General features: G+C 41.7%; 33 protein-coding genes, 1 non-coding gene and 3 pseudogenes across 54 annotated transcripts in view; 16 read left to right on the top strand and 21 right to left on the bottom strand.

The window, feature by feature from the left end:
- The window catches only part of helz (helicase with zinc finger), a 49,996-nt gene extending 49,543 nt beyond the window's left edge, over positions 1-453 (top strand). For 2 of the 3 annotated variants that reach the window (XM_076728081.1, XM_076728082.1), the window contains exon 33: positions 1-453. This exon is cut by the window's left edge and continues 372 nt beyond it. In XM_076728081.1, coding sequence (XP_076584196.1) covers positions 1-134 — 134 coding nt within the window. In that variant the 3' untranslated portion in view covers positions 135-453. The other variant, XM_076728083.1, reaches the window with a different exon arrangement.
- A 4,030-nt stretch (positions 454-4,483) lies between these two features.
- Positions 4,484-16,536, bottom strand: cacng1a (calcium channel, voltage-dependent, gamma subunit 1a). Its single transcript, XM_076729083.1, has 4 exons — positions 16,112-16,536; positions 10,328-10,402; positions 6,809-6,955; positions 4,484-6,692 (listed from the first exon to the last, which is right to left on the bottom strand). The coding sequence occupies exons 1-4, from the start codon at positions 16,347-16,349 to the stop codon at positions 6,460-6,462; spliced, it is 693 nt and encodes a 230-aa protein (XP_076585198.1). The 5' UTR covers positions 16,350-16,536; the 3' UTR covers positions 4,484-6,459.
- Positions 16,537-21,517: 4,981 nt separating this feature from the next.
- LOC143318864 (voltage-dependent calcium channel gamma-4 subunit-like) lies at positions 21,518-35,646 on the bottom strand. 2 transcript variants are annotated; one of them, XR_013077042.1, is made up of 5 exons: positions 34,990-35,610; positions 29,138-29,221; positions 27,675-27,815; positions 25,131-27,039; positions 21,518-25,085 (listed from the first exon to the last, which is right to left on the bottom strand). XR_013077042.1 is itself a non-coding variant. In XM_076727360.1 (5 exons), the coding sequence occupies exons 2-5, from the start codon at positions 35,210-35,212 to the stop codon at positions 26,480-26,482; spliced, it is 1,008 nt and encodes a 335-aa protein (XP_076583475.1). In that variant the 5' UTR covers positions 35,213-35,460; positions 35,553-35,646; the 3' UTR covers positions 21,518-26,479. The 2 variants fall into 2 exon arrangements, 1 of the variants encoding a protein (XP_076583475.1); XM_076727360.1 differs by having other exon boundaries at positions 21,518-27,039; positions 34,990-35,460; positions 35,553-35,646.
- Positions 35,647-46,914: 11,268 nt separating this feature from the next.
- On the bottom strand, positions 46,915-66,258 carry LOC143319962 (voltage-dependent calcium channel gamma-5 subunit-like). 2 transcript variants are annotated; one of them, XM_076729261.1, is made up of 7 exons: positions 66,038-66,155; positions 56,634-56,875; positions 55,564-55,605; positions 53,008-53,094; positions 50,714-50,854; positions 50,436-50,581; positions 46,915-49,708 (listed from the first exon to the last, which is right to left on the bottom strand). In XM_076729261.1, exons 2-7 carry the CDS (start codon positions 56,827-56,829, stop codon positions 49,445-49,447), a joined length of 876 nt encoding a protein of 291 aa, XP_076585376.1. In that variant the 5' UTR covers positions 56,830-56,875; positions 66,038-66,155; the 3' UTR covers positions 46,915-49,444. The 2 variants fall into 2 exon arrangements, with proteins under 2 accessions (XP_076585376.1, XP_076585377.1); XM_076729262.1 differs by lacking the exon at positions 55,564-55,605 and having other exon boundaries at positions 66,038-66,258.
- Positions 66,259-69,731: 3,473 nt separating this feature from the next.
- Positions 69,732-207,159, bottom strand: prkcaa (protein kinase C, alpha, a). 4 transcript variants are annotated; one of them, XM_076728461.1, is made up of 19 exons: positions 206,786-207,159; positions 204,813-204,844; positions 157,888-157,970; positions 132,762-132,873; positions 131,322-131,450; positions 119,840-119,996; positions 119,577-119,711; positions 118,992-119,085; positions 116,367-116,393; positions 112,088-112,231; positions 111,807-111,980; positions 109,294-109,385; positions 109,086-109,148; positions 108,669-108,807; positions 91,820-91,900; positions 89,843-89,950; positions 84,445-84,585; positions 80,618-80,638; positions 69,732-74,801 (listed from the first exon to the last, which is right to left on the bottom strand). In XM_076728461.1, the coding sequence occupies exons 1-19, from the start codon at positions 206,950-206,952 to the stop codon at positions 74,637-74,639; spliced, it is 2,064 nt and encodes a 687-aa protein (XP_076584576.1). In that variant the 5' UTR covers positions 206,953-207,159; the 3' UTR covers positions 69,732-74,636. The 4 variants fall into 4 exon arrangements, with proteins under 4 accessions (XP_076584576.1, XP_076584577.1, XP_076584578.1 ...); XM_076728462.1 differs by lacking the exon at positions 80,618-80,638; XM_076728463.1 differs by lacking the exon at positions 116,367-116,393.
- Positions 95,078-100,927, top strand: LOC143318962 (uncharacterized). Its single transcript, XM_076727510.1, has 19 exons — positions 95,078-95,288; positions 95,457-95,540; positions 95,754-95,837; positions 96,016-96,093; positions 96,238-96,321; positions 96,775-96,879; positions 96,975-97,046; positions 97,194-97,277; positions 97,434-97,517; positions 97,633-97,728; positions 98,163-98,267; positions 98,389-98,493; positions 98,632-98,736; positions 98,844-98,948; positions 99,201-99,308; positions 99,512-99,637; positions 99,865-100,143; positions 100,687-100,703; positions 100,817-100,927. Exons 1-19 carry the CDS (start codon positions 95,078-95,080, stop codon positions 100,925-100,927), a joined length of 2,043 nt encoding a protein of 680 aa, XP_076583625.1.
- A 2,312-nt stretch (positions 207,160-209,471) lies between the features above and the next one.
- Positions 209,472-212,695, top strand: LOC143318855 (beta-2-glycoprotein 1-like). Its single transcript, XM_076727348.1, has 8 exons — positions 209,472-209,549; positions 209,865-210,044; positions 210,533-210,629; positions 210,714-210,790; positions 211,155-211,340; positions 211,496-211,675; positions 211,997-212,194; positions 212,586-212,695. The coding sequence occupies exons 1-8, from the start codon at positions 209,480-209,482 to the stop codon at positions 212,693-212,695; spliced, it is 1,098 nt and encodes a 365-aa protein (XP_076583463.1). The 5' UTR covers positions 209,472-209,479.
- Positions 212,696-214,350: 1,655 nt separating this feature from the next.
- On the top strand, positions 214,351-214,815 carry LOC143319578 (histone H2B 1/2). The gene has a single exon (XM_076728656.1). It carries the CDS (start codon positions 214,356-214,358, stop codon positions 214,725-214,727), a length of 372 nt encoding a protein of 123 aa, XP_076584771.1. The 5' UTR covers positions 214,351-214,355; the 3' UTR covers positions 214,728-214,815.
- A 2,909-nt stretch (positions 214,816-217,724) lies between these two features.
- On the bottom strand, positions 217,725-218,135 carry LOC143319819 (histone H3). Its single transcript, XM_076729046.1, has one exon. It carries the CDS (start codon positions 218,133-218,135, stop codon positions 217,725-217,727), a length of 411 nt encoding a protein of 136 aa, XP_076585161.1.
- A 356-nt stretch (positions 218,136-218,491) lies between these two features.
- On the top strand, positions 218,492-218,878 carry LOC143319259 (histone H2A-like). The gene has a single exon (XM_076728054.1). The coding sequence runs from the start codon at positions 218,492-218,494 to the stop codon at positions 218,876-218,878; it is 387 nt and encodes a 128-aa protein (XP_076584169.1).
- Positions 218,879-220,662: 1,784 nt separating this feature from the next.
- LOC143319510 (histone H1 pseudogene) lies at positions 220,663-221,401 on the bottom strand (annotated as a pseudogene).
- Positions 221,402-224,168: 2,767 nt separating this feature from the next.
- LOC143319914 (histone H4) lies at positions 224,169-224,491 on the bottom strand. The gene has a single exon (XM_076729180.1). It carries the CDS (start codon positions 224,489-224,491, stop codon positions 224,180-224,182), a length of 312 nt encoding a protein of 103 aa, XP_076585295.1. The 3' UTR covers positions 224,169-224,179.
- A 5,927-nt stretch (positions 224,492-230,418) lies between these two features.
- On the top strand, positions 230,419-231,113 carry LOC143319502 (histone H1 pseudogene; annotated as a pseudogene).
- A 2,459-nt stretch (positions 231,114-233,572) lies between these two features.
- Positions 233,573-233,959, bottom strand: LOC143319260 (histone H2A-like). The gene has a single exon (XM_076728055.1). It carries the CDS (start codon positions 233,957-233,959, stop codon positions 233,573-233,575), a length of 387 nt encoding a protein of 128 aa, XP_076584170.1.
- A 356-nt stretch (positions 233,960-234,315) lies between these two features.
- Positions 234,316-234,726, top strand: LOC143319806 (histone H3). The gene has a single exon (XM_076729025.1). The coding sequence runs from the start codon at positions 234,316-234,318 to the stop codon at positions 234,724-234,726; it is 411 nt and encodes a 136-aa protein (XP_076585140.1).
- Positions 234,727-237,202: 2,476 nt separating this feature from the next.
- On the bottom strand, positions 237,203-238,055 carry LOC143319546 (histone H2B 1/2). The gene has a single exon (XM_076728612.1). The coding sequence runs from the start codon at positions 238,049-238,051 to the stop codon at positions 237,680-237,682; it is 372 nt and encodes a 123-aa protein (XP_076584727.1). The 5' UTR covers positions 238,052-238,055; the 3' UTR covers positions 237,203-237,679.
- A 2,285-nt stretch (positions 238,056-240,340) lies between these two features.
- LOC143319250 (beta-2-glycoprotein 1-like) lies at positions 240,341-246,745 on the top strand. Its single transcript, XM_076728044.1, has 8 exons — positions 240,341-240,482; positions 241,252-241,428; positions 241,974-242,070; positions 242,489-242,565; positions 242,919-243,107; positions 243,717-243,896; positions 244,428-244,625; positions 246,508-246,745. Exons 1-8 carry the CDS (start codon positions 240,407-240,409, stop codon positions 246,570-246,572), a joined length of 1,059 nt encoding a protein of 352 aa, XP_076584159.1. The 5' UTR covers positions 240,341-240,406; the 3' UTR covers positions 246,573-246,745.
- A 2,885-nt stretch (positions 246,746-249,630) lies between these two features.
- On the top strand, positions 249,631-257,667 carry nol11 (nucleolar protein 11). Its single transcript, XM_076727350.1, has 18 exons — positions 249,631-249,786; positions 250,318-250,431; positions 250,658-250,714; positions 250,921-251,069; positions 251,172-251,229; positions 251,507-251,648; positions 251,932-252,138; positions 252,829-252,905; positions 253,404-253,527; positions 253,785-253,876; positions 254,252-254,317; positions 254,418-254,602; positions 254,779-254,904; positions 255,062-255,313; positions 255,421-255,499; positions 255,610-255,702; positions 256,677-256,784; positions 256,965-257,667. The coding sequence occupies exons 1-18, from the start codon at positions 249,640-249,642 to the stop codon at positions 257,076-257,078; spliced, it is 2,190 nt and encodes a 729-aa protein (XP_076583465.1). The 5' UTR covers positions 249,631-249,639; the 3' UTR covers positions 257,079-257,667.
- Positions 257,668-259,275: 1,608 nt separating this feature from the next.
- LOC143319037 (nucleosome-remodeling factor subunit BPTF-like) lies at positions 259,276-304,001 on the top strand. 7 transcript variants are annotated; one of them, XM_076727601.1, is made up of 36 exons: positions 259,296-260,117; positions 262,686-263,508; positions 266,785-266,836; positions 267,069-267,237; positions 268,900-269,145; positions 270,100-270,309; positions 271,286-271,471; positions 271,703-271,878; positions 272,260-272,439; positions 272,773-272,954; positions 273,272-273,403; positions 274,167-274,296; positions 274,890-275,025; positions 275,634-275,936; positions 276,141-278,262; positions 280,611-280,735; positions 281,262-281,414; positions 281,688-281,838; positions 282,260-282,299; positions 282,642-282,867; positions 283,153-283,302; positions 287,254-287,384; positions 287,510-287,624; positions 287,747-287,964; positions 288,724-288,964; positions 289,354-289,637; positions 290,707-290,820; positions 291,048-291,209; positions 292,046-292,128; positions 294,619-294,844; positions 295,011-295,321; positions 295,575-295,748; positions 295,954-296,146; positions 296,769-296,853; positions 299,178-299,364; positions 301,675-304,001. In XM_076727601.1, the coding sequence occupies exons 1-36, from the start codon at positions 259,541-259,543 to the stop codon at positions 301,709-301,711; spliced, it is 9,030 nt and encodes a 3,009-aa protein (XP_076583716.1). In that variant the 5' UTR covers positions 259,296-259,540; the 3' UTR covers positions 301,712-304,001. The 7 variants fall into 7 exon arrangements, with proteins under 7 accessions (XP_076583717.1, XP_076583716.1, XP_076583713.1 ...); XM_076727598.1 differs by having other exon boundaries at positions 259,413-260,117; positions 281,286-281,414; XM_076727597.1 differs by having other exon boundaries at positions 259,413-260,117; positions 289,354-289,631.
- A 3,688-nt stretch (positions 304,002-307,689) lies between these two features.
- On the bottom strand, positions 307,690-313,437 carry LOC143319753 (uncharacterized). The gene is made up of 5 exons (XM_076728945.1): positions 313,337-313,437; positions 311,900-312,568; positions 310,842-310,928; positions 309,933-310,124; positions 307,690-309,535 (listed from the first exon to the last, which is right to left on the bottom strand). The coding sequence occupies exons 1-5, from the start codon at positions 313,407-313,409 to the stop codon at positions 309,348-309,350; spliced, it is 1,209 nt and encodes a 402-aa protein (XP_076585060.1). The 5' UTR covers positions 313,410-313,437; the 3' UTR covers positions 307,690-309,347.
- A 1,159-nt stretch (positions 313,438-314,596) lies between these two features.
- On the bottom strand, positions 314,597-314,669 carry trnar-ccg (transfer RNA arginine (anticodon CCG)). The gene has a single exon. It is a non-coding gene; the product is annotated as a tRNA-Arg (tRNA).
- A 328-nt stretch (positions 314,670-314,997) lies between these two features.
- On the top strand, positions 314,998-320,207 carry LOC143319985 (importin subunit alpha-1-like). Of its 2 annotated transcripts, XM_076729309.1 has the most exons (11): positions 314,998-315,041; positions 315,360-315,471; positions 315,582-315,722; positions 316,254-316,342; positions 316,541-316,809; positions 317,155-317,249; positions 317,610-317,873; positions 318,083-318,316; positions 318,766-318,948; positions 319,190-319,339; positions 319,952-320,207. In XM_076729309.1, the coding sequence occupies exons 2-11, from the start codon at positions 315,379-315,381 to the stop codon at positions 320,036-320,038; spliced, it is 1,605 nt and encodes a 534-aa protein (XP_076585424.1). In that variant the 5' UTR covers positions 314,998-315,041; positions 315,360-315,378; the 3' UTR covers positions 320,039-320,207. The 2 variants fall into 2 exon arrangements, with proteins under 2 accessions (XP_076585424.1, XP_076585425.1); XM_076729310.1 differs by lacking the exon at positions 314,998-315,041 and having other exon boundaries at positions 315,179-315,471.
- Positions 320,208-321,284: 1,077 nt separating this feature from the next.
- LOC143319249 (E3 ubiquitin-protein ligase SMURF2-like) lies at positions 321,285-381,778 on the top strand. Its single transcript, XM_076728043.1, has 20 exons — positions 321,285-321,684; positions 342,750-342,788; positions 346,153-346,261; positions 351,244-351,377; positions 355,683-355,748; positions 356,412-356,496; positions 356,843-356,926; positions 358,907-359,118; positions 361,504-361,588; positions 362,749-362,907; positions 364,233-364,286; positions 372,013-372,226; positions 374,273-374,376; positions 374,493-374,607; positions 374,895-375,073; positions 375,805-375,942; positions 376,166-376,286; positions 376,448-376,649; positions 377,230-377,305; positions 377,448-381,778. Exons 1-20 carry the CDS (start codon positions 321,633-321,635, stop codon positions 377,545-377,547), a joined length of 2,328 nt encoding a protein of 775 aa, XP_076584158.1. The 5' UTR covers positions 321,285-321,632; the 3' UTR covers positions 377,548-381,778.
- A 651-nt stretch (positions 381,779-382,429) lies between these two features.
- LOC143319765 (uncharacterized) lies at positions 382,430-387,920 on the top strand. Of its 2 annotated transcripts, none has more exons than XM_076728967.1 (6): positions 382,430-382,798; positions 385,135-385,206; positions 385,361-385,457; positions 385,936-386,029; positions 386,116-386,194; positions 386,368-387,920. In XM_076728967.1, the coding sequence occupies exons 1-6, from the start codon at positions 382,557-382,559 to the stop codon at positions 386,621-386,623; spliced, it is 840 nt and encodes a 279-aa protein (XP_076585082.1). In that variant the 5' UTR covers positions 382,430-382,556; the 3' UTR covers positions 386,624-387,920. The 2 variants fall into 2 exon arrangements, with proteins under 2 accessions (XP_076585082.1, XP_076585083.1); XM_076728968.1 differs by lacking the exon at positions 382,430-382,798 and adding an exon at positions 384,685-384,987.
- A 362-nt stretch (positions 387,921-388,282) lies between these two features.
- Positions 388,283-403,262, bottom strand: LOC143319764 (centrosomal protein of 95 kDa-like). Of its 5 annotated transcripts, none has more exons than XM_076728962.1 (21): positions 403,076-403,262; positions 402,111-402,239; positions 401,316-401,423; positions 400,926-401,036; positions 399,462-399,582; positions 398,277-398,392; positions 397,466-397,698; positions 396,363-396,432; positions 396,051-396,118; positions 395,441-395,637; positions 395,165-395,294; positions 394,863-394,971; positions 394,348-394,559; positions 394,058-394,153; positions 393,377-393,524; positions 391,337-391,506; positions 391,129-391,203; positions 390,795-390,947; positions 390,312-390,458; positions 390,097-390,168; positions 388,283-389,268 (listed from the first exon to the last, which is right to left on the bottom strand). In XM_076728962.1, exons 1-21 carry the CDS (start codon positions 403,098-403,100, stop codon positions 389,092-389,094), a joined length of 2,667 nt encoding a protein of 888 aa, XP_076585077.1. In that variant the 5' UTR covers positions 403,101-403,262; the 3' UTR covers positions 388,283-389,091. The 5 variants fall into 5 exon arrangements, with proteins under 5 accessions (XP_076585077.1, XP_076585078.1, XP_076585079.1 ...); XM_076728963.1 differs by having other exon boundaries at positions 395,165-395,291; positions 403,076-403,224; XM_076728964.1 differs by having other exon boundaries at positions 388,956-389,268; positions 396,051-396,115; positions 403,076-403,224.
- Positions 403,263-403,580: 318 nt separating this feature from the next.
- Positions 403,581-409,481, bottom strand: LOC143319725 (uncharacterized). The gene is made up of 7 exons (XM_076728907.1): positions 409,274-409,481; positions 407,321-407,470; positions 406,114-407,217; positions 405,261-405,329; positions 404,943-405,067; positions 404,740-404,840; positions 403,581-404,632 (listed from the first exon to the last, which is right to left on the bottom strand). The coding sequence occupies exons 1-7, from the start codon at positions 409,404-409,406 to the stop codon at positions 404,491-404,493; spliced, it is 1,824 nt and encodes a 607-aa protein (XP_076585022.1). The 5' UTR covers positions 409,407-409,481; the 3' UTR covers positions 403,581-404,490.
- Positions 409,482-416,745: 7,264 nt separating this feature from the next.
- On the bottom strand, positions 416,746-441,205 carry LOC143318998 (uncharacterized). The gene is made up of 14 exons (XM_076727555.1): positions 441,055-441,205; positions 440,511-440,612; positions 440,162-440,414; positions 429,158-429,375; positions 427,670-427,794; positions 427,349-427,449; positions 427,110-427,239; positions 426,357-426,490; positions 418,595-418,626; positions 418,324-418,413; positions 417,644-417,736; positions 417,357-417,499; positions 417,114-417,214; positions 416,746-416,975 (listed from the first exon to the last, which is right to left on the bottom strand). Exons 1-14 carry the CDS (start codon positions 441,203-441,205, stop codon positions 416,828-416,830), a joined length of 1,821 nt encoding a protein of 606 aa, XP_076583670.1. The 3' UTR covers positions 416,746-416,827.
- Positions 441,206-441,974: 769 nt separating this feature from the next.
- Positions 441,975-445,476, bottom strand: LOC143319252 (CD209 antigen-like protein A). Its single transcript, XM_076728047.1, has 6 exons — positions 445,249-445,476; positions 444,824-444,913; positions 444,089-444,181; positions 443,063-443,205; positions 442,754-442,854; positions 441,975-442,497 (listed from the first exon to the last, which is right to left on the bottom strand). Exons 1-6 carry the CDS (start codon positions 445,379-445,381, stop codon positions 442,350-442,352), a joined length of 708 nt encoding a protein of 235 aa, XP_076584162.1. The 5' UTR covers positions 445,382-445,476; the 3' UTR covers positions 441,975-442,349.
- Positions 445,477-449,107: 3,631 nt separating this feature from the next.
- LOC143319251 (uncharacterized) lies at positions 449,108-453,532 on the top strand. Its single transcript, XM_076728046.1, has 6 exons — positions 449,108-449,276; positions 451,297-451,383; positions 451,608-451,850; positions 452,279-452,442; positions 452,570-452,676; positions 453,023-453,532. The coding sequence occupies exons 1-6, from the start codon at positions 449,195-449,197 to the stop codon at positions 453,207-453,209; spliced, it is 870 nt and encodes a 289-aa protein (XP_076584161.1). The 5' UTR covers positions 449,108-449,194; the 3' UTR covers positions 453,210-453,532.
- Positions 453,533-454,019: 487 nt separating this feature from the next.
- LOC143319256 (histone H3) lies at positions 454,020-454,430 on the bottom strand. Its single transcript, XM_076728050.1, has one exon. It carries the CDS (start codon positions 454,428-454,430, stop codon positions 454,020-454,022), a length of 411 nt encoding a protein of 136 aa, XP_076584165.1.
- Positions 454,431-454,801: 371 nt separating this feature from the next.
- Positions 454,802-455,188, top strand: LOC143319257 (histone H2A-like). The gene has a single exon (XM_076728051.1). The coding sequence runs from the start codon at positions 454,802-454,804 to the stop codon at positions 455,186-455,188; it is 387 nt and encodes a 128-aa protein (XP_076584166.1).
- A 2,182-nt stretch (positions 455,189-457,370) lies between these two features.
- Positions 457,371-458,146, bottom strand: LOC143319253 (histone H1-like). The gene has a single exon (XM_076728048.1). The coding sequence runs from the start codon at positions 458,131-458,133 to the stop codon at positions 457,516-457,518; it is 618 nt and encodes a 205-aa protein (XP_076584163.1). The 5' UTR covers positions 458,134-458,146; the 3' UTR covers positions 457,371-457,515.
- Positions 458,147-460,425: 2,279 nt separating this feature from the next.
- LOC143319261 (histone H4) lies at positions 460,426-460,819 on the bottom strand. The gene has a single exon (XM_076728056.1). It carries the CDS (start codon positions 460,757-460,759, stop codon positions 460,448-460,450), a length of 312 nt encoding a protein of 103 aa, XP_076584171.1. The 5' UTR covers positions 460,760-460,819; the 3' UTR covers positions 460,426-460,447.
- Positions 460,820-463,032: 2,213 nt separating this feature from the next.
- On the bottom strand, positions 463,033-463,430 carry LOC143319258 (histone H2A-like). Its single transcript, XM_076728053.1, has one exon. It carries the CDS (start codon positions 463,417-463,419, stop codon positions 463,033-463,035), a length of 387 nt encoding a protein of 128 aa, XP_076584168.1. The 5' UTR covers positions 463,420-463,430.
- Positions 463,431-463,772: 342 nt separating this feature from the next.
- On the top strand, positions 463,773-464,276 carry LOC143319255 (histone H3). The gene has a single exon (XM_076728049.1). It carries the CDS (start codon positions 463,774-463,776, stop codon positions 464,182-464,184), a length of 411 nt encoding a protein of 136 aa, XP_076584164.1. The 5' UTR covers position 463,773; the 3' UTR covers positions 464,185-464,276.
- Positions 464,277-465,094: 818 nt separating this feature from the next.
- LOC143319254 (histone H1 pseudogene) lies at positions 465,095-466,505 on the bottom strand (annotated as a pseudogene). The gene has a single exon (XR_013077066.1). The product of XR_013077066.1 is annotated as a histone H1 pseudogene (transcript).
- Positions 466,506-471,333: 4,828 nt separating this feature from the next.
- On the bottom strand, positions 471,334-474,633 carry LOC143318997 (uncharacterized). Its single transcript, XM_076727554.1, has 6 exons — positions 474,489-474,633; positions 473,466-473,556; positions 473,159-473,334; positions 472,192-472,334; positions 471,966-472,066; positions 471,334-471,481 (listed from the first exon to the last, which is right to left on the bottom strand). Exons 1-6 carry the CDS (start codon positions 474,631-474,633, stop codon positions 471,334-471,336), a joined length of 804 nt encoding a protein of 267 aa, XP_076583669.1.
- Between the last annotated feature and the right edge of the window lie 499 nt (positions 474,634-475,132).

The following is a 475,132-nucleotide window of genomic DNA, read 5'->3' as shown; positions in this document are numbered from 1 at the left end:
TCCGCGCTCCACCCAAACCCCGAGCTGTTCGCCCAGAACAGGCCAAAAAGAACAGCGACCCTCTCTCCCTCCTACAAGAGCTGAGTATAGGAAGTTCAAATGGTAGCAATGGGTACTATTCCTACTTTAAATGAGTGTCCCTCTCCCACGTAATAAATAAGTGATAAAATATAAAACTTAAAAAAAAAAAAAAAATGCAAAACTGTTTCTAAAACCACACAAAAAAAATAGTGCAAAGTGCATTTACAAATTGTTTCTATCAGTAGGTTTGTTTTCTGCTTTTTTTTTTTTCATTTTAACTTTTTATTTGTAACAGTCATCTTTTCCCCTGTTTCACATATCTGTGAAGAAAATAAGTATATATAATGAATGCATTACTGGTATATATACATACTCATTATGTATATATGAATATATACTTATATTATCTACACTTGTATATGTACGTAATGCAAAAAAAACAAATAAAATGAAAAAAAAAAGAATAAAAATAAAAATAAAAAAGGCAAGATTTGGTTGACCACTTAGCTACCTGCATATTTTTCCTTATTGAAGTTGGTTTTTGTTGGTTACTAAATGAGTATGTTGAAGTTTTTATCATTTTGTATTCCTCAGTTTTGAGTGGACGTTACGTCTTGAGTTTCATACTACTGTAGTTGTGGTAAGTGAGCTAAGTGGTCAACCGACACAGAAACTACATGGAACAGTGTATAGAAGTAGATAAATTTTCCTCTAATCTGTACATATAAAGAAAATAAAAGACTGAATTGTATGCCACAGACATGTCCTTAAATTCCTGTATCATGCTAGCGTTTGCATTATGAATTCTTTTTTGTTCGTCGGCTTCCGATCCTTAATTCTTAGACATCCTTACCTGGGAATCATCCTCAGTGACTTAGCAGTAAACATGACTATTTACCGGGAAATACAAATACAGAAATTGATTGCGCATTTTACATTTCACCAATGTCTCATCAGCAACGACAGTTACAGTGTGAGAATGTCAGAGCAGCAGCAGCAGCCGTGTCATTCCTCCTTTTGTTTGTTTTAAGGATGAGAGAACGCCAGACATCGTTTTCTGTGATCAGATTATCCCACACTGCTTCGCTTGTGGCCGATGCTCAGTCATTTTATTTTATTTCTTTTATCTGTGTCAACAAAACCTTCACCGGGTGGGGAAATAGTTTCGACAACTGCTGGTGGATATGAAATGTGTGTTTCGTTTAGTGTTATATTTTTTTTTTTTTTTGCTAATGGACATTGAGCTTTTCTGAAAAAGGTTGCTCTGAGGGTTTGTGAAAGTGAAGCGAGAGTGGTGAGGTCAGAGTGGTGTGTCGTGATAGGTAAGTTGAAACTGAGGGTGTGATCAACACTGCCAGTCCCATGTGTTTGAACAGGCTAAATGTTAGCATTTTGGTTAAATCTGAAGTTTACTAAAACTGCTGATTTATAGTTAATACCCTGAAGTTTGACAATACGCCATAATAATGTACTACCATTTGTGGCTTTTTGTTTTATTGGAAATGTCCTAGATGTCGGTCACTATAGCAAACAGCAGACTGTGATTTCATGCTGTCTGTACCTTTAATACACTGTTGGACTCACAGATGTTTGCAGTCGTAGCGTTTCCTGCCTTTATGATGTAAGTCAGACTGCCCTGAGGCCCTCTACCAGTTTCCTCTGTAAGACAATCTTTTAATCCCTGCATAATATGAACGTAATGATTAGTCACTTACCTCTCATAAGTTCATATTTCCTCCCAGTTTCACCAGAAACATAAAAAGTCAAAAGCATTTCCTCATTTCAGGGCATTTGAAGAACTGTTCCCTCACCCCTTTCTGCTTGAGATTTAACCAAAAAGTGAGGCAGTAAAAGTGAGGATGCAATGAGCTGTTCAAAGACATGACTGCTAACGTGTCTGTTTTTAGCCTGTGCGTAATAAGAATGAATTGGTAATGTTTGGAAGTTGCTCCTGGTCACTCAAAGACTTACAGTATTCACTTTTTCAGTCTGATCTGCCATATTAGTACGAAAGCAGTAGCCAGTTTAATTGGAAAATCTCTGACCATGCTTTACATTTGCTATGTCCACCTGACTTTTTTTTTTTTTTTTTTTTTAAATAAAACCCACGATGAGCGTAACAGCAACGCCATGTTCAGACAGCGAGTTGCTTGTTTACTGGTTGACACACACACAGAGGCCACACAGCTACGTGCTGATGAGTTTCACAAGTCCCTGGCAGGTAAACTAGAAAAAGACGCTAATGCTCGATATCTGCCGAGGGTTTTTTCCTTTCCTAATCAAAGCAAACGGTCATGCTGTGCTCAGTCCTGCTGTATGTAATTCGTTAATTGTTAAAGGACCACTGCCCCATTTGCAAATAAGTAAAGTTGTAATGAAATCATCCCGCTGCTTCATGGCTTTGGTACAGCAGTCGGTCACTGTAAAATCTCTTAAAATGTAACTTCCTCAGAAAGCTAAAACCCTGCGGCTAATCACTTGGATGTGTTTTGAACAGTGGGCGGAGAGCTTGGTGAAGCTGGTTTTGTTTCTCAGTTTTGACATTGTAATTCCAAGGTCCAGATTTTTTGACTTAGCGGAGAACAACACATACTTGTAAATATGCATTTTCTAGGTATTTACAAACAAGAACTTTGGGTGCGCCTCAATTTTGTAGAAGCTGTTCAAAGAAGAGGTCTGCCGTTTTTAATTATGCAAATTCACAAAAATAATAATTCTAGAAATGGACAACAACAAACCAGTTGGTAGTTGCAACATCTTGTTGTGACTTTTTAGATTTTTTTTGTTGTTGTTGTTGTTGTTTTTGTTTTTGGTTTTTCTTAATGGTGATGGTCTGGTTGATTTGACAAAGAGGAGATTTTCTGTTGCAGCTGTTATAAGACAACTTATCCCACTGTACAATACATATTTTTAAGTATATGTTGCTGGATTTGTCCTGTTCAGTTTTTTCTCCACTTCACAGCTGTACAACAATCAACGTTGATTTTTTTCCCCTCTTCTTTTCTTTTTCTTTTTTTTTTTTTTTTTTTTTAATGTGAAGACTGTTTTCATGCATGTTGAGATGACCTGGCTGGTTTTTATCCCTGTTTTTATCAGTTTGTATTGATTTGTGGATGAAAAAAAGAAAGAAAAAAAAAAAAGCTTTTGTTCAACTTGCAGAGTCAAAATTTGGTATATTATTTGATGTGTACAATGACTTGTGACATTATCAACACAACTATTATAATATTTTACTAACATGTCAATCAAATATGTAATGGTCATGTAAGTTCTTCTTTTGTTTTTTTTGTTTTTTTCTGCAGTTACTTAGCGGGGCTAAAGCTGAGGTTGCTCCCTGGTGTGTGTCATATTTCCGAAGCTTTGGACACGTTCGTTTGGGGAATCATGTTGCCACAGAGGCAGTCATTGGCTAATCTCTGAAGTTGTGCAATACTAATATTTCACCGCTTCTTCAACTACACTTTTATTTATTTTAGAAGAGATTGAGCCAAAGACATTTTAAAGGGATTTTATTCACAAATTTTCATCATTGCTGATTTGTTTTTAAGGCTTCATTTGTGTCCCGTCATGAATCTTCATCTCCAAAATCAGTCTGATATATATAAATATATTTCTTTTCTTTTTTTTTTGCTATGAAGTCAAGGGTCTTTACTCTTGTCATGAAGTTTTCACCACCAAACACTGCACCATATATCATCCTGTGAATCCGTTTTCTTGGAAACATTCTGTGTTGCCTTTTAAAGAAAACCAAGCGAAAGCAGCTCGTGTGTTTGTGTGGCACATGGAAAGGGAGCAACCTTTTGCCCAGCCAGTAGAGAGCACTGTGTTCAGCCTTCTATAAACGCCACATCTCCTCCTGTTATCTGTTTGCTCTCCTCTGTTCTTCCCTCGCTGCAGTGAATCAATGGCACACCTGTTCTCCCAGCCTCCCAGTCCCATTGGTTCCTCCCTCGTGGGTACAAAATACTGAATAGATCTGTTTTACTCTTCTTCATTTCAATTGGTGGTGGTTATAATAAAGGATTTAGACTGTGTTTCAAAGGTTTATTTTTTTTTTATTTGTTTCTCTATTAAAGTGTTTTTATTGAAACTGCCTGAGTTCTGTCTTTGTTAAATCACCCTCTGCGGTGCACACAGGTAGTGCAGAGAAGCCTTTCTGCCTAGCTTAGCTTTTAATAGTAACTGCAGGCACGTGGAGAGCCTGGGAGCCTCTGAAACATAACACCTGAGCTCCTTAGCACATGCAGGGAGAAGGAATACTTTGACTACACCACACATTAATACAGGTGGAGTGAAAAAAGTAGTGTAGAGACAATTAATAACAACAACCAACAAAACCAAACATGGCACAAGGTGAACAGCCGGCGATGGCGTGAGAGACAAGGAAGGAAAAGGAGACGGCTGATCCTTTCGTTCGCATCCACTCGACTTTCTTTGGTACATGAAAGCATTCGAAGTGATCGCAGACAAAAGCTTATCAAAGTTTAATTTTCATTTTACAAAGTTGTAGTACATGACAGAGATAGACACACACACACACACACACAACCTACTGCATCCAAAACCTTGTTTAATTGCATGCCATATTAAATGAAAAAGACAAAAACATAAGAAAGACTAAGAGTATAGAAATTCATGTCAGCAGTTACCACTACTATTGGTATTCTGGCTTTTTCTTTTGTCAAACATATCTGAAAAATAACAGTCAGTCAAAAAAAAAGATCAGTCAAAAGAAATATAAATTAACGGACATTTTGCCTTGAACATAACTCGGATGTTGCAGCTCTAATGAACAGCAGCACATTTTGCACAAAAACTTCAACTGCATTCATTCATTCATCCTGCATAATGAGTGCTTTAACCACTGCTCAACCTTGGAAAAGGTGTATATTAAAGTAAATGGTGTGAAGGGCCAGGAAGCAGCTCATGGAGGTTTTTCTGCTATTCAAACCCAACTGGAACAAAGCAGTTCGAATGTGGCCTTGCAATACCAACCCACATTTTCTCTGTGTTCACTGTATTTTAATCCCTTATGGAGAAAAAAATGTATCAGGAAGTAGTGTTTGGAAGGTTATTTCTGTTACTGACCAACATTGTCAAGCTGCAAGTTGTCATAATTTACTTGATGCGCTGCGTTGCTTTGTGAAAATCTACCACTTAAAGTTGCACTTATGCATGCAGCTGGATAACACAATGATGTCATAATTCCTTTTGTTTTTGGGTCATTCAACTGGCTAATAACAGGCCACTCTTAAAACAACAACAACAACAACAACAACAACAACAAATGACATATTATTTTACAAACTGAAATAAAGGTCAGAGACAGCGGACCCTTCACATGCCGTTAATTGTTGGCAAGTACAGATCATGAACCCTCTCAACACATTTGTTCTACACAGGGAAAAAGGGAAATTCAGACAACTATTTCAGATGGGTCGTGATGACGCATGAACATGAACAGAGATTTTTTTGTATCGGTTTGGTTTAGGAGTTGTCAACAAAAAGTAAAAGGCCTTGTATGTGCACCTGCTAGAGCTGAACCTTTTCCAACATAATCAGTGCTGCAGACTGTGTGGGTGTTTAGCATTCAGCCTGCCACACACACACACACACACACACACACACACACACACACACACACACAAACACTCAGACCTGCTCTGTACTACTGCTTTGCTTGAAACCAGATATTTTTTCATGGAGTTCTAGCTTTAATGGGACATTGTTCATATGTAATTTCTAGAAATGTACAACTTAACATCTGAGTACGTCTCGACTTCTCTCACTTAATTGGTATTTCTTGTAAGTAAGTGATTCCTTATGCGATCCCCTTAGAAAAATCAACAGACAAACATTAGATATGTACAAGATATCATACATAATGCAGTACATAAAATCACATAATTGCCTACTGCAGCTGTCAGGCCATCGCTGCATGCACGTTATTCTCAAAATGTTAGTAATCTAAAATTTAACCAGGTGTGCATAATGATAGCATTTAGGAAATAAACCATTTCTCAGATTTCTTGTTGCATGTGCATACTGTACATACTAGCATACTGCAAGTGCTTACTGGTAACTGCAAATGGTATGTGGCCCAGTTTGGCACATGTGTGGTATTTTCTAGGCCTCAGGTCAGATTTGAGTTCTGGTCTCAACATGAACTGTATCATAGGAGGTGTTGGACAGGACTGCTGTATTTTACACTCAGGCTGGATAAGGCAGACATTGAGAACTGACAAAAAGGCCCATATTCAAGTGACAGTGTAATTGCAGGGAGGGAAATTTCCCATCATGGGAAACCAAACCAGTTTCTTCCATCGTGGCCTTACCCTTTTATGTCCAGCTCTTATCCTTGACATGAATCTAACATCTGTACTCAAAACAAAAGACACAGTCACCTCTCATCTTGCATTCATCTGTTTGTCTAGCGTTTCACTCCACTTGTTCCGGCTCGGCATCCATGCAGGTCTCCCAAGGATTCCTGGGCATCTGGGGCATGGAGAGGATCAGCAGGGCGATGCCACACAGAAAGAGGAGGACGAAGCCGGTGCAGGCGCAAGCGAAGGACCAGGCGTAGTAGTACTCGATCCAGATTGTGTCCTCGCTCTCGATCATGCGTTTGACTGATTGTCGCATCACCTCAAGTGAGATGAAGGCGCAAAGACCTGGGAGGGAGAAAGGCGTGTAAGCGTCATGTGACCATAAAGGCACAGTGAGGTTTTAGCATTGATACTGTGAATGCTGCAGGGAAATGGACATTTTGCTGGTTAACTGAACCCACCTGCAAATGCGTAAAACATGCCAGCCGGTTTGAGGAGGTAGTCCCGTCCTTTGCCTCCACCAGTACACGATGCCATCAAACACAGAGAGGCCAGCATCATGAAGACCAGGCTGAAGATAGAGATGGCTGCAGCGGAGATGTTGTACTCTGGAAAGAAAAAAAACAGACCTTGAGTGTTGACGTGAAGTGGTTCAGTAATGTCGTTTACAATCCAATGGCATCAAATCTTTTAGACTCCACAACCACTTCAACCACTTTCACATTGTTCACATTCCATACTGTCTATTGGGGTGCAATGAACTTGGATTTTTTTTCATTTTTATTATCAGAAAAACCACAAAATCTCTCTATGTTTTAATTAGACAAAAAAAAAAAAAAAAAAAACAATGTCTGAATTCACCACAGTGCGATTTATTAAAAAGCTACAAACTTTTCCATTTCAAACTGAGTTGTAGCAATATGGGATTGCTATATACATATTATACACATATTTTGGGTCATTGGCTGATTAAATAAAGTCTTAATCTGCTCCTTTGAATTGAGATAACGAGTGGGTCACAGCCAGTTTGTTGTTCAATTACTTGAAGCCAAAATTAAAACATTTTTTAGAGGCTGAGGTCTCGTTGCAAGCCTTTTGAAACATGCTTGCACTAATTTGTTTTTACATTTTGAGCCAGTATGTTGTCCTGGATCCTTTAAAAATGAGCTGGTTTTGGATGGAATAATTTCTCATTACTGCATGTTTTGGAGATGTTCTTAACCAGTGATTAGTGTCAGGTTAAATAATGATAAACCAGCTGGGCAATGTAGTTTGTACAAGATGTTACTGAAGCAGGATAAAATAGTGCATTTGTTATGAACTTGTTTCAGCAGCGGAATAATACACATTTGGTGCTTTGGTGAGTTTTTACAGCAGCAGGAAAGAACATGTAACTCATGTAACAGGTTGTCCCAGTTTTTGAATGATAGAAGAGGTCCAAGGTAGCGAGGAATAAGGTGATACCGGCTAATGGGATGGATCGCTGTTGTTTTTGTGGACAGTAAGAAAAATATAGAATATCACCACACTGATCCTTTAACAATTTGTGCTCAAACGGCCGTGATCTTTACATCCAACATACAGTTATTCTTTATGAATGTAGTTTGAACCTTGTGTTTACAGATACAGTGTGTCTGTGTGATAGGAGCAGCAGCTGGCTTGTTTTTCTGAGCAGAGAGGTGGATGGGATGCGGCGCCTTTGATCTGCCGCCTGTTCGCCTGTGAACCATGCCCAGAGGAGAGGCACTCCTTTGGGGGAAGAGAGCCTTCATCTCCTGCTGGCAGGGGAGGATGGGCCGCACCCTGAACCCTCCGTGTTCAAGCCTTCACTTCTCAGAGATACTGCGTGTCTGTGGAGCTCGTTGCCTTGCTCAGTCTGAGATGTCAAGGTTTCTCCACAACAAGAGCAATGTAGACATCAAAAGACAGCAGAGTTTCAATCAAACAGGATTCACTTCATTGGAGGATTTCTCAGTCCGTAGAAACATGAGATTGATTTCGAAAAAGTCATCCCTGTGAGGTGTTTGACTTTGAAGTCAGAGTGTGTGTTCTGTGTGTATATACTGTGTATGGACAATATATGTGTGTATGATATGTGTATTATATAGCTTTGCTCTTCATGTGCATGAATGCAGATGTTCGTGCGCATACGCTGAGTGGATGTGTCGTATATTCATATATGCATATACTGTGGGTTCATGTGCATGTTTGTTGGATTATGCATGTGCTGCTTACCTTTATGTTTGCAGGAGAGCTTAGATTTAAACACAAAGTTTCAGACCTGGGGATCTGTTTTAGTTCTTTCTCTGAACCAGATCTGGCATATGCTTACACACACACACACACACACACACACACACACACACACACACACACACACACACACACACACACACACAGCACAGGTGGTGTCTTCATCACTTGTGGGGACATTACATAGACTTACATTCATTTCCTGGAGACTTACCCTATCCATAACCACTATCTGCCTATTCCTAACCCTGTACCTAACCTAAGCTTACCTAACCTGTAACCCTATCCTCAGTCCTTACCCTAAAATGTAATGATTTAACCTGTATTTTGTCCCCACAAGTAAGGTGAGTCCCCACATGTGACTGTGCTTCTGCAAAGCACTTTGAATTGCCTGATGTATGAATTGTGCTATACAAATAAATTTGCCTTGCTTTGTCTGAACAGATTTTTGTCCCCACAACGTGAGTAATACATGAGTACACACACACACACACACACACACACAATTGTAAAGAAGCTCCGAAGGCCCAGATCCATTCCCACAGCATCCTTGACCATTCTTGACTTCCATAGATTTTCATTACACTTCATGTATTTTTCACTGGCTAACTCCCTGTGGCAGATAAGAGTCTTAATGTATGGATGGATGTGCGTGTGCTGACACACATTGACTATGTTCATTCAACCGTATACACCATTATGGTATTACCAAATGGCTCATTCAAGAGTGAATAACACTACATGAAACTTAGGTCAGTGCTGCGATCATTCCGGCAAACTTGGAGTGTGTCTCTCAAGGGCGAGCCGTCAGCGCTGGGGTGCCGCATGTGTGCATGTGTGTGTGTTAGAGGATGGGGGAAGGGATGCCCGTAAATGCTTGCATTAGCGTCTCTGAGTGCAGGGTGAGGGGGTGTGTATGAGTTCATACACAAGACTATCCAGATTTACACCCCAATAACTGAGTCTGACAGTGCTCCACATGTGCTCGGGCTCCGTAATGCACATTACATGGGAGGGCTGTCACACAACGTGCACTGGCTGGGCTCAGTAGGTTCACAGCTGTAAGAGGGTCAGTGGAGAGGGAATGGAAAGAATGAAAGATGGAGGAAATGGGAGCTGGGGAAAAGACACAGCTATCAAATGTTGACTGTACTGCATGTACAGCACGAGTTGCATTGTTCCCAGGGCACCAAATGTGTCAGTGTGTCAGTGCACAGTGTGAATTCTGTGACTATGACCCACAGCTGGAGACCATCACAGGGGAAAAGTTTAAATTGTCAAACATCCTTAGTATATGCATCAATATCTTCCAATCTGCTAATATAACTGCAGCACATCATCACGCTATTAAAAAAAAGAAATATATCACAATGCAGCGCCACTGAATTTAGCCAGATGGACATAGGGTTGGGAAAAGATAAAGGAAAATCCAATAGCCTTTCACCCAGGACTTGTCCTATGAGGGGTTTTTGTCATTGACAATCGGTCAAATACACCTGCTGTGACACTGATGACTGTGCTCCAGTCAGAAATGAAACATGAATGAAAGTCTGAACCCACAGAGAGCAGCATGTGACAGCAGCAGCATGTGAGGTCAGTGGGGAAACTGTGAGGCAGCCGCTTTGATGTTCAACTTCACAAACACTTGGATGTCCTAATGTTCCAAGAGACATATTTACAAAATGAATTCACAAAGGAATCTCTGCTTTTTTCATTTTGAAACCTACCTTTTTGTGTTTTATATTCAAATATCTCAGCATCCTGCCCCGGAGTGAAGTGCCTGAAGTAAGTGCAGTTTTCCTCTGTGGAAGGAAAGAAAATGGGATTTAGTTCAGAATAATATCTGTGTTACATAATTTATTGATTAACTTTAACTTTATTTATTAAAAGTTAAATATTCATCCTGTTTTAACTCTTTTTTGCTCTCCATCAACTGTGGCTGCTTCACAGTCACAGTACATGTTCTTTGCATAGAAAGCTATGGAGCCACCAACCACTGAACCTTTTCACACTTCTGTTCAATTTGAATAAGTTTGATTTACTGGCATGAACATCAGGTGAACAATATTGCCAAAGCGTCAAGGATAATGCAATTCAATAATGACTTCAGAGAAATTAAACAAACAATGCATTTATTCAAATAAAGTGAAGAAAATAAAACGCTTGCTTGACGCCTTGCCCCACATACTTTTGCACCACTGGCTGTGCACCACCTGTTGTCATATACTGTGTGAATATGTGACTTCTTTGAGCACTTCACACTGCCTCAGATCTATGTGACAAAAGCTCTCGCAGATTGACACCACCAGGATAACGTTACCACAAAAATGTTTACGTGATGCCGTGCAGACCCTGGTCTGCTTTGTGTGGTGTGACTGTCAGAGTAGAAATTGTTACAGCAGACATCGCATTCAATTCTTATCGGGCAGGCGAGGCGTTAAACCTTGGGGATTTGCACGAATAAAGTCAAGGCTGCTTTACTTGATCACAGGGTGGTTTGGAAGAGTAAATATTCTTTGATTCTAAGTCTAAAAAGAAAAAAAACACAGTTTAGAAACAGGCTTGTTTTTCCTGTCAAATCTTGATTACACTCGTCTTCTCACACACCATATACCTCCCTTTGCATTTTAAAAACATATACATAGTTAGAAGTACTTGACCAAGTGCAGACAGAGTGGCTCATATTTAACATCTGAGGCTTTTTGCAGCGAGAGTGAGAATGTATATGTATGTAACACCAGCCAACTGTCACTAATCTGAGGCAAAGTCAAGTGCACATCAATGATCTTGGCTATGCGATGAGCTCTCCCATCTCACTCATGTTCCTAATCCTCTCTTCCATATAGTCTCACCATGGGACATCGGTGAAATGCTTTCATGTGAAAATATGTCGTGCTGCATGGTGTCATATCACGAGCAGAACTCGACAACCCATGCTGAGGTGGTAGACCATTTCCCAATGTTCTATGGAAACCATGAACATAAGCTAAAGGGGATGTCAGTGCGCTCTAACAGGAAATAACACAAGTAATTTCATTTGATAGGCACATAAAATATCTGTGAATCATATTTTTTCCAAGCCAACATTGTACTGTTTACAAAAACCTCCTTTGTAATTACAAGCTTTTAACGCTGTGTGTCATATTATGTTGGCCGCACAAAAGAGATGTTTTTATGAATGAGGACAGGGACTAGTCACCCCCCCCCCCCCCCCCCCCCCCCCCCCCGAAAAAAAAGAGGTTGTTACTAAGCAACAAGCTCCTGTTTTCACCATAGAAGGCACATATGAGGGTGTGATAGAGGCTTGTCACCTTGCATTCAACAGAGAGGCTGAAAACTAAGGAAATGCAAATCCAACACTCCCCTTGCTGTAACACCAGACAACTCTTTCAGAAGCAGGAAACATGGTCCCATCTGTGGTTGAGAAAAGATTCTGTTTTAAGTGTAAGAACCGCACTACCCATGGCTTTTCATTCACTAAATGCAAATCTGGATTGTTACGTATGTTAAAGTGGAGCCGCTCAACATTTAGTGGGCCGTGGAGTGGTTGCTTTGAGCTCATTATCTGTATCAAGCAGCTTTTTTCCTGTATGTAACTGGGTGTAGTGTGTCCCCTAATTATACCTTTTTGTACCATCTTAGTGCAAACTTGCTCTAAGAGGGCAAGCTGGTGATCATGAATTAATCTGTACTCATCTGTGGAAGCACGCTGCCACACAGGCAAACACAGTCGCAAATACACACATACACTGTTGTACAGCGTGTTGGTCCTCATCCTGCTCAGCTCTGCTGACAAGCTCGGTAAAGCCCCCCTTCTTCCTCATAGGCCAATCCGTCATCTTTTCAAAGATCAGGCGATGACATCGGATTAGTGGTCTCCATATTGTTATGTCACAGCAGCACCTTTTAGAGGTCCAGACCTTTTTTTTTTGGCCAGCTCTGTTTAGCTGTCATAACATAGCACATTCTTATCAGCTAATACAAGTGATGACAACCTCAATAGTGTTGTTGTAGGGTGAACACAAGTGTACATGTCACCAAACAGATGTTCACTGGAGGTGCATTAGTGTGTGTTACTACAGTGCCCCGCAGGTTTCAATGCTGAACTTTTTTTGATAGTACATGCATAAAATCTAAGTGACATTCAAGGGAATTACATTTGTATTTACTCAAAATTAAACTTTTGATACTGGTTGGCCTCTGTAAATTTGAGCACTCACACTAAAGATAAGTAAAGTGAACCTTTGATTGGGCTATAAATTCCCAGAGGCATATGGACATATCTGTGAGTGTTAAAGAAATTGATGGCAATTCACCTCCCTCATTTCCAATGCCTATTCCTGTCATTTGCCCATAAGGGCAAAAATACCAGTGGTTCCATTGCTTTTTGGACTACGTGTCCCATCCCCTGGGAATGTGAAGTAATTTGAGTGTCTATGTGGGCTGCACGGAGATGAGAAATTGTAGGAAGGTCTCGTGTGAACAGTGTGGTGGAACAGCAGGCCTTAGAGCTATGCCTGACTCTTCCAGGCGGCCCTGTCACTCAGAAGACGAAACACTTGGCGTGAACACTTGACCCTCGTGGCTTCCACCCAAGACAGCTGAGTATTTACGTGGCTTATATTTATATCAACAACAACTGCTTGCAGAGCGATTTGATTTTAAAAATCAAACCTTTTCTGTATCTGGAAAGACGGTGATCAGATTGTAGTAATTGCGCATCTTTGGATGCTGTGGCCATTGAAAATACCTCAATGTCATTAGAGAACAAAACTTCAAGTGTTTGCAATGTGTGGAGTGGCAGCAAGGAGGAGCCTTGTATCTAATAGTTTTTATTTACAGCTCACAGCAGCTTGGAAAGTGAGTATAAAAAAAGATCCCAATATGAAAAGAAAGCTGGACAACTCAGAGCATATAAAGCTAAAGCTGCCTTCAGTTAAGTTTTACCTCACATGAAACCTGAAGCTGAAGTGACATATAATGTATGTCTGCATTATACACACAAAGTTCTTCTGAGATCACCTCACAATCTGCGCTTCGTCAGCCATGGCCTAAACAACAGCTCAGCTCATATTTTCCAGATGAGTGTCTCACCTCACACACTGTTCAAGTCCTGCTTTGGATCAGAGGTTGACATGCGGCTATGATAAACAATAACGTTCCTGTCCAAATACAGTTATTGGGCTGGGAGAAACCCCTGGAGACTGATGGAACGATGCCACCTGCTCATCAAGAGCGATTCGCACGCCGCAGCCGCCCACTCTCGCTTTCCAAATGTTTATAGACGACCACTGTCAGCATGTTTGTGCAAGCTAAAACTTACAGATAAAGACTCCAGAAGCACTTGCCACTTGTGATTTCAATGTGATGAGTTCCCTGCATGTCTGGGTGGGCTGGACTGATTCAGTATACTCAGCACATGCCTGCCATCCCTGCCCTCGACCCTCGGCCACTTTGTCGTCTCTTGGATTATTCCTGTAGAGCAGACAGTGTTTGGGATTCCCAACCAGCCCTGTGAGCTGGACAAATTTGGTGTTCCAGGGCAATTTATATCAAATGACATACAGGGTCAGATAACAATCAACAGTTAGATAATGGTTTCTCACATTACCGTCTGCATGCCAACTGGGCTGTCTGTGAGTCTCTGCTGGTCAGCAACTGCTCAGCAGGGATTATATTCATTTTCCTACATTTTGATCTGCTTTTTATTCAAGCTGCTTTAAGAGCATCTGTTATCATAGACAGTTTATTCCGAGGCATTCAAAGCATCTGATACACATGACCTGTTAGATGACCACACTACTGTGCCTCAGCATCATTAAGAGCTGAGTGAAGAGCCTCTTCTCTTTCTTCCCTTTTAGAGTTGTGCAGTTTGCTACATTAAATCACTGGACATCTATTACTGAATGAGTAACATCTAAGCACTATCTTAATGTTGTGGTTGGTTGAAGGAGCGCTTCATTTATTTACTTTATGTTCTGTCGCGCAGTTAAACCATATTTGGATATGTTCTGTATATAAAATCATAATCTAACTAACAAGTTAATATTTCTATCAAGTACTTTAGTGGAGTAAAAAAGAAGAAGGCACTCCACAGTGGTGTTCTGGAAAGAAATCCGGAGAAGACTACTGTATGTAATGTGGGCTGTTGTTGATATCTAGAGGGATTAACACTAAAGTCTTAATGTGCTGCAAATTGTATCCTTCATATTTGTTGAATTATATGCTGACTGTGATTTACAGCTACACAGAAAGACACATTCTACATATTTTTTCAGCTGACTTGCTGCACATTAATCAAAAAATGGTTACTTTGGTAAAAACTGAACTGTTTCCCTGTGATACCTAAATATGCGTTGTTCTTCTGAATAATTTATACAGACATTTCAGTTTGCTTCTTGGAAATGATAAGGAAACTATGTGACCTATAAAATGCAACAGTGTTACCAATGGGAATACTGTACAAGTACAAGTGTCTAATAATTGCACATAAATACATAAGAACAGGAAGGTCTTAGTTACTTTCCATCACTGATTAAGGGCTATCTTAAAGTGAATTCTCTGAGGATGCTCCATCGAGTGTCTGTCAGGTACTGGCACATGTTGTATGGAGTATCAGTAGTCTGCATCGTAGCTGGTTTTACTAATAAACACATCTTTCAACAGAAGCAAGGCAGCGATCAGTGAAATGAGCTTGGAGTTTGGTGTTTTACTAGTGGAAGCCGGTTGGGTGATTGGATGAACTGTCTGTCTAGGCTCTGTGTTTTTGAACAAGGAGTAGTGTCTCATGCTGTCGTCCCACATAGCCCATGTCCGTCTGTAGCTGCCAGTAGTCCCTCATAGGACGCCGACTGGTCTGAACCACTGTGGTTCAGCCATAAATACATAACTTGAAACCTAACAAGGTGGATTCTCGGCTCGCATAATCTCATGCGATCTTGCAGTCTCACGAATCCAGCTGCCTGGCAAGGTAACCTGGATGCTGTTTCCACCCTCACTGTCGGGTTTATTCAAAGGAGGGGCAGTGAGGATCATCATGGCTGACTGAGGCTCAAGGGTGGACTTCCAAACCACCACAAGATAGCCTAAACATGACCTAGGCTCAGAGACTAATGCATGTTACCGAAGCATTTAAACACCACTGAAGACTGACATTGAAGAAAATAATCATTTTCCTCAGTCAGAAAAGGTTTATTACATTATTGAAATCTGTGTGCATGTTACACCGAATAGGAGCTTCTTCTGTTTCATAAAGAAGCTTATAATGTCACATGACATGTCTGGTGATCCTGCATCAAGATCACTATTCTTAGAAGCTTTATTACTCAGAGCGCTGGACTGGATTGCATAAAGGCACCTCACAGTCAGAGATAAACAGTGTTTCTACAGTACAGAACCACACCTGTGGTCTAAATGTTACACAAACACAGACAAAAAGAGAAACATGCCCTTCAGCTTTAATGTCATTTTCTGTGCCTGATATAGAAGGTTTTGGAGAGATGTCCTCTTACCTCCAGGCAGGCTGATGGGTCCGCAGCCGCGCCCCTCCACGTAGTTTTCCGAGCTGATGTAGATGTACTTCTTGCACAGCCTCCACAGGCCAAAGTGGGCCGCCTCGCAGGTCTCATTGACTTTGTCCATCTGCGGACTGAGCACTGCCCAGTGGTCTGTTACCACCGCCGTGAACATGCAAGCCATACCCACCAGCACCACGAAAATGGCAATATTTATCTTGGTGCGCTTGTGCATCTTTCCAGGTGATGAAAGCTCTGTTCAGTGAATATTCTTCCCCCGATAAAATAAAAATGAATCTATAAAATTGGATGTTCTGCAATGTGGACACACTGCTCTGTATCCCAGGGGCGTCTTTCTTCAGTGACTGCAGCAAGCTTCCCACAAAGTCTCCTCTCCTTTCCTCTCTCCTCCTAAGACTAGTGTCTTCTCTGTGCGCCTCTGGTTCGAAGGGAAAGGGGCCAGACTGCTCTGTCCTAGTTTCAAGTCCCCTTTTCCCTACTCACTATACTTGCTGTGCAACTGAGGGGCTGCAAGTTTAGACTTACAGCTGCTGCGGTAAATCAGGAAAGTTGATGACCAAACCAACTGTCTGCCATGGTGGGCAATGGGTGTGGGGGCTGCTGCATGTGTTAATAGGTGCTGAGTAGGGGTGGGGAGTGGGGCAGTTGGATGCTATAAATGTGACTGGTGAGTCAAATTGTCAGGCTGTCTGCTTATCTGGTTACAGTTCCAGTGGATAGAGATGTGTAAAGTGCCATAATGAGTGGACTCACATAAACAGTTTCTCTGATCCAAATTTACACACAAACTCTCAAAATGGACGTTTCAGCACGTTTGTGACAATGGCTCTTCGGACTTGAAGTTTCCATCCATTTACAGTGGCTGCGTTTTCACGGTCTACCTCACTACGACACGTCCTTGGCGTGCATTTGTCTCTGTAAACTATTTATAAGTAAAAAGTGGATGTGTTTATAAAGAGCAGCAGCGAGGCCCCAGCTGTCCCACAACAGTGGACTTTCCCAGACGGAACAATACTGCCTGTAGTAAGCTCCCCCAGCTAACACTGTGTCTCATAGTTTTAAGAGGATGATAACTATTCTAGAGATGCTCAATGTGTCATCTCAGGAATGTCAGAGAAAATGTGTCCTTAACTTTACTGGTCACTTGTGTTTATGTGAACCTCTCAGAAGTGGTTTTGAAAGGGAAGTCAGTGAGGGCGTTCATTCACTGACTACCGTCCCTCTGTTTAGAAATACTCTTCTTCTGCAACAACATAGTGGTTATGTTGTTGTACTAAAATCTAATATGAGTGGATAGAAGTCAAAATATCGAGTAACAGTGTTCACATTTGAGAACAAAGCCGTCACTCTTTGATCCTGAGGCACATGCATCACGAGCTGATGATTATTGGAGATGTGTTCAACAGGTGAAAATGTTTCCAATATCTATCTACTGCATTGTAAGAGCACTGTAAATGTCTCAGTGTGATGTCCTCTGGCCAGTTGAAAGACAAACATACCAAAATTCAACCAACGTACAATTGTCCAATTGCTGTACTTACTCAGATTTATAGGGCTGGGATTTTTCATTTAGTACTTGAAAATGTGCTGTCATTGCACAGTAAAAGTATAAAAACATATTTATGATAAATACATTTCTCACACAACAAGGCTTTGCAATAAATGGTGGGAAAAAAGAGACGGAAAACATACTTCAGATTATAAGAAAACCCTGAAAGGTGTTAATCCCTTTGATAGCTCCCCTACAGTAAATCACTGGGTTGCGTCTCTGTTTATCTTTTTTAAGCCTTGGCCCACTTTTGTGTCTCTTTATAAGAATTGTGACCCACTTCTCCCCCGGCATCAGTATGAGAGCCAGTGAAAGTCAAAAAGTTCTCACGGCAACAAAATACAGGTTTTGAGAAATCACTGCAAACCTGAGTGTAGTCTCTAGCTGAAGGATCAGTCAGTCATTAAACTGTACTAAACTATATTCCCCTCCACAGGTCACCAATTAAATCTACTTTAAGTCACTTTTTCCCCCTGTTGCTGTTGAGATAGTGTTTTAAACACCAACCTGTCTCCCACGGGCAATGATACCATTTCACTCACCATTTCACCTGCTGAGATATGACAACATAAGAACTCCACTTGGAGTAGCTTGATGATAAATTCCACAGCACACTGCAAACAGTAGCCATTGGGTTAGTTTATCTGAATTAAATCAAGCACTAACAGTATTTGGACGCGAAAGTCAGTGTGTGTGCACCCAATGTGTCCATTATAACCATCCATCCATCCATCCGAGCAGTCACACTCCAAGTAATGGACATTTGGGCAATTATTTCAGCAGGTTTTCATTTCCAAACAGGTAGTTCTGAAAATAACGGATAATTGGATTGAAGTGGAAATATTCAAAACATGTCTGATTGTTCATTTTTCATGCATATGTGGACAATTTAGCAAATAAGTAAAATGGCATCATAAGATATTGAAATTCTATCCAAAGCTCTTAAAAACAAGGCTCAGATTTTCCTTTAATGCTGATGAATTGACAACAACATTAAAAGTTGATCACTGAATGTTGTGGATGCCACCTTCCATGCAAAATTGTGGTTTGCCTTTTTGCCAGAGGAATGTCAGCAGTATTGGATACATTTTGAGAGTCCTATGCACCATAGCACAAGTCTCTTATTTGAAATAATGCCCCTGAGACCACCTGGAACCACTGACTTTAGGGGTTGTGGCATGGTGGTTTGCAGCGTCACCTCATAGGATGAGGGTCATGGATTCAAATCCTGCTGGCTGAGTTTGCAGGCTCTTCCCATATCTGCATTTGCCTGGTTGCAAGCCTCTGAATCTCTGATCTTGTTCAGGGATTAATGAAATGAAATGAAGGCTTTATCTGCACCAACTGTAGACAGTAGGTAGATAGATGGTAGCACCCAGATTGGTTCCTGCCTATCACCCACTGTGCTACAGAGCTACGCTAGAATTACTCCTTACTTCCTTTAAGCTATTATTGGGATACAGGACACCACTAGAAAGCACCATTGCCTTGGCTTTGTATCGGTGCCTCGTAAAAATGTCTTTACTTCCCTCATGCCTTTCTATTTTGGTTTGAAGAGTTGTCCCTGATGTACAGCAGGTGTATTCCTGAGTGTTTGATGAGGTAGAGTTCATGTTAGGTGAGGGTAGGGAACAAACTCAAAGATATCTAATTGCATGTCATTTGAGTTTGGACCCAGAAGTCGCACACAATAAGCAATATGAACACATCACCTGTCACTAATTTTCTTTCCGTAATAGGAGCACTGCTTCTAGAACTTCAATGACCACATCAGTGCTTTTGAATGTTTCAGCTCACAGCTGTAAATAGTCTATTAAATCAAATATTACTGATAAAACATTGTCAGTGTGTGGCTCAGCATGTTAAAGACACTGTATTGATGTGGTATGTATTTAATATTTCTTTATGATATCATGTTCTTTTATGTCATTAGAATTAAAAAAAAATTACAACCATCTGTTGTAAAAGAAACGTGAGTTACAGGCCTGTTTTGTTTCATCATCTCTACTTTGATGAAAGATTCCAGCCTACACTGCTCAGTTCTGTTTTCTTTCATTGATTATCCTTTGATTATTAGCAGTCAGTGCAGATATGCATCATCAGTAAAGGCTGTGATGTACAGGAATCAGCAGGCAAATGTAGATTTAACTGTCCTTTAATGTGCCAGTCTCAGTGTGTTGCAGACTGGATGACTTACCAGATAAACAGTCCACATTAATATCCATTATCCCACAACCCACCATCATTTTGAGTGATGGCACTGGCATAATGACTTCCAAAGGAGCAACAACCCCTGACCTCATGCACATTGGCTGGGTCAACCTCTGACCTTTGTTGTGTTGAGACAGCCACACTGGAGCTGTAAATGTAAATGTGAGTCCTCAGGGAGGCTCTTCTTCCATGGGGAATGTAACCTCATCCTGTGGGCCAATGGTGTGCACAAAACCTGGACAACTAAACCTTATTGATTGCAATCACAGAGGACACATGGCTACGTTGGTTAGGGCTTAAATTGACTGCTTCTCATTTGCAGGGCTAACACCCTAATGTTACTGTCAAAAGAGCCATTGATCACTGGAAAACTTAGTGTGTAAATCACTGGTCATCTTTGGTCTTAGTTCACCTAAACCAGCTTTGTTTGTCTTAACAAGGTTTAAATAGTCATGCCTACATGCAACAGAGTGGAATTCATAATTCAATGTTATGGTCGCTGAGAAGCTGAATTAATTACAGACTGCAAAGATAAAAATCAAATTAATCAATCTCTGCATAATGATTCTATGCAGTTATACACTACAAGACCATTTGGACAGTGCTTATTATCAAGCTACCTTTCCTAAAACCACACCTACACTGATCATTTAAACTTAAGTGTGATGCTGAAATAATAAATAAATAATAATAACTTGCAATAATCAAAGAAAGCAATAATACATGAATTATAGTAATGATTGACTGCCTTTGATGCAAGATTTGGGACTTTGTGTGATGTATATTTTTCTTATACAGCTTAATAAATGAGAGCAACAGGCAGCTACTTTGAAGATTTTGTTTTTTGGGTTCTTATGAAGACATAAGATAACGTGCAGCAGCCTCCGCCTGCTGCCAGGCCATGTCTTTTTCATTTTGTCTTGTGTATTGTTAATCCACGACAGAGGCCTCTGGTGTGTGACAACCTCATTTACCGAAAGTTCAGTTTCTGCGCATTCAAAGTGGAGTATTGAAAATGCACTGTGTTCACTTTGAAGTTACTGATTGGGTGTGCATGAACTCGATGGGGCTTTAAAAAGTATGATTTTTATTTGCTGTCTTTCCAATGAAGCCTTGATAACTGAGAGACCTGGATTAACGACCAGAGCTGTTGCCTGCAGTTATCTTGAGTTAATCCCTATCATGTTGAGTAAGAAACAGGAGTTGCGCTCTCACATGTTGTACCTCATTACAAACACTGGAACATCCTTGAATGGCAGCCATCCACATCTTGTCTCTGATCAGTTTCTCACTGGACAATGCAAAATAATGACTTAATGAATGAGTGCAGAAAAACGTTGCTGCTTGGTTGAATCCTGTTTAAACTACTTTCCTCCTCCTGACAGAGGAGAGTTTGGGAGTTTTTCCTTTTCTCTTTCGAGATCTATTGCTGGGATGAGAACTGCTGCTGTTACAATACTCAAAGTAAGTGTACCTTAAGTCATATGCTTAAAATCTATGTAAATAACTACACTTGTTTTCAGTGGAACATGCTAAAAACATCATCAATCATCATCAATCATGGACTTCATAAATCATAATCAATCAATCAAACGTGTTCAACTTCCATTCAGTTTTTTTAATTTCAGAGTAATTTATCAGCAAAATGATACATTACAAACCTTTCATGGATAATAATTAAAGACACTTTGTATTTACGGCTCGGTAATAGCATATATTATACATTATTGACATTGATCATTTTACCAAAAATACAAGTCCTCAACTAAAACAGACATGCAAGTAAGACCATAGAGGGTTGTGTGCAACAGCTTCATGAAGCACAACTATGGATAAAAGGACTTAAAACAATGCAAAATAAATCTCTCTGCACCAATCTTACAATTAGAACTTTAATTATAATAACAAAATACAGACACTCGATCATCAGAATTGTGACTTGAAACACAGAACTAAGACACAGGGCCCCAATCCTCTTCTGTACCAGTTTGCCATTCTTACACTTGTACTTGCCCTTCATATTTATCTTTGATTGCACTTATGTTTAACAGGGGAGGGGGAAAAAAATGCGTATTTCCATCTGTCTAGCGTGTTTAACGGCTAAATTGTAGTCAAAGTGAGTCACGTTTTCTTGTTGTTTGTATTTCTACAGACATTATAAAATGACTGGATATAGTACACTGCACCATGATCCTATGTCATAGCAGTGGGAAAAGGTCTAGCTCCAACGGCTGCTGGCTAAATCCTGTCTTAGTGCAGTAACAGATGTCAACGGATCCCTGTGGTTCCTGGATTGACAGTATGGCACCAATATCAACAGGGAGCGAGGAATGAAGCCCCCCTGCTTGGAGAAATCTCAGCCATTTTAAATTCTCAAAAAAAAAAAAAGAAAAGAAAACCTGTGGAGGAGAGAGCCTGTGGAGATGAGATCTCTCAGGAGGAAATCGCATCTGTCACCCTGTAACCTCTAACACCTGTTGTGCTAATAAACAGTATGAAGATCACATCACATTTAGCAGTTACTGCTGATGAAGCAGTGATTCCCTCGCACATTATACTAGCTAGACATTATGCTGTCTATGATGGTTTTTCCCTGTTTTTGATAAACAAGTGATCTTTTCTCTGGGGATTATCTTTACAAAGCCTTAAAGATCCAGTGTGAAGGATTGAGGGACATCTAGCAGTGAGGTTGCAGGTTGCAACCAACTGAATACCCTCCCCTCACCCTTCTTTTCCAAGGGTGGAGGAAAACCTGGTAGCATAAAGGTGTTCTCTAGAAACACTGTTTTGTTTGTTCATTGTGGGCTGGAGAAACATTGCAGTGCAGCACAGTGGGCTCGCATGAAAGAGGACCCATTCCTTAAGTAGATATGAAGGACTCATTTGATGCTAATGAAAACACAACAATTCTTATTCTCAGCTGACACTAATGAAAACATAACTGTGAATATTGCATTCCATTTCTGCCATCAGATCCCCCTAAACCAGACCTTTAAGATGCAGTCAACAAGTAAAGTCCTCACTTGATGGATCCAATCTAGTGTGAGCTGTCAGCTCCACCAGCAGTGAGCCGTCTTCATCCTTTCATGTGTTACATGAGAAGACATATGATGTATGACTATATCCAAAATATCTTTGATTAGATTTTACTGAGCTGATGTTTTTTATGTTTTTTTTTTTTTTCCCAATAAATCATTGCAGGCTGTAAATGCTTTTGGTCTGACACTGGGTGTGTCAGGTTTAGTATAACGACAGCTGAAGTAGGAACACCTGCCAAGCCATTTGTCACGCCAGCAAATCAGAGTTGAGACCCAAAAGCGTTATTTTATCCATCCTGCACAGTGAGGAACCGATGCTAACAAGCACACTGGCTACGTCTGTGACTGCATGGAGAGGTGACCCTGCTATTTTCCTCTCAATTACTGGAGGAGATATTTCACTTGCACACAATAGGAGGGAGGGAAGGGGTGAGGGGCAGCTCTATAGTGGGTGAAAATACCAGTGAAGGTCCATGGTATTCAAGTTTTCAAGGTTTAACAGCCGGGGCGGTGGAAAATTCAGCGCCGGAATGGCATAACAAAGACACATGACACACAGGCCGCATGAAAATAAGTCCGTTCCAATTCAAGACTTCCCCTGCTCCACCTCAGTGACTTGAATGACAACTATCGCTAGGACAGCAGAGACTTTCCAGAGACGACAAGCCCTCTCATGGCACTGTATGTTTAATAATGGAAACCGCCGTGACACTAATTCACAAAACCAAATGAAACCAATTCCAGCTGCTGCTAAAAATATTCAACTCGGAAACAAACCATGGAGCTGACATGAAACCCAGTCAAGCATGCCCTATACCAAGAATGAGTAATCTGAACTTCGACTAGCCCTCCACGCACATACCGCACCCACTTTGCTCCAGCTCTTGTTAGGAGACAAGCTTTTTGAAGTCTGGATGAGCATTTGGGAGCCTGTTAGTTCAGTCAAGCATTAAGTTGGCTGATGCTGATTTCCTTTAACACCCTGTGGTTGTCTGACTGTTTGCCACACAGTTTCACAGCAGGGCATAACAGCCCCATCTACCCCATATCATTAGCTAAATACGACCAAGTCTCAGTTCATATTTTTCATTAAACGACAAGCAAGTCTCAAAATGAAGTAAGCTGTAATTACAAAGTTGAATTTCGAAGAATTTGTCTCCCCAGTCACCATTTAGGATAGCTGGAATATAAGCTATATCAGACTTATTATATCAGCTGCTATATTAAGTCCTGACCAAGGATTTTTTTTGGTCTTATGTATAGTTTTTTCCCATCACAAAAACACTGTACGGTTACATGCATATCAGCTCTTGACATAGGATATGCAACAACACATCTTGCTAGACTTGCAAGTCTAAAACAAAAGTAGAAGTATAATATGTAACATTTCTGCATTAAAATGTCAAAACACAACTAGACCTATGTTTTATATTTTGTTGAGTTGTGTACTTGCAGTACTTTCATTTGGTCACCTGTCAATGGTGTCACATCTCCTTCACCCCTTCGAGTTGCTATAACTTTAGGGGAAACACAGGAAACACCAGATGATATGTCGGAGAGTGAGGGAGGAAGTCGGCAAAGGTGACTAAACATAACATGAATGAAACTTGTGTTCATTGTTTTGATTGAGAGTCCTCTAGCAACAGAAATTGCATACTGTGTGTTTAAGGCAATCCTGTTTAAGTCCTTCACAGAGCTCAGACAACATATGGGCGTCTCTAATAATAGCAAATACCTCTAATGTCCACATGAAACAGATGAATGGTCAGAGGTCAGGGACAAGCTATCCCACATACTTGGCCTAAGCATCCCTATGTCTGCAACCATGTCACTGCTGGGTGACCTCTCTGTGCAATGATGGCTGAGAAGATCGTATTGCTCAACACTCCACTGCAGACAGATTCACAACCTTGCAGGACAAAATTCAACCATTTGTTGACAGTTGATTCTCGAACAGCCCTGATCAGCAGCTTTGAAATCAACACATGTAATGTGTCATCCCTCTTTATAACACAATGTGCTTGTTGCTTTTAAAATGCTTGTCACGTGTCCTTCATCACCCTTTTCTGCTTTCTATTGTAATTGGTTTGTAATGTGACTAAATTAATTTTTCCATTCTCATTGTGTCCTGTTGTTTGCATACTAAATAGGTCTTTCTTTTTTTTTCAGAGTTTTTCCATTAACCGATCAAGATAACAACAGGATCTGCAATTAAATGTAGCCAACCATTATCATAATAATGCACTTTTTCAATATCCACTGTGCAATAGTACAGTTTGAATTATTTCTTGTTGTCAGTTCCTTGAAAGTGATGATTATCCAAACAAGTCTTATTGAAAAGGAGAAGTAAGAGTACATCAATACTTCAAACTCTGCATCAGCTACAAGTCTGTTTTGTATCACGATCAAAAGATCTGCACCAGACAAAAACCCTCTGAACACAAAGGTGGTAAATGTAGAAACAAGAGTCTTGCTAATTGACGGTAACACATACAGCGTGATCTCACCTTTGTTTTTACATACAGCGACTGCAACAGTCAGTCTGGCTTGGGTAAGGAAAACCAAAAGAACTTCAACAAATCTCTCTCATGCTCTACGTCTCTAAAACCAGACTCATTAGTTCCACACATCATCCCTGAGCAAATGGAGAGCAAACCAGACAGTCTGTACAAATAATGTTTACACTGACACGTCACACAGCATACTGGAATGCACTGACATTACCGTGAGCCTCATCATTGTAGGCGATATATCTATAATCCATATTCACAGTATGAGTGTGTCACGGTGTGGCAGTGTTTCAGAGCTACAACACACGTTTCACACACACATATTTGTCACAACTCGCACACGAGATTGAGAGAGGTTACTGAGACACAGCAGAAGTATTCAAATGGCAGTTGAGAAGGCATAAGACTATCAAAGGTGTACAGATTAAGTTAGCACCAGTTGTGTTAAATTACAAACAAATATAATACAAGAATACTCAAACAATCACATAAATTACTTAATTTTAGCAAACAATTTTGGAGACAAACATCTTTTTGTCCCAGAATAAAAGAAAAAAAGTTCCCATCCAAAACACCATACAGCTATTTTAGAAGAAAAAACATGATGATTACCTGAAGGTCAATATGAGCATCTGACTGAGCATCAAGTCTATAAAAGATTAATTCTTTTATCAGGCAAAGTCTTCAGTGGCTCCTTTAATGAATACCAGAACAAACACTCACAAATAGTGTGTCACATCACATTTGACAATTAAACTCTTCAGATACTGCTACAAAATGTCTGCATCCACTTTCTCAAGAAGATACTGAGTCATATCATAAAGAGCTGTTTTGATATCACTTCACCTCTTCCTCCTACTAAAACACAGATTGGCACTATTTCTGTCACAGAACGACGCAAGAAAAACAGTTCTGAGTTCTGACCTTTCAGCATCGCTGTTGCCTGAACAGCCCCGGGGAGGATTTGTCCTTTCTCATCAGCTGTACAACATGTTCCATGAAGCTTATTGTTTCACACAGCAATAAACTCCTGACCTCATACCGGTGTGGTCCTCCTATTCGCTCCATCTTTCAGATCTTTCTGGAAGCAGTTGTGGACTTGTAAAAAGTCCCTCTCTGGGCTGTAGGGCCCTCCGCTCCCACTCCCACCCTTCAGAGGGTCCCTACTGAGGGCATACAGGGATATGTCCCCCATCGGCAAACCCATCCCCAACCCTCCTCCCCCACCTCCTGCACCGCTTCCTCCGCCGATCTTCAGGCCCACTGGGGAGGGCTCACGAGACGGGTCAGTCGACCTCGAACTGGAGCGTGAGCGCCTTCGTCGATAGCGGTAGCTTGGGATCCGGGAGTATGGCGAAGAAGAGCAGGTGGTTTTGATGAAGTCGCGTCGGGCTCGGAAGCGTGTCTCTTTATTTTTCTCTATATATATGTTGACTGCCAGAACACCCACTGACTCAGCCACGATGAAGGAGAGGGCGCCAAAGTAAAAGGACCAACCATAGTTATACTGGTTCTTCTTGTCCTCGTCCTTCTTGTCACTGGGATCTCCGGCGTTGCTGGAGATGTAGACGATGATACCGATGATGTTGCTCAGGCCTGAAGAGACGAGAGAGAAGAGGGAAGATGAAAGAAAAGCATATGAATGTAAAATGCCTAAAGTTTAAGCACACAAGTGGATGATAAGGACCAGAGATTCCACTGCAGTGTGCACACAGCGTGGATTCACACACTCTACGCTCCTCTACACCTATATCTTCATCACATTCAACATCTCATCATCTTTACAAATTAGGTCTATTCCTAATAGAGTTCAATCCGCTTAATAAAACAGAGCTATTGTCATGAAAATGTGATTTTAATATTTATATCTTGCACGTTTTCACCATCTGACATTCTTCTTTGCATATTCACAAAGAATTATTTGTCACTGCCAATTACAAAGAAATAATGGCTTCAGGAGAATGGGGTGTGCTAGAAGTGTGTAAGTTATCTGCACTTTATTCACTGTTTTATGTAAAAACAATCGATACACCACAGGGAGAAGGAGCATGTGCTGTATTTTTTTGAGTCACTTTAAAAGACAAATCTTAAGACAGAAACTAAAGGAAACTAAAGAAATCCTCTTGTATGGTGTCTGTCTTCTCCTTCTGTCTGTGGCCCCCGCACAGAATCTATCTGATGTCACACCAGTTTGTGTATTTCTCTGTCGTGCGCTGTCATCCTTGTCCTACCTGCAGCCACAAACAGGATGCCAGCGCTGAGCAGGATGTTGTTCTTGTTGCTGTAGATGCGTCCAAACCCGACACACAGGCCACCCAACATCAGCAGAATGGTGCTGAGAATGGGGAATAGGCTCGATGCACGCACTATACCTGTTCATAGCACACAGGGCGAGACAGTGAAGCCTTCTTGTCAATACGAATGAAGAAATACATCACTCTGAATATAGAAGATAGAGGTTGAGCAGCGTGTAATTGAAAATGACAATAGTGCCAGTAAAGTAACGTTAAATGTAGATGGAAATGTCATTATTAATGTTAATACATTACAATAATACATCGCAATGCACAATTCCTTTTAGCACTGTTTTGGTCTCCTCCAACCCTGAGGGAAACATCTGGATCTTTAAATTAAGTTAAACACGCCCCCATGTCCACCAGCTATTCACTAATCTGTTCCTTGGTGCTGGGCAGGTCAACAACTATGGTTTTATCAGAACTTCTTTGCTTTAACAGCAGCTGGAAGATAGTTTGATGAGAGCAGTGAAAGTGAACCAAAACAGTAAATTTGCAGGGTATAGAAAAAAAAAGCTTAAAGATGCTACTATGCTCCATAGAGCCAGGAGGAACTGGAGAGTCCAGAGACAATTCTCTGTGGGTTCTTCAGCACACCTTTGACGAGAATTATGACTCTAGCAGAGATGTTATTTCACAAGGTGGGGTTTTCTCATCCCTTAAACCCAATGAAGCAAACAAGCATCCTACTATACATCCACTACTCACATGCCAATTGATGGCAGTTGAAGCTGACAATAAAACTCTAAAAATAACAATGTAAGGCATGTCTGGCTGACACATGTCGTAACTCTGCCATAAGCCTAGAAATAAAGGGAGTGAAAGGAGAGCAAAAACCGCCTCAGGTTCAACAGATGAATGCTCTCTACAGATACTAAGCCCTGATTAGCAGACAATCCTGCTGACACTAACTGAGTGAGTGCAGGATTTAATTTGCACAAGCTTATTGAAATTCATCAGTACAGACAACAGCGAAGATGGGAACAGTTGCTTTGGGGCGCAGGGCGTCAAACCAGAAATCAGATGTGATATGCAAAGTGAAGCTGATCTGAGACCTCAAACAAAATGGAGAGATTGACCGAAGCGTAGACCGTCCATAATGTTTAGGCAATGTTTGGTGAAGCTGCCCACAGTCACATGCTTTCATTAAACTACCTTGGTCAAATGTGAGACGTGCTCTTGTGTGGGTCATGGTTTAGACCCGACCTATTACTCATCAGCACACAACACACTGCATCATCTCCATAGCTCCGATTACTGTTATGACATCAGGCTTTTATGGGGGAGGGATAGAGATGTCATGACACATTAAGTACCCTTGTGATAACTCCATCAGCACATGAAGAAAAAGAGATTAAGGGTTGAAGTGTTTGAAGATGAAAAAGGTTGCAGTGACTTACGTAAGATGTACTCTGAGCTGTCTGTATCGTAGTCGTTATCCTCTGGAAAATGATTGATCTGAAAACAGCTTCCTTTGTTGATACCTGCAGGGAAACCAAGAGTAGTGTGAATGCGAGTGATGGCAGTAGCATCGTGTGCATGGATGAAATGACAGCAGTTAAGAGGAAAATACTTTTTAATACTCCTTATCATGGATCTGAACATGGCAAGCTCCAATTAAGATAGAAGGAACAAAAAGAAGGACCGTCCACTGAATCAACATGCAACATTTATGATCCCAAGACAAACGAGTCATGGAAAACTGAAGTCTCCTAAATAACATTTAAACTAATACACTGCACTGCCTTGTTTTCACCTCTAACCATTTCAGAGACCATTTGAGGGCAGGCTGTTGTGGATCTGAGGTTCTTAAGTTCTCAAGCCCTCGGGCACCTTCTATTCAAAGACCCAGTCTCTTCACTGAGAAAATCTTCCCTGCACTTTTAAGAGAATAAAACATTGGATCATTATGAATATTGAAAGGTTAGACTTTGAATTATGCCTGATTTTGCTGCCGCATCCTGTCATTTCTGCCTTTGCTACTGAGTTGGTCTGGAGTCCTGCTAGACACCATTAAGACACCTGTAGATGTATTGATGGTCATGCATTATCTGTCCTCGATTAATGAAACACGTCTACAACAGTATGAGCTTTTGGTTATTCTTGCAACAAGGGAACATTTTCAATACTTTGGGGTGAAATTTCAGAATTTGGTTGCAAGATAAGGTCAAGGTTATCACCACAACCATAGAACCATAACCACAGAAACTCAGTCCAAACCACACAATCCTCCTAGATTGCAGATGTGAAAAAAGTCCAAACCAGAAGACTGGAAAAGTCTGTATTATCAAACATTTAATGCCAACCAATGGTGGGACTCGTTTGAAGTGTTCAGAGAAATTGCTGCTCATAGTCAGTCCTTGTCTGAGTTCTGTCTGTCTTTATTCAAGAGGAATTCAAATATTATTTTACTATGTGCATACAAGATTAAAGATGTATGAATCAATTCAGACTGAATTCATCAGGAAACCTGAAGCTTCAAACAAACAAAAAAGTTCAAATTCATCTATCAAGTTCATAGCTTTTTGTCCCACTTACTCACTGCAATACGAGATTTTCCTGATTTAAAGGTACCTTGTGAAGTTTTTGGCCACTAGCAGTGCTATTTGGAGCAATTTTGCTGCGAGCGGGTCAGCTTTTTGTTTAGATCTTGAGGACACACACACAAGAGCATTTGATTAAGAAACATACCAATGTATCAGTAAAGGTAAGGAAGAGGAAGACTGCAAGCTACCAAAATTGGATATAAACAATTCAGAATATAATTTCTTTTTTTAAGTCTGCTTTGCAAATTTTGCCTAAGGAAGAAATGCAATCATGATGTTTGTCAATGTTTCAAGGACACACATAACTCAATGTGTAGTTCTGTCACAAGGTGGCGGTATGGGCTAATTTATGCATGGCTGTAATGAGAGTAGAAGAAGGAGAGGTCACAAACCAGGAACAAAACCAGTTCTTTGCCAACCACCAACAAACCTCAAAGAAGAAGAAGAAGAAGAAGAAGAAGAAGAAGAAGAAGAACCAGTCATCTTGGTCAGCTACTACAGACAAATGGAGACGGGTTTTCAAGATTTTTGTTTTTTGAGTATTATTCGGATTTCCAAGAGCACGCAGACAGTGGAAACAGCTTTTCTTCTTCCTCTTCTTCTCCCTTGGAATCGAAACAGCCGATCAGTCATGTGAGTTAAATGTTTGCCGCTTATTTGGAAAAGATGTTTCCATTTTCCATGAAGCACATTATCAAAAAAGGCAAAAATCACCTCAAGCAAGCACAAAAACTTAGGATGTTTTTTTCAATGTTGCCATTTCCATCAACTGCTTCTACTGGGATATTTGAAAGTGGCCATAAAAATGTGTTGATGGAAACATCACGTTGGCATAGTTTTTCAGTGCCGTGTGGGATTTTTGAGGAGGCATACACTGTTTGCTGTGAGTTTCACCAGTGGTGAAGGTGTTGTGGCTACATAATCAAAAGGACATTAGTAGATTAGCTGTAATCCCTGGCTGCTTCTTTCTATGCCTGAGTGGTTTTATCCATCCTGGTTAGCATACCCTCTGGCTAAATGGCATGTTGAATGTTTCAGGAGCTAGAAAATGCATTCGCCATGTTGGTTAGGCCGTGAGGATACACTTAATGTGTTTTGGTTAGAAGCGTTGAACGTAAACAAAACAGAGGTTATTTACGCAGGACACCTCCAGCGGGTTTCTTGCTTAATATTGCAGCATGATTTCATTCCAGCCATCAGCGCAAAATTTCAATGTCACATTTGTCTGCTACATTTTTACACTTAATGTCTGACACTGCTGGGAAAGAGAATGAAATAAGAGCAGAGATGAAGTGATGAAACATGCTGAACAGCCCAGACTCAGTCTATCTCCACTGACTCCACCCTCTCAAACTCACTCTTTCAGTCTCTTTCAACTCTCATCCTCTATTTTTACAACACTCTTACAACCATCATGTCTCAGTTATCCACTTCTCTCCCGCTGTGTTCTGAAATGTTTTCCTCTTCAACTCTCTCTCAGCTTCTTTTTGATTTTTACATTTTTTTTTGTGGACGAAGCACACTCCTTCTTTGGATTGGCACAGAAACACAATCAATCAACAATATGCTGTGAGTGTATCTCGCATGTATTTCATATTTATAAGACCAATGTTTGAGCTAATAAGCTGTTGACTGTGACAGACTGACTGTGTCTTCTGAAAGGTTCAGGAAAAGCAGCGACAGGTGCAAGATAACAAGAAAAAAGTTTTCTTTTGTAAGATCAGACAAAGAGTGATAATGTCAGAGTGAAATAACTATTAATAATTAACAGACAGGGGGCCAGTGAGTTAATAATGAGAGGAACGATGGTGAGAAAGATAGAGAGCGAAAGAGAGCGAGCTCAGTAGGGGAGGTATCTCCCCAGAGCCCATCTGTCTGAGAGACCGGAGCCCATCTTTTATTACTCAGCATAGCTTCACCATGGCAACCTCCCCCTGGCAACCCAGAATCACATTTCTAGCTTGGCTTCTCAGAGGACGCCTTTGACATCTTACTAATGCATTCACCGGGCTGACACACACACACAGACACACACACACACTAACAAAGCCACAAAACCCGAAAGCAGCCTCTATGACACAGAGAAGCTCAAACCACCACATTAAGAATGAACTGGGTGAGCTGGTGGACGTCGGACCAAATGTATGTTTGAAACACGTCAAGTCCTTCGGCGCCACTCCACCGTGCTCAGCGCTGACTTGCTTAAGTGAGAGGTCTTGTTGTATTTCAGCATGACTGGCTGCAGAACAAGACCTCACATTGTTTCCTTTAAAAGCTCATTTGCCATCATTGCTCACCTTCAGTGAAACCTCCTCCTTGTTCGACAAGACACAACTCATGCAGGCGCCTGTTTGACACGTAGTAACAAGCAGTATTTCCTCTACAAGGTTAACCACTGTTTCCCCAGGGTTTACCCATTATTAATGCCTCTCATTTGACCTCATATAATTGGTTAGGCGCTGTCTTGTTCTTTCTTCCTGGAAGAAAAAATGTGTTAATTGGAAAGTATAATGAGTGGATGATGGAAGCGATTACTCTTTTAAAAAATAAAAACAAACTGTCCACAATGGGACAACATGGTCTGGAGGAACTAAAAGAATTACTTTGAATATTTGGCATTTGAAGAATGCATTTAGCAAAACACAGTGCAGCTCAGGGGGTGCATCCCAATCGCCTGCATGTTTAGAAGTCACTATGATCCTTGACTGAATGTCACCAACATTTTGACTTTGTCAAAGTCAGATATCGGAGTCCAACTAGAGGCCAGAGAGAAAGAGCAAGAGAAGGTGTGTTACTTTTATTTCCAGCTCTGCATGCAACTCATATCCAACGATATGAGCAGGGACAGAGAAGATGGTGGAAAAGACAGATGTTTAAGAACAGCAAAAGCTGCTGCTGAAGATACTCTCAAGAGTTTGAAGAGAGAGAGAGAGAGAGAGAGAGAGAGAGAGAGAGAGAGAGAGAGAGAGAGAGAGAGTGTCTTTTGATTAACTTGACAGGAAATCCATAAATAGTCATGCACTTATAAACCCAGTAGAGTAGTAACAGTGCAGAGGAAAAACGCATGAAGTGTGCATCATCTGCATATGAGACAAACCTCTGGGTAAGTGTTGCCTCTTCTCTTGGCCCCCCCACCCCCCCACAACAGTGTCAGATCTCTCCACATGTCTGAGAGATGCTGCCTTCATTGCACATGGAAGCATAGGAGATGCAAACATCCTCCTTCAAAAGCATTCATGTCACAAATTCATCTAAACATCACGTGGAGGACTGAACACATTTCTTTTGATTCACGAACTTCACACATGCCCAACAAGCATACTCTTGTGATCAGTGACGAGATGATGATGTGTGTCAAACGTCATAAGAACAATATCTATGATTTGATTATCATTGTGATGAGGGTGGATGTATTAAAATGCAATCACTGCTATTTTTTCCCACCTGTGGTTGCGACTGCAACATCTCTTTGTCTGCAAAACAAGCTGAGGTGCCACCTGTAGGCAAGTGTGGAAAGGCTGATCCGCTAAAGCCTGCAGAAACCTTCAGCCGTCGAGTTTGTAAAGAGAACACTTTACAAGTCACGATTGGTCTCCTGCATCTGAAATTCTCTTAGTAATGTGAAGTTATTTATTCATTCAGTCTGGTTGTGTTGGGTTGTTAGGAACAGAGTCTGTGAAGATTTCAGCACCAGGAGCAGAGGACAGAGCCGCAGCAGGCAGGGCTGATGGAAGACGTCACTGTGACTGATTGATTTCATGTTATGTGTCCTGTGAGATTTTCTGGTCCTTATTATTTGTCGATAAAGCACGGGGGAAAAGAAGATTTCACTGATTGGACTTCTTTCTAATTAAGCACTTAAGCCCAGTGTTGTTAAAACGCGTCCAAACAATAACGAGCGCGGGAAGCCCAGCCCAAAACTCCTGGGGCGTGTGCGCTGGGGATCAGCTCAGCAGCTGAGGAAATGATGCCGGGCTTTCTTCAAGCAAGTCGGTTCCTCACTAAAACGTGACTTCTCTAGCTGGAACTTATTTCATCAGTCTAAGCAATTTTATGGAAGTAGTTGCCCAGCAACGGTTTCCAGTTAATGAGAAAATTAGGACGAATCCTTAAATTATTACTGGACACGCGACATTTTCCTGCCTGTAACAAAATGTGAGACATAAAATAACCATTAGGTTTGGCTCTATGTCATGATCTGTCCGTTGAGTCCTCTTTTTCAGCGACTAAATCATTCACAAGAGAAACTGACGCAAACGCAGCATTACGCACGGACGTCATCGCCTTTGCGCGCAACAAGCAGTCGTTTCCCTCCAGCTGTTCTTATACAACACCATACCCAGGTAACTTTAAATGCTACTTAACGCATTTAACAATAGAAATGACTGATAATGATGTTGCACCCCTTGGGCGATTTCCATTTTTGGTGCGTGGTCACACCACACAAACTCGGATATGTTTGTTGCGAATGCCCGTGTACTTTTTGCTCCAAGTTCAATATGGCATTCGTTTTAATACAATTTTACTTCACAGACAGAACTTGTAATGGCTATATGATGACCACCCCGTGCACATTGTTACCTCCCCACCGAAAATAAATAAATAAATAAATAAACAAATAAACCCTCACCTGAGCCAATTAGCACTTGGTATGTAACAAAAAGTTCGTGTTATAGCGGTAACGAACTTATCTGACTTTGTTTTACCTTCGATGCAGCAGATCCTCCACAGTCCGGAGTGCGTCAGGTCGCCTCGGACTTTCTTGGTTTGCAGCTGGGTTTCGTCCGTGGTGGCATTAGTGGCGTTGCAGATGTGCGCCCGGGAGTACAACCAGTAGTCGGTGCCGATGGCGATGGTCATGAGACTGAAGGCGGCAAAGGCCCCCACGATGGCCAGCAAAGTCTGAACCCCTCGGTCACACCATGCCATGTCGTCTCATAATGTGTGGATCCTCCACAGCAGCTTACGCACAGGAGCGCACGGTGCCCATGGTGGTGGTCAGAGGACGCGTCTCGCGTTTTTTCCTCTGATCAAGCCAAGTCTCGATCCTTAACACGACGATTCGTGCTCCTCTACCCCCTGCACTTCAGTCGGAGTTCAATCCAAGTTTCCGAGTTTGACATGACCGCAGCAGTCGTTTAATTCCTCTGAGTTGGCCGGACATATCTTCTGTGATGCTACAGATAGAAAATTATAAAGGCATTCTTTGAATAAGCATACTTTTATGATAGAGTAAAAGACGGTTCATAAAATTTTATCAATCACATACCGCTATGACTTCTTTACTGTTTACTAGTCAGTATTAAAGTGCACGGTTTCACAAAGGATCCAGCATCGTTCATCCAGACCACACCTTCCACGGCTGCAGCCAAACCAATGGGAAACGGCGGTGTGAGCAGCTGCTGGAGGAAGAAAACATCAGACCTACATTAACATGTACAGCGATGTTAGACAGCAGGACTATTAGGAGACTTTGTGTGAGGAGCAAAAAACGCATTCAGGGTTTACATTTAGACTTTCACACAGTTAAAATACATCCAAGCATGAGTACTCGCGCACAAACACAACAAACACGTAGAGAACATACACACATTACCCTGCCTGCAGTTCAGAAACTGGGTTTCAAATGGTTTTCAAAGCATCCAGATATCAAGCAAAGGGGGGAAAAAAGCACCACCACTGACAGCACATTGGAGATTAGAGCGATTTGATGTGTGGCTGAACCAGCAGCAAATTTAAAGAAGTGGAGAGCATCACCACTGATGAAATATTTCTGAAAACATCCATCAAAACCACTTTGAAGTTGGACCAATCTGCCTGCAAGTTCTTCCGACTCATAAATGTCGACATGTAAGACATAAATGTTGGGCACAGTCATTGCTTGGATACAGTCTCATCCAGGCGACGGTAGGGTCGGCTCTGCCACTTTAAGCCCTGTGCTGTTTTCAGTAGGGGGTCTCTCTCTGTGAAGCCGTCTTTTTCACACTGACACACACAGAGAGGCAACCACAGGGCCTGCAGGGTTTGGCCGGGGCTGCTGCTCTTTGTGCTGTCCCATCTCTTGGACAGTGAGCCTCATCCTAAATTCCCAGGGTCTGAGCCACTTCCTGGTCCCTGCAAGGAGAGCAGAAAGAGTGCAAAGAGTGTGTGTGTGTCAGGGTTTGAATGTGTGTGTGTGTGTGTGTGTGTGGAGGGACATACTATAGGGTAGTGAGGATTAGGAGATAAAGTGAGGAGGAAATGACGAAGAAGCAGAGGAAGGGATGGGAGGAATGGTAAAATGAGAGAGACATAAAAGAGGCAGGAGGTGCAGGGAGAGGAGGATATGGGAAAGAGCTCACTGGTTTCACGTGTTACATATGAGGACTGGAGAGAAAGTGACAGTAATGTATTTGTGCCACAGTTTTGTCTGTGATGCAGCATGTCATTCTCAGTCATGTTCACAAGAGGGCCAAGAGTGAGGGAGTCACAGCAGGTGAGCAGACAGAGGCCTGAGATATGTATTGTTTTAGATTAGATGAGCAAAATTATTTTACCCAACTTCTCTGAAAGCTTTTATGCCATCATGTTGTCTAAGGTATGAAATCACCTGTTGATGTTCTTTCTTTCTGGCTTTTGAGGCTGGATGTGTGTTTGAGTTTCAGATGCTGGCTTTCTCTTTTCAAGAGCATGAAGACAGCTCTGTGTGGACATTGACATGTCTAATTCGAAATAGGGATGCAACTAACAGCTATTTATTTATTTATTTATTTATTTATTTATTTATTCATTCATTCATTCATTCATTCATTTGACACCAATGAGGCTAAGGATGATTTGTATTGGGTTAAATTTATGTGCAAAACCCAACATAACACAATATTATTGTAAATGAGGTGGCAACTTACTGCATTCTGCTACATCTAAAAAGAAATTAAAATGCATAAACTCCTAATTAGGAAACACAACACTGAGTGACTACTGTCATCCCTTGATGACATCAATGAAAGACAGCTAAGGAAAGGAGGCAAAAGAATTTTATAAAGTGAACTCAGTATGGAGAAATGTGGGTTACCAACTGTAAAAAAACTGATGAGTCCAAAGCCTTTTTCACATTTCTTAAAGCCCATTGGACCAGGATGTAGGAGTCTGTATAAGAGACCCCTCTTGGTATCTGGACCCCAAGATTCTCTGCAGTTCACTACAAATCCATTTCAGATGACTGACAGTCTGGTGTACTCTGGTTTTCCAGCCACGCTGTCCCACTTCATCTCAGTCAGTGTTTCTGTGATTCTTCCCTCCACGCTTTCAAGTGCGTCGTCCTTGGGCTGTTTTTGCATCCTGACGAAACGTGTCTGAGTGCTGCTTTTGCTAAAAAAAAAAAAAAAAAGGAAAAAAAGGATCAGAAAAAGAAGGTTGGCTTTTCAGCTGTGTGGTAATGGGAGTACACAGCAGCCACTGATAATGAGTTGAATTCTCATCATCGCCATATTCCCAAGTTCTTTTCAACTTCTCTTCTTCCGCTTTCCATTTTCCAGCTTCTCCATTGTCTCCGCTTAACTTGAGAGAGTTGCTTTGTGGCAGTTTGCCATTTCATTGTGGTAACTGATGTCTCCTCCGCCAGCTTCCTCTTTTTTTCCTTCCATGCAGGTTTTGTTCTGTCAAGAGTGGCTCCTCTATGACCTTGCTGAACTTGCCTTAAAAGTATGGCAGTTTATTTGTTGATAGTGTTTCTTAACTGCTTTCTTTGCACTTGTTTTCCACCCAGTTTGAAAGGCTACAGCAGTCTGGCCCATCAAGAGATTAATGCTGCATGGCTGCCTGGTGTACAGAATTAGTGAATGTGCCAATACAAGCTATCAAAGAAGTAATTGGATATTTTCTTTTGACATGTCATTCAGGCAAAATTGTACAGTGAAGGAGGAAGCCTTTGGATCTTACTTCTTTAAAAAATGGAGAGAGAGAGAGAGAGAGAGAGAGAGAGAGAGAGAGAGAGAGAGAGATGAAATGAGATGAGATGAGAGATCTTTAAAACTCTGGATATGCAAAGGAGATATACCATCTGAGATATGGGAGCAAAAGTTCATCTTCAATTCAAAGAAAATGAAGCTTTAGGCTTCTGGGGCCAAGCAGCAGCAGCAGCGAGAGGGTTTTAATATGTGTTGTTTCACCTTTGGATCTACAAGACTGAAATTGTAGCGATCACTGCGTATTGCTTTTCATACATGTTCTAAGTTCAAAAACAATTTATGGAAAAGATGTATCATTTTATCTCATCTTGTCAAATATTAAGACAAAGGTTCATCTTAAAATCAGGTGAAGAAAACCTAACAAGTGTGTGACTGCTGATAACATGCAGTGAGTATGTACACAAGCTGCACATTCTCATGAATATGACTTTGTGGTATGAAACTGACAAAAAAGGACTGAATTATGAGACAATTTATGAGCTTCCTCTGCTGAGGAAAAAAAAAAAAAAAAAAAACTGGCAAAAGATGTTGGGTCTCTTCATGCTTCCTCATGATTTGAGTACTCAGTGGTAACTGTAATCAGCAACCAAGATACCAGACAAATTTCCTGTTAGTGAAAAATGAAAATTAGTTCAGTTTGCAGTTCATTTAAAAGAGGTTGATAGTAATTATTAATGGAGGAGTGAGGTGCTGAATATCTTCAACTACATGAATGTGAATTAGAGTCATCAACAGGAAACATTCCTGCTTGTTATTACCCTTTGTTAGATGAATAAGGGTTCAAAATAATGGCTTTTGTACCCCTGTTCTCTCGGTTGTCTTTTAGTGCTGCTCAGGGATGAGATGAAGCAAAGGCACATGGATGCTGGCTGCTGCAGATACCAGTGAGATGTGTGTGCAGACGGCGCCCGGAGCAGAGTAGAGCGTTAAAGAGCATAAGAGATTGGGCTAAAAGAAAGCAAACACAGACGCAGCCCTTAGGCTGCCAGAGGCTTGCTATGCTATGACAAGCTGTGCTTTACACCAGCACATTTTCTGTTTTCTTAAAGAAATATTAAGGATACACAGATACCTACAGCTTTAAAGGAAAGCTCCAGTTTATCAGAACATTGGTTTAATCTGAATAACTTTGCCCATTTCTCAAAGTTATGATGAGAGTGTACTCAGAAAGGTTTGCTACACTGTAGTCAGATAGGGAAAGAAATGAAGAGCCTGATAATCAGAGAGGTTGTAAACAAACCAAGAGTGCACGCTCAGTTTGGCTGTGCTGCTGTTTGTTTAACACCTGCATGACTGTCTGATGCTCTTGCACTTGTTCTTGTTGATGTTCTTTTTAAGCAAACTCACCATGATCCCAGAGCTCAGCAATTAACTTGGCAAGTAGAATACTATTATTACTGATGGGAACAATGGCCAAAACTGTGAAAATCAGGCCCAAGTTGTAATAAACAAGAATTTGCCAGAGCCAGACAAAAAAAAAAAGGCAAGACAAGATGCTTTAGAGGGGAATTTTTTTGAATGAAGAGATGCATGTGAGTTCCACTGTCACACCACCAGGAACAGGTTGGCACAGAGAGACCACGGGAGAAACAGACCTTTCAGTTTCCTAATTTTCCTGCCCGTTTGGGGCAGAGTGGTATCAGCACCGAGGCATTCAGCCCCATCTGTCCCCTGTGACCAATGGCTTCAAAATCCTGCATGTTTAGGTCAGTGGCAGCAAGCAGTCACCATGTGGGTGGTTTGGAGATTTTGAAAGTGGGTGCTTATTGGAGGGTTGATCATCAAAGGCTAAATTTTTGAGTCCCTTGAGTCCAATCAGGCTTTGAATCCGGCTGCACCACATCAGTGATTAAAAGCAGGGAGTTCTCTCTGAATATTTCAGGAGGCCAAGCTGTTATATCTTCAAATGAAGATGCTTTGTCGGTGATTTGACAATCATTTTGGTATTTTCCCATTTCAAAAAGCAAAAACAAAAAATGGTACTAAGTCGTTCAGAGTCTGGTTTGAATAAATAAGCTAGACTGGTTTAAAAGCAGTGGCTTATTGACAGGATCTCTCTTGTGTTTACCTTTCTGTTTCCCTCATATCTGTGTGAAAGTGCCGCAGTGAGAGATATTATTTGGCCTGTTACACTGTGGTTGGTAGGAAAAGTCTATGTTAGCCAAGAGGCATAAGGGCCCGACCACAAACCACAACATCCCGTCTCTCTCTCCACATTTGTTTTTCACATTTCTCTACTATTCTCAAATAATGACACAAACTGGTAAAAAAAATTAAAAAGTAAGAAAAGTCTTTGAGAAGAAGATTTTTTTCTCCAGTCCCAGATACACACACTGTTGTCATCATTAGCATCATTAGCACCATACAAAGTGCACATATTGACACACATGCTGTACTCCCATATGAAAGCATGAAGAGGCACAGGCACAGGCTTCAATGTACCACCATCATTATCACCACCAAAGCATGTGCATTTATGCCACTCTGCCATTTGAACATGGCGAATCCTCAGCTACAGGGTGATGTGTGACAAAACTCCCGAAAACTTCAGATGAAAACTGTGAGTTTCTCGCCTCTCTTTATTCTCTCCCTGTATCTCCAGTTTTAATGAGTAAACATGCCACAGTGATTTAGTCCACAGCTCACAGCGCACTGACCCGTTCTCAGAACCACAGCTTTTTACCAGCAATCAGTTAGGAAGCCGTACACAGGCCCAAATGAACAGGATGTGTGTGTTTGGTGCTTATTAGCGACGTCCCTTGTGGAATTGATTCTCTGCTTGTTTGTCCTTAATTTTGTTCAAGTAACAGCTTCATAACTGAAGCAGCAAACCCACCTCTGTCTGTCTGACAGTCTCATAATTCACTGATGTCAAAATTCAAAAGAATTACAAAAAATATGGCCTCAAATTGTGCGGCACGGTGGCGCAGCAGGTAGTGCGCGTGCCTCACAGCAAAGAAGGTCGCTGGTTTGATCCCCCGGTCGGGCCTTTCTGTGTGAAGTTTGCATGTTCTTCCCGTGCATGCGTGGGTTCTCTCCGGGCACTCCGGCTTCCTCCCACGGACCAAAAACATGCTCATTAGGTTAATTGGTGACTCTAAATTGTCCATAGTGTGAATGGTTGTTCGTTTGTCTATGTTGCCCTGCAATCGGCTGGTGGTGTACCCCGCCTCTCGCCCATAGCCAGCCGAAAGGGATATGCGGGTATAGGAGATGAATGAATGAATGAATGGCCTCAAACATTCGGGTGAAGACAAAACCATTATGACAAAGCATTAACAAAGAGTCAAGAACGACGTGGTTCTCATCAATCTGCTTGCACAGATGTTTGTATTAATTTGTTCATCATTTGTGTTGTGCAGCAGTTCTCCAGTTTCGGAGTGACAGAAATTGTTCTATTACTGAGTGAAAAATAGCGGTTGCTCTAGCATAATGTAAAACACACACACACACACACACACACACACACACAGAGAGAGAGAGAGAGAGAGAGAGAGAGAGAGAGAGAGAGAGTCATCAGATCATGTTAAATCAAATTCATTAATTAATCACTTAACAAAGCAAGCAGAGAGCAAAGAGGTCATGGTATAGATGAAATCCAGCAGGGAACATCAAAAAGCCCAAACTGTCCTCATTAATGAGACAGCCGGAGAGACACACACAGTCCTGGGCTCCGTGCTTGTCCTTCAGGCCTCCGGTCGAATGGAGATGAACCTGCTGTATTTACAAATGACCTGCTGAACAGAAGATTTTCCTTTTCCACAAGCAGTCTGGAGAAAGACAGAAAACAGACAGACAGAGAGAAGAGGATGAAAGATGTGGGAATCCTGAGGGAAGATGGAAAGATGAACAGAGAAATGGCATAAAAGGACTGTGTGTGTGGGCGTGTGTGTGTATGTGATGGACTATTGGTACATTATTCATGATCTCCTTTCTTTGGTCCTGTAAGCCTGCTCTCATGGGAGTTCCTCTATGTTTGGATCATTATTCCATTGTTCTGTCCCATAACATCATTTATTTGGCCTTTTTTTCTCCACTTGAATTCATTTGGTTTTAAAGAGCGTATTAATGCATTAGACCTCCCAGGTGGTAGATTCAGCTAAAAAAATAAGCCTGTATGAGATTAATGGTACTCGAGAGGACACATGCATTCATATTTACATTTGCAGGCAGACAAACTCCTTTCAGCAATCTGATCATTTCACCTGACCTTGACTGTTGGTATAAACCCTGAAAATACAAGTCACGGCCAGTTTTCAGTTCTTCCAGGCAGCAGACACACGCTGGAATAAAATACCAACTGTGAGAATTGATTGTCCTGTTTTCCTCACAGGCTTCCTCCAAAAAATGTGCTGCTGTGAGTAGAACCAATCAGAGAGAGCCATTTTCACCAGCATGTATTTTCTGTTTTGTTTTTTTTTCCTCAGTTTTTGGTTTTGCTCATTATCTCGTTAACCGCATGTCATGCCAGCTCTCCTCTTTTCTCATCTCAGTTATATTTCAGTGTTTCTATACACAAGTGTTAGTCTGTGTAACCTAGAATAGCTTGAATAATGTAAAGCATAAAACCAATCACTCGTAGTTATCCACTTCACTGTCATCATATAACGATTCAACAAACTTTTCTGAAGAACCGCAAATGTTTGAAGAACCCACAAAGTCATGTGTAAACAACTCCAATTATGATCAGCATGCTCCTCAATACCCATTGATGCTTTATGCAGTGCTTTTGAAGTTCAGGCTGAGGGAGAATGGCAGACATTTATGCCTTGCGGTAGCATAAAGCTGGTAATAAGACAGCCTCAACTTAATGCTAATGCCTCTATATGACCTACATGAGGAAATTAGTCCATCAACGAGAAGATTGGCTCTGTCTCTTCTTGATGAATGTCCAGTTCCCTGCAACACAGTGCTTTACAGCATGCAGACCGGAAGCGTGACATCATGCATGGACTAATGTTCTGTTCTGTAGTTAAATTTTGGAATTATTTGGCTGATATTTTCCAGTGATCCTTGCACCTTGCGTCTCTTCTAGTGTTATCACAGGAAGAGCCTGCGCTAATGAAAACCTCCAAAACTGTGTAGCATTCCCTTATGCTTTAAAAAAAAGGAGAAATTATAAATATGGATTTTCACGATTTTTCTGAAAGATCAACATTTCCCTGAGAGAATGCCTGTCTGATGATTTGAAGTAACCAGATTCACTCAATTACATTGAGTACATTTAGTACATTTAGTAATGAAATAGCAAACGAAAATTGTAAAAAGAACTTTCCTGTTGTTGACTCAGCTGGTTGCTGTGACTCTTCCAGGGTCCTTTTGCATTGGTCTAATGCATACTGCAGATTTAGCTTATCTTTGTATACTGCATATTACATGCTACATTTTACCCCAATCACTGCTTCCTTCAATTATAGGAGGTAGTTTTGAATACAGCCTTTGCAGTGAGTATTCTGCTAGCCTGTTAAAAGGAAACAGGTGGACATTTTTCTTGAGAGAATTTTATTTTTGATGTTATATTTTGTGGTTGTGGCTGATACAGGAGGCAGGATCAGCAAAGAGAGAGAAAATTGATCGAAGAAGCGTATAATGCAAATGGATGCGTACAGTCCATGGAGATATCGTTTATTGATTGACGTTACTGTGATCCAACTGACTCACACGCTAACACTTTATGCTGGCCTTTCCACTAAGCTATCACAAAAATCAAAGATTCTCATAGTTGCTTGAAGTCTGCATTCAGTGACTGAAAGAGGTTAATAAAACATAAAAAAAGAGATTTATATGAGATGGAAAAATATTCTCATTTGGGTGCAATTTTTAATCAAATAATAATTTCCTCTTTCTTGCTGGTACAGATCTGAATGATGAAGCTAACTTAAATTCCAAAACCACAGATTCCTAACTCTTCATCTAAAAAAAAAATCAGAGCACAAACACAGAATATTCAGTCGTTTGAGTCGATAGTTCATCAGAAGTGTGAACATTACAGAGGACATTCAAATTCATACTTAGTTGCACTGTGTGGAGATGTTGCACAATCAGGCTGCCTTTAACAAACAACCAATTTATTGCGGCCTTTGTTGCGGGAGGACACACAAATCTCTAGTGTGCTTCAGCGTCTGTTTGTCCTTCATGTCCTCTCTACATGTGGTGATACAGACACCACACATCGAGTGGCCTCTGGCTCGGGGGGCGTTAGGGCTCAAGAGGAGAGGAGGACTGAAAATGGTGCAGACTTGCCCTGAGGCAGGCTGCCTAAGTAAGCGTAATGAATGATGATGATGTGAGCAGGAAGAATTGCAGATGGGCTCTAAATGTTTACTCACTTATCACCTTTTCTTTCAATGAACATTGTGCAGAGGATCATCTAAGAGATCACAATGCCCTCTGGGTAAGATGTGGCGGTGGAGTGTTCACGTGCTCTTTCATCCATTAAGGGTCAGTGTTATTAAAGTCCCTTGAGTTTTGAGAGTGTTGAAACAACACTTAAGATGGATTGCCGAGGCAAAGTCACCCACGGCTCGTTAAAGTGCTGCTGGCGTACCCCGAAGGCCTTTCCTGACTCCCTACCATCTCTCATTTTCACATATCTTGGAAAATGATATTGTCAGTCTTTAAATAGAGCACCTGTTTTTTTTTTTCTTTTTCTTTTTAATAACATTAGTTTGTATCATTTGGCCAAATTATAACAGGGAAGTAGTACATGAAAACATTAACGTGACAGCGTGTAGGCAACTTTCAAATACATTTAAACTAATCTGCAAAATCTTTTCATTCATTTGCTTCAAGAGCAGCTTGATCAGCAGTTATGAATCTGTATTTTCTAAAACATGCAGAATAGATGTTACACATGATGGATAGATTTTATTATGCCATCCAGACTGTTTACATTCAGTGTGAAGGTCCTGATCTGGTCCTGATCAAGGTCCTTCCTGACCTTGATGATCCTGACTTTTCTTTCTCTCAGTCTTGACACTGGAGAAAGGCAGGATCTTTGAAGTGTGCTGAATGCAACATACAGTGTCTGTGTGGAAAATGATGGAAAAGGTTTTTATGTGCATTGTAATTGAATTTTAGTTTTTCCATCATTAAAAGATGTCACTGAAATGTTGTTTCTGAGCGCTGTATTATTACCCCTTTCTGTTTTACATCGGGGAGGAGAGGAGTGAAGAAAACATTCTTCCTTAAGAAAAAACACATTGCCTCACGTGCTTTTTAAAAAGAAAGCAAGTTCAGCTTTCTTTTCATGTAATTAAGGAACTTTGTACTTTAAGTGAGCAGTGGTTTGCACATTACAATGAAAGTGCTAAAAAAAACAGCATTAATTGTGATCCAATCACTCCCAGTCTGGACCTGATTTAGAGCTATGCATCTCTTATTATGCTTGTATGCACCAGCACATGTCAAGGCCTGGGAGATCCAGATCTCTTCTCTGTAACAGCTTAATTCAACACTGATAGGAAGCTGTGTGTCCACAGTTCTGACACTAGATGGAGCTGTTGTCAAAAGATACTTGGCTATGTCTCATCAGCAGCAGCAGCAGGCAGGAATTTGTCCACTTTGGATTTGATGAAGAAATAACACAACAAATGACTTTATTTATTAATAGTACAGCAGAGCAAGAACAGTTAAACGGTTAGATTACCACTAAATGTGTATTAATTACTACCAACAGTGAAACTTGCAACACATCGTTTCATGTTGGGTTAATCAATTTGGGAACGTGCCCAACTCATCAGGTCAGCAGATGAAACTGCTCATTTAGTTTGTGGGCACATCAGCAGATGATGCAAATGATGCAGCTGTTTCCATCCCGCTGATAGCACCATTAGCTCTCATTCAACCAGATGGATGAGTGCCAACTCTCACAGTCAGAGCGGTGCTGGACTCATGCTGGCACTCTCACTCTCTGAGACAGTAATCGGACCTTATCGCTGTCAGGGGGGAGAGCCATGTTAATGTGGTGTGATAACCCAGTAGAGAGTTTACTCTGTTTTCAGTGTGTTTCTCTCATGTGAGGTGAAGCCTCAGATCACAGTGCAAGAGAGTGGGAGAAAAATATGACATATTAAGATACTCTTAAGACGTTTTTAGAAGATCCAGAAGTCTAAAAAGTAAAGAACGTGATCAACAGATACAGCTGTAGTTTTCCATTTATATGCATTTCTGCTCTCTTTCAACAGAGGGCGACAATGTGCTACACATTAAACATAATGTGTGCACTGAAAGACTATTTTCTCATATGAATAAAACCATTTTCACTGTGGTCCATCACATGACCACAGCAATGTTTTCACTGCACCAGAAGCATTGAGATGCTTAAGTACCTGCTGTCTCAGGTGTGTTTACTGTCCTCTGTCACTGACTGAATAACAGCAAACCCTAACTTTCCATAATGTCACTCTTCCCTTCTGAGACTTTAGCACTTGTTAAAGGATTTTGTTATTGTGATACAAATAATGATTTACATTTTTGCTATATAACCCTGAAAAAATGGCAGTAATATAAAATACCAGGCTAAATCGATTTTTACCTTTAGAGATTGAGTGATGAACATTAATTTTTACCACTGACACGTGCACAATAAATATGATTAACCAATAATATACTAATATTATTATCTATAATACAGACATTTCAAACACATTAGCTGTTACAGAAGAAACAAACTTATTGTTTATCAAATCCCATTAAACTTTATTTCATTGAGTATACATATTCCATTTCACATTTAACATCATGAAAATGACTCTGATTGTAAAAATACACACAGATATTGACATTTCATATCTGACAATAACACCATCTGAATACTTAATGGAGTGTACCATTACCATTATGCAAAAGCTCACATTCTCGACGTGATACAGGAGGCAAAGCAGCTGTCACTTATACTGCAGGTACCCAACAACAGAACAACCAGAATTTTTACATGTACTGCCGTCTATACAAAAATGAATCTATATACACAAACACGCATAATTTCATATTTACAGTATTTAAAATAAACAAAATGTATCTGGTCTATATACCAAAACAGTGCTTGACAGAGTGAACTTAGCTTAGCATAGTTTGTGTTTATGTATGTCTGTTTACATGTACTGCAGGTGGAATACCATGATCCAGTGATGAAATGTTGCATGCTATTAATAATATGTGTTCACACCATGCAACATTAAATACTGACAATGATTATCATTTTAATATATCAAACTAACAAAATTATTGCACAAGACGAAATGTTTCTTTGTAATATGTTTACTCACACTTAATGCTGCATGAAATGTATATATTCAGTACTTAACCTTAAGCCACTTAACCTGGATACAACTTCCTCCTTGGCACATAATATACTTGTGTATCAAACATCGAAGAATATTATGTCACTGTAAGGGGACAAATTAGAAAAATATTTATCTATAATTTGGGTTCATATATTTCTATAGGAGAGGTATTTTAATATATGCAAAAAACAACAACAAAATCGCCCTCATTTAGCAGTATTTTCTTCAGCAAATCTTACATTCATAATGGCTCCATGTCAAAATAGTTTTCTGTATCACCTTACTCATTCACACTCTCCATCGAGGCATGACCACACAGACTTCATCCTCTCCCCTTTGGCCTTCTCCTTTTATTTAAAGGTTTAACAAATATTTTGTAACTCTAACCTGATAAACACAATCGGTGTTGCCCCTGTACTGCCTGCTTTCTTTTTAAATTTTGGTTACATACACTGTTTGTCTTTAATCTCCTGACTAACTAAGAAGTCCGCTGCATACAGGAATCATAGGATCTCTGAGAATATAAAAGGTTTATGTACATGTGTATTGTCTGAAACACTGATGTAAAGCAGTCCTGTATTGTTATAAATAATGGGTTATAAAAGCAAATAAAGCATATCTTTGTTTTGTCTGTTTACTCTACAAGAATATACATTAATAAGCTCAAAGTTTATATAACTATTAATATGTAGAATGTATCTCATATGTGTGGATTAGCAGCCTATAATACAAACCTTTCCTTTGGTGTCAATACTTAAACTGCTGAAAGGGACCAATGAAAAGAAATGAAGCTGGAGGGCTAAAACAAAAAAAAAAAAAAAATGAAGTGAAAGTGAAGATTTCACCCTTCATGCACAGCTAAAAAAACCAAACCTGTGGCTACATAACAATTAATAGCTCAAAAGACATAAAGGTGGAATACAGAGTAAGTACTTCTGGCTGATACTGAGGTGAAGTTCATACGGAGGGTCAAATGCCATCTGTCCTACAACCTTTCACAGTTCTCCCGACAGCTTTCTTATGAAATGGTATGTCCATCAAATGATCTGAATGGTCTAAATTCTCATTCATCATGTTTTTTCACGTGTCGCTGTTGTTTTGAAGAAGAAAAAGTTGTGGTGTGTATGAGAACACCTACAGTATACACAAGAAGTGACAACTGAGGACGCAGGTGAAACTTGCTTGTGCACACCAGCACAGCTGTTGAACAATTACAATTTGAAAAAGAGTTAACCTTTGGAAATCTAAAGTCTGCACGACTGGAGCAATGCTCTTACGATCAATTTGAGGAAATGCCCCATGAACCGCCCTCTAAGACTTGTTATTCTGAGCTAGTTTCCCTTACACCAAAGCGATTTCACTGATTAGCACATGCTGTCGTGTTTGGTTCTGAAAACCTGCAAACTCTGCAGCCATTGCACATAATTGTCCATCCAGATCTAGTCCCTATTCTAAACTCTGCATGTCTGCTGATGTACAGCGTCTAATCCTGACAGAAAGCTATCAGGATTGCGGCAGTACTACAGGCCAATACTGGCCTTGCTCAATGTTGGTTGAAGGTACTCAGGTTATGACTTCACTCTCAGTCAGGTCAGCAGGTTGAAAGTCACCTATCACTAAAAACTTGAGGAAAAGCAGAAACAAATACAACCTGGTCAAACTCATTCCTCTCTTGTCTTCTGAGAGCTCTCCCTGAAACAAGACAGGTTAGCTGAGAATAAAGTGATCTAGCGAGTCTTGAACTTAAGTTTTGGTCCCCACAGAACCAAAAGGTGTCAGTAAAAAAAAAAAAAAAAAGGTAGAGAGGATCAGGTCATAGTCAGGACACAAGCTGGATAATATCAAATTATTAGACAATTTTATGCCAAAATCCAGTCAGATCAAAATGACCACTTTGATGCTAGCACAACCACTCATCCTCTGCCTCAGCAAGGTGAGGAGGACATTTGTTCATACTCTGGACACTTGAGGAGAGCAGGGTAGTTGGAGGAGTTCATCGGGAGGGAGGCCTCAGAGGAGATGGAGGAGGGACTGCGACCACGTCCGGCCCAGGCGTCTGGATGGAGGAACTGTCCGGAGTAATCTGAGCAGTTGCTGAGGCGAGGCCGGTAGAAGCCCTGATGGGGTCGATACATTTCCTCTGCTGTGTAGCGCTTCATGAACAGGTACACTGACATGACACCTGCTGTCTGGGAGGGGAGAGGAAGCAAAGGGACACAAAGTTTCCTCTTGTTTGGTAATATCCTTCTACTATACTTCTGTTTCCTGAATAGAATTATTTCACAAATTGCACCAAATATATAATTGCGGACTTTGCTCAAATGTGTACTTATTATATTTGATGATTATTTCTTTTGCCCAATAATCATCAGCAGAAATCAACCCCCTGAAGTGACCACTTGAATCATTGCTTCATTGAATGTATTCCTGCAAGCGTGCATTTGTGAATGTTCTTCCTGTTTTGTTTTTTTCTAAATGAGATCATTGCCAACATAAATGCACGTCAGAATTTCACAGAAAAAGAACGTTTCCTGTCAGTGAGACATCTCATTGTGAACAACATCAAAAGCAGCTTGCAGACCTTCATTGCTTGGCAAAGGCACAATCAATTATCCACAAAAGAAACAGAATAAACATATGAGTCATAGCTTATTAACCCTAAATTATAACGAGGACTATTCTTTTACAACACAATGCAGTTGTTCATATCTGAAGGAGGGGATTTTTCAAAAAGAACATGCTAACAGTTCCAACACCTAATTTACATCTGTCACACAGAAAAGTGTGGTTTTATGATGAGACAGAAAAAAGTAGGTAAGACAAAAAGGTTTAGAGGACTAGTTTTGACGCATGCTCGTAAAACCCAGCCAGGAAAAATACAATCTTATATTATCCACAGTTGGTGGTTGACTTTACCTCAGTCAGCAGGAAGGAGATGGCAGCAAAGGCAAATGACCAGCCGTACTTGTAACTGAAGTAGGCCTCGTTAGTTTTGGTTCTGTTCAACATTTCATCATTAATGTTGGAGATGTACAAGACCAGACCAACTACCAGAGAGAGACCTGAGGGAGGGAGGCAGGAGATAGAACTCAATGACTGTGAATAGAAAGGGACATTCAATTAATAGATAGATAGATAGATAGATAGATAGATAGATAGATAGATAGATAGAAAGAAAAAGCCAAAGAAAGTACCTGACAGGATGAAGAAAATTCCAGAGACGAAGGCCAGGATGGTGCGATGGGGTCGAATGTGGCCGATGTTACTGAGTACAAAACCAATGAACATGAAGAAGAGGCTGACCAGAGGGAAGGGTGTGGCAGACCGGATCATCTCTGGAAGAAGACCAGAAGAAGTTTGTTTGGAACTGAACTGAATGTGAGATGTGCTCGTTACACAGTGGTCGTTGCTACTTTGTTCAAATGCAAACTTCATGGATTCTTTTCAGTTTTATGGATTTTCTTCAGTGACTTTGTGAAACTTCTAATGGAAGCAATTGCCCTTGGAGTAACAGCGTGGGGTTTTCCACTGAGGCTGGTCTTACTCGTCAAGTCAGCGTTTCATGGGTTCAGGACGTGGTTCCTTCTTTACATTCAGATGGGGTTGAACCTCCCTGCTGTGAGCGAATGGTATAGTACATCTGTGATACTTCTTTCCCATTGTGTTCTCCATTATACAAAACGTTTCCCTTCCAGCGAAATGGGCCAGATGTTTAAGGCCATAACCTTAACGGAACTGGTTAATTAGTTGGGTAAAGATTGTTTTGCGGGTAAACTTGCCTATTAAAACCTACAGTAGATACCCAACGCCACATGAGTTCTTTCACAAAGTGAGAGTGAGTGAGTTTCTGGATGTGTGTTGAGTCTGAAACAAACGAGCAAATTCAGGAAAAGCTTGAGTTCTAAAAAAAAGAAAAGAAATAATAAATAAAAAACAATGGCAGGTGAAGCCCTAGAAAAAATAAATTATTACATAAATGCAGCTTTAGCGTCAATTCTAATGACAAAGCTGCATGATAAGACAGAGGAACTCTGCCATCATATATCAATACATCAAAGTCATGTGACCTAATGTGATTGGACAGGGCCTGTATTAACTTTTCATGCTGTGAGCATTCGAGTTACTATTTCTGTACCCCATCCCATCCCATCTGTGTCTGTATGAAATCCAGAGTTACAACTAGTGCATACAGTATGTCAATTTAAGTTTAGTAGTATTCCTGGAAGTACACTTTAATTTATAGCAGACTCATTAGGCAACAAACACTTTTCGTTGGTATTATTTGCTGGATTTTAACTTTCAACTCAAAAGAAGCCAATTAATTCTATGTCCAGGGAGTGATTTCTTTCTGTCATGTACCTCTTTCACATTCAACTTTCTGTCACTCTTTCATCTCCACTTTTGTTTCTCTCTTCCTTAATAGAGTACTAAAAAGAATAATCACCCCTTTGACACTCATTACTTAGTATCTTCAATGTGTTATTCATTGAATCTTAGAAGCTATTTCAAGTTTTGTGCTAACAGAATAAGCAGATTAGAAAATGAGTGGATTAATTAATTTTTCTGGATATCCAATTTCCCTTGACCTTGTCTGCTTCACTTAGCACGTTATGACAACCTTTAGAGAGGGCTGAGGCATGTGAGTGCCTTATTATCTCTGTCTTCTTTGAAATCAAAGACCATCTTTGGACTGCAGCTTGAAAACATGGGGGATAGGAGATCTGGAGTTGGGGGTCTTGAAAGTGTCACTCTCTGGAGTCCCAACTGCTTTCCTACACATTACCATTACTTATGTGTATCCATGCATGTTCACCCTGCAGGGGGTCTCTACAATATGAAAATGGCACCCATACATTTTTCATACACACCCAGCTCTTGTCTTGAGTGGACTGGCCTTGGGGATTGGTCCAGGAATAGCACAGACCTCATAGATGACAGCATAGTGCAGAGGTGTGGACTCAAGTAACATGACTTGTACTTGGGCAGACTTGTCATGTATGTGATGACTTTAGACTTGACATAACAAAATCAAGAGAGGCTGACTCTAAGATGCATTGCAGTCCCTGTCAACGCCAACCCTACAGTAGCATTGGCCTGGAAAGGGCTGCAGACAGACATGTGCTCCCTCAGTGACACATGGTGTTACCAAACACTTCTTCCACCTGCCAGAGATGAGGTTCACTGGAAGGGTGTAAAACGAGGTCCAGGCCAACCCGCCTGTGCAACCCACTGGAAGGGAGGAGAGTGCTGGTGTTGCAACAATGACAAGACCCCTCACCTGGCTTCCCATGAGTGACCATTGCCAGTTTTGCTCATCTGTCTACATGTTAGACTGTGCCAGGGTTCTAGTGGAGGGTAAATGCATGTAAAGAGTGCTAACAAGACAATGCCATTTACATAGGCTCCCTGAGTGTTTACACATAAGTCCCATCTGTTAGTGGGCATCATTATCAGCTCATGTAATAGTGGAGTGTGAGCAGTTACTTACTCAGGACGCTAACAGTGGACTCAGAGGTCATCTGGACGTTAGTGGGCATCACATACTCTATGGTAAAACATCGCCCTTTCTCCTCCCCTAGAACCAAAAAAAAAAGTTGAGTGAAATTAGGACTCAGCTCTCCACACAACTGATTAAACTCCCACTAATTATCCCACGTGGACAAAGAAAAGTCAGACACAGAAGTATTTGCAGTATGCTTTCAGAATGCATAGAAGTATTGCATGATGATGATAAAACCTTTCCTGGGAAAAAATTATGACCGCACATAACAAATGTCAAGTTTTCAGTAACTAGACATGATTTATTCCCACATGCTGGCACGGGTAAACATTGTGTGGTGGCTGTGATACAGCTGCAGCCTATTTCATCTGTAAATCTGTTGAATGCCACATAAAAACAACGTCACAGCAAGTGGCAAATGAACATGGTGTCAACAGCTTGCCTCAGACAGAACACATTATCTGCTGTCAGTATGTACGAGGAGCATTAGGCATTAGATTTTAGCACCTTCCCCTTTATCATGTTGTCATATATAGTAACGAAGTCAGACACCAAAACACACACAAATACAAACTCATGCAACTGATGTGTTTATCCCCACACACTATGATGTGCTAGAATAGGGGATATTTTGTGGTGCAGCATATGTGCTTAGCTTTCAGAATGCATGTTATGTGTTAATAATGCACAGTAGAATAATACATAAGTGCTGCTATTAAATATCTTGATGGCACACTGGCTGTGTTTCGGACATTTACTGACGGAGCATATAAAGATTGAAATACGTTGGAAAACTGTAAAGTTCTGAAGGTTCCAGTTGTTGAAGATAAGTCATATTAAGGAAAAATATGCATCAGTTTTGTTACATGAAGCAGTTGATTTCTGGTTATGTAATAGGACAAAGGATTTCATGCTTGTTTTCCCTATGAGGGCACCGGTGCAAACACTCCTGACAGCAGGCATTCAAGGTTTCTGTGTGTTTTATAGTGGAGGCTGGTCACCTCACCTGAAAAGACCCTGTCTGCAAACATCATTAGAGGAAATGCAGTTTAACAAACAAAACATGGACCTGCGCCTACTTCATATAGCAAATATTAGGCTATGTATTTAATGTGTGTAACTACTGTTTGTTTAGGCCATCATCTGGTGAGCACAAATCAATGAGGAATTGAGCTGGGTCACAATCTGGGTGTAATGCCTCTGCTAAATAACCTCCTGTCAGAAACCCTGGAATTTAAATCAAGGGATGCTCAACAGAACATATAAAACATGAAGGCAAGAACAATCTGTACTAGAGGTGGAGGATATGCGGGCAATCATAAGCCTGTCGATTCTCCCACTCTTGCTTTTTATTTGCTTTTGCTTTTGCCATAAAAGGAAAACACATCAACACAGGGGGAGGAAGGCCTCTGTGGTTCCTCAGGGGTCCTCTCTCCCGAGTTATCAAAACATCACTTCCCTTCCCTTCACTTGGAATGCTTCCTTATTAACAGTTAAGGTTGTGCTGCAGCACGACTGTCAGGCTATAGTGTTTTTTTTTTTATGTGCAGACTTGCAGCTGTAATTCTCAGACCTTTCAAACATAAGTGCAACAGAGAGAAATAATGACTCTTACATAAAATGTTGATTGTGCTTTCAGCAGACTTAATGCCCCGATTTCAGTCAGTTTTGAACGACTCCAGAAACGCCGCTATTCCAGACTCGCAATGAAAAATATTTATTGTGGTATCGATGAAAATTAATAAAACATTATGTAAATGTTATTTTAATAATGTGGTCTAGAAGCTACTGCAAAGCTAGAATATGGAAATAAACTAAAATTGATTAAATTTATTTACTCAATGCTATGGCTATCCTTGCTTCAAACCTTGCAGTCTACAATACATAAGCAGTCAGAATGACAGACTGGAAGCGCTCGCTGTATGGGTAGAGATCCTCTGCCTGAACTCATGGCTGTAAATAATGCTAACAGTCAAACACCCAGTGACCTCAAACCAACATCAATACCAGCCAAAACAACACACAACCTCATTCATGTTCTCTGGCGTAACAACATACTGTGACCATGTGCAGTAATTGTTTCTGGGTCAACTAGAACAGTTAAGTGGGCAATAAGGCCACTCAATCGCCCCTAAAACACACACTGGGCCATTAGTGCATTGATACTGTAGCAATGGCCTGCTACGTGGCAGGAGAGCATCTGTTACCTAATCACAGCTGGACTGAATACATATTTGCTGTGACTGAATGATTAACCCTGAAAAAGGACAGCGCAGGCCATTTGTGGCAAAGAGATTAATGGAACAATACAACCATAAATGTAACAATATTACAAGATAAATTAACTAATACATGCAAAACCAAAGCTTTTCCCATTTTTACATCCAATTGTCAAAAGACCGAAGCAGAAATGTTGAGTGTAATAAATGACAGAGTCTTGTCTGAACATCGACAGTACACACCCAACAAGAAGAACACAGAACACTGGTACAGTTAACAGTTGCATTAGCAGAGGGAGCAAAGGGTAAGAGCGAAAATTGATACCTTGTTTACTCTGGGGCAACACTTGTCTGGAGAGCTGTGTCTCTAAGAAAGGAATGAAATCTAACAGTTAGTGCTTCTTTTTTTTTCCAATTAAGACCTCCACGCATGCCTTTGTGATGTTGGAGCTGGGGAGGAACAATATTTTGAAAGGCCAAAAGGTGCTAAAGCATGCACATAATATTTTTATTTCCTCTTGAGTGCTATGGTGGAAAAGAGATGCAGGTCAAAAGGAAGGAAAAAGAAAAAGCAGAACTGAAGGTTTTCTGCATCAATCCAAGGTGCCGCGGGTGCCACAGAACAGACGTCAGCCGCTGGGTAAGTCGTGAGGAAAGATTTCAGGTAAAGCCAATCTTTCAAATGGAATAAAAATACTTTCAAGGATGCAGCCCTAAATTAAAGTAAAGTGAAACCAAACACGAATGGAAAAGTACTGGTCGTATCGCTGCACAGAGGTCAAGACAAAGTTAAAACATTCATGCACAAATAGCCAAACAGGAAGCAAAAACTTAGTCATCTACACTTTCTGCAGTCTTGTGGCTCAAGAGGAGGAAAGGCGAGAGGAAAGAAACACAGGCGACTGTGCACATGTAATATGCATTATAGAGAAAACTAGACGCTGAGGCAAGGATTCACCAAAGGTTTGTGCAGGACAGAGCACACTCAAGCAGCACTGAGTGAGTGAAACGTGTTTCTGACTGCTGGTCAGAAACATTCAGCCTTTTGGAACTGATCATTATTAAAACGTTTTAATTCAAACCATATGTACACTTCAATATATTTTTATAAAGATCATAGTGGTGCTGTTGAATTCACAAATACTCCACCAATTACCATAAATATTCATGTAGAACACAAAGTCCTTTGAAACCATGAAGCTTTTGCATGAAATGTTTTCATGCATATAATCAATGTATCATTACCGATTGGTCATAAAGATTTGTCTCTGAGCAGACACTTTAGGAATAAAATGGATGTCCTGACTGAAACAAGACACAATTGGTTTACCTTGCCTTGAGAAGAGAGGGATTAAAATACTCCATCTATATGTTTCAGACCTCATACTAACTCACCGGCCAAGAAGCAAACCCTCCAGAGGCCAGAGTGGAGAGACATGCGTATCTCGGTGCTCTGGTTGAGGGGAAGGATGACGCCCTCCTCCAGGTAGAGCCAGTAGTCGGTGCTCACGGCGATGCCCAACAGGCCCAGGGCGCAAACAGCGAACACGCTGCTCAGCAACGTCAGCGCCTTCCTGCCACATAGGCTCATACCACAGCCTCAACAGCAGGGGGGGCGCCGCCGGCAGAAAGGAGAACTGGAAGAGGGACAGAAAGAAAAGCATCTTCACTGAGTTCATCAAAGTTAAAAGGAAGTAAGTTATCATAAAAGTCCTCCTGAGACAGGATCAAACCAGCCCTGAGGGAAGCGAATGGCAAAGCTTTGAAAATGAGAAAAAACATCCCAGAGTAAGAAAACTACAGTGACATTTTCAGAACACGCTGGAATTTTTCTCTCTGCAGAGTCACCATCATCTGCTCGCTGGAAAACAGTATCAACAACTGGCATTGAGGATGTTCTTGACAGAACAACTTAAACTGCTGTTTTAGCTGTCAAAAATGGGGACAAATGAAGGCACTATGTAAACAGGTTAATCTATTCAAACCAGGATATTTTTTTAATATCCATATAGTTAAAACATGACTATGCGAGTAATGGTTTTGTGGAGCGAGATGTTCAGCTGCTGCGACTGTGCACCTAAATAAACAACAGCAGATGACTCAAGTCAGAGGCGAATGCAATGGAAAGTAATAAATAGGAATATGATTATAGATAGCGCTAACAGCCTTTAACTCCTCTTGGCTGACAAAGAAATCTGGGAAAGATTCCCTCTCCTCCGAATCTCTCATTAGAATTTTGTGCAGGGCCAGTGGCTTTGTGGGGCATGTTTGGAAAAACACTACGCAAAGTTTTTCATTTGACTGCTCTCATGTTGCCTCCAGCCAAAAAACAAAACAAAACTGCAGCATTACTGGTAATGTTTATGAAGAGAATTGCAAGATTTTGTTTTTCTATTTCCTTTATTTGCTGCTATAATCACAAACAACTCGAAATATCTGATATAGATTTCTGCTCTGTTACATCTAGTGATGCAGATGCAGCATTGCAGATGGTGTGCAGTATGTGTCAGCATATGAACGTGTGCGCCGCTTGCATAAAGCGATGGATCTGTTCCTATGGTAGCTGATGCCCACATTTGCCGGAAGCTGGAGCAGTGGAGGTTGCTTGGCATGGGATATGTGTTGAAAGGAATTGATTTTACATAATGAGTTCTCAGTGGGTTGCCACGTTAAGCACCCGCTGGGGGGAACTGGAAAGATTGAGTGAATATGTGAAAGGATTTTGAAATTTTCATAAGATTCGTGGCATTTATTTCTCTCCATGGATCGACTTCTTGTATCATGACTAGATGTACGACCTCGGTACAACAGAGTAGGGAGATCTCCACAAATCTGCCAGCTTGCGATGCAGGACCAGCTTCTCAACAGAAAGAACGGTCAGAAGAAGGGATGAGGTGTGGTGCTGATGCTTAGAAGTGAAGCTTTTAAGAGAGATGCATAAGCTACCGTTTCAACACAACATGTGTTTTCAGCAGAGCAGAGGAGGCCATGACACTAAACATGTTAAAATGTCCTGCATCTCCAACACATGCATGTCAGAGATTACACAGGTTCTGGACATCTAGTCTTTGACTCGTACATACAGTCAAAAACAATGGACTATCATAGAAAACAAGACAGATTACTCAACTCATTCTGTCCATATGGTTAAAATGTGTTAAATGCATAAACCCTGTGCAGGATATTCAGATGCTCCACACACCATCCCTCTTATGGAAGTAAAGCCAGCTGCCCCACTTCTTAGATATAAAGGTAAATTAATCCTAGAAGACTATTGTAAGTCCAATACACACAACACGTGAATAGGATTTGTATCCTCTACACTAGCGCACAGCCTGCTCTGCCCTTCCTTTCTATTTTGTATCTATTTCTCTTCTTCCTATGTAACAGGCCGCCACAGTCTTAAGCCAAAGAAGTCTAATTTGAGCACATAGCACCACAATAAAGGAGCTGCTGAGTGACACCGCAGCTGTTTTACAATAAAAGCTTCCCAGGATAGCTTATCTTTGCTTAATTAGGTACTAACTAAAGCTAGAAGTCCTCATATGGACATTTTTGTTATTGTTGTTGCTTTTTCTCTGTAACACAAGCAGCTTAGAAAAAGAGCTTGAGGCCCTTTTTCCAGCAGACATGATCAAGGTTAGCAACATGTTTTCCTGTGCAAGCAACAGCAACTAACAAACCCCTCACTGCCTGCATTAGCCTGAGTAAAGAGCAACATGAACACAATGAGACCACTGCATGGGCCAACTAAAAATGTGTAAGTGCTCTCACTAGCTGGAACACTTTGTAGCATGAACAGCAGCCCTGAGCTGATCTGTCAAAGGTCAAGGGTATAATAAGGGGTAACATCAACAATTAGGCATATGGATAAACAACAGCTGATTGACACCAACAAAACTTTGAGAGAGCATTAATGTGAGTCTGAACAAAAAGCAAAAGGCTTTAATCTAAACTCACTCACACAAAAACAGTCACACAGACGCACAAATGTTCCTGTGTCTCATATCCAGGCACCTGCTATTGTGTGTGTTGGCTCGGCTCACTGGCACTGATATGTTGAAGCCATCGTTAACGCTGCGCCGCTCGGTAACGGAACAGGGAGCAGAACATTATATCAGCGACAGTAAAAACAAGGAGTAACAAAAGTTCTTATATTACACAAACATAAACACAAAGCAGGCATGTGTGTACAGAGGATTCAGGAGGAGAACCCCCCCCCCCCCCCCTAAAAAAAAACAACCACACACACAGACACACACACACACACACACACACACACACACACACACACACACACACACAGGTGTCATCACATTCAATTCTTCATGAATACTAATATTTCTACTCATTGTTCTGGTCTCTAAAGGATTAGAAATGGTGACTGATCTCATTTGAGAAAAAAAAAAAAGGTTTTATTTTTATTGAGAAATGTTTCTCATTAGATGTTCAAAGCCACTGTGACCAACAAAAAAGGCTTGTGGACCCTCCCTGTCTGCAAAGGGGTACACAAGAAAAACTCTCTCTCCTCCATAAACATGAGCATTTCCTTTAAAAACCTCTTTGAACCTGTTGGACTCGACTTGCATGAACATGGTGATAAATTCAAGGTGATAAATTAAGCTGAAACTTTGTAATTGTCACCCTCAAATGTATTTCTCTTGTGCAAAAACAGAAACTACATTTTTAAATTAATCAAGTTAATATTCTAAACACTTTCTCAGAGTTGTGGAAGACATAATATCCACAACAAAATAAAACATTTTTCTAAAAGTGATAAATAATGTTTACATTTTCGACCATTGATGTAATACTGAACACAGCCACTAGGGGTCCAGAGGCCATACTGGCATCAAGTAAAGCAGATGCACACCGCTGTTGAAGGGCACGTCATCACCAAAAGTAGGGCAGTCATCCTCAGTCTACTTTGTTAACATTCACCTAACCCGCTGTCGACCTTAATTTAAACAGCTCACCACCAAAAATACCACGTTTCCCAAGAACAATCGGCAATTTGATGGAACGACAAACAGTAACACAGACGTCTCCGCCCATTTCAACAATTAAAACTGTATTTTATAGAATATAATCATTGACTTAAGGAGACAACTTGTAGTACTTAGACAAATGTGATCAACTTGATACATAGGACTCTGTACTTAGTGATCATCTGTCTGTCAGTGACAGTTTAACAATTTCAGATTAATAAACACTATTGTAACCTGTTGGGGCAAGTGCTTTAACAGAGAGGGCTGCAGTAAACACTAAGAGAAAAAAATACTTATTGGGGTACATATAATGACTCACTGCAGTCTTGACTGACTTGATAAAAATTAATAGAACTTCTACTTTAAACATAAAACATTACAACGACTGTTTTGAAAAATTATTAGCAAGTAAAACCCTTAAATTGTATTTCAGCTTAATGAGCTAAATATAGGCAGCGACTGCGGTAAAAAGCCCCAAATGTCATTGCAAAACAACTGTCACCCTAATTCGTTCATCTCTGTCGAGGGTTTGTAAGCATCACAGCATGGCTCTCTTTTTGGCGTGCTTACTGACCCAGCTACTGTGGCTGTTAGAGAGCGTGGCTGCGAGTGCAGTCCCTCTGTTGCCTCTGATGTGGACAGACCACAAACACTGAGGGAGTTAGTAGCTGTTGGTTGATGCTGGCTGGAGGAGCCCGAGGACAATAGCACGAGAGAGGAGATATGTCATCAAGGCACGGACGCAGCTGGATGAAACTGGCGGCCCCCATCATCGGCCTGCTGAGATCTGCTTGTGCAGTTTAAGCAGACGTACTTACACGGAAAACACGACACATGCACACATTTATACAGTGAAACTACCCACAGCCTCTCAATGTTTCCCTTACCTAATGCATCCTGGGCACTACAGAAGCAGCGTGTCACTAGTTATAACAGTATTACAAAGATTTCTATATTTTTACTCTATTTTGTCTAAAGTGTCCTCGTGTGTTAAAATCTAAACTAGAATACAATAGATGACACAAAATCTACAACCACTATGTCCAATGTGACTTTTTAAAACTATTTCACACAACTTCTGTAGTTACAAAATTTTGTTTTCTTGCTGTAATAATCTATACGTACTGTATATCTAATAAGCCTACATGAGCCTCACGGACTGTCACACAGATCTTAAAGATCTTTTGCAATATTAATATTGTTAATGTCAATCTTAAATTTTATGATACTGAAGAAGGAAAACACTTTGAAATATACCAAATAATGCCATAGAAAATTAGACAGTCCAGTTCTGACTGTGATAAAGTGTTTCTGTAATACCCACTTTTAACAAAGGCCCCAGAGCAGATGTATAAAACATAATATTGCACGTCCAAATAAAATGCACAACAGCCAAACAACTCTTTTGTGCAGCCAGTAAGAGTATGTCAACCCTTTGAGCACGAATGATTCAGTAGAGCTACGAAAAAAATGTATGTATGTATGTTTCGTTTTGATGGACTCTGATCTGAACATAGCTGCCATTGTTGTTTGATCTGCTACCCCGATTATGTGAGTCTGACAGTTAATGTTATATCACAGAGGACATCTTCTTTCCATATGCTCTCCTATATCAGCCAGTGTCTTTGAGCTATGCTGGCCTCCAGTAGGGCGCTAACAAGCTAGAATGATTTCTCAGTGGTCTAATTCTGGGGGAGCCTCAGCCTTCCCTTGAAGGCATGCCTACCAAAAATGAAACGATGCATACAGTTGTTCAAGGCAAATCCCTGCTGTAGGCCAGACAACTTACAGCGAATCATCCGGTGAACAGCAGGGAGAGGCGGCGGTGGTGAGAGCTGTCAAGACAGAGCAGGAAGTGGAAATTTCTGTGTCATATGTCCACCTCCTCCACATTAAAACCGGGGGTTACTAAATCAGTCAACTGGTTACTAAATGTTGCCACACATTTGCGTATAAACAGTTGAACCAGCTGACCCAGTGTAGAAGGTGTTGTCTTCCATCACCCTCAAGGCTCCAGAGCAGCCTGCATCAAAACGCAGTACATCTCTGGTTCTGCAATGTCGGATCATCTTAATTGGATGGGGCAGCTCTGGATATAGCCCAAGCCTTTCACGCTGTTCCAAAGGCAGTTCCCTTATGTCTTTTAGCAAATGATTTTGGCTTTGAGCTGTCATCCCCTGTGTATTCCTTCATACAGTATCACGATCAGAAAGCGTAGCGAGAGCTCGTCAGTCATTTAATGTCTTCTGATGATCATAAATAAGTGATAGTGAAGATACACTATGACAAAAAACTATGAATACAATTACATAACTTCACTGCAAAAGATTCTGTTTGCTTTGCTAAAACATTGTGTGCATCAGGGACAAGTGCCCTGAGCTACTTCATTCCGAGTAGACATATTTGAAACAAAGATAATAATAACCTGAATGACTTAAAGATGAGAGACAGGAAGTCTATTTAATCTAATAAAGAAAAGTGAATGGCACAGCAGTGATCTCTAAAAGGGCTGACTCTCCATTGACTCAGGAACAAAAAACAGTCACCCTCAGCAGTAGCACTAACATCCACTTTCCCTTGCTTGTTGTGAGAACAAGTCTCCCATTTTTAAGTGCTTGACTTGGTCCTGTCGCCAGGCAACACTATACAGAAGAGGCCTCCGAATTAGTCAAGCATGAATGGACTGATGAGCGAGAGCCAAAACAAGGTCTCCTATGTGGTAGTGCATTTTATACTTTGGAGTGGGGAGGAAAACAGGAGAAAGACATAGAGTCACAAATACATCACAGAAGATTATTGAACAAAATGGATGCAGGACATGTTACACGCAGTCACATCAGTGTGCAGACACACAGAGTAAAGACAAGGTTTCACTGGAGATAAAGCAGATGCTATTCAGTCATTTAAATATGTGACCAAAAGACATTTTACATGAGTATGCATTTATTTTAATAGTAACATAAACGCTATTCTGTGCAGCTACATCATTAGTCCACATCTGTGTGAAACTGTTGCAGCACCTCAGACTACCTGAGTCTGTGCAAAGCCATTTACTATAAATTACCAATCTAAATTAAAACCAAAAAGCGGATCACTGTCACATTTTACGGTCATTAAAAACGGCACACCAGAGAGCACCGTGTTTACTTTTTTGAAGACATTCCCAGCAGGATGTTCCTTAGAGCGTGAGTGATCACTGAAGCTACTGAGGTGCAGCCAAGAGAGTAGGTGGATGCTATGGGGAATGCTTATTTACTGTGCTTAACACGTTTGTGTTATCGTGCAGCATGCCTCATATGCACAGCAAGAATAGCAAGTGAATTTACTAAAGGATTAAGAAAGGAAAACAAAACAGGACCCATTATGAATACTGCCTGGCCATAGATGCTCCTCGATATCTGACCTCCTGACTAAACAAGAGTCTTTCTAATGAGTGTGTGTATTCTCTTCACATTCTGACATAAGCCTAAAACAGAAATAACAGAAATATACAGTTTTACTACCAAAACCTGATCATTCTAATATAACTAATATTTCCATTAAGTGATATTAAACAAGTTGAATATCATTGACCTCGTTGGGCGTGTTCATGGTCTTCAACGTGGTATTTGTGGCAGAGGGTTTCTATTAATGATGACCTACAGCTGTGTTTTCTCGTTGGCAGGAGTGACAAATTGATAAACTGTGAACAGTGCTGTTGCTAACGTTAACAAGACGCAAGGATGGAGGGAAAATGGACAAAGACTGCATGATTTTAATGAAAGGACACACTGTGAAGCCTTTGGTGACAATCTGTGGATTCTTGAGCCTTTGAAAGTACTAGAGTGTGGTTTTTGACAACAGATGAGATTCTGCATTGAACACAAATCAGTGCCTGCAACATTTTGGTGATGGCATCTGCCAAAAAAAAAAAAAAAAAGAAAAAAAAAGGGAGTGCTTCATATTAAGGCACACATATTCATTATTAACTAGCTGCTAATTAGTGTGCATATTAGTAGCATACTGGCTCTTTATTAGTCGTTATTTATTATTACTTATCAAAGATTTATTCTGCATGACCACATTAACTAAGAGTTTTCCGTCAGTAACCTCCTAATTATTGTTTAGCGATAGTAAGTACGGTAGGAAGCTTTCTAATGACGATTAAAGAGCCAGTATAGCAATGTGCATGCTAATAGGCGACTAGTTAATGTTTTATGAAGTGCTTCCTTTTTTGACTGATGTCATCATTAAAATGTTGCAGGCACTGCGCTCAGCGTAATGCAGAATCTCATCTGTTATCAAGAACTGCTAATTTCAGCCACATATTTAACCCCTGGCTGGCAGTCAATGAAAAAGAGCTAATGTGCAAATATGCATGCTAGTAAGTGTAGAAAATAGTACAAATGTAACTTTTGAAGGTCTAGGTGAAACTGAACAGACCCTAAAATGGTTCACAAATGGTATTTTTCCATCTTTAAGTCACAGTCTGAACTACTACCACACTGTGTCCAGATAACATGGACAACCTGTTATAAAATGACCGTGTCACTGCAACACGTATCTTCTCATCTGTAGGGGGTGTGAGTAGCCAGAGCGCAGCCTGTAATGGACAGTGGCTACAAACCTTTTTTTCTTCAGCAAGGGCAGAAAAATAATCCCCTACATCTCACGCCATCCCTGCCAAGACCGTTGCTTCAGCAGTATTTGTCTGACTGACACACTGAATACTGAATGCCAGCCAAGCAGGCCCGTGGGCTGCCTGTGGCTGAAAACACAGTCCAGGTAAATCACATCTTTTTTTTTTGTTAATGACAAAGTATTGAAATTGCAGATGAAACTCAAGATTTGCTTAATTTCAGATAGCTTCATGTAAGTAACAGTGCTGCTTTAGTTAATGAGAAGGAAATGTAATAAGACTTTCAGTCACAAGGTATGCAGCCTCCAAAATCACAAAAGCATCAATTTATACATGTTGTTTATGAAAAACACAATAAATCTACGTGAAAATGCCTTCACATCTTTTCAGATGATTTAGAGCTCCTGTATCATTGTCATTCCTGGTCAGTGGTTAAATAAACCAGTCTGTCATTCAGCCGGAATCTATCTGTTGGCTGCACCCTCTGTAAAGCAATCAGAGCCAGCTGTTTGTTGCGCGTGCCGTTTAATCCTTGGCTCGAGCCCAAATCGCTGTCCGCGGTGCTGAACCATCACACACGTTTCCACGCTGAGCTGTCCGTCAATACTGAACTCAGTCCATTGAGTGTTATGTGAAACAAGAGTGTAATGAAAGCAAACGCATATGAACGCCGTTTTTAGAAGCGCTGGAGTATCCAAAGCAAACGCAGTCTGGAATTGTCATAAGTTAATTTATATGAGCACAAAACATCTCTCCGCCTCTCTTTCAATGATCCTAAAAACGAGAAGTTGTATCTTCAAACTACATGCCACCATTTCTCGATTATTAGTTGGACACAAAGCGTTTTAAAAGCATGACCGCTTTGCATCCCTCTAAACTTGGACATATGCAACATTCCTGTGTTCATGGGGGGCGTCAGAAACCAATGAACAACACAGTAAATGTCAAGACACATGCAATTGCTACAGGTCAGGAAAGTCAGTTAAATCCTACGAAGTGAAGCTTGTGATGTGCAGTTTTAGCTACTCCACACCTCGCGTAAAAGTGTGGCTAAAGTGAGTAAATGTGAGGTGGCAAAAGCTTCCGCCCAGATTTTTAGGCTACATGTTAAATACTCAAACAAGCCTCACTCTAAATGACAAAACACGCGACACATGAAACACAACATCTTTACAAAGCGCACTTTGAATTACCTTCACGAAAAAGACTCGTCGCGGAGAGCGCTGTTCTTCCTCTTCCTCTGTTCTTTCTCCTCTTGTTTCTGCCTGTTCACTTGTCCGTGTTGTCTCGGGTTTGGCGCGCGAAAAGCCTGTGTGGAGGACGGGACCCGCGGCTGCGTAGCTCGCGCACTACTACTATCCAAACCACAACTGAGTGCGTGGCGCGTGGCACGTGGCGCCCAACTTGGCACTGCACCTCTCTCCAGGTGAGGACAGGGGGAGATGCTGCGTGCATGTGATGTGGTAATAAGAGTCTGAATGAGTTCATGGCTTACACCAGATAGAACCGTGAAGGCGCCATGATTTCTGCAGATTGTTGAGTTTAGAAACCTTGTTTGCTGCAAATCCAGCACAGATCAGTTTTAGGTATTTGTGCAAAATGCATCATGACAAATCCATGCATTTGATTCAATGGCCTGGTGAACGACATAGTGTCCTGAAAAGCACAGCATATGTTTTCTATTCTTAAATCACAATATGCAACCAGCTGTCATTTGCTTTAGTAACCCAGTAAGTAATGTCAATCTGAGAGAAAAAGAAGAAGAAGAAGAAAAAAAAGAAGAGCGGCAGTAGGAGGACCAAACATGATGAGTGTTAACACAGAATATGATGGGAAGTCTTTCCGGCATTCTCTGCTTCCCCTTTTCCTTATTTTCTCAAATTCTATTCATTTGTTTCTGCTCTTTTGAATTGGCTTCCCCATTGACACACAAACAGTTTGGATTTGGCATGTTGTGCCTTCAAAAACTGAATATTCTGCCAAAGAAGAAGAGCCTTCAACAGAATCATTGAGTGGCTTTGCTTTTTTCGTATTGCCACTCACTAAAAGGCATCTATCTAACATCTGGTTCATACTTCATGACTAAACACACGTCTGTCACGTGTTTCCTCATGAGGCAAGGAGCCTTCTATAACTGCAGAAAACAAGTGCTGGACAAATTGAGGATGTAGCCTTCCCATTCAATAAACCCCTAATTTTGAGCTGAACCTGGTAGTTTCGTAATAGCATTTGGTCACATGTTCAGTACGACTCAGATTTTTAGAGCATCTGAGCTGCTGTCAGACTGAATCCAGCACAAACCATTTCTGAGCATTCGGACGTTCATTCATTCATTTAGGAGCATCTGGCGAATCCCAATGCGCATGTATGACTAACCACCACACTCTGTTCCCGACTGATCATCGGCAGGAGTGAATGATGAGGCTGTCATCAGCTTGGCTCTGACTTGGCCTTTCACATAACCTCTCATTGACCTCACAGGAAGGCAATCAGGACCTTTCTCCTTCAATTTTGTGTCACTTCTCCTCTCAGAAGCTTTTTATTTCTCACACATTCCATCACTGAATGCTGTTATCCTGTTTTCTCTTCTGCTATTTTATCCCCTGCCTTGACGGCCGAACATCAAAGCCTGCAGCAAGACTCAGGCTCCTCCAGGCTGAACACTAACAGCAAATATTACATTTGCTGGCATCCTTCAGGAATTCGGGAAACGCTGAGCCCTTGCTGACCAGAGCAAGGAGAAGTGAGAATTTCTTGTTTTAAAAGTTCAGCACCATAATCCAGCTGTGGAATGGACTCTGTTCAGACCAAAGCTTGTCTCCTGAGTTGCTTTTGCTGAACTTCACTATCTTCTCAAAGACAGAGGAAGAGAGACACAAGTCATTTGTTGCAATTTAAGTGCAAAACCCCCCCCCCTGCAAATCAGGGTCTCTTTATGAGACTCAATTTAGACACAATTTTGACCACATGCAGCCTCAGAAAAACAATTTTTTTTTTCTTCATTACGTTCTTTATTTCTTTACACAATGCAAACATAAATCATTCAGCCAGCTTCTGTAATCCACCCCGGCTCAGTCATTATTCACAAAGATACTAATGTGTGTCAGACTGTAATGATAAGGCATCTGTTTTACTTAAGGCCATAACAGCCTCATAACAAAACAATATGGCTGTGTATGACCTAGCTCTGGTAGTTCAATAACAGACGAAGTTATGCTGAAGATGCGTATACACATGTGCATGACTTTGTGTCTGTTTGTGTAATAGAGGGAGAATGAGAGAAACCAGTGGACTGAAAAAACATATAGGTGCTAAACAAGAGCTCACACACCAGCTGCTTCCACAGTCAACATGCTGCAGGGCTTTCTCCTATCACAAGGCAGCTATACATTGTTTGAAAACACGTGAAGGAAAGGAGCACAGGTTCAGTTGTGAACAGTATGCGTCTGCATTACAATATTACAAGGTGAGAAGAAATTTAGTCTAGTAATCCACTTAACAAATTGTAATTAACTTGAATTATTTACACACAAGTGGAATGATTTTCTGATGCATAATGCCATATTTAAGTGCAGCATTTGTGACATGCTCATTTGACATCCAAGAATCCTTACAAAGCTCTTCCCAAAACTCCAAGCCACCAATTAGGACACTGGCTGCCTGCCAGCAAGGGGCTATAGCAATTATGGGCCCTCATTTGAGGAAACATCACTAAGATAGATGGAAGCTATCAAGTGAAGAGTCTGAGGATATGTATAACAAGATAGAGGAGAGTGCATAAGAAAGGAGAGGTCAAGGTTGGAAGAAATTAGTAGAAAACTTTTCAGTGATCAATACATTAATGGGGATGAGCGGCAAGAACTGCAAAGTGTTCTTACCTGTCTTTGTTTCTTTGTGGGATTCAGCGAACGCTGTACTGTGGTGCTGACTTTACGTGCTAACCCTCTTCACACTTTTCTCCTTTTCTTTGGGCATTCCAGTTTATCTCTTCTTAATATGCAACTTGCAACTTTGTAGGCATTTCATAAGGTGACAATTGCCCTAAGCTCTTCATAACTCCCCAAAGCCCATCGGTGGGCTTCATGTAAATCCTTTTCTTGCTTAAAAGGAAACCCCCACGAGTGCTCTCAGCTTAATTTAGGTGAAATCTAGTGGAGATCGTGCAGTGTCAGTCAGGTCTTAGAGGAGACTCAGGCTGTGATGCTCCCCAGTCCAGGTATACTCTGATGACTTGTGACAGCAGTGAGTGTTACACTTCTGTTTTCCATCACTAACACCCCTCTGGCATGCACCGTGACTCCAGCTCAGCCATCCAACTAATGAAGAAGCCTGGAATGTACATATATAGTACGGACCCACCACCCCCACACAAACCCACACCTCTGTATAACGTCTATGCAGAGAAAAACAAACTCTCATCCAGAGCACAGAGTGTATATAATCATAATGATGCATACAAACACCCACACCTGTGAAGGCTGAACTGGATGGATAGGTATGCTTCTAATACTGCAACTGAACATATCACATCTTTTTTGTCAACATACCAGACTTACTACTCCTGTAAGTGGCATTACACACATGCACACAGACTGTATAAAGAAGTGTTGATGTCAATGTTTTGTATGTATCAAGAAGTAAAATCCTTAACTATTCATGTTCTTAATAATATTGTTGCTAATGCAAAGGTTGAGACACCGTACTAGATAAGTGAGCCGTTCTCTTAAAATGGATAAACATGCACCTTTGACAAGTTGAGGGGAAATCAAAATCTGCACCAAACTGCAGGTGAGCCACAGTGTATATTTCAGTATATTATAATATGTTGGTTAAGTTTTAAGTCACATGTGGCAGACAAAACACACACTTGCAGAAGTATGGACTTCATTTTCTTTTTTTTTTTTTTTTATTTGCATTATCATACATTAGGTACAAATGACACAATCAATTACAAGGTAAGTAGCTCAGACTCATTTTAAAGGTTTCAGGCTGACAAGGGAAGAAAACAAACATACACAATTTGCAAAATACAATATATTCTTTCTTTTACAGTCTATCTAATGTAAGTCAGTTATATACAAAGACAGGGGTGCTGAGATTATATATGAACAAAGAGTGGAGAGTTAGAGACCATGTTACTGTATGGGTTAAGGAATAAGGCATTCCTGCACATCATTGATCCTGTGCTCTGTACGGCCAAAAAGATGGCAGCTCACTTCAGTTATCTCATTTCACAGCGAACAGGACACGGCGGAGAGTAATGACGAACTACAAAGATGTTAAACAGGACTCATCTAAAGCAAACAGGTAAGGAGTACTGTCAGAAATGATAACAGGCCTCTCTCTCTCTAAACCTCGCATTTAAGATAAAATCTCTACATCAGAAAGTTACTTCATTTTCTGGCCATTCTAGTCATTTACATTAAAAACAAAAAGGTGAGGACATTAAACAGAATGTAAACAAAGCAAAACACCAAATACATTTGGCTAACTCCTTTCCCAGGGTGCATTAGGGGGGACCAGCAGAGAGGAGGAAAGGGTGGAACTGAAGCCAACTGTGTTGAATGAGCTGCACAAGAAAAATCAGATGATCTCCTGATCTGATGGGATTTAAATGGTGAAAGGAGGAGGACGCTGTCGATAAGACGATGGATTGATTCGGCCCAGGCACTGAGGAAGGAGGAACGGGTAGAGTGAAAGGGGGCGTGCAAGAGACGACGAGGGAGGGATGGTTCAATGTCACCAGGCCAAAAGCCATCATCACCTATCCTTTCATCTGTTAAACTCAACCCCATCAATCACCGGCTCATCGTTCCATCTCTCCCCCAATATCATCCTATGATATTGTCGATACACACCCTAATTAGCTCACTACATCATTCAGTCATTAATAGGCACAGGGAGGTAAAGGTAAAGCAAGCAGACACAGAAGGATGAGTCAAGCTGAAGTTTTATGACTGTAAGGGTTCTAGGCGTCAGTCAAGAAAATGTGCTTAAAATCCTGATTTGCACACTTTCACTCACACTCACTGATTTGCGAGCTGTGCTGGAACACTAACATGGCGTAAAACCAAGTAAAAACTGGGTAAAATAACTTCAACTAGGCTACTTTGACAATCGATTAAAAACACAGTAAGCAGAGTAAAGGTAGAAAAGGAGAGTTTAGATCAGAGCAAGGATGATGAAGATTAAGAAGAAGACGTACAGTATATCTGTTCAAGTTGGGAAAGGCACACACGGGGAGAGTAAGTAATATTTTTTTTCATGCCCACGCTGATTGTGACATTTTAACATTTTGATAACATTTCTAAGAAGAACAAAGATTGGAAAGCAAGTCATCAGAGATTCCATTAAAGGGATGGACTTCGACTATAAAGTCAGCACATACGGAGGTGCAAGATAGGCTCAGACGAGGGCAAGACTGTTGCTAAGTAAACTCTGAGTATGTACAAGGAATATTTTCTCTCACTTCAGTCAAATTCACTGGATGTTAAATCAAACGCTCTACAAGTTGAGAGGTTTTTTCAGAGACAATTCTGCCCGAGGCGTGACAGGCAGGAAAATCTATCACGGTGTATGTTGAGTTGTCTATCAAACTGACTGGCAAGTACTGACACAATGTGCACTGGTATACTCAATGGCAGCATGCTACTGTGTATGTTATGTGGCCAGCAGAGTGAAGAGCAGGTGTGGCTTTAGGCAGGTCTCAGCTGCCACAGAAAGTCATCCATGTGACGACAGCTAGTGCAATGCTGCTCTTGTCGGGTTCTGGCATTTTCCAGGTTTGGCACATGCAAAAGGTTATATACTACAGGAAACATGGAGAAAATATTAGGTTATCGACAGTTCCCATCTATATCAGTCAGATATGACTTTTCTTAATGTGATTTACTGTATCCTTTGAAACATTCCTGAATTTCTTCAGCAGAAGCTGGAGAAATAAAACTGACAACACTAACAGTAGCAAAAAAGCAAAAGCCAAAAACACACACACAAAAAAAACAATTGACAACACAACATTAAGATTTTAACATAAACCCCATTTACGAGACACTAGAGTGCGAGTGGTCCCACTGGTCTAGCAACAAGCCATGCTTCTGAGTCACAACTCACCACAGATCTGGGTTCAGTGTTCCACATCGCCCTAAACAGGTAATGGCAAAAGCAAACAGGAGCCATAATCTACTGCATCTATAAAGCTTCTACAGAAAAGAGCACTGATCTAGAACCAGGGACTATGTGTCAGGGAAGTCCTTTGAAAAGCAAGTTCAGTATAAGTATCTGTTTAAAGATAGAAGCTGGAATATATGCATACTCAATGTTCTTTAGCATGTGATCTGCATTCTTTTGGCAAATTCACTGTGGTTCCTCACACCTGCTTTCGCACATAGCTTACAAATGTGCCTGAGCAGTAGGACTGAGTCATTACTGTCTGTAAGACTGCGTCATTGAAACTTGACTTGTGATTTGTGTGAAGTATAGTTACAAAATCCTGCAATCACTTAAAGCGTCTAGCTGGTCTAACACTAGCATCCTTAAGGTACCTATCACCTGACATGAATATGCTTACAGTGATACTCCACCCTAAGTCTATCATTTGAGTATCAAACATTCACCTCCCACAGGCTTGACCAGACTCACAAAGAAGCTGAAGGTGGGTTGTGTGTGAGGGCAGAGATGGAAACAGTGTATTTTAGCAAAAACATGTAAAATTTGAAATAAGCTAAGCATATAGACACACAGTGACTATGATGCAGGACAGTAGATACAGTTTTCTAGACTTTTTTTTCCCCAGTGTGAAAAGCTGTCACTGTTGGAGTCCATTGCAATCAACATGAATTTAAGATATGGTCATTATTGGTCAAAAAACAGGTACAAACTCTCAGGAGTGACTCTCACCTCTAAAGTCAGATTTCGAGTGGAGTATCACTTTGAGGTTGCATCTCTGGAGTTTTATACTTAGTAGCATGCAGCGTTTAGCCGATTACGTGCATGAATGATGCCTACCAACAGCATGCAGACACACAAGGACAGTCAACAGCCAGACGTACATCCAATGAACATACAGCCAGACATCCAATGAACATACAATTTTGCAGTCAAAATCATTGAATTTAAACAAAGAAAGAAAAAAAGGTTTAACCAATCTGCCGAACAAGCAGAACAGATATATCTCACAACTTGCTAAATCTGGACTCTGTAAATGACATCCAGCTGTTACAAAGTTGATCTGTACTGGGTTACTTCCTTAGCTGTTTTTATACATACAAATATTGGTTTATATAATTAATGTAATAAAAGCACATTCAGGCATTGGTATAAAAACTGTAACTTGCTATACTCTTTTTCAAATAACTCATGATTATTTACAAAGGAGTTATGCGCTGATATTAAGATGCATTAAAATATTAATCTGATCTAATGGAAAAATAGGAGATCACAAAAGAAGAGGAGGGTAAAAACTCATCTATATTTAAAGACATTAAAGAAAGAGAAAGGGATAAGGATTGTGATGACATACTAATGAAGGACATGTTTGTGAACATTGTCAGATGCCTTTTTTGAGATTCTGTATTCATGGCAACATTACATGGTTAATACACAACAACATAATGTTATATTCAAAAAACAAACAACACATCTTAACTGTTCCTGCTGAGACATTTATGACCAATGGGAGAGTTTGGGCATAGCATGGGACAGAGATGGTGGTTAACACTGACTAGTGCTAAAACATGACAAATTGTAAACGTTTTTAGGTTTGATTCTGTTTCACAATGTAGATATAATAATGTTCTGCCACTGCCAAGATACTAAACTGATTACTCTTTACTGTGTGTCCACATGGTGTCCACAGAATTATTGAAAAGGGAAGTACACAATCTGCAGCTCAAGTAAGGGCTAGAAAATAGGTCTGTGAATTATGATCTTTAAAAGCAGGTAAAATAGGGTGATAATAGTTAAACTAAACTAAGTTTTGACAAAGGGGAACAAACCCGGACACACTCTCATGCCTGTGTGTCTCATATGTTTGCGTTTTTACAGGCTGCGTATGTAATTACATGACTGCTCATTCTTTAGCTGATCTGCTACCTACACTGGAAGCTGAGACTGGCTAGAATCAAACTGTACTAAAATATCATTTGACGCCATCGCCGTGAAATCAAAGGGAAAACTGTAAACATGACACGGGAAACATTGAATCACAAGGTGCTGCTTCAATGCCTGCACCACCTGTCCTTCATATTTGGCTAAAGTGTCTACACAGCCTTATGTGAGTGTTTTTCAGGTCATTACATAATATCTATACTGTGATAATTATCTATATAATATCAGGAGACCATGTTTATTTGTGAGCATGAAAAGTCCCAAATTAGTTAATCCACGCCTTAAATGCTCCTTAAGTTTTTATCACGCTCAGGCATAGATTCATTTATTTTCTCAATTTCATGAAATACTACATAAACAAAGCCTGGCACTCTTCTATCCTCAGTTTTGGTAAACCTTCAATGCAAATCGCAGCAGTAAAGGAGGGACAACCTCGTGTACAGTACATGCTCATCATCAAATTAAAGGATATCATTTTTTGTGATGGCAGAGAACCAATTGAATCTATATAACCTACACTGGCAAACCATCATTCAAGCCCTAGAATGATGCTTATGAATAAAACCAATACATTAAGGTTTCGAGTGGCCCTTGATCAAGTTGTGGTCAGACGTCGAGCTGGCGGTTGATTTAAGTGGGTGGCAGTGAGCGGGGAGTTTCTTCAGGGAGGTTTCCCCATCCTTCTCATAGGCTGTTACCCACCAACGGGTTTATAAACTGTGGGTTGATGAAAGAGAACCCAGCGAACTCGGCCTGGTCGATGTTGGCGATAACCAGCTCGTCTGGCGGTGTGAGCTGGGGCTGGGTGCGCGTGAAGAACTTGTCAAAGTTCTCTGCTCCTTTGCCACACTGTAGAAAAGAGAGACAGAAGACGGAAAGGTTTAGACGTAAGGTATGGGACACAGCGTGAAGAGTGCAAGCAGACTGACAGGACAGAGCAGACACGAAAAATCTGGCAGAGGTGTGCGCATGGCAATTCTGCGAAGGCAAGAGACATTCAGCAGAATTGGTTTGGAAATTGTTCGAATTTTTAGCCCAAAGCAAGGGATGCGCAGCATCATCATCATCATCATCATCATCATCATCAAACAGCATCGCTCATCACCATTGGTCATCACCATTCATATTACTCCAAAAAAAAAAAAAAAAAAAATCACACTTGGCTGGGCAACTAGACAATGTGCACGGACAGTACAACAAGCAACATTTGTGAGTTCTCCCACATCAACCTGTCGACTTATTAAAATGCATCTTCCTCCTGCCCCCCTGGCCTAGATACAAACGGAGGACATTTCACACCTGATCCCCCACTTTTCCCACTGTTACATGCAGCAGGAAGTCAGTAACATCAGATTACATGCTCCACATCTCATTCACCTGAATCACAATGCACTCTTCTGAATACCAAAACAACATTGGCACAGCTGTGGAACAGTAATGCAGTTTCCAGTAAACAAGGCCCACGATTGACTCTCTGAGAGGAAATGGTGTCTCTCCAACGAGGCGTGCTGTATTGCTGCTCCGGCTTCATAACCTGCTGTGACGCTGCTCCTTTACCTTGGCTCACATGGAATATGTTCGTACTTTTGCACCTTTGTAGCTGTCGAAGCTAATTATCTTACGGGAGAATGAAACAATTCCTGGAACAAAAACAGCGACGCATCAAGGTGCTACAAGGTCACAAGAGTGTTAATTAGTGTGTATGTAAGAAGGAGGCAAGCTGTGAGTATTTAACAGGGGACATCAAAGGTGTCTTCATGTTTGTGTGGTGACAGGATAATCAAGTTAAATCAAAGAAAGGGAAATTGATCATGTCACATAGTGGGATTTCTCAGCAAAGGAAGGTCATGTGCATGCATGGAGATGTGAGCGTGCATCTCATTTGGTTGCTGTAGTGATATTCCCCCTGACTGAACCAAATCCTACTTAACATGTGTGACTACAGCAACCCTCGAGACAAAAACCAATGAAAGTGGAGTTTAAATAGTGATACTGCATGTGCCATTCAGTATTCTGAGTAAAATATGGCTGAGTTAGTGCATATTGCGTGGGTTTAGTGGCACATACAGCACCAGGGTTTTTCCCATCCTGGTATCCCACTGTGTATTTGACCTTTGACCTGAGAGGTGCAGAACAAACTGTGTCCGTTAACACAACGCACAGTTTTAGGTCATTTTGAGATTTGCATTACTTATTTGCGCTGACCAGAGCAAAAGCACATCCTGCAGGGCTCAGTCACCTGACATGCTACTTTAACTGCTTTCCCAAGCACACCTTCCCACATCATGTTGTTAAAGTGCACCACTGTCTGTAATGCCCAGTAAGCAATGGTTATAAGACTAGGGAACATGGAGACCATCTGTTTCACCTCCTTCTGAGCTAATCTAATTTAAGATGCTGTGTGTTTGCTTGCACTGTTTCTGTGCCTATGGAAGATCTGCTCAGGAGTCTTCTCAGTACCTCAGTACTGCTAGCCTTCTTTTAAAATTTGTCATACGTGATTCGAGTTAAAACCAAACCCTGTAATAAAGTATCATACGCCTCAGACTCAAACTTTTGGCCAGGATCATTATCTTATGTTCTGTCAATCATTTAACACTTTTTAGATGCTGTTACACAAAGGCATTAATAAGATATGGTTTGTTAATTCAGTGACTCTCCAATTAAAGGTCTGCAGCCGCCTGACCTACAAAGAGAACTAGAGAGGAGTCCTTCAGGTGTTTGTTAAATCTTTGATCTCTGTTCTTCTGTCTCTGCTGGAGAAAAACCAAGATGAAATGAGACAAAGAGCATAGAAGAGAGAGAGCGAGTGAGTGAGTGAGAGAGGGAGAGGGCTGCACGTAGCATCCTCCTCTAGCCTCATCAGTTAGTCCGCCTACACACTGGGATCACCTACATGGATCCATGCATACACAAACACACACAATCATACACTCAGATGCACACGCACATACTGTGTGCTTGGACCCAGTGCACCACTTGATAAGCATTAATGGTCCCTTGGGGGCTACTGTTCTGCAGCTGGCTGCGAGTATGACTGATTCTGTGAATCCAAATGTCATGTGGCTCTAACAGAGGACATGAATAGAAAGAAAGAAGGATGACAACCACGACACATTCTGTGTTATCCTTGATCCGTTTTCAAATGTAGTTTTGTCCAGATTGGACTGATGATAGAATACTTCACTTTTTGTCCTCTACGTACTGACTACTTCATCAAAACAACCCAGCAGACAGAAATCTCTCACATCAAAACATCTGTCCCTTTTCTGGATGATAAGTGCTGCTACGAGAGACTGAACACCAGTGATTGCACTTGACTTGCACTCAAGATGCAACCACGACCGTCGTAAACCTCCACTGATCCACAGCTTAAGATTTTCTGGGTGTCACTTAAAATTGTCATCATTCCTTCTTTGTTTTTCAATCCCTTCCAATCAGTTTTAATTGTCGTTGATATTTGACTCTGCCAGCCAATGTGACCTGGCTCTGGGACTCTTGACTAACTTGTGACTAACTGGCCTTATCCACCGCTGCCCTACATTCACAGACAGGACATCAAGTGTGTGTGCGTACGCTTGGGTTTTACATGTGCATCTATGTGTGGACCAGCAACTGCTTGTGTGTCAGTCTGCGTTTGTCAAGCAAACACGCTGTGTGTGTGTGTAAAGTTGCAGACATTTCTATTTTTATTTCCTTCTTTTTACCGGTGAAGCCAGACGACGCATGTCAGGTGACTTAACAGAAGTGAACACAACAGAGCATTAAAAACGTTGACACGCAGACGTTTCTAAGGCGTGTTTGTGTGTGTGTGTGTGTGTGTGTTTTTAAATGTCCTCCTATGACAGGTGACGTTTGCTCCAAGCCACTACCACCCTGTCAGAGTGGATAGAAGGCAGGACACACACTTAGGGAAGACAGGGAGCAAATGCGGCCCTTGTGTGTGTGCGTTGTCTCTGAACGTGCTCTCTCTTTCCCACACAGCAGATACCTGATGGGTAATCGCCAGCATCCCTCAACTGCTGTGCCTCTCTGTATACTTGTCTTCTTCTATCCATCACTGACCATCCGTCGCTAAAGCGAAGCAACACATTTTTCACTCCGAACTTCGCCGACAATTGCCTCCACCTAGACGTCCCTCTCTCCAGATCACAAAGCAGTGACACCGGGCCTCTGCTCTCAAGCGATATCCCTCCCAGTGTGCACGCAAAGCATATGTGGGATGAAGATTCAGCTGCCAAACTGTGAGCGCTGAGTCTTGACAAACATGCTTCATTGACTCTGGTTGGTGTCTTTTTTAACAGACAGGATTTGTGGCACGCTCTGCTCGCTTCTCACGGCACTGAGCGCTCAAAGTTTCTTGTGAAAGAGCACCACAGCACAAAAGAAGGACCTTGAGTAGACAGGAAACGGTTTCTTAAGAGCGACTCTTTTAAGATAAATGAAGCTCAAAAGATTAGCTCGACAAGAACAAAAGGAGAAAATTAGGTCATGAACCATGGAAAATCTGCAGCGCTGCCTTTGTGACATTTCCAGAGACATAAACTTGCCCTTTTGGAATAGCGCGGGGATGGTCTTACATCTCTGATTTCTCATTGTATGATTCAGCCAACTCTTATGGGGTGAGACCAAAAGCCATTATGCTGTTGATACATCCTCCCATACACAATGACATAGTGTCCTACATGGCTTTCTGACCTACTTTCTCTCATCTTTAATCTCTCTCTCTCTCTCTGCACGCATGCAGACGCGCACGCCATTGCACTCAAGCATATTAAAAAAACACTCAGCTACTTAGGATGGTAAATGAGTGCCTGCCTCCATTAAAGTTGTGCATGAGTCTCTCTCTTTTTCTCTACCTCCCTCTCCCTGAAGCCACTGGCATGACAACGATCTGTTCTTGTCATAATCTCCTGAGCATTTTTCTTTGTTTTGACTGATCGTCAGCTTGTCATTAGCAGTGCACTTAATTCTTAATTCTCAAAGTGGGGAAGTAATCATTTCAATCGACAGAATGTCAGTTTATTCCACACATGTAGTAGTAAGTAGTTGAGAACATCTCCGGTCTGTTCCGGCACAATAAACTCAAATTAAATGTGACTTTGTAAACAAACCTCAAAGCAAATGCAAACTGAGCCTTTAACACATTAAATGCAACCATCTCTGCATCTGCTGAGACGTGAACTGCCGACTTTATGGAAAACGTTTTACAGGAAAATACATATTCTCTTGACCCCAAATTAGGAAATACATAATCAAAAAGAAAAAATAAATACATAAACAAACTGAAAATGCTCCCTCTTATGTACCCTAAGCTAAAAGAGGAAAGGCAGACATGCTCAGTCATGTTGCAGCAGTCTGTGCCTCTCATTTCTTACAGCAACAGTGAGTCACAACTCATTCATATTGCCATCATTTTCTCTGTCCGTGTGCATGTGTGTGTGTGTGTGTGTGTGTGTGTGTGTGTGTGTGTGTGTGTGTGTGTGTGTGTGTGTGTGTGTGTGAGTGTCCGTGTATCCCATCAGGCATGCACATCCCTTCCTTGGACACTGTTCCAAGGCTTCTGTGCAGTGACTAAGTCCTTCCATCCTTTCTTGCCTCGCCTCCCTCCCTTTATTCACCACTCTCATCAAAATCAATCAGCAGCTTCCTATTTGACCTACTTTTCTCATCCTTCCCAGCTGCCTTCAGCCACAGAGACCATCGGCCATCTCCAAGTGGGTGTAAAATGTGTGGGCGCAAGTGTGTTGTACTCTCAAGAAATTAGCCTGATTTCATACTGACATCGCTTGCTAGATGTGCCTGGCATTTAATCATGTGCTTGTTTTGTTACCTGCAGTAGACGGCTGTACAGTGACAGCGCCATAAATATGGATCAGCGCTAACTGAGCCTGCCCTGACGCTCATTCTACCACACAGACTGCATCCTCCGTGCTGTCTGAAGCCACGGTCCAATAGAAACAGACGGTCTGAACCTCTCAGCTGGGTGCAGCCGGTGTAATGATTGCAATTCCATTGCTGTCAAAGGCAGATGAAATGAGATTGAGTGGGGGATAGATGCATAGGAAGAAAAGGAAAGAGGAGGAGAAGTGGATTAGAGAGGCAGGGGTAGAGTTGGTGAGGGGTGAGAGGAAGGTGTACAGTGATAATGGACTCAGAAACAGCGCTGTATTACATGGCACAGTGAGATGGACATGATGGGTCATTACAGAGTAGGTTATGGTGGTTACAGGGAACATTCAACAATGTTTTCTTCCTCTCTTTGCACCTCTCTCACCTTTCAACCTTATCTGCGTCTACATCCAAACCCATGCAAGCATGCACTGTGCAAGGGACATGCACGTTCGCATGCATCCACCTTCCTGCAACTTCAGCGCGGACGGAAATACAAGCACAGAAGCTTTCCTCTCTCTGTCTGATATTGATCCACCCCCCCTCCCACGCACACATATGCAGCAAATAGTCACAGAGACAAAGCGTACATGCAAAGGAAATCTTCCTCCCCTGCATTTCTCAATCTCTCTCTTAACCCTCGCTTTCTTTAACCTTCCCACACACACATACATTTGCTCACACATACACACACAAAGCACACACAGCATTTCCAGGACACCCAGCACATCCATTCAGCGAAAGACTACATGGACGAAGAGGTCAGGATTCACCTTATTAGAGGAACTGGAGCCCTTGAGGGTTGAAACAGAAGAGAACTACAATATTTAAACTGAACAATATAAGGGACACACACACACACACACACACACACACACACACACACACACACACACACACACACACACACACACACACACAGGCATGGCACTGAGTGACCTACTTCATCTCTGTTGTCTGTTGTCTTTTTTTTTTAAAGACATGTTCTATATGTATGAGTCTGTATGTGTGTGTGTGTGTGTGTGTGTGTGTGTGTGTGAATGACAATGACAGAAAGACACAGGACAAAGTGTGAGTGTGTGCTTTACATGATCATGTGTGAGGATTTCTAAGGCAGTCCTTACTGTGCAGCAAAATGTGAGCTGTATGAGATATGCATTCATAATATATGGATGTTACATTAATCATACATTGAGATGAGAGGCTTTGAAATTACTTATGGCCCATATATATATATAGCACATGCCATAAACGCCTGCAGTCGTGTTTTGACTAAATAAGAGTGTCATTTCAAGGGGAGCATTATGCATATGTCACATCAGACTCACTGCAGTCTGTGTTTAATGTAACGAGTCGGTCTATTGAGCATTTATTTACAGTGTATACCCTATAATGTCGTTCATGAGTGAAAATCATGGAGTGGGTTGTGAGCTACACCAAATGTATAACTTCCTGCTTGCATCTTATAGTCTCAACATACATTCCTGGCGCTGTCAGCCACTCTCAGTGGAAACTGACCCTACATCACTACATCACCCGTCTCGACACCACTGAATATACTCTGTATAATGCAGTCACATTCATATAATGAGGCCGACCGTAATAACGTGCCATTTATAGCAAATACAAACATTTACTCGAAATCACCAAAAAATGTTAGAGAGCGAACCACACATTGTGTATGTGCTGGTAGATAGGGTGTTGGTGTCTGTGGACGTTTATCCTGTAGCCTCACAGAAGGCCTAGACTGACGATAGTGGTGTATGTTATGTATTCTGGGATAGGCTGCAGGCCCCTATCACCCTGCACAGGATAAGCACAGATAGGAACTAAATGGATGGATGGCGTTTGTGTATCAAAGGTAACTATGATGTCTGTGTAAGTGCTTTTGTATGTAATTACACTACTTCAAATGTTTACAGCAATAATACAGCACCATCAACAGCAAGGCTTATTTTCCAAATATCCAAAATATGTTTTAAAAGGGTTTTGAGATACCTGCTTGTGAGACTTCAGTTGCCTCTGTGATAGTTTTAAATTGCACTTTCACAGCTACAGAATTATAACCTACAACTGTGAGACAAACCCTCTTTATTCTTTTATCTATTTTTTTTTGCAAGAAGTTTTACCTGTTATTAAAATTTAAGTAAATCTGCTTGGAATTATTAATGAAGATACATCTTTGAAAAGGCCTGGGGGAATTTTGTTGTAGTTCAGTGGGTTTAAAAGGTACAAACCAAGTACTTCCAACATCATGGTCTGAAATATGCTCCCTTAACTTCGCTGCATGAATTTTCCCACTATGTTCGCTGTCAACTCCAAGTATACACTTACAACTTGTGGCGACTGCATAGTCCACACGAGGTCGACACAGAAGATGACGACTTGTGAAGTCCCGTCAAAGAAAACTTGCTGGAAAATGCAATTTCCTATCTAGGTGAAATATCACTTTATGCATTTGAAATCCAATTTTCACAACCCAGTTATTTTCAGGTATAGTTTTGCTCGAGTCTGACAAAAGCTTTTAGATAGCTGGCTGCTAAAGAAGAGAATTCATAACCCTGTCCTGACTGACATGCTTTGTTTGGTGTCTGCAGCAACAGAGAGACACGACAGAGTGAGTGTGTGTGCGCGTGTGTTTGCTGTAAATGTGTGTTTGAATAAAATAAGGCTGGTAGTTTGCAGTCATTTTGCTTTCACTACAATAAATTACGCTAATAATTCCAGTTTCATAGTATTCCAAGAAACGCATAAACACATTTAAGTAAGAATATTAAGAAATGTTTCCTCGAATGATAAAGTTGACCTTAAGCGTACCAAATGAGACTGGATGACAAGTTAATGGAAACCTTCAGCAGCGACCCCACCATAAAACGAAGCATGCATAGATAAGGACTATCTGTGATCTGCCTGTGTGTGTTGGTGTGTATAGTCGTGTGTGCTTGTGGGTTGTGGTACTTGTAAACATCCGAACAGTTCAGATTTAGGGGTGAGATGTTTTTAAGCCCTGACAGTCAAACCAAGAGAGAGGGAAAGACGGGAATCTGTTTGTGTAAATCTCAGTTTAAGCATGTCATTGATATTCCACAAAGCTGTTGTTTAACATATTACATAACTCGCAGCTAACTTTGCTGGGTGGCAACATTACGCACCACCTGTTCAATTTTTTTCTTCTTAATGCTGTTTAGCTGACACTGAATATCTAATGCTGTGCAGTGCGTGCAGGATGTTTAAACTTTCATCACCTGTGAATATAAATCCATCCTGTAAATAAAAGTTAATCAGTGAAAATACTGTCAGTCACTTAGAGGTGAAAAGCAATGAAGAATTAACCCACTTAAAGGACAGAAAATAGAGAAGTTTTGTCAAGAAACGTCCCCTGACAAATCTGACTGAAGGCTGAGGAACAAGTTGGTAAACAAACAGCCAAGAACACACACTGCCCAAGGTGAAGTAAGTAAAGAAGGGCATGAAACATCGTGCCGTAACATATTTGTCTCGTAGCGATGAACACATCTGTTCTTGTTTGTGTACATGCTTGCCGTTCAGAATATTGTATCTGTTTATTTGTCTTGTTTATCTGTATTGTGCTGCATGTATGTGACATAAATGTGTGGTATAAAATCAATTCATATCAATTTTACATCAATTATCACTACTAGATTTAAACAAAATAAAAGCAGAATATCTACAAGCCCTCCGTCGGGAGGAGAATGTAACCTTGTGTTGAACCTGAGGGGAGATTGTCGATTGCGTTATGGTACAAAGTGAAGGATGTTGGACGGCACAAAACATGATGATGGTACTGTTCTTCCAGTACGAGCAATGCTGTAACAGTTTCTAAAAATATCAGATGAGGAGCTGAAGGAAAAGCCAAAAGACACACAACTTCAGTGGAGAGAATAAATGCACTCGGACCAATGGCAATGAGGTGACGGAAAGACAGAAGGTGCTAATTTTGTGCATCAGGGTGCATGGTGCAAAGTGCTGTTTACAGAGAGTGACTGTAAATGTTGTTTAATTGGCAGTTATAAGCTTCTTATCCAAGAGTAGCATAAATTTTAAACCGGCTTCCATAAATACAGCAAAAGACCAACTTAATGTGCATTTTACAAGGTATAAAGAATGATGGAAATATGCCATTAATCTAAATTTATTTGTCTCTATCTATTTTCCATCCTTCCAGTGGAGCAGAAGGTTCATGAAAATGTGTATAAAAACAGGTGGATGAAAGCATTGCTCCCCCGTCTGTCCCCCTCCTACGGCTGTCATGCATGGCAAGCCACCAGAAAATACAGCAAACACTTGTAGGTAAGATAAAAACATGACTGCATCTCAGGAAAACGCCTCTTTGCACCACGCACCCATATGAAAACAGAGCCCAGACAGCAACGCTTCCTTTGTGACAGGCACAGACAAGTGCAATGGGACGTGTCGCCTTATTTTAATGACGGCTGAGCTGACGCGAGAGAGGCCACCGATCATCGTGACCTTGGTTGCAGTAATTATACCGTATCACACTTAATTAGACTGTGAGGTATGAATCAAATCCCAGGCAAGCACACCGCTTGCTGTAAAAGTGTATGTGAACAGCACTTACCACTTTGGGCTTGAAGGGCGGCTGTATCTCCCTGTTCTCCAGGCGTTCCCAGTCGATACGTCTGAAGAAGGCGTGTTCTCGGATGTCCCTCTCTCCCTCGGGGCCGCAGCCCAGACGTTTGGACGGGTGCTTGGTCATCAGCTGCTCACAGAGATAAACAACGTAAATTGTGAATTACAGTTGTGATTCCTCTGACACCCAGATTATATTGGACTTTCTGCTCTTTACAATGGCACAGGCTTTAGGAGGGCCTCAAATAAAAGAATAAGAGAAGCTCAGTGTGGAACGCACGAGTCACAAATGTTTTTCATTGACTTCCTCGTTTCTTTCTGTAACTGAGGAGCACTTTCAGTGTCACAGCATCGGGAAAACTCTCCCACTCTGGTGCTCTTCCACTGATGTGTTCAGTATTGTTATTCCACCTCTTTTCTAGGTCAGCAAATGACAACTAAACAGATGGGTCTGAAAAAGACTGATATAATTAGAGAAGTGCTCCCACTTTCAGTCGCACCACAGAACATGAACATGAGTTTGTCTGAAGGGGCAAACAAACGGGCTCGTTCACAATTTTAAATGCATTAAAACAATTCCTGCTCATAATTGAACATAATCGCCATTTGCATAAATATTTAGCATTACCACTCCCACCTCAGTGCAGTGATTTGTCCTGACTGAATTGCTAAGGAAAGGGGAAAAAAAAGCAGTTTGGAGAGAGACAGAGAGCCTGGTGGGTTTAAGTATTGACAGTCCAAGGACAAAATGACTTATTCATGCACTGAAATCTGAAATGGAAATGATGTTTTGTTTGGCTGAGCCCGTTCAGATGCTTATATAGGCTGGTTTCCTGGCTCTGGTATCGTGTGCCGTGTCTGTTGTTTAAGCAGTGTGCCCACAGTGAGAGTACGCGACTGCAGCACTTCTGGTTCAGTCCCTGACCTGTTGATGCACACCTTCACATGCAGCTCAGTCAGCTTGGCAGTTCTTATGGATTATATGACATGTTAAGAGGGAAGACATACACACACACTCACTTACAGTGGCCTGGCAGTCAGGTTTCAGGACTAAACTTTACTAAAGTCAGTATTTGTTTAGTGATGACATTTCTTGTTAGCTTTATTGCATTATAGCGTTATTTATATTATTGTGGAAGGCATGCTTCTTCACTCTCTTGCTGAGAGTTTGATGAGAAGATTGATTCCACTCTCTGTGAGTCTAGGCTCCAGATTACCCTCCATGACCCTTTTGCATCATTTCATACATAACATGGTTGAATTGGTTTGTTTACTTATATTTTTAAGCAACTTTGAGCTTGTTTTTCTCAAGAACTGATTGGCAGCTGAGGAACCTTTCAGAGTGTCCTTTCTTTTGAGTGACTTTGTCCAGTGCACATAAAAAAAAGGGGGAAACAACCTCATATAAAATAAAATATAAAATTCAAGCTATGAATCATTCCTGCTGCCTGAGTCTGCCATCATTCTCCCTCCCAAGCGTTCAGCTGTGCTGTGCTGATACGATAGAACAGATACACATGACATCGCATAGTGTTTCTTTTGATCATTCATTCATCCCATGTACGTCAACATGCTGTGATAAGACAATGTGATATAAATTCAAACTGATCAACTGTGTTTTTGCATTGTTGTAACTAAACAGCCTAAACAGACCTGTTGGTATGAAGAATGGACACGCAGATGTTGCTGCAGTTGGGGTTTATCACTCGTTTTATTGTCTCTTTAATAGCAGCCACAGACTTCAAAAAGCTGTTTTGAATATCCCTCTATGCAAGTATTACTTCAATTTATTTCTAGAAAATCGCATCATCACCTCTTATCAGTTTTGGGTTTTATGCTTTTTTAGCAGCCAAACTGATATCTATTTGTTTTTGTCTTCTTCCTCTTAACACAGATAGACAAAATGCATGCACGCACACACGCACATGCACTAGCAGTGGCAGACTCTTCCCGAGGACATGCTGACAGTCCTCGGGTGAAACTGCTGTCCACAGTATGTCCTGGATACCACAGAGCAGGAAATCCTCCAAGGGCCTCAACTAGTCTTACAATATTAAATGAAAATTTCTGCCACTGACACTTTTTCTCTTACAGTTGTTTCATGAAACATCAGAAAATAAGGACAGAAAAACGTGCAGTTACAGACAAATGACAGTAAGTGAGAAGATACCACTGCCAGATTTTCTATTTTCTACTTCTTGGTGAAAGATATCATTTAAGAGAAACATTAAACGGCAAACTTTTGCCAGTGTTGAATTTCTACTTGCAGGATTTTTGCAGGAAAGCTTTCCTGCAGCAAGCCCCTTCCACATACAGGCTGTTGGGCTGGGCCACATCTGAACTAGCAGAGTGCATCCAGCTGGCAGACTACATCAGACAGCTGTTGATGAGGAGGAGGAAAAAGTCATTTGCAGCTTTCTGTCTGTTCACAGGACTGTCACTGACGGTGAGAATGCATCCTGCTGCAAACACAAGGCTGTCACCATTAAAATGACACACCTTACACGTCTGAAACCTGAAACGTCCTTGAATCTGACTGAGCTCTGGCCTGCCACCCTGTCATGCTTCTTTTTTCTGGAAACTTGAGCTTGTTTGAGTTACTTTGCATAAGTGTGAAGGATAATCCTGAAAAAAGAACATGCGGTGCTGAAGTTTCATGGAGAACATCTTATCATTCTGTCTGAAGAGTGTTAACACTCGAGTCTCAGTGGTTCCACCACATCATGAACTGTCAGCAAAAGGTTTAGCTGCATGTGTTGAGAAACTGCACATAACTTCAAAGTTTCCCCGCTGTTTCTGCTGAGAACATCAAAATGTTGGATTTGATGTTCCGGCGAGAGGGACGGCGAGAGCGAAAGTCAGGGAGGTGGAGAGAAAAAGAGAATGAGAGCAGATGAAATAAAAGAGTAAGCAGATGGAGCCTCTAAGTCAGCAGGGAGTCTGGTCAGGTGAAACTGAGAGACTGAGAGTACATCAAGGCTTTCAAAACACACACACCACCACCATCATCATCCTCTAAAATCCAGTTCGTTTGATGCAGTGTGAGAGAACGGGGGCAAAACACCTGATCAAAGACAAACCGCACCTGTGCACATAATAAACGGGTTTAAACTTGACCTTCTCTGCTGACAATACAACAGAAGTTACGTAGATATACAGACACAATTTTAAGGTATATCTGCTGTCTTCCAGTCATCATAATGATCTACAACAAGACTCAAATGGACGACCCTTCGGTAACATCCCATTACTTAGATGAATGTGTCTCTACATCTGTGACCTACTTAAAATGTTATTGACTGTACAGTAAACATGGGCTTGCTCAGAGGACAGATTGTATGACCAGTTGCAAACTCCATCGGCATACTGAGCCTCTAAGCTTGCACACGACAGATATACTGTATAGTTTGTTCTCATTGAGTTCCTCTTATAATCCTCCTTGTATTATCCATTGCTGTATCAGCATCAGTTTTCTCTCAAAATCTGTCCTCCCCTTTCTCCGCTCTTATTCTCCTCCTCTTCCTACTCCTTCTTTATCCTCCGACCACTCTTTCTCTTGTTGTTTCTTCCCTCCCATCTCTCTCTATCTCCTCCTTTTGTGGGTCAGGCTGTTGGCAAGCACTATGTAACCATTAAGAGGAAGTGCTGCAGCCACGGCAAACAAGGGTTGAGACAGGGACTTGGGCCGAGACCAGGACACACACGAACACATGTGCACACACACAGCCAAGAAAGATGAAGGAAGAAGAAAAGGATGGGAAAAGGGAAAACAGAGACAAAGAGAAACAAGTGGAGTTGAGGAAGGGACAAGGAGCCAAAGCGTGTTACTGCACAGCTCATTGAGTTTGAACTGCCTCTGGACAGAAATAAAACTGCCGCTTTCGCTGTTAATTCCTTGTATGCACACACGTACACAAATGTGTGCTTTTCTGTAAGCCTTGTGAGTATTTCTGGACATTTCCAGAAAAACAGCATTTATATACACGTGCTTTATAATCCGTAAGTCATTGTTTCTCATTTTCAACGGGCTATACTGAAAGCTCTGCTGCCAGGACTTGAACTTGAGTCACTGAGTTTCAGTATTAACACACAACTAGTTAATGCTACCTTGTTTATGCACTGTATTATGCAATGTATTTTTGCTGTTGTTGTGATGTTGTTGTCCTGTTATGTGCTCGATGCCGCCATTTGACCCTGTCTAGGCAAGGTCTCACTTGGAAAAGAGGTTTGAATCTCAATGTGACTTCCAACTTAAATAAAGGTCACCCATGTTTCGGTGAATCCGTCATTTGCTTTCAAAACATTCTGTTGTTTGACTTGCACTGACCCACTGTACTGTTCAGCTCCTTCTGTGTCTGGAGATCCAGCAGCCATATATAGTTGCGGTGGTTTAAACAGTAACAACATCTCTAATAAAAAATAACCTGATCTTGCAACTCAGAACGCAGGTCTGTTACCTCTCCCGGTGAACACATCACAGCAGATCAGTCTAATGTAGCTGGTGTGCTGTAAGCTGCACCCCTGGTTTGACAGATGAGGCAGACTGGAGGCTCGGGATGGAAAAAGCATCACTTTGTTGTGATTTTGAAACAAAAATCACAGGCAGGTATAACTGATTCACAGGTTTGTAAAGGCTCTTTTGATTGATGCATTAAACCCTGCACTGATACGGTTTTGTATGAATTAAATTTTTTACTACCTTGTTGTATTGGTATAGTTAGCGCTAAGTGTATAATAGCTGGATTATTTTAGACTGTGGAAAACAGCTATTTGCAAGCAGTATATGGATGACCTGATAGGTTTCCCTTCAATGTTTACATAATGCACATGTAAAAAACACAGAAATTGAGTAGGAGGAGAGGAGGGAGGTGAGGTGAGTTCCCAGACAGTATTTCAAACAAAGCCCAAACCTCATTCTAACAATAAGCAGAGCTGGACTTCTCACTTGTTACGTCTAAACCCGGAAAGCTAAGAAAAGCCTTACAGCCGTCAGTGACACAGCCTGTCCATTTTTCTCCCTAAAGCTGAACTAGCAGGAAGGTTTTGCAGCCCTCTGACAAGAAGTTCAATTATTTTGGCTTCAGTGAGGAGACACAGAGCTTAAAATGCATATTTACAGGATTTTCAGGGCAGGTGGGAAACAGACCGAGTTAGAGAGGACAAAAGACTGAAGAGGCAGGTTTCATATCTGACGGATTATGTGTTTTTCTGGATGTTTGTAACGCAGAAAAACAGAGAAGAAAGTGCTCCACAGACAGCAGGTACAATGTCAACCTTTTATGAACACCAAGCAGATTCACCTATCACTGGGTTTATTTGGCTTAAACACACACACCGGTTTATAATGGGAAGAGATTTTTCACTGATGGCAAACAACGCCCACTCACCCCTTTGCAGACGGAGACAGCTTCTTTGGACAGGGACTTGGGATAGGACACGTTGTGCTCCATAATGGACTGGAACAACTCATCTTCATCCTCTCCATCAAATGGAGGCTGGGGGAGGAAAGACAGAATATTAAGAGAGTGACAAAGTGGATGAATAAGTGACCAGATTTAGCAAAAAACATTTTCCCTGATGAATATGTTTTCCCTGATGAATGATGATGAAGAGGCAAGAAACACACAAATTTGACTAAACAGGGTGCCAAGAGGAAGAATAGAGGAGAAAAAGGCAGAAAGAAAACAACAAAGAAAGGGAGAAAACGGCAAGGGGCAGTGCTGAATTGGTGCGAGTTTCACAGGAAGACCTTGCAGGGCAAATGGAGTGGATGACCCAGCTTTTTCCCCTCCTCACTGGGTGGTTATCATCAGTAACCATAATGCGGGTGTTTTGACAGTCCATAAAATGAATTATTCGTCATTTCCACTCCACCGGTCCCTTCAGGTACAGATCGCCTGTCTGCGTCATGCCCTCTTTACCTGATTTCACACAAGGCAGGGGGAGACAGAGGAAGGGAACATCTGAATAGGTAAAAACTGTTAATTGTTGAACAGCTGACACTTGCTCTGAGTTCCATCTGCATGTTTTGCTTTGCTGAGGAGGAGCTTTTATTTGCGTGCAGCTTTTGGCCTTTTGGAATGGAGGACACTTCAAAAATATGTTAATAAGTCATAAATGTGTCTCGACAAGTCACTTAGTGCTGAGTCCTGGAGACATCTTTTATTGAAACCTGTCAAAAAACCTTCTGATGGGTGAGATTAATTTTTTTTTTTTGTATTTTCAAAAGGGGACGTGTTCAAAATATAACTTAAATGCGTTGCTGTGTTGATGCTGTAACTTCTGTGTGTAGCACAGATGACACCATAAATAGCTAATGCTAGGCTAGTCTGTGCAGAGGTCACATTGTTCCAGTCTAACCACCACGCAGAGCTTCTTCTTCACCCTGTGCTAGTTAACCAAACCTCAAAGAAGCAGCGGGAACGTAAGCTTCCCAAAAGGGTTAGCGGGAGCATAAAGAAGTGAGAAAATTCAATTTGCTCAATTCAATAAAAACAATAACCGTTATTTGTAAAGCACCTTTCATAAAAGGAATGCAGCTCCTGTGATATTGTCAGACTCATGGCGGACAGTTAAAAGCAGGTCTGCGGCAGATCCAGAAAAAGTCTCTTTTTTTTATTCCAAGCTTTCTTCTTCCTCACCAAAACTTGGCGCTTACATTATTAACGGTGAAACACGACTGCTAACAGTGCAGTCAGATATTCAGATGTAGTATGCCAGTAGCAGCTAATGTACCCTCAAGCCACTCTGTCAAGCACAGATGAACAGCGTGCTACAGAGAGTGGAAAGCTCATTTCTTTCAGATATTTTCAAATTTGTAGTTTTCAGCTGTACAGACACTGACTCGAGTGACATTGCTGAAGGCCGTTTATCATATTGTGCGCAGCTTCCTCTGTTACATGTGTAAAATCAGTGGAGCTTCTTTTTACTTTGAACCCCTCTGCAGTTCAGTTCCAATCAGCAATTTGTTAGCAACTACATTTAAAGTGTGCATAAAAGCCATCTGGTCAAACCTGGGTCAAAAGTAAGTTCAGCTGACAACACTGAAAGAGGGCCAAAGGTGACACCCAAACAGGATATGGCCTATGATTTAAGGGTAGATGGTGGTTTTGTGTGTTTATATGGCAGTGTTTATTATTAGTGCTGGTGGGAAGGTCTTTAGGAAGCACCACCTGAGTACATTTAGGCCTCTGCAGAGCCTTGCTGCAACTTCAGTGTGGGAATAATGTGGCCGTGAGCAGTCTGTGCGCAACCTTGTATCTGTGCAAAGTTATCTGCATAATCTGTTGCACGTAATTACATAAGAACTGTGTGTGTGTGTGTGTGTGTGTGTGTGTGTGTTTGTGTGTGTGCACACCGCTCACCTGTCCTGCCAGCATTTCGTAGAGCAGAACTCCATATGCCCACCAGTCCACAGAGCGTCCATATGGCTGATATGCAATGATCTGGTGGAAGGAAGAGGAAAAAGTTCAGAAGTTCAGCCAAACAACCAATTCTGCATTTGAAAATAGGGCATCATAAGCTGCAGAGAGTGTCAAACAGACTGTGATCCAGTTTTTAAATACTTTAAAGAAAGCAAAGCATGTTACCACTTTCATATCAGTGTACTACCTGCCTACAAAGGAAATCTGCTCGTTGACAATGTAGGGCATCATAAACAGCAGACAGAGCTAGATCACAACATACATGTGATCACTCTGGACCTGTACATTAAATATGAAGCTAGTCACAAACTCTATAAATATTTCAGCACAAGTTCCATCACTTATTATGTATACTGTTACAGTACCTCTGTCTGCACTGAAAGCACACATCACTAGGTCGCAAAGATAAACCTCATTATGTCCTCACAGTGCACACACTCCCCCTGTGTAATGTAATTTAGCCTTATTAAATCCATATACTGAAAACCTTCATACTGATATTCTTATCACATGTGTGATCATGAGCAGGTCTCCTACAAAAGCTCAGTACATATAGCAGAGCATACACCTTCTTCTGTAAATGAGAGGACAATTTCAGAAAGTCTTGGGCCTCGTCCTAGCACGGTTGCATATCTTTGCCATTGCTGGTCTCATTTCTATGTAAATCTAAATGACTATGATAGTTAAGCAGTTCAGCAGCTCTGAATGATAAAATTGGTCAATGCAACATCAAACGTTGTTCACAAATCGTGCTTTCCTAAATGTCCTTGTTAAGTTGCCAACTGGTAAAGCGGGAGACATTTTTTCCATCAACGCTTTTAAGCCAACTGTGCCTCAAAATGCTCCAGACACATGCATACGAAGTTTGACAGCAGCCTTGAAAAATCCTGCTTCACGCATTCGAAAGCTCACAGAACATGCTTGCTTTGCTCCCCATACTGTGATTTGACTCAGACAAAGAAAACGTATAAAGCGAGGTTGTGACTACAGCTGTGACCGGCCAGAGATGCTGGATGACCCGGGCATCATACATTTCAAATCACCTGCAACAATTACTTTTGCCACGGTTCAGCGGAGAAGATAGGAAGCGAGAGATCTCTGGCAAGAAGCGAGCATTTGGTGCGTGGGAAGGGAGTAGATAACAAAACCCAGAAAAGACTCACTGTATATCATTTTACACGACACAAGCACCTCAGAAAGAAACAGCTCTCATAGGATGATGTTTTGCTGCGGCTGAAGCTGAAAAACACGCTTCACACTTTTTCCACACAAAAACAAGTCAGGAGTAAACAACCGCGGAGCCATCGTGAAGTGAACTCTTCCGTCCGTTTGTCCAAATGTTCGGATGACTGACAACACAAACTCTTTCATAAGCGGCTCAATTCACTTGGTTTTGCTTAATTTTTTAGTGATTAAGGACTCAAAGTGATTATTGATGTGGGGGATATGGTTTTAGGGAATGAATTAATCACATCTAAACCCTTGTCTTTCAAAAAATTTTTGCAACGGCTGCAAAAGTTCAGCTACCACTGCAAGTATTAATGTCTAATGTCTGATGAGGAAGGTTACTAGACATGATTTTCCTTAATGCTCATAACCCCTTTAGTGATGGTCGGGCCAGCTGTATACCTGGAACATCTTTTACATCCAAATGCAATAACAGAGAAACCAGTAAAAAAGAGATAAAGACAGAGATAAAGAGATAAAGGAAGCCTCCCTCAACTGTGACATTTTCTCTGGTGACCGAGGGATTCCTGTCGGTTTCTCTGACACTGGTCAAGATAAGTGCGTTCACCAGCTCTGACCCTATTCACACCAGTCATACTTCACACCCACTCGCACATCTGTCTGGAGCTTCCCCTGCCATGTAGAAGCAGCTGGTACAAGCAGGCTCACATACAGCACGTATGTTAAGACCATGCATTTATGCACGCACACACACAAGACATACAGGACAGTACGGTGACCCGCACACACAAACAACTCCAGGTGTGTAACAGCAGTTTTGTCATGCGGTACGCTGCTCTATGACCTTTGCTGAGTAACATCTGGCCTCACACATGCTGCCCTGGAACGCTCCTCCAGCTTAGCTTAACGTACACTCATGCACAGGTCAACATACATATACACACATATGAAGCACATGAAGCACACACACCAATGTGCCCAGGTGTATGAAAGCAGATTTATTCTGTATCACTCTATAACCTTTGCTGTGTAACACCTGACCTCTGCTTTGCCCAGTGGAGCGCGCACACGCACACACACACACACACACAGACAAAAACACCTCCAGCTCTGCACTCTGCTGTCATGATGCTGTCCCGAGGGCTGATGGGAGCCGGCTGGACATGCAGTGCATCCACGTGTTAACCCTCATACACACAAAGGCAAGCACGTGCACAGACTTGCATGCACATACACTTATGTGTCTTTGAATATCACTATAACTGTGAGAGTTATGGAAGCAGAAAGCATTTATGCAGCGCACATTTAATGTCACAGGCTGTGTGACTTGATCAGTTCGTCTTCATTACATCACGTTTTTAAAATAAAATACATACTCTGAAGCTGAGTCTGTAGCCTTATACTTCTGTCTATCGTGTAACTATTTTACTGAGTAAAATTTTTGAGGATAAAACATCACTATGGTCACAAACATCATCTTGAAAGGTCTGTACAAGTACCAGGGTGTTTCATTCCTATTTTAAGCTGAATGGGTATCTACAGTCTGACTGAGCAGGCAGGTCTGTAAATGTGCACTATGAAGCAATTAATTAATACCAATAAATGAATGTGGTGTTTATTTTTAGAAATTATATTTTGGTGCAAAACATTGGAAAGGATGGAAAGTACATAAGAGCTTTGCCAGTGCATCTCGAATGTTTAGTGCTTAATATCTCAGGTCTGCGCTTTAGAAAACAAACACGTTCAAATGTCTAATCTGGAATGCAACAGAAAAGGAGGTATTTTGGATGTTTGCTGCCATGTAATTATTTTTCCACTGTCTTCTCGTATGTGAGAGCCTCTTATCACAACAACTCTATCCTTGACCCAAGTGGACATGTTTCATGAACATCAGATGGTCAACTACATGTAAACGACATACAAACCTTGCATAACCTTTCACACGCCTAATGCTTAAAAGGCCCTCTTGCAGACCCCCCTCCAGGTGTCACAGCTCTAAACAACACAAAGATGAGGGCTGTTTTACTTCTCCTGCTTGGCTGCTGCCTGTCTGGAGCAAACGTCCTAGGGCAGAGGTTCACTGCCATCACACGTATTCAGGACGAGATCGCTGAAGCAGACGGCTTCACTCTGCTCACAGAGATGATGGCTGTTTTGGACGAGCAGAGAAATGAGCTGCAACACACCAAACAGCAACTGGTGCAACTTCAGAAAGTACAGGGTATGTGTGGTGGCTTGGTTGAACTATGCAGCATCCTCTGCATCTGCATTTGATCCCCCAAGTCTTCTTCTTTCTTTTTTTTTTTTGGCTCAATGACAAATATAGTGTCAGGAATTTCCGTTTCATACTCAATACTGCATTGTGTAATTTCTGTATTTTACTGTATAGAACAAACATGTGTGCAGACAGCGGCTGACAGCCAGATGGAGGAACTGTGGAATCAGCTGGATGCACTGAAGAAGGGATATACAGGTAGAAAGACAATGAAAACATTGTTATAGTCTGTGTTTTATAAAAGGAGCATGTTTTGCAGTGTAAAAATGTCTATTAACTATGTAATCTTTCATCTATTTAGCAATACATTTATCTCGATTATGCGTTCTTTGTGTTGTCCCAACTCTCTTAATTTTTGGGTTGAGGTGTTATGTTTGTTTGACCCTGCACTGTTTCCATTATGTAAAAAAGACCATGAGGCCAGGCTGAGAGTCAGTGAGATGCAGGAAGAGGAACAGAGGAAGCAGGTGCAGCAAGTCGTGCGGCAGTACACAGGTATGACATATAGACTGAGGCCCTTTTAAAGACACATGTAATCAAAATAGAAGCAGGCGCAAGCAGGAGAATATTGCATATATACAGTAGTTAAAATTCCTAAATGTAATCTAAATGTACTTGTTTTTGGTTTTCATTTGTTTATTCTGTTCACCTTTATTCAACCCTCACTGAGCAGAACTGGAGGCCAGACTGAATGCCAGTGATTTGGAGGGTCAAAGCAAACGAGTGCAACAACTGCAGAAGGAAAGTAAAGGTAATACAACAAGAAAGTCAATTATTAATGGCCAGCAAAGTGGATTTCCTCCTCATCTCAGCTCATCTAATCTCACCTCGTGGTTTATCTCTGACTGGATGCTTGAAGTCATGCAGTATTTATTCCCTCATCTTTAACAAACAGAGCTGAATGCCAGACTGACAGATCTCGGAAATAAGCTCAGAGACGTGGGCGCAGAAGTGAAGGTGCTGCAGGCTGCTGATCAAGGTAACTACATTCATCGAGGACGGTTATCTACATCAGTGTATGTACAACGTATTTTCAGTAAAAGGTGAAATGACTACTTTTTTGCTTTTTGCTTTTCGAAAAACAGCCAGAGACGACTTATAGGTGAAATTTTCAGTGTATTTCATTTTTTATTCCTCTATGTAATGACCAGATGTGGAAGCCAGACTGAATGCCACTGATGTCCAGGCAGAGATGCAAAGAACCCTGGTGGCACAATTACAGGTGGAAATTAAAGGTACATTAACACATGTAGAGATTGTTGTATTGGTGTAAGTGGTCAGACGCCAACAGGCTATAGACTGATGATCCGGGTAAAGAAACCTGATTCTCATCTTACGTCCTAGCTCATACCATCATGCCAGGGCTTTGGTTTAAATCTGGTTTTAACTGGTTACATTCAGGATGTTTTCCTTTTATCATTTTCTCTGTCAGAGTTTGAGTCCAGACTGGAGGTCAGTGAGAATCTAGAGGAAGAGCTGAGTGCCCGGCTTAAAAATGCAGAGAGAGAGGTGGAGGCGCTGAAGACTGCTGATCAGGGTATATATTTCCTTTTGATTCGGTAAACCTGACTATGGACCCTTTAATCTCCCTTCTCTAATCATTCTCATCTTTCTCCCATCCTCGCTGAGCAGAACTAGAGGCCATACTGAAGGCCAGCGACCTGGAGGGCCAAAACACACGAGTGGAACAACTGCAGAAGCAAAGTAAAGGTAATGCAACAAACAAGTCAATTATTAATACGCAGTAATGCAGACCTCTTCTCTCCTCAGCTCATCTAATTTCACTTCATGATTTATAGCTGAACTGAATGGACAATCATTCAGTATTAATTTGCTCCCTCTTACAAATAGAGCTGAACATCAGACTGACAGAGCTGGGCAATAAGTTTGGAGATGTGTACGCGGATGTGAAGGCACTGCAGACTTCTGATCAAGGTAAATGAGGTGCATTTTACCACATGGGAATGGCCAGTAACATACAACCTTATATACAAGATATCACAGTTGTTTTGCTTTTTGAGAAGATCAGAACATTGATTTTACAGAATTATCTGTGTGGTTGATGATTTTATTCCCCCATGAAACGATCAGATGTGGAAGCCAGACTGAACGCCACTGATGTCCAGGCAGAGACGCAAAGAACCCTGGTGGCACAATTACAGGTGGAAATTAAAGGTACGCTGACAAATGTAGAGACTGTTGTAGTGATCCACTCACATTGTGAGAAAATACATGTGAATATTAAATGAGTCTAAGTCGGAAACTGTTGACTGTTAAAATCAACTGTTAGAGTTGGAGTCCAGACTAGAGTCCAGAGAGAAGGAGTTGGTGACCCGGCTTGGAAACACAGAGACGGAGGTGGAGGCACTGAAGACTGTGGATCAAGGTAAAGCCAGAAGGCTCAATACTGTGAAATTTCATCAGGTGCCATATGGGGTATAAGATATTCATATATAGTTTACTTGCAGCCCCTGATGGAAATTTCTATGAATTTCACATGACTTTATCATGATAAAGTTAGAGCCCTTTCACCTATTCTTGGTTTATTTAATTTGTTTATTTCAAAAAAGATTAACAGACCAGGTTCCACTCTAGTTGGGCTGAAACTACACCATCTAAAGCCGTAAATGAATGAAAGAAATCATGACGTATTTTGTATGTACTGACAGTCTTGTAATAGAGGTGAAACCTTTCCTCCATTCATCTTGTTACGTCGTCTAATCTAATGTCACCACGAACATTATCTGAACTGGACTCATTTTTAATTTTCCAACCCTCATATTGTTTTGAACTTTCTAAATTGCCTCCCTTCAACCAAAGGGTTGAAGTCCAGGTTGTCATCCAGTGAAAGTCTGACCGAGGAGCTGAGGATCAGCCATGAAGTTACATTAAGACAAGTACAGGCACTCAATACAACTGATCAAGGTAAAGAGAATAAAGACATGCCTGTAGCACCGATTCTGCACTTTAACCACACTTTGCTCATCATGATAATCAGCCTAATTAATGGCTCGATAGGGCTTACTCCTCTAATCTATTCCAACAGAACTGGCAGCCAGACTGGGAGTCTCTGAGAGCCTGATTGAGGAGCTGCAGATCAAGAGTGCAGATGCGGAAAGGGAGGTGAAAGCTCTCAAGACAGCTCATCAAGGTAGAAAATTGCATTTGATTATGAATGAGTGAGTAATTAGGTTATTTGAGTGATTGAAACACTATGTACCATCTGATTTAATTGAGAGATAATGGCTGATTTAATGCAGCTTCTCCTCCGCCTCCTATTTTCCACCAGGGCTGAAGTCCAGAGTGGAAGCCAATGAGGGCCTGGCCAGGGAAATGTACACCCGCCTTGACATTACAGAAACACAAGTGGAAGCACTGGAGAAAATAAGTCAGGGTAAGAAAATACCTAAAATAAAAACTACATGTATAGTTTCCGTGTTATCATTTACTGCTATCATTAATAGTTCATATTGTTTTCAATCTCTTACACTAATCCCTCAGATTTGGACGCTAGAATGAACGCCGCTGAGATTCTGGGCCAGGAGATGAACACAAAGCTTGAAAAAACAGAGGCTGAGATGGAGGAACTTAAAACAGCTGATCAAGGCGAGCAAAATATTACTGATCCACTGTAAAATCTATCAACCTCTGTACTGATACATCATGACGCTGGCGTTAAAGATTTCTGTCCTGTTTCTGATGTGTTTACATGAAATTGTCGCTTCGAAGTGTATTGTCGTGATAATTGTCTTTTCTATTAACATTTTTCTCCTTAAATTTAAAAAGTCATTATTAGGATTTTTTTTTTTGTCATGCATCTGACTTTATTAAAAATTTCTGATGTGTTTTTCATAATAGAACTGGAAGCCAAACTGGAAACACATCAAACTGTACAAGAGGAGCTGAAGAATAAGGTTGACCAAACAGCTGAGGCTGTAGAAGACGTGAAGACAACAATGACCGAAGGTAAACAAGTTTGTACATCAACATGGGAAAGATGAAGTTTGAAGTGTAAGCCGCAGAGATGGGACGCTCTTTGTGTACCTCCATTTTTGCCTCTAAGAAACTAAAGCAGCCGCATTTATACACAAAACATATGGACTGCGTTAGTGTAGCTTTAAAATATTTTAAAATAATTCCTTTAAATCGTGCTTTTACCTCTTTGACAGATAAAGTGGCCTTCTCAGCTGCACTGGAAGAGAACCAAATGCACATAGGGCCATTTGACACAGAGACCACTCTCATCTACAAGAAAGTCATCACCAACATTGGTGACAGCTACAATCCCAAAACAGGTAATGGGCTATAATTACTTTACTTTAATATTAGTAAAGCACGCACATCTCGGAGGTGGTTTCTTTCCATGTTCATTTAATAATGCCATGATGCTTTTCATTTAGCCAATCCTGTCATATCGTGTTAATGCTTCATGCACTTCTGTTCCTCAATATTAATATATTTTACTTCCTGTAAATAAGATGAATTTTAAAATGATGTCCTCATTCTCTGTCTGTATATTCAGGAATCTTTACAGCTCCAGTGAGCGGACTTTACCACTTCACCCTCTACTCTCATGCTAATGGCGGAAACCCTAGTTTCTTACTCTTGTACAAGAACGGTGAGGCTGTCGTGGGCACCGCTGAGCACCCGACTGCCTCCGATGTCACTGATAACGGCTCCAATGGGGTGGTGCTGCTTCTTCAGAAAGGAGACCTGATAGATGTGCACATGGAAGCCAGGTCCTGGGTCTGGGCAGACAGCGCTCGCAACCTCTGTACTTTTACTGGCATTCTGCTGCACAGTACGCTCAGTGATGTGCCCACAACCACTCTTTACTAGTGCAATATGAGCTTCACTCAAATAAAGCCAAGAAACAGAAATAATTTGTACTACATATTACTGTTCTACATTTCAATTGCACTAATCAAGTCAACAGATTCAAGTTATTTGTAATTAATTTGCACTTTATGGCTGGTTAAGACATCATCTACATCAACCTGTAATAATGTATTTATTTAGAGTGAAAATTAACTCACATTAATTCATTCAAAGCTATTATTGTGATTCCACAAACACTGTAACTTTCATGATCATCTCGCCTAAACATACACTGTGCATCTCAATAAAAATCCAGTAAATTGTGGTTAAAGTCATGAAACAGTGATTCTCCAGCGCTTTGCTTGATCTTGACCAAGCGTGCTGTTCAACATACAGCTGAGGTTTCCATCAGTGAATGTGTCTAAGCTCGTTGAGATCACATCAACATGAAACAAAATAAGAATGACAAACGTGTTCATGAGAAAATGTGTTTAAGGCTCTGCGTCCTGATGTGTTTGTGTGGCAGCTAACAGCCTCGAGAAGGTGAGAAGTGCTGAGCCTTAATCCTCGGCTCTCTTTAGCTCTTTGGTAAAAGGCAGGGAGATGCGCTAGGGAAAAGCCCCCTCCCCTTATCTTTCTTCTCTGTTTTTAATTAGCTCAAGGGTCAAAGACTCCATGGTGAGGGAAACCTCGGACTGAAATCCCTCAGCTTGCCTGCTCAAATCCTGCTTCCTGCAGGAATCATGCCAACCTTCAGCCTGACCTGACAGTTGCCAGTGAATTCAGCTACACACTCTGAAGGTTGCTTTTCACATTAGATTTGCACTGTCGCTGCTGAGATATTTCAATATGTATGAGGAGGGATAATTCCTTATCCTTGTAAACTGAAAGTGGAACAATCTTATGGGGAAAACAAATACACTGACTCGCTCTGGATCTTTCTACTCACCTCCAAATAGAAATAGAACAGATCTGAAGCAAAATCCTCTACAACAACAACAACAGAGCAGTTCAGACATACAACGTCTTTAATGAAGATAGTCAAGCTCTTTAATACTCCATTTGCTCAGAGGAAGCACTTTTACAGGGTGCCAGGGTGAATCAGGCCAGTGCCGGACAGCCGTCATCAACGACCTAATGTGGCATATTTGTTGCGCTGTGTCACTGAGAATTGACCTCAGAGTCTCTCTTGCAAAACCGTTCGCAATCAGGGATTTAACCACGGAAAGCATGTAGACACATCAGGTCGATACAGCAAAGTGATCTGCAGCCCCATGTCGGTTTGTGTCATGGGAAGGAAAACAGAGAGGAAGGGAGATAGAAAGGGGCAGAGGGGAGGAAGACGTCATGAAAAACAAGGACAGAGGACATATTTTCTTTGCTAATGCTAAAGATACTGGAGGTTACTATTATTGCCATAAATGTAAATGACCTTTGCAAGGATTTTCATCAAATTTTACAGACAAATTTATTGTCCCGAGTGGATGAATCCTAATGATTTTATTGATCCCCTGATTCCAATCTAGTGCCACCTGTAGGTCAATGTTCTTTTTCAGTGAAATATCTCTCAGTCGACGGAATGGTTCTGTCCCAGATAATCAACTCCAATGACTTCACTGATGTTGACTTCTATCTGGAGCGTGCCGAGGCTCAACACTTCTGGTTAACAATAAAACATCTTGACAAGAAATATGAAACATTCATATTCCCCACAGAACAAACTGTATTAACTAACTAATATCATTGGTCAGTATTTTGATTTGTACTGTATTTGTACTTTATATTTATATTTAGGTTCGGACAATCCCATCATCCAGAGCTGTAGTTTCTGTTTAGAGCAAATTAGCAAATGTTAGCATCTTAACACACCAAACTAAGATGGTGAACATTACCTGTAAAACATCAGTATATTAACATTTTTATTGGAAGCATGCTGACTAGGTGCTGGTGCATTACGGTAGACTTCTAGAGCTGCAGCAAATCACAACAAAAAATCTCACGTCTTGGTGATTAAAGCTAGACGAGAACAGATCAAGAGTGCAAGACAGCAAGAGACTTCTTCATTTTCTCCAAAGTAAAAACTTAGATTTGAGTCACGTATAATTTACTGCTGTATTCTCATAATAGTGTTAGACTTTCACAAACACGTTGTTTCTCAGCTGTCACTTCTCGCTGTGGAGAAAGTAAAACACAAAAGAAAGTGACTTTAAAGTCAGAAGAGGGTGGAAGAGTGGCACTCAGAGTCAGTGAGAGTGGGGCTAAAAAGAAAGAAAAAGCAAAGAAAAACGGCGGAGAGGACAATTAGAGTTCAGCAAGAAGCGACTGTTTAGATCAGTTTCAGGCCATCCTGCAGAGCGCTACGCTAATGTGACGCTGCTGTGACTTGCTGCCCTTGCCACCCCATCGCCTGTCTGCAACAACACCAGAGGACATTTACGGTTTCAGGCACGGTGACCTTCGTGCTCTGAACCAGCATGTCGGGTCCAGAGCTTCGCCTTTACGCTTATGTACTATGTACAGATATGCTTGTTTGCTTGGCTATATGCATGAGGCTGATATATACAAAGAGGGCTCTCTCCTTTTGCCAGGTTGCGAGTGATGGAAATAGACAAGCGCGACCTGTGCCTGACATTCCCTTCTCTCATCCTGTTTCATTTTTTATTTATTGTATGAAAGCCTCTGGCCAGTAGAGCTCTGTTGATTCACTGCAGCACATATGTGTGTATGTGCGCGCAATGGAAGAGATTAGAATAAAGGAGATGTTCCTCTTGCACGTTAATCTTTGTATACATATACCCAATTCTGAATATATTAGTTCTATAATATCTTTGTTGAGTCAAAACATGTTTCGTGTGCCTGCCTGGGTATCTGTGTGTATCTGTGTTTATTTGTGCACCTGCACTCGTGGGTTGAACAGTCTGTGTTTTTGCAAGTGTATATCTGTATGTGTGTGTTTTTGTGTGTGCATGTGCATTGGCATCGCTGCAGACATTTCTCTCCCATTACACTTAATGCTACATGACAGTTGTGGATCAGACTGCTAGCTATTCAAGGCTATGCTCTTCACCACACACACATACACACACAAGTACTAACCTCTGCTCCTTTGAAGCTCATCCTACAGAAACAGACAAAAAACCAAGGCAGTGTGGTTGAACACTACATCATCCAACAGTGCCCTCATGACCAACACTGTTACAGGGCGCTACATGAAGATCTGCCTCTTTGTTGTCATCGGTACCCTTTGAGAAATGCGTGTGCAGACACAGTGTGCATCAGGCCACGCTATAGTGGTCTGCTTTGGAAAGAAATTCCTCAGTACTGTATCTGCTTGTTGTGGTTGGTTTCATTCTCTGATTGCATTACTGTAATGAGCAGCTCTGGGGTTAATGTGAGCGTCCTACACTGCACAGCAGTGCTAAAGATGAACAGCACATTTTTACATGAACTGTGTCTATAACCTTTGTCATGTATTTAACTGTGAGTCTCAAGCTGAATCTGAGATAATAATAATGACACAACTCTTTTCAAAGGTAGATGTTACTCCTTATGAGTAAACTTAATTTCAGAGGTAAAATCGGTGCAGTGCCCCTTTAAAGAGGAAAATCAACTTTACTAAAGCTGCTCTGGCGTAATTTTTCATGCAGTTGCACATCTTCAAATAACAGAAACTGACAGTCAGGTGTTATCAAGCTGCCAAACCTGAGGCAAGTCAGCTGTAACAATACACAGGGGACTGTTTTAGGACATTTCTGCGGTGTCTGGTTCAGATAAGATACTGATACACTGAAATTACTGAGTTCAGTGTTCTGCTGAGTTCTTCTCTCTTGCCTTTGTTGACAGCAATTAATTGTCCTGTGTAGAAAAGTGGGTTAACTGTCCACATACAATACATACACAGGTCAGACCAGGACAGCCTAAAGGTACATAATGCTATATTTCTATAAAAGGCAATTATGATACATAATTACAGATAACAGTACGCAAGAACTACAGCAGTATGTTTTGTATTATCGATGATACTGTAAAACATTTCATTGCATACATCATGTTTATCTCTGATCCCCCCTAAAAAGCTCAGACAAAACAAAAATGTGATATTTTGCTCATCATTTTTGACAAATACTCAACTGAAAACAACACAAAGACAAAATATTTTTCTAAATATATGCTTACTTTCAAGCAAGTTGGGACAGGAGCAGCTTAAGACTGGGAAAGTTGTGGAATGCTCAAAAACACCTGTTTGGATCATTCCACAGGTAAACAGGCTCATTGATAACAGGTGATAGTTTTATGATTGGGTATGAAAGGGGCATCCTGGAAAGGCTGAGTCGTTCACGAGCGAGGATGGAGAGAGGTTCACCAGAAATTGTCTAAAGGATATTAATAAAAGCGCTTCAGAACACTTTGTAAAACTGTTGGCAGTTCATTTACAAATGACTGCACGATCTATCTCTATCTATTACCAGTAGCATACTGACATAAGCTAATGATGTTGATTCAAAATAACCAAAAAGGGAAAAACACATTGATGTACACATGCAGTATAAATGAATTGAAGCAGAATACAAATATGCACTTGGAACCCTGAGGCAGAGGGAAGGGAAGGTTATACCAACAAGCTCAATATACAGTAAAGGATGTGAAAAAGCTAGAAGATTTATGTACTTTCAGTACATACTGAAGATTAGGAAGTAAACAGTTTTTCATGCCTGCCATCTTGTCTGCAGGATGTTTGCAGGTTCATGCTCTTTGCATTTCTGTCTCGTTAGCTGTTTCCTTCACACTTCCTCTTTTCACCTTCTTCTTCCCTCCTCATTTTTTCGCACTTCTGACTCACTTTTCCAGCCGTGGTTGAAGTGATTTTGTGGGACTACTAATAGCTCTGATCCGAAAACAGCGATTTCAGTGCTCAGTAATTGGCGACATGTTTAAATTGGGAGCTGCCAATGCAAAAGCGTGTGGCCAGTTGACAACTCCATGATGACACAGCTTGTTATTCCTGAAGTCCTTAAACTTTTTATGAAATCAGAAAAGCTACAGTCATTATTCATCAACAATGATAAAACTACATGTCTGAATCATGCATGGTCAAGATGCCTGAAGCAAAACAACAGGGCCTAATTATAAATGAGCAACTTACCATTCAAAGTTATGAGCCTGTGCAAAAACTTACTTCACTTTTTGTTTAAAACAAATGTCTCAGACAAACCGCTTCTGCACACATCAATGCTGGGTGTGAAAATACAATATTAGACTATTTCTGTCAGTCCATCCTGTTTTATAACACATTAACACTGTGAGGAGGAACACCAGCTCAGCGACAACACAACCAGCATCTAAAAAGTAGCTCCTCTGCAAAGACACTATATCATCCTGACACTTCAAACACCCTAACCGCTGTGGGGGGTGAACGGGGATGCGGACGCTCATGCCTCCTAATGCCACACTGCAGTGGGGGCCAACTAGGGCGTGGAGGGAAATGGCCCGTGTCAGACAGCTCAATATCCTCAAATGCTCTCCTGAAATGCTGCACAGAGCCATCATTAGGCCACTGCTTCCAATTTCAATTCCTGCTTTCTTCGCTTCTTTCCTTCAGCGTCCGGCTAGTCTTGTCCCCTCTGCTCTTCTCCTCACAGTCAATACCTTATGTTGCCTTTGTGTTCCCTCTCTGTTCTCTCTCTCTCTCTTCCTCTATCCCTTTGAGGTCAAAGTCACTGAGGTGTAAATTCACATTAGGGTGAGCATTCCTCCCAGACAGGAGCTCCCAGTGACTGGCTATATAGGTCAGAGTAAACACAGCGAAAACTGTGTGCCAGCACATGTGAGTATGTGTCAGTGTGTATGTGTGCTGCATTTTTTCACATGTGTCCTGACAACCAGGGGACCCACTGCTACACAGAAATGCAATCCCGCACTGATGGAGTCATGAGCACGTGGGCAGGTGTGTGTGAGTAGGAGAAGTGTGAAAGTATTTCTCATCTCACACATATTGAGACACAAACATGCACCCACCCACCAGAAGTGACCTTGCTACAGCGGCTCATAATAACACAAATACACACTATACTTTTCCTTATTCAGGTGGCAGGTGCTCCCAATATCTGGTGGCTCTCAACTGTTTGGAATACATGGCTGGATCCAAATGATCAAAAACCTATTTGTTCCCTTTCCACAAACCCTTAACCGACATGATGAAGGCCAAACATTTCCAACCAGGAAGGTGGAGGAGCTTAAATGAAATCCCTCCGATGTCAAAACACCTAAAATTTGTCAATGTGACTTTTGCTGTTATTGTGACTTTTCGTAAGTCTGTTCAAATTTCACAGATGCGCCAATGGCTGCGGAAAAAAGACAGAAGTGCTTTTTACCATTACATATGTTTTTGATTTAAGAAGTAGGAGTACTATCTCAACCCATAAAGGAACACTCAATCCCTCAAATCAACAAATTTGGGGATAGGTGGTTTTCACTGGACAAGGAAAAATGAGAAATCTATGAAAATCTGAACAGCATTTGCCTCTGAGATGTAGTGTAGTAGAACTACAAAGTAGCAGAAAATGTATATACTCAAGTCAAGCACAAGTACCTTGAATTTGTACGTCTTGTATAGTTAATATAGTTAGCTGCATTTCACCAATGCAAATCAATATAGGCCAAAATAATGTCTTATACTAATGCAGCTGATAAAGACAGCTTATAATGAATATACACTTTAGACTTCAGTTCAGTAACTGCAGAAATACAAGAAAGTGACCAATAAAGTTAACTGTATGAAACATACGTCCAAGCTGTGAAGTTAGTAGCTGATCCTTCCGTCACACACAATTTGAGGTGCACTTTTCCTCGATTATGTCTGAAAATGTCAACACTGTGAGCCCACTTTTAAGGTCAGCCTCCACTTAGGAGTGTTTTTGAGTGTGTGCATGTGTGTACAAGTGAGAGTGTGATCGGGTTTGTGTGTCTATTGAAAGCATGTATACACACAGATATTTACAAGCTTAGGCAGAACTGTGTGCATGTGATGCTGTCATGCATGTGACTGTGTGACGCTGTGTGTGTATGTGTGTGTGTGTGTGTTTACGACTTAGCATAAAGTGTGTGACATTAAATGTGTGCACTGGCTCACAGTGCCATGGAAACAGTAGCCACTCCTATATCCTGCTGTGTCATCCCTGACTGGTGCATTAGTGTCAGTCTGACTCTGAATGGTCACAGCATGTTCACCTTGCACCCCTGGGGTGGAACTAACCTCCCAGTCTGTCAGAGGGGGTTTTTAGAGGGGATCAATAACGCAGCATACCATTAAATAGAAGTTAACCGACTGATAATGGTCAGAGAGTTAGACAAACTAAATCAGTACAAGAAGTATAAACTGTTGTAAGCTGTAGCGATAAACCTTTCCTGTAACTGTACCAGGTGAAATTGAGAGAAACCGATGAATAGATTAACAGGCATAAAATAGACATTGAATACTTCACCTGGTTTACAGATCCCACAAATCACAGGCTTCTATTTAGCAGCCAGTCTGTCAGTTTTTAAAGTGTGATGATGTCATCAATAGGGATGGCTTTTGCAAAACCTCAAGTTCTAAAAGTTGGCACCAAATGCTCACTTTTATCTGATATTTCCTGGTTGAAATTATCGTGTCTACAATATACCTCACTGAGGCAAAGATCTTGTGTTGTGTTGATATCCAGAAAAGTAAGCGGGTTGCATTTTGGAAATGCCACTGAAATATGTGCAAAAATGTCCAGCCCTAGTCATCCTGTCTGTAACTGCTGACATGAGTGAAGGCAGAGTCATTCCCCGCTCACTGGGAGTGGATCCAGCCTAACTCACACACAGTTGCAACATTAGTTGATGAACAGTCAGAATTAATGCTGCATGTGAACGTGGTGAACTGATATCACTTAATGCTCCTCGGACCAACCTTTTCAATAATTGTGATACACAAGTTCAACAAGGAAAATGCACTGAAGTAAGGACTCTTAACGTCACGATTTGCATCGACTCATTTTCAACGACTTTCCATCTCTACAAATTCATGTAGATGCTACCACTCAAAAAGGACAAAATGATTGCAAATGACAAGGTGAAACTGTCAAATCGAGTGGATTTGTCTTGAACGAAATGATTATTGCATCAGAAATGAGAGAACCCACTGGGACACACGGAGACCCCAGCTTGGATGTTTGGGTTAAGTTTGGACTCGCCAGCGGACACTCTGGGCGTCAGTCTCACTGGGATACTTACGTCACGACAGAGTGTGTGTGCTTGTGTGTGTGTGTGTAACTGTCCTGAGGCACTGACCTTAATCTGGAGCGCAAGGGTGACACAGGCTCAGACCAGACAGTGACAGAGATGACCTCATGCATCAAAGCATGGACACGCACACACACACGTACATGAATATGCACGCACGCACGCACGCACGCACGCACGCACGCACGCACGCACGCACACACACACACACACACACACACCTCTCTCCGTGTTCAACCTTACCTCAGGAGCTATGTAGTCTGGAGTGCCGCAGAAGGTGCGTGTGGTCACTCCTTCTATCATGTTCTCTTTACACATGCCAAAGTCAGCAATCTTAATGTGTCCCTCCGAGTCCAGCATCACGTTGTCCAACTTCAGATCCCTGAGGGAAATATTCAAAACAGCCTTGACGATGTTGACTTCTCTGCCAATCTTACATTTGTCTAATCCTTATACTATTTATTCCAAACAAACTCAGTTACTGCTGATGAGTGTTTTCAAGAAAGGGCTAACAAAACACACTTTACTGCATGGTATCCATTGCAGACAAACTTATCTCACAACATTTCTGGTTGTTACTTTAAATGCAGCCCCTGAATTTGAAGAACAGCGTGCACTGTGTTTATGCTGTGCAAGTTGTGTCAACTAATTAACACTCACCTGTAGATGACCCCTTTCAAGTGCAGGAAGAAGAGACCAACAGCGATCTCTGCTGCATAGAACCTGCAATAACAAGCACACATTTACAGAAAGGAAACTTAACCTTAACTTGCAAAACACTGCCAGCTGACTGTATCCCATCATATGAATCACTCCTTTTACAAGACCACCATAATACTGTGGCAGCTAACAAACTGAAATGTCTTACACTGCCTGGGGTTCCTTGAACTTGCCCACTTGTTGGATATGATACATGAGATCTCCCCCATTCACATACTCCATGACAAAGTACAAACGGTCCTGTGGTCATAGAGATAGAGGGAATAAAAGAGAGGAGTTAGAGCTAGATGGGGAGAAAAATATGCAACATCATTATTTTGCACATGAAAACTGCTAAGTTCCACAAAAGCTGTGAAATGACAGTTCTCCAAACAGAGAGATACAAACTCAGTGTTGCAGCCTCCCCTAACCTTGCTGTCTGAGTTGTTCCATCGTTCCTGCTACACTTTCTATGACAAGGTGACCTAAAAAGCCGACAACAAAGCGCTTCATGGAAAAAGAAAACACTCTACACAGACATCTGTCAGGAAGTATTCTCTTTGTCTAATAGTACTGGTCCCTTACCGCCCATGACAAGTTCGGCCTGACCCTGGTCTGCTGTGTTTCATAGTCCCTTACGAGCAAAACACAGACCAACCATCTCACACAGCAGCAGACCCATACTGGTGACAGAGCTGACCTTCTACCGGCTTGACCAAGTGTTACTACCCACAACAAAGCAGATCTGGTGGGAGCTCTGACCTTCATTTCACTATGATGACGGTCCCTTGAGCAAAATGCACACTGCACCTTCTCTAGTTCTCTACACTTCTCTGTCATCGTCTGTCTTGTGGACGTAGTGGTACTTTTACTTCATGTTTTTAGCAAAACAAATGTGCAATGTTACTTGCGTATTTCAGCTAAGTATGCTAAATAAGGGAGGCTAAAATGGTTTCCAAAGCTTTGTATAGGTGCAAAGACTTTTTCACTCTGCAAAGAAATTGTGTATTCATGAATATCCTACAAGTGACACCAAGCTGTGTCTCCTCCTCTTTCCCCCGTCTGCCTGCTGTTACAGCTCTAATCAGCTGCTATGGTTCAGCTCGGCCTCTCTCAGGAATCAAACTGCTGGTAGTGGTTCATTTGGCATCCAGCGGAAAACGCTGGTTGTGTAGATTTACCAAGAGGCATTCTGATGAGGTGAGACAGATTTAGACTAAAATGTATGTGAGGGGTGGGGTGTGATACCATTCTGTGCATCTCTAATCACAATCAGATCAAAGTCAGCATCTCAAAAACATTGACCCTACTGAGAACCTCAAAGTAAGCTGCCAACCATCCGTCCAAAACAACATTTTACAGTTTCATCAGACCTCTACTCTGCCTTTCAGCTTTATTTGATGTGAAATCACCCCAAATGTTTCCATCTCATTTATGCCTGTGTTCAAAAAATCTAGAGAGGTTAATGCCTTTCCAGGGTTGATCCTAAACTCAATTAATGGTCCTATTAAAAAAAACACACCACACTACAGTGAAACAACTATTACAAACATTGCGACACTGGAGCTGGAGAAAATGATGTGTTACATGTGAAAATGACAAATTACATGTGTCATGACAGGATATCACACCACAGCAACTTGAGTATAAGGCCACTAAGGCAGAGCACAGCCACTGTTATTGCTGCTATTGCTGGTATTGTTACACCAAGACATTTAAGCTCTAAAATGAATGAGGGAACTTAATCTGAAGAGGATTTGGCTCAGAATTTAAGAAGTTCCATTTCAATTTCTGGGTAGGTGTGGATGCAGAGCAGTAAAAGATACTTCTCAATGATTTAGAAAACACACATGGAAGAAAGTAAGACACATTGATTTTGTGTGTGTGTGTGTTTGTGTGTGTGTGTGTGTGTGTGGGAAACACATTAGAAGGTCTTCGGTCTTAAGCTTAACATGGGAAAAGTTGAAAGACAAAAAACACTGCAGAGGAAAAGTTGTCATTATGCGCATACTTTGTATCATGTGGGTGTACACATCTGGATTTTACATAAACCAGCACAACACACCTCTATGAATTGGTGCACGTGTGTGTGTGACTGTATGTGTGTGCGAGACACACGCTGGCAAGCCTTAGATCTAAAGCGTAACAAGGCAAAAGAAAGAGAAAACACTGCAAATCACGATGCAGACCACAAGGCAGAATTCATTAAAACTTCACGTGCGTATACTTGTTTGTATGCAAGTGGGTGCACACATCTGCATTTGGGTCTGCTTCTTATACAAGCCAGCACAATAGACTACTATGAATAGGTGCATGTGTGTCTATGTATGTGCAGGAAATACAAACATCCACGAGAGTGTGTCACTTCGTTCATACAGTATTGTGCTTTCAGGCTGTGTGGTCTGGTTTTGGCATGACGTCAATACACACGTGCATGCATGTTCAGACACATGCTTCTGTATTCACTCATACACACAGAAACAAACCTCAGCCCTCTAATTGGGGTTTGTTTCTCCTCTCTTTTATTTTTTTTTTAACTGCACTTGTCATACACGTCCTCTGCTGCTCTCAACAACACTTTATGACTAAGCTGTTTAGCTAAAAGCCCCTTTGTGAATTAATTTGACCTGACCTGACCTGGAGTGACTTGTCCAGACGCGTGTCCAGCGGCATTTCACCTACCACAGTCTGGAAGCAGGAGTGGAGCTGTGTGAGGAAGGGCGGCTTGTCCTGTTGGGCCAGGACTCTCTTCTCCACCATGGTACATTCGACGTCATCGTCCTGGATCACCACGTCCTTCTTCAAGATCTTTATTGCATACAGCTCTTCGCTGGCCTTCATCTCTGCCAGCATGACCTTCAGAGAGAAACAGATTTGTATGTACTTTCTCTTTTTAGATGTCATCCTGTCTGTCGCCAGTTACACCAAGAACTCGATGTTCAAGTGGATCACAGCTGCCTCACCTTGCCGAAGCTGCCTTTCCCCAGGACAGCGAGGAAGGAGAAATCACTGAGCTTGACTTGGTCCAGGCTGTTGGAGGGCACCGGGCTGGAGTTGCTGTTGTCCGTCTCGCTGATCACCTTCTTACCTGGGCCTAGCTTGGCTTTCTGCACTCAGGGCACAAAGGGTTGTATGTAAGAGATGAATAATTTCAAATGCACTTTGAGTAACACAAACACAAACAACATGAAGCTGTACTGTGTAGTTCAGACGGGATATCTAGATCCTCAATTGCTAAAATGTGGACCACATTAGATGCAAAAAATGTATTTAATAGATCCTGAGCCAGTAAACTTAGACGAGGCTTCTTCGTGATGGATTCCTCTCCATCCCAGACCAGCACATCCAATTTCCTTTGCTTGTTTATTTGGTTTTGTTTTTTATAGGTTTTCCACTACAGTCATTATCATACATACAAATATTTCATATGCATGAATTTCATCTTTCCCCCCTCCCCCAAAAAATCTACTCACACACTCAGACTGCTCATTTGCCCACTCACAGCCCTGAATACTGATTGATATGCAGAATTCAGAGTTAATGAAGTGAAATGAGACTGTGGTGTCATTGTGGAGCAGATGCACACAAAAACGGCTCCACACAAACAGATACAGTTTAATAAAGTATACTGAATTATGGCAAATGACACTGACATTTCTTTCTTTTGTCACATTACTGACAAATAAATCACAGAAAACTCTCAGAAAATAGATTCAGAAATTCTACATGATTGGAAACAGGCTCAAAATTATTTTAAGCATTACATCATTGAAATCAACTCTCAGATCCAATTGTACCTTAAGGTCTAAAAAATATATATATCTTAATTGGTGATATGATGATGATTTGCAAAGTTGCATGGCTTGCTTGAGTAATGAAGAGGAGGATACCACACTGTGGCTTCGGTATGTGCATGCACGTAAGGTCCAAACAAGTGTTTCTCATGTTCATCTGTCTTTGCAAATATGCAAAAAAAGTCTCTTCTGTCCTTCATGCCTTGTCATGCTTATTGTATTTCCTCAAATAGTGACCGGGGCCTGTATTTACCTCACCTGCAAAAGGTAACAGGCCATGTTAATGTTACTGCTGTCAATACAAACTCATCACTTCCTGTATCTGACACCCTTGATTTTTTTTACATTCTCTACAAGTCTTTGGTTGTGAAACTTGCAGGAAGGTGTCGTGGTCAACTCATTGACTTGCACAGTTTCCATATGGCACTTGAAATATAGCTACTGCCATCTTGTGATACTTGGGATTCTACAAAATACAGTTTAGCATAGACATTGCCACACATACACCTGAAGTGATGGGAATTGGACAATAATACTTAAGATGAGCAATCCAAAACAAGAAGGCGTTGACAATTGCAAGAATATGTTGTTGGATTTCCTAAATTACAGCGATGGAAATACATATTATGCTTAGTTGGCATGCACATGAAGTTTATTCACCTTTACTGTTTGTATTTTGTATTTGAGGGCCAGCCTTTATTTGTTTGTGTCAAACATGCCTCCGGTCATTGTTCGAACCCCTTTTTTTATTTTACTACCAGTTTTTATTTGAGGAAACACAGTAATCTCCCAGTACGGCAAGATGCTCCAAGTGCTAACGAGAAAACTTCAGTGCATTATGCTTTAAAAATCATGACAGTCTGAAGGCTAAACAACAATCAAATACAATTTAATGTCCATATTTTTTTTTGTCTCTCTGTACAAGGACACAACCAAGGTTGCCAAGTCCAGTATTCACACTCAGCCCAGGCCAAACACAGATCCAAACTCATGCTGAACCTTGATGTCACTGGTGTAACCTACACCCACATGGGTGCTACATGGAGCAGAACATTGTTTAACTTTAACAAGGACTGCAACAAATTGGTATTAAATCATCAAATTTCCTTCCTACTTCTTGGCTGTAGAAAATTAAAATCTAAATCCATTCAAGCAATGGGGAAGCCCTGCTGCTACTGAGTGCACTGCACCTCCACAAAAAGGTAAGTCAATGAAGGTCACTTTAGCATAAACAAATGTCTAAAAATTGCACTAAATGGTGAGAAAAATCTGTAACTTTTAGCCAAAATACTGTATGAAAGAAACCTCTGATGAAGACCAACTTGAGGTGGGTGGACTCTTTCAATATCTGCTGACAAAATGCAATGATGCTCGAATAGGTTAAAAAAAAAAGATCAACACCAACATAAGATGACAAATTCCTTGATTCATCACATCAGCATCCATTTTAACCTCTATTCAGACTATTTCACAGAATAAATTAAGACATTTAACTTGAGACAACCAATGCTGAGCAACTTTAGTTTGGTTAATGGCATCTACCATAGTCTGCTCTTAATCTGGGAGGGCAGCAGAGAAACGCAAAGCAGAGCAGACCGAACCAGATCACAGCACACCTGTAAGTTTTAGCCAATGAAAAGGGCCTGGCTGTGCCAAGTGAGCAGTCTTACTTCCTTGCTCTCACAACGCACCTGATCAGAGTCATCCATAACTGCTTGGTCCTGAAACCACAAGGAGAAGGGAGCCAAAGGGGTCGATGCACTTAGTTTACTTGAGTATTGGCATGAGCCACAACAGCTGACTTAACCAAGACACTTTAGTAGGCAGAGAGGGGTGATCCAAGAAATGAGGAGGTGGATCAGACAGCCGCAGACTGTACATTAAATTCAGTTTCTTAGTCAACATTCATAAAAACCAGTGTTTCTGTTCTCAATTACTCTGCATCAACAGAGAAAAAGTAGGATCAATCCATCCCTTATTAAAACTTGATTTTGTAAGATTGAGCCAGAAACAGAGAAAAAATGAACACAGAAAATCAAAACTCAAAGGCACCGTAACCGAGTGGAAACTGAAATGACCGCCATGGACTGCATTTCCCTGATCAAAGTGAAAACTCTACCTGTACTAGCATATTTCAAAAAGAGTAGAAAAACTAAGTCTTTAAAAATGTGAGTGAGAAACAGCACAATTTTAAGGTGGTATGGAAATCAATTCAAATTAAATTCAAGTATGAGCAAGAAACAAGGTGATAATTTGTGGGTGGGAAAAAAACAACAACAACAAAACTGCTACCTCACAAGTACGTGCGCACACACACACACACACACACACACACACACACACACACACACACACACATACTATGTTTTCATCACTTTTGGGGACATTACATAGACTTACATTCATTTCCTGGAGAGTTACCCGAACCATAACCATAACCACTGCTTTCCTAACCTGAACCCAAGTCTTCACCCTGAAAGGTAATGATTTACACTGTAGGGACCTTCATTTTGTCCCTGCAAGCAGGCGAATTCCAACAATGTGAGCAATACATGGCCCCACAGACACACATTGTTCTGGAAAGTCTAGCCTTGTAAATCAGTTCAATGCTGACATCTGGTGGTCACAGTGGGTCTTGTATCTCACCGTCAAGCCAGATATTTTCCCTATGTAGAATATTTCTAGTCCACAAATCCAGTTTTAGACTAAATGTGAAGTCTGATCTATGGCTACAATGAGATGTTTACAGGTAGAAAATATGGTCAGTGAAGCTTAAGCAAGTTCTGAAATAAGAGAAAATAATGAACATATACCTCCAGGTTACACCTGCAGTGACAAAGATGGAAGCAGGACAGATGTAGACGGGCAAAGTGATCCACAGACAAGACAAACAGAACAGAAAGACAGACATGCAGACACATGTGTAGCCATGAACCGTGAGCGGCATAAGGATTTACTAACAATCCTCTGACTAACTCTGACTAACAGGAAACGGTGAAGACAGAGAAGAGCTGATTTACTCTCACTTGACACACAATTGACCTTTTAGCAGGGGCTCAATGTTCCACATGTAGGATGCAGGAAGTAGAAATGCTGCAGTTTTCAATTTCTTTCAACATCCCAGAAATCCCAAAAAGATCAGAGACTAAATGCAACATTGATTTACTGGAGCAAAATACTTTGGATATTTATTTACACTTCTTTTGATGAAACCCAACCCAGATCCAGAACAAATTGTTAGTAAATTGGATCAATTTGCAGTAGCTTGGAACCACATACAAATGATCAGACATGAGGACAGATGAAGGAACATGTCACCACAACAAGACAAGACCAAAGACGAGAGGAGAGGAGAGAAGGAGAGAAGAGAAGGAAGGAGAAAAGAGGAGAGGAGAGGAGAGGAGAGGAGAGGAGAGGAGAGGAGAGGAGAGGAGAGGAGAGGAGCTACCTTTAGATTAAAGTTAATTTGGCAGTCCTGAGAGCAGGGGCAAGAAGGGGAGAGAGGGAGAGAGAAACTCTTGGATTAAATATGACAATGTGACACAGAATGAAGAAGCATTTGTACAGTATAAGTCTCACCAAACACACAGGAGGGAGCAGGAAGCTACGGGAAAAAAGGGAGAACCACAGAGGGGTTTATGAAGAGCAAAAAGGAGGCACATTCTCGGGTCCTTAGAGACCGAAAAAGATACAATAAAGTCAAGTGGATGAAACATTTTGACACCTGGAGACTAAAAAACATTACCGTTATCTACCAAACAGTGGTGGCAGTGGCAATGCTTTTTAGTTTAAAGAGACAGTTACTGTTTGTGAGTTCCACTGTGAATTACTGTATATACTGTATTTTAGCTGCAGACTGAATCAGAGAACATTATAAATGAAAAAATACTGTGCTTCAGGTGAATGACCTGCTGTTGAACCCTCTAATACAAAACACCAAAACTTTGTGATGCACCATGCATCGCTTTATGGTGAACGAATGTATTGTAGGAGCTGTTACCATGAAGACCAAATGGAGACAAGTAATTGGAGGTCAGATTCATATTAGACCTGAATCGACACTCTGATTTGCTTAAGAACAAAAAAAATCTTACATCCTGTGTGAAGGTCATCACTAACTACATTTTCATTCTGTGTTATTAAGATGAAAAAAAGTTACTAGCTCTCATAACTTGATAAACTAACTCATCAGGTTATGGGCATGTTCTGTGCCACTGAAAAAAAGTTTGACGGCAGTGGAAATGCTTGTCAACATGCAGGTAAACCTATAAATTCTATATGGGGATAATAGGAATAATGAAAAATGTACACACTTTTTTTTTTTTTTTTTTTTTTTTTAACCACAACTACTATAATTTATACATAAATAAATCTACACAAGTCTTTAATAAATTCATACATTTTCAGAATTGACATGACAATTTTGGAGTTTGCAGATTTTACAAACTGTCTATAAATTGGTATTCAGTCCCAGACGTGACCTTTTTAACATCCTGTCCTTCTAATCTGTCCCATTTTGCCCACAACACCATGTGTCACAGAAATGTCAGAGAAAATAATAGTAAAAGTATCTTGCAGGGACCTGGGCCCCCACTGAGAGCCAGACAATCCCCACAGAGAGCTGCTCCACTCTCAGGGGGGCAGACACACCAGTGCAGCAGACTGGACAGAGGAAAAGAGCCGGCAACAGTGACCTCTGCTGAAAAGGGTCTTGTGCAATGTGTGTGTGTGTGTGTGTGTGTGTGTGTTTATGTGTTTGGGTGGCATTTAAGAGGTGAAAGATAACGATTTAATTACGATTTCAGAGCCACCAACGCTGCTCATAAAAGTCGCTTCTAAAGTGATTATTGGAAACGTGCTATGATCATGACCACGATCATTACACTTCATCACCTTTTGATGAGGAAAATAATTTCTGTAAATGATGTCGGATCCTTATTAGGCAGCAACTAATTAAGAAGAAAAAATATCACAGCCACATGATCTGTGACTATAAAATAAGATTATACTCATCCTCTAAAAATGCAAAAAGCATCACTAAAACAACTACGATCTGAGCCACTCGTATGTGTTTAGAATAGAGCAATATCCACTACAGTGCAGTGAGATCTAATTCAAATAGCAGCTTAAATTCATCACATCATACGTAGGATGTGCTCTACTTTTTTATCATCATAACAAAGTCTGAAAAGTGCGATAAAATTTTTCACAGTATATCCAAGGACAGTAGTTTTTGCAGAATTCAATCTTTACTTGGACAGCTTGAAATACTACGAACTGGTCAAGTGTAGCTGTGAGATAAAGAGACAAGCACTGACATACCAGCTGGCAAAACCGTTTAACCCAACAAGATGCTTTAAAAAACTGAATTACATGTTTTCAGTCTCACCATGTTCGAAACACCTGCTCCAGGCAATTAGCCTGAGTATGAACTAACTAATGACACAAACAAGATGTGGTATCAAAAGGGCTCACGAAATGTCGGCGGGCTGCTTGGTTCAGTCGTGCTGGAATCCCTCTGATGTACGAACATAATGCCACCAATCAGCAATGAACACACAGCACACACATTGACCGTAGAAGTGAATTCACCACCAGCTGAAGAGGTCTTTGAAAGCTTCAGCTTTAATTTAATTCGATGTCAAATCCAAATTCTGATTAACGTTCTGTTATTAGGCGTCGACTGGCTGGACCAGCCACGTGCATACTCATACTCACCCATTTATGGTGATTTCATTAAAAGGCTATCTGGATTTTTTCAAAGGAGATTAACAGGAAAGAGTATGACAGGTGGTCTTAGTCAGCGCTGTGTCAAATATAGAATTACCATCATCCACAATGACTCAGGTTTACCAACATCAATGTAAAGACAACCCCATATTTCACATTTCCCTAAAGAAAAGTCTCCTTGATAGGCACAAAAAAGATAAAAGCATTTGCATGAATCTAAAAGAAAGCCAAAAAACTGGTCACGCACACACTTGTCTTTACGTTTCAACTCCCGATGAGACATTTGAGTCAATAATTCAAGTCGAGCAACAGACAGTGTTGATTATTTCAGCGTGACTCTCACCTCAAATTTCTGCCTCAGCTCCTCGTTCCCATCATCCTCCTCTGAGATGGGAACATTGTAGTACTCCCCCTCCTCCTGGCACAACAACTTATACCTGGAGGAGAGAGACAGACAAGGAGAGAGGACAGATGGAGGGAGGAAGACGGGGGAATGAGGATGGACACAGAGAAAAGAAACCAGCAGATGAATTAGCTTCTCTTCTTCTGCTCTACTATTCTCCACTGAACGCTTGGCCTACTGGGCCTGGATACAGTTCAAGGCATCTGTAAACACACAGCCAGTCTAAATTATTTTATTATACAATTCAATAAACTTTTTCAGTAAAGTTTTCATTGACTGAGATGCATTCAAAATAAATGTAAATTACCTGGCAGGAACATTTAGACAGCTAAAAAACGTAATGACTAACATAATTGTACTTCAAATTAAGGTCTCGTGGAGGTGAAACTAAACTGTTTGGTGGAGAAAGAGCAACAATGAAACAATTATTTACAATAAGAAAAAAATGGGCCTCAAACAGGAAACCTTGCTACCACCACACTGTGATTTCAAACAATACAATAACAGCATGGAAGTGAGAGTTACCATCCTATGACTGGAGATTTCATGAGCTCTGATACGCCAAAGGAGAGGGCCCCCATGAAGTCATTCCTAGTGGTCCGGTCCCAGTCCCACACCTCCACTGACAGCCGACGGTCCTTGTCTGTGGGCTTCAGCTTGCTATGAAACACACAGATGGTACACATGTGTTCAGAATTCAGTTGCAATTACATTCAGCATTAAAGAGGTCGTAGTAGTAGTAGTAGTAGTTGTAAAAGCAGTGACAGCAGGCACAGTCGTTTACTCACAAATTAAAGGTCTCGTTCCATTTGGGGTTGAGGTTGGAGCGGATGGTTTTGGTCTTCTGCTTGGTCTCATTTTTAGGGTCTGGTATAAGCTTGAGCTTGACATATGGATCAGACAGGCCGTTAGGGTCCATGGGGATCAGGTTTCTTCCTTCACCCACTGATGGGGAGATAAAGAATAGAGAGAAATGATTACTTTGTCTGCAGAGGCATAGATGAAGTACATACATCATCTGTATATAGACTATATGTACTTCCAGATTCTGCACAGCTGCTCGCTACTGTCCTAATACCTGAGGGGTTTATCAAATAAACCTAGTTTCTGTAGCTAAATGAACACAATGTTTTCTATCTACAATGAAGACTTCATTCATATTTCCAGAGATTTCTCAAATAAAAAAACAACAGATGCTTTTTTTTAAGCAACATAAATTCAGGTGTTCAAGATCAAGTCACAGCCTATGAGGTCTGTTTACAGGGAGCAAATCCAGAAGTGTTATGAGAACAGGGATTCGAAATTGCAGGCTGTGTCATGCTTAAATAGGCGAAGCCTCTCTTCTTCTCCTCCTGTATTTAGCTGTTCAGTAAACAAGGGCACACCAGGGACATTACCACTCCATTAGCCCTGAGCATTGGAGCACTGCCAGACCTTAGCCACTGTGTACACACACACATGCGCGCACACACACACACACACACACACACACACACACACACACACACAGTCAGGCATGCATAATTTATGGGGACAAAATGCAAGGTCCCCATAAGGAAGGCAAGTCCCCACAATGTGATTGTCTAAACAGATTTATGTCCCCATAACGTAAGGAATACATGGTCCACGCCCGCGCGCATGCGCACACACACACACACACACACACACACATACACATAGTAACACACACATGCTGTATTTATCTGCACACAATGCTATCTCCACAGGGATAGGGTGACTGACTGCCTTGTACGGCTCCAGAGACCCCAGAAATCTTTCCATGTGGCCCTGTCACTCACACGACAATGGCAGCCTGAAGCGCAAAGATGCTACCTGACTTTAGACCTGGGGAGGAGGGCACTGAGCCAGTATGCTAAACCCACCATTTGAGCTGGAGAACATTTGGAGTTAAAACAGCGACTGCTGCAACGGGCAAGGAGAATTTATATCATGAGGCTGCTTTAATATTTGAGCCACTGGTAAAACTTTGGACATTAAAGCGGCTTCATGTTAGTCTCTGTGTGGTTCCAACAAATAGAAACAAATGGCTATTTGATAAGCCAAGAGTAAGTACCTTGCCCCTGTTTGCTTTTATTCCCAACACCTGTGCTGCAGGATTTGGGTGTTCAGCGACATTAGCGAGGTGTGAAGTTTGATGAGTGATGGAGCGAGCTGTTGTAGCGTGCACACACACACACACACACACACACACACACACACACACACACACACACACACACACACTCAGAGAAAGGAGAGAGACAGTGAGGGAGCATACTTGAGAAGAGGAAAGACAGATACCAGCTCAAAGAAGCAACTGGAGGTGTGGGAAGGTATTGAGCGATCCTGAGCTGGCAACCCTCTGCTTTCACAGAAATCCAATGAAAATGCGCAAAGCCCGTCCACAGGCGCCGCAGAAGGCCGACTGTTTACTGCACTTGAGTGCCTTCTACTACAGATGCACTCTACAGCAGAGAAGGGAAACACAGAGAAAATGTTCTTTGCTGCTTTCTTAGATGTCGGGATAAGAACTGAACCTCCTGCCTCTCCCTCATTCCCATCTCTTTCCATTTCACCAAAATTCTCTTTTGGTGGAAAGGGAATTGGAACAAATTAAACATGTGAGCTCAATAAGGGTTTCCATGTTTTTGTCTGCTTTATGTTGTTGGTGAAATAGCAGATGGTCCTCTGTGCATTCACTGGAGTAGCGGCTGTCAAAGTAATAAGCGCAGGATAAAGGCTGATGTTTGCTGTATCCCTGAAAAACCAGTTGGCTGCTCATCTACTAGGTCGTTTATCTGAAGAATTATTTGTTTGTCACCTCTCAACAGACTGACTGGATGCACATGGGGTGACTGAAAAGTGGATAGACAGCTAGAACCCCAAACGCAGAGATGATCTTCACAGAATTTGTTGTGTACAAAATATGTTCCATGTCACATGTCTGTGAATTGAAGAATTGACATCTGCATTTTACACAGCATCCCAACTTTTGGGATTGGGGTTGCAAAGGTCATGTTTTGAATATTTTATATGCTGTGGCTGTATGTATGCAAAGGCACAGCACCCAAACAGTCCTGCAAAGGGACTTTGTTCATATTCATTACCAGGTCATTACCAGTAGGGGGCACTCCAGACTGAAAAATATACAGGCAGGCACAGAGCTTTTTCTTTCCATGTAACTGTATGGCCTAAACCAAACTAGAGTGTGTGAGAGGTCCGAACTACTTTCAGCTGTAGTGGTGAGACAAGCTCATAGTCCAAGTTATCTGTGGTGCGGACAATTCCTGGATAAAGGTCAAATTATCTTTGTTGAATGAATAACCTGGATTTTTACTGTGCATCAGCAAAATGTGATAAATCTTCAAGTACACAGTGCATAATGATTACATGTGTTTGTGTAAGCAAGTTCAGAAAGACATGCAAATACACACACACACACACACACACACACACACACACACACAAACAAACAAACAAAAGGACAAATGAAGCAGGGGTGTGTGCAGGACCCGGAACATAGTTGCTTGGATACAAGTCCTCACAACTATCTTGGCTTGCATTTAAACACAGCTGAAATGTGGTGCAGTTTCTACAAAAAACATCTTGTTCAACTCCGACTAAAACTAACCAAAACCTTGGAAAAATAACATCTGCTGACCTGATAGGACTGTAGAAAATCTGAGCCAAGTTGAACACCCACCAAACGTTACATGTGTTACGGCTTCGTACAATCACATTTCAGATGCAGCCAAGCTTTACTGCTTTCTGGACCTGCTGACGGCTAATAAGCAGATAAAATTTCACTCAGCAACTCTGACTGCCTCGTGAAATCTGCCCCGAGTGAATAGTTTCTACTTCAGCTACTGCAAACTACATAAAGTTGGACTCTTTTTGTTACTGAGAATCGTGTAAAATGAAAGCTTCTGCATCTCTGTCGGATACATGATGCTCTTATCTGTTGATTCCCTGGTCATGCTGTTGCAAATAGCTGAAATGCTGCACACCATTTAGAAGGCTCATTATGCTGCAGACTGAGATGACTTTTGCTGAGTATTTGAGTGTTGCACTTGCACAAATAGCCCAGCTGGGCTTAAGATTCAGTCTAGGTCTCTCTTGTTGACTTGCAGAAAAAAAAACAGACGGGGTAAAATTAAACAGTTTGCAAAAAAGATCAGCAGATGATAAAGATGCACTTCTGTCTGAAACAGAATGAGAAGACAAAGGGGGAAAAAAAAGAAGACAGAAAGGTCAAGCAAGACGAAAGGGAGAGGCATATGTTAAAATAGCATGAAGACAGTGTGCAACATGCTGAGAAGAGGGAGCCGAGGCAGGGCAGTGACGACAGACTGGGAATACCAATGACATGGCTTCTGGGAGACGGGCGCAGAAATCGGAGAGCAACAAAGTTCACAGAAACACTGAAAAGAGATAGCCTGCGTGTGTGTGAGTCTAAATATGATGCAGACAAACCAGAAGAGATGGTTCATGCCAAAGTGGAGGCATAAGAGCAGCCACACATATTCATTATATACATTTACGACATCGCATCACATCACACTTGTGTTGGGTTCTGTTAATCATTTGTGCATTTAAGGTATGAAACAGTCAACATGTTACAGAAAAATGTGCCCATGTTTTTTAGGTTAGTGAAGTTTTAAAAGTTTACAAGAGTTGTGAAAACACACACACGCACACACAAAGCCTTGTCCTCAGCTAACACCCGAGTGACCCTACCTCAAAAATGAGGCCAGCCGTGTTTGTTCTTCACCTCCCTGTGCAAACACAGTCTATAAAACTTAACCCGATTTGCTCTCCGCCCATCAGCGTAACACTGTGTTCTTTGGGAGACCACTACTTAAAAACTGCTGTGAAAGACGGCATGTTGAACAGCAGGTCTGACAGCATAAACGACGTGGAGCGACCAGAAAAACGTCAGTATGATACATGGAGGGCACATGGATGTCGGTGTGTATGTGCTACCCACGAGTGAGCTGAGCGATGGGACAATCCCAGCAGAATTGGAAGCATAATGAGGGCTGAAAATGAAGAGCAATGGGACATAAATCAAATGGATTACAGATTTCCTTTAAATGATAATATCTTTATAATATTTACAGATCTGCTCTGATGGATTATGTCTGCAGTTAAATGGGCATGGAGCTCACTAGAGAACATTAAGACAGGAGACACTGCTGTCCCAGCTCCCTGCAGTTGAAAACTGCTGGCACTGGTACCAACACAAGTGCTGTCAGCTGCTCCATCTTAACTCTGATTCATTGGGAAAATGTAATAGCAGGATTTTAAGTAAATTTTCTCCTGGCAAGAACCTGTTGGCTTTTCTGTACGATGACTCAGACACTAGAAAGAAATGGAAATGACTGGAAGAAAAGCCTGCAGAGTGGAAGCAGTGGCAATAAGTCAGTGACATTCAGATCACCGGGCAGTCATCATCAATTGGCATCCCGCAGGCTGCATCCAAACCCCAGACGGAACCTTGATCCAACCCAAAGTCTGCCTTCCAGCCAAGTCCATACATTCAGAGAGCCAACAGTAAAAGGCAGGATATCATTTTTTGTTTGAATGATTGGCTGACTGAATTAGAAACTTACTGGAAACATGGATGTGGTTAAGCATGGACAAACTGCCTGAGCAGGAAAACGGTGTATTGATCAAGAAATCTAAGATCAAATTAGAGAACAAAATAATTAAATAAGGTGGACATACTTTAACATTTCACTAATTTAGTGATTGATTAACATGGTCAGCTCGAGGAAGAGGAGGTAGGAAGGAGGGCGTACTGCACCACTGACCACCTCTGTCTCTCCCTGACTTGATAATCAGAACAACTTTAGCTTTAACTCCATCTGGTCTTTTATACTGGACTGTTTTTTTTTTTTTTTGCATGTAAGAGTTGAAATCTGACACTTGACTCTGCCTACAGTGAGCACCCTAAAATAGCCTTAAAAGAATGAAACTGAGGCGATATAGGGAGACGCGAGAGTGAGAGGTGTGAAAAGAGACCAGAGGTTTGAAGGTAGAGAGAAACATATGTAACTACAGCACTGCTGCACAGGATGAAAATATTGTGTGTTTATGAGGTATTGTTCTGCTCTGTTCACGATTTCCTACACTTCCGTGAATGTTGCCAAGAGATCACCTGCAGACATACTGCAAACATGCAGTGTAATGCTGTAGGTTTATATACCTAAAAAGCGAATGTGCACAGAAAATGACGTTATGCACCACTAAAGATTTTGACCAGATGGCAAAGATGAAAGCTGTGGATACAGTGCATTGTGATATACTCTCTTTCAGAGAGATTTCTGTAGATATTTTGTCCAGTGTTGCAGCACTGTTCATATCTCTTTACATTTGTCCACTGATCTACAGTAAGATTAATATATCAAATGCAGCAGTAAGAATGCTCGTGGCGTCTGCCAGAAGATGTTAACAGTGTTTAGGTGCATTTTGTCTTACTGTAAAAGGCACCTACACCTCCAGGAGGTTCAAAAGTAAAATCTGGCTTCCCTCATCCACCCACATCTATATCCACTCTGAGCACCAATCTGACCTACACACACCTACACTGCAGATATGTACATATAAAACACATTGACTCCTACGGCAGCATCGGTGTAATAAATAGCGAGATTGAGGTAAGAAGAAACATGTAATGAAGAGGTTAAAGCAGTGATAAAGAAGGAGAGGATGGAAGAGAGAGGGAGAGCAGAGGGCTTGTTACATGAGGCTTTCCTGCAGAACTGGGTGAGTCAACGAGGGAACAAAACGGAAATGTAATTATTACCACTGTTTCTCACACACTCCCAAAGGACCTGCAGGCAGCAAGATTACGTGCACGTGCCTGCACACACAGTTACACACAGTGATGGAGGTGAGTATGAATAACGGACACAAAAGATACCCTCTCCCAAGTTTACTGTGATATGTGCACCAAGTCAGTGGACAATAGTGCTGCTGAAACAAGCAGGAGGGTGGTGTCCACAGCACCAGCGGACAGAGAGGAGCTGTGTGTTAGCAGTAATGAGAGGCGGAGGACAAGGTTAGTGGGCTCCGTCCGTCCTTCATCGGAAAAACAGAACTTGTTTTGTTTTCTTCAGCACCGCTCCCCCCAATTCCATTTTCCCTCGGTGACAAAAACACACGCTCACATGTTGCTGGAAACTGCACAAATATCTCTTGTGTGTCTGACTGACTCATTATTTCATTTTGCCGCCTCAGTGTCACTGCCAGAAAGTCTGTTTGTCTTGTCGTGTGTCGTTTATCGTGTTTGTATTGGACTGGTCTGAGTTCATGTGTGGGTCCATGTTCGGGTTTAAATGACAGCTGCTTCCCCTGGCAGCCATGCCGCTTCCTGGTGAACACTTTGGCTCTGACCATTGGTGAATCCCAAAAGAAACTTGAGTTACTTTTAACTCAAAGTAGATTATGTGTGTGTGCGCTGTGAGTCAGTCACAGGATTCTTGTACTCTAAATTTTGCACCCAGTCGATCAAGCTTCCTCCCTCTACATGCGACATTACTAGTTGCAGACATTCAATGTCTATCCTTGTGTTTTCTACCATTCTAAATTTGCAGTAGCTTTGCATAGACTGAGGACTCATCTGGCCTCCATGGACATCAGGTTTGCACCTGGTTTGAAAATATGTAAAACAATTCCCATTAAAAAGTCTGCAGGGGTGACAGAGACTGAGGAGAACACACTTATTTTTTGGAAGATCTGCTTGTGCTACTGATCAAATTTTCTTCAGTAAAATTTAATTTGTGCAAAGGAATTTGTGTGTGTGGGTGGTTATAATAGGGGTGGGCGATATGACCTACATATCACAGTATTTTTTTTTTTATTTTTTATTTTTTTTGTATGGTCACAGTATTAAAAAAAAACTAAAAGGGATTTTCACTCTATTGACAATGCAAGCGAACACACCTGAGGAAAGAAAAGATGACAAAAAATGGTGTTTATTGGCTCCAAATAAGACTTAAAATGAGATATAAGCCTACATGTGTTTTGGGAGGCGTAACCTGCCCAATAATGTAAGTTAGTCAATGTGATTCATTCTCAGAGTTAGACTGGTGGTAGGCTTAGACATATCAACAGCATTTTATTTGGCAGAAAACCCAATCAACACAGGGGGGCTTTCCACTAACAACAAAGCCAGCTGAGCTTGCCTTACAGTATGAAGTGTGAGGATAACGTTAGGCCTGCCTATGTGAGACTACACAAAAAACAATGTGAAAAAACAGTTTCCCACATCCAGGCTTCTGCGCTGGTTACTTAACAGGCTTCAGATGATGCGCAGTGTTCACACAGTTACTCTTGACTGTCCCTCAAAATGAAACACTCCAACATTGCTCCAGCGTGTAGCTCTACAATTATGCGTGTAACATGCTGATGCCAAATTCAGCAGGCTAGCCAGCAAAATGCACAGTGAGGCAACATAAAAATGTCAAATTGTACAGGTTCTAAGTCTGAAGTGAGTATCTGTCCACCCTTCAGTATCAGTTTTGAAGCGAATCCTGCTTTGTATTGGACCTCAAGCAGTCAGAAGTAAAATGATTAGTACATACGTAAATCCAGTTGTTGTTGTTGTTGTTGTTGTTGTGGGGACATTTCCATCAAGTTAATCCACTGGGTCTTCACTTCCTCAGATGGTGAGAGTAAATAGTGTTGAGTTGAAAGTGTTGTGTTGTGTGATTGTGTTGGTTCTTTCAGCCAGCAGCAGAGACACTAGTGTGTGTTACTGGTAATGTTACGTTGCACATCTTCATGTTGTCAGAGTCGGCATTATATGAGGGAAATAGTTTTTACTTGTTGTAACTCCAGTTCTATGAGTATGTAGCACTTGAACTGGGGAACAGAAAAAAAAAATCCCCACTAGAAGCCAAATCAAACAGATTTTGGTGTAAGTCAAGTGTATATTTTTTAGTTGACTCAGATGGCTCCAATAAACATTTTCAATTGCTGACGCAGAGGAGAGGGAACTAGGGATTTGGTGAAATCAGTATTGGGCAGCTTACATGAAAGATGTAACAAATTACACATTACTTGTTTCATATAGCAAATAATACATTATTTCCTAACTACTCAATGGAAGAAGTAATGCATTACACTTTGTCTGTTAGTCAACTTGTCTCTGTCAAATGTGCTTTCCAAGAACTCCGAAGCCTCTGTGTATTCAACACATGCATAGAGAGAAAACAGTACATTGTGGTTTACATGAGCCAGCCTACAATTTGGAGGTTATTTAGTTACCACCAACAGCTAGTTTAACCCCAGTGTGTCCAACACACAAAAAGACAATAATGTAAAGTTTCATCCTCCCAGCTATCTGCTGCATCTCTACTCTATTAAACATGACATATGCATATAGTTTCACACACACTAAACGGACACATCATTATCACGAGCTGACAGCAGTCTGTGGAAGTGCACGGCTCAGCACAAATGAAAGCTGTATTAGACTGGATGTTTCTAAAGATATAGCCACAAACTGGGTGACGAGGGTCAATTTTAATATAGCCAGATTATCCATCAGGAATCTATTTTGCAGTTTTCAGTATGAACTTAATCCTGTTCATTCAAGTGTTTTGTTTTTGTCCCACATAGATTTCACCGTGACATTCAGTTATTCTTTTTCATTTAAAATCAGTTCTACAACTGGAAGCTGGAGTATAAACAGCTTGAACTACTCAAATAGGACACGCATTGAAGCAGATGACTGGGCTGTGAGAGAAGAATGTATGTTAAGAGGAGACACCAGATGGAGAGGGGGAAATGCAAGGTCTCCGCCCGAAATCTCGAATAAATATTTGTGCAATATTTGACCAACGCAATATGTTTTGAAGTGAAGCTCTACTCTGTTTAAACTGTTGTCGCTGTTTAAGCATTTCAACACTTGGCCATAAAGACATTTTAGGGGCTACATTTTTCTAAACTATTTGAAGACTTAGACATCACAGCCAGTATTTACAGCAACTAAAAGAAACACACTCTGGTACATTAAAGTAGCTGAGTGTGTTGAACTAGTTGAGAAAAGTAAACTTGCTGACGGTGACAGCCAGACATATTCCAGTCACACCAGTCATATTCAGTGCTTTATGTACCCATCTTTTCCATCATTTGAGCAAACTTTAGTGCTTTGGTGTTCAGATAATAGGCAGAGAACTGCAAAGAATATTCATGTTTCCTAATGGCTGTGTTGCATCAGGCATGCATGTAGGTGTTGCACCACTTCCCTGCCCACAGTCACTCTCTTCCTTCTAGTGATAATCTGATAAGTGAGTAAGTGAAGTTCAGTGGCAGGGTCCTGTGATGCACTGACCCCTGTTTGTCAGCTAATTGAATGATTATGAGCGCCTGCTCAGCTCCTTGCCGTCACTATTGTTCCAGCAGATGTGCTAATGCACTATCATTACAGCGGGGGATTTACAGCATGCCTCAAAATACAAGGCCAAGTGGGCTCCGATACAGAAACACACTGCGGAGCTGCACTCATAAATTCATGCAGCAAAACAGTAGATAGTAGAGTGAGAGTGCAGCGTGCCTTTTCCACTATTTTCAAGTGTTTATGCACAAAGACCTAAGAATCAGTATTAAGTGAGAGAGAGCTGTATAAGCAGTTTATTGCAATCCTTACACATACACCACAGTGTAAGCTAATGAAAGCAGTCACTATTCGTAACAGAGCTAGTGAAGCGGCATCCAGCGGCAGCCATGTTGGAGGCTCTTGGGACCCCTCACCGCACACTCGTTACCTCTGCGCTCACAGCAGCATCAGCAGAATCTGTCCATTTTTGTCCTACTTTTATGTCGGGACTCGTAACGCCACAACAAACACATTTGAGAGATTATGTAAGAAACTATCTCAGCTTAACCACAGCAGCTGGTTGGCCATTATTTGCTCTGAGAGGATTATTCAGTCCTGCCAAAGTCAAACTCAACAATTACGAATTGTCAGATGGTTTGTTCACTGAAAGTCTTGAGCCTACAGGTTGATGTGTGCACTGCATGCATTCGGAAAACGGCCAAAAAGATGAACAAGCGTAGAACATGAAATGAATGAATAAAAATACTGATGAACAGAAAAGTTTGGGAGGAGCAGATAATGATAAAATATATATATTTTCATAGATATCGTCTCTGGCCAAGAGGCTTGTGGCTTTAGTTTAGTCATGCTAAAGCATCTTGTTGCACAGAGACTGAAAAGGGAGCAGATTCACAGAGACTTGAATCTTTTTACATAACATCAATGTTAGACACAACATTTTTTCAGCTAGCCTTACTCTTTTTTTGTCTGTTCAGACAATATTAACAAATGGCTGCAAGAAGATTCCTCAAGCATGTGAAAAGTCTCTGGACATCACTATTCATTACATTTCATTAAGCAACTGCTATTAATAGCATCTCATTATATCCAATTCCGAGCTTGGTAGGCAAAGACCAGGTGTTCCTTTGAAAGCGGATGCATCAGTGATTAAAACAGCTGAAATAGCCAGTGATACCATCATGTAGAATAGCCTTCAAATGAATAATGGTCAGATGATTGTACGGCCATGACACTGCTGAAAAGCAGAGGGCTCAAATCCCTCCTTTGTGCAATTCTGATGAGACATAAATTAATATATCAAGTGATCAATTTGCTTTTGCAGAGATGATTCTGTTATATCAGGAACTCCAGCCAACACAGAGCAAGTCGTGACTGTTTAAAAAGAGTAACAACACAAGGCCCACACAGCAGACCACACACCACTGCAGGACTATATATTTGGATTGGGATTGCCTTCCAAGTGTGTCGTAACTGTGGATTGTGTCTTACATGAGAATGTTTAGCCGGAGAGGCTCTATTGATCCGTGCACCAAAAGGGAATAGCCTTTGCAGCATACTGATAGCTGATAGCCACGAGGCCAGCCATGCAGCTAGCAGTTGGGTTCACTGCATCACAAGCGGGCCGAATTAAGGCAGAGTTAATGGGGAGCAAGGTCCAATTCTGGTTAACGGCAGCGGCGGAGTGAATGTGTGGCGTTTATCGACAAAAAAGGTCAAAGTGTCGAAACTGATCCAGGTTCACAAAACAGAACAATTACATCTGCTGTCGCACACACCCTTGCCACAAGCGCACACACACACACACACACAAACAAACACAAGCCTTCATCAAGCTTCTCACACAAACACACATCACACCTTGCATTCCATTCGGCCCATTGAGTGCAGCGTGCTCAGCAGAGAGGGCCGGACTCGAGGCCTACCTGTGACCTGCAGCTTATCGCCGCTGACCTCACACTTCAGGTAAACACGGCCTCTTCTTTCGGTGTGATCGGTTCCACACAGGCTGGGCACGTTCATAACACACTGGTTATGGACGTTCATATCGCAGGCTGCAGGGCCAGAGAGAGAGAGAGAGGGGTGATCAACGTCATCAGGAAAAGAAAGGCAAACATGAGCTTTATGCATTTGATCCAAATCAAACCAAACTGAGTGGCTCACGGTTTTCTTACATGCCAGTGAAAGCATTTGTTCTATGATTTGTGTGTTTCTTACATATTTGTCTAATCAAAGCAGTTGGTTATGAAAACGATTGATGAAATAAAACACCGTATCATAAATGCAAGCAGCATCTTATGGCTTAATGCTGAAATACAGTAAGCTGCTGGATTTACTTAATCTATAGAAGGACATATTTTAATTTCATTGCATGGATCATACTGTACATGTTTGGCACAATACTAAAGGATTGCTTTTCTGAAAGCTGTGCGGAAGAGGAGATAACAAGGTTGTGACCCAGATTCGGCTCTGTGATGTCATGCATACACGGCATGTGTGTCAGCCAGATGAACCAAAATTTCATGGATTGGGAACAGATACTGATGGTTACATCATCATGCCACCAGGTCAGTAGGTGAGAAATGATTTTACGAACGGCCATGCTGGTACATGGCTTGTTTCTTTTTTTTTTTTCTTTTTCTTTTTCTTCAGTGTGGCTCACCAGTGCTTAAAAACACTGCAGTGCGAGCTTATTGTGGTGTGATCAGAGGTGCAATTGATCTGCCAAAATAATTTCCCACTCCTCATCTCTATTTATATACACCCTGAAGCGATCATTAGGCATAACTGGTGGTCTGTAGCAGGTGGAGGATAATGTATTTAGGAGCTCATTAAGGCATTCAGACTAATCCACTAACACAAGATTAAAGGGAAGGAGAGGGAGGGAAGGATATTAATAAAGACTCGGTAAAGCTTCCATAGCAGGTCTATTCAGGGTGCACAGAACATAGCAGCAGACTGAAAATAGACCATGTGTGATTTTAATGAGTGAAAGGAAGATGAGATATTTTATAGGCCTATGATACTCAGTGAAGAGGCACAATAGGCTTTTGTCGGGAGCCTGATGTTGATAAAGTGGCTCTAAAACAGAATACCATGTGTGGAGCCGCTTATAGCAAATCATTATTTCCGCATGTCTGTAACAGAACAGTGCAGGATTCATTTTCCTCGGTCACTTTCCACAGAATGCACAAATATAAACTTTTATCACTCAGGAAGCACAGATTCATAGTTAAATATCACTGTAAAGACAACTTTTACTCAAGCGTCTGGAACTTTATTAAAAAAATAAAACATTACGTGATAAAGTGTGGATCTTTACTTGTCTAAAGTACTGAGTGAGAGGTTGCAGAAATGAAACTCACAGTCGCACTTCATGCCCTGGTGGATGAGGCCATACAGCAGAGAGCCACAGTGGTCACAGAAGGTGGGGCTCCCATAGGTGTGGATCTTAAACTTGTGCTTTGTTCTGGGATCCTGGAGGAATCAAAAGGGGAAAAAAGAGCAATAAAAAAGCTTGAAATAATAAAATGATTGAAAGAGCATATCAAATACAACTGAGTTAGGGCTTTAGTGTAAAGTTAACGTGTTTCTGTTTATTTAGTTATTTGCTGTTTGGAAGAATATACAATGTTTTAGAAAGGTTGGAAACAAAGTTATTTGGTTCTTTAATAAAGAATCCTTTTTTCTGAGGGTTAAAATACTGGATTTTTAAAGGATAACAATCATTCCAAGATATCCACCCTGAAAAAAAGACAGCCGAAATCAGTCGACTGCGTCACAGGACACCGTTGCGTGTCAGACAATTTGTTGCTGATTGCTAGCCTGACTGCAATCACCACTTGTTTTCTTCTCTTATACAACTTGAAGAGGCAGCCAGTCAGTCTGTAACAGCCTTTTCTTAAACCATCATTTTCAGGTCCTTCCTTGAGCACATCGGTGAATCAGAATATAGTTGTTTGTACTAAATGGGCTTAATATTAAATTCAACAGCATCAAAGCAATCAAATATAATCCCGTTATCTAATGATTAATTCTAATAATACTACCTTCAATTAATTAATTAATTAATACTTACTTCTACTACTGCTACTAATAATACTATCATCATAATTAATGCTGTTTGTAAAGCACCTTTCATAGAAGAAATGCAGCTCAAAGTGTTTACAACAAAGGAGTCACATGCATCAAGTGCTTCACATAAAACAGACATAGCATGAACGTAAAAGTAGACGGAGAATAAGAGACACATAAAAATAATAGTAAAAATAAGATATAAGGAAGAAAATAAAGTAAAAAAAAAAAAAATGCATAAAATCAAGTAAAAGCACAAAGCACAAAAGTTTCAGGCCTTTAACAGGAAATTTGAACTTTAACTAAACAGGGCGGCTGTAGCACAGGAGGTACAGCAATCACCCACTGATCAGGAGGTTGGTGGTTTGATCCCTGGCCTCGGCAGTCCACATGCCGAAGTATCCTTGGGCAAGATACTGACCCCCAAAACTGCCCCCAATGCTGCGCCATCGGTGTGTGAATTCATATGTATGTCGCTTTGGATAAAAGCGTCTGCAAATGACTAATTGGAAGCATGAAGTTTTTGTCACCTTGTTAATGTATAACCTCAGATTTATTCCAGGGAGTTAATTTCCCAGACTATTAAACAGCATTTCTCTTTTTGTTTTAGGACTGATGAGCAGGATTTCAGTTTTGTCCTCACTTAAATTTAAGAAATAATTGCTCAACCATTTATTTACTGCCAGAAGAGAAGAATTAAATGATTCATTTTTAAAGCCGTACTCATGTAAGTGCACACAATACAAAGGATTACTGTGCGCTTGAAGGCCTACTCCAATAAAGAGTAAAATAAAGAAAAAAACACACTCTCAGTTATTATCATATGCAATAAAAAGGCTCTGCTTCTTGATGGTCATTGCTCCATAACAAGTGTCATAAACTGCCATACATGATTATATGTGCATTGGACAAATGACATGTACTATTGTCCTTTCGGCCATTCAGCAAATGGATAGTGTAAATATGTGCCAAAGAGTCACTGAAGTCATCTGAGCATTTCATTCATCATTGGCCTCCATATCACTGCGGTTCACTGCTCCAGGCTCTCTACTATAAATATCAAAGTCTGAAAAACATTAGGGTTTACTGCAGAGCACAACACCACACATGAGGGTGTGTAAGACTGGGTAGTCAAGAGCCACTGGTTGCACGAGGCTGAACAATGTTTTTGTAAAGATAAAACACTTGAGGTTGGCTGTTGGCTTTTCAATGTACCATATCTTACAGTAAGTAACTACTCACAGCTCAAGTATCACCGACTCTCACACGCGATCAGAAACTATTTGTGTATTTGAGATTTATTCTGCCAACTTAATTTGTGTGTCTTGTCAAGAGGATGTCCAAATACAGAGGAAAGAGATGCATTTGTCATTCAGATGTTGCAGGCTGTACTGTAATGTATAAGTCATAATGAATGCTGTCAGTGGATTATTCATGAAGCAACCACATCAGGGTCGTCATACTCAACACGGAAGCAATGCATGATATTAAGAGGAGATTCCTTCTGATGGAAACATATCACAGAGGAGTTATCAGTAATTTTGCCTGAAGTTTTGGAATTTTCAGTACTGTGGGGTGTCAAAAACCTCTAAAACAAGAATGTTGTAAGGTCAGAAATGGCTAAGCCTCTACAGCATGTAGGTTACAGGCAGTCTTTTAAGCAAGCTGGGGTATAAACGGTCTATCACCAGATGAAAAGCCTTTCAAAAAAGTGAGACCAGCTACTGACGAGGACGGCCAATGTTTTATCACCCATCCCTCTAGAGTGTTAAATCTGCTTTAATGGTGGTTAAGTGAGTATTTTACAGGATGTGATACAGGCTGGAACCTCTTCCTGCACAGCTGTGTCTAAAAGAGCAACTCACACAGCACACTGGACTCAAAATCACAGTAAAGCCAAATGATTACATTATCCCTTAAGCATGTCAATTAATCCTATCAAATTAAGTTAATCAAGTGCCTCAAGTCGAAGTGTATAAGCAGGGTTTGGAGTTTTGATTCAGATTTTGGATAATGCTGCATGACAATAAGTTTGTCTTTTAATCTACAAGGTCAGAAGAGGACATGCCATCACGACATATGTATAGACATTATCTATGACAGTATGTGCTCTGATCACAACAGAATCAAAATGAATATCATTCTATGACAGTATGTGCTCTGATCACAACAGAATCAAAATGAATATCATTGTTACAGTTGCTGATATGACACTGTTTAGTGACACTGTTTTGTGGACTAGACTTGCATTGTAAGCCATCATCTATCCATCTATTGTGCTTTGTTTGCATTGGCCACTGCCGAACACAGGCTGCGTATTTGCATAGGCAGCTTCCTTCCCCCTTTTCAAGTCAATGCAATACCCATTTTGGTGTTCATCACCACTTGCTGGGCCATCGTGCATTGTAATTCTGGATAATTTGGATACTCAAATAAGAGTATATACACAGTACAGTCAAAACAGGCAAAGATGGAGGAAGATAAAGCAGAGCTATGATAAGTCAGACATTCAACTCAGCTGACACGAAGTGCTTCAGTGGCAGAGATGAATTAACCCTGAAAACACATCATGGGATATTTCAGTGGATTGACCAGCAGTGTGACTTTAACTGAAGATAATACAACCACAATTAAAAAAATGAATGAGCGAATGCAAACAAACACTGTGATGCATAAAGTAACAATGAGGCAAATGTTAATTTCCACTTGATGTGAAGTGGTACATCACCAATCAAACAGAAAGCCACGGCAGGGTCCCTGTCACATGCATGCAATCATTAATTCATTCATTTCGTGCGCTCCGTCTGCCGTTTATGAGGCACTTTCCACCGGAATGAGAGCTGGAGGACTGCCACTTTTCCAAGCAAGCACCCCTTCAAAGTGCTTTCCTGCTCATTCTCAAATTCTGCAATACTGTAAATCTCTGTCAGATTTGGAATCTGTTTAAGTAGATTTGCATTGAGAACATTATCCAGGATAGTCAGTTTTTTCCCTCCTCTCACTGCATCTATTTGAAAAGAACACCTGTCTTTGTATGAAACAGCTTCATTCAACAGGAAAGACAGAGACTTATTCTGACTGGGGGAAAAAGCAGCAGTGCTAAGAACGTCTCTCCTGTCTCCCCCCCCCCCCCCCCCCCATCGCGGTGTCTGACCCATGAGAAACAAATCATCAGTAAGGGTAGGAACATGTCATATATCTCAGTGAGAGCTGACAGTATCACATGGTGGGGCGCCACAGTAATCAATGCTGCTGTTTCACTGTCGTCGCAGTCAGTCTGACACTGGCCTCTGGACTAATGCGACAGAGACTCATTCAGGCTCGTCTTGCAAGATCTTACCTGCAATCTGCCATTTCTCTGCCCGTCAGTCTGCAGAGACTTTACACCTTTACAGGACAAAGAGAAATGCTTCCTTTGTCTGTCTTCCTGCTGTCCACCCATGTATGTGACAAGTACATCCAGAGCTGTTGAGATGACATTTCAGTTGCCTTGTGACTTTAAAACCCTATGATAAAGTCTGATTTATATAAAAGCCACATGTTAAAGGGTCAGTAAGTAAGTGACTACATTATATTCTGTTACAAAATTCTTATTAAATGTTCCTGCACTGCATGTAAATGCTTAGTAGGGGAACTTAAAGTGAATATATATAAATATTTAAAGAAAAAAAAAAGTGATTCCTACATTCTCACAAGTTGTTCAGCTTTTCTCTGACTGCCAAACCAAAAGTCTTCTGATATGAATAGTTTGAGGATGATGATCAGCTTCACTGAAATGTCCATCATCTTGAGTGACTTTAAACTCCTCCATCACAAATGACAGTGTAAACACAAAGTAGATGCGTAAGTAACACCTCACAGCTAAGGCAGCAAAATGATCCATATCCAAATAACCAGGCGAGGATTCTCATGACGGATTGAATACATTAAGGTGGAGTGTAAAATAAAACGTATGTATGAAAACGCAACACTTCTGTTTTCACTCCCGTTTTTGACCAGATAAAGTAAAGATCTAATCATCTGTCTGTGCACACGAAAGGCTCATTTCTCTCAAATTATGGGCACAAATTTAAATCTGTGTTAATTAGCATGTTTGCTTTGCCATGATTATCCATCCACCTGAAAGGTGTGGCGTATATTGATTTAACAGCATGATCATTGCACAGGTGTGCCTTGGGCGAGTCACAGCAAAGAGGTCACTCTAAGCAGTTTAATCACACAACACAATGCCACTGATGACATTAGTTTTGAGGCAGTGTGCTATTGGCATGATGACTGCAGGAATGTCCACCAGACCTGTTGCCCCTGAACTGAATGTTCATTTCACAACCATAAGCTGTTTCCAATGTTATTTCAGTGAATCTGGCAGCACATCCAGCCTCACAACCGCAGAGCATGTGTAACCACGCCAGCTCAGGTCCTCCACAAGATCATCTGAGACGAGCCTCAGGGATGGCCGATGAAACAGCTGGTTTGCAAAACCAAAGAATTTCTGCACAGGGGAGATCATCTGCATGCTCATCGTATCCATGTCTCGTTATATTCATGTGAAGTCCAAAGGTCAGCACCTGATAAATGTCTTTTTTTCTTACTGTGACTAGCCCAAGGCGAACCTGTGTCATGCTGTTTAATCATCATCAAAGAAGAACTGCAAACACAGATTTAAACAAATTTGTGCTCAAATTTTGAGACAACTAATCCTTCTGTGTGCACAGAAAAAGTCTTAGATTTTTACTTCAACTAGTGTAAAATGGGAGTCTAGGATAAGACAGCCGCTAGCCTTGACAGCGAGTCTGAAAAACTCCCCTGCCTGTTGCAGCTTGATAACCTCTGTGCAGAATAAATGTCCACATGATACTGAACATGCAGTGCATATTGCCCAAGTAGCAGCCCTGACCATGCTGCACACACGCCAGCAGTCAGTGTGTTAGTTGAGGACAGGCAAAAAAAAAAAGAGAGAGGCAGACAGACAGTAGAGATAGAAAGAGAGAGAGAAAGGCTGTGCCGGCTGCACTTACTCACGTCCACCCACACACAGCTGATCCTGAAGGATTATCCTCTCGTCCCCCCGCCCGCCCGCTTTGTTCCCTCCATCCACAGCATGAATGAGTGATGGCGACAAAGAGCCACATTCAGCTGCAGATGGATCATGTACTGTTATCGACTGTCACATCAGCTTCTGATGGGTGAAACATGGCTTAAATGTACCCAGATAATGGAAAACACTCACAACCCAAAGACAGAATGATAACAGGCTAACTGAGGTGATAGTGGTGAATCAGCAAAAATGTCCAGTTTCTTGAGTTCTGACACGTGTTGAGAAGTGTGTGCCTGCCTATCTAAGAAGTGGTCGAGCACTGCTACAGACCATGAAAACAGACACTTGGACTCCTGACTTGGCTAAATGATAGTGTGTCTGTAAGAGGGTGGAGGTCTTAACTTCAGTTTGTGTTTGTGCTGTGTCGACAATCATTTCTATCACTGATTGATGCATAGATTTGTTTGGATCATGATTGCATTATAATTAGGTTCATTATATAAAATGTCAAAAATTAACAACACAAGTCACCAAATGTTTCCTGAAATTCTCCCTACAGCCATGCTAGCAGCTCTATGAAACTGGACTGTATCAAATGCTGATGCATACATGCCTGCAATGACAATGCTATCATGCTAATGTTAAACAGGTAGACCGGTTACCATATTAACCATCTTAGTTTATAGTTTTAGCATGCTAACATTTTTTTTTTTAATTAAAGCACACAGTGAAGCTGAGGCAAGATGGAAATGTCATTTGTTTCGCTAGTATTTGGTCAGAAACCTGCACTGAACAAACTAACATTGTGACCTGATGATGGCGCTAGATGAAAAGTCAGAGGTTCATCAAAACTTCCTAAAGGGGGACATGAATGTTTGGACCATATTTTCTGGAAATCCACTTAATAGTTGTAGTTCACACAAAACCACACTCATGGTGGCTCTAGAGGAACATCAGGGGATTACCAAAGTCACAGGGATTCACCCTCTGGGGACCATGTCTGTACAATCATACAACTAACCGAATCCTTTTCTCATCCTTGACCACTGGTAGCTAGCCTCTCAAATGAATTAATGGTGACATCCAGGCAGACAGGTGTCAACTGTCTACTGATTTACATGGTGCCTTTTACAGACTCACTAGGGCAAGCTGTAATGTGCAGAAAATGAAATCTGTAAATGAGTGCACCTGATTTCATGTCAACGAGCACACTGGTTGTCCATTAACATCCTTCCAGCAATATGTGGGATGGGAGGGTTTACCGCTATGGTTTCTTGTCCCCATTACAGCCTAATTGGGTCTTAATGGGAAATTCAAGACAGACTGGGCGACGCTGCCCTTCCAGAACAGCAGGGGATGCAGAGTGTTAGGCCAAAGGCAATGATGAAGTCAATCACTAGGCTCAACACAAGAAGGCCATAATGGTAAAACAAAGCCAGGGGGTGTTACATGTTGACTGAATGGTGCAGCAAGAAGGCTGCAAGAAGGAGCCGGTAGGATGGACCAGATGTGACATACGGACAGGGAGCAATCCTGCATCTTGTCAAACAATAGAATTGAATACTATCTTTATTGTTCTCTCGGTTTTCTGGCTGATGTACTGTTTATTGCCAATCCATGATACCTAATCCAGCAAACAATTAAGGGCTGTGTCTGAATCAGTATAGAGTGTAGAGCTGTTACAGAAAACAATGGTGACAACTGGCCTGAGGTTCCCAGAAAAAATACAGCAATTACACAGTAGATGTTAAAGGCCGACTCCAATGAAATCAAATTTGTTAACATGTCCATTGGATGTTTTTATATACCACAAAACATATCAGGAACAAAAAAAGAAGTCATGGCTGAGCATTTCCCCTTTGGACCTGTAGTGTGCCAATGACACAAACACACACTACCACAGGCAGGTTTTCTGAGGAACCAATACTCTCAACTTGCAGGGTGGGGCTATCATAACATAGTCAAGCTGGCAGATCATGTTATCTATTACTGTTATGTTTCTATACATCAAATACAGTACCGTTGACTTGTTGGTGACAAAGTACAATTCAGTCTTCTTTTTCTTTGGAAAAGGTTTCCAGTTCAAACATGTACGGCAGAATTACTACTATCTTCCCACTTCCCACAGAAAACAAGCAGGGGTTTGTGTGTTTGGTGAGCAGAGTCGAACGTGAGCAGGTACGCTCAAGCTACAGGCCGGGACTATTTGCATATTTATAGATCTGTGCATACTAAATGACGGCAAAGGTGTAGAGGTACATCTAAGCCATTTTAAGGCATGAAAGGGTCACAGTTTCTTTTCCCTCGGTTTTATATTAAATAGTGATATAACAATGACGAATAATGACTATGATCTGGACGAGGACAATAAGGAGGAAACGAATCTCTGGCGATTTTCTCTTGCTTATGGCAGCAGAACAGATTCCTTCACCTCTGCACTTCCTAACAAATCCACAAAGTGATTAAACTCATCAACAAGCTTATCCACATTGGTCAAATTGTACCTTGGAAATTGGAACCTCAACATCAGCCTCCATCCTCTGGAGCATGTGCAGCAACAAATACCCTTTATTCTTTTGATTACAAGTGCGATACAGATAGAGCCAGCACAGATTTTCTATTGAAAGACAGAATTGCCCCAACAATCAATGATAAACACTTAAAAGGAAGATTTACTTCAAACTGTGAAGTATTTTTTTTTAAACATTGTGTTTTCCTTTTCAATAATGTCAGGCGAGATTTTCCTTTAACTAATCTTTAAATTTATTTTGGCCTTTGCCCTGTAGTCCTGCCCTGTTGTCATGTAATCAAAGATCAAAAACAGACACAGGGCAGAAGGCGGATCAAAAGATTGAAGGCAACCAGGAGATACTGATGAAAACAGAAGCACAGGGGGTCAGGCACAGTGATGTTGGCTAATTAGCCAGGCTCTCCATTCCAGTTTAATTAGCAAGCAGGACGCCAGTGAGGCTCTGCTAATGAACAGCTTGGCAGGGTGAAGCTGAGCAGGGGCTTCCCAGCAGAAGAGGTGGAGGACTGGGGTCACCCTCCATCCTGCATATACACATTTAAGTTGCAATGAGATAAAAGATGAAAATTTTACCCTGTTTATTAAGAGAATATACATCAATCTCAATTAAAAATCCTATTACTTTCATGCTGTACTAGACGCAGCATCTTTCGTGGTGACTTCATGACAAGTCTAGTGAATAATAACTTACCAGTTTGAAAACTTTCACAGAAACTTCAAAAGTTTCAATATTGCAACTGCATCCTTATATCCCCCAAAACAAATATTGTAACACGATGTGACCTTGTGTCTAGATATACTGACATTTATTAACATGCATGAAAAACAAAAGCAGCATCTTGAATTCAAACCAACAGGAACATTGTGCATTAATACTTTGAATGTTCCAACAAAGGAAAAATGCTAAAAATACTAATAATCAGGATAAAAATACCACTCTAGTATTGAACAGATGACTCACTGCTGCAGCTCCATTTAATTCAATTTCACCTAAGAGAAAAAAAGTCCTGAAAGCCAGACTAAGTTAATGTACTGTGCGTCTTGCATCTGTTCAGACACCTGCAGGGCTAAACTGGGAAGGTTTTTGGTTTGTATTATGCATGTGAATATATGTGCTTAGAGCAGCACTTGACAGCATCGGACACACTGCAAGAACAGAATGACTGTGCAGATTCTCATTACAATGAATATCAAAGCCGGCCTTGACTAGTACTACACAAATGCATGAGTTCAGGTATTTTGGAGTGATTTCAGCCACGTGCATGCAAACAAGCCATGAATTAGTGTAGAGAGACTGAGTTAACATACTTAACAGGTATAATTGGTGGGAAATGCCAGTACCATATGGGCTGTGAAGCTACTACACACTGGTGCAGAATAACACATTTAGAAGAGAACAACATCCAATGTGCACACAAAATGAAAAAAATTTGCATAATGCATTCTGGTAACTGAAGAAACTAACAAACAGCATTCGGCAAACACCCACAAAATGACTGAACATGTTAAAATATTCTAAATCTGTTTTCAACTGGTTTGTGTTCCATGTTGTACAACCAGCATATTCTCTTGATGTGTGGTACACTGTGGATTTGAGACAGAGGACAGAGAAGGAAATAGAGTGTGCTTTTCTCTCACATAACCTCACATAGCCTCAGAAAAGCTGAAGCTATGAAGATGGAACCTCTGAAGGTAGAATTTAAGTGTAAGAGGTCAACTATTCTCTGCTTCTCTCTCCACTTGAAAAACTCTACCTAGTCTCAGAATGCAGAGAAAACACAGTATCAAGGCCATGCTAATACCAAAGTGAGACGCCTGACAAGGCAGAAAATAAAAGTCTGTTGATGCTGACTATAGGTGCACTTAGGGGGCATGAAACCTGTATATACACGATGTGTGTTTGATGCTGTGGTACGAAGCAGGACAAAGCAAAGGTAGCTTGTAGGTTTACATGCACACAATAAAGCAGGTTACTCTGAGATCTGGGCAGCACATTTATCTGCAATGTAGTAATATGCTTACTATATAACATACACACATGCAGCAGGTCAGTAACTCACTGCTCATCTCATTCTTATTTTGTCTGACTTTGCACAGAATTACTACGAACATGAGCATGTGTAATTGATCTTTCCTTTGATCCTGCCGCCTTGCTGTCTTTGCAATAGTTTTCCTGTCTCAAGTCATTGCCATGCAATTGAATGCTATACATGTGGAAGGCCAATCAGAAATCCGATTACATATACAGCATACATAGCCAAGCAATTGTCTTTCTCCAGGCAGGAGATATCTAGCTGGAGAAATCAGGCTTCACTAGTCCCCTATCCGGATTTCAGAAACTGGGCCTTTCTCCGACGTAATGTTTAAGAAATCACGTTACAGCATGAAGGTGACTAGAATGCAGTTTCTTAGAAGGGGTGCCGAGTGAAAGACTGTCGTGGCTTTGTCTTTGAACTGATACTATTCTCACTTGTGAATCAACAAGACCATGGCTGTCGTCCACTCTGAAGGGTTAATTGCATTTCCCTCAAAATCAGCTTCCAGTAGTGAAACAGCAGCTTTTCAGTATCCAGAAACCAACATCGACGGTTCCATTTTTGGATTTTATTGCAAGGAAGAATATGAAACGACTCCAGTGTTGCAATCATCAAAGAGGCTGAGTAGCTAATGCAGTCCACCTGCCTCCTGCAGAGTCTAAAGAGCTCCACCTGGTGTGACATTTGCAGCCCGAGAGAGAGAGAGAGAGAGAGAGAGAGAGAGAGAGAGAGAGAGAGAGAGAGAGAGAGAAAAATGAGGCGCACTGATGGTCATTTTATCTGTCATGGCTTTCATTCACTTATCTATTTGACCCATCTGTTCCCTACAGAACTGTGAAAAAGATTGTTACATTGAGCGATTTCCTTAACATCGGGCGACAGACAGATTCTCTCTTTCCCCTCTTATATTCACTCCCTCACCTAATATTCATATCCCTCCTTTACTCATCATCCCTCACCGTGAGGTGACATTTGAAATGGAGGTGGCAGAAGGCTACTCCCTGTACTGGTTTTTGAGTCACCCTCTGTTGTGGTTCATCTGTGCCTGTGTGTAGAGACTATGCACTGCTATACACACAGGCACAGGCTAGCCAGTCCCTGTTTGACAACCTCCTCAACCAACGGCTGCAGCTACAGGTATTACTGTGAATATATCATAAGTATTAGCTATGTGTTGACTGACAGGGATAATTGGCATTTAGAAGTGGGTCATATGATTTCTGATAAGACTACTGACTGTGTGCTTTGGAAAGCCAGGAGACTAAGGGCTGTTTAAGGTAATATTTTTACTACTATGCATAAAGTCTACAGTTAAACACATGCTGATACTACTAAAAATATGTTTAATCAAACATTTTGTCGTCTTTTAATTCGCATCGAAAGCAATTACTTAAAGGCTTTTTTGAAATTTCAACAGCGCTACCTGTGTTACACATTTACTACTATGCACAGCTACTGTTACTTATTTTCAATGAGTCCTTGTCAAAGCCTCTTCACAGAGGACTAATGACGATGACCCTGACAATGTGCTGAACCAAGCAAAGCAGTCCGTTTCACCGTGACATCTAATTCTGTCACTGTTATTACATTGTAGCCCTTCAACTTTTAATTATATTTTACATCATACGTAATCACCTTTCTGTCCTCCCATCAAACTCTATTGTATTAGAAAAACTGGGCCGCTCATGCATCACAGCCGCTCATGGCTGGACACAGATAGATGTGTTCGTTGAAAATGCTAAAAGCACCGTGGTATAGATTGTAACATAAAGATGAAATGACTCAATCAACAGCAGCTAGCCATCACTTTATTCGCTCAAACACAAAAGTTGCTGCTGGCTACTTTCTGGCGACTATCCTCGGCCTGCAGCTCCAGGAGCTGTGGTTACTAAGGTGAGGAGAAGCTTTGAAGAGAACAAAATGGAGCTATCATTTATCCATACATGAGGTGTTAGGCTAGACAAGGTTGCTATTTTTAGAGTATAAATCACCACCCTGATTCCTCTTGGCCTTTCACTAAGCTGCTGAGTGCTGAGAGGGAGGGCAGGTTGCCACCACAGCTCACAGGGGGTTTTCCTTACCGTGTGGTATCTGTTAACACATCTGTCTCTTAGCCGAGCTACAGATAATAGCTGACACTTTCAACTGCTGTAAGGGCCCAGCAGTGTGACTGACTTTGTATAAATGAATGCATATATCACAGTGGTGCTTTAGTGGTACCATGACCTTGGGAGCTCTTGTTTCCGGATTTTTATTGACGAGCTTGAATAATAATTAAGCCAGTTGTGCAGCTCACAAGCTTGGCTATTAAACATTCAACATGCCTGATAAATCCTGCCAAAAAAAAGTTGCATCATTAAATTATTGGGACTCATCATGCAGGTTTTTGTTTGTTTCTGACCTTAACACCTCAAGAAGGTTTTTATCAAGGCATCCAAAGTGGTGTACATCAGGGGTCTACGCTGGGTCCACATCTACTCAATCTCCACATGCTGCTCCTGGGCTAAGTTGAGACCCCACACATGCATACCAATGCTAGCAACATTTACATCGCATTCCTTAAATACTGGCTTTCAGGCAACTCTCTGTTTGCAGTTTTTTTTGTTTTAGAGGCCTGAAAGTGAAGAAGCTTCTTGCAGCTGAATCCAGACTGAGGTGTTTCTCTTCATCTTGCCATTCAACAAGAAAGAATGAGCCATTTAACATCAAAGCATTGAAAAACTCAAACGTTGCTGTACAAAAGTGAACCAAAGAAACCCAGAATGTGGCCCCCATTTCTTAATAACAGGCATGCTAAACTCCTGGTGGCACAAGCGGGCCTTTATGAACTACCTGCTGCAAATCAGCAATAGCTGTGACCAAATACAGACACACTCTTACTTAACACATTAAAATGTGACCATACAGCAGGAACAATCCTCTGAGTGTGTTTTGAATTTGTGAATTGTGCTCCAAATTCATCAGCTGGCAGCAAGTCAGGCTGTTTCAGTCAACAGCGAGAGCATTTGAAATGTTCAGTTGTTGCAGTGAATGCTGTTCACTCAAGAGGTGAAAAAGCTTCACAATAACCAAACGTTCAATTCAAGAGGACACACAGTATTACTACCGTTTCAATGGCATGGTTTCTTTAAATGGAACATTTAGAGAAAACACAGCATGAGACAGACTGATATCAGTTTACAACTCTGAGATCTAAAAGCCATTCGAACAAACCCTCCTGCTTGCCTTTCCACAGCTGGAGAAAACTGAGCTCTCAGTTAATACAGGACCAACACATAGACGCCACAGAGATGGGTTCATTTGCGGATGCTGGTTCATTAGCATAGCATCCAAAAGGTCAGGAGAGGACAACGGGGTCTGTCACAGCTGTGACATCAGCTTGAAGATGACTGCGCTGTTTACTGCCTTCCATGCCAACCTTTTCTCCAGCAGGGTAACAGGTAGAAAAAAAAAGGGGGGGGGAGGGGGGGGCTGAAAGAAGCAGACCCACTGGTTCCTTCGGTCCTGTTGCAAATGCTAGAAGGCAGAATAAATTGGCTTATCAGACACAGGCCATCTGTCAGGTGCTTAATAATTAAAAGAACTTCACAAGATGTGTTTCAAAAAGTTATCTAATAGCCAAAGTCTTGGCAGAGTTTTTTTTTTTTTTTTTTTTTTTTTCTCTGCACTGTAATAAGCCAGCTGACAGGGACAGTGGCTTGGCTGTTAAACTCTGTTTCTGTGGTCTTTGCTGTGTTATGGATAGCAGAAAACTCCAAAAAAGACAGCTTTTGTCCATGCAATCAATTTAGTGCCTGCAGCTGTGTGTGTGTGTGTGTGTGTGTGTGTGTGTGTGTGTGTGTGTGTGTGTCTGTGTCTGTGTGTCTGTGTATTTAGCAATTTCGTCATGGACTGGAGGAAAAAATACTTCGGCTTCTTTAGCCTTGTTGTTTAACACTGGCAAACATCAGGAAGTCCAGGAATTCAGCACACACACACTGTAGTGCCTAGTGTGAAAAGAAGTTTGTGTGCAAAGCTTAACAAGGAAAACGAGGAAGAAGAAAAGATTCTTATATCTATATTTAATAGAGACAACCTACAGAGGACTGAGGGAGAACACGTTTGTTTCAGGAGACACTTTGTTGAAAACAGTGGCTCATGGACAGAAATGTGAGAAAGTCCAAAGTCTGCTGCACTTTAGGGAAAACCATCTAAGTGCACTTTTGCTCCAGATGCTGTGATGCACAAAAGTGACATTTTGTTTCATTTCAGTTTTTAGCTCTGCCAGGCCTCCAGATAACCTTGTATACTACTGGACCAATCAGTCCAATACATTTTGCGCACATTTTTCACTGTATGCTCAAGGCCCTCTCGTGGTTGCGATGATTCACAGTTTTTGAAAAGCATATTTAACCGACTGCTCCGTGATCAACAACTGCTTCAGTTTGAAATCCTGCTTCCACTAGTGACAAGGTGCAAACGTCAGCGTCAGCGTCACGCTCGCATGATAACAACGATAACATTCAGGCGACACTGAGGTGACTCTCTTTATTGTTTCCGTCTTCTCTGTGCAATTCAGACATGGATGTATGAGACCTGAAAGCACTGAGCAGCAAAGGAGCAGCCAAACTTTCTGTGCAGTGTGCACGGAGCTCGTGTTTGATTGAATCTGAATCAGCTTTTGCATGTGCAATAAAGTAAAATTTTTCTCTGTTCAGAAGGTCACCATCATCATAAAAGTGGAGGAGCAGTTGGTGAAAAAAGCCCAAAAGCAGCAAGAGGATAAGAACATGAAAGAGGAAGAGGAGGAAAATAAGAAGAGGAGGAAGGAAGATAAAGAAAAGATGGAAATTGAGGACAAAGAAAGAATGTGAAGAAAAGACAATGGAGAAAGAGAAGTTTAAGAAAGAGAGTGAAGAAAAGGTGAAGAACAGCAGAACAGCCTTCCTCCTGAAACCCCACCCCCGGCTCCTACCCCCTACCTATCTTACGTAACCCCCCGTTTTGGCAGCAGAGACTTTTGGGTGTAATGATCTGTTGTCCATACATTTTTGGCCATGTTGGGTGTTTAATGACACGAGCCTGCACTAATTTATGCATGATGATGATTGGTCCTCACAGAGTGACCTACCCCAAATCAAATAAAATTAAGGCCAAATTAAGACTCTGATCTGTGAGCTTGTCAATTCAACGGTCCTAAATACAAAGAAAAGGCAGGATTACTCTGAGGAATTAAAGACTGAAGAAATACACAGTAGTGCTGTGAAAAGGGCTGAGATGGATGAACTCCTGAACACAAAATATTTCAGAATATGGTGGACAGATTGCCACAACTACACTGCCAATTTCTGCACACTGTCACACTCATCAGAGGATAAACCCTTGTTTACGTTACACTGTGACAATAACTACTTTACGGTTTCTAATCAACTCTTGTTTACTCGGTAAGTGCTCTGTATTTTTTATTTTTTTGCCTTGCCTGTTGCAATGTAAACCTGTAGTTATTTACCTTCGATGAATAACAAACACAAGTACAGAGAACTCTGTCCAAGTCTCTTGAGACACAGAGGGAGAGGGAGAGAGGCAGGCTGACCTATCTGTAACTTGCATCGTTCTATTTCTGGGGTTTAGCTTCAGACCCACTGCTGGTTCAGCTTCAGGCCTCACTGTTACGTGCAAGGTCAAGTTTAGACTTCAAACCCTCTCGAGCTTCTATTTCAAGTGTTTTTGTGCGCACCGACATGCAGGACAGTTATAGCACATCTGCCTGACAGGATCTTAAAAAAAACATGGCACTTCATGGCACTGTACGGTGTGCTTTGAGAAGTGAGACACGCAGGCTAAAACACGCAAAAGCAATGGATGCTAAAGACTGAGTACTGATCTCACATGTTGTGGAGATGTTTTGCAGCACACTGGCAGGCACTGGTGAGGACAAACTCTCGTCCTACACTGTGAAACCGGGTTGATTCAGAGTTAAGGCAGTTCCAACTCTCCCATGCGCGGGTCATTAACAATACTTAGCATCAGTGGAGCAAGACTAGCTCCTAGATATTTGCTGTAAACAAACCTCAGAGGGGCTGGTGGGATGTGTTTGTGTGTGTGTACTTTGGGCATTAATTTATATGAAACCTCAGTGAACTAGAAGTTTCTAAGTGTTTGTGTGTATATGCAAGTGTGTATTTGTCATATAGTGCATAAAAAAATTGTATGTGCAAGTTTATTTATTTATTTATTTATTTTTCCTGTGAGTGTGTGTGAGGTCAAGGAGGCAGGAAATGTGAAAAGTTGTGGTTCCCATCACACTGAACAAAGACTGTTTCGCCTTTAGAAGTCAGACAGCAGGCTTCTGGTGTCTCCAGTACACAGTTTGTTACAGTAATCATCTGTGATGTGAAGATTTCTTGATGAATTGTCCTACTTCACTTGTGTGTCATGTCCAAAAACCTTCAAACAGGCTAGGCTACCTAAAGGTGGTGCGACGAATTGGCTGTTAAGTCCTTGCTTTCGATTGTGCATTACAGGTGGCATTGCAGAGCAATATTAACTACAACGAAGTTCTTCTCGTCAATGAAACACCAGCAGAGGTGGACAGTGCTGTGCTGTGCAGCTTCTGGCTGTTCAAACTGTAATAACACTGTCAAACAGGGCATTGTGTGTCTCTGTCCCAGTCCAGTGTTCTTTGAATTCCCACTGTGCAGTAATCAAACTTGCACTCAACTGGAAACAGCTCTATTGACGGACAAGCTGTGGTTGCAATGCCTTTTAGCTGAGAAACTGTACCTCTGGCTCTTCTGGTTGAAAGCTCTACAAAGATTCCCTTTCATTCTGAGGCGTCTGAAACTGGCAAATGACCCAGCTGCAGAGCCATCAGACAGGCTTTCAAACAGCCTCTTAGGCACAGACCCAAACCTCACACAGTACATCAATATATTGGACACAAAAACTCAGACTTTTTTCCAGTTCAAATCATCAGATCTTTACACTTTGTGCGAGTACAGCACAGACACCAGCTACCTTTGCCACACAAAAACAGAAAATCGACAAGTGGCAGCATATGGCAGGGGCTGGTCGTTACAGCTATTAGTCATTTCTTTCAATGAAGAAACTTAATTTTCTTGAGAGAGCTGTGTTCCTAATGTATTTTTAGCTTCTGTGCACATCTTAGGTAGTGCATTACTCTCCAGAATAAACCTAGCTGCTGCTGCTATACATGAAGCTATTTTTTATGAGAAACTTGCCCCAGTGATGATCGAGGAACAGAATTACACTGTTTGTATGTGTGCTTAACAAGTACCCTTTCAGAAAAAATGACAAGCTTGTCCAAATTTTACGGTGTCCATGTACATCAAACAGGGCTGCAAGTAGGTGAAATTTACACTTAAATTACAGCATGCTTTTACTCCAGCAAATAAAAAGACATGAATAGAGATAGCGTGACTCAAGAAGTCTTAAAGCTGCTTTTAATAACTGCTGTCTGTTTTTGTATGTTTAGCTGCATGTACACTATGCGTGAAAGGACAGTGTAGGTGTGGTGCGCAATAAATAGAGTCTGCGATCAAATATTTTTTCAAGAACTGCCTCAGTGCTGAAAGGTCATGCAGATGACAAGGCAGGAGAATTTCTCACTAAAGCTGAGTTGAGGCCATGGAGGTTTACGCTGCAGTGGCGGCAATTTAATACTTCTGTAATTGGAAATGTTTCACTCACCCTCTGTCCTCCACTACAACCAACACACACACACACACACACACACACACACACACACACACACACACACACACACACACTTGAGAGCATGTAATCACTTTCACCATTCTGCATTGTGTTCCCCCTGGAAAGCTTTGATCAAACCTCTTCTCAGACGAGCACGTCATAGACCATTAGCAAGAGAGAATCAAGATCTGTTAGTGTTCATTAGTGTTCATCATTATCCAGTGCATATAAATACCATCGGCAGGCAGCCAAGGGGTCTCTATCGACTATACGTCAGCACTGATAGCCACTGGAAACAATGACACATTTCTGAAGAAAAGTGACAAACCATTATTTCTTATTTCCTTCGAAGGCTCGATTTTCCCTCTTCACGTTATACTGAAATGTATAAAGTGAAACCATTAATTTCACAAACTGCACTTTCATGACGAAGTGAATTAAGAGTGTACTCTTTATTCTGATGCCAATTTGTCATAGTACCAGCATTGCAGAAATGCCCAGTTTGTCTGGGATGATGTCCAAGTTTTACTGCCTCTGGACAAAGAAGCATCTTTCCAAGAAGTGTCACATCAACTGTTGCATATACTGGTCCATATGGGAAGAAACACGATATTTAACATGTTCTTTTCCTGATGCTCCCCTCATATCCCTCTTACTGCTGGGCAACCATTTACTGCATACACTGATGAGATTCAAAGAGGCTCGATGAGGCTGGATGCCAGTAGCTCGTATCATTTGAGTGTTTACCAACATCTACAGGCCCAGTCAATGCTAATGATAATGTGACATCTATTATACAAATCACCGTATTAGAAGGTGACTCTCATCAACCAAATCGAAGCGAATTAATCTGCTGACATGAATCGTGTCTTAGCAGCAGTGGCCTCATAATCAAATGAAAATAAAAGTACTGTTGACCAGGTAACATCATTAGAAATCGATCTGTTATCATTTTTGTTCCGGCATGTAGGGAAACTTCTGCACAAAGATTATTTTTGACACACACACAAACACAGTCACACACTCAACCTGCTCTATAACAACAGCAACCAGCACTGGCTTTGATTCCCACATCTTCCACCGAGGCTTATGTATAGACACTATATATAAGTCAGTGCAGAAATGCCTTAAGCCTGCATTCTTTCTAAGTGCCAGCAGCTCCACTGGTTGCAAAAAAGAAGTCAGGTTGTATGTAAGCTTATGAGAAAATGACACTGCTTTTCACTTGATTGACTTCCTCAGGAAACAGTTAACAAGTTTATGGCCTCAACAGCTAGCTGCAAGTCTTCTTCAAAACAGCATGATGTTCATTTTGCAAATTATGGTCTCACAGGCGTAGCCATGCATATCCATGGCAGCTCTACCCTCTTGTGCAAATATGCTCCCTTCTGGCTTATGGCAATGGCCATAATGCAAAACCGAGGCTTCAACACGGTAATCGACAAACAGATGGGTGACGTCAGGGCAGCCTCATCCACTTTCTTTGTATATGGTCTATGGGCTTATGTGCAAATTTTTTTTTTTCTTTCTTTATCTCAAATAAAAGGCAGCGGGTATTAGGGTTCAAACAATTATTATAACATCATGCTGCATCACAAGAGTAGTAACTTTTACACTGCCTTAATGAATATCTACTGAGAGACGGTTCAAGAGACCTATTAAGATCCATTATCCGACTCCACAAACACTTCTCAGGCAGATTAATAACTGCTCACGTTCTTATGTTTGTCGGTCATAGAGCATGGGAACTCAAAACAACATCTATTCACATCTGCCTGTGTGTTGTGTGTTGAGTCTATATTGTGACTTGCATCATGTTATCGACACATATCATCAACAAGGTTTAGAGAATGCCTCTGTAAGCCCACACGTTGTTTACATTAGCCTGTGTCCCCTCACGAGACTTATTTCGTCCAGGGTCCAAGATGAGAGAGTTTATGAGTCCCTATCAGACTACAAGGCATAAGCAACAAACATCCAACTATGATTCATGGTCAACATTTTGAGATAATGTACCAGGAAATGCATTAAAATGTATTACCAAAAGCACGCAGTATAGAAGGAAAGACCCACTCTGGGACAATCATTTTTCGTAAATTACTAATTCTCCATATTGCTGCAGACACAGATCTGTACTTTTTGACTAAAAATGCTTAACTATCCATCATAGACTAAAGAAATCCTGAGTCAAAGCAAAATGATCATCCAATAGATCTAGTTTCAGAGCAATTATCAGGGGGATTTTTCAAACACGGTACGGTGCATTACAGCACACAGATCAAATACTGCACAGGACTTGACATTTATGCAGCGCTTCATGTTATCATAACTGTTTTATTATCTGGAAATAATACCTCCTTTGCATTTCCCTCTCGTCCCACTTCTTCTCTATCCTAAACTCCCCCCCTCTTGTTTGGCCTCCAGTCTATCGGCATCTTGTAATAAGAGTAATGGCTCCCTTTCCTTTACGCCTTCTTCCTTGATTTCTCGTTCAACACGCTGTCTGAGCAACGGGGGTTAATATCAGTGAACAGAGAATGACATCACAGCAACATTTCCAGACAAATCATACATGCGGTGGCTCGTCTACGACAATGAAAGCAACTTGGCGCAAGAGGCCAAACTTCATTAGACACTCTATATGAGTACAGTACATTCTGTTATTCCCTGCAGAAGGACATGAGGAGCTGTTATGCGTCTCCTCTCATGTGCACGTTCTGCCAGGCTGCAGCTCTAATCCTGTCTGTCACCTCTCACTGTGGTATTTTATTTGCACGCTTGTGTATTTGCACGCATGTTTGTGTCCACGATGATCTCATTTTGCTAATTCACACTCACACACCGAAATAAAATCAATGCACCAAGCACAAATACGCAGCATCAAGTTTCTTTGTGATCACGTTTCCTTGGGAGCAGTGTCTGTGGCGAGGCTTGCATAGGGGCGTGGGCAAAAAGCATGTGCTGGGATTCGACGCAGTGAGGGGCGGGAGGCTGACTTATGCACACACCTTTACACCACAGCATACGCAGCTAGATTTACACACTGACTATTATTACTCTGTAAGAGCGGTAGACCATTCTATACTCTAAAATTAACAAAAATAATAACTATCTGCGTTTACATGTTTAGAAACTGGACAGCTGTCAGAGGCATGGTTTGCAACAAAAGTGGTCTGCACAGACATTGCTTTATCTTAAGTCAAACATGGAGCTAAAAAAAATGGAATGTGGGGAAAAAAAGGGAGAAAATGTTTAAAAGTCCAAAACATTTCTTTTAGAAGTCTAAATATACACAACGATATCATATCTAGAACCCACTACTGCTATTTGTTAAATACCTGAGTGGAACTCTTTCTCAGGAACTCTGCCGCTTTGAATATGTGTTTGAGTGAATCCCCTTTTATTCATTTCTTTGCGCCAGTGGCTTCCTGAAAAGTGAAATGGTGAACACCACGAGGAGGTCTTTATAGACAGCTTCTGGGCCAGAACAGGTCGCCAAAAAGAGATGGCCAACACCCTCGCTCGAAGGAAATGGACTTAAAATACAGATGAAAGGCTCCATTGCCCATGACAGCCCATGGTGCCCATGGCACTGATGATGTAATTTAGGTCCACTCCAGTTTAATCTTGTTTTCAATTCCCAAGCAGAGTCCTTGTTATGTGTCCCAAGCCTCATCACCAGAACACCTACTTTTCCCAGAGCTGCTGGAGTCTGCCAAACCATCTCCTCCCTGTGTGCTCTTAAATATTAGATCACACCTGCCTACAGCAACACTCATTAATATTACAAATGAGATTTCGCTCAGATTATCTATTTACACCTTATGGCTGCATACCTTTAAGTGAGTGATTTAGAGGCTGAGTAATCGATATCATTTTACTGGAGTATTTTCTGGGTGTCTGAGCTCTGCCAGGCTGCCATGTCACCCTGCGGTCAGTTCTGTCTGTTTCCAGGCAGAGGAGACAGAAAGGGCACTCTGCTTCTGCTTAACTCTGTTTCTCTGTCACAGCTATCTGTGCACTGAACAGCCCTGAGCAGCGAGGGGTGATTGTATACTGAATAACGTGTGTGTGTGTGTGTGTAGGCAGAGGGGAAATCAGTGCAAAAAGACTTGCAGATTGCTCCAGGTCATTTGTGCAGCCCTGGTTAAGTGGACATCAATGATGCAGCAGCCACACGCCCACGTAAACGCAAGCACATCAGACCTCTCAGTTTCATCTGCTGAGCACCTGTAGTGAAACGGGAAGCTCTTGCATTATTGATGTTCGTGTCCTGTAAAGCACCAAACTTACTCGATCTGCTGGCAACACTACAGCCGGCAGCCAAACGAAAACATTTTGTTCAAAGAAGTGCTTTAATCAGGCTTATTGATGCTAGCATGGGATGTGCTTACGAGTGAAACAATTACAGATGACCACAAATGATCACCTAAAGGCCAAATTTTGACTACGGTGGTTACAGGGTTAAACTAACGTAATTTCACATGCAATTTAATTTACACTGATTATTTGGTAATTGTTGTAAAAGTCTTAAGATATTTAGTCATTTAGTTTCAATTGAAAATAAGTCATTATGGTGTCCAGAGGCATAAACCAAAATGAGTTGGACAAGACGTTTGCCTGCTCCTCATGAATACAAAGACACTGCAGACGACTCGCTGTAATCACATAGGTTTGCATTTACTCATTTTTACCTTCATTTCTTTTCCAGTTTGCATGACAACTTCACGATTTTAATTTCTCCTGAGAAGCAGAAGTCTCGTGGTTTGAGGAACAAGCCTGTGACAAGACAGACACCCACTCCAATCCCTGTGACACTGCGAGACCCTCCTCAAAGATTGCTCCATTGAGCTGAACCTCAAACTGCACCACTGAATGAGCTCTGACGAGCTGCACAGAGCGATTCTGTTCGTATCTGCAGCCTTTATCTGTACGCTTTATCTTTATCTGCTGCTGAGAGGAAGGATGTATGCATCATCATCTTGTCGCACCAAACCGAAGTTAGTCGCTCATGATGTCTTTGCTCCTGAAAATATCTGCTGTCTCTTGTTGTAAATCTGAGTGCGCACTATGTTTTATCCAGCAGAAGAGTTATAAAACACAGACATGAGTCATAAAATGCCAGTAGCCTAGACACTGCAGATCTTCAGGATATTTGCTGGCCATGGGAGTTATTGCCTTCCTGGACTGCACGCCCTGGAGGCAGCAAGCCTTGTAATATGTGTGGTTGCTCCTGGCAACAGTGCTGCCAAATTCAAAGAAATCTATATTAAAAGGGAGCATCAAATATTTTGATTTTTTTTTAAAAGACATTTGGTTTCTGGTGGCCATGTGGTGTCATAAAACTGCACAGTCTCTGCATGAACAAAAGGCTGGGAATAATAACTCTGGTTCTCTGAGTGACGTCGGCTCTAGTCGGATCAGATTTCTACACGTTAGCTCCTCCTCTGTGAGGCACTGTTAGTGTATTAGATAAACATATACAGCATGTAACTCATTATCCTTACATCTAAGTGTGGCAATGACAAATAACATTGAAATGAAAGGATAAACAAGATCTGCTCGACCACAGCAAAAATGAACACGAGTTGTGGGTTATGAGAGCTCTGACAGGAAACTGATGTTTGGCTTTTAAAACACCATTAACAAAGAAACTTCAGAAAAGTAGAACTTTGCAGTGTTTAAATAAGAAACTTTTTAATGTGTCAAACAGATGTCAAAGGTCATTAAAAGTCAGCCGTCTTGCTAACAATGAACCTGATGTTCCTGCTCTACTCTGAACCTCAGTGCCAGCTCAAATCAGGAATCCCCCGGCTCAGACTATTTTCTGCTGTTACGGCGTCCGTGTCATCCACGGCGTGCTCTATTTAAAGAGTTTGGGTTGATGATCTTGAATGACACAGTGACATATCTCCAGTTACAGAGGCCGGGCTGTGCTGCTGCAACACTGAGGGGCTAAGCATGCCCGGCAGGCCAGCAGGCATGTAAATGGAGTTTCACACTTACAGTAGCGAGCAGGTAAGAAGTGGCCGATGGCATATGTTCGGTTATAGCAGCCGGCGAGGAGGCAAACGGGAGATCTCATCAAATATCGGCATACAGAGAGCTGATTAAACTACCAATAAAACTGATGTACAAAATACATGAAATGCTTCAAGATGAGATAATTCAAAAAGAGCATTTCCACCGTGTGCTCAGTAAACTTGGACGACTGTTCTATCCTTGTTTTTCTGTGTGTGTGTGTGTGTGTGTGTGTGTGTGTGTGTGTGTGATCATTAATTCAGACAGTTGCAGGCAACCAGCTGTTAGTACTGTGTGTCCCTCTTGGCCAAGGCGGATGCAGGTGTGTCGGTTTTGGCCACCACTCCTACACTTCCCATCTGTCTCTGGGCCAGAGCAGGTCATTTCTAATGACACTGTAATCTGCCAATCGGCTTTTGTGTGAACTTACTCCACCTGAATGATTCAGAATTATTATTTGGACTTACGCTATGAGCTCCATGACTCTTCAGAGCTTAGTTTTGAGGCAGAAATGTACATTATTAAAAGGAGAGAATAATATAGTATTAGTTCTTCTTGCGGGGTTGGAAACAGTGACTCACTAAGTGGAATATTTAAATCACCTCCTAAAGGTGCCGCACAGTGACTTGAGTGGAACATTAACATTGAATGAACTGTGTTAGCCACCTGCTGCTGCTGTGATTCAAACATGAGTCGACTGAATTTAACTTCTGAATGTGCTTCTTTGAATAGATATGAGCAGAGTAAAAGATTAGGGCTCTTCTCTTGAGCTCTACTAAAACAAGGATGCTAATCTTGTAGTATCAATGCACACAATATGTTTTTCTTTCTCTGTGTAAGTCAATTTGCTGTGATCAATATTTAGCTTGTCATCAATACCCCAAGAAAGATTTTATCATTTCAACCGGTTCAAACTGGACCTGATGTAATATGCACTTTCCAGCTCTAGGTGCTTCGACAGTGGTGCTACAGTGCCCATAATGTGTGGATACATGGCAGCTCTGCAGTGCGCATGTTCTTCAGCGTAATGACAAGAAAGACACCGGCTCACCGGCAAGCACACGAGAGCCAACACTGGCTGGGCTTTGGTCACTTACGTCTGTGTCGGGCCCCTTATCAGCCCCTGGGCAGGAGAACGTGACAAATTCATGGCACCTCTTGTGGACAACAAAACAGCAGACTGCAGGGGAAGAAAAAAGGAGAGATTGTTAAGAGAGAGAGATTCAGCAAGAAAGAAATATACAAACAGATGGAGAACACAAAAGGAGGGAAAGAGCGAGATGCTTAAAACACAGTGCATCATTGCTGACTGATACGTGCACGGACAGCAGAACGAAACCAGGATCTGATAGCACAGAGAGGGACTGAAAAACCACTGATGTCTGGGTGAGGCTCCTGACCATGTGTCCAGATGGCCAGTCCTGCCTGCAGGCTGACTGCTCTTACTGCACGGTACAGTGCCACCTCCTCACTGACATGGCAGGAGCTAAAGCAAACAGCACACACACATGCACACTCCCACTTCTGCATGCACATGAAGTACTTTCAAATGCAGACAAACACACAAACTGACACCATCACTAAACATGTATTCACATATCCAGGCCTCCACACTGCCAGAGCACAGAGTGTCACTCTCATGGTCTGAGTGCAGGGTCACAGAGTGCACGGTAGTCTGCAGCCACGCAAGCAGCCGACTCAAAGTGGGAGAAGGCGCCTGTTACTGGCTCTCAAACGTCTGACACCAAGGCGAGACAGGGTGAGGGGGGCTAATTGTGTGAGCTGGCCTGTATAAATAACAAAAAGTGTACATTCTCACTGTTCTGTCTCTGCATGTTCACGCCATTTCTCCGTCATAAATGTGTCTAATCAAGTGTTATTTCTGCCACTCTTTCCTTCTGATAGACAAGGGCGACCATTCCCTTTCTTCTTAAGGCTTAATGTTTCATCTTGCCGGATGAGATGAAAGCATCTGAATTGGCGGTTTTCAATAGTCTTCTCTTAGCACCGAGTAACCCTGAGTCGACTCCATTAGTGGTTTGCAGTGCATCAGTGATGTGATGCATTTCCAGAGACCTTTTTGCTTGATTTTCAGTTTTACAGTCTCACTGATGTGGTGCAAAGTAATGTGAAATGTCTCGCTCGTATACATGCATCCACCTACAGATCACCTCTCGTCTTTCCACTGCCTCCCTCTCACACAGCTCCACCCAAACACAAATAGCTGAGAACTTTACATGAGCTCTGACGGCCATCGTGGCTGAGTAGACAGCCTCTCACAGAAATCCAAACTTCATCAACAGAAAATCCCCACCCCTAAAAAAATAAAAAAAGTCACATGAACCCCATAAATTGACATGACAGGTGATGCATAAAGACGCACGGCAGCAGTGACAAATGAATGTCGCTGAAATGTAACGTATCTGACATTGTTTTTCACTGTTAGCAGCAGCAGCAACAAGGACTTTGTGCATCTTCTTTCAGCCTAAAAGTCTAAAATACAATTTAACACATGAAGACACATATTGGGAAACGACAGGGCTGCTGTTAATGTGAGGACGGTTATTATTCTTGACTTCTCATCACTGCTGTTTTGGCATGAGTCAAAACTCCATCCATCCTGTCAGAGAGCTGCCTCAACTAAAAATCATGAATAAAGACATTTTTATAATGAATGTGACACAACATTTACTTTTTTTTTTTTTTTGCATTTAATTAGATTTTACTGAAATGTGGCCCACTAAAATGGTTAATATGACGCATTAAATCACAAGGGGAATCATTTCTGTCTTCTCAATATGCACATTACAAACGTAGCTTAGTCTGGGCCATGCATTAAATCCTGCATACATGTCTGCATATGCCTGAAGGTTCATGTATATTTCATACTCTAAATTATATTACATACTGAACCATTGGTCATCAGGTTCAAACTATGCAAAAATCATCATTGCTGAAACATGTCTGCTCATTTCATATTGGCTCGTCCTTAGTTCTTCCCCCCGTGTCCTTAATGACATTTTTCTCTGGCTTCTGACCAGCAACAACATTGGTACCACCTACAAAGCCAGTTGCTACGCTGTTTCTGCTCTTCCTTACACACATGATGCACACACAAGCAGCAGTTCTGCATGTTTGTTTGCAGACACATTGCTACACAGAAAGAAATGCATTGTTAGCATTCTGCATATTCACTCAGTCGAATCAATTTTGGATGAAAGGGGCCACAAAGAAATCACATTCACTGAACCACAAGCTGTACGAAATACCAATACTCAGGAGGGAATTAGCATTGCCAAGCCCTGCTAGAAACAATTTGATAAAGCATACGAAAATGCACTGTAATGCATTTACTAGGACGTATTTATCTTCAAAGAACTGGATATTATCATAGCATGAAGACACATGTCCCTTACAGTGAATACGGTAGAAGGTTGTTTGTTATGTGGGTGGCAGACACCGAGGTTAAACAGCGTCACAGACAGTGCTTGTGTCAATACCAACAGCACTGTTTGGATTTCCACTCCAGATACCAGTTACATCTGTGAAATGCACCATGCTTTTCCCTTTGCACAAAGGTCAGCAGCCTCAACAGTATCACAGCTGATTGCATTGTGGACATTTTATTAATATGGCTTGCAAGGGATATAGCTAAACAGTTTACATTTTTGAAGAACTTGGCAGGACCAACCAAGGCAAAGCCAGTTATCTACAATTATCTCTGTTTTTTTTTTTTTTGAAGCATGAATGCTCTTTATCTCTTCCAGCATGGCTACAGCTGTAAATTTTCACACAGAAGCTCCAGTTGGAGTGAAAAACATCAGAGTAGTTGTTCTTCTTGTTAAGATATTTCACTTCCTGGGCTCAAATTTCTCAAGTGTAGGACACAGTTAATACAGTGCTGTGGTCACACGCCAGCTTCTTGACCCATGATGCTACAAGTTATTTGAAGGGGAAGAAAATGTAACTATATGTCGTAGTTTTGACTAGATCTGCATTTCAGGTAAGAAACCAGACAATATGATAATTTCTGCTCGGTACATATGCAGTATGTAATAAAGAAAGAGCTAGGGTTACAAACAACTTTGTATTCAGGAAAATCAATACAAACCCCACCCACAGTCATATCACACCACCACACTCTACCTCAACTACCCCCTCATGCCTCCTAGGTGCGCTGAGTGCGGTCAATAACCAACATGAAACATAACTCACACCACCCCCAAATACAAACCAGACAGGTCATAAATCTCACTGATTCCCTGCCTCCATAATTTATCCTATAGTAAATAGCTGATAGTCATGTGAGCAGCTTCGATTCACACCAACATTCTGAAGACCAGAGGCATACAGGGTTACACTGGACGTTTCAGCCTGCACTGTGTATATCAAACCGTCGCCTCATTCTGCTGTTGAGTTGTGGAGTGCTAGTTTTCTTGTCCAGGTAGCAGTCAGTGATCATCAGCAACAATCCACTCTCATTGAAACTACCACCGGATGTGTATTCAAAAGAGCTTATGCAAAAAGTTTTTATGACTGGATATAAGAGGGAGCACAGTGTAATACTAACCAGTCAGCAGAAAATAAGGCTGTGTTTTAGCAGTTGGTCTGTGCTCTCATTTGTTTTCCAGACAAAATGCAAAACATATGTGCTGAACTGATTCGGCAGATAGCCACGTCTGGTTGCAGTCAGCGGTGAACTTGAGTCGGCTCTATTTTGGCACTCCCAGTGGTGTTTGATGGGCTGTTTCTATTTTGTTTCTCCCATTCCCGCCTGTCAGACACTGGATCAAGAAATGTGAGCCAATACAGTGGCTATATTTAAAACAGAAGTCCCTTAATAACACTAAAGTCACCACAAATAAACAGTGGGGTGTGGAATGCAGCAATATCAGCAATGCAGGCCATGCATGGATGTGTACTGCAGCATGTGTACTGTGAAGACGCTGAAGGCACAGAGAGAAAGAGGGTGGTGCAGGGTGAATGTCAGTGGATTGACGGCCTTCCACTGTCAATCAATCGTCGACTGAGGTTGGCCAGGACCGCCTCCAAGACAGTGGGAGAGGTGTCACATGCCCCTTAACACAAACCTGCTGCTCAATTTAAAATGGTCAATACCAACACCTAAATCATTTCTTTCTGGCTGTGACAGCTCATTTCTGTACACAAACACAACAGAAAAAGTCTTCTCTCCAGAGATTTATCAAATTGCTTGTTAAGAGTGTGTGAGAGACAAAGAACGAAAGAGCGAGCAGGTATAACTTAGAGCTACAGAGGTGGAGTCAGATAAAGAAGGAGGTCGGTAGAGGCTGAGGATGAAGGAGGTCAAAACCCATCGTCGTCTGCAGCTCTCATTAGAGCTCAGCTGCCTGTGATCGGTGGTCCCAGTGGTCTTGTTCTGGGGCAACACTGGGGTTCAACACATACATCACCTCTGACACCATCTCAGAGGAACATCCCCATTGGGAGGCAAAGGAACCAAGCTCACTACAAAGTAACTGCATTCCTGTCAGGGAATAATTTACTCTATATTTCAACAGTGGTGAGTGTGGATTAGTCTGTTCATCAAGTACCTATATTTATTGTAGCAAATCATTAGGAAGGCCACTGAGCTACAGTGCTTGCAAAGCATGGAAATAAGACAGACTGAGGACATCAGGGTAAGGGTCAGTTTCTATTAAAAGCTGTTGTTATTTAGAGTTATTGGATTAAAACAGGGACTTTAGGAACTGGCCATCTATGTGTTGATGTACCAGCTGAGACATATTCTAAAATATTGCAAGAAAGGAGATTTTGGGGATGGGAGGTGTTACCTCTGTCAAGAGCTTAGTCATCTTTCAGAAAGGAAAGCAGCTAAGTGGTGGGGTTTCCAACAGGTTTGTTAGGGTACCTGGACGTGTTTGTCTGCGTCTGACCTAACAATTTCCTTATTCTATGGACAGGATTAATTATACAAGCAAGTGAGATTCTAATGAGGTTTTTTCAATCAATACTTACCTTCCAGCACAGCAGACACCAAAATCACATTTCTTTCTAAGAGATAACAAAGCTGAAACCCTCTCCTCCCACTCTGGCAAATCAATTTCTTCCAAATGTTTTCCAGGTCAGAAGTTCATTGGAGCAATTTCCTGGAGTTTTTTCTTGAATGCAGCCAGGAAATGAGAAAGAGGGGACTATTTAATTCACCAGCTCTTAGATATGTAGATGGGGTTTATTTCCGAGGTACCACACTAAAACAAAGGGACTGTAGTGGAAGAAGAGTTAACATATAACTATCAAGAGGGCCTGCAGCCCATTGGTGCACCTGACAATAGTCTCTCCTCTCAAGCTGGGAAGCTTTCATTCTTCTCAGTGGCTCTATTCTCCTTTTGAAAGCCTGGACCATTTTCACCACTGTCACCAAACAATACCTCAAGAGCCAAGGAAAGGAAGATGAAATGAAATCATCAAACAGGAACAATTAAGACGTGACCAGGATGAAATGATATGTGGAAATGGCTTGAATGAAGCCTTTTCATTACACATGCCAGTCTCATCATTTTAGAGCACTGGTGACCCAACTGTCTAGCAAAATCATTAGAAACTGCAGCATTTGGTGTGAGGTACACACCAAGACTGTAAATATCTAGTTTAAGAGATTTAATGTAAACCCTGAACCAATCAACTGCCAGTAGATGTTTGAACTAGGGCACTCACAGGAATGGACAGTGTTCACATGAGCACAATGGCCATAATAAGCAGGTAAAGCAGACAGATGGGGCAAACTGGTTTGTTAAGGTTATGTATTGAAATATTAGGTAAATTACTACTGAATACATAAAAGAGGGTTCATCCAAACTGGCTGCAGCTCGTATCTTTTTAATCACAAAAATAAATCGCAATTTTCAGAGTTCATACCACCGCTTTTTAATTACTGTGAGCGTGGAACAGCATAAATCATGTCATAGGGAGAACTCAAGGATTACATTACTGTCTAATAACTGGAGATGTACTTTACAAAAAACAGTACTGTGTTATTAAAAGAGCCATTATCATCAATTATCATCGCCATACTGTCAAGCCAAAATTCATGAAAAATCAAAAACTAAGTAACAGTGCTGCTGAAGCCCTCACTTGAAACGGTTGATGGCTCCAGTAACATTTGCAGTGAGGATTATAAAGCGATGTTAAAGGTCAACAACACTGAGGCGGCCACCTCAGCCCCTCACCATCAGCACTATCCATACAGCTTCTGCACATGACAACTGCATTTACTATCGTCAGAACTTAAAGGTCTGCATATTAAAGGTGACAGCGGTGTGCATCACTGTGATGGGACAACATATGATGCTCATTCATCATCTGAAGAAACACCTTGGCAGAAAATGAACAATTAATATAGACAGTATTGTGCTTTTTGATTTACTCCTGCTTAGACTTGGCACAAACATTCCTGCCTTTTGAGTGAAAAAAGGCTGCATGTGTGACAGCTATTGCAGACACTCGTTAAATTCCTTCTACATGTCTCTTTAATGGCATTCATTTAATACTAAACAACAGTGATCAGTGTGCAAATCAATAAACGCTGTAATTTAAAAGTCTGCATTAAGTTTCCATTGTCATGCAAATAAGTGCATTAAGTAGAGCGACTTGGTTTTCTCTAAGCTTGGCTTTCTCCTCAATAATTACATTATAATGTCTTTCACATTCAAGACTACAGACGGCAGAAGAGACCAAGAGTGTGACTATACTGTTTGTGTTTGTGTTTTATTTTGTCTCATGAACGTGGACAGTTAAAAGAAGGTTTGAGTCATGATGAGATCACAAAATCTTCTTGTAGGGAACAGGAATTACAAGAAAGCAAAGCCTGTTATGGCGCAAATAAATTCTTTAAATAGGATTTTTCCACATTCAGTGCAGTATCGTCACAGTCAAGGCACTGCTCTCAATCACTCCTCCCTCCCTTAAGGCATGAGTATCACCAAAATTGCGTACCGCTGTGTTAGGAGAAGACATAATACTCACATTCAGATTTGATTCCATAATTTGAAAAGTACACCAGTTTTGCCAAATAAAGCTTGACTAATAAAATGTCGGTTTTGGTTTTAAATTACAGTATACAGCATGTAATGTGAATGTGTAACCATTGCTTATCTTGAATACTCCACACAGGTTAGAACAGGTTCTTCCTCTTCTCATTGTTTAATTACAGTCCTGTCATGCTGCAAATACGCCAGCGATTTTTAGACTTTTTAGATGCAACAAGTCCAACAAGTCCCTTCCCTTTCATTGGCTTCTAAATGTGGCAAACAAATACAACTTCCCTGTGCCTGAATTTGGAGGACGCTACCATAAAGCTGTAAATCCTTTCATTTGTTTCCCACAGTCCATTGCGCAAATGTCAATTGTTAAATGAGATAATCAGTGAACTTGCAGGGTCAGGAGACATCACATGACCGTATTTAGCAAGTGTTTGCATTCACGTGGTTATCTATGGGGTGTAAATAAGAGAAATCAGTCATAAACTCCACTTGTTTGTTCTTGTTCACTGGCTGCAGATGTTGCAGTTCATGAGGTATTACAGGGAAATGGATGTTATGTGGACATGATTGCCATTTAACCTGGTACACTGCTTGCCAGTCATGCATCATGTGTTGAAGTTAAACACCACAACTTGTACTGTTTCCCAGAAACATTTACACTTCATTCCTGGCTGTGTGCAGGCAATGTCCCCACCAGAAAGGTGACAGAGCCTGCCCTGATGCACCATTAGACCAGTTTTCTGTGGAACTGGACCTGGTCTTTTATGAAGAAGGTGAAGGTTCAGCCTACCCTGTCAAGTCTACTGATGGACCAACACTCAAGGGCCATGTCCTCTAAAGGATCCAGACCGTGAATTCATTAACAACTTGTGCATGTGAATAAGTACTGTATACATTACCCATATACAATACACCATTTGGGTATATGTACAAGCAAATACCCCACACATACTGCACAAAGACAGTAAGAGAAGTGACTTTTTGCTACTAATGAAGCTAACAGCTAGGGTAGGGACAGAGCATAACAGGAATTTCACTTTAAGCGCCAACCTTGAAGTACTAAATGCTAAGAGAGGCATTGGCACACTGGGACAAAGCATGGGTAGTTTCCAAGGAAACAAGCCATAATGAGGTTATCGGAAGGAATTAAAGAAAATATCTTAACCAAGAATCGAAACCTTGGGAATATAACTGAATAGAGCCACTCTCATTAGTCTGAGAAAGACAGGCAACACAAGTATTCTGACTGAGTATATAGACATCAAAAGCTGCATTTCAACCAGTACTTTCTCACCCTTTTAATGACAAGTATTACCCTCATTCATAACTGGAACTGTTAATACAAAGATTAATGACTGTTGCACTCGCACAAAAAAACATTTATATACTCATTATAAATAAAGCATTGATCATTTCTGAACATGAATGTCTCTCATCCAGAGATGGAGAAATAAACAAAAAGCACGATGCTGCTGCACTCACACTGACTATGAGACCAACTTTGCAGACACACAAGAAAATACGCACAGAATCAGTCCATTTACTCAAGTAACGAACCAGTCTTTATTCACGTAAGTCGTAAGTCAGATGGTTTACAATTAGCGTCATCTGCACACTAATGACGTGGTCTTTCTTTGGTCTGCCTTGTCACAAATAGCAGATACTAAAACTGTGCAGGGAAAAAAGTGAATTCAAAGAAATGCTCACTGAATTTGGTAGAAATATTATTCAAAGAATCCACTGAACAAGTCACTCTCACTTACGGACATGTTTGCCAAAGCCCTGGGAGAATTTCTAGCAATGCTAAGCACATTATGCTTCAACTAGTCCTTGGAATGGGACCTAACAGCCGAAAAGCATGCGGCACGGACGCGGCACGCCAGGTAGGCGGGGTTTTTACCTGCGACGCAGACTCTGTCTTTGTAGCTTATGGCTGCGTGCCAGCTGTAAAACCATGTTTATGCCTACAGTAAAATGTCCCTGTGTCCCCGTGTGTCCTGTGTGTGCATGTGACTCGACCCCCACTCGACAATCGTGAGCAGTCGTCGTCAGTGTAGCAGCTTCAGTTGATTATAATGGACGCATTCTGCTGTGGGCCTCCTGCAACCACGTGTCACGCTGCATCCACGCACCGTGTATTTGAGCAGTCAGCTGCATTCAGCAATCATTCAGTATTAAATTCAAAATTTGATTTTAAGCTCAAACACCCCAACACAGAGTGATTCAGGTTCCGCTTGGTCTTTGGACACCATTACAGATGCCCATAAGCTCTTATCAAATATTGTCTTCAAACAGTGAAATGAGGATCCTGGCTTACAGTTGAACGCCTCTGCTTTGAGGGGCTGAGGCGGATCTCCTTTCCAATGACTGCATTATCCAGTTTCCAGACAGAAATTTATGTAACCAAGGTCTTAGAGGGAAAGCGAGCTTGCTATAAACACAAAAGCAATTTGTGTCCCTTTCAACTGCACCCGTGTAAACATTTAATGTGTATCTGAAAACAGCGATGAAGCTTGTGGGCTTAAACCTTGGACAGATTGAGTTTAAAAGTGTGTATGCAATTTATGCACTGCTGTATCTAAGTTGGCATAAAGACCGAGGTCTAACTACACTAATACTTTCTGAGCATTTATGAAGAATATTTAATTACAATCAAGAATCCTCAGACAAATTCTTGAGATTCTGAATAAATGTCCCAACTGGACATCAGCCCATGATGGGATAAGATTTTGAAACCTGATCCAGCTGCTGTTAGAGAGCAATTATGCTGCTCAGGTTCTACTCAAAAGGTAGAGCCATGCATTCAAAAAGGCAATTAGATCCCATCTGTTATCAAAAGCTCCTGAGTATAGCGAAGACTATGAGGGCTTAAAAGGCTTTATCAGTGCTCAGCTGAAGAACCATGGATCACTGATGGTATAAGTGTGGAAAATGCACATGTCTTTCCTTGGCTGGTAATTGGCGGATAGTGAGAAGGAGTCTTTGGCACACTGCGCACATAATGGCCACTTGTAGGGGAGAGTGGTCAAGAGGCATGGCATGTAATAGAATGATGTGTACTGCTGTCAGCACACATTACACTATGGGCACTTGAGGGGAACCTGTCAAGGTATAATAGAATCAGCCATAATGACAGACTTCTGTGTCACAGGTATACAGAAGCGTCAGAGAGTCAGAGGTACAGCAGCTGTAAGGAGCTGCTCTGAGGTGAAAGAGGCTCTGCACACATGAATCACCCCATCCCCCATTCAAGCATCAGTCTAACATGGCATTGGAAATAATAGTGGTAAGATGATGTCCTAAAGAAGGTCAACAGGTATGCCATTCATCATTTACGATGGTACTGAATAAAGACAATCAATTACCAAAAATGACTGTTACATAGGGCGTCATAATTAGAAAACACATACAACCTGCAAAAAAAAGGAACAAAACAATAACAACATACAGGCAGACACACAATAAAACGGGATGTTAATGATTAACCTGTTGATAATTTGATCTGTGAAGAATTTATGAACAATATGTCCACATCCAAAGCAACGCTTTTTATGCAATGTTTTTTCTTTCCCGGGACATTTTTCAATGTCCAGAGTGAGCCAATACATTTGGAAAATCTCAAAAAGCTCTCATTGAGGAAAAACATGTAGTTTGAATTTGCTTTGAATGTTTTATTGCCTATTGATCATTAATGTGGCCGCTAGAAAGAATCCAATCATGGCAGGTAATTACTGAGCAGGTCTTTTATTCATTATCTATCCTGTTAATTGAACTATGTGAGCTTTGCCGAGCACACAGATGGGTCCGGATGACGCCTTTCATTCATCTAATGAAACTGGTTTTGCATGCTGAATGGCTTGTGACTTGTTGAGGTGTGTGTATGTGTGTGTTTGTGTGTATCAACTCTGATTGGAAAACATACTTAGGATTCTCCCCAAGATGCTGCTGATCTCTGCTAACCGGCCCTTGAAAAACGCCTCACTGACTCCTTTGAGGTAAAGAAAGCTTTTTCGCACATGGCTGGCTTGTTCTGAAGAGCGGAGGTGCTTTGGGATTTAAAACAAATGTCTAAAATAGCTGCAAATGGCAAAGAAAATCACAGCATAACAAGCAGTGTTCAAATAAACGCAGCTTGCAAGTGAGAAACTACACAGAAGTGCGTATGCAGTAATTCTAATTTCCTCTAGGACACGATTACAAGTTCAACAGCAAAATAAACTATGGTAAATGTTTGGATGCACATGATTCCAGTGGCCCCTAGGCTGCACAACCACAAACACATGCTCAGAGTCACAGCCTCTATAGTTCTTTATTAAAGGCAAATGGCTGGTGTCCTCATAATAACCCCACTTGCTGGTCCAGGTGAACCACCATCACTGGTCTTTGTTCAGCTCTGGCTCTGTTTGAGTGTGATGCTTGGTCAAGTGTTCCGTTTATATCTAAACACAGAGAAAGAAAGGTCAAACGAGACTGAGCATTGATGGATACGAGGATGAGCAATCGCTTTAAGTACTTGACTCACCTCCTACACGTGAGACTGTGAGATAGTATGTACGATCAATGTAAGAATAGACAAATGGATTTTATTCCTCACCAGGGAAGGTCTTAGCAGTTAGCTGCCATGGCCGTGACATTTAAAACCGTTCATACATTTCCATCTAAAAGGCAGTTGTCAAAGTCACTGTGGATGTTTTTAAAGCAGATTTTAAACCCTTGTGGGCCAAACCAACCAGCAGGAATGGTGGGAAACTCCAGCTTAAAAAGTCATCCAGTGTTAACACGTTCAAGACAGCATTTCAAAAGGACACAAACCCACTGAGTGTGGACATTTGTTCTCTCATGAAGACAGCTCTGCGAGCCAGAGACACATTTCTACTTAGCCTGTGTGGAAGACTGTAGATGGAAGAGGCCATTCTCTTCTTCAATGTCTCAACACTTCTAGTCAAGCACATCAGTGGTTTAACCTGACCTGGCTTTGTGCCAGCTCTCACACTGTCTCCTCAGCCACTTCAGCTTCATGGACACTGTGTACAGTGAACCTCCCCCATGGACACTGTGTAATGCCACAACTCAGCCATGGAGAGCAAAAATAGAACCGACTGAAAACAGTCCTGGGCCAAAAAACATGGAAATGTTGGCTGGAACAGCAGTGATTTTAATTAATAATTTGCAGAGACTAAAAAAGAAACACCCTTTGACAAAATAAAATAACTTGTGAACAAAAAAACAAGTAGCAACCTCGGTAGAGAACTGGAGTTATGATGTATTAGCAATTAGCCTGCCGGTTTATTCATGGCAGCATCTCTCACACTAACAGGTGTTTGTAGATCTTAAGGGAAATGATTCGCATATGTAACACAAAAACAATATTCACCAACTCAACAAAAGACTTATTTTGCATTTCCACTGAAAATATGGCAGTTTCTCTGCCAATTTCAAGAAAAGTTCTGAAATGTCGCCAGTGAGACTGGGGTTGAGTTTGGCCTCTGGGAAGAAATGTCGTGCTGGTGGGAAGATCCAGCATAATGCAACATTTCAGGCTGCATATCAGCACAGCATCTCAAGCGATCAAAACGCCTCACCTGTCATATCTTGCTGTCAGGATCCTAAAAACTGGTATTTTTTACTTGCTACTGTTACTGTGTATTTGTTAATCAGTCCTGAAATTAGTGTTGAACTGCTGAGAAGAGCCCAGAGGAGAGAGTTGATACTGAGCAGCTGAGTGCTAAGGAGTGCTTCGGATCCTGAATATGGTGGAGCTGCAGATTACCGACTGAGCTACCTGGTCTAAAAGGCAGGTTTGATTGCCCTGGACCAGCGTAACACTACTATAGGGGCTAACATGCTAACCCAAGCTGACAGCTACTGTGACTGAGCTATCTTTTGACATGGAAACCATCCAACAATCCGATGTAGGAGCACTACACTTAAATACAACCTGTATACGGGAAGCAATGAAGCCATGGCCTGTTGGGTTGGAGCCAATAAATATCACGACTTATATCACTTAAACCGCTTTACCAACAGCAATTTATATATGAAGTAAGTCTAAAAATTCTATATGTATTTTTCACTTGTTTCAAACAATAAACGTCACGGCTGCACAACATTACCTCTTCACTGTTTTTGATATTTAGAAATGAAGAGCCTAATGGATCCATATAATAATTATTGACCTTTAGTTCTTCATCAATCACGATAACTTACTGCATGTCAAGGAAAGTGCTAACTCACTCTATAAGAGGATGACTTCATCTTGATCTTGAGCCACATGAACTATGACGATATGGGCGCCTTAGTGCGTGCACACGCACACAGACACACAGACACACACACAGACACACAGACACACACACACACACACACACACACACACACACCCACCCACACACACACACCCACACACAAATCCTTTATGACTGTTTATGCAACATGACCAGCTAGCTCAGTGCCAGTTTGGAAAAGCAAATCCTTCACTTTCAAACTCATTTGCATCAAAGTAAGAACCCGCATGCTGAAGGTTCAACTGACTCCACCTAACTAAAGGCCTGTAACGGATGAAAGGAAGAGCCTCTTCAAATGCAAGCTGCTGCTGCTGCTCTGTTTCTCCAGAGAAGGATCTCATACCAACCTCGTGGCCCTCCTCCCAGCAGGCTCACAGGGCTGGGCCCAGCTTCCTGTTTGCTGCTCCAGGCTCGCACGAGGGGAGACACAGCTGGCTTTTGTTTGGACAGTCCTTCCACAGCATACGCACAGGGTCTTACATTTGCAGAGCATACAGATCTTTCTGTTTTGTCCACGCATATTGATCATTTGATCTGAGAATACTGGCAAACATTAAAAGTAAAATGCCACCATTGATCTGCGAAAGCAGATCCTGGTCCTTGTCTGAGAGAAACAGAGTTAGGTTGACTGAACTATGTGACTGCCACCCAGTGTGAGATGTGGATGATGTAATGCTGTAATATCCTGCATACTAACGCCAAATCTATATAACAGCTAGCACAGCTGCCAAGGGCCCATCTTACAACCGCAGCGGGATTGCAGACATAAAATTTGACAAAACATTGTTATCACAAGGTCCAGGCTGTAACTGGTGTTTACTTACTTGCAGATATGAAGCTTCGGTACACATATTCACCAATAATTTGTTGCTTATTAGCATGCATATTAAATGTATACTGGTCTTTAATAGTCATTATGAATGATAAATAATCAATGACCATATTCTACATCTACCAGGCCATTAACTAAGAGTTTTCCCTCAATTACCTCTTAATAACTGACAGAAAGGAAGTTGCTGCACATGAATTACTATCTTAATAACCTGACTTTAATTCTTCATAACCGGAACCCATTAAGAACACCAGAATAATCACAAAGTACTTTATAATGACTAATTACAAGCCAGAACGCCACTAAAATGCATGCTAACAAGCAACTACTTAATGGTGAATATGTGTATCTTTATATAAAGTGATACACACACAGGTGTAAAATGCTTTAATAGACTTTGCTGCACCAACACTTAGTTACAGGAATTACATTGAAGTTAAAGGGTTGTTAATGACTAAATCCAAACATATTTGCTGACAGAATGCAATGATACACATCCTGTAATCAGTCTATAATCAGCATACTTGCAAGCAAGCTTACCCTGGTTGAGATCTGAAGTAACTGATAGGGGAGAGTCTTAATGGGATTTTCGAAAAGACAGAGCTAATCCAAAGCAGAGCCAGTTAACTCTCTGCAGAGCAAGAAAAACAAACCCCCGGGATATAAGAGCTGACACCTCCATGTGTAGTGAAACAAAGCGGTTATTGAGCAAAAGCCATTTCCACTGTAGTTTTCGGATGAACATACAGCTTTGAGAGTGACAAGAAGTATTGAATTTAGCAGCCTTAGAATCTGGGCAAGTTTTCGTCTGCTTACACACTTTTCAGAAAAGCTACAGCTAAGATTTGCAAGCAAAAAATTAACCATTGGCATCTGGCTGAAAAGGTTATCATGTGTGACAGCAATCACACATCTGCTCAATTTGTGAGGATGTTTCCATCTTTTTTTACACATTTGAGAGGGATGTTCTCCACAAGGCTCATGTGAGCTGAGAGCGATATGTTACAAAACTTTGCTTACAGGCTTACAGTTTACTCGATTTCAAAGATTTTTAAACGAGACATTTTTGGAAATAAATTTGACACTCATGTCTGCCCAAATCCTTAGAAGAACTTGACATTTTTGTGCCCACCCAGCAACATAAAATATAGATGTGACGACAGCGTCACTGTATTTGTATTTCAGCTATCCATTGACAAATGCAAACATTTCCCTTGTCTTGTTGATAAAGCAATCAATTTTTATCCCTTTCAATAATTCACCGCCGTGCACTGACATTTAATGCCTTCCATAACAGGCGACACCTCAACACAGTGACACAGGGGGACATCTCTGTATCAAGGACATGTCTAAGTGGCAGAGAAAGACGGTGTTAAGGTTGCGCTGAGTGGCACTACAAAATTCATTTTGTGAACCATCCTAGGGTTTTACCACAGAGGCAAAAACTGAGACATGAATGCCATATTGACGGTGAAAAAGAGCCTGCAGCTAACATTTGAACTGCTGTAGTGGAGGGCAAGCAGACCATTTATAATGGTGTTAAAAATTTTCAGGAGGCACTGACTGTGATTTCACTATATTTGTGCATTACATTTATTAGGTCAGAGGTGGAGAGGTACGTGTGGTCTACTTCTGATGATTCCATGAATTTTTTGCAAGAGCACTTAAATTACATTATTACTATATATCGAACACTATACATATAATATCCTTTATACCAAATGTATTCACTTCGGACAGTGAGTTACTATTGAAAAAAGGCTGGCGTTGGACAGATATAAGCAACAGGATGTCATCTGCCAATCTAATTAGTCAGTCGTATCTTCTTTGCACAATTACGGCTTCGGAACAGTTTTAGTGGCAGAGTTTTCAAGCATCACTAACTTAATGAGGGGCTCAAGGCTATGGCACTGTAAGAACAGGCAAGCACCAGCCAACATTTGGATAGATGACAAGGTTTAATACGGGGGAGGATGGAGGAGAGAGAGAAATGAGAGTGAGAAGATGAGGCTGTAGACAGAAAGATAGATTTGGATCTGCAAAGGGCCGATCTCGAAAACACAAAGCGCACCATCCTCTAGGCCTCTAGACAGAGGCTGGAGGCTGAAACTGGACCCACAACCTGCAATTGTGAGGTCAGACAATAGGAACTCAGGGGCAGACAGTCTAAAAGCACCTCATCAACACTCAGAGCTTCCCAATTACACTTGACAGGAAGAGGTTCAAATTAGGGGGAATGCTCGTCTACACAAGAAAGGCTGGGTGTGCTGTGTGCTCAAGTGCCAGGAAAGAGGAGTCTTAAAAGTGAGGGGAATTAATACAAGAAATTAAGAGTACAAGAGAATATTTTACTGTGAAAAACCTGATGTTTTCACATGAAACTGCCACAGGGTGAAAAGAACACCTTAATGATAATAATAGAGCATAGCAAGACTATCAAGAGCATGCATGGAATAACTGCAACAACTCGATTTGAATGTACCTGAATGATGGGCGGCGAGCCCCTGAAAAATATGCCTACATCACTTACTGCCTGTGGCGGCACCCTAATGGAAACTAACCCCACTATTGATTTAATGGCACAAATTTCAGTAACACAGGGGAAGATCTGAAGTTAGGAGCGAGCACTGAGGTGCCTGCCCTCCCTTGCATCTTCTCTCCATCTTCACATGCATCACTGCCAGTGCTTTATATGCGGTGGATCTTTTCCAGCTGAATTATAGCTCCAGATGGAGCCAGATACATCGATCTCTGATAATGTCCCTGCAGTTCCTGTTATTGCTCTGGGATATAAATTACAGTCGACGATAGAACAGGATAATAAATAGAAAACACTGTGACACCATTTCAGAGAAAAATAGTTTTTTTATTGGCATTGTTGTGGGATTTCATTACTTCCAACGCCTCCAAAATGCCTGCAAACACTTCATTTCCGTCAGCTGGGGCCAGCGCGCAGAATAACTCAAAGGTGTGAAAGCATGTCCTATGTGCTCGGACTTAATGATGGCAATTATAAGAGTACCGCTGTTTAAAATAGAGAGCAGACACAGAAGGAGCTTCATTACATGATGAAAACTGCTCACGTGAATCTCTGTTATCACAGGCAGATTTCTTCTTGTCGTCTCCTTCTCAGCACATATAACCGCCTCTCTCCACAGTCTTCCTCCAGGGTGCACTGTGTATAAGCATTCCTCAGGAGTGTAGAGGGGTGTGTCTCTTTGTTTCTGCCTGTATGCACACTTAGAGTTTGCCCAGTGTGTGTAACCCACCCCCTGCCCTGAGAGACGATGCTTTCCCACCCATGAGAGCAGTGAGCCAGACAACAGCACAGACCAACATATAACTGCTCTGCACAGCAGTCTGGGCCAGCGAGCCACACAAAGAGTAGTGCTGGTCAGGAGAAGAGTAGGGGTTTTAACTCTTGTGATCTGTGCCTTTTTTAACCCGCAAACTTTTCTTTGTGATCGGTTGTCTTAATATGCTGTTCTAATATGTTGAAAGCAAGCCAGAAATGCCTCACGTGCAGAGAAAGGCACACATAAAGATGCAGATTTGTGCAGATGCTTGCCTCTCAATATAAAATAAAAGGACACACACACACCATTACACAATGGTTTAAACCTCTGCATCCTCCCAGGGGGTCTAGCATTGCAGAGGCTATAAATAATCAAAGGAGATTACTGGGTGTGGTGGCAGACAGCCTGATTCATGTCAGCTGGTGTGTAAACACGGCAGTACGTGTGCATTAAGATGCGAGCTGCACACTTACAAAGAGAAGAAGGCTTGGGCTTACTCTGCAAGTGTCAGACAAGATGGCGGAGGTTCAGGTCCATGTAACCCCTCACAAAATGAGGAACGGATTCATTTGATTAAAAATTAATCCGCAACGTATTATCCCAGGTGCAGATGTGAAGTAATGACTGTTCTAATCATAGGCTTCATTCTCACCAATGATATATCCACACCATAACTCAACTTGAAGTCACGAGGAACAAGAATCCTGTTTTAGGAGTTAGTGAGACAAAAACTTCACAGTAAATTCTGCTTACTTCTGCAAGACTTTTCTTTCTGTCACACTGCAGGTGTTACAAGTGCAAATGAACGGCAGAGACAGAGTATAGTTCCACGTGTTGAGTTTGAGTTTTACTGCATCTGCTGATGTCGCCACTTCACACAAACCACACAAGCCTGGTATCATATGAAACCAGAGAGTCTGATGATCACGAAGATGTCTGCCTCCTCACCGTGCGATGAAAACTCGGCGAACTAGCAGCTAAAGAGTAGCAAAAAAAACTTTGCTAAATCATAAAGTATCTCTACCTTTGGTGTTTTGTGGTCAAAAGTTATATTCCAGCTCGAAAAAACGCTGCTAATGTCTCCTCCTATGACTTTGTGTTAGTTTGAGACCAATCACGAAGGTCTTGGTTGTTTACATAAAGGGGGGGGGGGGGGGGGGGGTTTCTAGAGTGGAGGGAGCGCTCTTCATACGATAACCTATCTCTGGGGTTACTTCCTTCTGGATCGTCATTGATGTTTCTATGGTGAATTTGGCTGCTGCCCCCTTCTCTTGACTCTGACTGGTCGATGAGGTGTTGATCATTAAAATAGACCAATGGGTCGCTGAGCTATTGACCGGTGTAACTGCGCAGTTGGTTTCACCGCTCACGTCTCATTTACACATGAATGAGCAGAGCGCTCACAGAGCACTCTGCTGAGCAGCCCGAGGTGTTATTTTACTGTTTTATTTGCATTTCGTCCTTTTATGAGAGCTAAGAACAATAGCAAGCAGAAAAAAAGGTGAAAAAAGGGTTTTCAACAGAGGAGTTTCTCCGTATGCTTGGACGAGATAACGGTACTCTGCCCAGGTGCGCCCAAATGAACGCCTGGACCTACCTGTGTTAAAACATCTGTAAAACTGCTCAGGTTCATTTTTTTAGCATGTACTGTTGCACAGTCACCTTTTTCTTACGTAAAAATTCAACAAGGTACATTGAACGATGTTAGGCCTCTACAGACCTATATGCACAGCATTTTTTCTTTTTAATGACGGTAACGAAACTGATACCGTTGCTATTTTTAGATACCGCGGAATACCTTATTACCGGATTAACCGAGCTCAAATGCAAACAGTGACAGCATTTCTCGATTTGATATTCACCTCGTGTCGAGTGCAGATCGTAGTGCGCTCAATCACCGAAATGGGCCAAACAAAGAGAAAACAAGATATAGCACATACATTTAACTGTCATGTGGAATAATGGGGAGAGTTTATTCAAAGCAGAGGTGGCCTGATGTCTACCTTTAAACTCAAATAACAGAATACAGCATTCAGGTGTCACTCAGCATCACAGCCAGGCAGCTGAATACACACACCTACAGAGTGAGAGACTGTGTGAGTGTGTCTTTCTCCACAGCGTGCCCTGAAGGCATCAAAAGTTGGCGCTTTCTGTGACAGCTTGCTGTAAACTGCAGAAAGATTGGATGATTATACAAGTTCAGTTATTTAATTCATGTGGTTGGAAGGTGTCTGTTAAATTGTGTGCTGTAACAGGGTGCATCAAACACCAGTCAGTTTAACGGTGAAACACAGTGAGGTACGTTTAGGAAACTACAGCCAACCACAGCATCAGTACTTCAGTGACATATTGGGAAATACACTTTGCTTGTTCGAAGAGTTAGATGAGAGAACCGATATCACTCTCACGTCTGCAGTAAATATGAAGTTACAGCCAGCAGCTGGTTAGCTTAGCTTTGCATACAGACTGGAAAGAGGGGCAAACAGCTTCCTGCTCAATGTCCTGGACATTATTAGTAACCATTTTGGAAGTTTTTCCAGTATTTAGTGAGAGCGCAGCAGCTGGCAGCCACAGGACGGGCTTCAATGTAGTCCTTGGGGGCGTACAGCACCGTCAATGTACATCCACTAAAGTGTTTTTGCTGTTACCACTGACAGGCTGAGATTATTATCCTACATGTCTGACAAAATTAGGGAAAGGATCCATGCAGAAATACCTTTTATAAGATCCTTTCTGTTTAACCAGAAACAGGTGTTATATTGCTCTTCCAACAGAAACACTCATTTTATTTTAATATAAAATACCCTGTATTCAAACTGTATGGATTTGAATATATATTTCAATTTAGAACATTTGATGACACGCACTCACACACCAATGGCGACGGAGCTGCCATGCAAGGCGCTGGCCTGTCCACCAGGAGCAACTTAAGATTCAGGGTCTCGCCTGGGGACGCTGAGACATGTGGACAGGAGGAGCAGGGGATTGAACCGTCAGCACAGAGATTAGTGGACAACCCTCTCCACCTCCTGAGCCATAGCTGTCCTATTATTCAGGCATGTTAGCTACAAACAAAGCTAATTAACGCCTTGTTGTAATGTACTAAGAAAAATATGATCACATAACACGATAGCACAGAGTTTCTGCAGGCAATGTGCTGCATCTTTTTATTGTATCTATATTTTATAAAAGCACAGCCTCAGCTCTCTGTAATAACACATGATGTATCATGAGCAATATTTTCGCAGTCCTCCACAGTGTGACTGCCAGGAATGTGAAATGATCATAAAATAAAACGATCATTTCAGACTCGAAAGTCATAAAAGCAGGGAAACATCAACAGGTGGTGAGACCGGTCTGCCGGACTGACAAAGTGTCATACAGGAACATTCCTCCTCGTTTATTGTGAGCCGCTCTGAACTCTACAAGCACATGAGGATAGAAAAGAGATCAAGAAACGGGTGGAAAGAGTAAAGGAGCAGAGAGACAGACCCCCGACCTGGAACAGACAAGGTGAGCAGGCAATAAAAGGTAAATGAGAATAACTGAAAGGTTGAGCGCAACTCCTTGACCTCTACAGTAGAAGGCGGGCACGAAGGAAGAGAGAACATTGTGGAGGATATTTTTTGGGGGGGGAGGGGGGTATGAGGGGAGAGACAGCTCATAAAGTAGAACATATTACACTGGAAACAAGAAACACTGAGGAATAGGAGAAAAGAATAGCCAGACGTGACTAATGAGAAAAAAAGATAAAACTTTAATGTCCCCTGTGGTTAAATTGGGTAATGAAATGAGAGAGCCCGGAAAAGAGGAGGTGAAAAGACTGTGAAGAGAAATTTAAAACATGCAATCACAGCTTAATTACAGTGGCCTGCTACAGCTCATGGTCCGCTCGTTCAGACAGTATTTCCTCTGTTCCTTCAGCTCCCTCAGCTGTAGTTAGCTGGCCAGAGAAACTGCTTATTGTGGTTCTTCCAGCCTGCAGTCAGACAGGACATTACTCTCCACAGCCTTCCACTGAGTGGATCTGCGTGGGTGGGTGTGTGTGAATGCGTGGGGAGGTGTGCACCATGGAGCTGGAAAGGCTCCAAGAAATCACTAAAGCATTATTGCTACATACATAACGCAGCCTTTCTCCTCTTTATAACATCTGATTTTTGTCCCCCTCCATCTCTTGTTTCCTCTCAGTCTCCACCTCTCTTCCTTCGCGCTGAGAGCAGGTTTATCTCCAGCATCTTGCACGACTTGTGAGAGCCGGCACTGAACAACAACTACTGCGAGGGCTTCGTACTTCACTGTCACGCCAGCATGCAACAAATGCCAAGGCAGCAAGAGCTCTAACAGTTACTCTGTGGTTTTGAGAAATGCATTAGCCCAGAGAAGCAAAGGGAGCACAGCTATGAGGAGGCAGCACACTGCTGAAATCAACCACATCCTTTGTCGGTGTTGCACACAAAAGGTGGAATAAGGAAAGCAGGTCTACCGATGCAAATAACAAGCTCACATGTGGTGCATGAATGCAAACTGCTCTGGGCGAATGTTTGCTCTTCACACTGAACTAGTCATTGCCTTGCATAGCTGATTGTTATTGCATGCATTACTATACAGCCCTACACATTTAACGTATAAAAATACATCTATCACACCGGTTTTAATTCAATTTCTATGAACATCACTGGAGCTGAAAGGAAGCAGACGAGTGCAGATGGGCTGCAAAAAAAAAAAAAAACTGTCAACTTAGAAACTTTTAGTGTCCAACAGATTCCATTAAGGTCTGCCAGCATGGGCATATTTGAGACATGTCAGTTCAGAGCAGATGATGGATGAGTTGGCCAATTTGAACCCTGTGTGTGTGTGTGTGTGTGTGTGTGTGTTTGCGTGCATATGACAGCGTGCACATGTGTCTTCCCTCTTTGTCAGCTCAGATGGATGTCAACCGAAGCTTCTGAAACGCACAGTTGTGGCCGTCCTTGTTGTCTATGACTTCCTGTTGCAGAATATAACAACCAATGATGGGAGAACAGGAAGAAGAAAAGGAAGCAGTGACAGATTACAAGTCAAGAAAAGGACTTGTTCGAGTTAATTTTCATAACAGCCAGCTGCCAAATGCCACAGTGCCCGTACATAAGCGGATGACACTAAAAGTGAATCAATCGGACGATCCTGTGGTGCGATATCTAGCTGGTCAGTCAGTGATGTGCGACACATTTATTAGTTTTCTAGAAATAAAGTAATGTAGACTCTGATGAAATATATAATGCAAAAGGTTCGGCAACACAGCACTGCGGCTGTAAACAAAACGTCAGACTGAAATCAAGAAGCTTTCACATTTGTCCTCTTAAAACTAACTATATTCAAGGCACAACAATAAGAGCAAGCTGGAAAATATTTAACACTTGATAAACGACCTGATGATTAATATTTGATATCGTATCGACTGACTGATTGACTAACTCAGCATTTGGGCGCTCCAGCTGCAGACTGCACACTGTGTATGAAATCTACATGAGTGTAGGTACAAGTGGTACCAGTCTTGTTCTTGAAGTACCTGCTGCACGCAGGCAACTCGTGTTCTGCTGGAACACGACAGAACACAACATCAAACAGGAGCGAATGGCGATTACCTGAGGAACAAATCATTCATCCACTGTCAGCAGCTTCACAGACGTTCGGTTTGCACAGACACACATACACACACCACAACTGCAGAAGCCATTCAGGGAGCCTGTGAGTGAGTGAGTGATTGAGTGTGCGCAGCTCGTGAGCTGGTTCATGCTGACTCATGTCTGTGGCACAACCACTATGATATATTCTTTAAAAAATGATGACGTGAGCTGTGAAGCATGCGAACAGTCTGAGCCACAATGGCCACTTATGTCAGTGATGAGTTCACGGACCTATGCACACCCTATCCTAGTGCGCGCACACACACACACACTCTCTCTTAGCGTCTCACACACAGTTCCAAACACATGCCCTGCTGTCCAATGTGTCAACCTTGTAAGAACCTGCACGTCACAGCTGACACAAAGAGAAGCATGCAGCGCCTGGTGCTAAGGGCTGCGACGGGGGGGGGGGGGGGGGGGTCGAGGAGGAGAAAGATGAGGGCGGTAGTGCTAAAATTAGTTCTCTGAGAGAAAGTAACAGATGACCTCATGCCGGCTGTCATCTCTCCTTGCCACTAAAATCCGGACATCTGGTAAAGGTCTATATCATCTCCTCCCTGTTCCTCCTCTCTTCCTTCACGTTTGTCATGTGTTGGACCTGAAAGTAGCCCATGTGAACGGACTTGGCGCAAAGACTGCAATTGTGCATTGATGTGGGGATCTGGGGGAGGAAATGAAGATAAGAGCATAAGAACGTTCAGTTTGGATGATTCAACACAGGAACTGCACTAAGGTTCACGGTCAGTTTACTGTGTAAAAAAGTTATTATTCTCTAATGAACTCTTGATATTTTTTTGTTAAATGTTTCTTTGCTAAAATGACTCAAAGCATATCTTTCCTCTCTTCACAATGCAATAAGGAAGCGCATCACTGAACAGACCTGATCTGTGAGTCACTGTACATTGACCTCTTCCTGCAACCACACACACACACACACACACACACACACACACACACACACACACACACACACACACACACACACACACACACACACGCCATTATCACACCACCACCTCCCTGAGCAAAGTTCATTTCTGAAGGGAGGGGCACCATAAAAAAAAAATCACAATGCAGCTGGTATTTTCTAGAGCCAAGACACCCGGGGAAAACCAAATCTCCAGCAGGACCATGCTATTGCCATATTCTCCTCCTACTTCACTGGTCTTTCCTGTATTATGTGCCACTTATCTGTGGCCCTCGAGGCAGAAAAAGGTTGAACCTCCATGTTGAGGTGACGGAGTAGAAGCAACAGCAGCATGCAGGGCAAAGCTCCACTGCGCCCATCAATGTATGTGTGAGACTGTGTGCACGAGCGGGTGAAAAAACAGAGACAAGAGGGCTAAAGGTCTGTGATAGAGCCGTCAGAAGTCATTAGCTGCAGGAGTAACAGAGATGAAGTGTGTGTGTGCATGTGTGTGTGTGTGGTCTGTGTTTACACAAAGAATAACTGCTGACAGAGCAGCTAAGTGAAGCTGACAGAGTGCCTGCGAGCAAATGCATGGATGGGAAGAGGAAAGGGAGGGCAGAAGAGACAGAGTGAGCAGCGCCCATCTATACCATCTATAGCTTCAGGGAGTTTCAGCACACATGAGGAATGATAGGCCTCAATATTTTATATGCACACCTGCAGGCCAACTTTGTCCATGAAGCGGTGTCTTTGATGACACTTCTCAGGTACTGATTTCCTGCCTTCAGACTAAATTTCCATTCACGGAGCCCAATTTTCTTTTCTTGCTGAACCTGCAGTCAATTGCAAAATGTTCTCAATGCGTTCAGACCGTATGTGCCTCTGACAGAAAACGCTGTTTGCTCACGAATGCCTGAGCTTTACTCAAATTAGCGCTTATCACAAGATGGTGCCTCAAGCCCTCACTCAGCAGCGGAGGAAATGTTTGACTAATATGCTCTATGATAGCTGCGCTATGTCATGAGTTCGAGGGTGGACATTGCTCAAAATAGGCACAGATTTATTTGACACACTGGATGAATTGCACACTGAGAGGGGCAGTGGGGCCGTCTAAGATTTAACAGTGAGTGGCGTGAAGAGCTTGCATCTATACTGGGTTTGTTTTTGTTGTATCCTTGCCCCAAAACTAGCAGCAGTGTTCCCATTTGTTATCCTCTTGATGGTTATCATTGACTTTATCTGTCTCTCAGGGATGCTGGCATGCTGCCACTGCGTCAACAAAGTCTCGTCAAGAGTCCTGCAAGATCTTCCTTCCTGCCCTCCTTCTATTCGATTTTCTCGATTCCACAAATATGGATTGATACTGAAAACAGAGAGGAACAAGCAATATAACAAAGAGCCAAATGCAGGGCCAGGGTATGTACAACAAGAGGTTTGACCTGAGTGAAAAGTGAGTTTGCCTTGAACAGTGATGATGAATATGCTTGTGTACAGAACGAAGTGAACGCGCTTGTCGGAACGTCGTGACTTCTCTGATACGTAGTGACTGAGCCAAGTTCTTACTGAAATGCCAGAGGAAGAGTCTGGGCTTCATATGCAAGCTTCAAGTTTCAAGTGGGTCATTTGTGTAGTCGACCTTTGTCATTGTTGAGCAGGAAAAGGGAAAGTAAATGGAAGCAAAAGGCAACTGTTAACCAATGGCTTATCTCAGGGATCCAGTCACCACATTTCCCCGCAAAGGATCTGCCTGAACCATAAGGATAATAGTTTTTTTTTTTTTTTTTTTTTTTTTTTTGTGTGTGTGTGTGTGTGTGTGTGTGTGTGTGTGTGTAGAAGTAAGCTTCATGTCAACACTTTCAGATACTTCCTGTATCTAACATCAGCTTCACCTTAAGGTAATTAGCACCTCTGATGATCACTCGTGTTAGCTGCACCTGTTAAACCTCACCACAGTCACATGTCTCAGCCCCTCGAGCCAGCAACTGTACTTCTGACGTGTCACTCTATACTATGTCTGTTGTACCGCTCTGTCCATTAACATAACACATGATCAAGCCCCGGGTCTTCAGGGGCCAGTGAAAGGGGCCTGACACTGACTTTACACTGAAATTGACACTGGTTGTCAAATTCAGAAGCCTCCTTGTAGCTGGGGGCTCTCAGCTCGACAAAAACAGGCTGTACCATAGAAAGATGCATCAATTCATTGATTCCTTGATCAAAAACAGGGATTATATCTTGTGTCAAACCATTAAGACAGCTCTAATTTATTGTGACACCTTTAGAGATGAATATAATACAATAAAGTCAGATTGATGTACACCTGTAAAGATAAGAAGTTATTTATAGACTCATACAAGTGCATCTGTTAATGTCAGTGTTTCTTAAATTTCAGACGTTTCCTGTCCACCCCATAGCCTCCTGTTGCAGAGATGATGTTGCAACCAGCAGTATTTCCCCCTGCCCCTCCCACCGCCAGGTGCCATTACTCGTGCAGTCGTTTGGGATAGTAGGAAGAAGGACAACAGCACTTGATGTTAAATAAACAGTTTGCATACTGTCTTCCTGCTCTGAGCTATAAAACAGCACCGCTTATCTTTTCATGTCTCGGTCAATGTGAGTGTCTGTGATGGAAAACCTTTGGGAGAGAGCATTTTATAGATAATATGAACATCATAACTCAGTTTCAAATAACCGTCATTTTGTATGTGATGCCTATAGAAAGCACCTTGCAAAGTAATGTTCAGCTTAATGAGAAGTCCCTTTTATATTCCTGAAGGAGTGCTCAGAGGAGGTTATCAGCATAATAATCTGACAGGTATTGATTTTTGCTGTGATGTTGCACAGCATCGTTCTAACACAGGTTTACAGTATTAGGATGCATAACCTATAATGGAACTTTATCCGATGAATAACTCTGTCAAAAACATCAGAATTTTATTATAATAAAGAAAATAAACCGTATAATTCAGCAGGGAAACATCAACAGATACAAGCAAAGTGGTGCTGGAGACGGATGGGCTCCAACCAGAGGAATGTTGAGCTGCTACATCAACGAGAAGCTTTATCAACAGTATCAGAAGAATCAGATTTATTTCAGCAAAAATCACGAGCTAAGCTGTGATTGAGGGCTCAGTCCTTTGGCCACAGTTAAGCTTGTGACACCTCCAACAACGCTTGTGGCTTAAATACAAAGGCACGTCACGACAGTGGTAAGTGACAAGAGAGAAAGAAGGAGACAGAAAGCCTGAAGAAGCACAGACAATAAGTCAGTGTGTGCGGTGCCATACTGCGTTCATTCTGATAATGAATGGGACATACACTTGATTTGCTTAGAGAGCCTCAGGTGAGATCGTGTACGGGAAAGCGTGGCCATGACAAGAGGGGTGAGATGATTGAATTTCGGCAGCCACGAGCTTGGCAGAGCCCGAAATCTTGTTTGAGTGTCAGAAGATGTGAAGCATAAAAGCAAAAACACTGAAAACTGAGTATGTAACGCCTCAATTTCCCCTGAACTAGTTTTCCCTCAATTTTCCCCGCAATTTCTGCCTGCAGTCTCTTTGCTCTGTGCTAAATAAGCTGCAATGAAACAGCAATTACATGCAAGTCCCATGTGTTTGTCATTCACAGCAGCAGCACCTTGACCGACTGAAGAGGACACATCAGCCAGAAGAAGCCACACGTGGCTTAACGGTGGTTCAGATGACATGAAAGCAAGATTAGAAAACTGAAAGGATCAGAGGGGCCAAAAGAGCAGCCAATAAGCTCTCCTGTATTTCCACTTTTTCTTTTTAAATTCTCTTCTCTCATCAGGAGATCATCAGTGCCTGACACCCTCACAAAATGTCTGATTGCCTTAAAGAAAGAAGAGCGTTGGAGCCAAAGGAACAAGCTGGTGGGGCTGTGATTTTTCACAGGCCAGTGGCCCCAGAAAATAAAATTATGGAGGTTATTATTAGGTGACGGCTCCAAAGCACTTGTGCCAAAAAAGCAGCAGAGGGTAGGTGAAAAAAAAAGAAACTAAATGGATGAGGAAGCTATATAAAAAGAAAGCAATGGCTCATTATTTGACTGGTAGCTGACGCATGAATAAAACCACACAGTGGCGAGCAAAGAAAGCCATTAAATCTGAATAAAGAGAAATCTACTTGCAAAAACCTTTAACGACAGTTTGTTCAATTTCCAGATCATTGCACACTTGAACCCAAACTTCCGGCCTACATTAGAGCAGGAGGGTTTAAAGATGTAACTTCACCTACGCTGTTTCCTCACGACAGCAGGAGCATCAAAAGCTGAAGCAAAAAAAAAAGTGGAGGGTGGATGATTTCCAAGGCCTAAAACTTGGAATGTTTTGGTTGGCTTGAAAAGACGCTGATCCAAACTCATAACGACGGAGGAGGTAGAAAAACAGATCTCTGTTATCCCTCTTGTATATGTAGAGAGGCGCTCCTCCTCACCCACAGGGATTTAAAGCGAACGGATGCTACAACAGTGTTATCTCAGTGCTAATCAAGTTCCAGCTGGACAGACCGTGTCAAGCATCTACAGTCTCTGAACTCAGGAGGCCACCGTGTGCGCTGACTGAGAAGATGAACCAGAGTGTTACACAGAGCAGTGACTTAAAGCAAAGAATAAGAAAGTCAGCATTCTCACATGATCACTGATACAACGCTGTCTATATACTACACATATGTAGGTATAATGTTTACCACGATCACCATCTTAGTCTAGCGGGTTAGCATGCCTACATTTAGCAATTAGCCCTCAACATAAAGTGTATTTAAAGCTGATGGGGATGCTGTTAGATTTGCAGGTGCGTGGTCATAATCCAAGGTCCTGGAGAGGTTTTGACCTCCACAATGTGAAGTCATAATCTTGCTGTGAAACAAAGCAATATTTCGCTGTCACGTAAACAGCAGGATCAGCTCGAGGATTACCCGTCAGATTCTAAGCTGTGAGTGGACTGTTATTAAAATGTTCTCCCAGCAAATGCCTTTAAGAGCTCCACTTTCTAAAACATCAATTAAACGGAGCGAAAACAGTCTATAAGAGACAAACTACTTCTGAAATCGGACAAATCATTACGCAAACAAAGCCTGTATTTTGACTGGGTTGGCTGTGCTGCACTGATGCTGATTCAATAGCTTTCTCGGCAAAGTGTCACTCCCATTGAAAGCCGCCACCTTTCGTCAGCAGCAAATGAGACAGATAAAGATCGTAGGTGTGTAACGTCGTCGTCTGAGTGTTTTAAGGTGTCAGATTGAGTGGTGTGTAAAACAAGAGAGGATTTAATGAGCTCGCTTTGATTACAAGTGTCATCTCGGGCGACATCCTCAGTTTCAGAATGTACTGGACTGTGATATTATTACAATCCCCCACTGAATCACCTGCTCAAGTAACACAAAGGAGAAAGAAAGCGCTGCACCGCAAGAGATTTAGAAGATGAGTAAAGCATTCAGGGATCATTACAGCTGACACAATGGGCAACAATTACGCTGGTCTCTGTTGCCCTACCGACCTCCAGATGTGTCCTCCTGGCAAGTCCTTCCTCTCCAACACCAGCTTTGTTCAGGTCACTACATCAACTTTAATCCTCAACAGTGGGGATTAAACACAGGGATTATACTGTCATCCAGACAGTAAACAACAGATACGGCAAGAAGCTGTTAGCTTAGCTAAAAGACACACATGGCTGTCCACTTTGTGCAGGAACACATACACGCACACACACACACACACGAACACACACACACACACACACATAATTGAGGCATTTTCTAACCAGAGTTATGACAGGAACACCTCTCATGGCCAAATAAACAGCTTTAACACCCATTTCCCTTCATGCAGCATATCCACTGTGACTCATTCCAAAAGGCCAGCAATCAAACGCTGACTCACAGTGTGGACAGCAACAAGAGTCTATAAACACAAGCAAGCGCTCAGTGCTTCAGGGACGTCCACTGGACGCCTGATGTGAAACAGTGACCCGACCACACCAAAAGCCACGTAAGAAACAGTGAAAGTGTTCAAATAAACCCGCCGGTGGAGTCACTGCCGAAATAAATACTTTATTAGACATTACAGGATAGCGCTCGACCGACATGGGATTTTTAAAGGGCGATGTTCAGAGAGCAGAACGGCCAATGATCGATAATTCCTGTATCACATTTTTCTTTTGCATCTGATGCAATTCTACAATTTAACAGTAATGACATTTGTTTGACACTGATGTTATTGTCGGTATCGTCTCTGTTTGCTTAAGTAGATCTGCACTCTGTCTGCAGTGCAGTTAAAAAAAAAAAAAAAAAAAAAACTTGAATGAAAAATAAAGTTTTAGTGCAATTAACAACAGCGTCCGTCATCAGCAGCATCCCCTTGTTTCTGAAAGAGAACCGAAATGTGCAAACAATAAATAACGAAATAAGAAATAAATAAACAATGTCCTCGGGAGTGCAGGCGCCGTCTGGTGCTGATTATCTCAAACTGACAGATAAGGGCTATAATATGTATATTCATGGCTGAATAGTCACTCCACAGTCGCCTGCATGGCACGGCTAATAAACTGCAAGAAATGTAAACGTTCGAACGCCGATGTCGGTATGAGACACATAATTTCATGTCCTTTACAACAAGTTCACTCAGAACTACACCATGTCTCAAAGACATGGAGACAAGAGGTGAGACACCAGACGTCCAGACTTCAACCTTCTGGTTTTTGTCTGATATTGCACATAAAGAAACAACTGCAGCTGCATAAAAGCAATGTTTTTTTTTTTCTTTCTGTGTGGCCAGATGACCCGAGTCTTTGTTCCTTCATAAAATTCCAGGAATTTCAATGAACACACAAAAAACAAAAGAGGTTTTAAGTTAAATTTGTTGGATTTGTTGAACCCATCCGGTTCATTGAAATACCAGGACAGAACATGGAGAGAGCACGATTATTTTCCCCATTTATCTCTAAAACCCTTTCTTTCACTGAAGCCAGAGTAGCATTAGCGATGAGCTGCATGTTGATACACACAGCACATTCCTGCTTTCTGCTCTCTGTCTCTTTTTTTTTAAGGATTGCAATATTATGTCCTCTTAAAGTCATTTAAGTCTCATCTTTGTGCACATGGATTATAAAGCACTTTGCAATCTGTGGCAGGATTAACAAATCATTTAAATCATTAAGTAGAAGAACAAAAGGACTTTTAGGTGTGGCAGGATTAACTATTTTTACACAGCAAAAGGGAACTGGATGTACATTGAATTCCTCTGTTTGTGGTGTCGTTAAAAGCCACGAGAACTAGAAAACAGCTTAAGCGGTACAAGTAAGGCACGTAGTCATGTGTTGCTTCACTTAATTATCAGTGTATCAGGCACTTATAATAAGTTTGGGGAGATTCCTCGTCCTGATCAAAGACGTCCTCAGAATGAATCCTGACAGGAGGGAAATCCCTCATTACCACATTTGGTCTCATGATTGAGGTCAGAGGTGTTCAGATCATGAACTCGCATGTTAATCATTTACTGTATTATTCGGCACTATTTTAAATGTGTGCTGCTTTCAGACCAAATGCTCAAACTGTCTCAGTCCACTGCCTTCAAAAATAAGTCAGAGGTGTAAAAAGTGTTGGCACCTCCTCCACAATAACATGTTTAACCAATAGACAAAAATCAATAGAGTCAATATTTCACTTGACACGTGACAGATCCAATCAATGAAGCCGGGTAATGACACTAACATTGAACAGGATCTTAAAAGAATGTTTAGGTGGACCTGAACCAAAGCAACAGCAAGAGAGTTACTTCAATCATGACGGGTTTCCAGAAGGAGAGTAAAATGCAATATTCAGCCTGAAATCTGAACAGATGGAATATTCACTACACAAGACTCTTGAATTTATTCAGGACCTGTGCCGATTTTAAGGGGATTCTTGGTCTTGGCTCATAGATGATACGAATAAAAAAATATATAAATCCGCAGAATTTTGTCTTTCTATTTCTTCCTCGTGTCAAGCTTTTAGTCGTTCAGGCTGTGTGATGCATTCTGCCTTCAGTGACACCGACTTGTGCTCTGAGGTCAAATTCCAGGTTAATTGTCGAGCTGTCACAACCATTTAGAGTCTGAATCAGATTGGCAGTTTATCAATGCTCCTGACAATACTTGCAATTATCTCTCACTGCAAAAACTGAAACACTGATCAATCTCGGTTCTTCAGGTAACAATCTGGTTTCTCCATTCCAGCCTGGGACATTCAGCCAGGTGCACTTTCCATCTTGAGTAAGTTAACAACACACTCATATTGGGCAAATGCCAACTCTGCAAAAATCCAGATTTTCATGTCGTCTCACAGAGTCTTTCACTTAAAGTTCACTTAAAGCTGGATTTGAGGACCCTAACCCACATCCTGAGGGCACAGCAGAGGCTCGGACAAACCGTATGTTAAAAGAAAAGAAATGCAAATGTTGCTGTAATTTCACACCGCAAGAGTGTGTTTGGATCATGACGCGTTTTCTGCAGACAAGAGACAACTTCAGTTACTGTTTATTAATCAGGGGACACTGAGCACAGATGTCCCTTTACTTCTGCATACTGACGACAAAAAGGTCAATACAGACACTGGACAAGACAAATAATGAGACCGAGTTCACCGACAACCAAGAGAGGCACTGAGAAAATCAATATTCTGTGTTTCACCCTGCAACCCGGGTAGCAGCCCTTTCCACAAATAAAGGTGTGTGTGTGTGTGTGCGTGTGTGTGCGTGTGTGTGTGTGTGTGTGTGTGTGTGTGTGTGTGTGCATGAGTAGTTGCATGCATTCTCTGTTGTGACTGATATTGGATCACGTCCAAGAGATTAAATGCCAAGTTGTAAACAATGATCTCTTAGGTTGTGAAACCGCACATAAAGTACCATAAATCTTTCTTCTGTTTCTTAGAGCTCTATGAGCTGATTTAAATGGCAGTTACCACAAGCGAGTCTTGACAATTGCTGGAAGGCATGCAAATTCTGCACGGACAAAGGCCTCTTCTGCTGCAAGTGTTTCATTTCCACACTGCACAATGTGTTTCAATTGTATTCCATCAAAAAAAAAAAAAAAAAAACTTTCCTTACATTCTCGACATTTTCACTGTTGAAAACAGCTAAGTCGCCATGAAAGGGACTTTTGTGTAGTTAAGGTCAAAAACATGTCACCAGTTCACCGACCTGGGTAATCATCCTTAAGTGTGAGTCCCACATCTGTCACTGTGACTCTGGCCGTTCCATTTCCTCTGCCTTTTGTTCTTCATACAAACCCTTCCTGAGCTCCTCCATTAGATAATGCCATTATCACAACAAAACTCAGGGCAATTAAATGCAGATTATGCTGTAATTCAGAGCCTGGTGCATTAGTCTGTGCTCCATCACGGAGCTATCTAATACACCTCTAATGCATTCAGACAGTAATATCCCTCTCTAATCCTTGGTAATGTTCGGTGCTGCACCTCCCCATGGATTAACCAAACCCTCTCAGTTTTAAAAGCATTCTGATCCGTACACAAAGTGGCATGCACCTCTGGAAGGTACACCTATTATCTTGAGTTGAATCCATGTCTCTCAGAAAAGCTGCATTTTTACCAGTGTGCAATATTTCCTGAGTGAAAGTCTGCAGGAGGTTGATTCCTGTCAGCCTTTTGGCCTTTTACCTGCCAGTAACTCCTTGCGTTGTTCAGAGAGAACACATATGACCACAGACAGAGACATGATGGGGAGCTCAAACCCACAATGAAGGGGAAGTAGAAGTGAGATTTCCTATTAACAGTCTTTGTGCAAAGAATTTTCTTTTTTTTAATGCTATCCCAGTTGTGTGGGGGGACTTCCCTGAGAAGGCAGCATATTTGCTTGACTGCACATAACCTCTCCTCGTCCATGCTTCATTCATCTCACTCTATGTGTAAAGATGCTACACTTCTTGTCCTTCCTTTAAAGATATTAATATTTCACATAAGCTATTTAAGTATAATAAAGACAGTTAGTTTGATTCCCATGGTGAGCAGTATCTTTCGCCCTTAATGTTCCACTTTGTGTTTAATACATAAGCGTGGGCTTACAGTTTGAAAAGGTCGCGTGAATACTTTTCAGCAGAGATTATACAACGTTCAACCTTCAGCAGCTCACTATGACTGACAAACCGCTTACACAATAGTTCAATTGTATGAGAAGAAACATTGTAATGAGTATTATTATGGCTTATTATAGCTTTTGTAAGATTTGTAAAGTGCTGTGCGTCATTGTCTGATTGGGATGACAGACGATGTCCGGAGCTTTCTGTTGCTGTGTTTTGTAGTTCTGTTCTATGAGGCACGTAATGCTAATGACTAGCCTTCCATCTTTTGCTGGATGTTGTCACAGATGGGTCCAAAATGAAATTAAAGCTTTTTGGTTTTTGTTTTACACCATCTTCAGTGCAAAGACTTTGATAGAGAAACTGTTCACTGCTCCAACCTCACGAAGGACAACCATCACAACCACAATGACGACGGTTAAGAGCCAGAGAAATTCAATTGCTCATTCAGCCGGAAGCATTAACAAGATCTCCCCGCTTATGTTGCCTCTGAGTCACAAAGCTATACGCATGATCTGTGTAAACAGAACCACAGAGAAACCTACAGACAGGGAAAGTCTTCCAGTTGTAAACAGAAGGCTTACCAGTCATCAGCTGAAGGAGGAAACAGAGTTGCCGCGCTCGCCATCCAGCAGCACTCTGTCCTTGAGCTGTACCATTAGAATGAGGTGCGCTGGGCCGCATCAGCACCAAGACACAACATGACTGACGCATTGCAAGAAACACTAACAGCTGTTTTATTTTATTTGTACTAGTGCTATTGATTTTTTCATCCAATAAAGCTGCAATTTAATATCTTCAGTCTATCTCAGCTGACTCACCGTCATGGAGTCTTTCATGACTTTCTGCAGATCATCCAGCATAATTGGTAACTGTGGTCTGGTTTGTTGTAGGGCCACAAGGTATCAGCCTGAGAAGGTCTGCCGTCAAACCCCCTCAACTTCAGCGGGCATTAAAAAACTCCGGTGAGGAGGCGAGAGGGAGAGCGAAAGAAAAAAAAAGGTGAAAGAAATGAGAGAAACAGATCCTTCCTCTTCAGGCAAATATTTACTTTCTGAGCTAAAAATACAGATTTCACTGGACGTCTGTCAGTCGATGTGCGGCTCAAACGCAAAATTTTGGGGTTGAAACAGAAACTTTAAGTGTCTAAAGTCTTTTAAGTCCAGATGAGAGGGCCATCGGTCTGCTGGACTACAGCCTCAGTGAAGCTCACTGCTGTTTTCATGAAGAATTCCATTTCATTGCATCCAAGGCACCGAGTGAGTATGATATTCCTTGTTATTAAAACCTCCAGTAGCAGATTACTTTTCATGTGCGTTGCTACATTTTTAAGGGGCCTGGCTTCTTTGCTGTATGGTGACTGCCGTTACTTTTATTGTATCTGCCCATTAGGACCTGTAATATTGGTTTCTACATACAAGAGACTGCTTTTTGGCTTCAGTTCCAAACTTCTATCATACATCATGACACTCATACATGATTAACCCTGTGTGTTTCCTTCACAAATTCTTGAAATAAGATTCAAGTTCATTGATTCATATGCGTGCATTTGAGCCAGAAGGAAGAAAAACAGAGAACACGGAATGAGTCGTAGACAAGAAATCCCATAGAAGCCATAAGGAAGAGCGATATAATACAACGACAAGAATACACCAGGCCATATGCTCTGGATATGGATTAAGATGACAGCCACGGTGAACCACTTTCAGAGAGCAGATGTTGACATACAGGCCTAAATGACACTTTTAAAACTGATCTGTGTGTGGATGAGTTAATGTGTGTTGGTAAGTCTTTGTACATCCCTGCATTTGTTTGTGTAAACTGGAGCAAACTAAGACAGCAGAATGGACAACATGTGCGCATTTGGCCACACAGGCTTAGTGCCTCACATGTGGCTGTAACTACTGATGATGATCGAGACGATAAAGCCCAATGAAAGTTATCATCATCAGGATTATTCGGTACTCTGTAATCCATGAGTGGCTTGGGTGCAACTGATGGCAGTGATTTGCCACTTTTGCTATGACATAATGTACCAGAGGGGGGTTGGTAAGACAGAAAAGCCTGTGGACTGTTTAATCAAGACAAGTGACTGCTGTAAAGGGGAGGACACTTGGGTGTACAGTTACAACATCTATTCCCCACTTTCATCTCATCAATTTCTCATTTACAAATTCCCCAAGAAGAAATCTGTGCTGTAACAGGCTGATTTTATCGGCTTCTTCCCCATCCATTGCACCAAGTCATTACTGCAAGTGACTTAAGACACTTGATTGCAGCGGTTCTTCTACCAGCTCGGTGAAGCAACTGCAACGCACAAAAGGCAAGAATGGACACCAGAGACACATCAACAGGTTTCCAGATTGTGTTGTGGGTGAAAAATCCATTGCAAGTCTATGTCTGTGCCTGCTCTCACTCCTCATACACAGTGTGTATGCCAGCTTGTTCTTATACAAACAATTCAGCCCACCCTTGAAGTAAAAACACAGGAAACTGTTGTATGTGACTGTTGTGATATTACCAACTCAGCCTGACCTAAAAGGCAAGAGGGTATCCCTCGTCAAGCCCGCCTTTTGAAGCTGGTGTCATGAACGCTATTGATTCAAGGTGAATTTGACCAAAGCTGCAGCTGTAGATCCTCGAGGAGTGATGAGAAAAGCCTGAGGGCGCCTGCTCCTGACATGCTGACCTCCGGGGATCTCTGAAGGTCGCCAGCCGTCGAGTTACAGCCCCAGCTAAAACAGAGGGTTTTGCTTAACTTCAGAGGACAACATGAGGCCTGTGTTAAATGGCATGACAGACAACCCAGCCTATGGACACCGCAGTCAGCACAGGGAACCTACTTTGCATGCAGACAGATGTGGAATCTGTTGATGTTACAACATCGATTCGGAAGCGAAGGGAAGGATTGTTCCCTGCTGCTCACATCCAGTCAAAAAGTTAATCCCAGTAAGCGGGCACATTTCCTTCCACACAGAACGGCAGGTGGTTCCATTCACAAAAAAAAAAAAAAAGAGACTGAATGAGTGTTTCATTCAAGTAAAAGCTACCATTAACCTCCCATTAAGCACCTATGATACAATTCTGCCCCTAAAACATTATCATCCACCATCTGAAAGTAGATTTAACACTGAAACCACAGACCTGGCTTTAATCATCTAAATGGATGATTTCAGAAACCATTACAGCTGCTGCAGAGGTTATTTTAATGGGTCAAACTAACCTAACTACCACAAATCTATGCACTCTGAAAGGACACCGTGTATCCGCAGGGATATTGTGCGCTCACGCAAGCTTCATATCAGTTACGCTCGTGACTGCGAGTTACCATTCCCGTTGTTTCCACTTGCCCTCAGAGCAAATTCAGTTATGTTCCCGCACTTCCCTGAATGTCTGTCAACAACACCCAAACAACTCGACAAGAATGTTGCATCCATGTGTGACGGCAGAGAGAGCAATGCACTGTGGTGAAAGCAACGGCAGCAGCAAGAAAGCCAGACTTTCAAGTGGTGGAAAACAGCCAGTCACACATCTGACTGGAAACGCAAAATACTGTGTGGCTGTGTCGTATTATGCTGCACAGTACACAAGCTGCCATCAGTGCAGAAACAGTACCTCAGCCTCCTCTACGATGGATTGGTGTGATTGCTAAACACTGTTGTAAAATAGTGAGTCAAGACATAAACCCATTCTGTATCAGTGCCGGGACACACTCAGGTCGTACTGATAATAAACAGTGTCACTTCTTCTATGGTTGTCTCTTAAGACAGCACGATGCTGGAACAAAGGACGGAAAATAATTTCCCATGATAAATACACCCGTCCTGACAAATCTCTATTCAGGCCCTGTATAACTAGCTCACCACAATAAATATCAACTACAGCCATTCTTGACAAGCTAAAAGGGGGGAAACACGATGTGCTGAGGCTCTGAGACTTTGGCTCGCCATGCTGCATCTGCACGCTCTCAACCAGAGTCCATTATGACCGAGCTGCCAAACACTTCCTCCTGCACGAGCTCAAGCTAACACAGAGCAGACGCCACAACACGGAGCTGCTGGCAGGGCCTTCTCCTCCACCCGCCTCTATGTTGGGTACACTGTCCGTACAAATCTGTCCTATATACATCAATACACGCACACACACCAACACATAATCACACATAAAATACTTTTTGTTCCTGGTTTTCAAGGCCAGGCATGAGAAAGCAGGTCTGGCTCAGGATTTTCAGATTTTACTGCTGCTTCAAATGAATGCTGTAGCAATGCTGATGCTGTAGCAAGAACAGGCAGAAGCCAGAAAGGCGGTTTTTAGATAAGCGACAGATTGCTGTTGTATTTGGGTTCATGTAAAATGTCACAGTTGTCCAATAGAGGCAAAAAAAATTAATACTCCATGTGGCATCATTCCAAGAGAAACTGTTTGTGCTAACTCTAGTCATGTTTGACACTCATCGGTTTTAGTTTTCTCTCATTTACAATGAGTGAAAGCCCAGCATTACTGACAGAGGCTGTCATGCCTATTTTGCATTGTTTTCCCTTGAATTTTTCCTGCATGTACACAGATGAAGCACTACAATCTCAACACTTGCGAACAGCCTACCATTCAAAAAGCCATTCAAACAGAAGGCTATTTCATTAATGTTTGTTGCTAACTGCTAACTGTTGCTTAAGACCGCAATAGTTACCATGAAACTTGATCGTGTACACAAATGGCATTAATTCAAGGCTTTAAAATTTCTGTCATCTCCTTACTGACAATGAAAAACATGCAGTCTGCACTGAAGTTCGATATTTCCCTACAGAATCCAGCACTTGTCAAAGACACATTACGCATCCAGAAAAAGAATAAAAAGAAATTACAGACCCAAAACAATCAGGGCTGAATTTAGTGTTAAACATTACAAAAATTGCATGTTGGCATTAAAATCACAGATTAGGCAACTATTAAACCAATTCCAATTAAACCATTCCTTCATAGTTTAAGTCACATGTCAGGAGAGTTAAGAGCAGTAAGGTCAAATCCAGTATTTGAGCCAACATACAAGATCACAAATCCAGGAGCTTGGTGTTGTTTGTGCAAAGCCTTGTACTGCATTGCTTTTGTGCAGCTTTGTTGTAGCGGCGTCGTCAGACTGGTAGAGAGAGAAAAATCTGACCGTTCAAATTCCATGTGACATCAGCATGACAGCAGGAGCACGGACGTCATCCCACCTGGGACTGCTCAGTCAGTCCTCTTCCTGCACACAAATCCCCTTATCAAACTGTGAAACAGATTTGGGCTACATCATGACAGCATGCAATCAGGAACTGAACAGGGCTCTATTATCTCACGACATGCAGGTGTCAGAGGATGTATTTCCCTCCACGCAGGGGCCGTCCTGTGCCAAGAGACAAGCAGATTCTCATCAAAGTGTCGTCCGTGTCTCCATGGAAGCCCGGAAGGTAATCTAATACAGACTCTGAAGCAAGGAGAGAAGAACTGCATCAAGGGAGCAACAAAGCTCACAGCAGCATTTCAAATATCGACATATTTCACTGAACATCAGGGCTCAGTCACATTCATTTAAAAGCAATATTTCTGATGAATGCTCATTCTGTAAGCGCTGCGATTTACATATTCCTACACAGTCCCTCCACGGTGAGAAATATGACTAAGAGCAGCGTTTTTCTGTGCAAACATCACTTTATACAGCGGCAAACACATTACAGCTATGAGGCACATTTTGAACACAGCACGCCATTTCCCCCAAATGCATGGTGGGAATTCAGGTGATAAATAATGCAGGCCGTCATGAAGGATTAGTCCAATCTTAATGCAGCTGGTCTGAATTGATTGGCAAGAAACAGGAAGAGAGACAAGAGGCTTTCAGGGAAATCCAAAGCGGCCATTCCGTTTGGCAATGCTGCTTCTGGTTGGAAACAAGCACCTCCAATTCCCCTTCCACAGCGAACATTAAGGCTTCATTCAGCTGTGGCTTAAAGACAAAGACATACTGTATGTCAGGAGTGACACTGACAAGTTTATTTGCATCTTATTAGCTTTTCTGAGATATTTTGGATCACGTTTTGATGTTGAATCTGTTCCGTTTTGTCAAAACAGCCCTGATCAGAAAAAATTTATGTCAAAGGCAACATGGACTGGCTGTCAACAACAATTATACACTTTTTGCACAACATGCCTTATAGCATTTTTATCCACAGTGAAGCGACACTCACGTCTGCTCATCAAAACGCATAATCCACTGGTACAGGGTGATGCTAACAGCAAGCATTCAAAATCAGCAGCACTGCCAATTTCCAGCACCCTGCATACCCAAGACTAAAATAACGCAAAAAAACTCAAATCATCTGAGTTGTTTCTTCTCAATGGCTCAATATGATGGGCTCAGCAATGTTTCTGTGACATACACAGCAGATCTGCATCCTTTGCACAACCATAGGGAAATACCACCCAGAGAAAACTCAAATCAATCCCAACAACAGTATACCGAAGACTTGCAGAATCAAGGCACAGTGAAGCTGTCTGAAGTGGTGTCTTTTCAAAGCATATAACTAAAAACCATCCACAACCCACTTCTGCACAGAGCTCTTCCTCAGACCACCTCAGCCTCACATATTAATGACAGGCCAATGTCTGCTGCTGTTGTTTGTCCAGCAGGTCACTGATGTCTCCACCTGAAGACTGAATGAAGGGTGACCAGCCACTCAAAAATGAGCAGGGCCTAGTTTGTAAGGTTTCTGAGAGCGACTGTGACTTTAACCGACTTTAACTCCAGCCACTGAACTCCAAGATCATTGTAATTAGCATGCGTTGATATCACTGCCATTAATGTTGGTTTCACAGCACTGTTGACTGCTGGACTGAAAGTAATAGCGAGGAGTTGTTTCAACGGGAATCTGCTGACCAGTAGTTAAACCCAACTGGTGAACAGCAGGCTTTGACTACTGTTACACCACCAGGTGACCCTTTTACAGCTGGGGAGGCTTTAGGACTAAGAGGTTTTACTGCTGGGGATTTTCTGGAGCAGCATCCGTTATTATAGCCTGTGTCAGATGGGCTGCATCTCTCCAGGCACCAGGGGGTATTATAGGGGATGGTTGCGATCACCATCTATGATTTAAAGGTATCAATCACCAATGCAGCAATGACCATAGTTTCGACAAGCCTCTCTTAACGTGGCTGACAGACAAAATCTATAGCAGGAGAGTTTTGGTGCACAGCAAATATGAGCACAGCAATGTTTGAAATCAGTGAGACGATGCTGTGTGTTTTGCATTTGTTAAAGGCATTCATTTCTTCCTGGACTGTTGTTACTGCATCAGTTTACTGCGCTGGTTGTATGTAACAAGAAGACACAATGAACAGCATTTTCCAAATACTCAAAATGACAGAAATACGATCACGGCAGTAAAATTGTAGTCAACTTGCTGAAATTAAAAACAAAAGCACCGAAGTTTTGAAATTAGCTAAAACCTAAACATCCTTTCTATCTGGCTTGTTGGTGTATTGTTTTAAAGGAGGAGACTAACATCTGCTGAACTTGACTAACATGTGTCCCGAGACAAAGCCCTTATGTAATCACACGGTGGCCATCAGAAGACAGAGCAAGTGTCCTCCTATAAACAGAAGCAACTCCATGCACAGCAGTGTGTCTCTTCAGGGGACCGAACTCTAAATATAGCCTATTTTGAACTCTGCCCCCTTCCTCTCCATCTCAAACACGCACACACACACAGTCATGATGACTCCTCTCTGTCCTGCTTGTATCTTGATTTCCATCTAACTCTAGGACAAAACAGTATAAAGGACCAAACACTTGGAACATCTTAACCCATGAGCGTGGCCATACAATGTAAACTATGTGAGAGGGAGGGATTGGATGTGTGTGTGTGTGTGTGTGTGTGTGTGTGTGTGTGTGGAAAGAAAGTGGCCATATGGGAGCCAATCCGTAGGCAGCCACCCAGGGCTGAGGGCGCTGTAGAGGGGAGTGTTCTGGCTGTGAGCCCAAGAAATGACAGGAATGAGAGCAAACAGAAATGAGCCAACAACAAAAATGATGACACTTCTGCAGGATTAGTGCTTCGAAGTTTTCTGACTGGGGGGGTTTAAACCCACCTTTCGCTGGTATTACACCCTTAAATGAATGTAATTGTCCCCCATTTGATAGAAGAAACTACGGACGCTACTCCTGACTCCTGAAGTATTCCACTTATGTACATAGCTTTGTGTTCTGGTAATGTACTATCATTTCCGGTCTGATGAAAGCACAATTGAAAACAGCTGCCTCACTATTACACTGCTGTTTTTAAGCAATTTCACCATAAAAGCATAACTAACTAGGGGACACACCAGCATGACGTATTTCAGGCCACCTGAGGTTGAAACTGTAATAAACTCTCATGTCTCTCATGAAAAAATGGAGTTTATTAAAGTCTGCGTAACCTTCCGGAGAAACCCCTGAAAGCATGAACCAGTGCATCACGCAAACATGCAAGCATGAGCTGTTTGAGCAAAATGAAAAAGGAAAGACAAAACAGCAACCAATGACAGCAGAAAGCGTGCGGCAGCCAGCGTAGACGCGTCCGTGGACAGTCGGCGTTTACCTTTCCATTGACCATCAACAGAGACGTTACTGGGATGGCGCTGTGGCGGATGTGACAAGGATATTTTGAGTACTGTGCAAACACTGAGGAGCACAGGGTAAACAAAGCTATTCAACTAATATCTGCAGTTAAGTTTTGATTCTCACGGCAGACTCGCCATCATAACAAACACAAACCGGACCGAATGCATTTAGCTAGCAGGGCAAAACAGGGGACGGACATTCATCACTCATGACCTGTGCATGCCCTCACGTGCATGGATGGATATCAAGTAGTCTGCTCTCTTGGGAGGCAGAACAGCAAAACTCATTATCTTCTCCTCCTGTGTATCGGGGAACACTAGGAAGCCTCAGGTGAAATTCAGCTGTCTATATTCTGCCAGTAAATGTCCAATCCTAAAGACACGACTGAGTGAGCACAAATCCATGGACTGCATCAACACTCCAGATGATCTGTGGAGCAGAAATGGAGACTTCTACATGGCGCTGAAATAGCCTTTCTCCCGGAAGAACAAGAAGAACAACATTTTGTGGAGTCGACTGGTTTGATTTCATCGCTCCTTTTATTCCTCGCTGCTTTCACAGTACCTTTCTGCTCTTTGTTCAAATAAGTCCCCAGACAGGTTTAAATTACAGTTGCTACAAAGCAGCAAAGCAGGACTATTTTCATTCATTGCCATTTTACAGAGAAGCCAGAGGGAGCGTCAATTTGTGGTGTCTAAGCAACAACCTGTCAAACAAGACGAGAGTGAGCCGAGTTAGATGGCCTCATAACACCTACGTCCTGTTAGAAAAGTCACTTTGTGGCAGACCTCCTGGAACTGGAACAAGGGCAGATAATTACACTAACGTTTCTCCAGTAAGAGCACTTGACCCCCAATCACTTAAGGAGGGTCTGCTCAGTGGCCCAACTGAGGGCCGTGGCTCGCTATGAATATGTTTCGCTGACTTAATGTGAAACAGGTCACAGAACAGGATTACCTTGCCATCTTAACCCTTGGTAAATGAAAGCTAAGGAGACGAAAAACCAGAGAAACCCTAAGCCTTCACCCACACTGTGAACTTAACAAGATCCGAGTGGTAACCCTGCTGAGGAGCATGGGTACAAATTGCCCAGCTGTATTACAATGTCAACTAAATGGTGATTTGAGATACCCTGCTGCACAACGGCAGCCGGCCAGAGCCTTGAAATAAGACTCCACAGGAGAAGCAGCCAGTTGACAACAGACCGATTGCTCCCAGCGCAGATACCATCTAGAAAGGTGGTTAGCGATAGGCCTGTTTGTTTCCACAACATTAACACTCTTCAACATTAACTTCTGCTCTAACATTTCATTGCCTTTTCTTTTCATCTGCAGCCAGATGAGTTCAGATCATCCACAGCATCATTACTATTTACTACTATCATAAACTTAAATGATTAATCAGTAATCAAATGGTTGGTTAGTGTTACCATTGACTTATCATTGGCGGTGAACCTGATCACACTTCAAGCTCACAGCATTATTAACTTCACATGTGATGTAATGCTGTGCAGCCCACCCTATTCTTAGAAAAGGGACATTTGCAGGGCTGAACATTAAATGTCACTCTTGTTACAGAAATGTCACTCTCCAGTTTATTACTTTGCCGTTTTCAAGTAGTCACAGAGAGGCTCGCGAGCTCTGCTGAAGGACCCGACCCTCATTTTATGGAAGGTGAAGATTAATAATTGATGGCTAAATAGATACTACAAATTAGGGACCTTTCTCTTCCCGAATGGCAGCAGTGTAACCAGTCACCTTCATCTTGATATGGCACACATCATTCATTTAAAACACATCCTGGCACAGTTTAACACTGGAAGAAGAGGGAGTAGTCAGTCTTGAGCAGTGCAGCCGATCCAGTCTGCTTTCTGGATGTTCACGGTGCTTGACGCACTCCCCAGAGTACCGTTTGTGTGCAAGGCCTCTTTTTGTCCTTCTAATCATTCAATTTATCATCTCCAGCATCAAAACAGTAACAATGAGGCAGGATGACAATGACAACTTGCTGTGAAAGCCAAGGAGGGGGCTGGCGGAAAGGCTGACGATAACGTCAGGTTATGCAAAAACATGTTAGGCTGTCAACACTCCCGACACCTTGGACTGACTCACTTCTGAGCCTGGTTTCACCCAAGTAGGAGAAAACACTCAAAGCCTGAGAACACATAGACGAGTGGGTGTCGGGTCGTCAGCGGCTGCACGTCCACTGGTGAAAGACAAATTGACATGTAGACACGGGACAATATGCATGTTCCCATATGAAGACATTTCCCAGACACACACGACATTCAGAATCATCTAAATGTATCGGTATGGTGAGTAATGACTCAGTGAAGACTTCTGCGTGTCTCACTCTCTGACACTCTCAGGAGAAGAGCTTCTGAATCACTGACATCAAACACCTCGCACCCCAAGTGTTTATCTTCAGCAGAGAGAGAGAGAGAGAGGCTGTCTTCTGTCCTCCTGAGCCACTCAAGGGGAAGAAATCTATCCGCAGCGTTTCCAATCAAGTCGTCCGCTGGGGGCTGATTTTACTGCTGTGACACACTGGACACTTTGAACACACTTTGCTTCAGATGACTTTTTAACTATAGCCATCATCTGATAATAACGCTTGCAACACTAAACGCCTGTGATCAAATATTCAAGGAAGTGGGAGCGCTGACTTTAATTCAGGGTGTCTGGAATGTAAATGAAAGGATGTGCACATCACGAGAAATGTCTTTCATAAATATTGTATTTTGTGTATTAGCTGTGTCGCTTCAGTGACGGCTCTTTTGGGTTCGGGCATCGCTTGAAAGATCATTAGCTTCTTCTGTGATTAAATTAAGGGAAAAACTAACTGGAAATGACATCCAGAGGGCGACCCTGAAGACTATATGTATTCAGTACTACACCCAAGTAAAACATCAGTTTAGTATCATCTGCACTACCACCTGGGCACTGAGTCCGACTTTGGCAAGCCCAGATGTTTCCACATTAGACGAAGGATCCTGAGAGCCGATGCATGCTGAAGCTCAAACGGCGGGTTGATAGGAAATCCACGTGGCCTGACGTGGAAAACTAGATCTGTCCATATCTGTGAGTTTTTTACCTCTCCTCCATTCTCCATCCTCCTCTCTTTCAGTCTGTCAGAAGAAGTCTCACCTGTCGCTTTCGCTTTCAGCTCACACAGTGAAACCAAACACTCTTCCTTTAGTGCCTTTTTGCCAAACTGACAGGCCTGTTTTCACCGAGCAAAAGCATTATTTGTAGGAATCACTGACAAGGAACAGGAAGCAAATAAGAAGCAGTTACATAGTTAAGTTAAATACATTTAAACCAATTAGCACTGCATTTTAAATCGAATTCAGCACCAACAAGCTCAAACACTCTGCTTGCTGTTCATAGATATAAAAGGCATGAACTCATACAGAATACAGAAACCAACAGCAAAGTCCTGTCTAGTTCTATACGTTCAAGTTTTCCAACAACCAGCCATTGCCGCTATATTGCCGCTATAAGTGTTTATGCACAGCCCCCCCAGTTGTTTCAGTTGGGAGAAAACAGCGAGTTTGTAAAATGTCAAGAAAGGAGACACTCATGCAACTGTACGACTTCTGAATTCACTTTTCTCTCTTTCACCCAATGAAGACATGCAACAATGGACTCAGCCAATCGAGGACAGTCGGTACATTCACCCAGTCGCCCAACAATAATCCTGCACAAACACTTCTTATACTGTGAAGTAAAATGTTATTCTAGACTCGGGCCACATGAGTAAGACACAATACGACCACAACAAGACCACACTGACTGTGGGTAAGCAAAGTCGCGGTTGCAAAATAGCAAACAAATCATGAGCGGGATGGAGTTGCATGAAAATGAAGGTGAATTCGGGCACGCTGAGTATGAAGGATGTAAAGACGTCGTACGTCAGTTTGGTCATAATTTTGTCACGTTATCTTCGGTATGTATCTGTGATTCACATCAAAAAACAACAGTTGGAAGGAATAACCCCTCACATACGAAGCAGTTACACACACACAGGCACATCACACGTCCTCTTCTCATGTCAGCATACAAATGAAATGGAGCTCAAACAGCATCAGACCAGTCAGAAAAAAATGGCTCAACACTAAATGTGATGGTTCATGTGACAGCAGGAGGACAGAAAAGCCACAAAGGAGATACCCAAAGCCTGTGCTTCACATACACACGTCACACACACACACACACACACACACACACACACACACACACACACACACACACAGAGGTGTCGTGATGTCTGAACGGGTCAGTGGTGTTTTTACCTTGGCACTGGAATCCTTGTTTTCCGAACCCCCTGTCAAAACAAAGCAGGCTGCATTAAATAGCCATTCACCTTCTCTTTCTGGCTCACATACAAACAGTAAATTCATACATACATTCATAACATGGATGCTGTATGATGCACATCAGTGCTGTGAAATTTCCATAACTAGCTGGAGGCATTTACAGCTTCGAACAAGTTCATTCATCTGGTGTCTCGATACACATTCCTGGGTTGTAAAGTCAGATATCTCTGGTTACCCTGGACACCCTGCAGGAGGCCAGTTAACCAGTTCTGGGTAGTTTTCACAGCCTCACTACAATTTTTTGAGGCTGAATGGGAGCGACTCCCTGCAGCCAGGGTGCAAACTATTATAGAAAGCTTTTCCAGAGGGGTGAAGGTTTGTAATGGCAGCAGATTAACACCCACGGTTTTGGAATGAGGTGTCCAACAAACACATATGCCTGTAATGTTTGGGGGTCCGCACACTTTCAGCCACCATGTGTTCCACTGCTTGATTTCATTTTATTCACAATGTCAGGACAGAAAGCAGTTTTCTTTTCAAACTGACACTGATACAAATAAATACAGTGTCTATTTTGCACACAAATATACTGCATGTACATGTGACTGTTTGCAAGTTTCACGTAAGTTTTTGGTGCATTTGTTAATGTGCAAGGAAAAACATTAACTCCAAACTGATTTACCATCTAAATGTGCACTAAGAGGCTCCCTTCTTTAATCTAACTTGTCACCTTTGAGTTTCATGCTGAGCTCATGCTTTTCTAAAGAGGAGCGTTTGGTCAGGCAAAGGTCACGGTGTAAAATGTTAAGGTTAGGAGCCGCCAGCAATAAAGGGCCTGAGGTCAGACTCCCACCTGCAAACAGCACAAGACTGTGAACGTGGGTGCAACTCTACCGAGCTGTCTGCAAGTCAACTCCTCTCACCGTCAAGACATAACTACAGCCAGATTCAGGTTTATTGCCAAGTATGTTTTCACATACAAGACATTCGTCTCAGCGTTTTAGTGCATAGTGATAAACACAGTAAGTAAAGCAACAGTACCGAAAGACCAGAAGCAACTGCAAGACAAGAAGCATGAAAAAATATGTTAAGTTAAACTAAAGTGAAGCAGCTTTATCATATTTTCCAAACTGTCTCCCCATGAGCCGCTAATGGAAAGATCTGCAGCACAAGGCAACACTCTGCACGTCACTGCCCTCTTCGAATGGGTTTCAGCTACCTTTCTTTCTTTCTTTCTTTCTTTCCTTTTCTTTTCTCTTCTTTTCTTTCTTTTTTCTTTTTTTTAAGTGCAGGGGAAGTGCTGTAACAGCGCACCGACGTGCCAGGAAGGGGAGCCTATTAGTCATGAAAAGACTTCATCCAGGTCCAACCTTAGCCACAGCAGTCATGCGTTAGTCAGGGAGGAAGAAAACTGACATTAACAGCAGGGACTGTTGTCATTCAGCTGCCTGTCAAGGCTGATACGACACCACTCCTGCACAAATGTGTTAATTTATGTTTATGCAACACTGAATTTATTCTCAAACAGAGGTCCTGAGATTTCCTGCTGCCACACACACATGAAAATGACTGCTTTCGTCCCTCACTGGGAATCAGAGCATTTCTCATGTGTGTGTGTGTGAAAGCACAGCCCTGAACACAAGTTAGACACACTCTCCTGCAAACACTTCACTACCAGCATCAACAGCACAACTCCTCCCATAAGGGGACAGCTCGGGCGACACTTCGACAGATCGGGATCCCCGGAGTAAAACACAGCTTGACACAGAATGCGACTTTTGCACACACGTTTCCTTTTTCACACGTCTACTAATTAAGTGTAAAGGTCACAGGATCGAGAAAGGAAAGTTAACCCGAAGTTGTGTTACATCGTCGAGCAGAGAGGACTCGACTAAAGTTATCCAACGTGCAACAGGCGGCAGTCAGGGGGTGGCAGGAGGAAGGCTTACCAGATGAAGTCGGTGCAGTGGCTGCAGAAAGTCGGCTGCCTGAAGAACCTGGCTATGAATTTATGGTTCTTGATTTCGTGGACGTTTTTTTGCCTCAAAGCACCTTTGCGGGCGAACCTGTTCGCCACGTCCGCGGTGGACGACTCGTTTAAACTCACATCAGCCATGTCCCCCCTGAAAACAAATCAATGCTAATGACAGCTTAGCGTTGCTGTGTTGAAGTGCTTTTCAGTCCGTTTAGCGGCGCAGAGCCAGCAGAGTGCGGAGTGGCAGTCCTCACCGGAGACACGGTACTGTCTGAGGGCTTTCCCTGCCTGTCGATACCACTGGGCTGCTCCGCTGACAGTTCTGTCCGCTGTCAAGCTAGCCAGAGTGCAGAGGTGCCGCATCCGGTCCCCGCCTTCAAAGTAAAAGCTCAGCAACGCCTCAAGCGCGAACCTGTGTGCAGTGTGCTCACGGAGCTTGAAAGGGTAGGGATTTTAGTCTAGTTGGCTTTAAACGTGTGCAGCTAACTAGTCCTACACTTATATCTCATTGCTGTTATTTGAAGTTACCCATGCAATACTAAGTGCAGTGTGGGTGTAGACGTAAACTACACTCATATCACACACAGCATTAATGCCAGTGCCTCAAACTACAGCCTCCAAAATGATCACAAAGTTGAAACTGCACCTGTCTGACACAGTTCCAGCGTCTGAGTAATTTAACATTCTCTAAGGTAGGATTTATAGCAGGGTTGCATTCATTTTAGCCAGGTGTAGGCTACCCAGTAAACTGGCAACAGGCATCGGTGTCCTCAGAGTGTATCTGCACAGCCTTTTATCAGTTACAGTCACAAAGGGATTTGTGATGCCCTTGATGTCAAACAATACATGAAAGCACCCGTGAAACCTTACTGCATATTCAGTCCTCTACTGTTCAACACAGACTATTGTTGATTATTTCCACAAATCAGCTGCTTGGATGATCTAAATCTTGGGTTTTAAGCAGGAATCTCTGAATTACAGATTATTTCTTCTGAAGTCTGTAGTGGATTTTAAATCAGTGGGTTATTATTGTCCAATTATTGTAATTTGATTTTTAAACAAAAGAAATAAATAAAGAGTCTTCAGTCTCTTGCAGCTGTGGCACAATTGTTCAAAAGGCTCTTTGCGCATTTTGTTCCTAAAACAAATTTGTTTCTGGTGGTCTGTGTGTCTTTGTGCAGCTTGACATCTGCCCCGCTGCTCTTCCTCCTTTTCAGTCCGGCTGATGTCACGCAACAGGACGGCTGTGGAGGAAGGAGGCCTCCCGGTCCCGCTGCAGGAATTTGGGATGAGGGCGCCACCGTGTGGACAGATGGCGTATTACACTTTTTTGCTGCTCTGGAGAAGTTGTTTGCTCGAACTCAGCTCAGCACGAGTACTTCAAACACAGGCCTCGATTATTATTATTCAACTGTGATTAAAAAAAATAAATAAATAAATAAAATATAATCTTCATAATTAACATTTATGCTTTAGAATAGGGGTGAAATACAGTGAAATTGCACTGTGCTGTCCAAGAAATACTTAAAACTGAGCCTCCTGTTGGTCCTTCAAAACCATTATTCATCAAACACAAGCAGATTCATTTCCTATTTCATCGATAAGCGTGATTTTCCTCTTAATCTCACCGCTTTTGTCTCAGATAATGTGCTTAAAGATCTTGTGCTCTACTTAGGAATATGACTTTAACTGTATTCATGATTTACACACACACACACACACACACACACACACACACACACACACACACACACACACACACACACACACCGCTGCTGGTGTTTGCTTTGGCTGGATTACATTTCTCTCAGCGATGTAGGGTTCAACTCTTTGGACTCGCTTGGTATCTCTGCAGCTTTTCTAAGTTTACCAGCTCCTCTGGGGTTCACTGACCAGCAGAGCAGCCGAACCGTCTCTCTTTCTTTCTTCTGTGAAAGACATGCATTAGCAAATTGAATTGGGTTACACAAACCAGACCTGCTCTTCCCTGAAATCAGAACCCAAACACACCCAAACACATGGATAATCAACAAATCATTTGACCTTGTTAGGTGTCAGGTATTGTGTCATTTCAGTGATTATGGTTCCGCAGAGCTTCTATTTCTTAATAATAAACTGGACTAAATCTGCTCTCGAATGTGGATTCAGCCCATAGCTCCTAGATTTTCCTAACCTAACCAAGAAGCACATTTATATTAACCCGAGCTACAGCACACACACACACACACACACACACACACACACACACACACACACACACACACACACACACACACACACACACAGCATGCTATGTGGGATTATTGCTGTAATGTTGTTTCTCTGCTTCATTTAGGTAAACAGCTTTGAGTATTCCTATAAAGGGCGATACATGGTTTAAGTATTGCTCATCAAAAATCTGTATCTTCTGTTGGGATTCGTTCTCTTTCATTATTTATGAGCTGACTTCACGCTGTGTGTCCGCTGCTGTGTCTTGTACCAAATCAAGGCTATCGATCGACTCTGGGTAAATATGCGGGAGTTAAGACCTTTGTGCTCAATCAATAGGAGCTTACACTGGCGTGTGATTGGATCAGGCTTTCAGGGGTCCGTTTACTCAACAGTTCTTATGCTGGTCCCATCTCCTCCCAGATGCAGGGGACACAGAGGAGACTTCCCTCCAGAGACGATGGCTCCGACTTTGATTTTGCTGGTCCTCGGCCATTTGGCTTTATACACAACTGTAACATCCAAGAAAGGTAAAGCGGAGCAGGATAACCGGTTTATTTGTATGTGAGCGTGAACTGAACTCATTGTGCTTTTTGGTAATGTGCTGCAAATATTCCTGCTTTACATCCTGTCAACCTCTGTTCTTTACCTATTTGCATTTTTGTATCTTACTGATGGTTTTGCATCAAAAGTAAAATATGCCCAACTTTCAGAAGAATTCACAACATCAAATCTTCGCTTCTTCAATTAATGTTTGTCACTGTTCACCAGCAAAATGTGAGCATTAATCCTGTGAATCGTGCCTTTGATTTATTCGTCAAATTATATTTCTGCTCTCTAACCAGTATGTGGCAGACCTCCTGTCACTGACGGGATCGACGTCTTGAGTCTAAAACGCGTTTATGAGGTCGGAGAGGAGGTGACCCTCACATGTGAGCGGGGGTACTTGCCTTCAGCAGCGACCTCTCAAAGGATGACCTGCACCGCCACAGGAGAGTGGACACAGTCAGACCTGGCATGTTCCCGTGAGTTTGCAGAGGTGTTGGACTCACTTGGCCAGTTGAAATTCTTAAATTATTACAACCACCTTAAGGTAGAAAGTCTGTGCAAAAGCACCTTAAAAATATATTAATGACAAAAATAACACATTTTAGTGCTCCTACAATATGCACTGTCGTACTGATGCATTATTTCATTACAATGTGAGACAAAAAGGTTCATATTTTTTTCTCTTTTACTAGAAATGTTGATGTGAAAACGAAAGACTGCTCATCAGAATGTGAAGTGAATTCTTAGCTGATGTATTCTCATGCTGCATGCTCTGTTCTGGTAGACGGATGTTATAAAATCAGAGGTGTATTATCCACTTCATTCCACTTTGAAAAGGTTTTTTCTGAGAAACAATCATTAATTAATGTTTTCTACTGCTGGCAGTCATCTCAACACGTGATTTTTTTAGTGCTGCTTAACCTGCAGGAGGTGTAGATTCAGCATTGTACCACCTTTTCTACAGCTAAGATGTGTCCAATCCCAAGACCTCTGCAGCCGTTAGCAATGGGGAGGACAGAAGCTCCGTTCAAGAGTGTGCTCAACTACACATGTGATAACGGGTAAAAGTCCCTTTTTAACTCCAAAAAGATCATTGCAAGGTGTGTTTACAGCAAGACGAGTCCAAATAAACTTTTGTTCATCAGGTATGTCATGCAAGGAGCCAATGAGAGTAGGTGTTTACATGATGGTACCTGGAGCAATCCACCGCCTCTCTGCAAAGGTACTGGAGGGAAATATATTGTTTATAGTGGAAATGCAAAGTTTAAACATGTTTAATCTAACTGGGGAGTTGATCTTCTATTTGTTGATTGGTGCACTTGCATTTGCCCAATTTCTGTTACTTTGTATCTGTGTCTATAAAGTAAGTATGTTGACAAGACATTTGTTTTGTTCATTATTGACACTATGCAGAAGGTGTTTGACTTTGATATAGATGTGTGCATTAAATCCTCCTTTTGTTGCCTATAAAGCAGTATAAATAACATCAGCGTAATGTGAATTTCTCATTCTCAAGACTGACAGATAAGAAAGGCATCAGAGCTGATGGCAGCATAACTCTAGTGTGATCATTTTCCATCTTACAGCTGTATATTGTCCACTGCCCAAGCCACTTACAGATGGAAGAATTGTCCATGATAAGCCAATTACTGGAACCACCACCGTGTATGGGCAAGGCTGGACATACGAGTGTAAGCCACCAAAGGCACCAAGTTATGAAAGGGGATCCTGCATGGCTGATGGCACTGCAACTGAGCCACCGGTGTGCCGAGGTACAAAGACCAAAACACGTCGTTTAATCATCGCTCCTCCTCTCATCTATATGTCTTTCATTTCTTTCAGGTTTTTTTCTTACACAGCCTACATTTTGCAATTGTATTCACTAAAATAAATCCTCACATTTTTCACCTGTTTTTGATGGTCCCAGAGGTGAGCTGCTCCATCCCAACAGGCATACCAAATGGCTTCATCACCTTTGCTGTGATGAGACAGCACGGCTACAAGGAGAAGGTTCAGTACGGCTGCAATGAGCACTACGTTCTGGATGGTGAGGCTGAGATACAATGCCAAAACACAGGAAACTGGTCTTCCAAGCCAGTTTGCAGAGGTGAGTCATAGGAAAATCAGATAGTAAGAACTACCCTAAGGCTACATTTCTCCATTTATGTTTCACTGTTGCTAAATATTCTGGATTCCCCTACTCAGCAGTCAGTAAACTGAAAATATCCAGATATGGTCAGATTGTTTCTGTGCATCAAAAGCTGCGAGAGTCTCCAGAGAAACTACTCTTCTCATCCTTTAGAAGTGCTTTTACACAAACTTGGGGGTGGTAATTAAAATGTCCCTGCACCCAGTACTGTTAAAATCCTCTGAGTGGATGTGCAATCTTGGTGCAAACATGCTTCAGCTGCTCTGTTTTTGCACCCAGCTCCCTGCACAGTTGGCATCAAGAGAGGCCGCATCTTCTACAATGCCAAGAAGATCTGGATCGCAGACCTGAAACCAAACCGAGTCCTCCACGGAGAACACGTTGTCTTCTATTGTCTGAACAGAGCTGACAGGTGTGGCTATCCTGTGGCCAGCACCTGTAAAGATGGAAACCTCCCTATCCCAGAGTGCTTTGAGGGTGAGTTTTTGTCAGCTTGATGAATCAAACTCAGATGCCAATCATTCCACCTGTTGAGGTTTGGATGCTTGACAGATAATTTCTCACTGGGTAATGACAGCCAGCACTGTGGTGATGACCTCATAAGTCAAGTCTATGTCAAATACAAAATTGGATTCAAAGAGTATAAGAATGAAGATCAAACTCCACATCTTTCCAAAGTGTATAGTAGAGTATTGTGGTTCTCCACATGCTTTCACAATTGGCCACAGTGTTTTTACCTAAAAAGAAATGCTTCATAATCAGACTGCCAGATGGCTAAAAGATGTCTTTTGAAATGAGTAATGTTTCCATGCAGTTATGCATTTTTTGACTACAATAATACATCCATCTTTCTCTTTCTTGCTTTTAGAACCAGGCAAGGTGGAGTACACCCTTAGAGCCAAAACCCTTCCATCAGAAATCACAATGTGTGCCACGTCACCCCCTGCAAGCCCCACAAGCTCGACAAGATCTGCTTAACCTTCCACAAAATGAACAAAAACACCAAGTACACTGACAGGATGTGCAGGGTTTGATGATGACTGATAGATTTGGAATAACATACTGTAAGAAGGATGCCACTTTTGTTATTGGTTACCTTTCGTTTCATTTACAACTAATAATAAAATAATTGCAGTAATTATTCATAAAATAATGGAAATATGTATTAAAAAAGAGTCCATGACCTGAAGAACCTGTGTAGTCTCTTATCTGCAGATACACATGCATTCATACTGTACATACATACCCAGCACCGAAGTTACAATAAACACTGAATGTGAAAAATTCCAGATGATTTCACATCTTTTCCCAAGAGATTTAACACTATTCACACCTTATTTGTGTGTGAATTTAAGATGAGTTCCATTTCCCTCATAGCTTAGCTCATGGTACCATGGAGGGATGAGTGGTGACGCGCCCTCAAGACAATGGAACAACAACAAAAAAAAATGTTGCATATTAATGATGTTTAACAGGCTTTGGAATTAGTATTTTTGTTCTAACATTTTTCAACCTCTTTCCTAATCTCATTCTTTTTAGTTTAAGTGGCAGCAGCCTTTCCAAACCATTCAGACTGTAAGGATTTTAATTTCTCTTTTCTACTTGAATCTTTTTTTTTTTTTTTTTTTCTTTTTTGAAGCTCTGAACTGACCCACACCCCCACATTTTTATAGTTCAATTTGGCTCATGACTCTCATGAAGTATGATATAAAATAAAATAGGAGTGCAGCATTTTGTAAATTATTATTATTATTATTATTATTATTATTATTATTATTATTATTATTATTATTATTATTATTATTATTATCATTATCATCCGGAATTGGTCTAAATAAAAGATTTGTAGAACATCAAAATAAAACAGTATCTTCTAGCCCATCCTAGAGGTGCTCAGTAAACTCTGAAGTTCAGTTGTTTACAGGGGAATGTTGTGTGAAACCTGTGAATAACAATTGTTTTGTGGCTTTCTATTTTTATTTTTACTGTATTATCACTGTTATTTCAATGCATTCAGATCACTTTTACAAATCATTATTGCTACTGTGAATTAGTTATTGCCTGCAACCTGCCTGTTGGTCCCATTGCTATTGATTTTTTTTTTTTTTTTTTACCATGAAAATAATGTTTTTGTTTGTTTGTTTGTTACTGCAATGTATTACATTGCTCTTAGTAGCAGTGTTAGTAATTGCAGTAGCAGTGGTGAGGTTCTTCACCAGTTAATATAATGTTGACAACCTTTTGTCTTCTCAGTGGAAATACAAACATTCTGTGGATTTCAAACACCTGAATGTTTTGTGAGAACACTTTGATGATGACTGTGATCTTCACTGTAATGACGATTGGCTGTTGTAACTGATGAGGAAGGCTCCAGGCTTTGTTCTTGTGTGGAGGAGCTGCTCACACTGCTGAGGACTACATCAGCGCCGCGTCAGCCGTTCGTGACGGAACTGTCCACTTTGAATGTAGGTTTGCTCTTGGTCGCGCGGGGGGTGGTCTCGCAACAGCACCCCCCCCCCGTGAGCAGCGCAACCAATCACAGGAGGGAGATTACCCAGCCATATTTGCATGGAACCTGTATAAATACGGTCACTCTCCTCGAAGAATATCATCCGTGCTGCAAAGTACAAACTCTAAAATGCCTGAACCAGCGAAGTCTGCACCCAAGAAGGGATCTAAGAAAGCCGTCTCTAAGGCCACTAAGAGCGGCAAGAAGAGGAGAAGGACCAGGAAAGAGAGCTATGCTATCTACGTGTACAAGGTCCTGAAGCAGGTTCACCCCGACACCGGCATCTCTTCCAAGGCCATGGGCATCATGAACTCCTTTGTCAGTGATATCTTCGAGCGCATCGCCGGTGAGGCTTCACGTCTGGCTCATTACAACAAGCGTTCCACCATCACTTCCAGGGAGATCCAGACCGCCGTTCGTCTGCTGCTGCCCGGTGAGCTGGCCAAGCACGCCGTGTCTGAAGGCACCAAGGCTGTGACCAAGTACACCAGCTCCAAGTAAACTGCTCAGCGTCTTTCAAACCCAAAGGCTCTTTTAAGAGCCACCACTTTTCTGTACAGAGTCAATATTCCTTTTGCCACAAAAACAAAATTCAGACAAACTTCTCTCAAGCATCTCTTACAGTGAGTATCTAGTAGTTGAAACATTAGGTAAGAAAAAACACAACTAATGTTAAAAGGGCACTAACAGTCAGTGTATAGGCATATCAAAACGACTAGCGGCAAATCTAGCTACAAATCTGCTGGCGTTCTTACAGACTTTCGGATGGGGTGAATCGTCCCTTTTTGCTGAACGAGCAATGAGTTCGGCTGTGCTGTGTGTGATCGCCCCTCGTCCCTTCCCTCCCTGCTGCAGTGGTAGTTCTAGTCAGTGACTCCTCGTCGATCTCGAACAAAGGAGTAGTCTCCAAGAACTACAAGCGACCATTACAGACGGCTCATCCTGTCCATCCTCTACCATTTTCCGTTCTGTATTAAATGATTGACGCCAATTGATATGTATCATTTTGTAAAGTTGCCAAATAAAAATGACAATGTGACTTGATAAAACGATTTGCTCTTTCTGTAAGGGTTAATTTATGTAAATCATGCAATTACGTCATTTAGCGACTACTGGCGACTTTTAGGACAGCCTTTAGCTACTTTACTCACTGAGGAGTTGGCAACACTTCTAAAGAATATAATATGTGAGCTGTGTACAAATACAGTCTTTAAATGTCTGAACTATTGGTTCAATTAACACATCATAAACAAATGTCTCCTGTGTAAGATGTAGGCTGACTTTTATGAATGTGCTTAGTTTTACTTCTGACTTTATTTTTAAATGATCTTATTCTTGAACTGTGAATCATTTGTTTTTCATTGTGTGTTTTGTTTGCGTTTTTGTTTTGTGTCATTATTGTCGAGACAGACATCTAATTTGCAGAATGCAAAGCCAGTGGACAAAAATAGATGAAATAATGTGCATTTTACATGACTCCTAAATGGTTTTGGTGACAATATTTTAAACGCGCCTGTCATTTATAAGCAGTACATAAACAAATACAAGGTTGATAACAACAACAATAATAATCTTTGCTTGTATAGCAGCTTTCATACAGGAGCTGTAGCTCAAAGTGCTTAACAAGAAATGGTTAAAAGAGTAGAGAGAAGTAGAAAGAGTTCATTTTGTCAACCGTGTTTTGTAAGTGTTCGTTGACGTCATTTTATTGCATGACTAAATTGTAAAGACAATGCAAAAATAAAAAAAATATTGATAACAATTCCTGCAAAATCTCTGGTCATCGTGCCCTGACGACTGAAGACAGGCTGTTTTAGGCTGCTATAAATGTCTTTTTGATGTCAATCTGAGCGTTTTGCTCAACCTCCTACCAGACAACAAGCTCTGGAGGGAACTGTTGTTTTGTTACCACTGTGTGTTTTTGACTAGGAATGTAAGTTGGACCAAATCATTTCACAGCATTTGTATTTCTCCGGGTTGTATGCAAATGAAGAGGGCAGTGTGCCATGTCTACAGGGTCTGCTTCACTGTTACTGTACATCCTGTCGCAGCGCCATGTATGCGGAAAATAAATAGATGACCTGTGAGGAAACACAATGTGTTGTTTCATTGCACTTTATCTAGCACACTTTCACCATTCATTTTTACATGATTTATAAAAGTCAGTCAGTCAGTAACACATTCTCAGCCTACTGACTAAACGCATAGTTCAAAATCCATTACAGTATCATGAAACTGCCTGAGAAAATGATGAGAAAAACATTTGACTAAAATCAAACAAAAATCTTGAGGAAAACAAAATGAAAGACTGAAATGTGAGTTAAACCAACAGTTTAAGTCACAGTTTACAATTTTCGGTCAAGAGACTAAGACTAAAACAAAATTTAAAATCATTTTCAGTAAGAGACTAAGACTAAAACTAAATGTAAAATTCTTGTTGGATTGAAACAAGGGTGAAAATAGAAAGAGGGTAGAATAAGGATAGCAGGGTGGACATAAAAACAGATACAAAGTGAATTTCAAATAATTAAATGGATAGATAAATAGCTAATGAAAGTGAAGAGATACGTTTTTAGCTTTCTTTGTGTGTATGTGTGTAGGTAGTGAGTTCCAGAGCTTTGGGGCTTCATGGACGAAGGCTGCAGCCCTGATTTTCTTTGGACTGTTGCTGGAAACCTGCAGTCGACCAGCAGCAGATGATCACAGTGTTCTTGAAGGCAAATAATAAAGGAGGGAGTCAGCGATGTAGCTTGGTCTGAGTCCATGACGGGCTTTGAGCACAAGGAGGACCTTAAAATCAACCCTGAATGTTACAGGAAGTCAGTGCAGAGCAGCTAAAAGTGGACTGATGTGCTCTCTGGTTCTGGTTAATAGTGGAGCTGCAGAGTCTTGAATGAGCTGAAGTTTCCGTCACCTTGTTGATGTGGGATTTAGATTTGAGTCTAGGATGACAGCAAGACTTAAACTCAGAGTTAATGCAGGGAGTTAATTGTTGGTTGGTTGATAACACACTAAGTTGACACCCTAACCTAAGCTACAACAAGCATATAATCCCCAGTGATGTACATCCTAGTGGTGCAGGAAGCGATAATCTCCATATTGAATAATTTGAAGAACTAAAGTCTGATCACGTTTACCACTCCATCTATCTATCTAGCCAGCAGCATAGAGATCCAGTGATTTTATTGTAATTAGCAGTGGAGAGCAGTAGTGACTTCGACATGAGAGTGGACGATGAGCAGGTGTGGGCCTAAACATGTAGTGTGTCAGTACAAACTGATTGAAAGTGAAACAAGACAGCTTTTCGACTAAACACACTCAATATCATAGCAAAAATAAATCCTAGTAAATCTTGAAGCACACTATATCGTGTTGAACAGTTAAATGTCATGGTTAATAGCAATAGAAGAGAAAAGGCAGAGAAGGAGACTCTTCAGTGAAAAGTGAGGTGGCTCTTAAAAGAGCCGTTGTTGTTGTGGTTGGTCAAAGAGGATGAATTTAAGCGCGCTCTCCGCGGATGCGGCGGGCCAGCTGGATGTCTTTGGGCATGATGGTGACCCTCTTGGCGTGGATGGCGCACAGATTGGTGTCCTCGAAGAGACCGACCAGATAGGCCTCGCTGGCCTCCTGCAGAGCCATGACGGCGGAGCTCTGGAAACGCAAGTCGGTCTTGAAATCCTGAGCGATTTCTCTGACCAGGCGCTGGAAGGGCAGCTTGCGGATGAGCAGCTCGGTGGATTTCTGGTAGCGACGGATCTCTCTGAGAGCCACGGTACCGGGCCTGTAACGGTGAGGCTTCTTGACACCGCCGGTGGCCGGGGCGCTTTTACGGGCTGCCTTGGTGGCCAGCTGCTTCCTGGGGGCTTTGCCTCCAGTAGACTTACGAGCTGTCTGCTTGGTTCTTGCCATGGTTTCTTCTTTCTCTCAACAATCAGGAGAAAATGTAGTGAGTAGAGGAAACGCGCTGCTCTTTAAGTGCGGGACCGGCTGCAGAATGATGACGCTGCTGCAGACCTTCGCCTCGTGATTGGTGAAGGGCTCCTGTTGGAGTTCAGCACCGCCTGGAGGAGCGACCCGCCGCAAGAATAGCCGCTGCTCATTGGCGAGAAGGCCATTCAAAATGAGCGCTCGGCCTCTGCTGGAAGCCTCTCTTGTGATTGGTCTGAGGGGAACCCCCCTGCGCGTTGCGCGGACATATAATGGAGGTTTGTACCCTCTGCAGCCACATTTTCTCTGAGCTCTAATCTCTAGAAAACACTGAAACCATGAGTGGAAGAGGCAAAACCGGCGGAAAGGCCAGAGCCAAGGCTAAGACCCGCTCCTCCCGTGCCGGTCTGCAGTTCCCAGTCGGCCGTGTTCACAGGCTGCTGCGCAAAGGCAACTATGCCGAGCGTGTGGGTGCCGGCGCCCCCGTCTATCTGGCAGCTGTGCTCGAGTACCTGACTGCTGAGATCCTCGAGTTGGCTGGAAACGCCGCCCGCGACAATAAGAAGACCCGTATCATTCCTCGTCACCTGCAGCTGGCTGTCCGCAACGACGAGGAGCTCAACAAACTGCTCGGCGGAGTCACCATCGCTCAGGGCGGCGTGCTGCCCAACATCCAGGCTGTGCTGCTGCCCAAGAAGACCGAGAAGCCCGCCAAGGCCAAATAAATCTGCTTCATCAGGACACAAGAAGACCACGCAAAAACGGCTCTTTTAAGAGCCAAGCACTTCTTCTCCAAAGAGCTCTTTTTCTCTTTTATTGTTTTCACTCAATAACCAGAAAATCTATTTTAAAAAAAAAAAAAAAATTATATTAACCGCATACTTTCATTGCACAACTAAACACTAAAAGTATTCACGTAAAGATGGGGACCTCGTCAAATCACTCCAACACTAAAAAAAACAAAAGCAAACCCACACCACGACTGCTCAAGCACCAACATGCACTATATCACCATTTTTACATACTTCATTCATTTTGGGGGAAGATTCAGTGGCTACTTGCACTATACAACAATACAAGTTGTTACACATCACCAACAGGAATTTGGACACAGTATTTCCCCTCTCTGCAATTAACGCACACTTTTTCCCCTTGCTTTCACTACAGTATGACTCTGACAGCGTTTTCCTTTTTCAACGTGAACATGTTGTCACTTCAGTCTTTTCTTTGTTTTTGTCATGATTTCCTTTCCATGTCATTTTTCACTGAACTATTTTACTAGAAGGAACCAAGAGTCTTTATTCAAGCTGTCTTTGACAGCACATGGGACACGTTGGCCTGCAGGGATTGGGGGGGTCAGTTGAAGCCCAGCAGACAGTGGATGAATTGGGTGGCAATGCTGAATAGGTCTGTTCATGTTAACCTCCCTTTTTTTCCTTTTAAAAATATATTTATTCAATATGGTTACAGAATTATGATTGCAATCCGAAAAAAGATAACAGAAAAAACAGAGGGGGGAAAAACCCCAAAGAAAACATAGAGAAAATATTATATAATATAAATTGAAAGAGCTACTGGATGTTGAATATTCAGGGGTTTTGTCCTGAGATCTCCTCACAGAGGGACTGAGGTTGAAAATGTGCAGAGGCAGATTCTGTTTTTTTGGTCAAAAGTCTTCCTCTGTCTGAGGTTGTCGTATAATTTTTTCCAACAGATATGTGAAGAATTGAGTAAAACACTGTAACCAATAGTAGATGATAGTAGCAAATATTGTAGTAGAAGTTTAATAGTTCATTTGCTTAAAAGTACAGGAGAAATGGAGAAGCAGCACATAAAAGGTCAAGATTCTGGCCGATCGTGGATTGTATATTCAGCCTTCACATTCCACAACAAGGTCTGTTGGATGACCACAGTACGTGTGCTTTTCCACACTTTGGTACAGACGACCCCGATGATCATCTGAAATGCAGAGCGCCTGAGCTCTGTAACAGTCCATCAGAAGTTGCTGCTGTGTTTCTTTATCATCATCATCATCATCATCACCATCACCACCATTCTAATAAACAATGATTTTCATAGGACAAGCAAGCAAACAAACATCTCTAGTATCTTTTCTTTTTCTTTTCTTTTTTTTTAACGTTCATCACTTCAGGACTTTCAATTTGGGGTTTTCTACTTAGTGAAGTAAAATCCTTGATGTGTTTAGAAACCAGTTACCCTGGTAAAGCACAGCAGTCTAAGTGTAGCTGATGTTGATCTTGTGTGCTTGTATTGCTTGCATCCCGTGTGGCTCTCCCCCTCCTCTTTTATACAATATTATTATACCTTTATTGCTGCTGCTGCTACCACTGCCAACAACAACAATAATCATGATCATCATGTGTTGGTGAACTCTGTAGTGGTTCCCCAAATGAAACTAATGCAGTTTGTTTGTCTGAAACACATCTTTGTAGTCGTTATGAGACCCTTGTAAACGACAAAAACAACAAGAGAATGAAAAGCGCTCTTCCAAAGTGATGTGGGTGGCTCTTAAAAGAGCCTTTTGTAGGACATGTCTGCATCCCAGTGAGGACAGCTTACTTCTTCTTGGGTGCTGCCTTCTTGACTTTGGGCTTGGCAGCCTTCTTTGCGGGACTTTTCTTGGCTGCAGGAGCCTTCTTGACCACTTTCTTGGGGCTCTTGGGCTTGGAGGCCTTCTTGGGGCTCTTTGTGGCTTTCTTGGCCGCTGCGGGCTTCTTGGCCGCCTTGACTTTCTTCGGGGACTTCTTAGCGGCTGCAGGCTTCTTGGCTGCCGCTGCTGCTTTGGGCTTCTTGGCCGCGGCGGGTTTCTTGGCTGCGGCTTTCTTGGTTTTAGGAGCGGCTTTCTTTGCGGGCTTCTTCGCTTTAGGTTCTGCCACCTTCTTGCTCATCTTGAAGGAACCGGATGCCCCGGTCCCCTTGGTCTGGACCAGAGTCCCCTTGGCCACCAGGCTCTTGATGGCGGTCTTGACGCGGGACTTGTTTTTGTCCACATCGTAGCCACCGGCAGCCAGGGCCTTCTTCAGAGCTGGCGCGGACACGCCGCTCCGCTCCTTGGATGCGGCCACAGCTTTGACGATGAGCTCGCTCACGCTTGGGCCAGCTTTCTTCGGCTTGGAGGTCTTCTTCTTGGCTGCTTTCGCCGGAGCGGCGGCCGGAGCTGGTGCTACTTCTGCCATTTTCTCTCGACTATCAACTTGTTTTTTCTCTTCCCTACACTCACAACGACAGGACGGTCACTCCTGACTGGTGGGGAATCTGGGGCAGGAGGCTGGACTTAAACACAGCGTGAGAACCGTGGAGACTCAACCCAGGCCGGCTCTGCTCGCTGCAGTCTCAATGTCGGCCTACTTGTGTTTTTTCTTCACCGATAAAACGCTCAAAACTAAATGTGGGACAAGTGCCGAGTGCTGACGGTGAAGCGAGCCGATAGCAGACTCGTGTCTCTTCATATCGAACTCATGTAGAGCTCTGATGCTCTCTGCTTTTGGTTTGAGGAGCCTCCAAACCTCATACATTCACCGTCGCGGCCAGCGCTGCCCAGCGACTTTTCTCACTCATTTCTCTCCGAAAATGTTTTTAAACGCGTCACATCTCCATCGAAAGCCGTTCCCCCGCTGGCCTACATGTTTGTTCAGGGAGGCAAAGTGCAAGAAACCGTCTGTCGATCATCGGTTTCTTATAAAACGAAGTTATTCCGGTACCAGCAAACACACCGATGGCCATCGAGGCTGACGGTGCCAGACCTCCGTTCACAGCTGCTCACTGTGAATATTTCTTCTGCTAAAAACCACTTTTTAATATGAGTAAAATGTCAATTGTTCTGCTATTAAAGAACAAATGGCATAGTAAGTGCCGTCGGTTTGTCATCCTCGTGTGATACATTTAACGTCACTGAATATTAAACATGAACAGTCTGCTGATTCCTAAAGATTTGGGCTTTGGATTCTCCAGCGCTATGATCCGTCGTTTTGTTTGTTTGTTTTAAAGCATATTAGTCGACTTTCTCACTCACGTTATGTGTTGGTGTCTGTGGTCCAATAAGATAAGATAGGACTTTATTGATCCCACACAGGGGAAATTTAGTCGTCACAGAGGCACAAAAACATCAAGATAATAATAATAACAATAACAACAACAACAACAATAATAATAATAATGTACAGGGTACCGATTATAAAAATACTAAATGCCATAAAAGTCCTACTGCCATAGAAACTTTTGTTGCTAATATTCTTATGAGGAAAAACTACCAATGTCATATGTTTTATTGCACTTGAGAAAATACTCGATCTATGTATATGCACAAGATACATACAGTTTATAAAATACTGTTTCCAATATGGATAATAAATAGTGTTACTGCACAGCTGAGAGAAATACACAACGACTTAGAATTGCACCAGGTGAGATGGATAATGTGATCGTGTTTTAGCATTGATAACAGTAGTGCAGAACAAAAGTGAACTGAAAAAGGCAGCATCAACACAGAGCTGAGTGACATGACGCTGCCCTCTAACAGTCTCACAGCTGTTGAGGTGAGGGACCTTGATGCATCAGTCTGCTACTGAAAGAGCCGTTTCAGCCTCCCACCGTCTCACGCAGGGGGTGGGATGCACCTCGGGCTGTGATTGGGCCACGTCTTTGGTGTAATTCACAAACTAACTTGGCCAGCCAGCATCAGTCTGTTTTATCCAGATGGTTCAGCGCTAACGTGAGCAGACTACGTCTAAGTCTGCTTTATTTCAAGACTTGGAAACACCCCTGAAATGTGAATGTTTACTATTTCGACTTTTTTTTTTATTCCTCACCGGGACTACATATTGTTGAATATTGAACATTTTCATTCATGGTCACACAACAGTTTTAGTTATTATTATTATTATTATTATTATTATTATTATTATGATTATTATTATGCTGTTTGGAGTTAAAGTCAGTCAGAATGACCTCCAGCAGCCTCACTGATGTTGTTCATGTTGTTCGTGAAGCGCATGTCGACGCTTGTGTCGTTTAGGGCCAATGACGTCACTGATGACGTTCGAAACCGCGCTCGTTCAGGAATTGCTTCGAGTATCGGCGCGATTTATGAACATTTATACACCCCAGTGGATCCGCTCACACCTCGTGGGTTAGTGTGACACACAGGTGCATTTTGTTATACTGCTGCTTACTGTGATGGAGCCTGCGAGAAAGAGAAAGTTTTCCCCCGTGTGAGAACATTTTGATCTGATCTCTCCCAATATGTGATCAAGTACACTTTCAGTGACATTATCACATGTGTTTTTTGCTTGTTATGCAGTGTACTATAATTTGCACTCTTTTCTTTTAACCCAAGGTGAACGGTTTGTTGTGTGAACTGGGGTACAACGACAACAACACCTCATCCACGCTGAGGCATTCTCGTGCTTGGCATGAAAATAATGAGGGGAATGTGGCATATTTAGTTTCGGAATGAAAATGAATAAAATCGATTTCACTGCTCTCGTGTTCACGAGCACATTCACTGCCCCTTACCTTGTGAAAACACTGCAACAGTTTTGAAAGCAATTGTTCTCCTGTCATTATGAGTTGTTCAAACGTTGACCACACTAGATTTGTATTGTTACATATCCATAATACACTAAACAATACATTTTATTTCTGTGACTTATAATACACGAACTATACATGAAATGCATTTTAAATATGAATTCATTTTTGAAGTTAGGAGTTCATCTGAGCACATTAGGTCGAGGTCTGGTTGTTTTCAGGATTCTGAAATAACCAGGAACATCAGACCCTCATACCAAGATTCAGTGTATGTGGTAATTTCCCTACTCACGTTACATTATTTCGGTAATAAATTAATGTGAACTAAAAATTTACATACGATTAACAGTTAAGCCGATCTTAATTTCGGCAACGAACGCATTCGGTGTTTCGATATACCAGAATTCAACTCTTTCAATAAATGTGGGGGGCCCTTAAAAGGGCCGTTGAGTTTGTTTTCAAAGGTTCAGAAAGATTTAACCGCCGAAGCCGTACAGAGTGCGACCCTGCCTCTTCAGAGCATAGACCACATCCATGGCGGTGACGGTTTTCCTCTTGGCGTGCTCGGTGTAGGTGACGGCATCACGGATGACGTTCTCCAGGAAAACCTTCAACACACCACGAGTCTCTTCATAGATGAGACCGGAGATACGCTTCACACCACCACGGCGAGCCAGACGGCGGATAGCGGGTTTGGTGATTCCCTGGATGTTATCACGGAGCACCTTGCGATGACGCTTGGCGCCTCCTTTACCGAGTCCTTTGCCTCCTTTGCCTCGTCCACTCATCCTGATAGATCAGCTGAATATGCCGTAATAGTCACCTAGTCTGTGCGGCCAGCGCTTTAACTATAATGTGAGGACGTGTTAGAAAGCAGAGGCGGGCCTCTTTCTTCTTTGGCTTCTCATGCTGAAGGAGGATACATTCTCGCAATAGCGCCACCAACTGCACACTATCGTGAATGAATCATGTCTGACGTCTCTATTGGGGAAGATAGCGTTGATCAAATCATCATGCAATTATTATCAAATATTAATACCGGGATATTATACCGGGAGCTTTAAATAGAGTATCACAGTAGAGTAAAGCATTAATTTCCTCTGCTTCAATGCAAAAACAAAAACTAGAATATACATTATCTCTCAGGTTCTATCACTGTTTAAGTGATTTTAGTGATTATTCTGAGCATTTGATGGTTGAAGCCTCTGAGCTGTGGGCCTATAACGACTTGAAAGGCTCCTGGAAATTAAATGTTACCCCTAAACTAGCAGGCAAATAGTTTTCTCAACATGCAAAATGGAATCAATATATTAAGAGTTTGAAACATTCACATATGACTACCACTAATAGCTTCCTTCAATTCAGTATTCATTTATTAGTCCTGCAAGGCGAAATTCCAATTTTTTATTTTTTATTTTTTCCCTTGTACAAATTATATGATAGGCAGCATTCAGAAGTTGACATATAGAGAGAAAAGATGTAGCTAACCTTAAAGGATACGTTCATCATTTTTTAACTGTTGATGCTTTTCCTAATTTAGGTAAATCTGTCCATTATGATGCATCTTTCCTGATGATAGGATCTGGGTTTTAAAGTGGATCCCTTCTTATTAACACTTAAACTGTTTACAATAAGACAATCATACACATACATTTATTAATTTCTCTTTTTGAGTTCACTTCATGTGAATGCAGAACATTTTTTTACAGATTTACAAAGACAGATTTGACAGATTTAGTGAATGGTAGGCATCTGTTAAAACTGTGTGTCAAATTTAGATTACATTTGAAGATGAACAGTTTGGCATACCCAGTTGTTTGAACAACCTTCAAGCCTGCCTGAGTGGCCTTGTAGCTTATTATTATCATTGTTGTTATTATTATTATTGTTGTTGTTGTTTTGTGTGTCCCACTGCATCTAATTGACTTGCTCTCCAGAAATGTAAAAAGTGCTCACAATTTGCACCATCGTAATAGTACCTAAGTAATAATGACAGTTGCTCAGTTGCTTTTTTTTTTTTTTTTTTTTTTTTTAGGTCTTCTCCTTTATCTGCAATGACAGAGAAAAAGTTGCTTGTCTTGTTGTAAGCTCTGCTCCTGTCATCCTGCACTAGTTGACGACACACCTTCAGATGTGGGTGTTATGGCCCATCTGACACACTGAGATATGTCTGGGAGAGGAACCGGATTTCAGTTTTAAAACTATGAGTGACACATTGTGACACACCATACATTTAGTGTATGCCCCATGTATTGAGGCTGTCAGTCCTCTGTAGTGGCCGCAGGTTCAACTCCCACCTGCGGCTCATTTACTGCATGTCACCCCCTCTCTCTCTGGCCCTTTTCCTGTCATACCTTCAGCTGTTTTCATCATAAAGGTTAAAAAGCCCCCCCCCCCCCAAAAAAAAAAAAAAAGCTATTGTAAACTATTAGACTACAGGTTAAATACAGTGTGGTTGGGATGGTGTGGAATGAAAATAATGCAAGAAGACTGTCGCTGTCACTTGGGCCTGGGGCACAACATGCAGACTCCTCTTAGTCCACATCTCGGTGATCTGAAGTTTCTGGTCACACAACGAAATATTCCACAATTTTATTTATTTATTTTTTGATCAGGCCTTGCAGATCTCACCTGAGTATAAGATTTAGTTTAATCCAGATCCTGGTTTTCTGACTAGACCCACTGGAATTCGGAGGAATCCCTATGACACAATCATAATGTCATCAAGGATTAAATGAATCAAAGCGTCGCTACAGGAGGTGTGTCGTTCCCAATCAAACATTTGTACTTTATGTAGCCTATGCAACTGCTCTTTAACTCACCGGATGAGTAACACTGTTTGCTTGTTTTTGTGTTCACTGAACATGTTTGGATCCTCAAAATATACTGTTTATACTGTTTATACTTCATGCCACTTGCACTACTTACATTCATTTTTATTACTTTTTGGATATTATGACTATTTGCACTTCAGGTTAGATGCTAAACTGCATTCCGTTGTCTCTTTGCTGCACTCTGACGATGACAATAAAGTTGAATCTAATCTAATCTTGTCTCAGTAATTCAGTTTAGTTCAGTTCTATTTATATAGCGCCAAATCAGAACAGAAGATTTCTTAGGACACTTTCCATATAGGGCTGGTACAGACCACACTGTGTATCTAAAGAGACCCAACAATTCCCTCATGAGCACTTGATGACAGTGGCGAGGAAAAGCTTCCTTTGAGCAGGCAGGAAGGAACCTCTAGCAGAGGAACCAGCTCCACCTGGTGTGATGTTTGCAGCCCGAGACTGTGCCTACAGGGGGAAGTTTTGGATAAAGCATTACTTAAATTAAGTCAACTCTCCACTTTTTCTTTTCTTTTTTCAAATTGCAGAAAATGCTTACCAAAAAAATATTGAGACACTGGACTAGAAAGAGTTTACTACGGAAATTAAATCAACATCAGTTTTTTAATAAGTTGCCTTCCGTCAGTGTTGACGTAAAAATCATAGGTGATCCCCCCCCCCCCCCCCCCCCCCCCCCATCATAATTTATTTAATTAATCTGTCTTTATTAGTTTGGTTGGCGTGGATATTTGTTTAAGAGTGTTTTTTTTGTTTGTTTGTTTGTTTGGAATTACTCTTGATGCTTGTTTTGGAGGGGGAAGAGACACTATGACTGTACCCCTGTTTATTGGATGGACCTACTGTTAGGAGCCATCTACAGTTGGTTATCAGACTCTGAAGTAATTCAGCCCTTTTACACATAGGCTTCTTGCCGCCATACCTGTGGATGCAGGATTCAGCTGTCTTGCAAGACGAGGACCTGAACTCCTAGCGGCGGGTGAACTGTGGGGTTTTATTTGTGAGGCTTTAGCCCTGGACTATTTTAACAATTTTTTTTATGTGTTTTAATTCAAATAAATTTTTCTACTAAGGCTTCCTCTGTGTGCTGATTAACAGACTGCTCCCCCCCCCCCCCCCCCCCACACACACACACACACGCACACACACACACACACACACGCACACACACACACACACACACACACACACACACACACACACACACACACACACTGAATCTTGATATGAGGGTCTGATGTTCCTGGTTGTGTTTCAGAATCCTGAAAACAACCCGACCTCGACTTAATGTGCTCAGATGAACTCCTAACTTCAAAAACGAATTCATATTTAAAATGCATTTCATGTATAGTTCGTGTATTATAAGTCACAGAAATAAAATGTATTGTTTAGTGTATTATGGGTATGTAACAATACAAATCTAATATTGCTTGTCAAATGTTTATCAAAAAATATTGTCAATGTTTGAACACCTCTCAATGACAGGAGAACAATTGTTTTCAAACTGTTGCAGTGTTTTCACAAGGTAAGGGGCAGTGAAGATGCTCGTGAACACGAAGAGAGCAGTGAAATCGATTTTATTCATTTTCATTCCGAAACTAAATATGCCACATTCCCCTCATTATTTTCATGCCAAGCACGAGAATGCCTCAGTGTGGATGAGGTGTTGTTGTCGTTGTACCCCAGTTCTTTAGCACACAACAAACCGTTCACCTTGGGTTAAAAGAAAAGAGTGCAAATTATAGTACACTGCATAACAAGCAAAAAACACATGTGATAATGTCACTGAAAGTGTACTTGATCACATATTGGGAGAGATCAGATCAAAATGTTCTCACACGGGGGAAAACTTTCTCTTTCTCGCAGGCTCCATCACAGTAAGCAGCAGTATAACAAAATGCACCTGTGTGTCACACTAACCCACGAGGTGTGAGCGGATCCACTGGGGTGTATAAATGTTCATAAATCGCGCCGAAGCAATTCCTGAACGAGCGAGGTTTCGAACGTCATCAGTGACGTCATTGGCCCTAAACGACACAAGCGTCGACATGCGCTTCACGAAACACTTCCGGGATTCGGGAGCGTCGGCACGGTACGACCCATCAACCTGGCTGCTGTCAGGTTAATGAATGAATGGCACCGAAACGCGGCACAGTCGGTGCCCAGGGTCGTCCCGGGTGACACACTGGACCGCCGGCAAAGTGTTAGAAGGTGGAAAGTAGTGAGGCTGCTGGAGGTCATTTTGACTGACTTTAACTCCAAACAGCAGAATTAATAATAATAATAATAATAATAATAGTAAACATTCACATTCCATCACTGTTAGATGTTTGAGGGGTGTTTCCAAGTCTTGAAATAAAGCAGACTTAGACGTAGTCTGCTCACGTTAGCGCTGAACCATCTGGATAAAACAGACTGATGCTGGCTGGCCAAGTTAGTTTGTGAATTACACCAAAGACGTGGCCCAATCACAGCCCGAGGTGCATCCCACCCCCTGCGTGAGACGGTGGGAGGCTGAAACGGCTCTTTCAGTAGCAGACTGATGCATCAAGGTCCCTCACCTCAACAGCTGTGAGACTGTTAGAGGGCAGCGTCATGTCACTCAGCTCTGTGTTGATGCTGCCTTTTTCAGTTCACTTTTGTTCTGCACTACTGTTATCAATGCTAAAACACGATCACATTATCCATCTCACCTGGTGCAATTCTAAGTCGTTGTGTATTTCTCTCAGCTGTGCAGTAACACTATTTATTATCCATATTGGAAACAGTATTTTATAAACTGTATGTATCTTGTGCATATACATAGATCGAGTATTTTCTCAAGTGCAATAAAACATATGACATTGGTAGTTTTTCCTCATAAGAATATTAGCAACAAAAGTTTCTATGGCAGTAGGACTTTTATGGCATTTAGTATTTTTATAATCGGTACCCTGTACATTATTATTATTATTGTTGTTGTTGTTGTTATTGTTATTATTATTATCTTGATGTTTTTGTGCCTCTGTGACGACTAAATTTCCCCTGTGTGGGATCAATAAAGTCCTATCTTATCTTATTGGACCACAGACACCAACACATAACGTGAGTGAGAAAGTCGACTAATATGCTTTAAAACAAACAAACAAAACGACGGATCATAGCGCTGGAGAATCCAAAGCCCAAATCTTTAGGAATCAGCAGACTGTTCATGTTTAATATTCAGTGACGTTAAATGTATCACACGAGGATGACAAACCGACGGCACTTACTATGCCATTTGTTCTTTAATAGCAGAACAATTGACATTTTACTCATATTAAAAAGTGGTTTTTAGCAGAAGAAATATTCACAGTGAGCAGCTGTGAACGGAGGTCTGGCACCGTCAGCCTCGATGGCCATCGGTGTGTTTGCTGGTACCGGAATAACTTCGTTTTATAAGAAACCGATGATCGACAGACGGTTTCTTGCACTTTGCCTCCCTGAACAAACATGTAGGCCAGCGGGGGAACGGCTTTCGATGGAGATGTGACGCGTTTAAAAACATTTTCGGAGAGAAATGAGTGAGAAAAGTCGCTGGGCAGCGCTGGCCGCGACGGTGAATGTATGAGGTTTGGAGGCTCCTCAAACCAAAAGCAGAGAGCATCAGAGCTCTACATGAGTTCGATATGAAGAGACACGAGTCTGCTATCGGCTCGCTTCACCGTCAGCACTCGGCACTTGTCCCACATTTAGTTTTGAGCGTTTTATCGGTGAAGAAAAAACACAAGTAGGCCGACATTGAGACTGCAGCGAGCAGAGCCGGCCTGGGTTGAGTCTCCACGGTTCTCACGCTGTGTTTAAGTCCAGCCTCCTGCCCCAGATTCCCCACCAGTCAGGAGTGACCGTCCTGTCGTTGTGAGTGTAGGGAAGAGAAAAAACAAGTTGATAGTCGAGAGAAAATGGCAGAAGTAGCACCAGCTCCGGCCGCCGCTCCGGCGAAAGCAGCCAAGAAGAAGACCTCCAAGCCGAAGAAAGCTGGCCCAAGCGTGAGCGAGCTCATCGTCAAAGCTGTGGCCGCATCCAAGGAGCGGAGCGGCGTGTCCGCGCCAGCTCTGAAGAAGGCCCTGGCTGCCGGTGGCTACGATGTGGACAAAAACAAGTCCCGCGTCAAGACCGCCATCAAGAGCCTGGTGGCCAAGGGGACTCTGGTCCAGACCAAGGGGACCGGGGCATCCGGTTCCTTCAAGATGAGCAAGAAGGTGGCAGAACCTAAAGCGAAGAAGCCCGCAAAGAAAGCCGCTCCTAAAACCAAGAAAGCCGCAGCCAAGAAACCCGCCGCGGCCAAGAAGCCCAAAGCAGCAGCGGCAGCCAAGAAGCCTGCAGCCGCTAAGAAGTCCCCGAAGAAAGTCAAGGCGGCCAAGAAGCCCGCAGCGGCCAAGAAAGCCACAAAGAGCCCCAAGAAGGCCTCCAAGCCCAAGAGCCCCAAGAAAGTGGTCAAGAAGGCTCCTGCAGCCAAGAAAAGTCCCGCAAAGAAGGCTGCCAAGCCCAAAGTCAAGAAGGCAGCACCCAAGAAGAAGTAAGCTGTCCTCACTGGGATGCAGACATGTCCTACAAAAGGCTCTTTTAAGAGCCACCCACATCACTTTGGAAGAGCGCTTTTCATTCTCTTGTTGTTTTTGTCGTTTACAAGGGTCTCATAACGACTACAAAGATGTGTTTCAGACAAACAAACTGCATTAGTTTCATTTGGGGAACCACTACAGAGTTCACCAACACATGATGATCATGATTATTGTTGTTGTTGGCAGTGGTAGCAGCAGCAGCAATAAAGGTATAATAATATTGTATAAAAGAGGAGGGGGAGAGCCACACGGGATGCAAGCAATACAAGCACACAAGATCAACATCAGCTACACTTAGACTGCTGTGCTTTACCAGGGTAACTGGTTTCTAAACACATCAAGGATTTTACTTCACTAAGTAGAAAACCCCAAATTGAAAGTCCTGAAGTGATGAATGTTAAAAAGAAAGAAAAGATACTAGAGATGTTTGCTGGCTTGTCCTATGAAAATCATTGTTTATTAGAATGGTGGTGGTGATGATGATGATGATGATGATGAAGAAACACAGCAGCAACTTCTGATGGACTGTGACAGAGCTCAGGCGCTGTGGTCATCCAACAGACCTTGTTGTGGGATGTGAGGGCCGAATATACAATCCACAATCGGCCAGAATAAGTCAAATTCAGCTGTCCGAGAAAAGTGCTCAAAAAAGAGCTGCAGGAGTCGGGGTCCGAGAAGCAAAAACACTTTATTGCCGGCAACAGAGGGGAAAAAACACTCAGAGACACACAGAGTGCAACTCTGAAGAAGTTCCAACTTACAATGGTCAGTGCTCTGTCTTTTATAGAGTTCAGCTCAAGATCTCCCCCACCCTTGGGGCATCTTCTCTTCAAGGATTTCGTTATCCCCTGGCCGCTATTCAGCCTGGGCTTGCAGGTGCTCCTTTTTCTTTCTATTCTTTTGAAATTACACCATTAGCTTCTGATTGTCACGGGCTCTATTTTTAAAAACATTACCAAATCACAATTTATTGCCATAACTGTATATAAAGTATAAAGATGTCACACAATCACATTATCTTTAAGTACACTTTGAGAGTACATTAAAACATAGCAGAGTATATTGAATCATCTCAAACCAGCAATCATTAAAGCATAGTAAATCATAGTGTGATTATATGACCATTCAGTCTTTCATGATGATAACAGACACTCAAACATGGATTGAATACAGTAAGGTCATATAAGGACACACAGGGCTCTGTATGGTCACAGACAACACCAGCTAAAACCGGCTGAGACCAGCTAAGACAGTTGCAAAGACACCTGCAAGGCCATGGAAAAGCCAAAGATCCATGATACAGGTGCCCTGCCCTCGTGATCTCTGCTGTACAGTATCATCCCTGCACAGTATCACCATCTTGACCTTTTATGTGCTTCTTCCCCATTTCTCCATTTCTCCTGTACTTTTAAGCAAATGAACTATTAAACTTCTACTACACTATTTGCTACTATCATCTACTATTGGTTACAGTGTCTTCACATATCTGTTGGAAAAAAATTATACGACAACCTCAGACAGAGGAAGACTTTTGACCAAAAAAACAGAATCTGCCTCTGCACATTTTCAACCATCTCAGGACAAAACCCCTGAATATTCAACATCCAGTAGCTCTTTCAATTTATATTATTTAATATTTTCTGTATGTTTTCTTTGGGGTCCCCCCCCATTTTCATCTTTTTTCTGATTGTTATCATTATTCTGTAACCATATTGAATAAATGAAAAGTTTTTTAAAAGAAAAAAAGGGAGGTTAACATGAACAGACCTATTCAGCATTGCCACCCAATTCATCCACTGTCTGCTGGGCTTCAACTGACCCCCCCAATCCCTGCAGGCCAACGTGTCCCATGTGCTGTCAAAGACAGCTTGAGTAAAGACTCTTGGTTCCTTCTAGTAAAATAGTTCAGTAAAAAATGACATGGAAAGGAAATCATGACAAAAACAAAGAAAAGACTGAAGCGGTGTGAATGACAGTAGAGTGACAGACAACATGTTCACGTTGAAAAAGGAGAACGCTGTCAGAGTCATACTGCAGTGAAAGCGAGGGGGAGAAGTGTGCGTTAAGTGCGGAGGAAAAAGAGAGGAAATACTGTGTCCACATTCCTGTTGGTGATGTGTAACAACTTGTATAGTGCCACTGAATATTCCCCCAAAATGAATGAAGTATGTAAAAATGATGATATAGTGCATGTTGGTGCTTGAGCAGTCATGGTGTGGGTTTGCTTTTATTTTGTTTACTGTAGTGCTGGAGTGATTTGACGAGGTCCCCATCTTTACGTGAATACTTTTAGTGTTTAGTTGTGCAATGTGGTTAATGTAGATTTCCTGGTTATTGTGTGAGAAGAATAATAAGAGAGAAAGAGCTCTTTGGAGGAAAAGTGCTTGGCTCTTAAAAGAGCCGTTTTTGCGTGGTCTTCTTGTGTCCTGATGAAGCAGATTTACTTGGTCTTGGCGGGCTTCTCGGTCTTCTTGGGCAGCAGCACAGCCTGGATGTTGGGCAGCACGCCGCCCTGAGCGATGGTGACTCCGCCGAGCAGTTTGTTGAGCTCCTCGTCGTTGCGGACAGCCAGCTGCAGGTGACGAGGAATGATACGGGTCTTCTTGTTGTCGCGGGCGGCGTTTCCAGCCAACTCGAGGATCTCAGCAGTCAGGTACTCGAGCACAGCTGCCAGATAGACGGGGGCGCCGGCACCCACACGCTCGGCATAGTTGCCTTTGCGCAGCAGCCTGTGAACACGGCCGACTGGGAACTGCAGACCGGCACGGGAGGAGCGGGTCTTTGCCTTGGCTCTGGCCTTTCCGCCGGTTTTGCCTCTTCCACTCATGGTTTCAGTACTTTCTAGAGATTAGTACTCAGAGAAAATGTGGCTTCAGTGGCTACAAACCTCCATTATATGTCCGCGCAACGCGCAGGGGGGTTCCCCTCAGACCAATCACAAGAGAGGCTTCCAGCAGAGGCCGAGCGCTCATTTTGAATGGCCTTCTCGCCAATGAGCAGCGGCTATTCTTGCGGCGGCTCGCTCCTCCAGGCGGTGCTGAACTCCAACAGGAGCCCTTCACCAATCACGAGGCGAAGGTCTGCAGCAGCGTCATCATTCCGCAGCCGGTCCCGCACTTAAAGAGCAGCGCGTCTCCTCTACTCACTACATTTTCTCCTGATTGTTGAGAGAAAGAAGAAACCATGGCAAGAACTAAGCAGACAGCTCGTAAGTCTACTGGAGGCAAAGCCCCCAGGAAGCAGCTGGCCACCAAGGCAGCCCGTAAAAGCGCCCCGGCCACCGGCGGTGTCAAGAAGCCTCACCGTTACAGGCCCGGTACCGTGGCTCTCAGAGAGATCCGTCGCTACCAGAAATCCACCGAGCTGCTCATCCGCAAGCTGCCCTTCCAGCGCCTGGTCAGAGAAATCGCTCAGGATTTCAAGACCGACTTGCGTTTCCAGAGCTCCGCCGTCATGGCTCTGCAGGAGGCCAGCGAGGCCTATCTGGTCGGTCTCTTCGAGGACACCAATCTGTGCGCCATCCACGCCAAGAGGGTCACCATCATGCCCAAAGACATCCAGCTGGCTCGCCGCATCCGCGGAGAGCGCGCTTAAATTCAGTCCCTTTGACCAACCACAACAACAACGGCTCTTTTAAGAGCCACCTCACTTTTCACTGAAGAGTCTCCTTTTCTGCCTTTTCTCTTCTATTGCTATTAACCATGACATTTAACTGTTCATCACGATATAGTGTGCTTCAAGGTTTATTAGGATTTATTTTTGCAATGATATTGAGTGTGTTTAGTTGAAAAGCTGTCTTGTTTCACTTTCACTGTGTTTGTACTGACACACTACATGTTCAGGCCCACAGCTGCTCATCATCCACTCTCATCATGTCAAAGTCACTGCTGATTAGAACAAAATCACTGGATCTCTGTGCTGCTGGCTGGCTGGCTAGATAGATAGATGGATAGAGTGGTCAACATGATCAAACTTTAGTTCTTCAAATTATTCAATGGGAATATGGAAACTATCGCTTCCTGCACTACTAGGATGTACATGATTGGGCATTATGTGCTTGTTGTAGCTTAGGTTAGGGTGTCAACTTAGTGTGTTATCAACCAACCAACAATTAACTCTCTGCATTAACTCTGAGTTTAAGTCTTGCTGTCATCCTAGACTCACATCTAAATCCCACATCAACAAGGTGACGGGAACTTCAGCTCATTCAAGACTCTGCAGCTCCACTATTAACCAGAACCAGAGAGCACATCAGTCCACTTTTAGCTGCTCTGCACTGACTTCCTGTAACATTCAGGGTTGATTTTAAGGTCCTCCTTGTGCTCAAAGCCCTTCATGGACTCAGACCAAGCTACATCGCTGACTCCCTCCTTTATTATTTGCCTTCAAGAACACTGTGATCATCTGCTGCTGGTCGACTGCAGGTTTCCAGCAACAGTCCAAAGAAAATCAGGGCTGCAGCCTTCGTCCATGAAGCCCCAAAGCTCTGGAACACACTACCTACACACATACACACAAAGAAAGCTAAAAACGGATCTCTTCACTTTCATTAGCTATTTATTTATCTATCCATTTAATTATTTGACATTCACTTTGTATCTGTTTTTATGTCCACCCTGCTATCCTTATTCTACTCTATTTCTATTTTCACCCTTGTTTCAATCCAACAAGAATTTTACGTTTAGTTTTAGTGTCTTACTGAAAATGATTTTAAATTTCATTTTAGTCTTAGTCGCTTGACCGAAAATTGTAAACTGTGACTTAAACTGTTGGTTTAACTCACATTTCAGTCTTTCATTTTGTTTTCCTCAAGATTTTTGTTTGATTTTAGTCAAATGTTTTTCTCATCATTTTCTCAGGCAGTTTCATGATACTGTAATGGATTTTGAACTATGCGTTTAGTCAGTAGGCTGAGAATGTGTTACTGACTGACTTTTATAAATCATGTAAAAATGAATGGTGAAAGTGTGCTAGATAAAGTGCAATGAAACAACACATTGTGTTTCCTCACAGGTCATCTATTTATTTTCCGCATACATGGCGCTGCGACAGGATGTACAGTAACAGTGAAGCAGACCCTGTAGACATGGCACACTGCCCTCTTCATTTGCATACAACCCGGAGAAATACAAATACTGTGAAATGATTTGGTCCAACTTACATTCCTAGTCAAAAACACACAGTGGTAACAAAACAACAGTTCCCTCCAGAGCTTGTTGTCTGGTAGGAGGTTGAGCAAAACGCTCAGATTGACATCAAAAAGACATTTATAGCAGCCTAAAACAGCCTGTCTTCAGTCGTCAGGGCACGATGACCAGAGATTTTGCAGGAATTATTATCAATATTTTTTTATTTTTTTTATTTTTTATTTTTGCATTGTCTTTACAATTTAGTCATGCAATAAAATGACGTCAACGAACACTTACAAAATACGGTTGATAAAATGAACTCTTTCTACTTCTCTCTACTCTTCTAACCATTTCTTGTTAAGCACTTGGAGCTACAGCTCCTGTATGAAAGCTGCTATACAAGCAAAGATTATTATTGTTGTTGTTGTTATCAACCTTGTATTTGTTTATGTACTGCTTATAAATGACAGGCGCGTTTAAAATATTGTCACCAAAACCATTTAGGAGTCATGTACATTATTTCATCTATTTTGTCCACTGGCTTTGCATTGTTTTTCTTTCTGATGGTCTGCAAATTAGATGTCTGTCTCGACAATGACACAAAACAAAAACGCAAACAAAACAACACACAATGAAAAACAAATGATTCACAGTTCAAGAATAAGATCATTTAAAAATAAAGTCAGAAGTAAAACTAAACACATTCATAAGTCAGCCTACATCTTACACAGGAGACATTTGTTTATGATGTGTTAATTGAACCAATAGTTCAGACATTTAAAGACTGTATTTGTACACAGCTCACACATTCTTTAGAAGTGTTGCCAACTCCTCAGTGAGTAAAGTAGCTAAAGGCTGTCCTAAAAGTCGCCAGAAGTCGCTAAATGACGCATTGCATGATTTACATAAATACAGAGTCACATTAAGTCATTTTTATTTGGCAACTTTGCAAAATTATGTCATTTGGCGTCAATCATTTAATACAGAACGGAAAATGGTAGAGGATGGACAGGATGAGCCGTCTGTAATGGTCGCTTGCAGTTCTTGGAGGCTACTCCTTTGTTCGAGATCGACGAGGAGTCACTGAGTAGGGCTACCACTGCAGCAGGGAGAGGGACGAGGGGCGATCACACACAGCACAGCCGACCTCATTGCTCGTTCAGCAAAATGGGACGATTCACCCCATCCATCTTTTAGAACGCCAGCGAAAGTAGTCGTTTTGATATGCCTCCACACTGGCTGTTAGTGCCCTTCTTCTTAGTTCTGTTTTTTTCTTACCTAATGCTTGAACTCACACTCAAGAGATGCTTGAGAGAAGTTTGTTTGAGTTTTGTTTTTGTGGCAAAAGGAATATTAACTCTGTACAGAAAAGTGGTGGCTCTTAAAAGAGCCTTTGGGTTTGAAAGACGCTGTGCAGTTTACTTGGAGCTAGTGTACTTGGTCACAGCCTTGGTGCCTTCAGACACGGCGTGCTTGGCCAGCTCACCGGGCAACAGCAGACGAACGGCGGTCTGGATCTCCCTGGAAGTGATGGTGGAACGCTTGTTGTAATGAGCCAGACGTGAAGCCTCACCGGCGATGCGCTCGAAGATATCACTGACAAAGGAATTCATGATGCCCATGGCCTTGGAAGAAATGCCGGTGTCGGGATGAACCTGCTTCAGGACCTTGTACACGTAGATAGCATAGCTCTCTTTCCTGGTCCTTCTCCTCTTCTTGCCGCTCTTCGTGGCCTTAGAGACGGCTTTCTTGGATCCCTTCTTGGGTGCAGACTTCGCTGGTTCAGGCATTTTGGAGTTTGTACTTTACAGCACGGATGATGTTCTTTGAGGAGAGTGACCTTATTTATACAGGTTCCATGCAAATATAGCTGGGTAATCTCCCTCCTGTGATTGGTTGCGCTGCTCACGGCTGGAGGGGAGGTGGGCTTGCTGTTACGAGACCACCACCCCCACCCCCCCCCCACCCCGCGCGACCAAAAGCAAGCGTACATTCAAAGTAGACAGTTCCGTCACAAACGGCTGAAACGCGGCGCTGATGTAGTTCTCAGTGTGAGCAGCTCCTCCACACAAGAACAAAGCCTGGAGCCTTCCTCATCAGTAACAGCCAATCGTCATTACAGTTCAATTCAAGTTTTATTTATAGCGCCAAATCACAGCAGAGGTTGAGTCAGGACACTCTCCATATAGAGCCGGTACAGACCATACTCTTTATCTACAGAGATCAATTGCCTCTTGAGCAAGCACTTGGTGACAGTCGTGAGGGAAAACTTCCTTTTAACAGGCAGAACCAGGCTATGGGTGGACGGACATCTGTCTTGACCGATTGGGTTAGAGAGAGAGAAATGCAGTGAGTTACAGCTCTAATAAAAGACTCTTAGCAATATATAGTTTTTATAGCATAGCATAGTATATACATATACGATATATGTACATATATACATATACGTGAAGCAACCCAGTGCCATAGAAAAAGAGAGTTGCTGCGACACTGTCAGATCTCGCCGCCATGCCGTCACGTGGTACATGTTGCTCAAAATATTTGTTTCCCGTGGTCAATCTGTTTGAATAGAAAGACACCAGCAGCAATTTTCGTTTAGTTCGCTTAATGTTTGTTGATTGCAACGCGTCGTTGACTGCGCATTTACTCAATGTATCATTTTTCTTGGGGAGTGGCAGAGACACAGTATTTATCAGTTTTTCTTTATTCATTTTGTCATTTTGGAAGGAAGAGGACTGCTCAGTTTCCTCTCAGCAAATGTACTTATTCTCCCAGAGGTGTTTTTTTTTTTTTTCTTTTTTCTTTCTGTAATGGATTTTTCAAAAAGACACACTCTCCACACAAAATAGAAGCTTGGATCTTCTATCCATGCGCGTTGAATGACAGTGTTTGTTCCTGTTATTATCCCACATCAAAGAAAACAGGCAGGATGAGGCCCATTCTGGACCGGTCTGTGTTCAGCAGGTCCATTATGAGGTGGCTTTTCCACAAGAAGTGTCATTCAAAATGAAACTTCCTAATGGATCGATTGAAAGGGGAGTAGGCTCAGGTAATTTCCAAGACTGCTCATCTGAGTTGTGAAAAGAGTTCTACAGCAAAAGCACTGTGGGTGCCACTGTTAAGACCCCCAACCTCACACACAAGTACCAAAATTATCAGTGGCAAGCCATTGGGGTTTTGGTGTTTTACTAATCATATTCTGTTTCTCTGTCCCAACTTTTTTGGAAACAGGGTTGTGTGTGAAGCACTTGGTACATGTGATTTCTTTGTTGTAAAACACTTTGAGCTGCATTTCTCATATGAAAGATGCTACATAATCCTTATATTGTTATTATTATTAGTAGTAGTAGTATTGTTTTTTTTATTATTATCATCATTGTTTTTAAAACCAGAGAGGGAAATCTTTGAGAAAATCCTGGGTACGGCCCTGAGTACGGTATCACTTTATTTCAACCTAACTGAATTCAGACATTGATATCCAATCTGTAGCTGCTCCCTCAAAGAAATCTTCTCTTTACTGACACATGATATCACATATTAACCTTTGTTTTAAAGTAACTTTTACCTCACATTTCTGAGAATTTTGTATAGTAACCGCTTGACTTTGTTAATTGCCCTTGATGCTCTTAACCTCAATAAGAGGCATTTCTGTTTTCTTTATGGTTGAACAGGGCACCAAGCATGCTGTGAGCAGCGATGATGCAACGAAAGAAAGTAAAGAACGGAAAAGTCTTAGAACACAGATTCTTACGCCTCTTTACCGTTATGAATTTTGTCAGCAATGGACCACTCATCATTCTATGTCATTCTTTTGTTTTTCTGTGCTTCTGTCTCATTATACTAAGCTCTTTAAAGATTTAAGTCAGAGCAAAATAGGGCCAAAAGGTTGTTCAATGCTTGTGTTTTTTTGTGCTATTGCAGCAACAAGGGAAAGTCCGCTGTTGCACTGTTGGAGTGTTTCATTTCCAGTAAAATGTCCAAATAGGAGCAAAACAAGGATCAGCAGGGAGCGGTTACCTCATGCTGCTCTTATCTGTTTGCTTTTAGAGAAACACAAACAGCAGTGACGGAGGGGACAGAGATTCAGTATTTAAACCAGAGACCAGGGGAAAGAACAGAGCAACATCTAGACACTTAAGGAAAGGATGGAGCGCCTTCTGAATTTGATTCTGCTATGTCCACTTGTACTTTTTATAAGTGTGACTTCTGGACAAGACACTGGTATTTTCTATTATTACTAGCTTTTATTTGAATTTATATGGCTTGAGCTGCTTGAATCCACACTTGCATGTATTTATTGCTGGGCTGTTTTTATGGCTTTAGCATCTGGTAAGATTAGATGATTAGATTTAGTAATGTCTATACTTTACAGGACACAATTTCTAAAGACATTTGTTTAAGTAGGAATGACCATATTTAGTTTTAGGGTACAGGGGTACAAGGCATTTTCATTTCATATGTTGTTTGAAGGGCGGCACGGTGGCGCAGCAGGTAGTGCGCGTGCCTCACAGCAAGAAGGTTGCTGGTTCGGCCTTTCTGTGTGAAGTTTGCATGTTCTTCCCGTGCATGCGTGGGTTCTCTCCGGGCACTCCGGCTTCCTCCCACAGACCAAAAACATGCTCGTTAGGTTAATTGGTCTCTAAAATTGTCCGTAGGTGTGAGTGTGTGAGTTGTCTGTCTGTGTGTCTGTGTATGTTGCCCTGCGATCGGCTGGCGACCGGTTCAGGGTGTACCCCGCCTCTCGCCCATTGCTAGCTGGGATAGGCTCCAGCCAACCCCGAAATGGGATGCGCGGGTAAAGAAGATGAATGAATGAATGAATGAATGTTGTTTGAAATGGTTTGCTTCAGTTGTTGTTGCAACATGAAGCTGACTGAAACCAGTTTTTCCGCCCTCTCTATATAAAACACACAAATTTATAAATCTACAACTGTACTGGAATATTGTGTCAAGCAAATTGACATTTCATTAACTCAGTTTGTCCTTGCAGTGTGTTTTAGGCCTGAGCTGGCTGGAAACATTGAGATGGAAGGGCTCCAGAGGTACTTTAGCCCCGGTGCAGAGTTAGCGCTGTCCTGTAAACAGGGATACACCCCCATCTCTGGTCCTCTGAAGATTGTTTGCACTTCCACTGGAGAATGGACAAAAACCAAGCTCTTGTGCATACGTGAGTGTGTGTCCTACAAATTTATACACTTCAGGTATTTTTCAAGTCTAACAGTGATATAATTTTCAAGGAAACTAGTTGCATAATAATGTCAATTTAACTGCAATAATCAATTGTCAGTTTTACTATAAACAAGACTTGTTTTTTATTTAAAAAATGAAATGCTTTAATAGATTTTTGGAAGAATATTTATCAAGCATGTGAAGCAATGTGAACCATTGCTATCGAGCTCTGATTACTGTTCTCTTTGATTCTTTGTCAAAGCACCTAACGTTGCATTTACAAATATTCTGTAGATTTCTCTTATGCAATGGTGTATGAATGCATATATTCAGGACTGAAGAGTTAGTTATTCGTTCTCTGTTCACTGACCACATAACCAACAGAGAACATGTTCATCAACACATCTTGACTTCAGTTAGGCTGTATACGCTTACAGACGAAACAGCAAACACGTCATTCTATGTTTGCATTTTACATTTGAAGAACTGAAAAGCAAAACTTTTCATTTACACGTGTTTTCTGTTCTGTATTCTCCTTTACAGCGAAACGATGCCCCTATCCTGATCCATTGTCTAATGGAGAATTGTACTATGAGGATACGGTGTACCAGAGTACAATCAACTATACTTGTCATGAAGGGTAAAGCAAGAACATTGTGTTGAATTTCATTGTGTGACATCTGTCATTTGCTCTCTCCGCCACCTTGCTGTCCCTAATAGATTGCTGGTTATAATTTTACATATTTTTTCTCTATTTAATCTGCTTTGTCAACCTATTTGAGATCTCACACTTCAGTTAAGTAGTTGACTTAAACTGTTTAAGCGTAAGCATACAGAACAAACAGAGTTATCTCCTGAAAATATGCTTTTGGTGCCAATCTCCTCATCACATAGCAGGTATAGGTGATGTGGTGAATACAGCTCTGTGATTTTAGCACTATTTTAGCATTCCAGTCCCCGTCAACATCAGGCTTCAAATGCACTTAATCTGATTTGAGCCCACCATCATGTGCTTTCTCAATATATTTGTAACACAAGCATCATTGCGCTCTGCACAGGTACATTTTGACCGGATCTAGCACTGCTGAGTGCCTTGCCAATGGAACATGGAGCGCATCAGTACCAGAATGCAACCGTATGTAATCCGCTGCACTACACTGCACAATATATACCTTGCATTTTTTTTTTTTTGTCTCTACGTGCTCTGGTATAGTTTCTATTTATTGCATTCCATGTTCTGCTCTAACAACTGAAATTACCAGCTGGGGATCAGTAAAAGTTTACTGTATCTTAGCTGCTCTCATACAAAGTCTCCTGCATGTGAAATTGACCACAGCTAAGCTATCATTGAATTTGCCACATTGGAAATCTGAATAAACCGCGCAAAACAATAAAAAATATACACATACTCATGAACAATGGACAAAAACCAAAGACATACAGGACAAACATGTGTTACATGGACATATTCTGTCTCTTCTCTCATAGCTGTGACCTGTGATCTCGCTCCGATCCCACAGTTTGGGACGGTAACGTACAGCAGGAGGATCAGAGGGAATAGAACTGATTACGGCGTCCAAGTGATATATAAGTGCCTGCCTCCATACATACTTATTGGCGACTCCAAAGCACGGTGCACTGCCAGTGGCACCTGGACCAAGACACCTGAATGTAAAGGTACAAAAGTTAGACAAGCAGGAGCTGCTGTGAGAACACCAGGAGTAACTATTGTGGCATAAGAAGCATTTACTGATCACAACTATTACCCTCATGTTTTACTGTAGGACAGGTAAAGGTGAGCCAAAAAACACACACCTTGAAACATGTGTATGATACTGTTGTGACTTATCTTCTTTACAAAATTGGGGTTCAAAGTTTTTCTTACAATCAGCAGATGAGAGAACAACCTCAACACACGGTCCACTTCAATGACTTCTATTTAAGCAGGAAGTCACACTCAAATGAAGGCCTCTTTAATTTATGTATTCTGTCCAGATTTGTCTGTGTGTGAAGAATCATGCACACACACACACACACACACACACACACACACACACGCACACACACACACACGCACACACACACACACACACATCCAGGGGGCAGCTAGAGGCTCTGCTGCTGTCAAATACATAAGACATACATTTTGTTGGGCTCATACACTTCAAAATGCATGTGATAACTGGCAAACAAGTGGTAAAAATATGACAACATACTGACTGGCAATATGACGTCATTTTCATATGTGGAATCTCTAACGAATGGACTAACTTGCTTCCCTTACAGTGGTGACCTGCCCTCCACCGACGAACATCGACAGAGGCTACATGTCAAGCAACGACCAGAGAGACTATGACTACATGGAAACTGTCAATTACGACTGCCTTGGACAATATGTACTTGAAGGAAGTTTCCAGATTCATTGTCAGAAAGATGGAACTTGGTCTCAAAAGCCATCCTGCAAGGGTAGGGCTCCAGCCCTTACAGTGTTTTTACCTAATAGATTTTGGTGATAGCTGCATTCTTGGGTGATGTTGTGAAGAAGTTAAGACCTGCTTGTAGTGCTTTGAGAGTTTAGCTTGATTGGGAGGGGTGGCATAGGCGAGAAATGTTGCATTTGGTCATGTGCTAATCAACCCAATTCCATTACTCTTATTCCTCATTCTATTTCAATCCCATCACCCATTTTCTGTCTGTGAGATTTTCTGTCTCACAGATGTGTAAAGGCAATAGGGAATGCGTATCAATGTTAAAATGTCTCTGCATTTCACATGTGCTAAAAACAGACCTAAACTTTCACATTCAAAATGATCTAAACTCCTCCCAAAGTGGGAGCAACAGGTTTCACATTTAATTATCAGCCCTTATTAATGTCTAACAATATTACCTCCTACATGACAAGTGAATTTTGATCGGTGAATATAATGCAGCTAACGACTCAAAAACGGTACAACACTATATTTCCTGCATGTTTTTTCTTCTCCTTGTCACATACAGCTCCTTGCACTGTTGCCTTACATAGAGCAAGGATAAGCTACAGAGGACAAAAAATCTGGATCGATGACCTCCCTCGTAGCAGAGTCATGCACAATGACATTATCTCAGTCTACTGCATGGACGAGGCCAGGAAATGTGGCTATGCAGTGCCAACCCAGTGCATTGATGGACGACTCAAAATTCCAGACTGCTTTAAAGGTAAGGAAGATAAAAACACAACATGTCATCGCCAGAACACTAGATAGGCTTTACGGCATTGTATTTTATTTATTTATTCTTATTTGCCGCCTTACTATCACTGCTCAGCCTCACAGCCTAAGACATTGATGCCAGTTTTGCACGATTAGCTGTTAACTTGCGCTAACTGCTCTTTTCTAACTCCAATTACCACATTTTAATTAATGTAAAGGGACCGTGCTTTATATTTCTTTACATGTCCATGAAAATAATCAGAGCAGTTGGTGTAGTATAATTATTTGCCCTCCTTACCTCCTGTTTTCCTCAGTTTGTTCCAAAAAGTGACTGTTATCACTCTTAATCAAGCTCAAGGTCTGCAGATGAACTTTTTCACTGGTTCTTGTTTGGGCGTTTCATTCATTCTTTCCCTTCCCTGTACAGTGTAATTATGTTTCCTGCATGGCAGGTCAATTAAAGTACTATTAGTACTATTTATTGGTAGAAATAGTAAAGTTCTTAGAGGTATTGTGAAATTAGTGGCATCTAGTGGTGAAGCTGCAGATTGCAACCAACTAAATATCCCTCACTTCACCTGCCCTTTTCAAGCATGTTAGAGAACCTACAGAACAGTGGCTGCTAATAATGTCCTCTCTTGAGCACTGCATGTTTAAAACTATATTCTGATACTAGAACTAGGCAGTAAAACAGCACAACCCACCTTTGACATGTCAAGTGATACTGTGTTTTAGTAGAGCATGTTAACGTTTTCCCCTACAAAACTAGGATTATTGAAATTACTACCAATAAACTGGTAAAATAAACCTGAGGCCTTTGGTACCACTGATGATCAGAGGTCTTAGGACAGGTTGGTAATCCTGATTAGACATGTGAGCGAGTTCTTGATGCCTAAATTGAAATTGAAATAAAACAAGCTGCTACAGCAGTTTATTGAATAGAATTTTCTTTTAATCAACCAAACTGACAAGACCTACTGGCAAGCTCTTTAGTGATTTATACATTCACCAGCTTATAACATTAATCAATTACTGCATTTTTTTCCCCTACATTTATGCCAATTCAGATGTCCCCAGTTTGTAATACTCCAAGCAGAGAACCGTTGCTGTAACAATCAGTTGATGGCGTAGTGTGTGCAGAGAGCTCCCATCACCCAAATTAAGAAGGGTGAAATAACAAGTTTTCTCATTATTTAATATATTTTTTAAATAATAATAATAACCATCAGTACAGCTTATAGTCTAATACAAATAAAAGATAGGATAAGACTTTATTGTTGTTCATGTTGTATGGATATACAAGGATATAGTGCAGTTCAGTATAGAGAGGAACTAAACTGTGTTTCTCCTGGTCCCCGGTGCAAAACAAAAAGAATGAAGCAACATTCAGACTACACGTAAGGTGCAAGAGTACAAACAAGACACAGAACAAGGTACAAACATGTAGTACACTATGCAGGACAAAAACTGCTACAGGACTGTGTTAAAAACAGAAAAGTATTAATAAGAATGGGTATAAAGTAAAAGAAGCAGTTTTTTTACTTTCAATCACCAGTCAAATGGCAATCTCATGTTCCTTACTCCTTGGAGCTGCCACACACGCTCACTTCGTTTGTTTTTCTGACTGTGCTTTGGTGAATAAGATAAGATAAGGCTTTATTGATCCCACATCGGGGAAATTAAGTCGTTACAGCCAGCAAGTAAAAAAACAGCAAAAACGGAAGCACATTCAACACTGACTATTTCTAAGGATCTGTATTGCTATTAAAGTCTGTGTGTAAACATTCTAACCTGTTCTCTCTCTTTCTCTCTCTCTCTCTCTCTCTCTCTGTGTGTGTGTGTGTGTGTGTGTGTGTGTGTGTGTGTGTGTGTGTGTGTGTCTTTATTAGAGCCCAGCGTAATTGATTATAACCTTCATTCGAGTTCGCTTCCATCTGAAATCACTCAGTGTTGAAACAGCAGCTCATCCCTTCCCTGATGATTATCAAACTACTGCAACAAGAAAAATGTGTTGTTGTGTTATGCTCTCTGAAATTAAAGAACGTGATCTGACTCCAGCTGTCTTTTTGTTATATGTGACACAATTCCCACATGTTCAACATTTCAGTCAGAACTTTATCTGATTCAGTCTGAATAAATAAAGTGTGTTATGCTGCTACTTCATTTTCTGTTGATAATTCACTTTGGCAAGTCAACTTTGTAAAAATGAAAACAGCCAAATACAACATGTGACGGACAGTTGTTGAGGTCAGTGAATGTGATTAATTAATTGTAGCTACAAGGAGAAATGTGCAGGGTCAAAGTAATGAGGCATTGCTCACAGATGAGGACTCAGTAGGTTTTAGTTTGTCTGGCAACCCAATCACCAGAATAAATGTAAGGTTTAGTACATTTCTTCAAACGTGGATATTTTGGAACTTTATATTTTCTTTATGTTCTTTACCTTTAAACTTTGTGTCTTTACGTTTCAATTTTCAATTTTATGTTGAGACAATGCTGTGGTTAAGGTCTGGTTAAGTTTAAGCACAAAAACACCCAGGAAAAGGTCATATTTTGGCTTGAAATATCCTGTTTAGTTGTCTCGAACACAGCTTGAACAGAAGACTGCTGTTTGGTCGTCATCTTTCTAATGCCTCGGGCCTCCTCCTCCTGATGAGAAAAGCTCATATACGTGTACATGTAGTCTGAACTATATCACTTTGATATCTACAGTAGATGACTGACATGATGCATATGAAACATAGTCTCTGTAATAGCAAACAATCCCATACACTCTAAAAAGTAGCTCAGAGGGCCTGTTGACGCCACTTTATTTAATACATGGATACGAGTTCAAAATTGTAATTATTTGATTTAGATAATTTATAAGTTGTGATCAAATAATAATGTTAATCACATCAACTTAACTTTGCTTGCGATTTTAACTCAAAATTCATTGTTGATGGGTTTAAAACAAAATTCAAGTTGTCATAAGTTAACAAACTTGGCTTCTTAACTTGATTTTTCTCAACTTTGACTTCACAATTTGAAGTTCCCACACAATGTGCCTGGACAAGTTCTGAGTAAGACGGTGTGTTAGCAGGCTGAAAAACCTTGATAAAATCAACATTTCATGGTGAATAAAATTTATTTCTAATAGTTCTACTGAAGTAAGGGATTTACACTTGTTTCAGTGACTTTCGTTGAGATAATATGTGCCCAGCAAGAGAGAAGTGTTGGGGAAAGGATTATTCAAATTTTGCTCATTTGACTGTGTGACCACCAGCTACATATGCTACTGTTACCCCACTGTCACAGCTACAATTTTTAAAAAATGTAATGTTCATTCACATGCATAGCTGTGTAGTTCAAATCGTGTGGGGCAAATTGTGGTTTGATATTTCTGTGAGAGGAATCAAAGAGGTAGAAACAAACGATTTTTTTCATTTTGTCTGCCTGTGTAAAATCTGCAGAAAGAGATTTTAGTCATGTAATTGTAATGACATAATCTTTGCATTATTATTGTAATTAACTAGACAACATATACAAGTACTTTAAAATTATATGGTAAAGTCAGTTGAAGTAACTTTTTTTTTGAGTTATCAACTTAAAAAACTTGGCTTTAGGCTAGCAGTTATTAAGTAAGCAGTACTTAATATAATCTTTGACTGAAGAGGAAAAGCTAATTCAAAGTAATGTAGTTTGTTGGTTCAATATAATTTCAAGTGAAGCTGTCATAACTTAAAGACTAATGCAAACTGGTGCGTTGATTTTTTTTTTTTTTTTTTCTTTTTGAGTCTAAACATTTCCTTTTAGAGTGTAGACTGGCCCCATGCCTGGATCAGATTACACCATTGTTTTTCTGTCTTGGACGATGATCACCGGGTAAGATCTAACGATCACAGTGCCGTAAACTCTTGCCGTGTTTGAAGATTACATATCCTCCTTAGACTCCGCCTATTCATTTGTGTCCTCTGTAGTGGACATTTGGTTTTGATCTATATCTTTTGACTCATTTGAAGTCCTGGTGTGCTCAGTAGAAGACATCCTGGCCTTTCCAATGATATCTCATGTTTTTGGGTGGGATGAAGGGAACTTTATTTTCATGCTGAGACAAAGTGAAGACTTCAGCAAAACGCCAGGAAAAGAGAAAAAGTAAGTCAAAAATTGTTAAGATAGTTTTTTTTTTTTTTTTTTTTTTTTTTTTTATGAATGTTTAATAATGTCAACTTTGTTCAGTAGTTCAACAAAAGATATAGGCCAAATGTTCAGTTTCATTTAAAAAAAAGGACTGACATTTTTGTTTTCTTGTCAGGCTATTATGATTTCGTTGTGTTATGGTAAAATCGTTCTGTTAGTCCACTACAGTGGACATGCTGTAAAATCTAAACTAAAAATAGAGACAGGAAATCACAAAAACAAAACAAACAAACAAATAAACAAATAAAAAAAAAAATAAAAATGAAAGATACTTTTTTCCCTTGGTTCTCAGGAGGATATATGACCCCGATCGATCAGCCATGTCTTATTTCATGATATTGTTCGGCCCAACAGCAGAAACCTGTAAACTCTCCACATCGCACATGAACACACTGCAATAAGGAAATTTTTCGCCATGCTGCACCTCACTGAACACACACGTACAGTGTAAACAATCCAAAAGTCTTCACTTAGAAATTTTATTTATTTCTCGCTTATCAGATTTCTTCATTATTTTCTTGAAAAAATTGAAAATGAACAACGATAGTGACAAAGACACGATGTTAAAACTGTGTTTGGATAGATAGGTAGAAGTGCATAGATAGATAGATAGATGTATATGTATAGATGTTTTTTGTGGAATATCCACAGTTTTCAGAAACTCCGAATGTCAGGTTGAGTTTTAGGAACGTGTGTTTTAAGTTATGCACACTATATTAATACAGTATATTCATTTTCTGAAATGGTGCAGAAATGAACCATCAGTAGGCGGAGCAGTCAGCGTTCTCGTCGTTCGTCATATCTCGCGAGATCCGACGAATTGCACTTTCTTCTCATCCAGCATGGCTGCGCTGTATGAGGGATACACGTTGTGTGGACTCGTTCCATCTCAAACTCTGTCAAATTCAGGCATTCGGGGCATCGAAGCGGAGAGAGACAACGACCATGTCGTCGTCACCGACACATCCAGATCCGTCACGTTGTTCAAGGTAACGTATAACGTTTGGTTGGGGGGATCTCCTAAAGTGGGCTAGCAGGTCTGTGCGTCCTGTGTAACTCGTGTTGGCATCCTCGGCTATTAGCAAAAGCGACAAAAAACACCAGAGCAGACGAGTGAGGACAGGACACATGCCTCGGCTAGCTGCCGTAATAGCTCATTTTCAGTGAAAATCCTAAGTAAGGGTCGCATAGGCTGGAGTAAACATCGAGCCAGTGTGCAAAACAAGCAAATGTTAGCTAACGATCGCTATGTCCACCACAAGACATACTCTCCCTGCTAATTATTGATGTGTTTGTGATTCAAGGCTCAGCTTAGATATATCTATGACACTGCCCCCGTTCCGCTAAACAATTCAACAAGCACCTCCTCAGTATATGTCAGTCTGTCATTATCTTCCATCTATCATAATGGACGTTACACTAAGGCTTCCAGTGTAGGCCCTTCATGATGTTATTAACTGCTCAGTTTTTTGTTTTTGTTTTTTTTTGCTTTTTTTTTTGTATTGTTGTGGTTGTGGCAGGTTTCAGACCAGAAGCCACTGAGCAGCTGGACGGTGAAACAAGGACAGACCCTGACCTGTTCAGCAGTCTACAACGCACAGACCAAAGAATATGTGGCAGTCTCAGACAGCAAGGTAGGTTTTCAGTCATTCTTGTGGTGGAAGGTGGAGATGAGCCTACGAGTCTTCATGAGAAGGATTCTGCTGCCTGCTTTGGCTGCTGCACCATCTGCATGCAGCCCCACTGACTTGCTGTCAGAATCAAATTGGGGGAAAAAATTAAACAATAAGTTCTTACCTTAAGTGTAAAATCTATGTTTTTCCATACTACATAAAAAACTGTCTGTGATTTGTTTTTAAGGTGATCCGAATCTGGAAGGAAGGCGACCTACTCTTAGATAAGGCCTTCAAAGCAACTGTAAGTATCAGCGTGGCTATGCAGCTCTTTTCTCTAGCGGCCATTAATGCTTGGATTAGATTGTACAATGTGTAGTCTGATCACACCTAAAGCCAAATGTGTTTACGCCTGTTCCACATGGCCACTCTCGAAGGCAAGGTGTTGTCATTGAGCATTGTGAGACCTGATGAATCGTACAGTCGGGGATAACAGCGTGCACTTTCCAGGTGTCATCAGATGTCTGGAGGGTCCACTCTGTACCTGGAGGGGAGCCTGTGGTCTTGTTCCAGAGAGGAGCTGTGCGACCCCTGGACTCTCTCCTCTCTGCTCCCCAGCAGCCCATAGAGGAGGTCCTTGCTCAAGAAGAGGCCATTAGGTCAGTATGACTACGCTTTACAGCCTCAGTAAATCTTTTTTCATATATAATCCAGACTGAGAGCACAGTACAGAGATGTTAAATTTAATTGTTTGTTTTCAGGTGGAGCACCAACATAGTGGCAGATTCGCAGCAGTTTGTCATTTTCACAACTGAACAGGTAACAGAATTGTACTTGTTAGCTTCTGACAAAAGACACTGACAATTCACTGAATTCCATTTAAAGTATACATTGCACCTCACAATGCTAAGCTAAGCTAATGCATTTGAGGGCAGGCCTCTGTGCCTGCATGTGAATGACATGTATTTTATGACCCATTTATCAATAACTCATTTTGTCTGTCCTCGTATTCTCCAAGGACACGTGCATCAAGTCTTTGTCACTGGTATTTCTAAAGGCCTCTTTGCCTTGAACGGCTGTCATTGTCTTCCCACAGAAAGGAGACAATTTCCTCTACCTGCAGAGACTGAATCCCAACACCCTACAAAGGTACCGGCTGGAGAGAGAGGAGCCTGGTCTGTCCCCTCTCAGCTTCTCTGCCTCCTACAGGGATAAACACGTCCGCCTGCTTTACCTCTGTAAGCCTCAATTTCCTGCATCATTGTTTGACAGCACATGCTACTTTTTTCTTTGTGTAGTTTTCAGATCGTTAAAGATGGATGGCGCATACGATGACAGCCTGATACCTTGAACTAGAGCCCCATGCTTTGTCCCTCAGTGTGCAGCCAACACTGATCTGTTGATTTCAGTAGGGCTTAATCTCAAGTATACATGATGTACTTGTATCATTGGTTCCCTCTCATCTTTTCTCTCATTAATTTGTTTTACCTTTTTGTGCTTCATCGTTTTCCTGCCATTCAGACCCTAACGGTCATGTGTACCAGAGTCTAGTCCCTGTGCGGGGCCTCGGGGCTGACGAGGGCGCCCAGGCGCTCCCGATGCCCCGTAACTTGCTGCTGGGTCTTCCTGTTGGTGAGGGTCTGCTGGAGGCCGCATCAGCCCTGGTCTTGGATGAAGCCCATGTAGCTGTTGTGGGGGTTCCGCATCCCTCTGCAGGAGCTGGTAAAGGTAAATCCGGTTTAATTACGCTGCTTCAAATAAAGACCACAAGTGCTCAGCTCTGACATGTCTGTCTGAGGTTTTAAGATGTAATTAGCCTGAGCATCTGGCTGGATTTCACTCCCCTAGAAGAACCGTTTTAAGCCTGATAGATCTTAATGCCGTCAATCTTGGATACACTGCAAGGCTTTCAGCACGCCATGCCATTGAGTCAGCATGTACAACACCAGAGCTGTGTCCTAAAGGTTTTAAGTAAGAAAAGTTCACACTGCGAAAATGATCAAAGAAGAAAAAACCCTGCATGGTCAGTCTTTACTAAAAAGGTTCTTGCATTGGTAAATTTTACACACAATACCAGGAATGAGACGAGCAGGCGTGCAGTTTATATTATAGAGCTTTTATAGAGAGTCGGGTGACTGACCTGCATTCATTTTCTAGTCTCTGCATCTTGTCCTGTGGGGGAAATATCAAGGATTTTTTTTTGTTGAAACTAAACTTAATTTATAGGTTCAAATTATTCTAACTTAAATGATGACAAGGCTAACAATCAAAGACTAGAAATAATAATAATAATGCAAATAGTGTTTCATTTTGACACGTGAGCCTTGGTTTTGGACTGAATGCTTTCAAATGATGACTTGAAGATGTGTGATTCCAGTATCTGATGTCAGTGTGTGGTTGTTGAATGACTCTTTTCAGACTTCCTCTGCATCTGGAATACCAATTTCCAGACGCTTCAGGCAGGAAAAGAGATGGCGGGTAAAATCTACGGACAGGTAGGAATGTGTTAGTGGATTAAATGCGAGTAAGCCACCAAGCTATTTTTTTTTTTCCTGATATGTCTGTTTTATGATCAGTGGATAAAACAATACGCTGTTATTAATTTTTAGTTGTGCTTGTGGCAGGGCCCTAGAGCTCAGACAGAACAATCACCAGTGTGTACTGCAGAAGTTAGAAGTATGCATGAACCACCCACTCGGGCTTCCCTCATCGTTGTTACAACCCAGATTCCAAAAAAACAACAAATTGGGAGGAATCAGGGTTGTATTACTACAGGCCAAGGTTCCCTGTCCTTCCAGCTGCTGGGTGCTGATGGAGGACTGTATGACTTTGGCAGAGCATTGTGTCTGCTCTCCACTGTGACAGGGCTCACTCTCCCTCCTCACAACTTTATGGCAGTTCACAATCTTAAAATGACACATAAATATGCTAGTTGTGCTGCCTATCACCCCTCTCGCTATCTATCTTAACTTGCCTTGTTTGTTTTCATTTAGCTATGGACTTACTCCAACAAGTTATTCATTCCACATGGGAAGACCCTGTCTGTTATTCCATATGAGTGCCCCAAATCCTCCCTGGCCTCTGCCCTGGGGAAACTAAGGCAGGCCAAGACTGAAGGTGAGCTAAAACAAATGTGTTGTACTGCTGCTGTAATAATAATAACAATAACTGCATTAAACAAATGACCTACAGTGTGATGGAAACGTTTGATGTCCGAGTACACTGATATACATAATATTGCTATAACATAGTGAATAATGCATATTTAGTCATCTGATTGGTTGTTCCTAGTGACACTGCAAGACTGGCAGTCATTTTCTACATTTCAAATTTGAACGTTTACTTAATACAGTGTGTTTTTCTGACTGCTACAGAGTCCAAAGCTCCTGTTTCTGTACCATCTTGGAATAACATTTTGCATGGAGAGAAAGCTCAGCCCTCTAGAGCAGTCGACACCAGGAAGACGGTAAGGCAAAATAAGGCACCCTGCCTGTATAGATTGCCTTAAAACCTGGCCTACAGTGTTTCCCAGACCAACAGTATATATATATATAAAAAACATTGTTCATGGCACTAATCAGCACTAGCATCATGTGAAGTTGTGATTGACTGTCTGATTGAACAATTCATCCCAGAATAAGAAATTACTGAATAAACGCTCAACCAGGCTAGAGTCATAACGGCACCAGTTACCGTTTGTATGTGACAGTTTTTGCAAATCAGCAATTCACTGACTCTGTTCGGTGTTTAAAGTTTTGTGTGTGGTTGAATTTAGTGCCACCTGAAGATTAATGGTTCAGTAATGTTGTCAGTGGTTTGATTATGTTGTGTTTCCATGCAGAGAGCAAACCGCAAGACCCAATCAGCACCTAGTTTAACAACTGACCAAGTTCTGGATCTCATTAAGGTAAACTTTTGGGTTTTCATTGCTTTCTGGCAAATTGCTGGAACAGTGTTAACAAAAAAGTCAGTTTACAATTATAACGTATTTAAATTTCCTCATGCAGACAGCACCAGTTGAAGAGGTCCAGAAAGAGGTGGAGGGGCTCCTGTCCAGGACAGACATCCAGGACCTGCAGTCCTCAGTGGGGCAGCTAGCATCAACCCTTGTGGTCCGGAGTCTGGCTGATCCAGCCTTCTACACCCCAAGCACCCTGGCACAGCTAGTCCACACTCAGTCCCTCTGCCACAGGTCAGTGAGGCGTGGCTATGGCATCAGGATGATGTTATTTTTTTGAAGGGAAAGTGACTGAAGGGTAAAAATGAAAACGTGAACGACTCATAAGGCATTTCTTAATACTGGTGGAGGAATTCAATTATGTGCTGTTTGTGTTGAATGTGACCATGTGCTACCATGACTCTTGACAGTGTGTGTCCTGACCTTGTGCTCCTGGCCTTGGAGAGGAAGGACTACTTTCTGTGTCAGCTCTGCTTGCAGTTCTTCCCCGACATCCCAGAAGCTGTCACCTGTGCCTGTCTTAAGGCCTTTATTAGGTGATGGCTTTGAATACATTCTTGACAGTCTGCATGTGGTGGCTTCAAACAGTTGATTTGCATTTGACATTGTAAACACAGGTTTTTGTAAGCATCCGCAGTTCTTGTTATGAAAATTCAGAGAGAATAACTGTGTTATTGTACCTTCGTCTTGCAGTATGCCAGACGTGGATGCAGAGAAAGTGAGCCTGGAGCCTGACAGCGTCTCCTTCATGGAAACCCTAATCGCCAGGGAGCATGGCCAGGATGGCTTGCAGAATGGTTTCAGCCCCACTCTCTTTGACGAAGACTGCCCAGATGCTCTCGGGGGAGGTGGCACCATCATTAAGACCAGAGCAGAGGAGAAGGGAAAGAGCTCAACTCCACCAGAACAGATCTGTCCAGTGGGACTACACAAGGCTGTTTTACTGTATCCTCCCAGTGCACAGACACCAGATTACTTGCAAGCTGTTTGGTGTGTAATGATCTGAATTTCAAGATACAGAGAACTATGAGACCTTAACTCAAGCTGCACAGAAATGAGGTGCTGCTGACGGCATACAGTGACACTTTCCTCCTCCCACACCTAAAAGATCTCTCCTCCCAACATGTTGTTGTGAGTAACAGCTAGTTGGCTTTCCCCATCTCTGAATTTTCATAACAAGAACTGCGGATGCTTACAAAAACCTGTGTTTACAATGTCAAGTTTCTTTCTCGTCCTATCAGCTTTTTCTCCAGTACCTGCAGTTCCTTTACCTAAAATATTCCCAAGACGCTTACCCACAAATGCATGGATTCAGGTCACCGAGTCTGACTCAGGTCTGTATCACTGATGACTCTGATCATTATGTTTACATGCACACTCATTTCCCACTGTTATTGCTAATATGATAATATCAGGGCTCCCATACGTCCTGGAAAACCTTGAAAACAATTGACCAATTTTCCAGTCATGGAAAACACATGGAAGCGAGAGAGAAGGTAAAATGTCCTGGAAAATCTTGTGTTGTCCTAGAAAATAATCTCAACACTCCCCTCTTTTCCTCTGGCTGAGAATGAACAACTAGACTATGTATCAGAGCTCTGAAAAACCGATGTCATTGCCTCTGTTCAGCTCAATGGGATGCCCTCGGTTATGTTGTGGAAACGCTGTGAACACACCCCCAAGTCAGGGTCACATGGTTAGAAGGAGAAACACACCTACTTTTAGACACTGAGAAAGACTTCAGCAGTTTTTGGATATGCACATAAATCGCAACACCAGCCTTTTGACCGAATGGGAGAGGGAGGCTGTGTTTGCACGGTCTAACAAGATCACCAATTTCTGGAGTATGCATGACTGCATGTGAATGGGGATGTTAATGGGATATTCATTTTTCCTTATCCATGTAAACAGCTTAATAGGAATGCTGTCTTTTTTGGAATAATGGGAAGAACCAGAATATTATGTGCATGGAAATGTAGTCACTGCCTTAACTTGATAATTAGGGTGACCACACTTGACATATTAGCACAGCAGCTAGCGTCAGTCACACCAGGAAAAATGTTTTGCTGTGAGATTGTCAAATCCAGATCTGGTGGACTCTCATTTTGGCCTGTGCTGTGTGCGGTCTGATTTAAGTGCAGACAATTTTTCCAACTTGTTTTATAAATTTCTAATATGTAAAAAACAAAACAAAAACAAGTAAAACTGGCATGATGACATACAGAATTCTCAAACTCCCTGCAATAGTAATTAAACTTGATATAAGATTCACATTACTAACTCTGGTTTCCTTTGCATTTGATTGCAGATCATGGATTGGGTATGCTTACTGTTGGATGCCCATTTCACTGTGCTAGTGATGACTCCTGAGGCCAAAGGCTTACTGCTGAACCTCCACAGCTTTGTTAAGTCTCAGGTAACAAACAAACCCTTTTGTCTGCTCAGTTACTGGCTGAATGTTAAATACTCTGCAAAAGTCGCACAAAAATGTGCAAAATATACGGCAGTTTTGGTCGCATGGTCACGACTGTCACTATCAAACAGAGGCAAAAATGGCTGAAAAATTAAAGTTAAAGATCCCTTCTTGTGTCCTCAGGTGAGACTGGTTTCAGAGCTTGGAAAGATCGAGGGCAGCCTCCAGGAGCTCAATAAGATGAAGGTGAAGAAGGACGTAGGACAGTACTCCATTGAAGTCATCGAGCTGTTTTAGAATGTGTGCAATGCTTTTATTTTTAATAAATCCTTGAGCATATTGTCTCCTTCCAATCTTTCCCCTGTAGTGGTTTCAGTTGTTGTGTACTTGACCCAGGTGATATAATATTAAGTGCATTTTGGCACAGACGCTAGCCATCAGAACTCAAGTTGCAGGAGTTTACTTTATATGAACATAATTATTGATGTAATTCAGGTGCTGAATAAGTTGCAGATGTCTTTGAACCACGTTTTAAATGTATTTCACCTGATCACAGATTAACTATTCAGATGATGTGGTTTGCATGAAGAATTAACAGTCTGCTCATATATCAAACTGGTTAATAATAGATTTGTGAAATGCATGCAAAAGCCACCTAATATGACAATGTGGCAAAAGTTTAACATTTGTAGTGGGGGTCTGCCTTTGAACACTTAATTTTGAGAGTGACTGGCTTTTTTTTTTTTTTGTATGTGTGCTAACACAACTGAATATTTGTGAATCTACCAGCTGTGACTTTGTACTGGATTTTCCAAAGGAAAGTCTTTTATTTTGAATACAAATATATAATGATCCAGAAAAAATAAATAAATAATAGTGTCAAATTATTATTTTTTTTCATTATTTCTGCACGCTTACATTGTGGATAAAAGTCACAATACTTTCTATTAATATTCTAATACTTGATTGTTATTAGGTCCTTGTACAAAAGCCGTTTGAGCCAGTGTGGAGCTCTTCATATTTAGAGCAGCAGCTGTTGTTCGATTCCTCATTTGCTGTACAGAAACACACCTGTGGCCCAATTCAGTAACTGTAAAAATAATCACCTGTACTGCTGACCCACTATAAGATATTCTGACTTTACTTGAGTTATAGAAAAAAAAGTACGTCTGAAAGAGGGCCTGCAGAAATGAGCTATATTGAACTGCAGTTAATACAACAGAATCCAGAGATTTTGTTAAGAAGTTGTTACAGCTATTATTTAACATGACAAGAACAATCAGCAAGTTAGAGACTAATGAAAAAGACATTATCTGCTCTTTTACAGAATGAGTGGGTGTCTAGGCTGCTTACTATAATTAACGTGAACTCGTGAGATACGAACACAAACATCGTTGTCGGCAGGATTCGAAACTGCGCTTGGAGACTCCAATGATCGCCTGAACCACTACAGATGAAACAGCACTTCTGTTAGCGATAAAGTAAAAACAGACAAAAGCAACCATTAATATTGGTTAATATGATTATCTTGCGAGGGTATCATAGATGCCTGGGCTGTGCTTCGTCTCTCCTTGAAGGAACCAGCCAAATTAAATGAAAGAGAGATGCAAACAAAAGCAAAGACGACTTTCAAAAATGAACTGTCAATGTTACCTTATCTGACACATCAGGTCAAACCCAGACTGACACATGATTAATGCAAGAGTGGATGAGAGTTGCGGACCACGAGCTCAGGACGGCACCTTGCGTCTTCTTGATTACATGATTTGGTTTATGCAGCACGAGCTCAGCATCGTTCCGACTTTATTCCAGTTAAATGAACTGGCAGAACTGACTGAAAATGGAGTCTGGTCCCTTGGTAATGTTTAAGTTACATGCATTTGTTTAAGAAATACAAGGCAGCCTTTTCCACAACCTTGTCATTTAAAACATGAAAATATGTATCATGTTAACTTTTATGACTGTTCGTGTCATAGAGCTCATTGTCGGACGTACGCTTATCTTCTCGCCTCCCTTTGCTGTGACGACGATGGCGACAAGGCCGAAAATGAACGACGGTGTTTCGCTGAATACACTCGACCCACCTGTGATTAAAACCATCCACGGGAACCAGCCAACTCGAATAAAGTACTATTGGCGGAAAGCGTTTGCTGGAATAACTAATTTTATGAACTAGCACGGCAACTGCGTCTATTGTAGAATAGTGGGTCACGTGACCACGCATCTACTCAGACCTGTTAGTGTCAAGTCAGAGGACAGCAACTGCATTCACGGATGTGTCAAATTAACTTGGTAAAACGAAAAAGTTTAAAGTTCATTTTTTTCATTATCTAAACGGTCACAGTGAAAACTAGCAATGAATGTAATCGGGTCTGGTACTTTGGTTGTGCTCTCTACACTACGGAATTTAAAATGGTTTTCACTATTTATTTTGGCTGTGCCTTTACTTTGAAAGAAAATGCGCTGTTTTTCCGGTACAACCACTGATATCCGCGGTTAGCTTAACGCAGCTCTGGGGCCTGCTGTGTTTTCAACGGAGGGAGAGCTGAGAAGAAAAATGGCGTCTGCAAGCGACCCAGAGCGGGACACCGGCCATTCAGTTTGAGCTTTCCGCCCTGAAATTGAGGCCGGGGCTTGGTGGGGACCTATCGGGAACAGTCACCAGATCTGTTGGCTTTTGTCTATCCCGCTTTTCTTCGGTGTGTGTGGCTTATTCAAGCACCGAGATTGAAGCGGAACAGAAGATACTCTCTCCTACAATGAGGGGGAGAAGAGGAAGGCCGCCCAAACAAGCAGCCGTGATGCGGGAAGGTTCACCCGGGCCAGTCCGTGGCTCTCGAGGCGGCAGGAGTAGAGGGATGCGTGGACGGGGGAGAGGCAGGGGACGGGGTCGGGGACGAGGAGGAAGTGGCGGCGTTTGCGCCACTGGCTCTGCGGAGGTGGATACAGAAATCTCCGGCCGAGAGAACTTTCATTCGTCCCGGGGCCGCAGGAAAGTTGGAGCCTCCACCACGGCGACGGCCGCGGGATCGCGGGGCAGAGGTAGCAGAGGGAGAGGTAGTAGGGGGTCGAGAGGCGGCCGCGGCAGTAGAGGCGGAGTGAGGCGGCCTCAGACCAAGGTGGTCTACGACGACAACAGCGACGAGGAGGATGATAATTTAAGCTACAGGTCAGAGGAAGATGAACTCCTGAACGACAACCCTTCGTCAGATCTTGAAGAAGAGGAGGCCTTGGAAAACGACTCTGACTATCTGGAGGAACTACCAGATGATGATGATGCCAGCTACTGCACAGAGAGTAGTTTTAGGAGCCACAGCACGCTCGGTAGCACCCCAGGTATGTTCGTTTGCAAGTGCACGTACATTACCAAATCAGGTTTGCATTACTTAAAGTGTGCATTTTATTTTTAGCTCAGTACAGAAACCAAGCCGCATTGTTCAAAATGGAGCTTGCACTCAGAAACAGGCCTTTGTTTACCGTGTGCTCTGCTCGCTGCTGGCTTGCAGATCTGCTCCACGCTTCAACCGGCACTCATGTTTTTGACTTTTGTCACATCAGCACATTTTTTTTGTTAATTTATAATGGAGAATATATTAGTATTTTTTTATTTTCATTTTTTTTAATCGGACTTTTTCATGCGCTCTGTTTTTAACGTGTTTTCATAAGCGAAGAGAAACGGAATGCACGGACTGCGTTTGACACTTTCCATTCATTTCATTCATTGTGCATTTGTACTTATGTAAGAACACGGCCAAGTGCAGTTTCTACTACGTAACAGTAAATACGGTCAATCGAAGCTCGTACTTTGTAAACATTGTTTCCCATTGGCCTCGGATTAACAATTTACGGCTCTGCTTTTTCTAAAACTTCAATGAAATCAAATAAATAATGACTGTATATTTTGTAAATCGTACGCACGGTCATTTAACCCGTTTAGCTTGTTCAACTCGAGTTCAGGAGACATGCTTTAGTTGCATAACGCTGCTGAATGAGTTTGACAGGCCTTTGTTTTGAAGGTGGCCGCTCTTTCTTCACTTGTTGCGAACACGAGCTCATCACTATATTACGCGGTGCATCGTTACCATAGTAACCACTCTTACGTTTATCAGGTGAGCAGATGAGGTCCATCACGTCGCCACTGGTGGACAGTCATGTAAACGAAGCTGTGTCTGCAAAAACCAGCTGCCACAACTGTTGTGATGCATTGTAAGCATTGTGCCACCCATTGGAAGAAATTCTAGGATTAGAGAAATAGTGATCCAGACTTTTGCACATCCTTTTTCTATTGCTGTGACATCAGACCATTGTCCTTTCCTATTCAAACACATTTTTTCCCATTTTCTTTGCAAGGAAGCTTTTGAATGCGGATTGTATTTCGTGCTCTGTTCGCCCCGTGACACTTCACTACACTCTGGTCATGCTTAGATTCAATTAAAGCGGTCAATGATGATTCACTTATCTCAACGTCCAGTGGCCAGGCTGCCTCGGTCCTTTCTGGAAAGATGCGAACACGGCAGCGTTCTGCAGCTGAGTGTGAGGGGTCTTTCATAAGACCAGTTGGACATTACTGTATTTTCACTGCCCTGAACACACAGGCACACATATCTGTGCTGCATGCAATCACATACTGTGCACGTGGCTAAATGCACATGCAGCTTTTACACATAGTCCATATGTTTGCGGCCCAATAATGAACTTGTGGCGGTCAACCCCTAATCCCTGCCTGTCGCCATATGTGAAGCAACCAGTTCTGCTGCTGTCGTCCCATCGCCTTTTTTTCTGTGTACACACCAATGCTGAACAGAATTATATCAGACCTTTACTAAACAGTTGTCAGCTGCTGCAGTTTTTACACGGAATATACAATATGGCAGACAGTGTGGATGAAGTGGTGTAATTATAAAAGATTTGTTGATATGGTCACCTGATGAAAACATAATGCAGCAGGCGACACTCTGCAATGTTACAATGGCTTTGAGATTGAGAAAAGCACACAAGAACTGGAGGGAAACAAGCAGCAGTCTTCTGTAAGGATATGGTCATTTCATAATTAGTGAGTATTAACAGTATACTAATCCTACAGTGATTATTGAAGTGTTTCTTCAGTTTAACTCTGGTTAGGAGCAGGGTCATGAGACCAGGTTGAACACCTGCACTGCCCCATTCACATCAACCACAGATCCAGGCTTATTTCGCATGACTGTGTTCAGAAATGCATAATGTAAGTAAAATATACACACTTACATAATCCAGAGGGATTATACAGGTATCACTCATGTGCTGAACCATCTACATGTATTACACAGTAGCAAAAGGGCAAGGTTATAAATCAGGTCGGGGCATTTATCTTATTTTCTGAGGACCAGGATGTGCCTGCCTTTAATAATATGACCTCTCCAGTGCTACAGTGTGTCAGAAATAACCCCATTCCCATTTGCACTCACTTGTGATTCCCCACAATTGGATGCTCCACTAGTCCAACGCTGTATTTGGATCGGCTGTCAGCTCGTCTAAATTCCGTTGTTATGTTGTTGTTGTATCAGGGGTTTCTTGTATTGGAACAGAATTTGGAACCTGGGGGATCCCGAAGTGCCACCATTGCTGCAGGCACAGTGCTAATGCAAAATCAGAGAGTACTGTCCAATTAGGTTTCAAGGATGTTAATAAGTTCAGGAGTTAGGTTGCCATGGCTAACGGTAAACATGAAGTGTATGGCTCAGTGTGTTGTGGTGTACAGTGATGCAGCGCTGCCATGTGTGAACATCTTGTGATGACTTTAAGTATAATGGTCTCTTCAATCACCTGCATTTCACTTTTATTTATATATTTTGTAACACACTCTTTTTGAAGTTTTTTTTTCTATACCACCCTTCTTCACACTTCTGTCCCTTTCACTTTTTGCAGGCCGAAGAAAGAGTCGGACAGTGCTATCGCAGTCTCCCATCCTTGAGGCAAATGACATTCCTACCCTTGAGCTTCCCAAGTCTTCTGAGGACCTCCTAGTCCTCCCCTCACAGCTCCTCAATGTATCTGCCGTATACGAAGTCCTACGCAACTTTGGCTCGGTTCTGCGCCTCTCCCCGTTCCGCTTTGAGGATTTCTGTGCAGCGTTGGCCAGCCAGGAGCAGTGCACGCTGCTGGCAGAGACCCACATCTCCTTGCTCAAAGCTATTCTCAGAGAGGAGGACACTTCCAACACCACATTTGGTCCCACTGACGTGAAGGACTCCGTCAACTCCACTCTGTATTTCGTGGATGGTATGACTTGGCCGGAGGTGTTGCGGGCGTACTGTGAGAGTGACCCGGAGTACCGGCACATTCTGCCTTTCCAGGAGGGCGAGGATTACCCATATGAACCCTTAGAGAGCAAAGTCAAAGTTCTCCAGTTTTTGGTGGACCAGTTCCTGGCGACCAACATTGCCCGGGAGGAGCTCATGTCGGAAGGGGTGGTCGCTTACGACGATCACTGCAGGGTATGCCATCGCCTGGGTGACCTGCTGTGCTGTGAGACATGTTCAGCCGTTTACCATCTGGAGTGTGTGAAGCCGCCATTGCAGGAAGTGCCAGAGGACGAGTGGCAGTGCGAGGTGTGTGTGGCACACAAGGTACCCGGTGTAGCAGACTGCATCCCAGAAGCGCAGAGGAGCAGACCATTTATTCGACAACTGCCAGTCGGTTATGACCGACAGCGCCGCAAATACTGGTTCCTTAACCGCCGCATTGTTGTGTAAGTTCACAACGTTTCATTTACATGCCAAGATTATTGTTTAGAAGTTGACTGCAGAGGTGTCTGTATGAGTGACTTTAAAATGTAAAATAAAGTTATGTCAGAGTTACTAAAATATGCAGATACCATAAACACTGGGTTAGGACTGACTGTGTGAAACATCTTTATTTGGTCTTTATTCACCATTATGGTCTCTTAAATTATCATTATTTTTTAAAGGCTGTTTGCTAAAATAATAGCATAATTACAGTCTACTACCATCTCTCATGTTTGCCCAAAATTTCCATGATTTTACATTGTCAAAGGTTAGAAGGAATACTTGTCTGTTTAAAGTAATTAGTAGAAAAGCGGTGTGCTTTGAGTTCATGAATGCCCCAAACCATCAGCATGCACAGTTACAGACAGCAGCATAAGGAAGAGTCATACAGCCAGTAATCCTGTATTTCTTTTCTGCACATTCCCGCAGTGTAATTTTTTTAGGATACAGTTCTGGAGCTGCTGTCTGTGCAGCTCATGCACGGCAGTGTTTGTGGCTCAGTTTTCTTTGGCAAGTGTGAGCTCTTTGTGTGACTGTCTTTACACTTGCTCTGCTCTCCTCGATAATCCGAAGCATTAATAATACCCCTTTCATATAGGAAGCCCACACTGACTGCGTGCTCACCTGTATTTGACCCCCCTCGAGTGAGAGAATGGTGTCACAGGTTAATCCCTGAGGGTCGCAGAGACTCAAGTTTACGTGTACAGTTCATAGGCATAATTGCTTAACCACCGATTTGCTCATGACCGTAAACGACACCGAGTTAAATTTCATCCCCAAAGAGATCGTCTGATGTTCAAAGTCAGGTGATGTCCAAACGGCACTCAACCCTGGATCAGCAGAGGGGCCGTGAAGTCGAGCAAATTCGGGACCCATTCAAAATAAGCCAGTATTTTCAGAACACATTATGTACTATTACACACTGAAGTTACAGTAAACTACTAAACACTAAGTAACAACTAATACAGTAAACAACTACATATGTCCTGTATGAAATGATGGTGTTGCTGCAGAAATGTATACAGAATGGTGCATTTTGCTGTACCGTTTTATTCCCAGTGACAAAAGGTAATTAGTGCTTATGTGCGAAGTTGAGGGTACCACAAGCTCACGGTCTTGTATGTGAGTGCAGACCTGCACCATGGTTTAGTAAAGCAAAAAACTGCATCCGTCTGTAGGCTTTGACATAAGCTGACCATCAGCAGTATTGGTCCCATATGTTAGCAAATTATTTTGGTATTGAGCAGTCACAGATGGTGTGTGTGTGTGTGCGTGCTGGGTCAGCAGCAGCAGCAGAGGGCCTGCTACATAAGCCATAAAGGTGCATAGATCACTTGAACAATATAAGATTTAAGAGGTTTGGTGGTCCAAAGTTTGTCATGGCTGCATTTCACTCCTCCTCTTCTTTTTCGGCTTCGTCCTGCTCTCCAAATTGGCCCACAGCAGGTGCTGCGTTACTCATCTTCACTCTCCCTTCAGAGGCTGTGTGTGTTTGTGCACAGAGGAAAGTTTGTGTGGCTGGGGATGTACGTGCCATGAATGATGTGCACAGAAGTAAGGTGTCGGTTTGTGTGCACGTGTGCCTCAAGTAAAGGATGCTGAATAGACACTACTGTTACGTGGCCCCAGGCTTCACAGTCCCTCGGCATGGACCATGCTGAGCAAAAAGCTGTCGAATATTCCACTTTGTAGCTGCTGCTGCTGCTCCATAAACTCAAGAGTTCTAGGCCGTATTTGTAATTGTGCTGGGCCTTGCAGAAGCTTCGGTTTGCTACTAACGGTTCACCCGCTGTCCCCTATAGGTACACACATTTTCATGGTAAACAGCTGATCTTTTCAGGTATTACTAGAATTTTCAGGGTTTTAATCATTTAGGCTTGTATAAAACAGGCCTTAACTTAGTATTATTGTTAATCAGTGGAATTTTATTGTCACTTTATGATTGTATCACATTTTATGCTGATTAATTATTTGAAGCAAATTGAGTTATAATTAAGATACATTTCTCCTATTTACCATATATATCAGTATAAAATAATACTTCTCCTGTGCAGGCTTTGATTAAACACCTAAAAACTCAAATCTGTTCATCAAAATTACACATTTTTTCCACGAAAGAAATCCACTCATGCCTTAAAATGGCTTAGATATAACCCTAGACCTTGCTGTCATTTAGTGTGCATGGAGCTTTGCATATGGAAATAGACCCCACCTCCATCTCCACCCACCCCTCTGCAACTCCAGTGTACCTCCTTACCTTCAACTTTGCTAATCAAAACACACAAACGCCATTTTCTGGCAGAAAGCCTCGAAGGAAGACGTCTCCCATGTGCCATATGTACTTGTCTGACACTACACTGACATGAGTACGGCCTTCATCATGACATGCTCTCCACGTAAAACACCCCAAAGTCCAGTGAAGGTTTCTGTCAGAATTTTCACGATGAATGTAGCCATCGTCTAATTTAGCAGCTTAGCCGTTTGACAAACTGATCCTCAATATCCCCAAGTCATGTAAAATGTCATCATGTAACTTGACAAGCTAACAATTGCTAGCATTATCTAGCACGCCGCTGATTTGTTGGATAGAGTCAATGGATAAAACATAAGAAAAATAAACGGTTGACTGAGGTGTTGGCTCGTACTCAGCCAGAATAAATGGATGGAACCGTGTTGGACTTCCTCAGATCCTGTCATTACATACCAGTATCATGTATTGGTCCAATACTGTGGTACTCATTTTCTTGTAATTGTGAAACTACTCCAATGCAGCCACACCCAATACCACATTACACACGATGTGGTGTTTACCTCTTCCGTTTGAGGAGTCAGCCCGAAAAGTGCTTCTACTGCTTCTTTTGTCTCATTAATGCTTTTATTTTTATTCTCTTGTCTTTTATTTATATTTCTCACAGACCGTTAAATACAACAAGTAACTTGTTGTCAATTCCCTTCAGCACCATGGACAGCCAACATTTCCAAGATGCTCCTTACAGCCAAGCAAAAGAAAACAGTCAACCTCTAAAATCAGTTGTTTGGGGGAAATTGTTGCCAAAAGACCTGTGAGACTCAAGCCGGCCCTGTGACTACAACATTAGAACACATAAAACTACATATGGAAAACAAGCATATATAGAACATGTATCTTCCAGTTGTGTCTGCTTCTTTTTCCTGTTCGTCCTGTCCCTCACTGTTGTCTTTTTTTCCCTCCCGTCTCCTCTCCTATGTCTCCCCTACAGTGAGGAGGACGGTGAGCAGGATGACAAAGCCATCTGGTACTACAGCACAAAGGTAAATGCGATTTATCATGTTCTGTCTCTGTACACAAGATAATCATTTTGTTTTAAAAGACTCTCCTCTTAACTTGTTGCTTATTACAGTAACCCATCACAATCCTGCTCTCTCTTTTAATTAAGAAAACACATCCAAATATTCCCTGTTTGTTGGCAGTGCAGCTGTTGTAGCGTTGAATTCATCTGGTATTGCACTTAGTGAACTCTTCCTTTAACTCTGTCCTTCCCAGGTCCAGCTAGCTGAGCTCATAGATTGTTTGGATAAGGAGTACTGGGAGGCCGACCTGTATGCAGCGCTTGAGGAGATAAGGGATGAGGTGCATGCGCATATGGACATCACTGAGGACTTAACCAACAAGGCCCGTGGCAGCAACAAGTGTTATCTCACTGCAGCTAATGGTAAAGACCTTTTCCTTCTTTCTCTGTTTAATAAAATAAACCGCTTTTCAGTGAATCTAATCACCGAGTCAATGGCTCACTGGAGAAGAGGGATCTCTTTAAGGCCAAAGCAATTTTTTCTCCCCTTTCTCTTTCTCTCTCTTTCTTCCCACTCCTCTGCCTGCCCCCCCCCCCCCCAGTACTCATGAATGCCACCCAGTCATAGATGGCTGGGCCATAGGAATCAACCCAGCCATTATGTAACCTTACTCTGGTCCCAGTTTGGCCAGTATCCAGCACATGAGCTTCCCCTCAGTCCCTCCTTTCTGTCTGCAGGGTGTCCGCCAAATCCATGTGTATGTTTTTTTGTAATTAAGCTTTGGAAAGTGACACTACACTTTTGTATGGCGCTGCTGTATGTGGTGTTAACTTTTCATACAATGAGTAGAAACTTTTAACAAGCATCTGCTTGTTAGGAGAATTTGAAGATTCTCACAACAGACTTTTTGTTACCTTCAGAAAGTACATGACACAGGCACATGAAATGTATGCCAAATTTAAGAATAAATACAGCTTTAGTCAAACTTTATCAAACTGGCAGCAGCAGTACGGGCGCAGCATACTTAATACTGAAGATGCATGAGTGATTACAGAAAAAATGCTTGGTTAAATCACAAATAGAGGCCTTTAAATACAACTTCTGTCATGTTTAAGCTCAGTTCTTACACCCAGGCTCTTCAAGACTCTCACATATAAGATGTGGGATATTTCATCTGTCTTGGAGTGAAGCGTGAAACAGAATATTATTTCATCCAGTGTCATTCTTCTTCTCTCTACAAGTGTCATACTTGGTTAGGAGATGGTGCATGTGTCAACCCTGCCTCTGCATTTGTAATTCAGTGTTGATAGAACAAAGTGGGAAAAAAAAAGACAATTGAACAAACAAGCTGGTGTTTCCTGTTGTGTGTGTCAATAAGAGAAAAGCCTCAACATTTGCATATTGCTGTATTGGTTCTGCCTCATGCAAGATTTCCTATTTGGGCGAGGCAGATTGAACACATACACTCACACCAATACACGCATCAAACAGAAACAATTTGACCGCAGAATCTTCCATTAAGGTTGTCTGAGTACACAGATGCACACAGTATTGTCTTCTTCAGTAATAAACAGATTTTGCTCTGGTTTGTATCAGAAGTTTAGTGTTTTGGAGAACCAGCCTTCTTTCCTTCCCTTTTCTGGTTTCCTTGTGCTGTCTTGCTCACATCCTTCTGGATGATTTAATGTAGGATGGCATAGGAAAATGACCCTTTTTGTCTGCAACATTATCATGTATCACTCCACTTTAAATGACAATTGTATTTCAATTGGATAAGAAAAACAGCAACTAACCGCCTCTCTCCAGCTTTGCTAACATTACACACTTTGCCTAACAGTGCAAATTGCTCTGCTCCTGTTAAATCTGTATTGGTGCTGAATCCACTCTGTATAAATGGCACAGTGCACTTACCTATCAGTATGTGTCTTTAACTGCTGCTACACATATTAATACTGAGTGATCAATCTGAAGCACAGCATGGTACCATTGTGCTTTCTGACTACACACTGGAATTTAATTTTATTGTGGTGTTTATGTTGTCTGACAACTTAAACACTTTATTTAAATCCTCCTCTTTTATCCAGAAGAGATCCTGGAGCGGTTGCGGGCTAAGAAGGAGGAGGAGCTGGAGGAGGTGAAGAGACGGGCTGCTGAGGAGGCCCAGAAAGCGCGGCTGGAAAAAGAGAAGAAGGAGGTGGATGTGGAGAAGGAAGATGAGGAGTTAAAGGACGAGGCTCAGCAAGAGGGAAAGGGCAAAGCTCTCGCAAAGGTGGAGGTGGAGATAAAAGAAGAAGCCATGGAAGAGAATAAAGAGGATGTCAAAACTAGAGGTGATTATGATGTTTATATTTCACAAAGTATTCTGAACGAAACAACCAAATATGGAGCCTAAAGTAATGACAGTCACAGCATAAAAACATTGCAAAGTCTGACCTGAAAAGCTGTTTCTCTTCCCTGGTGCCTCTTCTCTGTTCTGTTTTTGAGCCTTGGAAAAAAGGACGTCATCACGATGGTGTAATTAGTTATTGATTTAAGAATCAAATCAGCTGTTGTTTAGTTGTCGAATCAATTAGAAATGCTATGCTCTTATTCAAGACTGAAGTCTTGCTCTCACAGAGTTCTTCTCTCAATATTGGTCTATTTATTATCCAGTCCAATACAGAGACCTTTATACAGAATAATAAGACATTAACAGCATGAGCAGAGGAACAAAATGCTAACATCTATTGTTAGCAGCATCCAAATACACTTGAGTCTATAATGAATGTAAATGCCTGTATATGTTCCCATCAACACATGATTGCACTCATCATAAAGGGATGTTCAGATGTTTTGAAGCAGGGTTGTGTGAAGTACTTATCATAGTCAGTCTATTACCTACAGTAGATGCCAGTCGGCACGCCCCAAGCTTAGAGATGTAGACAGGAGTACCAGCACAGGCAGCTAAACAATGCACTGCTGCGGTCAGGGGCAGCAGCAAGATGTATTTTAGCCACAATCTACCGTCGGTAACACACTTACTACGGATAAGTACTTCATTCAGCAGCACTTAAACATATCTGAACTCACCCTTTAAGGAGCAAAGTTAAATAACCCCAGACACTTAGACAGATATTTAAATTTAATAAATGCAGCTCTGCCAGCATTGTTATTTAGTTTTTTAAAACTGATGATGATTTCATGATTTGACCGTATTTGTCGGCCCATGACTGCTTTGCTCCATTGTTTTCAAGATGTCAACTAAAAACCACAATATTCACAACGTTGCTGCTGTTCATCTGTAGTTGTTGAAGCTCCACCCACTGGCCAAGAAGGCGGCAGTGGCAGTAGCATCTCAGACGGACCTATGCTTCCAGCAACGTCTGCTCCAACGCAAAGTGTCACCACCGGCGTGAGCTATAGCCTGGCCACTGAGGCTCCAAAGCCCCCGGCCTCCACCGTAGAGGCTCTAATTGAGGGATGTTCCCATATGGAAGTCACTGACAACGCCAAAGGTATACGAGGATGTTTTAGAGTGAAGTTGACCTCATTCAGCACTTTTTGGAGATCTGCTTTACTGCCGCCGCCGCTGCTGCAGCATCACAGGACCATCCGATGAAACTCGTAATCTCAAACATCACCCGTGACTTGTTGTTTCCGCCATAAACCCCCAGTGCTTTAACTTTCCTGCTGCCCATTTCCCAGTCTGCCTCTTTGCATGTGGCTCTCACTCCATCCTGCCGGCTTTTGGGTTCAGTATTCCAATTTTTAGTTCTTGAAGCTTGGCTTCAGCCTTGGAGCTCTTCCAGCCATGTCACACTTGAACTCTTAATTCCTCATGCTCTCTTTTTCTCCAAAGAGCTGAAAAGCTGATTGCATTGATTTGCAATCTCTTTGCCTGGTGCAAGAAATCTGAGAAAAAGCTTGTCTTCTGCTGCTTGCTTGTAACGGGAACCTCTGGTTAGATCGCTGTCTGTTTAGGTTGAGCCTTAGTTGACAAATGTTAATTGATGATCTGTGTATATTCGGCCTAATAATCACAGTGCTTCACCATTTGTTGTTGTGGTCAGTGTGGTCATGTGTGCACAAACCTTGTTGGAGCCTTGCCTTGCATTGGTCGGCCATTGCTTTCAAGCAGTCATCCCTCCATTTGAATCAAGTATGTGGTGCATGCATTATGCATGACTAATCAGTAGAGGGAGCCACAGCCCTAACCAATGCAGAACCTTTCACAAGAAAGTTTCTGTCTTCATCATGACTGATGTTTTGCTTGTGCAGAACCTGCTACTTGTTGGTTGTTGTTCACAGCATTTATGCTTCAATTTGTCTTGATTTTTTTAGTAAAGTCATTTCAGTCAGCACTAACACCTGCGTGTTGCTGGACACAACCATGAAAGATCTCAGATGATGACAGATGAAAGCAAAAACAACCCAATCGAGACAAACTTGTTTATGTAACAGTCAATACTCTTTGTGATGTTCTCTCTGCAGAAGCCCCATCATCAGAGCCCGTCCCTGTCAGTGGAGATGGCATCCCCAGCCTGAGCCAGCCTTCCCAGACCAGCGAGGAAAATAGTAACAGCAGCATGGGAGCTGGGGTCCCTCCCAGAGGTCCTGAACCTCCAGACCTGGCTGACAAGTCCTCCCAGTCATCCCTTGCCAGCCTTGATGACACAGGTCTGACAGAAAAATACCTAATAGCCACGTCTTATTTGGTAATACATTTTACCGTATAGTTTTATCTGTATGAGAACAGCAGCACAAGCATATTACATATTATTTGAGTAAGCACTGTCAAGAGGGGATCACTTTAAATGATCATTACACATCATATGTTCAGATAGAGTTTACAGCTGTGTCAGCCTTGGCTTCTTCTGTCTTTGACTCAACCTTGTGCTGGGTTTCCAGGGGACGGTAAGGACTCAGCCAACAGTGAGACAACTGGTCTCAGCAGTAAGAAGTCTTCAGCGACTCGCATGGTGACCCGGCTGAGGAACCCAGAGAGCAAGCTTAGCCAGCTGAAGAACCAGCAGGTGGCTGCTGCTGTTCACGAAGCCAACAAGGGCTTCAAAGAGGGCAAAGAGGTAGGAAGAACTGTGGTCGATAAGGATTGTGGTCTTTTCGGACAGTGAATGAAAAAAGCTTGCACACAGTGTAACACAGGTGCACAGAGCAGGCCAATGTATGCATGAAGATGAGGTCAAAGGCCTTCGGGAAGAATCTGACATTTAAGTGACAATCCTTGGACTATTCAACCTTGTCCCTAACTACCTGGTCACCTATTAAAAGTAATTTAGTATCAGGACACTCAAGAACAAGATAACTATAGCTCATTTCAAGGCTGCAGCACCAGTGTCTGTTACGAGGATGCTTATTTCATTCAGAGTAGCAGGTTATACATTCTGTTATAGATTGCATTACGTCTTTTTATAAATCTAAATGACTCTTCTTTCCTACCTCGGCAGGTACTAGTAGTAAATGCACAAGGTGATGTCACCCGTGTCAGTACCCGTAACAGCAAGGACGTGGTGATGAAGGGGACCCTCTGCCAATACTTCAAACTTGGCCAGGAGGGGAAATACCGTGTTTATCATAACCAGTACAGCTCCAACACCGTGGCCCTCAACAAGCACCAGCACAGAGAGGCAAGTACTTGTTTTTGACATTTGAATGTTCATAAATCATTAACGCCATTGTGTTTGCATGAGTTTCTTCCATTATTATGACGATATACAAGTCAGATGGACAGGGATTTATAAATTGTCCCCAGGTATGAATGTCTGTCTGTGATAGGATATTGACCTGGCAAAGGCTCCACTTCCCATGCTTTGCAGCTTTCAAACAGAACCAGAAATAAGCCAGATACTGAATGGGGCACTAACAAGGCTGACCAGAAGTTGACAATGAAATGATCTCAGTCTTTTAGATGCTTAAGTTTAATCCCTGACTGAAACCTCCTGAATTTGTCTTTTCATCAGGACCACGACAAGAGGCGGCATCTCGCTCACAAGTTCTGCATGACGCCAGCAGGAGAATTTAAGTGGAACGGTTCTATTCATGGCTCTAAGGTTCTGACCATCTCCACGTTGAGGCTCACCATCATCCAGCTGGAGAACAATGTTCCAGCACCGTTCATGCACCCTAACTGGGCCTCACACAGGTACAGATCAGAGACAGGCACTGTGATCTGGAAACTATGTATTACAATTCTGATAACTTGCTATGCGTTTTATAATCATGCAAAATGTTCAGTGGGTCTTGGTTTTAATGCTTTGGGTTGTTAGTCATGTTGGCTTTGGTGCCTTTCAGTGTTTAAATCATCCCATGTAGAAACGAAAGAGAGGTCAGGGTTGAGGCTTTTTTACCCAAGCTAAAACCACACCATGACTCAAAACTTCATGTAGCCTAACAGTGAAAGGACACAGAGGAAAAATGAGAAGTTTAAAAGTGTTAAATGTTTCTTTACTTGTGTTGTAGGACCAATTGGATCAAAGCAGTTCAGATGTGCAGCAAGGCCAGAGAGTTTGCGCTGGCTCTGGCCATCCTGGAGTGTGCCATCAAACCTGTGGCTATGCTGCCTGTCTGGAAGGACTCACTGGGCCACACCAGGTACATTCACTGAATATCTACAGTATGTGTGCATATGCACTGCACATACCAAATACACTTAATTTGAAACATACACAAATTATTTAATAGTTAAAAGATTGCACCACAAATTCAGTTTAAATGCAAAATATTCAAACAGAAAAAAAAGTGAAAAACTCAAACAAGCCTTCTGTGCATGTACACAGGAGATGTGTGGTCAGTTTAGCAGGCAGAGGTGATCGTAACCAGATCAGATCAAAGGGCCCACCCTAGCTGTGAGGCATAATATTTAGACTGCAAGTCCACTACCAGTACCACCCACCTCTGCCTGTACTACTGCTTCAACACCACAGCACCCTTTAAAGAAGTGATTGTCCAAGATTTCACAAGGTTAGGACATGAGTGAGTGTGTGTGTGTGTGTGTGTGTGTGTGTGTGTGTGTGTGTGTGTATGGATGTTTCATGGAACTGTTCCAAGAGCAACTATCATCTTTAATCAGGGCTTTAATCAACGTTACTCAAGAAGCTTTCCAGGTTGTTTACTTGGACTTAATTATTAAAAAAATATGTTCACATAAGATGTATTTCCAAACGGCTGAAGGGTTGAAAAGATGTGCATGGTTGTCGTGTAGTGTTCTCATACATCAGGCTTTTTGCAAGAAACAAATCATAATGTTTTCTCTGCAGCACTTTGTTACGACTTTTTTTTTTTTTCAGTAAAAAAAGAAGCAGCAGGCTATACTATCACAATTTCAAGATCACAATTTAAAAAAAAATAATTTCAGGCTAAACCGCATGACATCCATGGAGCGTGAGGAGAAAGAGAAAGTAAAGAAGAGGGAGAAGAAGCTGGAGGATGAGGAGACGATGCAGCAGGCCACCTGGGTCAAGTACACCTTTCCAATTAAACACCAGGTAGGTCACATATATACTCAGAGATCTGTCTTTTTAATTGTTAGATATTTTTTTAACAACCTTTTGTACTCATGTATACATACACACATCAGATTGAAATTGGACCTCTGTCACTTTGCATTTGTACTAAGTTAAAGACCAGGAAGATCGATTGATCGCAGTCAATGCAGATTACTCATAGGCACAAAATAATCTGACAAGAGTGTTGATTTAATAAGATGCAACCATCCTGACTGTTTGGTCCTGTTTTATTCCTGTTCTCTGTTCCAACACAACATATACTGATGATGGGCTGAGTTTACTTTCACATTGAGATTTTAATGCTTGGAAAAGTGATTCATTGCTTTGGGAAAAGCTGGCGTGTATGTTGTGCGTGCATGCATGAGTGACCATCAAGGGCTCTTTGATGCAGCAAGTTGAGTTCTGCCGTGAGTCAGTTCCCTCAGCAATTAGTGATTAGTGTATGAATAATCCCATGTTTTCTCTCTTAACACCATCTCTCCTTCTGTGGTCTGTCCCAATTCACTCTTCTCCTTTTGAACCTTTCATCTCGTGCTGCTTTTTCATCTCTCTTCTACTTGTCCTCCGTGAAGGTGTGGAAGCAGAAAGGAGAGGAGTATCGCGTTACAGGCTATGGGGGCTGGAGTTGGATCAGTAAGACTTATGTGCAGCGGTTTGTCCCCAGGCTTCCTGGCAACACCAACGCCAACTACCGCAAAGAACTGGAAGGTCTGGAATGGGAGACTTTGGGGCCTAAAATGTGGTTTAGTTGTTTGGATTTTGGTTTTCTATCATTTAAAGACTCTGAGAGTGAATTAGTCTCTCGTTCAGTAATCTCAACGATGTCATTGTGTGTGTTGGCTGGTGTTCAGTTAATTAAGTCTTTTTTTTTATGTGTCTGTGGATCATTGAATCAGAATCAGAATCAGAAAAAGCTTTGTACTATAAACTCTAAAGCATTGTCAAAGATTCATCTCGACTTCGAAGAGATGTTTTACTCATTCTCATACTCAAAGACCTCACAAACAGTTTGGATTCTTGTTTATAGATACTGATAGCTTACGCTCTTCTTTGTCCTCTTGAATTTAACTGCTGCCAATAATTTAAGATGTTCAGTAAAACTGCAGATTAACTGCGCTGTCAAGAACACATTCTCTATGCTGTAGAATCTGAAGACCAAATGATAATCCTTATCAAGATTGATTACATTTTAGTAATTGATAGGTTTTCCTTCACAATAGCCTGATTTATAGCGGTTATCAGTAACTCCTCTTGTGTGTTTTCAAACTATTTTGAAAATATCTCATTGTGTCTCTCTGTCACTGTTTTCTCCAAAGATGCTAAACTTGGCAAGAAATGTAACCTGCTGGACTTGAGTCGACGGCCCAGTGTAGCTGAACCAGAAGCTCAGGGAGCTGCTGTCTCAAGCAGTGAGGCAAACGATCAGGACTCCTCTAGCCTCTCCAAGCCCACAACAGATCACCTGATGGCTGTCGAAGATTTGGACTCTAATGAGAGGATGAAAGAGGAAACAAAAGAAGGGGCCGATGAAAAGGAAAAGTCTGAGGAATTGTCAGCTGATGAATCGCCCACAAAGATGGAGGTGGACCCCACAGACATACGATCAGACGAAGAGCAAAGTATGACAGAGTGCGACTTATAGCATTGTGTTGAATTATTTTTGGGATTGTGCTTCATTTTAAACTTGTTATAAAACTCATTTGCTTGTATTCTTCCCAAGCTTTTTCATCTTGATTTACTGAAATTGTAAGGAGAATGTGATTGAGTGTCTCTTTTTTAAATCTATGCAGATTAAAGTCTGAATTCTGAATTTTTCTCCTCAGGGTCCAGCATTCAGGCGGAAAAGGCTTCTATGAAGGAAGAGCCTGCAGAGGACCCTACACGACCCTTTAACTATGATGTAGTGGACGTCAGCAAGGGCTTCCTCACCCGCATTGCCTACAAGAAGAAGGTCAAGTCCTCCAAGTTGGACTGCCTGTTGGAACGACGACTGAAGCAGCACATTATTGAAGAGAGGCAGAGGCAGAAGGCATCTGCCTCCAACCCTCAGACTCCTACACAAGTTTCATCCACTTCAGCCCCCATTCTGAGCACTCCAGTCCGGCCGCGGTCGCCACTCAAGCCCCATGCTCTTGCTCAGACGCAGCTCGCACTGGAAGAAGCTGTGAAAGTGGAGGAGAAATCTTCCTCAACACAAACTCCAAGGCCAGGAGAAGTTAGAGGGGGAGAGGTTGAAGGTGAGAGTCAGGCCGAACTCTCTAAAGCTACAGATGAGATTGTCACTCCCCCTCTTCCTTCTCCTGCTCCAGGCTCCACACCCAAAGACAGTTGCACTGCAGGTACAGGTGGAGATTCAGCATCACCACAAAACCAAATCACCTCCATGCCCCAGGATTTGGAGGCAGACCTAGTGGGAAGGACTACGTGGCCAAAAGAAACAAATTCAGACAGTTCAGGGCAAGAGTGTGTCAAACTGCCCGATGCACAAGAAACAGTAGCAGGGGGGATTTGTGGCTCTTTAGAGCAACAAACAGCCAGCGTACCATCAGATGTTACCAAGGCTGTACATATTGAAAATATTGGGTCTGAGGTGTCGAACTTAAAATCTGACTCTGTAAGGACATCTACAAGTGTTCTTGACCAAAAAAGTAGTCAAAACACATCTCCTTCTAAACCTGTTCAGCAAAACACAGAAACTTTAAGCTTGGTGCATTCGGGTACAGAGGAAAATGGCATGGGGCCAGTGGCGAACCAAGAAAATATGCAAGGCATTGGACAAGTTCGAACCAAAGGAGATAGCACTCCCGAGCCAGTTTCTCCTCTCCCTCAGGTAAATGGTAATGATGGCACGGGGAGTGAAAGCATGCTGAGTAATTTTGTAATTAGCTCAAATAATGGTGTACTTACCAACAGTCCACAGCCCAGAGTGAAAAGCATTGGCAAAGTTGAAGAACAAGGGCTGGTTGTCTCGTTGAAGGACAGCACACAGCAAAAGCCTTTAGTGAACGGAGACATGGCCCCTGTAAATGATAGCACAGAGGTTGGGGCCAAGGAACCAATCCTTGCTTCTACGGTAGAGGTAGAGAACAAGACGACGATATCGGACCAGGACTACAGACCTTCACTGAAGATGTTGAGGCTGGAGAACAACATCGATGCACTTGAAACCAACACTCAGAGCACTCTTCAGCACAACAGCACGTCACCATTTCAGTCTGCAGAGACCAAAGTCAGTCCTGTGGTCAAGATCATCCGAATGGCACCGTCTCCTATTCCCTCAGCAGAGGAGTCCAGTCTGAGCGACGACTTTGCAGAGGAGAGTAGTCAAAGTGGGACGACAGAACCACTCAAGACCACCATCACCCAGGTAACCACAACCTCCACAACCACCACAACAGTAGTTTCCACAGAGATGAGGACGGTCAAAGTGTCATCGAAGGCAACTTCTGGAGAGACGACGACGCCTGTGGTGTCAACAACAGAAAGCAGTGCAGTGTCCACCCTTACTACAATGACCAAAACGACTGTGACCAAAATCTGTTCCTCTGGGCTCGATGGTCAGTCGGAGGATAGCCAGAGTGACATAGTGGCAGAACAGAAGACTGCGCTCTCAGTCTCCATCAGTAAGTCTGACACCAGTGGTGAATCCTCAGTGTCATCTGTTGCGGTGAGCCAAGAGGACTATTCATCAACGAAGGGCCGCGTCCGCCTACTCAAATTCTCCCGCACCAAGAAGATGCGCTCAGACACCGCCCTTCCTTCTTACCGCAAGTTTGTCACCAAGAGCAACCGCAAGAGTATTTTCGTACTGCCACATGATGACTTGAAGGTTCTGGGGAGGCGAGGTGGATTCCGCGAGGTGCCCATATTTAGCTACAATGCCAAGCCAGCTTCAGATATCTGGCCATATCCTTCGCCCAGGCCCACGTTCGGCATCACCTGGAGGTAAGTTTGCTCTCTCCGTTTCTTTTTCTCACACACTTCTGCTTCTCATCCACCTAAACCACAAGCATTATTGAACATTTTCATTCCCTCTGTGTTATTAAGACCCTAACTCAACAAGAAGTGTCCCCTCGTGCCCACTTTACACCCACTAATGCACTGTATTCTTGTGGCTGGTTAAGTAGCGCTTAGTTGATCTCCATGGTGAAATTCGTCCTTTGCATTTCAGCCATCTTAGCTGTTTCAAACATTCAGTGGCAGTCGGGTAGCAACTGAAGTTTTGATGCCAGCGTTAGAGCAGTGGAGTAAATACAGAGGGCGAGCAAACATTAACGTCAGGACCTCAAACTGTGAGATGATGGTCTCAACTCTGAATCTTGTAAACTTAATCACACAAACCTTAATTCCAAATGAAGAAGGAAATGCCAATATAGAAAGCCCAAATCTAGTGTTTAATGTACTTTCAAACAGGATATCGTTTTTATTTTTTGACAGAGATGATTTGTGTCTACTGACTCTGCAGAAATCTTAATTTAAAACCCTGCAATGGCAGCACTCCATATTTACTGTAAACTAAACATTTAAAGCTAGAATAGATTTCACATATACCCCTACCTTATGAAGGGCCACTTCAGAGTGAAATATTTCAAAGTAAATTTAAATCAGAGGAGACCCCCTGTGCTCTTCTGGGATTTTTTAAAAAGTTGATTTAAATTTTGTAGCATCCAGCCAGAGAAAGTGTATCCGGTCTTGAAGAGGTTTGTCTGCCACAAAGTCATTAGGGATTTGTGTGTGTGTGTTCAGTGGCAAAATCCAGTGTGTGTGAAGTCTGGATCCCATGAAATGGAAATCAAAACATATGACTGTGGTATGTGGAAGCATGAGCAGGAGTTTACATCCACATTCACTGTATATTTTCAGTTTCAGGTCGGCCCAACTACTGATAATGCAAAGCTGTCAAGTGGTACAGCAATAAAAGTCCTCTTAAGTATTCTTACATTTTTACTGCACTTCAGGTGTCTCTTAAATCAAAGTAAAACACCTGTATGGTACACTTTCTTACTGAAACCATTCCCTGTTACTTCACTCAAAAAATGCAAAAATCTAAATGCTAAACTGCGCAGTGTTTATAAGAACAACATGTCTGTGTTGGACGATTAAATGAAGGCTCTGCCACAAAGTACTTTTAACTTCACCCTGTTGAGGATATTGGATGACATAATAAGTCCCATGTTGCTTTGCACTCATAGAATTAGATGCAGTTGTTTTTGTAACGACTAGTCATACTTTTGTAATGTTTACGAAGTACAACAGCAGGAATAAGGCTGATCCTATTCCCCTTCAGCATCTGCCTTTAAAGCCTCTCTTGGTTTTGGAGTGCCATGTCTGGTTGACTTGTTGTTCGTTATGTCTTCTCCCTCCCTGTCTGTTGTCCGTGGCTTTGGCCTGAGTGATGTTGTGGCTCTGAGCCTTATGTCACTCGGGGACTTCTGGTTATTTTGACCGGACCTCAGAGTTCCGAAGCGGTCATGAATCTTGTAGCGGTGAGAGAAGTGTCAAGATGTTCACTTTGTGCAGTGACCCAGCCCTGCAAACCAGGGATTTTTCCCCCCTGTGGTTGCACATGGGAAAGAGGATATCTACCAAACCCCATAAAGACACACAGCCTCGTGATGATGATGTTTTTGTAGATGGTCAAGATGTTTTAAATGTCCATGTCCTCAGTGCCAAGTTCATCATTGGAACAGCTGTCCCTGCCATAATGGTGCATGAAAGGAATATTTCTTCCGACAGAAAACATTAGGAAATTATTCATTGATGGATGACATCCTGTTATCTTCTTCACTCAGATCAGTCTGGTAGTTTATTAGATTAAAAAGGACCAAATGAAATATGGACAAGCTTCCACTTTGAACTCAGCGAGTTAAAACTGTTGTTTTGTGTGCTTTCGTTGTCAGAGATAATATCTGTTCCCAGACCAAATTCAAGTATGAAATGATCTATTAAAGATGGCAGCCTGTCCATCTGTTTCATGGAAATTGTCATGAAGGGACAACAACAACCTCAGTGTGTTCTTACTCTGCCTCTTCCCTCCTCCTGTTCCATGATCGTGCTGCAGTGTGTTTTCTCGAGCACTGAGTGAGTCACTGTCATTCAGTTGCCCTGCATCAATGAACCGCATGACACGGGGGGAGTGGGAAATGCCCAAAACCCTTCCTTCAGCTCGCATCTGTAGAACAAGTAGTCTTTCTATCGGTAGTGTTGATATTCCAGTTTAAAATGTACATTTTTACAGATTTTTACATGCAACTGTATGTGAGTAATACCTGAACCTCTGGGTTGTGTTGTAGGTATCGCCTGCAGACGGTGAAGTCTCTGGCTGGTGTGAGCCTGATGCTGAGGCTTTTGTGGGCCTGTCTGAGATGGGACGACATGGCCGTCAAACCATCCGCTGCTGTCGGCACCACGCGTACAGGTAGAACTGCCCCTACCTTCCCAAAAACCATTTAGCCTCCTCCAAATAGAGATGCCCTTCAACCTGGGAGGATGGGGAAGACCTGATCAGATTTGAGTTTGGGTTTTGATGCTGGAATTAATTGTGTTATTTGATACAGACGATATATATAAGAAACGCAGTTGAAGTGTTCATTTTTGGATGTTTATGCACTATTATCAAATTTTCTTATATGAGTATTCTTCTTTATTGATACTCATTTCTGATTATATTGTGGATGGTAGGTGCAGTTGGAGTTTCCACAAGACTTGATCAGCTCCAACCTGGTGTTAAAAACAAATCTGTAGAATATCTGATGTTCAATAATTGGATGGTATCCTCCTCTGTTTGCCTGGGCAATCCTCTTTATCCGTGCATCGGCCCAGAGAAACATACAAAAATAGCTGTCGCCAAAAAAAACCATCTCATTTGGGTGTCACTGTTTTTACGTTGGAGTGCATTTCCTCCATCTTCTCGGGCTCTCGTCCTCATCACCATACCAACCCAGCCCTATCCCCACTCATTGCTACAGAGACATCGGACACTGAAATCACAACTACCGAGATCATCAAGCGCCGGGACGTGGGACCCTACGGCATTCGCTCAGAGTACTGTATCCGCAAAATCATCTGCCCCCTTGGAGTGCCTGAGACACCAAAAGGTTAGATGCACTTTTTTATTCCTGACACTAAATAGAGGCTAAGAAGTGCCTGATATCTTAAAACCTACACTTTAAAAACATTTTAGTTGTATTGCTCCTTTTCTATATTACACTGTTAAGAAATAAGACACAATAACATTAATCTGTTGTTGATTACAGAATACACACACACACAGACACACACACCCCTTTTGTCCCCCAGCAAAACACAAAAACGTCAAATTTTCCAACAGCCCTTTTGTCTTTAATTTATTCATCTGTCCACCATCCCAGAGACCCACACCCCTCAGAGGAAGGGGCTGCGCTCCAGTGCCTTGCGCCCCAAGAAACACGAGCCCGCCAAGCAGACGGGCCCGGTTGTGATCGAGACCTGGGTGGCTGAGGAGGAGCTGGACCTCTGGGAGATCAGAGCTTTCTCAGAAAGGTCCAGCACGTCACGCATGTCATGCCTACACCTGCCATGTAGCATACATCTGTCAGAACAATTTATAAACATGTCAGACCGGAGAGTCAGATATTATTCGGGTTGTTGATTGTACTGTCTCAGAAGGTAAATATTCTTTCCTGGCTCTGCCAGAGGTAAATCGCCTTGCTCTGCCAGATTTGTGTGAGATAAAATGGAGGTTGTCAAAGAACAGTTTCAAGCTGATGTTGAAAATGTTTTTACCTTTCATAACCTCAATGATCATCACTTATAAAACAACTTATAAAATGTGTGAAGAAATTGTTGGGTATTTTAATGTAGCAGACCGTAATTTTCCCTTTTTTCTTAACTATTCTCTATTTTAAAACTTTGTCATTTTGTCTGTGCTTTAAGCTTGATGGGTTCTTCTTGTCTTTTACAGGGTGGAGAAAGAGAAAGCTCAGGCAGCAGAGCAAGCCAAGGTGAGTTTGGTTTAGTTCAGTTCCTTCAAAGCCACATTAATATTTTCTAGAAACTATTTATGTGAGCCTTTTTAGTGTCAGCTTTGGCTTACATCTTACTTTTATGCAACAGAGGACACCGTTGATTAACACACACTTGATCTTTTTCAAACAGTGTGTGAAAACTGGACCAACACAACAGATGACTGATTCATTTCTACTGATTTGGCTGATTTGACTGATTTGGCTGATTTGGCTAGGCAGCTAACTCCCAAACATCCCAATCTATACTGGTCTAACCATCATGATAGCTCACAGCTGATTTATGTAGTCATGTACTCACTGACTTGTATGTCATTGCAGAAACGTCTGGACCAGAAACCAGGCGGAGTCACAGCTACCCCGCCAGGGACTCCTGCAACACCTGCGGCCACACCCAAAGTCATCGTCGGCTCACTGTCAGGCCAGGGCACCCCCAGCACCAAGGTGGTGCTGTCCACCAAGATGGGCACCCCCGTCACATTCCAGCAGAACAAGAACTTCCAGCAATCATTCGCCACCTGGGTCAAGCAGGGTCAAAGCACACAAGGTACTGACAGCCAGTTTCAGTTCAGTCTACTCTGTTCTTACTTAAATTAAAGGAAAGAGCATATCGGAACAACATATCATAACACATGACAAGAGAGAGACCTTTTACCTTTAAATGTAACTTTGAGGTATAATCTATCATTGTTTTACCAAACATTGTTCTGTTTTGTGCTCAAATGCTCAAACATTTCACGCATATATTTGTGTTTAAAAATTACATTTATTATTGATTTACATTAGCAACAGTATTTGTTGTCATTTTTGGTTTGTTTGTTTGCTTCGTTAGGAGCGGGCACGGAGACCACCGTGGCCACATCTGGTGGGCACACTTTCCAGATTACAGGAACCTCGGTGGGTGGAAAGGTAGTGACCACTAAGCTGCCACTTCCCGCCAACAGCAAGATCGTCACAGTCAACGTACCAACTTCACAAGGAGGTACGCGGGTTTTAATAAATCACACCTCAGAGGCAGACGGAGGTCACAAGTTACATTTATTCAGTGCAGATATTTCTTCTCTCCATCCATCACCGTTTCAGGATGCATGTATGTTTGTGTTTTCCTTGCTTCCTCTCAGGCCCTAAAGCTGAGACATTTCAAATGTGTCAAAGGAGCCAAATTAGATCTGGTTCATTAATTGGATGCCTTTGTAAGCAAGCTAGCGTGCCAACCACGCGCGCAGCGCTCGAGAAGGACCGAGTCTGTCTTCACTCATGTGAAATGTTGTTGAGGCCAGCTACCGCAGGCCCAAATATTTAGAAGTCTGCAAATTAGACACAAATCAGACATTTCTCTGTCCTTGATTACCACTGTCAGTGTGCCAAGCACACAAACCATCAGGGCTCAGGTGTTAGGATGCTGGCCTCTATTAAACGTATTGGCTATATCACTGAATCAGTCACACAGCTGTCACAGTTAGTTTGACCGTGGTCCTAATGCAGCCATGTTTCCATGCATTTGAAGCACTTCATTATCGTGGTTCCAGATCTCAGAATTATCGCTCACATCCCTGATTTGCTCCGACTGTTAGGTTTCTGTTTTCAGTTTTTCTTTTAATACCCCATTAACATTGTGTTGTATTGATCAAACCATATCTATCTAAATTAAAATAAATTCCACTATAACCATTATTTTATAATAACAATGGATTGAATGCCTATGTGTTTGTGAAGAGGACTGCTAGTAGTGATGAACCTACAGAGAATCATCACTAACTCTGCAGTCCCCCTCAGCTCTACAGAGCTTTTTAGTGTCCTTCAGCTCATTGTTTTGCTTTTCTGGCCACCATCAGTGTTTTGGTTCACTCCCACCCCTCTCATAATGCAGGTTTTACACACAGCAGGCAGGAAGTTTTCAGTGAAAAACTCTAACAAACCCTCTGCAGACTCCCTGCTCTGCACAAAACAGCAGACAGACAGAGTTTGCAGGTAGCTGGTGAACATGCTTTGTGGATTTAGCAGCTAAAGAGAAGGATATTTCCCTCAGCAGTTGGTGGAGACCAGAATTCACCAGTGCAACTCAGGATGCTGGTGACTTTCTGAGCAATAGAGGAAGAGGGAGGAGATATGAGGAGGAGGAGGAGGAGGGGTAAATAAATGAACACATACTGCAGATGTTAACTTTGGGTTAGTTTAGTCCAGCTGTAACAGTGTGCTTGTGCTCCAGGTGAGCTTTTTGTTCCATCTGGTTGTAGCTGAACAAATGTAAAAGGTGCTACTATTTCGGAAGCAGCCAGTCGCTCCCTGTGGCAGCCTGGTCTGCACCAACCCCATTGTGGTCCCCACTATGTGCGCAACTCCATGAGTCAGCGGCTTAGTTTGGTGTGGCACATCATGTCTGGTTGTGTTCTGTCGGCATGGTAATCTAATAGAAAGTTGTTATTTTGGTCGGATGGTTTTTGGGATGGTAGACTTGTGTAGTCTGAGGTTCTAAATCCAGACTGTGGATTCGGGATTGTACTATCTTAAATTAGGTGCTTTTCAGCTGTTTGAAATGTCAATATTGACACCACGGATGAGGCAATGGTTTGTCCTGAGCACCGCCTGGCCTGTCTGTGGTCCTGTGCAATTATTAGATGATGGATATTGCTCAACACTCAGTAGAGGTGGTCTGTCATGTTGACATGCTCCATTAAAGCTGCTGACAGCTCTCAGGTAGCTTATATAGGTCAGATTTGGCATTCATAAAATCAGTCACTTGACTGTATACACAAGGTGTATTTTTGAAATTAAAATGCGACATTTCAGGCCGAAAAAATGCTTCAGTGACGAACACAGAGACACACAAACGGCCTTTAACCCATGTCCTAACAGCCTTAACAATAACTCTGCACCCCCTTTTTCTGTTTAATCCTTTCTGTCAAGCTAAGTAACAGAAAGAAAATGTGGGAAAGACACAACTGAAGAGATCTTTCTTTTCAAAAATGATGCCATTAAAAAGCATCTCAGTGGAGCACCATGGTAGCCAAAAGGTTTCAGCGTAAGCCACACGGTAGCAAGAGTGGCCAGTTTGACCTTTGCTGCATGTCACACCCCTCTCTCTCCCTGTTTCCTGTCTGCCTCTTCATCTGTCACTATCAAATAAAAGTAGAAAATGCCCAAAAATAATATGGAAAAAACAGCATCTCAGTATACAGTACATGCTTGACACAGACCTGCTTAAATAAAACAATCACCATATAAAGAGGATGATACTCACCAAGGATACAAAGAAAGTGATTTGTCTTACCTTTGAAGTCACCATGAAGGAGAAACTAAGTTCAGGTGGAGTGTAACTATTTAATGGACATGTGTATTTATCCAGCATGACTGTTTGATTTGACTGTTGGGGCGCCCTGTTTGTTTTGGAAGGGCTTAAGGAAGTTAGGCAGGAAAACAAGTTTACCCTGAGGTCTGCGTCCCAGACAGGTAGTCCTCTATGGCGGGATTCCGTTTTCCTTTTTTTCCCTCCGTCTTTTTGAATAAAAGTGTACCTCTCCACTCACAGGAGTCCCAACTCCCCGACCTCTTTAAACAGCCAGTCCATAGAAAAGCCTGTTTGATGTGTGTGACCAGAGCAGCTACTCCCCTGGTCTTACGACCGGGTTTAACGTCGCCGTTTGAAGAGGGAAACCCTTGATGTATAGGTTTACCTGCTCGGTTGCGGTCGAAAAACCACAGCTAGACGGCAGCAGCGGCAGAGGAAAAAGAGCGCCACTCATGGTTTCCATTTCTGCCACCGTCTTCACGTGAGCTCATTAAGGCACAGAGTCCGGTGAACAAATATGAAACGCTCCCTTTGTTGGATGGTAGCAAAAAAAAAAAAAATGTAGGATCTGAATTCATGCATAATGTATGAGAGGGTTCAGGTATGTTGGGGGAAACCCAACTAAGCTTTCAGTGAGCCTTTGAAGATTTTGTTTATCTGCTCAAGTAATATTTACCATTGCTGTGATCAAAAGGTTGGCATCCAGCAGGGAGAGAAGCCCACAAATAATGTACTGAGTTGTGTCAATGGACTTTGGTGCAACTGCTCACTTGTAACTTGCAAACATGCAACCACTGCTTCATATCAGTAATTGTATTTTGGGATGTCTGAGTATTGTAAGATTTATGTTGTTTGGCTTTAAAGCCAGATATTTGACAAATACATATCATCTCTCTAAAATCTCTAAAAATGTAACAAGTGGTCGGAAATTGTATCTTTAAAGGTGCAAGATGTAATATTTATTTAATAGTTTTAGTTTAAAATAGTCAAAAATGAACAAAAAATATTACAAAGCTACAAAGTTTGATGTTATGTCAAAATAACATAAATAATAATGATATTGTCTGTCATCAAACTGGCCTCCTTTGGTCTCAGAGGCTGTGTTTGGTCCTGGTCCGGCCACCTTTACTGGGAGGCTGCTGAGCCCGGTCCTGGTACCCACAGTGTTAACACCCACAGTCCCCCAGGGCTCCGAGCTCTCGGTCTGGACAGAATTGAGTCAGCTGATAGAGCCACTAGCTGCACGGCTAACTGAGATGACTAGCTAACAACAACTGGTAGCTACAGCCAAAGATAGCTAAAGCAAAGAGTATAGTGAGCAGCAGTTAGCGGTCACTCTGGTGAGGAGATATGCTGCCCTATCTGACATATTACACTTTAAATCTGAAGTCTGTCCATTTCTTCAAGCTTCAAACATACATAACTCTTTCACACTTAAAACTTTCCTCCATACCATTCATGTCGTCACTTAAAGCGTTCCTCCTTGTCTTCACCTTTCTACCAGCTATGATTTTGTCTTGACTGAATCGACAAACGGCCTGCCAGGAAACCTCATCCTCACCCCACCTTCTCCTCTGGCCTTCCTCCCCTCATTTCTTCTCAGTTGTTCACTGTGGTGTCTTTCTGTTTCTCCTTTCTCTGCAGGTGTGGTTCAGCAGAAAGTGTTGGGAATCATTCCATCCAGCACAGCAGGCGGTGCACAGACCTACACCACATTCCAGCCCCGCACCACCACGCTCAACATCAGGCCCAACACGCCAGCGTCCCAGCAGCAGGTACATCTGCCTGCTCCCTGCTGTGAAGCGTTCATAGACGTGTTTTTGTGGCGTCAATTTGTTCATCCCTTGTGTGGTTACAACTGTAGTCCTTACAGTTTTGCTGTTTTCCCTCTATCTACCAGGTTCTGGCAGCCGGTGGTCAGATCCGGCCAGGAATGACAGTGATCCGAACACCGATCCAGCAGACGGGACCAATGGGAAAGACGATACTCCGAACTCCCCTCGTGGTCCAACAAGGTAACAAACTGTTCATGAGGACATTTTTCAGGTGGACAACTCATCCTCAAAGGATATCTGCACACCGTCCCTGTGTGAGGCTCTTGTTAAAATTGCCATCTCTCTGCACTTTCCTCTTCCAGGTCAGGGTGGACAGCAAGTAGTGACGCAAATCATTCGTGGCCAGGCAGTTTCCACGGCAATATCTGGCGCCAGCCCCGTCGCCACGGTCACTGGTCAGGGGGCGGCCAGCCCCACCACAGCAGGACAGGCAGCGGGCCAAACACCACCAGGCACCCCACGGGCGCAGGGGCAAGGCCAGGTGAAACTCACCCTGGCACAGCTCACCCAGCTCACACAGGTTAGTGACTCCAAGATGTCCGGTGTCAACCTGTGTGCAGGGCTTGAAATGAACACCATCCAAATGGCAATGACATTCTGTTTCTCTGTTGATTACAATAAGAGGAAAAAGACATTCAGACGTGGAACATAATCAGATTTTTTAATTGACCATGTTTTATTTTAGTTTCATTTTAAAAAAGGTGATGATAAACTTTGCAGACTCTCCACAGAAATGTCAAATGTGTGATCTTGACTGTAAAATGTCAAAACTACGTAGTTTCACAGGAGGGTGCTTTTAATGGCATCATTGTCTAGTTTATTATTCAGGCCCAGGATCACATATAATGGTTTGATGGGCTTACAACAACATACTAAAACGGTTCATGACCCAGCTGAAGTTCTCTAAGAAGACAGAAGAGAAACTCTCCAAAAACTTAAGAACACATGGACACTTGGAGAAACCTCAGGTCAGAGAGAGAGAGAGAGAGAGAGAGGGAGAGAGGGAGAGAGAGCCCTTTCTCAAATGACAACTACAAAAATTAAAAAAATCAGGAAAGTTTGACACAGTGTTTTCAAACTAAAGCAAGAAAATCTTCATCAGTCACAAGGTTTGAGATTTTGGTGAGGAAAATGGAATGACTAAAATTAATATATATATCTTTGGATTATGGGATATGTCCAATTTTTCATTGGAGGCAATTTATTTTGGTTTAGATCGGACTATGTGCTGTGCTTCACCTTCTAACGAGCCTTACCCTCTCTTCTCTGCTCCCCATAGAAGCAGCAGGCTGCGTCAGGTGTGGATCGGCACGCTGGTGTTGGTGGAACCCAACAGGCTCTGACGGTGATGGTTCAAGGCCAGGGCCAGACCACCGGGCAGCTGCAAATCATACCTCAAGGGGTCACCGTCATCCCAGGACCCGGCCAGCAGCTTATGCAGGCAGCGCTGCCCAACGGCCAGGTGCAGCGCTTCCTCTTCACACCCTTGGCATCAGCTGCCACACCTACATCAAGCACAGGTACAATAAGAAATAAGAATGGATGACCTGACAGGCGTGCATTATGGGACAGATTTTTTTTGTTTTGTTTTGTTTTTTTTCATTTGTCCAGGAACTTTAAGGCAAACACATGAAAATAATTCTGAAAATTTAATGTGAATTTAATGTTTTTCTACTGAGTCTGGTTCTGCTTTCTTCTCTTGAAAGTAGAACTACATTAGAAAAGTCACTCAATGCCGTGTCTTTGAAAAAAAGTTGCAATGTCCTTTTGCTTCAGATAAATAAAAAAATGCTCTGAGTGGAATTCTTGTCTTAGAGTCGTTGGGATGTCTGTCATGTCTCAAAGGGGACATTTTTATAATGACATCCACTCTTGCTCATCTCTGACCATCTTCCCCCTCTCTCTCCAGCCGCCACAGTTGCCAGCCAGCCCAACTCCACCTCCACCAAAACCCCAGCCCAGCCCGCCCAGCAGGCTGCAGCCCCCGTCCAGGCAGGGGCGACCCCATTGGCCACCACCAGCACCCCTTCCTCAGCCACCCCGCAGGGCCAGTTACCTCCTAAGACACAGGCTCACATGCCCATCCAGTCTCCCACCTCGCTGCAGGTGAAAACGCAGGGAGGAACTGCCCAGCTGCAGCTGCAGCAGACCCCCCAGCTTATCAGCATGTCTGGACTACAGCAGCAGGTACAGGTATGATTAGCAAAGAGACATAGTGATCGGTAGTGTGACGTTAGCCATGACCAATTTCTGCTGTCCAACAGTTCAGGGACTCATTTGTCCTATTTTATGGTTCATAATGCACCGAACCATTTCAGTGGGTGACAGTTGAGGACTGCAGGCAGGTCAGTTTAGCACCCGTACTCTTTGACTACGGAGCCATGCTGTTGGTGTATGTGCTGAATGTGGGTTGGCATTGTCTTACTGAAATAACCGAGACCTTCCTGAAAAAGATGTTGCCTACTTGCAGCATGTGTCGCTCCAGAACCTTTATGTATCTTTCATCATTAATGGTGCCTTCACAAATGTGCAGGTTAGCCACGCCATGTGCATTAAAGCACCCCCATACCATCAAGGATGCTGGCTTTTGAACTGTGCACTGATAACAAGCAGAGTGGCCCCTCTCCTTAGCCTGGAGGACGCAGCGTCCATGATTTCCAAAAAGAATTTCACATTTTGACTCGTTACACCACAGTTTTCCACTTCGCCTCAGTCCACCTTACATGAGCAGCGGCGGTGTTTCTGGATCTGCTTTATATACGGTTTCCTCTTTGTATGGTCGAGTTTCAACCTGGATTTGTGGATGCAGCGACGAACTGTGTTCAGACGATGGTTTTTGGAAACGTTCATGAGCCCATGCAGTGATGTCCTCTACAGAATCATGTCTGTTTTCAATGCAGTGCCGACTGAGGGCCAAAGATCACGGCCATCCAATATTAGTTTTCGGCCTCGTCCCTTGCGAACAGAGATTTCTTCAGATTCTCTGAATCTTTCCAGTGTGGGGTTTCAGTGTTTTGCAAATTATCACGTTCTGTTTCTATTTACATTTTCCACAGCGTCCCAACTTTTCTGGAAACAGGGTTGTGATTCAGTGAACTGCTAATTTAATCTATCTAGCCTTGTTAAATTAAGGGTGCCTGTAATGTAGCTGTCAGATTGATCTGAGTAAGCTAAACAGATATTTTATATAAATGTATAAACAAAACCCCGGTTTTCTTTTCAGCTTTGTTAAGATTGTGTATCTTCTGTGTTGTGACTGCAGGTGTTGGCCCAGCTGCAGGCCCAGCAGGGTGGAGGCTCTCTGCCACAGCACATCAAACTGCAGCTTCCTATCCAGATACAACAGACCGGGACCACCTCAGCTCAGGGAGGACAGGTAAGGCAGCTCAACCAGATGCTAACCTTGCTAAGGACCTTGCTGAGGGGTTTTGATCCAAGAAAAGAAAAACATTGAGGAAAACAAATCAGAAGGCCAGAATTTTGTTTTTGGAAATGACACAAATGCAGCATTATTGAGTGAAATCGATTGATCACAACTGCTTTCCACATTTAGACGAGCGTATTCAAAATCATATACCTTATCTCACTATGCTGTCTGCACAGATTGGGAACGTAGTGACCATCCAGGCAGCTTCTGTCCAGGAGCAGCTGCAGAGGATCCAGCAGCTCAGAGAACAGCAGCAGCAGAAGAAGAGACAAGCCGCAGAGGCCAAGAGAGAGCAAGCCCTCAACGCAGCCAGCCAGAGCGACATCATTCAGAAACAGGTGTGTGTGTGTGTGTGTGTGTGTGTGTGTGTGTGTGTGTGTGTGTGTGTGTGTGAGTGTGTGAGTGTGTGTGAGTGTGCTCAGGCATCACCATCGCAGCCGGGTCATCCGTCTCTCTCCCTGCCATCAGTACATAAACAGTCACCAACCTCCAGCGCTCCACTAAGACTTGGTTTATTTTTACAGCTCATTTCTGTTTGTTGGGCTTAATACTGCCACTGCAACTACTACTGCGTGTGTGCGCGTATTTGACATACTACACTAGACTGGCTGGTCACATTGAATAAAAATCCTTTCTTATAGATATTGGTTGTATACATTAAATATCACTAAAGTCGCAAAGAGTTGTTGAATCAAGATTCTTTCTTTTATTGTTATTTTTGTAGATATTTTCATCATTATTATAATTAATATTAGATAATATTATTCTGCCACAACAGCTCAAATTGCCATGACCTGGACTGAGCTAGAAACATGAAACTTGGCCTGCTGACTGAGAAGGATTTGTATGTGCTTCCCAAGAAATATGAGCCCAGTCAGCCAGACGGTGGCACGGTAAATAAGGAAGAAAATTTCAGTTTTTGAAAGGCCACGCCCCTCACTATTTAAGTTTCATTGACTAGAAATTGGACATACTTCAATTGCAGCTCAATGTGCTCCACAAAAAAAGCCTCATGGACCATAAATGTCTGCTATGATGGATTTTCCACCATTTAGATCGAACAAAAAAGAAAAAAAAGCAAACTAATATGCGCCATATTAATTAGCTTTGAGTGCATGATTATTGAAATGCTACAGGCTTCACGATCACGATCTTCCTGCACTGTGTGTTTCAGGTGGTGATGAAGCAGAACGCCGTGATCGAGCACCTGAAACAGAAGAAGACCATGACGCCTGCGGAGAGAGAAGAGAATCAGAGGTTTGTGTCCAGAATTCGTCACCGTCTGTGTGAAAATACAGGAACGACATTTTGCGTGTAGTCAGTGGTGTCATCCTGGAAGTTGTTCTGGGTCATTGGAAGGATTTTCTCATCAGTCAGTCTGAGCGTGCTGTGTCAAGTTGTTTTTGAAATGACATTATGCATCATAGAAGTGGAAATAACTGCACAGTAATTATGCTTAGGGTCATTATGCGCGAGACAGGTCTTCTTCTTTGAATCACCGCCTTCTTATGTGTCCATGTTGTGATCATATGGAACTGTCACATCGTCAGAGTAGTCAATACACTATCCTCTCTGCTCCTGGCTTCTGTCCAACACCATATTGGGAGGCACTATGCAGCATGGGAACGTTTGGGTGTGTAACCACCAACAGCTGCATGTACTCACTGTGACCCTGACAAGCAGGAACACAAAGACAACCCTTTTATAAATGAGAGGAGTTCGACAATAAAATCGCACAAAGCCCTCCCAGCTCTACAAAGATTTGTAGGGATGTTGTAACCCTCTACATAAAAGCCTATTGGTCTGGCATTATTCGGCAAAATGATTGAGACAAAATCATCTTTTTTCCTTTATATCTGGGAGAATTCTCAGATACCAATGCAGAGCAGCAAGCAGAGTTAGGACTACTACAACTATAAGAACAAAAATAAAATCTATAGAATTAAAGTGGAATGTTTGGAAAGGCTTCCCTCCTGTTTTATATACTGTGGATAGATTATACTCTGACCTACAGTTGACCCTGACAACCATGTGTTTATGTCCACAGAAGGTGTGTCAACACTGTGCCCATTCACACAAACCTGAAATACCAAACCCAGACGGCCGTGACATCACTACAGCAGCTCTGTCTGTTGTCTGTCTCTCTGCTTATTTTTCATCCTTTTTCCATTTCTTCATGTCATCCTTTTCTCTCGCTTTTCCTTCAAAACATCACTTGGTAGCAATAACCTCGAACTCTGACATCCGCCTACACGTGTTTGTGTCCCATTTTGTTCATCTGCTCCACTTTCCATGCCACGTTTGCAGCAAGTGCTTTCAGTGTACACACTGGAGGGACCCCGGCCCATCTTTGACCTCAGCAGCCGTGTTTCCTGTGTTATTTGCACAAGCGTGCACTGAACGCTGCATTCAGTTGCTGAACAGTTTTCGATGTCAGTTGTGAATGTTAGCGAACACGAGTGAACGCACCGTGTGGACGGAGCCATAAATTATCTTGATTTTTCTTAATATGCTGATGTTCAGTTTGAAAAGAACGTTTGTGGAGATTTTTTCTTCGTCTTTGCTTCGTGTTTCTTGTACTTCCTCTTGATGTGCGGGAAAGTATATCATTACAAAGTATAGGACCCTACACATGACCCTGAATCCCCATGTGCATTTTGATTGGCTGTGACCTTTCCCATGTTTACAAGAGCAGCGTGGCTTCTCAGATCTCCTCTATCTGTCCATCTCTCACCATACCTCTCGTCCAACCCTCGGCTCCACTCCCCTGCTACTGAAGCGTAGTCTCGTACAAATAAACACTGGACAACCAAATACCCCTCTAACATCTGTAAGACACGTGGCCCGGTAACACGACTGTTCGGTTCTCATAGGGATGATGACACAACTGCACCGCTTTTAGGAAGGAGCCATGTTAGGTTCACATTTCTTAAAGGCCATGTTGTTTGATTGTGTCCTCGGTTTGTTAAGTCATGCAACCGTCTGCCCCCTGAGGCGTTTCCAAGCAGTACAAGTGGAAGTTGTTGGGAAAAGCAAAGAGTTTGGTCTTCCAACATTTTGTTTTTGTGTTTTAGCCCTTATTTGATAGTTTACAGCAGAAACAGGAAAGATTTAGAGCTAGATAGACATGGGATGCAAGTCCAGGACTTTGTAGTTACATGGCTTACACAACTGAGCCACCAGAATGCCTCAAGGAGTTGCGTTGAGAGAAATGCTCTCATTGTTCGTTGACACGCACTGCCATTTCTTACATGTGGAAAGTTAGATGTTCCCATTTTTGAAGTAGCCAACAGCCATGCAGGTTGTACTTTCTGAAACATTGAAGCATTGTTTGGATTAATACTCCTGCCCACTGGTGTGTCAGAGGGATAACGTTCTTCCTCTGTGACTTCGACTGGACTGACTCTGAATTCAAGATTCAGATATGTGATAATCCTTTCCCTCCCTGCTCTTTTATCCTTCTTTTCTCTCTCAGCAGGGCTGTTATGTGAATTTTATGCCTTTTAAAAATACAGCCCCAGCCCTTTCTCACATGGGTCCTCATTAGATTAATAGGTCTTTTTCTTGAGCTGTGATTTTAGGCAAGACCACACAGTTTTCTATGGTATTCAAGCTGCTATTCATCCTCAATATACAGTACTTTACTATTCTATACCATATTCATTTATGATCCTGAAAGGTCAGGAGGATATAAGTGTGTAATTAATTCCTTTCCCATCTTTCCTTCTCCTGTCTATGACTGTCCAGGATGATCGTATGCAACCAGGTGATGAAGTACATCCTGGACCGGATAGACAAGGATGAGAGGCAAGCAGCCAAGAAGAGGAAGAAGGAGGAGGTGGTGGAGGCCAAGAGGAGATTGGCGAACGCCAGCAAGCTGTCCTCGCTCCTTTACCGGCACAAAGAGAGCCTCAAGATGGAGATCCTGAAGAAGCGGGCGCTTCTCGACAAGGAGCTGCAGCTCGAGGCCCAGGTATGAGGGGAGGGACGGCTGCAGGGGCAAAACACCAGAACAATGAGGAAGAAATCTGTCCATTCAAATAACGTATGCATTATCAGAACAAGGAGGTTGAAACATCAAGAATATATATAGTTTTGTATAAGTTTAACCCCATCTGTCCTGATGTTGCACCCCTCAGGAAGAGCTAAAGAGGGACCTGTTGCGGATGCGGAGAGAGAAGGAGAGGGCTCAGGCTGCAGCTCAGCAGGCCGCCCAGGCTGCCCAGAACCAGCAGCAACATACTCTGGCACACGCACACGGCATCACCTCTCAGCACCACCACACCACAACCGTCACCTCCACACACAAGAGGAAACGGGAGGAGGAAAGGGAGACCACGACGTCAGCCAAGTCCAAGAAGAAGAAGATGATCTTGACGACGAGCACTAAGGAGAGCAAGAAGGACACCAAGCTGTACTGCATCTGCAAGACGCCCTACGACGAGACCAAGTACGATGATGATGCCCTCTCGAACACTCTGAAGGATGGAATTTCACTGCCTCTCACTACTGAACAAAGAAATCATTAAATGAAAATGTTTCAGTACATATCAAACTTGTGACAACCTAATTATCAAAAAGAAACCAAAACAAGTTTGAAGTGTCTTTAAAACCACGATAAAGCTTCACATATTTATTGACATGCTGTAAAATAGTCAGTATCTACTGTAAGACATTATTGACAATCCTGTTTCTCTCTCAAGGTTCTACATTGGCTGCGACCTGTGTACCAACTGGTATCACGGAGACTGTGTGGGCATCACAGAGAAGGAGGCCAAGAAGATGGACGACTACATCTGTGTGGAGTGTAAACGGGGCCAGGAGGGCAGCACAGAGGAGCTGTACTGCATCTGTCAGACACCATACGACGAGTCCCAGTAAGTAGCAGCGGGAGTGTGTGTCTGTGTGTGTGTGTGTCTGTGTCTGTGTGTGCGCCTCACTTTGTGTCTCTAACCTCTTCAAGATCTTGCCATCAGTAATCATGCACTGAAGTCGAGCTACAGTAATTCCTTAAAGCATAATAAAATCCAATGCAAAGGCTCCAACATCACGAGTAACACTGAGCACTTCCTGCCTTCACAGGTTCTACATCGGCTGTGACCGGTGCCAGAACTGGTACCACGGTCGCTGTGTGGGCATCCTGCAGAGCGAGGCCAACCACATCGACGAATACGTGTGCCCGCAGTGCCAGTCGACAGAGGACGCCATGACGGTGTTCACGCCGCTCACTGACAAGGACTACGAGGGCCTGCGGAGAACTCTGCGTTCCTTACAGGTAAGACAGCAGAGCACATGTGCTTCCAGTGTACAGTGACGTAGTCGTGAAATGTCCCATAAAATGTTATTGCAGATGAGCTGGATGATTTCACTTACCGGGCGTCCCAGGTGGAAAACAACAACAAGAAATAATTTGGTACTTTTTAATCAAACACTGGTCAATGTTAACCCTCTCAATAAAGTCCAACTGTATTCTGCAAAGCTTTATTACAAGCGATAGACCGAGCTCTAACACAGTTCCTCGTCGCCCCTCTACACTGTAAGAGCAGCAAACAAAAGTCCTCTGTGTCCACCTTATCTGATGGGTTCGGCTCCCCTGAGCGCCACTTGGACAGCTGCCCGGCCTCAGCATTTTTTCTAGCTTCCCTTTCTTTTCTCTTCTTCCTCCTGCCTCTCCTCCTCTCGTTTTCTCCTCCTCCTCTCTCCAGTGGTCTGTGTATGTGTGAGAGAGGGAGAGAGAGGTAGAAGTGGGGAAGAAAGCAAGAGAGAACATCTGTGTTGACCCACCTGCTCCCAGTGTCATTTTCATGGTGCTGTTTGTTGTTCTTCATCGGTTTCAGCTTTCTCAAGTGTCTCGTCTTTCTCTTTATCTCTCCTCTTCGGCCCTCCCTCCTCCACAGGCACATAAAATGGCGTGGCCATTCCTGGAACCAGTGGACACAAACGACGCCCCGGACTACTACAGGGTTATCAAGGAACCAATGGGTGAGTGCAGGAAATGTGCCAAAAAAAAAAAAGAAAGCTTTGTTCAAATAACACACAAACACAAGAGCGAATACTGACAACAAGGTTTGTAATTAAATGTTTCCCAGCTCCTGCATCTCCTACAATACTCAGGAATTAGCCTCCAGTCCCACTTGGGCCGACAGGAACTGTGGACCAAAGCCTTTTCTGTGTTCTTCATGCCATCGAGTGCCGATATTTGTGCACATATTGAGCATATTAAATGTTCTGGCATGACTGAATTCACTGACCCCTTTCCCACTGATAACCTTTTGAAATGAAAGTGAATGTTGCCTTACAAATGGTGCGTGTTTTAGCCCATTTATTAACAACTGCATGTGCTAAGGTAGTGACTGTTTTCAACAGCACACATCAGAATTTGAGGCTGCTTTTACTTTGTTTTTACTCGTTTTCAATCATGTTTGCCTTTTATATATTTCTTTATTTGGAAAACTTGTTTGTTCTTGTCCTAAACTCAGTGTTGTGAGCCATTAAAACGCAAATGAAAATCATTCCTCCATTGACAGGGAGGGCTAAACAAAGTGAACAGAGCTGCTTTGGTGCTCAGCATCTATCTGAGTGACTTATGACTCATTTGTCAACGGTTTTGATAACCATTAAGTCATTTATTGGCGTAGAAAACCAAATATCTGCTGGGTCAGTCTTCTCAAATGTAAAAACGTCTTGCTCTCCTCTTTTGCATCACTGTTAATTGAATATGTTTGAATTTTGTACTGTTGGTCGAGCAAAATGAGCCACTTGGCAACATCACCTTCAGCTTTTGGAAATTGTTGCAGACAATTTTGTGACATTTTACAGTCATGATAAATGACTGATGGATTAAGCGTAGCATTAAGTTAGCTATCGAGGTAACATCAATCAAAACAAGCACGCTGCGTTTTTTCTCTCTCGCCACACGAGCGCTTCATCCCGCTGCCCTGCCAGAGAAAAATGTTCTATGGACACAAGCCCTGAGATTGTATCATATAAATTAACTAAAGGACACAATGCAAAACATTATAGGAACCTATTCGAGGAAAGCAATGATCCAGGCTACATTTCCTGAATGCAGAGCTCTTCAAACTTGAAACCTCATATCTTTTGTGGTTTGGCAAACTTTTAGCGTTGCACTTTGTGGCTCTGCTATGTAGGAAATTGTAAAGATTCTCGTGAATCAGCAGATACACAGTGCTGAATTACCGAGAAATGGATTGGGATCCCTACTCGTAATATTAAGATTGCCCCAGGAGTGCTGTTTTAATTTCATAATTGCTTTTGGCAGTCGTGAAGCTGCAGCTCCTGACTGGATGTAACACCCAGTCTCTATATCTTTAACCTTAAGACACAGCCACCAGGAGGCCAGCAGGGAGGAAGCCCTCCAACTCAGATCAAACCAGCCATATAAATGAGGACTTACGTCAACAGGGCCTTTTTGAACTTCCAGACAAACAAACCGTTAATGAGCTGGTCCGGGTCTGCCGGGCTCCCCGCGGAAAGGGACCAGCCCCACACTTAGCTCCTGTTGGCCCGGTCCTGGAAACTCTCGTCCTCCCCTCTCCCCTCCACCGCAAGAAAAAGACCTTGTTGGTTTTCAAAAAATAAAAAGGAGCATTTGGCTGGCGTAGCTGCAGCCGTTGGTAGTTTTTGGAGGGTTTCGAGATGAAATCTGATGACGGAGAAGAAGGAGGTCTTTGATATTGACCATGAGGTTTGTGAGCCCCCGGCCAGCTGGGTGGGGGTTACGGAGGTTAAGAGTCAGATATGTTTGTTTAAAACGCAGCCCAGGGGACGCTGTGCAGAGCAAAGCACATTATATGAAACCTGGCTAACTCAATCTTACTTTTGTCCGTTTCTAGCTTGATTTAACCAAGTTAGTAACACCGAAAGCTCCTTTTAATGGGAAATCTAGACTTGGAAGCACTTATTTGACACTTCGAAAATGACGCTCAGTTAATGACGCTCTCCTCAGGAATGACAGATCGGTCAGATCTCGGTAAATGATCTGGAAGGCTGAGTAGATCGAGGTTAAAGCTGGCAGAGGCTTTGGATTTTTGCTGTCACATATAAAGTGATGAACTGTGCTCCCAGCAAACATATTTGAATGTCTGTCAAACACATGTCACATAAGCTGCAATTACTTTGAAGCAGACATGCTGATTTGTGGAACAAGTCGATTAGAAAAGCCAGATATTTATCTTCTGCTTTGAGTTCATTACATTTGTTGGGGTTTTTTTTTATTTTATTTCTATTACATACTGTACAGACAATCATCAGCTAAATGTGTTTTTTAAATCCCCTTTTCGCAGACCTTTCCACCATGGAGGAGAGATTACAGAAGCGCGAGTATGTCAAGCTGACAGAGTTTGTAGCGGACATGACCAAAATCTTCGACAACTGCCGCTACTACAACCCCAGTGACTCGCCCTTCTACCAGTGTGCCGAAGTTCTCGAGACCTTCTTTGTCCAGAAACTCAAAGGCTTCAAAGCCAGCAGGTAAGATGGGGACAATGATGATGATGATCAGCACTGATAAGGAAAAGAAACAAAAAATGTTAGCAGGTGACTGAGAAAAGGCGGCAGTTTAAGCCCCCGAGTCAGATGGGCCCTGCAGAGTGAAGTGTCCTTAAGAAGGAGCCAGTAGCGGCTCCAGCGGCGGCCTCCTCGGAGGTTGGGTAGACACGGACTTTCTCCAATGAGAGCAATAAAATGTAACTTCTCATCAACCGCCAGTGGAGTTCGTGCACTCTTTCTTCCCTTTGATTTCCTGGGTCACCATCTCGTGTTTTCTCTAAACATTTAATTCCTTTGAAATCACTTTTTTTTCTTCTTGGGTCACGACTGAATGCTTGTACAACCAACAGGCTTCTCCTGTGTCCGGGATAAGTCGGCGTAAAATGCTGACACGGAGAAATCACCACGAATGCAGTGTCCTGCTTTAAGAATGATGTATAATCTGGATTATTTTCAAAGTTTAGGGTGCCATTGATCATCTGCAGTGTCATGTTGGTGGTGTCTTCATTCAGCCTTCAGTCATCTGATTTTCCTCCCATGCCAACATTTCTGCTTCAGCTTTCACGTGTGATAAAGGCACATGGAGTTGTGGAGTAATGTTCACACTTGAGCTTTTACCATCTATTATAAGACAGAGTGAATTTAAAACCAAGAAAGTGACCTAAGCCCGATGAAAAGCCGAGTTTTTTCTATTCCACCATAGAGTTTGTACTGCATTGGCCGGGAAGTACAGACAATTGGTGCTTGACTCAGCTCAAGCCTGCTGGATCAGGGCCTTTCATCTTCATGTGGAGAACTAAAGCTCTGCTTCATGTGAACCATTTTTATCTGGTTCTTTATGACCTGAAAGGTGTTGCCGCCATCTCTGCATCGTTTGTGCACAGCTGTGTCTTCTCAGCTGATCTTCATGCAACAAATAGGCCCTAATAACTCCACTCTCTCTCTCTCTCTCTCTGCCTGACGCTCACCTCACTGCATTGCCCTCGCTGCATGCTGTGATCGCTTTGGGTGGATGCACACTACAAGATTTTTAGCAGCAGGTTGATTCGCACATATAGCGCGACTTTGGCTGTGCGTCGATGTGGTTATTTGATTTGACGACGAGTTGAGGTGCAGGCAGTGAGAGCTCAGCCTCGTCTCAACACACGTGGAGTTCCTTTGATTATTTCAGCTCTGATGTTCGATGAGTTCGGTGATCCTTGTGGTTTGCATCCAGCTTTATGTGCCTAAAACAGTGATGTGCTTCACCCGCCTGTATTTACACCATCCATTCTCTCTCTCCCTCTCTCTCTCTTGCAGATTGTGATGTCAAACTCCTGGGTGCCGGGGTCACTCTTAAAACAAACAAAAACATAATTTGCTATCACGGATGTTGCTGTTTTTACCTGTTTAAAACAGCGTTAAAAAAAAAACTTTGTAAGAAAGTGCATATATTACGTCACACTGTAGGTGTGATCCTTTTTTATTTTAGAAGCAAAGGAAAAAAAAAAGTTTCTACTGTCTAATATAGGCAGCCATGTTGGTAACACAAAGCATTCAAGGGAAAATGTATTTTCGTACACTTCTTGCAACAGATGACTGATATTTTGTTTATGTTTGAGCTGGATATAAGACAAAATATAAAGTTTGTCAGTCTCTTTCTTGAGGAAAAAACAAAAAAAACGCCGTTGATTTTGATTGTGAAATCTGACTTAAGGTCCACACACATACACACAGATAACTTATCTTTTAATTTGACACAACTGTTGTCATCATTTTGGTCATAACATGCTGCAGCAGAACATTTTTACCTCATTTCTTAGCTGAGATTTATTTTTTTTTTTTTAAAGCATGCAACATTTATTAGTTTCTTTTTATTGGCTGTACCTATGTATAATGTTATTTTATGTGCATATTATATCTTTTTGTGAAGGACTATTTTTATGTTCTAAAGGAAATAATGGTAGGATCTGTAAAGATAGATTGGAGAAAAATGTAGTTTAGCTTTCCTCTTCTAAATATGGCAAGCTTGACGGTCTCCAGTAAAAAAAAAAAAAAAAAAAAAAAAAGTCATTGTATATACATTGTTGGGCCGACATCACATCATACACTTCAATAACCTTTCACCAACATGGCTGCTTGGTCTCTGTCAAAGTGTCTGACCCACTGGCATCCAATCCATGTTTTTTTTTTTTTTTTTTTGTATTTCCTCTAGTGCATATTTTTGTCATATTGTAAAGCTTTTAATAAAAAAGGAGACAACAACAAGTTTTCCAACTGCTTTCTTCCTCCTCTCTTTGCCCGTCCCTGTAGGTCTCATAACAACAAACTACAATCAGCAGCCTCTTAGCTCCCTCCTAAAATCAAAAAGACAGGCCTTGTGGTTCCTCTGAATGATTAAGCCCCCTGGTCCCAAGTCAGGCTCAGCTCGCCCAACACCTCCACTGCAGCGCTAAAGGAAGAGACACCACCAAGAGACACTGGGAGACGTCCCACCTTTGGACCGAGGGCAGGGGTGGCCACGGACTCTGTCTGCCAGCCTGTTTCATCTCAACCCGCCGTTCCTACCAGTGCATCCCATCCATGAGAAGAAAGCTCCAGATGGGAAACGAGGAGGAAGTTGATAAGTTGGCTGGTTGCATGTTCAGTGGCAGTCTGATCTCATGGCAGCAGCAGACTCTTAAAGAGTTGTGTCCATTCTGTAGCCGATCGCCGTTTCTGTTCATCCTGCTAGTGTCAGCTTTGATCTTCCCACCAAGAGGTATAACTCATTTCATCCTGTCACATTTTCCGAAGACACAGACATCCCATTGACCCCTGCCTCACGTGGAAAGGTCAAAATGAAAACTGAGATGCTGAATGCTTCACATGTGACTTAACGCAGAAGCTGCAGGCATCGCATCCGCGGACATTAACCTGGAGTTCATTCTTCTCACATTTAACGACTGTATGTTTAGAAGCAGCATTTTATTGGTGCTGTAGGAAAAAAATAAGCCCATTGAACCCAATTTTCTGATCACTTTCCAGCTTTCACACCCATCTCCACTGCACCCAGTTGTGTTGACTAGACCCTCAGGTGTGTAGCCCTGCATGAAGCTTGAGCCAGCCTCACAAAACCCACACATCACACTGGACTGTCCGTCAGTGGTTCATTTCACTGTACATTCCCTGATACAATAGCCCCGTGCTGAGGTGCTCCATTTATAACAGAGGCGAGATTTCTGAAAAAAGTAGTCAGGAGATGAGTTTTCCGTCAGATTAACATCACCACATACGGGCGGAGACAGCACTCGTTCGAGTAATTCAAGGGGTCTTCATTTTGTCTGGGGTCTGTGCTACTTTCATGACAGTTTCCAGAGGGAAACACCCAGCACAGGCCGTCCCACCCACCACATCCTGCCCCTCTTCTGACCTTTTTCCATGTTGTCTTGTGAAGAATGTTAACCAGCTCTGTGGTCCTTTAAACTTGACCTTCTGAAGGACAAAAGGTCAAGAAGGAAACAAGACTGTTACGCTTTCAGGGGAGGTGAAACGTATTTAAGGCTTATTTAACCCATGTGTACTGTACCTCCCTCCATGCGCACACTGTCTGCTCAAAGCTCTTGTTTCTGTCAATGGCTGAGTCTCTAAGTCTCTCTCCTCTTATCTATCGGCCACTTCTTCCAGCATATTTCATTGAAGTTGACAGGTTGGCTCACATATGTCTCTCAACTCGCCCTCAAAGCATGGTTAAGTAATTGGATAATGGACTTTTCCACTCAGCAACAACTCAGTTATGTTGCGGTCTGCGGCAGCATGTCTGGGAGTTAACTTTGAGTGGGGACTGGGGAGTCTTTGTACAGTGGGGTTTGTATGAAAATTTTATAGCAGCATTTTTAGCGTATTTGGGAACATTTTTGTAATCTGTGATTATCAGTTTTGTAGGAGGGAATCCACCATAAGACACAGTTAAAGTTGTCTTTAAGTTGTTAAAAAGTGTTGAAAATTAAGCAAATTTCTCAGTTTCAATCATATGGTTTTGTTTGTTTCGTCGTTTTTGTGTGTATAAGCAGAGTTGAGAGATATTGTAGCTTCTGTCTTCTTTCCTGTGTTTGTGTGACTTTCACACAAATGTCTGTCATTTTGTAATCTGACGATGACGTGTTTCATCCACTGTTTGTAATCTCAATTGTATATTATGGCTGTCCAAATATGTAGAGATAAAAGATTTTTAGAGCAGTAGAAACTTTTATTTTTCACTCTATGAACCAGCAACTAAGCCCACCTGTATATTTTAACTGTCTATTTTTTCTCTTTCATTGGAGGTGAACTCTACATTTAGGTGCCCTTTATATTAAAAGTGCTGCATATTGTGAGCATAAAGGTTTTTGGATGGGGGTAGTTGACTCTTGTTAAGAGTTGTTCTTTTTTTTGTAAGAAACCAACCAGTTCAGCATAACTTCTATATGGACATTGCATCTCTTGTATTATTTATTCATATCAATGAAAAGTTCTCAGTTTTTTGAGTAATGTTGAAGAAACGTAACTGCAGATAAAAAGTACTCTATGTTTTTAACAGATTGTGGCAACTCCGAAGAGATTCTCTTTTCTACTTGATAGGACATTTCATCCTAGGTAATAAAGTAATGTTTTTGACACCAGTTTTCAAAAGAGTTGTGTTTTCTTTCTCGTCACAGACACACAGGAGAGCAGTTCACCTTAACTCGTCACATGTGGCTATCCAGGCTTTGTCACTCTGCACTGAACTGATATTCAGCTTTTACACATTTCATTCATTAGAAATAAATCGATGATAAGAAATCAAAATCGATGTCACTTACGTACATCAGCTGGTCCAAAGCTCAGCAGCAGGGATGTTTTGCTAAAGCAGGACAAGTGGAAATTATAATTGCTGAAACAGGATGAAATAAATCCATAGACCCTTTGTGGCCGGATGTGGTGGAAATAATAACATCTAATAGTATCATAATTTTGTTGGAAGAAATTATCTGTCATTCGTTTTATAGAGTTTTGGTAGTTATGTAAATTCGTCAAATTTGATGCATTATGAGGCTTAAATTTGATCTATCAATGAGCATCACCTGCTTGGCAGTGATAGCAGATACCTTTAGAGTGACGCATTGTGGGGTATCCCTGCGGTTTAGGGCTGAAGAGCCCGACCATGAACTGCAACGTTCCTGATTCAAGTCCTGCTGTGACTCTTGGTGCATCTCTGTCACTCTCATTCCTGTCAACTCTGCTGCTGTCTTAAATGAAAGACCGAACATTTTCCTAAAATGCTCAAGAAAATGATTTATTATCTGCCCAAAGGGAAGCATAGTCAAGGCAAACCTTGGGACCCGACACAGTACAGACTTAATGGCTTCCTGCTATCTTCTCCTTTTGACATTGCTACTATTTATCACTTTACATGTAATAAATGTGTTGAAGACAGTTTAAGATGAGGGAAAATGCATCACTTTTTCCTTTTTATTTTAACTTTTAGATATGCTAGCAGCCTGGCTCTGGGGCTGACAGTGTTGGTCTGTCAGTGGGTCGGTCCACCACTTTGCTCCAGACTGAAATATCTCAACATCTATTTGATGGATTGACATGAAATTTTGCACAAACATTAAATTCCCGGAGGGTGATGATCATGACTTTGGTGATCCTCTGACTTTTCCTCTAGTGTAAGCATGAGGTTCACATTTGTGGTTTTGAGTGAAATGTCTCAACAACTGTTGGATGGATTGCTGTGAAATTTTTCAACACACATTCAAGCCTCAAGATAAACTGTAATCACTTTGGTTATACTTTGGTTTATGAGCAAATACCTGCAAACTACCGACATTCCCTCAGCCTCAGCTGTTCTTTGTGTTCAGTGCTAATCAGCCAATGATAGCATCAACATGCTAAACTAAGATGGTGAACATGGTATGAACATTATACCTACTTAACATCAGCGTGTTCGCATCATTACCATGCTGACTTTAGCGTTTAGTTACGCTAGCATGGCTGTAGAGTCTTTGTCTTGTTGAGACTTAAATTAGGTCAAATACCAGGAAATAACTGCTCGGCTTTCTTCATAATGAGACAGCTGTTTGTCCTCGAGCAATGTGTCAAAAGATAATTTGGCCTTACAGCTGAAAAGTTGCAGAATTTTTGAAAACTTTCTCTTGCGAAAACGTACGTTTGCCCGTGTCATGTGGACTGAACTGTTTTGGTGCTTGAAATGGGTTTACCAAAGTCTGAGGTTCTTAAAAGCAATGGAACATATGAAAACAATTCAGTCATTGACTGGAACTGTTGTCTGTTCTACTGTTCTAATATAATGTCTAATGTTCTACTTTCACCAAATGTTAGAGGACAGATAAATGCTCTGAATGATGTCTTCATACTGCACATGAAACTTCATGGGATGTTTGCAAATGAAAATGAACATTACCACAGTTTCTTTTTTCAAACCATGTATTGCTGTCTAGAAGAAAAAAAAATATTATTTACAATATTTACATATTGTGCATGTTTTCTTGACCTGATGGCAGGCAGAGATGGAGGTAGTGGTCCTAGCAGCTGTCAGTCATGTTCTGAGTGTTTCTTCTTCTGTCCTTTCCTCCCCAAATCTCTCCCATTTCGCAACCCTACACTTCAACAGAGATATCCAGTCATTTTACATTCAATATAAAATCACTCACATAAATAAACAAAATTCTACGGAAGACAAAGGCTGCACAAAACAAAACAATATGATAAAATAGTCAATGGCCAAAACATCTGTTCTCCTACACTACACTTTGTAAGTGAAGCTCCCTTTAACAATGGAAATAACTTTTTACAGAGTAAAACTTTACTAATGAACAGTCATTTTTGTCAAAGTTCATGACTTTTGATACACAAATCAATTTTACAGCATTTAGCCAAGATGGTCACATTTAAGCATTAAAATAAATGCACTTACCTATTGTCAAATAGGCATTTCAGCTCCATAAAGCGGGTCCATTTTTCAAGTCTCTCCGATGTCGAATGAATGAAACTGCATTGTCTGGTGATGGTTAGGTCCTTCATGATTTCCTGAGTGTCCATTGGTCAGTTTCATACAAAATGCAGTGGGACACAGAGATCCACCTATTAGGCACAGTGAGAGGCAGATTGTGCTCTCGTCTCTGCGCCATGTCGCCACGAGTCAAATACGAACTCCTGAGAATAAACACATGGTAGTGGAGAGTCTACAGATTTCCGGCAACATTTGACTGTATTTCTGTGCTTTATTATTACAGAGATATTCGTAGAAACACAGCGAGAAGGATCCCCATTAGAATCATATGAATGAGCTTTTCTGAACAAACACTTTAAACAATGTGCTTACATGGTGTATTTTATTAAATACATTTGCGCTCAATCAAGTGTCAACAAATTCACTTCTTACTAACACAGAGACTGGGAGGAACAGCAGAGGCCCACAGCTCATTTTTGCCCAGGGCCACTTATTAAATGAATCCGGCCCTACACACCAAGTTCAGTCCTCAGTTTAACCACGTGCCCAGTACCTGGAGCTTGAAGCGAAACGTACTTGTGAGCACTGAAGGACAAGGTCATGACACCCGACATGCTCACACATCTCTTCCTGTGATCAAATTACCAAGACGACACATGAAAACCACTTCCAAGGTTGACCTTTCACTCTCCTGTCACACCCTTCTCCCCCACCTCCCTCTCTAACCTCCACACTCAAACCACTAAATGAATCCAGAGGCTTGCATGGACGCTGAGAACACCGCAGATGACCACAAGCCCTGAGTGGTTTCAATCCACCACCCTTGCCTCTTTCTCTCACTCCCCTCTTGTGGCTTGGGGACTATCACACAGGAAGCAACTAAGAGATATTACCACCCCGCCCCCCACCTCCACCACCCTTTCTCTCCCCTTTAACTCTCCCTCCTCCTCCTTTACATCCTCTGCAATGAGGAATGTCCTCCCGCTGTGATAGTAGCCAAGATGTGGAGCAGGCTCCTGTTTCCTGCCCGCCTGCATCTGTTCCCTCCAGCGCTGATCCCAGATAGAGGCTTCCTCGAGCCTGGGAACTGACCGGCCCAGCTGACAGACGGACAGAGGGGCAGAAAAGAGGCTTAGCCCCGCCTGCGTTAGTGTCCAAGTTCCCAAGTCAGTCTCTCTTGCCGGAGGCCAGACAGAGACCGTGGTTGTTAAACTCTAATTAGAGCGTCTTACTTTGGGAGCCCCTTCTCATGCAATCACTGGGAATGATAATGACAATCAATGTTTCAGTCAGTGGGCAGATGTATGCGATAGCGTGAGTGGAGTGGAGACAAATAAATTCCTCACGGGGTCGTTAAGTACAAAACAAATACACATTTTTATTGGGTTTGTGTATAGTAAAGCAATGTCAGCGTTCAGTGCAAATCTTTTCCCTTTCAGAAGAAGCATGAGCTCAGGGTCGTACTACAATCGAGCCTTGGATTTCTGATTAAATAAGAAGCTATCCCTTTAGAGAGACAGACCCAACACCCCCTCTCCTGCTTCAATTGCCTCCCTGTGTCATTTTACATAACCTTCTTTATTTCTCCTCCACCTCACCCCCACCTCCTTCCCTCTCTGATCCTGCTTAAATACTTCAAATACTCCTTTCTGAGCATCGGCCTTGCCAGAGGAGTATGTGTTTATGTGTAAGCAGGAAAGTGCCTTCCAAAAGAGGACGCTGTGACGGAGGCACTTTTCCAAGTCATGTGTCCAGGTGTGGAGAGGATCAGATTCCTGCGATTAAATTTATGGCTTAGTCCCTACAACAACACACCCCCTCCTCATTCAGCAAGATGCCGTTTGATGTCCCAGTCTACTCAGGCAGATATTTCATCGTGGACACATAATTAAAGTTAAAAAAATAAGCTGTCATGACAAGCAAAGGTCCTGTGCTCTCTCTCTTGCTCCCATTTTTCATGTTCCTCCTCCTCCTCCTCCTCCACTGTGGATTGCTGCTGCTTTATCAAACCCTTCATTCCTTCCCTTTGGTCCTTGTAACAATAATAGTGCATTTCCTGCTTACCAATAACAACCACAGTGACAACATGCACAGGGTTGGGTGTTACAAGACAATACTATTCAGTGCAATACAACATTTTGCATTGACATCAATTTAGAAGCATCATCAGTGCACCAATGGGATCAACATAAAGGATCAATTCATGAAATGAGATCCAAGGTTTCTACATTTCCTGAATGCACTAAGAAAGTGGCCAAACTTTGAAATGTTTGTGTGGAAAATGCTTTTCTCATCAATGTTGTGTAAAGGTGCTGTTTTGGACCTTGTATTGAATTGTTAAAAATGGAAGCATGGTTTGAATTTACTCAGAAAAACAACATTAAACCAATGATCTTATCTGTATTATAGGGTTTTGTTGGGAATAAAGAGGCTGGATCTGACTATGTTTCTCTCTCAGCACAAATAGTGGCTTGTTAAACACACATTAATAAGGCAGAAAAATGCCCATGTGAACACTGATGATATGCCCATTCTAGAAGCTAATTCTATGCTAAGTGGAGAGAGGTGTGCTTCAGATAAGCCAAATTTCCTTTTGAAGGTGAGCCAATATTATACCTTTTCAATTTATGGACTTCATGAGCCAGCCATGAATGAATGAGGAGTTTGAGTGGAGTTGCTATTTATAATATAATATAATAATAGAGGGCTGATGGGACAGCCTTCTCTGATGCCCCAAACACTGCAAAATGATCATGGAAAACCCATTTAATTGTCAAAAGCTGCTTGTGTTTTCTATCAAAGAGACCACAAGTCAGTACTTCAGGAACCTTACAGATGAGTTAAAAAGATGACCCAGGATTATGATTCATCACAGCAGTCCATACAAACAGAAATCCATGCTTTCCACAAAATGTCTTCTGTCCTGCACAATACTGAGGGGTTAGTATGATCAGTTCGGGCAAGCTGCAATGTCTCTTCCCCTGCAGCAGGGGGCGATAGTCTAATCTTTGATTCACCTACACCTGGAGCGGGTGGCCTCCAGGGCTTTCTGGTGCCTCCGTTTGTTGAATCGCTTTACGTAGTTGTTGCTTCGCAGAAGGCCGTCTCCGGGCTTCAGTTTACCCCCCAGTAGGTTCAGGAGGTCACTGGGAAGATGGCGCCTCCGGTGGTAGATCTGGCCCATTACTATGTATCTGGTCCCTTGGGAACACAAAGGGGATGTGTTGAAGCGACCGGGGAAAATTGTGCAAATGAGCAGTTTTCATGTTTACACTAAACAAAGTATTTGTTACTGCTTCTGCTGAAGTCAGGAAAACGGAACAACCCACATCACAGCGTTTTGGTGTAAACATATAATAGACTTCTTAATCTATGGGTCTTGACACTTCAATCTCTGCATGTTCCATAAAATACAACTTCTGTCTCAAATCTGATCTAGGTATCATTTTTCATTTTTATTCTTTAATAAACTATTCAATAACTTAGAACACAGTGATTGTTAATAGGTGTAGTTAATAGATGCACTTCCTCAGTCTAGAGTTTTTCTCATCCAGATCTTACTCTTCGAGAGGCTTTCAAGCAACCCTGGTACACCTACCTAGCTTGATGTCGGGGCAGGGCTTGCTGCACCTGTAGGTGTCCAGGACCAGGAGGCGAACTTTGAAGAAAAAGCTGTCTGGAGTCACATAGAGACGGCTCATCTTGTAGAAGCCATCACTGCTCACCATCAGTGTAATCAGACGTATTCCTTTACGCAGCACCTCGATGTCGTGAACGATCCCATTGATAGCTGTTTAAGGGACGTGACAAACATATGTGAAAATGTTTAAAGGTACAACGGAAATTTTAGAGACATAAAGAAATTGTTTGACATGTTTGGAAACATGTATTTGCTTTCTGCCCAGTTTGAGATGAGAAGATTGATACTACCTCGTGTCTGTGTGGTTAATATTAACCTACAGCCAGCAGCTGGTCAGCTTAGCTTAGCATAAAGACTGGAAACAGGGGGAAACAGCTAGCCAGGCTCTGTCCAGAGGTAACAAAAATTCACCTACCAGCATGTTTAAAACTCACAAATGAACACATTAAATCTTGTTTGTTGAATCTGTACAAAAAACATTTCCACTCTTTATGCTAAGCTAAGCTAATCAGCTGCTGGCCATAAATTCATGTTTATTGTACATGAGAGTGGTAACAACATATTTTCCAAGAGGTCAAACTACTCCTTTAAACTGTTACTTCTCTCAAAATTCATGCTTAGCTGATTTTAAGCAGTAGATTAATGAGTTAATTAGTTAATTTCTATCTACATACAGACAGGAATGTGTTCTAAATGTTCAGGGATGTTAATTAAATGACATAATTGACCCATATGCACCGACCAGTACCATAAAAATGCCTGAAAACCACCAGCTCACCAAAACATTCACTTAAAGTTTCCGCTGATTGCATTTTACTTTTGTTTGTCTGCCTCTGATGAACTCTTCGTCTCTCAGTGGATACATACCAAACTCACTGTAGCAGTAATACTCTCTCTCCTCCTTCTCCTTCCTGCATTCGCTCATGCAGAAGGCATCATGTGTGAAGTCGGACTCTGCAGAGAGGAAGACGAGCAGGATGGAGGGATGAGAAGAAGAAAAAGTGACCGTCTGCCATGCCCCACACAGAGCCAGACCCTCATTCCAGCATCATTAGACAAGGACAAGGTTGTCATTACATAACCCAGGCGTCGCATTCCTCTGCATGGGACGGGAGGAGGTGGTATGTGTGATGGGATCATGCAACATTTTCTCTCTGAATTACAATGTCAGAACCTTCTCTCTTCCCTTCACTCCCAAAAGACTGCATAGAAAGGGAGATGCTGATTTGAGGGAAGTGGTTGTAATTAGTGGCAGTGGGTGTTCACTATCAGTGGAAGCGTGAAAACCATCACTGTCATTTTCTGTGCGAACTCGATGACCTCTGTGTGTTTGTGTGTATGATACTGCTGTATGACTGACTGAATTACACATAAGTAAAAACAAATCTATGTATTTTTAGGTATTTCATGGGATATTTTTTCAGTCTTACAGCAGACAGTGGAGAGTGACAGCAAAGATGGAGATGAGGAATGAGATGCAATAAAAGTTCCCAGTCGGACTTTAACCAGGGACTTTGCAGTTACATTTTCGACATGTTCATTCCATAGGCCAGCAGGATGCACCAACAAATTTGGGTTTTTGGGTGGTACAATCCTCTTTGGCCCTTTCTGTGATCAAATGTAATTTTGCAGCAAATACGCACATTAGAAAAAGTAACAAACACAAAAATCTTGTATTTGGTTTGAGTCGTTTGTGGCTGAGATTGTGCAATATCACATTTCAAAGCTCAGACTGCATAGATTATTAGACCTACTGGTAATAAATACTGTGACATTGAGCGTCAAAGATTTTCTCAGATTGCTAAACTCCTACATCATTTCAATCTCTTGAAATATGCAGTCGCAGATGTTTGTTTAAAGCATTACACAGCTCAAGCTCAGTAACAACTCTCGCCAAGGTCGGGATACAACAAATCCGCTCATACCTCGTCTCAGGATGTCAAATTGGTAAAGCAGGCTGGACGAGCGCCGGTTGAAGACCACAGGCGGACGGCTGTTGTTCCGGCTCGCTGCACCGATGCCAGACTGGTAGAGACTGGACTTGCCCGGCCGGTTCTCCTCTGGGTCCAGTCTACGGTTGGAGGGATCCCTGCGTGGGGAAGGGGCTGGTTGGTGTGGCTGAGCCTGAGGCTGTGAGTGGGTTGGACCCCTGGGTCTGGAGTTGGGGTGTCCATCTGGTTCACTCTGCTGAGGAGGACTGACGTTGGACTGGGGGTCCTGGCTGGCTTTCTGCACAGTGCGGTTGTTGGCAGGTGCAGCAGCTGCGGCTCCTGTCAGTGGGGTTTTAGGAAGCAGACCAGCAACTTCTCCTCGGGTTTTCTCGCTGTTGTGCTCCACCAGACGGTCGCTCTTGTGGCCCTTTTTGCTCTTGTTGTGGGGACTGTGGTGGCGAAGGATGGGGGCCAGGTCACTGTGCTTTGGCCAGACTGCGGAGGGTAGAGGATGGAGGGTGAATTTGGCCTCACTGGTCTTGCCGCTCTTCTCGAGAAGTTCGTTGATGGGCAGGGAGGGCTCTTTAACGACTAACCGACTCTGGTTGCTCGGACCTGGATCCACAAAGCTGGTCTGACCCTTTTCTATAAGGGTGTACAGTTCTGGGTTGACACAAACATAAAATTAAGTCAGACATTTGCTTCATTTAGTTATATTATATTATTGTAATGTATCAAAGAACAATAAGTTCTAACAATGGATCATTTAATTTACACGATAACTACGGATGTGTAACTTTCTTTGCTTTAAGGCATAAACTTTGACAAATGTTTGTCTTGTTACATAAGTTGGAGGTTTATCAGTAACTCACATCATGAGAACATGACACTTGATTCTACAGTATGACACTCACTGAGCTGAGCGTGCTGAGTAGGAAATGTCTCACAGTCTCTACAGCTAAAATATTGTTTTTTAAAATTAACCAAAGTCATAAAAGCGCCCAATCCATCAAAAATAGAAATGACGTCAACTGTTACTCACTTAGCATTTTATCTAAATCACATTATATAATTGTTTGGGGATTTGATATTTCCCCATGGGAGTGATGCAGATAAAATGACCTCGGATAAGTGTATCTGAAGGGTTTTTTTTTTTTTTCTTTTTTAATACATATTTTTGACAAATAATAGAATGAGACTGATGTAATGGATATCCAAAGCTACAGACCCCCGTGTCAAACAGCAAATAAATCACCACAGAGCATGTTGTTGTAATATTATACTTTAAGAATTAATAGAACTAATTGAAAAAGGCAACATGCGAAACAAATGAGGGAGCATGTAAGAAAATCAGCTTTTCTCCAACACATACAAAATGTACAAAGCTACAAATCTTTACAATTCTGAGGGATACAAAATGTTTACACTCACCATTGACAACATGCTCCTCTGTCTTGTAAAGAGGAAGCTCGAGAAACAGGAGAAACAGAATAATCCTTGTCATCCTGGACGTTCAGTATGGACACACGTTGAGGTCTGCTACAGGGCTGGGATCCCTGGGATTTTTATATGGGCTGCTCAGGAATGAGATGGGATGGGGTGGAAAAGGAGGTGGTGGGACGTACCTAACACAGAAATAAACACTTTGACAGGACACTCCTTTCATTCATGAATGGATTCAAAAAGACTTCTGTTGTTGTTTGGAATATCAGAGGGAAAATGCAGCTCTGTGTAGATATTCTCTGTTGTTTGCAAAGTAGGATTTTAGAACTAGAGTTAGATTTCCTTCTGGTATCTGGTGTCCAATATAATGTTCAACATGTCCCATGTTGATGGATTACTTTTTTTTAAATCAATTTTATTATTTCTTATCTTGTTTTTCTTTATTTTATTTTGTTTGTAGTTTTTTTATTTTGGACATTAGACAATTTGGTTAACAATATAAAGTAAACTCTACTAGAGCATTTGTGAGCAGCAGTTTGCCTTAATGCCAGGTGGAAGTGACAGTTGACCTGAATGTATTCAGAAACATTAATCTTCACTGCCCTCTGGCGGTCGCGTTGGGGAACTGCAGCACATCATTAAATCTATCAAGCCAGCATGGGTATCCGGTGAGGTCATTGTTCGTGTCCTTTTCCCTGCTGTTCCATGTGTTACACATCTACCAATGTAGTAATATGTCATCAGCTGGCATTTATAAATGGTTTTCACACAGCAGTCGGCGTTCGTCGTTGCTTCATGTGCTTGCACACTGAGACTGGCTCTGACTGACTCTTGAACTGAAGAGTCTTGAGGGACCACCAAAGCTGATGAGTTTTTACACTGGCACTGATTATGTTTTTACACAATCTGGTTTTATTCAATTATGATCTGGTGGTTACAACAAATCATCATTCAAACAGTGCTGTACTGAATAATATCTGCTGCTGCTTTGTCTTGCTTGCGGAATAAGTTGTTTCATGCTGGAGTTAAACTGTGTCTTATTATTAAACTTTTGGCGTTAATAGTTGAGGGTTAAATAATATTGATACCATGCGACTTGGGTACAGCCTGGCTGCCACTGACTTCATTGCTGGTCACATTCAGCTGGTTTTTGACTCTATGGACCGATTACTGACTTTACTGCTTTGCACGATATCCCATCATTTAAATCACTGCAGACACATAAAGTCCTTAAAAGAAAGCTAAAGACGACCCAGATGGGACTCGAACCCACAATCCCCAGCTCCGGAGGCTGATGCCTTATCCATTAGGCCACTGGGTCATTACGTAGTACTCTCTCAAAAATAACATTTATAAAAAATAAAGGAAGAGCGAAAACGAGCTTTCGGGTTGACATTTAACCATCGGATATAGTGTTACACATTGTTAAATTGAGATAATCTTCCCCAGGATACCATAGGTGTTTCAGACATGGCCGCAATTGTCTTCTTTGAGCTCCAGTCGGTCCACAAAGATGTAGCAGTTTTATCTCGCGATACTGACAGTGGTTGCCTGTGACAACGGCCTTGTTGACTGAAGCGTTTTTGGCAAAGGGGCAGCGCTTGTATGCGACTTGACCAATCAGAGGTCAGAGAAACAGGGCGGTATGTGCATGACGTCACATGTATTGAAAAAAAAATACGAGCGAGCGAGGGTAAGTATGTCGCACATTCTCTGTCGCCAAATGTGTATTTCAAATAGATTTGTCGTTACTTCAATTGTTGAACTGTTTGCCTTTAATATGAGTGTATAATCTATGAATTCCAGCGGGTTTTTGGGGTGTTGGTTTGCCAGACATGCTCCGTACGGGCCACATGGTGTTAGATAACCGGCTTGGCTTAAAAAACGAGCGGTCAGTTAACCGCTAGCCAGCTAATTCGCTGTCTGCTAGCTAGTGAACGTAAAGTTAGAACGAAATCAGCCGTTGGTACGGGCGTTTAATCATTAACGTTAAATTGTCACCTTTCGACAGAAACTCTAACGCTGGTGGAATGGCGTGTCTTACTCAACGGTCAGGAATGGCAGCTGCCAGTGACTACGGAGATCGGCTCAACCAGTTCAAAAACAAAGGGAAAGATGTCAATGTAAGCTCTGTCAGTAAGACCTAGCATCAGAACATGGCTTATATAATATAGCTAATCGTAGTATACACTAGATTGTCTGATATTTTTTTTATTGGAATCGATTTCTCAAGGAGCAAAGGCGCAGGAGAGCGGAAGTCAACGTGGAACTCCGGAAAGCAAAGAAAGACGATCAGATCCTCAAGAGGAGAAATGTCCAGAGCCTTATAGACGAGCCAACCTCTCCTCTCCACGAGAAAGATCCCAACGCACAGGTAGACGGCAGCTGATGAGTTCTGGGTCAGCTCTACTGCCCTTTTCACACACAGATGTTGGCTACTTGTTTTGGCTGGGCACAGTATACAGGACGCACCTGAAATAAACAAAACTGATTTAGTTGGCTACGAATCGACAGCCTCCATGCCAAAACTTGACAACCCTAAGTGAAAACATCAAGTTCAGTTGAACTTTAAAAAAGGGATTGGCCTGCAAAGCTTGTTTCCAGTGGCGTGATGGTTTTACCACCTGATTTAAGAGCCACTGTAAATCTTAATTTGTTACCATCTTATGAAAGCTTTGGACTTGGATCGCGTACTTGATAGTCTCAATAACTGCAAACTAGTAGGTCAAAACTGTGTAGCTTTCTTCTTTTGCTTTACAGATGGTTTGCATTATCCTTATCCTTTAGCCCTGACCTAAACGTAGTCAAGGCATGTCTCAGGTAATGTCAAGGGTTATTTTTAACTGCTGTTTGACCCAGGTTTACTTGGCAGATAAGTAATCCTCTTTTGTTTCTGTTGCCACAGCCTCCTCATCACTGGTCTGTGGAGGAGATTGTAGGAGGTGTAAACAGCCAGAATCTAGATCACCAGCTGCAGGCCACGCAGGCAGCGAGGTAAAATCATCTTTAAAACATCTTGGCTTCAGAGTTTAGATGTGCTAATGTAAGGTACTTGTTCCCATCCTTGTTACTGTGACACACAGTCCAGATGACCAAAGACATGGTGGACACTATGTCCCCTGTATTGCCAGTTGAAGTTACTTACCCTTATCCTTGATTAACTCCCCAACCATGTTTTTTCCTGATGTACAGGAGGCTCCTCTCCAGAGAAAAGCACCCACCTATTGACACCATTATTGCTGCCGGCCTGATCCAAAGGTTTGTTAGTTTTCTGGCATTGTCTGAATGCCCCCCCATCCAGTTTGAGGCAGCTTGGGCCCTGACAAACATCGCTTCAGGTACCTCAGACCAGACCAGTGCTGTAGTGGAAGGAGGGGCCATCCCATCCTTCATCAGTCTGGTGACATCACCGCACCCGCACATCAGCGAGCAAGCCATTTGGGCCTTGGGCAATATCGCAGGTATTGTAGACTGACAACACTCAAAATCTCTTTCGGTTTCGGTCATTTGTTTTCTGTTCTGTTCCTCCTCTACTCCATCCTGCGCTGTTCAGTTTATTTTTATATAGCTGTGATGGGAGAATTTGTTGTTGTTGCTGAAAGAAGATCACTGAAAATGTCTTGCTAGTGTGCATGCACTAACCGTGTATGCAGCCTGTTGCAGTTGCTCCTGTTTGTTTTCTTAGTTTTCCAAACTTTTTTTGCTCTATTCTTTACTATACCGCCTGTACTTTTATGACTGACAAACAATTTCCCCTCATGGATCAATAAAGTATTTCTGATTCTAATTGTCCCCAACAAATTTAGGTGACGGATCCGACTATAGAGACCTAGTGATCAAACATGGTGGTCTCCAGCCTCTCCTAGCTTTGCTGGCAGCTCCTGACCTGTCTGTGTTTCCAGTGAGTTTCATCAAACATTATTACACTGCTGGGTTTAAGGGACAGTTTTATTTTGCATGGCATGAAAGCCCTGTTAAGACATAATATTTTCTTGCCGGATATCTACATCCACTCGTTTAGGTGCAGTTGAGACAGACTGCTGCCCACACTTGGCATCAAAATGCCAAGACTTTTATGGTGTAGGCTTCTATTAGTAGGGATGTTGAAATTTGTTGAAAACTGAACTTACTCTGTCTCATTTTTAGAGAGGCCTTTAAATATACTTCAGTCTTGTCAGTATCACAGTATATGTTGCTGTAACTGTCATGTTGTGATTTTGATCTTTTAAAATAACACTTGACTCTTAACCCAACGTACCAGTCTGGCTACCTGCGTAACGTCACCTGGACCCTGTCCAACCTGTGTCGGAACAAGAATCCAGCACCACCTTTGACAGCAGTACAGCAGCTCCTTCCAGCCCTGGTGCGCCTCCTACACCACAACGACAGGGAGGTTCTGGCTGACACCTGCTGGGCCGTGTCCTACCTGACTGATGGCTCCAACGAGAGGATAGAGGTGGTGGTGCAGGCTGGCCTGGTGCCCCGCCTGGTACAGCTGCTAGCCTGTGGGGAGCTCTCCATCGTGGTATGTGGTGTTGCTTGTTTAAATCAAAAGTTAATTGTATGTGTCACATTTAAACCAGCAGTAAGTGCACTGTCTACAGTTCTGATGTTCACTTAGTACAACATAAAGATTCAAAGGAGATACCTTCATTGATTCTAAATGATCACTGTCATCTCTCATACATATTGTGAATACTACAGATAATTGACCTGCACTCGTTCAATTCCCAGACTCCAGCCCTGCGGTCACTTGGCAACATTGTGACTGGGACAGATGAGCAGACCCAAAGTGTGCTGAATGCAGGTGCCCTGGTGATGTTCACCAACCTGCTGCGACACCACAAGCCCAATATCCAGAAAGAGGCAGCCTGGACATTGTCCAATATCACTGCTGGCAAGGACACCCAGATCCAGGAGGTTATTAATGCAGGCCTGGTGCCGATCCTAGTGGAGGTCCTCCAACAGGTCAGAATGCAGGAGCATATATACATTATTACGCTGCTATTATTGCATATATACTGATTGTATGACTATTCAGAGGATGTCTGCTGCACATACATATTTTACTATTTAAAGCACAGAATCATAGAGTTGTCAAATATATTGACATAATAGGTAATAAGATCAATTTTACTTACTTATATATGATTTGCTCTGCTGTTTGTACTTAACTGCCACTATCTACATTCAAGGGACTTACAAACCAGTCATTAAAATTGTTTTCTAATTTAATATAACCCAACCAGTACGGTCACATAACTTTTTCCCAACTTGTCTCCAACCTGCTGTCTGAGGCACTAATTTGGAATGATTTGATTTTTATGCATGAGCTGGCCTCATTTAAATCTTTGTTATCTCTACTATGTGTATGTATGTTTCTCTGTCCTTAAACATCAGATGTCTTTTCTATTTAGGGAGACTACAAGACCCAGAAGGAGGCAGTGTGGGCTGTCACCAATTATACCAAAGGTGGAACTGTAACGCAAGTGGCCTACCTGGTCCATTGCAATGTGCTGGACCCTCTGCTCAACCTGTTGACAGCCAAAGACAGCAAATTCATCATGGTCATCCTGGATGCAGTCTATAATATTTTACAGGTATATTTACACGACGCAGTTGCTGTCTTTGCAATTGAGTTGCTCACAGCGAGTTTGTCTTCATAATGAAATCAAAATGCAGCAAATGACACTCTGTGCCATGTGTCAAGTAAGGCTCTTCTGCAAGGAGACATTTGTTTTGATCTCAGTCACATTATTGAGTGACACTCATAGACTCTTGAGTGGTCGCAGGTTCATCTCTTGGTGTGGGAACTAATGATTTCTTTTCCTTTTTCCGCAGATGGCATACAAAACTGGTGAGATTGAGAAACTGTGTCTAATGATTGAGGAGTTGGGTGGTTTGGAAAAGATTGAGGCTCTGCAGTCCCATGACAACGAAGCTGTCTACAAGTCCTCTTTCAACATCATAGATAGATTCTTCTCTGAAGAGGTGAGTGTTTCTGACTAGCTGCACAGAAATCACAGCTAGATTTGGATAGATCAGTCCAGTAGCTGAAAGTGGACTATCCAGAGGACTTTGAAGAATGGCTGAGATAATGAAGACCATCATCAGCGCCAATGTTGACAACACCTGTTGGGATTTATTGTATATGAATGCACCTTGAACTGGGTAGTTTGTTACAGTTGTGATATTAATGACTTCCTTAAACAGTGCAAGCTCAACACAAATATGGAGAGAATTACAAGACTGCTAAAAAAAAAGTACAACTACATTGTCGATCGTATGATTCATTGACCAGCAGTCTTGGCAGAGGCAGCAGGGTGAAAGAAGTTACTTGTGTGATTAGTCCTTGCTACTTACTGTTGGCAAAGAGTAAATGTGGGGTGTGGTGCAACGTACAGTAGTCTGAGCTTGATGTCTTCAAGATCATACAACTGTACTACAGTGCTGATTTTAATGTTTAATACTAGTTTTGCTTTTCCTGGTCAGATCACTGGCTGAAGGCTTTCAGAATAAAACAGATTTGCTTACATGATCTTCCTTTAATGTGTCACTGTTATCATCTAATGCTTCTCTCCTCCTGTCCCTCTTGTCTTTCAGAATAACGATGAGTCTGTGGTTCCCGAAACCACTGCGGAGTGCTACACCTTCCAGATCCCTGAAGACCAAAGCACTTTCCAGTTTTAATATGTCCAGCTTGCTCTTTGTACCAACAAAAAAGACATTTTTTTTTAACCTTGTTCATATTTTTGTATTTTTTTAGACATTTCAACCTTGTGCATAACAGTACAAGAACAAAATATCCCAGTTTTAAAGAAATGTTTGTAAATAAATAGTATTCATGAAAATGTTTCATAATTGGGGGTGTTTCAGATATGTGCAGGCTATGAAGAGGGAAACTAACTTGGGTTTCTTTGGTAAAGCATCTGTTGGAGGTGAGACGTTGAAGAGGCAGTGGGAGGTGATTCTGAATCCATGTCGCCACTAGGTGACACTGTGCTTATATCCTAGACGTGAGCTTACACGTTATAAGCGACCCTGTTGTGGCCACAGTACACTGTAAACAGTTTTATGAATGAAATCTGTGCTGCAGTGCATTCATTGTATATTACAGTCACTATATGGCCATGCTGGCTCAACAGGGTGCAGAAAGGGACAGAACGAGACACAGAGTCTAAGTCATTTTCCGCACTGTGGATCTGCGACTACAGTATCCACCCTCTGGAAAAAGCCTCACTATGGTTATTGGTTGAATATGGCAGACCTTAAGTATACGATCGCCATATTGTAATTTATGAAATGCGTGATTGCAACTTGATGTTCGGCCCCTAGTGGCCATATCGTGTACACATTTCACGTTTGAAGATATGTATAAAAAGACACGGCTCTCTTTTATAATGGATAAATTAGCTCTCCAAAAGCTTTGATGCTCATTTCTACAATTACTTTTTTATGGATAAATATTAATCCACCATAAATACTCACTATTGGTGTGTTTAGATTAGAAACTGAAACCACTCAATTATGTTTAGACTAACCATTCATAGAAATTCTTTAGCTCGTTCATGTCGGCATAAAGTGCACCAAGGTGCCCGGATTAAGGCTGGATAAAGACGATTTCAAATTCAAAATAAAATCACCGGATCGACTCGGATCAAATGCTCCAAAGGTCTACACCCGTCGAGGGTTTGTCGCTTTGGCATCTTTAAAAAGGGTAGTCTTTCATAAGTTTAATAGTAACACATGTGACTGCGATGTTGGTTGTTGATACTCACTTTACAACAGAGCCGGAGTGAACGTGCCACTGGTTTGCTTGTTGAAATCAAAGATATTATCTGATAATGCTTTTATTTTGAACGATCGTACCGGATGTGCTCTTTCTCTCTCTGACCCTGGTTGTCCGCCTGCAGTAGCAGTCTTGACCATCATCACGATCAACTTCAGTTAAAGCACAGGCAGGGTAGACGCCTGCCCGAATGGAGAAGAAACAGCTCACTTGATTTCTATCAGGATCCGTGGCTCGCGGCGCGAAAGACATTTAGGAATGCCATTTGCATTGTTAACTGAAAAGGGGCTAAAGTGAAAGTGTTGTTCCAGCGATGTGATTATGATGCGATTACATTGCATACACAGTCAGCGTGATTTGCTATGGTGACACTACAGGCTAACCCGAAGCTAACAGAGGGATTGTTTTTGGGGATATCTTTTTGAAAAACCCATACGCTTACACATGAATTAGATACTTTTTGTTAATTTTCATCAAGCTGGAACACAAAGGGGAATGTCTAGCCAAGGAGTTAGGAGAAATGGCCCAGTGAAGCTGCGGTTGACAGGTAAGCGAATTTAAACCCCCTCCTGCGCCGCACGGAGACGTTAGCAAGTTAGCATGCGAGCCAACCAGGCTAACTAAAATCTAGTAGCTACCGCTTAGACACTGGCGCAAGCCCATGTGTCTCGTGTGACATGAAAATGTTCAACTCATGTTCTATTTTATGTTATATTTTTACCACGCTTAATTGCCTAATTCAGCTGAGTGCGACTCACGCCAACGCACTAAGCATCGGAACGAGCCTTGTTCGTTAGCAAACACTAGCTGCGACAACAACGCTGTATATGATGTATTAACCTAGCTGGCTAACATCACTTTTGGCTGGTTATCGCTTCTGCATCATTACTAATGGGTTTCTTCCAAAGATCGGTTTGTATGAAATACTTGATATCGGTAATTCTGTACTAATGTCCATCTGTGCCTATAGTCGGTCATGGTCATTTTTAAGGTTATTTTTTAACAATTGCTTATCCGTCATTTAAACACAACTACATTTAAGCATTAATCATAAGGACTTGTCCTCTTCTGTGTAGACATGTGCCAGGTACATTTCAGGAGGTAGAGGACATACTGTGTGGCTTCGTACATGGGGTTTAGTAGATGTGGAGTCACAAAGAACATTTGTTTTGGGGTTTTTTTATTTTTTATTTATTTTTTAAAGCAGACATCTTATCACATATTCCGGTGCCATTCCCACTGACCTTCATGTATTAAGATAACGACTGTCATTGTGGTCATTTAAGAATAATAGTGGAACAGCACTGATGTTTTACGCACATATATCTGCAGCATATCCATTTTGTTCCAAGGGAAACGTTTTCTGGTTTGCTCTGAAGAGCTGTGCTCTTGGCTTGCAGGGACATGGTATTTTATGTTTAACCTGTATGGATGGATTTATGCTGAGACCAGACGAATCATCTTTTTTGTTTTTACCTAGTGGCATGAAATGATAAATCTGATGGTGTTCTGAAGATATGATTGCGGAAATCTTGTTTTAAGACTCACAGCAGTGTGGCACTACTATGGCTTTGGCAGGTGCTCTATCATGCTATGGTTTTTGGTAGGGTAAGACACATCATGTGAATGAAGTGTCTTCTCATTCAGCAAACAGGTTCATTTACCTCGAAAGGTCGAGGTACCGTCAATACGGTAAAGAGAGATGACTTTCAAAAATCAAACCTACCCAGATGTCCTTCGTTCTCACCAGCCCTGGATTCCCCCCCATATGGGGAATGGTTTTAAATGGGCTGCAGTGGTCTTCAGACGGAATCCCAGGAATGTGAAACCTCAGAGGAAATGTGAGTCTTTCCCAGTCATAGACACATCCTCTGTCTGTCCTTCACTGGAGAGAAAGGATAAGGGAAACTGTGTGTGTGAGGGGGGAGAGAGAAATTAGGCTTCATATGGCAGAGGGCAACCAGAGTTATTGCTCTCAGTGATGATCAGTGATGTTAAGTCTACATTTAGACTTGTGCATTCATTTAAGCTTTACATGTGTTTAGTTGTGGCCACACTTGATTTATGTGTCTGAGACTGTGTGCGTTTAGACCTAACATTGCATACCAGCCCAAGTCCAGTTTTACTCTGTCTGCTCTGTGGTTTCTTTCATAGTTTGCATGGTTTTTTTTTTTGGTTTTTTTTTTCTTCCTCTCAGTGATAATTAGAATTGGCTAAGCCAAAAGCTGGAATCTAAGGAAGTTAATGGATTTAGAACAATTGTTGTGATCCATTGTTGAGAACATTTTTTTCAAAATTTGGATTTTCTGTTCATATATCAGTTAATTTGATAAACAATATGAATAGGCTGAGGTGTCAACAAGCCCCAGTGTTTAAATCTTGTGCCCAGATGAATAAAATGGATTTTTTTTTTTTTTTTTTTTTTTTAATCTGAAATCAGATTGCTTCAGAAAGATTTACCTGCCATGCTTGTTGGTATCATCTGAATGCATCTGTTATATGCAGCCCTTTGCCTCACTGCCATTTCCCAGCCTTCATTCCTCCTGGCCACCATACATTTTCTCTGAGCAGGAGCCAATCAAATCACAGTAAAACAATGTCCCTGTATCAAACAGGATCTTTGCCTCAGAATTACATTTTAATTTGAATTCTGTTTCATAATTCTGAATTTCAAAGTCAGTCTTTTTTTTTTTGGCTTGCTTGTACCTCTTCAGTGAATTTCTGTATGCTTGACCTCCAACTTTTGCTAAAGTCTGTAAGTGGCTGCAAGTTTTTGCAGAAGCAATTCAAAGGCTAAACACTGTGCTGTGTCCAATAACATGTATCTATTTCCAACTGGGGCAAGTTATGTACCCCTGCAGAAGCTCCCACTTTGTTTCTTTTCATTTTGATATTTCGGCCACACGTCTGCACTTTATTTTCAATTCTTCTCAGATGAAAGTAAAAAAACAAAACAAAACCAAAAACCTACATTGGTATTACTGATGCAAACTGAAAGTCAGCCACATTAAGTTTTTCTTTTGGCTGTTTCCTCACGATTATATAAAATTTGACTGGTGTTGGTCTTGAAATTCTCCCCCACCAAAGTGAAGCCTTTCCTAGATAGGAGTTACACAGGCAGCTCAATTTGAAGTGTGCTGTTTTAGTTTGCCACCCTCACTTGATCACCTCTCGTCACAGCAGTGGATTAGACTTTACGTAGGGTGGGCTTACGCACACTGCAGGATTTTGACCGGAGTCATCCTCAGTTGGGTCATCCCACACTGCATTCAAATGCCACCTTCTAGATTCCTACAAAGACCTTTTTAGAGCTCCTCCTTATGTCTAGAACATTTATCTGGGACAGCTGCTCTTTGATGCTTAAATTAATAATAAAAATAAACTTCCTAGCTTGAATTTGCTGGTAGGCGGTGTGTTGTAATGTCCCAATAGAGCTTGCTGCCAAGCTTATAAAACAGAGCAATCTTGGATTTCAAGAGCTGTTATTCCTAACACTGCAGGGAGCCGACAATCGGTGTAGTTCCCCCACCATCTCCTGTGCCGTGAGTCTTGGTGTATGATTTAGTGAAACTGAACAAGAACAGGGTGTTTTCCCTCACTTTCCCTCACTGGATGGAATCCGGACTTTCTCAAAGGTGAACGACATGAAATGTACAAGGGAATGAATCCATCTCTCACCCCCTTTTTCAAATATGGCCTCTTGGCTGCACTGTGCTGTCACTGCCTCGGCTGTGAGGAAGGGAGTCTGTCTATGTGATCCATTTCCTCCATTAGCCTCCAGTTGGCATGCAGCAAGCAGGGAACGACTGGAAGAATCATCTCAGGATTCTTCCTGTTCTGTGTGAGCGCGTGATACTCAGGCAAGTGAGGAAACCCACATGTACATTTTTCATCTATTCTCATGCTTTGTGCGTGCATGCGTGCGTGTGTGTGTGTGTGTGTGTGTGTGCGTGCGTGCACGTTCCTCATTCTAACATTTTGGGAAGCTAGTGCTGGAGCTTACGTGTGTGTTGAAAGGGGTGGGGGGTTAAAGCCAGGAAGCTGGTGATTAAGATAAAGATCCAGCCTCTGTCCCTGGTCCAGCATTAGCATCGTGGCAGAGTGCATTTTAGGGGAAGTTATGAGGGACCACAGAAAGTACAGCTGTGTATGTGCAAGTTTGTGTTCTCAAATAGAAGACAAACGTACACTTTCACACGCACATGCACGCAAACGCACTCATATACACAGTTGAGGTTCCACAGGATGTACTGTCAGCACGCGATGCTGAGCTAAATTTGGCTGTCGGCTTCCTAAAATATAAGGAATGAATATTGCAAAGAGTGCACTATGGCACAATGAGAGTTTTAGGTTATTTTGTCCATATGGGGCGCTAGAAAATTCTGCATCATGTAAAAAACCTTTTTTTCACATTAGAATGTGAGAAGAATAAAAAATTGTATGATGAGAGATGAATTTATTCTGTTAAATCATTGATATTTGCTTCCCTTTCTTTGGATTGTTTGCTTGATGAGAGGAATTAAACACAGGCATTTGGAAATAACTCTTGCTGATAGTTCTCCTGAATTTGGCAGGAATGGTAGGTAGACATATTCCTTTATATTTGGCCTCCAGTTTTGAATCTTAAAACCAGTCTCACAAGTTACAACCATCTCTGACTCACTTCTTCATCCTCACCTTGAATAGATTAGATTGGTGGTATTAGGCTGTTTCTGCTTGCCAGTTTTGCTGGCCTACCTGCATGATTTGAATGAAAGCTGATTACATAGCAATAGTCACATTTAATTAACACATTGTGAGCAGCTGGGAGTGTGGGGACTATGGACTATGCATGTGCTGTGGTGTAATTTAGTTTGTTACGTCTAAACTGTTTCATTACCAAGTGGCTTTTTTCCCTTTCAGACAATACAAAGTTTTGACAGTTGAAATGTGGACGCGAGTTCGTAATTATGATTCATCAGCACACAATGGACGTGAGTCATACAGTGACGTGTTTGTGGTGTTGCTCCCTGTTTTATGTATCCCTGGCACCAGCTTAATTTAGGAACAAGTAATGCTCCGGCATAAAGTGCAGCTTGACCCAGTTATGAGGTAATTAATAGGCACTGCTCAGAATCCCTGATTCGTGCAGAAGTTGCCTCTAACTGTTCTTAAAATTTTCACCAAATTTATCTCCATTTTGCTACCACACACACATCGAGAAACACAGGGTGAAAAAGATTGCCTGCACCAACAACATGATGATTTACTGGTGTATTTCCTTAAAACAAAATATTGGACCTCAGGCAGGATGAGAGAAGGTAATCTGCATGTGTGCCGACTCAAACTTGTGACCTAAGGAAGGACCCATGTAGAAGATTGCTCACAAACCTGAGCTACCCAGACGCTCACATAAGTAAGCCTTAGCTGTTCAGTATGCACCTCTTATCTCTACAACACCACATATAAAATGCAGCGTGTTGTTTGTGGAGGTCATTGGGCGATCTGTCTTCGCAGTTCACTGCCTTTTTGAAGTCTGAGGTTTGATGTTTGGACTGTTTAAGCCAGCCTGCACAAAAGTATGATGTGTTCAAGCCTACGTGCCCATTTCCATACCGCTTACCTCTGGGTTTCCTCTGTCTGGAATCAGACACTTCCTCCTTGACTTGGCTCTTGGATTTTTTTTCCAAGCCTGTCCATCAGCGTGATTTCTGAACAAGCAGTGTAGCACAATGTGTTACTCTTAGAGATTTGAAGGGAGAGTGTATATATATGTACACACAGATGATTGTAAGAGAATAGATCTTTTTTCATCTCGGTGAGTGTGTACGTATACTGTACTGTTGTGTTTGGAGGCCTGTGTGCGTTCTTCAGCTCAAACGTTTTACACTTGATCTGCCAAGACAAGCGAGATGCCCAAGTGGGGCAGGCCCCACTGCTGGGCTCAGCCCTTCTGTCACCATCCCTCCTTCCATCAGCTCATCTGATGTTCGTAGTTTTATATAAAATAAGATAATCCTTTTATTAATTCCACATCGGGGAAATTTGCAGTGTTAGAGCAGCAACTGGCAACAGGTTAGTAACATGATATAATGGTATAAAAAGAGCATCACAGAGAGGCTGAGCCTTTCTGAAGTAAAGATGAGAAGGGGTTCACCACTCTGTGACAGAAAAACATTTCTCAACATAAAATTGCAAAGAATTTGGGGATTTCATTGTCAACATTACATAATGTCAATAAAAGATTCAGAGCCTCGGAAGAAATCCCAAAATGCAAGGGACCGAAAACTAATAATGGATGGCCGTGATCTTTGGGCCCTCAGACGGCACTGCACTGAAAACAGACATGATTCTGTAGTGGACATCACTGCATTGGTTCAGGAACATTTCCAAAAACCATCATCTGTGAACACAGTTTGTCGCTGTATGCACAAATCCTAGATGAAACTTTACCATGCAAAGAGGACACAATATATGAATCGAATCCACCCTCTCTGGTCAAAGTGGAAAACTGTGGTCTAACGAGTCAAAATGTGAAATTCTTTTTGGAAATCATGGTGTGTGCGTGTCCTCCGGGCTAAAGAGTACCGTCCGACTTGAACTTCCAAGTTCACTATTTCAGTGCCACTACTACTCCCGTATGGTATTAAATCATCCAAGCAACTACTGTTGGATTCATATTGACAAGCTTTTAACTCAGAATTGTAGGAGTCAGCCCGTCAGCTTTCCTTGCAGACCTGTTCATTGTCACTAGCCTGGATGTTTTAAAGAACAGTAATGGATAGATGCAATCAGCGGGTGTGGATGTGTATTTTATACAAAAATACAAATATTGTTACAGTTACAGTTTTTCTAAAGGTAGTGACAAGTCTGGCACAAGAGAGACTCCTTTGTACTGACAATATGCAATGTTTTTGATTTTAATAGCCTGCATTTAAAGACCAAAACACAGATGTTTGTCAGTCTTTGCTTGAATCTGTTGCCTTTGGCGTCTGAGGCAGAAGTCAGTGCCAAAGTGTAAACCAGTCTTAGTCTGTGGAATTTAACCTGTGTGTAAAACACATACTCTGCAGCAAGCCTAATTGGGCTTGTCAATTACCTTTATTTCATTTGCAGCAAGTGACTCAGTTGAGTCATCTGGCTGTGGATGTTGTACTGAATTACTGTCTTGTATAAATATTCAGTATTATAGATTATTCTGTAAGAGATGATACTCCTGTTCCTGTGTGTGTCTGCTTGATCTTGCCTGTAGCACTAGTTTGGGGTCACTGTGTTGTGGTTAGGTTTTGTAGTGCAGTACAGATCTCTATACCCAAATTTCCTCTGCCTCTGTTTAGTCTGCATCACTAGCATGTATTTCCATTTACCGCACACACTACACAAGTTCTGTACAACCATTCGGTGTTCACGTGGCCATCGTCATCATATGGAAACGTTTGTATTCACTTTGTGATGAAGCTGTTCCAGCTGTATTTATCCTCTCTGTTATTATTATATCTAAAACGAAAATACAGACGACAAGGGTAGTAGACAAAATGATGTTGTGCATTTTGCTTAATTTGTGGTGAAAGCATGAAAAAATTCTCACCATGCATGAGGTCATCCTAAGCAACAAAATTCTTTATCTGACCATATCTTCACTTAATATCACAACATGTCTCAACTCAAAGCATGATGTGTGGTCACTTGCTATGCCGTGCTATTTTACCTCCCCAAAGCAAGCAACACTTTATTATTGAAAATACAAAACGCATGTGGCATATTGACTTATGATACTTATGTTTTAAGGTTTTTAAGTTATCCTGTATTGATCCCAGTCAAGAAATACTTTGTCTGTGTTTAACACTTCCTAAATATTAGGAGCTGTGGGCAGCCGCTGTGCAGTGCTTTGGCAATATCTCCAGTTGTAAGGCAGTGCCTTGGCACTGACAGGAGAATTAACCAAACACACATGCTCTTTAAATAATTAATGCAGAATAGTTAAGATCACCTTGTGGTTCAGCAGTACTATTGTAGGCTGACCTATTTTTCTTCCTTTTCCAATAATCTGCAGACATTGAGTCAGTGCAGTGTTTATCTAACCCATCGCTTACCTACCCAGCAGTAGCTCAAGTGTGGCTGTGATGATAGCGCACAAAAGGCTGTCTTTGCTTTTCATCTCTGAGTAACATGATGTGTAATTAACACCAGAATCTCAGAGATGTTGAAGTGTAAGATAACTTAAATCCACAAGTATTTCATTATTGCAGCTCCTGAATCCAAGTATTTATCAAGATCACCAATTTCCCTGCTTTCCTTACCCTCCTCAAATCGCTCTGTGAAATGAAGCTCTTGGTATATGTTTTGTTTTGGAGTTTGGCATTGCTAATGCTGATTTACGGAGATGTAATTGTATAATGTGGGTGAAAAGGGAACGCAGAGCTTTGGTCATCTCAGTTTCTCCTCTGTGCTCAAATTTCATGCTGTGGGGGAACCCTCCCTTCTCTGGTGTGTTGAATCATACCATTTCATTTCATTGATACATTTGCTTTCAGTTGACCTGTGGATTTTTCTATTAGGTTTAGCACATTAAACACCACCACCACAGCAGAGCAGACACAAAGGAGCATTGCTCTGGAGAGATGTTAGCTGTGTGCTGCTGGTCAATCCTCTATTAATTCTCCTGCTACTTGATATTTGATCAGGCTGTAATAGTTTGTTTTGAAAAATGACTGTTAAAAATGACCAATTCAACCTGGCTTAACGTTTTCACTTTCTTTGTGTCTCTACACAACTCTGTGTTTTAGGAAGAATTTGGCATATGATGAGACTGTGACTCAGTACTGAAATCTCACAGGGTGCTGCCAGTCTCATAACTCAGCTTTACTGTCCTCCACTCATGACCTGCATTTTACCACGTAACACACAGGGAGGTTACATGCTTTCTACCTGACGAAAACCTTTTCTGCTAAGTGAAAATTCACAGATTATACAATGTATTGTATAAATCATGCATTTATATTATTCTTTTCATCATAATATAGCCTCTGAATATGCTTTTTTTTCTAGATAGCTTTGTTCTGGGACTGGTTGTTTCAGTCAATCCTTACTTTTATCTGCTTTTCAAATTACTTTTGAACTTGGTGGCATCAGTGTACTTCTGAGCAGGAAAATGGAAAGACTGAACACCTCACTATTGCATAACAGCCTCTGACTGGATAGGAGGTGGTCTTCAATATGCAGAATACATTAAACTTTCCAAGTGCTTCAGGAGGATTTTCCTGCAGAGTATAGAAGTGACAGAGGAAGAAGAGAAATATCACCTTTTCTTTTCATGTGCCTTGAGCATAATATTTCTGACAGCCTCTGAGAATTATGAGGGGAGGCAAAAACCTGAGTCTTAAAAATTTAATTTGGACCATATGAAGAGGCAGGTAATTGGTCTACAGATGTGTTTTTTCTGCAGTGTTGCTCTTGCTCTTTCCTGCACCCTGCCTATCCCCCTTACTGTCACTGTCTGAACTCTCTGTCTCCCCACAGCAGCCTCTAATGTGTCTCTGCATCTTGCATTTCTCTCTTTTCAGTCTTTTACTCTCTCTTTTCTTTTTTGAACAGGATGTCCCTCATGTCTCTGTCATTTCTCTCTCTTCCTTCCTCTCCCTCACTCACCCCAGGATCTAGTCCAGACAGCTGACAGACGACTCCACCGGTGTGGCTCCAGTGTGGTGTTTGTTGTTTTTCTTTCTTTATCTGTTCTCAGCTTGTAATGTCACACATGCGTGCACACATGCATACACAGACGCACACACAAACTTCCTGTGCTGGTCCCTCAACACAGTACTGTACTTAGTGCATGTCAAAGTTTGTTTGGGGACCCTGAGGAGTTTGTGAGGGGATTCCAAAAGTAAAACATTTTTTCTGCTTTTATTTCCTAGAAAACATAAAACAAATATTTGCACTACATGTCACTTACAGTTACCTTACACAGTGTTGATAGTTAAACAATTTAATCCCAAATCAAGAGAGAACATTATACCAAATTAACAAAATAATTATGTATATTATAATCAGAAATCTTTGGCAAATGCTAAACAGCTAAAACTTGGCTGGTAATGCTATTTAAAGAATGTTATCGTGTCATGCTAGGCCTCAATCTCTATGAGACACTGTGACGCTTCCTTCAGTAGAGCAATGTTTAGTACAAGCATATTACAGTTAATGAAAACTGAAACTAGAAGAAACAGCAACAGCTCTGTTGTTAAAAAGCAACAATAATAATAATAAAACTGAAACATTTTTACAGAACTTATATATATATATATGTATTTGTTTTTGCCCCCAATATCAAGTATTTTTTTCTTCATTCCCAGAAAATGAAAAATAAAAATGTCAGTGTGCAACGTCGAAGAACACCACAGATCTACCACTGTTGCCAGGCTAGAGTTGTAAATATTAACTAGTTTCTGCCCATGAGTAAAGAAAAGTCTTTTCACCGCTGAAGCAGGAAGGCAGGTTAAACTTCAACCATCACACTTTCCTCCCCCTCACTGTTCTCCTGCTACTGTTTCTGTGGTCAGACGGCCCACCTCGCTCTGTGTGTGTGTGTGTGTGTGTGTGTGTGTGTGTGTGTGTGTGTGTGTGTGTGTGTGTCTGGTAGACCACTCAGCGTGTCTACTGTATGAACATGCAAACAGATACACACACTCACATACACTGCCACTCAAATTGCATCCCCCCCCCCTCTTTCTGTGTCTGTGTTTTCAGTTTCAGTGTGGGAGAGAGACGGTCAGAGGATGTGAGTGATGCAGTGGTTTTTATTGTGGGGATGAGGATCAAGTAGCTCGGACGGCGCCGGTGTGGCACACCATCCCACTCCTCTCAATATAATCATAGTAACAGCAGGATTTCCCACCTTTTTACAAAGGAACAGAAGAAATATGATTCCCTCTATTCTCACTCCAATAATGCATTAACAGTGAGGGATTTGACCCCTCATTCACCAACAATACGTATTTTTTGATACCAATTTTCCCCCACTTTAAGTCAAGTACTGTCCCCTTTGAAGTTCAGTAGTTGGATTATTGCACCAAGCTAAATGGTGGTCAGGTTATTTCCATCTCGTGTACTTCTGGGTCGCACATCACCACTCTGCATCCCCAGACAACAAAAAGATCTGGACTCGTCTTACAGACTCTGCCAGGCTCAGCTGAGTTTATGTGTACACAGAGATATGGAAAACTGCTAAAACTTAAAGTAACCTCTCCCCATGTCATTCATACTCCGAGTGACAGGAAACATGGCAAGCACTGCCCCATCTCTCTCTCTCTCTCTCTCTCTCTCTCTCTCAACTGGCATTAACTGTATGTTAGACATATTTAAGACATAGACACATTTAATGTTTTGCCTCTCACAACAGTCTAATTTACATATATGCCAGTTTCAAACTGCATCTGTTTGAGCCCAAGACTGATGCAACAACAGTTTGTTCAGCACACTGGCTGTCCCTTGTTGCTCTCAGGTTTGCAAAATGGTTGTTGGACGCAGAGACGTGTGGCTGGCATATTGTATTACCCAGGGTTTCATCTCCGCCTCCCTCCATCACCCCTCTTATCTTTATCGCCCTATTCTCCCTTTCATCACTACAGTTCTCTCCTCTTGGTGCTCGCTGTATCACCTCCACGGCCCAACCTCTGATTATTGTTTTCCACTTAATCATGCTCATCATCTTCCTCTGCCTTGGTCTTCTCTCATCTTCTTGTTCCTGAGGGCTAGTAGTCCATACACAGACACTTAGTGAATGAATCTTAGCATTCATATGGGAACACACTCACTCACTCACTCACTCACTCACTCCTGTGAGAATGATATAGTAGTTGTGGTTTGAAGCACCTGCTACCAGCTACCTACTGAGCCAAATAAGCATCTGTGTAATGCCTGCTAATAGTACATCCTCAAAACTATTTGTTTTTCTTTTATGTAAATATTACAAGCACAAAAATGTCTTATTCACACTACTTACGTACATCGCCGCGCAAATACGTACAGTACTCGTTTGAGCAGTTTTGACTGAAAGTCAGCGTCTAAAGATAGTTACAAACTAAAGCCATAAAATAGCTGATAATGGTTAAGTTTGAGCCAAGATTGTCTAAACCCACATTTTGGCATTTTCTGTGCCTGTGTTCTTGTTTGGAAAACAGCTGCAGGCGGTAATTGCAGTTTGGGTGAACCTCAAACCTCCAACACACATGATCAGCAACACCCTCTCTCGTCTTTTGTCCCTGCCTTAGCCTCATATCAATGCAAGGAAAACCCTTTCTCGTCCAATCACGCACGGTTTGATCTCGTGTGAATCACATGCAGTGGTCTCTTGGATTAAAAATTGACAGCCCTGATCTGTTCTGTCAGATGGACATGAGGTGGGCGACTGAAAAACGCGGCTGCAACGGCTCACATTCAGACACAACATTCATGCACCTAATGAGTCATATGGGAATGACTTTACTGTGGTATGCTATTACACCCGACTGTATTTATATCAAACTTCAATCTGAATGCTTCCTCTATGCATATCCCATTTACTTTGTGACTCACTCTTAAGATGGCTTGACTCCCTCCGGCTTATTTCCTCCCCCTTAATTCTTTTATTTCTTTATCCCTCCCTCTGTCCTTTTCTCTCTGCTTCATGTAACTTTTCATCCTTGGTTTCATACCATCCAGTCTCTCCATCATCAGTATGTGGCAGCTTGCCTCCACCTAAAAACTCATTTAGCTAATTCCCTTTGTTCTCTAAACGCATCACCTCTTACTGTAATGGCAAGGGTTGGCCAATTTTGTGCATTTTGATAAGTAGGGTAGATGGATTGGGTTGTGCAACATATAGTTTATTCTTGTTTCCTAAAAAGCATTTCTCAGTTGACTTTCAATGCAGCTATAAATAAAATAGGAGAAAATTGGTAATCCCGTTCTTTATATGTGGCACTGTAAAGCTCCGATACCTACATTTGATTTGATGGTGTCATTGTTGCTCAGTTCTAATATAGTAATGTGATCCCAGGCCTCATTTATGGAGGCATTTATTATAAACCAAAGGAATCAACAAAACTTGTCCCTCCTATTTCAGAGGGGCATTCATGTCGATAGATGGCTCAGAACATGAAATGAATACAACACAGCTCAACGAAGATGAAAGGGCTGAAATTTAGTTGGATGACAGACAAATATCAGCCAATAAGATTTGAACAGTTCACTTGAAAAGGTTTTGAGACATCCTTTTAACAATTCGACTGTGGTGATTTCAGTGTGGACTTGTAAGTCAGTTTGACAAATGAGAAATATCCTATCTGCACAGCATAAATTTCCAAACTTTACTCTGGTCTACTTTGCTCATTCTTGTCTCTCTCTTCTCTCCTCTGTCATCTCCTCTTATCTCTTTCCGCCATCCCTGCTACTCCTCCCTTAGTGTTTCCACTGTTGCCAAAATGTCATCACTGTCAAAATTCCTTCATCCAAATCAGCTTCTCCTCTTTCTTTCCCTCCCTCTTCGTTCCCATATTCCTCTCCCTTTCTCCCCCTCTACTGTCTGCATTCCACAGATTTGTGACTCTAGATAGACCTCTCTCCACCCCTCCTCACATTCCTCCATCGCTCCTTCTCCATTCTACCGTAGATTCCTGCTTCCAGATGAACATTTTGTTTTTACCTTCTCACCCCTCTGAGACCCAACCCTCCTCCTCTGTGTAGTGACTATGTTCCACTCCAGATTCCTAACTCCAGATTGTTGGCGTCTCCTTGGGGAGCAGAGGGGAGGGGAAGGAGGAGGGGGAGTGTCAGCTGTAGACTGCTGGCCTCTCAAATGAATGACATAATTGGCATCCGAAGCATTCACTGGCTGTAGAAAGGGTGGGAGGTTGGGAAATCGAGGAATGGCTTTCTAGAGGAAGTGCAATGTAGATTAGATACCCAGTTTGGCAACACTGCCCAATTTTAGATATCCATAAATGCTAGTTCATACAACAGCATCATCATTTATTCCAGCGTGTATTTGCTGTAGCAACATAAAGTTGGTCACGTACACACAGTGTGCTTGTGCTTGACATTTTGCCAACATGTATTCTCTGTATGTTCTAGAGAGTGAGCGAGCCCGCCAGGGAGGCGTGAGGACGGGAAGAGGAAGTGTTTTGTTTAACTGTTGAACAATGCTGTGAGTGAGACAGCATGGGGCTGTAGCAAGAGTCAACAGGGGAAAAGGTGAAGGATGTGAGCCTTCCCTTTTTAAATCTGAATGACTGTCACTAATTGCTCGGGGGGTGTGTAGGAGCATGTTTTCATAGGGCCCTATATATAGATAATAGAGATTTGAAGAAATGTTCGAGCCCACATTGACTTCAACCAGGCAAAGTGTGTGTATGTAAAGGTAACAGCAATTAAATTCTGGTTTTGCCACATGCACATTTCTTTACTTGGTAACCTACATTTTGGAGGAGTAGCGATGTTCCTTCAATGAACTTCAGTGATTTTTTCCTGTCTGTTATTAATCTTTCCACTTTGATGGTGTTTTGGTACAATTTTCTTTGAGTCAGGCTACCTGAGGCCTAAAACATTGTTACCATAAATGTATATTTGTGGATATGCATGTAGTTTTTAGGTTATTGCATGCCTCAAGGAAGCAGTCGGCCCCAATGAAAGATTCATGCTCATGATCAACTTGTTGGTAGACAGCCACATCTCTCATGGTCACCCTGTTGACAGGGTGGGGTTGTTTTGGCTTCTGGGAAAAATGGCTTGTTAACTATCTGTGGTCAGGAGGAGCCGATTTGTCTCAAGGTGGAAATGGTGTAACATTAATTGTATCTATGGTGATAGATTTAAAGTAATGGCTGCAAGCAACATGACTAACACTTGATAAATCAGCGTTAACAGTTTCACATAAGGCAGCTGAATAGCGTACTCTGTCCTGTTTAGCGATGATCCACGTCTTTCTTGGCGTTTCACCGGACCTTTGCGAGTGGTTAACCTAGCAAACAACTATAACATAAACGCCAACGGTCAGCACTGTGACGCTGAAAGTTTTTTGCTCAGTGGAAACCCTTGAAAAAAAGTAGAGCAGAACAATGTCTGAATGAGCAGGTAGTTGTTATATCTTCTGCCTCAGCAGCAGCAAAACTTTCAGTTCAGTTGAAAAATCACTCGTCTTCATAACGTAAGGGTCACATCCAACATATGTTCAGATTCTCTGTTTATACCTTTCTCTTGTAATCTTATCTAAACTTGCCCAGTAACTTTCTTTCAACTCATCCACTGCAGTTTTCACTTCCTGCCCTCCGTCTGAATTTAACGTCACGTGACTGCAAACAACCTATTGAGCGATACCTGATTATATTGCAGTCTCTGTTTCGAAGTAGTGACTGTGAGGCCATTGAACCCTTCTGTTTACTGTTATCTTGTGTTTTATTTCAGACGGGTTAAGCCTTTTTATGTCTGTCAGAGAGACCGTCTGAAATGACATCAATGTTCTTCAAAACAACATTTGAAGTACTACATAAATAAAAGCATTTTTTTCCCCTGAGGGGGTTTTCGCTGTCGAACTCCGCACTGTTTTCCATGCTAATATTTGGTAACAGTTTACATTTATGGGCATAATTCTGTGTTGATTAAATACCGCCACAGCATTAAACAAACACGCTTGCTTATTATAGAATTACAACTTGATTGGATGATAGTTCCATGTAAGAGCAGTGTGTGCTTTGAGTCGCTTAGTGACACAGTTTAAATCATATGCAACAAATGCAGATGCAAACGTGACTATTGTTTTCAACCGTCTTGGCTGTAATCTGTTCTGTTATGCTTCTGTCATAACTTGTCCTTGTATACCAGCTGCACTCGAACCAAAAATGCACTAAACTGAAGACGAAAGATAAAAATCCTCAGATCACCGCTACTCCAAAACAGTGTTCTTCACAACAGCATCCAAGCTCAGCAACTGGATGCTGATGCAGCAAGGCTTGACTGCCCTGTCCTTGTAGTTCTGCCGAACAATTAATTGAACAAACGGACCACAAAATGACTGTACTTGACCGTGGAGTCAGCAGTGCACAATCACGCAATGGTCTACTGGAGCTCCTGACTACAAACCCTTTGGTCTAAGGCAGAGCAGCCCAGATCCGTGGCTTGATAATGTTACCAGAGGCTGGGGGCATGCTGGTAGCTCAGTGGAAATCATACACTGCTGTGAACTGTGCTGTGAAGTACAGCTCATATCCATTGTCTTGTCATCCCTGTTTTTTTTTTTTTTTTTAAATATTTAAATGATTTTCACAGGGCCAGGATAATCAAGCAATTTGATAAAGCTTTATCCTCACTGAAACTATACATTTTTATGCATTTACACCATCAACCAATCTGTGCCCACTGAGTCTCGAGCCCAGAAATGGCAATTGAGATGATAAGACTAGTAGTTAAGGTTTTCTTTTGGAGCCAGAAATATGCATTTTCAATTGAATCCCCTGTGCTAAGACCTGCTGTAAAGATTAAAATATTTTCTTAGGCTTATTATGGTCATCACAATATCAACATACTGTCAAGCCAATTCATGTTTAGTCTCCACAAAATTAAGACATGGAACCAAAATTTGCTGAATGTTGTCATAATATGAGATTCAGGTTTTGTGAATATCTTCAAGAAACCGTTTTTTTATTTTGTGAATTGTGTTGCTCTTGTAGGGTATTAGTCTTAGGTACCCCATCCATCAAACTGTGATGCAGAGAGCACCTTGTTTGGGTTTAAAGGATTTGAACATCTGACTTATCCCTCCTCCCACCGCTTTTCTCAACAAACAGAGTGAGGCGTTAAGCAGCCATTGCAAATGGCAAATTGGTGAGTCCCTTGAGAAAACAAGTAGGAATCCCCTGACACCCCTGCTCCTGTCTGTTTACGACCTTTCACCTTTTGACCAGAACTAATGCCAACCTTCAGCCTGATCTTTGTATTCAGACAGATGGAGAGACTAAAGCTCCTGCCCCTCTAACTGTCTCTCTTTGTGGTCTGAGACACATTGTGCGTGTTTTGGAATGAATACAAAGGGACTTGACTTTTTTAAATACACAATATAATTATCATACATAACCATGCAACGATTTATGGAAATTACAGTCTGACATCAGTGGGGTTGTATTTATATTCAGTGAAAGTTTACAGAGGGATTTGTCGCACTGCAAGATGTAATGATTCATTTTGTTACATTACGTTATATATGTAAATACAATTTCTGACTGTGCTGAAGCACAGAAAGTCCTCATCACGGTTGCCCTGTCTGGTAACTTGAAGCAACGGGACAAACATAATAATCACACATAAAGATCTTTGAAAAATATTGAACTGTCATTATTTAGGAGGTATTTCTAGCCTCTGACTCATGGCGTTGCACTGATTTTATGTCCTGCTGGTGGTTGGACATGGACATTGGACATGAAAGGTACTGAGACATCCAAAATTGTTTCTTTCCCAAAGTCTTAAAATGCTGGTTTGTAAGCTCAATAAAGTACGAGACTTAAACAGCACACCACCAGTTCTCCAGGGGATTGGAAGCTACGGTTGACCTCTGAAGCCTGAGGACATATTGTCTGGGTCAGTGACAGGTCACTGTCTGTCTCCACCTCCCTTAGCTACAAGACAGTGGTAAAGGCATTATCCTACTGTGTTAGTAGCTTTGGTGGACAGGCTTGGTTTGATGTGACTGTTTGTTTGATTTATGGCTTGTTTCAGACAGTGTAATGAGGTGGCACACCTACAAATGGTCCCAAACCACCAGCTGTTTCACATCCTTTTAATAAACAATGGAGCTGACCCCTTCTTGGCCCTTTAACTACTATCACAGCTTGGTTTAAGATGAGGGCAACTTTGGGCGGTTGAATCAGCAATATTTAGGGAACAGTTTCGGTTAATTTGACCTGCCAATAGTGTTCTTCTTCTTCTTCTTCTTCTTCTTCTAGATAAATGTTCTTTGACATGGACTGCAAAAATGACGATAATTAGATTTTGACCAAATGCTGAGGGATTTTTGGCTCTTATTTGATTAAAGAAATGTGTCATATTGTTGTTATTTTGAAATGCTTTACAGATAGATCTTTGTCTTGTGTGAAAGTGAGATCTCGACTCAACACACCTTGAAAGTGTTTATCATGACCAGAGAAAGAAAAAATGGCTACAATAACGCAATGTTATGTAGATATTCTGATTAACTTTGTCCAACCAAAGAGTCAGGAATGAATTGCAATCCTTTTATCTAACTGAGGTCATCATAAGATAAGATAAGATTGACTTTATTTATCCCACAATGGGGGAAATTCACGTTACAGCAGCAAGAGTGCAAGAAGTCAGAGGACAAGAAGACAAAAAAATATTGCACAAGTGTTATATACCCTACGGTAATTTACAATATATACAATACATACACACTTAGGTAATTTAAAAATGACGATTGCACATGAAAACAGAGGAAAAATGTGAGGGGTAATGTCTTTGGAAATCATCAGTGGATGCTTATCATCTACCCCACCGCTTAGTTGTTTGCAGGACACTGGTGTGCAGCCACATTTATTGTCTCTCCTCTTAATGTTAAATTGAGGGTTTGTGGTGGGGAACAATGATACATGGACAACACTGAGGTCAGCCTTGCTCAAGGGCTTCCTGGGCGTTTAGTGATTCCTTGTTGACCCAGCTTTCTGTGTTTCTGTGTTAAGAGCTGAATGACTCTGGTCCTCTGCCAGCCCAGGGTCACCATGGCCCGCCTGCTCACGTGGCATCTATTCAACAATGCCATATCCCCACAGGGTGTATGGATGAAATTTGATTCCTCATGGATGCTAGGGGCCAGAGTGGTCTGCCAAAGCCCAAATAAGATACTCAATATATTTATGAGGCTACTGTGTAATGATGGGGGTAGTATTTGCCACAGCATCTGAGTTTTTCTGAACATTTCTCAGGCCACCTTTTCAAAACATAGTCTTACAACCCTATATGAATTTAGGCTGTAAAAAAGGGTAATTGAAAACAGGTCTCACAATTATGTTACACTGTATTTAGTCCACAGTGTGCAAAACATCAGCTTTGCTTTGTTAATAAAATTGTATTATAACTTTAAAATTTCCTCAATAAAAGTGCGATGTATTTCTCTGTGTTCACCACCCAACTAAGGTTTTAAGTGGTAATAAGGACTGATGTTAACTTGATGCATTTTCAAACTTCTCTGTATTTTTATACTCTAGTAGTGATGACAGTACCTTTTCTATAGCAACTCAGTGCTGCTGAATACCTGAAGCTTGAACTGGAAAACTTTCTGATACAAATCCAAGGAGGCTTTCCCCAGATGTCAGGGATGAGAAGTTAATCAGCCCCGCTATAATGCAGATACACATTCTGACTGTGCATTATCTACCTTGTTGCTTGGCTTCTTTGTGTGAGACAGACTGTTGTAGCACCAATGTAGAAAAATCAGCAATAAGTCAAGTATGTGCCTTGTAGATTCCTGGTTTGATATCAAATGTTTTTGTGCCTGCTGAAAAGTTAGTCTGGAGCCCAGAAATGGCAATGGAGATGATCAGAGTAGTAGTTAAGGCTTTCTTTTGGAGCCAGAAATATGCGTATTCAATGACCTGCACAAAGAAAGGTATGTTTCATGCCCACAAATAGGCTCATACATGCAGTATATACATACATCTTCAAAGCAAGGGTTAAGGCCTCAGACGGTGACCCATTTACACTTTGGTGGCTGATTTTTGTTTCTGAGTTGGATTCTCTGTTCATAAATGTTCTGCCAAGATTTCAGGCCCTCGTTTCTCCTGTTTTTCTCCTGTCTGCCGACAACATGGTGTTCGTTTTGTCCCACAAGAGACTTTTCTGGCTGCCTCCGATTTGGCCTGCACCCATGCTGTCTGCTTTGGCAGTGTAATTTCCCCTGACAAGCTGATGGTTAGTGCTCATCTTGCAGGCCCAGTCAGTGTATTTTGGTTTGTGTTGAGATCGTCTGTCCCATGTTGTGATGCTGTCTGATTTGTCTTCACTGCCAAGGTCTCCACATTGAATCAGTATGATATGAAGGTTGGCTTCCCTGGTCTGTCCATATTCGAAAGTGGTGCTTGTTTCTCATTTGTGTCAGGTTCACTTACGCTTACATGATCTATCGTGATTACCATGCACATAATGTCCCTAGCACGGCACTGCTTTGGCATAGGGGCATTAGTGTGCTTGCAAGATGAAATAATAAAATCAACTTTGTGATAACTGTCTTTATAGGATAGAAGGTCGAGATTGTGATAACACTTTTCATAGTGTAGGGTTAAGTAAACCATTGTATGTAAATGTCTAGTCCTCAAATATAATACGACTCCCACAATTTCAAACATCATTTCCAGAAAAAGAATTGTCTTGCACAAGGGCCAATATGGTAGTGAATAAATGTAATTAACTTGTCATATGCAGACTACTTTATGCCTATATTATGGTAACTTTCTGTGCACATATAAACATGTGGAATGGTTACACCAGGTCTCTGACCTTCTGCATAAGAATTCTGTGTTTTTAAGCTTCATTCAAGCTAGATACGTATTCATAGTTCATGTATCCTATTTTCTAAATGTGGTTTGTGCTTTAGTAGTTGACTGCTATAAATAGATGCTCATACAATAGCATACAATACCACTACAGGCTTTACATGGTTTTGTAGACGCTGGACAACATTCCCTTTGAAAGTCTTGTCTGGTTGGTTTTCACAAATGATAAGCTCTCGTCTGAAGCTGCATAGACATCTGATTTATTAGACAATGGCAGACGGGGGGAAGTGGCAGACAATAATGCTAGATAAAGAAGATGACTAGCAGCAAACTGATGTGATCTGTACTTTAACTTCCTATTTTGAAGCAGATACAATGTGCCTTTATAGCCCATTGAGCTGCCTGGCCACTCCAGAAGATCTACTTCTTTTACTTAATATGTACATTAATCTTGCAGTTAAAGATTAAGTGAGGTAGACACTATTTTACCCCACCCAAGACCTAAGACCATGATTTAGAAGGAAAAGAGAGGGGTCACTTGTACCTCCACTGATAATGAGTCATTGTTGTTTTTATCACCTTCAGCGTGGTGGGTTTCTCTTCCACTGCTCTTGGTCTGCTTTGTCACGCTCTATAATTGTCAGAGGATTGTCTAGCCAGCTCCAAACAAAGCACTGGCCTGCTTCAGTTCATGTAGGCCCTCCAACACTCTAGAAGGGAGATATTTTGGTTTGGGGCGGGGGGGATAAAAAAGACAACAGCAGACGAACCCAAACACAGACTTAACCTCCTACTTTCTCTGTCTCTGTTGAAAGCAATTGTATGTTCACTATGATGCAAACCTCCAGTGACTTGCTTCATACAGAGGAGTGCTCATCTACTCAATATTTTAAAAGGAGAAACTCTTAAAACGGATGTCCAAGCATGTGATGGAACTGTGAGGATGGACAAAGCAATATGCTGGCAAAAATGCAGCAATAATTAGTGAAAGGAAACTATAAAGTTTTTTTCCTTTTTAAATCTTGCGTCCTTTTTTTTTTTTGGTCTAACTTGCACATCTAATTTTTTAACCTGTCAGTAAGATCTCTCTCTGTGTCTTCTCTTTCAGTCCTGTGTGCAAAGAACCTGGCAAAGAAAGACTTCTTCCGTAAGTATAGCCTATTTTTACATGTTGCTATTCCTGTCCCATTCCCTCTCCTGTGTATTAGAATGGGCTTTGTCAGCAGTGGCAGCTTGCTGGCTTTTGAAACCATGGTGTAAATGATGTCCCGTAGGAATTGCCTGTCTGTTATACACACCAGGAGGCCTCGCATGCACAGGGACCCACTGCTAACCTAACTTCTTGTAAGAGGCATCAGGTCCACTGGTATGGAAGCACTAGACCAGGGGTTCTCAAACTTATTACTTGAGGGTATCTCTGAGAAATTTGTATTCAAGGTCAGTGGTCCAATACAATTGCCAATAACAAAACAACATTTAACAATTAATTAACTTCACATCTCTCATGATTGGGCCAGCATGAAACCGTGGCAGACAAGGCTCAGACAGGTAGTCCATATTTATTTCCGACTCAGACATATTCTTACAACTACATTTACACTAGTTGTATAATCTGTGTCGTAGAGCCACATTTTGTATCTGCAATTCAGGAGCTGAAAGCAAATTCTCCAGTGTAATGTTAAAGTGTGAACTCGGCAGCAACAACACACAACACTCTCATTAACAGTTAACGTTGCCATGAGAACAACATCGGTGGAGGGAAATGAGCCACATTAAAACCACATTCATCAGGGAACAAGTGTGTTCTGGCCAAATTAGCCTATAATCATTTAATATTCTAACTTACTTAGGTAATTAATGTTGTTTTTATTAGTCTGTATCAGTGTGAGGAGACTCTTCCCGGATAATCACTGTATACCTAAACTAGAAAATGACTGGCCCTCTTCCACTGGTGAGTAACGTTAGATATGTACGTTTTGAATTCATTAATATTCTGCAGGCCAGATGACCTGGGTCTGGAATGATTTGCCCTTTGGGTTGGATGCAGTGTTTCTGGATGTTGTTGATACATGGTTTTCTCGTTGCATGGTAGTGTCTTCACTTGCATTATGCCCAAGCAGCTTTTCACAAGTGGGGAACCTCGCTCCATCCTTGCTTGTGAATGACTGAGTCTTTCGAGGATGCCTCTTTAGTACTCAATCATGATACTATCACCTGTTACCAATGAACCTGTTTACTTGTGGAATGTTCCAAACAGGTGTTTTTGGAGCATTCCACAACTTTCGCAGTCTTTAGTTGCCCCTGTCCCAATGTTGTGCTTTAGGGCGTTTCATCACCCTCTGTTTAAGATATAAGGACAGGAGGCCTGTTCTCTGCTCCTCCCATTAATGGAAGAGAAAGTATATTGTTCCACTGACAAGACATGTTTCACAAAGAAAACCCCCAGGCGACACACACCTTTTGCCTTAATTGCCAGTTATGGTAAATGTAATAAATTGCAGCAGTAGTTTGGTTCTCCACTAACCTCAAAGTCATGCATATAGACAAAAGCAGGTTCATTATGACAGACACACACATGCTTACACACAACCACAAAGAGGGATGTCCCACTAAAGCATAAGGGTGACTGAACAGGTTTGACTTGTGTGTGGTATCGGTGCCCAGAGGTATAGACACTGACACGTTTAACATTCCTGTACAAAAAAAAAACAGCAGATCAACACACCAAGAAAAATCCCTTATCAGATTTCCAACTGAATGTGAAAATACCTGGCTTATAGTTGTGGAGTAAAGCTTTAATGTCCCAAATGAGAAACATTTCTTACAGACAGCAAGCAATAATAGGGAATACAAAATGAAGGCAACAATCAGTAAATCGTCAATCAATTCTATACACTCAATAAATACAGAAACAAACACAAGTACACAGGTTAGCACCATTTGACTTGCCTATTATTTACTTATGAATAGTCTTCAGACCACACCATGACATCCATGGCTCTATTTTTTTTTTTGTCTTCAGAATTGATCAATAGGCTGAAGCGAAATGAACAGTATTTATGATCAGAGGTGCCCAGAGGAGCTTTGCAAAAAGAGTCGTATGCTCCCCTGATGGTCCCATAACAATGGCCATCTGAGGATATTCCCTGCAAACGCTGCATCACTCTAATGATGACTGATGTTGCATTGTCCACACTTGCTTTAGAGTGGATATAAACAACTGTGATAAGTTATTGTGGAAATTGTCCTGTGACTGTAACTCACAGTTTCACAAGCAACCACAGTAAACATCAGCAGGTGTTTACATATAAACACACACCCCCTATTTGGGTCTCGATCCAATGCCAAGGGCTATCAGAAACTTTCAATTTCATGATCTGAGTTGATTTTGCTGTGAGTGAAGATGCAGGCATTCTGTATTCTGACAGAACTTTTTCACTTTCTGTTCTTCATCTTTTCCCATAAAGATGGTACATTAGCAAGCATAATAGAGGGCAGCTGTTGTCCCTGCAGTCTCTGACGCACTCCCCCCTCTCTTCCCCTTCTCCTCACCCAAGAAGTCCTGGTCCTAGTGGATTACATTCCAAAGCATTCCTTCAAAACTACCAGCTGTATGACTTGATTCCATTGCCGCTATACCAGAATCACAGCACTCGGCAGAATCGGCTGTGCTTGAGTCAGTGAGGCTGGTTGCACTCCTGTAGGCCAAAGACAGATGTAAGAAAAAGGACTAATATCACAAGAATAAACAAGTCCCTGTTCTCCAGACAGGAAGTATCAAACAAATAGACTATGGAACAACAAAGCAAAATAACAAACAAAGGAGACTGCTGCAGGTGCACCTCTCCAGCTCCAACTGCTCTGCATTTATTCTTCATATTGCTGCTCTTACACGTCCTCTCTTTGCTGAGCACATGATTCAGACATTGGATTCACTTAGAAGTGGGCTTTGTCAACAGCATTTCCTTGCCATTTTGTGATTCATAAAACAGATGAAGAGTTGAATAAAACAGTCTTCTACATCACCAAACACAGTTTGTTTAACCTGCCTGTCATGAGAGTTTGGTCAGGACAGTTGTTCCAAACTAGATGATTAATCAAAGTTAGAAAAAGTTTCTAAAGTCATAGTAAAGTGTTTCTCTTAGAAATGGAGATAAAATTTAATGTTTACTGAACTTAACAGACTATCCCATTAGTCTTGATACAGAGAGAGAACAAGTGTGCAGAAAGAACTGGTATAGAACTCTAAAAAAGGTAGTTATCTAAAGTAATTGTCACCTTTCACCAATTTAAGTTGGCAGCTGTAGTTGTATACACTTTACTCTTAACCATGAAATTACACACAACAAGAGATAAACTTATGACTTAGATCTTGTAAAAATAGGTCAAAACGGGTTGAACATGTCACACCGTCATACATTAATTTCATGAAAGGGGTATTTGGTGACCTTAGTAGGTTAGTACAGTTGGTTATACACAGCTTTTTCACATGCCTCTCTTTACTTCCACAGGGTTGCCAGATCCTTTTGCCAAAGTGGTGGTGGATGGCTCAGGACAATGCCACTCTACAGATACTGTGAGAAATACACTGGACCCGAAGTGGAACCAGCATTATGATCTGTAAGTCAACAGGAGAACTGTGGAGCAATGTGACATGATGCTCATTGGTTAAGAAACGTGTGTGTGTGTGTGTGTGTGTGTGTGTGTGTGTGTGTGTGTGTGTGTGTGTGTGTGTGTGGAGTTGTGTATGAGGTTACGCATCACCTGAAATGTGAAACAGTTTTTGCTCTCCATTGTGTCTCTGTGTGGAGCTACTATGACATGTGTTTCAGGAATGTAGATGAGTTGCCTCTTTACTCTGTGCAGCAACACCCACCTATAAAGCTTTTGCGCTGTTTTTACACGTCTACAAAACATCTTGTAGAGTGACATTTTAGGCATTCCATGTCTCAGGCCGCACTGAGACAAATGCATATTTTGTGGGGGAACACGACTCATACTGTTATGAATTCCTTCATTCTTAAATGGCAGATTCTTCCAATTTTGGGTATTCAAAGACAGGTTCGCTAAATAGTTTTGCACTCCTGAACAATGTTGTGAATTGGAATTTGCTTAATTCATATTTTTCTGTCTGGCTCTATGTAGGCCAACACACATTTAGCGTAATGCTTTATTTTAGTAGTCGCATTCAAGGTATCACATATCAGCCTGTGATTTTTTTTTTTTTTTTTTTTTTTTTTTTTTTTTCAATTAGTGACGCTCTCCTTTCGGTTTCTGTCAGCCACAGAATTGTTATTATTTCAAACTAAATGCTACTATGAATAATGTGATGGTCAAAGAAACCAAAGGGATGCAGGAGAGAAAAACTTCCTGTGTGGTGATTATTGTACCCATTGCTCTCAGAATCTATAGACTACAAAAAGACTAGAACAGGACAACTATTAAACTCCACAAGTGCCCCCATGGTTCTATGTACTTGACATCGTGACAGTGGCAGGAGGCTTGTTTTTATCGTGGTTGTGTGCAATGAATATTTCCTGTACCAAGGTCTGTGTCGACAGGCCGTTACGTGGAGTGATCACCACAAAGGACCCGCTGGAAACAAAGCTTTTGTGGTGGTGAGAGATGGAGGGGAACAGTGGTAGTAGAAGAGGAATGAGGGAAAAGGAAGCCTGATAGACAAGGTTGGAAACTTGAGGTGGAGAGAGAAAAGAGCCATGAAGGGAATGGACAAAGGAATGCACTGAAGAATTCAAAAAAGAAAGAGGGTGAATAGGTGGAAGATGGAAATATTATATGCATGGCAGTAGGTAACTTGGCATTCCGCTATTTTAAACAGATCAATTGTGAAAATAAAGTTAAATTTAATTATTAAGGAAAAAGCAACAAAAATTCTGTGAGCTGCTGTCATAAGTAGATTAATTGATTGATCAATCGTCAGGAAATTAGTCTACCAAAGATTTTGATGGTTGAAATGTTTCAAGCAAAAATGGCAAAAAATTCTGAAACCATATTTTCTCAGTTGTAAAATCTGGTTTTCTTTGTCTTCTATGATAGTGGACTGGATATCTTCAGATTTTGGTCTGTTGGTCAGACAAAAACATGGTCGCCTTGGAATCTGGGAACTTGTGACAGACAGTTTTCACAGTTTATAGACCAAACAATTAATCTGGTATCCAATAAGATATTAAATAAATAATAAGTGTGTAAATCAATATCGAAAAGAATCATTAATTGCAGCCGTACTTGTAGGTCTTTGTCCCTTTCTGCACACACTTTCATTTTCAAACACACATGACAGTGTGTGTGACCCGTTTGCAATGCTTCTTGTGAACTGTCAACCTCAGATCTCCTCTTTCTTTTGCATAATTCTCTACCCCTTCCTTGATCCCCACCCCCTAAGAGGAGTGTGTTTCCCGCCAGAGACCCCTGGCCTCTTCCCCTGGTTCAGGAAATGGCTAACATGCCACAGAAAGCAGATGTGAGTGTGGGCTTGGCAGAATGCCCACTCCATCTCCAGCTTTAGGAGGTGGGGTCTTTCCCTGCATGACGCTGATTCTGCATATCATGCATACCCTGCAAAAATTCTATAGCTTTTATTTAATTTTATTTTGAAACTACAGTTGATACTTTATGTTTCATATTGGTGTTCTGTGCAAAAAAATATAAGGACACACAGACCCAGCCAACTTTTTGAAAACATTTTGTCGAAAGTTCATGAACTCCCAACAGTATGTAGGTCTGGCTTTGGCAAGTTACCTCCTCATGCTTGGCCTCCATTTCCCAGCCTTTTTAGTTTAACTTTTCACATTGCTTTGGCTAGAGGGGCAAATTTTGCTCCCTCTGCCATCACTTTTTATTAAATGCTGTACATATTGTGCTATGCATACCATGTCCCCTCTTGAGAGCCTGTGCTATCTTCGGGCATACTACTTCAACAAGATTTGGTTTGTCCCCAGTAACATAATGTTGAATATACCAGTGGCACTAGCACTGCTACAGTAAGTTTTTACTCTCCCTATGGACGTCCATATTAAAAATTAATTGGTAGTAGTTGGCAAGTTGAGTCTCTTCATCACAACTCAGGTATCGCAAGCCGTGGAGGTCTGTATGGCACACATACCATATCCATCTACACTTTAATCAAAAAGTGAGTCCAGACATTGATCGGTTGTGGTTTAACCTGGGAAGATTTCTCTCTGCTTCGTTCCCATCTGCAGTGAGTTGGCAGAGTGAAAGCATAGGTTGACACTGGAGACAATGCCAAGAAAGCAAATATTTTGCTCCTGGCTGGAACCAGGTATTGTCTTGGTTGTAGATTTAATAAAGTGTTTTGTTTTTCTCAGTCTTGGACTGACAGCAAAGGTTTAGCCACCTTCAAGATGTACTTATGCCAGACATACCTGCATCCTAGAACTTGTTGTACTTTCTAAGTGATGTTATTTCTTAACTATATTCACAGTTTTCCATTGTGAGGGAAAGGAAAAGTCTTAAGAAGCACATGTCCAAAAGTGGAAGAAGAGAAGTGAAATTGGGTGGTTGGTTTGATGTAACAGCAAGGTAACAATAATCCAAGAGGAATGCTTTGGCATCAAGTCAATTTACATAAATCAGATCAAGGTACTTGATATGGACGAGCCAGAGCTGTAGAATCTCCACTCTGATTTATTTTTGTCTTTGCAGATGTTAACAGCTGAAGGCTGTCCAACATTAATATGAAATATATCCAGTTTTTGATTTCCCAATCTAATGTAATGTACAGTATGTTCCCGAGCACCAATTTTGGGAAGTCCTGCAGGTCTGGATTTAGTATGCCCTGGAAAGCTAATCTGGATTTGACCCAAGAATTTTCCCCCCTCCGCTGTTGTTGTCTGTAGGATTAGAAGAGCTAATCCTTATTTTTGTTGTTGCCCTAACCACGATAATGAAATGTGTCTGTGTGAGATAGAGAGATTGTTTCTAATGGTGTTGTCTCTGTGCCTGACTGCCACCGTTTAGTAGTTAATCAAACTGGAGTTACGATAGCTGTCAGTAGCAATGTTGTAATAGTTACCTCAGTACCTACAATGTTATGTAAGAGAAGACAAGGTTTCCTAACACTGTTTTTGGCACACTTATTGTGAGTGAGGAAATAACATTTTGTTCTACCTGCTCTCTTATCCTCAGACACTCAATCAGTGTCTCGTCAGCTATTTTAGTTCTGTTTTTTTTTTTTTTTTTTTTTTTTTTTGCTCCAAGCTGGTGCTTTGCACAACACACCTCTGCATCACACTGACCTGTTATTCTCACAGCCACACTGTGTGAAGGAAAGCTCATTGAATGTTGAACACTATAATGTCCTTAGAGAGATATTTTGACTTGCGCCACAGTACACAAAATGCAAAGATCCAAACTGAAGCATAACAGTGCAATGCTTAGTGCATCTGCTGGTCTGAGATTTGAAAAAAGGCCAAGTCAAGGATGAGCTCAGTCCAAATTAATCTCATCAATCGATGGCACTACTTCGATTAGAAACGCAAATCAAATAAAAAGTGTTCGGTATCATCGCATATTAAAGTGTGGCAGAAGTCTTTATCAAGATTAATTTTTCTCCAGTGGTGCTTTTAATTAACTTACCTTTATTGGAGAAGGAAATTTCAACTTTCATTGCACAGAATGTGTGTGCTTTCCTCCATTTGTCATCCAATAGTGTTAAATGGCTAGAATGAGATCATAATCAACATGTGCAACAAAGAACAGGCCTGGACACATCAGCATCTGCTAAGAGAGAAAGAGCGAAAGTTCCAAGATGCTCACATCAGTGACTGCATCCTGATTAGATTGTCCAATAGGAACCAGAGACTGAATCACCAGACACTTAAAGATCCACAACCCTCACAGGTTGTAATTTGATTTCAGTGCAGCAGTTTTCCAGTCCAAACCTATATGTTTTGATGTGTTTAATAGGGAAATCCCACTCCTTGCTAGTGATACACAGCGTAATATAAAGGTTGGCATCAGGGCTGGCAGCTAGGCTGTAATTGTGTGTATGTTGATGTACGTGTCAGTGATTGTGTGATCGTGCACTTGAATGTTGAACTCTGTGTGTTTACTGTGAGAGCTGTCTGCGTCTCAGACAGTGGTGGAACACTTCAGCGGGACTTCCTCTCTTCGTCAACCACAACTAGACTAGCCTCAGCTGCACTATATCTGCATAAACACACAAGTTACTATAAAATCAGCTAATCGGCCTCATTATGCAGTCTGAAAGTTCACACCGCAAACACGCTGTGCATTGTTCTCTTGCTGTCAGGGAGAGGAAGTTGGAAGAGACACAAAATAGAAGCTTTAGTTTTCTTTGTCTGTGTCTTTAGTCAATGTGTTTGTTAATGTTTTAGAAAATTGTGAGTTGCAGCTTATAATTCAATTTCTGTCTTTTGTACCCTGTGGGTTGATGAAAACCTATTCTGCTCTTGGATCTCTGAGGCCCCTGGGACATACACACTAGCATACACCATCAATGGGCCCTTTGAAATTCTATACATATTGTCAGCATTATGAACTACTCCTCTTTTTTGTCGAATTGACCTGTTTTCTCTCACCCCCTCTCTTCCCCCTGTCAGGTACATTGGAAAGGCAGACTCAATCACCATCAGCGTATGGAACCACAAGAAGATCCACAAAAAGCAGGGCGCAGGTTTCCTGGGCTGTGTCCGCCTCCTGTCCAACGCCATCAACCGACTCAAAGACACTGGCTGTAAGTTCCTCTTTGTGTACAGATTGTGTGTAGTGCATACTCAGTGTCTTTGGACACACACTGAAAACCAGTCACCAGTCTGGTCTCCTCATCCTCATAGCTTCCTTTGTATTGTTATGTGGCCTTTACCCCAAGATGCCAGTCTGGCTTCTTAGTGAAGGGTGATTAGACGGCTCCACATGAAATACAGAAAGAATAAATGAATAACTAAACAGCACTTGGGTGAGTCATGCTAACCTCTCTTCACACATATATATATATACACACACACACACGTCCTGCACGCAGAACTCAGTCAGGCAGACAAATTTGTGGACCAGACCAAGTGTCTCCAACAGCAGACGCAGTCTTCGTGTCAGGGAACCGTGCCTCTCTTTTATCTGGCTGCAGCGGTTTGATAGCTAGCCTGCTGTTACATGTGCAGCTCTTTCAACAGTGTTCTTGTCCCCTCCCCAGCTTGCAGCCTGCCTTTGTGCCAGCCAGTCATTGCCGTATGATTTATGGGCACAATACAAAGGCAACTCCTTTAGGCCGCACATATCAGAAATATTGCCTGCTGCAGACATCTGGCACCTGAGACTATATCAATGGCCACAATTAATTTTACAGCAATGCAACGTTCTGTCAAGGGAACAAATAGCACATCTTCTAGGATGCATTGTCCTGCTTTTATTGTCACTGTGGCACAAGATGCAAAAGAGGGAGAAGGATGCTGTTTTGGGATAGTTGTGTGATAATCCCCAATTGACCAGAAAGTTGATCCCAGGCTAATGTGGATATGAAGGAATGGCAATGATTTTGCACAGACACACACATTCTCAAATGGTTAGAAGGCTGCATAGCTTCAGACTGCTGCCCCTGTGATATGCCCTTTGATTTCCAACTGATTTAGACCCGTGGCCACTTGCTCGTTAGCCCCGTCTGCCTTGTTGGCAGTACCAGTTAGTTGATACTGACACAAAGACACCTAAATGTAGTACATACCATAAAATTAACATTCCTTCCAGTCATTTTCTTCCTTTCCTTCAGTCCATCTTCCTGACCGGTTTTAAACAGACAATGATGTACTCAAACCACCACTTTTTTTTTCATGTATCTGGCCTTTTTGTTATGGCCATTCATCCTTTCCACAAAGTCATGCCCCACAACCACTTTAGGAGTTGTTTGTGTGAATATTATTGCCATTTTGTTGGATGTTTTCTTAACGAAAGGCACAGTTGGATACATACAATGAATGCAAGTAGTTGTAGTTTGGCCCAGATGTAACAGCCTCTTACGCCAACTCCGAATTGTCAAGCTAAATACTGCACATAAAACTTCAGAATAGGCAACCCCAACTTCCACCAACCTTTATGTTTGCTCCTAAATGTCAGTCTCGGTTCATAAAATTCACCCCCTAATCCACCAAAAACCACGACAGCTTCACTGTTGCCACAAAAGGGACTGTGAAGGCCATGGAAGCCCAGTGCCATATTTTTACCCCTCAGAGTACCTCAGGACTTGCCCTTCGATTTAGCCACAACTTCCAGAAACAGACAGTATAGGCTCCAGTTAGGCTCCAGACCAGCCACTTACTGTATAGCCAACATGGCAGAAATTATACTTTATCGCAGCCACAGGAAGTAGACAAGGAGACATGATCCATGACAAGACACCAGTGTGCACATTATCCCATAGTCCCTGTCCTGTGTGCTGCAGACACATGAACAGTGCCCAGCCTGTGGTCTGCCTGAGATGTGCATGCACACATACACACACAAACATAAAAACACACACAGACAGAGACCAGCACGAAAACACAAACACACACACAGACACACATAAGCACACACACACACACACAGACACACATAAGCACACACACACACACACACACACACACACACACACACACACACACACACACCTCTTTACTGGAATTGCCTTGGTTCCTAGAAATCATATTCATAGACATAACTCACTGTGTCATCCAACACAAACATGAAGTCACACAAAACTGTTTCATTCTTACACACACACACACACACACACACACACACACACACACACACATACTTGCAAACCAAAAAAGGATCTGGCATGATTGTGTAGTTTACTACAAGTCTGGCTCTACACTGAGCTCCACTTCCTGTAGCATCGCAGACAGAAACCTCCAAGTCCCCTGCCCCACTTCTGAACCTATAAACTCACACACAACCACCCGTTTTTCAAAATGACTTCACTGACTACACATGTTAGTTTGCTTCGCTTTGAAGTCTGGTATTTATTTGTGTGTCGTATTTATGGTGTTGTAATGGCTATTTATATTCACTGATTGCAGCACTGCCGATACAGTTTTTAGATATGCATACAGACATACTCGTATACATGTAGAAACAGACGTGCATAAGCTTCAGTATTCGATACTTAAACACACTCATCTTATTTTGGTCCACATGTATTTCTTTCATATCACACACTTTTCCCAGCTCTAAGGAATTGTATGGTGTGGTGAGGGCTTGTGGTTAAAGGTCTGTAAATGTTCTGTCTCTCTGTTTCCCTCTTCTCTTATTTAAGAGAAAAATCTGCTTACTATTCCAGCCATGTAAGGCTTAGACCATTGCTGTTTAGTCTAGACACGTATCCGGAACAGATGCACACGTGCGCGCGCGCGCACACACACACACACACACACACACACACACACACACACACACACACACACACACACACACACACACACACACACACACACGCATACTCGTAACAAGCTACAGTATGGGGTTGTTTAGATCTGCTTACTCTATACATACAAACACACTATTTTATGTGCATACAAAATCATGCAGGCAAACCAAAGACACAGCAAATCCAGTCTGTCTTTGGTTTTAGTATTAGTGCATGTGGAACTGGGGCATCTCTTTATCTCCCTTTCACTCACTCTGCATATTTCCCTTCCTCTCCCTCTCCCCCCTCCCCTACACTCACACCCTGTTTTATGTCTGATTACATTTTAGTTTTTTATATTCAAGTAAGCCAAAGGCCCTGCAGACACACATAGACACAAGTTGCTTTGTTAATGGGCACCAATAGATATCTCTTCTGTTGGTCAGCCGGGCTGGTCATGCACAATTTTCCCTGTGGGATTTAGTGTGTGTCTGTGTGTGTGTGTGAGGGGGCGGGGGGGAGCCTGCTGAATGTATCTGTGTCTGGATCTTGTTCAGAGTCTTCCTGGATTGTGTTTCTGTGCTGTCTGTGTCTGGCAGGACTATCCTGTGCTGAACAGACAATGAGTCCTTACTTATCGAAAAACAATAAGACTGGTGATACATTTTGTGACCAAAACTTGTGACATTTTGTGTCTCCAAATTTGAATCTTTTCACACAAAATGCATGAAGCTGCAGATGCATTTCTTCTGCAGAGTAGACTGCACGTAGAGGCACACTTGCATGCTCATTTATTTTATTATATTACAGTTTTGACAGTCTGCTTCGGTATCCTGTTTAAATCATGCATAAGAAAACAGTTGATGCCCTGTGTGTTTATGGATTGTGCAGATTTATTGAACAATGTGGATTAATTGTTGGTAATTGGTGGTTAATTTGTGTGTTTTCAATCATTCCATTTTTCTCCATTTGACAATATTGATGTCTTAAACAAAGTCATGTTCCAAAGGTACAGATCATCTTAGTCCCTGTTGGTTATAGCACTACTTGATTTTCGGAACTATCCAACCTCCTTGAACAACTTGCAGCAGTATAAAATATATGTAAACGTGTTTTATAGATAATTAAACAATTCAGAACACTAAAGCCTGAAGCGCACCCCTGAAGTATGCAAGAGAAGTCTGTTTATCAATACACCCACCTTGGACCTGTTACACTGTATTCAGACTGTCATTAGCGCTGCATACAACACACAACCTCCTCATTCCGTTCAATGGCACAACCTTGACACAGCAAGGTTGTCCGTGTTCCTGGCAGATTACTTTGTTGCATTAACAGGATGAGTCCACTGTTTACCTCGTGACTGTCGCAACGGAGGATAAAAATGACCGCTCATCTCTCATTGTATTATAAATCCAATGTGCACTTTGTGGCATCTGATAAGCTTCAAAGCCACAGATCTATTACTCAATACAGCCTTCCTGGATAGTGTTTCATTGTCTCACTGAAGCAACATACCCACAACAACGCAGCTCTCTGCAGTTATGTTTTCAGTCTCAACGCCCAGTTACTCAGTGTGAAATCACATCGGCTGCACCTGGATGTGTTCATACTTATGCTTGGAGGCAGATGCTGAAAATTCTTGTTTTTTCCCTGCAGATCAAAGGCTGGATCTGAATAAGCTGGGCCCCAATGACAATGATACTGTGAGAGGACAAATAGTCGGTAAGAAACAGAAACGCTCAGTTTGAGCTGCATACTGTATGTGACAACAGAAAACGTTATCATTCTTATGGTAATGTCAGCCAAACATATATGCATATAGTCTTCTGTAGTCCATTGTATCAAAAGTGCATGATTATTATTATTCTTTGCTGCATGCATTTACTGTCTGAAAATACTGAACCAATTAATAAATGGAAGATGTTGGAACAAACTCCCTTGCAGTTTACTTGATACCAAATATAAACGGATGGCTAAGTTATTTTGCAAATGGCAGATTCATTTATTATTCTCATACCAAACATTTTTCAGTATTTGAAATTAGGAGATGGACGGTTGAACTGAGTTGTGAATATCTGGATGTCGCAGTGCGTTGAAATCACAAATTGACCCAGGCTGCATCCTCTGTATCAATACTCTGACTCAGTTCATTACCTAATCACTGAGCCATAGAGGGGATTTTCTCAGATATAAACATTCTCATAGACATAGACATTATCAAATATATTTAATATCTGTTACCTACCAACAAAGTCTTTCATTTTCAAGCTCCATAGCAACTTTACGCAAAATAAAGAATGTACTAAATATTCGTCAGTATTTGAGCCCTATGGGTAGGAAAATGTTATTAATCTACTATCTGTCTTGTCTTTGTTAACTGTGTAGTAAGTCTTCAGTCCAGAGATCGCATTGGCACAGGAGGGCCGGTGGTGGACTGCAGTCGCCTGTTTGACAATGACTTACCTGATGGGTCAGTAATATCAAATGCTTTCCTCCAAAAATTAACTATACTATTAAGCAACACAGTGCTTTGCTTTTGCTTGAAGTCTCCCATTTTTCCAGAACTCCCAGAGCTTCATTGATTGAACTATGTGAACTTTTTCATTAATTCTTTTAACTGTTTTTACTGTGCAATCCTTGAAAAAGTAGTACGCATTTAGGGGGTTAAACTGCATGTCCATTGGTGATTCTCTTTCTTCATGTTATTTATAAAATGAATGTTACAACATTGATGAGCATGTTTTATAGAGACATCAAAAGTGTGTGTGTGTGGTGCTGTTGTCTCACCTCTTTGTCTTACTCTTGTCTTGAAACAGCTGGGAGGAGAGGAGAACAGCTTCTGGAAGGATACAGTACCTAAACCACATCACACGTACCACACAATGGGAGAGACCTACCAGGTACATCTGCGCACATACTGTGCACATACTGCACACATCCTCAACTACAACGTCAAATAATGGATAATATTCTAAAATGCCAACCATGTTAGGATCACATCATTCTTAATCCTTCTACTGCCTATCTCATGTACAGCAGTCATGCTAATGTAATGCATACCAAACTTGACCTTTTACAAAAATACACTTTATTTGTGTGCGTGCGTGCGTGCGTGTGCGTGCATGTGCGTGCATGTGCGTGCGTGTGCGTGTGTGTGTGTGTGTGGAGGGTTGTGTGGGGGTTGTATTTGAGTGGTTGTGCTATTCCCCACTTCCTTTTCAGAAAAAAAAGACCTCAGCCCCAGTCACTCAGGCCTAGTCTCAGCACAACAATAACAGTTAGATATCGGTAGTGAGTGAATTGCTGTCAATTTTCACAGCCTCCCACCGCAACTTGCGTACACACACACACACACACACACACACACACACTCACACACACCCCTAAATCAAAATAGCCAGCCACTCAGGCAGACAGGTTTTACTTGGCCCCTGTTCATGCAGGAACAACTGTCGCCTTCCGACTTGGCCTATATCAGTGGAGCCGTTACCAGAATAAGCAAACAAATAGCACAGCATCCCCCCACCCCCACCCCCTTCAGTACCTCACCTACTCTTAGAGCACTTTCTAGTAACCCCCAGGCAGCATAACAGAACGAGGGAGGCCTCCAGGAAATGGTGAAGAAAAGTTTAAGTGGTAGGTCATTCAGGAAAGTGAAAATGTGTAAGTTGAGGAGGAAGATGAGCATGTAGGAAGTGTGTTGGAGGAAGAAATGAGAGGATAAGGTGAGTGAGGAGCAGGTACAGTGAATACCATGTCAAATTTAATTTGTCTGCCACTCTCCAGTCGCAGTTTTTTTTTTTTTTTCTTAAGCAGACTGTAGTTGTTTTTACTACCCTCCCAATTTTTCACTGGCCCATGTCACTGCTCATTACTGTTGACAAATGTAACATGGTCCATGAGAGATGTAGAAAGGGAAAAATGGCTGAGACACTGGAAAGAAGAGTGATATAATGTGAAGGAAAGACCAGGGACGGTGGAGCAAGAGGTGGGACGTAAGTGAGGGGGGAGAAGGAGGAAATGGAAAGGAGGCAGAGTGTGTGTGTGTGTGTGTGTGTGTGTGTGTGTGTGTGTGTGTGTGTGTGTGTGTGTGTGTGTGTGTGTGTGTGTGTGTGTGCATGCATGGGGGGGGGGTTGTAGGTTGACAAACAAGGGTCCAAGGTTTTAGATAGCCAAGGCGTCAGTAACTCTGACCCAGACGGTGGTCAGACATGCTACACACACACACACACATAGATACAGTAAGTGTCAGTAAGCCAGTCTGTCTCTGTTTGTGTCTGCTTATCAGATGTCTGTTTGTAAGTCCTGCAGTTAAGTAGAACTCAAATGCACAAAAGATTCTACTGTAGGACTTGGCTTTTATGCAACCCATAATCCTCCATATCACTTTAATCTTAACCATAACCATGAAATAAGTTTTTTTCCTCGAGGACTCATAACACAAGCTGTTTTCCAGTAATTACACTATACCTGTGTATATGTCTAGACATCACAAGAGCAAATAAGCCACCTACACCGACAACATGACTTAACCCATAGCATACCCATGTGTTACAGCACCTAAAACACACACCAACACACCTCTTTGCACCCTCCACAAGCAGGTTTCTGCAAGTAGAAGAATACATGGTACACAATCTTATACACCAAGAAAAAAAAAACCTGATAAACCCCTTTATTCATCTAGTTCACAGCAAGAAAGTTAGTATTGTTCTGCCTAAATGCTCTTTAAGAATATGTTAATTATTTGTAATTGTAAATATGTATTTAGAAATTCTAACTTGAAAATGAGACGAAAAAGCTGAAGATTACACTCGAAGAAGACTGTGGCCTGCATATACATGAGCCTGCACACATTTACACACTCCTGTCTTTCCCAGGCCAGCATCAGAGTACTCCAGCCCATCAGGGCGCCCACTGAGCTGTGTGGTGGATGAGAACACGCCAGTGATGACGCCTGTTAATGGGGCGGAAGCCAGTGGCCCGCCTGGTGAGCAGAGGATCCAGGAGAGACGGGTTCGGTCGCAGCGGCACCGTAACTACATGAGCCGAACACACCTGCATACACCACCTGACCTGCCCGAGGGTTATGGTGAGAGACACAGCAGCAGCAGCAACACACACACACACACACACACACACACACACACACACACACGCACACGCACACACACACGCACACATATGCACCCTTCGCTAACTGCTTACCATTTAAAAATTCCATTTCGAGCAGTAAGGACATCAAACATTGATGCTGAGTGATGTGATTATAAAGGTGATCAAATCCTGTAGCTACTAAACTGTGGAGTGCTTTTTTTGACTGCGGTGCTTGTGTTTGCTGGCTGACAGTCCTGATGTTTTATGCTAGCTATTGAACATTAAATGTGTATATAACAAAAGCACAGCACAATTGGACTGTGTATTTCAAGGTCACAATGTAAGAGCTGTCCCAAAACCCTGAGCCACTTGTTTTCTTCCTCTTTTTTCTTTCCCTTTTAGTTTTTAACACAGGCTTAGATGATTTCTCATTATGGGCTGTTGGGGATGCAGTTCATAACACAGTTGAACAATGTGTAAACTCAGTATCAAACCAAGGTCACCTGAAAATGCTTCATTTAATTCTTTCTTGCCAAGATTGCCAGTGCATTATCAGTGTTGATGTATACACGTTATTATAAGATGTGGTCAAGGTGTCTAGTCATGGAATGGTTTACACCTGGGAAAGTGCTTTTATAACTGGCTGCTACATTAGAAAGTCAGCTGGAGACATGTTGAATTGTATAGTCAGTATCAAAAAGGCAAGCTGAGGTGAAGCCCCAGCCCTAACCCTCAAAAGATACACGGATACACTAGACATAGTGAGCTGCTCCACGAGCTATACCTTGTTTGTAGCCTGGAGGCAGTGATACAAGTTTTCTTTTAATGATGAGAATAAAGTTTAAATGAAATTTATATCCTCTTCTTTTCTCTGTCTGTCTCCCAGCTCTGTCCTGAGGCTATTACTCACACTTTCTCTACTAAACCCCCTCCTCCTCCCCTCTCCCTCCTCCCACGGCACCACATCACGACAACTGTAATCAACACTTGCACTGTGTTAATATCCTCTCCTCTCCTCTCCTCTCCTCTCCTCTCCTCTCCTCTCCTCTCCTCTCCTCTCCTCTCTTCCCCCTTCTCCTGTTTGCAAACACTTTCCAGTGTTGGAATGTTTTGGCTTTACAGGCTGATATTCCCACAGCAGTATAAGGAGGGAAATCGCAGCATTCATCGCTCGGTGTTTAGCTCAGAGAAAGCATTTATGGTTGGCTATTTTATTTTATGTCTGTAATGCTTCAGCTGGCCTGACTTGCAACATGCAAATGCATTGGGAAAGTAATGCAGAAGCTACACAAGTACATTTTCCAACATCTGAATGTTTTTTGTTTTTTTTTGTTTTTGCTCTTTCAGAAAAATGTACTTTTCATACTCAGCCACAGTGAACCCCACAATGCCCACAGAGTCTGTAAAATAAATTATTCTTTTAAGTGTGGTGCCGTACGCCAGCAATTTAGAATGGCATTGTTGGACCTGTGCCCCCTTTAAATGTCCTGCTGTGTCCACTGAGGCTGTCCAAGGTCGGACAAAATGAGTCACTGATGCCCAGCAGCTAGTGAGCGTTCTTCCTCAGCTGAACCCTCTGAACCAGGGTCTGGGTGTGGTGAGAGAGTGTGAGAGAGAATGAGAGTGAGTGTGTTCGGGGAAAAAAGTGAGGGAGAGGTGGGTAGGAAATGAGTTGTGCCAGTAGGAAGTTGTGGCGGGGGGGTAGTGATGGATTAGCGGGTGAATATACACACATGAACACCACACCCGTGCAGCGTACACACTTTGTGCCAACAGTCACACACTCTCCATTCATCCATGAGCTGGATGGAACCAAAGAGCCAATGATGATGAACCGTTGTGTTCTGGTTTCTTTTTGGTGTCCTCAGTTCCCTTATTTGTTTACAGTATATTATATTTGTGGGTTTGGAATGAGTGACAGCATTTTCTTTTCCGTTTCCTTTGGTTTTTGATATTAATAGGAAAGGATGATTTTCAGAGCACACACACAAACCTTTAAGAGAAAACAAAGCAACTAGGATGCATCGAGGAAGTCTGTGCAAGGGAAAACACTCATAGAAGACACACACACACACACACACACACACACACACACACACACACACACACACACACACACCCCATCCTCTTGGGATAGGCCTACTGGAGGCTGGAGAGGAACTAATTGATTACATTGGCGCACACCTTGAGAAACTCCTGTCCCTGCAGTTTGCCTGTCACATCAATTATAAGCAGACTTCCCCTTGTCCAAAATAAACAAACTCATGATCCATGCTTGTACCCACCAGGACTAGATCACAGCTTTCAAGCTTGTTCCAGTGCTGCTTTTCCATTTTTGACATATTGGCTCCAATCAGTTTTTTTTTCCTCTCTGTTTCAGAGCAAAGAACAACTCAGCAGGGTCAGGTCTACTTCCTCCACACACAGACAGGAGTCAGCACCTGGCATGACCCCCGGGTGCCCAGGTAACTGCTTTGTGTTCATGTTTCTACTGTCTAGATTTTTATCAAATTGTAAAACACTTCATATGTTCCTTTTGATAAATGTAACTTAATGCTATTGATATGAGCATAATTATCTCAACAGTAAATTGACTGAAACACGTGATAAGTGCTGCAGTGCTGGTGTGTTTTTTTTAAATCCTAATATAAACCTGACATATATTCCCAAACCCGACACAACCAAATTGGACCTCACTTAATTTCTCATGTAATTGCGCAGGCTTGTGTTCAAAAACAGTCTTATGGGTCAAATTTCAGGCTCAAGTCAGGGTCAGCCAAACTAATGGCCTCCGAGTCCGATGTTGAGTTACTAGAACATTTTTGGACAGATGTTGAGCTGAACACACCACAGCCAGTGGGTCTGCATTCAATCAAACTGTTTCACCAACTCTCAATAGTCCACTAGGTAATTCACTAGAGATTGCACTGAGTGCTATTGCGTTACATTTTTGGCCATGTCTCCATGAAGCTGCTACTCAGCAGCGAAGCGCATGCATTTAGTGTCCAACTCACAGCAGCAACCTCTGGGTTTGGTCATTTTGGATAGATCTGCTAAAATGACCCAGTATGTTGTGATGAGGCATGTGCTTTGTCCCTGAGTGGCGTGTCCTCACTTCACACAAGGACAAAGAACGTCCTCCTACGACGTTGTCCCAGATCAGAGCTTATGGTTCCGCTGACGGGAATGTCATCGTACAGGACAGAAGGATCAAGAAATTAGAGCAGGTACTTTGTCAGAAGGATAATGGCGATGTTAATGTCATTGATGCTCTTGGGTCTGTTCAGAGCTCTGGTCCAGTGTTCTGAACCTACTTCAAAGGAAATCCCACGTAAACGTTGACGCCAACCCATATTTCATCACTTGCACCAGCACCATCACTACATTTGTTATCAAAAAGATAACATTTATTTACAGTTATTACATAAATAGTCATTAAAAATAAAACATTTATTGAACAGATGGTCAGTTTTATTATATTTTTCATGTTTAAAAGCGATTACTTACTACTACTACTTTCTTTGAACTTTAGAGAAGCAGCTAACAATGCATCAGGTTTGAGGCCAGCCAATCATATAATATGATTAACATTAAATTTGTCTTTTTGTTTTTTGTTTTTTTTCAGGGACCTAAGCAATGTGAACTGCGAGGAGCTGGGCCCACTGCCACCTGGCTGGGAGATCAGAAACACAGCCACTGGCCGCGTCTACTTTGTCGACCACAACAATCGAACAACACAGTTCACAGACCCTCGACTATCTGCTAACCTGCATCTAGTACTCAAGTAAGTGTATCAATCATTTGAGCGTCAGCGAGGGTCGGATTAGTGGTCGACCGATATGGGGTTTTTCAATGGCTGATGCCAATGTTTGGAGAGCAGGGCGGTTTGTGGCCAATATGTAATGCTGATATCATGTTGGGGTTTTTTTGCATCTGATAAAATATAACAATTTAATGATAACAGCAAAGGAGACACAGTTGATGAACATAAATGAACATTTAAGTAGATGTGCGAGAGAACAAAAAAGTGTAAATTATATTATAAATAGATAAAAATTGCACAATGTAAGTGCACATAGTGGCACCCAGCAGCATCTCTTTGTTTTTGGTCCCAATGAACTTTGATTTAACACTAATGCTTTATTCATATGAACACAGGGAAATATTTGAAAATCAAAAATGTGCATCGTCTCTGATGTGTCTGCAGACGTTTTTCGTTAAATCAGCCTTGTGAGCACAGGCATTGGCCGATTATCTCAAAATTCCAGATATCGGCCCAATTAATCTGTCTCCCACTGGACATCATATTCAAGGATATTCAGAGACATTACATTGGTTGGCTTTGAAGCCATGTACTCATAAAAATACCAGATATAAAGACATGAACTAATGTGCCCATTTGATGCATCTGTGATATGTTAAGGGTTTAAAACCCGTCCAATATTTTGTCTCTACTCATTGTTCAACTGTTCTGTCGCTCTTGAGTTAGTTTCAGAGCCACTCTCTGCTCTGTTCATGTTTTCTGCTGAGGGTCATTAGCGGCGTGGTGTTTTTAACTATCCGTCCTGGAAATGGATCTGAAGACTCCTGTCTGGGGATGCCCAGTAACCTGGAGAGAGGGGGAAACTGTAGGAAGCTGTGATATACACTACAGTCATGAATAGACCAGCAGTGAATATGTCTGCTGTGAGATGACGGCTGCCTTGGCTATTTGTGTTCACCTCTTCTCGTCCTTTCCTCTGCCCTCTGACTGCCCTGTGTCTCTGTCAATGGTCTTTTCCCATCCTCCTCTTGCTGTCTTTCTCACTGACTCCCTCTGTATTTTTTATGTCTCCTTCCTCTGCTTCTTCCTTTACTCTTGTTTCTCTTTTTTTTTAAATGTAACTCAATTCTCTTTCTCTGTATCCTTTTACTTGTCTCCTCTGTATTGCTCTCTTTCTGTGTCCTGTCTGTCCTGTCTCACTGTTCCTTTTTTAATCCCGTCCCTTGTTGTTTTCAATGCTCCAATTCTCCTCTCTGTGACACTTACATTCTCTTTTTATGCCAATTTCTCCCCCTTTGTCTTTCTGTGTCTCTTCCTGCCTTCTCTCCTACTGTTTTCTCCTCCAGCCCAAGTCCAAATGGTTCCCGTGTGGCCATGGACAGCCAAAACACTAACCTCAGGTAACCCACCCACCCACCCACACACACACACACACACACACACACACACACACAGTCACACTGACATTCATGCAGAAATACATCTGCGTTCACATACTTGCATGCAAATAATTAGCTCTGTATGCATACACACACTAGCTGATAGTCTAATGGCAAGCAAACAATGCAGTCACAAAGTGGTTGGCACATTTAGGTGGATGGACATTTTCATACACTCACCCCAGCTGTTTGCATAAAGCTGTTTCAGCAGCCAGTCACTCAAAGCTTCACACACAAACACACACACACACACACACACACACACACACACACACACACGCACACACACTTCCATTATCATGAGAGAAAATGCTGACTGTGATGCTTTTCCACAGGGGAATGTCCAGTCTTGGTGTGTTTATGTATATACGTGCACAACCTTTCTCAGTGTTGACTTTCATGTGGATGTCATTCAAGTTCAACACACACACACACACACACGCACACAGGCTGGCTGTCCGCATCAGGGCCTATCAGTTCATCTTTCAGTGTGTTTGTGCTGTCTGTCAGCAGTCTGCCTCCGCTGAAGATCAGCTCGTAGGCAGCTAAGCCAGCAGAGATGCCTGGTGAAGCTGACCCCACTCGGGAAAATAATACTAAACATGTGTTAGCACAGCAGCTGATGGCTTAGCACCAGTTCTCATATCATCGCCAAGCACAAATGAGCTAGATTCTGTATGTTAGCAGTGTATTATCTCATAAACTAGCAAAGTCATGATGTCCGTGTTGGAGGACCCAAGAGTTACATGAATCACTTATATAATGAACTGAATTCTATGATTGTTCTTCAGGTATTTTTGCTGTCAGGAAGCTTCCTGTGCTTTCCACCTGCCGGTGTGTGAGGCAAGAAAGGCAGGAACACAGAGAGATGTGGAGATTTTTCCCCTTGGCTTTTTTTTTTGTACAAATTCTTAGTCCGTTTTCAATAGCAGGAGCTGGCACGATAGACATGTTTGGGAAATCAACATCTGGTCATTTGGTCAAATAGTATCCATATGTGGTAGAACAGCCTCTGGTTGTGAGTTGAAACTCAGCTATGTTATCCAGTCAGCATCATTTACTGCTTGTCTGACTCTGTATTAGGAGAGATCTGAGGGATTTTAGACGAAGTTTTAGAATTTGGAAAAGGTCAAAGTTTACAAGCTACTTTCCAATGCAGCTTTCTGTGATACATGGAAGACTAAATTAAAGCGCCCTCTATACACAGCACATTTTATTTTGGCTGTAAGGCAATCTGCCAAATCAACTGTGTTTCTAAGAGTGTAAAAGTAGAACTTGACATTTGGTCAAGAAATCATTTTATTAGTTATTTCATCGTGAGAAGTTTAAAGAGTATAACATGGCAACTGTAAAGGTAAATTAGCTCAAACTTAAATAGTAATCTTGACCAATGTGCAGTTGCCAACTGCCAACATGACTTCGCCCAAATGCTTCTCTTTTGACATGAAATCAGGTGGAGAAAGAAAAGACTAGAATCTATGTGTAGATGTCTGAAAACAGTTTCTTCAATATAAGCCTCTTCTCAGCTTTGGCTCTGATAAACTAAATTTTATTGGGTGCACTACACAGACATACGTAATGTTGGATTGTTTACTGGGTGAGAAGCTCAACTCTAAACACCCGGAGTGACTGACGGCAGGCCCATAAACAACAACAACAGCAAGCAGAGGTACAGAGGCCTCTTGGGGAGATCAATGGAGGAGACAACAATCTGTTTATATGTTCTGCACATGTACATAGCCAGTGTGTGGAGGTCTGAACAGTTGACTGATAACCTTGTTATACCTTCCTCTCAGGCCTCTGTTATATAAAGATAAACCAATGCAACTAGTCAAAGCACTTCCATACTTTCTACCTTTATGTCTCTCATCTTTCCTCCTGTCCTTGCTCATTCCTTTTTATCCTCTCTTCTCTACACCTCCCCCCTCCTGTCATCTCCTCTGTCCCCAGTCCTCACTCATTCTCTCTCCTCTGCTCCCCCTCCCTCTGCCGGGCTCCAAAAACTGTTAAAGTTATCAGCCTCTCTGCTTGCTCACTGTCAGGACATTTGTCTTTTATCAGCGCCAGGATGTAAGAATATTTCACTTAACATCCACATAGGTCCACTACACACTCATTCACACACACACACACACACACACACACATGCACAGGCACGCACACCATGACCCTGCTATAATGCAGCGCTGCATTGACCTGTTTCCATAAAGGGAGATTGAAGGTGGTGATTGTAGAGGGCTGTGCATGTCAGGACCAGCTCAGTGCATGTTGCCTTGTGCCAGTGTGTGGGGTTTAATCAAAAGTGCATATTTGTTTTTCCTCAGATATGTACATAGTTGATAGATAGATAGTAGATAGATTGATTTTTTTTTTTTTCGCTGGAAATGAGTTGTAAAGAAAAGTATGCATACTGCAGAAAGACTGCAAAGGAAAAATTCTCTTGCACAGTGATAAGAAAAGCTCTGAGCTGTTGTGTCACTGGAATATGTTTTCATTATTGTTGGGGTGCTTCTTTCTCTTTTTAATGCTCTTGTTTTTTCTGGCAGAAAGACACAAAATGAAATGAAAAGAATAAAATACAGCAGTTGGCAGAGGAGAAAACGGAGATCGGTCGGTCAGTCAAAACAAATTTAACATCTACAGGGGAGAGACTTGCTTTGATTAAGTCAGGAGAGAGACTGAAAAAAGAATTGTGTTGACTTGAAATAGAAGCCGTCTGTAAGCCACGCTGTCGGCCTCGACTTGAAAAGAGACTGAATGCGCCAATAAAATAATGAAAGTCTGTTTCTGTCAGAGGAAACTGCTCGGTGCTGAGTCGTCAGACAGGATGGTTGACTGAGCTTTGGGGCCAAGTGTGCCTCTTCTTTTGTCAATATAGTGTTGTCACTACCTCCTGATGTTTAAATCAGGCATTTTAATTAAATCAATTTAAAACTTCCCTAGTTTTGCTTTAACCATTGTTATTCTACCTGTGAAACCTGTAGCATGTATTTGTTTGACTGCAGCAGCGTCAAAAAAGAATCAGATATCAAATTTGGCAACACAGTTGTGCTGTATTTACTTGAAATGCAATTTTTTAAATAACTTTGAAGGCAATTTTTTCCTCATTATCCTGCTAACAAACACTGCAGACTCATTTTTGTTGGCTACAACTGGTTGTTTAACCTCGCATATCTTTACCCATTTTGTTTAGTGGGTGTACCTCCTACCCCCCCATCTGTAGAAACAGTTTGTGTTTTGTCTGCGAGATTAGATGGCGTGCAACAGATTTGACATTACAACATTGAGAGTCTGCAATTTGCACCTCAGCGCACATCTTGGTTTAAATGTGACTCAGACAGCCCTGTTGCTGTCAACCTTAGAGTGGTGAAGGCCTTGAATTGTCAGACAGTCAGACACAGCTACATGACTGTGGTCTGCCACACTGTCTCTCACATACTTGGCTCCCTCCTTCACACCAACACACAGTATATGTCTGAAAGATTACATCAGTGTTTGCTGAAGGTATTTTTAGTTGCTGCTGGATTTAGGTTTAGTGGGCATCAGCGGGTATTTTCCCAACCAGGTTATAAATCTTGACGACATTTGTATCAAATTTGCACTGATGTTTTAAGAAGTGGTGATTATATGTTATATTTGGTGTGTAATGGGTGTCTGGTGTATTTAACCTGTGAAAGACAACTACAAATGCAAATTATCAGGTTAACCGTAAATCCCACATGTATATATGTACAATGCATACAGTATTTGACATTTACCTACTGTACTTTTCACACCCCGTGTCACTTGACAGGTGTACATAGCAGGGTAAAGCTGTCCATATGTGGTACATTAACGGCTAACTGTGAAGTACAAGAGAGAACAGGGCCTTCTGGTTTTGGCTAGTTGAAAAAATAATCAAAATAATTGCACTCTTACAAAATCACTTAGATTTTATTTGCAGTATACAACCCTGATTCCATTATACGCACGTCCCATTCTCGTAAACGGCATAAATGTAAGCTGCAACTTGATTGGTTGGCGTACAACTACAAGGCAGTAATTCTACTTTGAGCATTGCATAACTTTCCCAGTATTTTGTTTGAAAGTTACTGGCATCAAATTCAGAATGAGCATGTACTTACAAAAATCAATGAAGTTCATGAGGTAAACATTTCATGGGGAGGTGAAAAGTCAAAGCAGAAAGTACATCTGTTTTTTTTTTCTGTACTTGCAACACTTTGCAATCATTCGTTATTCTCAAAGTGTCGTCAAATGCAGCATGTTTTTGTCAGTAGTTTTTGTCTCATCACTGCAGTCTGCAGCTGGTTTCCGACATTTCCTGTATTTTTGAAACCGGAAGTGTGCAGATGTGCTAGCAGGGTAGGTATGAAGAAAGTTAGAGGCTACACATTTACTAGCAAACACACATATTATTCAAGTAAATAATTCTGTACACACATGCACACACGTGTGTGTGTGTGTGTGTGTGTGCGTGCGTGCGCAGAGTTTGGATGACCTCTCTCTGCTCTCCTGCTTCTTGAGCAAGTGTAAAAGAGCAAAGCAGCAGCTGATATTCAGACCTGATCGACTCATAAAGGACCCTTTGATTCTCTGGGCTGGGTGGGGGGGCAGAGTGGGTGTGTTGGGGTGGCTGGTGTGGCTTTAACACCACTACACCTACTCAACACTAATTTCAACCTACCTGTGCCAGCTGCTGGGGAAAAAGAAACAAGTGTGCTTTCTCTTAGACACACAACCATGGAGCCTTTGCGCTCTCGTGCACACACTCTCGCCAAGTCTGCCTCTCTGTGAACACAGAAAGAGGATGGAGGCCTATCATGACTCTGCAGGTTCAGGTGCAGGTGACCCAGTTTTGGAAAATGTCCACTCCTTCATTTCTCAACCTCTCCAGTTTCTTTTCCTCCCTCTGCTTCCACCTTGGAATAACAATAATAAAATCCTCTGGCTCTAATATTGAATTTGTAAGTTTATATTTCTCCCCATTCGTCGTATTTCACCCAAGCTGTCACAGCAATAGGAACCATTTCTCTCTTTTTGCTCGGGCCGATTTTCAGCTTTGCTGTGCTTGTATTTTCTATATTTACCATAAAATATGCGGAGCTTGTCTCGTTTGGAAACCAGAGACGATGAACTATGTCGAAACGTATTTTTAATTACACTGTGCCCTCAGAAGGAAAAAAGAAAAGACTGCGCTGAAATTACGCTTTATTATATGGTTCTTGAACCTCCCAGCCAAAAGCAACTCATTCTATTTTGTTTTAAGGCCATCTTTTCTTCCCCTCCTCCTTCCTAAAGTGGTTTTCAGGACTGCTCCACTGCAGTCTTACCCTTTCTTTGACATGCTAGGAGCCCCAGCGCCTGCCAATAAAATAAATAGCAGCAGACTTGATTATACAGGGATAGACTGGTGAAACACTGCACCCGTTTAGTTTGGAAAGCCCAAATAGATGAGGCCTTTTTCAACCCACTGAACCAGAGAACCCAAGTGTGCAACCAGTGTCGGAATAAGTGGGTGGCTATGTGCTGCTACCTTAGACGGTCTCTGCCTCCTTTTTATATACCAGTTCAGGCCTCTTGGCGTGCCGTCTTTGTTTGGCCAACAGCAGCTTTGACACTCCGCTCCCAGCGGAGGACAGTAGCTTCTTTTAAAGAAGTCCTCTGCTGGCTCAGCGTCTCTTCACAGGAAAATGAGGGCTGCTGTCCTGTTGAAGGGAGAGATGGATTATGTTTTTCTGAGGCCCACCCAGGCATCCCACCACCAACACCACAATGAGGGCTGGAGGAGGCCAGGGCTAGAACACTGACCATGGCTCACCTTTGCCAAAAGTGTATTTTATCATTGTCTCATCTTTTTTGGAATATACAGACACTGAATGGGAAGAGAGCAAAAGGGGAATAAAGGTCTGGAGATAAGTTCTTCGATTTCAGGTCCCTGGTCCACTTTGCAACAGGCGTGCTTCCCTGCTCACACACTTTCCCACATTTACCCTTGTTGTCCTCAAACAAAAAACGAGGCCTCGCTTCAGGTCAGGCAAACATGAAAGCAGCGCAGTGACTGGAATTTAGCAGTCGACACAACGGGAAATTTACAGGAATGTTCGTGTTTTCTTTCCCTCCACCTCAAATTATGAGGAAGGGTGGCAGCTCCAGTGGTCAGATGATGGAAGTTCCAGTGGTGGTTGGTGGAGGGCAGGGGTACCTACTGGGAGGTAACCCTGGCTGTCTGCTTCTTTATGCTTGAGACGGGAGGTAAAGATGTGAGAGCTGGAGTAATGATTTAGTGGGAGTTGCAATTATTAAAGGTAGACTATGCAGGTTTTATGGTTTTCTATTTGTAAACGCAGCATTCAAATTGGCCCTTCCTCTCTGGCTCAATGCCACCAGAAGTGCACTGCCCCTGCCCTGACTGCAGATGCCAGAAGGCACGCCGCCCAGTGTGCCACCTGCAGCATCATGTGGATAAGTTTACAAAACTACCACTAGCACTGAGTCTGTGTCTTGTGTGTTAGACAGAATGATTCAAAGCTCAAACTCAGCCATGCAAATCTCAAAGGTTATTTTTTCAGTGCATGAAGTTACTTGCATTGATTGGCAGGGGGCCATTTTCGTCGCTTCCTCTTGTATGCATGCTGCTTATTTCTGGCTGTGGCTTAGGCGGTAGAGTGGTCGTCTACAGAGGAGGTCAGGAGGTCAGTGGTTCAATACCTGGCCTCGGCAGTCCATGTCGAAGTATCCTTTGGCAAGATACTGAACCCCAAAAACTGCCTCCGATGCTGTGTCATCGGTGTATGAATTCATATGTACGTCGCTTTGGATAAAAGCATCTGCCAAATGACTAATTGTAATTGTATGATCTGGCACCTGGTTGATACCTTTTTGTCAAGTTCAAAGGTTGCAGCCCGGTAGAGAGAAAATACATTGCCACACACTGCTAGTGGGTCATAAGTGATGATTGAGAGGGACTGCTGTTGTGTGAGTCTATACATGGTTTTTAAGAAAACCCTGCATACTATACCCTTTTAAAAGAGGAGGTGTTAGACTTGAAGATGAAATGTGTTATGGAGGAGGGCAAAGAGAGCACACCAACTTATCTGTTCAGCCTAGTTAGCCAGAGGCGCCAGCTACTCTTACACTACTCTCCTTTGTATATTTCGTCCCCTCTTTCTCTCTTTTCCTCTGTGCGTATCTCTTTCTCTCTGCTTACTTAGGGTTTATCTCTTTCTCCTTGTTATTCCTGGTGGTGATATTTACCAAATGTCTGGTCAAAGGCCCAGCCTGTCCACAGGTCTGGATCAGATTTACTCAGGGCTTAGGGCTCTGTTTAGTGCTCTTTGCTTTGAGAGGAGTGAGGAGGGTGAGGGTAGAGAGGGAATTTCTTACAAAACTCCCTCGTTCTGTGGTTAGTGGATATTTGAGATGGAGAGGCTGGGGAATTCCCTACAGGACATGTCCCTCTTTCTTCTATCTTTGTGTAAATCTGTTTCCTCCACTGAAGTCAAAGCAATGCACAAGAAAAATCATAATATGACTATGACCATGTGACAGCTGCAAGCCACCAAATGGAAACTGGGAAAGAGCACCTCAGGACAGACTGTTTAATGCTGCTGTTTAAAGGAATGCTGTATCATACTGACGTGTGTACTGTTCATCTTCCATCTCTCCTTCAACCGCATTGTCCCGCCAGTCATCCGACTCAGTTGAAGGACCAGGGTGTTCCTGGGGCACCTCAGCAACCTCTGTCCCCAGCCCAGCTGCCTGAAGAGGCTGAGTGCCTAACAGTGCCCAAATACAAGAGAGACCTGGTGCAGAAGTTGAAGATCCTGCGGCAGGAACTTTCTCAGCAACAACCCCAGGCTGGCCACTGCCGCATCGAGGTCTGCCGTGAGGAGATATTTGAGGTAACAAAAAAAAAGCAAACAACTGCACACCCGAATAGAGGACGTGAGCAATGCACTTGTTATAGTAGCCTATTGTTGTTTGGAAAACTGCAAGAAGAACACAAACAGAACTTTTCTTTATGTTTGTAGATCATGGACCATCATGACCTTGAAGCTGTGTTTGAATTAGGAGGAGTGCACATGTTCAGCCAGAAAAATAGTCTTGATACTCGTCAAACCATGAAAGAGAACACTTGGTTGACGGTTGAAGGGCATTTGAGCACAGCTGCAAACGCATGCACATAAATGAATGCATAACACAGAATTTACCATGAATTAGTGTAATGTGCATTGACAGTGTGTTCTTAAAATTCATCATCTGGCATTCAAAGCATCACATGATGACATGCAAGCTCTGAAAACAAAAGCTCACAAAGCACAGATCTTTGCATTTTTACTGGCATTTTTTCCACCTTATTTACGATGTGCACCAGAAAAGGGCCCAGGGCAGAACAGAACCAGTACTCGGAACTTCTTAACAGTTTCCAGGGAAAAGCAGAACAGAAAGACCTTCACAACACCACAAAAAACTTTGTCTCTGTTACTTTTCTTCTCCTCCTCTGTCTTTCTCTTGCTCTCCCAATCATTTGTTCTACCAAGGCAAGGCATTCTTTCTGGATGATTTCAGCAGCTAAAGAGATTGGGAGGGGGGGAGCGGGTGAGGAAAGGAGCTAAGGCAGCAGTGGCAAGTATTCAGGGCCAGACATAACTTCATAACTACAAGTTGAGCAATGAAAAATATGACTTCATCTTCCTTCGACGTGACAGCTGTGGAAGGGGAAAGTTAAGTGTGAAAACCAGCCCTGCAGATCCACGTGAGGTTTTCATACAGGAACCAGTGCTGCAGTTCACCGCTGGCACTGTGTGCACATACTTACAATGGTTCCAGTCTGGTTTCCCATCTACACAAGTTCTGTGCCACAGGTTCACATGTGATTAACACTAATCAAGTCACTCAGTGTACGTTCCAACACTCATTGAATGGAGGTTTCCAATGTTCTGGACACTCTGCGCACAAATATTTTTGCTCACCAACATGTTCGATAACTCGAGTTTAGAGTGTCTGAAACGTGTGTTTAATAGCGTCTTACAGCCGACTCTGTGCAGCCTCGCTCTGTCATGCTTACACAGTTGCAGCAGTGCTGTTGCGGCACAGTATTGTTTACTGTGGCACAGACTCTGATTCTTTGGACTCCTCTCAGAGGACAGACAGGGACATGACATGACTCTTACGTAATGTAAAAAGAAAACGCACAGACTATTTGTTTAACTGGAGGGAGGGGTACAAGAGGAGAGGCAAGGACAGAATTATTGGGATGCACTGGCATCGATTTATCGTCTTTAAAGCAATGCTGTAAGACCTGAGTCTGCCCCAAATGTGCAGCATTCATATGAACATGAGCCCTTGCACAGCCTGAGTATATCAGTATTGTCAGGCCCAGTTAGATTCAAGCTGTGTTGCACATGTGTACTGCAGGAATCCTTGTAAGTATTAATACTGCTACTAGCTGCTTGATCTCAGTGGCGCCTGATTTAGCAGTTTTTCACTCTGCATCATTTCTGAATGCTAATAACATAAGATTGTGCCACTGGGTTTTTTTGCCCCCCTGAAACTTGCCAAGCCCTGATTGGAAAGAGGAAATCTGTGTATATTTCTCCTGAACACATCAACTCCGTCATGTTAACCTTCATAGTTGCATAATCAAAGCACAAAGTACACACCGTGAGAACCCGTATATCTGAAAGAGTGTGTTGGTCCCATAACAATCTAGGGTCTGTTGAAGTGACACTGCCACACACACACAGCAGCAAACCTCCAAAGTTATTATTTGCTATTTTCCAATCATCCCAGGGTTTAGTACTGTCCTTCAGATTATATTGTTGAGTAATGTCCTTTGATACTAAAGCCGGTCTTGTCTGTTCAGTGTTGTATTAAGTTTGCTGTGTGTGTGTGTGTGTGTGTGTGTGTGTGTGTGTGTGTGTGTGTGTGTGTGTGTTGGATTGCAGGAGTCCTACCGGCAGGTGATGAAGATGCGTCCAAAGGACCTCTGGAAAAGACTGATGATCAAATTCAGAGGAGAAGAGGGACTGGACTATGGCGGCGTGGCAAGGTAGTTAATGATCGGTTTGTTTTTCTGCTCTGGATTTAAATGTCAGCATTTTTTTTTCATACTTGTTTGAGCATTATTTTAAAGCACATATTTGAATCTGTGTGTCTGTGTTTTAGAGAATGGTTATACCTGCTGTCCCACGAGATGCTGAACCCTTACTACGGCCTGTTCCAGTACTCCAGAGACGACATCTACACCCTACAGATTAACCCAGACTCTGCTGTCAACCCTGTAGGAATTATTTAGTTTTATAGTTGTATGTAACTTCTAACAGCCGTGATAATAGGCTATGCATCCAGACAGTCATCAGACACAGACAGAAACTAGACATTTCTTTCTATTCGTCTCTGGACTAATTTCATCTTTCACATGACATCATGGAAAAAATGTATAGTATGTGTGTGTGTGTGTGTGTGTGTGTGTGTGTGTGTGTGTGTGTGTGTGTGTATATGAGATGATATAAAACTGGTATGATACAACGGAAAGCCTTCATACTAACACCCCTGTTTAATGTGCAGGAGCACCTGTCATACTTCCACTTCGTGGGCCGCATCATGGGCATGGCGGTGTTCCATGGCCACTACATTGACGGAGGCTTCACTCTGCCCTTCTACAAGCAGCTGCTGGGCAAACCAATCACGCTGGACGACATGGAGTCGGTCGACCCAGACCTCCACAACAGCCTTGTCTGGATCCTGTAAGACTTCTGTTTTTTTTTTGGTTTCCAAGCAACTCATAGTTAGATGAAACACATATATTGGTGTTAGTAACACTAAACCCTTAAGCAGTTTTTTTTTCAAACTGTAGAAATAATGCTTATCCCTTGCACCTGTAACTGAATACTGGTGTGTAGTAGACTATTGGTGCACACCCAAACTTGACCAGTCTGTCCTCAGCTTTCTAATGACAGTGGCGCCCTCTGCTGCCAGTTAAGATGATGACATCTGATCTCAAATATGAACATTCTTGCTGGTTTATGTGTTCTCCTGCACGTTTTGACTCAGTGTTGAGGTACTTTGATGAATGAGTGTTTTCTGTTGGAAGATGCTGAGTTGATCTTCTCTTCATTAAACCACAAACTTCTTACTCGTGATGATGTCGTCCACTCTTATGTCTATGAACTGGTCATCTCTGCTGAGCGATCTCTCACCATGTCAATGTTGTGGATAATCAATGCTGCTTTTTTTAAATTGACAAAAGAATTAATAACAGCACATGAAATAAAGTCATGAAAACTGAACAGCAGATCAGCTGCCAAAAATAACCACAATAAAACACACAGGCCGTGCACTGAGGATGTTAAGTGCAGATTACTGGTGTTTTATTTTTGTTGGACCAAATCCTGAGAATTAATTTCTGCAGACGCTGTTAGGTGGTTCCTGTTGTTATGCACCTTCTTCTCTCTAACCTGCCCTCCCTCCTCTTCAGGGACAATGACATCACTGGTGTCCTGGACCACACTTTCTGTGTAGAGCACAATGCTTATGGAGAAATCATCCAGCATGAGCTCAAACCCAACGGCAAGAGCATCCCCGTCTCAGAGGACACCAAGAAGGAGTATGTCAGGTATGGAGGGGCATGCACACACAAAGAGGAGAATGTAACAACAACATGCAGTCAGCAAGTACCAGATTTGTTTTCACACCACATTTCTGTGGCAGTCCAGTCTGTCGTATTGTCAGTAGTTCAGTGTTACAACAATGACTCTCTATTTTCACTCCCTCAAGTGTTAAAACTGACAGACTCCCTCGCTGTTTCTTCCTCTTCCTTCCTCTCATATTCTCTGCAGGTTGTACGTGAACTGGCGTTTCCTGCATGGCATCGAGGCTCAGTTTCTGGCCCTGCAGAAGGGCTTCAATGAGGTTATTCCTCAACACCTGCTCAAGTCGTTCGATGAGAAAGAACTGGAGGTACAAGAGAAGAACTATTTCAGAATCAGAGTGATCCAGTTACAGTCACAGTTACCTCCAGCAATGATATGTTCTAAAATATAATAGTTTCTTCATGTAGACTTTTGTGGTATAGTAATTTTGGCTAGTGTTTAAGTGTATGTCTCCCTCTCTGCCCTCAGCTGATAGTGTGTGGCCTGGGAAAGATCGACATCTCTGACTGGAAGTCCAACACCCGTCTGAAGCACTGCACCCCCGACAGCAACATCGTCAAGTGGTTTTGGAAAGCCGTGGAGTCGTTTGACGAGGAGAGGAGGGCCCGGCTGCTGCAGTTTGTCACGGGCTCATCCAGAGTCCCGCTGCAAGGCTTCAAGGCTTTACAGGGTATGTTTCTGGCTCTGTGTGTGTGTTAGACTGTTCCTCAGATCTGTTTCCAGTTCTCATGGTTTTCTCACTGAGAGCAGAGGTCCTGCTCCACATTTGGGTTTGGCTTCTATTCTCACTGAGGGGATTTTTTGTAAGAAACTTTGAAATGTGATGCTGTTTTCTGTCCATGTTCTAAAAGAAATGCTTATCAGCTACTGTACCCGCTAATAAAGTTTGATGACTTCATATTCAACAAAAGTAAAAGACTGCTTATAATTTAGCACTGGGAAATTGCAGCTCCCAGGCTTTGACAACCATTATGTGGATGAGACTGATGACATGTATTATTGATTATGCTGTTAAATGTTAAGAAAATAATTGACTTAATCTTGGCTGTTATGACGTGCCCACAATTCTGAAAATTTCAGGAGCATGTTTTAGTTTTTTTTTTTTTTTTTTTTCCCCAAAAACCCAGTGAAAGATATCATCTGAGCAGAGGCTGGATTAGAAAAGGGTCCGGACTTTATTAGTCGAGATTATAGTGAGACATTTGATGCTGAACTGCACCTGACAGATCATGTTTGTGTTGTGACTGCAGGTGCTGCAGGGCCCAGACTCTTCACCATTCATCAGATCGATGCAAACACCAACAACCTGCCCAAAGCGCATACCTGGTGTGTGTCTCATACACCTGCAGACGTACACACATTTGCATGCAGATAACATGCACACACTTATGATCACTACAATGGAAAACAATACCTTTCAACCTCTCGTGGCGTCACTCACATGAACTCATTCTCTCATTCTCTCCAGCTTCAATCGGATTGACATTCCACCCTACGAGAGCTATGACAAGCTGTATGACAAGCTGCTGACGGCGATCGAGGAGACCTGTGGCTTTGCAGTGGAATGAGAGACACATTGGAGTGTGTGTTTGTGTGTGAACATGTGTAGTTGTGCGCAGGAGTCTAGACTATTCTCGTCACTGCAACGTGCCGACAGGCTCATTAAGAGCCTGATATGTGTGTCTTCGACCAGCCTGCAGTCTTCCTCTTCTCTCACCGCTCTCCACGTCCTCCCCTTACGGATATCTGTTTGAACAGCTGCTAGAGAGTCATCCCCTGCCATTTATTTGCAGTCATTTATTTGTTTTTTGTTTTGTTTTGGTGTAGTTTGTGTGAAATACAGAGAGCAAATTAAGAGCTGCAGCATTTCTTTCAACAGCTGTGAGTTTGCGTTCAGAAGAAGAAACTGTCCAGTCATCTCACGTAAAATCTCATCAAATCAGGAAGCAGTTCATCAACTTAAAATTCAACAAATTACAGAAGTGTTTCTTTTAAAAACTCTCCCTAGACATTTGAGAACAGTGTCACTGTTTCGTGTGGCAGTTTGAACTGTTTGAATTGATCCTTGTCATGCTACTGAATCTTGAACACTGCAGGTAGCCATTGTCTTGCCCTTTGTAGCCTTCTTAACCTCAACCAGTACACCCTCCGATCCTCATGGCTGCAGAGTTAGTGTGCTTCATCTTCTGGAGCGCCACAAATTCATCCTACCTCAGTGTGTGAAGCTTTGATATTTGAAGGGTTTCATTCCAAAATGCTACGTTTTCTCTTTCGGAAAGTTAATTTAATTCAAGTTCAGACCAGCGAATCCTTAGTTTTTACTGTGCGGTTTGTTTAATTGTCATACCAGGAGTCAATTTGTAACAGTAAAACCATATAATTGAAATTGTGGGAACATCATTTTGAAATGGAACTCACACAGAGTGACGTGGATGTGGGTCTGATGTTTTGTGGCGTTTTTTGGAGTCGAGCTTGTGGTGGCTTGTTGAAAGCTGAGGGACGGACTCTGGAGGAAGAACCTTAATTTTTCCCCTTAATCACTGCAGTGCGGCCACAGCTCTTGTAAATGTGTGTCTGTATGTTTCTGCATGTGTATACAATTGTGCGCTTGTATGTGAGGAAGGTCGACATGTTGTAGATGAATTCTCCATCACCTCTACAAGCACAGCATCCTGTATATGAAGCTGCAGGGCTGATTGAACCTCACTTTCTGAGCCTGGTTCGTCTTCCTTTTCTCTCATTTACACATTTGCCTCCAGCAGTTACAAAGTATGCATGTTTTTATTTTTTTTTTTATTTTACCCAACCCAGCATAACCCAGCACACTTCCTGTCAGTTTATATGTGAAAAGGGCACAACTGTCCGTGGGACCAGGCTTGATAAGGAGCTATTCAAAAAGCAGGCGTTTATTTTCAGTCACATCATCAGTTAAAAAGGCAGAAGTCCTTCTTTTTGTCTGTCTTGTCACTTTAGAGCACTTTACAAACTGAGCAGTGATGGCAGGAGTGCTTTCTTCACATTAGATTAAAATATATCATGTTTTATTTGCTATATGACTACATTAGAAATATAGAGTAAAAAGTATCTATACACCTGTAATTTTTGAGTATATATGTACAAATACATAGCTATTTTGTATATTGTTGCTTGTTCTTTTTTGTTCAATTTAAATGCAAGCATGTTGGTGTCTGTCACAGACCTCTTTGCATTCTCAGGTGAAGTTGTCTATTTTTTTTTTTTTTTTAAAACATTTATTTGGCTAGCATGAGAGGAGGAGTAAAACTGGTTTTAATGGGAACTATATTTCAGAGGCCCTGTCTTTAAACCCATGTCACAGTTGGCAGTTTAAAGTGATCTTTTCTTTTGGTCAATCACTTTCACATATTTACACACACATACCTTCATAGGAGAACACGAATGGCCGTACTTGCTGTTCTGGAGGTCTGTGTCACCACCGAATGCCAAACAGCACAGACAACAATATTATTTCACATGCATGGAGGGGAAATGGACTGAGTGCTGATGGTGGCCTCAAATCCTCAGAGCTGCAGATGTTGAACATTGACTGCTGCTTTCCTCCTGGGTGCTACAAGGTGAAAATGTTAAACCAAAATGAGAAGTTACTAAAAAGCAGAGGCAGCAGTGAGGAGCACCACCATCACCAGAGTCTCCATCCAAAGAAAACCCTCTGCATGAGTGGATGCTTGAGAGATAAAGCCTGTTTATTTGCATAATTATTACTCTTAGAAAGAAAATCAGTCAAATGTTTTTTTTTTTTTTCATGTGTACAGTTGAAGTCGGATGTTTACATAGACTTAGGTTGAAGTCATTAAAGCTCATTTTTAACTCTTCTACAGATTCCGTGTTAGTAAACTGTTGTTTGTTAGGACATCTACTTTGTGCATGACACAAGTAGTTTCTCCAACAGCTGCTAACAGATGATTTCACTTAGAATTCACTGTATCACAATTCCAGTGGGTCAAATGTTTACGTACATAAAGTTGACTGTGCCTTTAAAAAAAGAAAACGATGTGATGGCTTTACATGCTTCAGACTGACTACCTGTTATATATTCAGGCTGACCTTCAAACTCAGTGCTTCTTTCTTCATCATGGGAAAATCGAAAGAAAAAAAAAAGTGACCCTCCACAAGTCTGGTTCATCCTTTGGGAGCAATTTCCAAACAGTTGAGGGAACTTTGCTCATTTGTACAAACAAAAGTGCGCAGCTGTAAACACCACTCGAGATATCAGCCAGGAAGTTCAAGCTTGGTCACAAATGAGTTTTCCAAATGGGCAATGAGCCCCAGCGTACTTCCAAAGTTGTGGCCAAGTGTCAACAAAGTCAAGGTATTGGAGTGGCCTTCACCAAGCCCTGACCTCAGTCAGATAGAAGGTTTCTGAGCAGAAGTGAAAAAGTGTGTGTGAGCAGGGTGGCCTACAAACCTGATTCAGTCACAGCAGTCCTGTCAGGAAAGGGCCAAACTCCAGACGCTTCTGGAAGGCTAGATGACACATCTGACCAAAGTTCAGAAATTTAAAGGCAATGCTACCAAATGCTAAGTTTCAGTAAACTTCTGACCCACTGGGGATGTGATGAAAGAATTAAAGGCTGAAATAAATCATTCTCTTGACTATTATTCTGACGTTTCACACTCTTGAAAGAAAGTAGTGATTCTAACCATTCTGAGGCAGGTTATGTTTACTCGAGTTAAATGTCAGGAAATGTGAAAAAAACGTAGATTAACTTGTGTCAGGTGTATGAAAACGTCCGACTTAAACTGTATTCTGCCTGCATTTCCTTGTAACCATCAACAGTTTTTTCGCTTTAAGGTAACAAACTGTTGGTTACTAGCTGGTACTCAAAGTGTTTTTTTTTTTTTTTTTCCTTTTATGATCATTAGACAAAACAGACAAAATGAACTACATTGAAATGATCATCTTTGTACAGTTACAGAGGATTTATTTGATTTTTCCTTTGATAAGCTGACTCAAGAGGCAGAAACAAAAAATGCATTACAAGTTTGTTTGCACACGTTATGCATACTTGGGCTCCAAGTTATAATCAGACACTTCCTTCTATTTACCAAATAGTCGATGGGCTAATTTTTTTAATGTAGATATGCACACATGTATGTTGTCCAGTGCACACAGTCCACTTCTGCTCTTCGTTACTTTTTGTAAGCACCGAGTTTTCTGGCTGGTTCAGTCTGTAGTGCAAAAGTTGTCGGGGTTGAGTGCTTCCAGATGAAGGGAAATCCCACTTTTCCCCATTTAAGCAGCCAGATTGGTTAGACATCCTTGATCGTTTTGCAGGCCATTATTCATTTTTTCAAGGTTTCAACATTCAAGGAGATTTTTGTCTACTCTGATCTGCCGAATCTAAGTGAATAAATCAAAGGCCACTTTTGGTGAAGATGATGGACTTTAATAATGGTTAATTGGTTGCAAAATACAACAAGCTCCCCAGTACAAATACAGGTTTATGTGCAAATTCTTGTGTGTGTGTGTGCGTGTGTCTGTGTGTGTGTAAATGACTGTTGACTGAATTCAGTTAAAAAAAATCTTAGTTTTTTTTTAACTGCACCATATTTTATTTCTTTTGATTTCCTATCTGTTTTTGTATTTATTATTACAGCGTATGTGCTCATAGTTTTTCACATCAGCTGCTCTGTGAGCTTGTAACTGACACCTGTACATAAGGACAATAAAGAAGCAATGTAATACACTTCTTGTACCCTTGCAGAAAGCTGAGCAATAAAACTATGCTGTTTGGACCTCACAGCATTATGTTTTATAGAGCCATGTGTGTTAACGTCTTCTTTTCCTACTAATGCTTAACGGAGACGAGGGAAAGCCTCAGGCAATTTACTGATTTCCAAGTTTTCTGAATTATTCGTTACTGAAAGTGGAAATTACACTGAACCAAGCTTATTGATTTTTATCAATCTGCTGCAGGAAATGTTTAAAATAAAAATACCCCATTGTAAGTAGCTAAAGGTAGTTATATAAAAGTACATAACTATTATCAAGTTTTTTAAAAAAAGGTCTGGAAGTTATAATATATTCTGTTATTGTACTGTTATTTACTGATGCATCACAGAGTAGGCAGTGTGTTAAGAGCTAATTCATTTGGCCTTCTGTTTTCTGCATCATAGGTTTTGATAGTAAAGTAAGTAGTATATCTGATATATTGTAGAACAGACGGATAAAGGAGCATGACATGGAAATACTCAAGTATTTTGCACAATATAGTGGTATTTTGAATATCACAAAATTGTGTAATTGAGTAAAATTTCTTAATTTACACCAGTACATTCAAGTACGATAACTACTTATTTTTAGCATCATTTTATCGTTTAGGTATTTTATTTAAAGAGACGTATCTGTGGGTTACCTTTGTCTGTTAAGCGATACATGTTTCATTAAAGTTTAAAAAAAAAAACAAAAAAAAAAACGTCCTGACTTACGGCAGACGGGGGCAACCAAAAAGTCAACACAGGAAGAAAAGAGCTTCAGTTTAGCGTTTGTTTGTAGCCTTAATTCATCATGTTTCAGACACAAGACAGCACCGTATAAATGGTGAAAATGGAAGACTGTGAAGGCGCAGAGGAAAATGCTTCACTGACTCCTCCTGAACCCTTTGTAAAGAAGCCGAAGAAGCCCCTGTCGGAGGAGGCCAGGCGAGTGAAGAGGGAGAATGACAGACAGCGAGGGAGGACCAGAGTAAACCTGGGGCCAGCGTACAGTGCCTGGAAGAAACTGCGGGACAAGAATGGCTTCAAAACCGACGCTGAGATGGCTTTCTTCCTCATCAACATGTAAGTAAAATACTACAAAGGCTACAAACATATCTATGGGTTTCTCCGACATGTTTCAGACGACTCCTTCTCACAATAGACTGATGTAAAGAGATCTGAGAGGTGTTTGAAAATTACCGGATAAACCGGAGTTAAAGTGAATCTAATCCGACACACTCTTTGTTAAAGTCGGCCAGCTGTCCGCTGTATGTGAGCTAAAAGCCCAATCCGGTGTCCGTAGGCAGCTCCGGCTCTGTGAAAGGGAAAGAAACAAAGTGGCTCGGGCCGAGACACACAACACTATTCCAGCCAATCAGCAACAGGGGGCGTCAGTGCTCGTGCACAGGCCAAAGGGAAGGGGAGGGGGCGGGAGAAGGATGGTAAAGGTAGCACATGCTAACATGGTGAACACGACAACATAAACGTGTTGTCAAGAAGAAGAGATGGCAGAGAAACAGCCAAAGAGAAGAAGATCAGAAGAAGAAAAACGGAAAAAGAAGGGCTACGACCAGGTGAGGGCTAAGAGCCGCGTGAACATCGGCGAGGCTTTCCAACAGTGGAGAGACCTCTGACGACGGATGCACAGGTTGCTCAGTTTCTGCTCGACCGGTGGGTGACATTAGTTTTGCTGTTTCACAGAGCAGTGGGTCAGTATCTGTTTGCTTGGCTGTGGAGTGACAGTGTCAACCATCTTCCTCCAGTATGGCCGACTCCACTTTAAACGTTACCTGAGTAAATCAGGTTGGAGTGTGTGACCCAGGTGATTTAAATACTGAGGTTGTGGTGGAAGTAATTTAAGTGAAGTTAGTTTACTCAGACTTTATCTGCTTCATTACAGGTTAAGTACAAGAGTATTTAACCAATTTTCTCCTTTAACACCACTACAGATAGAAGGGAAATTTACTTTTTACTCCACCGTGTTTATTGCTGTGTTTACGAATCTATCAGTTAATCAGCTTGATGACTTTAATCTGTAATTCCACATAAGTATTAGTAAACCAGTAATAAGTTTGTACAATAATGTATATTTCCTAAAGAGGCCGTCCTGCATAAATCAGTTCTTTTCATTTTGACACTTAAAGTACATTTTGATTATAACATTTCTGTACTTTTACATAAATCCAATTTGAAATGCTGGACTTATTTATTATTATTTTAATAGATTGGTGTGGTATTCAAGTTTGTAGATCTTTTACTGAAGTGTAAGCACCAGTGCTTCAATGTGAATATACTCTGTCACAGGTAAAAATCCTTAGTTTAAAGTGAAGTTACACAAAGCAGCAAAATGTACTCTTAGGTGTCAAAGTACTCATGAGGCAGCAGACTGGCCTTTGTAAGTGGAATTAGATTATGATTCATGCTGTAGCTGTATACTCTTGAGTATTATGACCAATGCATCACTTTATATCAGTTCATTTTGGGTTTTACATAAAATCCAGTAAGCGATTTTAGGAGGGATGACTGATAAAATCTAATTCTGCTGTAGTATCTAGTTACCACAGCTGATGTATAAATGTACTATAAAACGTGTAGTGGAGTAGAAGCAGAATGCAGTAAAAGTCGGCAAGTAAAGTACAAATACCTGATAATATACTTAAGAGCAGTTCTTATGTAAATATGCTTAGTTACTTTTCACCACTGGAAAATGTTGCGGTTGTTGGTAACTTTTCTGTCTTTCACTCGCTTCCAAAACAAATGCACGCGCTAGCCAGTTCAAGCTCTTCACGTCACGAGGCGATGGTGCTCATGGGAAATGTATTCTCATGTTGGGGCGCCAAACTCAACACAAAACAAAAGTTCCTTTTAGCTGCTTTCAGAAATGCCACATATCCGTCCAATTCAAGTCCGCCATTGAATTATCAGCAGTGCAGTTGTATTTATTATGTTATTTAGTGTTTCAACATGTTATATAACTCTGTAATTCAGTGTCAGACTCTGTGAGCGGATCTGAAACCCGGCGCACCGGATGTGACGTTACGATGCGGGAAAACAAATATGGCGCCTGGAGCTCCCCAGAAATCAGTCACTGCACACTTCGTGAAAAAGAAGAGGGTGAGATCAGAAGAAGGCCAGCGAGCAAAACGAGAAAGTGACAAACGGCGCAGTAAGTCAAGAATAACCATCGGCGCGGCAATTACAAAGTGGCGACAAGTTAAGAAGCAATGTGGTGTTAAAACGGACTCAAAGATGGCTTTTATTCTGCTGGACAGGTAGGGCAGGTCTGTATCGGCGTAACTGACTATAATGTGAAATGCAACTAACGCCAGTGTAGTTTACTGAGGTGTCTTTTCATAGATGTTACTGTAGTCACTGGCCGTGGGAATTAACCAGCGAGCTGCCATGTTTTATGACCGTAGTTATCTTCGGACCAAGGCGGAGAATCGCCCTGAACGTCCAGCGCTCGACAGAAGTTCTTCAACTGAAACCTGGTGAGAAGGCCTGTGTGTGAACGTGCTGGATCTGCCAGTTTTAGTGCTGAAATAACGACCAATAATAGCCTAACATGTTAATCCCACAGCCTGCTGAAGTGCACACATGTGAAGGTAAAACTTTACCCCGGTGCTTCTTTGTGTGTTTCTGCAGTGAAAGTGTGCATTACGAATACCCCTTTATGATGAGTTCACCCAATGAGCGGGAGGCTTGTGCTGCTCCTTCAGTCCACTCATCTGAAAATGGAAAGGTAAATACGACTGAGCTGGAACAATTAGTCGCTTCATCCACCAACAGGACTCACTGTGAACTCAAAAGCTTTGGTTTTTGATCGCTGCTCAGTCAAACCAAGTAGTTTGAATACATCTCTGAACATTGTGTGATCTTGTGTTGGTCATTTTCTGATATTTTACAGTTTAAACCATTTATCAATTTATCAAAAACCAACAACAACAATCAGATTAATTAATAATGAGAACTGCTGCTGCCATGTTTTTTTAGTTCTTGTAAAGATTTGAGGCAAAATATCCTTCTCAATCTCAGTGCTGGTGTCTATGTCTGCAGAGATCCTTCAGGGATCTGTCTGTATTTTCTTAGTTTGCTGTAGTCAGGATTTTTCTGAGCATTAACCTTGGGGCAGTGGGTGTGAAGCGTGGGAGGAGCAGCCTGCTGCCTCTACCTAATTGTTGCTTGCTGATAAGTTTTTTTTTTCCTTGTCCTAATTGAAGGAGTCAGGGAAAAAAGATGCTGCATGTCAAAGATTGAAAAGTCAAGATGAGTGGGTGACAAGCAACCAGTCGGAAAATAAAGAAAATCTTGAAGGTGAGTCGTCTTCACATCAGCACAGTCAAAAATCAAAGGGACAAGTGAAGTAATAACTGATATGTTTAAAATGAATCTTCACACAGATTCAAAAGAAGACAAGGATGATGAATTCAGCACCTCATTAAGTGTAGGAGACGGACACTACCTGGTGGATTTGGGGAGGTATGCTGTCGTTCATATCAATAACCACAATCCAATTTGAGGCTTTTGTTGATGAATGTCATCCCCAGCTTTACACATACACGTATTATTATTATAACAATACTGTTTTCACTGAACTAATGTCAAAACCAGAACTAGCCATTCTATTCACGCATATTTTCTGATTACCTCAGCTCTTCGGAGTTCATCGTCGATGAAGAGTGCATCCTTCAGCTGTTCAAGTCGTGCCGGGAATGCAACAGACAGTGTACAGTCAGAAAACAAGTCAAAGGACTAAAGCTCGTGGTTCACCAGGCGTGCTGTTTCTGTCAGAGCCGCTGTAAATGGACTAACCTGCCAGATGACGATGGCGATTTCCAGGTAAATGGAAAAGAAGCAGCACATGAACAGACCAACTCAGCAATGCCACCAAGCAGAATTACTAGTTGAGCTTGTGTCATGTCTGAAATGATGCTCCAAGCAAATCGTGGCTGTGCTGAAGTAACAATGAACCAGGAATATGCTCCAGTTTTTTTTTGTTTTTTTTTAACGATACAGTGGACTGGGCAGCTGGACTTGTGGTTACTGTGCTGCCTTTGTGGATTTTGTCTGTCTCTTTCTGGAATATCACAAAGCTGTCATCAACATCTCTGTATGCGTTTATTTCCTGACGCCATCACACACATCAAAGACTCATCTGATGCAAGCGAGAGCGAGGTTATCTCACCTTGCTAATAACATCCTGCACACCACAGCCGAGGGAGAAGAGAGAATACTTGGTTTTAATTGGCAGGTAAGAGAGATTTAGTGAACAGTCAAGTAGCTGTCGGTAGTCAGGAGTGAAGCTGTAGCCTCAAAACAACACAAGTGAACAATGATTGTAATGGCAAAGACCCCGAGAAAACCTTTTTTTGGGGGTCAGATTTCTTACTTCAAAAGGTAATTAATCTGATTATTTTCCATCCTTGTGCCAATATGTATTTTCACAATACACATTTTCTAAAACAAGGATTGTTAAATTTTCAGGCGATTTTTGAACAATGTGACTCACCCTTTTCACTGACTGCGTTTACATGCACAAAATATTCTGGTTTTTGTCCTTATCTTACCTTAAAAGACCATATTCCTATTAAGCTGTTTACATATGAATATGCTGAATAACATCTGTATATCCCGTGTGTCTTAGTCGAAAAATTTTTCATTTGGAAAATCCAACCAGAATACGCTGTTTACATGACCTGCATCAAATTATTGTCATATATAATAGCGGAATATTACTGTGCATGTAAACATGGTCAGTGTTGGTGGTTAGATTCAAGACCCTGTTTGCACCTGCCATTAATATGTGGTCTGTATCTGGATAATCCTGTCTGAATTTGCAAAAAAATTGCATGCAGGAAGTATTGTGATTTCAACAAAGTGTCACTGCTGTCTGCCCAGCAAGCTGAAAGGTCACTAAACTCCGTCTCTTCCTGCTGTCTTAAGCAGCCCTATTGAAAGCTACAAACAGTAGCAGTAGCTTTCTTTGACCTGGGACACACCATGTTTCTGGACAAGTCAGCCTTTACTAATGTGCATATTGAGATCTGATCACTTTGTGGGTAGAATGAGATAACAAGAACACTAATACTGGGTATGGACAGATCACATGTTTATATCTGGTGTAGATGGGGCCCAAACTTAAAGCTGCCAGTTAAACCACAAACACTCAACATTTGAGCTGAGATGATTTAAAAATGGATAACCAGTTCTGTTTTCCTGTCCGATTCAAGCATTATATGATCAGAATACCTTGTCTTATCATCTGAGGCTCAGCTGCAGCAAATCTGAAACTAGCATTCAGTTAGTACAGGTAAACCTCAGTGCAGAGTGTTTTTTTTTTTTTTTTTTTTGCAGATGTCCCTGTTCAATAAAGATTTGATCTTCACACCTCATGAATTTGAAATGTCAGCTGCCTTCACATTATTCTGCCATGGTACAGACAGAATGGCCTCTTTACAGGGTCTGTTCAGTGAAGTGTATTACTACTATCAGCCTTAAACTGGAACAAAATGCCAAAACACCTCGAGCAAATAATTTGCACCGTAATTGTGACGCACCCAGAGGAGATGAGTAAGCCCACACATTTATTAGATGGTGGTGGGGCATTGGGTCATTGGATACAATTCACAAAATCAGTAGACAGTGATTTAACATTGCAACCTCTTCATGTGTTGGTGAAAAACAACCGTGTCTTCAGCTCTGGCTGAGAGTTAAAAAACAATCACAGTGGAGCTGAGAAGTCTTGAAAGACTGACTATCGTCGCCCCTGGTGATCAGACAGCACAACACTTGGTTAATTAAAAATCAAATGACATTAAAGTTAAATAATAAATAAACCACCGGCATGGTTAAAACAGAGACATTGCACATGGAGAAAAAAATGGAGGGTGAAAATCATTATGTGTGACATTAAGTTTGCATCCGTGGTCCTATTTGGCAAGAGGAAGAACATTTTACTAGTTGTCTGCTACAATATCAGTACACAAAGACTGCACAGTGAGGGAGCCACTTTAAAACATTCTTAGGTATCAAGTACTTAAACCTATGGAAGAAGGGGACTTGGCCCAGGGTGTCGTTAAGTTCAAGTACAGCAGCTGAGTTGAGAGGAAGAGTTAGCTAAATAAGCTTGTCGCTACATTTTGTCAGTGTGTTCAGTTCGTTAATAATCAGGATTTTGAGAAGTTCTTACAATGTGAATTTCCTCTTGCTGTGCAAATCTCTTAAGGAAGAAGCCAAGGAGACGGTACTGTTAAGCCATCAGGATGTCGTACCCTTAGTTGTGAAAGGCAGAAAAGTCTTTTGCAGCCTGTTCCTCTGATGTAAATCCAGTCTTGATTGAGTGGAGCTTAAAACAGCCCTTTGTCTTGATTCCCTGGTCAGTGCAGATAACTAGTGTTGTACTGGAAGGAAGCCATGTGGACCCGATTGCGCAGCCTCTGAACCTCCAGGTCCTGGAAGTGGTCGTCCTCATCGTTCTGGATAATGATCCTCTGCAGTTCACCGATCTCACGCTCCATCCTGGAACGCAGCTCTCGCTTCATCTTCAGCAGAGCCTGCAAACAATGAGAGTGATGAATGTTCTTCACTAAAATAGTTTTTTAAAAGGCTCCAGCGAAGTAAAACCTGGACAATTCTGTTTCAAAGTTATGTTGTAATATACGGTTAAATCAAGCGCTGTGTGTTTGTTGTCTGTCGGCGGTTTGAAAACTTGCATCCGACCCAAAAAGGTTCCATGATTGTCTTTTGTGAACCAAAGACGGACCCATCCATTTAAAATGACACAAACCCAAACAGATACAACAGCAGCTGGACTTCTGCCCTCAGTTTACTGATGTGAAGATCAATAACCATCTTTGTAATTTGTTGCATTTTATTTGGCTCCTTGTGTGGTCAGATTCTTGTCAAATTCTGGGGGGCAGGGCCAGGTCTGCCAAGAGACCTCTAACGGGAAGAGGAAATTTTAAGACAGAAGTTATTAAGGACACTGATACCACTTGGGTTGTTAGTGCTCCTACCTGTGTAGCTACAAATGACTAAGTCTGTAGCTACAGAGTGATAGTTCTGACTGACTTCATGAATGCAGCGTTACAGCAAAAGCACAGTGGTGTGAAGGACGAGTAAAGGTGAAACTCTCCTAAACGTGATCACATTTTTCAGTGCCAGTGCTATAATCCTATCATATCATATAGAATTTGCTTCTTCTTCAAATTAATTTGTGATGTCCATCTATTGGTGTTTTTTTAAGAGTTTCTTGCCGTTTAGTAAAGTCTTTATTTTCCTGTGTGGTGTCATACAACTGTACCGTGCCTCTTGGGATTTCACATGAAAAGTGACGGCCCTAATTCACAGCAGTAATAAGGATAAGAATAATAAGCTTTTACCTTTTCTTGAGCTTTTTTCCGAATCTGGATGTCTTGCCGCTCTTGTGCAAGTTTTTCAGCTAGTAGTGAAAACTGAAAGAGAGAAAACAAGTTATGAGCAGATTGTGAAATACATTTTAAAACCCTACAAAGTGCGTGTGACTTCCTGGTTCTTACATAGGTCAGTGTGTGTGTGTGTGTGTGTGTGTGTGTGTGTGTGTGTGTGTGTGTCCTACTTGGTCTTTGTAGTAGTTCTCCATGGACTTGATCTGGTCCTGGTGTCGTCTCTGATGTTCCAGCCGCTGCTCCTTGGCGAAGGCTCTCTGCTCTCTCAACCGAACTTTCTGTAGCTCCAAACCCTCCTCAAACAGCTGCCGAAACATCTACACAAACACACACACACACACACGCGCACACACACACACACACACACACACACACTTCGTCATGTCATCCAAAAGACTACCGCCAAATAACCACATGGTCTGTGGTTTACTCCTAAACTTAATAATATCAGTTAAGCTCTATGCTTCTACAACTCTCTCAAACGCCCCACACATATTTAGATGTAAAGACCATTGAGTCGACTGACTCCTTGTAGGTTGTGAGAGCCTTCAAAATTGTCAAATCCATTTGGGTTGTGAACTGTTTGATTAGACATACATACATAAATAAATTAAGTAATCATGAGTCCTATATGTGAAGTTATCACTACCCACCCTCTCCTCCTTGGAGCGTGCCTTCATGAGGCGAGCGCGGTGCTGCACATGGTAGTCGCTGTGATACTTCTTAGCTCGTGCTATCTGCTGCCTCTGTTCCCTCAGTTTGTTCTGGGTCGACTTCTGCTGCTGAATACGCTCTTTGACGTCCCTCTGGAAGACAAACATTTTAGCTTGAAACTGGCCAGCTTGGTGTGACAAATAAGTCTACGGTGGACAGGTGTAACGTCTCTCTGCATGTGGATGTACATCATTTTGCAAAAAAAACATTGGAACCGTTGTTGATAGTGTTGCTAGCTGTGAAGGGATCATATGAGTGTGTGTTGATTCTCACCAGACGCCTCTTGTGGTCTTGGTCTTTGCGGACTAGCTCCATCAGCAGGTCATGTTTCCTCTGGGCTTCCTCCACCTGGCAGACATTTTACATATTCATCCATCAATCCACCAAATCATACATTCCAGATTTTAAAAGGGACCAAACTGTGCATGCCCTGCAACAGACAAATCCATGTGATTGTGACTTGTAGTGGCCACAGTCATACCTGGCTGGTGAGTTTGTTGCGACGCTGGCCGTGGGAGGATGACAGGGCGTGGAGCCTGTCCACCTGCTGCATCTGCTGCTCCCACATCCGACCCAGGGCGTGAGGCGAGATGTGAAGGTGGGGCAACTCCTCCAGGAGCACAGGGAGGAGCTCATTCTCCTTCACCTTCACTGGAGACAGACAGAGGGGACACAAACCAGAGCATTATCAGTATAATCTGACTACATTCACATTACATTATTTCTTCTTTCCTTGTGACAATACCTGTAATATTGTTTGTGACAAAAACAGGAATTTCTCAATATTTGTACTATACAATCCTGCATACAGCTTACATGCCTGCTCCTTTGTGAGTGTATAACGCTGTAAGATCTGAGTGCACAGGTAAGGATGCTTACTGCACTGCTTACCAGTGGCTGTCAGCCCTTCCATCACTGCAGATGGGCAAGTCGCACGATTAGATGTCGTCATTTGCATGTAAAAATGGCATAGCAATGGCTCTGTTACGAGGCAGTTGTTCCCTTAAGATAAAACCGAGGGTATCCAGTAGATGGCACAGTTAGAAGAAAGGATCACACACTGGATGTATAATGGTAGCGCCTGGGAACATGGAGTGGGATGTTTTAGTTCCCTGCCATGCTACTTTCTGTAGTTGTGAAGTACTTCACGGTGCTGTCTTCAATCAGGTGTTTGGAGGGTGCCTGTGTTGTATTCTACAGCTGCAAGACACCTGGGCAATAACAGACAGACCGCCAGGCCCGGTCAGAAGCACAGGGGAGTCAGGGAGTGATCTTCAAAATCTGTTGTGGTTTACAGGTGCATGTGGGATTATTTACTGACATTATAGGTGCTATATGTAGCTACAGCAGTGCGTCAAGGTCATATGTGATGGGTGCTGGGGTGTTTATGAGGGGGCTTTGTTGATGAAACACAGGTAATCAGTAAAAACCGCCACCATATAATGGTGGTTGACCTCATACCTCATGACCTCATACCATGTTCTGCCATTTTTATTTTTTTAAATGCTGCCGGACGCGTATGTCATATGTCACACTAGATGCCGACGCTGTTGTTCATGCCCACCACACCTCTTTTGCTTTGGGAACACCGACATGCTAAACTCTAATCTAAAAATCACACACTGGTGTGGCATTTTGTCTGCGCTGTTAGGTTCAGCGGAAAAAAGCAAAGCGGAGTAATGAAGGGCCCTCTCTGCGGCACAACTGCGTGATCTCTGTGTGAAAATGGATGATGAGAACTTGTGTATGTTTCCACCTCGGTGTCATTATCATTTCTCCGCTCTCTTTTCTGCTCTATGTGCAGCACATTGTTGATGAGGAGGCCATCCTGCAGCTGATGAAGAACTGCCCCATGTGTAACGGAAAATGTCGCTTCATAGTCTATCAGAGCTGTTACTTCTGCCATTATCAACGCAAATGGGCCAGCCAGCCAGAAGTGAGAAATAGGGACACTCATAAAACACACACACTGCCCAAAAGGAAACCTCTGTAAATGCCAAGTCTGTCATCTCAGCCGAATAAGACGAGCATTTCTGAATCTTCAGTCTCAGAGTCCCACAATGCATCAGAGACGTGAGGGGCCCAGCATCAACTCAAATGTGATTGACTTACATTAACCTGAATTTAGGCACAAACCCAGTTACAGTTTTACCTTAAGGTGGATCATTATTATCCAGTTGGAGATGCTTGATGATGACAAACAGTTCTGCCAAGCTTTCTGTGGAGTTGTACTTTCAGCCCAAAGTAACAGCATTTAATTTGCTAATATGGGATGCAATTAAAGTAAGGCAGTGAAAGAGGATACAGCATAGCGTAGTTTTACACACTAGTAGTGAGAAATACTGCACTGACAACAGGTAAGTTGACATTGTGTTGTGGAAACAAGCATTTTGAATATGAGTCATAATTCTAATATTTGGGAAGTCAGCCATAATCCTGCAGCTCTACACACAGAGTTGTATGTCAGCCTGTTGAAGTATCAACAAATGCTCCATGTTGTAAATGCAGTGAGTCAACCTACTTGATGGAGCTTTCCTGGGGGATTCCTGCCATCTCTGTCCTGGTGTTTGTGTGTTACATTGTGACCTATGCTGGGCCTTTGTTCTAGCTGGGGATGGTCTGGACGCTTGGGAAAGATCCCTTAGTATGGCCTCTCTGTACTGTCGCTCCTACAGAGAGAGAAACAGAGACACACACACACAGACACTGTACTATTAGTAAACTGGGACAAATTGCCCAACAGTCACAGTGGTGACAGTCAGCGCTCAGTATTTCACTTTAATATGTTCCTTTGTGCCCATTTTCCTCCAAGCTCAATGCTTTAATGTTAAGGTTAATATCCTTATATTGTCACTTGTTTAATAGTGTCTGCAAATCAGCATTTGATATTTACCCTGTGCCATTGTATATCAAGTGTATGCCAACTTTTTGGCTTAAGTCAGTGCTTACAACTTCAAGAAAAGTTCTTCAGTTTTCAGAGAAGTGCAATTATATTTCCGTGGTGAAAGTTGAGTATTGAGAAACATTTGTTTGAATGCGTATTTGTGGAATGTGTGCTAACGTCATCGTGTGAAGAGGATTAAATGAACATGCAAACAACAAACAAAGCTCTGCTTCAGTGTCCTAAACACGGATGTGAAGGGGAGGGGCTGAGAGAGAGGCCCTCATTGTACTCACACTACACATCATACTAATGACTTACGGCTTCCTGAGCTTTGAGGCGTGCCTTGTCTAGATCTGCCCGTTCTTTGTCTTCATATCTTTTCAGCTCCTTCTTGTAGGCCTTATTCTCTAGATACTGAAAGACAGACAGAGATTTCTTTAGCATTTTTAATTATATGAGTGAAGAATGTATAGAAATTACTGAAAACAAAAAAAAATCTGGCAAATACGCAATGTCTTGATCCTCTTGATGATAACACGTACACCTCTGATATATCAGCACATTATATGTGCTACATGTAAATGGAAGCCACTAACATATGTTAATACCTTGATATGTTTCCTGTGAGACGGCCTGTGGTGTAACTCTTCTCGCCTTGAATGATCAGAAGCTGTGAGGTTGGTTTGCCTTCCATCATTCAGACTCAAGGCCTCTGCCATGGCATCTTCTAACTGTCCCTGCAGGGAGTGATGGACCCGTGGAGGGGAGGGAGATAAGGAGCGTGTCCGGTGGGTGGATTCAGCGCTTGGTGTTCCTGAAACTAAGACATGTTACAATTCAATACATTTATTATCAGTATCGCTGCAAAGCACTAATGAAATCTATTGTGGTGACAGAATTGTCCTGGAGGTGCTGTGGTTCACAGGTCCTATGTCTAAATGAAGAATAAACTTAAATTTGTTCAAAAGCTATCACAGCATAAAATCTTAAATGGTTAAGTCAAACCAAACCAAATGTGAAAATAAAAACAACAAACAAACACTTCATTTCTATGAGGCTGCTGATGTCCTCTTGGATAATAAATGTGTTAATGGAGTCTTAGTCTTGATGTGTGTGTGTGTACCTGTGTGTTGTCTGGGAGTCCTGCAACACTCCATGATGCTATCACTGTGATGGGACTGCTTGTCTTCTTCTCTGGACTCTCCACCTTCACTCAGAACTCGTTTAAGCATCTACAGGGATTACACATTGCACATTGTTGCACACACAACAGAAAAATACACAAATCCAAAAAAATGTCATAAAAAAAACTATATACAGTAAAACCCACCTCGAACATGACAGACACATGGAGAAAAGATCAAAGTTACTTTTGCTTGGACGCAGAACAATCACGGCGACCTTATACAAAATACAGACACACACCTGATCGAGTTCCTCCAGCCGATGGGAGAGTTTCTCAGATATGTGATGCAGCTCCTCTTCAGCTTGCTTGTTCCTCTGTCTACGATGCGACAGAGGCTCCTCAAAACCGTCCTCCTCCAACCCACTACTGCTAATCAGGAAGACGCCATACAGTAGAGACAGTTGGACAGTCAGAACAATAAGCATTACTAATTCTCCTCACATAAAATGATAATCTCTCTGAGGACATTCTTTTCCTCATCCTATAGTTTCCTCCTGGAACCCCACCCATCTCACCTGAGGCCTGTGTTATCTCTGTGACCCATCCTTCTGCCCAGATGTCTTCGTGTGTAACTCAGATCCTCCTCATCTTGCTCTTCCTCTTCAGTGTCTGGTGGAGAAGGGGTTGTGGCTGCCATCTCTTCCTGCAGGGTGAGGAACAGCACATCTGGCTGCGTGCGGAACAAAACTCTCCTGGGGCCCCCGTTGGTTGGCTGAGATTATACAAAAAAAACAAACAAGCAAACAAACAAACAAACAGAGAAAAATTAAGTAAAATTGTTCCATTCTCCCTTAATAACAAGAATATCAACATGGCTGGAAAGCAGATTAATAAACTAGAGCCTGTCAGATGCAGTAGCAGGGCTGATATTACCTTCATGTGATAACAATATGATAATCTCTAACATTTATTTTATATTACATTGTGATTTATTCACAAAATCTGTTCAGTGAGAGACTCTAAATGAGCCAGAGGAAAGAAAAGATGTGCTGATATTTTTGAAGGTAATACTATCCTGTGTCCAGCTGTGTTGCTGGATATGACACAAAACTAGATACAAAAGTGCCTGCATGGGTCAACGGCTGCTGTAAAATTGGTACAAGTGAAGACTTGTTGCTCTCATACCTCTAGTGCCTCCCCCTCCACTTCTGTCCTGGCTCTTTGCTGACTGGATAAAGACGTCTCACTCGCTGCTGAAAATTGAACAAAACATGACATCAAGAACTGAGTTACACTGAACTCTGCTGGAGGATTTTCACTTGTTAGCATCACATGAGCATAGGAGATAAACAGTACTATTTACTGGCTGCCCTGGAGATCTACAGTCAACTCCAACATTCAGTTCCAACTATCAGTTCCATCAAGTGCAAGCAGGCTTTTTTTTAATCCCATGATCTGTGATGCAGAGTTAAAGAAAGGTAAATTTGTTTTACTCACCAGGAGAATGGAGAAGGGGAGGAGATTGTAGTCCACTGGTAACAACTGCCTCAGGTACCGATCGAGAGGTCTGTGTGAGAAGGATAGTGAGAAAGTGAGGAGGGGCAGCAAGAAAAGAATTACAGTGCAGCTGAGCAGAGGCCATTAACACTGAGACACAGTTTAGTGCTGAACAAATCTGCAGCTCATGAAAGTCCATTTACTAAAATGATCCATTCGAGAAATAGAGGAGCGTCAGAGACCAGACACAAGGCTTTTAGAACATAAGAACTTACTATATATTGTGAATTTCCCTTGGGGATGAATAAAGTATCTATCTATCTATCTACTAACAATGGTGGGGATCAAGTCACTCGAAACAAAGAAGAGAAAAAAATCTCCTGTGGGTTTGAGCTTAGTGACTACTGCTGTTATTGTGTACTCTGTTACAGAAGCAGTCATAGGTTAAGCATCGTCAGCAGCAACAACACCAAGCTCATGTGCATGTAAGGACCTGCTCCCAAGTGTGCTGAGGGGTGAGATGGTCAGGCAGCACTTTGTGTTTTCAGTGATTTCCTTAAAATGTGATAAATACATGCATGTCCGAATTAGAAAAGGACACTTAACACATGTAGGAGAAAATGGTCAAGACTAAACTCTCAGCATCAGTACACAGATGTAGTGCTGGAGCTTGGCTACTACTTTTATTGTCTAACAAGTTTTATGTGGTGATTTAGGTACATAAAAGAATTATAAACAAAGCTCAGGATGAGGTTCAGTCACACAGTGTTTGTAGGCCAGTACAGGAGTACAAGTCCATATATTACAATAGAGTATTGTTATGAAGAAAAGTCAGCAAGTATGAAAAGTATGTACTGAAGCAATTCCTTGTCTAAGCCATTTTGAATGAGTCAGCATACGCTTATTCTTCCTGTATTTTCCTAGACTCTCTAAAATAGGAAGTGTGAAAGACAGCGAGACAGTCTTGTATCGCTGATGCTACAGTGACATATCGCATTGGTTTTAGAATTTTGGGAAGATAAAATTTGCATGTCCTATCAAACTGCATGCAAATAACAGGCAAACTGACTGAAACTGAAACTCATGATGTACTATAAGGCTACCTCTGTAGTGTCAGGAGCTGCTTCGTCCCCTACACGCTCTTCGCTGAGGCCATCAGCTGCAGGAGGTTGGCTTTGTGAGTGCGGGTCTGTGTCGGATCCGTGGGGGGTGTTGCTCTGGTTGGGTGGCTGCAGGGCGATGGCTGAGTGCAGCGGTTCGGTCTGTGGAGCAGCCTGGTTGTCCAGAGGACCGGAGGTGGCGACCGCGTCTGAGTTTTGAGGAGGGACAGCCAGTCCTAGCAGATTAACCATGGTATTTATTGAAAGAGTTATCATAGTTACAATGTGAAACCTTAAATAATTTCATAGTAACACATGAATCAAAATATAGGTCATAGTTGAAGGCAGCACGATGTGACAGAGAAGACACATGACTGCAATTGCTTTGGTTCATGTTGACATGTTCATGTTGTTGAAGTTAGGCCTTGTCTGTCAAGTACTGATTGCTAATGCTAAATTATCTCAGAATATCTTTGTGGTTTGCAGCAAAGCCACACGACAGGTTGGGTAACTGTTGTGTATTGTGACAACTAGATGAGAAACTTTAACCAGTTCATAAAACAATACATCCTTTCAAATGGTTAAAATTGCTCAAACAAAGAAGCAACTACATTTTGAAAAATCATCCACAAAGGGAAAATGAATTCCTGACACTCTTAATGTAACACTCAACACACCACACACAAAAACATCTGGAAAACCAGAGGGGAAAAAAACACTGTTATAGGTAATACTATATGCATAAAGATAGCAAGACCCAAATACAGTATATTAAGTCTCTCTGGGACAAATAAAGACTGGTTGCATGTCTCACCTTCTTGTTTGACTGTGAATGTGCGTGCAGAGACTCCCAGCCCGAGCTCACTCGCTGATCCCACCTCTTCAGCACTCCAGGAATGGAGGGAATGTTTACTGGAGAGGACAGGGGACCTGGACAATAAGACATACTATTATTAGGTACTATATATTAAAATGATAGCCATTTACTTTGATATCCTGGCTCCGAATTCATCAAACCACAATCTACTCACTCAAAACTGTGGAATTTAAAAGGATAAAATGCAGGATTTGTTGGTCACTGCTTGTAAAAACACCAAAGTTGGGAAGTGCCACTATGACACCAAAGTTACTTACATATTTCAGTTGCTTTTAATACTTCTAAAACACACATATTGACATACAGTTAATAGAAACAATCCAAGAGTGTGAATAAATGCAGCAGCAGGGCCACAAAATGCACCCAACCAAACAAACAAACAATAAATAAATGAAAAATTTAACCGGGAAGCCTGCTGAGCTGCAGGTATCATTCATGTGTCTGACAGATAACAACCAGCCTCTCAAGATTTACGCTACTGCTAGAAATTAGCCTAACTGGCTGTTGTGTCAACAGGATGTAAAGCCCACATCTGCACAAAAGCCGAATGACACAGTCACAGTCATGTGGAACAAACCTGACCGTCAGGTTGTTTTGGTTTATGGGAGAGCTCAAACCAAACAGAAGAGTTGGTGTTCTTCTGCTTTGTTCCTGGTTTCTATTCATTCTTCCACACATTGCATTTTCCTCATAAAGGAGCAAGAGGTGTGTGACTGCGATGACCCCAGTTTAAGTCTGACATAATCAGTTTTATCACATATCCTCCTCTCTCTCCCCATATTAATCGCTACTGTCAATCATAAAATAAAAATTCTAAAAATAAGTGTTGCTTTGGCAGTGAAGTTTTTAAGACTCTGATGCACTCCCCCTCTTATTTCCTAACAATAGCCTGCAGCACTTAAACATAAACATGACTGACCTCTCCAACAGGAGCTGACTGAGTTAAAAGGTGATTTAACTGACAGACACACTGTACTTACATGACCTTTTTTGACACCTGCAGTTTGTCATGAATTTCTAAAGAAAATTCTCCAGTGCACAATAAACTGTGCATTCTACATTTCTATGAGCAGCAACAGTACTATATATGTTATATCAAGTGCATCAAAGATTAATTCTTACTCTCCACTCGAAGATGAAGATGCTCCATCGTGTTTAGTCTCCTTTTGCTCTGTGGCATTGCAATTTGTTGGCTCCTTGGTTTCAACAGGCACATCCTCGTTGAGACAATCATTGAGTTCCTCTGAAAAAAGACACAGACAGTACAAGTGACTCGGAGGGAGAGACAGACTGTTTTTTTTTTTTTTACAGAGGAGACTTCAACAAAGTGAAATTCACTGCTCAAAAAGATGAAGGGAAATCCAAAAGACTCACAGCCAAAACAATTCTGACAAATGTAAATGGCCAAATACAGCTAATGCTAACCACATGAAGAAGTAAACGCAGAGGCACAGCTTGTCACTGTTGTACACCACTCTGCATCAATGTATCTACAGCTCAGATAAATAAAGATTTGAGGCCCAAACAACTCGAATATTCTGCATTCACATCACAGTGAACAGACCTCTATCCACTTCTATTGTACACAGAACCAATTTCAGTATCGTACATCCAGGAAGTTTGATTAGGCCTTTCATAATCTCACATCATGTGTGAGTGCAGACACTACATCAGTCATAGTTCTTAACCGCTAATTGCTCTTTGGCAGTGGATTGAGGGACCGCCCACTCACACAAAGGCATGATTAGTTCTGCCAAAAGAGGACGGATTGTCCTCTATACAGTCCTACACCAGCTGGTCTTCAACTAAGTTTAGAACACATTTTGCCCGGTTTATGCCGAAGGACAGACAGACAGTCTCATCTCAACAGACCCTTATGCTTCAGTCAGTAAAAAACAAAAAAAACAAAAAAACAAAAATAATAATAATAACATCACTGTAAACTGAATATCACTGAGTGTTGTACACAGATAAGCTGCAAGTCAGATCTCACAGCAACTTGTAAACTGTGTGTGTACGTAGTTAGCTAACATTATGCAACAATATGCTTGTAAACTTTAAAACGTGTCTATTAATAATAGCACTGTACAGTGTTTAGAGGTTTGTGTTTATCACACAACCGGGAAATATGAGTTTGTTTATTTGCTGCATTGCATGCAGTTTTAGACGGTGAAAATCCACAACTTTCGGTAAAGGGCACAACAGCCAGTTCAATACAGGGCATGCCAAACTGGCTGTGTGGTGAACGGTTCCTATGGCCAAAGTCTGGGGCATCCACAGCTCTGACCATTTGGCTGTGGTATAATTCCTGTCCTATTGTCTTGGGAACACATCATGAAAACCTTGTTGGTAAACATAGCTTGATTGCATTGTCATTTAACACAGCGTCCAAACTTTTTTTTTTGAATCTGTGTTGTATGTGATTGAAAATTATACGGTAGCAATCTGTGACATGAAACAGCCATTTTGTGTGTAAAAATCCATCTCCACATCTTAATAAATGCCTTTGTCAGGATAAATATACATATCATCTGTCAAGTTGATGAGGGAAAAGTGAAAGGGAAAGGGAAAAATGAATTTGCCTACCACCATTCTGTGACTCCTCGCTTATCTCCTCCTTGAGATATTCCAGGAGGCCATCGAAGATTTCTAGAAGATTCCTGATGGATTCTTTGTCCCCTCTGACAACATTTTCCCCTGCAAACACACAACCATCCTCAGAATTCTACTCAGTCAGTGCTCATCACTCTTCAAATATGGGGATTGTATTGCTCTTGTGTTTCTGCATACCCCTTCAGAAAGTGAGGAGACTGGGCTGTGCAGCCCAAAATAAAGTGACTTGATGATGAAAGTTTGTTAAATCTCAAGCTGATCCAAGTGACAGTTACATATATATGTAGCAGTGAATCACAGTTGCTCTTCTGATACATTACATGACTTAATCTTAATTGTTAACAGATAAAATGTTTATTATACCTGTAATGTGCGAGAGACTGATCTGAAGGTAATCCAGGGACAGTGAATCAATCACTGACTGGATGTTATGGATGTCCTCCTCTTGACTGCATGGTGCTGCAATGTAATCTTAACACAAACATACACACCAATGTGAATAACCAGAGCATGTATGAGACCACAGAAACAGGGAAATGCACACAGCAATGCCAAACTTACAGAAACATGAATTCACACACTTCCTGGAACACTTTGATCGTTCACTTTACCTCTTTCCTGTCCTTAACAATGCAGGAAAGATCTCAGCAACATTTACAGTCTCATGAGAGCATGTTTGATGGTCTCAGGAAGCATTCCTGACGTACTAAGCACACTCAGGAGACCATGCTCTAAACTAAAACCTCACAGCTTATTAACCATCAGTGTTTTTGACCTTGTGATTAGAGTTCAAGTTAACTGCTTAGGGCTAAAAAAAGTTATAGCAATATATAGTTATTTTCATCATCAGTTCTCCACTGATTATTTGCTATATGGAAATATGGAATATGGATTCATATCCATTAATCGCTTGGTCAATCAATTGAGATAATAATTAATAGCTTGTTTTGTCCATCTGACTGTGGAATCTCAAGATATTCAGTTTATCATCACATAACACATAGAAAAGCAGCAAATAATAGTAGAAAAGCTTAAAAATAACCTAAACAATTATTTTTTTATGATAATAGTTACCGACTATTTCTTCCTTAATCACTAAATCGAATGGGTAACCAACTGTGTTGACTTGTGGTAGATCTGCAGATTGCTTGCTTTTACCTGGAACTTTCTCACCCAAGATGTTTTCATACAGAGCGATGAAAATGTTTGCATCACAGTCCGCCAGTTTCCTCAGCATCAGGTTTATGTGACACTTGCTGAGTAGATCATTTGCCACATCTACCCAATCTGAAGGGGAAAAAAGGGTAATGGTTCATGTCCAAAGTCCTTTCACAGAAATTTGAATTTAACATCTTGAAAGTATTCCTTTATAATAATTAGAGAGCAGTGAGTGAGTTTAAAGGGAAGCAGAATCCTGCATCTTTAACGTTGCTAAGTTTAGGTGGCATACGCTCTCACTTCAGGTGCCATCAGTGTACTATGTATGAAGAGTGATTTTACCTCTTGATGACTCATTTAGGTAATGTTCACCGGTTATCTATTCACAAAGCCGGCTCAGTACGTCCTCTTGGGGTGATAACATTAATTCAATCATGAATGTCCCACCGCGGCAAACGCAAGCTTGAGAGCGGGGAATCATCTCTCCCTGCCTCATACACACGAACTACTGAGCTACTACACTAGATGCCGGCACAAACAACCTGTTTGGATGGCATACTGTACGTTACACTAAGTTTGTAACAAATAATACGGTGGTATGGATTTGGGATTACAAAACAACAGCCAAACTAAGTTATTGTCTGAAGTTACCTGCCGCCGTTAAGTCACCTCTAACGGCAACTTTACAGATTCAGTTAACTGAGGAATAGCTAGCTAGCGTTGCTAATTTGGTCGGTTTGCTAGCGGAACCATCAGAGAACATTAAACTCTAACTAACGATACATGTTGAATTAAAATGTATCCTTAAAGTGTATTTCAGCATGTACAGGCGATGCCAGGCTCTGTAACAGCAGGAAACCCCCAATAACATGGTAGCTAGCTAACATTAGCTATAAGTTAGCGTTAACTAAGTTACGTGTCGCTAGCTTCCACCGGACTAGAGCATATAGTGTCGGCAGCGTTACCTCGCTCTCCCTCCTGGGTTCCCATGAAACAGCTGTCGACGAGAGGCAGCTGGAGCTCAAAATCCACTGACTAGCTACAAAAGAGTCTCGTATAAGCCAGAACCCCGGCCCTGGGGTCAGTTTTTGTGTTGTGGGTTTCGGTAACAGTGGAGAGGAACTATCTTTTCTCATTTAAAATTGAAGTCTTGTTTGATTGGACGTTACGCTGGTTCTTTGTTTCCGGAAGTTTCCTTTGATGGGAAAGTGCCGCCCTCTGCTGGTTACTGTGTATAACACAGCTCGTGAGCCTCAGCTATATGTAAACCACAGCTGACTGCGTTAAGCACTTATAAATACCGAGGTATTCTAGCATTCATGGAAGTTGACTCAAGAATACATACAAATACGCTTTTATGTAACTTTTGAAGACTTTTTTTAATTAACTTATCTGATGATATCAAAGCTGGAAACCTTCACTCCATGTCATGGGTTCATCTCATAGATTGTGTCTCCATACTTTGACAGGTAAAGGATATTATAAATTAGTAACGCCCAACACCACCACATGCTGAACTCCTTACATCCAGCCCAAACTTTTTTTTTGGTCTGTAGACAATAATGTTGTCAGGTAAAACTTTTGACCCTATCTTGAGTTAAAGGGAGACAGGTGGGCAGAATTCCTAATTGTAAGGTAAATTTAATTTATATTCCAATGAGAGTGGACAGACAGAGAGAGAGAGAGAGAGAGAGAGAGAGATATTATGCAGTATGAATTTTTGCTTCTCTTCCACATTGTTTTCTGGATTTTCTGGATTTTCTCATAAGAGAGATAATGAATCAGCCTGCTCAACTCCAGTATGTACAATAATCAGAAGTGGCAAGCACTCCACTTTAAACAACAACAACAACAACAACAACAAACAGTAGCTCGTTAGTAGTAGTTTCTTCAACAGAGGCAGCGTGATTCTCAGAAAAATCTTTCAACCTTCATATTCAGAGGACATATAGATCAATAATAAAGCATGAGAACACTAACAACTGTCAGTCATTTCCGAAACAATCCACAGAAACAGCCCAGAGAGGACTCAGATGTGAGTGTTGTATGTTTAAGGTAATGTTACACTTAGGCAAAGAAAACTTCTCCGTTAGATGAGAGACGACTGTGCTCATCTTCAGAATACAAACAGATTCATGGTTGACAGGAAAAAATGACCGTTGTTGGAGATGGGAAGCAAACTATGGTGTCCAGTGTCACACAAAGCAACACTCTTTATATGCCCAGCTTTCGTGTTACCTGAAAGGTCACCATCACCATTGAGCACCAACATTACATTTCATTGTCTGGGGACCCCATTACATTTCATGGACATCTGACACAAAACAATAATTGGAGCCTCCACAAAGGAGACGATATCTGTTGAGGTTTGGATGCAGGTTTATGGAAGAAATTTCTTTTCACAGATCCAGAAGCACAAATAGGAACAGGGCTCATCATTCCAGCTGTTTTCAGCACTATGGTACTTCACATCTCCACAGTTTTCACCTCTTTCACCGTTAGGCTCCCCAGACCCCCAGTGGCTAAAAAAAGAGGAGAAAAAAAGCTTTTGTTTCTTTTTTTTCAGAGAATTAAAATTAAAATAAGCACAAAGCAGTGATCTAATTTTGATTAAAAAAAATTTGTGAACCTTTCAGTTAACGGGGTCCCATCCACCCATTTCCATTTCCCCTCTGTCTCTGCGTCAGTCAGGCCAATCCACAAGCACTTCTTGAAATGTTTGGCAAAATTCTTGTTTAAAAAGAGAGACATAAACTGTAAACAACATAACAGAGATATAAGTTTTCAATTAAATGTATCCTCCACCTATGCATGTTCAGACACAGCACACACCTCTTCTTCTTTGCTGTTGATAATCATCAGGTCTGCACCTTTTTGAAGACAGTCGTCTCTGCTCTGTTGCCAGTTTTTCATGGTGGAAGAAACGTGATAGAAACTACCTCTGAAATACGTCCATTCTTGTTGAGCACAGTGAAAAACAGAAAGAACGTCAATATCTTTTTCACAACAAGGATGAACAAAATGGTTCAGCCATGTAACAAAAAGACAATTATAAATGTGGATGTTTGCTGTATCATTTGAAGGCTCACAGTCTGAAAATAATGTGGGTTTAATTTCACTTTAAAAATAGATTTTTTTCATCATACTCACCAAATGTATTCAGCATCCTCTTCAGGTCAGCTCTCTCCTTAGTCACGTATTTCAAACTGGCCTCAGCATCTGAAGTACAATTTCCATTGTCTGTTGTGTTAATCGATCTATGACACAGTGTTTGTTTCCTCTACTTAATCTAATGGTGTTTGAATCTCATCCTCTCTATGAATATTAGCGTAGAACAAATTCTCACAGACACATATTTAGAGAGCAGTCAGAGCAACTATTTCTCATAGTTCAGTCTACCAGATAGCAATTTCCACTTTATTGTCTTTTATCCGTGAAGCTGGAGCGTGATTGAAATGCTGATAGTCAAACATAGTTATTATCATCATCTGCCTGAACAATCTCAATTCTCTAATTCAGGTAATACAGTGGGTGCACTTAGACCAAGTGATGGTTATAGCTTGTAAGTACTGAAACCGTGGTGGTCACCTCTTGCTCTTTCCAGTGTTAGAGAAGTGAGATGCCAAGTAAATGGACACAAACATAAATGAAAATGACTCACAGAGAGCATGACACGGGCAAATGTTGAGAGCAGATTTTAGGATACACAGGAGGCCAAAGCTCACAACACCCAGTCTGTACAGAGCTGGGTGTTGTGAGCTATGTCACACAGAAAATTGTGTAACATAACACATTAAGGACAAAAATGCCCCTGTTAAAACTGCAGTTTTTGATGTACTAAAACTTTATTTTCAGCACCTTTCAATGCTGCCTATATTTTGCAAACTCTAACCCTTTCCTCCCGTTCCAACTCTTAGGGAGTAGTGCTGCTGACATCCAGCGATACAGCTCAGCATCAACTTCTGCCCTCACAGTCTCTCCAGAAACTGCAGTCTCTAGTTACCTTGAAGCTTTCTGTGAAGATCATTTCTGTCTTTGGTCAGGGCTTCAAATCTTTCTTGCAGCTGGTCTCTTTCTTTAGTCAGGTTGCTGTAACTGGTCTGACACTGGTCTCTTTCTTCTGTCAGGTTGCTGTAACTGGTCTGACACTGGTCTCTTTCTTCTGTCAGGTTGCTGTAACTGGTCTGACACTGGTCTCTTTCTTTAGTCATTTTGTTGTAACTGGTCTGACACTGGTCTCTTTCTTCTGTCAGGTTGCTGTAACTGGTCTGACACTGGTCTCTTTCTTCTGTCAGGTTGTTGTAACTGGTCTGCAACTGGTCTCTTTCTTTAGTCATTTTGTTGTAACCGGTCTGCAACTGGTCTCTTTCTTTAGTCAGGCTGTTGTAACTGGTCTGTAACTGGTCCCTTTCTTTAGTCATTTTGTTGTAACTGGTCTGACACTGGTCTCTTTCTTCTGTCAGGTTGTTGTAACTGGTCTGACACTGGTCTCTTTCTTTAGTCATTTTGTTGTAACTGGTCTGACACTGGTCTCTTTCTTTAGCCAGGTTGTTGTAACTGGTCTGTAACTGGTCTCTTTCTTTAGTCATTTTGTTGTAACTGGTCTGTAACTGGTCTCTTTCTTCTGTCAGGTTGTTGTAACTGGTCTGACACTGGTATCTTTCTTCTGCCAGGTTGTTGTAACTGGTCTGCAACTGGTCTCTTTCTTTAGTCATTTTGTTGTAACTGGTCTGTAACTGGTCTCTTTCTTTAGCCAGGTTGTTGTAACTGGTCTGTAACTGGTCTTTTTCTTTAGTCAGGTTGTTGTAACTGGTCTGTAACTGGTCTCTTTCTTTTGTCATTTTGTCATAACTGGTCTGTAACTGGTCTCGTTCTTTAGTCAGGTTGTTGTAACTGGTCTGTAACTGGTCCCTTTCTTTAGTCAGGTTGTTGTAACTGGTCTGTAACTGGTCTCTTTCTTTTGTCATTTTGTCATAACTGGTCTGTAACTGGTCTCTTTCTTCTGTCAGGTTGTTGTAACTGATTTGAAACTGGTCTCTTTCTTCTGTCAGGTTGTTGTAACTGGTCTGTGACAGGACCATTTCCTGCTCAGGGTTGCTCTTGGTATCTGTGTTTGACACATAAGCAAACACATAAAGAAAGACCACCAAGCTGTTTTATTCATTTCTTCTATTCTTCTGGCTTCATCAGCATGCTAACAAAGTACTCACATTGGGAAACCAGAGTTATGAGTCCAAACAGAAGGAGAAGACACAACAGACCCAGACACAGTGCAGCAGCTCTGCAGGAACTCTTCTTTCCATCTTTGGCTCCTGAAGGTAATGTGCAATGTTTGTCACACAAGAAATGTTGAGAGTAGCCTGTAGGATACAGAAGAGTCCAATGCTCAGAATAACCAGCCTGTACAGTTTTGTGTTTTGTAACACACACATTATTTCCCTGGAGACCTACCCAGACCTACCATAAGCCAGAACAATGCAGAGCACTGGACTATGGTTCCTGTGATAATCATATTCCTTAAAGTTTCTAAACATCTGAATAAAATTCTTTTTTTTTTTTTTTACAATTGCCCCCCAAAAAATCAAGGGAACACTTAAATCACACATCGGATCATGATGAAGGAATTATTCAGGTTGAAAATCTTTACTGATGTACATTGTGTAATTTGTTGAGAACAAAATGATGTAACAAAACATACTTCTCAATAGATCGTTTCAATGCATTTTTTTCTCGCATGTGAGGAGCTACATATTGCTTAAAAACATGAAAACTGGAGAAGGAAGGGTTTGGATTTGATTTACCATATAATCTGCATATAAATATTTCAGACACTTGTCTCAAACCAAAATGAGCGTCATATCAGATAGCTACTACCATTATTACTAGACCGAAAATCCTATTTTATCCTGGAACATAACAGCAGTCAGGGTACCATTGGCTATGACATGGAGTCTGTTTCTGACAGTTTAGTCAGAAACATACACACCAGTAGCCTGCTGGAGGTCATTTTGTATGGCTCTGCCAGTGCTCCTCCTGTTCCTTCCTCACACAAAGGAGCAAATACCAGTTGTGCTGCTGGGTTGATGCCCCTCTACAGCCCTGGCCAGCTCTCTTTGTGTAATGGCCGGTCTCGGCCTGGTATCTCCTCCATGCTCTTGAGACTGTACTGGGCAACACAGCAAACCTTCTTGCAACCGTATGAATGGATGTACCATCCTGGAGGAGCTGGACGACCTATGCAACCTGACTGGGCTGCAGGTACCGCCTCATGCTACCAGTAGTGACAAGGACACTAACAGAACTCAAAATTAGAAAAGAATCAGCCAGGAAGGATCAGGAGAGAGCAATTGTCTGTGGCCACCACTTGCAAAACCATTCCCTTTTTGGAAAGCAGGTGTAACTGTCAGTTACAACCACTTGTGCTTCCTAAATGGACAGATTGATATTCCTCAAGTTTAACTGACTTGGTGTTATGCTGTGATGATTAAGTGTTCCCTTACTTCTTTTGAGCAGTGTACATATTATGAGGAAAATTATACATGATACAAATATATTGGCAAAAGGCACACCTGATGGTTATGTGTTCCTCTTTGTTTTCCTCTTCATCAGAGAGAAAAAAAGCAATGTCCCATTAATTACGCTGTTAAAATTTTGAAATTATATACATGTATCGTATTGAAAGTTGGCATACTTTGTTGACTTTAACAAGAGGTCTAAAGTAGACATTACACTCGTGAAAAAGTCAAACAAGTAAAACAAGACGGTCAATGGAGAATGGAGAACGATCAATGCAAAAGCAAATATTTTTGAACAAACAATAAAAAATATGTTAACGTCAGCACTTAACACTGAGATGTCGATTTTAGCTTTGCTTTCTTAGAGGGTTTATTATGTTTTTGAGACTTTATGTATCTATTTTTTAGTCAAATTTCAAACATTGAATTCATGTCAACCTGGAAATTGCAGTGTTCACAGTGGTCAGTGGTTACCTAAGCACAGACCACCGAAACACAGGAGAAAAACTGTTACAAAATGAAACCGAAATATAACTTGCATGACTTAAAAGTTGCACTATCATAAATAAGATTCACGTTAACATTGTTGTTCATGTTCCTTTTTAAAACTGAATTCAAAACTGTTAAACTGTAGGATTTCTGTCTCACCAGGCGCTGCAGCGGTCACTTTACCATCTTCATCAGAGCGACTCTGTAATGCATCATCCTTGGCTGAAGCATCATTAGTGCTTTCATTTTCCATAGAGGTCTCATCTTCAACTTCATGGCAAACCATCTCCATATTTTAGCAAGTGGAGAGTGATGAAGATGCTGGTCACAGCGTCTTCTTTAAATGGTGCTGGTCTGTGATCTGATGCCTCTCTTTGCTGATGCAGAAACGCAGTCTCTTTCACATTCTTACTTTCAGCTTCCTCATTTTTCAGTAAATTGTCTTTCTTCCTAAACTCATACTGGAAAGAATGAAGACAAATGTGCGTCTTGTAACTGTAACTTCGGCACCTCCCACAAGGAGCAGAGAAAAGCAGGTCCCTGGTAGAGTCCTGCTGCTGCTTCAAAATGCATCTGGTTATTGGCTCATACATTATGCAGCTGGTTTCATTTTTTCTGATAATACTGTAATATAAAGTGCTTATTGGTGAACCCTGTAACTTGGATCATCAACATCACTCATTTGACACATACCCCTAACCCCTAACTCTGTGACTTCTTGAATGAGATGGTATGCAACCACACAGGATTGAGAACAACTGAGAGGCTCCAGGGACCTGTGTGCAATGGATTATCTACCCTTTTTGTGAGATGTTGGTGACTGAATCTGTAGCTAAGTTACGCTAATTTAGCTAACACCCGCTGTTGGCACGTGACAGTCGTCATGTTACTGCAGGTAGAGTGTGCATTGTTTCAGGCTGAAACTGGTGCGCTACAACTGTTAAAATTTACTCCTCCTGAAAGATATTAAAGGGTGTTACAGCTAAAGCTAAAAGACAATGTTTGCACTATTTACACTGAATGAAAATGGAATGTACGATGGAGAGTACAAGATGCTGCTGGGAAGTTTAAAAACAATTCATATAATTGCAATTATGTTAAAGTAGCATATTGAAAATTTTCACAATGTAATAATTCACCATGGTCATTGACAACTGAAACTGTAAGTAATAGACTTGTTAGGTTTTTGAGTGCTCCTGAAGTGCCTTGGACCTTTGATTCTGGATTCTCTTGATGAAGGAAATGGCGAGCCAACCTCATTAACTCTCATTCCTGAGGAGGAAAACAGGTCCTCCTTCACTCCCTCATTTTGATGATACCAGTGTGGTAGGATTGTGTCACAAGCCCCAAAGACCCTACATTAAAACTGACCCATCTCAGAAACAAGAATAGAAATGAAACCGACCGAATTGACTCCAACCTTAACATACTGAGTAAAGTAACTACTGTGGAAACTTAAATATATCAAAGGAGGAACCAAAACTTATTGTGTTAAATGGACACTTCCCTTAAAAAGAACCATGGACATCGAAGAGAGTTAATGAGGAAGTTGAAAGGTTTGAAGTTGCACAATTTTTCACGGTATGTTCAAAATCCTGGAATAATGGGTATGATCATGGTTTATGTGAGTTTATTGAATGGTAGTAATACCAGCTTAGACTGTATTTTTTTTTTTCTAAAACCCCAAAATAGAGTGCAATCATTTGCAAACAAATTGTGTTTATTGACAACAGTTTTACAAAGTGTTCCTGAGTCCATGTAATAATATCCTTCATCCAATCATGTGTTCCCAAAGTGGTGAACCTCTCTCCATCCTTGCTTGTGAACGACTGAACCATTCCAGGATGCCCCTTTCATACTCAATCATGACACTATCACCTGTTACCAATAAACCTGTTTACCTGTGGAATGTTCCAAGCAGGTGTTTTTGGAGCTTTAGTTGCTCCTGTCCCAACTTATTTGAAACATGTTGCTGGCATCGAACTCAGAATAACCATAAATTAATGAAATTGATCACCTAAAACAGTAAATATTGTATTGATATTTTGTCTTTGTAATGTTTTCAATTGAGTATATGTCAAAAAGGTTTAGTAGATTATCATATGTTTTACACATTGTCCCAACTTTTTTTTGGAATCAGAGTGACAAAAAAGGGTCCACTATAGGTTGACCATATTGAAGCCACCCTCTGGCTCCAGCTACTGATTCGGTCCTTGTGCCTTTTTTGCGGTTGCACCATGTTTCAGAAAAGTAGAGCTTCAACTTCAATTTTACATGACACTGAATATTTCCAGATAAAGTAATTTTGTCAAGCATATTTGTTTGCACGGTGGGTTCCTTTCACCCACTGTGAGGATCTGCTGGATCTGTCTGCTCCAAGTGTTGTTTCCCTTTTCCCTAGTGTTATGTGTCTGCCTGTCTATTCCCCTGTCTGTCTCAGCTGGGTGTTTCCCTCCCTCTCTCAGTCAGTAACACACTTCTAACTCACGTCTTATTCAAGAAAAAGAAAATGTGGCATGTCTCAGTCAAACAGAGTCAGACTCATCTTTAATGTGAGGTGACATGTACGGAAAAATTCAGACAAATATAAAACAGAATAAATATTTAATAAATACATGTTTGAGCCTTGTACAACGGTAAGCTGATCCATTTCTTCCTCATTTCATTTTCCACCGTGTTAACAAAACACATGCAGCTACTCTTCACAAATCCCCTCTCCCCCCGTCTCCTCTCTGTCTCCCCTATGTCTGTCAACTGTGAGTGTGTTTGACTCTGACTCATCAGTTTGCTTCAGTTATCAGTCATCATTAAACCTTTAAACTTTTTTGGGGCTCCTGTCCACTCTGTGAAGTGTGGCTTTTGGATCCTGTAATTTGCAAAACTTAACAGGTTTCTTTGCATAAAACGAAAAACAAAAACGAAAGATCTGACTTTGTTGTTGCTCAATCCTCCACTATGTTCACCATTTTTTGCTGACTGTATATTTGGTGCTAAGCGGGTAATGTAAGGTCAGCGTTTAGAGTTGTTTTTTTTTTTTTTCCTTTCCACTGACAACAGCTGCCTTCTGCTGCCAGAAAAGAGCCATGGTATCATGGAGAAAACAGCAATATCAGTCATGACCAGTTTCAAGATAAATGTTTTCATTCCAGTTGATATTACGTTTATGGTTAACACAACATAGACAACATTTCTGTCTCACCAGGCGAAGATGGTGAAGTGGCTGCTACTGCAGTGTAACTCGTCAGTGCAACACTCCTGGCTGAAGCATCAGAAGGGTTTCCCATTTGAATAGTCATCTCTGATTTATCTTTATGGATGACCATATTTTCCCTGCAGGAGTGTGATGAAAGATTTAATGGTACTTTCTTCTTCAACTGGTGAGATCTGTGATCTGCTTCCTCTTTTGTTTGTTGCTCACAAAGCAACCTTATTTCCTCATTTTTAAGTATCAGAATCAGAAAAAGCTTTACTGCCGAGTACTTTTTTACACATACCAGGAATTTGTTTTGCCGAAGTTGGTGCATGACAAATCTTCTAAAAATAAGCTTTTAAAAAGTAAAAAACAAACAAGGAAATCCAAGCTGAGCATTAATGTAACGCATAGAGTCATGGCAATGTCAGTGTGACAAGTAGAGGCAGAGGTGGAGTGTAAAGAGTGTCGGGGGGGTTCCGGGCCTGTCCTTGTGGCGTGAGGTTTTGGTCTTGATGGACCGCAGCCTCCTGCCAGAGGGGAGTGTCTGGAAGAGTTTGTGTCCGGGGTGAGAGGGATCAGCCACAGTCTTTCCTGCATGCCTCAGGGTCCTGGAGGCGTACAGGTCCTGAAGAGATGGGAGATTGCAGCAAATCACCTTCTCTGCAGACTGAATGACACGCTGCAGTCTGCCCTTGTCCTTGGAGGTGGCAGCAGCGTACCAGATGGTGATGGAGGAGGTGAGGATGGACTCAATGATGGCTGTGTAGAAGTGCACCATCATTGTCTTTGGCAGGCTGAATTTCTTCAGCTGCTGTAGGAAGTACATCCTCTGCTGTGCTTTCCTGATGAGGGAGCTGATGTTCGGCTCCCACTTGAGGTCCTGGGAGATGATAGTTCCCAGGAAGCGGAAAGACTCCACAGTGTCAATACTGGAGTCTAGAGCAACCTAGAGCATTGAGCTCTAGGTTGTTCTGGTTGCACCAGGTCACCAGATGGTCAACCTTCCACCTGTAGGCGGACTTGTCACCATCAGAGATGAGTCTGATGAGGGTGGTGTCGTCCGCAAACTTCAGGAGCTTGACAGATGGGTGACTGGAGGTGCAGCTGTTTGTGTACAGGGAGAAGAGCAGAAGAGAAAGAACACAGCCCTGGGGGGATCCGGTGCTGATGGTCTTTGCATCGGAGACATGTTTCCCCAGCTTCACGCACTGTTTCCTGTTTCCACGCTCAGCTGGGAGAGCTTCTCCTGAAGCAGAGTTAGGATGATGGTGTTAAAAGCAGAGCTGAAATCCACAAGCAGGATCCTTGCGTAGGTTCCCGCGGAGTCCAGGTGCTGGAGGATGAAGTGGAGGGCCAAGTTGACTGCATCGTCTACAGACCTGTTGGCTCTGTAGGCAGGGGGTCCACGAGAGGGTCAGTGAGGTGTCCTTGAGATGTGAGAGCACAAAGGACTTCATGACCACAGAGGTCAGGGCGATGGGTCTGAAGTTAAGTCCTGTGGTCCTTGGCCTCTTGGGAACAGGGATGATGGATGAAGACTTGAAGCAGGCTGGCACGTGACATGTCTCCAGTGAGGTGTTGAAAATGTTGAGTAAATGGTCTTCCTTCCTTGATTAAAACAGTTTCATCATAATGGGGATTATGAGCACTGCTCCAGCTGTAACATGTAGAGATCCTTGTGTACCTACAAGGTGGAGGATTTTCACACCTTGTGGAGGCAAACATTTCATGGTGCTCACCAGTGATGTATGCTGCATGACCAAAACTCTCTTTGTTCGTCACAATCTGATCTGAAAGAAGCTGATGATATGTCTGACATTGTCTCTGATGGAGGAACTGAATACACCTACTATCACAAAGCTTGGTATTATGTTGTATTTCACCCATAATGAGCACATTCACATGACAGATGCATGACTTGGATTATGCCTCTTGCCCTGACCTCTGCTGGTTAAATGTTTCCACACTACTGTAACACATTGCTGACTGCACTTAATCTCAAATAACATGACTGATACATCTCATCACATTGAAGCACCTCTGAATAAGTCTAATATTTATGGACTCTGGAATAATAAATATATCATCATGAATCATAAATATCTATAAATAAATATTGAATAAAACCTCAACTCTAATCCTGGCATAATTTTGTTGTTCATTAATAATAAAAACAATGACAATTTGATTGGGATGGTTGGAGAGAGACGGGAAAAGAGGGGGTGAAATGCAGCAAAGGGCTACATGGTACATGTTCAGCAAGTGAGCTACTAGGGCTCTCTGTCATTCCTATATTTATTCAAGATGGTGTGAAACTAAAGGGAAATGACACTGTTAAAGTGCCAAAAACAAAAAACAAACCATCAAAAAGCCTTTATGACTCAGACAGCGCACACATGTAGAATATAGCATCAACAATGATAGGCGTATGACAAGCAAACAACAAAGGCAACAGACTGCTTTATAGCAAGATCACATAAACATGCTGCTAAATATTTCAACATCTTACATAACACATTAATGACATTTTGTAAGAACAAACTATGGGAATCTTTGGGGACAATTTGAGTGCAAATGGCCTAATCTGTGAACACTACAGACTTTTATTTTACCTTTAAACATAAACATTACTCTGTAGTTAATAAATCCACTCCCAGGCAGCGTAACCCACTTCTCCAGTCTCTGATTTTCAAAATAGGTATCACGAACATCAAAGCAACAAAATATTGTCAGCAGTCTGTTTGCTGCCCCATATTGTGCCTATGACCTGGCCATGATAAAGTAGCGTTCATATAAGATGCATTGAAAACAAAATAAATACCATTTTCAGAAAGAGACCCGTATTATTGGTAGATGGGCTTGGACTCTCTCTGGAAATACTGCACACGAACATCACATTGCACAATACACTGTACTGTAAGAAAGCCAGTAATTACTTACAGATTCAGTGCCACCTGTTCAACATTCAAATTACTGCTTCAGTTTCAGTGTCCTGGTATTGTGCATGCTGGCCTGCTGTCACACAGTCATGGTTCACTGGGAGGCTTGAAGTAAATAGAGCCCTTGTTAATGTTAATGTTACAACTGCTGAACACACCTGTTCTTGTTTTTCAACCAAAAAAAGTCTCAACGGAAGGTCCAGCTTGTGGTTTCTGAAGATTTGAACCATGTCTTCCCTTTGATGGGAGAGTACCGCCCCCTGCTGGTTACTGTGTATAACGCAGATAATAACGTGTCTTACTGTGAGGTAAATTGAATATATATTTCAATGAGAGTGGAGAAAGAGAGAGTGAGAGAGAGAGAGATTATGCAGTATGAATTGTTGCTTCTCCTCCACATTGTCTTCTGTATTAGTTTTCCTTTGACTCAAGGAATTGAGATGTAGTGTTCACATTTAATCATGCGTTCATCTTCAAAATGTACCCTCCCCTTCAAGTCCAGTTATGCACAGTGCACACAGCAGACTACACATGGTAGCTTAAAAGCACAGCTGTCACTGATAACATTAATAATGGCTCTGCTCTATTTAAGTGTACCAGTAAGTCATGGTATGCATGAAAGTAAAGTAGCTAAATGGAATTCAGCAATCATTTATGTTATTATTTACACCTATGCCGTTTCTATTGTGACACATCAAAACTTCTCATGTGAAAAAGGCTCATTAAATTTTATCCACGGCACCAGAAACTACCACACAACACCCAGGTTTTCTGTCTGTTATTTTTTTTTTTAGCTTATGTGCCCCATACGCACTGACTCATGAAGCATAAATAGTAAAAAATGCATTTAAATCCCTTTGAGCGATACAGTAGGTGAACAGTTGAGCTGTAAAAGTGTGAATAGTTTCTCAAATGAACATCTATTTCCCTGAAGCAGAAGGGAAAATTAAAAGGTCATAGCTTTACGTCTACATGCAGGATATCTAATAAATCTACAGGCCTAACTTCACAGAGCTGCTCAGATACAAATCTCCATATAAGCAGAGGAAATGTACAACACTGGCCTTATAAAGTGAGGGTGATGAGCATGACAGATAACTCTCAAACATCTGAAAATGAGTTGGATGTGAACCTGTGGTTTATGAGGACAGTTTATGCAGAATTAAATGCCATATTTTGGAGTTTAATGTCACTTCACATAAAGAAACCGGTAAATGAAACATGATGATAATACTGTCACCTCTTAATGCACCAGTGTAAATCTGGTAAGACGGTCCTGTTTACACACAAAATCAAGTTCTGACACTGATAGGCCACATGTTATTAACAAATTAAATGTAGGTGCATAGATAGAATGAATGCTAGAATGTATAAAAATCAGAGAGGCTAAACACACTGACTTGAAGACATACAGTTCACTAAGTCTTGTTGTCAGACATGATTGCAGAGCTTTAACTGTGATGTGTCAAAATGCATGTTGGGAAAAAGGCCTATCAAAGCACATCTGTAAGCCCGTATGTGCTTGTGTCTATGCATGGTGACGAGCTTCTGCCTGTAGCTCATCAGGGTTTGGATGCTGAGTTACAGAGGCACCATCTTTTCACAGATCCAGGCGTTTTGGTTATTACATGCTGCATCATTCCAGCTGTTTTTGTTTTCATAGAACCTTAATTCTACACAGTCTTCGTCTCTGCCGTTAAAGCTGTTGGGCTCCCCGATGTGCCAGTAGCTGAAACCAAAGAACGAAAACATGCTTTCAACAAGAAAATCACAACCAAAGAACCATGAAGTCAAATTAAACCACAGCCCTACATCATTCACTACTGCATTATGAATAATTAAACAAAACAAAACAAACATTATGAACCTTGTATTGAGGGAAGTCCCATCCACCCATTTCCATGTCCCCTCTGTGTCTGTGTCAGTCAGTCCAATCCATGTGAGCCGTTTGAATTGTCTTGTGAATTCCTTGTTGACAGTAAGAGAAACATAATTGAAATATAATCATTTTCAGCCACCCTCCGTCTTGGTGACCTTGCATTGATTTGATTTGTCCTTTTTTCCCTCTCCTGTTTCTCACAGACAGATTTCACTCTTTCACATCACAAACCTGTTCTTCTTTGCTGTTGATAATCACCAGGTCTGCACCTCTTTGCAGACAGTCATCTCGACTTGCTTGCCAGGATTTGTACATGGTAGAGATGTAATAGAAACTGTGGTTGAAGTATACCCAGCCTTGTTGGGAGTAATGATCTGTTGAGGATAAAAAGCTCTGAAAAACCTTCATATATTGTTAAGAAATAAACAAATAAAAAGAGGCAGAAAAAATGTATGGCCTTGTTGTGTCTTTTTGTTTCCATGTCACAAAGGTGCATTTCATTTCGTCCTCATCCTCACCGAAGGTATTCATCTTCCTCTTGAACTCATCTCCCTCTTCAGTCAGGTTTTTGATAATGGCCTCAAACTCTGACATCCTTGCAACAGAACTGGCTGAGAGAGTAGAAAGATTTACACATTCCCTTTTGTTGCTGTAGTTAACTGTAGTGAGGCTATGTTACTGATATGGACTGCTATCTGTGGACAGACAGGGTGGACATGCATAGCATCTGAAACATGATGCATCACACGGTGTTTGCAGTCTGTATGTTGAAGATCTACCTTTCTTTTCAGTTTTGCAGTTTTGACTGAATCAGCAGCAGCTGAGCTTGTTGAGCTTGTCTGAACATTAACAATCGCGAGAGTATTAGTATATTGTGAGCAGTGCACCTATCAAGGGAATCCCCTTAACCTTAACCATAGTACTTTTGTTGTTGTCTAAAAAGTCTCTTGAGACTGTCAACACTATGGTGCAGGCCTCCACAGATGAGCTCGCTACGAGCAGGCACACAGGATTAAGGTTAACATGTTTATTAAAGGCAAACACTATTCTACACATATTTAGAAAGCACCCAAGTGATTGTCATTATTCAAATAGTGATGGTAGCTAGTTGCAATACCTGGATCTCTTAAAATATTTAGATTTTTTGAATTTTAATATAAAGCACAGTGAAATTAGAGAGAAATTTAAGATCACTCACAGCGAGCGAAACGCAGTGAAATGTTGAGAGCAGCTTGCAGGATACACAGGAGTCCCAGACTCACAGCAGCCAGTCTGCAGAGTTTTTCCTCTGTGGGCAGAATCAAACACACACATCCAGCCTTGATATTGTGTTCACTGCAGCAGGAAACTGTTAAACCATTTTCATTTGACTTTGTAAACTGTCTCTGGATGAAACAGATTGAACTTCGTGTGCAGTTTGTTGCCTAAATATTATATTTTCTCAGAACTGATTCTAATGAAAGCAGCACCCTCCACGATGGCTTGGTTCAAAACTCGCACTCTGCACCCAGAATAGAACAAGACGACCAGTGAACAACACTGTCAGACAGGCTTAAAGTTACTCACTCCTGGATGAAGCGTCACGCAGGTTTTCATCGTCCAAAGTCATCTTAGACTCCTCTTCAAAGACAAACCTCAACATTTCTCTCCCACCAAAAGTGATGAAGGTATGTAATGCTGCTTTTTTTAAGAACAGCACTGATATATAAACTGACGCTTCTTGTCTGTCTGACGATCTGTTTACCAAACACACTCCTTCTCTTCCTTCTCTTTTAGCAACTTATCACTGTCACACGCCCTTTTTCATTTTGACTTTCTGTCTTGCAAAGGCGTCCTCCACAGATTCTAATGAAGTGATAAAAGCGATCATCAACACACACACATCCAAAGTATGGCTATTATGATATTGTGTAATAAAACGGTGTCACTTGTTGCAATGCTGTACACACAGTATAAACCTGTCTTGACAGTAATATAATCAGATGACTTCTGTGGTATGTAGATTGGTATCAGATTGAGACTTTTTCATAAAATGGATACAATTTATTCATAAGAGAGATAATGAATCAGCCTGCTCAACTCATCTATGTACAATAATCAGAAGTGGCAAGCACTCCACTTTAAACAACAACAACAACAAACAGTAGCTCGTTAGTAGTAGTTTCTTCAACAGAGGCAGCGTGATTCTCAGAAAAATCTTTCAACCTTCATATTCAGAGGACATATAGATCAATAATAAAGCATGAGAACACTAACAACTGTCAGTCATTTCCGAAACAATCCACAGAAACAGCCCAGAGAGGACTCAGATGTGAGTGTTGTATGTTAAGGTAATGTTACACTTAGGCAAAGAAAACTTCTCCGTTAGATGAGAGACGACTGTGCTCATCTTCAGAATACAAACAGTTTCATGGTTGACATGAAAAAATGACTGTTGTTGGAGATGGGAAGCAAACTATGGCGTCCAGTGTCACACAAAGCAACACTCTTTATATGCCCAGCTTTCGTGTTACCTGAAAGGTCACCATCACCATTGAGCACCAACATTACATTTCATCTTCTGGGGACCCCATTACATTTCATGGACATCTGACACAAAACAATACTTGGAGCCTCCACAAAGGAGACGATATCTGTTGCACATTGACAACATATAAGTAACCTAACAACGAAACATCTGCTAACTTAGTGCTGCCCCAGGTGCTGTGCAAAGGTGCTCCAGAGTTCATTCAGGACATAGTAGTGTTGTTTCAAGACGATCCATGTGTTAAGTGGTGTTTCACCGGATCTTTGCGAATGGTTAATCTAGCAAACAACCATAATCTAAACACCAACATTCAGCACCACAGTGCTGAACGTTTGCTACTAGGTTAATCCCCAGGAAAGCAAAAGCTACGCACCCTTCAAAAAACAAAACGACAGTCATCCCAGAGGACTTTGGTACCGAGGTCGTGGACCCAATTGCTAACAAGAAAATTATATTCCTCCATACTTTTGTATGCTGTCATTTGTTTTCTAGAGTAGAATGGCGCCTGAATGAGCAGGGAGTTGTTATATCTGCTGTCTCAATAGCAGAAGAACTTTCAGTTCAGTTGAAAAATCGCTCCTCTTCATAACATAAGGGTCTCATCCGATATGTTTCCGTTTGTGCCTTTCTCTCACACTTTCATCTAACTAAGCCAGTAAGAACTTTCCATCATCTCATCCATTGCATTTTTCACATCCGGCCCTCCATCGGAATTTAACGCCACGTTACTGCAAACAACCTATTAAGTGATTCATGGTCAGCTTGTGCTACGCAATTTATCACTTTTACAACTGATTTTATCATCGCACTCACCAACGTTATCCAGAATCCTCTTCAGGTCAGTTGTCTCCTCAGTCATGGTTCCCATTTGGCCTCAGCATTGACAAAATAATTTCCATTGTCTGTTGTGTTAATCTATCTACGATACAGTGTTTGTTTCCTCTATTTAATCTAATACAGCATCATTCGCTTTCTTGTAACAGCAGTGGTTGCTAGCGATTGCCACGAGATTTATAAATACAGTCCGGCCTATACCAATTACCAGTCATCAGTTCAAGATAAGATGATATCTGTAACTGCATACAGTCGACTATAAAAGGGGTTTACAGACCAAAAGTCCACTTCCCCAAACTTCTCAGGAAGAAAATGAGAGGCTTTCTTTACAGCAGCCCGTTACACTTAGCTGTGTTATTCTTTGCATACGTTTGGTGTCAGCTGGTCATGTTTCTGTAATGATATTCATGGTAACTCAACACAAGGTCTTGGTATTTGTGTTTTGTGCCTGTGGTTGCTTTCTAACCTGATATCTGTGGTGGGTGGGGTGTTGTCAGGGTATTTGACTTCCGCAGAAACGTTGACACAAGTTCTCCTTTCAAACACGCTGTATGTAGCAGGTTGTGTGAACTGATGAGAACTGATACGTTTGACATGTCTCTACAACATCCAGCAATAGCAAGCAGAAGTTAAGAGAAAAAATTGACTTCTTAAGGTCAATTGAAAATAAAATATGTCCTGATATGATGTGACCTGATCTGTTCCTTAAAACACAAATGTACAGTATGTCTATCATGTTTATGTCTCATAAATTCTGACTTTCTTGCCATTCAGATGTTATTGAACATGCAGGCACGTCGTGCAGTTCGTTCATATTTTCATTGTTTGTGTTTATTCCCTGCCATCAGGTTTATAACACAACATGTAACACATAACAAATGATATATTTTGCAGACAGATTTTAATGAATAAATCTTGATGAGTAATTTGCCATTGCAGTACTGTATGTTACTGGCATTAGACAAGATAATAAAAGATGAATTGTTAACTATATATGTTGTGCAGTCATATGATGCATTGTTCAACATGTCAGGAAAGCAAAGCTGTTCATCCTTTTTAAAGCGGTCACCCTCAAAGATGGAGCAAAAAACTGGTTGTCAGTCGAGGGGAGGCTGAGTTATTTATAGCAGGGGCAGCATTTTCATTTTGAAATTCACCAGAAAATCTAAGAAGAAGAAAAAGAACAAGCTATAAAAAGATGTAAATCTCTTCTCTGACAGGTTTGGATGCAGGGTTATGGAAGAAATTTCTTTTCACAGATCCAGAAGCACGAAAACGAACAGTCTTCATCATTCCACTTGATTTCAACATCATAGAACTTTATATCCCCACAGTTTTCACTTCTTTCACCGTTAGGCTCCTTAGGCCCCCAGTAGCTATGAAAAAACAAAAAAAAAAACAAAAAAAAAAAGAAGCTTTTTTAACATCAGAGAATTAAAATTAGAAGTGCAAAGCTGTGATCTCATTTGGATAAAAAATTTGTGAACCTTTCAGTTACCGGGGTCCCATCCACCCATTTCCATTTCCCCTCTGTCTCTGCGTCAGTCAGGCCAATCCACAAGCACTCCTTGAAATGTTTGGCAAAATTCTTGTTTAAAAAGAGAGACATAAACTGTAAACAACACAACAGAGATATAAGTTTGATTTTTCAGTTACACTGATTTAAATGTATCCTCCACCTCAATGACTTTTGAATTCGTTCAGTATTTTTACTCTTTATTCTACATTACTTAAGTACTGCATCTGTCATACACACAGATTCATGTATGTATGCTTTGCATGCTCAGACACACAGACACACATAAACACACACCTCTTCTTCTTTGCTGTTGATAATCATCAGGTCTGCACCTTTTTGAAGACAGTCATCTCTACTCTGTTGCCAGTTGTTCTTGGTGGAAGAAACGTGATACAAACTACCTCTGAAATACGTCCATCCCTCTTGAGTATAGTGAGAAAGAGAAAGAACCTTAATAACTCATTAACAGCAAGAATTAACAAAATGATTCTGTTATATGACAAAGAAACAAGATGATATCAATGAGACATCTGTGTGTTTGCTGTATAATTTGAAGGCTCACAGGATGAAGACTGTCACTTTAACAGCTGATTTTATCATCAAACTCACCAAAGTTATCCAGAATCCTCTTCAGGTGAGCTCTCTCCACAGTCATGTTGTTCCAACTGGCCTCAGCATCTGCTATATAATTTCCATTATCTGTTGTGTTAATTTATCTATGATACAGTGTTTGTTTCCTCTACTTAATCAATACAGTCTCATTAACTTTCTTGTAACAGCAGCAGTGATTTCTAGTGATTGCCATGAGATTTATAAATACAGCCTGACCAATTACCAATCATCAATTCAAAGGATTATCTATCACTATTACTGCTAATAAGGACATTGTTTACACAGTCCTCTGTATTAATAATGCTGTTGCATTTAATACAGACAGCAGAGAAGTCGCAGCTGAGATTAAATCTGTAACTGTATACACTAGACTACAAATACATTTACAGGCCCACATCTGTACAGGTTTAATCTTACTTTTAACTTTACTTTACTTTTACCTTGGGTTTAATTTTTCTTCAAAGGCAAGAAGTATGAAACATAAGCACAAAGCACGAAGCTCCAATCTTAGACTATAATGTTAACTTTATTGTAATGGGATAATCAGGTTCTCAGCAGTGATCCTCACCATGACTTCAACTTAAAGTGCCATCATGTGAAATAAAAGACACAACTGAACTCACAGAAAGCCAGACGCAGTGAAATGTTGAGAGCAGCTTGTAGGATACACAGAAGTCCAAAGCTCACAGTAACACATCTATACAGATTTCTCTCTGTGGGCAGAAATCAAACAGAAACACACCATTATTAAAATTTTGTGACAGCCAGGCTTAATGATTGTTATATGGAGCAAGATTTCTCGGAGACAGAAATCATCTCAGTTCTTCTTCGGGCTGGCAAAATTGGCCAAAAGTGACATCTGAATATTCCTTCTTAAAAATAACCACATTGGTTTGAAACATTCAAATATCTTTTTTTGCACATTATGTCCATAATAGTGAAAACCAATAGAGCAAGACACAAACTACTTCTACAGTATTTCAACATAAACATCTTTTAAAAGATCTACATACCTACTCATTACAAAATAAGTTAATAAAATAATATCCTATATTGTGTTGTTGAATTATTCACTTGTTTCAGCTTGACCCACATTTCAAATGCAAGTGACGTCGTGTGTAGAGTTTCCAGTTGGTGTCGGTCCACATGTCCTGGAAGATTTCAACATCCCGGACAAAAGGGAGGAATACCGGTTGCTTATTATCTGATTATGGACCCTATTTCCCATGTTTTTGTTTCTCCAAGTGACTAATGGAGAGAACAAATTTGGAAAATTTCCCATTATTCAGCAAAAGCACAGCAGCCAGCAGTCATGAAACAGGCTGCACTGTAATCCCTCTTGGCATTTGCGCACCATCAATGTACGTCCACTGAAAGTCTTTGTTTTTGCAATTGGCATGCTCAGATTGTTATAATAACTGTCTGACAGAGATAACTTTAAGATCAGGTAAGATAAAACTTTATTAATCCCATGCCAGGGAAATTAAGTTGTTACAGCCAGCAAAGTATTAAAAGATAGGCAAAAGCAGTGGCATAGACAGATCAAGATAAAAAAGGGCCTAGAATGAAATAATGAAAAATAAACTATGTACTGTATATGTACATTATATACAGATTATAAAAAAGACTGCTGTTTATGGTAGTGAGATCCTTTTTGTCTGACTAAAACTACCAGACTCCATTGACAGAAAGAGTCATTTCATCATCATAAAAAGCACGCTGCATTCAAACGAGACTAAAACTGGGTGACAATCAGTTGAAATAAACTCTTAATTGAACGAATACGAGAGGAGTGAAAGAGAGGCTGACATGAGGGCAGCAACAAAAATGACACGTAGAGCCCGAATATTCTCACATGTAACTCATGAATTATTTTCAATTGACACTAAGACTGGAGCCATTTAAATATGTTGAAATATGACTTAAACAGATTTTCCTCTTTAAGTAAGAACTGAGATATGATGGCAACTAGTGGTGTAAAAGCAACAATTCAAAGATCACTTTTGTGAAAATTAGTATTTGAGCTGTGAAAGTTGTTGCAGAGATTGGCTGACCATGATGGACGATTGTGTATACTATTAAATGTGAGCTACCAAATTTAACAGTCAAACAGTTTTACTCATAATACAACAAATTTGACTAAATATTATCAACCAGAACAAGTAAAACAAGATGGTGGCACATGATTAAAATGTCCAACAATTGAAATTCTTGTTCTTATTACTGTTGTTATTATTCTAAGATTTGTTGAAGTGTGGGATTTGTGTCTCACCATGTGCTGCAGCACTCATTTCGCTGTCTTCACGAGAGCGGCTCCTCACCATATTTTTTCAGCTGGAGTCTGATGAAGATGTATGTGAAGACGTTTTCTCGGAACAGCAAAAAAGCTGAGATCTGCATCCCCTCTAATACTTTTTCTCTGCTTACAAAGCCACACCATCTTGTTCTTCCTCATTTTTCAGTAATTTGCTGTTCTTTCTCAACACAAACAACTTCTCTGTACGAGGGTTTGCCGCTGCGAGTAGAACTCAGACGGATTCCTGGTTACCTGCAAGGTGAATGATCTTAACACTCCACGGAGGAAAGCTGCTCTCTTCTTTCCATCAGGGATTTATTAGCTCCACTCTCTTGGAACTGTCCTTTGGTTTTCCATTGTCAAAATTTGTGGATAGTACTTGATACTTCTTTGTAACCATCTCAGTTGGGGTTCCAAGTGAGCTGAACCCATACTAAAAGGTGGAGTGAAAATACTGCAGACCACTAATTGGTCAGATAGAATCATCAATTCTGCAACACAGAACAACCAGAGTTGCCTTTTCTGAAACAAAGTTTTGACCTTGTTGTGACAAACAGCCACATACTGAGAATCAGCAACATCCTCCATTGTTCCTGTGTGTTTGTGTCACACTGGAGGTGTCACGGTACTGTCACGCAGTATTGCTGTAACGATCAGATAAGAATCTCACCTGCATTGAGGAGATCTTATCTGCAGTGGATAATGCAATCGAGAAAATCACCAGTGAGTCAGGTTGAGCCAAGTCGAGTTGTACCATGCAGTGGAAGTGAGGCTTTAGTCTCCTGGGTTTCCTAAAGTTAAGACATCTTACCAGGATATCATTCATGCTTTAACTGGTGTATGGTGGTGCTGCATTTTTTTCATTCATTTATATGTTCAGTGGTGATTAGTTAGTTATTAGTCACTGTTTATAAGTCAAGATCTTGGTACCTTCAGAATTCACCTTGTTGAGGGTGGTGCCCCAAGGTGATTTACATGTAAGTTAAATTCTGTTATTTACTAAAAATACTGATTATTTCTGATAGCCTGTAGTTGAGTGCAACCACAGACGACAGGTTCAAAATGATCTTCCACATCTCACACTTTCTTTCATGTAGTTACATGTGTGGTGTATTTGTGTGTATGTGTGTATATGTGTGTGTGGTGGTCTGGAAATGAATGACAAAAAACATCTGATGAGTGAAAAACAACAGACTTCAATAGATCAACTTGTACCTGCATTTTAACAAATATCTGACAAGTTTTATAATGTCATGAACTGTGCGAAGGAGTGACGGAGCTGGAAGAAAATGAGAGGCTTTCTTTACAGCAGCCTGACGTACTTAACTGTGTTAATCTTTGCATATGTTTGGTGTCAGCTGGTCATGTTTCTGTTATGATATTCATGGTAACTGAACAGAAGGTCTTGATATTTGTGTTTTGTGCCTGTGGTTGCTTTCTAACCTGATATCTGTGGTGGGTGTGGTGTTGTCAGGGTATTTGACTTCAACAGAAATGTTGACATAAGTTCTCCTTTCAAACACGCTGTATGTAGCAGGTCGTGTGAACCAATGAGAACTGATACGTTTGACATGTCTCTACAACATCCAGCAATAGCAAGCAGAAGTTAAGAGAAAAAATTGACTTTTTAAAGTCAATTAAAACACAAAATATGTCCTGATATGATATGACCTGATCTGTTCCTTAAATTTTAAGGCTTAAAACACAAATGTACAGTATGTCTATCATGTTTATGTCTCATAAATTCTGACTTTCTTGCCATTCAGATGTTATTGAACATGCAGGCACGTCGTGCAGTTCGTTCATATTTTCCTTCCCTGTGTTTGTTCCCTGCCATCAGGTTTATAACACAACATGCAACACATAACAGATGATATATTTTGCAGACAGATTTTAATGAATAAGTCTTGATGAGTAATTTGCCATTGCAGTACTGTATGTTACTGGCATTAGACAAGAAAATGAAAGATGAGTTGTTAACTATATTTGTTGTGCAGTCATATGATGCATTGTTCAACATGTTAGGAAAGCAAAGCTGTTCATCCTGTTTAAACCCTCAAAGATGAAGTGAGAAGCTGGTTGTCAGTCGAGGGGAGGGTGAGAAATTCACCAAGAAATCTAAGAAGAAGAAAAAGAAGTTATAAAAAGAGTTAAATCTCTTGTCTGACAGGTTTGGATGCAGGGTTATGGAAGAAATTTCTTTTCACAGATCCAGAAGCACGAAAAGGAACAGGCTTCATCATTCCAGCTGTTTTCAGCACTATGGTACTTTACATCTCCACAGTTTTCACCTCTTCCTCCATTAGGCTCCCCAGACCCCCAGTAGCTAAGAAAAATAAAGGAAGAAAAAAACTTTTTTAACAAATCAGAGAATTAAAATTAAAATAAGCACAAAGCAGTGATCAAATTTGGATAAAAAAAAAAAATGTGTGAACCTTTTGGTTACCGGGGTCCCATCCACCCATTTCCATTTCCCCTCTGTCTCTGCGTCAGTCAGGCCAATCCACATGTACTTCTTGAAATGTTTGGCAAAATTCTTGTTTAAAAAGAGAGACATAAACTGTAAACAACACAACAGAGATATAAGTTTGATTTTTCAGTTACACTGATTTAAATGTATCCTCCACCTCAATGACTTTTGAATTCGTTCAGTATTTTTACTCTTTATTGTACATTACTTAAGAACTGCATCTGCACACAGATTCATGTATGTATGCTTTGCATGCTCAGACACACAGACACACACAAACACACACCTCTTCTTCTTTGCTGTTGATAATCATCAGGTCTGCACCTTTTTGAAGACAGTCGTCTCTACTCTGTTGCCAGTTTTTCTTGGTGGAAGAAACGTGATAGAAACTACCTCTGAAATACGTCCATTCTTGTTGAGCACAGTGACAAACAGAAAGAACGTCAATATCTTTTTCACAACAAGGATGAACAAAATGGTTCAGCCATGTAACAAAAAGACAATTATAAATGTGGATGTTTGCTGTATCATTTGAAAGCTCACAGTCTGAAAATAATGTGGGTTTAATTTCACTTTAAAAATAGATTTTTTTCATCATACTCACCAAATGTATTCAGCATCCTCTTCAGGTCATCTCTCTCTTTAGTCATGTTTTTCCAACTGGCCTCAGCATCTGAAGTACAATTTCCATTGTCTGTTGTGTTAATCGATCTATGACACAGTGTTTGTTTCCTCTACTTAATCTAATGGTGTTTGAATCTCATCCTCTCTATGAATATTAGCGTAGAACAAATTCTCACAGACACATATTTAGAGAGCAGTCAGAGCAACTATTTCTCATAGTTCAGTCTACCAGATAGCAATTTCCACTTTATTGTCTTTTATCCGTGAAGCTGGAGCGTGATTGAAATGCTGATAGTCAAACATAGTTATTATCATCATCTGCCTGAACAATCTCAATTCTCTAATTCAGGTAATACAGTGGGTGCACTTAGACCAAGTGATGGTTATAGCTTGTAAGTACTGAAACCGTGGTGGTCACCTCTTGCTCTTTCCAGTGTTAGAGAAGTGAGATGCCAAGTAAATGGACACAAACATAAATGAAAATGACTCACAGAGAGCATGACACGGGCAAATGTTGAGAGCAGATTTTAGGATACACAGGAGGCCAAAGCGCACAACACCCAGTCTGTACAGAGCTGGGTGTGGTGAGCTATGTCACACAGAAAACTGTGTGCAACAGCCGGCATGAGCATGAGTGGAGGGAAGGGGCGGTTTGCAGCGTATGAGTAGTGATTGACAGATGTCAGACGCTCCTCTGGCTCTGATTGGTTGTTTTGTGTCGGGCACAGTGGATTCTTGCAAATCGCAGTAGGAGCAGTAGGTGGGACCAATGGAGCCGTTCTTTTTTCCACAGATTACATGTTTCATGTACTGCTGTGTGGGCATAGGGACAGTTTCAGCAAATATGACAAAAAATTACTTTCGTAAAAGTTACCTACTGCATCTTTGAGGACAAAAATGTCCCCATTAAAACCCATTAAATTGAAAACTGCAATTTTTGATGCACTAAAACTTTAAATGCAACACCTTAAATTGCTCATGTTACATTCTGCAAACTCTAACCCTTTCCTCCCGTTCCAACTCTTCATACACCTTGAAGTTGCTCCTTCACATAAAGTTAAGAGAGTAGTGCTGCTGACATCCAGCGATACAGCTCAGCATCAACTTCTGCCCTCACAGTCTCATTCATTCTCTTGCATTCTCTAGTTACCTTGAAGCTTTCTCCGAAGGTCATTTCTATCTTTGGTCAGGGCTTCAAATCTTTCTTGCAGCTGGTCTCTTTCTTTAGTCAGGTTGTTGTAACTGGTCTGACACTGGTCTGTTTCTTTAGTCAGGTTGTTGTAACTGGTCTGTAACTGGTCTCTTTCTTCTGTCAGGTTGTTGTAACTGGTCTGTAACTGGTCTCTTTCTTCTGTCAGGTTGTTGTAACTGGTCTGTAACAGGACCATCCCCATTTCCTGCTCAGGGTTGTTCTTGGTATCTGTGTTTGATACATAAGCAAATAAATAAAGAAAGACTGTCAACCTGTTTTATTCATTTCTTCTATTCTTCTGGCTTCATCAGCATGCTACCAAAGTACTCACATCGGGAAACGAGAGTTCTGAGTCCAAACAGAAGGAGAAGACACAACAGACCCAGACACAGTGCAGCAGCTCTGCAGGAACTCTTCTTTCCAATTTGAGCACCTGAGCATAATGTGCAATGTTTGTCACACAGGAAATGCTGAGAGTAGCCTGTAGGATACAGAAGAGTTCAATGCTCAGAATAACCAGCCTGTACAGTTTTGTGTTTTGTATTGAGGCACAGATCTGGAGAAGGGTACAAAAAAAATTCCACAGCATTGAAGGTCCAGAAGAGCACAGTGGTCTCCATCATTCATAAATGGAAGAAGTTTGGAACCACCAGGGCTCTTCTTAGAGCTTTGGCCGCCTGGCCAAACTCAGCAATCGGGGGAGAAGGGCCTTGGTCAGGAAGGTGACAAAGAACCTGATGGTCACTCTGAAAGAGCTCCAGCATTCCTCTCCTATTTGGAGATGGGAGAACCTACCAGAAGGACAACCATCTCTGCAGCACTCCACCAATTAAGCCTTTATGGTAGAGTGGCCACACTGAAGCTTCTACTCAATAAAAGGCACATGACAGCCAGCCTTGAGTAACCCAGCTAGAGCCCAGACTTGAACCCGATTGAACATCCCTGGAAAGACCTGAAAATAGCTGTGCAGTGATGTTCCCCTTCTAACCTGACAGAGCTTGAGAGGATCTGCAGAGAAGAATGGGAGAAATACCCTAAATACAGGTGTACCAAGCTTGTAGCACCATACCCATGAAGACTTAAAGGTTGTAAGGGAAAGCTTAAAAAATTGAACTCACAGGCTGATCCAACTTGCATGAATTTCATCATAACATGACTCAGTAGTGTGTATGGCCCCCATGTGCCTGTATGCACTCCAAACAACATCTGGGCACGATCCTGATGAGTTGACGGATGGTGATCTGGGGGATCTCCTCCCAGACTTGGATCAGGGCATCAGTGAGCTCCTGGGATAGTCTGTGGCAGCACTTGGTGGCGTCGGATGCACCAACACATAACGTCCCATTGGTGCTCAATTGGATTTAGGTCAGGGGAACGTGAAGGCCAGTCAATGGCATCAATGCCTTTGTCATCCAGGAATTGCCTACACACTCATGTCACATGAGGCTGGGCATTTTCCTGCACCTGGAGGAACGCAGTACCCACTGGACCAGTATAAGGCTGACAATCGCTCTGAAGATTTCATCCGGGTAACTAACAGCAGTCAGTCAGGGTACCATTGGCTATGACACGGAGGTCTCTGCGACCTTCCAAGGATATGCCTCCCCAGACCATCACTGACCCACTGCCAAACAGGTCATGCTGGATGATGTTTAACCGCAGCATAACATTAACCACAGCATCTCCAGACTCTTTGATGCCTGTCACATGTGCTCAGTGTGAACCCGCTCTCATCTGTGAAGAGAACAGGGCGCCAGTGGCGGACCACCAATTCTGGTGTACTCTGGCGAAAGCCAGTTGAGCTGCACGATGCTGGGCTGTGAGCATAGGTCCCACTAGAGGATGTTGGGCCCTCATGCCGCCCTCTTGCCACCCTCATGGAATCTGTTTCTGACAGTATGGTCATAAACATGCACACCAGTAGCCTGCTGGAGGTCACATTGTAGGACTCTGGCAGTGCTGCTCCTGTTCTTTCCTCACACAAAGGAACAGATACTGGCCCTGCTGCTGGGTTGATGCTCTTCTCATCAGAGAAAAAAAGCAATGTCCCATTAATTCAGTGGTTGAAATTTTGAAATTATGTACATGTATCATTAAAAGTTGGCATATTTTTTTTTTACTTTAACGAGAGGTCTAAAGTAAACATTACACTCATGAAAAAGTAAAACAAATAAAACAAGACAGTCAATGGAGAATGGAGAACGATCAATGCAAAAGCAAATATTTTTGAACAAACATAAACAATATGTTAACATCAGCACTTAACACTGAGGTGTCAATTTTTCCTTTGCTTTCTTAGAGGGCTTAATTTTATTATTATTATTATTATTATTATTATTATTATTATTATTATTACTCAAGTTTCAAACATTCAATTTATTCATTCATATCAATATGGAAGTTGCGGTGCTCACAGTGGTCTGTGGTTAGGTTCCATCTAACCACAGACCACTGTGAGCACTACGATTTCCAACATCCACCGAAACACAGGAGAACAACACAGGAAACACAGGAGAAAAACTATTACAAAATGAATCCGAAATGTAATTTGCATGACTTAAAAGTTGCAATATCATAAATAAGATTCATGTTAATATTGTTGTTCATGTTCCTTTTTAAAACTGAATTCAAAACTGTTAAACTGTAGGATTTCTGTCTCACCAGGCGCTGCAGCAGTCACTTTACCATCTTCATCAGAGCGACTCTGTAATGCATCATCCTTGGCTGAAGCATCATCAGGGCTTTCATTTGCCATAGAGGTCTCATCTTCATGGCAAACCATCTCCATATCTTAGCCAGTGGAGAGTGATGAAGATGCTGGTAACAGCGTCTTCTTTAAATGGTGCTGGTCTGTGATCTGATTGTTTTTTTTATGCCTCTCTTTGCTGATGCAGCAACACAGTCTCTTTCACACTCTTACTTTCAGCTTCCTCATTTTTCAGTAAGTTGTCTTTCTTCTGAAACTCATACTGGAAAATCCTCACCCTCCAGGAAGGCCAACTTTCCTCATCTTCATCATTCCTGTTACTTATTAGTGATCATGAGAGTTTGCATGTGCATTGCAAAAACCCAACCATGTATGTCACATCAATACCTTCCGATATAATACGTCCTCTGAAGTTGATGTAAAGTTTAATCTGCACAGTGTCAGCAACTTAAACAAGCACATACCTCTTTTGGTAACAGAACAATCTCTGTCATAATTACTTTTTCTCCCTTTGAAATTGGACTTCCCCTTGTTACAGCTTTTAAGACGGTGTATTAGGGCCACTGCTACAAAAAAAAAAAAAAAAATCTGAGATCGCAAGAAATAAGTCATAATATTTCAAGAAAAAGATCAAGGAATAAGCCATGAAAAGAGGGGTTGAATCAAGAGTAAAATGTCATATGTTATGCTTATAGGTTGATTGGATTACTTGTGCATGTTTTAGCCTTTCCTGACAATCCATAGGCTGTAGCCTCCAGCCATTTTGACTTGTGAGCTCTGCCATAGCTCCATAGCTCTGTGTCACATTTGCTCTGCCTCCCCCTCACGTAAAGACACCATGTTTTCTCCTCCATTATCCCCATTGAAAAGCTTAGGGAAGCAGCTAACAGTGGCAAGAGGCCACATTAAAGTGAATTTTATGCCTGATCAGAAGTGTTTTCAAGCAGTAAGTTACAGTCTTCTGAGAGGATAGGCTCCAAGGATGAAGACTGTTTGGTTTGGCAAATGTGCATCCTGTAACTGTAACATTCTGAAAGGAGCAGAGAAAGCAGGTCCCTGCTAGAGTCCTGCATCTGCTTTTAAGAGAGAGAGAATTGGGGGGACATTCCCCTTTATTGTCACACACATGCACGGAACACTGCACACGAGGTGAAATTTGTCCTCCGCATTTCACCCATCCTGGTCGTCCCTCCTCCGCGGCAGACCAGGAGCGGTGGGCGGCCAGACCGGCGCCCGGGGACCCGTCTCGCCATCACCATTGGTCAGGTGGTGATTTCTTGCATGTTTTTAGTGGGGGTATATTTTACGGAGGAGAACATGCAAACTCCACACAGAAAGGCCCTTTTTTCCTCAAGCAGCAGGCACCGAAGGCATGGTGGAGGACACACCCCCGGTGCCCGCAGCAAGAATCGAACCCGGGACCTTCTTGCTGTGAGGCGACAGCCTCACCTTCAAACACACCTTCAAACACATCTGGTTATTGGCTCATACATCATGCAACTGGTTTCATTTTTTCTGATAATACTGTAATATAAAGTGCTTATTGGTGAAACCTGTAACTTGATCAATTCAATCAGTTATCAATTCCTGAGGAGGGTGGGGCATCTGGAAAGGAGGGAGTGTGGTCAGATTGCTGTAGATTGACGGCACTACACAGCTGAGTGAAGTTGGAGAATGTACTCCCACTGTAGAGATCACCTAATGTGCTGAGGCCTTGTTTTTCCCAACAAGAGAATCTGGCATCAATCTTCGCAGGCCTGAATAGTTAATTGTTGCATATTGGGATGTTATGGGGGAGTGTGTTCCAGCCAAAGTACTGCTTGATTCACTGCCAATTTTCAATGTGCACACAACTATTGGATTATCTGTGTAATGTTTTGATTTGATTCTCTCGACATAGCATACCAAAGCTTTTAAGGAGGAAAAGTAACATGAATGTGACTCCAGTTGGCACCACTGAGTTTTGGGACAAAAGGCCCAGTGTACAATTTTTTGCAAATTGGCAGCCCAGTAGTAAAGTAAATTTGGCAGCCCCAAACCGCCTGCCGCTTTGCTTCTCTGTAGTAAGAGTTTTTGCAGCCTTGGAGATTTATTGTTCGATATAAAAGAGGAGATTAGACTGTCAATGCTACGAAAGAAGGACCTGGCGAGGAACAGAGGCAGACATTGCAAAAGGTACAGGTATCGTGGGACAATATTCATTTGAATACTTGTTATTCTCCATGCCAATGTGATCGGCAAGCTATTCCATTTCTAAAGATCTTCTTTAACTTTTGCATTTAGCACGGAGAAATTGTTGTCAAATAGTAGTGATAATTTTCGAGAGACGTTGATCCCTAAATATTTAAACGTTGTCAGGGAAAGAGTGAATGGCAAATCAGACTGTGCAATATTCCCTGCCAATTCCTTAATAGGGAAGAAATCACTCTTTCCTATATTGAGCTTATATCCACTAAACATACCAAAAATTTTGGGTGTGTCTAAGATATGGGAGATGGCCATTTTTGGGTTCGACACATAAAGTAGCAGGTCATCTGCATACAGTAACATTTTATACTGTATAAGTTCTTGAGTGAATTTGAATGTAACCAACAGGATTGAGAACAACACAAACGATAGTGACTGAGAGGATCCAGGGACCTGTGGGCGATGGATTATCTACCATTTCTGTGAGATGTTGGTGACTGAATCTGAAGCTAAGTTACGCTAATTTAGCTAACACCTGCTGTCTGCACATGACAGTCGTCATGTTACTGCAGGTAGAGTGTGCATTGTTTCAGGCTGAAACTGGTGTGCTACAACTGTTAAAATTTACTGCTCCTGTAAGATATTAAAGGGTGTTACAGCTAAAGCTAAAAGACAATGTTTGCACTATTTACACTGAATGAAAATGGAATGTACGAGGGAGAGTACAAGATGCTGCTGGGAAGTTTAAAAACAATTCATATAATTCCAATTATGTTAAAGTAGCATATTGAAAATTTTCACAATGTAATAATTCACCATGGTCATTGACAACTGAAACTGTAAGTAATAGACTTGTCAGGTTTTTGAGTGCTCCTGAAGTGCCTGTGGACCTTTGATTCTGGATTCTCTTGATGAAGGAAATGGCGAACCAACCTCATTAACTCTTATTCCTGAGGAGGAAAACAGGTCCTCCTTCACTCCCTCATTTTGATAATACCAGTGTGGTAGGATTGTGTCACAAGCCCCAAAGACCCTACATTAAAACTGACCCAGAGCAATTACTGATCTCAGAAACAAGAATAGAAACGAAACTGACAGAATTGACTCCAACCTTAACATACCGACAAAAATAACTACTGTGGAAACTTAAATATGTCAAAGGAGGAACCAAAACTTATTATGTTAAATGGACACTTTCCTTAAAAAGAACAGTGGACATCTAATAGAGTTTATGAGGAACGTGAAAGTATATTCAGAATACTGGAATAATGAGTATGATCATGGCTTATGTGAGTTTATTGAAAGGTAGTAATACCAGCTTAGACTGTAATGTATTTTTTTTCTCTAAAACCCCAAAACAGAGTGCAATCATTTGCAAATGAATTGTGTTTACTGACAACAGTTTTGCACAGTGTTCCTTGGTCCATGTAGTAATATCCTTTATACAATCATGTGTTCACAAAGTGGTGAACCTCTCTCCATCCTCGCTTGTGAACAACTGAACCATTCCAGGATGCCCCTTTCATACTCAATCATGATACTATCACCGGCTACCAATAAACCTGTTTACCTGTGGAATGTTACAGACAGATGTTTTTGGAGCATTTCATAACTTTCCCAGTCTTTAGTTGCTCCTGTCCCAACTTGTTTGCAATGTGTTACTGGCATAAAATTTAGAATAACCATAAATTAATGAATTTTGATCACTTAAAACAGTAAATATTGTATTGATATTTTGTTTTTGTAATGTTTTCAATTGAGTATTTGTCAAAAAGGTTTAGTAGATTATCATATGTTTTACACATTGTCCCAACTTTTTTGGAATCAGTGACAAAAGTAGCTTCCTTTCACCGACTCCTGAGGGCATCACAGCAAGAACCACAACCTCCTCTTCTCTCTCTCTCTCTCTCTCTCTCTCTCTCTCTCTCTATCTATCTCTCTCTCTCTCTCTCTCTCTCTCTCTCAGTCACTGACACATTTCTAACACACATCTTATTCAGGGGAAACAAAAATGTGGCATGTCTCAGTCAAACAGAGTCAGACTCATCTTTAATGTGAGGTGACATGTACGGAAAAATTCAGACAAATATAAAACAGAATAAATGTTTAATAAATACATGTTTGAGCCTTGTACAACGGTAAGCTGATCCATTTCTTCCTCATTTCATTTTCCACTGTGTTAACAAAACACATGCAGCTACTCTTTACAAATCCCCTCTCCCCCCGTCTCCTCTCTGTCTCCCCTATGTCTGTCAACTGTGAGTGTGTTTGACTCTGACTCATCAGTTTGCCTCAGTTATCAGTCATCATTAAACCTTTAAACTTTTTTTGGGCTCCTGTCCTCTCTGTCGAAGTGCAAAACTTAACAGGATTCTTTGCATAAAACCTGAAAGCTCTCTTTTTGGTCTCTACCAACTCCTGAGGGAAAGATCTGGCTTTGTTGTTGTTAAATCATCCACTATGTTCACCATGTTTTGCTGACATTGTATATTTGGTGCTAAGCGGGTAATGTAGGGTCAGCTTTTAGAGCTTTTTTTTTTTGTTTTTTTTTCTAGCTGCCTTCTGCAGATATTTCTCTATAAGTTCATCATTTCACTCACTCCTTTCACAATGTCACCGTCTTTTGATACATTGCTATAAAAATATTGATTATGACTGATGAACAACTGACTACATGTTATCTGATAACGTATCTCTATAATAGTGCAGGTAGTTTTAGAAGTTGAATATCTGTAAACATGAATCATTGTCACAAACAGCTGCAAACCAGAGAGCCATGGTATCATGCAGAAAACAGCAATATCAGTCATGACCAGTTTCACTTTCTGGTACTAGAATGATAATATAGAATTATGGCGGCACTTTTAAAATTATGATTAAAAGAGCCGTTTAAAATTATTAGTGAGGGGTCCTCCCCAAGAAAAACCTTTTCAGGAGGGTTTTATCCCCCTTTTTAAAAGAATGGTGAAAATAAAATGGATAAAATCGGATGGCCGGTTTGACACAGGGTGGGACCATTTTAAGAGTGGTCCCTGCATGTTCTTCCCGTGCATGCGTGGGTTCTCTCTGGGCACTCCGGCTTCCTCCCACAGACCAAAAACATGCTCATTAGGTTAATTGGTGACTCTAAAATTGTCCCTAGGTGTGAGTGTGAGTGTGAATGGTTGTTTGTCTCTATATGTTGCCCTGTAATCGACTGGCAACCGGTTCAGGGTGTACCCCACCTCTGGAATACCAGCTGGAATAGGCTCCAGCCCCCCCGCAACCCCAAAAGGGATAGGCGGTATAGAGAACGAATGAATGAATGTATAATATGATTAACACAAGTCACAAAGAGCAAGGCGCAGGGAAATGTATAGGACAGCTTGTAGGATATAGCAATGTGTGTATGCAGTTTTCCTTCTGTGTGCAGAAAACACACACACACACACACACACACACACACACACACACACACACACACACACACACACACACACATCAGTTGAACAGCATGCCTCTCTCTGTATTGCATTTAAATGGTAGTACACTTTATCTAATAGTTTACAATTCAATGCATGATAAATGTTGTCATTCCTGTTGATATTACTTATATGGTTAAAACAACCTAACATTGACAGAATTTCTGTGTCACCAGGCACTGCAGCAGCCACTTCACCACCTTCATCAGTTTAACTCGTGCTGAAGCATCAGAAGGGTTTCCCATTTGAATAATGACCATATGACCATAATTTCCCTGCAGGGGTGTGATGAAAGATTTAATCGTGGTTTCCTTGTTCAACTGGTACGATCTGTGATCTGCTTCCTCTTTTGTTTGTTGCTCACAAAGCAAGGCACTCTTGTTCTTCCTCATTTTTAAGTAAATGGTCTTCCTTCCTTGATTAAAACAGTTTCATCATAATGGGGATTATGAGCACTGCTCCAGCTATAACATGTAGAGATCCTTGTGTGCCTACAAGGTGGAGGATTTTCACACCTTGTGGAGGCAAACATTTCATGGTGCTCACCAGTGATGCATGCTGCATGACCAAAACTCTCTTTGTTCGTCACAATCTGATCTGAAAGAAGTTGATGATATGACAGCACCAACATTTTGAAATGTAAAAATCCTCACTTATTGACGTTGTCTCTGATGGAGGAACTGAATACACCCACTCTCACAAAGCTTGGTATTATGTTGTATTTCACCCATAATGAGCACATTCACATGACAGATGCATGACTTGGATTATGCCTCTTGCCCTGACCTCTGCTGGTTAAATGTTTCCACACTACTGTAACACATTGCTGACTGCACTTCATCTCAAATAGCATGACTAATACATCTCATCACATTGAAGCACCTCTGAATAAGTCTAATATTTATGGACTCTGGAATAATAAATATATCATCATGAATCATAAATATCTATAAATAAATATTGAATAAAACCTCAACTCTAATCCTGGCATAATTTTGTTGTTCATTAATAATAAAAACAATGACAATTTGATTGCAATAGTTGGAGAGAGACGGGAAAAGAGGGGGTGACATGCAGCAAAGGGCTACATGGTACATGTTCAGCAAGTGAGCTACTAGGGCTCTCTGTCATTCCTATATTTATTCAAGATGGTGTGAAACTAAAGGGAAATGACACTGTTAAAGTGACAAAAACAAAAAACAAACCAGCAAAAAACCTTTATGACTCAGACAGAGCGCACACAGGTAGAATATAGCATCAACAATGACAGGCGTATGACAAGCAAACAACAAAGGCAACAGACTGCTTTATAGCAAGATCATATAAACATGCTGCTAAATATTTCAACTTCTTACATAACACATTAATGACATTTTGTAAGAACAAACTATGGGAATCTTTGGGGACAATTTGAGTGCAAATGGCCTAATCTGTGGCCTATGACCTGGCCATGAGAAAGTAGTGTTCATATAAGATGCATTGAAAACAAAAAAAATACCATTTTCAGAAAGAGACCCGTATTATTGGTAGATGGGCTTGGACTCTCTCTGGAAATACTGCACACGAACATCACATTGCACAATACACCGTACTGTAAGAAAGCCAGTAATTACTTACAGATTCAGTGCCACCTGTTCAACATTCAAATCACTGCTTCAGTTTCAGTGTCCTGGTATTGTGCATGCTGGCCTGCTGTCACACAGTCATGGTTTACTGGGAGGCTTGAAGTAAATAGAACCCTTGTTATTGTTACAATTGCTGAGCACAACCGTTCTTGTTTTTCAACCAAAAAAGTCTCAATGCAAGGTCCGGCTTGTTGTTTCTGAAGATTTGAACCACGTCTTGTCACTTTCCTCAGCAGATGAGGATTTAGTTGTTATCACGGGACCTAAGAATGGGATTCTGGTCATGTGGTCCCTGTCTCTTATCCCCGTTCATAAACGGTATCTGTCGTTGTTGTGAATGTCCTCCTTGATCTTTCTCCAGCCGTCCACTGACTCCCGCTGGTTGACCAGTTTTAGCTGTTGAGAGCAGATGAGAAAAAAAAAAGATGAGTGGATGCCCATTCTCATCTATGTTCTTCTCTGTCTCTCTTTATTATTGGCATGAATGCTGATTCTTATTCTTTGTTTGTGACACCTAACTACCTCACACTTTTTAGCACAGGAATTTCAAACTTCACAATGTTCAGCTCATGGAGGATGTTACATTGCCTGCTTACCACCAATTATTCCCAGTTTTCACTTATCCATTATTTTTTCATCAAGAGCTCAAGTTTGTGTCGTGCCCCTCAGCCTAATCTCTGCTAAATGGCCCAGCAGTTAATCAGAGGTTACCATCACCATTTATGGCATCTGTGCAATATCTCTGTGCAAAACATCTGGACAATACCTTTGAATGTGGCTGAATACTTTGGTGTATGCTGATGTTCTTGTTGTGTATGTTTTGGTGTTTATTGGTCTGAGTGTGATACTGCATGTTAGTGGTAGTTTTGCTGTACATGCTGCAACATTCACTGTGTCTCTCAAATGCCCAAATTTCTCCCAAGGCAGACAATAAAGGCTATATGATCTAATTCTAAATTGTATTGTCTAGTTACCTTGAAGCTTCCTCTGAAGATCCCTTTTCTCTTTGATCAGAGTGTCGAGTCTTTCTTGCAGCTGGTCTTTCTCTGAAGCCAGTTGGCTGTAACGGGTCTCTAACTGCTCTTTCTGGCTTGTCAGGCTGTTCTCTAACTGGTGTTTCTCACTGATGAGGTGGTTGTAACTGGTCTGTAACTGATCTCTTTTATTCCTCAGGTTGTTGCAACCGTTGTTCAATGAGGCTGTCTCCATTTCCCACTCAGATTTGCTCTTAGTATCTGTGTTTGACACATAAACAAAGAAATAAAAAAAGATTGGCAACGTGTTTTATTTATCTTCTTAGGGCCTCATATGCATGCTAACAAAGTACTCACACACGAAAAACAAAATTATGAGTCCAGTCAGTAGGAGAAGACACAGCAGACCCAGACACACTGCAGCAGCTCTGCAGGAACTCTTCTTTACGTTATTAACACCTGAAGGTGAATGCAATGTGTCAGTGTCAAATCAAGTAAAGTCAAGCCAGCATTTGTATTGTCATCTCTCATAAAACACAGTACAGCCAGTGAACTGATCTGTGATGTGAAATTGAAAACCAGTGTAATGCTTGGGGTGCTTGAATAGTGCGAACACACAATTACAGTTTGTAATGTTAATGATTTTCGAAGGTGCACTTGAAACCATTCACACGTATGGAAAATATATTTTTAGAAGCGCCAACATAAAGTTTGTTTCAAGCATACATTTGCATAGCTTTGCATCTGATCTCTTCATGGACTTTGGCCATCTTCTGTTCTTTTCTTTGCCATTTTAATCTATCCCACATTACCGTTTCTCACATAAGTCATTTTACCTAAAGACAAGTTGTACGTGTGTAAAAATGCATGTAATAATATCTGCAGGTGTTTGTTACCGTACCTGAGAGTGCAGGTCCAGTTCTGTTTGGCTCCAGAGCGTGGATCAACACATTTTCATAAATATTTTCAGAACTTTGTATCTCCCTTTTCCTCGTGCTGGCGTTTCCTGGGGGTCTCTCTACATTAGCGTAGATATTCAACAGTTGATCCATGATGTTCAGCTGTACTAAAGGTACAGGTTGGACCTGTGGTGCCTAAAGCCATCAAAGTCAGCAGAGTGTGCCTTTGAAATAGGAAGTGATTATTCTGAAATGTGCTCAGAGTAACACCTTCTAAACGAGGAAAATACTTATTGACGTATTTGACTCTACCTAACAGGAAACTGAGGAGTGGTGTGAAATATTGTGGTGACCACCACTACCTGTAATGATGTTATGGCAGGTCAAAAAAACACAAGGAAGAGAACCCACTTATGCAGACTAACAAAAAAGGCAGAACGGAAGCAGTTCAGAGTACTTATTTTAACAAAATAAGGCAAACAAAATTCAATTGAGTACAAAAAAATCCAAATATCCAGAAACAAGAAACCTACAGGGAAACAATTATCTGTCAAATGTGTAAACCAGGGACTAGACTAGAAAACTAGACACAAGGGAAAGTCCTGATCATAACACTACCTGTTTGGCCTATATTTTACAGCTGCATGAAGGTGGTTTCCAATTTGGGTCGTGCAATGTTGCAACAACTCTTGAACGTCACACTTAAAACATATTTCTATCTGTCTGTAGACTGAAAGATGGATAATATTAGAAAGGTCAGTATTTGCAAGTGCAGTCTGTTGCATTTTTAATAATGTTAGAATAACTTAATTAACAATTTTACTATTAACATTTTAATGACTGACACCAGACTGGAATGCAATTAATATCATATTGGCTATCTAACATTCAGACAATAACAATGAGTGGACGAGGCAATGGAGAAAAAACATTTTTCTGAGCTGTGAACGTATAAATGGTAAATCGCTGCTGTAGTTCCCCCTCAATCCATGATTTCCTTTGAGTCATTACTTCAGCACAAGTAGCAGAACTTAACAAGCAAGTTATTGTGCCAGGGGCCATTGCAGCAATTAAGGCCATCCAAAAGAGCAAATCTGGCACTGATGGGTTTGCAGTTAGATTTTATTAGCATTTCACCACTCTTCCCTTAACATTATGCCCAACAATAATCTTTCTCATGTGAAAAGACAAAAGCTGTATTATTATATCTGGAAAAAATACTTTCCCAGAAAATTCTGTACACAATCTCAATTGAACATGAAGTCAGTTTCAGCTTTGCAAGGTTCTATATTCTCAGTTATATAGCTATCATCTTTTCACAGATCCAAAAGTTTTGGTCCTTACATGGTTTATCATTCCAGCTGTTTACCATATCATGAGACTTTAATTCTACACAGTCTTCATTGTGGCCTTGATAACTGTTGGGCTCCCCAGGGGTCCAGAAGCTGAAACCAAAAAAAGAAAAAAAAACAAAGTATTGTTAAACAAAGAACACAACCCAAGAAGCATTTGACGGCCAGCAACCTGCTTCAATGTGGCCAGGTTCAAGATAGCTGAAAATGTTGCATATAATTCACTATAGATGAATTAGTCTTTTATTACATTAGTCTAGTTTATTAGTCTAACATGAACATCTGAAAGACGTTTTAAGGATTTTACTTTCCGCATTAATGTAAATGAATACAGCAGTAATGTGTGAACCTTTTTGTCAGCGGCGTGCCATCCACCCATTTCCACACCCCTTCAGTTTCACTGTCTGTCAGTCCAATCCACATGAGCTTGTGGAATTTTCTTGTGAAGTCCTTGTTTAGAGAGAAAACCGTAATCAATCATCAATAGATATGGAACTGATATCAATTAATCTTGCACCTAGGTGACCTCACATTCATTATATTTGTCACTGTTTCTCTTGCTATTGTATCTTAACCTCAAACTCACACTCATTCACGCATTAACACACACACACACACACACACACACACACACACACACACACACACACACACACACCTGTTCTTCTTCGCTGTTGATAATCATCAGGTCTGCACCTCTTTGCAGACAGTCATCTCTACTTTCTCTCCAGGATTTCTTAATGGATGAAATATAATAGACGCTGGAGTGGAAATACACCCATCCTTCTTGGAAATAGTGATCTGTTATGGATAGCAGCAAAGAGTTAATACCTCAAAAATAAACATAAAAAATGTGGACAATCACAAAAAGCCTGCTGTGAGCTGATTATTCATTCACTTACTTTAATAGTGTTTGATTATAATCAGCTGATCAGTTGACCAAATTTAAAAAGTGATCGTGAATTACTTTGCTAAGGAATTTTGAAAAAAGGACATGATGAACGTAATGTCCTTATGTCTGCTTTTAATTAGTTAATTAGTAGTTGAATTTAGTATTGAATTTTACATTAAACTTTGTCCTACTCAGTATTCACTTTCACCTGTACAGTCTCATGCAATCCAAAACAACTGTTGTGCTATAAAGTCTACTTATATGACGCCTACGTTAACTATATGTTTTAACACTGAGATCAGCTTTGATAGATGGCAGGGCTGTTTGGATTACATTACTGCACTGGTGTACCTCCAAAAGCCACAGGCAGCTGAATGTATATTTTCAGCCTTACGTTTCCATTTCATGATTTTTTTAATTGAAAGACGGCTTTAATGGATATTTCAAGCGTTAAAATGACTCGAATCAGACTTTCTGCACGGCCAAAACAAACAATCCAACCCACAACTCATCAGAAGATGATCAAGAATACATCAGGCTCGACAGATACATACATGAATCCAACAACATACACCCACTATCTCTCAAACTTTACATGCGCACACGCACATTACAATCTGGATGTTCTGTTCAGTTCTGTTTTGGCAGAGGGGAAAAAACCCTGCTGAACTCTGAGTGCAGTGGCTGTGCTGATGAGGTCTGGGAGGTTGGGGTTTTGCCCAAGATTGCACTGAATGTCTCTTTGGATGGAAGCTCTCATTACAGTATGATGAGTTTCATCTTCATCCTCACCAAAGTTAATCAGTTTTCTCTTCAGCTCATCGATCTCTTCAGTCAGGTTTTTGCAGCTGGTCTCTATGTCTGGTGTCTTATTGTCAGAACTGTCTGAAAGAGCAGAAACAATTCATTGAGAATTCATGTTTCCAGCATCACATTAAAAGAGCATTTTTGCCCACATGCTCTCAGGCCCATTTGGGTTTGAGTGTCTAGCTCAAGGACACTGTGACTCGTGGACAGGAGGACAATAGGAAACAAACCAAAGATGCACATCTGTATGGACTATAAGCAAGTTCACAGGCTGAAAGTTGTAACTCAGGTTTTATTTTGTTTTAATGGCAGGAATATGAAGCATAGCTGGAAAGTCCCATCCTGAAAATGTTAGCTTTCGAGTACTGTCATTATGCCTTGTGATTGTTACTAATTCTAAACTTCCCCAAACTCTTTCTGCATGTTAGCCACCCACAAATTCTGAGGCAATAATAAACATGTATGAGAAATGGCAATGGCATAACTGAATTGGACAGTGAGCCTGAAAGCACAAAGAACACACAGAATTATAATGAGGCATTGTAGAGTCATCATTGATTGAGTGATCTGCACACATTGTTGGAAACCCAGAGAAATTGATTGTCATATCTTAAAATTGCATGTCGTGGTAAGCAGATCCATTTTCTGGTCTGACAATAATAGAGAATTACAAAAAGTCTGAGGAAACATAAAGTAGAGAAACAGTTTAAAATGACTCACAGAGAGCGAGGCGCAGGGAAATGTTGAGAGCAGCCTGGAGGATACACAAGAGTCCAAAGCTCACAGCTACCAGTCTGTGAAATTTTCTGCCTGAGTGCGGAAATCAGACAGACAGTGATCTGTCAAATCCTGACCAAAATATCTGCAGAGACTATAAAACCCAAGGGTTACTAAATCACTAAATCGGTTGTCAGGAAGTTCTACAAACCATTGTGCATACTTTTCAAGGTGGACTGTGTAAAACTAGAAAATAGCACATAAATGGTCGACAGTGGAAAATGACTGAATAACCATCACATGAAAGCAGATCAACAATATTTTCACATGTACAATAGCTTTCATAGTATACATCTTACAATGACATTTCTATCCTACTTGTGTTAATGGCTGAGACTCAAAATAAAACTGGAGGTTTTCTGTCTCACCAGGCACTGCAGCGGTCACTCCACCATCCCTGCCAGAACAGCTCCTCAGGGCATCACTCCTGGCTGATGCATCAGGTAGATTTGCATAGTCCATAGTGATCTCAGATTGCTCTTTGTGGACAATCTTGACCATATTTCACCCACTGACTGGACAGTGACAGTGTTGATAGAGAACAATTTGTCTAGGAATGCAGTAATGTGTCACTTCTTCTTTTGCACATTTCTCTGTACTAACAAAGCACCAAAGTTTTGGTCTTCCTCATTTCTCCTTTACTTGAACAAGTTCTCCACCCTAAAGCCCTTGAACTCTGCGTCAGGTACAGTTTGTACAGACTCTTGTTTACCTGCAAAGTAGAGGATCTTCAAAAAGGTCTTCCAAATCCTGTTTTACAGCTTCAAAATCTCTGTATTCGTAGTATTTGACAACAATCTATGTCCTTAATCGACATTTTTGCACTCAAGCGCTTGCATCATAATTCTTTAATATTACACAACTATCACACTCAAGCACATTACTGTATTACTCTCTAACAAGTGTGAAAAATTACAAAATGATTCAGTAAAAAACATTAAATGAAAACACAGCAGTCATCTGGCTTTGCTCAAACATTTCACTGTAGATATCAACAGGCTCCAAGCCATTAAAAAATGCTTTTTTAAACAGTGATGGTCTTTTTAAAAATCGAAAATCTGCATGGAAATACTGGACAGTGAAGTTTAAATACATGTTACTTATCTCAATGTGACATCTTGGCCCTTGTGAAACATTTAGATCAAAATAAAACGAACAATAATTTTCCACAGTAATGCAGCCGTGTGACAGCAGAATCATAACATGCTGAAGTGGGACAGCTCAAGGGGATGCCACAAGAAAGTGAAATGACTTTTTAAATGGTTATTTCAGATGGTAGTTATCGGTTGCGAAGCTGTTGTCAAAACTTTCAGGTCTTTCCTCTTTTGAACGAGTGTGTTTCATTAGTTAGACATCAAGCTACCACAGCGTTAAAGGAAATGAAATCATAACGAATTTAAAGGATGTGAAACCATGAGAACATCACATATCTAACACCATCACACTTCTCTCTCTCTCTCTGTCTGTCTGTCTCTCTCTCTCTCTCTCTCTCTCTCTCCCTGTCTCTGTCTCTCTCTCTCTCTCTCCCTGTCTCTGTCTCTCTCTCTCTCTCTCTCTCTGTCTCTCTCTCCCTGTCTCTCTTTCTCTCTCTCTCTCTCTCTCTCTCTCTCTCTCTCTCTCTCTCTCTCTCTCTGTCTCTCTCTCTCTGTCTCTCTCTCTCTCTGTGCACACAGTTTTTTTCCAGAGTGATGAGCATGACATATAATAATACAAACTTGTTTTTGACTGATTCCCAGAACCAAACTCCAGAAGATGACTGGTTGATGACTGTATGTTTTCACAATGACCGTTTCAGTCTTTTTTGTTTTCTTTCTGACTCTCTGTCCGTCCCTTTGGCCTCGTTCCCACTTCCCCAGTCCACCTGCATTGCCTTTCTCCATCCATCCACCAGATGCTCTCCAACTCGCCCACTGATCCCAATCACCCGACTCTCACATGCACCTGCTCAACAAACAAACAAACAAAAACTAATGTTTATTTATCGGTAAATAGTTCTCTAATAACTTGTCTCTTTTTTTAATTTTCTTTTTCATGGAACACAACATTTCCATCTTTGTTTCTGAGGGATTTCTGACTTGCTTTGCTGTTGTCTTGTCGTGGTTTTGTCATGGTTCCACATGTCATCTTTTGCTGTAAAAAATTAAATAATTTCAACTTCACCTGTTTCTTCTCTGCAAGCTGCATTGTTTCACTGTTTCACTGAATGCATTAATGCGACAGTCTGAACAAGATTTCCTCTCATGTTTGTGATTGTTTAATGTTATACAATAGTTCAGAATTAAAATGATCTATCATGAAGTTTCTCATTGTTCCTTCAGCTACTGCAGATCTGTTTCATTTGTTTTTAAATGTTTTCATTCTTTTATTAAATCTTTATCATGTAAACTCCATATAGTAAGTTTCCAATCTCCTAAGCTGACTGAAGCTCCAGAGAAAAAATAATTTCACTAAGAGAAATCATTTGAGACTGTGCCATAATGAGACACTAGAAATTTTGAAGAAACATTCTATCAATGTCAAGTTTCGAACTTTTTCCTTTCGGCCACTGTTTGATCACATCATGATTTTTTTAGTCTCAGTTCTTGAAGACAAAATATATCAAAATTTCTGTTTTCTTGAGAAGAAAGACTGAAAACCACGAGCATCCCGGTTGGTGACTTTTAGGGAGCTCGTAGTAAAGATAAAGGTGTCAGATCTAAGGTGAATGTTTATCGTCTAAATGCTTCCCCTTTCCATGAGTTACTCACAGCCTGCTGGGAGGCAGGCTGCTCAGCAGGAGCTGCTGTGGGATTGTCCAATGACCAGACTTCTGCTTGGCTTTGGCTTTACTGACATATGATGCAGAGCAAGTAAATATGTGCCCAGTTTCACTGTACAGACCCTCAGACGTGCATTGGCTTCATGGTCCAAGCTGCCACATCTCCAACATATAAGTGTAAGACGCTGCCTCGCCTGGTGGTCGGCAGAATGACAAACAAAGTTGACTGCCAAGAAAAAATCATTCTTCCATTGAAAGGACGAGGGAGATGGAGTTGGAGATCTTAACGTGATGGCCCTTGGAGGTTATTCTAAATTTGTCAACTGGTTTAACGGTTTGTAAAATGCCACAATACCTTTTCAGACACAGATCAGTTGTCACGATCTGAGGTAATGGCTAAGCTCCAAATGCAGAACACAAAGGAGGATTTGAACAAAAAATGTTCACAGAGAGATGAGCCTATTTGAGCCAGATAAAGAGCGGACAGGTAAGTGAAGTGAGCCGAGTGGTGGACTAGAGCTGGGCAGAGACACGGGGAGATGATACTTTAGTCAACTGACACAGCAAACTTTGAAGCTTGCAGTAAAGCACAAAGGCATTTACAGCAATGCATAATAGTCAAGTGTGTAATAATGACGGCTGCCATGGCATTGCTGTTTCATTGCAGATGTAGGAGAATCTCTTTTCATAGACAGGACTAAACACTGAGTACTAATATGCAAACGAGTACAGAGAGCAGGCAGGCGCAAATGAACCAAGTTTCACATTGAGTTAGCTTTATAATACAGACTAATGTGTATGTACAGCTTTATAAAGGCAATGTAAAAAAAAAAAAAAAAAAAAAAAGTTTGTGTGTGGTGGTTCTCTCTGCTTCTCTTGAATACTGTTTTTACATGGGTGCATGAGGCAATTTTGAGAAATTGCACTATATTACAACTTCAAAGGTAAAAGGAAGATAATGAAATGGCATGTGTTAAAGGTTCTGAAATGTTTTCAACTCCACATATAGAATATTTAATAGCTTATTCTTTCAGTTGTCGTAGAAAAGCCCTCATATGATGTTTTGTATGACCCTCACAGAGCCACAGATCTGTGTAACACACTGGAGAAGTACTCTACTTCTGTTGTGCATTCTTGCACTCCTTATATGGTCTTGCTGACCACTGTTTTCCACTGTTTCTCACCATATCCAGCTCAGACTGGTTTCATGACCTTCAGACTGATTAAACACTTAACTGTATAGATTCTTATTTTTGTGTCTGAACCCCTTGCAAGCTCTCATGAACAAGCTTGTTTCAATGATTTTTATCTCAGATTTCAACCACACAGCCATTCAAGTGAAATAGATTTCAGTGTGTCGGGCCGTCCTGCTCCCACGTAGTTGCTTCACATAATTTGTTCCTCTTTTTAGACCTCTTCTAAATATATTAACCAGGATATGATGTGAGTGTAGTAGCTAACTCTTGGCAAAGGCACATACCGGGGAACACGCAGGTCGCTGATCAGACTATTCTACAGAACTTCACTTCTCAACAAATATTAAAGCAACCAGGGGGATGCAACAAATGGAGGTATCAGATTATATTAATGAGCAACCAAGACTTAGGCAGAAATGCTGTGGGGGTGGAGTTCGAACAGGTAATAACACTCATTTTATGGTAAACACACAACTGTACTCTCTTAATAAGTATCATAGCATGGCCCCACAACCTTGTCTCCTTTATATGTTACTAATGTTTTAGTACTATATAAATCTAAAATAGAGTGATATTATTAGTTTGCTGTTTTTTTTGCAATGTTATGTAAGTGAAAAAGTTGTTTTACATGGGAGTTAAAGAACATATCCTGATCGAGGATAACTCCCTGATTCCTTGTGGTGCAGGAAGCCAGGGAAATGTCATCCAGAGTAGCGATATCATTAGATAGTTAGATATAGGTATGTAGTTTGCTGAACCCCCTGGATCAAGAGTAGGCTTTTAAAGATTTAATCACATCTACTTTAAAGGTCTGTGGGACATAGCCTCTTGGTAAAGCCCCATTGATCAAGCAAAGAAGTGCCAGTTAAGGGTAAAACTTATTAAAGCAGCCTGGTTAGGATGGGGTCTAAGAGGGAGGTTTTAGATAGTTTAGATGATAAAGTTGTTAAATTAGTTGGTGAAAGTCAATGTGAGAAAAGCAGTCTAAATCTATTTCAGGATTAGCAGCTGTTACTAAGGGTTTGTAAGGGTCTTTCTGTATTTAAGACTATCTAATTCTTCAATATTGGTGGAATGTCGTTTCCTTTCATGTTTGAGTGATGCTTTAATGTGCAGGTTTGGGGGGTATACCATGGATCTAACCTCCTTTATTTTATTATCGTCTGTTTAGAGGGCCAGTAGAGTCAAGTGTTACGTGCAGTGAGTCTGCAGCACTATCATCAAGATCATTTTGGGAGGGACTAAAGTTAGCATAGAAGTAATCTCATATTGAGACATAACATTGAATTAAATGCTGATGATATAACTGAATTCTTGCCTCATGGCATATGGTCATGGCGTGGTCATGGCATAAACAGTTATTAAAGGATGATGATTCTGTGAACAAACTAGCAAATGTTCAATTTCAATGCCATTTGTCTGAACAAGGTCAAGGGTGTGGTTAAAACAATAAGTGGGTTTATATTCATTGAGAGAGGCCAATCATATCAAGTAAATAGATGATTATCAACGTCCATATGAAAATTAAAATCACCTACAATAATTACAGTGCTAGGCTCTGTTTGAAGGCCTGAACTTGATAAAAACTCAGAATTCAGCTAAAAATTCAGAATACAGACCAGGAGTGCAGTACACTATTACAAATAAAATTGGCTGCAGTATTTTCCAGGTTTGGTGTGAAAGGCTAAGAACAAAGCTTTTGAATGACTTGAGTTTAGATTCGGGGTTGATGAATCCCCCCCATTCATTCATTGAGAATATTAACAAGAACCCAATTTTCTCTGAAGCTCTGTTACATAACATTAAAGGTCTAGATGTACACATAACAGACCAAAAACATGATCACAGGATACTGACATCATTTGTGTTACTGAAACATGGTTGCAACACAGTGCAACACATACCAATAATGCAATGCCAGGATGGACATTTCACCATAAAGTGAGGTCCCAGTCATACAACATGGCACTTTTCTCAGACTTGTTGCGGCACAAACAGCTTTTGCAGAGAAAGACTATAATAAAAATAAATGACATAACTTTATCTCTGTCAAGAGAGATTGGGAATTTAGTTCGAAAATTTGCAAAGCAGCACAAGATATGGAATGTCAACCTTTAGAGCACATGAGTTTATAGCAGATGGGTAGAAAGAGAAGAATTAAGTGGCTCAGATACTCTTCCAAAATTACTTTGATTCAAAAAAGGTTTGGATACTGTACAAAACAAAAACAATGTAATATCTTGCTAGTCCTTTTTGACACATTCTCAATTGAAAACAGCATAAAGGCAATATATTTAATGTTTCACCTCATCAACTTCATTGATGTTTGCAAATATAGGCCCACTCTGAACATGATGCCAGCAGCACATTTCGAACAAATTGGGATTGGGGCAACAAATGACTGGGAAAGGATTAGATTATAGGCTTTTAACGATGTCAGTCTATGTGTGTTGATTTTACAGAGAGAAGACTCTGTCAGCTGCTTTTCCTTAGCTTCGGCACACTGTGTATCATACAAGCCACTCTCAATGTTTCTCTGCGCCTTACTTGTGAGTATTGTTTCTTGGCATTGACTAACTTCATATTTGCTAACACAGTTGCATAGATGTCACCACAATATTGCACCCAGCACATGCACTTGTGATCTGACATGTTGCTGTCAAGCGTCTTTCACAATTCGCAGTCAAACAAACGCTGAAAAATATTTTTGATTTGAGAGCCGTAAATATTTTCAAATGATTTTAAATGTAACTTTCTGTTCTCACACCATCAGTGTACTCCAGCAAGGAATCAACCCACTTGAAGTGCAATGCAACTGATTTTAGTGACCAAAACCAGTTGACGGAGGATGTGCAGGACTGTGAGCGAAGGTGGACTCGTCAGCACAACAGATTACTCGAAAAATTCAACGCCTTGACAAGAGAAAGAAACATGCTTGAAAACCGAAAGAATGAACTCCTCAACATGCTAAGGAAGGTGGTGGAGGAGAGGGACAGGCTGCAAATGAAGCTGAGGGGTGAGGGAAAAAATCAGGCCAAGTCTTCTGACCTTTACTTTAGTTCTCTTCTTTCATTCTGATGTACTCTAGTCATCTAGTCTACATATAACAGTTATGTACCCACTTATGGACTCTCAGCTCTTTTAAAATACCCTTTACCATTTTTATGTAAGAAGTCATTAGTTGTAACTGTAGTTATGATTCTACATATGAACATATACATACACATGAATGTCTTTGTATTTGATGACTGTACAGTTGTAGTTATATAGTTAAAGTCTGTTAGGTCACAGGTAATGTTTTATGATCACAGATACACTATTCAATATCTAGCTTTATTGTCTATAAGTTAAAGTAATTGTAAAAGTTGGATGTATTTGTACTTTTAACTTTAAACGCCTCAGAGTGTAATCGGTGATAGGTCATTTGTTTATCTCGTTCTCCAGAGCCAGGTGATTGTGGGTACCGTCTGCAGTGTCCTGCCAACTGGAGCGAGATGAACTTCAAATGTTATTTCCTCTCCACTGAAAGTAAAACGTGGGAGGACAGCAGAAAATACTGTCAGAGTGAAGATGCTGATCTGGTGGTGATTAACAGTGAACAGGAACAGGTACAGTACAGTAAATCTGTGTCTGGGTCTGTGTGTATGCAGTTCCTGATGTTGAAGGAGAACTTCTGAAGTCATAGTTTTCTATTTTCTCATAGTTCTCATAGTTTTCTATTTTCTCAATCAACAGCGGGGCTTGTACCGCCTGGATGGGGATGCTAATCTCTTGTTCTGGATTGGTCTGTATGACAGAGCTGGGACCTTCGAATGGGTGGATGGAGCCGCACTAACCAAAAAGTAAATCTTATCTATTTAGTTAGTTCTTAGACCTGGTCTGACATGGCATGAGAGTCTCAAAATGCCTAATGCCAGTCAGATACAAACATGAGACCTGTGGAAACAAACAGGACGTTGGGTCTTGGTTATTAAGAACCAGGCTGCAGGTTTTATCCTTTAATTGACACTGTTGAATAATCAAATATGTGGTCATCCTTACTGTATCAGCCCTGACATGAGCAAAAACCCATTTCATTTTAGGAAGTAAAAATTTATGTATGGTTAAACCACCCGGATTATTGATTGCAAAGGCCCCTGGGGCATCTTCATGTTTCTCTCTGGCTTCCATCTCTGCATTGTCCCTTAGATTTTGGCAGGATGGCCAGCCAGATCGCGGTGGCCCCAACAACAGAGAAGACTGTGTGGAGATGTATCATTTCAACCCACCGCTGGCCAACTGGAATGATGCCCCCTGTGGAAGCAAGCGGCGCTGGCTGTGTGAGAAATCACCGTACCTGTTCAAAGTATTACCGAAGGAAAAAGGAATTATGTGAATGTACTGTACATGTAAATTCCTTAATCTGCTTTTGTATGCAGCACAATACAAAATAACATCAATGAAAATTGAAACATGGAGAAATCGAATGCCTTTCAGGTGCTTTGTGCAACTTGGTGATACTTCTGGATACTAAAGTATATAATAGGTTTTGTGGAATACTTTTTAAGTATATGTAAATTGTTTTGTTTTGTTTGGGGGGGGGGGGGGGGGCAGTCAACGAGAATCAGACTATTAAAATTTTAGGATAATTTAGACCTCATTTTTTTTCATTTTTGTTCTTTATTGCTACTGCTACTCTACTGACAGGACACTGCTGTAAATTGGTAAATCTATGTTGTGGCAGCCCTTGGCATTAAGAATAAAGCAGGCAGCATTTTCTTTTTGTTTTGTTATTTTTCTTTAATTAGGAAATGCAGTATTGTAGCACCTAACTTGAATTGTACCAAAACATTACATATTTATACATCTCACATTAAGGTTTGAGTCAACAATGCACATGTAAATACAATAGATATAACATATGTCTAGAAGTTTATTTATAAGAGTGTAAATAGAGTGTTTTCACCAACGATAATGTACACAATTACATGTACCCCGCTCCACTTACCATGGGTGCAACTACTGACGACAACTGTACAGGCTTGTTTACACGAGTCACGCTGCTAATACTACTACAAACGTGTTGGTTGTAACAAAAACGTGAACACATACACAACACTAAGCCAGAACCAAAGCTCTTTAGAGAAAAGTGAGGTGGCTCTTAAAAGAGCCGTTGTTGTGCTGGTTGGTCAAAAAGCGTGACAGTTTAAGCGCGCTCTCCGCGAATGCGGCGAGCAAGCTGGATGTCTTTGGGCATGATGGTGACCCTCTTGGCGTGGATGGCGCACAGGTTGGTGTCCTCGAAGAGACCGACCAGATAGGCCTCGCTGGCCTCCTGCAGAGCCATGACGGCGGAGCTCTGGAAGCGCAAGTCGGTCTTAAAATCCTGAGCGATTTCTCTGACCAGGCGCTGGAAAGGCAGCTTGCGGATGAGCAGCTCGGTGGATTTCTGGTAGCGACGGATCTCTCTGAGAGCCACGGTACCGGGCCTGTAACGGTGAGGCTTCTTGACGCCGCCGGTGGCCGGGGCGCTCTTACGAGCTGCCTTGGTGGCCAGCTGCTTCCTGGGGGCTTTGCCTCCAGTAGACTTACGAGCTGTCTGCTTAGTTCTTGCCATGGTTTCGTCTTTCTCTCAACAATCAGGAGAAAATGTAGTGAGTGGAGGAGACGCACTGCTCTTTAAGTGCGGGACCGGCTGCGGAATGATGACGCTGCTTCACACCTTCGCCTCGTGATTGGTGAAGGGCTCCTGTTGGAGCTCAGCAACGCCTGGAGGAGCGACCCACCGCCACAGTAGCCGCTGCTCATTGGTGAGAAAGCCGTTCAAAAAGTCCGCCAGAATTCAGGGCGCTTGGCCTCTGCTGGAAGCCTCTCTTGTGATTGGTCTGAGGGGAACCCCCCTGCGCGTTGCGCGGACATATAATGGAGGTTTGTAGCCACTGCAGCCACATTTTCTCTGAGCTCTAGTCTCTAGAAAGTACTGAAACCATGAGTGGAAGAGGCAAAACCGGCGGAAAGGCCAGAGCCAAGGCAAAGACCCGCTCCTCCCGTGCTGGTCTGCAGTTCCCAGTCGGCCGTGTTCACAGGCTGCTGCGCAAAGGCAACTATGCCGAGCGTGTGGGTGCCGGCGCTCCTGTCTACCTGGCAGCTGTGCTCGAGTACCTGACCGCTGAGATCCTTGAGTTGGCTGGAAACGCCGCCCGCGACAACAAGAAGACCCGTATCATCCCCCGTCACCTGCAGCTGGCTGTCCGCAACGACGAGGAGCTCAACAAGCTGCTCGGCGGAGTCACCATCGCTCAGGGCGGCGTGCTGCCCAACATCCAGGCTGTGCTGCTGCCCAAGAAGACCGAGAAGCCCGCCAAGGCCAAGTAAATCACTGGACGACACAAAAACCATAAAACAACGGCTCTTTTAAGAGCCAAGCACTTCTCCTCTAAAGAGTTGTTTTTCTTTAAATATAACCAGGGTTCTAAATTAACACCCGCCAAATGCGGGTTAAAATTCATATTGGCGGGTGTAAATAAAAACTTACTAGCCAATTTGGCCGGTAATGCATTAGGCAATCATGTCAGTCAGAGCCGCTCTACAGTTCTTGGTCATTTGTCCCTCTGACAGTCCGTCCTACATTTCCCATGAACACTGTCGTAATGCACACTTCAGTCTGTAGTGCAACCGGCGCGAGAAACCACAGAAACGTAAACACAAAGAAGAAGAAGAATGAACGGCGGCGTATAAACTGTAAAAAAGGAGACTGAGCTAGCTAAAAGTAAAAAGTAAAGTTAAACTAAATGCGTGGTTAGGACAGACGTCTGGGGGGAGAAGAGGAAGGAGGCAGGGGATGAGAATGTCGACAAAGCGTGCGAAACGAAGAAAAGAAAGTTTAACGCTAAATGGCTGACAGGTCGTGAATGGCTTGTGTTTGATCACGAAAATGCCGTCATGTTTTGTAAGGATTGCCGCCTGTACACGAAAGAAAAAAACAAGACGAATAATTTTGTGGTGGGGACTAATCATTTTAAAGTCGAGGCAGTAAAGGACCATGAGAGTGCCCGAAGTCATCAGGAGAGCCTAAGGAGTCTGCAGTACTGACTGCTGCACTATTTGTGTTTTCTAGTTGTACATACATAATTCAATTTATTACCAATGCAATTTTTTGCAAGTGTTTAAGTCATGGCTGTTACTTATATATATTTCTTATTAAAGAAGGAAAGTAGAAACACTTTAAGTTGAAAGGAAAAATACATTTTATTAGGAATGTAATGATACTAAATACTGGAAAAATGTCTTTTATAAAATAATAAATCTGACAGCATTTTTTGTTTGTATAAATTCAATGTTTGCACTTTCTGTGTATATTTTGTTTCATGTGTTGTATTTTCTGTGCATTTTTCATGCCAACAATGTAAATAAAATGATCAAATGTATTCAGTGGCACTCATAATCTCTTATTTTCACCGGGAAAAAATTTGGCTAGTGGAAATTCTGATTGGCTGGTAACTTTAGAAGATCACCAGCCACATTGGCTGGTGATCAAAAAAGTTAATTTAGAACCCTGAATATAACACATTGATTTATTTAATGTCAATAAGCATAAAACATACATTGCACTCGCTTACTGTCCATAGAGGCACTTCCATTAGCAGGTGTGTGTGTGTGTGTGTGTGTGTGTGTGTGTGTGTGTGTGTGTGTGTGTGTGTGTGTGTGTGTGTGAGAGAGAGAGAGAGAGAGAGAGAGAGAGAGAGAGAGAGATCATTTCACCCAACACTATTACAAATCACACAGACAAAACTCTATATCTTAAGAAACACTAAATTGTGCTCGGACATGAGCACAATTTAGCACTATGTCTCCATCAAAAATATGGTCAATATACATGTTAATGCGATGTCTGTAAGGGAGATGTTTTTTTGTAGATGTACTGCAGTATTTCAATACTTCCATGGTATATGACATGTACATGACATCTATGTATTAGTAATATCTGTAGTATCAAGTCAAATGTACCACAGTATATGAGACATGTTTTTGACAGTAACATGGTAAATTGATAGTACCATGTTATGTTTGACTTTCCATGGTTTTTTTGACAATATATTCAATATTTGTACCATACCCACCATAGTAGATGTACAATGTATAAAATAAAATAATGGACTGAGGCCAAATAAAAATTAGAACAGAAAAGCCTTAATGTGAAATTAATCATATTAACACATGTAATGTTTATACAGAAAACATAAATAACAAACAAAATAAGATACAGAAATACCCAGGTCAGTAACAAATCAATCAGCTTACAAATTCATGAATATGGTTTATGTTCTGCTGCCGAATAAATAGATGAAGAAACCTGCATATATGCAGATAAGTAAATAAATCTCGTGCTATTAAAAGAGCACGTCATCAGTTCCATACATGTAGAATTATTTGTGCAGCGAGAAGGGAGTTGGTGGGTGACATTTTTACATGAAACCCTGAACCTCACGAATTGTCACGTTATCACGCCAACCACTAACAGACAACACATCTCTTTACTTAGGTATTTTAGTATAATTTTGATATGTATTGATATGCAAGTTTAGCTAGAAATAATCATATTGTTTTCCCATTATAACATAAGGAACGCACTCTTTAAAAGTGATGTGGGTGGCTCTTAAAAGAGCCTTTTGTAGGACACTTCAGCATTTGAGAAGAGTTTACTACTTCTTGGGTGCTGCTTTCTTGACTTTGGGCTTGGCGGCCTTCTTTGCGGGACTTTTCTTGGCTGCAGGAGCCTTCTTGGCCACTTTCTTGGGGCTCTTGGGCTTTGAAGCCTTCTTGGGGCTCTTTGTGGCTTTCTTGGCCGCTGCGGGCTTCTTGGCCGTCTTGACCTTCTTCGGAGACTTCTTAGCGGCTGCCGGCTTCTTGGCCGCCGCTGTTGCTTTGGGCTTCTTGGCCGCGGCGGGTTTCTTTGCTGCAGCTTTCTTAGTTTTGGGAGCGGCTTTCTTTGCGGGCTTCTTCGCTTTGGGTTCGGCCGCCTTCTTGCTCATCTTGAAGGAGCCGGATGCCCCAGTTCCCTTGGTCTGCACCAGGGTCCCCTTAGCAACCAGATTCTTGATGGCGATCTTAACGCGGGACTTGTTCTTGTCCACATCGTAGCCTCCAGCAGCCAGATTCTTCTTCAGGGCAGCTGCAGACACGCCGCTGCGCTCCTTAGATGCGGCAACAGCTTTCACGATAAGCTCGCTCACGCTAGGGCCGGGTTTCTTCGGCTTGGAAGTCTTCTTCTTTACCGCTTTCGCCGGAGCGGTCGCTGGAGCTGGTGCTACTTCTGCCATTTCCTTTACCTGTTATTCTTCCTCGCGATGACGCCAGTCAGACTGAACTGATGGAACACTCGGAGCAGCAGGCTGAATTTAAACACCGCATGAGAACCGTGGAGACTCAACCCAGGCCGGCTCTGCTCGCTGCAGTCTCAATGTCGGCCTACTTGTGTTTTCTCTTCACCGATAAAACACTCAAAACTAAATGTGGGACAAATGCCGAAGGCTGACGGTGAAGCGAGCCGATAGCAGACTCGTGTCTCTTCATATCGAACTCATGTAGAGCTCTGATGCTCTCTGCTTTTGGTTTGGGGAGCCTCCAAACCTCACACATTCACCGTCGCGGCCAGCGCTGCTCAGCGACTTTTCTCACTCATTTCTCTCCAAAAATGTTTTAAAATGCATCACATCTCCATCAAATGCTGTTTCCTCGCTGGCCTACATGTTTGTTCATAGAGTCAAAGTGTAAGAAACCGTCTGTCGATCATCAGTTTGTAATAAAGTGGAGTTTTTCTGGTAGCATCAAACACACTGATTGCTATGGAGGCTTGTGGGGCCAGACCTCCTTTTAGAGTCAATATTTCTTCAGCTGAGGACTACTTCTAACTGCTTTACGATTTTATTAATATTAATATTCAATAAAAAAAATAGTTCTACTATTAATGAACAAACAAATGGTAGCTGTCTGGGGAAGCACACTTAGTGTCTTTAAATGTCCTCCCACTTGATAAGTATGTCATTGCTGAATATTAAAAACCAGTGTCTCACAACAGTTATATTCTGCTGATGCTGCTGAGGGGTGCATTTGAACTTCATCTAAATATTTTAATAAGACAGCAGTTCAGGTTTGACAGAGTTACGACAAAATATATGGCTTATTTCTGACAGCTTTATAAAAGCAGTTTAATCTAAAAAAAAAAAAAAAAAAAAAAAAAAAAAGACCTTAAGCAGCATTACTCCTGGAGCTGATTGTGAAAATTATACAGGCATGCAAATGGACTTTATGGGATTCAGTTCCACACTGGAACTGTTTTATCAGTCAGTATCAGTGGATCAGTGTGTAATGTTTAATGCACACTATATACACAGTGGGTCCAATCCTGGTGTGCATTACTGTGGGCAGCAGTGTATATAGAGAGAGAATATAATACATATTTATATTTGTATTTATAATACATATTCATTAAAATGAAATAGGGCGTATGTGTTGAGTGGATTTTAATACACGGTAAGATGCCATCTGTTAGTGTGCCCAAGCACCATGGACAGCTCCCTCATCTGTTTCCCGTTCTGTAACACACCACCACCAGTCTGCAGTTTCTACATTTAACAACATGTCACGTTGTTGGTCCCTTTTTGAAAATTAGTTGTCAGCCTGTCCTTCAGTGTTTGCAGATATGGCTAATACACTGATGAGTCACAATATTACTTGATCAGACAGGGGTCTTGAAGTTGGGTCAATGCCTTGGGCCCTCTGTCATGCGTGTGAGCATGTTTTTGTGGGGTGACACTGTCATGCTGGGAGACAGCCGCTCTGTGTGTGTGTGTGTGTGTGTGTGTGTGTGTGTGTGTGTGTGTGTTCACTTCACCTGGCCTTAATATTGTGGCTGATTGGCGTTTAATGTATTAACTAATTGCAACTTTAAATGTGTGAGAAATATGGAATTGCATTACATTATTAATCACAATATGGCACTGCTGTGCAATTACACATCTGATACTGATCCAGGAACAAATGCACCACTTCCCTGGCCATGCCTTTTTAGTTATGTCAATATTTATTATTCCTAATTGTAGTCCTTTCATATACTTTATATACATATGCTAGTGATGTGTCTGTCACGAATGAAACGGCTGAAGCTCTTTTCTGTTCATTCAGGAGTTGCAGGCTCCTCCTGCCCAGCACTGAATGATTCAGTGAACAAATCTTTTGAAAGAATCTTTCTAGTGAACTGATTCTAGTGATTCAGTAAGAACTGGCGCCCCCATCACTACTGTTCAAGTCACATATGATTGGTAAACTACAATGTGTGGTGGCTTTGGATATGTTTTAAATTACATACAAAATGAATGTTAAAATCTCATACTGGGCAACATTTGCCAATTTATCTACTATTATGATGTTGTTTTCACATTACAGTACTTTTGCAGTACATATTACACAGTAATAAATTCATTTAGGCTATACAGTAAGTGCTGGAATTCTTATCACTAATTAAGACATATGCAATTACATAATGGATTCAGAATTTACAGCGCTTTTATAGAGGTGGTGGCCCTTAAAAGGGCCTTTTTCTTTTGGTTCATTCCTGGAAACAGAGTAATCGTTTTAACCGCCGAAGCCGTACAGAGTGCGACCCTGCCTCTTCAGAGCATAGACCACATCCATGGCGGTGACGGTCTTCCTCTTGGCGTGCTCGGTGTAAGTGACTGCATCACGGATGACGTTCTCCAGGAAAACCTTCAACACACCACGAGTCTCCTCGTAAATGAGACCAGAGATACGCTTCACACCACCACGGCGAGCCAGACGGCGGATAGCTGGTTTGGTGATTCCCTGGATGTTATCACGGAGAACTTTGCGATGACGCTTGGCGCCTCCTTTGCCGAGTCCTTTACCTCCCTTTCCTCTGCCGCTCATTGTTGCTGTTTGGATGTCAGATACCCAATATGTTCAAGCGGTTGTATTTCCAGGAATTTAAGTCTTGTCCGAGGACGTGTTAGAAAACAGAGGAGGGTCTTTTCTTCTTCTTCTTCTTTGGTCTTTCATGATGGTTGATGATTAACTCTTTGGTATATTAGCGACACCTACTGAACAACAGCATGAATTAGAGGAAACATGTCGCCTGTAAGAAACAGGCAGGCTGATGGGTCTTTGGCCTCTCATGATTGTTGATTGACTGTTTTCAATAAAGTACCAGTCCCTTAAATCACCCTCAAGTGCACTTTCAAGAACAATAATGATATGATCATGTAGAGAAATTTGTGATTAATCACAGCACAGCTCCCTTTCTTTAAAATATATTGTCTGTAATTAACATCACATGAGAACATGTTGAGCATTTTGGGTTGTTGTGTTTTTCACCACATTTCATGTTAATGATTACTTTAGCCTCAAGGATAGAACTTTCTCAGTTTTGCTTTTTTTTTTTTTTTTTTTTCCACATAAACCTTTATGTTCATAAAACCAGTCTGTGAAACTTAATCACAGATCCCAAATCATCACAACAACCAAAACTATAGTTTGAGATGAGATGCTGAGGGGCCTTGTGTGACCAGTGCAGTCACATCTGGCTGAGCTCATATCCTGGGTGTCTGTATGAGATGTGGTCTCTGGCAATAGAGTAAAATGCTCTTTGTATCCTCTGATGATGTCTGTTGGACTGCCAGCTAAATATGAACGAGGTGTGGAGTGAGTCAGCACCATCTTGATATCTTTAATCCACTGAAGTGTCCTTTAACCCCATTCCTTACCTTTCTCTTTCAGCTCCATTAGGAACAGACCAACAACAAGCCACATGTTGCATTTTTAGTCTTGAAGCAAGTAAAATGTTCAGCTGGTTAGCAGCAAACAATCCATTACATCTTGCAGCTGCTAGGTGTGAATACTTAGTAATATTAATTGTCACTGCAATTGAAAATCTCACACAAGGCTGACGATCAGCTGCCAGTCCAGAGCTGCAGCGTGGAGTCCCCTGATGGATGTGGTGGCAGCCTCTCCCCAGCCTGAAGCACGGTGATGACACTGCTGGTGACATCCACTATAACCCTAAGCACCTGGTCACAGCACCAGCATCTTTGAAGATTAACAAATCAACTCCAAAAGCCTCAAGAAGCCAGGAATGATGGGGGGTTGGGTGCAAACTGACAATCTTGCCCTGTAAAAAGACTTTACTGAATCTACAGAAAATGCATCAACTTCAATGAACAAACTATGGTCCCTATGGAAAACCTCAGCCAATCAACAGGAATTATGACACAGCCTCACGAAAACCCTTCATGGTAATTTGATGAAAAGTCTTGCGAGTCCCAAAAGTATGGTTCATCTTAGACAACTGAACATCTGAACGTGTTATTTCATAAAGATAAATTGTGTTACTGTAACTTTCATTAGGCTCAGTTCATTATTGTATTTTATACATAATGTACTATGGTACAAATATTGATAGAAAATGTATCACAGTATTTTTGATGGACCATGATTCTTGTACAATGGTGTATAAATGGTCATAGAAAACATTGTACATCTACCATGGTACTGTCAAAAAACATGGAAAGTTAACCCATGGTACATTAAACATGGTAGTATTGAAATATTGCAGTACATATACAAAAAAAAACAAAAAAAACAAGCCATGTACATAAGTACCATTGTCAAATACATCAAATGTACCATGCTATATGTACCAAGGCACTGTTAAAGAGAAATGATTATTCTTGCCTCAGATGCTTCATATAGAGCTAAACTAATTAAAACCTCCATCTGGACTTGTTTTTGGTTTGTTTTAAATCAGAACAGTACTGACATCTGTGTCTGCTTAAGTTTTCACCAACACTGAATCACACTTATACAGATTGTAGTACCTCTATATTGACCTTATTTTTGACAGACATAGCACATGTACCAGAGTAATAACAAGCATAATATGCACATTTGGCTTGGCCATCATGACTTGTATAATTTGAAAGTGCACATTTTTACTGTGGTGTTAAAGTGATCTTATAAAGCTTCAATCCTTGTGTGGATGCTTTGCAACTGCAAAGTTTCCTTGTGCAGTGAAAATTTGAACATAATGTATATTTTATCCTTAATGACATTTTAAAAGAGTAAAGAGAGTGAAACAACTCTTTAGAGGAGAAGTGCTTGGCTCTTAAAAGAGCCGTTGTTTTATGGTTTTTGTGTCGTCCAGTGATTTACTTGGCCTTGGCGGGCTTCTCGGTCTTCTTGGGCAGCAGCACAGCCTGGATGTTGGGCAGCACGCCGCCCTGAGCGATGGTGACTCCGCCGAGCAGCTTGTTGAGCTCCTCGTCGTTGCGGACAGCCAGCTGCAGGTGACGGGGGATGATACGGGTCTTCTTGTTGTCGCGGGCGGCGTTTCCAGCCAACTCGAGGATCTCAGCAGTCAGGTACTCGAGCACAGCTGCCAGATAGACGGGGGCGCCGGCACCCACACGCTCGGCATAGTTGCCTTTGCGCAGCAGCCTGTGAACACGGCCGACTGGGAACTGCAGGCCAGCACGGGAGGAGCGGGTCTTTGCCTTGGCTCTGGCCTTTCCGCCGGTTTTGCCTCTTCCACTCATATTGTCGGTACTTTCTAGAGACTAGAGCTCAGAGAAAATGTGACGCCAGTAATCACAACGCTTCGTTTTATGTCCGCGAGCGCGCGCAGGATTCATGCCAGACCAATCACAAGAGAGGCTTCCAGCAGAGGCCGAGCGCTCATTTTGAATGGCCTTCTCGCCAATGAGCACCGGCTATTCTTGCGGTGGGTCGCCCCTCCAGGTGGTGCTGAACTCCAACAGGAGCCCTTCACCAATCACGAGGCGAGGGTCTGAAGCAGCGTCATCATTCCGCAGCCGGTCCCGCACTTAAAGAGCAGTGTGTCTCCTCCACTCACTACATTTTCTCCTGATTGTTGAGAGAAAGAAGAAACCATGGCAAGAACTAAGCAGACAGCTCGTAAGTCTACTGGAGGCAAAGCCCCCAGGAAGCAGCTGGCCACCAAGGCAGCTCGTAAGAGCGCCCCGGCCACCGGCGGTGTCAAGAAGCCTCACCGTTACAGGCCCGGTACCGTGGCTCTCAGAGAGATCCGTCGCTACCAGAAATCCACCGAGCTGCTCATCCGCAAGCTGCCCTTCCAGCGCCTGGTCAGAGAAATCGCTCAGGATTTCAAGACCGACCTGCGCTTCCAGAGCTCCGCCGTCATGGCTCTGCAGGAGGCCAGCGAGGCCTATCTGGTCGGTCTCTTCGAGGACACCAATCTGTGCGCCATCCACGCCAAGAGGGTCACCATCATGCCCAAAGACATCCAGCTGGCTCGCCGCATTCGCGGAGAGCGCGCTTAAACTGTCTCACGCTTTTTGACCAGCCACAACAACAACGGCTCTTTTAAGAGCCACCTCACTTTTCTCTGAGGAGCCTTCTTCTATTAACTAAACGTCACAAATGCACTGAACTAAGCGTGGTTACAGATCTGTGTAAACTCATGTCAGTGATGGGAATTTCGTCTCGGCTCTTATGAAAGAGCCGATTCTTTATACACACACATTATATATTATATAGTTGCCTAATGTGGGAATTAGATGATTTACTAATCCCAGGAATGAGTCTATGAATTGAGGCTGCAATTCATTGTACCTAAGGAAAGTATTGTATAAAATGCATGTGACAACCAGTTGTCCTTATGTTGCTGGACAGAATATAAGCCAAGACAATGTGGAGATCTGGAGAGAACTCTGCATGTCTTTCCTCCATGCTGCTTCATTACACCGAGTCTGTAACTCTTCAGAGAATTAGCAACTGTCAATGATCAGCAGGGAGGATTTCCCTTACGCTACATAAATTATTGTGTGAAAAATGAATTACTAATGTACGTAATATAATATGTAATATCCATCATATCAAATGTTTTATATGGCTTATTATACTCAAATGGAACAGAGTGCTACAGAAAATAAGTATTTTTTTTATATTTAAAGTATAAAACAAATACTGAATCTGAATTTGACAAAAAGATCTCTGATTGTATGCATAAGATTTATAAACTAAACTATGAAACAACACAGAGAAGCTTACAGAATCACACTCTGCCTTTGTGGTATCAATGTCATTGAATTTACTGCATTTCCTGGGGTCATGGTTAACCAGTCCATAGCTTTGCAAAGTAAAGCAGAGCGCCTGAGCTCTACATCAGAAGGTGCTATGTTTCTTCATCATCATAATAAATCATATAAAACCAACAAACATCTCCAATGCACCAAAGTTTTTTATTAGATGTTGATATTGTGTGATAAAATGTCCATCCAGTAGATTAAAATTCCCATTCCCTCCCACATGGAGTGATCGCCAACCCAGAGAGCACTAGTGGAGATGGCAGCAGATCCATTTTTAATATTTTCAGTCTGGTTCCTTCTGGATCCATAGCACCCAAACCCCCTTGTTCTTGACTTTTATACAATACTCTGTTTTGGTGAGCTCTCTAGTGGTTCCCCAAATGAAATCACTGTTCAGCTTAATTGTCATTTTGTTAGCTTTCTTGATATCTTGCTATATCTTGATATCTGCAAATATAAAGAATTATTAAATTATTGTGTTTTCCAGTATCACCTTTCTTTTCCCCACAACTCTAACTGATATTACTGTTTCAGATGATCAAATCAAGCACCTGCTGACTTGAATATCAAGCTCTTTTCCTGTTCTCCAATCCAAACTCCTTTTGTCGTGGTTCAATTTTGCAACAGATGCTTGTTCATATATTCACAATTAGCATCGATTTGTTAAGACGGACATGTTATTTTATTTTTATTTCATCTTAAGAATGTTTGCCAGAAACAGGTTTGCACACCCATTTGGGCCAGGTCCAGAACCCCTACTACGTCCCGCACATCCGGGCAAGTTCAGCTCGAACCACGTTTAAAGCTCAACTGGAGCAAGCGCTCTAGATGACAACAGAAAGAAGAAACGCACTCAAAAGTGATGTGGGTGGCTCTTAAAAGAGCCTTTTGTAGGGCACTTCAGCATCTGACTGAAAACAGCTTACTTCTTCTTGGGTGCTGCCTTCTTGACTTTGGGCTTGGCAGCTTTCTTCGCGGGACTTTTCTTGGCTGCAGGAGCCTTCTTGGCCACTTTCTTGGGGCTCTTGGGCTTTGAGGCCTTCTTGGGGCTCTTTGCTGCTTTCTTGGCCGCTGCGGGCTTCTTGGCCGCCTTGACTTTCTTCGGGGCCTTCTTAGCGGCTGCCGGCTTCTTGGCTGCTGCTTTGGGCTTCTTGGCCGCGACGGGTTTCTTGGCTGCAACTTTCTTGACTTTTGGAGCGGCTTTCTTTGCGGGCTTCTTTGCTTTAGGTTCTGTCACCTTCTTGCTCATCTTGAAGGAGCCGGATGCCCCGATCCCCTTAGTCTGGACCAGGGTCCCCTTAGCCACCAAGCTCTTGATGGCGGTCTTAACGCGGGACTTGTTTTTATCCACATCGTAGCCACCGGCAGCCAGAGCCTTCTTCAGAGCTGGCGCGGACACGCCGCTCCGCTCCTTAGAAGCGGCCACAGCTTTCACGATAAGCTCGCTCAGGGTAGGGCCGGGTCTCTTCGGCTTGGAGGTCTTCTTCTTGGCTGCTTTCGCCGGAGCGGTGGCTGGAGCTGGTGCTACTTCTGCCATTTTCTCTTGATATTGCTACTCTGCACGGTACACAGGTCAGACTGAACTGATTGAAAATCCGAGCAGGAGGCTGGACTTAAACACACCGTGAGAACCGTGGAGACTCAACCCAGGCCCAGGCTCTGCTCGCTGCAGTCTCAATGTCGGCCTACTTGTGTTTTCTCTTCACCGATAAAACACTTAAACTAAATGTGGGACAAGTGCCGAAGGCTGACGGTGAAGCGAGCCGATAGCAGACTCGTGTCTCTTCATATCGAACTCATGTAGAGCTCTGATGCTCTCTGCTTTTGGTTTGGGGAGCCTCCAAACCTCACACATTCACCGTCGCGGCCAGCGCTGCTCAGCGACTTTTCTCACTCATTTTTCTCCAAAAATGTTTTAAAATGAATCACATCTCCATCAAATGCTGTTTCCTCGCTGGCCTACATGTTTGTTCGAGGAGGCAAAGTGTAAGAAACCGTCTGTCGATCATCGGTTTGTAATAAAGTGGAGTTTTTCTGGTAGCATCAAACACACTGATTGCTATGGAGGCTTATAATGCCAGCCCTCCCATCAGAGCTGCTCACTGAACATTTCTTCTGCTGAAGACTGCTTTTAATATATATAAACTTAAAAGCTCTGCTATCAGTGGACACGCGTTTAACAAAACAAACACAAAAAACATTTGAAATGAAGAACAGAGCAGAAAGTGTCTTTATATGAGACTGTTCCGTTTTTCAGCTTTTCCGTTGATGCTGATGCTGAAAGTTAGGTTTTGGACTTCCTCTAGAAATCTCAGAGCAGCTGGAATAAATTGGCTTCGCTCTTTATAAAAACCAGATTGATCAAAAATTACAGTTAATTAGCAGCATTACTCATGGAGCTGATTATGAAAAGTATACACACATGCAAACCCATAGGACTCAGTTGCACACTTTGAAAAATTCTATACATTGCAATTAAAGGTGCCCACACGCTGAGTGGATTTTAAGAGGCACTGTAGTGAAAAGGTCTACTGTACATTTCTAAAAGTCATTGTCCCTTTGTTGCCTGAACCTGAAGCACCGCACTTTCACCACTTTCATGCAGTCTCACTCTTTCTACATTGAACTTTTTACGACACGTCCAACAGTGTTGGTTCTTCTTTAAAAAGTTAACTTTTACCCTAATTTTCAGAATTTGAAGATACGGTCGATGATAACTTTAACACCATCTGTCCAGTATTGTGTAGGTGCCCCTCATGCTGCCATGAGAGGCATCTAAATGGGAGCAGAGCAGTGCTGAGAGAACAAAAACACAAAGGAGTGAATAGAGGAGGATATCGACTGACGCGCAACAGGCGCACTTTTACACCTACACAGAAACTTGGGATGTAAAAGCCACAAGGACGATAATTACACACACTGGCCGAACGATACAGATTCTTCCCATTCTTAATTAACCAAAAAAAAGCCTCATTTACCCCAGAACGTCTTCCCACGGGTTTAACCTCACTGTGGGCATTATCTGTGTCGGACAGAGCCCGAAGCGATCTCGTGTCGTCACTGAATTTAGTTGTTTAATCTGATAACATTTGCGAAGGTAGTTTTTCGCTCTACTGTATCAAAACTCCTTTGTCCCTTTCTAATTTCGAGGGAAATTCGCTGCAACGACACCAAACATTTCCATTAGGAGAAACGCGCTGCGGTCTCCAGAAAAGACGCCAATTCCAAAACACATACGAAAACTGCAACAAATACGACAGCGGAAACGAGTTGCAAACTAAAAAAATAATAAAAATAAAATAAATTAAAATAATATGCTACAGAAAGCCAAAAGAAATATTTTAAGATCATAAACGCTGCAAATACAAAAACAATGTAAATTCTGAAACACTCAAACTGCATGAAGTCCTCCGGGCCTCCAGGGGGAGCGCTAAATGGGACAGCTTGTTTTTTGACGAGAGAGTTTGTTTCTGAAGTGGGGAGAAAAAGAGTAAGGCCAACCGCAGAAAAGAATATGCACCTTTTTAATGCCATGTCGCTTCCCTCCTCCATTTTTCTTCCTGCTTCAAAAACAAGCACTCTCTCGCCTGGTCTCTCCTTCCAGTCTGAGAGCGGGTGTCTCTGTCCAGGGTTCTGAACCTGAGCTGCTGCTGAGCGAGTCACACTGACAGCAGCAATCTATGGCATGTTGACACATTTCAAGATCCCTTCCACACATGTTTTAAAGGCATATATAAACATTGTCCAAAGTGTCTCTCACGTGGTTTTTGCAGGGTGAGAAAAAGTACTGTCACCTCATTCAAATCTTTAAAATGTCACTTACTCCCTCTCCTTTTGCAGAAGTTACAGAATAAATGAATATGAAAATACTTTTCATTTCACAGGTTTAACTGCTGGACACAAGATGTCTCCTCTCTCACAGTGTATGTACACTAGAGGCTCCAGGTTTTCACATAATTTATGCTGAATATTGAACCAGGAAAACATCTTTGAAGTGTCAAACTCTGCATACATGATTGTGCACAGTGAAGCTCAAACATGTGACTGTAGGATCAAGAAGAAAAACATTTTTCACTAATCATGTCTGCTGAACATTTACACTTCTCTTCATTCAGTCATTTGATTTAAAGGCAGAGGAGTGACTGTTTTTACCTGCTCATGTTTAAAAAAAAATGTTTTCTCAGGAACATTCAGGTATATGAGAAAGTCTCATGTAGTTTATTCTTTTTGGCCCACTTCTCATTTCTTTATATTGTTCCCAGTCACAAGAGCAGTGTGGATCCACTCTGTATCTGCAATAGCCATCTTTTTAATGAATAGATAGTCTCCCATGATAAAAATAAGAGGGAAATGTATATAAATATTTTAAATATTGGAAAATTCAAACCATAATCAATCATACAGTGAACCTGCAATGGATTTTACAAGATATCAGCTAAAACAACAAGCTAATATGACTGAAAGCTCTCTCTGACTTCATGTTGGAGTGAGCTATTCATCTTTATCAATTAATTATATACAAAATGAATTATACAAAGTAACTGTATTTGAAATCTCTGCTTGTCGCTGTTGCTAATCGCAGATTTAAAGTGTTATTTTGTTTTGCATTTGAGGGTGATTTACCAACTCAGTTGATCCAAGGCCATTAACCTGAGGAGGCCTTGTATGAATGATTTGGTCTTTATTGTCTGTGTCAAAATTTAGTAGTTTTAACAGCTTTATTATTTTTGGCTTATATCGGGCCCCTGAGTGCATATTTTAAGATAAAGGCATTTTTAGTCACTTTATTACAATCCAACTGGCAGTCTTAGTTTGATATAGGAGTACTGGATGGTTTCTGGGTCTGAGGGCAAGTAATGAAATGCTATGTGTGCTGTGTGCTCTTGGTATATCAACAGATAGCAGGATGTCAGGGTGATCATTCTGGGCCCAGCAGGAGACTTACATGTGGCCCTCAACACATTAATGTAACCATGGCTGAACCTGCTTTATATTTAAAATGACTGTGTTTGTTTGTCAAACAATGAGACAATCTTAATCAAATTTGGGGTAGCCTGTGATGCTTTCAGCCCAGTCACTGTTGGTTGATGCAATCAGCCACAGGTTGGCAGGCAGATTAAGCAAACAAACCCAAAAAGGCCACAGCAGGCAGGCAATGGTTGAAGACAAGGCAGAAGGCAGTCAAGACAGGATAAAGGCTGAGGAGTTTCAGCAACCATCAAAATAAACTAGTGTGAAAGGGATTGTTGTGAATTTCAGTTCACTCATGCTGAGGTAAATAATGTAGCAAACATGTTGAGAACACACTAAGATAAATGTCCTCCTAATATTGATACTGGAAATTAGATGGCACAACATGAGAATTGCTATAATTGCTAACATATACAGTATAATGAACCAAAGAAAATGTGATGTGATGTTTTTGCTATTGGATGTAAATGCAGGCAAAGTGAACTGCTTTGAACATTAACACTCAGTCTGATCTTTCTTGTGCAAATTCTAGCTTGATTGGAATTGATTATGAAATTCTTAAATATGGGACAATTGTTGATTTGATCATATGCAATACTTTCTTGAGCAAAGCTAGGGACACACACACACACACACACACACACACACACACACACACACACACACACACACACACATACACACACAGTGAATGCTCATTTATTTCACATAGAAACATGAAAATCAAAACACCTCAGAGAAACAAAACTAAGATCATATTTGGCACAATGACATAAAAGGATCAGAAAGCAGTTAATCAAGCAATTTAGATTCAAATATAGAAATTTAAACTCTCATAACAATTTGAGTAACAGAACCAAATGTAACTACATCCCACACACATTTAAAATGAACTGATACATGGAAACACTCAAAACAGTGATAGCAAACACTCACCTACAATAGAGAGAGAAAATCAGCTATAATATATTCATTCTATTGTACTTTATGCATAAATGTAACAAAAAGAAAACATTAAGCGGGAAAGCAATTTTCTGAAGAAAATCTATACATGACTCTGGACTCATACTAATTTGACCTACTGGCCAAGTTTCTTTGCAAAGACCTTATTTCATTTCTTATTACATCTCTGGACCCTCACTCTTATCACCATGTTTCTCTTTCTTTCACAGTATTTATGGATGCTTCATGTACACATGCATGTCTGCAACATATTCCTTATATACTGTATATCATGCAGTCCATACAGTGTGTGCATGTCTATGTATGTTAATGAGACACCTTCCCTATACAGTAGCTTGCTTATCATTATGTTGGTGCTGTCTTTATTAATTAAGCTGAAAATGGGATATACAACCTACTTTAGCTCCCTGTCTTTCACATTATTGTCTTGTGCGTTTGGATGCTGAGTTATCGAGTCCATTTCTTTTCACAGATCCAGAATCTTTGCAGGCCACAAGATTCATCGTTCCAGCTGTTTTCTGAATTATACATCTTTATTTCTGCGCAGTCTTCATCTCTGTGTGGAACACCATTTGGCTCATGATGGGCCCAGTAGCTGAAAGCCCAAAGTAAGAAAAATTACTGTTTATCGAAGAACATAGGCAACATCAATGACATTGATGAGGTAAAACATTAAATATTTTGTCTTTGTCCTGTTTTCAATTGAGTGTATATCAAAAAAGGCTTTCATCAGTGCTTAACAAATGCTGTAAATAGCACACTATAGCACCTGCAATAGTGGCAACAAGGCTGTCTGTAGCAGCACTAATTATTAGAATTTTTATTATTATATTAATATATTATCAATTACTATAATGTTAAGCACTCATTGTGGCCAGCTTTCTCATAGTAATTACGTAAGTAATTGTCAAAATGAATGAGGCTAAGACATCCTGACTCTTAGTCTCTACTATGGGTAAAACTTCAAAAGTGTTAGCTTAATACTCCCATAACGCAGCTGAATAGAGTGCATGACCACAACAGGAACGTGGCTGGTCACAGAGCACTATGGCAATAGAACAGTGAAGTCATGTGTGAACCTTGTGGTCAGCGGAGTCCCATCCACCCATTTCCAGGTCCCCTCTGTGTCTCTGTCAGTCAGTCCAATCCACATGAGCCTCTTGAAATGTCTTGTGAATTCCTTGTTGACACAGAAACAGAGATCAACATTACTACAATATAAACAGTTTTGTGCTTCTCTGACATTGTATTTTTTTTTTTTTCCCAATCTCTCCCTTTTACGCACAGTTTCACACACATACATACATGTTCTTCTTTGCTGTTGATAATCACCAGGTCTGCGCCTCTTTGCAGACAGTCATCTCTACTTTCTTGCCAGGATTTCTTCAGAGAAGAAATGTAATATGAATTGCCATTGAAAACCACCCATTGTTGTTGATTAGTCTGATCTGTGTCAGATAGAGAAAAAAAAGAAAGCAACCTTAAGATCTTACGATGAAGTTAAAAAAAACTGGGCTTGGGCAACAATCGTGAAGGAAGATTTCCTGTTTGGTTGACTTGCATTGAAACATTCTCTGTACACATTACTAAATGTGAACTTAATGAATTAGCAAATTTGGTTTCCACAGGACAACATAGGGAGAGATAATATAGAGTCCACTGTACAGGTGTAAGTATGTTAAAGCAGTATCTACAAGATGTTAAATGGTAGGAGCTGCTGGTTTCTGAACTGTTTTCCCCATATTCCCTTCTTTTTTTTTCTTTTAATGATGGCCTCAATGTTTCTGACCATAGAAGCATACGATTCTTTCTCATAGCATAATAACTATTTGGTTTTATATTATGACTGCCAGTTCAAATTTTTACAACTTTGAGAAATCATGTTTAGTCATTTTTGCATGGCAGATGCCTCTAAATACTACTACACCCATGAGCCAGCCACAGCTGCCTCTGCTGTAATGAGGGCTTTAGCTGACTTATGTAATGTCCACAGAACTTCACTGAGTGGTTTAGGCATCAGGTCCATAGACACAATTATTCATTATCTTATCCACTTGTCTGACGCGGTGTAATGTTGCATGTGTAGGTGTGTGGTTTTCTTTTAGAGATCAGTAAAGCCGAATTCACACTTCTGTCCACATAGGAACGCTTCAATCTGAGGTTTTAAGGTCAAGGTCAGGTACATTTATTTGCATTTCTATAGCACAGGACTGCAGTTTTCATTTCAAATATAGTTTTGTGTGATTAATTTAGGAGTTTAAGATGTAATTACCTTGAAGCTTTCCCTTAAGATCATTTCTCTCTTTGGCCATGTCTTCAAATCTTTTTTGGAAGTGGTCTCGTTCTTTAGCCATATCGTTGTAACTGGTCTGTAGCTGATCGAGTTCTGTTGTCAACTTGTTGTAACTGGTCAGTAACCGGTGTCTGTCTTTAGTCAGGTTGTTGTACCTGGTCTGTGACAGGCTCATCTCCATTTTCCACTTAGAGTGGCCTTTGGTGTCTGGCACATAAACAACAAACAAATACTGTTAAGAATCATCACTTATGGCTTCATCAGCATGCTAACAAAGTACTCACACAGGATAAACAGAGTTATGAGTCCTGCCAGGAGGAGAAGACACAGCAGACCCAAAAACACTGCAGCAGCTCTGTAGGAACTCTTCTTTACATGTCCAGCACCTGACAGCAGAAGGCAGTATTTGTCATGTGTTTGTTCCTCAGTATGTGCTCAAATACAATCTAGTCAAATCTTCAAACATTCCCACAGTTGATCCATCACTCAACACTATTTGCAGGATTGCTGTGAAATTGTGTTGTGTTTTATGCTGCAGAGACAATCAATGCTATGACTTGTTTTCTTCCCTGACTTTTCACTGACTGCAGATAGATAGATAGATAGATAGATAGATAGATAGATAGATAGATAGATAGATAGATAGATAGATAGATAGCTGGGACTTAAGTTCACAAAAATACAGGATAGAAAAAAACAACTATGTCTATATACATTTGTACATGTTATTAATAATAGTAAATGCCAAAGAAATCTACTGCCATAAAAAAAGTACTGAGAATACTATTGCACCTGGGATATACTGGGTCTATGTATATGCACAATATATACAGTTTATAAGTATATAGTATAAGGTTGAACTCCACTTGTGTTTTTCTCTGACAAGTCAAATGTCTGCTGTGCAAAGTCTGTGTGCCCAGCTTCACCAAACCACTAGTGTAGTAGTAGCTAAAAATAGTGACATGAGGATGTCAAAGTGGATTTGGAGTTTCATTTCTCTATCTATGCTTTACAATGTTCATATTTTGTTTTTTGTTTTTTGCTTCAGGTTCAACAGCATAATTTAAACAAACAAAAGTAGATTATTAATATGCCAACTTCTTATCTTTTCTTTTCTTTTTTTTTTTTTTTTATCAGGACCAAACTAAAACTATCAGTGACAGCAAATCAGACTCTTCCCCTCCAACTTTTCGCTCTTTGACCTTCCAAGTGATTGTCTCTGGTATTATATGTATGTGTCAAGTATGTGTGCACATACTGTAACATGATCTGACATGTTACAGTATGTGCACATGCATGTGTTCATTACCTGAGAGTGCAGGTCCAGTTCTGTTTGGTTCCAGATTGTTGATCTCGTCGTAAATATGTTCTGAACTTTTTGACTCCCTCGTCCATTTTCTGTGATTATGTGATTGTCCGTCTCCATTGGCAGAGATATCCAACTGTTGATCCATGATGTTTTGCTGTACTGCCGTTACAGTTTGCTCCTCAATGACTTGAGAGTGTGCTCCTGAAAATATGTGACCAGTCGACTAAACTGAGGGCTGGTGGGATGAATTATTTTAGGTGACCGCTTTCACCTGTTTGGTTTTTCACAGCTGCATGAACGTGCTTTCTGTTTCGATTTTTAGAAAATCTCTGAAATCTTACGCTTAAACCATCATTGCTCAGAATGACTAAATAAGACGACAAATACCCGTGATGGTGGTAGAATGACAAGGATAGATAGATAGATAGATAGATAGATAGATAGATAGATAGATAGATAGATATGTCCCACATGTTTCACTGACACACTTAATTTAGAGAAGTATGACCACATGTAGTTTCTGTTGAACCAGTTCTGTGCAGATTCTTTTTAGATGTATTTCTGGTTTACTGAAGGGTAAATGACGGAAAAATCCTTCACATTTGTTGGAATATATTTCTCCTCACATTCCCTTAACATATTCT

Source organism: Chaetodon auriga, chromosome 4, assembly GCF_051107435.1.
Source record: "Chaetodon auriga isolate fChaAug3 chromosome 4, fChaAug3.hap1, whole genome shotgun sequence".
Lineage (NCBI taxonomy): Eukaryota > Metazoa > Chordata > Actinopteri > Chaetodontiformes > Chaetodontidae > Chaetodon > Chaetodon auriga.
This window is presented reverse-complemented; position numbering and strand designations above follow the sequence as displayed.

What these genes read in the sequence shown, in the direction of transcription:
- cacng1a (XM_076729083.1), bottom strand. Translation starts at nt 16,349, where the DNA reads ATGCACAAGCGCACCAAGATAAATATTGCCATTTTCGTGGTGCTGGTG. An exon ending in TGAATATAAAACACAAAAAG is followed by an intron (nt 6,956 to 10,327) that starts GTAGGTTTCAAA and finishes TTTTCTTTCCAG; the next exon opens with AGTACAACATCTCCGCTGCA. An exon ending in CATGTTTTACGCATTTGCAG is followed by an intron (nt 6,693 to 6,808) that starts GTGGGTTCAGTT and finishes TCTCCCTCCCAG; the next exon opens with GTCTTTGCGCCTTCATCTCA.
- LOC143318864 (XM_076727360.1), bottom strand. Translation starts at nt 35,212, where the DNA reads ATGGCATGGTGTGACCGAGGGGTTCAGACTTTGCTGGCCATCGTGGGG. An exon ending in GAGGATCTGCTGCATCGAAG is followed by an intron (nt 29,222 to 34,989) that starts GTAAAACAAAGT and finishes GTTTCCCTGCAG; the next exon opens with GTATCAACAAAGGAAGCTGT. An exon ending in CATCCTGTTTGTGGCTGCAG is followed by an intron (nt 27,040 to 27,674) that starts GTAGGACAAGGA and finishes TCGTCTCTTCAG; the next exon opens with GCCTGAGCAACATCATCGGT.
- LOC143319962 (XM_076729261.1), bottom strand. Translation starts at nt 56,829, where the DNA reads ATGAGCCTATGTGGCAGGAAGGCGCTGACGTTGCTGAGCAGCGTGTTC. An exon ending in GTTGCCCCAGAGTAAACAAG is followed by an intron (nt 53,095 to 55,563) that starts GTATCAATTTTC and finishes TTTTGGTTCTAG; the next exon opens with GGGAGGAGAAAGGGCGATGT. An exon ending in GTCCACTGTTAGCGTCCTGA is followed by an intron (nt 50,855 to 53,007) that starts GTAAGTAACTGC and finishes GTCTTCTTCCAG; the next exon opens with AGATGATCCGGTCTGCCACA.
- LOC143318962 (XM_076727510.1), top strand. Translation starts at nt 95,078, where the DNA reads ATGAGGGCTGTTTTACTTCTCCTGCTTGGCTGCTGCCTGTCTGGAGCA. An exon ending in GCTGAAGACTGCTGATCAGG is followed by an intron (nt 96,880 to 96,974) that starts GTATATATTTCC and finishes CTCGCTGAGCAG; the next exon opens with AACTAGAGGCCATACTGAAG. An exon ending in ACTGAAGACTGTGGATCAAG is followed by an intron (nt 97,729 to 98,162) that starts GTAAAGCCAGAA and finishes CTTCAACCAAAG; the next exon opens with GGTTGAAGTCCAGGTTGTCA.
- prkcaa (XM_076728461.1), bottom strand. Translation starts at nt 206,952, where the DNA reads ATGGCTGATGTGAGTTTAAACGAGTCGTCCACCGCGGACGTGGCGAAC. An exon ending in TTCAAGGAACCCCAGGCAGT is followed by an intron (nt 109,149 to 109,293) that starts GTAAGACATTTC and finishes TTGTTATTGCAG; the next exon opens with GTTCTATGCAGCAGAGATCG. An exon ending in GCTCCAGTTCCTCTAATAAG is followed by an intron (nt 74,802 to 80,617) that starts GTGAATCCTGAC and finishes TCTTTTCTACAG; the next exon opens with TGTGGCAAAGGAGCAGAGAA.
- LOC143318855 (XM_076727348.1), top strand. Translation starts at nt 209,480, where the DNA reads ATGGCTCCGACTTTGATTTTGCTGGTCCTCGGCCATTTGGCTTTATAC. An exon ending in AACTACACATGTGATAACGG is followed by an intron (nt 210,630 to 210,713) that starts GTAAAAGTCCCT and finishes TTTGTTCATCAG; the next exon opens with GTATGTCATGCAAGGAGCCA. An exon ending in TGAGCCACCGGTGTGCCGAG is followed by an intron (nt 211,341 to 211,495) that starts GTACAAAGACCA and finishes TGATGGTCCCAG; the next exon opens with AGGTGAGCTGCTCCATCCCA.
- LOC143319578 (XM_076728656.1), top strand. Translation starts at nt 214,356, where the DNA reads ATGCCTGAACCAGCGAAGTCTGCACCCAAGAAGGGATCTAAGAAAGCC.
- LOC143319819 (XM_076729046.1), bottom strand. Translation starts at nt 218,135, where the DNA reads ATGGCAAGAACCAAGCAGACAGCTCGTAAGTCTACTGGAGGCAAAGCC.
- LOC143319259 (XM_076728054.1), top strand. Translation starts at nt 218,492, where the DNA reads ATGAGTGGAAGAGGCAAAACCGGCGGAAAGGCCAGAGCCAAGGCTAAG.
- LOC143319914 (XM_076729180.1), bottom strand. Translation starts at nt 224,491, where the DNA reads ATGAGTGGACGAGGCAAAGGAGGCAAAGGACTCGGTAAAGGAGGCGCC.
- LOC143319260 (XM_076728055.1), bottom strand. Translation starts at nt 233,959, where the DNA reads ATGAGTGGAAGAGGCAAAACCGGCGGAAAGGCCAGAGCCAAGGCAAAG.
- LOC143319806 (XM_076729025.1), top strand. Translation starts at nt 234,316, where the DNA reads ATGGCAAGAACTAAGCAGACAGCTCGTAAGTCTACTGGAGGCAAAGCC.
- LOC143319546 (XM_076728612.1), bottom strand. Translation starts at nt 238,051, where the DNA reads ATGCCTGAACCAGCGAAGTCTGCACCCAAGAAGGGATCCAAGAAAGCC.
- LOC143319250 (XM_076728044.1), top strand. Translation starts at nt 240,407, where the DNA reads ATGGAGCGCCTTCTGAATTTGATTCTGCTATGTCCACTTGTACTTTTT. An exon ending in GACTTCTGGACAAGACACTG is followed by an intron (nt 240,483 to 241,251) that starts GTATTTTCTATT and finishes TTGTCCTTGCAG; the next exon opens with TGTGTTTTAGGCCTGAGCTG. An exon ending in CAAGACACCTGAATGTAAAG is followed by an intron (nt 243,108 to 243,716) that starts GTACAAAAGTTA and finishes CTTCCCTTACAG; the next exon opens with TGGTGACCTGCCCTCCACCG.
- nol11 (XM_076727350.1), top strand. Translation starts at nt 249,640, where the DNA reads ATGGCTGCGCTGTATGAGGGATACACGTTGTGTGGACTCGTTCCATCT. An exon ending in TGTCTTAAGGCCTTTATTAG is followed by an intron (nt 254,905 to 255,061) that starts GTGATGGCTTTG and finishes TTCGTCTTGCAG; the next exon opens with TATGCCAGACGTGGATGCAG. An exon ending in TCTCCTCCCAACATGTTGTT is followed by an intron (nt 255,500 to 255,609) that starts GTGAGTAACAGC and finishes TCGTCCTATCAG; the next exon opens with CTTTTTCTCCAGTACCTGCA.
- LOC143319037 (XM_076727601.1), top strand. Translation starts at nt 259,541, where the DNA reads ATGAGGGGGAGAAGAGGAAGGCCGCCCAAACAAGCAGCCGTGATGCGG. An exon ending in TCCCCTCGTGGTCCAACAAG is followed by an intron (nt 287,625 to 287,746) that starts GTAACAAACTGT and finishes TTCCTCTTCCAG; the next exon opens with GTCAGGGTGGACAGCAAGTA. An exon ending in AAAGGCTTCAAAGCCAGCAG is followed by an intron (nt 299,365 to 301,674) that starts GTAAGATGGGGA and finishes CCGTCCCTGTAG; the next exon opens with GTCTCATAACAACAAACTAC.
- LOC143319753 (XM_076728945.1), bottom strand. Translation starts at nt 313,409, where the DNA reads ATGACAAGGATTATTCTGTTTCTCCTGTTTCTCGAGCTTCCTCTTTAC. An exon ending in AGAGGAGCATGTTGTCAATG is followed by an intron (nt 312,569 to 313,336) that starts GTGAGTGTAAAC and finishes GTGTCAACCCAG; the next exon opens with AACTGTACACCCTTATAGAA. An exon ending in CTGCCCCGACATCAAGCTAG is followed by an intron (nt 309,536 to 309,932) that starts GTAGGTGTACCA and finishes TGTGTTCCCAAG; the next exon opens with GGACCAGATACATAGTAATG.
- LOC143319985 (XM_076729309.1), top strand. Translation starts at nt 315,379, where the DNA reads ATGGCGTGTCTTACTCAACGGTCAGGAATGGCAGCTGCCAGTGACTAC. An exon ending in CTGACCTGTCTGTGTTTCCA is followed by an intron (nt 317,250 to 317,609) that starts GTGAGTTTCATC and finishes CCAACGTACCAG; the next exon opens with TCTGGCTACCTGCGTAACGT. An exon ending in CAGTCTATAATATTTTACAG is followed by an intron (nt 318,949 to 319,189) that starts GTATATTTACAC and finishes CTTTTTCCGCAG; the next exon opens with ATGGCATACAAAACTGGTGA.
- LOC143319249 (XM_076728043.1), top strand. Translation starts at nt 321,633, where the DNA reads ATGTCTAGCCAAGGAGTTAGGAGAAATGGCCCAGTGAAGCTGCGGTTG. An exon ending in TGGAACCAGCATTATGATCT is followed by an intron (nt 346,262 to 351,243) that starts GTAAGTCAACAG and finishes TCCCCCTGTCAG; the next exon opens with GTACATTGGAAAGGCAGACT. An exon ending in CAGACTCTGCTGTCAACCCT is followed by an intron (nt 374,608 to 374,894) that starts GTAGGAATTATT and finishes TTTAATGTGCAG; the next exon opens with GAGCACCTGTCATACTTCCA.
- LOC143319765 (XM_076728967.1), top strand. Translation starts at nt 382,557, where the DNA reads ATGGTGAAAATGGAAGACTGTGAAGGCGCAGAGGAAAATGCTTCACTG. An exon ending in GCTTTCTTCCTCATCAACAT is followed by an intron (nt 382,799 to 385,134) that starts GTAAGTAAAATA and finishes TTATGACCGTAG; the next exon opens with TTATCTTCGGACCAAGGCGG. An exon ending in AGTTCTTCAACTGAAACCTG is followed by an intron (nt 385,207 to 385,360) that starts GTGAGAAGGCCT and finishes GTGTTTCTGCAG; the next exon opens with TGAAAGTGTGCATTACGAAT.
- LOC143319764 (XM_076728962.1), bottom strand. Translation starts at nt 403,100, where the DNA reads ATGGGAACCCAGGAGGGAGAGCGAG. An exon ending in AACCCAGGAGGGAGAGCGAG is followed by an intron (nt 402,240 to 403,075) that starts GTAACGCTGCCG and finishes TTTCCCCTTCAG; the next exon opens with ATTGGGTAGATGTGGCAAAT. An exon ending in CAGTCTCTCGCACATTACAG is followed by an intron (nt 401,037 to 401,315) that starts GTATAATAAACA and finishes GTGTGTTTGCAG; the next exon opens with GGGAAAATGTTGTCAGAGGG.
- LOC143319725 (XM_076728907.1), bottom strand. Translation starts at nt 409,406, where the DNA reads ATGGAGATGGTTTGCCATGAAGTTGAAGATGAGACCTCTATGGAAAAT. An exon ending in TCAACAGCAAAGAAGAAGAG is followed by an intron (nt 404,841 to 404,942) that starts GTGTGTGCTGTG and finishes TTTTTAAACAAG; the next exon opens with AATTTTGCCAAACATTTCAA. An exon ending in GGGACCCCGTTAACTGAAAG is followed by an intron (nt 404,633 to 404,739) that starts GTTCACAAATTT and finishes CTCTTTTTTTAG; the next exon opens with CCACTGGGGGTCTGGGGAGC.
- LOC143318998 (XM_076727555.1), bottom strand. Translation starts at nt 441,205, where the DNA reads ATGGATCAACTGTTGAATATCTACGCTAATGTAGAGAGACCCCCAGGA. An exon ending in GAGGAAGATGAATACCTTCG is followed by an intron (nt 417,500 to 417,643) that starts GTGAGGATGAGG and finishes TATCCTCAACAG; the next exon opens with ATCATTACTCCCAACAAGGC. An exon ending in TCAACAGCAAAGAAGAACAG is followed by an intron (nt 417,215 to 417,356) that starts GTTTGTGATGTG and finishes ACTGTCAACAAG; the next exon opens with GAATTCACAAGACAATTCAA.
- LOC143319252 (XM_076728047.1), bottom strand. Translation starts at nt 445,381, where the DNA reads ATGGTCAAGATTGTCCACAAAGAGCAATCTGAGATCACTATGGACTAT. An exon ending in TCAACAGCGAAGAAGAACAG is followed by an intron (nt 442,855 to 443,062) that starts GTGTGTGTGTGT and finishes TCTCTAAACAAG; the next exon opens with GACTTCACAAGAAAATTCCA. An exon ending in GGCACGCCGCTGACAAAAAG is followed by an intron (nt 442,498 to 442,753) that starts GTTCACACATTA and finishes TTTTGGTTTCAG; the next exon opens with CTTCTGGACCCCTGGGGAGC.
- LOC143319251 (XM_076728046.1), top strand. Translation starts at nt 449,195, where the DNA reads ATGCAACAAATGGAGGTATCAGATTATATTAATGAGCAACCAAGACTT. An exon ending in GCTGCAAATGAAGCTGAGGG is followed by an intron (nt 451,851 to 452,278) that starts GTGAGGGAAAAA and finishes CTCGTTCTCCAG; the next exon opens with AGCCAGGTGATTGTGGGTAC. An exon ending in GGAGCCGCACTAACCAAAAA is followed by an intron (nt 452,677 to 453,022) that starts GTAAATCTTATC and finishes ATTGTCCCTTAG; the next exon opens with ATTTTGGCAGGATGGCCAGC.
- LOC143319256 (XM_076728050.1), bottom strand. Translation starts at nt 454,430, where the DNA reads ATGGCAAGAACTAAGCAGACAGCTCGTAAGTCTACTGGAGGCAAAGCC.
- LOC143319257 (XM_076728051.1), top strand. Translation starts at nt 454,802, where the DNA reads ATGAGTGGAAGAGGCAAAACCGGCGGAAAGGCCAGAGCCAAGGCAAAG.
- LOC143319253 (XM_076728048.1), bottom strand. Translation starts at nt 458,133, where the DNA reads ATGGCAGAAGTAGCACCAGCTCCAGCGACCGCTCCGGCGAAAGCGGTA.
- LOC143319261 (XM_076728056.1), bottom strand. Translation starts at nt 460,759, where the DNA reads ATGAGCGGCAGAGGAAAGGGAGGTAAAGGACTCGGCAAAGGAGGCGCC.
- LOC143319258 (XM_076728053.1), bottom strand. Translation starts at nt 463,419, where the DNA reads ATGAGTGGAAGAGGCAAAACCGGCGGAAAGGCCAGAGCCAAGGCAAAG.
- LOC143319255 (XM_076728049.1), top strand. Translation starts at nt 463,774, where the DNA reads ATGGCAAGAACTAAGCAGACAGCTCGTAAGTCTACTGGAGGCAAAGCC.
- LOC143318997 (XM_076727554.1), bottom strand. Translation starts at nt 474,633, where the DNA reads ATGGATCAACAGTTGGATATCTCTGCCAATGGAGACGGACAATCACAT. An exon ending in AACTGGACCTGCACTCTCAG is followed by an intron (nt 473,557 to 474,488) that starts GTAATGAACACA and finishes CAGGTGCTGGAC; the next exon opens with ATGTAAAGAAGAGTTCCTAC. An exon ending in CTCATAACTCTGTTTATCCT is followed by an intron (nt 473,335 to 473,465) that starts GTGTGAGTACTT and finishes GTCACAGACCAG; the next exon opens with GTACAACAACCTGACTAAAG.